Source organism: Schistocerca nitens, chromosome 1, assembly GCF_023898315.1.
Source record: "Schistocerca nitens isolate TAMUIC-IGC-003100 chromosome 1, iqSchNite1.1, whole genome shotgun sequence".
NCBI classification, from domain to species: Eukaryota; Metazoa; Arthropoda; class Insecta; order Orthoptera; family Acrididae; genus Schistocerca; species Schistocerca nitens.
This window is the reverse complement of record NC_064614.1, coordinates 696,998,571-697,575,286: the sequence shown is the minus strand read 5'-3', so window position 1 is coordinate 697,575,286 and position 576,716 is coordinate 696,998,571. Positions and strand designations below refer to the sequence as shown.

Here is a 576,716-nt window from a genome sequence, read left to right as displayed (position 1 = left end):
AGTGTCAGCCAGTTTGCCGTGGCATACGGAGCTCCATCGCAGTCTTTAACACTGGTAGCATGCCGCGACAGCGTGGACGTGAACCGTATGTGCAGTTGACGGACTTTGAGCGAGGGCGTATAGTAGGCATGAGGGAGGCCGGCTGGACGTACCGCCGAATTGCTCAACACGTGGGGCGTGAGGTCTCCACAGTACATCGATGTTGTCGCCAGTGGTCGGCGGAAGGTGCACGTGCCCGTCGACCTGGGACCGGACCGCAGCGACGCACGGATGCACGCCAAGACCGTAGGATCCTACGCAGTGCCGTAGGGGACCGCACCGCCACTTCCCAGCAAATTAGGGACAATGTTGCTCCTGGGGTATCGGCGAGGACCATTCGCAACCGTCTCCATGAAGCTGGGCTACGGTCCCGCACACCGTTAGGCCGTCTTCCGCTCACGCCCCAACATCGTGCAGCCCGCCTCCAGTGGTGTCGCGACAGGCGTGAATGGAGGGACGAATGGAGACGTGTCGTCTTCAGCGATGAGAGTCGCTTCTGCCTTGGTGCCAATGATGGTCGTATGCGTGTTTGGCGCCGTGCAGGTGAGCGCCACAATCAGGACTGCATACGACCGAGGCACACAGGGCCAACACCCGGCATCATGGTGTGGGGAGCGATCTCCTACACTGGCCGTACACCACTGGTGATCGTCGAGGGGACACTGAACAGTGCACGGTACATCCAAACCGTCATCGAACCCATCGTTCTACCATTCCTAGACCGGCAAGGGAACTTGCTGTTCCAACAGGACAATGCACGTCCGCATGTATCCCGTGCCACCCAACGTGCTCTAGAAGGTGTAAGTCAACTACCCTGGCCAGCAAGATCTCCGGATCTGTCCCCCATTGAGCATGTTTGGGACTGGATGAAGCGTCGTCTCACGCGGTCTGCACGTCCAGCACGAACGCTGGTCCAACTGAGGCGCCAGGTGGAATTGGCATGGCAAGCCGTTCCACAGGACTACATCCAGCATCTCTACGATCGTCTCCATGGGAGAATAGCAGCCTGCATTGCTGCGAAAGGTGGATATACACTGTACTAGTGCCGATATTGTGCATGCTCTGTTGCCTGTGTCTATGTGCCTGTGGTTCTGTCAGTGTGATCATGTGATGTATCTGACCCCAGGAATGTGTCAATAAAGTTTCCCCTTCCTGGGACAATGAATTTACGGTGTTCTTATTTCAATTTCCAGGAGTGTAGTACATTTGACTTCCAATCAAAAAGCTTGATATAAATCAAGAAAAACAATCCTAATTTTATCTACAAGAATTTTTATTAGATTTATTATTCCAATAATTGTTATAATCTCATTATAACTGGTATTTAGAGTTTTGGCATTTCTGTAAAGTATCTTCCGTCCGTCCCTGCTCCAGAGATGTCGAATAGCCAGTGGTAGAGAGTTGCCTCTGGTCGGTAGGTCCGCGGTAGTTCGTCCATTTGTAATTTCTCGTGGCTGCTACGCTCTTGCTTGTTAAAGATCTAGCGCTCAGTTTGTTGCTCTGGCGTGATTTTATTCAGAAAAGTGGATTAGTTCTCGACTTTTCGCTCAGCATTCTCTCTTATAGGTTTCCGTGTAATGATAGTCCTCTTACCTTTTGCTCTTGCTATTGCGCAGTGTGGCGGATTCGGTAAATTTTTGTGGTCCATCACGAGATGGGTTAGGAAGTGCAGTTGCTGAATTTATTACGGAAATTTCCAGGTTTTCTCTAATAAGTCGGGGGTTATTAACGTCGTATTGTACCACATACACTTGGCTGACGATATTCCGGAGCGACAGTCTCCTTATCGCCTCTAACCACACGAAATGAAAATCTTGAGACAGAAACTGGCGTCACAGATTTTTCTCGTTCCTAAAGCTCAGGGCCAGGACCACAATCCGATGGTGGATTAAAGACTACTTAATAAAAAGATTATCTTAGAATTCCTCCTCTTGCGGAGTTCATAACTGCTTTACCTGATTTTCGGGGGCTAAATGGTCCACAGTGCTCGATCTCAATCAAGCTTAACCTTTGAGGTCAACTGGGTGCCGTTCGGTTGTTCAATGGGGCGGCGGTTTAGTTTGTTAGATCATACCCTGGGCGACTTCAAGTTTTCTTGTGTCTTCGATTACCTTGATGATGTTGTCATTCATACTCAGTCGTTTGAGGATCATATTTCCAGTTTTCAGGAGGTCCTCTCCAAGTTTAGGAATGCGGGATTGTCCGTTAAGCCATCCAATATTACACTTGCTGGGAAACAGGTTTCCTTTCTCGGCCATTTAATTTTTCGGAGGCGGCATTAGGATTGACCGGAAACGAACTAAGATGCTGAAAAATTTCCTCAGCCTTGAAATTGGATAGCCAGATTTATTGGGATGGCGAATTATTTTCATCGATTTGTCCCTGACTTTGCCCACATATCCGCTGCCCTGAATAAACTATGTAGGAAGGAGGAGAAATTTATCTGACGTGAGAGCCAACACACGGCTTTTGAAGCTATCAAGGCTGCTGTCACTAACCCGCCAATCTTAGCTGTCCCGTGTTTTGGCGAAGGGTTTATCGTTCAAACTGATGCCTCCAATGCCGGTATTGCTGCAGTGTTGTTGCAGGAGGATCAAGGTATAATACACCCAATAGCTTTCGCGTCTAGTAAGTTGTCTGGTCCATAGATCAACTACTCCGTTTATGGGTGCAAGGAGTTGCCTATGCTTTTCGCCTTAGAGAAGTTTCAGTCCTATCTTGAGGGTTCGAACTCGAGACGGACAATCAGACCCTAAGCTGGGTGTTGGGTCGACCCAGTTAAACTGGTAGGATTGCCATGTGGGCGGCCTGCATCTCCAGATTTCATTTCAAGGTGCGACACACAAAAGGATCTGACAACCAATTTGCCAACGCCCTCAGTCGCATATTTCAGGAGGAGAGGCAGTCGAGAATAAGGATGTTAGTGAGGCTTTCCAGGATGTGTGTACCTTTTTAACTGAGGTTCCCCAATTGTTTGTGGACCTTAAAACCCAACAGGATCCATATTTGAATGAACCGCTAAGAAAGGAACTCTTTTCTGGTAGTGAGGTTAGCGACTACTCCATCATGAATGGCATACTGTGTAAACGTGTTAACGAAGCTGGGGACATTAAATTTGTTTGTCTCAGGGAAATTATTTTCATAATTCTGTAGTGAGAAGAAATCCGAGCCTCTAAAAAACCACGTAAAAGTTTAGGGTTCACCTCACTTGGCCCACATTGTATAAGCATATCAGGCGATTAGTGGTGAGTGGGAAGCCTTTAAGAAGGCGAAACCCAGTAATAATCCTCCGAAGGAGTTGTTACAATCAGAGGGCAGGGAGAATCCTAAGGACAAATTCTTTATCGATGATGAAGGGCCTCTTCCTCGTACCAACAGGGGGAACCGGCATATTCTGGTGTGTTTGACGCGTTTTCTACATTTTTATGGTTAATACCGAGTCGTGTGGTCACGGCGGCCATTAACATTGGAAAGCTGAGGAACATCTATTGCTGGTTTGGGTTCTTAAAGCTCTAGTTAGTGATAACACTCCGGCGTTTGTTTCCAAACAGTTTAAGCAGTTTTGCTTTCGTAAAGCTGTTAAGCACGTAACAACCACGCCATATTATCCCCAGGCATCGTTTACTGAGAAAGTGAATCGCAACTTTAAGTCAGCTTTGATTATTTACTATCATAAGTCTCCAAGTAAACGGCTTGACTTGGCTCAATTTTGCATTTAACACAGCGCAGCACGAAGCATCCAAGGCAGTTCCTACCTCTCTCTTCTTTGTGTAACCCATCAATTCACCTCTAGCCAAGTTGTGGGATTTCAATGACCTCCTGCCTTCGTCTGTTACTCCTGAAGATCTCAGGGAAAATTGGAAACGGGCCAGGAATAGCATTAGGTTAACCCACCGCCGCCAAGCACAGCGATATTACAGGAAGAGACGCCTGTTTCAGGGCAAGGTAGGACACGAGGTTTTTGTGAAGAACTGTGCCAGTCGGTTGAGGGGTGGTGCCAAGCTCGTGAAGTTTACTCCTCTTTTCATTGTTCCATTCTCTGTCATCAAAAATCTGGGTTCAGTTGCTTGTCAGGCATCTGGCCACGGGTAAGGTCCTCAAGGTGCACCATTTACTTAAGTTCGTCAATTAAACTTCCCCTCCGTCCTCTGTAGGCTGGACAGGGGTCCACTGGTTTAAGGAGGAGAGGTTGAACCATGGCGTAGTTGGTGGCGTTGCCTTTCTAATTCCGGGTGACACTAGATCGACCTGTCGTGTGCTGTCCCTTAGGTTTGAGGCTGTTGATGGGGGCGGGGCGTATGGTGGCATGGCGAGTTGGGGTGTGGTAACGAAGCGAGAAGGGCGGTATGAGAGGTCCGCTCGGCGATTAAGACGAGCAGTTGCACAAGCGTTTGGGGCATGGAGTTCTGCTAGTTTTAGCTGGGGGCATATTTGTGGGCCAATTTCAATCCGTGGCTGACTTCGCGTGTCATCTTCGTATGTATCCAGGCCAGCCAGCTCTTTGACGTTGCACGACTGTGAGAGAGTTAAAGTCGGCTTCGCTGTGGTAAATTCGGGACCCCCTTGGGAAACGGCAAGGTATTGCTTCGATTCATGAACTTAAGTTACGTTTTGGATTTTGAGGTCTTAACTGTTATTCTGTTATTGATCCCTATAGGTCTGTTGCCATAATTGCGATTTCTTAGCTGATCTATTTAACCACCAGTTGGTTCCTTGAATAATTGTGGCTCTTGTTTACTTTTCCTGGCCTTGGTTGTTCGTTAACCGGATATGTTAAACTGTGTGACCGATGGTGTATCCTGAAGAGCAGAGATAACGTGTTTCTTCTATGCAGTGGACGGACACCCCCCACCGTCATGTCGTACATCGCTGGTTGGGTTCTAGCCTACATCGCTGCCAAACATCGTCGAGCACCAGAGAAATACATTTCTCTTGTAATATGGCCGGATACCGGTTTCAACATACCTTGGGGCTTTAAAGAAGTTATCGCTCTGTTAGTTATATTGACCTAGGAAGTGCCTGGGTCTCAAAATTTCCAAATCCTATGTAATTGGGTTTGGAAGCCTAGTTTTCTTTCTGACATTTCGCCGTCGTTTTAGAGACGGTATCTAGCAGTGACGCGGGTATACCGTTCTGCGAGTTGTTGTTTCTTTTGCGTAATTAACCTTGCTGCGTTAATATTTCTTTTGCCGGTCTACCCAACGAAAATGATTTGGAAAGCTGGTCCTCTCGCTGTAACCTTCTTTGGTCTCCCTATTTGGTGCACCCTTTGTGAGGAGGCAATTCAAACTCTGGCTACTTAACTGAAGCTGTTCTCTATTTGGTAATTTTACTTAACTGAAGGCCCCATACCTGTTCTCTATTTGGTAATTTTATTAAGTAAATATGTTATTAAAGAAGGCCTGCTTGTTTTCTATTTGGTAATTTTGTTTAACTGAGTCTGTTATTAATGAAAGCTTGCTTGTTTCCTATTCGGTAATCTTGCTTAACTGAAGCTGTCATTATTGAAGGGCTGCCTGTTCCCTTTTAATTAAATTAAGAGCTGTTTCATGTTGTGGGTTTTTTCTCGCTCTTGATGTCAGAGCAAGTGACGATCAGTTCCTGTTTCTGACCTAACCATCCATGAATTGAAGCGACTTACAGATTTCCAATCACAAGGTCATTTTTAAATGTTTGTAAATTTATTTTAATGTTTCTTGTGCCATTGGTGTTCTGATTGGATGCTGAACGATCTAATCCTATTTTCGTATTTATCCATGACTGTTAACTCTGTATACCTTGCTTGCTTATGCATTATGCTCTAGTTATACAATTTATCTTCACGGATTTGTTATCCTACGGCTTTTGCTTTATTCACCAAGTGTAAGCTGCTCCAGTGTGTGAATACTTAAGATATTCATAATGCAAAACTATCTCCATTCAGTTGTATTGCTTTTGCTCAAGAGTGACGATATACACATAAGCAGCACTTCCGTAAGAACTTTTGAGCAATTTAGAAGGAACATTACAGTCTAACGCTCCGTCAACAGCGCTGAATTAGACACTGATTCTGAAAAGACGGAGAAGTAAATCGTCCGTACAATTTTCATCGTGATATCTGCCTGCAGTTATTTAGAGATGTCGCAGAAAATTTAAATCTGGGTGGTTGGACCGCGATGTGAACCGTCGTCCTCCCGCATGCGATTGCAGTGTGCTAACTACCCTACATCTCCCTCGGTTTTCAGCAATTCAGATACGTTATCACATATGTTGACTGCATATACGGCGGCGGAGATGGTGTCATCGTAAATTATTACTCTCACCACACTAGCTCTCTGTTTCCAGGATGTCAGGTAGTACAGCCCACAAATAAGCACATCAGTACTCCACAAGTTGAGCCCTTATGGCGCAGTTGTCAGTGTTGTAATCCAAATCTCTGTTACTTCAGTGCCGGCCGGGGTGACCGAGAGGTTCTAGGCGCTTCTGTCCGGAACCGCGCGACCGCTACGGTCGCAGGTTCGAATCCTGCATCGGGCATGGATGTGTGTGATGTCCTTAGGTTAGTTAGGTTTAAGTAGTTCTAAGTTCTAGGGGACTGATGATCTCAGATGTTAAGTCCCATTGTGCTCAGAGCCTTTTTTTTTGTTATTTCCGTCTCAGTTGTGTTATTTCCGAGTAGCCTCGCCCCCGTCTCCTTCTTGGTGCGCTTTGTGTAGTTTCTGCCATCACCGAAAAATAGCTTTAGTAACCAGGCTGATAGGTTAATGAATCATATTCAGTGTTTGTGGGTATATTTCAGGATGGAAACCAGGTACATAATATTAAGTCTTTTTTTACGCCGCGACACTATGTTGCAGGCGCATGAAACTGCGCAAACGGCCACTGGGCGTGTGTTTGCGCAACTCGATGGTGAAACTAAACGCTGGCTACGCAGACAAACTAGTTACACATTTTAGGCTTGTTCCAACTTTGCCGACACTTTTTGCGTGAGTTGGTCATGTGAGTCATGTTAATACGAATGTTAATGTTAATGAACTCATATGTCGACATAACGTAAACAAACTGAACTATGAAGTAGGAAACAGAGGACATGGTTCACTTTTCGGTTACCTATGCTTTTCTTAGATGTTTGTGAGATTTCAGTAAAGCTGATTACAAAAACAAGCAGTGAAGCGTTTGAGACGGTCATACGCAGTCTGAATATACACTGTGGTAAAAGAAGTCAGTGGATAGCGATACCCACATATATAGACTGCGGTAGTATTATGTACACAAGGCATAAACAGGTAGTTAATTATCAGGTGATTCGCATGAAAAGGTGTCCGACTGATTATAGCCGTGACTCTGAAGGCGGAATGGGAGTTGAAGCTAGACGCATGGGACACTCCATTTCGCAAATCGTCAGGGAATTCAATATCCCGAGATCGAGAATGTCAAGAGTTTGCTGAGAGTGCGAAATTTCAGTCATTATCTCTCACCACGGACAAGCGGTTTCCGACGGCCTTCACTTAACGACCGAGAGTAATAGCATTACGCAGAGTTGTCAGTGCGAACAGACAAGCAACACTGCATGAAATAGCCGCAGAAATCAATGTGGGACTTAAGATGAACGTATCCGTTTGGAGAGTGAGGCGAAATTCGGCATTAATGGGTTATGACAGCAGATGACCGACGGGAGTGCCTTTGATAACAGAAAGACATCGCCTCTCCGGAGCTCGTGACTATGTTGACTGGACCCTTGACGACTGGCTGGCCGTGGCCTCGTTAGATGAGTCACGGTTTTGATGGTAGGTTTCTAGCGGACCCGACGACGCCTTGGACTCAAGTTTTCAACAAGGCACTGTGCAAGCTGGTGGAGGCACAGTTATTGTGAGGACTGTGCTTACGTGGAAAGGACTGGGTCCTCCGGTCCAACTGAACCTATCATTTACTCTAAAAGATTATGTTAGGCTATCTGCATAAAACCAGAAAAGCAAATGAATTTTTAAGGATGACAAAGCACCATGCGACCGGGTTACAATTATTGGCGATTGGTTCAAATGGTTCAAATGGCTCTGAGCACTATAGGACTTAACATCTGAGGTCATCAGTCCCCTAGAACTTAGAACTCCTTAACCCTAACTAACCTAACGACATCACACACATCCACGCCCGAGGCAGGATTCGAACCAGCGACAGTAGCAGTTGCGCGGTTCCGGACTGAAGCGCCTAGAACCGCTCGGCCATAGAGGCCGGCTTGGCAATTGGTCTGAAGAACATTCTGGACAATCCGAGCGAATGACTTGACAATTCAGATAGCCCGACATGAGACATAATGACAAGTCAGTTCGTACACCGGAACTATGGGCGACTACAGAGGCAGCATGACTCAGTAGTCCTAAAGGGGACTTTCAGCGACTTGCGGAGTCCATGGCATGTCAAATTGCTGCATTATTCCTTGCAAAAGGAGGTCTGACACGACACAAGAAGGTGCCTCGTGACTTTTGTCGCCTCGATGTAGATGGGTTGACAATATCTGAACTGAAGGGCAACATTCGTTAAACTAGTACAGTTACAAATGAATTAAGAAAAATACTAGCAAGCAAAACACCTTGCTATGGAAAGTTTAAAAACCCTATGGTTCGAGTTGCCCGCTTCTTTCTTCAAGAAGTACTGCTGACAAGAGGAAAGAATACAAAACTCTGAAAATCTGAATTCTTCGATCATTATTCATTTATTTAAAACGTCACAGCCATGGTTCCAATTCACAAACTGTAGTACATATCTTTAAATTTTGAAATGTTGACACGGTACAGTTCCATCTTCAAGAAAGTACACTCATGTTCAAAAAGTACAGGGCATCTTAAACGACTAAAGATTGGACTTTCATATTCACAGGACCTGTACATTAGCACGTTCTACTGAAATGATTAGCGAGTTAGTCACCTCGAGTCAGCATGTGTCCTGTTGCCTAGTAGGTACATGGTCCGCCATGGGTCCTGTGTACTTGTTCCGCGCATGATAGCATCGACGCGCATAAGGCGTGAATGGCGTCCTATGGTATAGCCGTTCATGCTGCATTCATCTGGTTCCAAAGTTCATCTGCGGTGGTTGGCTTTTGGATCACAGCGCTAAACCCGTCATTTCACCATATCCCACAGATTTTTGATGGGCGACAGGTCTGGTGATCTGACGGGCGAGGACAAAAGACTGACATCCTGTGACACCAAGAAGGCATGTTTTCGTGCGGAAACGTGCAGTCGTGCATTGTTTTGCTGAAAAATGGCAGCTGGTGAGTTGTGCAGGATGTCATTTACGTAGGTCACACTTTTCTTTGGACACCCCCGAACTGTGATTCTTGATTGTACCCAATTGCATCCCACACCATAATGTGTTGAGTTGGTCCAGAATGCCTTGTGCGAATGCAGCCATCATTTTCAAACAAACAGAATCTGGATTCGTCCGAAACCACTATTTGATACCATTCCAGTCCTCAGTGACATCTTTTCGTTCACCGTTGTCGTCTAACACGTTTCTGTACATTCGTCAAAGGAAGGCGGAGAAGCAGCGACGGACTGACACCCCAGATATTGAGTGATGTGTCACACTGTTCCACTGTTGCGCCAAAGCCGACGAGGACACAGATCTGTCTTGCAATGCCATTTTGATGAGGTGTCGATTTTTTGGGAGGGCGGTGTGGGTGATACGACCTGCTTCATCTTGTCGTGTTCTACGGCCTTCCGTGAACCATTCTGCACACAACCGTTGCACTACCGAAACATTTCGTCCCACACGACCAGCAATTTCCCGGATGGATGCATCACCTTCTATTCCAATAATGCGCCCCCTTTCAAACTCACTGATTCGACGGTATGGTTCGAGCATTCATTTGTGAGGTATCCTGCATGCCTGCTCAAATCACACTGATCCATTACCTTTGCTTTATAGCGACAGCGAGAGGCACAGGCACATTTTACCGGTAGGTGGTGTCAGGCCCGGATCTAGGGGTAGGGAAAACCAGGGTATCTCCCCAGAGCAGCAATTTCAGGGGCATCAAATTCATATTCTTCAACAAAAACTGCTTGTTTCACTGAGCGCCTAGCGTCAAGCACACGTTGCATATCGATTCTTCGTATGATTTTGAAACGCTTCCCTGATTGTTTTTAAACATTTTTGAATGTGTACATGGTGTACATAACGTCTCTTCCAGGGAAATCCCCATCGCGTCTAGAAATAAATACTTTCCCTCAGACAAAAGAGGACGGGGCTATCCGAGCTGGGCCGAATAAACCTGAACGGGTGAATGCCAATGGCTGTTTGTTTATGTAGTTGGCTGGGTGTGCGAATGATATGCGTTGCTATAATTACTAGCGAAATCTATAGACTCAGTCTACCAGAGTGGAAATAAATGACTAACAGAAAGAGTACGTATCTTCTCGTTATATCAAAGAAAATGATATTCTGGCAGAAAATTTTTGCCAGATCACCACACTACTAAAGGCCAGTTGTATAGTCCCCTATTAGCTGCTGATTAATTCAAATCTCGAAATAGTGCGTAAAACGCATTGTACGAACACATAGTAACGCCTAACCGGAGAATATAAGCGAGAAAACGAAACCGGTGATTCTGGCATGCTTAGTCAAGTTAACTGGAGAATGTTTGGCAATGGCATGAGCAGTTGCAGAATTAGTGATGACAAGATCGTTAGTAAGAACGAGGAAGGAGAAGGAACGGGGACATCACACAAATTTTATGGAATAATATGAAGATTCCAAATTTACATAAAACTTCCGTACTGCCAATACTTTTCTATGTCATTCTTAAAAACTGCAGCATATGAATGAAATGGGGAACTATTTCGTAACATAAAACTTTTACACTGTAGTAGGCCATCAAGGCATTTGACATTGGTACTTCGTGAACGAAATTCTGTCGTGTTATAAAGGTAAGAAAGGCAGATAAAAATGTCCATTTGTGTCAAGAAAGTCTCTTATTTGGCCTGTGTTACTGTTGCTGCAATATTAGACAGGCCAAAAATAGATGTAATCTAATCGAGAAATCACACAAATCTTGGGTGCAGTTCGAATTAACAGCTTCTTCACTATTAGACAACGAAATTTTCATTTTTCATGTGGAAAACATGTGACGAACTTCAATGACATGATGAGTTCTTTCGCTGAAAGAAAAGCACGTCGTGTAACTGTGTGGCAACAATAGAGAGAAAAAAACGCTGGGACCTAACGATTCTAGAAACGTGTTCTATATAGCTTGCCTTTTGTCTTTAATGCTTCTATGTTTCATATACTTAATTTTATGTCACATTAAAGGGAAAGTTATTAGCTAATATGCAATAAAGGGTGCAAATTTTCTGAAGAGTTCTTATTCTCCCGGTGACAAATAATCCCAGTATTAATTGTGAGTTTTTTTTGAGGGAGGTAGAATGTCAAACCGGCCGACTGGAAGCAGGAAAAGCACCACAGGAAATTTTGTTGTCCACTGTCCTGAATATAAGTTTGATAGATTCCATCACAAAATATACACGTTTGTACTCCACAGAGCGAAATGCAGTGACGTGCGGCAGAAGAATGCTGTGTGAAGAGTCGTGGCATTGCACTTTGGTATACTTACGACCAAATAACATGTCTTACATTTCCTCGAGCATATATTTCTTATATATCGAACTCATCTGAAATACTCATCTACAGAATAAGCATATTTTTGAACAAATGAGTTTTTAAAATTTTTGATATCTCTGCTCAGACGCCTATGGGGAGGAGAGGGGGACGCCATTATCAAGTTTTCGGCCCGAATAGGAAATATCGTAGATCCGGGGCTAGGCGGCGTTGCGCAGCGGTATTGCTCAAATGGCTCTGATCACTATGGGACTCAACTTCTGAGGTCATTAGTCCCCTAGAACTTAGAACTAGTTAAACCTAACTAACCTAAAGACATCACACACATCCATGCCCGAGGCAGGATTCGACGCTGCGACCGTAGCGGTCTCGCGGTACCAGACTGCAGCGCCTAGAACCGCACGGCCACTTCGCCCGGCGCAGCCGTATGTATGTTGACATTGAACGCGCTGGCCAACATTGTTCAAATGCTAATCACTTTTGCTGAACATACTAATACACACGTCCTGTGAATATGAACGTCCTTTTCTAGTCGTTCAAGATGTTCTGCTTTTTTTCTGAACACTAGTGTATTTTACAAATAATTCTTTTCTTAACGCAGCATGCTTCGATGATTACTGATGTCGAATTGCAGCTTTGCATTCACATATCTGTATACTCCGATCTGTTAGCTGTGATTGTGTGTAATTGGTTCAAATGGCTCTGAGCACTATTGGACTTAATATCTGGGGACATCAGTCTCCTAGAACCACTGAAACCTAACTAACCTAAGGACATCACACAACACCCAGTCATCACGAGGCAGAGAAAATCCCTGACCCCGCCGGGAATCGAACCCGGGAACCGGGAGCGGGAAGCGAGAACGCTGCCGCACGACCACGAGCTGCGGACTGTGCGTATTTCTGGGGATCTGTTTTCTCTGTGAATCGTAAATGTAGCTCTGACAATTTCATTAACTAGGCGTGTATGTCGGTCTAGTGATAATGCCTTTTCATAGAGGCGTAATTTGGAAACCAGAATTCCAAACGCATTTTTCACAACACAGCGAGCTATATTCTTTCTGCGAAACACAGTGGACCGAGCTTTTCATTTTTCACAACATACCGAGCTATATTCTTTCTGCGAAACACAGTCGCCAGAGCTTTAAAAAAGGGCTGAATTAAATATGGCGTTAGCGCAAATGCGTCATCATCAGTTAAAACTGCATATTATAGCAGGCTGGGAGTTCTGGACTATACTGCTAGCAACATAATTAGTAATTTTAATTCTGGCGACTATGATTCACGCATTACAGTCTCTTCCTCCCTTGTTGCATTAGTAACTCTTTTTAGGTTTAGAAGAAACATGAACTGCTCTGGTGACATTCTAAGATGAGTACAATAACTTCTAGTTTCATCCACTGCAAGTACTTTCAGCAAGGTCGCTGAGCCACCGACCCGACGTCTCTTCTTTACCCAGTCACGAACACAAATACGTTTCTTATTTCCTTTGTTATGCAGTGTTCTCACGCAAACTAGCATTAAGGTCGCCACAGTTCGTGCAGCTGCCAAAAAATTCATTTCAGAAACGACTCCGGCAACGACGAAGCTAAGGTGTATATTAGTGTCCCCATTTGTAAGGTCATATATGATGCCTGAAGCGGTAGGGAGTCCGTTGGGAAATGATAAGGTTCTGTGACAACAAAGTGATATATGTTTGAACAGCAGTTTTTTCGGAAACAACTAAACCCTTCGGAATCAGGAAAATACAATTACCTAGATTCCATGGAATGCGTGAGGGTAAACCGATAATTTAAACAAAGGAAAAACAATAACAAAGTTCGACCCACGTTGGCGGGCCAAAATAAAATTATCAAAACAATTCCAAGTATTAAGCAGTTGCAACCTAATTAGCTCTAACTGGTATTTGTGGCCGTGCGTTCAATTTTCTGTTATGAGCCAAAGGCGGTCGATTGTATTTTTCTACCAGGCTATGTTTAGGCAATTTTCCGGACATATATTCGCAATTTGCGGCGGACTTGGACTGTACTTCGAATTTATACTTGCCGCGTTGTTGAGTAGCATATTTGAGTAGTTGCTCGTATAGACAATTAGAGATGAAGAACATCAACCGATCAAGCAAATGACTATACTTCAAAATTGCACAAATGACTGAGAGCCCAATGATAAATGTCTACCACAGCGAAGCGATACTAAGATAACGTATTAAATAGCTCTATAAAAGTTATTAACAGACTGTCACAGTTGACGTACCAGCAACTGATCAAGTAAATCATTATACTCAGCAACTGCTCAAACGGTTTAAGGCCGAATGATGAAAGTGTAATAAGGTAAGCTATTTCAAGTAATATAATGTTAAGTACAAATTTTGTTCTAGAGCACGATGCCTGGGCCATAAACATCAATTTAGGACAACACTGACATGTCTTAAGTGTACAGAATTCCACTTCAAGGAACTTCAACAGCATTTAACTCAGATACAGTATAACTGAATTAACGGCCGGTGGCCATGATAACAGAATTTACAATTGGTGAAGGTATTTCAGAATTTAATGACAAAATGATTAAAATACAGGACAGCCATCAGTAATTATTTTGAAGGATGCTAATCTTAGGCCGGCCGCGGTGGTCTAGCGGTTCTACGCTCTCAGTCCGGAACCGCGCGACTGCTACGGTCGCAGGTTCGAATCCTGCCTTGGGCATGGATGTGTGTGATGTCCTTAGGTTAGTTAGGTTTAAGTAGTTCTAAGTTCTAGGGGACTGATGAACACAGATGTTAAGTCCCATAGTGCTCAGAGCCATTTGAACCATTTTGCTAATCTTACATCTGAACGTGCCTCCATGAACTGGCAGGTTATCAGCCTCATAAAAACAGTGAGTTTTATTGCACAATGGTCGACCAATACATCAAGTTCGATTTACACTAAAGTCGACCTCTACACAACGTTGATCAGAATTACGTAAGCAGGTTTTAGAGAGAATCAGTTTCAATAAGTCATATACAACTGAAATATAAAACGCCGAAGCAAGGCAAAGGCTTAATTTCAGAGGATTTAGGAAAACAAACAGTTGTAGTAGCCGACAAAATGTCAGTCGGAATCAACTAAGCCCGATAGGCTGAGACAACAGACGCACAAATCACAAGATAACTATTACACTGGCGGCTAGTTCGGAAAACAGCTAATGATAAGTACTGTGGACTTACTGGATTCACTTGCCCAGCTGCCTTAACAAAAGAGATACTTTTTAACAAATGTTTGACGAATTTACAAAATGATGTGGTGAATGCCACAAAACCAACCAAAGCGTACAGTGAGATCCCTTTCTGCGTTTCGCCCTGGGTGCGAAGTATAAGGCATCAAATAATGGCTAAGTGTGGGATCCTGCCCATTTGTGTAATATCTCGTGCCTAGGAAGCTGTTCTCGGATAGCTAGACAACATAAAAACAAATCATATTAATGGAGTTTATTACAGTAATTGAATTGATAATACTTAACTTTCGTATGTACAATGTGACGTCGCAAGCAGTTGGCGACATGCAAATAATCAATGTCCTTCGTTACATACAATTTCCATGCAAGCAATTAATATAAGGCACAAGTCTCAACTAAACAGTTAGGATGACGGTTCGTCTTGCAGTGGGTCTTCTAGTGCGGCCGAGGCTGGCAGGAGTGACGCTTAAATTCTCCTCGTATAGAGGCCGCTCCTATCGTGGTGCGGTCCTAACCAGTGGACTACTACCGACGTCGTCTGACAGCCTTCTCTGCTGTTACGTTCCTTGACGACGTGCCGGCGCTTGATGTTATGCCGGAACACTTAAGTTATCCTGTAACACACATATATAAGCAAATTTAAACAGTTTTCTAATAATATATAAAAACCAAGTAACTGAACTAGTTTGGCAAGCACTGAAAGTGAACTATTCTAAGGAAATACAAAACACTAGTGAACATAACAAGTTCGGCAAGTACTGAAAGGTGAAACAATATTGTAACAAAATACGTACATACACGTGTAAACATAATAAGGCTAGTAAGCAAAGAATACAAGTAGCTTACAGTTAACGTTAACAGTAAGTGCATTAAATGCTGCTCTAATAAAATACAATCGACCGCCTTTGCCTCATAACAGAAGATTGAAGACATGGGCACAAATACCAGTTAAGCATGAAAGCAACAAGGATGCAGTGGCTCGTACATGAGTCAAGAACAAGATTATTGCCCGTTGCAAAAGACCTTACAGTACAGTCCAAAACATGCCCAAGCAACTGTCCCCGAGCAGGGTTGCGTCCCCCAACGATAGAGTAGAATACAGTTAAATTCCAACCGGCTTGATGGCGCCAGTAACACTCCACAGGCCAGGCCACCACTTTTCAGCTATGTTTGGCCCAACGCAACGCTCACACGTTCTCGGTAAACCCGGATATCCAACTGTCCTCTCTGATGCCAGCCTCATTACTTGCTAGACACGCCCATATATTCCCGTCCACCGCTGCTTGTGTGGTCTCTTGCGAGCACGTGTCCTCGGTAAACCAGCAATGGGCCAGAGACAAACACGCAGTAGATACAGGCTGTAAGACACGGTTTGCACAAAGCTTTTTAAGTGCAACTTAATCCTCACAACGATTGGCGCAACCTGTCGTCGCGTAAACTAGACTCAAATCCAATTGCAGAGGGAATGGGAGGCCTACAGGCTCTTACCTTTCTCTTTAGGATCGGCTCCAACGTTACATGGGTAGTTGTGGTGTGACGAGCTGTGGTGTTACTGCAGGTATGAGAATTGCCATTGCAGCTCACGAAAGGAGTACTTGTCGGGTTAAGGCACAAAACTGAGGATCAATATATTTGCATAGTATCTCATTAGATTCCAGAGACTTTGAAAACGAATACAGTACTTCAGCCACAGATTAATCAGAGCACAGCGATTACATGGCATCTTCTTATACTATACCATTACTCGCCATCTAGTGCCCCTTGCAGTTCCGCTTATGATTTTCTACACCATGTGATCAAAAGTATCCGGACACATGCCTGAAAATGACTTAGAACTTCGTGACGCCCTCCATCGGTAGTGCTGAAAATCAATATGGTGTTGCCCACCCTTAGCCTTGATGATAGCTTCCATTCAGGCAGGCATACGTTCAATCAGGTGCTGGGAGGTTTCTTGGGGAATGGCAGCCCATTCTTCACAGAGTGCTGCACTGAGGAGAGGTAGCGATATCGGTCGGCGAGGCCTGGCACGAAGTCGGCATTCCAAAACATTCCAAAGGTGTTCTGTAGGATTCAGGTCTGGACTCTGCAGGCCACTCCATTACAGGGATGTTATTGTCGTGTAACCACTCCGCCACAGGCCATGCCTTATGAACAGGTGCTCGATCGCGTTGAAAGATGCAATCACCATCCCCGAATTGCCATTCAACAGTGGAAAGCAAGAAGGTGCTTAAAACATCAGTGGAGGCCTGTGCTGTGATACTGCCACGCAAAAAAGTGGTGCAAGCCCCCTCCATGAAAAGCACGAACACACCATAACACCACCGCCTCCGAATTTTGCTCTTGGCACTATGCACTGTGGCAGATGACGTACACTGGGCATTCGCCGTAACCACACCCTGCCATCGTCCAATGTTTACGCTCCTTACACCAAGCGAGGCTTCGTTGGCATCTACCCTCTGATGTGTGGCTTATGAGCAGCCGCTTGACCATTTTCTCACCTCCCGCATAACTGACATAATAGTTGCAGTGGATCCTGGTGCAGTTTGGAATTCCTGTGTGATGGTCTGGATAGATGTCTGCCTGTTACACATTACGACGCTCTTCAGATGTCGGCGGTCTCTGTCAGTAAACAGACGACGGCGGCCCGTACACTTTTGTGATGTACGTGTACCTTCGTTTTCCACTACACTATCACATCGGAAACAGTGGACCTAGGAATGTCTAGGAGTGTGGAAATTTCGCGTACAGACGTACGACCCAAGTGACACCCAATCATCTGACCATGTTCGATGTCCATTAGTTCTGCTGAGTGCCTAATTCTGCTCTCTCACGACGTCTAATGACTAATGAGATCGCTGATACGGAGTACCTGGTATTAGGTGGCAGCACAATGAACTTAATATAGTAAGTGTAGACCGGACACCATGGTTCAGAGGTAGCGTCTTTGATTCATAATCAAACCGCTATAGGTCCAGGGTTCGAATCCCGACGTTGCTTAAATTTTGACTAATAATCAACATTTGCTGCCGAAGAGTTCCGGCATAATAAGTCACGCTCATTCTGCCAACAGCCTTGTCAAAAAGAGCGGAGTAACCGACAGAAGTTCAGCTCACCTTCTTATCCTATGTGTGGGAAACTGCCTTTAAAGGCGGAAGAATCAGCAATGATCTACGGCATGAGGAGGCAGAAGGCAGGGACTACAGAAACACGAGTCGCTGAGGAATGATAAAAATAGGAAGTGCAGGGATGCTAAGAAGAAATGGCTGCAGGAAAAATGTGAAGACATCGAAAAAGAAATGATTATCGGAAGGACTGTTTCAGCATACAGCAAAGTCAAAACAACATTGGGTGACATTAAAAGCAATGGTGATAACATTAAGAGTGGAACGGGAATTCCACTGTTAAATGCAGATGAGGGAGCGGATGGATGTAAAGAATACATTGAAAGCATCTACGTGGGGCAGATTTGATAGAAGAAGAAACAGGAGTGGATTTAGAAACGGTAGGGGATCCAGTATTATATTCAGAATTTGAAAGAGCTTTGGAGGAATTAACAACAAATAAGGCATAAGGGATCGATAACATCCCATCAGCATTTGTAAAATCATTGGGGGAAGTGGGAGAAAAGACTATTCATGTTGCTGTGTAGAATGTAAGAGTCTGGCGACGTACCGTCTGACTTTCGGAAAAGCATCATCCACCCAGTTCCGAAGACGGCGAGAGCTGACAAGTGAGAGAATTATCTCTCAATCAGCTTAACAGCTCATGCATCCTAGTTGCTTACAAGAATAATATACGGAAGAATGGAAGAGAAAATTGATGGTACGCTAGATGACGATCAGTTTGGATTTAGGAAAGGTAAAGCTACGAGAGAGGCAATTCTGACGTTGCGGTTAATAATGGGAGCAAGACTAAAGAAAAATCAAGACATGTTCGTAGGATTTGTGGACCCGAAAAATGCGTTCGACAATGAAAAATGGTGCAAGATGTTCTAAATTCTGAAAAATATTGAGACAAGCTATAGGGAGAGACAGGTAATATACAATATGTACAATAGCCAAGAGTGAATAATAAGAATGGACGACTAAGAACGAAGTGCTCATATTAAAAAGAGTGTTAGAAAAGGATGTAGCATTTCGCCCCTACTGTTCGATCTGTACGTCGAGGAAGCAATGATGGATAAAAAAGAACTTCAGGAGGGGAACTAAAATACAAGGTGAACGGATATCAATGATACGATTCGCTGATAACATCACTATCTTGAGTGAAAGTGAAGAAGAATTACTTGATCTGCTCAACCGAATGAACAGTCTAATGAGTACAGAGTATGGTTTGAGAGTAAATCGAAGAAAGATGAAGGTAATGAGAAGTAGTAGAAATGAGTACAGCGAGTAATAGAAATGAGAACCTGTAGAAACTGAACATCAGGATTTATAGTCACGCAGTAGATAACGTTAAGGAATCCTGCTACCTAGGCAGTAAAATAAGCAATGGAGGACATCAAAAGCAGACTAGCTATGGCCAAAAAGGCATTCCTGTTCAAGAGAAGTCTACTAATATCAAATATGGGACTTAATTTGAGGAAGAAATTTCTGAGAATATATGTCTGTAGCACAATATATGTCTGTAGCACAGCATGGTATGGTAGTGAAACAGGGACTGTGGGAAAACAGGAACGGAAGGGAATCGAAGCGTTTGAGATTTGGTGGTACTGACGAATGTTGAAAATTAGGTGGACCGATAAGATAAGGTATGAGAAGGTAAGGTATGAGAAGGTTCAACGTAGAATCGGAGAGCAAAGGGATATGGGGGCATCTGTTAAGACATGGGAGATTGACTTCCATGGTACTAGAGGGAGCTGAAGAGGGCAAAAGGTGTTCAGGAAGACAGAGATTGGAATATATCCAGCAAATAATTGAGGACGTAGGTTGCAAGTGCTACTCTGAGATGAAGAAGTTAGCACAGGAGAGGAATTCGTGGCGGGCCGCCTCAAACCAGTCAGAAGACTGGGAAAAGAAGTGTATCTCTGAATAAAGAAAGCAGATCAGATTCGGTTCGAGTTACCAATATGTGTCCGCGAATGACTAGCGAGATTCTAGTTTCGTATCTTTACGGTGACTCGGGTTACGACTCAGACGCCGATAAGGAGACCGCAAAATCCTACTAGTGCTAGGAGAAGAACACAATATCGCATCACCGCTAGGAGGCTCACATAGGGCGCTGCAACCCGCCATGTGTCAGGGTGCTCTAAAGGGCGTGGTCAGCACTGACCGTGCAGCTTAAATTCGAATCTTCTATCAACCTGTGACATCACCTGATAGATGGAGTACATTTGCCGTAACATGTACACAAGGATTGTTAGTGGATTTCTCCTTTGAAAGAAGTTGTTAATAGTTATAATGAATCGGCTTTGGATTCGTGCACTTTGTGTTTGAACCATCTTGTTCTCTTCTGGTTACTAGTTACACTGCCTCGGCACAGACTGGTTACAAACTATTTCACTTCTTAACTGTGTTTGTGTTTCAGCTTGACATGAATGCTTCAGAGACGTTCTTGATAGTGATCGTAGCCTGTTCATCTGGCAATTTTGTTTCACCTATAATTTTTGCGACGTCATCTTTGCTATACTTCGCGTGTCACTGCTTTATTCAGCTTCCGATGATCACAGTAAGCTGTTTGAGCAACCTCTTCGTGTGGCCACTGAGCATCATAATTATGAGGTCAGTGTGGCTGTCAGCCAATTGGCAGCTTTCACAGCTTGGAAGCCACGAGGTGTTTGTTGTTCGATCGTGCTTCCGTCATTATGTTAGTAATTTTTTTTTTTTTTTTTTTTTTTTTTTTTTTTTTTTTTTTTTGCGAGCTCGGTTCTATTTGTAGTAGAAGGTAATCTGGCTTCGACTGGATGGTTCGAGCTGCATCGGAGGTTCTGCAGCGAGATGAAAGCGGGTGAGATCATTTCAAGAACTTCCCGTTGTGCAGATACGTTGGGATCTGTAGATTAACGGGGTTAAACGATTGTTTGAATGACAGATACATTACGTAAAACAGATTTATTAAAATTTTCGCAGCTCAGCAAATAACAGTTATATGTTTCGTAGAAAAATTACCTTTCATCATCAACATCTGGTAAGATAAATTATTATGTCGAGACATGACAATTATCGAAACAACTAAGAGCTTAAGATTATTAAAATGGATTAAAAATGAACTGTACTCAGTGAACAGTTACTCACAATAGAATCAGGTAAACTGAATGAACTGAAATTATATTACAAATAACAGTTCCAATCTTTAAGTAATGTAACAGTACAACTGATAATTCTAGTAAGGTTGCTTTTTAAAGGCAAAACTAGATCATAAAAGTAGGTAATGGTACCACAATTAGGGTTTTTAACCATCAGTATCTTGCACCAGGAATCAGCACTGCCTACTTCATCTGGCAGCCAGATCAAAATTTTAAATAATTACTACTAACCAAAATTATTAGAAATGATTTTTTCCCTTTGAAGTATTCGTTCAATTTGCAGGTGCCCTACGTTACATGCTAATACTCTTATGATCGGTTTCCGAGTCCTTCAGACAGTATACAGATATCACCATAGCACACCTGAAACAACGTAGTATAGAAAAAGCACTGCAATATTGCGCTAACGTGTGCGCCAAGGGCACGCTTAACATTAATCAACAGAAACTGGTAAATACGTTATAAATGTGTTTATGCTCTATCGGCAATGGCTACTACTGAAAAAACAGAAAAAATGTTCCACAGTAATGAAGGTGAGCCTAACGGCACATGGGCAGAAAAGTAGTGCTGCGCCACGAATAAGTACAGGCGTGGATTTGGGATATTATTGTAAATCTCGCGCAGCCATGGCTGGAAGGCAGTAGTTAAAGACACCGATAGGAACATCGGACGGCAGGAGAGGGCGATGTTGATGTTTCGCAAACGATTCCTGCAAGGCAGGTTTACGGCACCCTCAGACGAAACACGCCCCGGAGGGTACTGTATACAAACGTGAAGTAATCAGGGCAACAAAGGGCACATATGTACTGTGAAGAATCCATACGTTGCACTTACAACAGCGCTTGGTTACTTGTGTTTAAGTGGCCCAAGAGGGCTGAGGAAACCTGACGTAATTATCAAAGAGCACTCCACTTGTCTCTTCCTCTGGAAGAGGCGTACGGAAGAGACGTATAAGTAATCGAGCTCGGAGGCTCAAACTGGCAGTCGTGTAGCCATTTTGTCCACATCTAGAACCGGCGAGAATGGCAATTGTTTGGAATGCAGGACAAGCACGACGACCTTCTGGCGAAGGATCTCGGTGGCCAACGGGTCCACTGAAGCTACCTCCAATCTCCGCTGCACGGACGCGTCATTCCTGTGGCGTGGCGCGTCGCACCTCGGAGATACACCGACACAAGGAGGGAGAGGGCTGCCAGCCTCAGCTCTTTGGGCGGCATCGTCCGGCGGACCCCAGCTTCCCTTCCGCAGGGGCGGGAAGTCCGCTGTTTTCCTTCGGCGCTCTACATGCGGTACACGAATTCAGCTGTGTTCCTGGCCACGGGCACGGGCCGCGAACTCGCAGTCCTCGGAGTGGAGAGCAGTCTACGGATACTGAACGAGCTGTCCTGGGCGGAAAGGAGGAGCTGCCGAGGCTCGCTACAACGATGGCAGTCCGCTGTTTTCCTTCGGCGCTCTACATGCGGTACACGAATTCAGCTGTGTTCCTGGCCACGGGCACAGTTAACACACACAGCGGCCACTTAGCCATGGTACGAGTTGAATAGCTACATCCGCAAAGATGGGCGACTGGACGCCGAAGCTGCAGATTCCAGCGTTCGCGATGAGCTCCTCCACGCGTTGCGCCATCGCTGAGTTCAGCGCATGGTGATTCAAATTGGTTCAAATGGCTCTGAGCACTATGCGACTTAACTTCTGGGGTCATCAGTCGCCTAGAACGTAGAACTAATTAAACCTAACTAACCTAAGGACATCACACACATCGATGCCCGAGGCAGGATTCGAACCTGCGACCGTAGCGGTCGCTCGGTTCCAGACTGGAGCGGCTAGAACCGCACGGCCACTCCAGCCGGCGCGCAAGGTGGGCTGTGTATCTTCGTTGTAATAAAGTCAATGACACTGAGACGGGGGACACACGCTCAACGGTACTTCAACTCAGTAAGGACAAGGCAATAATTACCAATCAAACACAAACTGTGGCTTGTAATTTCCAATTGATTTTATTTAAGAATTGCATAACCACAGCAAACTGCTGTTACCCCAGAATAAGATACATAATTGCCCTAGAATTTGAAACATTACCAAAGAGACAAAATTTCTACTGCCGCCAAAGCCCACCTTAAACAATAAATAATTTTGAAAACCTCTTTACAATAATCTTAAGAACCATACGAACAATAAATCGTTTACTGAGAAAATCTTCCACAATATCAGGACGTCTTTTAAAGATATAACAGCAGAAACATCTCATACTTTCCTCTTTCTGAATACGATATTAAATGCCCAGTACAATGAGACGCATCTTTCATGTATTACAAACTTTCAGTGACAAGTAATAGCACATAAGAGGTGCTCGGATATTACAGCTCAGATCGAGCCCGAATGAAAGCTGAGAGGAACGGTGAAGAGGGAAAGACGGACGCCGCAGCGTTATCAGCAACAAATAATAAAATACTCAAATTCGCCGAAGAACTGCGTTCTGCTGATAAACACAGAGACCACGCTATTGGTTACAACTCAAAGTGGCCCCCACCAAGGCGTCGTCTCCCGTTTAAAACGACCAGCTAGAACGGACGACGCGCATCGCTGATTATACCACTGAAACGACAACATAAAACCACACAGCAACTGGGCAGTATCCAGAGTAATACAATCCTGAAAACATTAGAAAAATTTTAGAACAAGAATACGGCCACAAGGGTCCCATAAGCCTTTCACATTCAGAACTAACCACTTTAAATATCTCCACTACTTTGTCATTAATAATATGTGCAGACAGGCATATTACTTCCAGAGCAGGAAGTGATAATATAAGAATGGCTCGGAGCACTATGGGACTCAACTGCTGAGGTCATAAGTCCCCTAGAACTTAGAACTACTTAAACCCAACTAACCTAAGGACAACACACACATCCATGCCCGAGGCAGGATTCGAACCTGCGACCGTAGCGGTCGCGCGGTTCTAGACTGCAGCGCCAGAACCGCTCGGCCACCAGCGGCCGGCGAAGTGATAATATACTCAAATATATAAGAGACTGGTCATAGTGCTAAATCACGCTCTCGAAATGTAACTGAAAACATAACCGTAGAGCCGATTAATTATATTATATAGATTCCATAAACACGCACTCAATAATTACAATACGACAGGTGTCTAGCACATAACAAATTTTTCATCATTAAGCCCCTGCTTGTTTATCTCTGAACACACTACCTAATACCGGCAGACAACCAGAAAATCGAACCTATTGTTATTTTGGAGTGTACAGACAAGCATTTAGATATTCGCTCCTTGCCCATATCACAAGTGCGTCCAAACAAGGCAAACGTCATTCACACAGGTGAATAAGCTGTCCACCAGTGGTCAATACGAAACAGATAACATGGGCGTCCAAACACTGGGAGAGCTGGTAACTGCAAACAGCACGAAATTCAATATAGATATATGCAGCAGGACTTGAAGGACCTGAATAATTCCCACCGTCTGATTCTGTAGCGCATCCGGTTGCAGGCTGATACATTCCAAAGCCACTTTCACGAGTTCACATCGCTTAGCAGCACAGACGAGGCGATCGCCCTCTCACTAGACGCAGTACACACACATCTCCGTCCGCAGCTCCACTGCCCACGTGACACAAAGGGGCAGAGTATGCTCAAAGAGCGACCACCGACAAACCAGACTGCACACCAGAGCGCCAACCAGCCGATCTAAACCATTCCTCTGCCCACTGCGTCGTGCCCTTAAATAACTGAAAAGTGACCAAAGAGTAACACCGCGGCCACGCGATACAGAGTCAATCGTAGTCGTCTTAAATAAAAACAGAGAAGCGACTGGCGCCTGTGTTTCTCTGAACGCTTCGGTGTGAGACGTCCTTCTATCCCAAACCATACTTCTCGGTAGTTCTGACGTTTTACAACTCCTGAGCGCGGGGGGTTGTAACAATTTGATGTCAGGATGTGCGTTTTGCACTCATCCAGTCACTCCTTACATCCTCTCTCTCTACATACAGCCCTTTATTTCTGTCCGTGAATCCAAAACAAAATTGTTATTTGTGTATAATTTTACCACTGTAGTGAACATAATTATTGTACCTAAGGGTTGCATCATATTACCTTGTTGTATGAACGAGTATGAAGATTAAGCTACATTAGCTTGACAGAATCGGACTTATATACCAACTGAAACATTTACTCCAACGCATTTATTCAACACCTCAAAACAAATATCTCCAGAATCCTTTAAAATTTATTCTGTAATATTGCTGATACGATGAATACTCTTTGAACTCTGTGACAATGTTTCTCTTCTGCTATGTGATTCATTCACCCAATAGTTTCCCGGCGCTACATTTGTTTACAAAATACGACATTATAGATCTGATGTGTTACGGCGGTGAAAGGAATCTGTGATCGCTGAAGAGAGTGCCACACGTTCCTCCAAAAAATCACACAAAACACACACACACATGTCATACTAACAAATGTAAATCCACCTGACGATGGAGATTTAGACCTTTGTAACGCGTTGTGGAGACAGATAAACAGCGACTGGTAACTTTAAATTTGTTCTCTCGTTTTCTGGCTTAGTTGTGTGAGCTATGGTACAAGATGTTTAGAGGTACTTCTGTGAAGCGACAGGAATCCATGGACTTATCTTTGTTTAGAAGTAACATAGGATGTTATAACTTAGTGCCAGTGAGATGACCATATTGCAATTTGTCTAGGCGCGAGTTGCCGTGAACCAGAGCTGTAGCAGCTTTTTGTTCTGTATGTAGGAGTACTGGTCATCTGTCTAGTAGCTGTACTTAGTGGAGATGGGCGATGATTCACCGTAGGAATTAATTTTTGTTTAAATTTTTTTGAGCAGAGTTGAATAGAAGTTGGTGCTTTGTCTTCTTTTAAGAAAACAGATTGCACAAAGGTGGAGGTTGAGTACTCAAAATGGTGAAACATTTATAATAGCGAAAATTCAGTTTCTGCCTTAACTCTGCAATTGCAAGCGTTAACAGTGGAGTTTGAGAGCATGAAAGACAGAAATATCTAACTTAATCATGAGTTAATTGCTCGTAATTACAGCCATGATCAGTAGAAATCGGAGTCTCGGAAAGTATGTCTGGATTCAACTAAGGTACGAGTATATGGGATTGGTTCCCAAGTATGTGGGTGGCTCGAAGACTTCTTAAGTAATAGAACCCAGTACGTTGTCCTCGATGGCTAGTGTTCATCGGAAGTGAGGGTATCATCAGGAGTGCCCCAGGGAAGTGTGGCAGGTCCGCTGTTGTTTCCTATCTACATAAATGATATTTTGGATAGGGTGGATAGCAATGTGCGGCTGTTTGCTGATGATGCTGTGGTGTACGGGAAGGTGTCGTCGTTGAGTGACTGTAGGAGGAGACTGAGTTGCACCCGTGGTCTGGGGGTAGCGTCTTTGATTCATAATCAAAATGTCTTCGGTCCCGGCTTCGATCCCCGCCACTGCCTAAATTTTGATAAATAATCAGCATTGGCGGCCGAAGACTTCCGGCATAAGAAGTCAGCCTCATTCTGCCAACGGCCTTGTCAAAGAGGGCGGAGGAGCGGATAGAGGTTCAGGGCACTCTCTTATCCTAGGGGTGGGAAATTTCCCCTAAGGGCGGAAGAATCAGCAATGATCAACGACATGAGGATGCAGAAGGCAATGGAAACCACTGCATTAAAGACACGTAACGTGTATCCACAGGACATGTGGCCTGTAATTGAAGAAGTATCATGATGATCTCTCCATTGGCAAAAGATTCCGGAATAGTCCCCCATTCGGATCTCTGGGAGGGGACTGCCAAGGGGAAGGTTACCATGAGAAAAAGATTGAATGACCAACGAAAGAATAACGTTCTACGAGTCGGGGCGTGGAATGTCAGAAGCTTGAACGTGGTAGGGAAACTAGAAAATCTGAAAACGGAAATGCAAAGACTCAATCTAGATATAGTAGGGGTCAGTGAAGTGAAGTGGAAGGGAGACAAGGATTTCTGGTCAGATGAGTATCGGGTAATATCAACAGCAGCAGAAAATGGTATAACAGGTGTAGGATTCGTTATGAATAGGAAGGTAGGGCAGAGGGTGTGTTACTGTGAACAGTTCAGTGACCGGGTTGTTCTAAGCAGAATCGACAGCAGACCAACACCGACAACGATAGTTCAGGTATACCATGCCGACGTCGCAAGCTGAAGATGAACAGATAGAGAAAGTGTATGAAGGATATTGAAAGGGTAATGCAGTATGTAAAGGGGGACGAAAATGTAATAGTCATGGGCGACTGGAATGCAGTTGTAGGGGAAGGAGTAGAAGAAAAGGTTACAGGAGAATATGGGGTTGGGACAAGGAATGAAAGAGGAGAAAGACTAATTGAGTTTTGTAACAAGTTTCAGCTAGTAATAGCGAATACCCTGTTCAAGAATCACAAGAGGAGGAGGTATACTTCGAAAGGGCCGGGAGATACGGGAAGATTTCAATTAGATTACATCATGGTCAGACAGAGATTCCGAAATCAGATACTGGATTGTTAGGCGTACCCAGGAGCAGATATAGACTCAGATCACAATATAGTAGTGATGAAGAGTAGGCTGAAGTTCAAGACATTAGTCAGGAAGAATCAATACGCAAAGAAGTGGGATACGGAAGTACTCAGGAATGACGAGATACGTTTGAAGTTCTCTAACGCTATCGATACAGCAATAAGGAATAGCGCAGTAGGCAGTACAATTGAAGAGGAATGGACATCTCTAAAACGGGCCATCACAGAATTTGGGAAGGAAAACATAGCTACAAAGAAAAAATGGCTCTGAGCACTATGCGACTTAACTTCTGAGGTCATCAGTCGCCTAGAACTTAGAACTAATTAAACCTAACTAACCTAAGGACATCACACACATCCATGCCCGAGGCAGGATTCGAACCTGCGACCGTAGCGGTCACGCGGTTCCAGACTGAAGCGCCTTTAACCGCACGGCCACACCGGCCGGCAGCTACAAAGAAGGTAGCTGCGAAGAAACCATGGGTAACAGAAGAAATACTTCAGTTGATTGATGAAAGGAGGAAGTACAAACATGTTCCGGGATCAGGAATACAGAAAAACAAGTCGCTGAGGAATGAAATAAACAGGAAGCGCAGGGAAGCTAAGACGAAATGGCTGCAGGAAAAATGTGAAGACATCGAAAAAGATATGATTGTTTGAAGGACAGACTCAGCATACAGGAAAGTCAAAACAACCTTTGGTGACATTAAAAGCAACGGTGGTAACATTAAGAGTGCAACGGAAATTCCACTGTTAAATGCAGAGAGAGAGCAGATAGGTGGAAAGAATACATTGAAAGTCTCTATGAGAGATAGGGGATCCAGTATTAGAATTGGAATTTAAAAGTGCTTTGGAGGACTTACGGTCAAATAAGGCAGAAGGGATAGATAACATTCTATTAGAATTTCTAAAATCATTGGGGGAAGTGGCAACAAAACGACTATTCACGTAGGTGTGTAGAATATATGAGTCTGGCGACATACCGTCTGACTTTCGGAAATGACGGCAAGAGCTGACAAGTGCGAGAATTATCGCACAGTCAGCTTACCAGCTCATGCATCGAAGCTGCTTACAAGAATAATATACAGAAGAATGGAAAAGAAAATTGAGAATGCGCTAGGTGACGATCAGTTTGGCTTTAGGAAAAGTAAAGGGACGAGAGAGGCAATTCTGACGTTACGGCTAATAATGGAAGCACGGCTAAAGAAAAATCAAGACACTTTCATAGGATTTGACGAGATACTGAAAAAAGTAGGGGTAAGCTATAGGGAGAGACGGGTCATATACAATATGTACAACATCCAACAGGGAATAATAAGAGTGGACGATCAAGAACGATGTGCTCGTATTAAGAAGGGTGTAAGACAAGGCTGTAGCCTTTCGCCCCTACTCTTCAATCTGTACATCGAGGAAGTAATGATGGAAATAAAAGAAAGGTTCATGAGTGAAATTAAAATACAAGGTGAAAGGATATCAATGATACGATTCGCTGATGACATTGCTATCCTGAGTGAAAGTGAAGAAGAGTTAAATGATCTGCTGAACGGAATGAACAGTCTAATGAGTACACAGTATGGTTTGAGAGTAAATCGGAGAAAGACGAAGGTAATGAGAAGTAGTAGAAATGAGAACAGCGAGAAACTTAACATCAGGATTGATGGTCACGAAGTTAATGAAGTTAAGGAATTGTGCTACCTAGGCGGTAAAATAAGGAGGACATCAAAAGCACACTCGCTATGGCAAAAAAGGCATTTCTGGCCAAGAGAAGTCTACTAATATCAAATACCGGCCTTAACTTGAGGAAGAAATTTCTGAGGATGTACGTCTGGAGTACAGCATTGAATGGTAGTGAAACATCGACTGTGGGAAAACCGGAACAGAAGGGAATCGAAGCATTTGAGATGTGGTGCTATAGACGAATGGTGAAATTTAGGTGTACTGATAAGGCAAGGAATGAGGAGGTTTTACTCAGAATCGGAGAGGAAAGGAATATGTGGAAAACGCTGATAAGGAGAAGGGACAGGATGATAATACATTTGCTAAGACATGAGGGAATGACTTCCATGGTACTACACTCCTGGAAATTGAAATAAGAACACCGTGAATTCATTGTCCCAGGAAGGGGAAACTTTATTGACACATTCCTGGGGTCAGATACATCACATGATCACACTGACAGAACCACAGGCACATAGACACAGGCAACAGAGCATGCACAATGTCGGCACTAGTACAGTGTATATCCACCTTTCGCAGCAATGCAGGCTGCTATTCTCCCATGGAGACGATCGTAGAGATGCTGGATGTAGTCCTGTGGAACGGCTTGCCATGCCATTTCCATCTGGCGCCTCAGTTGGACCAGCGTTCGTGTTGGACGTGCAGACCGCGTGAGACGACGCTTCATCCAGTCCCAAACATGCTCAATGGGGGACAGATCCGGAGATCTTGCTGGCCAGGGTAGTTGACTTACACCTTCTAGAGCACGTTGGGTGGCACGGGATACATGTGGACGTGCATTGTCCTGTTGGAACAGCAAGTTCCCTTGCCGGTCTAGGAATGGTAGAACGATGGGTTCGACGACGGTTTGGATGTACCGTGCACTATTCAGTGTCCCCTCGACGATCACCAGTGGTGTACGGCCAGTGTAGGAGATCGCTCCCCACACCATGATGCCGGGTGTTGGCCCTGTGTGCCTCGGTCGTATGCAATCCTGATTGTGGCGCTCACCTGCACGGCGCCAAACACGCATACGACCATCATTGGCACCAAGGCAGAAGCGACTCTCATCGCTGAAGACGACACGTCTCCATTCGTCCCTCCATTCACGCCTGTCGCGACAGCACTGGAGGCGGGCTGCACGATGTTGGGGCGTGAGCGGAAGACGGCCTAACGGTGTGCGGGACCGTAGCCCAGCTTCATGGAGACGGTTGCGAATGGTCCTCGCCGATACCCCAGGAGCAACAGTGTCCCTAATTTGCTGGGAAGTGGCGGTGCGGTCCCCTACGGCACTGCGTAGGATCCTACGGTCTTGGCGTGCATCCGTGCGTCGCTGCGGTCCGGTCCCAGGTCGACGGGCACGTGCACCTTCCGCCGACCACTGGCGACAACATCGATGTACTGTGGAGACCTCACGCCCCACGTGTTGAGCAATTCGGCGGTACGTCCACCCGGCCTCCCGCATGCCCACTATATGCCCTCGCTCAAAGTCCGTCAACTGCACATACGGTTCACGTCCATGCTGTCGCGGCATGCTACCAGTGTTAAAGACTGCGATGGAGCTCCGTATGCCACGGCAAACTGGCTGACACTGACGGCGGCGGTGCACAAATGCTGCGCAGCTAGCGCCATTCGACGGCCAACACCGCGGTTTCTGGTGTGTCCGCTGTGCCGTGCATGTGATCATTGCTTGTACAGCCCTCTCGCAGTGTCCGGAGCAAGTATGGTGGGTCTGACACACCGGTGTCAATGTGTTCTTTTTTCCATTTCCAGGAGTGTATATATATTTTTTTATTGTACGTGATGCAGTGGCACGCTGCAACGCCGTCACATTGCTGTTACTCATTGATGGCAACTGCCACGCGTGAATATTGTTACGCATCTGAGGCAGCCCACTGAATTAAAAATCTGCCGTTTGAAAATATTGGCTGTAAAGTATTTCTCTTTGCGTGGAATTACGTTCCAGTTGCAGAAAGGAAAATTCGACGCCTGCCGTTACGGACGAGCTCCACTGACAATTCGCTTGGTGGAACACAGACTAGCGAGGGCTTATTAACTCTTAACCGGTACATGTATTCAGAATTCGTACGGTGGTTTTTATATTTTAGTTTCTTTGCGCGCCTGGACTCGGTGATTACATTTTGCAAGGAACGTCCTAATCTGTACTGCTGGACGCTACAAGTTTCTTGATGAATCATTTATCATCTTATACTTGAATAAACCTACGCAATACTTGAATAAACCTGTGCAAGATCTATTTCCGTTGCGAAGAGGGTATGTAAGCATGTGTGTATATGTTTTATTCTCTTGCAACCGAGGCAGATCGCATTTCCAAGTTGTTTTGTGCGAAATAAAATTTGAAACCTACTGCATATCTTAAAAGTTAAGGGGCTTTACTTTTACTGCTCATGCGAGTAGATCAGTTTTCTAATAGAGGCACATGTTATAATTTGTTCCCAGTGCTGCAGGTGTACACCGGTTTCTTGCCACCCTACGTCTCTTGTGGGAAATATTTCTCCCCGATTGCCCAGATACCTCAGAATTCTCTGATGCACTTTAATTCTTTAAAAAATGTTAATGCTTTCTTCCACGGGCTTTCTTGAAAATACCCTCTGATTTCCCATGGTGCCATTATCCAAAATATCTTACACGAAGCTAAGTTGGTATTGATTAGACTTTTCTAACTCTGTCTAAACTTATCGTCGCTCTCTACCCGTTCTGGAGTTAAATTGGTTAGGGACCTGATAGTGTATCATGTACCACAATTTACTGTAACAGTAGGATACATTCTTCTTGGGCATAGAGATTAACAATTTATTTCACTTTTACTTCCCCATATCCAGCGGAAGATGGGGGGGGGGGGGGGGGGGGCAAGTGACCTTTCTCACCAGTAACTATTTTATTTTATGTTTGGTGAATATGAGTGTAGAACATACTAGAGAGAAGGCAGAACGGGGCAGCGCTAACATTATTTTTATTATTATTATTATTATTTGTGTATCAGAATTACAGACCACCTCTAGGATCTGCCATACAAGACGTAACCAAGTAAAATCATACAACAGACAGGGAACCAACGCTGCGTGCTGGGTCAAGAATGGATCTGAGGGCTCATGCCTAACCATCAGAAAAACTGGAGGCAAGCTAGAAAATAAAAAATGAACATAGAACCAATGCTACTTAGATGTGGGCCAGATGTGTGTCACATATATACTCCTAAAAATACCTAACATTAGATATCTTTCTAAATATATACCACACCCAGGACCTGTTATGTTTAAGAAATATTGACTGCGATTCATAAATATGCTGCATTTAACATTTAAATATTTGTTCCCATAAAATAAACTACTTACAAAATATGAGTTAACAAGCGTATATTAGATACCATATTGTATATTCAAAAAAGTTAAAACACAGTTTTGTTCAAAGAGATTAAAACACGGCTAACATGAAGAACTTCTACACATACTTAAAACTTGCTTTCAGTAGTGGAGTCTAATAAGAGAAGTAGCAATCTCCAAACATCTCTGTGATTACAGTGGAAAATGCAACCAATTTGCAATTGCAAAACCTTCACATTGAATAGAACTCTCAGAAGCAATAATATCAAACCTTTTTCAGAACTGGAGGTTTCATTAGTCAATCATAAAGTTCACTTTAATATTTTCTGAAATATCACAACTGATGTAATCATATATAGTTCTCCCTACCACCCGAAGGCTTACAAACAAGCTTTCTGTCATTCCATGACTGATAGATACTTAAAGTCCCTCATGTAGACGAAATTTTGGTAATAAAATAAACACATTAATAATAATTCTTGTACATTTGAAAAAATGTAGGAAAAGAAACCGACAAAATTAATGAATGCAAATGGAACAAAGGACATTACTCTTACCAAAATTGCGCAATACAATAATAGAAATGTATTTTCCTTTCATTCGTGAAATATTCTACATAATGAAGCATATTTGTAGAAGAATTAATATGCAGGTGGTGTTTCAAGTTGAGAGAGGATTTAGTTCCCTACTAAACATGAATAATAATAAAACATTTTCCCTATATGAGCAAGAAGGTGTACGCAAAACTGAATGCCCTTAATGCAAAATGTTTTACATTGGTCATACTGGTACAAAGTTATGTGTTAGGTACACAGAACATGCAAATCAGTTAAGCCACTCAGTTCTCAGTGTGCATTTCAATAACTTGCAACACAATATGACAAGTTCTCTGATACTGTGAAATTATTAAATAGGGTACAAAAGGGATATATTATGCATGCTCTTGAATATGTGGGGATTTTTTTTTGCGGCTCCAGCTTGCATTCTAATATGATGCTTAATGAACGAAAAGATCTCAAAAACAAACACGTATGAAACCTTTGTAAACATCCTATGTAAATTGTAACATGATCCCAGTTTTAATACAGGGGCTACATGGTAAGTTATATTTGAAGGTAAATATGTGCCCATCTCTGAGTAGTAGGCTTTACTTCATTCTCTCTAGGGGTGGGTCCAGATACAATGTTATGAAATAAATATTATTTATTAAGCAAGCCATTATAGATCAAGGTGATTTTCATACCTAAATGCTTGTAAATTATTTATGTAAAATTTTGAGGTTGGTTTATATTTATCATGAGTCCTGTAATTTCTTTTAATTTAAACTACTCTCAAGTCTTTGGAGACTGATGGTCTCTTGTGTGACCTTTATTGAAGGTAGGCTTTTGTGTACACATAAATACATGACTGTTATTACTAGAAATTATCAAGCACATGTTTATAAATTCTAGGCTTATATAATTATTTTTAATTATCTTAAATGCATTGCTCTCTACTAGTGATGCCTCCCCCTTCTAAAATATCCAAAAGAATGACAATGCGAACATAAAGTTAATTTAGGTCAAGTTCTAGATCCTTTTGTAATACTGTAATATGGCCTCTAAGTTACCAATCAAGTTTTGATATCGTCTGTTCCATGTAAAGGTTTTATAATTACAGATAGGTTGGACTATTTCTTGTAATTATGGAGACGATTGGATAACAGGGCTTCTATTATTGGCCCCACTACCGACTCCAAGTTTTCACTCATTGAGCCGTGTGGCTCGATCAGCGAATTCCCACCGTCCGTAAGGGTCATCTTTCCGGCGTTGTGCGCAAGGCGCGCACTGGCGCCACCTACAGGGCCGATAGGGAGCGAGAGGAAAAGCCGAGGAAGAGGGAGCGATTTTGCTTTTGGACGCCGAGTATTAACGGTGTTTTGGGAACTGAGGTCCGGTCCGGAGTCAGCCAACAAGGAGGGCGCGTCTAAAAGGGGCAAACATCGTCGGTGTGGAAAGAGACGTTACTTGGAAGCCGTTGGTGTTTTATTTCCGATTGCTTCATGTCTCCTGGCATCGGGATCTGCAGCGACTGGCTTCGTCGAACAAGCAAGAGGGAAAGGGCTTTGCTTGTCCGATAAATTGTTGTCGGAATCCACCACTACGTTGTGTGCGGTTTAATGCGTTTTCTCGGGCAGCCGTCGCTACTCCTGTTGAGTTTGGTCTTCAATGTGTTGATTTTAATTAGTTTATTATCTAATGTTTTAAGGTGTATGTGGTGTGATCATTAACATTTACGAGGGCCTGGAGTGCTGAGACACTCCGTTGTACATCCCTACTGTCAAGGTTTAGCCGCCATTGAAAACAGTTTGCTGGCCTTTGTTTAAGTACCGCCTGGTTACTGTGTTTATATCACACCACGGAGTTAAGAAGGCCAGTAGCTATTGGTGTACATATAGATAAAATATTTACCTGGATATATTTATCTCTGATTTGTAGTAATATTATTGTTACGTTTCTGTTTCAACTAATAGTGTGTCTGAGAGACACGTGTATAACATTGAAATCAGTAGTTTCCTAAATTCTTACCAGTTATTGAGAGGCCAGTTTTTATTGTGTGTTTAATAGCCTGAAACTGATTCTATTGATTGTGGTACTAGAATTTCTTCAATGACAGTAGATCGATATTGTAATTAATTTCATGTTATAATTTTCCTGATGATGTGTTATATTGAGTTATTGTGTTTCCAGTTATTTAAGGCAGATGTCAGTCTGTTGTAGATACCCACTAGTCCTGGGATATTCTCGTGCCCATTCGTGACCGTTGCTGCTCCCGTCTGGGGGGTCCATGTCGAGCCTGTATTTGAAACAGCTGAGCGGGTGGGCGTCCGTTTCCTGAGCGAGTTGTTGAATCTAACGAGCTAGATTGCTCACATGAAATTTTATATTTTATATGCTAAATTATGTGGTGCCCACCATTTAAGAAACCAGTTGTGTGCCATGATATCTGATTGCTGAATTATTTTGGTAATAACAATCACCATCGTAATGAAAGAGTACATTTAGATACATTATAGTAAGTTTTTCATCAGCTTCATTGCAATTTAGAGTATATAAAATTTAAATCATTTCAGTAAATTGTAATAGGCCAGACGTGCCGCGTTTCTATGAATGTATGAGACTGAAGTTATCTATTTTCACCTGAATGGTAATTTTTAAAGATTTGCGGTAGTTTTAAACATGTGATTGTTTTATTTGTTCTCTTCTTTAAATGTACCAAATAAAATGTTCGGTGCAACTATCGATGTTGATTGCCTGATGTGTTACTTTGGTCCAGACCTACCACCCTACAGCCTATTGTGCTGAGTTTGTGTCATTGCGTAAAGGGTGGAATTACATGTTGTCTCAACACTTCATTCATGCTGGCCTTCTTTTACTGTCCTTGAGCAAAACTGTTTCAACTTTTTTGAATATACAATCTGATTTCTAATATAGGTATGTTAACTACTTTTTCGGAAATAGAATATTTCCTGGTAACAAATATTGAAATGTTAAATGCAACATTTTTATGAATTTCTGTCAATATTATTTTTCGATTTATTTTTTGAGATGTAACAGATCCTGCTTCTGGTATGTTGCTTCGAAATGTAACAGATCCTGCTTCTGGTATGTTGCTTCGATGGATGTCTAAAGTTAGGTATTTTCAGGTGTGTATATAAGACACACATCTGGTCCACATGTGGCTGAGTAGCATAGGTAATTTTTTATCTTCTACTTCATATAAAGTTTTTCTGATGGTTAGGCATGAGCCTTCAGATCCATTTACAACCCAGCACACAGCATTGGCTCCTTACCTGTTGAGTGGTTTTATTTCATCTTGGATGGCAGATACTAGAGGTGGTCTGTAATTTTGATATATAAGTAATAATAATAGTAATAATGTTAGCACTGCTCCCTCCTGCTCTCTATGTTCTGTACCGACATTCACAAAATAATGAAATATAATAACATCATATAAAAAGTTACTGTTAAGAAAGGTCACCCCCACTTCTCTCATTAGGTATCGGGAAGTAAAAATGAGATAAATTTGTAATCTTTATGTTCAACACCGAATGCATGCTGCTGTTATAACACACTTTGATTTAGGAAACTGCATGAGATTGGCGTTTTTGTTGTTCACACTGTACATGATATTTTACGACACATAATTTTGTCAGCTGATGTTTACTTGCTAGTGTATGCTATTTTTGTTTTAATCAGTTAACATGGCAACATCTTAATCTAGTAGCATGTGTTAACGGGATTCTTTTTCTGCAATTACGATGTTTGGTAATAGATATTCGCCAGTGTGGCTTTACCTGTTGTACTGAGATCAATGAATGGTTTTCCATGGTTTAAGCCGATTTATGTTGAGCAGTTCCGATATATTTTAGATTACACAGGTCGCCAGTGTAGCATTTCTTGATGTATTATGCTTGTATACATGGAATTCCACGATCTAGCTCACTACTGTACAGTGGTTACATCAGCCAAAGATTATAATGTACCTGTCAGTAAATTGCTACTGCTATTGGCCAAAGATTGTAATGTACCTGTCATTAAACTGTTCTGCTATTGCTACAATGTACTATTGTTTTTATACCTGACATGGCATTGTCTATGTCTGTATCATTGACCGTTTGGATGATTTACATCCGTCAGTCTGTTACTAGCTATCGATGTGGACTTGGACTTGCTTTTTGATGTAAACTGATGTACACAGTTATTATTGTGAAAATGTTTTACGTACTATGGTGGGCTCAAAAGAGCAAATTACTTTTGTTCATATTAAGATATAACGTTCCTGCCGTTTATGCCAACAAGTGATGTACTATTTAATCTTATATTACCCCGTAAACTGTGTAACCTCTAATTATTTGATATATTCGCTTTGGGCTAAGATTAAAAATGTTCACTGACCAAAACTAGTATCGAATTGTGCAAAATGAAGGATAGCTGAAGTTTCCACCACGAATTTTACGAACGTATGGAAGTAGCTTAATCGTGTGTCGCATTGTTCACGTAATGTCACAGCACATAATGTTTTTCATTCCTTTAAAAGCACACATTGGTCGCTTTGGATCGTTATCTATGACGTAGAACAAATACCGTGAGATGACCACTGATGCAAGTCATGTCAGTGAAGTGGTTTGTAGCTACTATTCGGTTGTTTGGAATCTGCGTAGTGAGATGTATACTTGTGGAGAATTGAAAAAATGGCAGAATGGACCTACGCCGAAGAGCCAAATAAACTGTTGCACCTGCCTAATACGATGTGTAGGGCCCCGAGAGCACGCAGTAGTCCCGCAAAACGACGTGGCGAGATCTCAACTAAAGTCTGAAGTAGTGTTGGAGGGAACTGGCACCATGAATCCAGCTGGGCTGTCCATGAATCCGTAAGAGTACGAGGGGGTGGAGATGTCTTCTGAACAGCACGTTACAAGGTATCCCAGTTATGCACAATAATGTTCATGTCTGAGGAATTTGGTGGCCAGCGGAACTGTTTAATCTCAGAAGAGTGTTTCTGAAGCCACTCTGTAGCATTTTTGCACGTGTGGGGTGTCGCAATGTCCTGCTAGAATTGCCAAAGTCCGCCAGAATGCAGAATGGGCATGAATGCATTCAGGTGATCAGACGTGATGCTTACGTGCGAATCGCCAGTCAGAGTCGTATCTAGACGTATGAGGGGTCCCATATCACTCCAACTGCACACGTCTCACATCATTACAGAGCTTGCATTAACTTTAACAGTCACCTGCTGACATGCAGGGTCCATCGATACATCAGGTTGACGAGATACCCGCACACATCCATCTGCTCCATACAATTTGTAACTAGACTCGTCCGGTCAGGAAACATGTTTCTAGTCATCAACACTGCAATGTCGGTGTTGAAGGGACCAGGCGAGGCGTAAAGCTTTCTTTCGTGCAGTCATCAAGGCTAAACAAGCAGGCCTTTGGTTCCGAAAGCCCATATCGATGATGTTTCGTTGAATGGATCGCACGCTGATACTTGTGGAGGGATAAGCATTGAAATATGCAGCAATTTGCGGAAGGGCTGCACTTCTGTCACGCTGAACGATTCTCTTCAGTCGTCGTTGGTCCCTTTCTTCTAGGATTTTTTTCCGGCCGCAGCGATGTCGTACATTTGATGTTTTACTTGATTCCTGGTATTCACTTCCACTTCAACGCTACCTCGGAGATGCTGTGTACCATCACTTGCTCGTTCAAACTCTCTTAAAACGGATCTAATAACTACGCCAGACAGCATTGCCGACCGCAGCGCCGTATTCTGCCTGTTTGCATATCTCTGTATTTGAATACGCGTGCCTATACCAGTTGCTTTGGCGCTTCAAAAAATGGTTCAAATGACTCTGAGCACTATGGGACTTAACATCTGAGGTCATCAGTCCCTTAGAACTTAGAGCGACTGAAACCTAACTAATCTAACGACATAACACACATCCATGCCCGAGGCAGAATTCGAACCTGCGACCGTAGCGGTTACGCGGTTCCAAACTGAAGCGCCTAGAACCGCTCGGTCACATCTGCCGGCTTTGGCGCTTCACTGTATCACATTTGGACGTACTCATTAGCACACCATGAAGTTACTCCGTTTGTTAATGATGAAATGGTGTGCCCCACTCATCTAGGTAACATGCAGAAAGAACAACGGTCTCAAGAATATCTACATCTATAGCTATGTGGATAGTCTGCAACAAACACGTAAGTGCCTGGCGCAGAGTCATCGGACCACAATGATTCTCTACTATTTCTATATCGAACAGCGCTTGGAAAACGAGCACCTATATCTTTCCGTGGGAGCTCTGATTTCCCTCATTTTATTATGATGAGGTTTCCTCCCTACGTAGACCGACGCCAATAAAATATTTTCGTATTCGGAGGAGAAACTTGGTAATAGAAATTTTGTGAGAAGATTGCGCCCAAACGAAACATGCGTTTGTTTTAATGATGTTCATCCTAAGTCCTGTATCATGTTAGTGACACTGTCTTCCCTATTTCGCGATAATGCAAAACGCTCTGCTCTTTTTTGAACTTCCTCGATGTTCTCTGTTAATCCCATGTAATAAGGATCCCACACCTTGCAGCAGCACTCCAAAAGAGGACGAGCAAGCGCAGTGTAGGCAGTCTCTTTAGTAGATGTTACATTTACCAAGTGCCCTCCCAATAAAACGAAGTCTTTCGTTTGCCTTCCTCATAACATTTTGTATGTGTTCTTTCCCATTTGAGTTGTTCGTAACTGTAAATCCTAGGCATTTAGTTGAATTTACTGATTTATCGTGTAACCCAAGTTTAACGGATTCCTTTCAGCAGTCATGTGGATGACTTCACACTTTGCGTCATTTAGGGTCGTTTATCAGTTTTCGCACAATTCAGATATCTTCTCTAAATTGTCTCCTTTATCAATCGTTTTGCAATTTGTTTTGATCTTCTGATGAATAAACTAGACGGTAAACGATAGCATCACTTGCAAACAATCTACGACAGCTGCTCAGATTGCCTTCTAAATAGTTTATATAGATAGAGAACAGCAGAGAGCCAGTAACATTACCTTGAGAAACGCCAAAAATAACTTCTATTTTAATTGATGACTTTCCGTCAGTTGCTGCGAGATTTGACATCTCTGATAGGAAATCTCGAATCCACTCACATAACTGAGACTATATTTCCCATGCACCCAATTTCACTACAAACCACTTGTGTGATACAGTGTCGAAAGCCTTCTGGAAATCTATAAATACGGAATCAATTTGAAACCCCTTGCCAATTGCATTCAACACTTGGTATTTGTAAAGAGCTAGCTGTGTTTCACAAGGACGATGTTTCCTATATCCTTGTTTACTTTGTGTCAACAGAGCGTTCTCTACTAGTTAATTCATAATGTTCGAACACAAAATATGTTCCAAAATCCTGTTACATATCAACATTAATTATATGGGCCTGTAATTTAGTGGATTATTCCTACTACCTTTCTTCAATATTGGTGTTACCTGTGCTACTTTCCAGTTTCTTGGTACCGATATTTCGTCGAGGGAGCGGCTGTATATGATAAGTATGTAGTTATTGCATCGTAAGGAACCTAATTGGTACACAGTCGGAACCGAAAGACTTGCTTTTATTAAGCAATTTAAGTTGCTTTACGACTTCGGGGATATTCTAATTTACTCATTTCGACAGCTGTTCTTGATTCGATTTCTGGAATATTTACTTCGTCCTCTTTGGTGAAGGTGTTTAGTAACTCTGGTTTCGCAGCACTGTCGTCGGTAGTATTGCCATTGCTATCGCGCAGAGAAGGCACTGATTGTATATTGACGCTAGCAAACTTTACATACGATCAGAATCTCTTTGAATTTTCTGCCAGTTTTCGAGACAAAATTTCGTTCTAGAAACTAAGTATGTCACATTGACGTACTCGTTAAATTTCGAGCCTCTGTAAAATATCGCCAATCTTGGAGACTTTGGGTTCGTTTAAATTTGGTATGTTTTTTCCTCTGTTTCTGCAACAGTGTTCTGAACCGTTTTGGGTGCCAAGGCGGATCACCTACGTCGTCTATCAATTGCTGTCGATACTACTTCCTTGAATTCAAGCCACGTCTGGTCTCACTTACATTGTTAATCTGCAAGGAGTGCAGTTTGTCTCTCAGGTAGGCGTCACGTGAATTTCTATCTGCTTTTGTGAATAAGTATATTTTTCGTTTATTTCTGGAAGATTGGGGGGTTACAATATTCAGTTTCGCTTCGATAACTTGTGTGCACTAATTGCTGTGTCCGTTTTGATGCTCGCTATTAGCTCAGGATTATTTGTTGCTAAAACGTCAAATATGTTTTCACTGCAGTCTGTTATTAGCGAGGGCTCATGAATTAACTGTTCGAAATAATTTTCAGAGGATGCGTTTAACGCAATTCGGGATGATGTTTTATGCGTACCTCCAGATTTAAAAATTTACTTTCACCATCATACCGAGGGTAAATGAAATTCACCACCAACTATAACTGTATGAGTCGCATAGTTGTTTGTAATTAAATTAAAGTTATTTCTGAAACTTTCAGCAATTGTATCATCTGATTTGAGAGGTCGGTAAAAGAACCCAATTATTATTTCATTTCGGTTGTCAAGAATGACCTCTACCCCACTAACTCACGGGAACTATCTACTTCAATTTCGCTACTAGATAAACTACTTATAAAAGGAACAAACACGCCACCGTCAGCTGTGTTTAGCTTATCCTTTCGGTACACCTTAGGCACTTTGCAAAAATTTCAGCTGAATTTATCTCTTGCTTTAGCCAGATTTTAGTGCTTACAACGATATGAGCATCAGTGCATTCCATTAACGACTGGAGCTCTGGTATTTTCCCAACACAGCTACGACAACTTACAATTTTCATGCCTTTGGTTCCTGTATCTACGTTCTTTCTGTGATCGGCCTGCACCCCTTAAGACTGAATCCCTTTTAGTGTTTTCCCGGGGCTCTCTAACCTCATCGATATGGACTGGAGACGAGTGTCAAGCATCGTCGAGGGTAATAATGTTGTCAGCGAATGCCGTTCACCTCAGATTCTGAGCGAAGATTTCCGAAAGGAAATGGGATTGCTCTTACGATTCCAATACGTGCTTCCTATATTTTGACGCGTCATGCAAAGGCAAATACTGTCCCAAAGCGGAATACCATTGGTCTAGTAGGTAAGCTCAGACGGATCCTGTGTAGCTTCTCAGAATCAAGCGTCCGGTTCCAAGAACCCTAGATGAAACAACTTTCCCGCTTAAAGCCGTCCATGCGCAGTTTGATCTTAGTGGCTTCCTTCATGACAGAATCCTAAAATGTTGCTGCTTTGAGAAAAGTCTTGCCCTTTGCTTGTTCTCGGTTGCCATTTTAGGTGTTTTACTTGGACGTAATTCAGCGACCACGCTGTGTACCGCAAGCAGATGTATACTGTTATATCTGAAAAAGGAGAGCTTTGTTACCTGCCCCGGTAGAGACCGGTTTAACATACACTGATGTACGACAGCGAAAGGCAAAATTGCAGCAGTTTGTTTCTGATGAACGTTAACACCAGCGAGTTTCTATGCAGAGAGAAGTATGGTCTCACGAAAAACTCGCTGAAGAAGTGAGTCTTCTGGATCAGGGAAGTAAGTCAAACGTGAAATAAATCCGCGTATTGGATTAACGCATCTTCACTTCGAATAGTAGACTGACACTGTACGGGTTTTATATAGTTGTCTGCCAGGTTTTGGAGTGTGTGTAGAGGATTTCCAACCTTCGGAAAAGAAAGGTTGAGGGATTTGATGCATGGGAAATCTGTGGTGGGCCCTCTCATGTAGAAGTATATAGAAAAGAAAAAAAGATGAATGATCGTTTTAGGGCACACATTTGTGTATGGTGAAATCATATCCTGTGCCTGCTTTATTTAGTATGTGCCGTGCGATTCCATGAAGCGACGAGATGTGATACAATTGAACAGGGTGGCGCAGTTAGGCCCCTCTACCCTTTGAATGCGAATGCGATATTTCGACATCTTATATGAACAGCTACAACAACGGACAACTTTACGTAATAATCGATTGTTAGCATTCTTCTGTCAGCAAAATGACTTTCTCGATAGAATAAAAAAATGGAAATTTTGAAAGCATTTATGAAAAATGGTTCGATTAAGGAAACTTGCGAAATTTTCGGGGTAAAGTATCGGAATAAAGAGAGAAATACAGAACTTGTATAAAACCTGGCACAACTTCGGATCATTGCAAAATGTAAAACGACTAAGAATTCCTTCAATTCGCACACCAAAAGTTATTGTAGACATACGCCGAAGAACCATTAAGAGCTGGAAGAACTCTACACGTAATCTGGCTCAACAGGTGCATGTAAGTAGGAGGAGTTATCAGCGCATATTGAAACGTCCTAATCTGAAGACATATCGTGTGACGGTTGTGCAGGATGACAGAAGCGTGTAGATTACTGGGCGTGGCTTTTGAAGAACATCAAGTATGGTTTGTTAGACGCTATCCATTACATCATGAGTAACGAAGCGAGGTTTCGTCTTTCCTGTGATCTGAATTCACAGAACACGAGGTACTGTGAACGGAGAACGTTAACATTCTTGCGAAAACATTCTGTTGGCATCCACATACGTAGGGAGAAATGTTCATCACGATAAAATAAGAGAAATCAGGGCTCGCACAGAAAAATTTAAGTGTTCGTTTCTCCCGCGTGCCGTTCGAGAGTGGAACGGTAGAAAAGCAGCATGAAGGTATTTCATTGAACCCTCTGCCCGGCACTTTATTGCGAATAGCAGAGTAATCACGTAGATGTAGACGTAGATGTATGTCAGAAACTACTCCATGATGAAAAAATTGGCGCTTGGTGCGGTGTAACAGGAGCCTACATCATTGGACCGATATTTTGCATATGTAAGGCAATACTGCTGCTTCCAGCAAGATGAGATTTCCCTGGAACGAGTCCATGATGTCTTCACTGAGGAACGAACTGTCAGCAAAAGTTTGTAGTCACCGCGTTCATCGGATCCAACAACATGTTATTTTTTGCCTGCTGGGAATAAGGAAAAATCATACACAATACAGGAATAGAAAGACAATATCAGTCGTGAAGTTGCCGCCATTGATATCCGAAATTTACGCCTTGTGTATTTGAATATGCTTAGACGTGCACAGCTGTGTATTGATGTTCCAACATCTTACATAAACATATTTTTCGCTATATTTTCCATTATAAATAAATAGTAAGTTCAATTCATATTGTGCGACTGTCTCCACTGTTTCGGAAGATATTTCCAGTCTCGTTTTTGCAATGTTTAGCCGGAGTCGGCCCAAACAAATATTGCTCATAAACCGTTTCATGTGGAGCCCTGTGTCGACAGGAAGCGTCGGTTTGTTTCCTTCATAAATAAATGTTAGCCACTCAGTCGATAGACTGGTCCCAAATTATCCTACTATAATATTCGCTTTATGGATACGCACTAACATGGTCAGTACCACATGAAGAAGAATCACTACTCCTGCACCGACTGAGCAGCGCGGGTGGTAGCAGTGAGCGCGAGCTATAGCGGTGCTATCTCTGGCATTTTAATGTTCCAGTTAATCCATATCGATAAAAGGAACATCGCTCTAGACTAATTTGCGACCGCTTTGTCAACTGACCACACAAAATTCCTCTTTAAAAATAAATGTATTAAAATTTGAGCAAGGCTGTTTCTTAGCACCCTTATAGAATTCTTAAACAAGGAATTTTACAGACAACCGTTACGAATACGTGACAAGGCAGGGACGTATTTTATTTCAATTTAGGATAGTAGCTCTAAATTTCGACCATTGCTTTCTCGTATTGTAATTTTACGGGTCTTCAATAATTTCATCCTGGTGAAGACACCCTTAGTAGGTGTCGAATCCTAGATCAATCCCACAGAAGTTATTTACAACCATTTGGCTGTAAAATTCCTTTGTTTAATCATTTTATTTGTAACTGAAACAAACCGAAACTATTCGTCGACACTGAGCATCGCATGCGAGACGTGATAGGCAGTATTTGTTTGCACTGGCAAAATGCAATTGTAAAGGTTCGTCGAAACATAAGAGAAAATGAAACTGATGACTCTTAGGGGAGACATCTTTTATGTGTACAGGGCGTTCCAAAAAAGAACATCCACAAACTTGGGGAACACATTCTTTACACCAAAACAAGAAAAAAATGTCTAATAAACAAGGACTTGAAACCACATACTTTTAGAGATGTTAGCACTTCTTCATCTTCGGTACAATGAAACATATCTTTTCTACTGCAAACTCTTTGCTTTTATATTTTGGGAGGAGGTTGTACGCATCAAAATAAGAAAAATGTCTAGTAATCAAGAGTTATCAAATGGATACCTTAACAGCTACGAGCACTTCTTCAGTTATAGAAATGTGTTTCATACTAGCGACGATGAACAAGTGCTCAGAGCTCTTAAAGTATGCATTGTTGACACCAGTGTTTACGAAACATATTTCTCCTGTTCCGGAGAATATTACTTCCTAGCAAAATATGGTAAACAAAAATCTTGCAGTAGAAGAGATCTGTTTCACAGTGTCGAAGATGAACGAGCTCTCATATCCCTTAAGGGGCTCCGGAACGCCCTATACTTGCAATGTTAAAATAACGCTTATAAATTACATATTTCCTCACAAAGTATTTGAGGTAGGAAGTTGAACTTTTTACAGATTATTTATTGGAATATGGGCTACAACTTAACACAGGGATTTTAGAAACTTTTAGTTCAGTTATTAAAGACGATTTTTTTTCAATTTTAATGAAAATTCACAACATTTTTTTGCAATTTTTTATTTATATATTAAAAAATATACAGTTTTTTGGAAAAAGGCTGTGTTAAATTATGCAGAAGGTACTGTGTAACATTTACTGAAAGTTTGAAACAAATATGTTTGGAAGATCCTTAGAAAACATGTAATTAGTATGAGAAAATAAAAGTTTTGGGAATCGAGCGACAAAGATTGGATTAACTTTTTAGTGCATTCCAGGTCCAAAGGATGGATTATCTTCATCCTCTGCAAACTCCTCCTCCAGCTTCCTCTTGTTCCTCCTCCTATTTACTCTTGCTTGTATTTCTAGACTCTTTACAGCCCTGTCTGCAGCCCGAAGGCGTTCCTTGTCTAAAGCAAGCACCGCTCGTACCATGTTAGAACCTATCTTCATTCCCATATTTCTAAATACCTTTGGCTTACCAACATTTCTCCTTTTCTTAAAAGCCTTCAGAGGATTTCTAATAACTTTACTTTTACTCATTATTATACTTCAACAAAACAGAGACTCAAGAAACAGAATTAATTACGAATATTTTCGAGATAACAACAGAGTAAATAAACATGAAACAATCGACAATCACACCAGCGATATATATTGAACCATCACAGGTTAGCCACAACACATACTTTATCTCACATCACTAAAATGTACCTGATGAACACGGACGTTAATAATAACACCATTTGACAGCAGTTTAACAGCGCCACAGTGGATCACGCCCATGTAGAACACATTTCAAAAAAAATTTGAAAATAGTTGTAGTCTTCGGAATTGAATAAATTAAATATCTATTAAAAGGTAATAGTCTGCAGATTCAGAAAACGCAAAAAAGTAAAAATTGAATTTTTCATGATTTTGAGCCTTTCCGGAGCCCCTTAAGGTATGCATTTTAGAGCCCACATGAGCTACACATTTTTTTTACTTCTTTCTGTATAAGGAACTTGTCCCTACAGTTCGTCAGTATTTCCTGGGACACCCTCTACATGTACTAGCTAACAAACCCGGCATTTCCCAGCTATTCATTTTACCAATTTTCTATTAGAAACGGGACCTTATATGTAATTCTGCGGTGTGAGATGATCCTCGACAGTTAACTATGCTGCCTGCAGTTGCTTCGCATGTCTAAAATGCGATTTGGTAGACAACGCTTCTTCGTAGCTCTACAGAAGGCTCTTATTTTCCACACAGAGATTGTTGCCTGACATTAAAGGATGTATGTACAAAGTTTGGCTGAAATCGGTCCGGAGACTTAGGAGTTGTGGAACATGCATACTTGCATGCATGGATTCATGCATGTATGCATACATACTGTTACGTCCTAAGTGAACGCTTCAATCAGTCATTTTCCGGTCATCTTGTTCAGTAGGTTTTCTTTCGACATTGCCTAGTGTCTTTTAATTCGTTCCGATCTTTTTTGTCGTTCCTCACCTGTAAGTACTCTCACTGATTCCCTTTATCCATTCTGCTTGATGCGTCATATTCCATAGTTTATGTATATTTTCTCTTGGTAATCCGGTTTCTTGTGTCCTCATAATGCGATCAAACAACGAGATCCTTTCTTCCTGTATGAGCTCCAGTTCACTGTAGTCCAACTCACTTGGCACTACCAGTCGTTGTCTATCTTTTTCATATTTCTTATTGAATCTGGTTGTAATTCTTCTTCTCTCTGCTTGTGGATTTTGTCGATTCTGTTTTTTTGATTGGCTTTGAAAAGAGTTTCACTTCCATATGTCACCTCAGGCTGAACCACCTTCTTCTAAAGTTTTGCTATAGTTTTGCTTGACAGACATTTTTATTGTATGTACACCAAGTTATTTTTGAGTTTTTGTCATTTTCTTAGTTCCTTGTGTCATGAAGTTTCTCTCCCAAGCTGTATGTTATTATTTCTACAATGTATAAAATTGTTTCCCTACTCTTACTGTGCTGTCATTTTATGTGGCTTTTTTCTAGCGGTTCTGCTACCATTATCTCAGTCTTTTCGAATGATGTCTGGAGACCTGTTTTTGTATGATTTTTGTAGGATTGATTACTTTATTTCAGGCTTCTTCAGCATTATTGAGTAGTCTACGAAGGTTATAACTTGTATTTGTCTTCGTTTGTAGTAATCCATTATCAATTTCGAAGTGATTTTCTGTTCTGTGCAGCTTCTGCAGGGTCTAAATCCTCCTTGGTATTTTCCTAGTTCCATTACAAGTTGATCTTCTCAAAAGTGAAATCACTCTGCATTTGACATTCCCCTTTTTTGTGTTATGGACATATATTACCTGTAGTTCAATGCTCTGGTAGTTGTTCTTTGTTCCAGATTTTCACTATGCATTGATGTAATGATACCATCACTGTTTCTGTAAATGTTTGATCTACTCCACTTACTTTATAGTTTTTGATCTCTCTCCAATCTTTGTAGACTTCGTCGATTACGGGTGAGTTTATATTTTCTTGTCGATGTTTTAATAGGGTGTATCTGTGTTTGTCTGTAATAGTTCAGGCGGATCTTCGCAAATTAGCAATTTTTTAAATGTTTCTGCTAAAATTTATTTGGTTTTTCCACTGCTGTGAGCTATCTTCTTATTTTCATGCTTTATCATTAATTTTGGAGGGTTATGTCTCTGTAGTTATCAGTTAAGTATTTTGCAGTAATCTTTTTATTTCCTTTTCTCGCCATTTGTTTCTGTCATTAGAAGTATTCTTTCTGATAGTGGCGTTTAACCCTCCGTATTATTTTGTGCGTTATCTTTCATTGTTCTATTGGTCCCAAGTGTGTTTGTTTGGTTTTATGACAGGTGCTTTAACGAGGCTTGGTATCTATCTACCACTGCTTTATCACACTCGTCGTTCTCCAATGCTGTTCTCCCCTTGAATATATGGGGGCTACATGTTCAGCTACATGTTTTCAATTGGGGGAAATATTTCCTGAAATCACCTGTTATTTTTATGTTCCTTGTAGGCTCTTCTTATTACTTGTTACTAATCACCTTATGATGATCGTAGGTTCTCTTCTTTTTTGGGTGGTTGTTTTTGGCGTACAAGATGAATTTTCATTATTTTTCATGTAATGATCTAATCAAGTATCTGTCCCTCTTAAGACATTGTAGATTTCCTTGTGGTAATTTTTATCAGTACAAACATGAACCAGCTGCCATTTTCCTTTTTTCCAGTCTGAATGTTTCCAGGTTTTGAGCTTATTTGGTCTCGTCTTGAAGTATGTTGATTTCGACATCACGTCTTGGCTTCTGCAGAATTTCACCAGTTTCATGCCATTTCTGGTCGTTCTTCTTTGTGCTGGTCATTTCCATATTACGTCTATTACGATTCTATATCACTTCTCCCTTCCTGACTGGGCATTAAAATCTCCAGTTAAGATTCTGATGTCATTATTATTTATTTTTCTTATCGTCTGATTAAAGTCCAACACAGCAGGCAAAGAATATATACTTCAAAAAGAAATGCTAAGAAGGGCATCCGTTGTTCACTGTACCGACTGCTTTTGACCGACGCTGAGGGTACTCTCTGTGGTAATGAAGAGGATGCAGGACACCACGGTGGGCGATGGTGGAAAAAGCCTGTACAGAGGCGGCGGAGCCTGTGTGGCTCGCGGGACCGCAGTAGCCGCCACGTGATTGCATTAATAAACATCACGGCCCTTGTTGGGGAATGCCCAACGACGGCACCGCAATTTTATTAGGGGCCGCACGGCCGGCGGCAGTGGCCTCCGTTACTGGCCACCTCAGGGCGTTTGCAATATTTAGAGGCCAGCGCCAGGCAAAAAATGCTTCACTCGGCGGACGATCCCGAACATAGAGTCCCCAACAATAGCGGCTGTGAGTCGACGCACTTTTCCCGTAGCTGTCAGTTTTCCAAACGTGTGTACGAGTCGGAGATCTGTCGATTTATTTGTGGGTAGCATCAAGCTACCGAGCAAGTCTTAGAATTTACTCTGTATCTACATTACCAGACAGACTTTTACTTTCACAAGGCTTTGCCAATTTTTGAATTGTAACACATCGTCCCAAAATTAAATGATAATGTCGTGCCCATCTAGCGCTGTAACTGAAAACCTCTCTCCCACTGCCAATAGGCATCTTTTTCTTTATTTCATCACTCTTCCTACTGTTATCGTGAGGTCCGCCGGAACTTCCTCTACTGTGTCACCCCCCCCCTCCCCCCGTCCGTCAGTTTAGCGTTTTCCTCTGTTATTTATTTCTTCCCCTGCTGTATTTAATTTATGCAGCTCCTCTAACACCATGGGCGTTTTCTGTGATCGTAAACTGTATGTTGTATCATTCTTGCTCCTCCTCTTGTCAATATTATCTACATTTTCTTCTCCATGCAAATTCTTCGGAAAACATCCTCATTTTATTACGTCCATCAAATTTTCAACATCTTTTCATAGCATTGTGTCTCAGACGTTTCTATTATCTTCTATCCCGATTTTCTTAAGTCCATGATGGTTACGTCGCAGTACTGTTCGCCATCAACGATAAATTAAAAAATCCAGTGTAGGATCTCAATGGAGCAAAAGTGAAAGTAGGCTTTAAACCCAATTACAAAAAGAATAAAATTAAGTGTAGTCATCACATAAAAATAGAAAAAGTAAGCAATGAAATAGTAACACTAGTTGAAGGGTATTCCTATTTAGGTTAGTTGAAGGCAACTGGATGGACAGAAAAAGAAATAAAGAGAAGTTTGGAAAAGGCATGCTGTGCCTTTTGAAAACTAAATTGGCTATTAAAATGCCGTCTGAAAAATAAATCCTGCAACCAGTGCCTGATATCAGACTTGACGTATGGTAGTGATACATGGTTTCTAAGTGTGAAAAAAATCAAAAAATGAGGATCGCTCAGAGTTCTATAACGACGTAGCAATTACGAGAGGAAATAGGTAACAAATTGAACATGATAAAAAGAAATGGAGGATATTTTCTCAGGAAGATGAATAGTAGGTGGAGCAAAGACGTTCTTTCGGCAATCCAAGAGATATTAAAACCCCGAGACAACAACGTCATGGGTTATGGGTGAAAGAGCCTATAAAACATTGAACGAAAGATGGATGCATGTACCTCCAAACGACAAAACGTGGAAAACTCTACAGCAGGCCATTATCGACCTGTGATCGCCTACCTCCTACCATATGGATGTTAGCCAAATCATTTAAAGTCAAAATTATATAAACAGTACATAAAATTAATTGAGAAGTTTCAGATAGGTAACAATTTCCTGTTGCACAGTGTGTAGCCGTAATGCTTGAAGTAGCGCCTGTGAAGCAGACAGTTACGTAACTATTTTTTTGTTTACAGGTACATACCTGAAATCTTGGTTCACACTGAATTCCTGCGTCACAACACAGTTCCAGGTTGCTAGAGGAGTATAACAAAAATGGCGCAGCCCATTGTTAGAGTATCCTGCGGGAATCTATGATAAAATCAAGGAGCCAAACCGCTGCAACAATCAAGGTAAGTTGGTGGAAGCGCCCAAGAACAATGCACCGTCATGAGCCACAGTGGTTAGGTGGGGCAGACGCACACAATATAATGAGGCAAGTCTGAGCTACTAAAAACGAATGACTGATCACCTCTCAATGGTAAAGTAAGAATCGCAAGAGGCGTGAAGGCCTTGGTGCTCACATACCGACTTAATAGAAAAACGGAAAACAGTCGTGGATTAGTTTTCAACACCTTTCACTACCTTATGATCGTGACGTTGCACAGGCTGGGTTCCGCGCCTACACACGTCCATTCAAAAATCCCGCCGGAACGAGGCACCAACTGAAATGTTAACAGCTGTCTCAGGAAAATCCAGATAACTTAGCCACCTAACAATCACGGAGAACTGCTAGATTTATCATTCTCATCCCGAGATAAAATGGGAAGGCAGGCAGTGTTAACATTCAGATTCACTGTCATCGGAAAGTATAAAGACATACGCATCACCGGGCAAACGGTCGCTTTTTTCTTAAGGCAGCCCTAGTGTATTGTTAACCCAGCATTCTCGTAGGGAGAAAGCCATACTGCCGATATCTCTTTACGTATTTAAAGGATGCTGTCTTGGCAAAGTGTCCTGGGAAGCTGTCCAAGGTGCTGTTTTGCTCCGCGGTGTTCCCCAGAAAATTTTGTACACGACGTGCCCGGCATGTTGCTGTTTAACGCTACTAAATTTTGCTGCGCGGAACATATTCCGGTGACGTAGCGGCCTATGACCTCCCCTTTCCTATCATGAAGAAAGTATTGTGTGGCGAGAGTTTGCCGGCCGTGCTGGCCGAGCGGTTCTAGGCGCTACAGTCAGGAACCGCGCGACCGCTACGGTCGCAGGTTCGACTCCTCCCTCGGGCATGGATGTGTGTGATGTCCTTAGGTTAGTTAGGTTTAAGTAGTTCTAAGTTCTAGGGGACAGATGACCTCAGAAGTTAAGTCCCATAGTGCTCAGAGCCATTTGAACCAATTTTCTTTTTATTTTTTTATTTTTATTTATTTATTTATTTATTTTTTTGTTTTGTGGCGAGAGTGTCCAGAACGACGGTATGATTCTAAAGGAAAAACGTGTCCTGTACAGCCAAAATGCAGAATTCTACAGCCAATGTCTGCGTCATCGTTGACAAAACTGTGACGCATTGCAGGGTGAATAGATAGAGAATGAATAACACCAAGTTTGATGGTAGCAGCATCATTTCTTCATGCTGATAATTATGACTTTATGATTGTTCTCCACACACAATTTAAAATTGGTTTTTGAGTGAAGGAGAATATAAAACTACTTCTTTCACGCATTAAAATTCCAAGATAAGAGGCCATGGCCGAAGAATAAAACTGTACCTAAAACTGAAGCTGCCACTTTCCCTCTGAAGATGTCTCTCGCAGATGTGGACAAAACGTCAGTCACTAATTTTACACACCGACCATGACGTCCCAGCCTGGAATTTGTAGGTGAAGACAGAATATATTTAATACTCTGATATTTCGACAGACTATAGAAGTCGTTCCTATATAGACGAAGCTACTTTCCTTGCTGCCAGTGTTAATGGTTTGGCAGACGGTTCCGATTATCGTGTGATTATTTTGGTGAGTGAGCAGAGGCTTTCTCTTGCATGCCGCTGCATCTCCTGAGCGGCGCCGTCCGTCTGTCACCCCTCGCAGCACTGCACGTGCGGCCACCGGGGTTTGCCGCGCCTGTCAGAACCGGAGACCGATGCCGCCCGCGTCCCCTGCTGTGTGTGACGTGGCGCAGCACGCACGGCCACGCGTGCCGTGCTCGCCGTTCCGTAAGCGCCTGTGTGCCGGCGACCGCAAGGCAGCTTCGCGTGTGGCCTATACGCCAGGCTAGCAGCCGCTTCTCTGGTTCTCGGATGCACATCGGCAATTGTTCCCATACTTTGAAAGGATACCGCTGTGTAAGTTAGAAAGCCGTTAACGTAGTGTAAATCCTATTGCGGCCTTACAGCAACAGTGAACATTTCTCTACGTGGTTATAGTAATTCTTCCCAAAATTCGTCCACCTGAGCGAGGACCAGTTCTTTCTGTAATATTTTCTGGATTCTGTAATACCTTTGTTTATTTTTATCGTATCCCTTGACAATATTATACAGGGCGATTCTGATGAAATCAGGCACTGCCTGACAAGAAAAGTAAAGCATTCTGAAGGGGAGAAAGGAACGAAACGAAACACCATACACTACTGGCCATTAAATTTGCTACACCACGAAGATGACGTGCTACAGACGCGAATTTAACCGACAGGAAGAAGATGCTGTCATATGCAAATGATTAGCTTTTCAGAGCATTCACACGACGTTGGCGCCGATGGCGACACCTACAACGTGCTGACATGAGGAAACTTTCCAACCGATTTCTCATACACAAACAGCAGTTGACCGGCGTTGCCTGGTGAAACGTTGTTGTGATGCCTCCTGTAAGGAGGAGAAATGCGGACCATCACGTTTCCGACTTTGATAAAGGTCGGATTGTAGCCTATCACGATTGCGGTTTATCGTATCGCGACATTGCTGCTCCCGTTGGTCGAGATCCAATGACTGTAAGCAGAATATGGAATCGGTGCATTCAGGAGGGTAATACGGAACGCCGTGCCGGATGCCATCGGCCTTGTATCACTAGCAGTCTAGATGACAGGCATCTTATCCGCATTGCTGTAACGGATCGTGCTGCCACGTCTCGATCCCTGAGTCAACAGATGGTGACGTCTGCAAGACAACAACCATCTGCACGAACAGTTCGACGACGTTTCCAGCAGCATGGGCTATCATCTCGGTGACCACGGCTGCCGCTACCCTTGACGCTGCATCACAGACAGGAGGCCCTGCAATGGTGTACTCAACGACGTACCTGGGTGGACGAATGGGAAAACGTCATGTTTTCGGATGAATCCAGGTTCTGTTTAGAGCATCATGATGGTCGCAATAGTGTTTGGCGACATCGCAGAGAATGCACATTGGAAGCGTGTATTCGTCATCGCCATACTAGCGTATCAGGCGGCCTGATGGTATGGTGTGCCACTGGTTACACGTCTCGGTCATCTATTGTTCGCATTGACGGCACTTTGAACAGTGGACGTTACATTTCAGATGTGTTACGACCCGTGGCTCTACCCTTATTCGATCCCTGCGAAACCCTACAGTTCAGCAGGATAATGCACGACCGCATGTTGCAGTTCCTGTGCGGGCCTTTCTGGATACAGAAAATGTTCGACTGCTGCCCTGGCCATCACATTCTCCATATCTCTCACCAATTGAAATCGTCTGGTCAATGGTGGCCGAGCAACTGGCTCGTCATAATACGCCAGTCACTACTCTTGATGAACTGTGGTATCTTGTTGAAGCTGCACTGGCAGCTGTACTTGTACACGCCACCCAAGCTCTGTTTGATACAATGCCCAGGCGTATCAAGGTCGTCATTACGGCCAGAGGTGGTTTTTCTGGGTACTGATTTCTCAGGATCTATGCACCCAAATTGCGTGAAAATGTAACCACATGTCAGTTTTAGTATAATATATTTGTCCAATGAATACCCGTTTATCATCTGCATTTCTTCTTTGTGTAGCAATTTTAATGACCAGTAGTGTATATTGTCATTGCAGCGATTAGAGGATTTATTCAAATTTACTGAAGGCTTGGTAGTATGAGCCCATTTACCTGTATGAAATGGTAGTCCGTCTGGCGTGGATGCATAGAATTATTCGGTGGGAAGCCGTATCATAAAACTGCCGCACTCTCTACTGACTCCAGTTTGGCTGCAGCAGTTGTAACTGGTCCTTGGTATTCTGGACACGGACGATGGGACGGAGCTGACCTCCGAGCTGGTGGCAGTTCCGAGCTGGTTGCAGACATGTTCTGTCGCGGGGGGAGACGGATATCTTGCTGGCTACGTGTGTACTTCAGCATCACGTCAACAGGCCACGGAGACACGTGCCATGTTTAGACCAGCATCATCCTGTTGAAATATCGCACCACGATGCTGTCGCAGTGTGGTAATACACTTGGAAGCAGGATGCCTGAGAAGTACCACTGTGTTGTCACCGTTCACTCAATCAGCATCAGTCATGACCGGCTCCCCACACCATGAAGTCAAGAGTGAGACCGCTGTGCCCGTCCAAAGCAATGGATGAATGGGACCTCTCTCCAGGTCGCCGGCACAGTCGTCGACGACGGTAATTCAGGACAGTAAAGATGGGCAATTGATCGCTGAACACAATGCGACGCCTTCCTTCAGCGGTCCATACTTTATGATCACTGCACCATTTCAAAGTCTGCCGTTTATCATGTGGTGGTAACAGCAACATATCCTTATGACGGTAATTCCCTAGCCCGGCTGATGCAGATCTCCGACCAATGTTGCTGGATGACGCAGAAAGGTTCAAGGAGTACAGTACTTGTCTTTGGATGCCAGGAGCACACGTGAAGAGTTTATATTGTGCTTGGTGCACATTCCGCGTTTTTTCTCTTGTGATTGTCAGACACGGTTCCTATGCATCATTGGGCCACTGAACACCTGAATGCCCCATAAATCTGTATACTGCAAGATTCTACCAGTCCGCCCAACGTAAGACCAGCTATGTCGCCCTTTCCAACTTAGGTACGGAAAACGGAGTGTCACACGAGTAATCGACACCCAGTACTGGACGCTGATCACGTCCCTTAACCCAAGCCTGCTAACAACACTAAATACAAACAAAACTAGTACATTATGAGAGCCATCCGTCTGCCACAGAGATCTGTAGCTCTAATCATTTAAACACCTGTCGATGGTGTGTACATGTACGTCAAACTGACATGCGAGCAACCCAGACGGCCTGTTTTACGTAGTGATTCTGCTACATAATTAATCTCAAATATTTCAGTAGTTGTTTACCATATCACAATTCCGTCTATACGCAAACAATTCGTAAAAGTGCTGTCCCTGACCACAATTAGTATTAATTAGGTTTGTGTAAATGTCAACTTCATTTTATCGAACGGAACTGATATTTCCTTAGGCACAATCACTAAAGCTATTCATTATGAATAACCCGTTTCGACAAGGTAGTTGTCATAACACTTAAAGCACATGTCGTAAGCAATGACGTAACGTTCCCGTTACGTTATCAAAGTAAGTCACAGTCAGGCACATTCTGACAGGAGGTTTCAAGTAGTGCACACTCAAAGCAGAGTGAAAACTCTTTCTCGAAACTAGCCTGTGGGTCCTCCATTTCTTCACAATATCGTTTCTACTGGGAGCGCTAGTCTCACATGGTACATATATAAGAGAACTTCTCTTTGGAAAGTGGGTCACAGAACCCGCTGAAGTAATTGAGGGAGGATTATGAGCAATGTCTGGATATCTCACTTGGTAAGAGCGTTGTATACAAATGGCCACATCTTTTAATCCTAGTCTGGCATACAATTTTAATCCGCCGGTAAGTTTCAGAATAGCGCAGTGAAAACTTATTCTGGATACATAATGATAGTAGTGTCACCATAATTGTATCTCTAGCTGTTTCTAATGCTGTTACTGTAGATCTCAAAGGAACGAATTTAATCACGTTACTCTAAAAAAATCCGAGAATAAGTTGCGGGGAAATTACAATAATCATTCTGCCAACGGTCTCATCAAAGAGGGCAGAGGAGCAGACAGTGGTTCAGCGCACTCTCTTGTCCTTGGGATAGAAAATTATCCCTAAAGGAGGAACAATCTATTTGGAACACCACACGTATTTCGTCCTATGTTGGATTTCCCCCTTTTACTTTCAAATTAGGAACTACGTCACACCGAATAACGAGGAAATACACTGTTACACCAGCGAGATATGGCTGCAGAATGGCAATAGAGGGAAACTAGCTTTCTGCTCACTGTAGTTCAGGTTTATCAAGAGCAGGTTGATTAAAAAAAAAGAGAGGGAGAGAGAGAGAGAGAGGGAATTCAAACGAAGAGAATGGAGAATGTAGAATGAAAACTGCGAATTAGTTAAGTTGCACGCATAAAAGTATCCTAATAGGTGGTGCCGGCCGAAGTGGCCGTGCGGTTCAAGGCGCTGCAGTCTGGAACCGCAAGACCGCTACGGTCGCTGGTTCGAATCCTGCCTCGGGCATGGATGTTTGTGATGTCCTTAGGTTAGTTAGGTTTAACTAGTTCTAAGTTCTAGGGGACTAATGACCTCAGCAGTTGAGTCCCATAGTGCTCAGAGACATTTGAACCATTTTTTTGATAGGCGGTGTCAAACATTTCAGCGAATGCGCAAAACATTTTCTGTGGAAAGACTCCGGCATGCTAGACAGAGGGTAAGGGGCGAGTTTTTAACTAATGGATAAACCGAAATAGACACTTTGACAGCTGATGCTCATAAACCATGTGTTTGCTGCTGAGAAAATGTGAGTGCCTCTGAAGTATATCAGTCCAACGTTCACATTTTGAGTGCAAACAGATTACACTCTTATCATACCTAGGGAACAACAGAATTATAAGAATGCAATTTATTGTGAAAAAACACCAAATTTCATCGACACGTCCTCTTTAATCTCTAACCTGGTTGCTTACGTCGGGGCAAATATACACGCAAGGTCAAACCAATTTTTCTCTTTTGATTGACAGGTCCTTAAACTTCTGTTCTGGTAAAAGGATTAACGTCCGCTAGGGATAATCAGTCCTTTTTCTTTGACAGGCCCATGGCTGATGGTGTGGTTAAGATTTTCTCTATGTCACCTCTCCCCCTCCTCCATTCCTATGGGAACTGACCTCAATGATACATGAACACATTTGATATAGATTTGATTGACTAATTAATTAAATCTATCAATTAATTCATCTTCTGGGAAAATCCGTAGCCCTCCCTTCCCTTCCCCTCCACTCCACCCTCATGGAAATCTGATGTCTGGGATTAGTGTCTTCGATTACAAATCAGAATATCTTTGGTCATGGGTTCGAAACCAGTCATTATAATTACTAATTTTTTACACATGGTCTAGGGGTAGCGTCGTTGATTCATAACCGAAACGTCTTCGGACCCGGGTATGAATCCCACAGCTACTTAAATTTTGATTAATAATCATCATTGCCGGCCGAGGATTCCGGCATAAGTAGTCACCCTCGTCCTGCCAACGGCCTTGTCAAAGAGGACAGTGGAGTGGATAGAGGTTCAGGGCACTCTCTTGTACTATGGGCGGGAAACTTCCCCTAAAGGTGGAAGTATCAGCAATGATCAACGGCATGAGGATCCAAAAGGCAATAGAAACCACTGCATTTAAGACACGTAACATGTATCCACAAAACATGTGGCCTGTAATTGAAGAAGTGTCATGATGATCTCTCCATTGGCAAAAGATTTCAGAATAGTCCCCGATTCGGATCTCCAGGAGGGGACAGCCCAGGGGGAGGTTACCATGAGGAAAAGATTGAATAATGAACGGAAGGATAACATTCTACGAGTCGGGGCGTCGAATGTCAGAAGCTTAAACGTGTTGGAGGAACTATAAAATCTGTAAAGGGAAATGCAAAGGCTCAATCTAAATACAGTAGGGGTCAGTGAAATGAAGTGGAAAGAAGACAAAGATTTCTGGTCAGATGAGTAGAGGAGAACATCAACAGCAGCAGAAAATGTTAGAACAGGAGTAGGATTCGTTATATAGGACGGTAGGGCAGAGAGTGTCTTACTGTGGACAGTTCTATAACAGGGTTGTTCATATCAGAATCGACGGCAAACCAACATCGACAACGATTGTTCAAGTACACATGCCGATGTCGCAAGCATGAGATGAAGAGATAGAAAAGTGTATGAGGATACTGAAACGGCAATACAGTACATAAAGGGGGAGTAAAAGCTAATAGTTATGGGGGTTTGGAATACAGTTGTAGGGGAGGAGTAGAAGAAAATATTGAAGGAGAATATGGGCTTGGGACAAGGAATGGGAGAGGAGAAAGACGAATTGAGTTCAGCTAATAATAGCGAATACCCTGTTCAAGAATCACAAGAGGAGGATGTATACTTGGAAAAGGCCGGGTGATACGGGAAGATTGCAGTTACATTACATCATGGTCGAATAGATACTCTGAAATCAGATTCAGGATTGTAAGGTGTACCCAGAAGCAGATGTAGACTCAGATCACAATATAGTAGTGATGAAGAGTAGGCCGAAGTTTATGACAATACTCAGGAAGAATCAATACGCAAAGAAGTGGGATACGGGAGTACAAAGGGATGACGAGATACGCTCGAAATTCTATATGACTATATATACTGCAATAAGAAACAGCTCAGTAGGCAGTAAAGTTGAAGAGGAATGGACATCTCTAAAAAGGGCCATCACAGAAGTTGGGAAGGACAACATAGGTACAAAGAAGGTAACTGCCAAGAAACCATGGGTAACAAAAGAAACACTTTAGTTGATTGATGAAAGAAAGAAGCACCAAACTGCTCCAGAATACTCAGGAATACAGAAATACAAGTCGTTGAGGAAAGAAATAAATAGGAACTGCAGAGAAGCTAAGATGAAATGGCTGCAGGAAAAATGTGAAGACATCTAAAAGAAATGATTGACAGAAGGACAGGCTTCGTATACAGGAAAATCAGAACCACCTTCGGTGACATTAAAAGCAACGGTGGTAACATTAAGAATGCAACGGGAATTCCACTGTTAAATGCAGAGGAGAGAGCAGATAGGTGGAAAGAATACATAGAAAGCCTCTATGAGAGGGAAGATTTATCTGATGTGACAGAAGAAGATACATGAGTCGATTTAGAAGAAATTGGGGATGTGGTATTAGAATCAGAATTTAAAAGAGCTTTGGAGAATTTAAGCTCCAATAAGGCAGAGGAATAGATAACATTCCATCAGAATTTCTAAAATCATTGGGAGAAGTGGCAACAAAACGACTATTCACGATGGTGCGTCGAATGTATGAGCTTGGCGACGTACCATCTGACTTTCGGAAAAGCATCATCCACACAATTCCAAAGATGGCAAGAGCATAAATGTGCGAAAATTATCACACAATCAGCTTAACAGCTGAAGCATCCAAGTTTCTTACAAGAATACTACACAGGAGAATGGAAAAGAAAAATGAGGATGCGATGGATGGCGATCATTTTGGCTTTACGAAAAGTAAAGGCCCGAGAGAGGCAATTCTGACTTTGCGCTTAATAATGGAAGCCAGACTAAAGAAAATCCAAGCCACATTAATAGGATTTGGCGACCTAGAAGAAGCGTTCCACAATGTAAAATGGTGCAAGATATTCGAAATTCTGAAAAGAGTAGGGGTAAGCTAAAGGGTGAGACGGGTCATATACAATATGTACAACAGCCAAGAGGGAATAATAATAGTGGACGACCAGGAACGAAGTGCTTGTATAAAAAGTGTGTCAGACAAGGATGTAGCCTTTCGCCGCTACTGTTCAATCTGTATATCGAGGAAGCAATGATGGAAATAAAAGAAATTTTCAGGATTGGAATTGAAATCAAGGTGAAAGGATATCAATGATACGATTCGCTGTTGACATTGCTATCCTGAATGAAAGTAAAGAAGAATTACATGATCTGCTGAACGGAATGAACCGTCTACTGAGTGGCTCAAATGGCTCTGAGCACTATCGGACTTAACATCTATGGTCATCAGTCCCCTAGAACTACTTAATCCTAACTAACCTAATGACAGCACACAACACCCAGTTATCACGAGGCAGAGAAAATCCCGTCCACTGAGTGTATAGTGTGGACTGAGAGTAAATCGAAGAAAGACGAAGTTAATGAGAATTAGTAGATATGATAACAGCGAGAGACTTACTATCAGGATTGATGGTCTCGAAGTAGAAGAAGTTATGGAATTCTGCTGCCTAGACAGTAAAATAACCAACGATGGGCGGAGCAAGGAGATCATGAAACGCAGACCAGCTATGGGGAAAAAGGCATTCCTTGTCAGGAGAATTCTACTAAGTTCTGAGAATGTACGTCTGGAGTACAGCATTGTGCGGTAGTGAAACATGGACTGTAGGAAAACCGAAATAGAAGAGAATCGAAGCATTTGAGATGTGGTGCTACAGACGAATGTTGAAAATTAGGTAGACTGATAAGGTAAGGAATGAGGAGGTTCTACGCAGAATCGGAGAAGAAAGGAATATGTGGAAAACAATGATAAGGAGAAGGGACAGGTTGATAGGACATTTGTTAAGACATGAGAGAATGACTTCCGTGGTACTAGAGAGAGCTGTAGAGGGCAATAATTGTAGACGAAGACAGAGATTGAAATACGTGCTGCAAATAAAGGAGAACGTAGGTTGCAGGTGCTACTCTGAGATGAAAAGGTTAGCACAGGAGAGGAATTTGTTGCGGGCCGCATCAAACCAGTCAGACGACTGATGAAACAAGAAAAAAAAATCAACATTCGCAGACTTCCAATATAAGAATTCACTCTCATTCTGCCAACAACCTTGTCAAAGTGGGTGGAGGAGAGGACAGAGGTTCAGGGCACTCTCTTGTCGTTGGGATGGGTAATGTCCCCTAAAGACGGAAGAATCACCAATGATAAACTGTATGAGGATGCAGAAGGCAATCGAAACCATGCATTAAAGACACATAACGTTCAGCCACAGGACATGTGTCTGTAACTGGAAAAGGGTCACGATGATCTCTCCATTGGCAAAAAATTCTGGAAATGCCCCCATCCGGATCTCCGGTAGAGGACTGCCAATGGGGTGGTGACTGTGAGAAAAAGCAAGAATGACCAACGAAAGTATAACGTTGTACTAGTCAGGGGTTGAACTTGGGAAGGAAGCTAGGAAACCTTAAAAGGAGGATTCAAAGATTGAATCTTGATATAGTAGGTGTCATTGAATTGAAATGGAAAGAAGACAAGGATTTCTAGTCGAATGAGTATAGAGTAGTATGAGCAGCAGTAGAAAAGTGTATAATGGGTACGGGATTCGTTATGAATAGGAAGCTAGGTCAGAGAGTGTGTAACTCTAAACAGTTCAAGGATAAGTTTGTGCTTATTCGAATCGACACCAGACCAACATCGACAATGGTAGTTCAGGTATACTTGCCGACGTAACAAGCTGAATATGAAGATATAGAAAAACTATGTGAGTATATTGAAAGAGTAATACAGTATGTAAAGGGAGATGAAAATCTAATAGTCAGTGGGAGTGGAGTGCAGTTGTAGGGGAAGGAGTAGAAGACATAGTTACGGGATAATATGGACTTGGCAAAAGAAACCGGAAGGGAGAAAGACTAATTGAGTTCTGTAATAAATTTCAGCGTAATAGTGAATACTTTTTTTAAGAATCACTTGAGAAGGAGGTATACTTGCAAGAGACCAGATAATACGAGAAGATTTTAGTTATATTACATCACGGTCAGGCAGATGTTCCAAAATCAGAGACTGAATTGTAAGGTGCAGGTATAGACTAAGATCACTATGTAGTGATGAAGAGTAGGCTAAAGTTTAAGAGATTATTCCGGACGAATCAATACGCGTGGAAGTGGGATACAGAAATACAAAGGAATGACGAGATACGCTTGAAGATATCTAAGGCTGTAGATACAGCAACAAAGAATAGCTCAGTAGCCAGTACAGTTGAAGAGGAATGGACATCTTTAAAAAGAACAGTCACAGAAGTTGTAAAGAAAAAAAGTTGGATCAAAGAAGGTAACTGCAAAGAAGCCATGAGAAACAGAAGAAATGCTTCAGTTGAGTGATCAGAGAAGGAAGTCAAAAATGTTCAGCGGAATTCAGGTATACGGAAATACAAATAGCAGATTAATGGGATAAATAGGAAGTGCATGTAAACTAAGACGAAATGGCTGCATGTAAAATCTGGAGATATCGGAAAAGAAATGACTGTCGGAAGGACTGACGTAGCATATTGGAAAGTGAAAATAACCGTCCGTGAAATTAAAAGCAAGAGTGACACCATTAAGAATGCAACGGGGATTCCACTGTTAAATGCAGAGGAACGAGTGGATAGGTGGAAAGAGTATATTGAAAACCTCTATGAGGGGGAAAATTTATCTGTTGTGAAAGAAGAGGAATCAAAAGTCGATTTAGAAGAGATAGGGTATCTAGATTAGAACCAGAATTTAAGAGATCCTCGGAGGACTTAAGTTCAAGTAAGGCAGAAGGAATATCTGATATTCCATCAGAATTTCTAAAAACATTGGGGGAAGTAGCAACAACACGACTATTCACGTTGGTGTGTAGAAATTATGAGTTCTCGCGACATCTGACTTTCGGAAAAATATCGTCCACGAAGTTCCGAACAGTCCAAGAGCTAACAAGTGCGATAATTATCGCAAAATCAGCCTAACAGCTCGTGCAAGTTGCTTACAAGAACGACGTGCACAAGAATGGAAAAGAAAATTGAGAATGCATTAGATGATGAGCAATTTGGATTTATAAAGGATAAAGACACCAGAGACACTATTCTGATGTTGCAGTTGATTATGGAAGCAAGACTAAAGAAAAATCAAGATACGTTAGTATAATCTGTCGACCTGGAAAAAGCATTCGACAAGGTAAAATGGTGCAAGAATTTCGGAATTCCGAGAAAAATAGAGGCAAGTTATAGCGAGAGACGCGTAATATACTATGTGTACATGAACATATACGTATGTACATGAACCAAGAAGGACTAAAATGAGGGGACGACGAGGAAGGTTCAGAGGTGTTTGGATAAAATAGGGTTTGAACAGTCTAAGGAGTAAAACAAAAAATAGGAAAGTAATGAAAAGTAGCAGAAATGAAAACAGCGAGAAATTAAGGAATTCTATTGCCTCGGAAACAAAATAACCAGTGACGGAGTAAGGAGGACATCAAAAGTAGGCTAGAACAGGCAACAAGGACATTCCTGGCCAAGAGATGTCTACTAGTATCAAACATTGAGGAAGACGTTTCTGAGAATGTACGTTTCGAGCAAAGCATTATATGGTGCCGAAACATGGACCGTGGGAAAACCGGACCAGTAAGGAATCGAAGCATTTGAGATGTGGTGCAGCATACGAATGTTGAAAATTTCGTTGACTGATAAGAGATGAGGAGGTTGTGCGCCAGTCCACCTAAGTTTCAACATTCGTCTGTAGCACCACATCTCAAATGCTTAGATTCTCTTTTATTCCGGGTTTCCTACAGTCCATGTTCCACTACCATACAATGCTGTGGAAAAGAGTGACGAGGAAAAGGGACAGGAAGATAGGACATCTGTTAAAACTGTAGAGGAAGACATAGACTGGAATACATCCAGCAAATAATTGAGGACGTAGGTTGCAAATGCGACTCTTGGATGAGGAGGTTGGCATAGGAGAGGAATTCGTGGCGGGCCGCGTCAAACCTGTCAGAAGACGGATGACTCAAATAAAAAAAAAGAAGCCATGTGCAGAATAACATGCCGACCCCTTGTAGATAACGGACAGCTCCAGGAATAAAGAGACGATTGAGATGACTCAACAACTACTCTATCTGTTGTTTTAGGAGCTTTAATTATTTTCAATTTATTTAATATGTGGACGTCTTATGTGATGTAATCTCCCGGAGGCAGCCTATGAGGTCATTTGCCCACCCACTGATCACCGTGACGCAGGTTAACCGTAGTTCAGACTGGAAGATAGCCTTCTGAGGCAGAAAGGAGTTAAACCCGATTCTTTAAAGATATGAACTCTCACGTGTAAAACAGCTTCACAACTCTGTTTACTTTACAAATATGTTTCAAATATATGACTAAGTTTATATACCAGAAAAACTTCAGGAAAGGTTTAAAACTAGGCAGGAAGTGTATCGGAAGTCGCCAAGTGCTGACATTATATAACACTGGATGAATTTAGTCATGGGTAATTTGCGCTTCATTTAAAGAGAAAGCCAGATTTTCACGCATCTCAATGTTCGTGACGTCATACCTGGATAACTGTCTGTCGTACATTCATAATTTTGTAGATGCATTCCGTTTATAGTTACTCTCTGCGAAGTGTATTACGAATGGAGTTGGTAGTAAAGACGTAACAAACTGAAACGACGTTCTCTATGTTATTTTAAGTAAACGCGAGTTATTCATGCATCTAAATGTTTATGACGTAATATATCTTAAATTATGTGTCCTACTATGATTTAATTTTATAGCGGTGTGTGTGGATGTTGTGAATACAGTCGGTAGTGCATGAACAGAGAAAATGTAGTAAGCGATGGACTTTTTTCCCTCCTTCATTATGTGGGAGTTGTCAATTATGAAACTTTTCGTAAAGGTTTAAGAGCGTAGTTTGTTGGAAGTCACTAAGTGTTCCCGTTCTCAGGTACTGGGTGAATAAATTCTGGGTATTTGGGCGCTGTCATTTATGCAGCCTCAAGACAAACACATCCTTTCTAACTTTAATACTTGCCTTACTACGCTAAATTTGAAACATATTTTTATACTTCTTCATGAATAGTTTACGCTGGTATTTCAAATTTTTAAATTCGGGCAATAATTACGAGAATATTGAAAATCGAGATTTTTCCCTTGGAAAGTGTGAGATAAGCAACCTGCAACTGGTATCTGGTTTCGAAACAGCAGTTTAGTAAGATAACCGTAAATAAATTCTGTAGTTATACCAGCAAGGGAACGGTACGAACTTCGTGTCGTCTATTTGATTCATATGGGCGGAGTGTGTAGGGCACGAGTAGGTCTTTAACACATGTAAAAAGCAAGAAGCAACTATCAACCCTTACCCGGTTTCGATAAAATCGAGTTTAAAAATTGTTAGGCTTGCTCATATGCTTTGCATGGTTGCTGGAATTCAAGGATTCCGTAGCCGAGCGTGTGAGAATTTAGTTTCATGAGCGCAAAGTTTCTGAAGAGAATCTCGTTGCCGATTCTTCTTATTTTTTTCATTCTTTCGCGATTATTACAACAGACTTATTATCACTCTGCGGATTATCAGTGACTAATGAATAATTTATTATCTTCATTATGTCTGCACTGAAAATTTGGTGTCTCTAAAATTTTGGACGTAGTTTTGCATTACAACCTGTAAGTATGCTTTACCTCATCGTGAGTCTGTTTTCCAGCACCCGTTCAGGTATCACAAAGTGTTTCTCCCCTAGCATGAAAAAGTGTTAGAAAATATTTCTTCCCCAATTCCAATATGTTCTTGTGTTATTATTGTAAAAGGGTTCGAGGTGATGAGATTGTTTTGGAGAAAGCTCGGTTCCCTATACACGAGAGCCGCTTTTAATAGCACTTTAGAAATTTCGCCACAAAGCGATTCGGCTTCACGATCAGTTTCACTGTTGCTCTTAAAATACGAGGCTCAGTATTACATTTACTTAAAAAACATACATGTTGGGCTAACATACGAACGATCCAATTCTTCGGATTTAACTACCCTATTTCTTCCTCCATCCACCGGAAATTTCTGGTGAGCGAAAACTACGTGCAAGAATACCGGTAAAATGATTTCATACCGTGAATCGTACGGTACCTGGAAGTATACCGGGAAAATGGGGTCATCATGCGTCTAAATGTACCTGCACGAATACCGGGAAAATGGGGGCATGGTGCGCTGCTAAGAAACCTACTGCAATATTGTTGTAGTGGGAAACTACTTCATAAATTTTAGAGAAATGTGCAATTTTTCAGGTCAAATATTATGAAAGTAATAAATGATTCAACAAATATTGATAATTTCTACTCATAATAGATCTTTTGTTAGAATTACGTGGGAAAGATATAAACATACCTGCGGCGAGATTCAACCAAAGGTCTTGCGCTTATGAAACTAAGCGTTTATTTGCTCGGCTGCGAACTCTTTGAACAATAACGACCGTAAAAAGTGTACGAATCTAAGCACGCCTAACCCTTTCAAACTCCAATTTATCCCTATTTATACACATAGAAGTCCTAGACCTGCCCTATACAGCCTGCAAATACGAATCAGAATATCAGCTACAGGTGTTTTAACTTGATCAGCTGGAGCTTCTTCGTATACAGGAAGAGGAAAAGAATGTTTCCTTCCTAAGCTCAGGTCTGATTCATTGACACTAATCCAATAAACACGGGCTTCTAAAGTGGACACCATCAGAGCTATCAGCCCTTGTTCAGTAGAAGAGATGGGAGATGTGTTTCACAGTAGCGAAGATGAGGAAGTGCTCTGGTGCTTCGCAGGCCATCGGGGCTCAATTCGAAGCGGGACTCTTTACTGAAGACTCCACTCAATGACGTTCCAGGCCGAAGACCTAGACCTGCCCTATACAACATGTAAATATGAATCAGATCGGCAGCGGGAAGTTAGTACGATCCACTTGTAAGGTAAATAGAGTTAAGTTCAAAGTTAGGAGCTCGTGAGGTTCAATAAATACTAAATTGGGCAGTTCGCATAAAATATGACCAGAAAACCTTGCAGTCTGTGTCTTATATTCAGGGTCTGATTAACAAGTACACAGACGGACCGGTAAGGTTAGGGCATGTAAACGAACACCCGCGTGCGCTGGTAGGGAAACAAACCTACGCGGTGCCTGCACAATTTCGTAAACAGCATAGCGGCACTGCAACTTCAAACAAGCTAAAAATTAGCAGCAGCCACGGTTCCATAGCGTCCCTAAGCTAGCCGTAGTCGATCAAATAAAAAAAGTTGCGGACAAACAGTGGTTCTGACAGAAGGGGTAACACATCAAGGAGCCCAAAATCAGTGGAAGGAGAGACAGTGGAAACCCCTTGAGATGGTCGCTCTTTGGCTAACTTAACTAACTACGTCAACGAGATAAATAAAAACCTAAACTGTGAATACAGTTGAATACAAAATGGAAGAATGTTAAAAAGCAAGTAATATAACGACATCAGTGAGACCAATAGAAACAATAACATTGGAGTCAGTGGGATAAAAATGTTAGATGTGTAGGATCAGATTATAGAGACACTGAATATCCGTATATGCTGAGTTAAATTAATGGAAAAGTATGGAATATATAAGTCGGTAGCTAGATAGCGACTGTAGTGAAGAGATTGATAGGAAATTGGGAGGAATAGCACAGAGATTTATACGAACTATTAATAGACAAATTTTGTGGAACGCAGGTTTGGCCAGAAACGTAAGGACAAATTTGCGATGATAAGTCAGTTTGTAAAACAAAAGAGAGTTATTGTCTCACATCTAAGATAGTGTAAAGTGTATTGCTGTAGGACAAGCTAATGCGATGTTAAGTTTCCAGTGGTTCAAGTTTCCGCTACAACATCTGTCTCTAGAATGTACGAACAATAATTTTGTCGGAGCGGTAAGTAACAAAACCAAAATTAAATTATCAAAGGAACAGAAGACGTAAATAAGTCATGAGGAAACCTATTAATTCAGGAAGTCTGACACGATCGTGTGCACTTTCTTAATATCGATTGGGATCAGGCTACACAGCCGCATAAGTGAAATGATTTTTAGAATGGTTCCCAATATGCGGGAAGTAGTAAGACTTCCAAGCAGTCTACGTTTGTAACGTCACTTCAGGTGGTCAGTACCATGTTCATGACGCCACAAGCCATGAAGTCCTGTTGGCGGGAAATCCGAAAATGCGAGATGGCGCTGTGTGGAAAATGAAAAAGGCCAAGATACGGAGAGAGTTTCTGAGAGAGCTTTAGGGAACGATAGACAAATACAGGGGAAAGAAAGAAATACAGCAGAAGAAGAATGGGTAGATTTGAGAGATGAAATAGTGAAGGCAGCAAAGGATCAAGTAGGTAAAAAGACGAGGGCTAGTAGAAATCCTTGGGTAACAGAAGATATATTGAATTTAATTGATGAAAGGAGAAAATATGAAAATGCAGTATACGAAGCAGGTGAAAAGGAATACAAACGTCTCAAAAACGAGATCGACAGGAAACGCAAAATGTCAAACCTAGAACGACTAGTGGACAAAAGTAAAGATATAGAGGCGTATATTACTAGGGGTAAGATAGATAGAGGCTACAGGAAAGTTAAAGAGACTTTGTGGAAAAGAGAACGACCTGTATGAATATCAAGAGCTGACATGGAAAACCAGTCCCAAACAAAGAAGGGAAAGCAGAAAGGTGGAAGGAGTATATACAGGATCTATGCAAGGGCGAAGTACTTGACAATATTATGGAAATAGAATAGGAAGTAGTTGAAGATGAGACGGGAGATATGCTACTGAGTGAAGAATTTGAAAGGGAACTGAAAGACCTAAGTAGAGGAAAGGCCCCAGGAGTAGACAACAATCCATTAGAACTACTGATAACCTTTGGAGAGCTAGCTATGACAAAACTCTACCACCTGGTGTGCAAGATGTATGAGACAGGCCAAATACCCTCATACTTCAAGAAGACTCTAATAATTCCAATCCCAAAGAAAGCTGGTGTCGACAGGTGTGGGAATTATCGAACTATCAGTTTAATAAGTCATGGCTGCAAAATACTAACACTAATTTTTTATAGACGAATGGGAAAACTTGTAGATCCTGACCTCCGGGAAGATCAGTTTGAATTCCGTAGAAATATTGGAACACGCGAGGTTATACTGGCCTTACGACTTAGAAGATAAATGGTTCAAATGGGTCTGAGCGCTATGGGACTTAACATCTATGGTCATCAGTCCCCTAGAACTTAGAACTACTTAAACCTAACTAACCTAAGGACATCACACAACACCCAGCCATCACGAGGCAGAGAAAATCCCTGACCCCGCCGGGAATCGAACCCGGGAACCCCGGCGTGGGAAGCGAGAACGCTACCGCACGACCACGAGATGCGGGCTAGAAGATAAATTAAGGAAAGGTAAACCTACGTCTCTAGCATTTGTAGAGTTAAAGAAGGCTTTTCACAGTGTTCACTGGGATACTCTATTTCAAATTCTGGAGGTGGCAGGGCTGAAATACAGGGAGTGAAAAGCTATTTACAATTTGTACAGAGACCAGACTGCAGTCGAGGAGCATGAAAGGGAAGGAGTGGATCAGAAGGGAGTAAGACCCCCTATCTCCTATGTTATTCAATCTGTGTATTGAGCAAGCAGTAAAGGAAACAATAGAAAAATTTGGAATAGGATTTAAGATCCACGGAGAAGAACTAAACATTTTGAGGTTTTCTGATGACATTGAGATTCTTTCAGAGACAGCAAAGGACCTGGAAGAGCAGTTGAACGGAATGGACAGAGTCTTGAGAGGAGGATAGAAGTTGAACATTAACAAAAGAAAAACGAGAATAATGGAATGTAGTCGAACTAAATCAGGTGATGATGAGGTAATTAGATAAAATGTGAATGTCGTATGACTAGGGCCTCCAGTCGGGTAGACGGTTCGCCAGGTGAAAGTCTTTCGATTTGACGCCACTTCGGTGACTTGCGCGTAGATGGGGGATGAAATGATAATGATTAGGACAACAAAACACCTAGCCCCTGAGTGGAGAAAATCTCGCCTTCAGCGGGAATCGTACCCGGGCACTTATAACTGACATTCTGTCACTCTGACCACGCAGCTACCTGGGGCGGATGGGGAATTAGATTACGAAATCAGACTCTTGGGGTAGTAGATGAGTTTTTCTATTTGGGGAGTAAAATAACTGATGATGGTCTATGTATAGAGAATATAAAATGCAGACTGGCTATGGCAGGGAAAGCGTTTCTGAAGAAGAGAAATTTGTTAACGTCGAGTATAGATTTATGGGTCAGAAAGTCTTTTCTGAAAGTATATGTGCGGAGTACAGCCATGTATGGAAGTGAAACGTGAACGATAAATAGTTTAGACAGGAAGAGAGTAGAAGGTTTCGAAATGCGGTGCTACAGAAGAATGCTGAAGATTAGATGGTTGGGTCACTTAACTAATGAAGAGTTACTGAGTAGAATTGGGGAGAAGAGGACATTGTGGCACAACCTGACTAAAGGAAGGGATCGGTTGGCAGGACACGTTCTGAGACATCAAGGCATCACCAATTTAGTATTGAATGAAAGCGTGGAAGGGAAAAATCGTAGAGGGACCAAGAGAAGAAAACACTCAGCAAATGTGGATGGATGTAGGTTGCAGTAGTTGATCGGAGATTAAGTGACTTGCACTGGATATGGTAGCATTGAGAGCTGCATCAGACCAGTCTCTGGACTGAGGAATACAACAACAACAAGAACAACAATGGAGGGATGAAAGCATACAAGATGGCGATGTAAGAATATTTTATAAATGCAATATAGCACTGGCGACACCTCTTAAAATTTTTTTGATGACACCTTTTCAAACATTTTTTGGACATTAATAGCCCTCACAGCGTTTAAAAAAAGCCTAATTTTGCTGCTGGAAACATTGCTTGGATCCATTAAAAATGTAAAGCCGACCTCTGTGCTCAGAATTGAAGATGGCCGTGGTAGTGTTTTCTTCCTTATCATCCATTAAAATTGAAATAGCCATCCACAGCACTTAAAATGCAAGATATTATTGGCTGGAAACATTTTAGCATCCATTATAAATAAAACTATCAAACACACCACATAAAAATGAGAGATGGTGATGTTTGGGAAATTAAAAATATATTTCTTGCCAACCACTAAAATGAAACAATCAGTCACGGTGCGTCTGTACTGGGCGTAAAAACGAAAGAAAAATGGTACTGGTGGGAAAATTTAAAAAAATATATATTAACATCTACTAAAAGTGAAGCACCCAGTCACGGCGCGGTTCACTTTTTTACCTGAAGTGAAAAATCCTGTCAATATGTAGCCGGCCATGTTCAAAAGTATCAAATTATGCCAAGTATTACATCATATAAAGTACATAAGTTTCTCCACAGTTGGTGCCTTGTTCAGGAAAAGGTATGATCGAACTAAGCATTATCAAAATGAAACGAGCACACACACATAACACACACACAGACGCACAGACACACACACACACACACACACACACACACACACACACACACACACACATATATAAGACAACATGTGTATGGCGCAGTTGTTAGATGGATTACTGCTACTACAATGGCAGGTTACCAAGATTTAAGTACGCCTGAACGTGGTGTTGTAGTCGGCGTACGACCGATGGGAAACAACTTATCCGAGGTAGCGTTGAAGTGGGGATTTTCCCGTACTACCATTTCACGAGTGTACTGTGAAACATCAAATCTCCGACGTCGCTGCGGCCGGTAAAAGATTCTGGAAGATCGCGACCAACGACGACTGAAGAGAATCGTTCAACGTGACCGAAGTGCAGCTCTTCCGCAAATTGCTGCAGATATCAGTTCTGGGCCAACAAGTGCCAGCGAGCAACCATTCAACGAAACATTAGCGATAGGCCTTTTCGGAACCGAAGACCCCACTCGAGTTCTCTTGATGACTGCACGACACAAAGCTTTACGCCTCGCCTGGGCCCGTCAACACCGACACTGGACTGTTGAAGACTGGAAACATGTTGCCTGGTCGGACGAGTCTCGTTTCATATTGTGTCGAGTGGATGGGCGTGTAGGGGTATGGAGATAACCTCAGAAAGCAAGGACACTGCACGTCAGCAGGATACTACTGAAACTGGTGGAGGCTCTGTAATGGTGTGGGGCGTGTGCAGTTGGAGTAATGTGGGACCCCTGATACGTCTAGATACGACTCTGACAGGTGACACGCACGTAAGCATCCTGTATGATCACCTGCATGAATTCATGTCCACTGTGTACTTCGAGGGACTCAGGAAATTCCAGTAGGACAATGTGACACCCCACCCGTCCTGAATGGATACAGAGTGGCTTCAGGAACACTCTTCTAAGTTTAAACACTTCCGCTGTCCACCAAACTCCCCAGACAAGAACGTTACTGAGCATGTCTGAGTGCCTTGCAACGTGCTGTTCAGAAGAGTTCTCCACCCCCTCGTACTCTTACGGATTTATGGACAGCCCTTCAGACATTAGTAGACTGCACGCCATGTCGTGTTGCGAAACTTCTGTGTGCTCGGATGAGCCGAGGGGGGGGGCTACACGATGTTAGGCAGGTGTACCAGTTTCTTTCGCTTTTCAGTTTAAAATACAGCTTCAGCTACAAATTCCGCCTTCCTCCGTGTATCATACATATAAAAAATTGGGGTCTGGAACTGAGAATATTATAATATCAAATTAACATCCCTGTTAAGGAACGGTACGATATCATGTAAATACTGTTCTTTTGTATATTAACTCACTGACTTTCGAAACGCGTTTGACGGGAAAATGAAGTACATCCTCTTCTATCGTCTCTTCAAATAAACTGTTGCGGCAGGTATTTTAACATGATCCGCTAGAGCTTCTTCCTGTACAGGCGGAGGACTGTATGCTCCTAAGCTCAGGTCTGATTCATTTCCACTAATCCAATAAACACGAGCTGCTGAAGTGCACATAGTCAGAGCTATTTGCATTTGTGCAGCAGAGGAAACGTGTTTCACAGAAGCAAAGATTAGGAAGTGCTCAGGTGCTTCACTGGTCATCGAAGCCCAGTTCGCAGCGAGGCTCTTCACAGAAGACAATTCTACTCCAGTCAGTGAGGTTCCATGCCGAAGACGTGTCTGGAGATACCCCGGACAGATATGGGTACCAACCTGACTGTCAGCCGCCGTACGGCCCGACAGAAGGAAGTGGTAGAGGAGACGACGTAATGGTACAATTGAAGCTGTGAGGACGTGTCGTGAGTCGTGCTTGGGTAGCTCGGTTGGCAGAGCACTTGCCGCGAAAAGGAGAAGGTCCCGAGTTCGAGTCTAGGTCCGGCACACAGTTTTAATCTACCAGGAAGTTTCAAGAAGTGGTAGACTGGCGTGGTAGTTCTTAGCATAGTAGGACTCCTTTGGTTGTCATCCGCAACAGCCTAAAAGCACAGCGTCACGTCGGCAACATTCGATAACTCGTTTGGTGCCATTGATAGTAAGCTATCCTGACCTTACATTTCAGCAATATGATGCCCGCCCGTACACGACGAGATTTTCTACTGCTTGTCTTCGATCTTTCCAAACCCCGCTTTGGTCAGCAAGATCCTTCGGATCTCTCCCCAGTTGAGAATGTTTGCAGCGTCTTGGGCAGATCCCTCTAACCTGCTCTGGACTTTGACGATCTAACTCAGCACTTGGACAAAATTTGATTCAGCTGCCATTCTTTTATTTCCTGTAGGATTATGTAATTTTGGCCTTAGGCCATTTTGAAGTACACTGCTGGCCACCGTAAATGCAACACCAAGAACGACAAGAGGTAGCATCATCATCATCATCATCATCATTTATTGCCTTATCGGGCCTTTAAGGCCTACAGCAAGAAGAACAAACGGAAAATTAAGGAAAAAATGACTTACAAAAGTACACTATACAGTAGTAAAAGTTACATATATACATTACAGCTTAAAGAAAAACGAAAAATAAACAGGGCATTCAATCAAAGGTTTAAAAGGCAAGAGGGATACATTACAGAAACAAAAAACACACACGCAGTGTCTGTCAATTACACGAGAGGAGGGAGCTGTTGCAGATGGCAGTCCATCTCATCCGGTCGTTGGCGTCCTCCTCCACGGCTGCTGGTTCCACTTCTTTCAGGATCGTTGTTATCCTATCCTTCCATCGAGTTCTTGGGCGTCCTCTAGGGCGTTTTCCTGTGGGTTGAGAGTGGAGGACTCTGTTTGGAAGGGATCCGTCTGCCCGTAGGATGTGGCCAAACCATTGGAGTCTCTTCTGCGCCAATATTCGTCCAATGTGTGGCTTTCCATACCGCTGGTATAAATCTTCTTTTTTTCTTCGTTCCCATTTACCTTCCATGGCATTGTAGATGGGTCCATGTATCTTCCGAAGTACCTTCCTTTCAAATGCACATATTGCTTCTTCTGTTGTTGCTGATGTTGCCCAAGTTTCACAGCCGTATAAAAGTACTGGTCTCACCAGTGTCGTGTATAGGTGGATCTTGTTTTTTTGCGATATCAGCCGAGATCTGAAAAGATTGTTCAGGCTAAAGAACATGCGATTAGCATTTGTTATACGTTGCTGTACTTCTTTCGTTACTTCACTTTTATTTGTTAGTATGGAGCCCAGGTACTTGAACTCTTCAACTCGTTCGAAGGTATGCCTGTCGACATCAATGGAAGGAGGGAGATCTCGGCGGCGTGATACAACAAGATATTTAGTTTTTTCATCGTTCACCACCAGCCCAATTTTCTCTGCATTGTGGAGGAATCGGGAAGTATCACTGCGTACTTGCTCTAGAGTGTCGCCAAGGATCACAACATCATCAGCAAATGCCAAGATTGTGTCTGCTCCCACCATCTCCATCTCTCTGGTTCGACAAGTGTCACGGCTTACTTTTTCCAGGGCCAAATTGAATAATATTGGCGCCAATGGATCTCCTTGTCTCAATCCATTTTGTATACTGAATGATGGTGATAGTTGATTACCAAACCGCACTTGGGCCGTAGACTGAGAGTAGCAAGCAGCAATTAAGCGGATGTATTTTGATGGGATGCCAAGTTCCTCTAACGTTTCCCATAACGTGGCGCGGTCAATGCTGTCATAAGCTTGTCGAAAATCGATGAAGATGAGGTGTAGATCCTTATTGAATTCGTAGAATTTTTCTATCAACTGCCTCAGAGTAAATATGTGATCAATTGTCGATCGTCCAGCAACGAACCCACATTGATAGGTCCCTACAATTCCTTCAGCCAGTGGTTTCATGCGGTTTAGTAGCAGTGTTGTAAAAACTTTGTAGCCAATTTCAAGTAACGAAATCCCTCGGTAGTTGGATACATGAGTAGCATCTCCCTTCTTGAATATGGGACATATGATTGCTCCCTTCCATTCCTCAGGAATTACTTCTGCTTCCCAGATGGTAGAAATTAATCGTTTCAAAGCACCCACCAGTGTTTCCCCTCCCAAGCGAAGCATCTCAGCTGTGATACCACTACCTCCTGGAGCCTTGTTGTTCTTGAGTGCTTTTAGGGCAACACTGATTTCTTCCTCAGATGGTTCAGGGACTTCAACTCTGTCAAAACGGGCATCCGTCTGTGTTGTCCCTACTGGTGGGTTGTCGGGATTCAATAGGTTTTCAAAATGTTTTTTAAATAGGGTTGCTTGCTCTTCTGGCGGTACAACTTCACCCGTCTCATTCGTTAGGACCAATGTACGTTGTCTGTATGCGCCTCTGGCGAATCTTGAGGCCTGGAAAAACGAGCGTGACGACTTTGCTTCTTCGACTGCAATCAACAGACTTTTGTGGTGGTCCCGTTTCTTCTTTCTCATGAGTTGGTCCGTATTACGCCTCGCTTCGTAGTAAGCTACCCTTGCTTCTTCCGAGAGTTGCTGTAGCCATTGTATCCTCTTCGCTGATCTAATCTCAACAGATTCTCGACATTGTTCATCGAACCAAGGTTTACTTCTTCGTTTTGCATCGCAAACTAGTTCTTCATTTGCACTTTCTAACACTGCATTCCTCAGCAGCAGCCATGCGTTCTCCACACTGGTAGGGTTCTCTGATATTGTGAGATGTTCTGCAATTTTTTCTTGATAGCGCTGTCTCACTTCTACATCTTTCAACTTATTCTTGTCGAAGCGGACCATCATTTCAGAATTTCTTCTCCACATGGTTGAAAGTTTCAGACGTAGTTTGACTACCACTAAGAAATGATCTGAATTCATATCTGCCCCGCGAAAGGATCTTACATGTTCGACACTACAATGATGTCTTCGGTCAACAAGAACGTGATCGATCTGGTTCATCGTACTTCCATCTGGGGATATCCAGGTTACTTTATGCACTGCTTTGCGGGGGAAGTATGTGCTTCTAACGATCATTCTCCTTGTATCGGCAAAGTTAATTAATTTGATACCATTCTCGTTGCTTGTTTCATGGATACTATCAGGCCCTATCGTTGGTCGATACTGCACTTCTCTTCCCACTTGGGCATTGAAGTCTCCCATTATCAACTGAATTGAGTGTCTTGGGAGTTTGTCTACTACATTCTCTAGTTCTAGATAGAAGTTATTCTTTGTTTCTTCATCGGCATCCTCTGATGGGGCATGACAGTTGACTAGGCAGATCTTATATGGTTTAGCGTGTAAAATCATCCAACAGATTCGGTCGTTTACAGGAGACCATTTGTTGACAGCCGATATCATTTTATTGTGTACAGCAAAACCAACTCCAGAAGTCCAGGCTGGGCTTAGCTCATTGCTGTTAAAGAGCGTGTGAGTATCTCCAATCTTCATAACACCCTGAGGAAGTCTTGTTTCTTGAATTGCTGCCACTATGCATTGATATTTACTCAGTTCTCCTCCAAGTTGTTTCATTCCCCCCGTCATGATTGACCTTACATTCCATGTTCCAATTCTAAATCCAGAAAATCCATTTACGTATCCAGTTTCGTCACCATTTTGATCCGTCCAGTTTTTCCTTTTGTCTTTTTCTTTAACCAGAGTCTTTTTTTTACAGAGGATGGGGGGTTGGCCCATCCTCTAACCCTCCTCCTTTCTCATCCGGGCTTGGGACCGGCAATGGCGGAGTTGACAAGAGGTAGCACAACAAAATTTATTTGGTAGATAACATGTTGACCAAGTATCAAATGATTACGTTTACATACGTCTGTGACATGTAGTTCCTGCCAGAATCAGTAGCCAGAGTAGCCGCCATTGTTGGAGATCATCGCTGCCACACGTCTCGACATTGAGTCAAAGAGACGTTGGATGTGTTCCTGGGGTACAGCAACCCAAGCAGATTCCACACGTTGCCAAAGATCATCTGGTGTGGCAGCTGGGGATGTAATCTGGGTCACTCGTTGAGCAACCAAGGACCACATGTTTCCTATCGGCGAAAGATCCGGAGAGCGAGCCGGCCAGGGAAGCACTTCAATCTGGTTATTGACGAAGAACCTTTGGACAATGCGTGCCACGTGTGGTCGCGCATTATCCTGTTGAAATATGGCTGTGGCCGAGCCCTGAAGGTAAGGAAGGACAACTGGCTCCAGCACCTCGGATATGTAGCGCCGGCTATTTAAAGTACCGGCAATGCGTACTAGAGGCGTGCGAGAGTAATATCCAATACCGCCCCATACCATAATACCCGGTGCAAGACCAGTGTGGCGGTGCATAATTCAGCTGTCCAGCATCCTTTCTCCACGGTGTCTCCACACTCGAATCCGACCATCGTGGTGCTGCAGACAGAAGCGTGCCTCGTCAGTAAAGACAACGTCATTCCATTCTGCCGTCCACATCCGTCTGTCATCACACCATTGGCGACGGAGACGTCTGTGGTTCTGCGTCAATGGTAGACGAAGCAATGGACGTCTTGCGGACAGACCACTCTGCTGTAAACGGCGTCGAATGGTTCGCGCAGACACTGGATGATGCGTTACAGACGCAATGTGCTGTGCTATGGTTCGGGATGTCACTGAGCGATCCGTCACTGCCATGCGCACAATTTGCCTATCAGCACGTGCAGTGCTGCACCGACGGGAATGCGATCGACCACGTCGGTCCGTCGTACCCTTCTGCATCCAACGGTCACATATCCGCATTACAGTTGTTTGGTTTCGTCCAACACGACTAGCGATTTCTCTGTATGATAATCCACAATCTCGGTAAGCCACTATCCTTCCTCTGTCGAACTGGGATACTTGATCAAACGATGTTCGCTGTTGTCTACGAGGCATAACTGATCGTCTTGTGAAACAACCACAAGGTAAACACACGTGCCGAACGTACACTCGTGCGCGCGTGATGTGCGTCTGCGCTGAAATTCTAATCAGTTGCATATCTCATCGCTGCAAACCCATGGTGTAAATTTCACTTGATTCGGATGCTTCCTTCAGGGTGTTGCATTTACGGTGGCCAGCAGTGTATTTTATGAATGAATTTTTAGTAGCAGATTATGTCATATACGTCGTTGCTCCTATGATATTATTTTATGCTTGTAAAAATATCCTGTAAGACAATCGTACACGAACTAAAAAGAATGGCAGCTGAAGACTTCAAGACATCTTTAAAAAAAAAAGAAAGACAAATTTATAGACAGAGAGACTTCAAAATACGATAATATGCAGTGAAATAGCCAAATCACTACCTTTTATTATCCTGTCACATAAAAAATAGCGAGATTTGAGCTGTGACACTTGTCACAAACAACGAAATTCCCTTGCGTTTTACTCTTCAAGGTTTTAAATCATATTTATTCCAGATATCGAACGCAAACTGTTTGGTTCCCTATGCAGTGCTGGCTGATGTTGCAGGCTGAGCTGATTTATGCGAAATACGTTACATTTTTTTACGTTCAGGGTCAACTGCCTTTCGCTACTGCTCCTTACCAACATACACATAATAACTGCAGATCATCAGGGAAGTTTTTCCTATTTATCTGTTTATTTGCAGCACAATTACAAGATGTTCTTCGTAAGTAATCGATCGTAACTGAGGTATGCCTTTCTCACATCTGTTTGTGGGGTTGGTTTCAGAGCGAAATCTACAACCGCAGAGTAGACAGAAATGAGAACCTTCTCGCTCGTATTTTGCATATGTGTGCTCAGATGAAGGACGATACGAATGAACTCAGAACAGCAACACAGCAGCTGTCTACAAGAGCTACAAAATGTATTTCACTTGATGGTAAACTTTTTGAAAATCTTTTGTGAGGACGCGTACGCAGTTAAATTAAACATTAAATCACAATGCTTGATTTACTATCACCAGTATTTGTTCTGTTCCCCACTGTTTCCATGCGTTTCCTCGGAAACTGTTAAGAACAGGACAGACGTGCGTATGGCGCTTTTTGTGGAGAATGACTAATTCTCTCACCCCTAAAAGCGTGTACCTTTTGTTCTAACTCACCCTGGATGTTACGTACGTGGAAATTGTGCCTTTTGGAGCTGAAAATCTTTTGCACAGGAACAAACCATTGGACATGTATACTGAGCTCTCTATACTGAAAACGTTACAGAAATCTCTACAGTGAGGGCGTATACACTACCTACAGTTGTACGAAATAGCGTTAAGCTTGGTATAAATTAGACATTTATAGCACCAGTCATTATAAAACATTTTTACTTCCATGTAAAATCCCAAACAAGATTCAGAACTATTAATAGTTTTAGCGTAGACGTCATTTGAGGGTAGCCAGCATCTTCCTAATTGTATTCAAAAAATATTCAGGAATCAAATACGTAGAAGACAATCATAATGAGATACGAATGCATCAGCAACGAGTAACTGCGTCTGCCACGCTGCACTCGTTTATAGAGGCTCTTGATACGTCCGAGGACGTTGGCTACAAGCATCATTTAAGGCGAACATGAGGCTGCTGCTTCTTTACCAGTCTAATCCTATATGTGTTTGTAGAAAGTAGGTAAGCAGTGTATCTGTAGAAGCTAGTCGACTACCCAGTTAGATGAAGTACTGAAGCATGCTATTCCACTGACGTCACAATAAAAACTACCGGCAATTTGACTTCAAGAAGTGTAACTGTTAGTGCATGTTGACTAAATACCACGGGCAGTGGCGTTTACAATAACCTTGAACGCATAACGACATCAAACTGGGCATAATTTTGAAAATTATCCGAGTACTTACCCAAAAATGTTTGTAATTGCTCACACACACACACACACACACACACACACACACACACACACACACACACAGCGTAAGGTGAAGTCTGCATTGACGATTCCATAGTCGAGGCCCATAGGACAAAGATGTATACATGGGCTCTAAAATGCATTCCTCTAGAGCTGTGAAAAGTTATTCGTCCTCGATACTGTGAAACAAATCTCATCTACTGCAATGTCTTTGCATTCCACAATTTGGGAGGAGGTTGCATGTACCCAAATAAGAAAAAACTGTCTAAGTAAACATGGTCTCTAAACTGCATACCTTATGAGCTATGAGCACTTATTCAATAGAAGAGTTGTGTCACAGTAGCGAAGACGAAGAAGCGCTCATAGCTCTTACGGTATGCACCTTAAAGCCCATATTTGATGGACATTTTTCTTATTTCAGTCAATGCTACCACATATGGCAATATGGAGAGCAAAGATCTTGCCTTAAAAGAGACTTGTATGGCGATATCGAGGATAAGTAAGTACTCACACTTCATGCACTTTAGAGCCCGGGTTTACTAGATCTATTTGCTTCGAATGATCGTTCCTATCATATCACATAATACAACTTTGCCCTTTTGGCCATGAATACTGAATCTTTAATGTAGAATTCGTCCCATGGGACATGACTTTTGAATCTTCGTGTATGTATGTAGGTGGAAGATGAACAGTAAAAGACATCTAATAGACAAAAGACGTTTTTTCTCTTTGCTAGATTACGATTAAAATAAAATGTGATAAAACAAGGACATCGCACGCATCTCCGTCTGGGATGACCAAACCACAGGACATTTTGATAATCCCAGAGGACGGCGAAATATTCGAATTAGATTACAGTCACCAGTACAATGGGAGAACAATTTTTATAAGAGATTGATTACTTACATGATTATTACCTGTGCAATGGAGGTGTAACTTACGTAAATTCACAGTGGTTCAAAAAAATGGTTCAAATGGCTCTGAGCACTATGGGACTCAACTTCTGAGGTCATTAGTCCCCTAGAACTTAGAACTAGTTAAACCTAACTAACCTAAGGACATCACAAATATCCATGCCCAAGGCAGGATTCGAACCTGCGACCGTAGCGGTCTTGCGGTTCCAGACTGCAGCGCCTTTAACCGCACGGCCACTTCGGCCGGCAAAAATTCACAGTGGGCAGAGGTTCTCTGAACATGTTCTTATCTCAAAAAAAGTAATCATGGACATTTAGTTTGAAATATTCTGGATAAATAAGTAACTAGTGGCATTTAGCCTTCCCTTCGCTAACAATGCAAACACGTTACCACACACCGACATTTACTTACAGTGCTTTCGTGACAAACCTTTACCCAGAGCGAGAAGCATTATTCGTCTACTTCATTGGCAGATAAACGTGAGACTATGAAAGTATGTTGACGCTACGTTGGAGTTTGGCACACAAAGCAATCTAGGCTCATTTGTAAAATTGGTGTTGCGTAAATTTAAAATAAATATAGAAGTACAAAAAGGTAAAATTTCTAAGTACATAGTATAAAAAATTAAAAACTGAATTGATTTTAACTGCAAGAAGTATACGCCGGAACATACTTTTAATAAGATTATCTACCTATCTGCTAGTGTAGCTGGAAACCATTGTTCCTAATTGAAGTCACTGCAGCCCATCCTAAAGTAGCCACATCGAAAGGCTGAGGAAATGATAGTGCTTAATGACCAAAGAACTGTCAAATGAAATTTTGCTTCTATTTAAAGACGTGCAGACGGCCGGTGTGGCCGAGCGGTTCTAGGCACTACAGTATGGAATCGCGTGACCACTACGGTCGCAGGTTCGAATCCTGCCTCGGAAATGGATGTGTGTGATGTCCTTACGTTAGTTAGGTTTAAGTAGTTCTAAGTTCTAGGGGACTGATGACCTCAGATATTAAGTCCCATAGTGCTCAGAGCCATTGTTTGAAAGATCTGCAACAAATACCAATAGCGTCTGTCAGCTTCTCTCATTATCAGAGCTGCAGCAACAATGTCTACAATAAAGACTATGAACTCTGCCAGTGATTTCCCAATGAAAGCCTTTATTCAGTTCCTATTATTTAACGCTTACTTGTCCGTCCTACAGAGACTTGGTTGTCTGCCAGAAAATATAAGCACGGATCTTTGACAGCATTACGCACTTGGTCACTCAGCGCTTGCTCAGAACAGCAGTCTCTTATTGTAATTTAACTTTTATATTAATATATTTTGGACATCAGTAGTCTGGAGGTTGGCAATCATTACTTATAATTATTCCCAGCGATATGCTTTCAGTTTCACAGATACTGAGTTTCACTGCGCTGCTATATATCAGTTTTCTGTAGCGCCTATGGAGGTTTATGAGCAGGAATATTTCATACGACATAGGTCCTCCAGTATTAACGTCAGAGATCAGAGCTTAAAGGACCTTTGGAAGATCTGCGATGATAAGAGGAGGAAGGCGGGGATAACGTTGCTTTGGGGTTTTTGAAATCAAGGAAGGGGGAGGGGGGTGGGGCGATGGCAATCAAACGATTATTCAAGTTCGTGTATAAATAGGAAAATCAACATTCACAAGATCTAGGAGATAGAAAAGCTAGACAAGTGCGACAACTATCGTACAGTGGGCTCTACAACCCTTGTATGAAAGCTGCTATCAACGGTAATGTCTAGACCAGTGGCAAAAACGGTTTGAGGAGTTATTAGATGACAATCAGTTTGGCTTTAGGAAAGGGAATGGAAGAGGCAGTTCGCTTTTTCACGGAATCAACAAAAATCAGTACTCATTCATAGGATATGTCGACCTTGAAAAGGCGTTCTATAATGTAAAATCGTGCAACATTGTCGAAATTTATATTCGATAAGAGTAAGCGTAGGGAAAGGAGAATTAATACGCTATATGCAAAAAAAACCAAGAGGGAACAATGAGAATCGAACACGATGTATGAAATGGATGGTATGACAGGGATACAGTCTTTCGCACCTAGTGCTCAATCTCTACATCGAAGAAGCAATGACAAAAATAAAAGAAAGGTTCTGGAGTAGGATTAAAATTGCGGATGAAATGATATCAGTGATCACTTTCGCTAATGATATTGGTGTCCTTACTGAAAATGAAGTTATAAGACCTGTTGTATGAATTGAACGGTCTGGTGGAAATAGAATGTGGATTGAGAGTAAACGGAAGAAATGCGAAAGTAATGAGATGTAGCAGAAATCAAAATTTAAGATCAAGTAGCAGTTTGATGAAGGAGATCTTCTGCCATGAAGCAACATCAGACAAGATGCGCAAAGGAGACTAGCTAAGAGAAAGAGGATAGTCCGGGCCTTACGAAATTTACTAGTATCAAATATTGGCTTCAGCGTGAGGAACAAAAATTTGTGGTTGTACATTAGGAACACACCACTGAGTCGAAATGAAACCCGGACTACGGGAAAATCTGAACAGAAGACAATCAATCCATTCGGAATGTTATGCAGTTGGAGGGGTTGAAAATCGGAATGATAAACAATAAGGAGAGTCTCCAGAGAAACGTATGGAAAACACTGAGAAGAAGAAGGGACATGGCCATAGGACATGTGTTAAGATTTGAGGAAATAACTTTGATGGTACTAGACGGAGCTGAAGGCCATCAAATCTATAGGAATACATGCAACAAATAATTGAGGAAGTAGGGAGCACCTGCAAAGCAAAGATGTAGAGAACGGTGTAGGAGAGGCATTCGTGTCAGGCTGAATCAAACCAGTCACTAGATCGGTGATCCAATAAATAATGGATGTATCAAATATGTTACTTTTTATAGCCCTACACAATCGTGTAAGGCAAGTCCTAGTCAGGTGTTACTAGAAGATACTAAACGAAGCCTGGGAATGGTTTCTAATACACATTTATTATCGGAAAAAATCGCAATTTATGTGAATTTCACCCTGAAGTATTAAATTGTGCTATCAAGTTCACATATTAATAAGAGAGAAATTTTTAAGAAGTTTAGCATTTCTGTGTCACCTCTGAACCAAAATCATGTACCTAAAATAACAAAAAAAAAATACATAGTTTATCTAGTTGGCCCTGTTCTTGGGTAACTACTTGCGTAATTACATACACAGATCAAAAAGAGTTTTGCATCATCCGAGTTCCCAGAACTCCTGAAGATAGACGTTGACTGTGGATATTGTATCACACATGCAGCCCCTTTGACTGTTCAGAGATGTCCCTAAACCCGCCCAAAGATGTAAATAACCATGCTTGGGCGGCGCCAATTAAACTGAGGGGGTCCGACAGCCTATCAGTTGCAGTCATTCCACCATGAAGGAGGTACACGGCTCATGTTGTCTGTAGCTCAACTATGCCATGTGGTTCGATCGCGTCCGCATTGTCACTTTGTGCAAAGAAGGGCTCTCAACGTGGAGGAGATACAGAGAGAGACAACCTCTCTCAGGCCGCCCAAGGGCTACTACTGCAGTGGATGACCGCTACCTACGGATTATGGCGCGGAAACCCTGATAGCAAACACCATGTTGAATAATGTTTCTAGTGCAGTCACAGGACGTCGTATTACGACTCTAACTGTGCATAATAGGCTGCACGATGCGCTACGTCACTCCCTGCATCCATGGCGAGGTCAATCTTTGGAACCACGACACCATGCAGTGCTGTACAGATGGGCCAAACAACACTCCGAATGAACCGCTCAGGATCTAACATTCTGCGTGGTGTCTGTTTGTTCTATATCGTGTCTCCCTACCACTTTCGCGCAACGACGCTCTGAGCGTGTTTTTTAGGTAATTGACTAGTTTCAACCTGGGACCTGTTGCTCGTAAGGAGACGCCAGACCACGCATGACATGTAGAATTCAGAAGAGTTCAGTGAGACTAGTGATGATACAACCAAATACTTAATTATTTCAGCGCCAGCTCCACTGCACTCCCTGTAAAAGAATCTTAATAGTAACTAAATTTAGTGGAAGGGGTTCAAGGCTTTCCTATTTTTAGTTAGCTGGTAAAATAACGTCGAAAAAGCAGTTAAGTTTACCATTGGAAATTTTATTCTATTCACAAAACATCGTTTATAAATTGCACCATTGATGAAAGGAAATGTTTTAATACAGGATGGTAAAAACCAACTGCGTTCAATAAAAATGTGAACGAATATTCCTTGAATGGGTTTACAAGTTCTACAATGGATCGAAGGATGACCTATGCCATATCACATCTATAATCTAGATTTAAATTAAGTTTCACAAGAGACAAAACTATCAAAATGGTCTACTTATCTAACTTGTCGTAAATTACAGTGGCTGATGTGGCTTCTCAATAACTATATAACAGAAAAACCATCGCGTTTCAGATTTTTACTTCAAGTGGCAAATGTGAACACCATGAGCTTCAATTCACGATCGACACTAGTATTACACAAAACGGGGATGTAACAGATGAGACTTCTGCAGTTCTGAGTGAAGCTTTATGCGCTGTTATGCGGCATCGCGTGCGTTCATTACCTTGTCGGTGTTCGTCAGGGGGCGGCGGGCAGCACAGCTCCGCTCACCTCGCCGTCTCGGAAGCAACTCTCACCTAACTTCTCCTTACTACAATTTACCGAAGTTGGTTTAAAAAAACTATCTGGCTGTGTTTTCATCTGACCAGTCAGGGTCTCAATGTTAACCTTAAGCTCCGCCTACAAAAATTCTGTCTATCCAATGAGAAACGTTATACTTTTCGTGGTGGGGCAATGTTTTTGAAGTTTGCAACGTAACAGAGACGCGAAAAAGTCTCACGCTAAAACTTGCAGCCCTGGGTGGTCCTAGTGGTTAGCTGGCGACGTGGGTGTCCAGTCCGTCCCTTATCGTAGGGCCTTCTAGCTTAACACAGTTCTGCTCTCGGCTTCTGTTCTCGTTTCTGCCCTCGGAACTGCGTCTGTCTCACGGTGGAAAGGTATGACATGCATTTAGGCATTCTTCTGTTAGTCTGTGGTATTTCATTTGCTCACTCGTTACTCGTATTACTTTGGTTAATTTAATGTCACGATTTATTCGGAGCTATGTGACATACTACTAGATTTGCTTATCATGTCAGGGTTTTCATGGAAGGTGTTGGATTTCTCTGACACCTTACATATCACCACCCTTCGAACCTAATTTTTGCACTGAATTTAGGCAATGATTGAATTGTTGTCTAAGCCAGTCAAAATTTATTCCTTTATCTAAATTTTGTTGCCTACTGTTCAGCCACGTTATTTTGGTTCTATGCTAGTTTGTATTACTAATTTATATTTTTATATTCTTCCACATTATTCTAAAAAATGACAAGAGAAGAATATTTTTATGCTATTGTTAATTTTTTAATTATTTTATATCTTTATTTAAGTGTGAAGTTTGTTTTTTAAGAAGTTCGTTTTTTAAGAAGTTTGTTATCGAAAGTGAGGAGTCTTTCACGTCGATTTTCTTTGAAATATATTTTTTTTATAAATGTAGCAATTAAGTAAAATCTATTCCTAACACATTTTCTAAATATCATGTGCAAGTAAAATGTTTTTGTTTTTAGACACTCATTACAACATTGTTACACTAACAAATAAGAATTATTTCCAAGAATTGCTTTGACAAAGAAAATTACATACACAAGTATTGAGATATTATCCTAACAAATGGTACAAATGTTCAAAAAAGGGAAAACATCCAACAAGATAATTTTTTATTCTTTGTTTTTATTAAGTGAAAATAAGTAAAATATAGTTATTCTTTTATTTTTATGAGGAGAAAATAAGTGGCATATAGTTTTAGTGTTTATTATGCCTTACTTTTGTTCTTTATATACTGTCCATTTCAGAACTAATGACTTCTTTTTATCGATAGTCTATTTTTTAGTTAAGTCTATAGTAAATGACTGTTATTTTGTAGTTTATGAGCTGTCTGGTGTGCTTAACTTATTTAGTTTTATCACATGTTTCTTCTGGACAATTCCTACATCACATAATTTGATTTAACACATTCACACAATCCTATGAATGTTTAAGCATGAGGTTGGCGAATGTTTTTTGCACGAAGGTGATGGACTTGAGCGAGATGGATGTGGGCAAGTATTTGATGTACAGCTTCGTTCATCATTCCTTGTTGGCTTTGCAAGTGTGTGTTGCTGTTGAGGAGGTCCCATAATGGAATGGAGCTGTGAGTGCAGAATCTCGTGGTTTACTGGCTTTGTATGCGTGAAAGTCATCGTTATGTGTCGCTGAAAGCGGTCGTTTTTCGTGGTAATACTCCACAGACGACTAGTTTACAATAGGATAGGGATTAGGGAAAGGTATGTCATCTATTCTTCACCCATCTTCTTTCTTGGTCTCAATCTTGCGAATTTTCAACTTCTGTTCTTCCTGCTATTTCTCTGCTTCTTACTTGCTTCTTGGTTCTTCTCTGGGCAGCATATGGAAATACTTATTGATAACTAGTCGCTTTGAAGTTCTCCTCTTAGTAACAGTTTGATAAATTGTTTGGGCGTATCATTTTTACTTTGTGGAAGTTTTCTTCAGTTTCGTGCATCAGCGTGCTGTTTAATAGCAGTAGTGTGACTTTTACACATATTTTCTTTTTTTTTTTTGCCAGTGGTGGCTTGCCCAAGCGGTCTTCTGGTTGGGCCGTTTTTTACTCGCTCCGCTGAGTGGGGGCGTTCGAAGATTTACGAACGGTGAAAGTCCAGTGTTTGCTTGTCAGTCCCTGCACCGGTCACTTCAGCAGTAGATTTACAAGTGCATTTTGTTGGTCTCACTGTCCTTTCCCTTCTCTCGACGCTTCTGTCTTGTAGGAATCGTTTCTTGCTAATTACGTCCTTTCCTTTCTTGATACATCTCTGGTTGCAACTTGTGGGTCATTGCATCTCGTCCTTGCTGGAGTTTTTACAATGGTTCTTACAAAAAGGTTTACTTATAATCATCTAACATATGTCTAGTACCTAAATTGTTTTACGCCTTCTTAAAAGCTTTACAAATTTCGGCACCGTTTCCATGTTACAATTCTAAGATATTTTGAGTCTTAACGTCTACAAGAATCCTCAAATTCGTTTTTTATTTTTGTGTAGTGTCGTGGTGTATAGCGTTTTAGTATTTCATGCTGTTAGACTATCTATGCTTTACCCCTTCACCTTGATCTATGGTACTATTGGTGTTATTTTTGGTTTTGTTTTTATTGAAACTACTTTCTTTTTCCCACCTTCCTCTCTCTTCATTCTTCTTTCTCCTGACGATCTTATCTGCAACATAATCTTGAAATATTGTGCTGATTATTTACCTGTAATAAAATTAATCTTCAAACATGTACTGAAAGTGTTTAATGCGGCCAGTCTTAGGTAAAAATACCTCTGCTTTATGTCGTAAAATACCCGCTAATTCTCTTTTACTATGTTCCAAAATACCTTGAACTTCTTGCAATTTTTCGTCGATTTCTTTATGGACTTCTAACATGAGTTAAGGCGATTCCCCCTTTTGTGCATACCATTCTAATTCTTCATCCTCTTTATCTCGTGTCATTCTTAATTGTTTATTTGTAACTGGTATTTCTTCTAATTTTAGCTTTTGCTCAATGACAAGTGTGACATTCCTGAATGTTGCGCTACCTTTCCCCATATCTATTATCACTCGTCTCTCATTTAAAAAATCTGCACCTCTAATCAAATCTACAGTTAGTTTAGGAATAATCACGAAGTTGGCTTCGATCTTTTGACCTTGGCACAAAAGAGTTAACCTTGTTTGTCTCGTAACTTCCACAGCATTGTTTCTAATAGGAACTCTTACTTTAATCTTACGTGTTTTCAGAATTGGCAATTCCTCATTGGCATTACACTGCATGAATAAATTTTCTGAGATCGCAGTCAGTTCACTTCCGCTATCAATTACAATATTGACTGGGATATGCTTTACCATGGCCTTCACAATTGGTTGAATTTGAAAGGGTTGGTTCTGTTCTTCTTCTTCTTGCATCAACGAATCCTCCACTGAATCATACATGAGTCTTTTTAGGAATTTCCCTTGTGAATTCGAACTTTCTGTAGGATAAGCTTTGACTGCTGCTTGTCTCTCTTTTATTTCCTCTTCTCTATTTCTTCCTTCATTTACGCTTTCTTCAACATCCTCTACTTTTTCCTCATCCCCGTCTATCTTCTCCTTCTTCGTCGCTACTTCCACATAATCGCATCTAAATGCTCTAATTATGGCTTCATAACTTGCTTCATTATATACGTTGGGTTGTGTGCCCATTCGTAACTTATTTTCTACTTTTGTCGACTGCAATACTCATTACTTCGTCCTTTCCTCCTACATTCGTTGTGCATGTCTCTGGTAATTCATCTTCCTCGTCAGTATTCTCCCAACTAATTTCGTCCCAACACGATATTGTTATTTTCTTGTCTTCGTTTTCATCTGGTCCCTGCGGATTTGTTTCTTCCTTCTTCTCTTCTCGTGATAAGATTTTTACTTCTCTGTTCAATGTGCTGCAATTGTCCTGGGTCGGTGCGTCATTCTCTTTGGCATGGGCGCTTAGCTGTCAATTCGAACGTTTAACGTGGTTTGGTGGTCTTACCTCCACCTCTTCTATCTGTATTCTCTTTTCTTGTTCAGCTTGTTGATAGTGGTTTCTTTGTTGATAATTTGTCGGTCTATTGGTTCTCCAGTACTCGTTCCGGTTGTCGTTATTCCCTCTGTAATAGTTGTTGCCGTTCCTGGGTGAATTATAGTTATTGCCATATTCTCTTCTAAATCCATAACCGGTTCTTTGTTGAAATCTATTGTCGTTTCTTGGTGCGAAGTTATCACATGGTTCGTAATTATTGTTTCTTCGTACTGTGTCTTGTGGATTCCACTGCTTTTTGCTTTCGTTTTCACGTGCGCTTCGTCTTTTTCTTGCGTCATCTTCCGAAAATATGAACTCTAGTTCCCTTAGAATACCTTTAAATGCTTCGACGTCATTGCCTCCGCGACCTACTAATGATTGCTGGTATTTCAATGGTAGCTTCATCGCGCATAATTTAATCAACTCTCCATCACTGTATGGTACATCTAAGCACTGATTTTTCTTTGCCATTAATTCGAAAAATTTCACGGGAATCTTCTCTCCTGAATTTTCAAAATATGGGTTCTGTAATAATTCGTACTTCACTCTGTTCTGTGCTTCGCTGGACCAATATCGTGAGAGAAATTCTCTCTGAAATCTTCGTACGATCGGCATGTCGCTGCAACATTCTGCATGGTTTCTGCGACTGTTCCTGACACACATGCACATATAAAGTCTAATTTATGTGGTAGCGGCCAGTGTTCTGGTAATCCTACTCGGAATTCATCAATAAAAGTTCGTGGATGTAATGAGTTTACTTCTCGAAAGTGTTGAAATTTTCTGACTGTGAGGAAATGATCGTTGTCGTACTTCGTCATAGTTCCAAATGAAATTCGCGATTCTTCGCCACTTTTGTTTCTGATCATTTCTCCCGTCGTTCTTTCTGGTTGTGGCAGATCCATTGGATACTGTCCACTGTAACTTTCGCCTACCCTTGCGTAGTATCGTTGGAGTGGTACGCAATAATTTTGTTCCATCGGTTGTGAACGTGTAGCTGAATGCATTGCACTGTACTCTTCGCGACCTGGCTTTCTATTGTCAGGTATTGGTTCGGTATCTTGTCTGGCTAACCTTGCTGCTTCATTGCACGATCCAAACCGTCTTGAAACATACATTTGTGGTTCCGCATGTGTTTGTGATGACGTTTGTTAATCAAGAATTTCGAAACATGTTTGTTGCTGTACAGGCTGTCTGATTTCACGAATGTTACTTTCCGCCTGTGATTGGAATCGCAAATGCGTAATATCTTCGTTAATTGCTTGTTTTTCCGGTGGTGTTACAGATACGGATGTGGTTGCAGACTCTGTGCTTGTTCGATCATGTTCACTACGCTCTTCAATGGTTTGCAACAACTCTGTTCGCAATTTCTGAAATTGTCGCTTCGTTTGCGCTTCTATTTTGACTATGCGGTTATCATATCTTTTCAGCGCTGCTTTTGTCATACGCTTGTGTAACACACTGTTTTCAACAATTTCACGCGCTGTACCTGTGTGCTTGTCTAGTAATTACGTTTATCTGTTTCTCTTGTTTCTTGACTTCTCCCTGGCTGTTGTTACGTAATGTTTTGATCTCGTCCTGAATGTCATTACGCAATGTTTGTACGTCCGCTTGTACCTTGTCAATGTCTGTTCTCAATTGATTGTGACCTGTTATTAAGTTTCCTATCACTTCTCGAGATTCTTTTGCCTCGTCTTCAATATGACTTAGGTGTAACTGAATTTTTTTGTTTTGTTCTTTAATCTCACGCATTTGTCTCGTGGTTTCTGCAATTTGGTTCGTCGTTTCTGCATTCTGAATTTTAATTTGGTTCGCAATTTCTTTATTTTGTCTTGTCACGGTTTCCGTCATTAATTGTAATAATTCTGCCAGATTGGTGGGTCCTATTGCGTTTTCTTCCGACGTCCTACGCTCTGTGTTTTCGCCCAAGTGTTGGTTTGCAACCGATTGCATTGATCTGTGCTGTGACACGTTTCTGCTCGCATTCCTTGTACTCTGTGGTGAGGGATCTCTGATTACTTGTACTATGGGTTCTACGTATTCAAGACGCAAGTTAGAATCCTCATCAGCTGTCTCTCTACTTTCCTGCTCCTCTGTCGTATGCTGACATAGGTTTTCTGTGCCTTGGCGTACATTATCCCCGTTATGATGCTTTATCTGTCCTATTTCTCGCGATACTGCATCGTCGGTAGTACTGTCCTCTATTCTATGTCCGTCTTCATGTTGGGTCTCTACCTCAATTCGGTCAAGGTCTCGATCTGCCATTGATAATCTTTCTGAATCCCTTAATTTCTGTTTTAAAAGCAATTTACGCGCCCTACTTCGAGTCCACATGCGCTCATACGATCTCACGCGTTTCATAAACTTTTTATTCACACTTGACAATCAATTCACTTACTTGTTGGGTCAGAACCAACTTGTCAACGATGTATCCGCCACCTGTGCGCTTGCATTGAAGAGATACCTTAATTCTAACAATATTAAAATTCATAAGTTAATTATGCTATTGTCTCTGCCAGAATGTCTCACTTTTAATGAATACTTTCTTACTATCTATCGCTGCAGCTACTGTTTTCGACTATTTATAACGTTCAAAAAAAATTTTTTTATTACGAAAATTTTTCAACAGAATATTTTTCTGACCTAGTTAGGCATGTGGTCGACCTACAATCATGGTATTTTACCATCCTGGCAGGGTCGCCACTTTCTATCATTCTGCGTGGTGTCTGTTTGTTCAATATCGTGTCTCCCTACCACTTTCGCGCAACGACGCTCTGAGCGTGTTTTTTAGGTAATTGACTAGTTTGAACCTGGGACCTGTTGCTCGTAAGGAGACGACAGACCACACATGACATGTAGAATTCAGAAGAGTTCAGTGAGACTAGTGATGATACAACCAAATACTTAATTATTTCAGCGTCAGCTCCACTGCACTCCCTGTAAAAGAATCTTAATAGTAACTAAATTTAGTGGAAGGGGTTCAAGGCTTTCCTATTTTTAGTTAGCTGGTAAAATAACGTCGAAATAGCAGTTAAGTTTACCATTGGAAATTTTATTCTATTCACAAAACATCGTTTATAAATTGCACCATTGATGAAAGGAAATGTTTTAATACAGGATGGTAAAAACCAACTGCGTTCAACAAAAATGTGAACGAATATTCCTTGAATGGGTTTACAAGTTCTACAATGGATCGAAGGATGACCTATGCCATATCACATCTATAATCTAGATTTAAATTAAGTTTCACAAGAGACAAAATTATCAAAATGGTCTACTTATCTAACTTGTCGTAAATTACAGTGGCTGATGTGGCTTCTCAATAACTATATAACAGAAAAACCATCGCGTTTCAGATTTTTACTTCAAGTGGCAAATGTGAACACCATGAGCTTCAATTCACGATCGACACTAGTATTACACAAAACGGGGATGTAACAGATGAGACTTCTGCAGTTCTGAGTGAAGCTTTATGCGCTGTTATGCGGCATCGCGTGCGTTCAATACCTTGTCGGTGTTCGTCAGGGGGCGGCATGCAGCACAGCTCCGTTCACCTCGCCGTCTCGGGAGCAACTCTCACCTAACTTCTCCTTACTACAATTTACCGAAGTTGGTTTAAAAAAACTATCTGGCTGTGTTTTCATCTGACCAATCAGGGTCTCAATGTTAACCTTAAGCTCTGCCTATAAAAATTCTGTCTATCCAATGAGAAACGTTATACTTTTCGTGGTGGGGCAATGTTTTTAAAGTTTGCAACGTAACAGAGACGCGAAAAAGTCTCACGCTAAAACTTGCAGCTGGGGTGGTCCTAGTGGTTAGCTGGCAACGTGAGTGTCTAGTCCGTCCATTATCGTAGGGCCTTCTAGCTTAACACGGTTCTGATCTCGGCTTCTGTTCTCGTTTCTGCCCTCGGAACTGCGTCTGTCTCACGATGGGAAGATATGACATGCATATAGGCATTCTGTTGTTAGTCTGTGGTATTCCATTTGCTCAATCGTTACTCGTATTACTTTGATTAATTTAATGACATGATTTATCCGCTAGCTATGTGGCATACTACTGGATTTGCTTATCATGTCAGGGTTTTCATGGAAGGTGTTGGATTTGCCTGACACCTTACAAGGTTTAGCATCACATTCTCTTCACCTATGAGTGTCGCATATGCTTTCAATCAGACAATTGACGGAGACGTGTTTGGAGGCAACGCGGCAGGCTGAATGCCTTAGACACACTGTCCAGCGTATGCAGAAGGGTGGAGGTTCCCTGCTCTTTTGGGGCGGCGTTATGTGGGGTCGACGTACGCAGCTGGTGATCATGGAAGGCGCCGTAACGGCTGTACGATACGTGAATGCCATCCTCCGGCCAATAGTGAAACTATATTGGCAGCATATTGGCGAGGCATTCGCCTTCATAAACGACGATTAGCGGCCCAATCGCGCACATCTTGTGATGGATTCCTTCAGGATAACGACATCGCTCGACTAGAGTAACCAGTATGTTCTCCAGACATGAACCCTATCAAACATGCCTGGGATAGATTTAAGAGGGCTGTTTATTGACGACGTGACCCACCAACCACTCTGAGGGATCTACGGCGAATCGCCGTTGAGGAGTGGGGCAATCTGGACCAACAGTGTCTTGATGAACTTGTTGATAATATGCCACGACGAATACAGGCATGCATCAACGCAAAAGGACGTTCTACCGTTGTGTACAGCAAGATTGACCACCATCTCTGAAAACGTCGCTTATGGTGGTACAACGTTTAATGTGTGGTTTAAATGAACAATAAAAAGGGCGGAAATGATGTTTATGTTGATATCTATTCCAGATTTCTGTACAGGTTCTGGAACTCTCGTAACCGAGGTGATGCAGAATTTTGATGTGTGTAGTTGTTGCTGGTCGGGGATGATAACAGGAGAGTGGAGTTGCTATAAAATCGATCACACTGCCTTGGCCGTAACCATAGGTTTCATGCGTCAGTATTACGCACCCTCGGCAAGGTTCCGTCTGCGTCGCCCCACAATTAATCGTTGTGTCGACCGTGCCACTATGCGACCTACTTTGAAGGTCTTTCTCTCTGCCTTTCACAGTAGCCCGCGCGAAAAGCTTACGTTTCTCAGTTAATTTCTGCGACGGCGCGCAGGGGTATTATTTTTGCGGAGAATTTTCGAGTGCTCGTCGGAGCGGAGCGGGGCGGAGACTGAGCGCACAAAGAGCATTTAGCGGCTGCTGCTGCTGCTAATGCTGGTGGCAGGAAGGCGCTCCAGAGGAAGGCGTTTGTCACGGCTCTTAGCGCGAGTCGGGGCAGGAGGGGGCAGAAGTCTGCCGCCGGGGCGAGCCGTCGGGGCGCAAATGCGACTGAGACAAAGCCTGCCGGGCGCGGGCCGCGACTGCGTAAGAACCTGCCACTCGGACAACGCCACGGAACGTCCTCTAGAGCGATGACGCCGGACTCAGCGTCATTTGTAAACACAAGGCGCTGAACAAGGTAGTAAAGCTTACACTTCCTAAAACTTGCTGATGGAGTGGACCAAGAAGCTGAAATTACGAATCGGGAAAAGCACTAACGAACCTAAAGCACGCAAAGTGAAATCGATTAATCTCAGACACTTTATATAATGTAGCTGATTCCCGTGTCGTACGTAACAAAAAGTTAAGGACTGTAACGTAGAAATTAAGTGGACTTGGGTTCAGGCTGGGGGCTGTGCACATGCGAGACAGTTTAACAGTTATTTCATTTAACATTAATAGAATATAAATACCCTTTCACTGAAACAAAATTTTTCTTTAGCTTGTAAACATCCTCATATATTGATTCACACTCTCAATACAAAAATGTCTTCCATTAAATAAGAGAACAAAGTCCAATGTCTTCCCTAATAAACGTAACTAGGAAACAACATTAAGAAATTACAGTCTTAGCCCTCGGCCATAACCAGAAATAATATCTGAGACAAACTGAGCAGTAAGTATATGTAGGGTGGTCCATAGACGCTTATTTCGTGAGATATTTGGCCCGGTCACGATTTTTCTGACCATAGACGTGAAGTAAAGGAAATTTATTCTATATTCGTCTCACTGTTCGATTCGCTACCATGTCACATTTGTGAAGACGGAACAGTTAACACTTACACACAACTCTTGATCAACGTTCGAAATACGGATTTCTTGCAGAGATCTTAGAATTAAATTACCGAAGGATTGTATGGTATCTACGGCACCAAAGAGCAAGCAGCATTCTGGAGTTGCAGTCAGACACACGTCATGTGTAGAAGGAAAATAAAATTTGCGTAATATCAAGTACGTTGTAAGATGCTGCGATCAACTTTGCTTCAATCTACGATAACTGATTACTTAAATTATATTTCAGTCGCCAAATGTAGGACGAGAAGTTTGTTTGAAACGAGTTGCGCCGTTAAGATCATCGCATTGTGTTTGGTTTATGCCCCTCCACCAGCTCAGGCCTCCACTGGTGTGTACTTAAGCAAGACGCGTTTACGCTATACTCCTTCTGTCAGTTCACTTTTACGGCAAAATATGGCAAGCCTTTAGCACTTCATCTCTACGAGAGAGTGTGCCTATTGGTATGAAGGTATTGTGGGGAAGCAAGTACTGCCTTCCTTACCTCGCTCACGGCTCTGTAATCGGACTGCCCCACGGAATGGTTTTGAATGCGGAAACGCGCGCTCCCTCGTCCCGTCTATACCCAGTGCCTCTGCAAGGCACCGTTTCCATAGCGCAGTCTTTCTAAAATAACTATTTGTACATTAACCTTTCTATAGTTATGTAGCAGATAACCTGTCGAAATTTCCAAAAAGAGTAATTAATAATTTTGGAATTACCGCATGTGTATCAATTTTTTAAAGATATCAGGAAAGAAAGGTAGATAATATACAGCATGCTTCCTAATTTTCCTGTTTTTAAAATACTAAGTAATTTTGGTTCAAATGGTTGAAATGACTCTATGTACTGTGGGACTTAAGATCTGAGATCATCAGTCCCCTACAACTTCGAACTACGTAAACCTAACTAACCTAAAGACATCACACACATCCATTCCCGAGGGAGGATTCGAACCAGCGACCGTTATTTTAGTAAAAACAAATCCAATGGAAAAGAGTCCATGTAGATTATCCATCTCTTTACTTTAAATTACATATTTCATACAATAAGAAGTTGTAGAATCTAGAAATTAATTGCTCTGTACAGCTTTTAGCTATTGTAACATAAATACTTTCATAATTAGAGGGGAAAGGCTTTTATGTCACGTCTTTGAAAAACTGTTGTGATATTTTCATTATATTTCACACTGGTAAAAATCCCCTATCCACCGAAATTGTTCGTGACAGTGTAAAATCTCAAAACGGAAGGCAGCGATCAGTTTAAATGGGTACCATTACTTGTGGCAGATTGGGGCATTCGCTTTCCATGACTGCGGTTGCGGCCTTGAAAGGAATCCGGCCCTATTGGGCCGTTAGCGAAGGAGTCCGTGAGCTGACGCTGTCTCCACATTTCTGTGCGCTTTGCTGCAGTGAGGTAGGTTTTGTTGAGCTCTCAGTTGTGAGCGCTACAGGTCTGTGAATTTCGAAAAACGTAAGCGTCGGTTCTGTCAGCTGATACAGTCTCCACAAGCCTTGATGCTCTGCTGGAAATCTGGAAAACATACGTTCTGAACAGTATGGGACATCGATTTCCTAACAGTGCAGTTCCAGTTAAGGAAACGGTTCAGAAATTTCTATTGACTGTTCTTAATAATGCTCTCAGTGTGAAAGTCTGTATGTCAAGTGGATTGTTTTACATGTGATGAACTGATTTACATTGTCGTTGCAGTTCGCTGAAATCGAATCTAAGGTAAGCATTATGTTGAACCTTGCCGATGACAACTTGCCATGAAGCTTTTAAGAGTTATCTAAACTCTGGCACTAGCGAGATGTGAAAGGCAGTTGACAGGCAGGAATTATTACACTTGAATTTCTTTTTATGTTAAGACATATCACTCCACTTATTGTCCCTTACCTAAAAGCAAAATACACACACACACACACACACACACACACACACACACACACAACACACATACACACTGTAGATACACCAGTCGAAAAGTGTAAACACGCACACAGAGGAAGAGCAGATGTTTCCACAACCGCAAAAACAAAACAAAAGACAAACCAGTAAGATGAAAACGAGGCACACGAGGTGTAAGTTGGCCCACACAATATGAGAACGAAAATACGTTCAGTGTCAGCGATGCGCAGTGTACTAAAATTGGACCCCTATATGTACAACGACGCCAGAAATAATGTAGCAAACAAACATTATGAGTAATAAATGTAATTTAATGCTGTTTATTGGTAGTAATTTAAAAAAATAATAATTTTTTACGCTCTTGGTAAATACCACTCTGTCACTTTGGCTGCTGAAGACGCTTTGAAATAAAACTAATGCAGTAACAGCCTTCGCTCGCAAAAGAGAAGTCTTTTGACATAGGTTTCGGCACTACTATGAGTGCCTTCATAAGAAGTAAAACACTCAAACTGGCATGTCACGTATAAAATAAATATCAAGCGATCAAGCTTGTGTTTTAGCAGTTAACCTTTAAGACCATGGTGATTTGTTTTCAATATTTTAATAACTGTAGTTGTAAGTTGCAACAAGTGAAACAATTATGAATTTATTGCCATTAAGGCCTTCAGCCGTGAATCAATTCTTAAATTATTGCTATTATTTTAATTTGTTGTTGACTTTAAATAAATTTTGTGTGATTAAAAGAAAAGCCAACCAATAGTAAATGAATACGACCCCGTCCGCAGTCGTAACCGAATCCTGCCTTCCTTGACCACCACGACTCAGATCATTCAGCAGCTGACCGCACTTGCTTGCCTGATGTCAGCCACGTCGAGGAAATTGCTACAGGCAACAACTGCCCGCGGTGAAAAACAGGTATGCCACCTTGCCGATCGAGCGTCCTTAGCCGAGGCATTAAGGCAGCCAGGACGGGAAAAGGAATGAGTTAAGCCATCCGGCCATTCAGGGCATCTCTGCAGAACGTGGAAGTTGAAGGCGGTCTGCTGTCGAACAGCCATTTCACAAACAGTGAGATACCACAGACGCATTGTGCCGACCGCACATCTGCTTCACACATCTTCATGCAAGCTAAATATGTCGACTAATTTCTTCAGCTTGGTCCTGAATCACGGGACGCCCACTCTTAGGCGGTTGAGGGACCTCCATATAGGGTATCGTAGGTTTGTGCCAGGAGCTTGTCCTCCTTTTGGTGATACGTCTACGGGCAGTGAACTCTATAGTATTGCAAGACGAATTGCCTCTGATGCTCCTTCCAGTGAGCAGTCGTAGCAAGAAAACTCTTGCGGGATTTAAGGCGGGATCTTGCTGCCTGATGACTATACAGAAACAGTCGGCGGTCATTCTCCTACTTTTTTCTCTCACTGTCTGCGGCGTCTGGGTGGGGCTATTCCAACAATCGGATACAATTTCTGCACTGGTGTTGGGTTCAAGCACCCTGAGGTGATCCTTGCAGTATCGTTGACCGCAATATCGACTTGCTTAGCATGAGATGAAGCGTTCCACACAGGAGAAGCATACTTAGCGGCTGATACACAATGCGCACGTACAGAAGTCCTTAGGAGGTGCGGGTTGGTTCCCCATCTGCTACCAATCAGCTTCTCAAGCATCCCATTGCGAGCAATGACTTTCTGTTTCACGTTTAGACATTGCTGCCTGCAAGTTGGAGCTCTGCCCAGTGTGACACCTAGGTAGACTGGTGTTGGGCAATGTTTCAGTTGCTCTCCTTGCCACGTGATGACCAGCTTTTGCTGCGCTTCCCTGTTTCGTAAGTGGAAGGCGCTCACTTTTTACTGGGATTGGACTTCAGATGGTTGGCATCATAGTACTTGGAGAGTTCATCCATTGCTAGAGAGAGTTTTCTACTTCTTTAAAGGTTGGCCCCTGATCAGCTACTGCTGTGTCATCGGCACAGATGAAGAGCCTAGAACTTGCTGGTATTGGCTCATTTGTGTACATATTGTACAGTGCTGGAGTAAGTACACTGCCTTGGGGGAGACCGTTCTTCTGCGTTCGCCATCTACTCCTCTTACCCCTTAATGAATGTTTGAATTTTCTGTTCTGTAGGAAGGGGCTAATAAGGGATGTTAGTTGGTACTCATTAGGTCATATACTTTCTTCAATAGTTTCCTGTGATTCACAGTGTCGTATGCAGCTGTTAGATCAACAGAAGCGACTGCAGTAATCTCACCAAGTTCAAAACCGTCCTCGAAGTGCTGGGTTAGATTCAAGATCTGCCTACAGCATGATTTGCCAGCGCGAAAGCATGCTTATTTTGGTATAGATTTCATTTCGTGGGTGGCACTGATTCGGTTAAATAACAGCCGTTCTAATATCGTGAAGGTGTGGCATAAAAGGGAGATGGAAAATATTTTGGATCGTTTGGTTCTTTCCCAGGCTTAAGTTCTGCAGTAACTCGAGACTTCCTCCACATTTTGGGGATGTGTAGCTTGGCGACACATGTGTTCATTGGGCTTAGTAGCCACTCCGTCGTTTTACAGCCGAAGTTCTTTATCTGTTCATTTCATGTTATTACAACAAATCTAAATATTTCCGTATTTTAATTCCTTTAACCTCTCGTTTCCACTGGGACCATATTGGCAGAATTTGAATTAATCACATTTTAGTTCCCAGATTTGGGCGGCCTCACCTGTCATTTCATCAACAACTTTTGAATTAATAATATTTTGATGCCAAATTTAGGGTGACTTGTATATTAATTTCCAAGATTTTATGGTATTCCAAAACCACATACTATTTTGGAGCCCTCCCTGAGGCGAACTGTATAATTATTTTCATAATTTTAAGAATTACTACTTCTTAACGTCACTACAATTTTGACACCCAGCGAGTGGCTTCGATTTGATTAATTCCTCCGGTTACTGTTAGTGTCCAGACGTTGAAAGTATTCGATACGACTATCTCACAGCTATACAAAAAGTGCAAACGTTTTGTGTACAATGTTAGGCACACGAATAGTTTGTTTGTATGTGTTGAATGTGCTGTGAACGAAGAGTAAGATGCTGTTCGTGTATATAGTGTCTTTTGCCGCAGCGTCCACCGTATCTTGGTGGTAAGTTCCTGTGAGACCAAACTGCTGACGTCGTCGGTCCTTAGCCTTACACACTACTTAATCTGACTTAAACTAACTTACGCTAAGAGCTACGCACAGACGTATCCATGCCAGATGGCGGACTCGAACCTCGGTTGCGGGAAGCCACCGCGAACCGTGGCAAGGTGTCTTAGACAGCTTGTCTACCCCGCGCGGCTGTCGTATCTTGAATGTTGTTTTACATTGAGTACTTTGTTGCAGCGTTGTGTTCTGTTTTATGTTTCCTTCGATGTGTATACGGCCACAAGGGTTGACATCGGCATTGTTTTGTTAGTGTCACTTCGTTCTGTAGAGCACTTTTGGTTTGTAGTAGCGATTTCTCTGCAGCTGACGTCTAGAACATTGATAGACATGGACTCCGACGCTTCAGTCGAGGAACGTTCGAGAGTGTACAGTGTCAGAGTAACTTGGATCGCGTGATAGAGGTATTAGTGAAAGTAACATGACTTTTTTGTGTTATCAATTACGTGACTGGTTTGATACAGCCAGAAAAGAAATCCTATAATGTGCCAACCTCTTCATATCGTAGTAGTATTTGCACTTTACGTCTTAAATTATTTGTTGGAGTACTCAAATCACTGTCTCCCCCTACAGGATTTACTCTGCAGATCCCTCTAGATCCGTGGAAGTTATTCCCTGATGTCTTAAGATATCTCGTATCATCCTCTTACTTCTTATTGTCGATCTTCACCGCGTGTTGCTTTCCTCGTCGATTCTGTGTCGTACACATTACGTCGGGGACGACCACCGCGGGATAAAATCTCTTCCGCAGAGAGAGCAGCCATTCGTTCCCTTAGGAATGATGATGAAGTAGTAGTTTTACCAGCTGACAAGGGGAATGTCACGGTTGTAATGACGCGGGATTATTATGTGCTAAAATGGATTTAATACTCAACGACCCGGCGTAGAGAAGACTATCTAGTGACCGCACAGAAAGGATTAAGAGCAAGACACTTTTACTGTTGAAAAATACTTCGTTGTCGGAAGATTTACGTAAGAAACTTCATCCTGGTGCTGCCATTCCGCCTAGGTTGTATGCACTGCCTAAGTTGCATAAGGAAGGGGTTCCCTTAAGCCCTATCGTTGGTAATTTGGGTGCACCCACTTATAACCTGGCAAAGTAGTTACCATCTGTTCTCAGTCCATTTGTTGGCAAGTGTGAACACCATATCTCCAGTTCGGTGGATTTTATTCAACGATTGGGATCTTTGAAGTTGAGTCCTTCAGATCTGTTAGTGAGTTTCTATGTGGTATCCCTTTTTACACGAGTTCCTCTGGAAGAGTCCATTAGTTTGATCAGTGAAAAACTGGATGAAGAGCTGGTGAAGCTTTGTCGTCATGTGCTGACGTCCACGTATTTTTTATTTAACATTAATATTTTTGAGCACAATGGCGGAGTGGCTATGGGTAGTCCTTTATCACCCATAGTCGCTATTTATTTATGGAGGACTTCGAGGATTTGGCACTGAGGACTTCAGCTTTGCAACCAAAGTGCTTCTGGAGATACGTAGATGATACATTTTCGTCTGTCCGCATGGACGTGATGCTCTTAATAGATTTTTGAACCACTTCCACTGTCTTAATCCCCGTATCAAATTTACTATGGAAGTTGAAAATGATGGGATGCTTCCATTTTTAGACGTAATGGTTTATAGAAAACCATATGGTACTTTGGGACACAGTGTTCACCGACAGCCGACGCACACAGATTGGTATCTGCTTCCTAAGAGTTGCATCCACCACACCAACGCAGTGGCGTCCTTAGGACTTTGGTACGGAGAGCATATGGCATTTCCGACGCGGACAGCTTAACCCTAGAAATTGAGCATTTTATGGCTGCTTTTAAGGAAAATGGATACACTGAGAAGAAGATTCGTCGGGCTATGGAGTTTGGACCATCTCCGGAGGTGTACGAAGAGGAACATAGATCGGTGGCCTTTCTTCCTTATGCTGGGGGCTTGTCGTTTAAGATTGGACGAATTTTAAGGAATTTTAACATTAAGAGTGTGTTCCGTCCACCTTCTAAGATTATGGCACTGCTCGGCTCTGTGAAAGATGATTTGGCGCTTAGGAAACCCGGTGTGTAGAAAATTCCGTGTCAATGTGGGAAAGCTTACATTGGCCGTTCTATTCGCACAGTGCATGATTGGTGTGTGGGACATCGCCGTCATACGTGGCTACAATAGCCGGAAAAATCGGCAGTAGCAGAACACTCCTTAAATGAGGGACTCAGTATTAAATTTGATGAATCTGTGGTACTTGCCAACATTTCCGGTTTTTGGAACAGTGTCTATAAAGAGGCGATTGAAATTAGGTTGGCTGATAATTTAATCAACAGAGACAATCGGTTTCCTCTTAGCAAGATGTGGAATCCTGTATTATCTCGCATCAAAATTGAACGTTCTTCGGTGTGGCCCTGAGTGCGATATACTGTTGCCAGCAGTGTTCCACTAAGGGCGGCGCCATCTCCCTATCTTGGAGGGCAGCAACCGTGATGGGCGGCGCATGGGCCGTGTACTGAACGGTGGCCTATATAGGACGTCGGTTTGCAGCCTGGCGTCAGTTCTCAGCGGGACTCATCAGCAGAAGCAGCACGCTCCTGAAAATGGCGACCAGTAGGATCGCCAAAATATCGAGTAAAGTGGATTTTAGGATCCGGCAGCAAACCCGAAGAGACTTTCAAGTCCATATTACCTATCTTACTTGTCCATCCAATTTTTAGCATCCATCTACAATAACACGTTTCATACGCTTTGCTTCCATTCACCTAGTTTCCCCCAAATTTCAAAGGCTTGTCTTCCACTCTTCTCAGTTTCCCCCACGGTCAGTGATCCTCAACCATATCAATCTGTGCTCCAGATGTACATTCTCAAAAATTTTGTTCTCAGTCTGAGGCCAATGTTTGACATTAGTCGAATTCTTTTTGCTATTAATGCCGTCTTTGTCTATCGTAATCTGCTTTTTATAATGTCTCTGTTTCCCCCACCATACCTTACTTTTCCTCGAAGTCAGCAGAATATCTACATTTCACTCTCATTGTGGTTCCAATTGTGACCTTAATTTCGTCATTACCCCTCACTACTATGTCGGATATTCTTGGTTTTCTTGCCGCGTCAATTCGGGGTAAAATCTCGAGCTTTCGACGATGGCCTCCATCGTCATCGTCAGAAACAACTGACTGTCTTCACTGCTGCTGTGGTGGCCTTATATACCCCGCGGACGGATTCTAATAGGTAGGTTTGTGATTGGTCGGCGATTACGTATTGCTGTTGCAGACGGTGTCAATGTCTGCGCTGTTGTCGTCACCTCTTCCGTGGGGACGTAAACACTGCGAGGAATGTCTCTGCTGCTTCTCTCCATCGAGCGCTCGTTTCCATGCACCGCTCAGACAGTATCCGCTATCACGCTTAAAGTTCTTCTCCCCCATTCTTATTTCAACAGCCTTCTTAATAACAGAATCCCAGGATGGGAGGCATGGGACAAAATTTTTGTTTCATAAAACAGTATTTCATGTTTCTTGGTGAAGCTCTGTTCCGCAATTGCCGATTTCACTTGTTCCCTATTTTTAATACGCAGTTGGTGTTTTGTACAGCGGTCGGAAACGGCAAAAATGGTCTGACATATATAATTTCTTTCACACTCACAGGAGATATTATCAATTCTAGGGACCCTTAGCCGGAGACTGTCTTTAACAGGGTGCATCATCTTAATTTTCTTAGGAGGGTGAAAAATCGCTCTTATACCCATTCTACACATGACTCTTCCTATTTTACTGGATATATCGCTACAAAAAGACAGAACCACAATCAATGGTTCATCCTGTAAGTGTGCAGCATTTTCACTTTTCGTTTTCTTGGAGAACGCTGCCTTTATATTGCGTGCACCATAATCATTCTTTCGGAACACTTACTTCAGATGGTTAATTTCGGATTTCAAGTGGTTCTCGTCAGAAACACTTTTTGCTCTATATACCAACGCTTTCAAAACGGCTCTCTTCTGAACAGGATGAAGGAAACTGTGCATTAAGATACATATCGGTATGCGTCGGCTTGCGGTACACAGTGGCCGAGACGCCCGTCCGCCTGTTGTCGTACTAAAACGTTTAAGAAAGGCAACTTTCCTTCCTTCTCCATATCGACAGTGAACCAGATGTTTGGATGTATGCTGTTCATGTGTTCCATGAATCGTTCGTGAACTTCTGCGCCGTGTCGCCAGACCATAAACGTATCGTCAGCATAACGATAAAATAAGAATATATGGAGAGGAGCCGAATTTAACGCACGTTCTTCGATATTCTCCATAAAAATGTTAGGCAGTGATGGAGTCAACAGAGAGCCCATCGACATATCTTCCGTCATTTCATAAAATTTTCTACCATACAAGAAGCAGGCGGCCGTCATTACATGAAGCAACATCTTTATAGTTTCAGGTGGAAAAAGATCCGCCAGCATTTTCAAAGTGTCCTCCACAGGAACTTTTGTGAACAGCGATACCACATCCTGGCTGACAAAAACGTCATTTGGACCAGCTCTAATCTGTTTGATTTTCTCAATGAACGTGATGTTTACAGCAGTTGACTATAGGAGTCATCAGCGTTGTTAGGTATTTGGCCAGCTTGTAATTAGGAGAATCAGTTGCACTGATATCAGAATTTCGAACACCTGGCAACTCTTGTCGACCCCTGATCACGAGTCTGGGTGTTTTCACATTGGCCTCTAAATATGTATATTCCTTACTGTCATTTCTTGTTAACAATATTAGCAAATTCCCAAGAATGAGTAGCTTTCACTCGGTTAACACAAGGCAAAAATCATACCTGCATGTAGATCGGACTTCCTTAACTCTTGTGCAAAAAGGTGTGCAGTATACTGCTGCATCCATTTTCAATAAGCTACCACTCGAATTCAAAAATCATAGATGTAATCCACGCGCTTTCAAATCTAAACTGTAGAGTTTCCTAATGGGTCACTCCTTCTATTCTGTCGAGGCGTTACTTGATAAATTAAGTTGATTCTTATTGTATTGTTGATCGCGTTTACTTAAACTTACGGAATGACTTTTTTCGGGTTCATAAACATTTACTTTTATTCTGTTATTACTTGTATGTTCTGAATTCATGTACTGGCACGTTCCATTACCTTGGAGATTTGCTCCACAATTTGGTCCTACGCAACTTGACACGTAAATAAAAATAAAAAAATAAATAAATTTTCAATGTCGAACGCTTTTCCCAGGTTGACAAATCCTATGAACGTGTCTTCAGTTTAGTTTTACTCCCATTATCAACTACAACGTCACAAATACTTCTATGATGCCTTTTCCGATCGTCTCCTAACAGATCCTTAATTTTCATTTCCATCTCTGATTATTTTTCCTGTCAGTAACATGATCTGACAAACTGATTGTCTGATAATTCTCGCACTTACCGGCTCTTGCTACCTTCGCAATTGTGTGGGTGGTTTGTCAGAAAGTCAAATTGTGTGTTGCCAGTCTCATACACTCAAAACACCAACGTGTATAGTCGTTTTCATGACACTTCACCCATTAATTTTAAAAATTCTGATGGAATGCGATCCACCCTTTCTGCCTTATCTGATATTAAGTCATCGAAAGCTCTTTTAAATTCTTATTCAATGTTACCTCCTTTGTTTTTTTAATTATTTATATTTTTGAGTATGCTGGATCAGTCCTCCCGACAATCATGTCTTCTTCGATCAATTTAACCTACGCTACCTATTTATTTCGTTCCCAAGTCACTTGTATATCTGTATTTTGGAATTTCCCTGAACGTTTTTGCAGTTCCTCCTTTCGCGTATCAACTGAAGTACTTCTTCTGTGATCCATGGTTTCTTCGCAATTACCTTTCTTGTATCTACGTCTTCTTCCAACTTCTGTGATTGCCCTTTTCAGAGATGTCTACTCCTCCTCCTATTCTTTATCTCAGTATCTATAGACCCAGAGCAGTGTCTGTGGCCTTAAAGCGTATCTCTTCATTCCTTGGTATCCCACTTCTTACAGCACAAATTCCTCGTGACTGGCCCTTAGAACTGCAGTCTATTCTTCATCATTAGCGAATCGTAATCTCAGTCTATATCTGATCCCCGGTGCACCTTACAATCCACTATCTGATTTAGGAATCTCTAAGTGAAATCTTTCCGTACCTCCCTGCCTTTCCCAAGTGTATCTCCTCCTCTTGTGACTCTTAAACAGAGTGAAATTTCATGCAGAACTTAAGTAATCTTTCTTAGTACGAAGCCTATATTCTCCTACTTCTTCCCCTACAACCACATCCCAACCCCCCATGATTATTAATTTTCATTTACGTTTACGTACTGAATTATTCTTCAGTATCTCAAATTCTCTCTCTGGTTTTTTTGTTTTTCATTTTCGGGTTACTAGGTCGCCATATGTCCATGAACTATTGTCCCGTCATTGAACTGTTCGCAGTAACTCATTCTTTGCCCTATCTACCGTTTTATAACGAATCCAACACTCGTTATAACATTTTCTGCTGCTGTTGAAATTACCCTTTCCTCAACTGCCAGCGATCCTTGTCTTCTTTCCATTTCACTTCACTATCCCCTTTCATTTGACAATTGAGCCTTTGCAGTTCCATTTTCAGATTTTCTAGCCTCTGTAGCACGTTCGAACTTCTCACATGCCACGTCCCAATTGGAAGAACGTAATTATTTCGTTTGTTATTCGTTCTTGTTCTCACGGTCACCTCCCCTTTCACAGTCCCTTCCCAGAGATCCGAATGGGGGACTAGTCCGGAATCTTTCACCAATGAAGAGGCATCGTGACTCGTTTTTCAATTGTAGACCACATGCATTGGCGACCGAAGACTTCTGGCATCAGAGTCACCCGCATTCTACCAACGGCTCTGTCAAAGAGGGTGAAGGAGCGGACAGAGTTTCAAAGCATTCTACTGCCCTTGGGGTGGGAAATTGCCCCTAAAGGTGAAAGAACCAGCAGTGATCCACTGGATGGGTGTGCAGAAGGCAACGGAAACCACTGCTTTAAAGACACGTAACATGTGTGGACAGGCATATGACCTGTAATTGAAAAAGTCGCTTGAGGATCTCTCCATTGGTAAAATATTCCTGAATGGTCTTCTATCCGGGTCTCCGGAAGAAGACTGCAAGGGGGAAGTGACTAGGAGGAAAAAAAATCGAATAATAAGTGAAAGGATAACTTTCTAAGATTCAGGGCGTGAATTGCCAGAAGATTGAATGCGGTAGGGAATCTAGAAAATATGAAAAGGGAAATGCAAAGGCTCAGCCTTGATATAGTGGGGGTCAGTGAAGTGATAGGGAAAGAAGACAAGGATTTCTCATCAGGTGAGTATAGTGTAATATCAACAGCAGCAGAAAATGGTATAGCGTGAGTAGTACACATACTGAATAAAAAGGTTCGGCAGATAGTGTGTTACTGTGAACAGATCAGAGATAGTGTTGTTCTCATCATAATCGACAGCAAACCAACACCAACAACCATAGTTCAGGTATACATGCTGATTTCCAAGCTGAAGATGAAGGGATACAGAAATAATGTGAGGATATCGAACGGGTAATGCAGTACATAAGGCGAGATTAAAGAGCTAGTAGTCATGGACGACTGAAATGCGGTTATAGGGAAGGAATAGAAGAAAGTGGTACGGGGGCAATATGGGCTTGGTACTACGAATGAGAGAGGAGAATGACTAATTGAGTTTTGTAATAAATTTCAGCTGTTAATGGCGAATGCTCTGTTCAAGAATTACAAGAGGGGTGGATATACTTGTAAGAGGCCGGGAAATACAGAAAGATTTTAGGTAGATTACATCATGGTCGGGCAGATTCAGAAGTTAGATGGTGGCTTGCAAGGCTTCCCCAGGAGCAGATACGCTCAGATCACAATGTAGTAAATATGAAGAGTTGGCCGAATTTTAAGAGCTTAATCAGAAAGATTCAGTACGTAATGAAGTGGGGTACGTAAGTTCTATGGAATGAAGAGATACGCTCGAAGTTCACTAAAGCAATAGATACTGCAATAAGATACAATAAGCTCAGCAGGCAGTACAGTTGAAGAGAAATAAGCATTACTATAAAGGGCAATCGCAGAATTTGGAATGAAAGACATGGGTACAAAGGAGATAACGGTGAAGAAACAATGGGGCACAGAAGAAATACTCGAGCTTACCGATGACATAACGAAGTACAAAAAGGTTCAGGGACACTTATGAATACAGGAATAAAAGTAACAGGAAGTGCAGGGAAGCTAAGATGAAATTACTGCATGAAAAATGTGAAGAAAACAAAAAGGAAATGAGGGAGAAGACTTATTATGTCATATAAGTAGAATCAGGAGTCGATTTAGAATCAGTATTAGAATCAGAATTTAAAAGATGTTTGGAAGACTTACGACCAAATAAGACAGAACGGATAGCTAACATTCCATGAAAATTGACGTTGTGGTTGATAATGGACGGAAGACTGAAAGAAAAATCATGACGCGTTCGTAGGATTCGTCGACCTGGAAAAGGGGTTCGACAATGAGAATTTTCCAAGATGTTCGAGAGTCTCCGAAAACTGGGATAAGCTGAGGTGAAAGACGGGTAATATACAAAATGTATATGAACCGGAAGGGAACAATAGGACTGGAAGACTAAGAACGAAGTGTTAGGCCTAATAATGGTGTAAGGCAGGGATGTAGTCTATACATCGAAGAAGCAATCACTGAATGAAAAAAGGTTGAAAATTTGGAGTAAAGTTCGGGATGAAATGATGACATTCGCTGATGACATAGCTGTCTTGAGTGAAACTGAAGAAGAGTTATTGGATATGTTAAATGGCATGAGCAGTCTAATGAGTACAGATTATGGATTGAGAATAAACAGAAGAAATGCTACAATAATACGAAGTAACAGAAATGGGAAAAACAAGAGACTTAACACCAGAAACGGTAATCGCAATGTAGACGACGTTAAGGAATTCTGCTACATAGGCAACAAAAAACTCAAGCTGGACGAAGCAAGGAGGATATACGAAAGAATCACTGGCAAAAAGGGCATTTCTGACTAAGAGAAGTCTACTAGTATGTTACATAGGTCTTAATCTGGGGAAGAAATTTGTGGGAATGTACGTTTGGAGCACAGCATCGTATTGTACTGAAACATGGACTTTTGGAAAAGCACAACAGAAGTGAGGCATTTGAGATGTGGTGCTAAAGACGAATGTTGAAAATTAGGTACACTGATAAGGTAAGGAATGATAAGATTCTGCACAGAATCGGAGAGGATAGGAATATTTGGAAAACACTGACAGGAAGAAGAAACAGGATGATAGGACATCTGTCAAAATATGAGATAATACGAGGGCAGTTCAATAAGTAATGCAACACATTTTTTTCTGAAACAGGGGTTGTTTTATTCAGCATTGAAATACACCAGGTTATTCCCCAATCTTTTAGCTACACAACGCTATTTTTCAACGTAATCTCCATTCAATGCTACGGCCTTACGCCACCTTGAAATGAGGGCCTGTATGCCTGCACGGTACCATTCCACTGGTCGATGTCGGAGCCAACGTCATACTGCATCAATAACTTCTTCATCATCCGCGTAGTGCCTCCCACGGATTGCGTCCTTCATTGGGCCAAACATATGGAAATCCGACGGTGCGAGATCGGGGCTGTAGGGTGCATGAGGAAGAACAGTCCACTGAAGTTTTGTGAGCTCCTCTCGGGTGCGAAGACTTGTGTGAGGTCTTGCGTTGTCATGAAGAAGGAGAAGTTCGTTCTGATTTTTGTGCCTACGAACACGCTGAAGTCGTTTCTTCAATTTCTGAAGAGTAGCACAATACACTTCAGAGTTGATCGTTTGACCATGGGGAAGGACATCGAACAGAATAACCCCTTCAGCGTCCTAGAAGACTGTAACCATGACTTTACCGGCTGAGGGTATGGCTTTAAACTTTTTCTTGGTAGGGGAGTGGGTGTGGCGCCACTCCATTGATTGCCGTTTTGTTTCAGGTTCGAAGTGATGAACCCATGTTTCATCGCCTGTAACAATCTTTGACAAGAAATTGTCACCCTCAGCCACATGACGAGCAAGCAATTCCGCACAGATGGTTCTCGTTTGCTCTTTATGGTGTTCGGTTAGACAACGAGGGACCCAGCGGGAACAAACCTTTGAATATCCCAACTGGTGAACAATTGTGACAGCACTACCAACAGAGATGTCAAGTTGAGCACTGAGTTGTTTGATGGTGATCCGTCGATCATCTCGAACGAGTGTGTTCTCACGCTCCGCCATTGCAGGAGTCACAGCTGTGCACGGCCGGCCCGCACGCGGGAGATCAGACAGTCTTGCTTGACCTTGCGGCGATGATGACACACGCTTTGCCCAACGACACCGTGCTTTTGTCCACTGCCAGATCACCGTAGACGTTCTGCAAGCGCCTATGAATATCTGAGATGCCCTGGTTTTCCGCCAAAAGAAACTCGATCACTGCCCGTTGTTTGCAACGCACATCCGTTACAGACGCCATTTTAACAGCTCCGTACAGCGCTGCCACCTGTCGGAAGTCAATGAAACTATACGAGACGAAGCGGGAATGTTTGAAAATATTCCACAAGAAATTTCCGGTTTTTTCAACCAAAATTGGCCGAGAAAAAAAATGTGTTGCATTACTTATTGAACTGCCCTCGTAATATCCATGGTCATCTATGGTTCTGGAGAGGGTAGAAACTGTAGGCGAAGACAGAGACCGAAATACATCCAGCAAATAATGGTGGACATCGATTGCAGGTGCCACTCGGAGATGAAAACTTTTGTGGATGGAGGAGAGGAATTCGTGGAGGGCCGCATCAACTCAGTCAGTAGACTGATGATTGAAAAAAATCAGCAGCCTCTAAATCGTGATTTAGATCTATATTGGCTTCTGGATCACCCTACACTCCTATAGCCGATTTGGGAATCTCTGCCCAAGATGGAAGCCAGCGGGGATATTCCCATGCCTTCAAGCAGTTTCCCAGATCTTTCTCTTGTGATCTGGACGAGTGCAGTCGCCATTATTGGCTGAAACATTTTGTAGATGTCAATTAGTTTTCCTCCTTTATCAGTCATGATACCAAGCACATTCTTTCTTCTATTCTTGTGCCAACTACAGTGTTGCAATCCCCACTGTATTTTTTCTGGTCCCTCAAATTACATTCGATAGCCCTAACCCCCCCCCCCCCCCCTGCACTACATATTACATGTTTGACATTCTCATATATTTTTTCTTTCTTTTCATCTTATTGTTGTGACGTCGTCTACCTAAATTATTGTCCATTTTGTTTTACTGTTGATCTTGATGAGAATAATCCTACCACTGAATTGTTGAGAAATATTCCTATCACTAAATTGTTGAAAATAATTCACTCTCTGACCTAGCTTCCTATGCATTAAGATCCTACAACGACTGTAGACTATGTTCATGTGACTAGAAGCCTTTATCTTCTTTCCATTTCACTTCACTGCTCCCATTATATCTAGACTGTGCCAGTGTATGTCCCTTTTCAGACGACTTCATGGCCACACTGAGGCATCTGCCTACCCACACTCCAAATTGTAGAATGTTACCCTTTCATTTGTTATTCAATCACTCTCCCATGGTGACCTGCCCCTTCGCTCCTCCTAGAGATCTGAAAGAATCGCTGATGTGAAATCTTTTGCCAATGGAGAAATAATGATTCTTTTCACTTCAAATGTCCTGTTGACACACAATAACTGTCTTAAAAATACAGATTTCCGTTGCCTTCTGCATCTTCATGAAGTTGATCAATGGTAATTATTCCACCTGTATGGTGTATTTATGCACCCTCGAACTATGTCCGCTCATCCACTCTCTTTGACGAAGCCATTAGGAGAATGAGTGTAAATCCCAATTGAAGTCTGTAAGTAGGCTGTTTAGGTTTTTTTATTGGTAACGCCACCTCTGTATGAAAATCACTGGCTGTGCTGTGTGCAGTCTGTGGCTGCTTTGCATTGTTGTAATACTCGCCATTGTAGTGTTAGGCAGCTGGCTGTGAACAGCGCGTAGCGTTGCGCAGTTGGAGGTGAGCCGCCAGCAGTGGTGGATGTGGGGAGAGAGATGGCGGAGTTTTGTAATTTGCAATGAACTGCTATATATATGATGATATCAAGGTAAATACATCAAATTGCCTGAACATTTACGACATATTATTTAGGCAGGACGTTGCAAAGACGACATTGAAGCATTTCAGGGACTCTTACAAGAATTAGAAATTGACACTGACAGTCGCCGGATGCGAAAACAGGAAAACAATCACTACAGGTCACATACGTCACAATTCCGTGATGACAGAAACAAGAACTGGACACGACAAGGCTATTCTCACAACACAAATCGTGACCAAAACAGACACCACCCGTATGACAACCAGTGGCAGAGTAGTAATAGTTACAGACAAAGATCGCATTTCCGTAGTAATGACTATCACAGAGACAATCAGAGAAACAGACAATATGGGAACCAAAACAATTATTATCAAGGGAGGCAGAAAAACTTCAGACGCAACAGTTTGGCGCACAGTTACGATTCAGGGAGAAATTCTCCACCACATGACGGACAAGGAAGAAACTACGGAACCTACCGACATGACGACAGACGATATATTCGTAACGACAGACCTGAATTGCATCAGAACTGGCGGGATTTAAACAGGGCAGGGCCTTCTCGTCAGAGTGAATTTGTAGAAGTTAGGTCTCCTAATGCCAATAACGACGCGCGCCAACAAAGGGACAGACAATGACTCGCACAGCAGGCAGCCGCGTGCGCCCGCTGGCTCCGAGAAAAATAACATACGACGCTAGCCTTGAGAAAAATTTTAGCATTCTTTACCGATGTATAAAACATGACAATTGCTTTTCAGTTGAAAGTCGAAGAGTAAAGGTTTACACCACATTTCACATGTAAAACCGTTTATTGAGAGATGATCTGCTTTTTAACTTAGTCTTTGCCATAAAATTTTTCACTTTACATTACTAGTAAGCTTTGTCAGACTTAGAATCTGTTAACATACAACAATGTTTGAAGTTAAATATCCAATCTTTCGGAGGACGATAACTACGAGACTTTCACAGAGATTATCTTACAACAAGACGCACAGTTTAGCGCTACAGTACACGCATTTGAGTGATTAATGTTGTACTTAAAACATTTATTTTTAAAGATTTTTGAATTGCAAAGAAAGTTTTCCGTGATACATTTCATTCCATTGCTGTAATCTGTAACACCTGAGGGTATAATTACATTAATCCTCAAGGGGGTACACGTTTACTTTGTGTACCATGTGTGTGGCAACCACAAGGAACCCTAGCTAATATGGTATTTGCTTATACAACTTTACACATCGGTACCATATTTCTCTAACACAAAATTACATAGCTATCTGATCATTTAACTGAGAGATAAACTTTTTTACTACATCAGTGACAGATATTTACGTAATTACACAGTTGGATAACTTCACACTTATGAAATTGTATTTTGTCTGTACTTTGTGAACTGTTCATATTTTTTCGGAACCATTGTGATACTATGAGAGCTTTGAACGATGTATTTGATATGAGATCATGATTTTTAAAGTACGTTTGAGGTAGATGACACTATTGAAATGAGCAGAGAATTTTTTTTAGGTTTTAAAATATTCAGGAAGCTACGACGATTTTGAGATTTGGCTGAGGTTTTATGATGTTATGATGACGATGTGTATTACGCTGTAGCGGTACGTTTATGATAAAGAAGCTGATGCTATATGAGGAATTTGATTATGCTATGTATCTTATGATGAAGTATTTAAGAAGCGTCGACGAATTTTTATATGTGCAATAAGGTAAGGAGTAATGAATAGTGGTTAGGGACCCTTGACTTGTGAAGAAGTATGTTGGAAACCAAGAATCGTACTTTAAGAGTTATGAAATGTGTGTAAATGCGTGACTGTATCACAATGCTGACGAATATTTTTTTTGGACACTTATTTATAGGATTTTGTTTCTACAGATTTGCAACGCTAATTCTTGACCTGTGAAATATTTTTATATGAGACTGCCACTGTAGCAGAAACTGCTGTCGTAAATATTTCGGTACGAAAGTTAAGTGACCACCTGCACGTAATGCGTCGCGGCCACCTGTGCCAGCCACCTGGAGAAACAGCCATTAGGTGAAAAAAAAGAGGCCATTAACCTCGCTATTGACGTTCCTTTGTAGAAAGCATCGCAAATACGACACGCTAATTACTTGGAAACATATCGTACTTTCTGATATTTACTGAAATGCCTAATGAAATGACAAGAAATAGTTTGTCTACACACCTGATTATGACTACTGTCTTTCTAGATGAGAGATTTTTTTACTAACTTATGAAATGTCACATGACTATTGAATGATATTTTTATGCTTTGCCTTTCATAGTTGCTTCTTTCATTTGATATCTAGTTTCTAGCTGTGTTGCAGCATGGGTTTTATAAAAAAAAAATATTTCATTTGCTAATGTGAACACTTTCTGTCAACAGATCTATTAAATAAGTATTTTATGACCCACATTCTTCGAAAAAGGAGCTCTTGGAATGGAAAGAACAATAAGAAGGGACTAATAACAGGAACTGCATACATAATTTTCTTTTCAACTACTTGGTAATTTTTTTTCCGTAGAGTAAGTTTTTTTGATGCATCACTCTAGTGTTAAGATGTGACGTAAGTTTTAAACATGGCCATTTTTACTGTAATATTTTTTCTGCTTGAGTTATGTCATGTTTAGGTATAAGTTGCTGCTGTTTGCCAGGCATAGTGTTATTGAATTTGACTTTGTATTATTCTGTTAAGCCAGTTTTGCTAATGATTTATTTTTATTGTTTGCTGCACATTGCCTTAGATTAGTTGTAATATTACAATTGCTTTGCTAATTTCTTAATGCTGCTTGCTTCGCAAATCTGCGTTTTTTTAATTGCTGTTTATATTAATTGTTTTATGTGATGCTGCATTGCCTCGTCCCTTAGTTTAGCATCTGAGCTCAGTAGATTTAAGTTAGCTTAAGAGGGGTAGACTATATAAGAAACAGATTTGGCAAAAATGAGTATTGTGCACTAAGAAATAATTATTTCGAAAGAAATATGAACAGAGTAGAAAAATCAGGTATAGATAGGACTTTTTGGGAATAATGATGAACGAAGGGAGATCTCCAAGAACAAAAAAGGTTTTGTTCGCAAAATACTGCAGTACCAAAAGTTACACTGAAAACGAACCCTGTCCTTTCCATTGTGTTATCCCCCTATGTGTTTGTGTACCCTTGTGCATTTGTTTTCTTCCTGTCTCTGTGTAGTTTCATAGAAATTTTTTCTCTTCTAATACTCAGCTACATGAACTATGATGAGGAATACTGTTATCCTCAAATATAATTTGCATTGATAATATGTTATTTACTTTGTAAAGATGCTTAGACATTATTTATCTGTTTTGTTTTAATGCTCATGGGTGAAGTTGATGTTTCGAAAGTTATTCTGATCTTTTATGTATGTACTCATGTCATAATTCCTGTAACACTGACGTATTTGTCTATTTCTATTCTTTTGTAAAGCCCCTATTACCACAAATGTTATCTGTATTGTTATGTTCTTTAATGATGTTTTCTGTATTTTTGTTATTGTATTCTCATGTTATAAAATTGTAATTGACACCAGTTCATCAAATTAAGTAACTTGTAAGTTACATCTCACTGCACACGTTTCTGTTGGTCATAGTATATGGACAATATGTGAAAAGTAGGGACTGTTAGTGTTTGCACGTGTGTTAATAATTCAGCAAGGGACTGGATAACAGCATTGCTGGTTCTAAGGACAATTCCAAAAACTCTGTGAGTGCAAAAGTGGTGGTTATGGACTTGCTATATTATCCGCAAGACTCTTCAATGGTGATTGTGCACCTGCACAGTCACAACAGATGGCTGCTGGACTACAAGGACTGCAGTGGGTCTGCACCTATGGTGGCCCACCAGTACCAATATCTCTACAAGGACTACAGTGGGTCTGCATCTTTGATGACTCACCAGTACCATTATTTCTGCAAGGACTGCAGTGGGTCTGCACCTCTGGTGGCCCACCAGTACCGTAATCTCTACAAGGACTACAGTGGGTCTGCGTCTTTGCTGACTCACCAGTACCATTATTTCTACAAGGACTGCAGTGTGTCTACGCCTCTGGTGGCCCACCAATACCGTAAGCTCTACGAGGACTACAGTGGGTCTGCTCTGTGATGACCTACCCACCAATACTCTTCAAAACTTCGACTGACTCCGCTGTGGGTTTGCTCTGTTGTGGCCCATGACCTGTCTGCATGTCAAGAGTCAACACTGTCTTTCCGTTGGAAGGACAACACTACTTCTTCAAGACTGTATGGAAATCCACTACTTCTGTGTACATTTTCTTTTACTGCTCAGTCTTTGAGAAAAACACTGCAATTCAACGATCAGGACTGTCTTTATGGACTGCGAGAAAATTTTTGCTTTTGACCAACATTGTATCAATAAGTGTGTGCATTTGATTTCTTTGTTATTGTAATTATGAAAAATTTCTTCAAATCTGTATTGGCCACTGTCCAACACAATTTGTAAAATTTTTTGTGGGGAGCATGGGGGCTATGTAAGTAGGCTGTTTAGGTTTTTTTATTGGTAACGCCACCTCTGTATGAAAATCACTGGCTGTGCTGTGTGCAGTCTGTGGCTGCTTTGCATTGTTGTAATACTCGCCATTGTAGTGTTAGGCAGCTGGCTGTGAACAGCGCGTAGCGTTGCGCAGTTGGAGGTGAGCCGCCAGCAGTGGTGGATGTGGGGAGAGAGATGGCGGAGTTTTGTAATTTGCAATGAACTGCTATATATATGATGATATCAAGGTAAATACATTCTTTGTTCTCTATTAATATCTTTCATTTGCTAACTATCCCTATCAGTAGTTAGTGCCTTCCATAGTTTGAATCTTTTATTTAGCTGGCAGTACTGGCGCTCGCTGTATTGCAGTAGCTTGAGCAGCGAAGATTTTTGTGAGGTAAGTGATTTGTGAAAGGTATAGTTTAATGTTAGTCAGGGCCATTCTTTTGTAGGGAATTTTGAAATCAGATTGCGTTGCGCTAACAAAAATATTGTGCGTCAGGTTAAGCACAGTCGTGTACTATTATTGAAAGGGGACGTTTCAAGTCTTCAGTCGTAATTGTCGAGAATTTTTGTTCACTATTTAAGCAATGACTAGATTCGAATCAGGACACTGAATAATTTGAGCTTCCCGCCTGTTTCTTCGATCCTAGTTGGCATAGTCGCTATTGCGAAGTCCATCCCAACACGGTTTTCAGAACTTCACCTATTCTCCGTGCAGGTCTTCTCATGCACATATCTGTCTACTATGCTACTAACACTCTCATGGAACCGTCCTACTCCATTATTAAATCTCTCTAGGGCACCAAAGGACAACCAAACTTGTTTGTCAAATTAGCTCTTTGCTGTCTACGGGACAGGAAAGTATCGTGTAGATGTAGCAGCCAAGTTCATCAAATTTAACCAGACTTTTGCCGCAGCTGTCACGCTAAGCATATAATGTAACGAAGTATTTTGACACTAATGGGCAATATATAAGGTGAAATGCAGAATACAAAGTTTAAATCTTCGAAATCTCCTTCAGTTTACAAACATCCCAAAGCTGTAGCTAATAGTCCGGCAGTCAAATGGCTATTGTTGGACAAACACGTGCAAATTGTCAAATTTATTTTTCAAATCAGTCGTCATTAAAAATTTCTCTCAAATGCGTCAAATAAAATCTATATTTGACTAACGTGTCAAATAAAGTAGCACAAAGTCAATTAATTTGTCAAACACATAAAGATTAACTAATTATTTTATAGTCTAAGGGAGTCTTGCCATTTTCCAGGGATATGTCGTCCAGCAGTTGGCTCTGAACGTCTATTTTATGGTATATTTTCTTACTATGCAAAAAAGTTTTTTTGTGTCATGTAAGGGATGACTGAATGAGCTAGGTGCTTTGTGTCAAACAAATAACACACCTTACGTTGAATTCCTGAAACAGTCCCAGTTAATGCGATATGTCACATAACATAGTTAAATGAAAATTTACGAATTTGACAGGGAAAACAAAGCAGATAAACAAACCGACATTATGTGAATATAAATCACCAACACTCACACTAGTAATTGCATGTCAGTAACTTCCCTAACCCAAGCTAAGAGATGCAGTTTTGAGGGAAAAGAGAATTTTGCGATGGCATGCCATCTTGCATGGTTGTAACCCTGACCACGAGACACCTAGCAGACACAATGAGATGCCTTAGCCAGTGCGTAGGCCACCAGGAAAAGCAGCCCTTGTCTCTGCTTTTAACGACGACCCTTCAGAAAGTCTTTCTGCAGGAACACGGCTGAAGATCAGATATAAACTTCCGGAGAAATTCAACTCATAACATTGGTGACTCACTGTGGCCACCTGTGTTAAAACTCTCATGGAAGAAAAAGCTGTTTATCTCAGCATTACGTAGCACAAGTTAAACTCCGCCCTAAGAAAGAAATGACGTCTCCGATAGGCTACAAAAACTGTAGTGGGTGGCGTGGAGATATAAGAAGTATGAATTCCCTGATTGGCCAGAAAGAAAACATATGGCCACCAGCTTTGATATAGGCAAATTGGAGACAGATTAGCTGGCTTCTTCTCTTGCATAGAATCGTGGAGATTAGAGCAAGGCGACTCCCACTACACTGAGACCATTGTGAGGCTCATTAGGTGAACACTTGCTCGTAGGCTAATCTTAACTAATTAGGAGTTAAACTGCAAGGTCTCCTAGTACACAGAATCGCAATGAGTACTGGCAATTAATGCTTGCGAGCGATTTGAGGGCAACAGTGTATGTGCTATTTCAGCCATATAGCGTGCACCATGCCAATTACCTTAGCTAGGGAATAAATAGGAGCCTCGGCTTCACCAAAGACATAGGGAATGTATCAGACTGGTTTTTAACAGTCAAGAGAAATTTAGAATAGATTCTCTGATTCACTCACAGCTCGTACTGACAGCCGCCACTGCTATCGCCGATGCAAGGTATTCACACGCGCTTGCGCTACTCTAGCAAGTGATATTCAATTGACACTCAGAACTGCGGTCATCTGTATTGAAAGGGTCCTGTAGCCACCTTTCATTAGTCCGGTAGCCCATTTTCACTAGTATTTCTCTTTCCTTCCTTGTTTTTCTTTTCTCATAATTATCATAGTGGTGTGATTGAATGAATGTGGTTGTGTGTCACGTTGCTAGACGGTGGCGTAGTCTGCTGCAGAAAGTCTGCGATAGTCGTACAGATTTAGCAGCAGTTGTGCAGAATGGCCAACTCTCGTAGTGGTCAAGTAGGCAAAAAGGTTTTCGGTACTTGTGAGAAATCCACCTGCATTAGGTTGGTGGCGGAAATAGTATCTTTGGGTTTTCCGGGCCACGCGGAGCGTGGAGGAGGCTGGATAAGAAGCGGGAGGCAGTCTGCCGCCTGTACGGGAAGCGTCCACAGCTGTGCTCCAGTCGATGGTGGTGGTGGTGGTTAGTGTTTAACGTCCCGTCGACAACGAGGTCATTAGAGACGGAGCGCAAGCTCAGGCTAGGGAATGATTGGGAAGGAAATCGGCCGTGCCCTTTCAAAGGAACCATCCCGGCATTTGCCTGAAACGATTTAGGGAAATCACGGAAAACCTATATCAGGATGGCCGGAGACGGGATTGAACCGTCGTCCTCCCGAATGCGAGTCCAGTGTGCTAACCACTGCGCCACCTCGCTCGGTGCTGCTCCAGTCGAAGAAGGGTGAGTTAGACTGACCGCGTGGCGCGTTGTTACTTGTCGAGGGGAGAGCTGTTAACTTTTGGTCTCGCTGTTCAACTCTGAAAGATTGCGTTGTCTTGTCGCAGAGAGGAATGCAAAACTTTGGAACATTTTTCTTTTAGTAAATTTCTGTAGCAGACTTGGATCCACCGGAAGGGCGCCCCTCAAAGGTGTCGATAAGAAGTGAGCACTCGCTTCTGTATGAATGTCTGTTTGCCTTCAGCTATGCCTGTACAAGCTTTCATTTTTCTAAATATTAATAGCTTTGCCTTCTCGTAAATTTTGCTTGCTTTACGTATCTTTCGTCCGTGGGGAGCCAACCACGTGGTTGAACATTAAAGTTTTGTTGGGCTACCATCATCACTAACTGTCCGGTCTCGTGTTTGTTTTAAAGAACGTTAACTGTTCATGATTGTGTGATGTGATATTGTTGCAAATTGTCCACGATATCTGGAAATTGCGTCTCCACAAACCATGTGGGCACGCGGGTGTGCTGCGAAACTTGTACCGTTTCACGAGTTATTGCGATCAGTTATCAGGCAACAGCAGTTGTATGAATGATTCACACCAATGATTTTAGTTGTGGATTATAGCGGTGAACGTGTTGACGCTTTTCTTTAATGTTTTAGGAATTAATGTTATCGGAAATTGTGTACATGCCTCACATCCTTATCTTAGGAATAAATGATTTTATCTACAATTTTCTCTTGTGTTCCGAGATTACGTTTTTGCACCTAAGCCACTCACCTCGTAGCTTTCCCGTAGCACATCCAATGCGTTTCCTTACGCACAGGTCCAGTGATTTGTCTCCCCTTGTTTTTTATAACAAATGCTTTAGATTAAGTCTTATTTTCAGGTGTGTTGCTGGGAGCTGATCTTATGCAGTGTCCATGCATTTTCTATTTTATTTGAAATGTTTGATTGTCGTGAACAGTGCACGGGCAATACTATTAATTACATAGTATCCGCTATGAGCGACATCACAACGTATGCATTTTTGTGAGTTTTTGGTCTGTGATCAAATTAATTTATTTTCCGACTCGACCAAACCTGCGATTAGTTGTATGGTTAGAGTCGGTGGCGACCCTAATCTTCTCACGTTAACTTCACAAGCAATAAGTATTTACATTCCCAATAATAACGTAATAACCCGTAGGAACAGGTTAGTTACAGTATTCTTTCACAACTTTCATGCATTAAACGATGCTTTATTGAAGAAGACATGCGAGAGGTCTGAGTTAACGACAGGGTTTAGTCAGCCACTGTAGAGCTATGGATTGTTTTAATTTTGTACTTCTTTTTGATTGCTCTTTACTGACCCCCATTCAATTTTCGGCATTTTCATTGTGCATTTTAGCGAAATTGATATCTCTGGCCCCAGTTACATTTAATTACTTTGCATTTTTATTGTCCCCCCCTCACCCCCCCCCCCCAACCCGACATGGTCATCAACCATCTTGCAATTAAAGAACCATGTAGTGGGTAGGAATTTCACTTCACAGTTGTAAACAACCATAAAGCAATAACTTACCCTCCTGTACGTAATTTTGCAAACATTGCCATGTCATGAAGTAAAAATAAACCTTGATAACGAAAATGTAAGATTTTCTTATTTTCTAACATATAGTAGTGACACCTGAAACTGTACACTAATTTCTAACAGCGGTAACGTTTCCTCTACAGAGAGTGTAGTGGAACCAACAATGAGGTCATTGTCTGATTACATCACTGTTCGCACTGCTGCACTCTTCTGAACTCTGCATGGGTGAGATGGTATCTTTCTACTTTGCAGGCCATAGGTACAACACTGGATTCCTAAAACACTCAAAGCGCATATGTAGTAGGAAGACAGATCAGAAGCAGTCTCACACGTTTAGACCTTCTTTTGTGAATTAATTTGAGACTTAATTTTCTCAAAGAAGCTAATTAACTCTGATGCTTGCGATTCTGTGACCCGATTCTAGGACTTGATCGAACAAACCAGTTAACTCTGTTTATTGTCATCTCTTTAGGGGCTGAATTTGTATCATTTGCATCAGCTGCGCTGTCAGGTGTTGAGGCTGCTGCCATCTGCTCTCTGCAAAGTGCAGCTTGCCTCTGTGACGTGGAAGACAAGTGTGGCATTGTCTCCACATCTCCCTCCAGCATAGCCAACTCACCCTTCTTTATATGTAAAATGTTTTCTTTTTTCTTTTTTTTTTTTTTTTTTTGGTCATCAGTCTACTGACTGGTTTGATACGGCCCGCCACGAATTCCTTTCCTGTGCTAACCTCTTCATCTCAGAGTAGCACTTGCAACCTACGTCCTCAATTATTTGCTTGACGTATTCCAATCTCTGTCTTCCTCTACAGTTTTTGCCCTCTACAGCTCCATCTAGTACCATGGAAGTCATTCCCTCATGTCTTAGCAGAGGTCCTATCATCCAGTCCCTTCTCCTTATCAGTGTATTCCACATATTCCTTTCCTCTCCGATTCTGCGTAGAACCTCCTCATTCCTTACCTTATCAGTCCACCTAATTTTCAACATTCGTCTATAGCATCACATCTCAAATGCTTCGATTCTCTTCTGTTCCGGTTTTCCCACACTCCATGTTTCACTACCATACAATGCTGTACTCCAGACGTACATCCTCAGAAATTTCTTCCTCAAATTAAGGCCGGTATTTGATATTAGTAGACTTCTCTTGGCCAAAATTGCCATAGCGAGTCTGCTTTTGATGTCCTCCTTGCTCCGTCCGTCATTGGTTATTTTACTGCCTAGGAAGCAGGCTTCCTTAACTTCGTTGACTTCGTGACCATCAATCCTGATGTTAAGTTTCTCGCTCTTCTCATTTCTACTACTTCTCATTACCTTCGTCTTTCTCCGATTTACTCTCAAACCATACTGTGTACTCATTAGACTGTTCATTCCGTTCAGCAGATCATTTAACTCTTCTTCACTTTCACTCAGGATAGCAATGTCATCAGCGAATCGTATCATTGATATCCTTTCACCTTGTATTTTAATTCCTGTCCTGAACCTTTCTTTTATTTCCATCATTGCTTCCTTGATGTACAGATTGAAGAGTAGGGGCGAAAGGCTACAGCCTTGTCTTACACCCTTCTTAATGCGAGCACTTCGTTCTTGATCGTCCACTCTTATTTTTCCCTCTTGGATGTTGTACATATTGTATATGACCCGTCTCTCCCTATAGCTTACCCCTACTTTTTTCAGAATCTCGAACAGCTTGCACCATTTTATATCGTCGAACGCTTTTTCCAGGTCGACAGATCAGATGAAAGTGTCTTGATTTTTCTTTAGCCTTGCTTCCATTATTAGCCGTAACGTCAGAATTGCCTCTGTCGTCCCTTTACTTTTCCTAAAGCCAAACTGATCGTCACCTAGCGCATTCTCAATTTTCTTTTCCATTCTTCTGTATATTATTCTTGTAAGCAGCTTCGATGCATGAGCTGTTAAGCTGATTGTGCGATGATTCTCGCACTTGTCAGCTCTTGCCGTCTTCGGAATTGTGTGGATGATGCTTTTCCGAAAGTCAGATGGTATGTCGCCAGACTCATATATTCTACACACCATCGTGAATAGTCGATTTGTTGCCACTTCCCCCAATGATTTTAGAAATTCTGTTGGAATGTTATCTATCCCTTCTGCCTTATTTGACCGTAAGTCCTCCTAAGCTCTTTTAAATTCCGATTCTAATACTGGATCCCCTATCTCTTCTAAATCGACTCCTTTGTCTTCTTCTATCACATCAGACAAATCTACACCCTCATAGAGGCTTTGAATGAATTCATTCGACCTATCCGTTCTCTCCTTTGCAGTTAACAGTGGAATTCATGTTGCACCCTTAATGTTATCTCTCTTGCTTTTAATGTTACCGGAAGTTGTTTTGACTTCCCTGTATCCTGAGTCCGTCCTTCCGACAATCATATCTATTTCGATGTCTTCACATTTTTCCTGCAGCCATTTCGTCTTAGCTTCCCTGCATCTCCTATTTATTTCATTCCTCAGCGACTTGTATTTCTGTATTCCTGATTTTCCCGGAACATGTTTGTACTTCCTCCTTTCATCAAACAACTGAAGTATTTCTTCTGTTACCCATGGTTTCTTCGCAGCTACCTTCTTTGTACCTATGTTTTCCTTCCCAACTTCTGTGATGGCCCTTTTTAGAGATGTCCATTCCTCTTCAATTGTACTGCCTACTGCGCTATTCCTTATTGCTGTATCTATAGCGTTAGAGAACTTGAAACGTATCTCGTCATTCCTTAGTACTTCCGTATCCCACTTCTTTGTGTATTGGTTCTTCCTGACAAATGTCTTGGACTTCAGCCTACTCTTCATTACTACTATATTGTGATCTGAGTCTATATCTGCTCCTGGGTACGCCTTACAATCCAATATCTGATTTCTGAATCCCTGTCTGACCATGATGTAATCTATCTGAAATCTTCCCGTATCTCCCGGCCTTTTCCAAGAATACCTCCACCTCTTGTGATTCTTGTACAGGGTATTCGCTATTACTAACTGAAACTTGTTACAGAACTCAATTAGTCTTTCTCCTCTTCCATTCCTTGTCCCAAGCCCATATTCTCCTGTAACCTTTTCTTCTACTCCTTCCCCTACAACTGCATTCCAGTCGCCAATGACTATTAGATTTTCGTCCCCCTTTATATACTGCATTACCCTTTCAATATCCTCACACACTTTCTCTATCTGTTGATCTTCAGTTTGCGACGTCGACATGTATACCTGAACTATCGTTGTCGATGTTGGTCTGCTGTCGATTCTGATTAGAACAACCTGGTCACTGAACTGTTTACAGTAACAAACCCTCTGCCCTAACTTCCTATTCATAACGAATCCTACACCTGTTATACCATTTTCTGCTGCTGTTGATATTACCCGATACTCATCTGACCAGAAATCCTTGTCTTCCTTCCACTTCACTTCATTGACCCCTATATCTAGATTGAGCCTTTGCATTTCCCTTTTCAGATTTTATAGTTTCCCTACCACGTTCAAGCTTCTGACATTCCACGCCCCGACTCGTAGAACGTTATCCTTTCATTGATTATTCAATCTTTTTCTCATGGTAACCTCCCCCTTGGCAGTCCCCTCCCGGAGATCCGAATGGGGGACTATTCCGGAATCTTTCGCCAATGGAGAGATCATCATGACACTTCTTTAATTACAGGCCACATGTCCTGTGGATCCACGTTATGTTAGCCGTGTAAAATACTCGAAAAATGATATCCTTTCACTGGTTGGTGGATCTTTTTCTCGTGGTTACCTCTATCTTCGGAATTCCCCTCTGCAGATTTGATTGGGGAGTAATCTGGAATCTTTTGTTCATGGACATTCATGACACTCTCTGATTTACACATTATATGTATTTAATATTGTGGCATCCATTGCCTCCTATATCCTCATGCCATTGATCATTAGTGATTCTTCCCCTCTTTAGGTGCAGTTTCCTAGTCAAGAGGAAGAGGTTACCCCGAAACTCTGTCCTCCCTTTTGCACTCTTTGACATGGCTGTTAGAGACCGAAGGTGGCATCTTATACTGGTGGTATTCAAACACTCTTGCAGAAGGTTTTTTGCCATAACTACCTGAGAATCCACATTGTGGAGCGGTATTTAATTATTTTAGTCTCCTATTAGTCAATGCCCTTCCCCTTTCTCTGTCCACCACACCCATCCCCCTCTCTCTTCCATTTTTTTCTCCAACTGTCGCCCACCTCGTCCACCTTACTCTCTCCCTCCACCCCCTTTCTGACTGACCATCTCCTCTTTCCTCACATCACTATCAATTTATCCGTTATCATCCCAACACCAATAGGATGTTTCCAGAGAGTACATAATGTGACCGTAGAAAATTTTAATTTTTATTCTTGCTTTTGTGACCATAATAAGAGTTCAGGCTCCATAGGCAAACAGCCAGCCGACATTAAGAAATAGTCCACCAGGACGTAGGGCAAGATAAGTGGCGGAGGCTGCCAAGTATGGCCTGTTGATCAAATAACTTAGTGTTTGACTTCCTGCCAGAGGAAGCAGCATGAATCAAACTTGCGCAATGGAAGACGCAAACACCAGGGCGATAATACAGCAAGAGAGAGTATCAGTTACGTGCGGAAAAGACTCGTGTGGAACCAAATTAAGTTGTATGCAGCTAGAAACGGAAGTGTTGTGTGGAATCGAAGGCATTCTTGCGCAAGCCGACCAATTAGAAACGAGAGTGTCATGTGGAACCATAGGCATTCTAGTGCAATGTCATCACTTAGAAATGAAAGGCTCGTGTGAAACAAATTAACTCGTGTGCACCTGTAACCTCCCCCACACTTATCGACCTTAATGACAATGAAAAATTAAACCGCGTGTACCTAATGGAAATTTGGGAAAAGCAATCGTCACCGAAGTTAATCTGTCGGTAAAGAGGGAGGAAAGGGTTACATCTAAATGAAAGGAAAAATGCAAATGAAACTGGTGGAAATTAATTTTGGAAAGGGGTAAAGTTAATAAAGAAAGTAAATGTGCGGCTGTTACGTTAACAATTAACTAGCGGTAATTAGATATTTGAGATATGGGGGAAATTACGGTCGTCAGTCCTATGGACAATTACTATAGTAACTGGAAAAGAAAGGTTGTTACACATATAATTAGCACTAGAAGCGTGGCAACTGAAGGTTGACACGTGTAGTGTAAAAACTGAAAGTTTGTTAGAAGTAATAAATTTCGCTACACTCTGACTTAATTTAGTAAAAGAATTAATAAAACCGGAAAATTGAAAGTTAATTTAGTGCCTGAAATTAATAGTTAGCTTTGTTTCTGAAGCACATCGAAATTCAGTAAAATACGGTTAGTCATGGGCTACCTCTAAAATCATTTCAAAAGCTACTTGAATCCACCCAATTTAGAAATAAGGGATTTAATTTTGAACTTGAATTAAATGATTCTGAACAATTAACAATAGTAAAATTTAGTACGTACCAAGCTGAGCTGCAGTCACAGGTAAGCTAAAATATGCTAACAAAACTCGCACTCTTAATTTGTGCTTGTGTAATCTAAATATTGTAGCCACCTATGAATACCTTAACTGAACTTAGAAATTAAAGCAGTGAAATCGAATGATGCTGGCGTTTGAATTTCAACGACACTCGGGTTCATTCCGGAAAAGGAAGGGACCCTGCTTGGTGATACAATTGGGACAATGAGCAACAAAGGTTCATGCTACGTCGCTGCAATTTAGTTATGAAAATGGATCACTTTGAAAAGCTGAGGTCTGCCATACAGTTCTAAAACTTTACGTGCTTCCAGTCTTCCTTGTTGCTTGATTGTAGGTTTGAAGCCGTCGATCGAGGAGGTGGCGACAGTCACTCATTGTCGGCCGTCGCTGTTGCAGAAGCTGAATGTTGGCGCGCCTTCTTCTCGACACGGTCACCAGGCGAAACGGGCTCTTGATGTGCGCCAGCTAATGCTTCCCGTCCGCGACACTGTGTCAGAAACTATCATAGCAAGTCGAGCGCAATTACATGCTGCCCAACCCCGAAAGCGCGGCAACTCGCGGGAGCGTCACACAACACACCTGCTCCACTGCACTACTCCAGCCAGACACTTTCTGCTCAGCCCGCGATCCACGCGGCAGAGTTAACACTACCAAAGATCCTAAACACTTTCGTTCTCCACACGACCTATCGATGTATTCGTTCGATAGTATAGTTTTCCCCAGGCCAGACCCAGCGTATAAATACAAATAATATTCACAAAACAAACCAATTATTCATCGACATAAATGCATATATATACAAATAGGAAAACAATTACAATATACAAAGACACAGAAACGTCATATCTTGAGGTAACAAAACAAGGAAAAAAATTATAGTACAATAGATGGAAATAGGTGGATATGCATTTCCGGCGTTACACACCCAAGTACATGAGAAACGAAATAAGAGGCCAGGCAGCGGAATAGCTAGAGGCAGAGATTCAGATGCAGATTCAGAGCCAGTGCCAGCTTGTTTGGAGATTCCGCAGCGAGACGCCAGCAGGGCTGAGTACGCCCATAGCAGCCGATACAGCTGATAAAGACTTCAACTACGAGAAGATGGTGATAGACTCTGGTGGACACTCAGGAACTGCAGGTCAAGTAGGATTTTTAGAGTTTCATTGGAATTGTGTTGAACAGAGGCTGTCAGTCTTTGTATCAATTACTTAGAGAGATTTCAGTGCTAACAAAGAACAAGTGATTGCTTTGTTCTTGTTTCTTATATGTACCGGCAATTAGCTTTGAGGTAGCAAGTCCGAATAAATAGACTGAATCGCACTAAGAGGTTTATGGTTCAACACCTCACATAAGTATATCTGAGAATAAACTTGATAGAAAGTAACCAATCTTTTCTGCCTATTGAAATTCTGTAAGCTATTTTCAGGAAACTTATTTGATTCAAACCGAGGACATTCTCTCCCTCTCATCTCAGATATAAAGGTTGACAGCAATTTATAACTAACCCATTGTCGTTAATGTCTCGATTGCGCTACGCAGTTCGCACTTATTTATTCTGGTATAGTGAGGCTGTGCCGGGACGCGAGAATAATACGCACACAAATTTTGGTTTACATTGATCCAAGGTCCTGGGAGGAGACGAAGAACATAAGCGTATGTGATACATACCCTTATGAAAAAAATCGGTACACCACGAAGGAAAGATCAGAATGGGACGGAGATTTGCGGATCTGATTTTCATGTAGCGAAAAAGAAATGATTAAAGTTTCAGAATAAAATGGGTTATTTATTCAGGAGCAAGTTAATAAGAATTTGGTCGAACTCTGGCCATCATACAAGCAGTTCTTTTATCCACTTTTCATTCCCACTACTGTGGGACATAGTGGTTCTTAACTTGACAATGTTGCTTTCCAGATAGTAAGTAACCAGTAAACTCCCCATTCTTTAGAGAATCGGATCGCCCTATATGACACTGCTTGAAACTTATGTTTACTTTACAACTAGCATAATATGTTAAATATTTTATGTTAAGCATTTACGGGAGATAAAGTTTGGAAAAGGTTTGCAGTTATGTTTAATGTTTGTAGGAATTCGCTAAATGTTCTTACTATCAAAAAATTGATGGCTTTAATGTGGGCACTTGCACTCCGGTTTACAGGAGCTAGTTTTTCCGACAGCTCAATGTCTATGACTTCACATCTGCTGGACTCTGTATCGTACAATGATAAAATTTTGCTGGTGAATTCACTGGTATATGTCGATATTGTATGCGGAATATATTGCGAGTAGTGGTAGTGACAAAAGTGATATATTAAAACGTCATGCAGAGTTTGTAGTAAAGAACGAAATAAATAAAAATTTCTTGCATGATGCAGTATTTTTACTGCATGTACAGCGAAAATCTAGTATTCTTTCCTTTCACCATTTTGTGGGATGTGTCAGCTAAAAAAATTTCTGAAAGGTTTGAAATTATGTGTGAAATGAGTTGATGTTGCTAAATACTCCTGTTCTCAATTACTGGATAATAATAGCCTGGTTATTAGTGCGCAGTGCGTTACTCTTCTATTTCTCTCCTCTCACCACCAGCACCACCACCGCCCCGACGAGAGGTAGGTGAGTCTTTCCAGATACGACGTAATGTGTGTACCAAGCTTTGTGGAAACCCATCCAGTAGTGCAGGAGGAGAAGTTGAACGCAAACACTGATAGAAACAAAATTGCAACATCCTCGAAGAGAAGGTCATTTTTATTATAAGTGAGATGACAGGTACGTCATCATTGAATGGGTATGTGGTAACAAATGCTAATTAAATGAGTTCCACAAGTCTCAGTGAAAGTTGTCTAAACACTCACATCTATACTCAGTGGACCCCGCTCTGGTGGCATCGCAGGCATGTATTATCCGATATAAACGATCCTAAAGCTACTGAATGGCATCGTGCGATATATTGTCCCAGACAGCGTGCGCCTTTTTTTTTTGGAATTCGCCAATGGTTCTTGCAGGCCCAGGGGAACGAGCAAGTTCCCGCTTCATCTTGTCTCATACGTGTTCAAATGCCGAGAGATCTAGAGATGTTAGTGATCAGGGCATTTGTTGTACACCACAAAGAGCACGTTGCGTAGCAGCAATTATGTGAACGCTCATTATCCTGATGAAAAGGTACATCATCTTCCTGTCGAAGAAATGGCTGTAGCACTGTGCAGTGTACCAAGAAATGGTTACTTTACGCTGCACAAACTCCAAATGTGACTTCGAGTTACAACTGATAGCCTCCCACACCATGAAACCTGGTATGGGACCTGTGCATCACTCTGGAATATGTAGGTCACCAGGTGTACGCCACACTCGTGTGTGTCCATCACTCACACACAGTGATGACTTCCACAAAAATAGGAGGTTGGCGGCTTTTACCTCCTCAGCTTTCGGGATAGGAAGTGATATGGATATCGATTTTGATTGAATCGATCGAGGGGCTTACGAGGAGGTGTTGAACACATGCGTATGTTACATACACTCTTAGAAGACACACCACAAAGGAAATATTCGAATTGAAGGGAAATCGGCAAATGTGATGTACATGTACAGACAAACCAACGATTACAATTTCAGAAAAATTGAATGATTTATTTAAGAGACAGTGCTTCGTAAAATGAACACAATAGAACGCGATTCCACCCTTCATTCAGCTCTTTCACAACACTAGGTAACCCATGCTGTTCGTTGTAGTGGAGTCAGTGGCAGCCTGGCCAAAGGGACTAATGATCTTAATACATGTGGTCTTAATCCTGCAGCAACCAGATGGTCCCCAATAGTCCCTGAAGACTCGTCAGTTGCAACAAATGCCCGGATTTCTTCCCTGGAATATGTTCGGTCGGCAACCGCTGGTTGCACAATGCATCGATCTTGACATGCATCTATACTAGGGACGTCCGTAACTTGGCCTATAGATGTGGGTTGTACAGGAGAACGTAAAAGCAGCGATCCACCGATACGTTATGTATCAGCATGTGCAGCAATTGATCGATACGTGCATCCAGTTTCGCACAGGCCTACAATGCCACCCCTTACAATTAATTGGCTGAAGTCGTTCAGCAGAACTAGGTACTCGTCAGTGGACCACGGTTGTGTATGTTTTAAATAACGTTCACCTCTAAACTCAACAGGTGCTGCCTGCAGAGTGAAAACTGTAGCTACACAGGTATGTCGCAATAGCGCCATCTTATCACTAATGACCGTGACAAATGAATCACTAACATCCCCTCAGTATGCACCTATTACATCATGGTGTCACTGAACACAGTCCTTCAAGGCATTGCATTTCTTTTTCCTGGCTGCATACATACATAGCTTACCTTTTTATAAGATCCAGAACTAGAGATTTAAGCAATTGTTCAGTTCGTAACCACGATCAGGGCTGTCTATTACTAGTCCAAGACGCTACTCCTAGTACTGTTCAAACAATATATGAAGGAATATTTTGCATTTCATCTTGATTCATAAATTTCGTATCATAACCAATGGCAAGCGCTTAGTCAAAAAATTTTAATGTTAATAACTTTACTGGTGAAAATATTGTACTCTCTCCATGTTGCCCATTAATCCATCTACATATATGCAATGATCCGTAGCCGCAGTGTAATGTATAATGGAGGATACAGTGTATGGTGCACAAGTGATATAAACTTCTGTCCCTCCCTGTCGTTTACGGATTCTTTCGCGCATTAATTACGCTTCTTGCAGTATATTTGTCAGCTGACATTCCTATGCCGTTTTAGTTAGTAGTTTCACGTTAAATGACAGCAGGCAGACCATATACATAGGCGAATGTTGTTACGGATTTCAGAGACTGATCACTGGTGCTATATTCAAACAATGACGCATTACTGTTATTAGCATTATTTTTCGATCTCGACACTGGAAAGCGTTATGATTAAATAGGCCTTCTTGATGGTATTACATTAGTTGTTACACAGCCGTATATCGAGCAGAACACCAAATCCTGTGCTAACATATGGAGTTCACATAATTTCAGGCGGCTGTGTAAATGAACGGCTAGGAATAGATATCGCCGTAACGGATTCGACAACAATTTCCACAGCCTCCTCGTAAACGGATACGCTGGAACAGAGAGCGGGAGAGAGAGGGAGCACTCAATAGGCTAGGTTAATCAGTGATTTATAGCGGCGACGCTTAAGTTTAATTAAAACGGCGCCGGCAGATAAGATAGGCGCCGCACCGCAGAGTGCAGCGACGCCCGGCCGCAGTCGATGGCGTCGCGACGCGACGCGTGGCGCGGCTGGCGTTATTTAGGGGCCGAGATAGCGACAGCGGGTCTTGCGGTCGGCGCCTCTGATGGATGGGCTCTTAAATTCGCCTGCGAAATCAATTAGTCTCGCCAACTTTCATCCCGCGGCTCTCGCGATTCCCGCCGGGGCAACGCATTAATACTCATTCCATTTTCCAGCGACACAGTCAGACACTTCACCGCGTCCTCCGAGGATGCACGAAGGAGAAAAATGAGAGAACAGTATAGGTTCAAAATTTTAAAACTTCCGTGATATTTTGAACAGAATTACTCTTCCGCTTGGAATTCCTCTTCCGTTTGGTAATGGAATGAAAAATAGTCATCTGTCAGTTTAAAACTAAGTTGTTTCGTTGATTAAGTGATATGGGTTACTGGCATGCATGTGAAAGCATGCGTACCTATTTGTTCCAAAACACCTCGTATAAATACCGGACTCTATCATCATAAAAAGGTACGGTGAAGCGTGCGTTTTGAATACCCTCCAGGCTACGGACCATATATATACTCAACAGAAGGATCGTCCTATGGTCACAATCCTATAACACAGGGACAAAGTATTAATGTTACTTACTTTCTTCTTCTTAGGAAAATGGAGCAAATCGGTTAGCTCTTTTTGCATTTTATGTGGTCTACGCTGGGCTTGATGGGAGTTATGGAGACACCAATAGTTCAAGGGCGGTTCCTCGGTTTTGCCGTCACCAGCGGACCAAAACGCAGGCAAGGATTCCAAGATATCCATGTCCAAAAGTAACTGAAATTTTTACAGCATATTCCCAAGATTCCAATGATGAACAATTGAAAATTTTGTTTATATCTTTGTCCATTTCCTGGCTACTGAGGTTCGAAGTTACCCAACTTGAACACGCAAAATACATGCATAAAATCCGATACGGGGCGGAAACGCGGTTTAGAAAGCAATGTAGCACGGATATATACGCCGTAAAGTGACACCGTTAATCTAGGAATGACATGCTGTAGTACTGAAGCACATGCATACATTTTTTGCATTTAAAATCCGGTATGAAGTGTAAAATATGTTTTGCGTTATTTCAGTTTCAATTAAGTAAACTATCTAAATTTAACTGACCAATACCTTTGTTTTCATGTGAGTTACACGTCCTGCTGCAGAAAGATAATGAGGGAACTTGCGGAAAAATGCTCCTATCGGAGTACAAAAAATGAAATGCAAAGTGGGATACCAGCTGCCTCATTCTACATTCCTCAGCACATTCCAAATTTTCATAAAATTTTTGGTTTGCGAATATATTCAACTTTTTTATGCTGAGAGAGAAGAAGACTGGCAGTAGCAAAGAGACGAAAAAGTAAAAAAATAATGGAAGATAATAGACAATGGCTCTGATATAAAAGAGCAGAGTGAGAGAAAGAGAACGGATACAGTGGCAGCGATACATACAGTAGTTAACAGTACTAGGAAAACGGTTATGGAGACAGTGCCATGAAGTACAAATAAAGAGAAAGAAAATGTAGAAGTGGGTGAGAGCCAGCAATGACAGAGTATAACGTAATGAAAGTCAGAAGACAGGGCAGCAGTAGGAAGCAATGAATGGGATAGTAGTAGTGAGAAGAAGAAGATGGAGGCAGTAGTAGTAGATAAGAAGGGAGGGGATGTGTCTATGACACAGGAGACAATGACAGAAAGACACAAAGAGGTAACGGCAAAGAGCTGAACTCAATGAGTGTGTGAGAAAGGGCACCTGGGAGTGGATTGTATGAGTGACTTGCACCGATAGACTAATGGGTGGGTATGGATTATAGCTATGATGGCGGGGGCGGGGAGGGGTTGTGGTGAGTTGCATGTTAAAAAAGAAGGAATACGTTCGCGTACCAAAATGTCTGGCAAAATCTTTGAATGTTCTGACGAAGGTAGAATGAGGGAGCTGGTACCCCACTTTTCAGTCAGAGACTTTTAAACGAACAGGGATGTATTCGCATTTTCTTGGGCTCCAACTGGAGCATTTTTCGCTGGTTTTAGAATATGATTTAATTGTTCTATAGAGTGCCTCATTGCTTATATATTTGTGAGACAGTGAAAAAGTTACTCTCACAACCAAACATCACATCAGGTTTTAAACGCATGCTATTCCCGTCTATACTGTAGCAAGTAAACAAAATTAATAATAGCTCAATTCGTAAAAGCTCAAATATGGAAGCAGGAAATTTAGCTTAAGATTTACAATATTCATAAGTAAGGGTCCTCCAGATTTAAGTTGGTCAAGCTCCAGCTATAGCACTATCAGATTCGTGTATTTAAATGATAATCAAATTATTCCCCCGAATGTCTGAACCTACACAAGTTAAAGTTACACAACACAACTGCTGGTTACAATTACGATTTCAAAAAGCTCGATGGTTCGTATCAAAAATTAACATCCGCTTAACGCATCTAACGTTTAATACCACAGTTTTAATGGCTTTCGAACGATGCGAGTGTAAAGAATAGTCAGTAAAACATACCAACAGCCACCAATAGATTACATCAACGATAATTTACTGCCAATGGCGAGAGCACCAAGGTATGTGGTACATAAATTATTTTCTGCTTGAGCCAACTAGACAATAAGCAACTCGTAGAATCTACTCTCCTCCATTTACGAACCGATAGCACACCTCAACACAGAACTCTAATCCGCCGCTGGATGGCCGTTTGCACAAATTGCAGACATTGCGAATTTAAATATCCAGAACAACCAGAACACTTTCTTCCAAACTCCTCCTCGGCTGCGAAACTCTGTTAAAAACACACCACTGTTCGTAGTTAATTCAATATCTTATTTTTGTAGATCAGATCCAGTCATAATTAACGACTTGCTCTTATCGCTCGTAGCTCATTTAGCGATATACAGAAATTTTCTTGCCACGCATGCAGGCTGTTGATCTGGTCAGTCTTTGTTCAAACATATGAACGCGTGATGTATCTTCTCAGTTCAGTCTGATTTAGTTCAGAGGTGATCTTACGAGTATAGTAAAATTGAACAGATTTATGAAACTTCGCTGATTTCGATTTCAGTTCGTAATCTAGTTTCCACATGTCTTTGTTGTCTCAGCACGTGTTAGGTACGGATCTGAGAGCCTTAAGTTCGCAGTTCTTGTCTCATAGTAAAGTAGCCTGTCCAGTTTGCTTAGTTATTCTAAATTATACCACTCATTTCATGCACAATTTTTGTTTGTGACGACCACGTCACTAATTATTGGTGACTTTACGTCTTGTGAAATTTGTTGTTCAGTTAACATGTGTGGAATGCAGCTTTTGAGCTGGATATAGCATTCATTATGGTAGGCTTTCCACGAAGAACACTCTGATTATAAAATTAAACAACATGATAACAAAGATATGTAGAAGGACGCCGAGAATTATACGTTTATTTTGAAAGCCTCAAAAGTTTTATATAAAAGTTTTGAAATAGTAGTTGCAAGATCTGCTACCAGATGGCGCTGCAATCGCAGTACGTAGTGTTTGTAAATAGTACTCTGAAGCCCAGACAGATCTGCTCCAGGTTTGAAACATGAAAGGAGTATAGCGTACTGTAGGAAGATGCTGAAATCATTTATCCTTTCATCGAACAACGTACGTTTGACGTATTACAATGTTATAGGGTAGAGCACAGCATTATGGAAAGAAGACGCTGTTATTCAGACACAATTTAATGTTCCAGAACGACCGATTGCGAAGAACATTCGCAAATTCTTTTTTCTTGTCAGTGTTCTCGATACATTTAATGGGAAACCTCCTCGCTCATTGTATTATCACAACACCAAATTTTTCTATATCCTTGTATAGCACCACTTCTCTTACCATTCGATTCCCTTCTTTTCCGATTTTTAAACAATATATGAACCGCTACCATACAACGCTTTGCTCCAAACATACCTACATCTTCACAAATATCTTCCTTAATGTTACGTCTATGTTTCATAACGGCAGACTTCTTTTGGTAAGGAATGCCCTCTTTGCCTATGTTAGTCTTCTTTCTATGTCCTCCTTCTCTCATCCCTCATGTATTTTAAATAAATGATAGAGGAATTCTTCAACTTTGTTTACATCGTGTTCACCGGTTTTTGACGATATGTTTATTGCTAGTCTCATTTCTGCTACTCTACAGGGCTCGCGGATGTTTTCGGTTTACTTGATCATTCGATTCAACGCATACTGCAATTCTCCTTAAATTTCAGTAGGCATAGCAATGTCATGTGCAAATCTTACTGAGAAGACATTGCTATTTCTAGTGCTGTTTTTCCCCTCGTCTCACTTTAAACACGTCTTTTCTGATTCGGATATTTGTTGTGTAAAGTGTGGCTGCACATTAATTTTATCGTGTAATGATCTGGAAACCTGTTAAAATGTTTATTTTCAAGTTACTGGATATGAGGCAGGGCCTAAATTTAAATTTGTGATAATCGTTGTAATAAATCTATATAAAATAATGTGGATGTAGTAGAGAACTGCTATATGTGCAGTGAGAGCGAGAGCTTTATCGATAGTCAGAGAGGCGAACAGTGAAAGAAAGTGTGGCTGCGACATCGCACGTATGCAGTGAACAGAAGTCCGTATCGCGTTGGTATCAAACGTTCGTTCCAAGTACGGCATACTCTTGATACTGCCGTGACACTGTGAAAAGAAAGCGTTGAACTGTTGTGAATCATGTGAGACTCTTGGAATGGAGTTAACTGAAATGAGAATGTACACGTAAGTGAATGATGATTGTTGTCTGATGGACTAAATTTTCTGTAGTGGAGTGAGTTGCAAAAGCTTATGTATCCCAAGAACTTTCATTCACAACTCATGTTAAAATATTGAGTCTCTGTAAACACAATTAAGTAGTTTTCTAAGACTGAGAGATATCTGCCAGACTGTGAATCCATGAATGTGATGCATGTGGCAAAACGGACGAACTGTTCCCTAACTAAGGGTCGAAATAAATTTTTTAGTTTTACAAAAATTATGTGTCCCACATTAATAACTGCATCCAATGTCTGAAATGTTACTGTCGCACTCTTACGAGCTTTCATTTAAATAGTCCCCGTTGCTTGCGGCTATTCCTTATACAAAGACGGACTACGCAAGAATAATATTAACAATATGTTGACCACGCACCTGGCAAGAGGATGTAGCATGTGCAGTTTACCACTGACTGGTCTACTATGACTCGACAACCAGTGAGTAGTTGTTGACGACAATGCACGTCAACTGCCACGCACAGATAACCTTTCTAGCAATAAAGACTAAGAAAGAGGTTTCGATCATTTTTAACGTAATTTCACTTACCAAACGTGCGTCTATTTTTGAATAAATGTAGTTTATTATGTAAGAGGATTCAAAATTTAATGTTGTAATTGTTTGACATAGTATTACTTCTCTGTCATTCCTGTTGCTTAACTCCGTCCCTCTTTATTTTCGTTTTGGTAGCTGCTGTATGCATCTTTTACGTATTTTTGGATGTTCTTTGACAAATTATTGTGCTTAGATTTTGTTAGGTAATGTTACGTTCTTAAATGCCATATTTGGAAAAACGATTTATCTGTGGCGTCAGCCGTGAGTTTATGGTTTCCGAACAATATGAATAAATCAGGGCTTATCTCATTAGTGAAAGGTGTAAATTCTGTGGGAACTTAAAATTCGATGGATCTCCGATGACACGAATGTGTGTAAACTTGTGCTACAGCATTCCTAAAGCCACGCGTGAACTTTCATGTTTCTGTAAATTCCACTGGGCGATATTACAAATTATGGCTAATTTAAACTCTTTTGGGATTTTTCAAACTAAACTCTATCGTTATCTTTATAGTAACTTTGGTAGTAAAACGAGATCTTTCGAGACTACAATAACTGAAATGGGTACGAAGTCTTTCGCGACAGAATCCTTGGATAAAAAATAGTCGGAAAACTTATCACTTGAAATATGAGTAAAACGTAAGCTTTCGGTAACTATCTCCATCATTGTCGTCACGGGCTATGACTGTCACGAAACTCACGGGACCCTCAATTTTATACCCAGAGAACGGACCTGACAGGCGGGATTACCCCAGCATGACATCACTGAGATGGCTTGTGCTCGGTTGGCGCCACATGTGTCGAAAGATTATAATCGCCCTCTCTATTCAGCGTTGCTCCCAACTGTCATTCATATCAGGCGGTAAACTACAGGAAGTTTTCTTCTACTCTCTTTTTTCAACAAGTGGACGCTTCAATGCAGTGCTAAGTGCATAGCTGGTGTCTCTATTGAAATTTTTATCGCTGAACCAGTTTCCATCACCAAGTGGCTGCCTGTATCGCCTTCGCTGCCAGTTATCACCTTTGTTTTCAGTCCTTGCGGGCCGACTTGACCTCCGCCATCACCAGAGATCGCCAGCCCACGTCATCGCTGCCAGTCTCCGCCTCCATCACTTCGTCACCACAGGTTCATCGCCTGATTGTCACTGTTGTGACTGCGTTCATTTTACCATGCACCCTTCATTCTCGCATGTATCCCAGAACTACGACGTCACAATTATCTACTCGCACCTGTACTCCATTCCCACCTCCAGTTACTCCTTTATCCCCTACTCAATGTCTCCTCCAGCTTTTCTCACCTATCCTGCCTGAGTTACTACTCGGATGAGTCCATCCAGATTCCTACTCACGCTGGATCCCCTAGCTTAACTGATTCCTCATTTGCCGATGACATCACTTCAGTATGCGGTGCAGCCCCATTGTCAATACTGTCGCCGCAGCCGCAAACGCCACTACTGCCACTACCACCACCAATTCTGCCACAGCCACAAAAATGCTCCAGCCAGCGGCATCGTCAGCCCTTACCACTCCTCTACTAATGAGTCCAGAAGCAGAAACACCTGCTACACCTACTCCAGCATCAACGAAACTCGCTCCAACCTCATAAGTTCCGACTGTGGATGCATCAACCACATCTACTTTAGGTTCAACCCACAAGCTCCAGGTAAGAAAAATAAGAAGATCGGTACAAAATCTCATCCCACTGCACAGTCAGTATCCTCCGACAACCTATCCTAAGACGACCCCACAAACCACCTGGTACTTATGCCCCATCTGATGGCAAGACATCCCACACCAACTCCAAAACATTAGTGCCTTTTGAGAACATTCCCATCCCATCCTCTTCATCCTATCACATCCCGATGTGAAATTCATTAATCCTGAAACACTAACCCTTGAAATAAGAAGAGGTACCTTCAAAAACCTAACATATCATAACTCGCACGCAGCAAAGTTTCCATGATCTTCCTGTATTCGTGATTTCTAAATTCACCTACTGCAAAGACTGCCTTCCATTACCTTTGATCCACATGCCTGCTCCTACTCAGTCTACCGCAACTCAATTCAACTGTCGCACCCACCACTCCCACACTCTCACTAGTGTGATCAAGGGGCTTGACCTCGAAATCACGGTGGTACGGTGGTGGAAGATGAGTGGGACTTCCAGATCCACTGAGCCCACAGAAGTCACCACCATTCTGGTCCAACATTCCTCATCTGCATCTTTTTTGAAAGACCCATAACCACAGGTCACCTCATCAGAACGGATCCTTCATCTATCACTTTAAGCACAAAGGGGTAGAGTCTTCCGGATTCCAAGCCCAAACTTATCATTACTACAGAGGCCTCACCTACAGTGAACACTCCTATTTGCCTAAATTCTCTTGCCTACCCTAACCGCAAAGCCAGTCACCTGTACCAACTCCGTATTTATTTGAATTATATTTACGCCATTCAACTGTGCAAACTTATTTATTTCGTATTTATATCATGATTTTAGCCTTAAGCCAGTGTCATGTACAATGATATTGGGTATAATTAGACTTTCTTAAGTGAAGCTTTCGCTAAGTTCTATTCCCGCCGCTGAAGGCATCATCCACTTCATCCCATCTGTGGTGGTGGTGGTGGTTAGTGTTTAACGTCCCGTCGACTACGAGGTCATTAGAGACGGAGCGCAAGCTCGGGTTAGGGAAGGATTGGGAAGGAAATCGGCCGTGCCCTTTCAAAGGAACCATCCCGGCATTTGCCTGAAACGATTTAGGGAAATCACGGAAAACCTAAATCAGGATGGCTGGAGACGGGATTGAACCGTCGTCCTCCCGAATGCGAGTCCAGTGTGCTACCACTGCGCCACCTCGCTCGGTCCATCTGTCCTTCATTAAAATTTCCACCCATTTGTGCGTCCACACAACCTTTATCAAGTCACCCAGGCAGCAGGCACCAGATTTTTGTTTTGTTTTTTGAGTCATCACTCTTCTGACTGACTACCTGCACCCTTCCAAGAATTCCACTTCTGTGCCGAACTTTTTATCTCATGTTAGCACTTGCAACCTACGTCCTTAATTATTTGCTGTATATTCTGTATTTACTTAAAATGCCACTGCTACATACTCCCGAAATCACTCCCACTTCCTATTTTCCCCAGCAGACACCCTCGCCAGGTACTTTCCACTCACCCTTGCGTAGCCCCTCAAATCTTCCAGGGCTCAACCCCCACACCACAGCATACTTAGTTGCCTAGTTCCTTCCCGTCGCCGCGACCCTTTCCCGAACAGACAACAACTTTTTCCCTTCTCCATAACTTCGCCAACACTCTACCCTCATTCTCTGTTCACTATCCACCGTGATCTCCTCCAGCTACCCATTACCTAGTGCTGGTCGTGAAGCAGAAACGACATCAGTATAACCTTTTGGAATCATCGTCCCTGAGCAGCTCGCCATGCAATGTCACCTCCACCTGATCAGCATTATTCCCTTACTTTTTAATACTATCACCTTTTGTTCACGTTTCTATCTTTATTAATACCAATGTTATTAAAACTGTAGGCTGATGAGCGCTATACCGCTGCTCCAGCCAGCCCTCGCGTGGGGTAATGAAATGGCAATAAATAAAATAACCACGGCTGATTTTTCAAAATTCCTGTACTTCATGTGAATAACAACACTCAGCACTTAATAACCATTCAAATTATTATAAAAATTAAAACCGTTAAAAAGTCAAGAATGACGATGTGATTCCAACAACCAAATATCTGTATGAAGGTGCTTTACTCGCTACAACCGTTTTCACGTTAGTGTAGACCTATCTTCACGCTTATAATAGCTGTATTCCCATAACGAAGATGGACAATTACGGAGTCAAACTTTTGAGAAGTTATCCACGTTAAGAGTGAAGCCACATTGGTAGGTTGACATGATAAAGTCGAGCACACCCAAAATACAACCAACCCAAGTGGTTTCACCCATAATCTGGATAACTTCCTGAAAGCTGGCACTCTGTAATTTACTGTCTGCAATACGGAAATATAGGCTTATAAAACTGAAGATGCGTATATATTGAGACGAAATCGGTAGTTGCAAATAAAGCAGTAGTTGTGAATAAAGCACCGCCTTACAGATATACCACTTTTGGAAACACCTCATTATTCTCGAATTTTTGTGGTAATTTGAACGGATACTAAGTGTTGAGTATCGTTACTGTTATTCAAAAAGTCTCTGAGCTGTGGCTGCTCTCCCCGGAAAGTTGTTTGTACTTCATGTGAAGTTCAAGCGCCAAACAGCGTTGGGGAACCGTCTGTATAGATTGCACCACGTAACTCCTGCCACACTTTCGAGAATTATTTTAAATCTCTGGCACTCTCAAGCCGAGATTAGCTGTAATTGCAACATTCCCCTAATTTTCCTGTGTGTACGAGCTATCAGCCTCATTCCTTATCAGTTTAGAATGAAAGCCGCACTATGTGTTGGTCCTCCTGGTTTGGTCCTCCTGGTTTGGTTGAACGGCTTCGCATCTATTTTTTCTCGACAATTTTGACCTAATATGATGAACAGAATATCCACTCCTTCGTAACACCGTCATCAGATGATCCACCTCGTAACCGAGATGCTCCTTGTCAGAGTTAATTCTGGCTTTGTGTATCTGGGTGGTTAACATAGCTGAAACCTGATAGTCAAGGGAAGGCAGGATTGGGTTACGAATGTGGACGGGGCCATAATCAGTTATTTTTGGTTGCCTTTTACAGTTACACACATTTATTTTTAAAACAGTAATTCCAGACTCAACAATAAATAAAAAAATACCACATGTTATTAATGAAGGAATAAACAACTGTTTTCAGTGCGTTACAATTTAGCAAAGCACCATAAAATACAGATACAGACGATGTTTAAAAAAACAAGCCACTGTGATCACGGCTGAAGGCCTTACACGCCAAGAATGGCAATAAATTAAGAACGTTTAAGAACTCGCTGAAATTACAACTTACAGGTATTGAAATATTAAGAGGTAAGTGGCCAAAAACACAACAGAAGGTATGAGACGCCAGGAATGGCAGTAAATAAGGTTTTAAGGCTTACTGCTAAAATACAAATATCGAATTATGTTTTCAAAGCAAATGAGCACAACCACGGAAGAAAGCCTTGCACGCCAGGAATGGAAATTATATAAAAAATTTAGTAACCTGCTGTAAAACAGCAAATACAAATAAAGGTTAATTGAAAGAAACATGCAACTGATCACCAAACGGGTGAAACAAGATGATGGTAACCTTGTAACACTACGCTTGCACTGCTAGATTAATTCCAGAAGACGACCGGTACTATTAACTAGACACACATAACCTTTAATGTAGGCATTTCAAGGTATGGTCATATATAATACAATAATAAAACACAAGGACCAGTCACAGATGGTGCTCCAGGAATCGACCTCTGAGACGGTCCGGCAACAAACACTTCCGCGAGCGATGAGATAGGCAGCCAAGAATTGCATTCACTGCACAAGATGATAACTCAGACTAGTGGCAGCCTAACGAATGACTAATGGTAATCTTGCTGAAGCTACCTGACGTCCGATAAACCAGATGCAACGATGGAACAATACGCCAAAGCCGGAACCGGCGGACTGCACTACGTCCCCAGAATACTGTGTTTAGAGCGCCCGGAACGAGAAAGGTACCACTACCAGATTTCCGACCGATTCCACAAACCCGAAAATCTGGACAAACAAGTCACAGTACAGAACACAAGACAAAATAACAGTAACTAGAACCCCACTCGATTTGCGTGCGAGGCAAAACCTAAATGTAACCAACCATAATCAGCAACCACACGTCATTGGAGAAACAATCGCAAAGCAAGCCAAAACCAAGTACCAAATGAGTGACATGAAATTCATTACGCACACAAACGCACACTGAACTCACTGTGACAACTCTGACGACGGTTAGCAGAATGAAATAAATCTCTACACTGCTTTATTAATTCACAGTTTAGTAATCACATCGTCTAATCACTGAGCCAAGTGCTTTAACACAGTAGGGTCTTCAAGTACGAAGCAGCACGCAGATCCACCAAACTGCACATGACGGCGCGATGATAATCTGTCACAACATCACATCTGTGCTATGGGGCTCACACGGTTGACTGAGTCTGCTCTACTTGGATTGAAATGCACTCATCTTAAAGCTTGCTGGATGCGGGTTACGACGAGGTCGTACACCCTCGTGACCACAGCCCTTCCATCCGGCTGTCCGTGCTTGCTGCTAGCGGTCCCGGCGTGTTCTGACACTGCGCGTACCTGGCTCCTCCTGAGTTCCCAACCGAACTGTCCTACTCACACGACCCGGGAAAACGACGTCGCCCCAAAGGCAGGGCAACAGTTACTACATATCGATTACCGCCGCTGCTGCGACTAGCGGACAGACCACGCTTGCGAACCCGATTGCCGCCAGTCAACACGAGAGAAAGACAAACAGTCGCGATCATGCCAACTAAACGATACCGTCTGGCCTACAACAGAGGGCGGAAACCTACAAACAGCACCAATGCGAGCCACAGCACAGCTCAATAGCTCTCTCCTGAGCAGGATTGTGAATACTGCATCTGTAGAGATACAGATGTGTATGCGTCTGTTTTCGATACACAGAACGGCCATGTCTTCCATCTGTTTTTGGTTCGGACAACACATCTGAAAAAGGCAACTTTCGTTATTTTCCAAGTCCATCACATATATTCTGTTTGAATGTTCATATGCCTCCGTACTAACTGAATTTAATCCATAAAAGGTTTTCATAATGAGTTCTTAAGTGTGTAAATAAAACCTTTATGTCAGAAAATGTTAATTGGGCTGCAGATGAATGTTCCATTAACTGTTAGTTTAGAGCCTGATGAACTTAATCATTTAAATCTGTTCTTATATATGATTAACGATTAATTCTCTCGAACGAATATGCTCGTGCTGACTATTGTCAAAGCAAGGACGATGTTTACTTAACTAAAAAAGTAATTAGGAAAAAGCTCAGAAAAGGGGCATTGGTTTGCAACAGTTAACGTACTTCACTGAAAGTCCTAAAAAGTCTTAACAGGTACTTTAGCTTATAGCTTTCAAGTTAAATTGAGAAGAAACTATTGATACTGCTCTTACCATACGAGCAAGAAACGGGTATCTTACGAAGAAGAAAATATAGAATGTCCAAGTAAGGTCTCTCTGATTTAAAAGTTAAATAGGATTACACATCACTAAGACTTTTATAGTGATTTTTCGAAACAGTTCTTACAAAACCTTCCAGAGATAGCACTGTACACAATGCTGCTCGTATAAGCACGCATAAAGAAACTCTTCTTCTCGAAGCAGTCTTTGCAGACACATCACAAACTTTTGAAAATGTCAGCCCACCTCAGCAGAAAGGTGGTGCCATCGAGCAACGAGATTTTCTGTCATATGTTGTACTGTCTCGGCAGAAATGGATTCAGTTGCCACACAGATTGTAGACTCAGGCAGTGGAGCCGTCCAGCGTAGTACGATAGGTGAGATAGACACAAAAAATAGTAACATGCAGTGAGGTCGGGTATAAAATGGAGGTCTTTCATCCATGCACCAGAAAAATATTGTACTATGCATCGCATTAGCTCTATTCCCAAAGTAATTACCAACAGACCCAAACACCTGTTTCGAGCAATGAAGTCCGATCTCATCCGGCACTCTGTGCTTGCTCGATCCAAAGCTCACTGTCTGGCAACAAACTTCTCCAAAATTGCAACTTATCTTTCATGTTGTTTGGTCTACAGGTAGCATCTTTCATTAATAAACAAACCGTCCTGGATCTTCGGCTCGAGCCTAGAAATTACTTAAATTCTAAATAAAAATCGTCATCAGTGAGGTCGAAGTCTTCCAGTTATTCCCTTGTTCCAACAGTCCACTCAAAAGGGGTGGCGCTGTGATCAGAGTTCATAGCAGTCTCTTGCACTTTGAGTAGGAAACTGCTTCTGAGAGCAAAGATCAATGGCATGAGGGTGTTGAGTCAGTGCAGACCAGTGCAAAAAATGCACTTCATGTGTATCGAGGAGACATGTCGCTTGTAATTTAAAAGTGTCATAATGATATCTTATTACGCAAAATAAAAAGAATAAGTAAGTAAAATAAAAACGATTTAGGATCGCTGGGAGCGGACAACCAATGTGGAGGTGACCACTGGAAAAAGACAAAGTAACTAACGAAAGAAAACCTACTTCTGGTTAGAGAAAAGAAGGACGAAAGTTAACAGTTGTTAGGATAACTAGAAAATCTGAAAAAAGGAATGCAAAAATGCTCGGTCTAGATGTAGGAGGAATCTGTAAAGTGAAAGAGGAAGGAATTTCTGGTCATTCGAGTATAAAGTAACACCAACAGCAGCAGAAAATGGTACAAGGGAAGCATAAATCGTTAAGAATAAGACTATATAGCAGAGAATGAGTTACTATGAACACTTCACTCATAGGGACGTTTTCATTAAAACAGACAGCTTGATTATATCTTGTTGAGACAATTTAGCAATGACGAAGGAAAGACACAATTTTGACAGACTCGTCCAGAAAATTCGGTTTGCAAAGAAGTGGGGGGGGACCACTGAGGAAGGATTAATTTCATTTTCTCTGCTGCTATAATGAATACCGCCAGCAGCAATTTCAGTTAAAGAGGAATAGCCACCTCAAAGAATTGGACAGAGAAACATAGTAAGAAAGACTTCAACACCTGATCGACGTAAGAAGAAAGTATAAAAATATACAGCGAAATTCAAAATACGGAAATATGACTCACTTAAGAACGAAATAAAGGGAAAGTGAAGGGATGCCAAGGCGACATTACTGCGCGAAGAAACTGAAGGAATCTAAAAAGGAACGGTCATAGGAAAGACTGACAGAAGATTCGATTAGATTAGATTAGTTTTCGTTCCACAGATCCGTGCTGAGGAGATCCTCGTGGATGTGGAACATGTCATTTTTTTTAAGCTGAAATAACAATACTAATAGTATGAATATATACAATACATCATTTGTTTCTATTAAAAAATTCGTCAATGAAGGAGTTGGCCACTAGTAAGTCTTTCAGGCTCCTTTTAAACTGATCTTTATTTGTAACTAACTTTTTTATGTTTACTGGCAAATTATTGAAGATGAGTGTTCCTGAGTAGTAGACCCCTTTTTGAACTAAACTAACTGCTTTTAAGTCCTTGTGCAGATCATTTTTGTTCCTGGTATTGTACGTATGAACTGAGCTGTTTGTTGGAAAAAGAGATATATTATTTAGAACAAATTTCATTAATGAGTAAATATACTGAGAGGCAGTAGTTAGTATACCCAGTTCTTTGAAGAGGTTTCTGCAGGACGTCCGTGAATTTACTCCATAAATAATACGTATTACACGCTTTTGGACTCTGAAAACTTTTGTTTGACTTGAAGAGTTACCCCAAAATATTATACCACATGACATTATGGAATGAAAGTAGGCAAAGTATGCAAGCTTTTTCATTTATATGCGGCCTATGTCTGCTAACACTCGAATTGCAAATACAGATTTGTTAAGGCGTTTCTGCAGTTCTGTGGTGTGCTCTTCCCAACTGAATTTATTATCAAGTTGTAATCCCTGGAATTTAAGACTGTCAACCTCTTCTATCTGCTCTTCTTTGTATTTTATGCATATGCTGGGTGGAAACCTCTTACAGGTTCTGAATTGCATATAGTGAGTCTTTTCGAACTTTAATGTCAGTGAGTTGGCTTTAAACCATTCATTAATATCCTTGAAAATATCATTAGCAGATCTTTCTAGAACTACACTTGACATACTATTTATTGCAATACTTGTGTCATCTGCAAACAAAACGGACTCTTCTTCTGGCAGTGTAACTGATGAGAGATAATTAATGTACACAAGAAAAAGCAATGGCCCTAAGATGGATCCCTGTGGGACACAACATATAATTTCTTCCCATTCTGATGATGACTGATGACTTAATTCACTAGTCCCTTGCACTGACACCCTTTGTTTGGTGTTAGTGAGGTATGACTTGAACCATTTTGCAGCACTGCCTGTGACACCATAGAATTCTAATTCACTTAAAAGGATGTTGTGGTTCACACAATCAAATGCCTTTGACAAATCACAGAAAATACCTGCTGCTTGTAATTTGTTATTTAATGAATTAAGTACATTTTCACTGTAGGTGTAAATAGCCTTCTCGATATCAGAACCCTTCAGAAATCCAAACTGTGTTCTTGATAATATGTTATTTGTGGTCAGATGGTTGAGCAGCTGCCTGTACATTACCTTTTCTAAAATTTTTGAGAATGCTGGCAAAAGTGAAATCGGTCTGTAGTTTGATGGTATCTATCCCCTTTCTTCAATAGAGGCTTAACATCTGCATATTTTAGCCAGTCAGGAAATGTCCCAGTTATAATTGACTGGTTACACAAGGAACTTAGAATTGTGGTAAACTCACAAGAACATGCCTTAATTACCTTTGTTGATATTTCATCGTACCCACTAGAATGCTTAGTTTTTAAAGAATTTATTATGGACGTTATTTCTTTTGGTGAAGTGAGTGATATATTCATGTACTTGAAGCTATTTGTGAAGGCTAGTTTCAGATAATCAAGGGCATTATTTACTGATCCTGAAAGTCCCATTCTATCAGTAACGGATATAAAGTACTTGTTAAATAGATTTGCCACACTATGCCCATCAGTTACTAATGTGTCGTCTCCCCTTAGTGCTATTTGCTCCTGTTCCTTTATGGTTCTACCAGTCTGCTCTTTCACTATATCCCATATTGTTTTTATTTTGTTCCCTGACATTGCTATCTTCTTCTCGTAGTGCATTTCTTTAGACGTCTGAATTACTTTTTTAATTACAGTATTTCTTGTATTTAGCTAAATCATCAGCATTGGAGCTATTCTTGGTCGACAGATACATTTTCCTTTTTGTCTTACAGGAAATCTTTATTCCTTGTGTAATCCATGGTTTTATTATACACTTCTGTTTAATTTGAGTAACTTTTAGAGGAAAACAGTTTTCAAACATGGTACTGACATTGTTCATGAATGTATTATATTTTTCATTCATGTCATGAGCACTATAAACGTCCTTCCAGTTCATATCTTTGAACAGTTTTCTAAAACACTCAATTTTTGGTTGATTGACTACTCTCCTGTACTCAGCTTTAGCAGTCTTGATAATCTGCTTAGAATTTACATCTAAAACAAGGACCCGCATGACATGATCTGACAGGCCATTTATAACAGGTTTTATGATATGATTTTGTTCCTTTGATTTGTCTATAAAAATATTATCAATGGCTGTCCTTGAGGATTTAGTGATCCTAGTTGGAAAGTTTACAGTGTGAGTTAGATTGAAAGACAACATTACTAACTGCAGTGAATGTTTACTGGAAGATTGCATTAGAAAATCTGTATTAAAGTCACCAGCAATCAAAATTTCTTTCTTTCTTCCTGTTAAATAACCCAAAAGAGCTTCTAGGTGATCTAAGAATAGATTATAATTTCCTGCAGGTGCTCGGTAAATAGTTATTGTTATATAGGATCTGTTATGGAACTCTACTTCTGTTGCACATGCTTCTAGATGCTGCTCTAAACAGAATTTATTAATGTCAATGTTCTTGAATTCATGGCAGTGTTTGATAAATGTGGCAACTCCTCTTCCATCCATATCCACTCTGCAGAAGTAGGAAGCTAGCTTAAATTCTGAAATGTCTAACATATCTATATCAGTGGTCACTTGATGTTCAGAGAGGCAGATTATGTCAATTTGGTTAGATGAATTCATTTCATCGATACAAATGAGTAGTTCATCAATTTTATTTCTAAGTCCCGGAATGTTCTGGTGTAATAAAGATAGCTGATACTGCATACTAATGAGATTGTTACTGCTTTGGCGAAGATGAACTGGCAGTTTCAGATTACTTTCTGTTAAACACTGTTGAAATGGAGGCTGTATGATGAAATCTGACTCCTGTTAATCTGTTTTCTCAAACTGAGTGTGTCTGCCAATCTCTCTTAAAACTCGTTTTCTTTCCCCCTTCCCTATCCTAAAAAAGGCATCCCTCTGACACCTGTGACCACTGGTATTTTACCACTTGTGCCAGTGTCCCCCCTTAAGTTTCCTGCAATCAACCCGGACAGTTTTCCCTTCCCTTTCCTATTGAGGTGAAGGCCATGCCTAGTGTAGTCCCTCCTATCGATAGCATCCACAGGAATCAAACCAATATGGGACCCTATATCCGTCCTAAGCAGCCACTCCAACTCCAAGTTCACCCTCCCTACGGAAGGGTTCAAATGAGGCCGGTCATGGCGTCTCAACACAGACACAAATCCCACACTCGTATGCTTCGTTGCTGATGCTATCTTCACCAGGTCACTCTCTATGGAATATTCAGAGTCTCTGCCAATGCTATTTCCCGGACCACCCACTACAACCACGGCATCCTCCTTTGTGAAATCCTTGCATAAAGCACCTACATCCTCTGTTACCTGACCCAGATCTGCACTAGGCTTGAAAAAGTTTGTGACCTGGTACTCTGGACCTAGATTTTCCTGCAGTAGTTGGCCAACACCTCTACCATGGGAACTACCTAACAACAGAACTTTCTTTCTCTTTACAAATTTCCCTACCTTTTTCAAGTCCTTGAATGCTTGTTGTGCCGTTTCTACAGCTTCAGCCCATGAGGCTCATCCGATTCTGACTGAGGCAACAGGTCAAATCTATTTTCAAGATTTATGACAAAGCTATCTGATGCTCTCCTTTGCCTGTTCCCCCTATTACCTGTTGCCACTTCCCACCTCTGTTCACCCTTCTCCCTCTTTAACCTGTCCAGATCCTCCCTTGCCTTGTCTAGGTCAGCTTGAAGAGCTGCAATTTTCCCTTCCTCTTCCAGTATTTTCCTATCTCTACTACAGATCTTACAATACCACTGGTGAGCCTCATTTATGTCCCCATTTCCCACGCCACTACATTCGCCCCAATGGAAGAAACTACAGCACCCATCACACCATACCCCGGAACTAACGATCCTACAGCATGTCACACACTTCTCACTCATGGCAAAAACAGAAATCGTTTAAGCTGATTTAAGTAGTGACTAAAACGTAAACAAAGGACCCTAGAAACTATTCAGGCAGATATAAATTAATTGAAAGAGTACTGAATAAAAAAACTGGTGATTACATATAACTCACTGTTTACTTACGATACGCGCACGTGAAATTAAGCCTAAAATCCGTGCTGTAGGCGCGACAAGGAAAATAAACTTCTTACCCCGTTTAATCTTCTTTAACACTTCACTAACACTTCAACTAATGTAACAACACTTATATTATATTTATACCAACTGGAAACGTTTATCTATAAGTTTAATTCACTGCTTACTTACGATTCGCGCGCGTTAAATTAGGCCTAGGATTCGTGCTACAGGCGCGAGAAGAAAAATACGCTTCTTACCCCGTTTAATCTTATTTTATACTTCACTAACACTTACACTAATTCAACAACACTTATATTATATTTATAACACCTGTACGCGTTTAAAAATAGCTTAATAACAACGTTTTTTATAATTATTTAGTGCAGCAAATACTCGAAGAGTCCGCATCGGCGCAGTGTTGCCAACAATCTTATTTTATACTTCACTAACACTTCCACTAATTCAACAACACTTATATTATATTTATAAAAGTCAATACATCCGTCAGTGAATTGAAACCAACGGCACTGACATTAAAAGAGAATAGAAATTCCACTCTTAAGCTCTGAGGAGACAGTGGATTGGTGGAAAGAGAACACTGAAGACTGTGAGAGGGATGATTATCTGATGATATGGTAGAAGAAATAAGAGTGAGTCGGAGCCGATATGGAAGACGTTGGCGATCAAGTATTATACTTTGATGGAGCTTTCATAAACTTGCTATTAGGTAAGACAAAAGAGCTAAATAACACCTCATCTAAATTGATGAAGTTGTTGAGGAAAGTGGAAGTCAAGCTGCTATTGGTGTGTAGGATCTATGTGTCACTAGACACGCCGTCGGACTTCGGAAAAATATTCTACACACAATCCCGAAGATACCAAGGATAGGTCAGTGAGAACACAAGTGCAGAATCAGTGTACCATCTCATGCATCCAACCTGTTGGAAGAATAATATACAGAAAGATGCAAAAGAAAATTTACCATATTTCAGAGTACGAGCAACATGGCTTTCTGTTATGTAAAGGAACTGTAGTGGGAAGTTGATATTTTGCTTGATAATGGGGACAAAAAAATCCAGACAGATTCATAGAATTTCGAAGATGTAAAAACGTGTATGATGTTCGAAACTGGATTATAAGTAGATGTCTGCTATAGTGAAAACGGATAAAATACAATATGTAGAAGAACCAGGATGGAACAACAAGAGTGGGAGACCAGGAGTGATATGGTAGGATTAAGAAGGGTATATACTTTCGCCCCTAATGTTCAGTCTACGCATCTGAGAAACAATGACGGAAATAAGACTGGGATTATAATTCAGCGTGAGAGGAAACTGTAACTATATCACGTCTGAAGAGGTTTAAACATCGAAATTTGATCGTGAATGTGCCTACATATTTAACTCCGAAACGCGATGAGGTAAAGTTTAAATGATTCTGGAATTTAAAAAAAATTCGGTGAAACTGGCGAGTCAAGTTTGGATAAAATCCTGCGTGCCGGTCTCCGGCACGAATCCGCCCGGTGGCTTGGTGTCGAGGTCCGGTGTGTCGGCCAGCCTGTGGATGGTTTTAGGGCGGTTTTCCATCTACCTCGGCGAATGCCGGCTGGTTCTCCTTATTCCACCTGAGTTATACTGTATCGGCGATTGCTGTGCAAACACCGTTGCCACATATGCGTACATCACGCAAACATTTGGGGTTACATTCGTCTGATACGCGACGTTACCACGGGGACGGGGTCAACTGGGGCCTGAACAGTACAATAACGGTGGGTTCGGTGTGGGGCGGCGGTGGGATGGGTGGACTGCTGTGGCCTGTTGTGGGGTTGTGAATCCCTGAGGGCTACGGCGGGACGAAGCCTCTCCGTCGTTTCTAGATCCCCAGTTTAATACATACATACATACATACATACATATCCCCACATCATCCTCCGGGGCTATGACTGACCGAGAAATTGGCTAGGCTCCCACTTTGATACCCAAACGTAATCCGAGGCCACTTGGGCCACCCGAGTTGAACAGTCTACCTAAATTTCACAATGATGGCGTGTGATTTCGACTATCATGAGTTCTTATCAGTTCTCCTAGGAACAGGGTGGTAAAGTATTTGCTAAAATTGTTGTAAATACGTTTTCAATTTGGCCACGTGTCAGTGAGTCTATATCTGTTATGTTTATGCAGCTGCCTCACATCATTTATACTTGTTTCCTTGGTCTCGTTGTCTCTCCGCTATTGCCACCTCTGTTTTTCAGAAAATCCGGTTTTGCTGTTATTCTAAGCATACCGGTCGTGAAATTAGATACTCTCAGAAGACGTTAACACCATGCAGCACTGTCTCCAGTCTCTATGATGATCTCAGTTCGGTTAGAAAGAGGGTCGACAAGTTTCTGCAGGTATGCTACATCTAGCTGGAACCACACACTGTTGGTTACATTATAATGTTAACGCCGATATTTTGTCACCAGTGTAGGCGACAGTGTTTGAGATTTATGAAGTGATGAATATTTTTCCAGAAATGACTTAAGCCTATGTGTGAAAACTGATAAAGGAAAGACTATTTCTACTGTGAAATGAAAATAATTTTCAACAACAATGTGTCTCATTATTTTATAAACGGTTTTCTACAAAGAATAATCATATAACGAAAGGTAACACTATTAAAAGAATGTATTGGCATTGTAGAGTCTGCGAATTTTTTTTCTGTTTATTGTTCTCTATGATGTATGAAGTGGTTGAGATCAAAGATTAAGCTAAGGTCTGTTCTTTTAAATATTGTAAAAAATAATCGTGTTGTGTGAGATACTAATAATGTAAAATATAACGTACAATTTACTAAATGGAATTCTAGTTAACCTGCTTTGAATGTTTTAAGTTTTGCGTTCGTAGTATACAGGAAAGCGGCCATTAGCGCCTGGTACAGCGATACTGAATTACTGATAAGAGGTGAATAATATTGATACCGTGAACAGTGATTCTGACGTTCAATTCAGCATAAAGGGAAAGGTTCATGTTATTGATTTTCTACGAAAAATTAAGTTGGTAGGAATGCCCAGTCCAGACTGTGTTTTGTCTTCCGCCATTACGTGGGCGTATGAAGCGGCTATTTCAAAGTGCAGAAAGAATCAGACATTAATTCCTTCAATCGATATTACACTTTTTGAACTCCGAGGGCAAGAACCCAGAGGAATTTACTATATTTTTACTCTAAAAGTGAAAATAGCATTTAGTAGAACAATCTTAGACTTCACATAAATGAAATAATTTTTGTGGCTGGTGCGTAATTGATCAATGACTTTAAAAAAAATATTTACGGCACCAGTGTTTTTATGGGAAGAGGTTGTGATCTGATGTATTAATTATTCGGTGCAGATATTTTAATGTACATACTGAATTAATGAAAGAGAATTTCAATATTTATTTGTAGTGATGAAGTATGACAAATAATTCATTGTAGTCGGCCTCCGCAGCACATAAATAAGAATTATCAGAGATTATTTATTTCTTTTGAATAATACTGTTATTCTTGCTGCTGCATTTCCTAACGCTTTACAATAACACGTGCACACCACCATAACAACTTTAAACGTACAGAACAAAAACCATCACAACATGCCATAGAGCTACCAAATTCCCGGGGCCCTGATTCCCATGTTTCACTTGGTATATCGGATTTTATGTATGGGTTAATATCGTGGGGTTTGGCAGGACATTCGAGGCAAGCTAGGGTGATTCATTATTCGTCAAAGAAAGAACTTGCGCGTGATGCCCTGTGAATATAGCTGTTGGCACCTTAGGAGATCCCATAGCTTACACACCATAGAGATATAGAAGAAATGGTAACGTCTGGTCACCGAGAATATGGTAATAAACTATCTAGGTAGTCTCGACTCATGGTACGATAAACAACCCAGAAAAACAACCGAGAACATCTCAGTACTATCTCCATCTTAACTGCACGAACATTGTGGGGTAAACAGTTCGCCTGAACGACGATGCAGTCGCTGCTTTTTATCATTTGAAACTAGGCAAAAACGTCGGACGACAATATGTGCTACTGTTCAGTTTCTACGCTGGCTACTAAGTTTTTCACTATGGAGCCCTTCGATAAAAAGTTGTTGGTAAACTTGCCGCGTCAGATTTGGGTTAAATGCCAACCTTTCTACGACTACCTCCGACATCGTCGACAGGGGCCGGCTGGCTGTAGTAAAATGGTGAGGCTCCCACTTTTATGCTGAAGCGATAGCATTTGACTGGCCGGTTTACGTATGTAACATCATATAAATGGCACGTACTTAGGCGATGTGCATAGATAACGTTTGCTCATTCCATCCAGTGTCACTGGCAACGTCACTACTCACATTGGGTGGTAAGCTTTCTTATCAAGTGCGTGTGTACACGCTTTGCTAAGTGCACAAACTGTGTCCAGAAGCGCCAAGTTTACGTAAACATTTGACCCAAGTATTCACTCACGAAAGATCTCGTAGCCATATTAGTTTCCTCTCGGGGAAATCACGCAGCGTTCGTCGGCTGCAGAAGTCGCGCGTGACCCTGTCACAGCTGCTGAATACTCTAGCTGTTATACAACATTGTCGTGACAAGGACGTCGTATAGAAGATCTCAGTGGTCAAACACCACAGAAAAAGAGAATTTTATCGAAGGCGAGTAACGCTTTCTTTAAGGAGAGGATTTGTCATGCGTGGTACGAGCTTGATGCCAACGGTCGCTAGTTGGTTAGTTGCCGTCTGCTTCTGTTGACAGCTGTCTGGACTGGGAATGGGTACACATGGCTTTAGCTGTACTTCAGCTAGCTAATTTGAGGAAGGCAATGGTGAAATAGTCTGATAACTCTGAGCACCTTAACCGTGACCGAGGAGTTTCTGTGCGGAGCGGCGTTCACCGCGCTATCATAAACTTTTCCGACAAGGAAAATTTCCGGCTGAGTAAGGGCTTGAACTTCGCTCCAGCTTCACGTACGCCACCATTTGCTGTGATTATCGTATAGGGGAACAAGTAATGCGGTATCTTCTTTAGGAAGCAGCAGAGTTAAGACTTCTTGCTAGCCGAATTTTAGCTACAGACAAGACTCATAAGTCCAGTACTGGCAGCGAGAAGGCACGAGGACTGAGATTCTTGGAGAAGAATGAACTACTTCTCTTGCCAGCTGACAAGGGCAGTCCTACAGCTATTCTCAATGCAGCTGCTGGTTATAACAAAATGTGTTTGTCATTGGAGCAGAGAACTTACCGGATTCTTAAACGAGATATCACGTGAGCGCTGAGCGGGAAGATAGAGTAAATATCAAAGAATTATGGCGTCTCTGACGAACGTATGAAGCTAAGGGCACCTGGGCCATCTGAGTTGTATGCTCTACCCAAAATATGCAAAGATCACTTTCCACTTAGGCAGATCGTGAGTGCTCTTGGCTCTGCTAGATGCAGGGTGGTAAATTATTTATCTAAAATTTTGGTACTTATAGTCGGGCACTGCAGATACTACAGGATTTATCAAAAAGAATCATCCGATTTGGCACGTCTATATTTCTGCAACTAGTAAAGGTATACAATGTATTTTGTTTTTTGATAAGTGTTCGGTATGCCCTTCTTGAGATGCACGGCGTTTGTCAATGCGGTGTTCATATTGCTCCCACACTGCAGCCAACATGTCTTGAGTTACGGCTTCCACATCTGCTGGTATGCGACGTGTCAGTTCATTCATTGTTGTTGCTAATAAAGGCATATAAACGGACTCTTTTATAATATCCTCACAGTAAATAATCACATAGAATCAGGTACGTTTATCTTGGAGGCTAGTAATGTGACGCTGAATCAACTGGTCCAGTGCGATCGATCAGTCATTCAGTAATCCTTTGATTTAAAAATTCCCGCGCTTCCAAATGCCAGTGCAGTGGTGCTGCATCCTGTTGGTAAATGAAGTCGTTCGAATCAGTCTCCAACAGTGAAGCATATCGAGATATACACTTCCTGTAACAAGTGTCCTAGGCAAAGAAAAATGGAAAATACACCTTTTTCCGTGAAACTGCACGAAACACATTAAATTTTGGAGAGTCCCTCTCATGTTGTACAACTTCATATGGGTGTTCCGTGCCACATATCCCACATTATGACAGTTCACCTTTCCATTTAAATGGAATGTTGCCTCGTCACTAAGCACTAAGCGTGGAAGAAAACTGTCATCCTCCAACTTGCCAAGAACAAAGAGCTTGTAGTAGCTGAATTCTGTATGGTTTCATGTGTAAACGTCGACGTAACACACGCCAAACGGACATCGGGGGCATGTTGACATGTCAAGCTGCACGGCGAACTGATTTCTGCGAAGTCCTTGTGAAACTATGACGGATGCTTTCGACGTCTGTGTCAGACACTCGGGGACGGCCCGGCGATTTGCCTTTACACAAAAAACCTGTTTTTCGGAATTGTTCATGCCATCGTTTAATGCTCTGTGTTGTAGGAGGATTCACACCATACCTAGTACGAAAGTTTCGCTGAACTGTTATTACTGACCCACACTGCGCAAAACGTAGAACAAAAAGGCTTTCCCTTGTCCCGACACCATTTTTACTAGAACTGAAGTGGGCACACACTGCTGCTAACTTAAAAACATAGAAAACGATAAATGAAACCGCTGCTTAATCTCAACAGAATTCTAGAACACCGTTTCCATATTGCAACAACACCAACAGCCTTTAATGTTCCTCATCCGTTGATTCGAACACTCAAGTGAATATCTATGACAATACACCCACAAGGACATCAAGTTTCAAACGCTCTAATACTCATACGTATGTCTGCTGAACGAAGTTATATATTAGCCTGTCAACTTTACCTAAGAACGAGCTACCGTTTGGCTGCATTGCTTTTTTCCATCATATGCGTTACACCAATTTACATGGTTTATACATCACGGCTTAAAGGGAGTCATTCAGGCAATTAACAGAAATTGTTAATTTTCAATTTGTTTTTTATTAGCAGAACTCATGGACGATAAGTTTCCGAAGTTCAAAATATGAAATCGCATCCGAAAAGCCGGAAAAATAGTTAAATGTGTGACGCCACTTCCTGCCACGCCCCCTTTTTGAAGCAATACTTCAACACTAGCTCGGTGAACAATCCCTATATTCACAAGGGGAGGCTTCCAAATCGTATCCTGGATGTTGTCAGATCAACTTACAGGTCTCTGGCCGATCTCGAACTTCTAAAGAAGTATATTCATCGCAAAATCCAGAATTAACATGAGTCTCTACACTCACTCATATGGAAAACTTTTTCATCTTCTATAATTGTCATAATTACAACTTACGATGCAATGCCTGTATTTAATGTTGGGAACGTACGGATGATGAAGGTATTAGAGATTTAAGACAGGAAGTTTCACTCAAGAAATCTTGTGAAAACAAGGATTTACAGCGGTTCTCTGCAGCTGAAAAGTAAGTTGAAGACCTCGTAAAGGAAAGAAGGCAGAAAACAACGAACCAAAAGCGAAGCCTTGAAGGAAAAGGGGACCCTGAAAACGTATAAGGGGCCTTCAGAAAAGGTGACATAAGAAGATACGTTAGGTTGAACTTTAAATTACATTTCCTGAAAATCATGTTTTATAAATTTTATGTATCTTTTTCTCAGAATCTATGAAGGCTAGAATTATGAAATTTTCGGCACTAGTCTCTATGAACGCAATAAATGTTACTTCAAGAGTAAATTTAGAAATTCTGTCTATACTTCAGATATGGGGAAAAGTGCCGGAAATTTTGCATGGATTTTATATTATACTTGCAGCATTATAATTAGAAAATTATAAAAATTCACCTACTCTATAAACTCAAAAAGCCCATGACAAGAGCTTAGCCCGCATCTCGTGGTCGTGCGGTAGCGTTCTCGCTTCCCACGCCCGGGTTCCCGGGTTCGATTCCCGGCGGGGTCAGGGATTTTCTCTGCCTCGTGATGGCTGGGTGTTGTGTGCTGTCCTTAGGTTAGTTAGGTTTAAGTAGTTCTAAGTTCTAGGGGACTTACGACCACAGCAGTTAAGTCCCATAGTGCTCAGAGCCATTTGAACAAGAGCTTACTTTCTGCAAAGAGATTAAAGAAAGAAGACACATACATTATTTTTTGAAAATATTCTTCTTACATTCTATGGAAAAGTTAAACGCACAAATTTACAGTAAACGTGTTAATTTCATCTAAAGGATGGTACAAAATTTCATTGCTATATCACCAAAATTGTGCATTTGGTGCTCTTTCAATTAATGTGTGTTTCTCATGAACGTCCCTCAGCCCCGCCCCCCTCTAAGCACTTAGTTTTTATCCGTATTGAGCACTCCTATGGACAACAGTAATTACTTTAATTTGTTTCAGAGATATCACGTATTCTTTAATTAGATTAAGGCATTGTTGTTTATGACTCGCTGACCAATTTAGTCTATTTTAATTTATTGGTTGCTTTTGGAAATAGTATTAGGGCAGGAGCTACCAGTCGTTTTTTCACTACGTACCCCTTGACATTTTTTTGGAAATTTGAGCGTACCACTAACGATTGTTCATTTTTTAACAAACTCTGAGATGGTAAGGGGTGGCGTTGGGTCGGAGTGCACCAGTTTAAGCAGTGATGGCAGCAGGGATAAACTATAGTATGGGGGAATAATTTTTGCTATCGTACTCAGACCTGACAACACAATTTGCCTAATGCCGATTCACTGCTCGTATGGCTGCATTGTGGTACAGAAAGGTTATAAGGTTTCATGGAAACACATTATTACACAGTCGTTCATATTCAAATGCGGAACCTATTTGCAGTGAACAATATGAAATTCAATGAAGCCGGTTCTGATACAAATAAACAATGTGTAAGAGAGGAATGACATTTAATTTCTGCATCACAAATAGTAGAAACCAGTAGTGTAAAAGAGTACTAAACTGAACATGGAGTATAATGAATTAGAGTCAAAAGCGAGAAAGAAAGAGACTGAGAGAGAGAAAATCAGATATCAATTCAAAGTTTTCAGTAAATCAGACTTCAAAATCGATAATTAGTCAGTTTACAAATTTTTATTCTTAAGAAAGAACATGTACATTTTTCAGTTGGAGGTATGTTACTGTTTATCTTCAATCAGTACTTCAAAGTTGGGCTCGATTGAGCTAAACTTAGCTCTCAAGTCTTCTTCAAGACCAAACTGTGCTTCTATTTATTTCTGATCTGCAACTTCCCATAAAACGAACTTTCACTAAGTAAGTAGTAACAAAGATCCCAAAAAATCGGGCTGCATGTAGGGAAAGAGAGGTGTATTGTGTTTTGTTTTTTAAACTGTCGCTGGTCGTGTCGATGAAAAATTATTTCGTGATTACGTCTTCCGGTACTTTTTCTGAAAATGGATTTCTTATCCAGTTATATTTTGTGTACGGAAAGAACTTTTCAAAACTTGTTTGAAGGACTTCTAATGCGTAATAATGTTCCGAAATAAATCCTCCATGGGATCCAGTTCAAAGTCTTCCAAAAACGAATTATGAGTAGAGAATGCGAAAAAATAGTTCTTCAGTAAACGTGAACTAAAGAGAGTTAACTTTCTTTTGAAATACGATATTTTGTTATTTTCTTGGGGAGCTGTAGGCCCATGTTCAGTATGTGAAACTTGTCAAAGATATTAGCAAAATTCGCCAATCCTGATAATCATCAGTGAAAAATTTATATGTCAGTGTTTCTGTCAATGAGAAACGTAATAACTTGGGTTCCTAGTTTTATTTAAAACGTACCGCGAGGGAGCCATCTTACTTCAGAATGAATAAGTGAACTTTTACATTTAACTCCCAAAACACCACACAGCAACTTGAATATCTGGGTTGTTAGAGGCCTTCCCGTGATAAAGTTTATAACTTTTGCAGCTTCAGATCACAATTATAGTAGTCAAGCATTATAGCAGTGAAGCATCAGCTAGTTGTAATACACACACTCCGGTTCCAAGCGGAATCTTTCGTTCTTCGTAAAACTAATGTCATTTTACGTAACTCCTAGGAAAGCGACAATAACAACAATAAACCTCTCAGTGCGTAATGAATACTGCAGCGTCAGGCTCTGGTACACCGCATAAGTTGGCAGCAGTTGCAAAGTGGCCAGAAAACTTTTGAATAACCATTGCAAAGATCCGATCAGTATATCGCCAATGTCATAACATGATGAACCATTCCCTGCCAAAGCAACAACGATTAATGAAGGGAGGGGTGGGAGGGAACAATCTGACCTTCTGCGGACAATCCAAACAAACATTCTGGAGTCTATTCGGTTTTTAAACATTGTACATATGCTGTTTTTATCAGTCAGTTTTCTCATTATCATTTTAGTTTGGAAAATAAAGTAATTTAAAAGAATGCTGCCTATTCCGACTTTAGAATATATCAGACCATTGGTCCTTGGTCTTCCCTGATATCTTCTTCCATTAGGTCTACAGTACAATTTTTAGGATGCTTTCCTTGGCATTCTACCCACATGATGTCGCGTATATTTCCATAGTTTACAACATTTTGTTCCAAAGAATTTATTCCTGGTTCTTTTTCACTCCTTCACTTCTTCTTTCCTTCCTGAAGGGGTTCATCCCTTCACTATTGCGAAGAATGTCATTTTGCCACCCTGTTATCTTGTTTTTATCAGGTTATGTCACTATCCCTGTTTCAGATTCACAGAGAAAATCAAGCACGTCCATTACTTTGTAGAATTTCATTTTTGTTTATTTTCTCCTTTTAGTTTCCCGACTTCTCTTTATTTTATCACAAGTTTACTGGAAAATAAGTATTTTATTTTTTAAAATCCTTTTCGCATTTATATCTGACTTCTTAACTAATTAAAACACCTAGCTGGCTCTATCGGCATATTTATCTTAGAACGTCGTTTTGTTTTACTTCAAGACAGTTCAAAAATATAGTTCTCATTTAACTTCCGTAACAAATATAATGATCTTTGCAGCTTGCCTTTAGGTTTCCTGATAATAATCTGATAGTAATCTGACCGTCGGTAAATAGCGTCGTCTTCAGCGTAACATTTCGTGCATGGAAAAGAATCAATGGCTCTGAGCACCATGGGACTTAACATCTATGGTCATCAGTCCCCTAGAACTTAGAACTACTTAAACCTAACTAACCTAAGGACATCACACAAGACCCAGTCATCACGAGGCAGAGAAAATCCCTGACCCCGCCGCGAATCGAACCCGGGAACCCGGGCGTGGGAAGCGAGAACGCTACCGCACGACCACGAGCTGCGGACTCGTGCATGGAAAAGCCATCCATTAATTCTATACATCCACTCTCAAATTAAGCTAAAGACCTCCCTTATACTTCATTTATGTGTGCTATACTTTCAATTTTCCTCACATACGCTGACTGTTGTCTCTTTATAGCTACATTTTACTCCCACATAAGCCGCACGGTGTAGCCTTGAGGACTAAGGCGTCTTGTCCCGGTTCGCGCGGCTCCCTCCGTCGGAGGTTCGAGTCTTCCCTAGGGCAAGGGTGTCCTTAGCGTAAGTTAGTTTAAGTTAGATTAAGTAGTGCGTGAGCATAGGGACCGATGACCTCAGCAGTTTGGTCCCATAGTCCTTACACAGATTTCCAGTACACCCACTTCGCTACGTACATTTTAATCACGTTATAGGCTTATATTTGTCTGCAATGTATATCATCTTCCATGGTGCTTCTAAATTTGCCCAAGTCTCTCGGTGAACTTTTTTAACAATTTTCGTTCATTTCGCTTTTCCGTATGTACAATCTCTTTCCTGCTATAGTGCTACTTTCTTGCCTGTTCCCATCTGCCATTGCCTCGTGCCATATACTTAATTCTTTCGTGCAGTACTTTCTTCTTTACTTGACACTTCCTTAGGTGAAGATCTTACAACTTGTAAATCGTTAATATCTCAGCTGATTTCTGATTTTTGAAAGTGGGTAACGCTTTCGATTTTCAAGGCTTTTCATTTTCTTCCGCGTTGTTAGAAGATGTATTATTGAAATTAGCAAACAGTGATGCGTTAATGCATCACTTCTCCCAAAACTCTCACTTGTGATGACAACTTTTTATTCTGATGACATAGTGAACTAGCGATCTACGTCCTTTTATGCATGAAGAGAGGTTATTTTTTCTAAAGAACGTGTATGTTGTCCTCAAAATGTTAAATGCTGCAACTGTCCCAGATTCCCTCCATTATCGTTTTAAATATCTTCACTAAATGTGTCTATGTCGTTTTTAATCGGTGTTTTACTCACTCTGGTATTCATTCGCCTAATAATATAAGGTAATACTGGTTTACGTATCTACTCATTTCTTTATTCAGTTCCTCATAGAACTTTTCAGTATCTTCGTTTTTATCTTCTTTCCAATTATGGGCAAGTGAACTGTAGGCATTTTAAATCTGTTAGTACCCACCCACTTTCAACAGTATAAGATTCTATATTATTAATTATTATCAATATTTGTTACCAATAATTACTGTAACGTCATTAGATACTCTTTGTTGTTTAGTAACTCCACCATAAAACAAAGTGTACTCTGCTCATCTTTTATAAAATTCCTATACGATGTAAGGTAGGGCCTGAGAGTATTTGATAACAGTAACCAGAAAAAACCTTTTCGCCAGTACATATAATAAATAAAATGTTACTTGAATAGAATTAAAATTAATGAACTTTTTGAATACTTTATGCATTTTTCATGCAAAACTTATTTACTCTTTGAGACAGATCTCTGCAGATTTATTTCTTGTGTACTACTTAGCGAAAGACTGAATACCTTTGCTACATATAAAAGATAAAATCGGAGTGTCACTCAGAATGTGCAATGAATTGACCGTAGGATTCTTGGTTTTAGCCCAGACTCAGCTGTTTAGTGTTTGAACATTTCTTTTGCTTCGCAGTTAGTCGCTTCATCCGCTAATCACTTTTTCCAAAAATAAATTTAAATGAACCTGTCTAACAGCAGTGCGGACTTCAATAGTTTCAGAATCCTTCCTAAAATCTTATGTTCGTATCTTTTTTTCCTAGCATTTCTTGAATTTGTTTCCTGGATGCCATCCGCACCACACACTGCTAGCGTTCGAAACATCTCTATATTGGAGAATTTTTAGGATATTTTAACTGAAGACAAACCAAATAATGGGAAGCATTCACCTCTTGAGAGGATAGAAATTGCCAGTTAAGGATAAAAATAGAAAAATATACTAAAGTGGAAATTCTTTCCGAGAAATAGCACCACTGTGGTGTATGTGCGTCATTATTGATCCTAGTGTCCTCGGCGCACGGTGCCAATTTGGGATCTGCCGCAGGCTGACGGACGAGTGCTGTCGGCGGCGCGACCGTGTCATCGGGATGGAGCTGATTGTCAGCGAGCGGGCCGCCGCGTCGAGTGGGAGCGCCCGTTCAGCCGAGCGCCGGACTTCCGCCCCGACACAGCACAGCAGGTGTCGCCATGTCCCCGCTTTCATTCCGTTTTTAATTACGCGAAAATTGATTATCGCCATCATTTCATAGTCATGCATACGATACGCGCTTTCGTGGCAATTCTTTGGGCAGGATTTTAATTTCAGCGCGCCCGTGACTGTCATCACGGCTCATTAACACTGACAGCCTATTTCGCGACGCGCGATTTTATGCCCGCTACGACCGGCTTCACGCTCCCGTCGGATCTGTTGCCGTTATGCCAATCGACGCACTGATATCAATCCCCGCTCCGTGATTACATCGCAGGCGGCCATAACTCCAGGAGGGGCGAGAGCTGCCGCCGCTGGTGCCTCCACTAGCGGCCTTCGACAGGATCAACGTGCTGATGGCTGACGCTCCTTTAAAGGGACGATTCGGAGAAGTGCAGTGAGAACTATGGCTCGTCTGCTTCTTTCACAGGTTTTGTGAGCTGTTTACTTAGGAAGCGAGGAAGAAAGGAGGAACAGATGCGCAACAAAGTTGTTATTATTTTTTTTATTGGGTTTCTGGGCGTTCCCATGCAAACATCTCATCAGTGGAATGTCAGTTATGATGATTCGAACGTAAGGACATCACAACACCTAGTCTCCGAACGGTAAAATTCTCCGCGCGAGTAATAATCGATTCCGCGTGCCTTAGGTGGGCATTTCACCGCTCTGACAGCGCAGCTGCTGAAGGGGACAAATATAAAGTTTAAGACTTTGCGTTTTGGATAATACATACCACCAACTGATCATGCAGAAACAGAAAGAGTTGTTGAAAATTATTTAAATTACCCTTTCCATTTTTAATTACTACTTCCACAACGAAGCGATTGCCTTTGGTGACATCATTTGCAATTACGACTGTGCGGATCGAAGGTATCTCGAAGAAAAGAAAGGCAGCAGATGCTGCTGAGGACTCTCCGCGAGCATTTCCGATGACTTCTTGAGCTCTTATTCGTCATGGCATTCAGGCAGTCAAGGGTACTGTCGATTGTTGGACACGAATGCGAAATACCTGCATTGTGTGTTTCCACAAAGTGATTTTTACGCCACAATGGCGATCGTTCTACAAGTTGTATCAGATGTGGGGGGCAGAGCGTAGCACTTTCCGTGGTGTAGCGGTTATATCGTCTGCCTAACACGCAGAAGGTCCCCCGTTGGATTGCGGGCGGAAACACGTTTTCGTCGCACTCAGCAAGACACTTGCTACGATCTCTACTGTGACCATTTAACCAGTGGTAAAAATAGCTGTAAATGAGGGTCTCATACGTTGTCAAAAAATATATCAGTGTCATTCAAATGGTTCAAAGGCTCTGAGCACTATGGGACTTAACATTTATGGTCATCAGTCCCCTTAGAATTACTTAAACCTAACTAACCTAAGGACATCACACAACACCCAGTCATCACGAGGCAGAGAAAATCCCTGACCCCGCCGGGAATCGAACCCGGGAATCCGGGCGCGGGAAGCGAGAACGCTACCGCACGACCACGAGCTGCGGACTCAGTGTCATTCCAAAACCAATTCTCCGTACTGACTTTTGGGTGTACGACTAGACTGCGTTCATGGTTTACTAATTTTTGACTCTTACCACTAATGACCTGTTGATTTCGTTGTCCTGTGACAGCAACAGCAGTCGTTTGTGAAACAGTGATGTGTAAATGAAATCCTCACTGCTGAAGAAAGTGTGCCAGCTGAAATCCATTGACGCTTGATAATTGTGCTTGGAAACTATAAAGTAGTCTAATAAAGCGGGGAAAAGTATGTGCAACAATAGTCACACCCAAGTCGACCCTGATCAGCTGCCATCCCTCACAATGAATAGCGTTTCGACCAACTCATCCGTGATTAACGGCGGATTACGCTCAAGGAAATGAGATCACAGCTCGAAGTCGAGTGTAACGCCTTAGAAAAGACACCACCAAAACCTAGATTATCGCAAAGCTTTTGCGAGTTTCATCCCGCGGATCCTTACACGAGACCAAGAAATCCAAAAGCAAGAATTTCCAGAGTCAGGTCAGAGAACGAAGTGATAACGCCAGGCTTCACAATAGTTTTGCGACTACTGACCTAATTGGCAGATGAGGACAGAAGGGCCTGCCACGTCCTTTGTACAGTGTTGATTTTGCAACCTTTGACTACCGAGATTTCAAGGTCTATGAAGAATGGACTGTGTGGTTAACATTTTTCTGATTCAGATGCTGTTGTCAAAACTCTGAGATAGCGGGTAATGTCAGATAATTGAGATTTTTACGAGTTCGCCATGGAAGCTATTGTTCATCGTTAGGAAATTATCGAATGATGTTGACTATGAATCTTTGAAATCTTATAATTATGAAAAATTTCCAGGAAACAATGTTATCGTAAATACAGTCAATTTATAAACTGAAATCGCTACTAATTCGAAGATCGGGACATTTCAAAAAAATTCTGGTTCCAGAATGCTTGGACATCTCGGGTAGTTTCGAGTAGCTAAGCTGTTGCCTGTTTCCATCTCTTTTTCACTCAAGTTCGAACGGATCGAAACAGAAATAGCTGCATTGTGTTAAGTGTACCGTGGCGAAATAAGACAGACTTTCTGATCAGATATTACCTGAAGAAGTACTACACGAGAATGAACAGGTCACCGGCGCAGTCCTTGGAAAGGCAACGCAGGAAAAGATTTATCTAGATTATTTACCGTGCAAAACATAGTGAGTAATCACTCCTCTAATAACCCATCTGTAGTATTTATTCTGAACAGAATTAAACACTTAAGGCTTGCAATCACCTCGGCTGGTACACATGTTTCACAGCCAGTTTGGAATGCATTTTTCAAGTGAAAGAGTAGAAGCAAGATTTGTGAATAGTTCAGAACTGTAGACCCATGGTCTTAAGTTATTAGGACGACATTGTATAAGCTGAGAAAATCAGAAATCGTTTTCTGGATTCCTATGAATGTGGGTGATTCATGCACAATTTCTTTTCACGCCATGCTGCCCACCTGCGATTGCGTAAGGAATCATGGTGGAGCATCGATTGACACGAAGCTATAGTTAATGACCAGAATGAAAAACGCTCCTATTGTAGCACAAAAAAATGATGAGTATGTCCTGGGCCGAATTAGGAATGTTACAGAAATGAACCAGCTTTTCGACTTACCTGGCTGCTTCAAGGACATTTAAAGCAAGATATCTGGAATATTCATGCTTTTTTTTGTTAGTGTTAGTACCCTTGTCATGCAATGTAACGCATCGAGTCAAGTACAGAAACATTTTGTCACATCATTCAGAACGACACAACGAGTCATTAAAAGTTAAGATTTGTGCATCCACACTCTGGGATACCTACTATTACAGATGCGCCTTGTGAGGTAACAGGCGAGTTGTGGTGCCCTGGAAATATATTAAGTTCAGAGTTGGCGGCCACTGCTCTGGCCGCTCGGCAAGCCGTAACTCGTTAGCAACCGCGTGATGCCCACAACGGCTGGAACACGTGGTCCAGCCATGTGGCTGAGAATTCCATGGTGACACTGTGTCGATGAAGGACACATGCAGGGAGTGCCAAAGATGGAGGACTTTCTCAAACCTTAATGGCAAACATTTCACAGTTCATACAGAAATTAATAGTAGCCAGAGGAATCATGACGCCTCAAAAAGAAACACGTACATTACCATTATTTGCTCGACAATTCTGATGGTCTAATCAGATTTTCAAATGTTCAAAAATGTTCAAACGTGTGTGAAATGTTATGGGACTTACACACTACTTAACCTAAATTATCCTAAGGACAAACACACACACCCATGCCCGAGGGAGGACTCGAACCTCCGCCGGGACCAGGCGCACAGTCCATGACTGCAGTGCCTCAGCCCGCTCGGCTAATCCCGCGCGGCTCAGATTTTCAATATCTTTACTAGTTTAAAGTGTTGTATCTGACTAAATTGTACGAGTAACACCCAGTAACGAATTTCCTAAATCTAAACTGTTCATCCGATTTTGCCAATCGACGTGTGTTTAGAAAGCTATTGGTGTAAACCTAAATTGGTATAGATTACAGGCATGTAACTTGATTAGTACACGAGTTATTGGAGGTCAAAATGGCAACTTAGTACTAATCGCGTCAGGCTATAAGTACTCCACAGTTACACGAAGAAACGGTAGCAGCATGCTTATAAATATATTTATTCATCTGTGTCTTTGTTTATGTCAAATATATACTATTTATGAGGAAATTGGTTAAATATTTACTGTGTTTTAGAAAGCACAGAGATGTTAGGCTACTGGCCTTCCTTTTGTTTATATTCCTTTGATATACGTTTATTTGATTTATGTATTTAATAAGGTGTGTTAGAGCGTGTTTATGGTCCAGCGGTAGGAATATTTATTTAATTTCAAGTTATTTAAATGTAAATCCAGTATTTCGTACGTATTTTAATACGTGTGTGATTGTGCGTTGGATTGAAGACATGGCGGGAGCGCTCTAGCCAGTCACGGCGCTCGTTAATGGAGCTACAGTATGGACAGGGGAGTTCTGGACAGTATGGGAGAGGACATGGGAGAGTCCTGGACAGTACGGCGCGGTCGCCACACGATCGCGGGGAAGACTTGGAAAGGTGGAGCAGTTTGCGCGTGGTAGCAGGAGACAGAAATATTTCGTAGTGCCGACTTGTGCACAACTGAGATTTCTATGGCTTCTGCAGTGAAGACATAGTACGCGTTTAGAAGTGACTATTTTGCAAGCTACGTTGTTGTTCATAACTAATTACGTGAAGTAGGAATCTATTGTTTCCCTTTTATTTAACTTATATTGTATTTAATTGCTGGGCCATCGACACCAATAAGTGTTTTACAGTAATAAAGGGCATTCTTAAAGGTACTTCTGCTATAGTACCCATCATTTAAAGTCGTTAAAATAGTATCTGCAGATATTATTTAATTGCAGTCTTTCATTTATATATGCCAATGTTACGTTCAAAATTCGCAACTGCTAAATGATAGGAACTTTCGATTATTCGATTCAAGTGTATGTTCATATTGTGTACTGTAGACTTAGCAGTATTTGGCTTGTAATGCGGCAACTATATATCCCAGCCCCTAGACAACAAAACCAGCAAAATATTTTAATATTTCAAATGTAAGTCTGAGGGTACGTAGTTGAGGGCCGCACCACCTCATTTTTTATTTGAAAGCCCGCAACCTCCACTCTTAACACCCCTCATCATACAGGTAACAGGGCGCATAGTGGAAGTAGGATTAACTCGTAAAAAAGCGCGAATATGTCAAGATGCACTGATTTGAATGTGTTTGAAGCTCCTATATAAGTAGAGAAGTTAGTCTCGCTCTTTTACGTCCCTAACTCTGCTCAGTACGTATTCGCCTGTCTGTATTGTCCTGTGATTGGAGCATTCCTGATTCAACTTCGTAACTTTTACTCTTCCATCATTTTGACATTTGATTGCCGTAGCTAGGCAAGTGATGTAAATATTTGTTCACTCCGGCGAACTATGTTACTTATATTGTGGCAATGGACAAAGCTTTCACATTAGAGCTGTACTTGTCTAGCTTCCTACAAAATTTCAACCGTTTGCTCGAAATTGAAACATAGAAGTGGCGGGCGCAAAAATTCACAAAAGACGTGTTGCACATAAAATCCGAATGAAGCTAGATTTTTGAAAGCGAGTTTTCAATTTTTTCGTAAGAATGCTTTTTTTGTAAATATAAATCACTTAAAACCATTTAGTTTCAACCAATTCATATAAGTTTACATTATAGGATAGGAGCGCTTGAGAAACCTCCCAGAAAACCATCTTATCTCGACAACGAGCAAGATTGTTAGATAAAAGACTTCGTTTAGACTTTATCCACTTATGTAACTCCGAGTGAAGTTTCACCCGCTTCGTACAGATTTGAAGTACAGAAGTGACGCACTTCATAAAGCTCCTCCTAGAAAAACGTGTATTTTGCACGTAAAATCCAGAGAGAATAAGATTTTTCAAACGGTTACAGCTTATCTTAGAGCAAGGTAAGATACACCAGTGAACCAAATGCAAACCATCAGTCTCGTATCACTTCTTAGTTATTCAAGGATGATTTTTTGGACGTAAAATTCGAATGGTGTTCATACAAAATGATGCCATTAGCTGACCATTAATTTCAGCCCAATTAAAGTCTTTTCCAAAATGAATTAATCGATTCGCACAAGTTTCGTGGTTGCCACTTCCGTTTCATCGTTCAAACCTTGCTTAATGCACTGAAACATAATTATAGTAAGACACATGTTCGAATGCCTAAGAAAAATCACTGGTCCGGGGTCGCGCGGTTCCAGACTGAAGGGCCTAGAACCGCTTGGCCACAACGGCGGCCAATGGATTTTTAATTACAATTTAATGATCCTGCTTCCTAACAATGTGACTGTCATTTGACTCACATAAACGCACCACCACCCTATAGACGAAACTCATGCACTGAGCGAGGTTGTCTTCTCTACAAAGAGACTAAAAACATCGGATAACAGAAGAGCCGGCCGAAGTGGCCGTGCGGTTAAAGGCGCTGCAGTCTGGAACCGCAAGACCGCTACGGTCGCAGGTTCCAATCCTGCCTCGGGCATGGATGTTTGTGATGTCCTTAGGTTAGTTAGGTTTAACTAGTTCTAAGTTCTAGGGGACTAATAACCTCAGCAGTTGAGTCCCATAGTGCTCAGAGCCATTTGAACCATTTGATAACAGAAGAACGCTGAGCATAAGGTGGTACAATATTTGCTGCTCCGAAGATCTCGACGCAGACTTACCTTCTGGAAGCTGAAAGAATCGCACTATAAATGGTGACAGTAATATTACGGTGAATTTGCGAGCGCAGTGTCTGTTATAAATACCCTAGGTGTAGGCAAATGAGCACTGCTGTTGCAATGTAAAAGTCCATAATCGCAAACGATTGTTGAAAATAATCGTTATATAAATGCTCTCAAATTGTTAATGGTAAGGAGCATGAAACAATGCAGAATGATTGTCAGTTATTGATCATATAAGAGCAAAAAAAAAAAAAAAAAAAACAACTTATATTAGTCAGATGCAGATAGCTAAAATTACATGAAACGACTTGACATCTGTACCACAGCACATAAGAATTCATTCACAAAGGCCTCCTGAAATACTGGGAAACGCCTAGGATTCAAATGCATAGCATAGAGAAAACGAATTATGGCTCATATAAATCGAAACCAGATGCCGCACAGTACATGTCGATAGTATTACTCATTATAGTTCAATAAAGACCTGAATGTTTTTTTATCAATATGCCACACAAAGCTAAGCCTTCACACACAAATCGAAATGCAACCGGCAGGAAATCTGTCTGTCTCTACATACATCACACCAGCCACAGCACTCCACCTTACACCGAATGCACTACAGAACGGAGTACAACAGAACATCGCTCTCTATTGAAACACAGACCATTTTGTTGTGCAGTGACCGCGTTGATTTCCCATTGGCCGAGCCATACTCGCCGCCAAAGAACATCATTAAGACAGTCACATCAAAGACTACAGCCGGCCTCTGTGGTCGAGCGGTTCTAGGCGCTTCAGTCGGAACCGCGCTACTGCTACGGTCACAGGTTCGAATCCTGCCGCAGGCATGGATGTGTGTGATGTCCTTAGGTTAGTTACATTTAAGTACTTCTAAGTCTAGGGGACTAATGACCTCAGATGTCCCATAGTGCTTAGAGCCAAAGACTACCTATAGCACAGAAATCGACTAGAGGACACAGATCATCGTAACAAAATAGCTCTACATCTACATCTACATCCATACTCCGCAAGCCACCTGACGGTGTGTGGCGGAGAGTACCTTGAGTAGCTCTATCGGTTCTCCCTTCTATTCCAGTCTCGTATCGTTCGTGGAAAGAAGGATTGTCGGTATGCTTCTTTGTGGGCTCTAATCTCTCTGATTTTATCCTCATGGTCTCTTCACGAGATATACGCAGGAGGGAGCAATATACTGCTTGACTCATCGGTGAAGGTACGTTCTCGAAACTTTAACAAAAGCCCGTACCGAGCTACTGAGCGTCTCTCCCGCAGAGTCTTCCACTGGAGTTTATCTATCATCTCCGTAACGCTTTCGCGATTACTAAATGATCCTGTAACGAAGCGCGCTGCTCTCCGTTGGATCTTCTCTATCTTTTCTATCAACCCTATCTGGTACGGATCCCACACTGCTGAGCAGTATTCAAGCAGTGAGCGAACAAGCGTACTGTAACCTACTTCCTTTGTTTTCGGATTGCATTTCCTTAGGATTCTTCCAATGAATCTCAGTCTGGCATCTGCTTTACCGACGATCAACTTCATATGATGATCATTCCATTCTAAATCACTCCTAATGCGTACTCCCAGATAATTTATGGAATTAACTGCTTCCAGTTGCTGACCTGCTATTTTGTAGCTAAATGAATGGGATCTATCTTTCCATGTATTCGCAGCACATTACACTTGTCTACATTGAGATTCAATTGCCATTCCCTGCACCATGCGTCAATTCGCTGCAGATCCTCGTGCATTTCAGTACAATTTTCCATTGTTACAACCCCTCGATACACCACAGCATCATCTGCAAAAAGCCTCAGTGAACTTCCGATGTCATCCACAAGGTCATTTATGTATATTGTGAATAGCAACGGTCCTATGACACTCCCCTGCGGCACACCTGAAATCACTCTTACTTCGGAAGACTTCTCTCCATTGAGAATGACATGCTGCGTTCTGTTATCTATGAACTCTTCAATCCAATCACACAATTGGTCTGACAGTCCATATGCTCTTAGTTTGTTCATTAAACGACTGAGGGGAACTGTATCGAACGCCTTGCGGAAGTCAAGAAACACGGCATCTACCTGTGAACCCGTGTCAATGGCCCTCTGAGTCTCGTGGACGAATAGCGCGAGCTGGGTTTCGCACGACCGTCTTTTTCGAAACCCATGCTGATTCCTACAGAGTAGATTTCTAGTCTCCAGAAAAGTCATTATACTCGAACATAATACGTGTTCCAAAATTCTACAACTGATCGACGTTAGAGATATAGGTCTATACTTCTGCACATCTGTTCGACGTCCCTTCTTGAAAACGGGAATGACCTGTGCCCTTTTCCAATCCTTTGGAACGCTACGCTCTTCTAGAGACCTACGGTACACCGCTGCAAGAAGGGAGGCAAGTTCCTTCGCGTACTCTGTGTAAAATCGAACTGGTATCCCATCAGGTCCAGCGACCTTTCCTCTTTTGAGCGATTTTAATTGTTTCTCTATCCCTCTGTCGTCTATTTCGATGTCTACCATTTTGTCATCTGTGCGACAATACTACAGTGTACTCTTCCTCTGTGAAACAGCTTTGGAAAAAGACATTTAGTATTTCGGCCTTAAGTCTGTCATCCTCTGTTTCTGTACCTGTTTGGTCACAGAGTGTCTGGACATTTTGTTTTGATCCACCTACCGCTTTGACATAAGACCAAAATTTCTTAGGATTTTCTGCCAAGTCAGTACATAGAACTTCACTTTCGAAGTCATTGAACGCCTCTCGCATAGCCCTCCTCACACTACATTTCGGTTCGCGTAATTTTTTCTTGTCTGCAACGCTTAGGCTATGTTTATGTTTGCTGTGAAGTTCCCTTTGCTTCCGCAGCAGTTTTCTAACTCGGTTGTTGTACCACGGTGGCTCATTTCCATCTCTTATGATCTTGCTTGGCACATTCTCATCTAACGCATATTGTACGATGGTTTTGAACTTTGTCCACTGATCCTCCACACTATCTATACTTGAGACAAAACTTTTGTGTTGAGCCGTCAGGCACTCTGTAATCTGCTTTTTGTCACTTTTGCTAAACAGAAAAATCTTCCTACCGTTTTTAATATTTCTATTTACGGCTGAAATCATCGATGCCGTAACCGCTTTATGATCGCTGATTCCCTGTTCTGCGTTAACTATTTCAAATAGTTCAGGTCTGTTTGTCACCAGAAGGTCTAATATGTTATCGCCACGAGTCGGTTCTCTGTTTAACTGCTCAAGGTAGTTTTCAGATAAAGCACTTAAAAAAATTTCACTGGATTCTTTGTCCCTGCCACCCGTTATGAACGTTTGAGCCTCCCAGTCTATATCCGGCAAATTAAAATCTCCACCCAGAACTATAACATGGTGGGGAAATCTACTCGAAATATTTTCCAAATTATCCTTCAGGTGCTCAGCCACAACAGCTGCTGAGCCAGGGGGCCTATAGAGTCATCCAATTACCATGTCTTAGCCTGCTTTAACCGTGACCTTCACCCAAATCATTTCACATTTCAGATCTCCGTCAGTTTCCTTCGATACTATTGCACTTCTTATCGCTATAAACACGCCTCCCCCTTCACTGTCCAGCCTGTCTCTGCGGACGCGAAAAACATGTAAAATATAACTTTTCAATGTTCCAAATTTTCTTTTTCCACTATGAGTAGAGACTCTCAGAGGGCATTGCTGAGTACCAAAGAAATGATTCATAACAAAGGAATACAAAATTAATCTCTTTTTAATAAGCTTTCAGGTAGGCTTCACGAAATCAGAGGAGAGGTAATACAACTGCAGACGCTGCACAAGGCAGCGGAGTTCGCGATACACGCTACGCCACAACTGAGACGAACGTCATTTCGCGGCCGACATCTCACAACGCACGCAGTGGCAAACTTCCGAAAATGAGATCGTTGAGAAAGGAACTAGCGGCGCGTCTGATAAGAAGTTAATTAGATTACAGGCGAGAGAAGAAAAGAACAGCAGGAGGACGGAAAGTGGTAGCCGGATGAGGCGAAAGGGAGAGGTGTTTGGAAGTGGTGGTGGTCGAGAGGCGGTGGTGGGGGGGGGGGGTGGGGGAGGGGCAGTGCATAGACCGAGGCGGCGCGGAACAACGCTAAAGAACGTAATTTGGTCGATGGCGCGGCGCGCGGCCGTAATACTCTTGGAGCAACGACGGCGTTAGCGAGGGGTTACAAGAGTCGCTTGCCTGAGCCCGAACGCCGGCCGCTAATTAACCTATAGGCAATCACGCGGCAAGTGGCCGGCCGGCTTATTGCACGCTGTCAGCCCGGACAATGACGTGAATACGGCCGGCCTGGCTCTTATTAAACACGGCACGGCGCGGTACGTTGTATCCAGATCGCACCTAAGCGTGTAGGCTACCCGTCCGCCGTAATGGTCCCCTACTCCGCACGTGTGCTGGCTGGCTGGCCACTTAACATTCCCAGCGCTCCTGTCTTCACTACTGCTCCTGTCGCAGGTTGCCGCGTCGAGAGAAGCAGAAATTCACTGGTCTGTCCATTCATGAACCATCTGTTTTCCACTTTTTCCACTTGAAACCCATCCTCCTGTTGTCTGGCTGACCCGTTTCTTGCGACTCTAAGCCGGCACTCTGATGAAAATAATGAATGCACGAGGGGCATGATCAAGTCATGCTACACATTCTGTTTACTCGGTCAACTTGCGAAAATGCGGATTTGCTATGGGACGTCGTGGAATATTCGCACTTCATTGTCTATAGTCTTATGAAGTTTCGTTAGGTGGCGGCACTATACGTAGCCCTCAAGATAGCGTCTTTAACGTAGACATGTTCAAATGCCTCTAAGCGCTATGGGACTAAACATCTGAGGTTATCAGTCCCCTGACTTAGAACGACTTAAACCTAACTAACCTAAGGACATCACACACATCCATGACCCAGGTAGGATTCGAGCCTGCGACCGTAACAGCAGTGCGATTCCGGACTGCAGCGCCTAGAACCGCTCGGCACAGCGGCCGGCCTTTAACGTAGGTGCGTTCCATGCAGAGAGATTCATTAAGTAACTTTGACAGATAACCAGAGCATCGCAGATATTCATCCGCGTTTGTAGAATGTCTGCGGAGACCTGGAAGTGAACAAAAACAATGTGAATCGTTGGACGAAGTGTCTCTCATCATTTGCTACAAGGTCACACAAATTTGATGGATAACTCGCGTGCCGACCGGCACACAGCTGCGGCACCACATCGTGATAATTTTGTGTCGAACATTGTTACAGGTGTTAAAACATGCGTTCGTCACTTCAAACCCGAAACGATACGGCAATCCATGGAGTGCGTCACACAACCACTCCTCCTGAAGAAAAATTTCAAATCCGCACTGTAGGTTGTTAAAGTTATAGAAAATAACTTCTGGAACTCTGAAATGGTTGATCTGTTTGATGTCCTCCATCATCGTGTAACGATCAGTTCTGAAGTACATTTTACTACCCTCAGGAAACTGAAGAAACGACTTCAGCGTGTTCATTGTCGCAATTATGCAAATTAACTTCTCTTTCTCCATGTCTACGCAAGGCCTCACACGTCTCTGCGCACACGAGAGGAGCTCACAAAACTTCAATGGATTGCTCTTCCTCATCCACCCTACAGCCAGGATGTCACACTTCCCCACTTTCATCTGTTGGGCCCACTGAAGGATGCACTCTGCGGGCAGCTGTACGTCGAGCATGGGGAAGTTATTGATGCAGTAAGACGTTGGCTCCGAAGTCAGTCAATGGAGTGGCACCGAACGGGCATACAGGCTCTCCCGGTAAGGTGGCATAAGGTCGCTGCATTGAACGAGGATTATTTGAAAAAACAGGGTTTTGTAGCTAAAAGACGGGAGAGGAACGTAGTTAATTGAAATCCTGTATAAAATCAACTAGTTTACTTTAAAATGTGTTGCGTTACTTATTGAACGTCTCTCGTAATAACTTCGACGTGTGTCAGAAATAATTGGGAAAGGAAAGTACTTAAAACTTCCAAGTGTAGCATACACTACTGGCCGTTCAAATTGCTACACCAAGAAGAAATGCACATGATAAACGGGTATTCATTGTACAAATATACTAGAACTGACATGTGATTACATTTTCACGCAATTTGGGTGCATAGATCCTGAGAAGTCAGTACCCAGAACAACCACCTCTGGCCGTAATAACGGCATTGGTACTCCTAGGCATTGAGTCAAACAGAGCTTGGATGGCGTGTACAGGTACAGCTGTCGATGCAGCTTCATCACGATACCACAGTTCATCAAGAGTAATGACTGGCGTATTGTGACGCGCGAGTTGCTCGGCCAATATTGACCAGACGTTTTCAGTTGGTGGGAGATCTGGAGAACGTGCTGGTCAGGGCAGCAGTCGAACATTTCCTGTATCCAGAAAAGCAAGTACAGGACCTGGAACATGCGGTCGTGCATTATCCTGCTGAATGTAGGATTTCGCAGGGATCGAATGAAGGGTATGGCCACGGGTCGTAACACATCTGAAATGTAACGTCCAATGTTCAAAGTGCCATCAATGCGAACAAGAGGTGACCGAGACGTGTAACCAATGGCACCCCATATCATCACGCCGGGTGATACGCCAGTATGACGATGACGGATACACGTTTCCAATGTGCGTTCACCGCGATGTCGCCAAACACGGATGCGACCATCATGATGCTGTAAACAGAAATTGGATTCATCCGAAGTACACCATCGCAGGCGCTCCTGTCTGTGATGCAGCGTCAAGGGTAACCGCAGCCATTGTCTCCGAGCTGATTGTCCATGCTGCTGCAAACGTCGTCGAACTGTTCGTGCAGATGGTTGTTGTCTTGCAAACGTCCTCATCTGTTGACTCAGGGATCGAGACGTGACTGCACGATCCGTTACAGCCATGCGGATAAGATGCCTGTCATCTCGACTGCTAGTGATACGAGGCCGTTGGGATCCAGCACGGCGTTCCGTGTTATCCTCCTGAACCCACCGATTCCATATTCTGCTAACAGTCATTGGATCTCGACCAACGCAAGGAGCAATGTCGTGATACGATAGACCGCAATCGCGATAGGCTACAATCCGACGTTTATGAAAGTCGGAAACGTGATGGTACGCATTTCTCCTCCTTACACGAGGCATGACAACAACGTTTCACCAGGCAACGCCGGTCAACTGCTGTTTTTGTGTGAGAAATCGGTTGGAAACTTTCCTCATGTCGCCACCGGCGCCAACCTTGTGTGAATGCTCTGGAAAGCTAATCATTTGCGTATCACAGCATCTTCTTCCTGTCGGTTAAATTTCGCGTCTGTAGCACGTCATCTTCGTGGTGTAGCAATTTTAATGGCCAGTAGTATAAATAATTGCAGGAGACAGGTGATGTAACATCTCACATTCGGTCCTCTTATAGCAACTAGCTGTGTTTCCTGTAGAGGCAATGTACGAGGAGTTTTGACCTTTGCGAAAGGAGTATAAGTTCAGTCAAGTACTGGAATTTTTCTGCTGGAAAGGAAACCAGAGTGCAGTCGGCCCTCACGCCACGGGAGACGCCACAGCTTGGTGCCTAGCCCTTGCCCTGCACGCAGCAGTCTATATTGTATCTTTCACGAGGACTAGTCAGTCAAATTTAGAATTTCGTAGAGCGAGGATCACCGGAGGGCAGTCACCTCTCTCGCCCTGGGTGGCAACGGCATGACGCCTCGGTTGGCAGTTGCGACTTTGAGAAAGCAATCCTCTTGTTTGTGAGGCCCATGTGTCGGTAACACTAGAAAACTTTCTGTGCAGAGGGAAATGCGACAGCGCAACTTCTCACCTATCATTTATCAGTGTCGTTCATTAGTTCATAGTAGGCCACGAGCTTTAAGTGTCAGTGGTGCCTAAGTACACTTTTTCCATGGGGGTGTAGGGACGAAAATTAAGAAAAATTCTTGGTCATTCTCACTTGGGTCTCTCTGTTGTGGGATTCTGGTACTGGCTCAGGTCTTGGAAGCATTCTGGCGGTAGGCCGTGACACTGGAGATTAATTCTGATAACTGCTTTGCTCCGTTTGCGAGGTTGACTTGAATTGGAACTGAAGAGTATGCAGCTTCGATGAAGCAACGTTCGATAATGGGATTTTCGTGACGATATTTGACTTCTTTCATATCTCAATATAATATTATTACTATTGCCAGTTCGCACGTAAACTATTATTAATCTTTGTGGACATGCATCCACGTGAGTGTCAATTACAACGCCAAGTCCATACCAATAATGGCTTCGTAAGCCTGGTTAGCACTTCGACTCCCTTTCACAGCATGGTCATTCCATTTATTTCTGCAGCGCGGGTCAATGTAGATTGGGACGTAAACCCCTCAAGACATTTCTCGTTTCGTTTCCCTAGCCCATTTCTGTCCATCTGATGGTTTATTCCCGTGTAAATTCTCTTCACATTTAGATTCCCCTGTATGTTCTTATTAGAATCAACTGAAACGTGTCATGAATGGACTTTTTTCATTAATTCAATAGTTAGACAATCCCTGCCCCTATGATTTAATAATTTTGCAAGTTCGCGTCGCATTATTCACATACGAAAGGCCTTTACCTTTTATTCCATTCCGCGAACTTACCTGAGTAAATGGGTAGTGCCGTTACTGTCTGAAAGTCCAGCCAACGTAAGACATTAAATCAGGAGTAACCGTTCAAACCTACCTAAAGTGGAATGACCACATTGTAAGATTAACAGATAGTCGGTTGGGATTAATCAGAAGAACTCAAGAGAGCGTGATTTATCCAGGAACAGAAAAGAAATGATCGTATGGCATTGTTGGCCGGGAGGACCCGTTCGAGCCAGTTCGGCCGCCGTATTTCAAGTCCTTTTTATCTGACGCCACTTCGGCGACTTGCAAGTCAATGATGATGATCAAAGACACACAACACCCCGTCCCCTGACGGGAATCGAACGCGGGCCCCCCGCGTGGTAGGCGGTAACGCTACCGCTCCGCTACGGAGGCGGACTCATCCAGGAAAACGAGTGCATTGAAAATCACTTTTTAACAAATTCTTGACTCCAGAATGAGATTCTCACTCTGCAGTGGAGTGTGCGCTGATATGAAACTTCCTGGCAGATTAAAACTGTGTGCCCGACCGAGACTCGAACTCGGGACCCGAGTTCGAGTCTCGGTCGGGCACACAGTTTTAATCTGCCAGGAAGTTTCAAATTCTTGACTGTTGTTCATCAGTCTATGTTTCTTTTCGAATTAATGGAAGAGAGAGAGAGAGATAAAGAGAGAGAAGATCCAGTAAAGAAGTGTGGCGCGATTCTTCACAGGATCTTTTGGTCAGCGAGAGAGCATAATTCAGATGCCCAACAAACTACAGTAGCAAACGCCACAATAGAGGCGTTGTACGTCACTGGGAGGTTGCTGTTGACATTCCAAGAAGTTACGTTCCAAGAAGAGTCCGGCAACGTGTTAATATCTTCGGTTACTTCTCAATAAATTACCATGAAGAGAAAAATCAAAAATTAAAGCTCACACTGTGCTTCATTGACAGTGGTTTCTTCTACATAAAGGTAATGGAACAGGAAGAAAAAGGCAGTAGTGCCAGAAGCACATTCCACCACAAACAGGAAGGTGGCTTGCGGATTGTAGATGCAGACGTAGATACGATGATAGTGAGATTCATGCCCAGTTAAAAGAATTCCTTGAGGTGTTTGGGGCGCTACTGATTGGTTTGATAGAGGTCCCACACGATTTCCACACATTTATAGCCAACGTCCTAAAGTATTTGTTCGATACATTTCTATTTCGGTATTCCCTTACAGTTTTTGACTTTTATTATTATTTTTCAGATTCGGTTAACCCATGGGACACACCATCCCAATTTCCTGTGTTCTTAATTCCAAGAATGCACAGTGTTGTTTTTATCTAACTATTGCTGATACTGGTCCAGTTCTTCCCGTGTCATATACCGTTTCAAATGGAAGTTACCATAAGCATATTTTCCAAGTACTAAATCTTCTCTGAGAGTTTTTCTTGCAGCTTCGAAGCCCTTTAAATAAACACTGTCTCGGCCACAACTTTTTATTTACGGATTACCTGGTTTAGTCTTTCTTTGTATCATCTCCAAGCCTGGCCCCACAAAGTGCAATTTATCAACAGTTGTGACTTACGTAGCTGTTGACAAATAGCATTTTGCTGCGCCAGACCCGAAGATGATCTGCAACGCAGATTGAAATCGGTAGTCGGTCAATAAAAACCTATGACCCAATCTACATCACAAAACAGTCACTCTTTCTAGGACGTGACGCCAGTTACGTTGAAGTCCTTTGCCCCGAAGGAGAAGCTTCATATTACTGAATACAGTATCTTCATTCATGATAAATGTGTGTGGAATACAGGGTTATTTTAAATAATCTAGACATTCTCAACAGATTGTAAAAACGTTTGTATTAAAATAAGGTGTTATATGATTATACGTATAGAAACAGTAACTCAATAAGTTGTTTTTTGTTTTTTTTAATATTCTCATACTTTCAGTTTGTGAACTTCCAGTCACGTGGCACACGTCCAGTCTATAGCGCGGCTCACACTCGCCCCAAAGGGCCCGCATCGATATCAGCCGCAGCTGCCCTGATACGTTCGCCTTTGCGAAGACGAAGACAGCCTGTTTCCTTAAGCTTCCCACTCGTGAAGAGATTGTCTGCTAAGTAGAGCTTGTTAAATGCCATCCTCCACCTCCGATCCACTACAGCAGCGTACTTGTTGTTGCAGAACCCCATCACCCAATATTCCTTAGTTGGTCTGGCAGCCGTGCATCTAAAACACTTCTTGAGTACGTACAGGGTGTCCCACTTAACTTTGCCACCCCCTACATTTCCGGAATAAAACAGAATGTAAAAAATGCAATTGGCCATAAATGCACATATGTCAGGGGCTCATACAATGGACAGGAATGCACAATACCTACAAGCAAACAACTTTCAACCAAGTTACGTTCTTTTAAACGTCACATTTTTCTCCGCCGAAATGAACACTAATGGTGCATTTAGTGATGACAGACTTGGTTTCACTATTCTGACCCTTATACGTTCTGGAATGGAGAAAGTGCCACAGATTCTGTTGTAATGGTGTAATGCCGTAAAGCGGGTTTCCTGCACTATTCTAAAGCCTGCTGTAGGCAACCTTTGATCTGCACATTACGGGTGAAACTGTGGCACCTTTCCCATACTTTAAAGTCTACGTGTTTCAGAAGGTATGAAATTTTAAACAGTGAAAACAAGTCTGCTGACCCTTATTTTACCTATAGTTTTCATTTCCGTAGAAAAACCCTACAAATGCCATTTTAAAAAAAGTAACTTCGTGGCGAAATTGATGTTTAATTTGATTTATGGACTGTGTACTCCTGTCCATTGTGTGTCATTTGCACCTTGGCAATTGCATTTTCACATTTTGTTCCGTTTCGGGAATTTATGAGGTGCCAGTGTTAGGTGTGACATCCTGTCTAAGCATACAGTACCTCATCTCCGTAATTTCTTTTTACAATCAGTTGAAAGTGTCAATATCATTTTCAACAACCCCGTATTTACGACGAGAGGTGCAACACTTATGCTACATTGTCTTCAGTGAAAAACTATTTTTTATCAGGACAAAACCAATGTTTTCTTCCAACTATTCCTGTACATAAGTCAAGTATCTCATCGTATTGTCTTCTCACATTTTTTTATTTGTTCTATTTATCAGACACTACACTAATGAAAAAGTCATTTGAGAATTTTCTAGTTCCTTAATTCCTTTAAACCGACCACATTATTGACTTCAGGGCCTTTCTCACGATGCACCAGTTTGTCTCTTCACATCCTTTAATTTGTTGACTTCATTTTCGCTTATTTATAGTTTGCTGATTTGGTACTTTCTTGATGTCTGTAATATCTCCTAAGTTCAGCCCAATAGGTTTATTGTTTTTTGTATTGTGTCTGAATCTATAATTTCAGTTAGAATTACTAAACATCAACAAAAAACAGGCAAGACAGTTCCGTGTTAAAGTTGTTGATGTACTCACTGGCATCGTTATAATACCACAAAGATGTACAGCTCTGAGTTTCTCAATACGATGCTGCCTGCGTCAAGCGCACTACTTCACTTTGAAAGTTAACCATCTGTACAGCTTTAAAGCTTATATTTTAATTATATGCACCGGCATACAACTCGTTGCTAGTGTAAAGCAGACAATATTCAACTTTATTACGTTTCAGTGTTCCGATGCATCACGACTGAATCGGATGCGATGAACCACTAGTGCAACGCTCAGAAAAACGACGTCATGCACAGGATAGTGAGAGTCAGCTTGAAGATGTGTTCTGAACCAAATAATGGTTATGAAATACCAAACAGCTCTGGCTAGGATACTTCACGAGCTGTCTAAAAAAAAGAAAAAGAAAAAAAGAAAAACGGCATGAATGAAGTCATCACTGCCCACAGGCGACTTCCTGTTGCTACAGCCTGTTGTCTATTCTGGGGTAGGAATACTGATGTTGGAAAAGTACTGGCCAATTGAGACCCTCACTTGCAGATGCTCATCAATGTTCTCTGTAGATGATTGTATGAAGGTATGTATGTGATGTTGACCACCACCGTCAGCTGCTGACTTTAAGATGCGGACTATTACAGTGTTAGATGATGTACCCAGTTACTTACCTTGGATCTCGTCTCCAGTAGCAGCAGACAGTTTCCAGAGCTGGAAACCTCATGCAGATCACTTGGCGACTTCACTCTGCTCCGTACCTGCTAGGTGCCAATCTCCTGTTGGTACCACTACCTCAATGGGTCACATATTTCTTCCTCTGCTGGGGATGTCCCACTCTCTGATGCTGTGAACCTATTCATGGATTCCATCGTCAGAGATTACCTCCTAGTGCGGGCACACGCCTATGACTTCAGCCGTGATGGATGTTATGGTTTTAACACCATCTATCCTGGTGTGGCTCACTGCGGCTACGAGCTGTGTCTGACACAGCCACAGGCGTCATCGAGGAACAACTGCCTCCCACCTGCTGTAATTCCGTTTCTGTACTAAAATTAATAAAGAACTATTGTAAACAGGGATGCTTCATTAACGGCTTGCCACGCGGTTCCAGCTACCTCTGTCTCTACAACCTAGGTCCCAATGAGGAAGTGCCACCTTCTCCTCACCTACGAACAGCCAAGTCCTTCCATAGTGATTTGTAGCACGCATCTATCCCAAGTATGGTACATTGTTCCATATACAGCAGTATGGAACCCTCACTTACATATCTCTTTTAGCAGTTTTCCTAAACTACCGCCAGACCTCACAAGTTTTCATTATCATGTGATGCTTGTTTTTCTTTGCACTTAGTTCTTGATAATAATTTGGGAAGAGCTACACACAAATACACTCAAACAAGCTGTTATTTAAGTGCTCGCTGAAACTCTTTCTACGTAATAAGGCAGATCTTAATGATCTTTTGGCACTGTTCCTCACGCTACTAGGTTCATTTTACATTTTGACATAAGTTTAATGCGAAGTAAGTTCTTGTTATATCATACATCCAATCACTGAGACCGCTACTTTTCCTCTGGCCGATTTACATAAACGCATTATTAACATTTTCAGGAACATTAAGGGGCTCCGGAAAGGCTCAAAATCATGAAAAGTTCAATTTTTACTTTTTTGCGTTTTCTGAATCTGCAGACTATTACCTTTTAATAGATGTATAATTTATTCAATTCCGAAGACTACAACTATTTTTAAATTTTTTTTGAAATGTGTTCTACATGGGCGTGACCCACTGTGGCGCTGTTAAACTCCTGTCAAATGGTGTTATTATTAACGTCCGTGTTCATCAGGTTCGTTTTAGTGATGTGAGATAAAGTATGTGTTGTGGCTAACCTGTGATGGTTCAATATATATCGCTGGTGTGATTGTCGATTGTTTCATGTTTATTTACTCTGTCGTTATCTCGAAAATATTCGTAATTAATTCTGTTTCTTGAGTCTCTGTTTTGTTGAAGTATAATAATGAGTAAAAGTAAAGTTATTAGAAATCCTCTGAAGGCTTTTAAGAAAAGGAGAAATGTTGGAAAGCCAAAGGTATTTAGAAATATGGGAATGAAGATAGGTTCTAACATGGTACGAGCGATGCTTGCTTTAGACAAGGAACGCCTTCGGGCTGCAGACAGGGCTGTAAAGGGTCTAGAAATACAAGCAAGAGTAAACAGGAGAAGGAACAAGAGGAAGCTGGAGGAGGAGCTTGCAGAGGATGGAGATAATCCATCCTATGGACCTGGAATGCACTAAAAAGTTAATCCAATCTTTGTCGCTCGATTCCCAAAACTTTTATTTTCTCATGCTAATTACATGTTTTCTAAGGATCTTCCAAACATATTTGTTTCAAACTTTCAGTAAATGTTACACAGTATCTTCTGCATAATTTAACACAGCCTTTTTCCAAAAAACTGTATATTTTTGAATATATAAATAAAAAAATTGCAAAAAAATGTTGTGAATTTTCATTACAATTGAAAAAAAATCATCTTTAATAACTGAACTAAAATTTTGTAAAATCCCTGTGTTAAGTTGTAGCCCATATTCCAATAAATAATCTATAAAAATTTCAACTTCCTACCTCAAATACTTTGTGAGGAAAGATGTAATTTATAAGCGTTATTTTAACATTGCAAGTATAGGGCGTTCCGGAGCCCCTTAACAGACCTTATTACTTACACAAAACCTGCGAAATGTTACAGGACTGACATGGCAAATAACGACATTTATTCACAGCTTATTCAGTTGTAAACGACTGACGGTGTATTTGTTTCTGCGAAACAGAAGTGAATCTCTTGCTAGAAGGACATTTTTATTAGGTCCCTGCTATGTACATGTTGAAATTTTAGAAGATTTACGACTTCCGAAAACACTCATTTTCGCATAAGTATAAAGTACATAGTTTCCCAAGAGGAATGATCAATATTCAGGAATATCACAGGAACGCTCCTTCGAAGCAAAAAGGTCTAGTACACATAGGCTCTAAAATGCGTGTGTACGGTAAGAATTATCAGCACTTCATCTTTTACTACAAGCTCTGTGTTTTCCATGTTTTGGGAAGTATAATATGGAATAAAAGTCTCTTAAATATGGTCTTTAAAGGGCATAGCTAAGAGATATGACTACTTTTTTGTCTTCGTTACAGTGAAACATATTTTTTATAGTGATCAAGTGCTCATAACTCTTAAGATATGCATCCTAGGCCCCACATTTACTAGAGACTCAACAATGATTCCTGTCATACCCATGAATATTGGTCATTCCTCTAGGGAAACCCTGTGCAAAGAAACCAAACAACTTAACAAAAAAATATTGCTGAATTTAATTGATACTGAATTTTAAACGGCTTGATACTTGTGAAATACTGAATTTATTAATGAAGCAGGCTGAAATTTTAGGCTTGTAACGTTTCTACCATTTGTAGACTATATGATCTACTTCTGCTGTTCCCTAACCAAAACGTCTGAGTTCTGGATTTCATGCTAGGCCCTGTATAAAAACATAAAAATCGATAGCAACGGCGGCCGAAGTCTCCCCGTATAAGGTGCCAACATCGTACTGGAAATGGCCTTGTTAAAGAGACTGCAGCCTCGGACATAGTTTCAGGACAGCCTCTTATCCTTGGAATGGAGATCTGCCCTAAAAGGTGGAAGAATCAGCAGTGAACAACGGTATGAGGGTGCAGAAGACAATAGATACCGTTGAGTGTTTCCATAGGACATGTAGCCAGGATCTGAAAAAGTGTGAGATGATCTCTTCATTGTCAAAAGATTCCAGACTGGTCACCCACTGAGATCTCCAGGAGGGAACTGGCCGGTGAAATGTGACCATGAGAAACAAAAATTGAATAACTAGCGAAAGAGTAACATTCCAACACTCGGAGTATGTAATATCGGAAGGTTTTGACGTGGTAGGAAAGGTAGTAAACCTGAAAATGGAATGCAAAGTTTCAGTGTAGAAATATGGGGGTATCACTGAATCGGATAAGAGGATTTCTGGTAGTACTGATAGGTGTAATACCAACAGCAGCAGTAAATGGCATAACGGCAGTAGCATTCTTTACTAACGAGGAAGTAGAGCAGAGAGTAAATTACTGTGAATATTTCAGCGGTAGGATCGCTGTGATCAGAATCCATGGCAAAACAACTCCAATAAAAATAGTTCAAGTATATGTGTTGATGTCACAATCAGAAGATGAAGAGGTAGAGTAGTATATCAGATATGGAACGGATAACTTAGTTTGTAAAGGAAGATGACAGTGCAATTACCACGAGGCACTGAAACGCGGTACAAGGAGAAGAAAGAGAAAAAAGAGTTATGTGAGATTATGGGCTTGGTAGTAAAATGAAGAGAAGAGAGAACGTCTTTGAGTTCTACAATACATTTTACTTGCAAATAACGAATAAACTGTTAAAATAAAAAAGTAGGAAGTATGCTTGGAAAAGGCTTTGCGAAAAGGAAAGATTGCAGCCGGAATGAATCACGTCAGACACAGACTCCGGTTCAGATATTGCGTAATATGGTATACCCTCGACCAGATATAGACTCAGATCATAATTTAGTAACGATGATAAGTGGAAAGACGTGTAAGAGAGTCACGTGAAAGTATCAGTGTGCAAAAAAGTGGGATACTAAAGTACTGAGCAATAACAAGATATGTTTAAAGTTCTGTAAGGTAGTCAAAACTGCCATAATGAATACCAGCTCCTTTGGAAGTTTAGTTCAGAAGGAATGAACGTCTCTTAAAATGGAAATCTCAGAAGATCGAGAGGCAAACACAGGTGTATGGAACGGAACGGCGAAGAAACATTTGGTAACAGAGCAAATACTTCAATCCATCGACGAAAGAAGGGTAACATGAAAACAGCAATATAAATCACTTAGGAATGAAATAAATAGGAAGTCCAGGGAAGTCAAGACTACATGGTTGCAGGAAAAATGTGAAAATCTGAAGAAGAAATGGTCTTCGTAAGGAGTGGTTCAGCATCTACATACTTCAAAACAGCCTTTAGTGAAATTCAAAGCAAAGGCAGGTACGTTACGAGCGCAATACGAATTCAACTGCAAAAAGCACAGGAGAGTGAGAGAGAGAGAGACAGACAGACAGAGAGCATATTAGTGGAATATACAATAAGTATAACAGGTCATGCATTCAAGTTGCTGAAAGGAATAATACACAGGTTTAAATGACGATCAGTTCGGTTTTCGGGACATTAAAGACATTAGAGAGGCAGATGAGACGTTGGGCCTGAACGTGGAAGCAAAACATACTAAAATTAAAAATAGGATTTGTTGAGAAAGAAAAAGCGTCCGACAACGTAAAATGTTGGCAGATGTTCAAAATTCAGAGAACAGCACGATTATGCTACAGGAAAAACGGATGATGTACGATCTGTACAACAACCAAGATGGAACAACAAGTATATGTGCCCAAGAACAAAGTGCCAGGATTAAAAAGTATAATGCAGGGATACAGCCTCTTACCACTACTATTCAATCTAATCTAATCATCAAATAAGCAATAGTGGAAACAAAAGGGAAACTCAAGAATGAGGTTAAAATTCAGAGTGGACGAATGTAAATAATAAGATTCGCTGATGACACTGTTAACCTGAATGAAAGTGAAGAAAAGTTACATCACCTGTTACATGGAATTAACGGTGTAATGAGTACAGAATATGGTGGAAAAATAAACCGAGGAAAGACGAAGTAACGTGGTGTAGCAGAAATGAGATTAGCGATCAATTTAACGCCAAAACTTTTGAACACGAAATAGATTGAGTTAACGAATTGAGCTAAAATGGAAGCAAAATGATAAAAGATGGACAAAGCAAGGAGGACCTTAAAATAAAACTATCTCAGGCAAATAGGGCATTTGTGGCCACTAGAATCAAACATAAACCTTAATCTGAGGAGGAAATATAAAAAAATGTACGGGTGAAACAATACAGGGTGAGTCAAAAGTCCATAGACACCTTCATAAGTTGGAAGATTAAAGAAAAAATTGAAATGTGATGATGGGAACATAGGTTTGATGTGGGACCGCAACTTTTGGAATGAATGTCATTCATGGCCGCCATCTTGAAATCCGCCATTTTGGATTCAAGCCATTGTTTCTAAATGGGAAGGGGGTGTATGACACATCAAATAACACTTGCTTCTGCTCTGGAATTTAGTCCTGTAATTTGTTTTTGTTTATCTTGTACAGTTTAGAGGTTATTAATGCTCAAAGTTGGGAAATTACCTTCATACCGACTGCTTCAACACATGCTCTACATGTTGTCCATCCCGTGCAATGCACAACTGTAGTCGCCGCAACCACTCTGACTGCAGCAATTTGGTCACAGGCGTGTTGTATACGTTCCTCCCGGTGTCTCAAATCACGGATGCTCTCAGCATACACTATATGCTTAAGATGTCCCAATAGATAAAAATCAAGGGCGTTAAGTCAGGGGATCTGGGCGACCACCCTACGGGACCACGGCGACCAATCCACTTCCCTGGCAGTTGTTCCTCCAACCATTCACGGACACCAATGCCATAGTTTGGAGGGGCCCCATCGTGCTGAAAATAAGATGAGAAAATTCCGTCAGCGTTCAGTGTGGAAGGAAACACAAGGTCCTGCAGCAGCATCAGATACTGTGGTGCAGTTAAGGTGTTGTAAATGAAAAATGGCCCAAAGATGCGGGTGTACCATATGCCACACCACACCATGACCTTCGCTGGACTATGTTCTCGCATTGGGGCAACCCAGTTCGGATTTGCGTCACTCCAGTATCGACAGTTGTGTCGATTAACCTCCCCGTTCAAAGTGAAATACGCCTCGTCGCTGCACAGTATACCCTTGGCAAACGAAGGATCCAGTTCGCGTTGTTCAGTAGCCCACAGGCAGATCTCCAACCGGCGATCAGGGTCATCCTCGTTAAGTCGATGTTGCATCTGCAGCTTGTAAGGATGCCACTTATTGGTGTGCAATTTCCGGACAATTGAGGTTTGGCTTATCCCACATGCTAGAGTCACACGATGGGTAATTCGTTTAGGACTTTTCACAGACGCAACAACTGCAGTTGCAGTTTCCTCGTTGGTTGCAGTCCTTGGTCCCCCACTACGTGCCCTATCGAGAACAGAGCCCGTTTGTCGGAATTTGGTGATCAAGTGAGCCACCGTGCAGTTCGATACCGGTTCTCTGTCTGGGTGCCGTCTGTTGTAGTCAGCTACTATTGTTCGGTAGTTGTGTTCCCCAGATATAAGGATGATTTCGATCTTCCGTTCACGTGTCAGACCCATTTTAGATCGCCTGGAACAGAGAGAGATGAGTCGGTATCAAGCTAACTATGAACATTAATAAATTCTAAACTGTACAGGATAGATAAAAACAAATTACACCAGTCAATTCCAGAGCTCAAGCGAGTGTTATTTGATGTGTCTACACTCCCCTTCCCATTAAAAAAAATAAATAAATGACTTGAATACAAAATGGCGGATTTCAAGATGGCGGCCATGAATGACATTCACTCCAAAAGTTGCGGTTCCACGTCAAACCTATGTTCCCATCATCACATTTCAATTTTTCCTTTAATCTTCCAACTTATGAAGGTGTCCAAGTACTTTTGACTCGCCCTGTATTGTTTGGAAGTGAATCATGGGCTGCGAGAATGCAGGAAAAGAAAAGAAAAGAAAAGGATTGAATCTTTTGAGAAGTGGTGCATTGTGCCGTGGCTGGGAGATGATGTTACAAGATGCGATCGGTCTCAGTTTGACGTCTGTCCTGTGTTCAACTGGCGACTGATCTACCGCACTGCGACTCGCTTATCCGCTGTTGAAACTGGTTGATCAGACGGGCGACGTTTGTCTCCCTGCAGAGGCTGGCGGTACGGATTTCGCCGCGCGTCACGTACCGCAGGGCATCCTACGTGTTTCTCTCAGGGGCAGCCGAAGGCGACGCTGAAGGCAGACCGTAAATCCCGCGACGCGCTGATCCCGCGCAGCACAGGCGTCGGCCCCCGATATGTGCCGCATCCGCTCGCACGTTACCCGAGGGCCCCGTGAAATTGCCCTTCCTCTTCAGATGTCCCTGCCCAGCCCGAGGCTGAGGCGCGGAAGCTGCGACGTCGCGCCAGCTGTCTGACTTCTGCAGGGAGCTCTCTTCTGCGGTGAAAGATTGCCTTGCTAGCAGATGACTAGGCGTGTAGAGATAGCATCAAGCACACACAATTTTCAAACGCGGACTCTCGAGAACAGCTCGAAACGTCTGCACGTTATGCTATAAAACTGTTTCATTAATTAGGTGAGAGCGACGCTGGTAATGGTTTGAAAATGAACGGATAGCTTAGCTCTGTTCACCTTTAAGTCTGAAAACTACTAAGACAGGAAACTATACAAATAATGGTATTCTTCAAATTTCATTTTTTCTGCTAACAGCTTCCCTTCGTATACCCACATCCTTCCCATTCTCTTCCTTGACAGTTAGTGTTTATTGCATCTAAACTTTCTTCCAACATCAACCACTTCTTCAATTATTAAAAACAACGACGGTAAAAAGCAACACAATACGAGTACACATAATTAATGTAGTCCCATGAAATTTCAGGACTACATTTTTCTAGGTAACATTTTTAAATCATTCACACTGAAACATCGCAAGTAATGTAAGAGCGAGGAAAGCCATAGAAAATGTGAAATTCTGGCACGTTTATAAACGGTGTAACCACCAGAACGTTGAATACAGGCATGCAGACGTGCATGCATTTTGTTGCAGAGGTGCCGGATTTCAGTTTGTGGACTGGAGTTGCTTACCTGTTGCACTTGGTCAGTCGATAGGGAGACGATTAATGCTGTCTGTGGATGACGCTGAGTTGTCGTCCGATGAAACCACACAAGTATTTGACTGGAGACAGATCTCGTGATCTAGCAGGTCAAGGCAACATGTAGACACTATGTAGAGCACGCTGGGCTTCAACAGTTTATGTCAGTGAGCGTTATCCTGTTGGAAACCATCCCTTCGAATGCTGTTCATGAATGGCAGCACAACAGGTAGAATCGACAGACTGACGTACAACTTTTTAGTGAAGCTGCGTTTGTTAATCAAGGCAGAGCTCCTGCTGTCATATTAAATCGTACACTGGACCACAACTCTAAGTGTAGGTCCAATGTTTATAGCACACAGACAGATTGGGCGCAGGGCCTCAACTGCCCTTCTATCCAACAGACCCACCGACACCGAGACTGAACCAGCGCTCTTCAGGAAGCACAACAGACCTTCACCCTGGCCCCGCCTGTGGCTTGACACCACTGAAGTCACAAGTGGTAGTGGTTTGGTGTGTGGCTCGGAGAGCGTATCTACTCGTTGTGCCAACGCCGAAATTTTTGCTTCAGAAGCAATACGATATGCCAGAGCCATACGCCGAACATGTGGTCTTCCTTCTCGGTATCGACACGTGGCAGTCTGAAGGGCGGTCTTCTTGGGACCGTAAATTATCGCGGCCACCGCTTCCAGCAGTCATATACAGTGACTACATTCCTGACAAGTCTTCCTGCTGTATTTCAGAAGGGACATCCAGCTTTTCGTAGCCGAATTACACGACTTTGTTCAAGCTCAGTGAGGTGTTGATAATGGTGTCCCACTCACCTTAAAGGCACTCTTGACTAACATTAATGCACCACTTCCAATCTCGAAGTTAACTGAAGGTCACGACCTTTACAGCGTGTATTTAATGCAAATATAATTTCTTTTTTCATTTATGCAGCATAAATCCGTCTTGGTGCTTCGATATTTTTTTGCCGTCTGGGTAATATTTGGTCGGTAATATTTTTAATATTCAGAGCTATTCATCAATTCCTAGTTCAGTGTTGGTGCTCACAAAAAACAGTCACTACCGGGTTTCTGCTATTGAATTTCATATTTGTTTCCTATCCAAAGGAGATTCACCATTACTAACCATCTTCATTGGTCTATAAGTGCTACTGTTTATAGTGTGAGGCTTCTCAAGTTATTTCATTTCATAGTAGCAGTTTTAGCTAAATTTTCCCGGGTTCGATTCCCGGCGGGGTCAGGGATTTTCTCTGCCTCGTGATGACTGGGTGTTGTGTGATGTCCTTAGGTTAGTTAGGTTTACGTAGTTCTAAGTTCTAGGGGACTGATGACCGTAGATGTTAAGTCCCACAGTGCTCAGAGCCATTTTTTAGCTAAATTTGTTTTTTACATTATCAGTTCTTATAGTATGGTACGTTTATGTCCACAAAATGTTGTTTATATTGTGACATGATGTGTCGTACGTGAATATTTGTTCTTGATTCTGATTCAACACTGCGTTTACCGAGCGAGGTGGCGCAGTGGTTAGACACTGGACTCGCACTCGGTAGGACGACGGTTCAATCCCGCGTCCGGCCATCCTGATTTAGGTTTTCCGTGATTTCCCTAAATCGCTCCAGGCAAATGCCGGAATGGTTCCTTTCAAAGGGCACGGCCGACTTCCTTCCCCGTCCTTCCCTCATCCGATGAGACCGATGACCTCGCTGTCTGGTCTCCTTCCCCAAAACAACCAATCAACACTGCGTTTGGTTTGTGACCTGTGGCATGAGGACGAGATGAGCTGCCTCCGTCGGGTGGCTGTAGGTACGGCTGGACGAAGCAGCATGGCCAGGCCTGAACGCGGTCTGAGAACTTGCACACTCTGTACATGACAACAGGTATGTCCAGTCCATCACAAATTTTCAATTTATCCATTGATGTAAATCAACACCCACCAATACCTAAATGTCATTAACTTCTTTGCTTCGTGATTCATAATGGCTGCAGGATCAAGAAGGCGTCTGTTCTCTCGGACATGTCCTAAAGAACCGACACTCGGTGAAATGCCGCTACTAATGAAGATAATGAGCACAGTAACTAGGTCTTTAGTGTGTGGATAAGCTGAGAATATGTGTCTGACAGGGGACTGCTAGGGTAGTCCGTTGAGTTACGATGACAAGTGTGTCCATATGGCTTAGTGGTCTGAGCATCTGCCTAGAGCGCTGGTTCGAATCCTGATCTGGCACCAATTTTCACCTTCTCCATTGATGTAAATCAACGCCCAATAGCAGCAAAATCTTGTTAATACCTTTTTTGTCTGGACAAAAGATACATTTCTATTGTTCTTGTTTATGCATGTGCAGTGCAAAGCATTGTAGATAAAGAAATAGCATGACACAGCATGTTAAAGTAGAAACGATTCTGCTGGTACGATCTGGAGATAATAATGTGGAAAGATACAGTGCCAAGAAGATTTGCTTAACAGAAATATATTAAGTAATTAATAACTTCAACAATTTCAAGTTAACATTGTGTAGAGCTCATCAGTGCACATCGACTGAACTATTCACATGTTTCATAAAATAAACGTTTACTCTATGAAAGACTTTTACATGAACCTTTGATTAAAATTAAAATTCCATTTTATCCAAGACATCCATTCTCATATCAAGGAGGTATGTGTTGGTATTTGTGATTACACATCAACTACAACAATTTTTTGTATTTTTATTGTAATTTATAATTAACAGTTCATAAATTAGTATAGTTTGGTGCATAGCCCGAAACGTATAGTAATTACGTTAATTCTGGTACTGGCAGTGGATTAGGGGGGCAAATTCCTGTGACACAGATATATGATACTTGTGTACACTATAATTAGGTTGACATAAAGATTATGAACTATTTTCATTATTAATGCTAACATTCGCAGTTGCTTAAAATTAACTGCAGGAAAACTATTGCAAACAGACTATTGTATATTACTTTTACCTAAATTTTTATCATGCATTTGATGACTCATTCAGATTTTTAACTTCATTTGTATATTAGAAGTTGTAACAGAGACTGGTGATAGTGCCGCTCGGGATTAGCCGAGCGGTCTGAGGCGCTGCAGTCATGGCCTGTGCGGCTGATCCTGGCGGAGGTTCGAGTCCTCCCTCTGGCATGGGTGTGTGTGTGTGTGTTTGTCCTTAGGATAATTTAGGTTAAGTAGTGTTTAAGCTTAGGGACTGATGACCTTAGCAGTTAAGTCCCTAAGATTTCACACACAATTGAAAATTTTTTTTAACATTTTTGAACTGGTGATAGCATGTAGTCATTAAATGATGTAGATTCTTGAATTTTTCGGAAGGGTTGGATGAAGGGCTTAAAAGAGTGGCAACCATATTTCTCTTTTAAATTACTCGGGACAGTTTGGTGGAGACTTAAAGAAATTCTTAAGTCGCTAGGACAGCTCTTTATTTCCTGCAGTTGTTCAGCAATACTTATATTTTTGTGGGTGAAGCCCATTTCAGCATTTAGCCTGTAGCAGGGAGATTGACTATTCCCAGCTCTCACTGACGCTTTTTTGCATTATGTGTCGACTGGACTACAAATTACTTGTGTTTGTGACGAATTTGACTTTGGTTAATTTTAGCTGTGAACAGTTTCTGTGTTTTCCAAGTATTTTATTTATGTTGTGTGTTTTGCAAAACACTATATCAGGGACTCGAGCAATATTTCAGTGCACTTAATTCATAAAATTTATCAACAGCAACGAAATTTTGAGTTCTATTTTGAACTTTATTTGTTAAACTTATCTACCTCTCGTTGGGGAATACTATTTGAATTATTTAACTTTATCTGTTAAACTTATCTACCTGTCGTTGGGGAATATTATTTAAATTTGCTGCACCTACGCTCAGCCTACCTTTATTTTAAATATTATTAGTACATCAGAGGACATTTTTTGTTAATTTACAGTGGCAATCACTGGAGTCAAATAATTGTCCTCTAAGATGAAGTAAAATCGAACAATGTCTCTGTTCTTCGGCCGGTCGTTGTGGCCGAGCGGTTCTAGGCGCTTCAGGCCGGAACCGCGCTGCTGCTACGGTCGTAGGTTCGAATCCTGCCTCGGGCATGGATGTGTGTGATGTCCTTAGGTTAGTTAGGTATAAGTAGTTCTGAGTCTAGGGGACTGATACCCTCAGATGTTAATTCCCATAGTGCTTAGAACTATTTGAACCATTTTCGAACTGTTCTTCCTCATCCAACCTATAGCCGGGATGACGCGCCTTACGACATGCATCTGTTTTTCCCAATGAAGGATAAACTCTGCGTGAAGCAGAAGGTGGATAATGGGGAGGTTACTGATGCACCAAGACGGTGGCCCCGACGTCGACCAGTAGAGTGGTACCAAGCGGGCATCGAGGCCTCCCAGCACGATTGCGTAAGGCCGTCCCGTTGAACGGTGGTTGTGTTGAAAAATAGGGTACTTTAGCCAAGAGAGTAGGGAATAAAATAGTGTATTGGAACTCCGAACAAAACCTAACTGATTTCAGAAAAAAATGTGTGTTACCTACTGAATGCCCTTCGTACTCTCGCAGCATCCACTACCTTGTTAAATAGCACTTCACAGTTCAGCGTTTCAAGACATTTCTGTTGTGTCGACCGCGTTAGCGCCGCTCTCACCCAGGGCTTGAATGGGTAGTACTGTCACTGGTGTTGACGGCACTGTAATAGGCGTTGGCGCCTTTTCGAGCCTAGACTGAGCATCGTAAAATAGGCTGACCAACGCTCGGGTTAGTCTAGGAGTAACTAAGGGCCGGGCAGACAGGGCAGTTGGGCCTTCGACTGCAAACGGTGGCACACGATGGGCTTCATTCCGGATGCCCGGAGTAGTCTTGAGTATAGCTGGGGCTCTTGCTGATGACGTGTGTGCCGTAAGAATGGTCGTCCATGCAGTCGGCTGTTTGCCCGAGGAGCAGTTGGAGGCACTAGTCTACGCCAAGGAGCTGTCAGCAGCTGTCTACGGGACCTCACTGGCAATCAGCACCGGGTATGGCTGTTCTGTGAACACAGTATACGGGAGTACTTAGTATCTTCCCCGGACGATGAGACACAGACAAAGGCATAGAAATTAAAACAGGAGCATTAACTCGGTGCTTTAGTGGTCAGCAGCAGTATTTTCGTCGGTCGACTGATGCAGTAGAGTACAGTGAAGAGTACAGGCTGTGCATTGAGTGTATTCAGTAATACTGTATGCGGGAGGTTCTTGGGTTTGCAAAAACAGACATAATATCTCTTGGGTTACCGCAATCACTGGTTATAAAATGTTACTTATAGTCAGTCTTGATTGCAAAAATATTTATTCACATGACCGGTTGAATAAGACGCAGCATTTGAAGGTTGCTGTGTGTGGGCGAGTTACTCCTGTAACCGAAATTGCAGAGCTGAAGATGGTTCTAGAGGAACCGAAACTGGTCATGTGAATAAACATTTTTGCAATCAAGACGGATTATAAGTAATACTGCAGGTTCTTGGCTATTGGGCCGCATGTTATTGTTGTTGCATATTGACATGCTGAGCATGTGCACGTTTGTCTAAAAGCAAGAGCCGTGTTAATTTCCTTATTTATACGACGTGAGCGTTCTAGATTTATATGTACCACTGTGCAGAACGTGATCTTAGGATTACGCTTTAAGCGTGATACTTTACCGATCTTGTTATTTGCTAATGTAAGAGTGGTCCGTTTTGTATGTCATATCGTACGGTCTACTGTACTAAGAAATTTGCGTAGCTACTCCTGTATGTGTTTGATAGCAGATTTCCTACAGTGACAATGTGGTGATAGGAATGATCGTAGATCTACGAGGGCGTGCTGAAAAGTAGTGTCTCCGAATTTTGTTTGAGAATTCTTAAAGCTTTTAAAATAAAACCGACTGTTTAACATTTGACATCTTTATTCTTCATATCTACATATTTATTTTTCTTCACCTCAGCCCGGCGACGAACATATTTCTCTAGACGACAGATCATGTGCCGGCCGAGTAGCAGCGTCAACAGGGAAGTGACCGGATTCGTCACATTATACGTGTTCCTAACCTGGAGCAGATTACGTAGCTTCGTCTGTGTGCTTTGTTAGATCATTTTTTTTTTATTTTCTGAGCGTCAATTTGCTATTTACTAGATACAGTTCTCACGTTTTCGTTTGTGTCGGAAAGTAACCGATTTCGTAATAGTCTATAAGTTCCTCACCAGGAGAGGAACACTGAGTTTCACCTGTGTGCTTTGGTAGATTTTGAATCTCTGTATGTTGATCTAATGTAATAGAAACGTTTGTTGTGTGTTAATTTGTGTCTACGGAAGAGCTCCACTGATGTTTGTTGGTCTGTGTAGTGTAGTTTTCCACCGTATTTAATATGTATAGGGACTGTGATTGCTGTGTTGGCTTCGGTTACAGAGCTTGATGCTGCAGTGAATGGACATCACTGTTGTAGGCCGGCTGTTGGGATCCAACGGACGTCCAGCACGATCCACGAATACCCCGATCGGTTCGCACGGGTGGCCAGCCCAGTTACTACTCGCATTGTGGTTGATCCCTCCCCTGTCATCGAATGAGAGGTCACCTCGGTGCGTGGCAGGCTGTGAAAGATATTCTGGGGACCGTAAGGCCTTCCTGGTTAGTATGGCAAACAGTTTCCCGGTGCTCTCTGTGGACGACAACGTCCCTCAGCCAGATGCTGTCGTTTGTCCCGTTTCAGAGGAAACATCTCAGCATGCAAGATCCGGGCAGTCAGAGAGAATGGGAATGTTAGGCAGTTATGGGGCCCCTTAGGGATATGGCCCTCAGGGAGAGGAAGAAAGCCAGAGTACACTCCACCAGATGGAGTCATACGAGGCGTGGAATGGATCCTTCCGGATGCCATGAAGAGCATAGGGTGCAGCCAGCTGCAGGTGGTAGCTAACATCGGTACCAATGAAATGTGCCGCTTAGGACTGGAAGAGATTCTCTCTGGTTACGAGTGGCTATCTGAACTGGTAAACGCGCTTGCGAGATGAAAGCAGTGCTTACCATTTGCAGCATAGTCGACAGGACCGATTGTGGACCTCTGGCGCAGAACGGAGTGGAGGGTCTCAATCAGAGGCTCAGATGGTTCTGCGACGGCGTGGACTGCTGATTTTTCGACTGACGCCCTAAAGTGGTGGGGTTTCGGTTTCCGTTAAATAGTTCAGGAGTCCATAACACGCTGGATGCGACTCCACCGGTAATGGGAGACGTGTGCCCGGTTATTTGGGATAGAGAGTCCAGGGAAACACAAGAAGAGCTTCAGCCTCAAAGGGTATAGGTGTAACACAGAAAGAACATAGATGTAGCAACCATCGGAATAACAGTTGTAAACTGTCTTAGCTGTATTGGGAAAGTACTCGTCCTCCAGGCGCTAATAGAACGCACTGGAAGCTGGCAAATGCTGGAGATAATTAATTCAGCCGAAATTTTTGCCAAGGACCTAACGGTGTTCAGAGAGTACCAGCTAAAATAGTTGGCGCTAGCGTGTTTGTTGCGTTGAGAATTAGTTTATCTTGAAGCGAAATTAAAGTAGATGGTTCCTGCGAGATAATATGGCTAGGGGTAATGCTTTGGCAACGGGAATAACATATTAATCAAATTCTTTTATCGACCTCCCACCCCAGATGACACAGTTGCTGAAAGGTTCAAAGCAACCTTGAGCCTAATTTCAGACAGCCACACAACTCAGACAATTATATTTGGTGGTGACAATTTACTCTCGACATGTTGGGGAAAATATATATTTAAAAATCAGGTACGCATAAAACATCTTCCGAGATTGTGCTAAACGCATTATATGCAAATTATTTCGAGCAACTACTCTAAGAGTTAGCAAATAATCCTGAGCTAATACTGAGCGCCATAAGTATTCTGGGATTAGTTAACACAGGGTTGTTGTAGCGTCTGAAATCCACCAAAAGGAATGAAAAATTTATCAATTCAATGAGTAGATAAAAATTGACTTGACGCCCTCTCAATAGACAGTCTCCGCTGATTCCAGATTAACACGGCAGTGTAGACCAGATTTGGCTTGAAGTCAAGGAAATACTAAAGATGGCAATTGAAATATTTATAATGGATAAATTAGCAAAAGAAGCAGCTGATCCCACATGGTACACAAAATAGTTCAGAACACTTGCAGAAACAACGAAAAAAAAAGCATGCCAAATTCAAACAGAAGCTCGAAATTTATCGCGGACTTCAATGCGAAATGATTATAATAATTTCGACAACGGAACTTTGTATCCAGACATAATAGACAATCCAAAGAGATTCGGGTCATACGTAAAGTATTCTGGTGGTGGGATTAGATTAGATTAATTATTCATTCCATAGGCCCACAAAAGTGGGGATCATCCTGGGTGTGGAACATGTCAGATAAACACATTACAAAAATGTAACTAGAAAAACTTGAGTTTCATTAATGTTAATGATCCTCAGTCAATAAACATTAAAATTATGTACATGAATTAAAATTAAACTTCTAATATTTATTGGTTTAATACTTACATCTGCTTTCATTAAATCCATCATTCACACAGTAGCTAGTTACTTGGCTATTACAACCAAGTATTGTCAAAAATTAAAGTAAATTGTCCATTTCAATGATACTCAGGTAATAAAAGTCAAATTACGTACCAGATTTAAAATTAAACTTCCACCATTTACAGACCTCAGACCTACATCTGCTTTCCACACCTCCATCATTCACACAATAGGTAGTTACTTGGCTGTTACAACCAAAATTAAAAAAATTGTCAAAAATTAAAGTGCAATACATTTTCAATAAAATGGTCTACTGTACTTGTTAAGAAATTCATGGATGGAATAGAAGGAGTTGGCCACCAAAAATTCTTTTAAATTATGTTTAAATTGTTCCTTGTCTGAAACCAAACTCTTAACGGTTGCTGGTAACTTATTGAAAATATGCGTTGCTGAATACTGGACTAATTTCTGGGCAAGAGTAAGTGATTTTAAATCTTTATGTATATCGTTCTTATCCCTAGTATTGATACTGTGTACTAAGCAGTTAGTTGGAAAAAGGGATGTATTATTTACAACAAACTTCATTAAGGAATAAATATACTAAGAAGCTGTGGTTAGTATGCCCAATTCTTCAAATAGGCTTCTACATAATGTTCTTGGATTTACACTACACATTACTCTTATTATACGCTTCTGTACTAAAACTTTTTTTTTTGTTTGTGGAGTTACCCCAAAATATGGTACCATATGACATAATGGAATGAGAATAAGCAAAATATGCCATTTTTTATATTTGTATCACCTATGTCTCAAATAATTTGCATTGCAAACACGGACATACTTAGGTGCTTCAGCAGTTTGTTTGTAAGTGGCTCCCAACTGAATTTATTATCAAGTTGTAATCCCAAGAATTCTACACTCACAACCTCCCTATTTCCATGTTGTTGTTCTGGTCTTCAGTCCTGAGACTGGTTTGATGCAGCTCTCCATGCTAATCTATCCTGTGCAAGCTCCTTCATCTCCCATTACCTACTACAACCTACATCCTTCTGAATCTGCTTAGTGTATTCATCTCTTGGTCTCCCTCTACGATTTTTACCCTCCACGCTGACTTCCAATGCTAAATTTGTGATGCCTTGATGCCTTAGGACATGTCCTACCAACCGATCCCTTCTTCTAGTCAAGTTGTCCCACAAACTTCTCTTCTCCCCAATCCTATTCAATACCTCCTCATTAGTTACGTGATCTACCCACCTAATCTTCAACATTCTTCTGTAGCACCACATTTCGAAAGCTTGTCTTCTCTTCTTGTCCAAACTATTTATTGTCCATATTTCTCTTCCATATATGGCTACACTCCATACAAATACTTTCAGAAACAACTTCCTGACACATAAATCTATACTAGATGTTAACAAATTTCTCTTCTTCAGAAACGCTTTCCTTGCCATTGCCTGTATACATTTTATATCCTCTCTACTTCGACCATCATCAGTTATTTTGCTCCCCAAATAGCAAAACTCCTTTACTACTTTAAGTTTCTCATTTCCTAATCTAATTCCCTTAGCATCACCCAACTTAATTCGACTACATTCCATTATCCTCGTTTTGCTTTTGTTGATGTTCATCTTATATCCTCCTTTCAAGACACTGTCCATTCCATTCAACTGCTCATCCAAGTCCTTTGCTGTCTCTGACAGAATTACAATGTCATCGGCGAACCTCAAGGTTTTTTATTTCTTCTCCCTGGATTTTAATACCTACTCCGAATTTAGCTTTTGTTTCCTTTACTGCTTGCTCAATATACAGATTGAATAACATTGGGGAGAGGCTACAACCCTGTCTCATTCCCTTCCCAACCACTGCTTCCCTTTCATGCACCTCGACTCTTATAACTGCCATTTGGTTACTGTACAAATTGTAAATAGTCTTTCGCTCCCTGTATTTTACCCCTGCCACCTTCAGAATTTGAAAGAGATTATTCCAGTCAACATTGTCAAAAACTTTCTCTAAGTCTACAAACGCTTTTCCTTAATATTTCTTCTAAGATATGTCGTAAGGTCAGTATTGCCTCACGTGTTCCAACATTTCTACGGAATCCAAACTGATCTTCCCCGAGGTCGGCTTCTACCAGTTTTTCCATTCGACTGTAAATATTTCGTGTTTGTATTTTGCAGCTGTGACTTATTAAACTGATAGTTCGGTAATTTTGACATCTGTCAACACCTGCTTCTTTGGGAATGGAATTATTGTATTCTTCTTGAAGTCTGAGGGTATTTCGCCTGTCTCGTACATCTTGCTCACCATATGGTAGAGTTTTGTCAGGACTGGCTATCCCAAGGCCGTCAGTAGTTCCAATGGAATGTTGTCTACTCCCGGGGCCTTGTTTCGACTCAGGTCTTTCAGTGCTCTGTCAAACTCTTCACGCAGTATCGTATCTCCCATTTCATCTACATCTACATCCTCTTCCATTTCCATAATATGGTCCTCAAGTACATCGCCTTTGTATAGACCCTCTATATACTCCTTCCACCTTTCTGCTTTCCCTACTTTACATAGAACTGGGTTTCCATCAGAGCTCTTGATATTCATACAAGTGGCTCTCTTTTCTCCAAAGGTCTCTTTAATTTTCCTGTATGCTGTATCTATCTTACCCCTAGTGAAATAAGCCTCCACATGCTTACATTTGTCCTCTAGCCATGCCTGCTTAGCCATTTTGCACTTCCTGTCGATCTCATTTTTGAGACGTTTGTATTCCTTTTTGCCTGCTTCATTTACTTCATTTTTATATTTTCTCCTTTCATCAATTAAATTCTATATTTCTTCTGTTACCCAAGGATTTCTACTAGCCCTCGTCTTTTTACCTACTTGATCCTCTGCTGCCTTCACTACTTCATCCCTCAGAGCTACCCATTCTTCTTCTACTGTATTTCTTTCCCCAATTCCTGTCAATTGTTCCCTTATGCTCTCCCTCAAACTCCGTACAACCTCTGGTTTAGTCAGTTTATCCAGGTCCCATCTCCTTAAATTCCCACCTTTTTGCAGTTTCTTCAGTTTTAATCTACAGTTCATACCCAATAGATTGTGGTCAGAGTCCACATCTGCCCCTGGAAATGTCTTACGATTTAAAACCTGGTTCCTAAATCTCTGTCTTACCATTATATAATCTATCTGATACCTATTAGTATCTCCAGGATTCTTCCAGGTATACAACCTTCTTTTATGATTCTTGAACCAAGTGTTAGCTATGATTAAGTTATGCTCTGTGCAAAATTCTACCAGACGGCTTCCTCTTTCATTTCTTAGCCCCAATCCATATTCACCTACTATATTTCCCTCTCTCCCTTTTCCTACTGTCGAATTCCAGTCACCCATGACTATTAAATTTTCGTCTCCCTTCACTACCTGAATAATTTCTTTTATCTCATCATACATTTCTTCAATTTCTTCGTCATCTGCAGAGCTAGTTGGCCTATAAACTTGTACTACTGTAGTAGGCATGGGCTTCGTGTCTATCTTGGCCACTATAATACGTTCACTATGCTGTTTGTAGTAACTTACCCGCACTCCTATTTTTTTATTCATTATTAAACCTACTCCTGCATTACCCCTATTTGATACTGTATTTATAACCCTGTATTCACCTGACCAGAAGTCTTGTTCCTCCTGCCACCGAACTTCACTAATTCCCACTATATCCAACTTTAACCTATCTATTTCCCTTTTTAAATTATCTAATCTATCTGCCCGATTAAGCGATCTGACATTCCACGCTCTGATCCGTAGAATGCCAGTTTTCTTTCTCCTGATAACGACGCCCTCTTGAGTAGTCCCCGCCCGGCGATCCGAATGGGGGAATATTTAACTCCGGAATATTTTACCCAAGAGGACGCCATCATCATTTATCCATACAGTAAAGCTGCATGCCCTCGGGAAAAATTACAGCTGTAGTTTCCCCTTTCTTTCACCCATTCGCAGTACCATAACAGCATGGCCGTTTTGGTTAATGTTACAACGCCAGATCAGTCAATCATCCAGACTGTTGCCCCTGCAACTACTGAAAAGGCTGCTGCCCTCTCACGAACCACACGTTTGTCTGGCCTCTCAACAGATACCCCTCCGTTGTGTTTGCACCTACGGTACGGCTATGTGTATCGTTGAGGCACGCAAGCCTCCCCACCAACGACAAGGTCCATCATGGTTCATGGGGGGTCTATTTCCATGTCATCATATGACCTATTTCCATGTTATCATATTTTATACACACACTACAAGGAAATCTCTTGCTAGTTCTGAACTGCATATAGTGGGTATTTCCAACGTTTAATGACAGTGATTTGACTATGAATCACTTATTAATGTCAGTAAAAATTTGATTAGCTCCCCTTTCTAAATTTATATTTGATTTACTATTTATTGCAATGATTATCAAATGGTTCAAATGGCTCTGAGCATTATGGGACTTAACATTTATGGTTGTCAGTCCCCTAGAACTTAGAACTACTTAAACATATCTAAGGACAGCACACAACACCCAGTCATCACAAGGCAGAGAAAATCCCTGACCCCGCCGGGAAATGATTGTTGTTGTTTGTGTTGTTGTGGTCTTCAGTCCTGAGACTGGTTTGATGCAGCTCTCCATGCTACTCTATCCTGTGCAAGCTTCTTCATCTCCCAGTACCTACTGCAACCTACATCCTTCTGAATCTGCTTAGTGTATTGATCTCTTGGTCTCCCTCTACGATTTTTACCCTCCACGCTGCCCTCCAATGCTAAATTTGTGATCCCTTGATGCCTCAAAACATGTCCTACCAACCGATCCCTTCTTCTAGTCAAGTTGTGCCACAAACTTCTCTTCTCCCCAATCCTATTCAATACCTCCTCATTAGTTACGTGATCTACCCACCTTATCTTCAGCATTCTTCTGTAGCACCACATTTCGAAAGCTTCTATTCTCTTCTTGTCCAAACTAGTTATCGTCCATGTCTCACTTCCATACATGGCTACACTCCATACAAATACTTTCAGAAACGACTTCCTGACGCCTAAATCTATACTCGATGTTAACAAATTTCTCTTCTTGAGAAACGCTTTCCTTGCCATTGCCAGTCTACATTTTATATACTCTCTACTTCGACCATCGTCGGTTATTTTACTCCCTAAATAGCAAAACTCCTTTACTACTTTAAGTGTCTCATTTCCTAATCTAATTCCCTCAGCATCACCCGACTTAATTCGACCACATTCCATTATCCTTGTTTTGCTTTTGTTGATGCTCATCTTATATCCTCCTTTCAAGACACTGTCCATTCCGTTCAACTGCTCTTCCAAGTCCTTTGCTGTCTCTGACAGAATTACAATGTCATCGGCGAACCTCAAAGTTTTTACTTCTTCTCCATGAATTTTAATACCTACTCCGAATTTTTCTTTTGTTTCCTTTACTGCTTGCTCAATATACAGATTGAATAACATCGGGGAGAGGCTACAACCCTGTCTCACTCCCTTCCCAACCACTGCTTCCCTTTCATGTCCCTCGACTCTTATAATTGCCATCTGGTTTCTGTACAAATTGTAAATAGCCTTTCGCTCCCTGTATTTTACCCCTGCCACCTTCAGAATTTGAAAGAGAGTATTCCAGTTAACATTGTCAAAAGCTTTCTCTAAGTCTACAAATGCTAGAAACGTAGGTTTGCCTTTTCTTAATCTTTCTTCCAAGATAAGTCGTAAGGTCAGTATTGCCTCACGTGTTCCAACATTTCTACGGAATCCAAACTGATCTTCCCCGAGGTCGGCTTCTACCAGTTTTTCCATTCGTCTGTAAAAAATTCGCGTTAGTATTTTGCAGCTGTGACTTATTAAACTGATAGTTCGGTAATTTTCACATCTGTCAACACCTGCTTTCTTTGGGATTGGAATTATTATATTCTTCTTGAAGTCTGAGGGTATTTCGCCTGTCTCATACATCGTGCTCACCAGATGGTAGAGTTTTGTCATGACTGGCTCTCCCGAGGCTATCAGTAGTTCTAATGGAATGTTGTCTACTCCCGGGGCCTTGTTTCGACTCAGGTCTTTCAGTGCTCTGTCAAACTCTTCACGCAGTATCTTATCTCCCATTTCGTCTTCATCTACATACTCTTCCATTTCCATAATATTGTCCTCAAGTACATCGCCCTTGTATAAACCCTCTATATACTCCTTCCACCTTTCTGCCTTCCCTTCTTTGCTTAGAACTGGGTTTCCATCAGAGCTCTTGATATTCATACAAGTGGTTCTCTTCTCTCCAAATGTCTCTTTAATTTTCCTGTAGGCAGTATCTATCTTACCCCTAGTGAGACAAGCCTCTACATCCTTACATTTGTCCTCTAGCCATCCCTGCTTAGCCATTTTGCACTTCCTGTCGATTTCATTTTTGAGACGTTTGTATTCCTTTTTGCCTGCTTCATTTACTGCATTTTTATATTTTCTCCTTTCATCAATTAAATTCAATATTTCTTCTGTTAACCAAGGATTTCTATTAGCCCTCGTCTTTTTACCTACTTGATCCTCTGCTGCCTTCACTACTTCATCCCTCAAAGCTACCCATTCTTCTTCTACTGTATTTCTTTCCCCCATTCCTGTCAATTGTTCCCTTATGCTCTCCCTGAAACTCTCTACAACCTCTGGTTCTTTCAGTTTATCCAGGTCCCATCTCCTTAAATTCCCACCTTTTTGCAGTTTCTTCAGTTTCAATCTGCAGTTCATAACCAATAGATTGTGGTCAGAATCCACATCTGCCCCAGGAAATGTCTTACAATTTAAAACCTGGTTCCTACTTGTACTACTTGTACTACCGTAGTAGGCATGGGCTTTGTGTCTATCTTGGCCACAATAATGCGTTCACTATGCTGTTTGTAGTAGCTAACCCGCACTCCTATTTTTTTATTCATTATTAAACCTACTCCTGCATTACCCCTATTTGATTTTGTATTTATAACCCTGTAATCACCTGACCAAAAGTCTTGTTCCTCCTGCCACCGAACTTCACTAATTCCCACTATATCTAACTTTAACCTATCCATTTCCCTTTTCAAATTTTCTAACCTACCTGCCCGATTAAGTGATCTGACATTCCACGCTCCGATCCGCAGAACGCCAGTTTTCTTTCTCCTGATAACGACGTCCTCTTGAGTAGTCCCCGCCCGGAGATCCGAATGGGGGACTATTTTACCTCCGGAATATTTTACCCAAGAGGACGCCATCATCATTTAATCATACAGTAGAGCTGCATGTCCTCGGGAAAAATTACGGCTGTAGTTTCCCCTTGCTTTCAGCCGTTCGCAGTACCAGCACAGCAAGGCCGTTTTGGTTAATGTTACAAGGCCAGATCAGTCAATCATCCAGACTGTTGCCCCTGCAACTACTGAAAAGGCTGCTGCCCCTCTTCAGGAACCACATGTTTGTCTGGCCTCTCAACAGATACCCCTCCGTTGTGGTTGCACCTACGGTACGGCCATCTGTATCGCTGAGGCACGCAAGCCTCCCCACCAACGGCAAGGTCCATGGTTCATGGGGGGGGGGAAATGATTACCATCTGCAAATAAGGCTAACTTGGCATCTGGTAATGTAACAGATGACAGGTCATTAAAATACACAATAAAAAGTAGTGGACCTAGTATGGAACCTTATGGAACACCACAAGTAATTTCTTCTCAGTAAGGTGATGTCTGATTGCCTACTGATGAAGTGTTACACAATGACACCCTTTGTTTTCTGTTAGTAAGATTTGACTGAAACCACTTTGCAGCACTACCTAGCAGTGATGCCATAATATTTTAATTTACTTAAAAGAATGCTCTGATTCACACAGTAAAAAGCCTTTGACAGGTCGCAGAATATGCCAGTTCCCTCTAATTTGTTGTCTAATGAATTAAGGATATTTTCACTGTAAGTGTAAATAGCCTTCTCAATATGACAACCCTTAAGAAACCCAAACTGTGACTTTGACAGTATGTTACTTTCAGTAAGGTGCTTAAGTAGAGACTTGAACATAACCTTTTGAAATATTTTTGAAAAAGCAGGCAAAAGTGACATTGGTCGGTAATTTGACACCATTTCTTTGTCCCCTTTCTTGTGGAGATGTATAACTTCAGCATATTTAAGCCAATGCAGGAATGCTCCTGTGATAAGTGATTGATTAGACAAATAACTTATGATATGACTAAGCTTTCATGAACACTCATTTATTAACTTTACTGATATATTATCATAACCACTAGAATGCATTGATTTCAACGACTTTACGATGGATACTATTTCTTTGGGTGAAGTAAGTGTCAATTCCATTTTACTGAGATTACTTGTGTGCACTGGTCTCCGATATTACACAGACAAAAGACTTACTTAAATGGTCTGCAACACAACATGCATTTGTTACCAGGGTTTCATTTATTTTCAGAGCTATTTGTTCCTCCTCATTTCTGGACCTACCTTACTCTGACTTAACTATATCCCATATTGTTTTTTATTTTATTGGTGGATGCATTTATCTTCTTCTCATAATGCAGATGTTTAGATTGCTGGATAACTTTCTTCAGTATTTTGCAGTAATTTTTGTAATGAGCTATAATGCTACTATCAAAGGTGTCCTTACATATCAGATAGTTTCCTTTTTCTCTCACATGATATCTTTATCCCTTGTGTGATCCCTGGTTTCTTATTAGACTTCTACTTAATTTGAGTTACCTTCAGGGGTAAAAAATTTTCAAATATGGTGATAACTTTATTAATGAGTAATTGTATTTTACATTTGTGTCTTGGATACTGTAAACATCCATCCAATTAATTTCAGTGAGCAATCTCCTAAATTTCTCATTTTTTGACTGTTTTATTGGCTTTCTGTACTCAGTTCTGATAGATATTTTACCCTGACAATTTTCTGATTTTAAAGTTAGGTGTTGCATATCATGGTCAGATAGCCCATTTGCTACTGGTTTTGTAATGTGGCTTAGTTGCCTATAATTGTCTATAAAGATATTATCAATGTCAGTCTAAGAACATTTGTATACCCTACTTGGGAAATTTACAGTAGAAATTAAATTGAATGAAAATGTAACCGATTTCAGTAACTGCTCACTGACAGTGTTTTTCAGGAAATCTATATTAAAATCACCAGCAACCACTACTCCTTTGTTTTTTAATTTTAGTTGAGATAATAAATCTTCAAGACCGTTTATAAACAGGTTGAAACTTTCTGAAGGTGCTATGTATATGGCTACTATTATAAAGGACTTATTATGAGATTCTATCTCTGTTGCACATGCTTCTAAGTGCTGCCCTAAGCAAAATTTATTAATGTCAGTATTCTTAAATTTAAAACTGTTTTTAACAAACGTGGAAACTCCTCCTTTATCCATATTTTGTCTACAGAATTAAGACGCTAACTTAAATTCTGTAAGGTTTAACATATGTATATAGTGGTCACATGATGTTCAGAGAGGCAGATTATATCAACTGTGTTCGATGACTCTAATTCATCAGTGCACATAAATAGTTCATTAATTTTACTTCTAAGCCCTCGAATATTTTCATACACTAAAGATAGTTGGCAATTCTCATTTACCGTGATGAAATCAGGTGGAAATAAAATTTCTGCTGATTGCTGTAAATTTTTAACCAACAGCTATGTACGCTGATCCAATGTACCAGGATTATGCTGTTTGATTTCTTTCTCAAACTGAAGGTTTGTTTCAATCTTTACTTCTCTCAGAACTTGACTTCGTTCTGTCCTACCCATCCTAAAAAATGTGCTGCTCCAACACCGGTGGCCACGGGTATATTACCACTCATGGCAGTGCCTCCCCCCCCCCCCCTTACATTTCCTGCTATTAGCCCAGCCAGTCTATCCTCCCCTTTGCTGTTGAGGTGTAGGCCAGAATGTTTTCGCAATCGGAGGAAAAAACTGGTGATTGAAATTTCATGAGAAGATACCGTCGCAACGAAAAACGCCTTTGTCTTAATGATTGCCACTCCAATTGACGTATCGTTTCTGTGACACTATCTCCCCCATTTCGCGATAATACAAAACGAGCTGCCCTTCTTTGTATTTTTTCAATGTCTTCGTCAGTCCCACCTGATGCAGATCCCACACCGCACAGCAATACTCCAGAATACCGCGGACAAGAGTGGTGTAGAAGTCTCTCTAGTAGACATGTTGTACCCTCTAACTGTTCTGCCAGTGAATCGCAGTCTTTGGTTTGCTCTACCCACAATATTATCTATGTGATCGTTCTAATTTAGGTTATTTGTAATTGTAATCCGTAAGTATTTAGCTGAATTTAGAGCCTTCATATTTGTGTGACTTATCGCGTAATCGAAATTCAGTTGATTTCTTTTAGTACTCATGTGAAGAACTTCACACTTTTCTTTATTCAGGGTCAAGTGACACATTTCGCACCACATAGGTATCTTATTTAAATCATTTTGCAAGTCGTTTAGATCATCTGATGACTTTACATGACGGTAAATGACAGCATCATCTGCAAGTAATCTAAGACGGCTACTCAGATCGTCTCCAATGTAGTTAATATACACTCCTGGAAATGGAAAAAAGAACACATTGACACCGGTGTGTCAGACCCACCATACTTGCTCCGGACACTGCGAGAGGGCTGTACAAGCAATGATCACACGCACGGCACAGCGGACACACCAGGACCCGCGGTGTTGGCCGTCGAATGGCGCTAGCTGCGCAGCATTTGTGCACCGCCGCCGTCAGTGTCAGCCAGTTTGCCGTGGCATACGGAGCTCCATCGCAGTCTTTAACACTGGTAGCATGCCGCGACAGCGTGGACGTGAACCGTATGTGCAGTTGACGGACTTTGAGCGAGGGCGTATAGTGGGCATGCGGGAGGCCGGGTGGACGTACCGCCGAATTGCTCAACACGTGGGGCGTGAGGTCTCCACAGTACATCGATGTTGTCGCCAGTGGTCGGCGGAAGGTGCACGTGCCCGTCGACCTGGGACCGGACCGCAGCGACGCACGGATGCACGCCAAGACCGTAGGATCCTACGCAGTGCCGTAGGGGACCGCACCGCCACTTCCCAGCAAATTAGGGACACTGTTGCTCCTGGGGTATCGGCGAGGACCATTCGCAACCGTCTCCATGAAGCTGGGCTACGGTCCCGCACACCGTTAGGCCGTCTTCCGCTCACGCCCCAACATCGTGCAGCCCGCCTCCAGTGGTGTCGCGACAGGCGTGAATGGAGGGACGAATGGAGACGTGTCGTCTTCAGCGATGAGAGTCGCTTCTGCCTTGGTGCCAATGATGGTCGTATGCATGTTTGGCGCCGTGCAGGTGAGCGCCACAATCAGGACTGCATACGACCGAGGCACACAGGGCCAACACCCGGCATCATGGTGTGGGGAGCGATCTCCTACACTGGCCGTACACCACTGGTGATCGTCGAGGGGACACTGAATAGTGCACGGTACAGCCAAACCGTCATCGAACCCATCGTTCTACCATTCCTAGACCGGCAAGGGAACTTGCTGTTCCAACAGGACAATGCACGTCCGTATGTATCCCGTACCACCCAACGTGTTCTAGAAGATGTAAGTCAACTACCCTGGCCAGCAAGATCTCCGGATCTGTCCCCCATTGAGCATGTTTGGGACTGGATGAAGGGACCCCAGGAATGTGTCAATAAAGTTTCCCCTTCCTGGGACAAAGAATTCACGGTGTTCTTATTTCAATTTCCAGGAGTGTAGATCAAGAACAATAGAGGGCCTATAACACTTCCTTGGGGAACGCCGGATATTACTTCTGTTTTATTCGATGACTTTCCGTCTGTTACCACGAACTGTGACCTTTCTGACAGGAAATCACGAATCCAGTCGCACAACTGAGCCGATACTCAATAGGCACGCAGTTTGGTTAGAAGACGCTTGTAAGGAACGGTGTCGAAAGCCTTGTTCCAAAACCCTACTGCAAATCGACGTTAGTGATATTGGCCTGTAATTCAGCGGATAACTCCTACTTCCCTTTTTGGGTACTGGTGACTTGAGTAATTTTCCAGTCTTTACGTACGGATCTTTCTGTGAGCCAGTGGTTGCATATAACTGCTACATGTGGAGCTATTTTATCAGCATCCTCTGAGAGGAACCTGACTGGTATACAGTCTGGACCGGAGGCCTTGCCTTTATTAGGTGATTTAAGTTGCTTTGTTACACCGAGGATATCTACTTCTATGTTCCCCATCTTGGCAGTTGTTATTGATCAGCTGAGTTACAGACTCATATCACGAATGTCGAGGGATGAGAAAAAGGATTTCTGCATTTTGGGTGTGAAGACAGGATCCAAGTAGGCTTTATTCGTTTTATTATCAAAACGATCGCCCAGTTTCAACCTTGGATCATTCTCATGCACGTGTCTTACGCTTCCAGCTTCATTTTACGGCGTAATACAGAACCACTTCTTGTGTAGGCTAACATACGTGTCCATGTACAACATTGTATAGTTTTTGTATCACATACGCACAAAAGTAAGACATTTTCCTGTCCGCAGGTACCAACGATGTATTGCTACGTAAAATGAAGCTAGAAGATTAAGGTACATGCTTGAGAATAAACCCAAGGTTAAACTGGCCGATCTCATGGACATTTAAACCAAATGCAGCCTAATTAGGCCATGTTTTCATTCTCAAAATGCATTGAGATTGTGGACGACATAAAAATAAAAAATTTAAAAAGGATTTATAAAGTCAAGAAATAAAGGGTTGCTGAAGAGGATATACTTGATGATGTGGATGCCGACTCCAGTGAGTCATCAGTCTTGTGACTGGTCTGGTGCGGCCTGCCACAAATCCCTCTCCTGTGCCGACCTCTACATCTCAGAGTAGTATTTGTAACCTGCTTCCCAAGTTATATGCTGGCTGTATTCTGCTCTCTCTCTCTCTCTCTCTCTACGGCTCCCTCTAGTACCATGGAAGTTAAGTTATTCCCTGATCTCTTTACAGATGTCCCATCATCCTGCAGATGCGGTCCCTTTAATTCTCGCGATCGCTGACGTCGTGCAAAGCCCAGTGGTCGGCGGGCGCGGGGCAAAGAGCCAGGCGGGCGGCCCTCTGCAGGTCGGAGTAATTGGCGCTCACGAAGCCGTGTCAGAGGTGAACGTGGAGCGCGGAGCGCCGGGCGCGCGTTCTTATCTCTACGGCAGGCCGCACGCAGTCGCTGTAATTGCGGACTAGCGTGTTTGCCGGAGGCTAAAGTTCCTTAATTAAAAACAAGCAAAGTAACTGGCCCACTGGTCTTGTTCGATGTAAATAGCATTTCTAACGCGTCAGCTTCCGAATGGATCGTCGAATTAAACTAATGATGTTTGCTCCACTCCGAGAAACAGCTTTCCGATAAATGTTTTAATTGAAACGGTGCCACTGCTCAGTCGACAGAGTATATCAAAGCGTGTCCGAAAACAGACGAGAAAGGAGTTCGTTTAATGTGAATCTTTGTATGCTATGGATTACTGTTCGAATAAGGTATTAGAGGTAATTCATATATCGTCTACGTATAAAACAAATAAAATACACTACTGGCCATTAAAATTGCTACACCAAGAAGAAATGCAGATGATAAACGGGTATTCATTGGACAAATATATTATACTAGAACTGACATGTGACTACATTTTCACGCAATTTGGGTGCATAGATCCTGAGAAATCAGTACCCAGAACAATCACACATGGCCGTAATAACGACCTTGATACACCTGGGCATTGAGTCAAACAGAGTTTGGATGGCTTGTACAGGTACAGCTGCCCATGCAGATTCAACACGATACCACAGTTCATAAAGAGTAGTGACTGGCGTATTGTGACGAGCCAGATGCTCGGCCATCATTGACCAGACGTTTTCAGTTGTGGAGAATGTGCTGGCCAGGGCAGCAGTCGAACATTTTCTGTATCCAAAAAGGCCCGTACAGGACCTGCAACATGCGGTCGTGCATTATCCTGCTGAAATGTAGTGTTTCGCAGGGATCGAATGAAGGGTAGATACACAGGTCGTGAAACATCTGAAATGTAACGTCCACTGTTCAAAGTGCCGCCAATGCGAACAAAAGGTGACCGAGATGTGTAACCAATGGCCCGCATCTCGTGGTCGTGCGGTAGCGTTCTCGCTTCCCACGCCCGGGTTCCCGGGTTCGATTCCCGGCGGGGTCAGGGATTTTCTCTGCCTCGTGATGGCTGGGTGTTGTGTGATGTCCTTAGGTTAGTTAGGTTTAAGTAGTTCTAAGTTCTAGGGGACTGATGACCATAGATGTTAAGTCCCATAGTGCTCAGAGCCATCTGAACAATTTTTGTAACCAATGGCACCCCATACCATCACGCCGAGTGATAGGCCAGTATGGCGATGACGAATACACGCTTCCAATGTGCGTTCACCGCGATGTCGCCAAACACGGATGCTGTAAACAGAACCAGGACTCATCCGAAAAAATGACGTTTTGCCATTCGTGCACCCAGGTTCGTCGTTGAATACACCATCGCAGGTTCTCCTGTCTGTGACGCAGCGTCAAGGGTAACTGTAGCCATGATCTCCGAGCTGATAGTCCATGCTGCTGCAAACGTCGTCGAACTGTTCGTGCAGATGGTTGTTGTCTTGCAAACATCCGTATCTATTGACTCAGGAATCGAGACGTGGCTGCACGATCCGTTACAGCCATGCAGATAAGATGCCTGTCATCTCTACTGCTAGTGATACGAGGCCGTTGGGATCCAACATAGCTTTCTGTATTACTCTCCTGAACCCACAGATTCCATATTCTGCTCACAGTCATTGGATCTCGACCAACGCGGCCAGCAATGTCGCGATACGATAAACCACAATCGCAATAGGTTACAATCCGACCTTTATGGAAGTCGGAAACGTGATGGTACACATTTCTCCTCCTTAGACGAGGCATCACAACAACGTTTCACCAGGCAACGCCGGTCAACTGCCGTTTGTGTATGGGTAATCGGTTGGAAACTATCCTCATGTCAGCACGTTGTAAGTGTCGCCACCGGCGCCAACCTTGTGTGAATGCTCTGAAAAGCTAATCATTTGTATATCACAGCAACTTCTTCGTGTCGGTTAAATGTCGCGTCTGTAGCACGTCATCTTCGTGGTGTAGCAATTTTAATGGCCAGTAGTGTATTTGTCTGGAAAACGAACACACTATTACTCATCCGTTTTTCAAAATAAACGGTTGATCAACATTGTTTAAAAGTTATATAAATATGTATAGCAACAGTACAAGATAATTTTGTATGTTATATTGAAACAGCTGTGACAGTCGGGATTTACAGTATGACTTTTGGACACTAGGAAATGGCCTTTCCGCACAGGTAACATCGGTTACCGTCAGATCACCGACATTAGGCGCTGTCGGGATTGGCTAGCACTTGAATAGGTCACCGTACTGGTCTGCCCAGTGCTGTTGGCAAGCGGAATGGCCTCAGCCCTTGTGAGACCAACAGAGGAGCTACTTGACTGACAAGTTACGACAATGGTCACGAAAACTGACAGCCGGTCGGGAACTAGGGGCCTTCAAAGTCTGTTTGGACGGTGCTTTTTTTTTTTCTACACTGTAGATCAGTCTACAGGCGCCCTGACTCCTACAGCACCTATATGCCATATTTCATATAATTTGCTATGGTTTCTGTTAGGGAACCAGTGTCATCAATCAAAATACTTGAATAATGCCAAAACATCTCTTGGTCGTCGGACAACGTAAGGTGCCTCACAATGTAATAGTACGTTCCATGAATCGCAAATCTCAGCCCAAGTCGTTACACACAGTACTTCATTTATGGGCGCTACACAGAACAATTATTATTAAATAAGCAATTACAGACACAGCATAATAAAGAACGATGTTGCAAGATGCTTGCTGTATTAGAAGCTTCAGAGAAGAGGCTAGAGTGATAAAACTGAGACAATTTTCTGTCAGTGAGGAGGACTGTCTAACGAAGGCTTTAAATAAAGGCTGACTGTACGGTAGCATAACATACTGGTAAGTATCATAAATTGTAAACTTCTGTAGATCTTGTCACAAGTCACAGAACATAATAAAAGGATGACACATGAACTAAACATTATAAGAGAAACAACCAAAGAGACCCTATATAGCAGTGTAAGCGAAAGAAATGAAAACGCTTGATAAACGTTTCGTGTTCCTTGGAATAAGTCGCATAATTCAAAGAAGAAGACAGTTCATTCGAATGTTAACGTCTCTAAATATCGTAGTCACTTAAGAATGTAATGTTTCGGTAAATCGTAACTAACGTTTCACTTAATGATAGGACGACACATCAAATAACAATTGCAACAGAAAGAGTCAAACAGACCCTACCTAGCACTGTAAGCAAGGGATATTATGCTAAGGAACAAGCCGTATGATTCGAATAAGAAAACGGTTCATCAGAATCTTAACGTCTGTGAGCGATGTAGTCACTTTAGTATGTAATGTGCGGTAAATAATAGTTACAGAGTCTCTTGCACAGCCAATTCAAGGTAAAACCATACTCGTCGGCGATGGTCACCCGGAGTAATGCTGGACCGCGATTCATCCTTGAAAAGCGCGACACGTCGACATTCGACAGCAGTCCGTGTGTCCTCGTCGTCGCACCACTCCTAACACAGCCCTGTGTAATGAGGTACAGCCTGCCTATGGGACGCAGTTCGTTAGTCCGCTGCTACTAGTCACCAATAAGTGGCGCGTGGAGCCGCAGACTGTTGCAGGGAGTCAACTACTTCTTCTTCAATGGAAGACGCAAAAACGAAGGGGTTACCATTCACTTTAAGCACGACGTTCCCTTGTGGCGGCAAGACGTGATCAACCGGAAGCGTGCCCTCAAGTTCCCATGCAGTCCAATATCAGATCACTGTCACATGCGAAAGACCCAAAAATCAGGAAAATTCTCGTTGAACCACAATGAGCCCCTCCCCCCTTTAACACGCTGTGAGGTGCTGATAAGCTATCTCACGCGAGATTGCGGCATCTCCGTGACCAAAAGAGTGACCGAGAGACATATGACGCAGACCACGCTCTGCGTATACCCTACCAGACCTGATAACAACGCTAAACACGAACAACATCGTTACACTCTCTTGGCCTTTCTTTCACGTAGAAGTGCGGCTTTTATCATTTACAAACTCGCAGATAGTGCGTACGTGTACGAGATTACATAGATTATCCGACCAACTCTTCCGAATCCTTCGCTTTCTTTGTCAATGTATTATAGAGAAATGAAATTTCGGCCTTATCCCCAATTTAAGAGCACTCGATTCTTAAAGCAAAATTAAAGCACAGCTATAAATATTAGTTAGCGAAAGTTTACAATCAGAAGGATCCCCGTTTACGTTCTGACATGTCAGTTTAAGCAGGGCGCCGATGAAGTCTTCGGGAGTGGTAGAAAAGCACTCAAATGAAAATCAGACACTCGCCAAAGCGGGACTATGAAATGGTTCCAATCAGATGTAATCACCACCCACGTTAAAACATTTCGTAGATGTTGATCGGTCCGGTCGCTGACGGATCCACACCCTCATCCACACTGGCACTTCCTCGTCTGACTGAAACCGATTTCCACGCAAGCCGCGAAGAAGTGAAAATCATATGGTGAAGGATGCGGGCTGTACGGAGAACGTCCCAGCGTTTCCCAACGAAATGCTAAAGCGTATCCTTCGTCCGATTATCAGTGTGGGGATGGGCCTTATCGTACAACGTGATGATTCCGTCCGACAGTATTCCGACAGCCCAAGGGCAAACTGCAATCTTAGCAACGGAAAAAACTCACATCTTCCTTGCCAAAGAACCTGTTCACACAAGTTCCTGTAAGGTCATGATGACCTCCTTCTTCGACTACAGGAGCCCTCCGCCCGTCGAGTTCCTCGAGCGTCTCTCCGTGATCAGTGCGCAGCGCTACGAAGACACTTTGCCGATACTGCGACACGCCATAAAGTTAAAACGCTCTGGAAATCTGTCGCACGAAATCGTCCTCTTGCATGAAAACGTCCGCCCCGACACCGTCTATCGGACAAAGACTACGTTTCAGAGATTTGGTTGGCAAACACTGCAGTATTCTCCACGCAGCTCGAATCCTTCACCGGGTGACTTCATATCTTTGGCGACCTCAGGAAAGAAATGTGTGCACGTCGGTTTCAGTCGGATGACGAAACGCAACAGTGGTTGTGGTTGTGGGCTCCGTCAGCAGCCGACTCGTTCTACGAAACAGGAATTGATCGCCTCTTTCCCAGTCAGATAAATGCCTTGATGCCTGTGATGATTGGTTTCGGATGGAACAATTCCATGCTCGCTTTGTGGTGGGAGTTCGGTTTTCGTTTGACTACCCCTCATATTCTGGGTTGTACACTTTCGTACTATTCAAGATATCGTGACTATTCGTTCCGGCTTATCATCGAAAGAATTCTCGGCGAATGCCACAGTATTTTCTACTCAAAATAAAATATTTGTCGTTGTAGGACCGTCCCTTATTTTAAAACAGAGTATCTACAAATAAATGGAAAAATACAACGTATCGACCACGGTTGCAGTGAACTGCGTATAAGTTTGCTGACGAAGAATCGGATGTAGTGACTGGGGTAGGGTCCGCTTATGTTTCGTAATGACCCCTTTACTGAGCGAGCATTACGTCACAGCTTTATGAAACAGTTGTTTTGTTTCCTAATGTGGAAGAAGACGCAATTTAATGCCACTTGCACAGGCAACAGTTGATGAGGTAAGCCTAGATCAGGGTGGCATTTCAGATACTAAAACAGCCAAATAATACGAACAGAGAAGATCGCTACAGATCTGCACCATCCTAGCTGCCAGTAATCATTGACCAACAGAATGCGCTGACTACTTAAGGCGCCAGTGTTAACGGCCAGAAACATGTACCGTGGGTATGATGCTCTGCATTACGTAAACAGGGCTCAGACTAATAATTATCCATAAGCATTTAGTCATTGACTGACCATTACTACCTGCACCAACAAGTATTTACCAACAGCAGATCTCCGCCTTTTCCATTACAGATAGACGTTCAAAGTTTCTCACTCCTTCCACCACTGAATACCGATCAGTTCAACAGTTTATTTGAAGTGCATTGTAAGTCACCAATGCCGGTCTGTACTTTGTCGAATAACCCTTATTTGCTGTTGTTCGCTCTAGGCCTGCCGCTGTGACCGAGCGGTTCTAGGCGCTTCAGTCCGGAATCGCGCTGCTGCTACGGTCGCAGGTTCGAATCCTGCGTCGGGCATGGATGTGTGTGCTGTCCTTAGGTTAGTTAGGTTTAAGTAGTTCTATGTCTAAGGGACTGATGACCTCAGATGTTAAGTCTCATAGTGCTTAGAGCCATTTGAACCATTTCGATCGTAGTCTAGATGAACAAAAGCGAGAAAGGTGGGGAGCAGCTTTAACGTCGCTAACGTCTCACCAGTTTCCACAATATATATTACTCTTTCATCAAGATGTGCTGCCCTCAGCGCCAGTACTCATGTTGCTGTCTTTCTGGAGCGCTGGCCGCTGGCAGCATCAGGGGAGCGAATTCTCTGGCGCTTTCACAGTTTCCGCCTGCGGCCGGTAAGTGCCAGCAATGCGTTTCCTCACCCAGGCGGAGTGCTTCCCGGTGGGGCCGCTGTGTGTGCAATATCTGCTTCGTGCGAGTCCTTTGAAAGCAGGGGGCGGCCCCGAACGGAAGGTGATACGGTTCCGCCCGCGCAGCCCTCTCATCGGCGGCCACGTTCGCCGTGTTTCATGTGGAGCCCTGGCGCGGCGCGCCCCATGAATCATGCATAATGGCTGCCACGCGAGACAACCAGCCATCATCACCCCCAGAGCAGCGTCTCCAGTACTTCAGCCCATTACAACGCGGCTCCTCTCCATCTCTTGAAACCCACTGCGTCTACATATTCTGATCATATTTCCTGTGTGCCAGGTAAAAAGATGACGAATGGGACAAGGTAAACGCATAAATAAGAAACTCTTGTCAGAGGTCTTTCATGAAATAAACGATGTCAGGAGGCTCCATAGTATTTAATTACAACCTCTACTTCCAGTCTGACACACACTGAAACGATAAAGACACTGCTATACGTATGCGTATTCAAATACAGTGATATATAAACATACAGAACACGGCGCAGCCATCGGCAACGCCTATATAAGACAACAATTGTCTAGTGCAGCTGTTGAACGGCTACTGGTGTTATAATGTCAGGTTATCAGGAATTAAGTGAGTTTAAACGTGGTGCTATAGTCGGCGCACGAGCGATCGGTCACAGCATCTCCGAGGTAGCAAGAAGTGGGCATTTTCCCGTACGACAATTTCACGAGTGTACCGTGAATATCAGGAGTCCGATAAAACATCAAATCATCGGCCGGAAAAAGATCCTGTAAGAAGAGGACTAACGACGACTGAAGACAATCTATCAACTCGATAGAAGTGCAACCCTTACAAAAATTGTTGCATATTTCAATGCTGGGCCATCAACAAGAGTCAGCGTTCGAAGCATTCAACGCTAGGTTTAGGAGCCGAAGGCACGACATAAACCTTTAGGTCTCGCCTGGGCCCATTAACACCGGCATTGGACTGTTGATGACTGGAATCATGTTACCTGGTCGGACGAGTCTAATTTTAAACGGTATCGAGTGGATGGACGTGTACGGGTATGGAGAAAACCTCATGAATCCACGGACCCGGCATGTCAGCAGGAGACTTTTCACGCTGGTGGAGCGTCCGTAACGGTGTGGGGAGTGTGCCGTTGGAGTGATATTGAACCCCTGAAACGTCTAGATACGACTCTGACAGGTGGGACGTACGCAAGCATCCTGTCTGATCACCTGCATCCATTCATGTCCATTGTGCATTCCAATGGACTTGGGCAATTCCAGCAGGACAATGAAACACGCCAAACGTCCAGAATTGCTACATAATTGCTCCAGGAACACTTTTCTAAGTTTAAACACTACCGCTGGCTATCAAATTCCCCAAACATGAACATAATTGAGAGTATCTCGAAATTTGGAATTTTGTGGTAAGTTCTTATGGGACCAAAGTGCTGAGGTCATCGGTACCTAAGCCTACCCACTACTTAATATAACTTAAATTAACTTAAGCTAAGGACAACACACACACCCGTGCCCGAGGGAGGACTCGAACCTACGACGGGGAGAGCCGCGCGGCTACCCCATGCGGCAGCATATCTGGGATGCCTTGCAATGTGCTGTTCAGAAGAGATCTTCACCTTGTCGTACTCTTACGGATTTATGGTCAGCCCTACAGAATTCGTGGTGCCAATTCCCTCCAGCACTGCTTCAAAAATTAGTCGAGTCCATTACACTTCATATTGCGGCATTTCTACGTGGTCGTGGGGTCCCTACACGATATTAGGTAGGTGTACCAGTTTCTTTCACTCTTCAATGTAGTTTTTTGTAGATAATGCTGCTTGGTCTTGGAAATGAAATAAATTAAAAAGTAAACAAATATAAAGCCCTGGTGAAAGCATTATCGTGTAGTAGCCATTGTACCACCTTGACAAGACAGTGCTTTTAATAGCATAGTGAACTGTCGATTGTTCGATATATTCCAATCTCTCTTTTAACTTACAGTTTTTACCTTCTAAAGACCCTTGGGGTACTGTGGAGGTTATGCGGTGATGTCTTAACCCATTTATGATCATCCTGTCCCTTCTTGTTGTCAGTCTCCTCCATCTTCTATCCCTTTCTTCGCCGATTCTGTCGAAAACCTCCTAATTCCTTATCAGTCCACCAAATTTCCAGCTGTCGTCGATAGTACTACACCTCAAACGCATCGTTTCACTTCTGTTCTGTGTGCAGCGCCATTTACAAATGCGTGTTAGCCGTTCTTTTCTAGCTTACGTGTTGAAATTAATCTAACAAGGTCCCCCCCCCCTCCCCCGTCTTGATGCGAGGTCGCAGGTTGAATCTTTAGTGATGCTCATTTGAAACTAACTGTAAGTTAAAAGAGAGATTGGAATATATCGAACAATCGACAGTTCACTATGCTATTAAAAGCACTGTCTTGTCAAGGTGGTACAATGGCTACTACACGATAATGCTTTCACCAGGGCTTTATATTTGTTTACTTTTTAATTTATTTCATTTCCAAGAGGAGAAGTATTAACTGCTAATGACTCACTATGTGGTGGTGGTTAGTGTTTAACGTCCCGTCGACAACGAGGTCATTAGAGACGGAGCGCAAGCTCGGGTGAGGGAAGGATGGGGAAGGAAATCGGCCGTGCCCTTTCAAAGGAACCCTCCCGGCATTTGCCTGAAGCGATTTAGGGAAATCACGGAAAACCTAAATCAGGATGGCCGGAGACGGGATTGAACCGTCGTCCTCCCGAATGCGAGTCCAGTGTGCTAACCACTGCGCCACCTCGCTCGGTGACTCACTATGTTCATCAGGAGGTGTAGAGATCGACCTCCTGTGGGATGTACGTATAACAGTTCCCAAAATGGACATCGTCGACATTCAAGAAATGTTCAAAGCAAACCGTTAACTTGCAACTTAAACACGGAATGAAAACTGGCGCGCCACAGTGATCACAAAGATTCGCAAAATCAAGATCGAGGGCGTACTCCTTGGATGTTACAAACCGTGCAAAACGTTCAGCTGTGTATTCACTCTTAAAAATTGTTCAAATGGCTCAAAGCACTATAGGACTTAACATCTGAGGTCATCAGTCTCCTAGACTTAGAACTACTTAAACCTAACTAACCTAAGGACATCACACACATCCATTCCCGAGGCAAGATTCGAACCTGCGACCGCAGCAGCAGCCCGGTTCCGGGCTGAAGCGCGTAGAACCGCTCGGGCACAGAGACCAGCCTATTCACTCTTAAAGTGTGCATATAGAATCATATTGGTGTAACTGGGTGACGGCATGCAATTGAACGCTAAACTCTCTGTCGTGGAGCTCATCGTTAAACTGCTTATCTTTTAAGGCATAGCTGCAGATATTGTGATATGTTTCATAGGCACGGAAAAAAAACAGACACCCCCGAGGCTGAATTTTTCGAATGGTTGCAGGTGGTACGAACTGCAATGCCACACACTTTTCAGGAGGGACGGTTTGCTCTAAGACGGTACGATTTTTATACACAGACCACGAATCAAGTAAAAGCAAGTTATCTCGACCAGCTACGGGCCAAAAGCAGTGCTCATACCGTAGCTGTAGTTCTCTTACGCCCATTTTCCCGCGGTTGCTTACCTTAATGGAAATATTCCCTACTGCGCTGGCAAAGCCAAGCACCCGAGAAACAATCGTAGGAGAGCGAGTACTTCAAACTTCTCGTAGCACTATATATAACTTTCCAGCCAATTTACCATCGAGATTAGGTCGGTGTAATTGTATATGAATGCGTTAAGGCATAGATGTTAGTTGATCTTGATACAACTCTCTTTGTACCTTTGATTTCCAAGGGTTCCATTTATATGTATTTTGTCTTCAAATCCCAATTCGTCGGAGCTGAACACAAATTCGCTACTGAACGATGGGATAAGTTTATTTACCCCGTCTAAAAAGTTTCGGACCGATTCCGCAGTTTTCTGAACATCTTCAAGTTTTGCTTAGTTCGAACTTTCGTTATCGTACGTCTTCTAATACTATAACTCTGTTTGACGTTACGCAACCATCCACTGCTTCCTATGAAATCACTGTAATCTATGTCGCGCACAATTTGATGTGCATAACGAACTAGGTAATTATCGTGCTCATTCTGCAAATTGTATCAGGCATCGTTCAAACGCGCAAACAGCAGTTTTTGTAAGTGCACCTTGTCCTCCCTTGAATATTCGTAGTTTTTCTTATGGACTACATTGTCATATTACTGCCGACGTATTAAAAATCTGTTCACGATTGATTTTTACGATGAGACGGGTGATCTTCCATGTACCTAATTATGTTTAGTACCCGCTCCTTGGACAACGAATGTGCTTTCCTACGCTTCACTGGAGACGGGACTTGTGGCTTCCTGTCCAAGGATGATGAGCTCATGGCTCGACAACTGTTTCAATATCACTTTCACTCGTTAAACATATATCGTCATCACTGTACTCCTTATTTACATTGTATGCACAGTTGGGCGTATCGACACCACACATTCCACTGACTCCTCTAGCAGAAACGCTGATATTTCACCTGCTACTTCTTTCTCACTCTGCGAAATCCCTTCGGTTACATTCAAACGAAATATCAACTTTGGAAATTGTTGTTGTAGATATAATGCAATGTTTGCTTTTTTTGTTGTTGCCATTGCTCTGATTCCTATCCACACACTAGCACTGTAGCATGCTGCGAGTTACTCGTCCAGTAAGTGGTTCAACTACGCTCTGTAGCCTCATGCTGTACTCACTATTGGATACCTCCAGTCCCGCCCCGTTGCCAGTATTGTGGCTCCAAGGTAGATAGTATGTGGGGCGGCAAACCCCGTGAATATCATTGGCCTTTCGCGATCGCGTACTCAATGGGTTCCTTCTAAGCATGTTCCATAAGTCGGTACTCTGCTCTCGTAAACGTGAGCATCGCATGTTTTCCATGCAATGGCAATTAAAGGTTAATACTTCAACAGATCCAGATTCTACTAGGTATGATTGTTTAAAGGTGTTTCTTTAAAAATTTCTCTAGCAAGTCGTCATAAGGTAGTACACTTTTGTAAACAGTACATTGAACGGTCAGTAGCTTATACGTTATCTACTGTGATCCCCGTTGTGCTAAGCAAGAAACAATGGATTCATCTACACCCAGCTATCAGTTAGTTTTATTAGTATGACTATCAATGCCCTTAACAGGTCTGTTACTGAATTAGAATGATTTTCATTCGTTAATGCTATAAGCTAATGCTTTGAAGGTTTATGGTTTGCCACGTACTAATTACTAGTTTGTTCTTAACTAGTTACTGTAGTGTCCGAAAAGTTTTGCTTAATGTTACTTGGATTTTTAAGTTGTAACTTGTAACCACTTTTACGGTGTAATATTTTCTCTGTTTAAATACTGTTGTAGAACTGTGCTAATCATTTGCCCCCAAGGGTGCAGGCGAAGACTAAAATTCCTTGCCCACTGCTATGATGGTGTTTTTTAATTGTAAAATTCAAGAGTATGGAAAAATTTAAATTAACGTTCAAATTAACGTCTTTCATATAAAGCTGATTGGTTTTAAGTTTCCAAGACTGCTTGACCAACCTGGTTCAATTTGTGTAAACGATTAAAGTGTTGGTATTACTTGTGCAGATTCGTAATTTACAAATTCAAATAAAGTGTAGTTAAATTTGTTTTAAATTAGAGAATTTTTGGTTGCCCAGACCTTTCCACTCACCCAAATCCTCGCTAGCAGCTTCAAATATATTAACAAGGAAATTCATAAATTGAGATAAGAAGGATTCAATGTGTAAGTCGGGATTACAGTCTTATCCACTTAGAAATTTTTAGTAAGAAACTCATAATCTGATCTCAACACAAGGGGGAGATTACAGTTCTAATTTTCCTATTCGTAATATTATAATTTGTGACAGATAAACAGGATGAATGGTAATACATTTATACTGCTAACAGTTAACAAGCATGTGGCAGTCGTGATAACATGCCGTAATGTATAATCATGGGTAGTACACACAAATCTGGAATGGAAAAGAACCACAGGAAACACACAGTCCAACAAAGGAGACCTTACATGAAATATGAATACATCCTATTACCCACTACAGAGACAGAATGTGTCTGACAGTCAGTAGCGAGCAAGGGTGTGCACAAGACATTCAACAAAGCTACGATCCCCCCTTGAAAATGTCGTCCACAGATGCGGACGAAACGTCGGGTTTTAAAGTGAAATCCATTCGACAACGGCATAGTAGCCAGGAATATTTTATTATATGTGACATTTCCGGTCGTGAAAGTTAACATTTTACAATATAGCTATTCGTTAGAATGTTAAGGTCACATGATAACCGAAATAAAGTCTGTTTACGCATTAGCCTCAGAAATCACATTAAATTCAGTAATTCCCAAACCAAAATAAATCATTAACACATTTAGGTGTTCATCATAATGATAATATTGATTATTCTTTAAAGAACTCACTTATTCTTACCATACGTTCAAGATAGCTGCACGTTACTCTTGTGATGGACTAGACATGGAAAAAACGTTAAACTCAATCATTCACAAACGAAGAGAAATCGTGGACACTTCAAGATATTCGTCAGAATGACCAGATCACGTACTGCGTAAAGACGTCAATTATTAATGTATTAAATACAGAATAGTAGCACGTTATAGGTCTGACGGGTTAAGGTTAGGCCTCATAGATGTATCGCGTAATTTACAGAAATTCGGTCACGGAAGAAAAGTACGCGTTTCCAAAATAAATATAGTAGAAACTAGGAAAGAATCTGAGCTGAAGGCTCAGGCACAATCAGGAAGCGTACAGGAAACACTGAACAAAACAACAAGTTCAGCAAGTGTTATGGATCACCATAAACAAAATGAAGTGTAGTAAAACAAAAATGATTTCTGGCGTTCCCCAAGGTAATGTTAAAGGCCCTTTGCTGTTCCTTACCTATAGAAACGATTTGGGAGACAATCTGAGCAGCCGTCGTAGGTTGTTTGCAGATGACGTTGTCGTTTGTCGCCTAATAAAGTCATCAGAAGATCAAAAGAAATTGCAAAACGTTTTAGAAAAGATATCTGAAAGGTAGGAAAACTGGGAGTTAACGCTAAATAAGGAAAAGTGTGAGGTCATCCACATGAGTGCCAAAATGAACCCTTAAACCTCGGTTGCACGGTAAATCAGTCAAATATAAAGGCCTTAAATTCAACTAAATACCTAGGAATTGCAATTATGAGCAGCTTAAATTGGAGGGAACACACAGAAAATGTTGTGGGGAAGGGTAACCACAGACTGCGTTTTATTGGCAGTACACTTAGAAAATGTAACATATCTAATAAAGAGACAGCGTACACTACGCTTGTCCGTCCTCTTTTAGAATACTGCTGCGCGGCGTGGGATCCTTACCAGATAGGACTGACGGAGTACATCGAAAAAGTTCAAAGAAGGGCTGCGCGTTTTGTATTATCGCTAAATATGGGAGAGAGTGTCACTGAAATGGTACAGAATTTGGGCTCAACATCATTAAAAGAAAGGCGTTTTTTGTTACGACGGAATCATCTCACGAAATTCCAATCACCAGCGTTCTCCTGCGAATGCGAAATATTTTGTTGACACCGACCTACATAGGAAGAAATGATCACCACGATAAAATAAGGGAAATCAGAGCGCGTGACAGCTAGAGCGAGAGCACCAGCAGCAGCGAGTACTGTTTGTATAAAGCGTTTATTTTGCATTTTGTTTACGACCTTCCACTAAGGAAGGGATTCTATTAGTGTTTATCTGCTCTGCATAGTAACTAACAGTTCTTGATAAAACTTTACGTAGTTTTCGTGTTAGATTTCTTAGTGTTTTCTTGATCGTTTAGAACAGAAAGCGCCCTAAAACCGTCTTTTGTTTGTTTCGCGGCCGTTAGCCACTAGTCACTTGAATCAGCAGTTGTCTTGTGACAGCCAGAGCGAGAGCACCAGCAGCAGCGAGTACTGTTTGTATAAAGCGTTTATTTTGCATTTTGTTTACGACCTTCCACTAAGGAAGGGATTCTATTAGTGTTTATCTGCTCTGCATAGTAACTAACAGTTCTTGATAAAACTTTACGTAGTTTTCGTGTTAGATTTCTTAGTGTTTTCTTGATCGTTTAGAACAGAAAGCGCCCTAAAACCGTCTTTTGTTTGTTTCGCGGCCGTTAGCCACTAGTCACTTGAATCAGCAGTTGTCTTGTGACAGCCAGAGCGAGAGCACCAGCAGCAGCGAGTACTGTTTGTATAAAGCGTTTATTTTGCATTTTGTTTACGACCTTCCACTAAGGAAGGGATTCTATTTGTGTTTATCTGCTCTGCATAGAAACTAACAGTTCTTGATCGTTAGGAGAGAAATTTATTTTGTACTTATTTGCTGCGCTTAGCTTTTAAATAGTTTTTCTGGGAAAACCTAGCGTAGTTTTCGCGTCTCGTATTTCAGTGAGTGTTTCTTGATTATCAGAGTAGCTCATCAGAAGATTATCTTGGGAATTTGTCACCGTATAGAGTAGGGTAAACATAGTCATGTGTAGGGACTGTGGTTGTTGTGAGCGGACGCAAGGAGAATTGGCCACTCTTCGGGGGCAGGTGGAGGCTTTGTCTGTTAGGCTCATCGAGCTCGAGGCGCAGGCGTCGGCTCGTAGTGGCGTTGGGGCAACTGTGGTGAGACCTATGCCTACTTCGGTGGCCTTGGAATCACATGGAACCCCTGATGTCGCTGCGTCTTCCGGCAGTGAGCATCTTACCGGTCAGCCATCACTCCAGGGTGAATGGCGGACAGTGGTGGGCTCGCGCGTGCCTGGCCGAAAGGCGAAGGTGGGATCTGGCCGCGTGGCAGCTGCCTTACCCCTTTCCAACAGGTACGGGGTGCTTCCTAGTGGTGATGACATCGTTTCCGAGCCACCACAGGATGCCTCGCCTGTTGGGCCAGTGGCCGATTCTCCGGCAAGGTCCCGACAGTCACAGAGGGCGGGCCTATTAGTTATAGGGAGCTCCAACGTTAGGCGGGTTATGGAGCCCCTCAGGAAAATAGCGGGTAGGTCGGGGAAGAATGCCAGTGTGCACTCGGTGTGCTTGCCGGGGGGTCTCGTCCGTAATGTGGAGGAGGCCCTTCCGGCAGCTATTGAACGCACTGGGTGTGACCGGCTGCAGATAGTAGCACATGTCGGAACGAATGACGCCTGCCGCTTGGGTTCTGAGGCCATCCTTGGTTCCTTCCGGCGGATGGCTGATTTGGTGAAGACAACCAGCATCGCACGCGGAGTGCAAGCTGAGCTTAATATCTGCAGCATAGTGCCCAGAGTCGATCGCGGTCCTCTGGTTTGGAGCCGTGTGGAGGGTCTAAACCAGAGGCTCAGACGACTCTGCGACTATAATGGTTGCAAATTCATCGACCTCCGTTATTGGGTGGAGAACTGTAGGGCCCCCCTAGACAGGTCAGGCGTGCACTACACACCGGAAGCAGCTACTAGGGTAGCAGAGTACGTGTGGCGTGCACACGGGGGTTTTTTAGGTTAGAGGGACCCCCCCCTTGGGCGAAACGATAAAATACCTGACGGCTTACCAGAGAGAACATCAGCATCGTTGATAAAGAACGTCCGTCCTCAGAGACCAAAAACAGGAAAAGTTAACGTAATATTGGTAAACTGCAGGAGTATCCAGGGCAAGGTTCCTGAATTAGTATCGCTTATTGAAGGAAATAGTGCGCATATAGTATTAGGAACGGAAAGTTGGTTAAAACCGGAAGTGAACAGTAACGAAATCCTAGACACAGAATGGAATATATACCGCAAGGATAGGATAAACGCCAATGGTGGAGGAGTATTTATAGCAGTAAAGAATTCAATAATATCCAGTGAAGTTATTAGCGAATGCGAATGTGAAATAATCTGGGTTAAGTTAAGTATCAAAGGTGGGTCAGATATGATAGTCGGATGCTTCTATAGACCACCTGCATCAGCAACCGTAGTAGTTGAGCGCCTCAGAGAGAACCTGCAGAACGTCGTGAAGAAGTTTCGTGATCATACTATTGTAATAGGGGGAGACTTCAATCTACCAGGTATAGAATGGGATAGTCACACAATCAGAACTGGAGCCAGGGACAGAGACTCTTGTGACATTATCCTGACTGCCTTGTCCGAGAATTACTTCGAGCAGATAGTTAGAGAACCAACTCGTGAAGCTAACGTTTTAGACCTCATAGCAACAAATAGACCGGAACTTTTCGACTCCGTGAATTTAGAAGAGGGTATCAGTGATCATAAGTCAGTGGTTGCATCAATGACTACAAGTGTAATAAGAAATGCCAAGAAAGGAAGGAAAATATATTTGCTTAACAAGAGTGATAGGGCACAAATCGCAGAATATCTGAGTGACCACCATCAAACGTTCATTTCTGAGGAAGAGGATGTGGAACAAAAATGGAAAAAATTCAGAAACATCGTCCAGTACGCCTTAGATAAGTTCGTACCGACTAAGGTCCAAAGCGAGGGGAAAGATCCACCGTGGTATAACAATCATGTACGAAAGGTACTACGGAAACAAAGAAAGCTTCATCATAGGTTTAAGAGTAGTCGAATCATAGCTGATAAGGAAAAGCTGAACGAAGCGAAAAAGAGCGTAAAGAGAGCAATGAGAGAAGCATTCAACGAATTCGAACATAAAACATTGGCAAACAATCTAAACAAGAACCCTAAAAAGTTTTGGTCATATGTAAAATCGGTAAGCGGATCTAAATCCCCTATTCAGTCACTCGTTGACCACGATGGCACCGAAACAGAGGACGACCGAAGAAAGGCAGAAATACTGAATTCAGTGTTCCGAAACTGTTTCACTGCGGAAAATCGTAACACGGTCCCTGACTTCAGCCGTCGCACGGACGCCAAAATGGAAAATATTGAAATAAACGATATCGGAATTGAAAAACAACTGCTATCACTTAGTAGCAGAAAAGCATCAGGACCAGACGAGATACCCGTAAGATTCTACAGTGATTATGCTAAAGAACTTGCCCCCTTTCTATCAGCAATTTATCGTAGATCTCTGGAAGAACGTAAAGTACCTAGCGACTGGAAGAAAGCGCAGGTCGTTCCCATTTTCAAGAAGGGTCATAAATCAGATGCGAATAATTATAGGCCTATTTCGCTTACGTCAATCTGTTGTAGAATAATGGAACATGTTTTATGTTCTCGTATTATGACGTTCTTAGATAATACAAATCTCCTTCATCATAACCAACATGGATTCCGCAAACAGAGATCATGTGAAACTCAGCTCGCCCTATTTGTCCAAGAAATTCACAGTGCCGTAGACACTGGCGAGCAGATTGATGCCGTATTCCTGGACTTCAGGAAGGCATTTGATACGGTTCCGCACTTACGTTTAGTGAAAAAAATACGAGCTTACGGAATATCGGACCAGGTTTGTGATTGGATTCAGGATTTCCTAGAAGAAAGAACACAACATGTCATTCTTAACGGTTCAAAATCTGCAGATGTAGAGGTAATTTCGGGAGTACCGCAAGGAAGCGTGATAGGACCTTTATTGTTTACAATATACATAAATGAATTAGTTGACAACATCGGTAGCTCCGTGAGGCTATTTGCAGATGACACGGTTGTCTACAAGAAAGTAGCAACATCAGAAGACTCGTACGTACTCCAGGAAGACCTGCAGAGGATTAATGAATGGTGCGACAGCTGGCAGCTTTCCCTAAACGTAGATAAATGTAATATAATGCGCATACATAGGGGCAGAAATCCATTCCAGTACGATTATGCCATAGGTGGTAAATCATTGGAAGCGGTAACGACCGTAAAATACTTAGGAGTTACTATCCGGAGCGATCTGAAGTGGAATGATCACATAAAACAAATAGTGGGAAAAGCAGGCGCCAGGTTGAGATTCATAGGAAGAATTCTAAGAAAATGTGACTCATCGACGAAAGAAGTAGCTTACAAAACGCTTGTTCGTCCGATTCTTGAGTATTGCTCATCAGTATGGGACCCTTACCAGGTTGGATTAATAGAAGAGATAGACATGATCCAGCGAAAAGCAGCGCGATTCGTCATGGGGACATTTAGTCAGCGCGAGAGCGTTACGGAGATGCTGAACAAGCTCCAGTGGCGGACACTTCAAGAAAGGCGTTACGCAATACGGAGAGGTTTATTATCGAAATTACGAGAGAGCACATTCCGGGAAGAGATGGGCAACATATTACTACCGCCCACATATATCTCGCGTAATGATCACAACGAAAAGATCCGAGAAATTAGAGCAAATACGGAGACTTACAAGCAGTCGTTCTTCCCACGCACAATTCGTGAATGGAACAGGGAAGGGGGGATCAGATAGTGGTACAATAAGTACCCTCCGCCACACACCGTAAGGTGGCTCGCGGAGTATAGATGTAGATGTAGATATAGGTGTTCGTTCTTTCCGCGCGCTATACGAGTCTGTAGTGAGAGAGAATTGTGGAGGTGGTTCGATGAACCCTCTGCCATGCACTTAAATTAAATTTACAGAGTATCCATGTAGATGTAGATGTAGATCTCTCAGATGTTAATTCAGGAACTAAAAAGAAACGCTCCCAGTGAAACTCACTGAACACTGATTAGGAAGGTAAAGGCAATTTTTATGCTACAGCTCCCACGTGGTAACAGTTCCTTACGAAATAAGCATATCCCATAAAACACGCGATATTTCGTTCACATTATAAATTAATTGACTGATTACTCCCAAAATACTTATTGTGAAATACAAAATGCTGAAACGAAAATGTTGGAATATCACTCTGATGAACGTCAGCACATTTGCAGTACCAGAATCCAACTCATTGCAGTGCCTTGAGGACACATCCGCTCTTAACCAAGAACCCGCGACGAAGTACGCGCAATGTTCAAATGGTTCAAATGGCTCTGAGCACTATAGAACCTAACTTCTGAGGTCATCAGTCCCTTATAACTTAGAACTACTTAAACCTAACTAACCTAAGGACATCACACACATTCATGCCCGAGGCAGGATTCGAACCTGCGACCGTAGCGGTCGCGCGGTTCCAGACTGTAGCGCCTAGAACCGCTCGGCCACTCCGGCCGGCTACGCGCAAGGACATGTGGGTGTGCACTCAGGGTGATGAACGAGGGAGGAAAAGGGGGCGGGGGAATGATCACAGGGACCACCCGCTAAAGCTACCGTCAGGGTTCTGCATGTTAAAAACAAGGAGTATACGTGTAGTAATATGAGAGCTGCATGCCATTCTCTCACTTTAACAATAGCCTCAATCATATTAACTTTCATATTTTAGGTCACGAACTCGGTGTTGCTCAGTACTACATTTGGTATGTGTGGTTTATGACTTTTTCATAAGGAAATTATGGGAAGAATGTTCATATAACTGCTTTCGTAGTCTGTAGAGAAGTTGTACACGAGGGGCCATAGTGGAGGCAAAGGAGAACACGCAGAAAGATGGATTGCGGGACATAAATGCTGTGCGAGTGATTCTGGTAAGCAGTGCTCTGTGGGTTTTACCTGTGGTCTGTGGCACTCCCATCTTCCCACTTAGGGTTGGAGCAGGAGGACGCCAGTTCACCAAACATTCTACCTGGGCCAGGCGACAGGCAGTCATGAAGGTGGCCAGTTGGTGGAAATTGGGTGTAGGAAGCCATTTAAGAAAGACTGCTGTAATCTGAGCTTTTGTGTAAACGGTGGGAGAGTCACAAAATTCCAAGCCTTGACATGTTAGGAGCTGGGACGATACAGACAGAGCGGCTGGAGTACGTGTTTAGTGGAAGCAAGACGTAACTCCCCGGATGCCAGGAAGTCACCAAGTTCTTTTAGCGATCGGAAAAAAAAATATATCTTACGGGTACGACTGTCTGGGAAGTTTAACAGCCTTCTGTTTGAAACTGGAAATGGTCGGCCTGGAAGAATAGATCTTTCCATAAACAATGGACAGTGGTCCCGTCTAGATAGACATTTCTGCCGTAATTTTCTTTGTAAATTTAAATACGTCACTGTTGTCATTAATACTCCCTCAAATATTTAAAGTGTCTTTTTTTGTGGTCTACATGGGTACACCAGCAATTCAAGGTTCAATCTTATTAAAATGGTTAATTTGAGTTCTGAAAGTGGACGTAGACATAGGGAACAAAAGTGCCAGGGGCGTAAGTTCACTAGCTTTATAAATGCAAAACAGAGGTTATTGAGAAGATAATGCCTTTATTTACGTGGAGACAATAACATTTAGCAGCACTCGGAAATAAATGTATCATTAAATCAAGCGATGGCTTGCAACATTGTCAATATATATCGCTAGCTGACATTACAGAAAATCAAAAGTAATAGTTGTCGTTGTTGTGGTCTTCAGTCCTGAGACTGGCTTGATGCAGCTTTCCATGCTACTCTATCCTGTGCAAGCTTCTTCATCTCCCAGTACCTACTGCAGCCTACATCCTTCTGAATCTGCTTAATGTTTTCATGTCTTGGTCTCCCTCTACGATTTTTACCCTCCACGCTGCCCTCCAATACTAAATTGGTGATCCCTCGATGTCTCAGAACATGTCCTGCGAACCAATCTCTTCTTCTAGTCAAGTTGTCCCACAAGCTCCTCTTCTCCCCAATTCTATTCAGTACCTCCTCATTAGTTATGTGATCGACCCATCTAATCTTCAGCATTCTTCTGTAGCACCACATTTTGAAAGCTTCTATTCTTTTCCTGTCCAAACTATTTATCGTCCACGTTTCACTTCCATACATGGCTACGCTCCAAACAAATATTTTCAGAAACGACTTCCTGACATTTAAATCTATACTCGATGTTAATAAATTTTTCTTCTTCAGAAACGCTCTCCTTGCCATTGCCATTCTACATTTTATATCCTCTCTACTTCGACGATCATCAGTTACTTTGCTCCCCAAATAGCAAAACTCCTTTACTACCTTAATTGTCTCATTTCCTAATCTAATTCCCTCAGCATTACCCGATTTAATTCGACTGCATTCCATTATCCTCGTTTTGCTTTTGTTGATGAAAGTAATAGTAATAGTCCTGAAAACTTACAAAATATAGGAAGAGTACCTATGCACACGAAGGAGAATATGTGCAAATACTGGTTAGCATCAATTGTATTTTGACATTAGTGAGCTATAATAGAACACACCTAGCATTACAAAAAAACAAAACAAAAATAGTCAGTATGAAAAATTGCTAAATCGGAACGAAATATTCTTCGGATGATAATTAGCATAGTTCTTATGGAAATGTATCTCGATTCAAATTAAAAGTCGCCATTTGATAAAAAAAAAGAAATAGATCATCTTAATTCGTTTCAGGATGCGATTTGTATATTGTCGATTTTTTGGTTTTGTGATGGTTAGCATCCTCTACTTTAATTCTGTGATATCAAAATAGTTTGTTTCAGTGTTAATAAGTATGTATGTGTAATTATTCGGCTTTGCTGTGCTTTGTGTACATAGGTACTCGTCTTAACGCGACGCGTTGGATTTTCTAGGCTTTAAGGACATTTATTATAACTGACGTAATGTCACTTACTAGTATACCCTGACATAAACTATATGTACAGTCGTTTTTTTTTTATGTGGGGGCCTGAAGATGGCATTAATGAGATGCGATGGATCCCTTATCCACGATGGATCAAGAGAGAAGTTTAGCCGGAGCGTACGATCGCAGGAAAACAGAATAAATCATACCTTAATGAAACGGATCATATGGAACGGTTTCAAGGGGTGCTATGGTGTTGTATGATATTAACGTGACGTATCCGGAGAGTGATAATTATTTGGTTTTGTGTGTAAGTTACTGAAGACTTCCGGTGGAGTTCACCTGCAGAGATAGAAAAGAGGTACAGGACTGCAAGAAAAATATGAAATTGTATTTCTATAGAGAAAAATAATTAGAGTCACTGTGTGGAAATTTGTGGGTGAGTGTGCGGCAGCAATAATTCTGTCCGCTGTTCTACTACGAGCTCGAATGGGCGGCGGGGATGCGAGGTGGCAGTTGCAAGCACTTGCTTCTCCTGAGTCCTTAGGCGGGCGTAGGTCGGGGCGGTATAAATGGCCGCCCGGGCGCTGGTGTTGCGGCCGGCCAAGTGTCTGGCGGCAGGCTGTTTTAATTAAAGCGGCGGGACAGCTGCGACATCAATCACGGCGCCGCAGCTTCTCAAACTCGGCGCCGGGGTGACCGCGCGACACAGCGCCTCCGCCGCCAGCGCTGCCGGCCGTTATATTAGGCGGCGCTGCGGCGTGTTCGCGTCGCTGGACAGCCGGCTCGGCCGTAATACCTGCCGGCGTCCGCCACAGGGCACACAGCGGCAGCGGGCGCGCGCTAGTCCACTGCCGGTCTCTGGGCAGAGACGGCGTCGCTCCTTATTCAGCTACCGCGTTCCTAATTTACGTGATTCTATGCCTCAAACGTACTTTCAAATAGCTGCGTCATTAATTTAGTGGAACCAAATTTGTTCACAATTACGCTATAAATATGTTGTTTGGTCTCTCAGTCATTATATGGAAAGGAATCTTCCAGACGGTCTCTTGAGACTCTCCAGGTCTCAAAAGCGAAGGAGACTGAAGATCGTAACATGATTAAGTATTTGTTTAATATTTTAGACTGTCCCGATTACCAAGCGAAGAGGTTGACTGGTGGGGGCCTACCAAGGCCACCGCTTGGCCTTGCGCAACAGAGACTCATGAGCTGTTGAAATATGCCCTCGCAATTCATGCAGGCACATGTCCCGGCTTGCACTGGAGGACGATGAACGTCGTTTCCTGGTCCTCGTTCTCTTTGCATCACATTCAGAACTACGTTTTTCTTGTTTCTTCTCTATGGATACGTAGTATGACGCCATCCTGTGAAATACAGTACTTCATACAGCATATGGATCTTCTCAAATCTCCAGTTAACACAGTTTTCATTTAAACACTTACAAACTGAAAGTTCTATTTTCTTTTTGCAACAACTGTAAGCCTAGACATTTTACCTTATAATATTCAATTGGTTCAAATGGCTCTGAGCACTATGGGACTTAACTTCTGTGGTCAACAGTCACCCAGAACTGAGAACTACTTAAACCTAACTAACCTAAGGACAGCACACACATCCATGCCCGAGGCAGGATCCGAACCTGCGACAGTAGCGGTCGCGCGGTTCCAGATTGTAGCGCCTAGAACAGCTCGGCCACAATGGCCGGCCCCTATAATATTGGATGCCTCCTTAATCACGATGCAATTTTCTAGGATGGCCTTCGGCTGTGCGTCTGAGGTATGATTTTTGAGGTTTTTAGTTATAGAGGCTATGCCACACAGGTCGGTAACGACCCTGCCTTACCACACAGGTCGGTAACGACCCTGCCTAAAATCATAACTGTTAGCGCATTTTATCCCATTAGACATAAAAACATATTCTCGATATGCTTCTCTAAATTGTGTTAACAACTGCTCCAAATTAGGTTTGTAATGCCACAAACGATATTCAGTTCTTTGTAAATGTTTTAACACCATTTATTTGTATTTCAGCTTTTGTAATGACTGTACGAGCACGAAGACAGTGCGTAAAAATATGTACGTGACTGGCTCGACCATTTTGTCACAATAACCAAGCTAGATCTTTGACACCGAGTCAAATACGCTATGTTCCATTTATTTTACTATCAGAAACTACTTTTGCCCTGTACCACAATCAAAATATATCATTGAAATCTTGTTTGGTTACCAGTTGGACATTACTGATTATAGATGAATTTATTGTAACTGGATTGGAAAACTTACAAAAATGGATACAGTAATACCACAATACCACAGATCAAACCATCCGAACACACACCAATAAGCAACACCTACATACCGGCTACACACACTAAACAGAGCACCACCAGATACAGACAACTAAACAAAAAGGGGATGAATACCATGGTACAACCAGCCACAAACAATCGATACAATACTAGAATACAAATTTAGAAAAAAAGCTGAAGAACACAAATCAAGAAACGGAAATGTGCAAACACCCAGCCATCACCAACACAAGGAATAACACAGGGTGAGAAAGAAAAATAAAACAAAGACATACATCAAGTACACACACAGTATATAAATAGTTTGAGGAAAAAAGTATAAAAGTTCTCATCAGATAAATTAGTCAGTCCATAGGTTCTCCCAAAAGCAAGAGAAGAAAGATCTATATCCAAATCAGCCGTATGTTGTTGTGGTCTTCAGTCCTGAGACTGGTTTGATGCAGCTCTCCATGCTACTCTATCCTGTGCAAGCTTCTTCATCTCCCGGTACCTACTAACCAATGAAAATGTAATACATGTGAGATAACCGAGGAGGTGTATTTTTCGAATCAGCATAGAAGACGCTATACACATAAAGAAGAGGGTGTGCCTCCGAATCTTTTCTGTGATAACTCTTAAGATTATTAATAAAACAATCTTTATTAACATTCTACACATTTATTGTTCATGTCTACACATTTATTTCTCAACATACTCACCCTCGCGGCAAACACATTCCTCCCCAGTTTGTTGATAAAGTCAGTGTAGAATGTTTGACTCCGTTCACGGAGTAACAACCACATCTTTGCTTGCACTGCTCGATCCTGCGCTGATAAGTAAGTGTAGCTACACTTTGTATATTTACAAATTGTGAGATCTCTTTTTATGAATTTTGCTTCAACATTCTCTAGTCTTAGTGAATTACGCTCGCAGTCAGTGACAAAATACAATGTGCAATAGGGTAATGTCAGTCAACAGCTCCGCAATTACGCCATTGATGCAAGTGAAGCAGCAAGATGATGAAATCGCTGTGAAGTCATACATAGTCAACCACAAGGAAGAAAACCAGCAGAAGACATCACTGATTCCGACTTCTAGCCTTAATCTGTCCCCCTCCTCCCCCCAAATGCCACACCAGCCGCTACTGTAACAAACAATGGACAAAGAGTTCTAGATTACTAGTTTAAGACCGTTTTTTAAGTAACATTTCTCTGTATGTATGTATGCATTTATAAATGCCTGAAGATGAACAGAACATGTTCGAATCTCGTTTTATTATGTTAGATTAAACATAAAATAAAAAAGTGACTGGTAGCACAAACTATAAATAATATACTTCTCTAGTCTGTCCGTTTTTCACCGTAATATAGGTCTAGGTCAGCTGAATTCCGTCTGTAGCAGCTGGCATAAATGTCAGTTTGAACAGCATGAGCACAGTTGTCAGGGATAAATTTTGTAGCTTGCCTATGTCGTAAACGTCTTTATCTGAGGCGGTCCGTCGCTCTTCTACATTCAGAAAGAAAGTGGTTCCATTTACATTTTAGCATTACTTCTAAGTATTTCAAGCTGGATCCGAATTCAAATGTTGATCCGCCACACACGAGATGGTCTCTGCCATACACGAGATGGGCTCTGTTTGGTATTCTTCCTCCTCTTCTAAATCTCATTACTTTGGTCTTTGAGCTATTTATTTCCATTGAGTTTTCTAGTGTTCTCTTTCTACTGGTCTCCATGGCTGCTTGTAGGTCTTCTATGCTCGTGGACATGATGTCCATACCATTTTCATAACTCAGCAGTTTTACGTTCCTTGTGCCTAGAGTATACCTGCAGCGATGTCCGCTCCATACCAAGTGGTCAACGCGACAGACCCTCATGCAGAGGGCCGGCTGGGGTGGCCGTTCGGTTCTAGACGCTACAGTCAGGAACCGCGCGACCGTTACAGTCGCAGGTTCGAATACTGCCTTGGCATGGATGTGTGTGATGTCCTTAGGTTAGTTAGGTTTAAGTAGTTCTAAGTTCTAGGGGACTGATGACCTCAGAAGTTAAGTCTCATAGTGCTCAGGTCTGAAAATCGACAATGGCCAGGAGAGTGATGTGCTGATTGCATGTCCCTCCATACCGCATCTGACGATCAATGGTCAAGGATGACACGACGGTCGGTCGAAAATCATATGGTCTTCAGGACCTGATTTTGGGGTTACCGCTATAGTCTTTTGATATCTCTCATTGTATAAAAGATTACCGGACTCACCGCATCTCCTTATGGCAGATATACTATTCAATTATAGCCAGTTTCAGACGGAAAAACGCAAAGAATCGATTGTAACAGTTGCTGTGCAAGATGCAAACAAACGTAAACCTGAAGAACTTAATACCATAAAATCGAACAGTTACAGGATGCCCATATGATAAAAATAATCTAGTAGCAAAATTTCTCCAAAACTTGAACTATATATAGGTCGAATGCCAACTGTATTCCATGCAAGTTAACAGCCTGCACATGGGTTGAAATAGAGAATTTTCAGCATACTGGCACGGAATGAAAAATACTTGTAGCTGAGGAGCGTCTGAATTGATTAAAAGTACGGGTACAGAATGCGAATAATCCAAGAGCTGCCGTTTTTACACTTTACTGGTGTGCCGCACTGCGGTCCCTATGTTTAATTAAACTCTGGGCCTAGCCTGTCTTACGGCCTTTCACGCGTCTGCCAGGAGCAACGCTGCAGAAACAAGAATTAATTAAGGCAGGTTATGTGCCCTTAAAAGGGCGCCGCACTTTGACGAGGCGTACAGCAAATTATATCGTAACAAAAAACTGCTCCCACCTGCTCTTAATTCAATGCACGTGGACGTCAACCTGTTGCGGAGAAAGTGAAGGTGTTCTGAAAACAATTTCATGAACGTTACTAAGGGCATCAGGCAATTCACAGTTCTTATTATTTTTACTTTGATAACTGACTTTGGTCACAATCTGACCATCCTCGGGCTAACTACGTTGTACATATCAAGTGATACAAGCACCATACACAGTACTTCGTAAAACATTTTTATTCAGTTATACACGCATTACACGGAGTGGTACTTGATTATACAAAACAGTATACTTACAACTGACGTATTTATGTCTCTCTTTCACATCTGCAAATAATGACTCAAAAGCTTAAAATCCTCCATTTTCGTATACATTATATATCTAATTGTAAACTTATGTCCTCTGTTGCAACCTGCCTACACTCTTGGAACAACTCTAGTGCGGCAGTAGATATGTCAAACATTTTGACTCATGATTTATTCTGACCAATAACATGCATAGGACGCCATATTGATCTAAAATTTGAAAAAACCATGCAAATGTTTAAATGTTGAAATATGTGTGTGAATTCCTAAGGTACCAAACTGCTTAGGTCATCAGTTCCTAGACTTACACAATACCTAAACAACACACACGTCCGGCACCACGTGGTTGCTAACGAGCTCGGCCCTGCCGCGAGGCCCGAGCGGTGGCCGCCAACTCTGAACTTAGAATATTTACAGTGCGCCGCAACACGCCCGTTACCTCACAAGGCGGAAGAATCAGCAATAATCAACGGCATGAGGCAGAAGGCAGAAGGCAATGGAAATCCCTGCATTAAAGACATGTAACGTGTATGCACAGAATATGTGGCCTGTAATTGAGGAAGTGTCATGGTGATCTCTCTATTTGCAAAAGATTCCGGATTAGTCCACCATTCGGATCTGCGGGAGGGGACTGCGAAGGGGGAGGTTACCATGAGAAAAAGATTGAATAATCAACTGAAGGATAACGTTCTACGAGTAGGGGCGTGGAATGTCAGAAGTTTGAACGTGCTGGAAAACTAGAAAATCTGCAAAGGGTAATGCAAAGGCTCAATCTACGAGGGCAGTTCAATAAGTAATGCAACACATTTTTTTTCTCGGCCAATTTTGGTTGAAAAAACCGGAAATTCCTTGTGGAATATTTTCAAACATTCCCGCTTCGTCTCGTATAGTTTCATTGACTTCCGACAGGTGGCAGCGCTGTACGGAGCTGTTAAAATGGCGTCTGTAACGGATGTGCGTTGCAAACAACGGGCAGTGATCGAGTTTCTTTTGGCGGAAAACCAGGGCATCTCAGATATTCATAGGCGCTTGCAGAATGTCTACGGTGATCTGGCAGTGGACAAAAGCACGGTGAGTCGTTGGGCAAAGCGTGTGTCATCATCGCCGCAAGGTCAAGTAAGACTGTCTGATCTCCCGCGTGCGGGCCGGCCGTGCACAGCTGTGACTCCTGCAATGGCGGAGCGTGCGAACACACTCGTTCGAGATGATCGACGGATCACCATCAAACAACTCAGTGCTCAAATTGACATCTCTGTTGGTAGTGCTGTCACAATTGTTCACCAGTTGGGATATTCAAAGGTCTGTTGCCGCTGGTTTCCTCGTTGTCTAACCGAACACCATAAAGAGCAAAGGGGAACCATCTGTGCAGAATTGCTTGCTCGTCATGTGGCTGAGGGTGACAATTTCTTGTCAAAGATTGTTACAGGCGATGAAACATGGGTTCATCACTTCGAACCTGAAACAAAACGGCAATCAATGGAGTGGCGCCACACCCACTCCCCTACCAAGAAAAAAGTAAAAAGCCATACCCTCAGCCGGTAAAGTCATGGTTACAGTCTTCTGGGACGCTGAAGGGGTTATTCTGTTCGATGTCCTTCCCCATGGTCAAGCGATCAACTCTGAAGTGTATTGTGCTACTCTTCAGAAATTGAAGAAACGACTTCAGCGTGTTCGTAGGCACAAAAATCAGAACGAACTTCTCCTTCTTCATGACAACGCAAGACCTCACACAAGTCTTCGCACCCGAGAGGAGCTCACAAAACTTCAGTGGACTGTTCTTCCTCATGCACCCTACAGCCCCGATCACGCACCGTCGGATTTCCATATGTTTGGCCCAATGAAGGACGCAATCCGTGGGACGCACTACGCGGATGATGAAGAAGTTATTGATGCAGTACGACGTTGGCTCCGACATCGACCAGTGGAATGGTACCGTGCAGGCATACAGGCCCTCATTTCAAGGTGGCGTAAGGCCGTAGCATTGAATGGAGATTACGTTGAAAAATAGTGTTGTGTAACTAAAAGATTGGGGAATAACCTGGTGTATTTCAATGCTGAATAAAACAACCCCTGTTTCAGAAAAAAAAATGTGTTGCAGTACTTATTGTACTGCCCTTGTAGATATAGCAGGGGTCAGTCAAGTGAAGTAGAAAGAAGACAAGGAATTCGGATCAGATGAGTATAGGGTAATATCAACAGCAGTAGAAAATGGTATAACTGGAATAGGATTCGTTTTGAATAGCAAGGTAGGGCAGACACTGTGTTACTGTGAACAGTTTAGTGATAGGGTTGTTCTTATCAGAATCGACTGCAAACCAACACCGACAACGATAGTTCAGGTATACAGGCCGACGTGGCAAGCTGAAGATGAAGCGATAAAGGAAATCTATGGGATAATTGAAAAAAAAATACAGCATGTAAAGATATATGAAAATCCGACAGTCATCCGAGACTGGAAAGCAGTTCTAAGGGAAGGATTAGAAGAAAAGGTCACAGGAGAATATGAGCTTGAGACATGGAATGAGAGATGAGAAAGACTATTTGACTTCTGTAACAAGTTTCAGTTAGTAATATCGAACACTCTGTTGAAGAATCACAAGAGGAAGAGGTATACTTGGAAAAGGCCGGGTGATACGGGAAGATTTCAGTTAGATTACATCATGCTCAGATAGAGATTCCGAAATTAGATACTGGATTGTAGAGCGTACCCAGGAGCAGACATAGACTCAGATCGCAATGTAGTAGCAATGAAGAGTAGGCTAAAGTTTAAGACATTAGTAAGGAAGAATCAATACACAAAGAAGTGGAATTCGGAAGTTCCGAGAACTGACAAGACACGGTTGAAGTTCTCTAAGGCTATAGATACAGCAATAAGGAATAGCTCAGTAGGCAATTCAGTTGAAGAGGAATGGACATCCCTAAAAAGGGCGATATCAGAAGTTGGGAAAGAAAACATAGGTACAAAGAAGGTAACTGCTAAGAAATCATGGGTAACTGAAGAAATACTTCCATTGATCGATGAAAGGAGAAAGTACAACAATGTTCCAAGAAACTCAGGAATACAGAAGTACAAGTTGCTGAGGAATGAAATAAATGGAAAGTGCTGGGAAGCTAAGACGAAATGGCTGCAGGAAAAATGTGAAGACATCGGAAAAGAAATGATTGTCGGAAGGACAGACTCAGCATACAGGATAATCAGAACAACCTTCGGTGATATTAAAATCAAGCGTGATAACATTAAGAGTGTAACGGGAATTCCGCTGCTACATACAGAGGAGAGAGCGGATAGGTGGAAAGAAAACATTCAAAGCCTCCATGAGGGGGAAGATTTGTCTGATGCGATAGAAGAAGAAACAAGAGTTGATTTAGAAGAGGTAGGGCATCCAGTATTAGAATCACAATTTAAAAGAGCCTGAGAGGACTGAAGATCAAATAAGGCAGAATGGAAAGATAACATGCCATGATAATTTCTAAAATCAGTGGGGGAAGTGCCCAAAAGAACAACTATTCACGTTGGTGTGCAGAATGTATGTGTCTGGCGACATGCCATCTGACTTTCGGAAAAGCACAATCCACACAATTCCGAAGACGGCAAGAGCTGACAAGCGCGAGAATTACCGCACAATCAGCTAAACACGTCATGAATCCAAGCTGCTTCCAAGAACAATATACAGAAGCATGTAAAAAGAATTGAAGATGTGTTAATGACGATCAGTTTGGCTGTAGGAAAGGTAAGGGCACGAGAGAGGCGATTTTGACGTTACGGCTAATAATAAAAGTAAGACTAAAGAAGAATCAAGACAAGTTCATAGGATTTGTCGACCTGGAAAAAGCGTTCGACAATGTAAAATGTAGCAAGATGTTCGAAATCCTGAGAAAAGTTGGGGTAAGCTGTAGGGAGAGACGGGTTATATACAATATGTACAACAACCAAGAGGGAATAATAAGAGTGGACGATCAAGAACGAAGTGCTCGTATTAAGAAGGGTGTAAGACAAGGCTGTAGCCTTTCGCCCCTACTCTTCAATCTGTACATCGAGGAAGCAATGATGGAAATAAAAGAAAGGTTCAGGAGTGGAATTAAAAATCAAGGTAGAAGGATATCAATGATGCGATTCGCTGATGACATTGCTATCCTGAGTGAAATTGAAGAGGAATTACATGATCTGATGAATGGAATGAACAGTTTAATGAGTACAGATAATGGTTTGAGAGTAAATCGAAGAAAGACAAAGGTAATGAGAAGTAGTAGAAATGAAAACAGCGAGAAACTTAACATCAGGATTAATGGTCACGAAGTAGATGAAGTTAATGTATTCTGCTACCTAGGCAGTAAAATAGCAAGTGACGGACGGAGCAACGAGGACATCAAAAGCAGACTAGCTGTGGCAAAAAAAAAAAAAAAAAAAAAAAAAAAAAAAAAAAAAAAAAAAAAAAACAGTTCCTGGTCAAGAGAAGTCTACTAATATCGAATATCGTACTTAATTTGAGGAAGAAGTTTCTGAGAATGTATCTCTGGAGTACAGCATTGTATGATAGTGAAACATGGGCTGTGGGAAAACCGGAACAGAATAGAATCGAAGCATTTGAGATATGGTGCTAGAGACGAATGTTGAAAATTAGGTGGACTGATAAGGTAAGGAATGGGGACGTTCTACGCAGAATCGCAGAGGAAAGAATATGTGGAAAACACTAATAGGGAGAAGAGACAGGGTGATAGGACATCTGTTAAGAAATGAGGGAATGACTTCCATAATACTAGAGGGAGCTGTAGAAGCAAAAACTATAGAGGAAGGCAGAGATTGGAATACACCGAACAAATAATTGAGGAGTTCGGCTGCTAGTGCTACCCTGAGATGAAGAGGTTAGCACAGGAGAGAAAATCGTTGCAGGCCGCATCAAAACAGTCAGAAGACTGATTACCAAAAAAAAATTTATCGATATAGTACTCCTTACCTATCGTGGCTTATGAAACTTCTAGCTGAGCGAGCGTTTTCCATGGTCCCGCGCTGTCTTGGTGTCTGGAGTGGCGTTGTTGTCGTGCTGTAGCTCGAAGTAGTCGCGCGCGGCCGCGTCGCGGATCAATCGTGTGAAGAATCTGATAGCAGTATTAACAGTTGTCAGTGTTACGTCAGTTGTTAACAGGAAGTGTTGAAATGATTATGTTTACTCGCGGAAAGGCGCATGGAATTAGTTATGAGAATTGTGGTTGAAATACTATCATGTTTGTGAATAAGGAACCTATTCATAGATGAACGTAAATGAAAAAGGCCTACGTGATGATCAATGATTATTTGTTTAATTAATGTGCAAACACCACATGGCAATGGTTACTTCAGAATGAATAAGGGGCGAGTTTAACTGTTAACACAAGAGAAGATGAGTTTAGACATGTTTAGGGAAGTATGTTACGTCCTAAAGCTGTTACGTCCTAAGGGACAACAAAACGAAGGACTTCGAATTATATTGTTATTATTCAAAAGTGACATTTTCCATTTATGAACCAAATGGCTTTAATATCTGAAAATATTCGAGAGACGTACTAGTCATTTGTTCGGGTTTATAACGAGTCTCCGGCCGCTGGTGGCCGAGCAGTTCTAGGCGCTTCAGTCTGGAACCGTGCGACAGCTACGGTCGCAGGTTCGAATCCTGCCTCGGGCATGGATGTGTGTGATGTCCTTAGGTTAGTTATGTTTAAGTAACTCTAAGTTCTAGGGGACTGATGACCTCAGAAGTTAAGTCCCATAGTGCTCAGAGCCATTTGAACTATTTTATAACGAGTCGAAGTGTATTCCCGACGTAAGGGTCCCACACTCGAACACTACAGTCTGATAGCTGGAAAAAATTAATTTAAAATCAAGAGAACATGCAGTAGCTTTATACCTTTTACAACCACTAGAATCCTTTAATAGGGAAGGTAAAACACCCTGTATGAGTGGAAAAATATTCCGCAATTGAGAAATAATACTAACCGTTGTAGTTTATTATGTATATTACTAATGTGGTCAATGTGATAGTAGTTTCTCAATCCTATTGTTATTGTTGAGTACTGTAACCACGTTGAAGTACGATTACAATATTTCCAAGAATTCTAATTTCAAGACTATTAATAGTAATGGGATAAATTAACTCAAAGTACTTTTTCATTTACCTTAAACAGATGCAAAGGAAACTGAGATTTTCATAAGAATATATATTCCTTGATTGTAATCTTCAGTGCTCGTACTCTGTAGTCAACCAATGCAGTCATGTTTGGAACGGATCTCTTATTATTACGAGAGAGGAAACTGAATCCACTGCGATGTTTAATTGCGCCCAACATGTTAAAAGTTTTAACCTTTGTTAGAGACCCAGAACTGGTGATAAGGGGTCGAAACACTAAACGTTTTGTAGAATTTTATTATACGTACCAGTAGATACAACACAGTAAGAATGATGATCAGAGAGCATAATTCGTCTTTTCGTCTTTTTAACCCAAACGTACCGATCATTTAAATGTAAATTGTAATTTATTTTATATTCGAGTGGATCATAAGGGATACAGTCACGCTCATGCATAGACTGTATATATATAAGTAAGTGGGGATAAGTGTGTTACTGTTTGCTCTTGATATCCGCCTTCGGCCGTCATGCTTTTTTATTTTTTTTTTTATTTTTTTTATTTTTTATTTTTTTTTGCGTAAATCTGTTCAGGTGGAGGCGCGAATTGTTCCCGTCTCTCAAGTGAGCCAGACTTGGATGAATACCCAACGTTAAAATCTGGTGTAATACGCTTATTCTCGTACTAGCAAAGTTTTTATCAGAATAGTGTTCCATCTTACACTTCAAGAAACAAACACAAGCCAATTAGATGAGTTCTAATACGTAAATCACATTTGTTTGCTCATTATTTTCTCCATTTATATCTCGATCATAGTATCTGTTCTATTTCGCGATAGTGAGTCATTCTTACTTGGCATCTCATGATTTTCTAAAACTTAACTTTAGTACATAACGTTTCCTGGTGTATGAATTTATGGTGTCTCCTAGGGCTAGATGGCAGATATATATTAACAACTTATAGTAGTAGTTCAGCGTTTATCCAGGTCTCCATCTTCCGAGCAGATTCTGTTAAGGAATCTTAACATCCTATTAGGCTGCAGATCCAAAGAGAAAAGAAACAACGAACTCTGAGTCGTTTTGCAAAGAAACTGACTAGCTAGATCAACGGAAAGCGTCCTTTTCGGAGGAATATTCTCTGTCTGTGATCTGCTAAACGGTGGAAGTGAGAGATTACGTATGTTGTTGAAGCATAACGAGAACAGGACCTGAAATTTTCGACACAGACAACGATATGAGAAACCGATAGTGATGTTTGGTCATTAATGTAAAATTTCATGTAAGCAACAAGCAGACAATAATGGGTTATTTTGTATTGACGGTGGTACCTGAGTAGCAAATTCGATGGACATCTGCTGAGTTACACTGCGACTATGTCTGGTTAAGCCAGAGTTGCTGAGTCGCATCAAGATCCGAAAAACAAACAAAGACTGACTTACTGCACAAGGGTAAACCCCCGAAAATACAGTGTCTCCATCTGAACAGCGTCATCGAAAACTGAGGAGTAACGGTTGTTCTCGCAGGGCCTAGATTTATTTGGTGCTGCTTGTTAGAGGTTGTTGAGCACACTTACTGTCTCGCTCACGTGGATGGAACTTGAACTCATATCGATATCAGGTGAGGCTACAAAATCTTTGCTCCCAACCCCCCCCCCCTTCCCTCACCCCCTCCCCCCCCCCATCGTTACCAACGTTCAGCGCTTCAGTTAGGTCGGCAGATGTACTCTTTGCTGCCTATCCGACGATGCCAGGGAAGATGTTTTCTAGCATTGGTGAGCACGAAATCCAGTTACTAACTTTATTTTTTAATTTTACTCCACGATCAGCCACGCCTTTTATATTGAAGCCATTTGCTAGTGCAATATTGTGCTGTGCTGCAATAATCTGCTTCCACAAAATGTGGCTTCAGTTACAAAACCGTAATAGATCATGAAATTAAAGAATTTTTAGCAACTGGAACGCTCAGTACACAGTTACGGAGGAGTAGCGCTCTCAAAAATATGGAGAATATAACTATTTGTGACGATACCTGTACAGGATACTATGGAAAGCTGGCTTCGTCCAAAAGTGGTGATTGCAGCACATTTGTGTCACCTTTCTCTATACGCTGATGCGACTATTAGGTACAACAATGATCGATCTTCCTCCATGAGAATACCAACGTTGCCCAGTAGCTCGCATCACTGAGATGGTAAATGACTATTGGTTTTTAGGTGGCAGTGCTACCATTAATGACCTGGAGGTGGTTGAAAAAACAAGGGATTTTGGGGAAACCTGAAAGTTTCGGGGGGAGGGGGGAGTAGAGAGACGGATATCGATGGTGAAAGTAGTTATAGTAACCAGAACAACGTAAGGATGGGCTGCCGGAGGCGTGCAGTGAGAAGACTGTACCGGATTTAAGTAACCTTTGTAAGTAGGCTGTTTAGGTTTTTTTATTGGTAACGCCACCTCTGTATGAAAATCACTGGCTGTGCTGTGTGCAGTCTGTGGCTGCTTTGCATTGTTGTAATACTCGTCATTGTAGTGTTAGGCAGCTGGCTGTGAACAGCGCGTAGCGTTGCGCAGTTGGAGGTGAGCCGCCAGCAGTGGTGGATATAGGGAGAGAGATGGCGGAGTTTTGAAATTTGTCATGAACTGCTATATATATTATGACTTTTGATGATATTAAGGTAAATACATTGTTTGTTCTCTATTAATATCTTTCATTTGCTAACTATCCATATCAGTAGTTAGTGCCTTCTGTAGTTTGAATCTTTTATTTAGCTGGCAGTAGTGGCGCTCGCTTTATTGCAGTAGCTCGAGTAACCAAGATTTTTGTGAGGTAAGTGATTTGTCAAACGTATAGTTTAATGTTAGTCAGGGCCATTTTTTGTAGGGATTTTTTGAAAGTCAGATTGCGTTGTGCTAAAAATACTGTGTGTCAGTTTAATCACAGTCGTGTATAATTGTTCAAAGGGGACGTTTCTTATGACTCTGCTGTGGGTTTGCTCTGTTGTGGCCCATTATCTGTCTGAATGTCAAGAGTCAGCACTGTCTTTCCGTTGGAAGGACAACACTACTTCTTCAAGACTGCATGGAAATCCACTACTTCCGTGTGCATTTTCTTTTACTGCTCAGGCTTTGAGAAAAGAAACGGCAGTTTTACGATGAACGATTAGGACTGTCTTTATGGACTGTGAGAAAGTTTAGCTTTTGACCAACATTGTATCAATAAGTGTGTGCATTTGATTTCTTTGTTATTGTAATTATGAAAATTTTTTTTTCAAATCTGTATTGGCCACTGCCCAAACCAATTTGTAAAATTTTTTGTGGGGAGCATGGGGGCTATGTAAGTAGGCTGTTTAGGTTTTTTTATTGGTAACGCCACCTCTGTATGAAAATCACTGGCTGTGCTGTGTGCAGTCTGTGGCTGCTTTGCATTGTTGTAATACTCGCCATTGTAGTGTTAGGCAGCTGGCTGTGAACAGCGCGTAGCGTTGCGCAGTTGGAGGTGAGCCGCCAGCAGTGGTGGATGTAGGGAGAGAGATGGCGGAGTTTTGAAATTTGTCATGAACTGCTATATATATTACGACTTTTGATGATATTAAGGTAAATACATTGTTTGTTCTCTATTAATATCTTTCATTTGCTAACTATCCCTATCAGTAGTTAGTGCCTTCTGTAGTTTGAATCTTTTATTTAGCTGGCAGTAGTGGCGCTCGCTTTATTGCAGTAGCTCGAGTAACCAAGATTTTTGTGAGGTAAGTGATTTGTCAAACGTATAGTTTAATGTTAGTTAGGGCCATTTTTTTGTAGGGATTTTTTGAAAGTCGGATTGCGTTGCGCTAAAAATACTGTGTGTCAGTTTAATCACAGTCGTGTATAATTGTTCAAAGGGGACGTTTCACCTTTATGATGTATTAATTTTCCTCGACCAGCTGAACCCTACGGCACAGAATATGAAGAAATGTTCAGGGCCTGTGCCCATGCAGAATCTCTGCTATGCTATGGCACTGGGCTGGAGTAAAACAATATGTCACGAGCAAGCTTGTGAGAGTGTCCTCCGAGGACGTCACCACCATCTGCATTTAAGTCCGGAGTGTCCTGACGAAGCGTCTGTGTCTAGCGTACGGTACCTGACGGAACTGGACAGTGAGCAATTGCTAAATTCCATTTTGAACACTTTTATATGCAAAGTACAAGCCATTGTTAGCTACTATGGTGCACAGAGTCACAAATGTTGAAATAACTCTGTATTTCATGGTAGATATTAGCTGACCTGTACAAGAAAATGCTCTCAGAAAAAACAGTGCTTCCAGAAAAGGGTACACGATGTATATATGGAACGTCCCCAGATATGATCCTGCATAGGCTACGGAGAGCAGCGCTCCTGGTGTGCATGTGGTACATCTACCCCCCAATCGTAGAAATCACAGACGCCTGCACTGACTCTGACGTGGGTTTTCATACAACACATCTGGAAGCGGAACTTTTTAAACCTGAGTGTGCCTACAACAAGCACCCTACGCACCAATGACTTCGTGCCGTCACACCCTGAATAATTTTGGTAACAGTGACAGCGGTCGCAGAAGCCTAAGCCTGCACCTTCAGCGACGTTTACGCGATGTTGAAAGCGAAATAAATAAATGCCTTGGGCTAGGGATATGTCGTTGGAGTGAATGTTCGACCCGCTGAGGCTCAATACACTTAAAAACTTTGCCCAATAGTGGATCCTGTTTCGTTGTTCGAGGTACTTCTAGAGTTGCAATTTGGGATTTTTTCGGTGTGTTCTGAGATTTTTCTGAGAGTTGAAAGAATAATGGTCAAGTTCTTCCATTGGCATTCAGAATCGGTCGACGGCACATGATGTGCAAAAGGCCTGTCACTGATTGAATAAAATTAGTGGTTCATGTACACTGCACATATTTGTAATAATTGAGTTGTTTCTTGAGATGTCACGTACGACGCCCACAAAACGTGAACAGATATTTTTTATCTCCTGTAGAACGAAATCTCGTCCAATACTGACCTCATCATCTGATTCCCATTCGAGAATAATTCTGAATTCTGTTAGACTACTGACCACACATTCGATGCATAAGCAAAGGGTTATTCTGATCTACATCTACATCCATACTCCGCAAGCCACCTGATGGTGTGTGGCGGAGGGTACCTTGAGTACATCTATCTGTTCTCACTTCTATTCCAGTCTCGTATTGTTCGTGGAAAGAAGGTTTGTCGGTATGCTTCTGTCTGGGCTCTAATCTCTCTGATTTTATTCTCATGGTCTCTTCGCGAGATATACGTAGGAGGGAGCAATATACTGCTTGACTCTTCGGTGAAGGTATGTTCTTGAAACTTTAACAAAAGCCCGTACCGAGCTACTGAGCGTCTCTCCCGCAGACTCTTCCACTGGAGTTTATCTATCATCTCCGTAACGCTTTCGCGATTACTAAATGATTCTGTAACGAAGCGCGCTGCTCTCCGTTGGATCTTCTCTATCTCTTCTATCAACCCTATCTGGAACGGATCCCACACTGCTCAGCAGTATTCAAGCAGTGGGCGAAAAAGCGTACTGTAACCTACTTCCTTTGTTTTCGGATTGCATTTCCTTAGGATTCTTCCAATGAATCTCAGTCTGGGATCTGCTTTATCGACGATTAACTTTATATGATCATTCCATTTTAAATCACTCCTAATGCGTACTCCCAGATATTTTATGGAATTAACTGCTTCCAGTTGCTGACCTGCTATTTTGTAGCTAAATGATAAGGGATCTATCTTTCTATGTATTCGCAGCACATTACACTTGTCTACATTGAGATTCAACTGCCATTCCCTGCACCATGCGTCAATTCGTTGCAGATCCTCCTGCATTTCAGTACAATTTTCCATTGTTGCAACCTCTCGATACACCACATCATCATCTGCAAAAAGCCTCAGTGAAATTCCGATGTCATCCACAAGGTCATTTATGAATATTGTGAATAGCAACGGTCCTATGACACTCCCCTGCGGCACACCTGAAATCACTCTTACTTCGGAAGACTTCTCTCCACTGAGAATGACATGCTGCGTTCTGTTATCTAGGAACTCTTCAATCCAATCACACAATTGGTCTGATAGTCCATATGCGCTTACTTTGTTCATTAAACGACTATGGGGAACTGTATCGAACACCTTGCGGAAGTCAAGAAACACGGCATCTACCTGTGAACCCGTGTCTATGGCCCTCTGAGTCTCGTGGACGAATAGCGCGAGCTGGGTTTCACACGACCGTCTTTTTCGAAACCCATGCTGATTCCTACAGAGTAGATTTCTAGTCTCCAGGAAAGTCATTATACTCGAAGATAATACGTGTTCCAAAATTCTACAACTGATCGACGTTAGAGATATAGGTCTATACTTCTGCACATCTGTTCGACGTCCCTTCTTGAAAACGGGAATGACCTGTACCCTTTTCCAATCCTTTGCAACGCTACGCTCTTCTAGAGACCTACGGTACACCGCTGCAAGAAGGGGGCAAGTTCCTTCACGTACTATGTTTAAAATCGAACTGGTATCCCATCAGGTCCAGCGGCCTTTCCTCTTTTGAGCGATTTTAATTGTTTCTCTATCCCTCTGTCGTCTATTTCTGTGCGACGATCTAGAGAAGGAACTACAGTGCAGTCTCCCTCTGTGAAACAGCTTTGGAAAAAGACATTTAGTATTTCGGCCTTTAGTCTGTCATCCTCTGTTTCAGTACCATTTTGGTCACAGATTGTCTGGATATTTTGTTTTGATCCACCTACCGCTTTGACATAAGACCAAAATTTCTTAGGATTTTCTGCCAAGTCAGTACATAGAATTTTACTTTCGAATTCATTGAACGCCTCTGGCATAGCCCTCCTCACACTACATTTCGCTTCGCGTAATTTTTGTTTCTCTGCAAGGCTTTGGCTATGGTTATGTTTGCTGTGAAGTTCCCTTTGCTTCGGCAGCAGTTTGCTATCTCGGTTGTTGTACCACGGTGGCTCTTTTCCATCTCTTACGATCTTGCTTGGCACATTCTCATCTAATGCATATTGTACGATGGTTTTGAACTTTGTCCAATGATCCTCAACACTATCTGTACTTGAGACAAAACGTTTGTGTTGAGCCATCAGGTACTCTGTAATCTGCTTTTTGTCACTTTTGCTAAACAGGAAAACCTTCCTACCTTTTTTAATACACTCCTGGAAATGGAAAAAAAGAACACATTGACAGCGGTGTGTCAGACCCACCATACTTGCTCCGGACACTGCGAGAGGGCTATACAAGCAATGATCACACGCACGGCACAGCGGACACACCAGGAACCGCGAACCGCGGTGTTGGCCGTCGAATGGCGCTAGCTGCGCAGCATTTGTGCACCGCCGCCGTCAGTGTCAGCCAGTTTGCCGTGGCATACGGAGCTCCATCGCAGTCTTTAACACTGGTAGCATTCCGCGACAGCGTGGACGTGAACCGTATGTGCAGTTGACGGACTTTGAGCGAGGGCGTATAGTGGGCATGCGGGAGGCCGGGTGGACGTACCGCCGAATTGCTCAACACGTGGGGCGTGAGGTCTCCACAGTACATCGATGTTGTCGCCAGTGGTCGGCGGAAGGTGCACGTGCCCGTCGACCTGGGACCGGACCGCAGCGACGCACTGATGCACGCCAAGACCGTAGGATCCTACGCAGTGCCGTAGGGGACCGCACCGCCACTTCCCAGCAAATTAGGGACACTGTTGCTCCTGGGGTATCGGCGAGGACCATTCGCAACCGTCTCCATGAAGCTGGGCTACGGTCCCGCACACCGTTAGGCCGTCTTCCGCTCACGCCCCAACATCGTGCAGCCCGCCTCCAGTGGTGTCGCGACAGGCGTGAATGGAGGGACGAATGGAGACGTGTCGTCTTCAGCGATGAGAGTCGCTTCTGCCTTGGTGCCAATGATGGTCGTATGCGTGTTTGGCGCCGTGCAGGTGAGCGCCACAATCAGGACTGCATACGACCGAGGCACACAGGGCCAACACCCGGCATCATGGTGTGGGGAGCGATCTCCTACACTGGCCGTACACCACTGGTGATCGTCGAGGGGCACTGAATAGTGCATGGTACATGAAAACCGTCATCGAACCCATCGTTCTACCATTCCTAGACCGGCAAGGGAACTTGCTGTTCCAACAGGACAATGCACGTCCGCATGTATCCCGTGCCACCCAACGTGCTCTAGAAGGTGTAAGTCAACTACCCTGGCCAGCAAGATCTCCGGATCTGTCCCCCATTGAGCATGTTTGGGACTGGATGAAGCGTCGTCTCACGCGGTCTGCACGTCCAGCACGAACGCTGGTCCAACTGAGGCGCCAGGTGGAAATGGCATGGCAAGCCGTTCCAAAGGACTACATCCAGCATCTCTACGATCGTCTCCATGGGAGAATAGCAGCCTGCATTGCTGCGAAAGGTGGATATACACTGTACTAGTGGCGACATTGTGCATGCTCTGTTGCCTGTGTCTATGTGCCTGTGGTTCTGTCAGTGTGATCATGTGATGTATCTGACCCCAGGAATGTGTCAATAAAGTTTCCCCTTCCTGGGACAATGAATTCACGGTGTTCTTATTTCAATTTCCAGGAGAGTATTTGTATTTACGGCTGAAATCATCGAAGCAGTAACCGCTTTATGATCGCTGATTCCCTGATCTGCGTTAACTGTTTCAAATAATTCGGGTCTGTTTGTCACCAGAAGGTCTAATATGTTATCGCCACGATTCGGTTCTCGGCTTAACTGTTCAATGTAGTTTTCAGATAAAGCACTTAAAAAAATTTCACTGGAATCTTTGTCCCTTCCACTCGTTATGAACGCTTGAGTCTCCCAGTCTAACACGGCAAATTAAAATCTCCACCCAGAACTATAACATGGTGGGGAAATCTACTCGAAATATTTTCCAAATTATCCTTCAGGTGCTCAGCCACAACAGTTGCTGAACCCAGATTCCATCCCGCGAGCGAGGATTTCCGCCTTCACCAATTTCCCCAATTCCAATTCCTATAGAGACATCCAATTACCATGTCTGAGCCTGCTTTAACCGTGACCTTCACCCAAATTATTTCACATTTCGGATCTCCGTCCATTTCCTTCGATACTATTGCACTTCTTATCGCTTTAAACACGTTCCCCCTTCACTGCCCAGCCTGTCTCTGCGGTATACATTCCAATCTGAGTTTAGGATTTCGTTACTGTTTACATCCGGTTTCAGCCAACTTTCTGTCCCTAGTACTATATGGGCATTGTGACCGTTTATTAATTAGAGCAGTTCTGGGACCTTTCTATAGACGCTCCTGCAGTTTACTATTCGCACATTAATATTGTTATTCCCTGTTGCATTTTGCCTACTCCTACTTTGCCGCGTCTCAGGAGGGTCTTGTCAGGCCTAGGGAGGGAATTCTCCAACCTAAAAAACCACATGTGCACTCCACACGTACTCCGATACACTTGTAGCCGCTTCCGGCGTGTAGTGCACGCCTGACCTATTCAGGGGGACCCTACATTTCTCCACCCGATAGCGGAGGTCCAGAAATTTGCACCCCGGTTCTCCGCAGAATCGTCTGAGCCTCTGATTTAAGCCTTCTACTCGGCTCCCAACCAGAGAACCGCGATCGGTTCTGGGAACGATACTACAAATAGTTGGCTCAGATTCCACCCCGCGAGCGAGGCTTTTCGCCTTCACCAATTCCGCCAACCGCCTGTACGAACTGAGGATGACCCTCTGAACCCAGACGGCAGGAGTCATTGGTGCCGACATGAGCAACAATTTGGAGTCGGGTGCACCCAGTGCTCTCTATCGCCGCCGGCAGGGCCTCCTCCACATCTCGGATGAGACCCCCCAGCAAGCAGACAGAGTGAACACTGGTGTTCTTCCCCGACCTTTCCGCTATTTCCCTAAGGGGCTCCATCGCCCGCCTAACGTTGGAGCTCCCAATAACTAATAAACTCCTCCCCCCGTGTTCCTGCTCGGACCTTGCTGAAGGAGCGGCCACATGTCCACTCACAGGCAGAGCGGGTGATGCCACACGGCCAGCCTCCTCATTGACCCTCCGCCTCGTGCGCCGCGAACGCCGCTGAATCAACCACTCCCCTTGGGGAGAGGGTGGCCCAACCGCGCCAGGTACCCGCGAAGATGTCTCGACAGCAGGGACAGTGGGTAAAGCATGTAACACCTGGGGTGTACCATGCGACGCACCAGACTCCCTACTGTCGCTACACTTCGAGGCAGCAGCCTGAAGACGGCTGACTGCGGCCATCAACACGTTCAGCTGTTCGCGAACAGTGGCCAGCTCCTCCTGCGTCCGTACACAGCAGTCCCACATCCTATCCATCCTAAGGAATCAATTTACTGTAGAGAGTTAATCAACTTTTAACTAGACTGCTAATTCACTAAAGGCGGCTGATTGTTGACTAAACTGTGGTTGCTAGACACTTCTTGTAGAAAACAATGAAAATAGCACTAACTGTCTCTGGACTGTATTGAAAACAAACACTAGCACTACTGGCACTATGGTTGACTAAAGGGACTCTCTCTGACTGTATTCAAAACAAACACGAAATCTATGGAACACTATTACTAGCACTCGACAATTAAAGCTTCCTAAAAGCAAAAACACACGGAAGAAAAAGTGACAAGTAAGAGAAATACAGTTAATACTTAAATTAACGTAGCTCGCTGCGTCGCGTTGAGGATAAGTTTTCCATCGGTAACTGATTTTCCTGAAGAAAAAGATTTCCTTGAGTGGGTCGGTGATATATCAATGGCTACTACATCCGAATTCACTGCTTGTAATTCACTTCTACTTACAAAGGTCTAAGAATGGCTTTCAAAATAATTTACTTTATATTTCAGGCCACTGAGTTTAAGTGTATTAAACAGCATTCATAGGCTATTTAGAAGTTGCTAATTTGTAGTGATGGTCTTAATACACAGTGCAGACAGATCAAACATTCTAGAATTGAGTAATTGTTCCAAGTACCGGTGGAATATTGTACTACTGCACAGACGCTCGTGACCCAGAATTTGAAGTTGTTATTCCAATGTAATCCAAAATATTTTGGTATTTTTTATCAAATGGCGGTTGAAGATATCCATATTGAAGATATCCATAGGAAAGTATGTTTCAGAAAGTTTGTGTAGACAGTTTTTCGGGACGAGGAAGAGGGTACATATTTATTTCAGATCATGCCTTAAAGTCGCCACGTATGTGCAGTGTACTACACGTAACTTTGATAATTTCCTGCATCGTGAGCAACAAAATAAAAAAATTGTGATTACTTGCTGGTATCGCAGCGATCTAATATCACATTCACATTGTTTAGTTTACCACTGCTAAGATTTTTTTATTACTTTTGTATTAGTGTCGATGCTGGTTTTAATAGCGGATTCGTTACGTGACACTGAGCGAAGTGGCGCAGCTGGATTCGGGAGGACGACGGGCCAGATTCACGTACGGCCATCCAACTTAGGTTCCTGTGATTTTCCTAAATCGCTTAAGGCAAATGCCAGAAAGGTTCTTCTGAAAAGGCAAGGCCAATATATTTCCAAATCTGACCTTGCGCTCCGTCTCTAAACACCTCGTTGTCGGCGAGACTTTGAACCCTAATCTTCCTCTCTTTTCTCGATATGGTACAGCTCAGTACGACCAGCAGGGTACCCAGTTGGCGTTGCGTTGACAGTGAGTAGCAATATTCCCGAGGTATGCGCTATCTAAATCAAAACTAAAAATTTTCAAGAGAATTCCAAGTCATACCAATTCCCAGTCCAACGTAACACTTTTTGGAAGTTCAGCGTTACTGCTGAACATTCAGTGAAAAGAAAGCTCTTACTCACAGTTCCTCCTAGATATATTCTGCAGTGTCTGTAAAAGGCGGGTTCTAAGCTGTACAAGCAATGGTGAGCAGCAAGAATCTCTGGAAGCGTAATCGGAGGAGTTGTTTCAACGCCGTGCTGGTTGGAACTCCTTTCGAAATCAGACAGCCATAATAAATATGCCACTTGGTGTGCTACTTCTCACATCGGTAAAGATCTTATCTATCCAAGATGTAAGAAATGAAGCTCCCCCCCTCCCACACACACGTACACACCTATAACGGATTTCCGCTATGCAAGTCAACTACAAGAGACAATGGTCTACCTGCCACAGTGAATCCGCTCTGCCACAAAAATTTGGAGCTGGGCCTAGCCAGCCGTAGTGGTCGAGCGGTTCTAGGAGATACAGTCTGAAAACGCGCGACCGCTACGGTCGCAGGTCGAATCCTGACTTGCGCATAGATGTGCATGATGTCCTTAGGTTAGTTAGGTTTAAGTAGTTCTAAGTTCTAGGGGACTGATGACCTCAGATGTTAAGTCCCATAGTGTTCAGAGCCATTTGAACCATTTTTTGAACCCAGTCGAACACATACGGGTTGCGATAGAACGTAGTGTCAGAGCTGATCACTGCTCTTCCCGGAACTTACAGGAATCAGTGACTTGTATGTGAGATGTGTTGTCAGCTCCCTCCAGCGACATACCAGGGCCTCATCGCTTCCATAGAACGACGCATCAACGCTGCTATAAGAGCCAAAGGTGGACATACTGGCTATTAGGTAGGTGGTCGTAATGTTGCATCTGATCAGCGTATAACTCAGAATGTTTGAGAATGAACTGCTATCTGAGTTTTTATTGCCCCCATTATTAAGAGTCAAAACCTTAGGTACAGGAATAGTCAGCCAAAGAAATCTATACACTCTTTGTCAGGCTCTATCGAGATATCGATATTTTAGTTCGATTTGAGTTACGAGTGTATTGTAGTATCGTCTTTGGCTCAACAGATGTTAGTACTTTCATCTTGGCATTGAGAAAACAAGATGGCTGGAGCACGCATGACATTCGAGCAACGAAACGTATTGTGAAGTGGTTTTTCAAGTTTGATAGTTCCATTGAAGTACAGGTCAGTGGAGGCGGGAGTTTGAAACAGAACCGCCAACCCTCCTAACAATTAAACGCATCATTAACAAGTTTGAATTGCATGGAACGATATGTGATACAAATGAAGATCAGGAAGACAGCGTACAGCTACAAGTCCTGCTTCGTCGGCGCTCGTATTGGAAATTTTTGTTAATTCTCCACAGAAGTCTTCTACGCAATGTGCGCGTGAAGTAGGGGTTTGTAGTACAAGTGTACGAAGAATTCTGAAAGCTGCAAAGTGGAAAGTTTATATCCAAGATTAGTTTACGCGATGAATGATAACGATCCTGATCGCCGAATGCAATTTTGCGAATGATATCAACAAATTGTAACTGATGACGAACAATTCGTGACGAAGGTAGTGTGGAGTGACGAGGCACTTAATGGAACCGTGAATCGGCATAACAGTGTATGCTGGTCGCCGGAAAATCCGTATGTTTCTGTGGGTAAAGCGGCCAATCTACCAGGGGTTCACGTGTGTTGTGAACTATCATCTAGGGGTTTTCCTTTGATGCTGCTATCACTGGAGAAGTATACCTGGAAATGTTACACACAGCAATTTTGCCAGGTATACGTGCACTTAATGGAACTGATGAAGAGGTCTTCTACCAACAGGACGGGGCGCCACCACACTACCACCTAGCTGTTCGACCTTTCCTGGATGACAATTTTCCGGGACATTGGTTCAAATGGTTCAAATGGCTCTGAGCACTATGGGACTCAACTGCTGAGGTCATTAGTCCCCTAGAACTTAGAACTAGTTAAACCTAACTAACTTAAGGACATCACAAACATCCATGCCCGAGGCAGGATTCGAACCTGCGACCGTAGCGGTCTTGCGGTTCCAGACTGCAGCGCCTTTAACCGCACGGCCACTTCGGCCGGCTCCGGGACATTGGATTGAATGAAGAGGGCCCATTGAGTTCTCTCCACGGTCACCAGATCTAACACCTATGGACTTTTACCTTCGTGGAACTGTGAAAGATAACGTCTATCGACGTGAGCAACGCACGCTGAAGGAACTTCGCCAGGAGATTTCAGCGACATGTGCAGCAGTCTCCACTAACATTCACTGACGTAGTTGCGGCGACCGCTCGTCGTTCTGTTATGTGTATGGCAGCCAACGGTGAACATTTAAAGTAACCATGTGCTAAATTGAAGGTTGTGCTACATGTGTGATAAATTATTAAATGTAAAATAAATACATAAGTAATACTTCTCGTTCCTTACAGTATGTGTGTATTTTTCTCGCACACTCATGATCTAAAGCTGTCGGCACACGGCCCATGTATTCGGACGTCAACATGCCGGGTTTCTGACGCCTTTCCGAACGTGCAGAACCATCTCCAGCATGTCAGATATCCTGAACGTAGACCTGTGAGATGAAAGAACGCCGCTTGTATTACATGACGCCATATCTCATTAGCACAGGGTTGTGAGACACCATATTGACTTGCAGTTGAAGCCCATTTGTATATATGCCATTATTAAGCACTAGAAAACTGAGTAGCTCTTAAAAACCCGCTCTTAATTGTGTTATTTGTTGTAATAAAATGACAGATAACGTCCTAGTGGTGGTGAAAGTATTGTTACTTGCGTATTATGAAAGTGTGGCGTTTCAAGGCAACGGCGCAATTAAATGTCGGCTAGTAACATACGTCCGATTTAAGTTTTCACGAGATTGTAAGATGCTAAGTTTGGTTGTAAATTATCGTGATTAGTGCAGCACGGAGATGCAGAATTGTAATAGGTGATGTGTTACTGATTTGGGCTCTACTGGATTCAAACATTTTTTTGCCAGGTTTTGATAATTTTTTATTAGTTTGATAGAAGCCTATTCTATAATATTTGATGTTACGTAGGTATAAGTGCGCTCTCTCTGAGGAGTGAATCTTTGATTGGCATTATGTACAGCACAGGTTGCACTAATTGCAGTAGGCTAAGATATTTCTGGCTTTCTCGTTTCGAGTTTCGCATTTCACATTTTGTAAGGATTCTGCTACTGAAAAGAAACAGTGATCAATAAGAACGACCTTATGGTTTGACTAAGAAGTGAGAATAATGGAAAAATTTTGTTTTACGTGGAGAACTATTGGAAATTTGTAACGCACTATTTGTGATGCAAGTTTTAGAATTCAATCTCCTTATGGAATGGACGTTGTACTTTCCTTTTTGACTTATAACTTGTTCGTCGAGATTGAAGGTTTTGTTTGCGTGTACTACAAACAGAATAACATGACTAGCTTAAGGGCAAGGGAGGAAATATGCATATTAATAGGGCTAACGTTGGAATTTAGGTTCGTCCATTTCGTAAACTGTACGGTTTTCGAGCCAGACACAGCCGGCACTGTCGCCGGAGCGCACTGCAATCGCTTATATCGCATTGAGGCACCCGTACCGTACGCATTAGTCGAATCATTTCTGGTCGTTCAGCAGCACGTTGAACTCTGCACGCCCGACCTTGATATTCGAAAGCACTGTCCGAGTGCCGAAAGTTAAAGTTTTGCTAAATGGCTTTGTTTAGGCCTAACTGGCGAGACGGCACGGTTCTTGTCTAACGATTTGAAAAACAGCCAGGTAGAGCAAGGAAAGGGACGAATTATAATGGTCGTGCCAGTTCTTGTTGCCCAGAAGAAGACTCCTGCACAACGTTTTTCATTGGCCTCTGGCGTAGTTGACGTTGCCGCGGTGGCTGCGGCGTAGCGCTCTGACCTATTGTTAGGCGGTGACGTGTGGTGCTTTATTGGTGTGGGCGGGGCCGCTCGGGCCCGTCACGTTATCTCCGGCTCTCAAGAAACTGCAACAAAGGCGGGGGGCGGCGCGATTATCCGGCGGCTTGCTTACTGCTCGCCCGGGAGTAATCAAACACCGCCGCGGCGCGCCGCCTCGCAGCTCGACCGTGGCTCGCATACAAAGGAGCGGGCGAATCCTGCCAGCGGGCAATTTTAGGGGGCGGCTAATTTACGTCTTGTGATGCGAAACTCGTGCCACACAAACCGCGGGAACGCGGATAAGGAGCAGCTACTATCGCGTAGCACGCAGCTTATGACCTGAAAATGCTGTGCTCTAAATTCGCAAACAATCAGTCACAGTAGCTTGTACAACGTCGGAGATGTAATGGCGTGTGACGAGGACCTCCCGTCGGGTACTCCGCTCGCCTGGTGCAAGTGTCTCGATTTGATGCCACTTCGGCGACTTGCGCGTTGATGGGGATGAAATGATGATGATTAGGACAACACAACACCCAGTCCCTGAGCGGAGAAATTCTCCGACCCAGTCGGGAATCGAACCCGGGCCCTTAGGATTGACAGTCTGTCGCGCTGACCACTCAGCTACCGGGAGCGGACATTTTTCCATTGACTTTAAGCATTAGGTTTCCAGAGTCACTCCCACGACATTTCCCTCTATGATAAAGGCAGCGAATATATGAGAACTTACTGCGGTTTCTTGACTGGCACACCCTATTAGTATCCCTCCCAATCGTCCTAGGTACGTCGGAGTTTACCCATCTACATTGACCGTACCTTGTCCACTAACACCAGTTGGAGATCCCTACAGAATTCCAACGGTGGCGACAGTTCGTTGACTCCATAATGAGTGACGTTGTCTCCATACACCATCAGATGATTCCTGAGCGTAACACCACTCCTTACATCGTGTCCTCTCACCCTCTCTGGCGACCTCACTGCAGCAGTCCTCAATCCAACTGGAAGCGACTACCTACCTCCCTACCTGTTCTTCACACCGTCACACACTGTCTCATCCCCAAGCACTCCATGCTATTATCCGTCCAAAAATAATCCAAGACTACCCTGGTACCAGCAGGAATGCCTATTGTGAATCCTCTTGTTATCTCTTATGGACCGTCCTGTTACAGCCGACATTACCAAGCTCCGTATTCGAACCACATTCCTACAAAAACCACGTAATTTCTTCGCCCCGTTCTCCCCAACAAAAGCCATACTCCTTTCCTAAGAAGCGCTTTGATTATACCGATGACAGTCCTTTGCTTATACCGATGACCAGGATACGCTCGCATGCCACCGCCAAATGCATACAGGAAATTATGAAATGTAAAAATACGTCCGAACAGCCGCCAGACATGCATCAAACTCAATGTTACACTTCCCATTACCTCTCCCAACTACTGGAAAGCGTGGCATCCATTTACTGACAGCAGTCGCATGCCCCACTTGTCGCTCCTCCACAACAGCCAACCGCTTTGCATGTTACCTCGCCGATATCTTCACAATTTCTGAGGAGCAACATTTTGATTCCTCCCGTTTCCTACAATCCGTGAACGCGCAAATAGATCTGTCCAACTGCTGCCTCCCAGTTTCTACTGCTCGCACAAAGCACTACAAACAAAACTAAATGCACCAATTACAGCACCTGACATAAATCAGGTACATCACAGAAACGCTATTACTCACCTGGGTTACGACCGCGTTACTTGTCAAGATCTGAAACAAAGCGCCCTTGCTATTCTAGTCACACTTCCACCTTTTATATCACGATTCTCGTCACAAGTTGCAATCCTGAACTGTGAAAAAGCTCCAAACTTTCCCTAAGCCCCACAAAACTTCTACTGATGCTTCCGGTTGTAACATCATCAGCGTCACGTCAGTGTTTAGCAAGATTTTTGAATGCATCCTCTCGCGATGGATACATAAACACCTGAACCAAACGCACATCGTTACTCTTAGCCAGTATGGATTCTGTCTCAATTTCTCCTCTGATTTCCAACTCCTAGAGGACACTAATAATCCACACCACTAGCTCAAAAACCAAAAAGTCACCGATTTTGTCACTCTCAACATGGTAAAAACTTATAACAGGCTATGACATACGAGTCTCTTTTTTCAGACTGGAGACTTACGCATTTCTATTTAAATATGTCCGCCTTGTTGCATCCTTCCTCTCTCATCGGCAATCTTTTGTCACCTTTAACAGTAACAGTACCTCTAGCTCCCATCCCACGGCAGTGGTGTTCCGAGAATTCGTCCTCGCTCCTCTCCTGTATCTCCTCTACACTGCTCACATGAACAAACCGCCTTCAAAAGTGCATCTCGTTTAGAATGATGATGGCACCACTTTCGTTCCACTGTACACTTGAGAAATTCTAACGATCTCTCCAAATCCAGCTCAGTGAATTTACCACCACTAACGTCTCATCAAATTCCCATTTTTCTTCTCCCATAATGAATTACTCCACCTTAATCCTTTATTTATTACAATTGCAAAAAATGTAAAATAATAGATCGCAGATTTTACTTCAAAACCTGATGAACTGTCGTTGAATTAACAGCAAGTTATTTTGCTTCAAAAATGATACACAGTCAGTAAATGCATACAATGTTCAGGAACTTTTAAGTCCCGACAGATTATACAGGCGAAGTACAATAGGGACTGAGGAGTCCCAAAAGAATAATTCAGGTAGGATTATTGATTCTGGTGATATAAAAGCGGTTCTTTTTGCCCACAAAAAATATTACACTTTGATGACTTTCAATGAGATCTAGATTCTTCCTTTGTAGATGAGTGAAGTTCACATCTGCCTCTTTAACTGACAAATGCTGGCCAGCGAGATCCTGTATTCCGAAAACGTACATCATTTGGTACCGGAAATGCTATCACTCTTCTCTTTGGAGTTGAAAGAGGAGAATTTTGTTCCATTTTGAGCCTTTCCCATTTTTTGGACATTTGCTTTCCAAGTGTGATGAAACCAAGTGTTGTTCTACGTTTGAAATCAGCCAGTGGAAGTGTTCTAGGTCAAAGTATGAATTGTAGGTATTCTGAAAGACCACTATATAATTGAATGTTACAATGGTACTATAATGATACTTTAACCAAATTAACGTTAGTATGTATAAAAGTAACCACTTAAAAATTATCACTCATCTCATTTGACATACCTTCCTTTCATTTACGTTACGTTGCAGCGTTATTTCATACATCAAGCAGGCTGATATATAGACTCAGGAAAGGCTTGCAGGCTCTTTTAAATCCCGCCAGTAACTCAAGAGTTAAAAAAAAAGTATTTGTTTTAGTCTATAGTCATAATTTTTTGTTTTGCCTGCTAGACAGTACTTCCAAGAAACTGTGACTGGAAACTTCAGAAACAGATATGGCTATGCGTTCGTGTTCCGTTTTTGACGAGAGACAGGCACAGTTTTAATCCATTTTTCGCAAAGAAAATATCTACGGGTAGATCTCATTGAGCACTAACGGACTATCATGGTTGACTTTTTATGACTTAATTTTAATTTGCAGACTGGAATGTCCATTCCACAAGTAAAAACCTAAATTTTCATGTAAATAATAAATGAAAAACAAAAGTTGCAATATCATTGCGAAGTAGACAGATGGTTCAAATGGCGCTGAGCACTAAGGGACTTAACATCTATGGTCATCAGTCCCCTAGAACTTAGAACTACTTAAACCTAACTAACCTAAGGACATCACACAACACCCAGTCATCACGAGGCAGAGAAACGAAGTAGATACAGATAAGGAAGTATGAATATACTTACTTTTAATTTTTCATACGTAATTGTGATAGAACAATATAAAGTAGTGGTTACCGGGATAAAATCATTATTTATGAACAATTTATAAGCTAACAAACTGCCTGTTGGCTTCATATAGCCGAGGCGGTAGGGCTTCTGTGGTCCGCAGGTTCCTCTGTATGTCCCCGTCGGCAGAGAAGACATCCTGATTAATCGATGTGTATTCCGCGTGATAAGCTGCGTCGGATCTGCGCTTAGTTTCCGGTACGTCGTCGGATCTAATAGGTTCCGGGTCTTCTGCTCATAATCTTCGGTCTTCATTACGAAGGTCGCATTTCCCTTATCGGCAGGCAGTACTAATATACTCGTGTCGGCGTTAAGGCTCTTAGTGGGTTGTACCTAATCTTTCTTCAGTTTGCAAGTGGCTGGTTTTGCCAGGCGCAGTATCCTGGCTGATTCAGTGCATATTTCCTCTGCTCTTTCACACGGAAGGGTCCGAATGGCCGAACGTATAGTTCTCGGCATGATAGCGAAATTCTCTCACTTTTGAAGGACGGACACTTCCTCTTCAGTCAGTTGTCCTTCAGTAAGGTTGACCACTGTGCTTGAGATGTCGGGAATCGCCTCGTCAGTCTGCTTCCAGCATCGTGCAGACCTTATCTTTTGTCGCTCAGTGCAGCGTTCGAGTTCCTTCTACACGCTCCTGTGGGTGATGCTGTCGATTTTGTCCCAGTCGTCTCGATTCATTCTGCTACTCAACTGATAGAAAATGTCCTAGTTTCCTCTTCTGTAATTGCCAAGTCCCTCCGTGTTGTGTGAATTCGCTCACGAATTCCATGCATGTCTCACCAGGAGCTGTTTCACGTGGAATGGCCACTTCTGTGAACAGCTGGAAGGTGTCGCCATGGGTAGTCCTCTTAGTCCAGTTGTGGCCAACTTCTTCATGGAACACTTCGAAACACAGGCACAGCACTTAGCACCTTGTAAACCTAAAGTGTGGTACAGGTACGTCGATGATACCGTCGTTGTATGGAGCCGTGGTGAAGAACAGCTCGGTGACTTCCTAAGACACTTGAACAGTCTCCATGACAACATAAAATTTACTATGGAAGTAGAGAAGGACAAAAAACTATCATTTCTACGTATACTGGTCAGAAGGGATGGTGAAAACCTGGGACACATCGTGTATCGAAAACCGACGTACACCGACCGATACCTGCACAAACTATCAAATCATCACCGAGCCAGAAAAGATTCCTGATAAAGACGCTCGTATCGTGGGCAAGACGAATAAGTGAGCCACAGCACCTAAGAGACGCGAAATACAACACTTGGAGAGTGTTCTGAGGAGGAACGGGTGATCCACAAGTAATATTAGAAGCATAACAGAGCCAAACACTCGGCGAGGTGAGAAATCAGAAAAAGAAATGTCTGCCATCCAGAGTGACGGACAGAATCGGACGTATATTGCTCAAACACGGCGTAAAGACTATTTAGAAACTGACAGACAACTGCAAAGGAGAAAAGGGACCCACTTGCAATGCCAGGAATATACCGCATACCAAGAACACGAGGAAAAGTTTATGTTGGAACGACTGGACGATCGATCATCACTAGGAATACAGAACATAAACAACACTGCAAGTTGGGGCAAGTCGAGAAACAGGCTGTGTCAGAGCAAGTTCTGCGTGAGGCCGACCTCGTAGTAAAATTCGTCGACACGGAAGTTCTGGCTGTAGAGAAGAACTGTTACACCCGCTTGATCAGAGAAGCTGTAGAAACACACAACACGAGGACAGCTTCAACAAGAAAGAAGAAAGCGTCAAGGTAAACGGATCCTGGCTTCCCGTACTGCAGCGAACGACCGTCGCAGGTAGCAAGAGGAGAACCGCACCGGAAATGACCTCGGAGAAGCACTCGGACGATGGCGCGCCAGGTACATATAGTCTGCGGCAGCGAGTTCGGCTCCAGTCCACCACCAGCAGTGGAAGGCGAAACTTTGAAAATGCCAGCCACTCGTGCTGATGAAACATCCGAAAAATTATTGGACGAACGTCGACCGAAGAGCCCGAGACAAAATCCAACAGGCAGTTTGTCAACATGTGGCCACAGAAGCCTTAACAATTTTGTAAACTAAAAGCTATTTTAAGTTAGAGAAAAACTAATAACAGCAAAAAAGGCAGAGTAAATGTATGTCCTAAGCGATGTATGATAAATTTCTATAAAATTAAATTGTGGTTTTTTTAAATGTTTTGTCGAAGTCTGAATCTGTGCGCTTTTCCCCACTTTAATGTGAGGACTGAGACAGGGGCAGCCATCCTGGTGCTGAAGACTTCACTTTTGATTTGGTCGTGATGGCAGTCTGGCTTGAGATCTAGAACAGGGGGTACAAATAAGTGACAGCAGGTTACCTACCGAGTGTGTCGAAGTTATTCTAGTGTTGAGTTGTGCACTCGTTATATTCGCATCTGTCGCTAGCGAATAGCCTGAAATATTTTCAACTTATGGATTTTGAAGATTTCATCTTTGGTAAACGAGTATGAATTTTAAAATTTTACCTCCGCTATTTTTGTGAGTGATCTGCAATGGTTCAAATGGCTCTGAGCACTATGGGACTTAACTTCTGAGGTCATCAGTCCCCTAGAACTTAGAACTACTTAAACCTAACTAACCTAAGGACATCACACACATCCATGCCCGAGGCAGGATTCGAACCTGCGACCGTCGCGGTCACGCGGTTCCAAACTGAAGCGCCTAGAACCGCACGGCCGTCAGTGATCTGCACTCAAAACTGAATTAGTTCACAGCTGTGGAACTTTAACATTAAACTTAGACAAAGAGAACGTAGATTAAATTGGGAAGCCCACATCAACATGAGATACAGTTCCATTTCACATTATGACTAGTGAACATTATTTTCACAACAAATTTCCGCCTGAATTTATTTTAACTTCATGAATTGACATTTTAGCGTTAACGTTATTAAATGGCACCCCACAGACTCTAGGATAGCCAACATTTAGAAATCAAACCACGCATTTGGAGGCACTATGAACAGTGACTATCTAATTTACAATTTATTATTCATGGAGATGACTTGGGGGTCATGAGCTGGAATATCACTGAACAGTTGTTTTATACAATCAATAATATAGATACACATGCAGCTTCTCCGTTTATAATACATTTCGTTACATATGATGCTCTCTTCTCGGAACAGACCAACATTCAATCCGTATCGTCAGATACGGTTGGTTTCGTCACGGATCAACACGTTATTGCGAACTGACCCGATAAGTGGCACCCAAGGGCTACTGATTTCGGTACACAATGCAGTCCTCAGGCCATACCCTGGCTCATTGTCGTCATGCGCGCTTTCTAAGCAGTTGTGCCTACTTTCCACAAACTAGCCTCCAACAGTCCCTTTGTTTTTTTATGCTCACCAAACCTGATATGCTACTGTGCCTTTACCTACACATCCCACCGTCACTACAGCTACACACGTTCAATATCATATCCCGATGCAAATTCAACCGATGCTCTCTCCCACTGTTTAAAAATCACCACAGTATAATTCTACCAACTATACCACAGTCTCATCTATCATCCTAACGTAAGGGTGCCCTTCTTCTTTTACCTCTATATTCCCCACTCTTTCTGCTTTGATATCACAGCCCTATCCAAACAAAAGACTCCTCCTCACCTTATCTCTCCCCAGTATCCACGCCAACGTTTACCTTCAACTCTGTTTCTCCAATGGACCGCTGTGTTTTCACATACATCTTATGTCGTACAGGACTCCTCCCCAAATCCTTTCTCCCAGTGTCAGAATTTCAGTTTTTTGTAAGTTCAGTGCAGTGCTGTTTTGTAGAACAACTTCAGTATTTATACAATGCACTTTTAATATACAGGGTGAAGCGAATTCACGCGCTTGGGCTTCGCAGTGCGACTCCTCACACGCCAGCGATAAAAAAATGTCTGTCACAAAATTTCGTCTGGCGAGTACATCAGGCAGAAAAAGGAGGTTAAGGAGTGGCAAATTAGCAACACTGCAACCAAGTGTATGGTAACTACCTGTGTTAGCACATATTAACTGTGCTGTACAGTTGGTGCAGTGGATAGACTTTTGGGTTAGCATGCAGGCGTTCGATGGTTCGATCCTGGGTTGAGGCGTATGTTTTTTATTTGGTAAATGTAGTCTAGGTGGTACGGTATCGGGCATCTTAATCGCCAATAGCGATTGCAGCGGGTCCTCTAGAAAACATCTGCACTAACATACTACAATCGCAGAAATGGAAGATTGATCAGCTTTGAAAGAAGCCCTTTTCACGTCGTGGGCGTGAATTTATTCGCACCACTTCATCTACTAGATGTGAAACCTGTTTTCTTTGTATCCTCAACCATTGGACCCATAGATTAGTACCAACTATTATTCTTGCTTCGATCAGGTCCATTACATTTCGTTAGGGCCTTACCTTACCAGTAGGACTAGCAGTGTGCTTTCTGAATAATGTCCAAACTCGGTTACTATTTGTATGTGTTATCACCATGAGCGCACTAATTATGCCTTTCAGCACTGAGTCAGGTAGCCACATGCTGTTTAGCACATATCTAAATGCATTATATTATTACTATTTTATAATTATTATTATTGTACCGATGGGATTCTGGAAAGATCACGTCTATTACCGTTAGGGCAACAGTGTAATTCAAAACTGAACATTTCACGATTAGTCGTGACGGGATGAATCATGCAGAACATTATCTATCAGAGGAGTAACGCGCGTTAGGTTGAACAGCGCACAGAACTGACGGTATGCTCTGTCCACCAGACAGGGACTAGTTGCGAGTGGAGTAACGCACCGATGACAGATTCAATGTACAGTCGTGGACAATACGAGCGAGACCCCTCGCCTTCCTGTCATGTTGATCCGCACATCTTTGAAGTCTGATACACAGCATAACAGGCAAGGCGACGAAGTGCTACCAACATACTATGCATAGACGCGAACTTTGTCAAACTGTTTTTTAATCATGTGTAAGACTATATTAACGCTGATTAGTGTGTTAAACACGTAAATATAAGATATAAATGAAAGAAAAAACTAATTAGTATGAACTGTACTAATCAAAATGAATTTCAGCCTATCGAGACAACACAACTGTTTTAGTAAGACAAAGTACCGCACATCGTTACGAATTAGCAAAATATTACGCGTATTCTGCCACGAAACGGTCTGTTTTATCGTTCAGACCACTCACACTGGATTACCGTTGCTGAACTACGATGAAAGTATGCAAATTTAGCAAAGCGTGAAGATTCATAACGAAATTCTCTTAAAAATCATTCGTTGCCACACTTAAGTCAATTCAGTTATTGACAGAAGCGGAAAAAGTAGGAACAAGTATGAAATTCTACAAGAGTTTCATATTGACATCCACACAAGGCGCTGGTTCAGAATAAAAGTAGCAATAAAACGCATTGGGGGCGCGAGAATTTCTTAAAATGGCTTTATTGATAGTCTATCTGCCTCCATCGAGATTAGAACCGAAAACAAACCAGACCTCCCTTGCAGTAGCTAACACCTTTCACTACACTAGCATACAACCCAGGCAAACAGCCCTCTATTACTACCACAGACATGAATAAGCCTGCAATTTCGCAATGAAAATGGCAAAGTGATCTGTAGTTTCTGTTGCACAGAGCTTTCTGCACTAAAAAAAAATTAATTTTCTACCTTTATGTCACCGCTTATGTGACGATCATTCGTGATTTTTATCGAAATAAGAAAATACCCTTATTATCGAGTAAATTTAGTAGGATAATTCGGCACCAATCCAGAAAATAAACTGAGACATAGCTGCCAAACATATTCTAGAATATTTCGAATTCTCCATTAGACTCGCCACAGCCGGAAAACGTCCATTAGCCGAAGTGTTTCTTAAGCTAGCCAACAATGGGAATGCTCTCACTTCTAAAACGCGGTGGCGTTAATACTGGGATCTGAATTACCACGTGCATAGGCAAACGGATTTTATTTGCATTCCTGTAAACGTGATTTGGATCGAAAGCGTAGCTACGATTAATATGCTGATACATCGAACATGTTCTGATACATCAAGGGATCACCAATTTAGTATTGGAGGGCAGCGTGGAGGGTAAAAATCGTAGAGGGAGACCAAGAGATGAATACACTAAGCAGATTCAGAAGGAAGTAGGTTGCAGTAGTTACTGGGAGATGAAGAAGCTTGCACAGGATAGAGTAGAATGGAGAGCTGCATCAAACCAGTCTCAGGACTGAAGACCACAACAACAACATATCGACTGCAACTACACTCCTGGAAATTGAAATAAGAACACCGTGAATTCATTGTCCCAGGAAGGGGAAACTTTATTGACACATTCCTGGGGTCAGATACATCATATGATCACACTGACAGAACCACAGGCACATAGACACAGGCAACAGAGCATGCACAATGTCGCCACTAGTACAGTGTATATCCACCTTTCGCAGCAATGCAGGCTGCTATTCTCCCATGGAGACGATCGTAGAGATGCTGGATGTAGTCCTGTGGAACGGCTTGCCATGCCATTTCCACCTGGCGCCTCAGCTGGACCAGCGTTCGTGCTGGACGTGCAGACCGCGTGAGACGACGCTTCATCCAGTCCCAAACATGCTCAATGGGGGACAGATCCGGAGATCTTGCTGGCCAGGGTAGTTGACTTACACCTTCTAGAGCACGTTGGGTGGCACGGGATACATGCGGACGTGCATTGTCCTGTTGGAACAGCAAGTTCCCTTGCCGGTCTAGGAATGGTAGAACGATGGGTTCGATGACGGTTTGGATGTACCGTGCACTATTCAGTGTCCCCTCGACGATCACCAGTGGTGTACGGCCAGTGTAGGAGATCGCTCCCCACACCATGATGCCGGGTGTTGGCCCTGTGTGCCTCGGTCGTTTGCAGTCCTGATTGTGGCGCTCACCTGCACGGCGCCAAACACGCATACGACCATCATTGGCACCAAGGCAGAAGCGACTCTCATCGCTGAAGACGACACGTCTCCATTCGTCCCTCCATTCACGCCTGTCGCGACACCACTGGAGGCGGGCTGCACGATGTTGGGGCGTGAGCGGAAGACGGCCTAACGGTGTGCGGGACCGTAGCCCAGCTTCATGGAGACGGTTGCGAATGGTCCTCGCCGATACCCCAGGAGCAACAGTGTCCCTAATTTGCTGGGAAGTGGCGGTGCGGTCCCCTACGGCACTGCGTAGGATCCTACGGTCTTGCCGTGCATCCGTGCGTCGCTGCGGTCCGGTCCCAGGTCGACGGGCACGTGCACCTTCCGCCGACCACTGGCGACAACATCGATGTACTGTGGAGACCTCACGCCGCACGTGTTGAGCAATTCGGCGGTACGTCCACCCGGCCTCCCGCATGCCCACTATACGCCCTCGCTCAAAGTCCGTCAACTGCACACACGGTTCACGTCCACGCTGTCGCGGCATGCCACCAGTGTTAAAGACTGCGATGGAGCTCCGTATGCCACGGCAAACTGGCTGACACTGACGGCGGCGGTGCACAAATGCTGCGCAGCTAGCGCCATTCGACGGCCAACACCGCGGTTCCTGGTGTGTCCGCTGTGCCGTGCGTGTGATCATTGCTTGTACAGCCCTCTCGCAGTGTCCGGAGCAAGTATGGTGGGTCTGACACACCGGTGTCAATGTGTTCTTTTTTCCATTTCCAGGAGTTATAACATTTCGAATAAAGGGCTGAATTATTCATTCGTTGTTAGGATTTCGTCACCTAAATCGGTAAAAATGAAACCCTACTAGTCTCACTTTCTTGACCATGTATCTGTCTACCCAACCCTTAAAACCCGTTTACCTCGAGTACGAGTAGACATAATAAGCGAAAATGTGTCGCACTTCCTGCGATCCCTTGGTGGTGTAACAAAGTGAGCTTCCATGTCAACGCAGTCTGAAGATACGGCCGTTTATGTAAAGAAAATTTATATGAAAGGTCAAAAATGGCTCAAAGAACTATGCGACCAAACTTCCTAGGTCATCAGTCCTGGCCGGCCAGAGTGGCCTTGCGGTTCTGGGCGCTACAGTCTGGAACCGAGCGACCGCTACGGTCGCAGGTTAGAATCCTGCCTCGGGCATGGATGTGTGTGATGTCCTTAGGTTAGTTAGGTTTAATTAGTTCTAAGTTCTAGGTGACTGATGACCTCAGAAGTTAAGTCGCATAGTGCTCAGAGCCCTTTGAGCCATTCATCAGTCCTCTAGACCTAGAACTACTTAAACCTACCTAAGCTAAGGGCCTCACACACATCCATGCCTGAGGTAGGATTTCAACCTGTGACTGAAGCGCCGCGCTGTTCGTGACTGAAGCGCCTAGAACCGCTCGGCCACCGCACCGGCTGAAACCCTTTTCACCATTAACAGAATTCCGTTATGAATCTTCACGCATTGTTATATTTGCACACTTTCATGGTAGATCAGCAATGGTAATCCAGTGTGACTGGTCTGAATGATGACACAGACCGTTTCGTGGCCGAATGCGCGTAATATTTTGCTAATTCGTAACGATATGGGGTACTTTGTCTTATGTTATCTCGATAAGATGGAATTCATTTTTATTAGTACAGTTCACTAGTTAGTGTTTCTTCTTTCATTTATATTTTATATTTACGTGTTGTGTTTAACACGCTATACAGCGTTAATGTAGTCTTACACATGATTGAAAACAGTCTGACAAAGTTCGGATAGTTTTTCAATTACACGCCTGTGCATAGTATGTCGGTAGCACTTCGTCGCCTTGTCTGTCACGCTTTGTAGCAGATTTCAAAGCTGTGCGGATCAGCATAACGAAAAGGCGAGGGGTCTCGCTCGTTTTGTCCACGACTGTACATGCATACATGTATTGACTTTTCTCGTTGTAAACCTCTAAACCAGTGCGGCAGACGTACGGCATACACAAACGATGAATATGTGGATATGCTTCTGGTCCTTGGTGCATCTTATAAGCGGGCTGATGTTGCCGCTCGTGAATAAGCTGCTAGATATCCTCGCGGCACCATCCAGAAAAAAAAAGGTTTCGTCATCTGTAGCTGCGCCTCCGGGAGTGAGGTTCTCTCCTTCCACCATCGCGCAACAGAGGTCGTTCACGGACTCGCCGTACTCCAGATACTGAGGATGCTATTCTGGAGGTAATACACCAAGAACCTGAGTGCACGTAGCGTAGCAAGGCAGCTGCGTGTCCCGCAACGCACGGTCATTAACGTGCTGCACGAGTTTGGACTGCACCCGTATCATTATGCTATTACGCAGCACCTGCACCCTGCAGATCGCCATCAGCTGATACATTCTGTGAATTGTTCCAACAAAAACATGAAGCCAATGATGACTTCGTGAACACCGTAATATGCTCAAATGAAGCAGCATTCACTCATGAGGGTGTCTTCAATATGCACAACGCCCACCATTGGTGTGAGGTTAACCCGCACATCACCCGCGACAGTAAATATCAAGTTCGCTTTGGCATCAACGACTGGGCCGGAATATTAGGTTCAAATGGTTCAAATGGCACTGAGCACTGTGCGACTTAACGTCTGAGGTCATCAGTCGCCTAGAATTTAGAACTAATTAAACCTAACTAACCTAAGGACATCACACACATCCATGCCCGAGGCAGGATTCGAACCTGCGACCGTAGCGGCCGCTCGGTTCCAGACTGTAGCGCCTAGAACCGCACGGCCACTCCGGCCGGCGAATATTGGGTGACAGGTGTTTGGGCTCCAACATGTTTCCTGACCGGTTGACTCGACGAAGGAATTATGCATTCCTCTCAAACTATCTGAATGATGCGCTGGAAAATGATCCACTATGTGTTCGGCAGAGGATATGATTCCAACATGATGCTGCACCCACGCAATCTGAAATTAATGTGCGACAGTATTTGGACAGAACATTCCCAGGAAATGGCTGAGGCGTGAATGTCCAGTTGTATGGCCACCTCATTCACCTGACCTAGATCCCCTGTATTTCTTCCTGTGAGAACACCTGAAGGAGCACAAGTACTCTACTCCATCTACGAATGTGGAGGAATTGATAGTGCGTGTTCATGCTGCTCTTGTTATTGTGGACGCAGCTTTGCTGCGAAGGGTCCATAGCTGTATGATCCAGTAGGTTGCGCGAAGCTTGGACGTGCAGGGAGGTCGCTTTGAGCATCTGTTGTTCTGAGGACAACGTATTCTGTTGTGAAGGTCATGCGGTCCTAAATACGGACATTATTATTGTCACTGGTTGCTAATGTGCGATATCTCAGCGCTCTTGTTACATGTAGTCCGCAGCTTGTGGTCGTGCGGTAGCGTTCTCGCTTCCCGCGCCCGGGTTCCCGGGTTCGATTCACGGCGGGGTCAGGGATTTTCTCTGCCTCGTGATGACTGGGTGTTGTGTGCTGTCCTTAGGTTAGTTAGGTTTAAGTAGTTCTAAATTCTAGGGGACTGAAGACCATAGATGTTAAGTCCCATAGTGCTCAGAGCCATTTATTACATGTAGTATAAATGACCAGCAAATATTGTGTTATTGTACTGTGCTGTCATCTATAGTACCTCGAAATTAATGTTGTTTTTGTAGTTATTGAGTCCTATGACAGGTCATTTGTTTCAAATGTCTATTTCTGATTTTTCTATCCACTTATTTTTTATGTTGTGCATTGCAAAATGTTGTAAAATTAGCGTACATGTGACCTAAGAAACGTTGTATATTATAGTATGAAATGTCAGAATGAAATTAGCAATAAAAAGAAATGCGGCCCAAACCACGATAGAACACTCGACCTGCTGCATACTAACCAAAGACTGTATCCACTGCACCAACCGTACAGCATGATTAATATGTGCTGACAGAGGCAGCTACCGTACATGTCGTTACAATGTTGCCAGATTGCCACTCATTAACTTACTTCTTTTGCCGGATGTATTCGCAGGACGCTGTTTTGTGAGAGACATTTCTTATCGCTGGTATGTGAGGAGTCGTACTGTGAAGCCAGAGTGCACGAATTTCAATTCACCCTGTATATTTTTGTTTTTACCTTCTGGTCCTTCTATTTTGATATCAGACAGCAAAGAAATTCAACAGAGTTTAGTTTTAAATAAAGGCAAATCAAACGCTTCATTTTCATAGATTGTAAAACCAACTGTAAATTTTTCATTTTCTTGTTAAAATTTGTTTCATCTCTGATCGTATTTTTAGAAACTTTCGGCTATAAAGCGGAATGTTGTGCCGCTGAGAGACCACCCCATCTGCATAGGGGAAGGGACTGAAATAACAACGAAGAAAAAAATGTTGGAGATTACCGCACTCCCACCCTCATCACCGTGATCAGAAAGTCGGTCTCGAGATGAACTTGAATTAAACACCAACTCGATATGAAAATCCCAAGAAGCCTCCACATCAACAGTGATTTTTTTCCCCACTTACTTTGTCCACGTTTTTTTGCAGTATCTGCCTTCGAAGTAGATCGTCTCCCTAAAGACGGAACCCTGACATACCACCGTCGTCACGAAGTTGAAAGTTCCAAATCTAGTTCTCATTCCTATTGCTACCAAGTTTCCACTACATTGGTCTCTTCATAATCGGTGTAAAAACGCAACCGCTTGACCACATTGCAAATGCTCAGTTTTCTTAGGAACTTCCTTAATCTTTATTTCTGTACTACTTGGAACACCTACTCTGCGAAATGCAACCACAACCTATCAGATGTGAACTATCTGTCCCAATTCATCCCGTCAATAATCCTATTCATGCAACGATATCCTCCTCCCACTTCCCACTTTTTAAGATCTTATAAAATTAATGATGATCCATTCATACTATACAACACATATCCGTCGGTGCCCGTTCTTTATTTCATCTCATCACCCGAACCATCTACCCCAAACAAGGTCGACTTCATTACCTCCTCGACGCTGTAATTTAAAAAATTATCTTTTCTTCACCCACGCAAACCACCATCTCCTGAAGCATAAATTTACACCGGAACCAACACCTACTCAATCGTGTTATCCTGTGGAGCTTCCATCCCAACTTCCCTTCTGATGACCACCACCCATACTGGTTCAACAACAAAGAATCCCCTCCTTTGTCTCCCTCTAACTGTAAATGCCTAAGATCGTTTAAGACTTCTCTGTCAAAGTCCGGACTTCTTCATTCCCATAACTGTTTCTACCATATTACATCATTTTTGTGACTATTAACATTTCCTGTAATTGTGTCCCTTACAGAGGCGCGAAAATATTTCGTCTTACATATTCACTCTAAATGCCTACCCTTTTAGACACATTTACCTTAACTTTTATGTTGTGTTATGATATTTAATTAACTTTATCCACTGTTTTCTTGTATTTTATCGCCTTCCTATCGACTATTCTTTCTTCTTCCTAGTAACCAGGCCATATCCACGCATCTTTCTTCTAGTCCTTCCCCTACAACGCATTAAAATCCCCCATGCCTATGGGATTTCCACCTGGCCTTACGTACTAAACTACCAGTCCAATATCCTTATATACTTTCCTATCTAACGGGGTATCAACCGGGTAGGGAGAGGGCGGAAGAGGCAGTCGTCCTCTAGAGGAAGTTGATCTCAGAATGAAGCACTGCTCTTTCAATAAAAGTTGAACGAGACAGAGTTACTATATAAATTTCGGGACTCAGGGGAATCGGAAAACATATTACTTTTCCACACAAACATCTCCCGTATTGCCCACGGGCAGAACATTCGAGATATTAAAGACAATACAGAGGCTTACCGACAGTCATTCTTCCCACACACTATTCGCGAGTGGAACAGGTTTGGAAGGATCAGATAGTGGTACCGAAAATACCCTCCGCCACACACCATTAGGTGCTTGCGGAGGATGATGTAGATGTAAATGTGAACGAAATGGATAGGTTAGTGATATTCAGGGAAAGTAAGCGTTTAGCGGTCTTTAGTGTTTTATGGTGTGGTTATGGAAGGTGGTGCCCGCATCTCGTGGTCGTGCGGTAGCGTTCTCGCTTCCCACGCCCGGGTTCCCGGGTTCGATTCCCGGCGGGGTCAGGGATTTTCTCTGCCTCGTGATGGCTGGGTGTTGTGTAATGTCCTTAGGTTAGTTAGGTTTAAGTAGTTCTAAGTTCTAGGGGACTGATGACCATAGATGTTAAGTCCCATAGTGCTCAGAGCCATTTGAACCATTTTGAACCATGGAAGGTGGTTGTACATATGGCGGGTACGACTGGGGGTGGATGGTAGGAAACAGAGTGTGAGTAGGAGATTAGGATATGGGGAGAGCTATAATACGAAGATGAAATGGTTAGGGAAAGATGATGAGGGGCTGTGGATGGGATATCCTTTATGTGGTGTGAGCGAGGGCCAGAAGAACTAAAGCCCTAAAATGACACTTGGGGTCGGCATGACCACTTTTAGTACCGGGTGAGGCGCTTAACCTCAGTGTTCTTTTGGCCCGTTAAAGACATCTGTTAACTGTTTCCATCTAGACGAACACTGATCAAGGGCTCAGGAAACGAACAGCAATGCGTTTCACAGCTTCGGTTATAGTCAAGGAACATGCAACAACATTTTTCTTCTTTCTTAAATGAAACTTTGCCTGATTACCAGACCACGAAGAGATATATCCAGTGATATAACAGTTCTGCAGAGCTAACAAGAAATCTCGCAGCAGTAGTTCACTAGAGGGTGGAACTGTAGTTGCGGCCGTTGAATGGCCTGCCACCCGGAAGCTTACGTCACTCGCCAGGGAAACTTACACCTCGGCGTTAAGACAGAATGTCATCGATGTGCGTTAGACTTTACAAATGTTTAAACATGTTCGTACCAAAGAAAATGGTACATCACTCGAGAGCCATGCAGCCTGCACTGATAGGGGACAACTAACTTACGTTACCCCACGCTATGTTCAACAAATGGCCAGATATCCATGAGGACTTCTGATGCTCCCAAAGGGATAATCGATATCGATAAAATTATTAGAATTTAGAATATTAGACTTCTTACTTTAAGTGAAAATAAAATTATTTTCTTTACTTTTTTAAATATGCTATGTCATTTCCACACCACTAAAAAGATAATATGTGAAATAAATTAAGCCACTCATTGTGAACAAAAGACCAGATCGGCATTATCGAATGCTATCATATTTCGGTTGTCAATTTTTACTAAATGTTCAAAGTGAGAACCATTTGCCTGAGGAAACATGAAAGTCGCGTCACTGACGTACTCACTGCTGTCAATAGATGTTGGTACCTCCTTGAAGACCACTTGCTTTATATGATCCCAGAGGGAGAATTGGACGCCTGAAAGTGGCATGAACTTCCGACTGACAGACCATTCAACGGCAGCAACACCAGCATTATAATCTCTATATTCAATAGATTCTTACTCCACGATTTCTTGTTCAATATACACTCATGCTCATAAATTAAGGAAAATTGCAGAACGAGGTGCCACATAACGTGGCACTACACAAACCTGGCGCTAATAGCATAGGCACATAGGGAACACACACTACACAGATCTGTAAGTATGGTAATGAGTTGAAAAAACCGTCCCGAAACACATGTGCTACAAAACGCCACTGTTTCCTTCGCACGTACCCCGAGATCAAAATGGGATATGATAACCATTCAAACGTACACAGGCTGCACAACTGGTTGGCATACTCTGGACCAGGTGGTAGAGTAGCTGCTGGGGTATAGCCTCCCATTCTTGCACCAGTGCCTGTCGGAGCTCTTGAAGTGTCCTAGAGGTTTGAAGACGTGCAGCGATGCGTCGACCGAGAGCATCCCAGATTTGCTCGATGGGGTTTAGGTATGGAGAACAGGCAGGTCACTCAATTCGCCCGATACCTTCTGTGTCAAGGTACTCCTCCACGATGGCAGCTCGGTGGGGCCGTGCGTTATCACCCATCAGGAGGAAGGTGGGACCCACTGCACTACTGAAAAGGCGGACATACTGGTACAAAATGATGTCCCGATACAGTTGACCTGTTGCAGTTCCTCTGTCAAACACATGCAGGGGTGTACGTGCACCAATCATGATCCCACACCACACCATCGAACCATGACCTTCATACAGGTCCCTTTCAAGGACATTAAGGGGTTGGTATCTGGTTCCTGGTTCACAGCAGATGAAAACCCGGCGAGAATCACTTTTCAGACTATACCTGGACTCGTCCGTGAACATAGCCTGGGACCACTGTTACAGTGACCATGTACTGTGTTTTTGACACCAGGCTTTACGAGCTCTCCTGTGACAAGAGGTCAGTGGAATGCACCTTGCAGGTCTCCGGGCGAATAAACCATGTCTGTTCAGTCGTCTGTAGACTGTGTGTCTGTAGACAACTGTTCCACTGGCGGCGGTAAGGTCCCGAGCACGGCTACCTGCAGTACTCCGTAGCCGTCTGCGGGCACTGATGGTGAGATATCGGTCTGCTTGTGGTGCTGTACACTGTGTACGTCCCGTACTGTAGCGCCTGGACAAGTCTCCTGTGTGCTGGAATCGTTGCCATAATCGTGAGATCACACTTCGTGGCACACGGAGGGCCCGTGCTACGACCTGCTGTGTTTGACCAGCCTCCAGTCGCCCCAGTATTCTGCCCCTCGTAACGTCATTAATATGTGTTCTTTGAACTATTTTCAACATATAGTCACTATTAGCACGTGTGAAAACGTCTGCACATTTAGTCGCTGCACTGTACTCTGACATGCACCAACACACCTCTGCGTATGTGAACTGCTGCCAGCGGCACCGTGCGACAACCGCATGTCAAATGCACCGCATGGTCATACCCTGAGGTGATTTAAACCCGCAAACCACCCACCAGAGCATTGTTTCACTATGTATCATCATTATCTTTAATTTATGAGCATGAGTGTAGAAACGGATTATATTAGCGAATCTGTCTTATCGAGATATCCTATTTTGAAGCAAAAATATCGCAGTTATATTGAAAAAAGTTGATGCTTACATATTGGTTATTAATAAAGTTCTGAGAACGCATTTCTATTTGTTTCACGGCCTGCTGCTGATTATTAATCTTGGTGGAAACAAATAACAATACTCTTATTGGGTTAAAAATAATTTCAGTGAACAAGTTACGCCAATAATTTTTCAAGTCATAACAGGTAAAACGATGATCTTTTATCGTAATTTAATCAGTCTGCGTCACAAATGTTTATTTTTTCATCTTGGGGTCTTAATAAACCACTTCATCTGTATTTAGTTCTTTATTATTGGATCACTATCCGTTTCGTGGCGCTAAAAGCCACATCTTCAGGTGAACATAGGTTCACCTGAAGATGCGGCTTCTAGTGCCACGAAACCGGCAGTGATGCAATAACAAAGGATTAAATACGTCTGTAGCGGTTTATTTACACCCAAGATGACTATTCGTAGTTGTGGTCGCCCCCTACATACAAGCTTTTCTGCAGTTTATTTTTCTGGTAACTTGTTTCAGTCATAGAAGGACCATCTTCAAAGCAGTACGTAACTCCACTGCTGACGCTTGGAACTGATGTGCGGAGCCGTTGTACGTCCCATGAAGCACAGCAGTTGGCGGTTGGTTCCACTTATCAAATACACGACGTTGTGCATTTGCTCGACGGGTGAACAATGGAGTTACATACTGCCGTGAAGATGGTCTTCCTATGACTGAACCGGCAACAAGAAATAGAAACAGCATTTAGTTTTTGTTAAAAAGGGAAGTTTCTCTCACTCTATAATAAAAATGAGAGGCAAAGTTTGGGTCACATTGTGCGTTTATTTGACTCGGGCGGTGCATGTTTTTCTTTATATAGGGTCAGTCCTGAAGAGTTGGACCAATGCCTGACACGCGCCAGGGGCGTGCTTCACAAATGCGCCACCGGAGAGCAGTTCTCGCTACTTTCGAGGGAGCTCCTCTGGAAGCAACAGTGGTGCTGTCGCGTTAGTTCTGTAGAAAAGTCACATTCTCTCTTTTACCAAGCAGAAAAGGTTTATCGCGTGGATACACAGTTTTAGTATTAAGACTTACTTTGCCACAACATTTATTTATTTTTTATACTGCGAGCTTGACAAACGTGTTAGCATGAAAAGAACCTGAAGCGAACAATGAGTTCGCTGTCAAGAAACGGAAGTCGGGGGAAACACTGGAGAAGTCCGCAGTCTCAGGCTGTATTTATTTGCCGGAAAATATGTTTGCGACAAACGATGCAACCACTCACAGTCTAACCAACCCTTTCAGAGGTCAACAAAAGACTTACTGATCCCACGAACATAAAGGGCAGCGTTATCTGCACAAATTGTAGTATCATCTTTTCCCTGATACTTGTTTTTGTGTTAGAGTAAATGCTCATGCGTACCTGCACAAATTATCTATATGCATTGAAGATTCATTACGACTGTGTGTGTGTGTGTGTGTGCGGGTGGGCGCGCGCCTGCGTGTGTGTGTGTGTGTGTGTGTGTGTGTGTGAGAGAGAGAGAGAGAGAGAGAGAGAGAGAGAGAGGGAGAGAGGGATGGAGAGGGATAGAGAGTGAGAGAGAGAGAGAGAGAGAGAGAGAGAGAGAGAGAGGGAGGGATAGAGAGTGAAAGAGAGAGAGAGAGGGGGGGGATGGATAGAGAGAGAGAGAGAGAGAGAGAGAGAGAGGGAGGGAGAGGGAGAGATTATTTCTGCCTCGTGATATAAAATGTCTGTAGATATAATGTGGAAAATTACATGTACCAGGAAATTACTTACATTTCATTTAGCAATTGCGAAAAGTAATCCGCCCCTCGTGGTCTCGCGGTAGCGTTCTCGCTTCCCGAGCACGGGGTCCCGGGTTCGATTCCCGGCGGGGTTAGGAATTTTTCCTCCCTCGATATGACTGGGTGTTATTGTGTCGTCTTCATCATCATCATTCATTCCCATTGCGGTCGGAGGAAGGCAATGGCAAACCACCTCCACCAGGACCTTGCCTAGTACGGCGGCGCGGTTCTCCCGCGTCGCTCCCCTACGCTCTGTAAAGAAGTATGGGACTCATCATCATCATCAATCCGATTGTAGGATCGCTGCGCAACTGAACTGTAATTAGCGCTACTGTTTGAAGCTGCCATTTGTAATTTGATTAGTTATGATAACATTTCAGCTCATTCAAGAGGATGGTGTATCCTGAAATGTAGCTGTGAAGATTATTTATGGAAAATCATAATTTCGTGAATGGAAAAGGTACGTTCAATTCTTTGATTATTTTAACGTCTCACTTGCCTGAGATTCGGAACACTATTTCCTGTGTCCTAGCTCGTAGAGAAGTTTATATCCTGGGAAATCAGTAAAGCCTGCACAACCGTCGTTAATGCTCCCATTTGAGTGATTAATTTCTGAACCTTAATCGAAGTTACTACTAAACTAGGACACTGATTTCCATGCCATGCTGCAATTCGTCACAGCAGCAAGACGGGTTCACCACGGCGTACAATTGTGCCTGTGACTATTTTAAGAATTTTCAGAGTCGACGATTGCCGGAATACTCAGGAGCTAAGAAAATTTTATTCCAGGTGCTGACTTCGATATCGAGAGGCAGAAAGAGTAGGAATACGAACTGTAACTTTCTATCCATTTTCTTTCGTGGACTAGAGAATTATGCCAGGAATTAAATTTATACCTGAAAGTGTGGGAGATATTTGTGTTATGATGTTGGGGAGGCGACTTCTCTCGCCTAAAAGTTTCCATTCAAGTACACAGATATTATTGAGTCATAATAATTACCTTCAATTTAATGGGGAGAGACTTTAAAATTAAATTATTTCACTGACACATCTTCGGACTCCACTCCTATTAAACCTAAATCTTTCAAGTTTATCATCTCAAAACTGGCTAAACCTAAACTAACAAAGACAAAATTTTGGAAGATATGTCACCTTTTCCTTCTATTGATAAAACAGTGAATCCTTCAAAAAAACAAAAACAAACAAACGAAACAGTCGGCAATTGTATCCAAGGGGCTAAACTATGCAGAAATTATGGAAACAGTAAAGAAAGAGAGGGATAAGAACAGAATGGAAAGAGAAACAGCCATAAAATCGCAGATGGGAAATATTACTGATGAGAAAAATAGACGGAAGAAACGGAATACGAAAAATACTGCAAATAGCTCACCGTGTTCATCATGTGCAGACGTTGTAGAAGATTACGAATACAACTTTGAAGAGTGAGATGAGGATGAATGTGTTGGCTGTGAAACTTCTGTTAAAAAACTAGTAAAAATTGCGATTAGATTCAATATGTTGATTGTTCACTATGTAGCGGGGCTTTGAATTTCGCCGCGCTACACTCGTTCCCTCAGATAAAAAATATCCCGTCGCAGCGGTATGAGCGCTCGACGGCAGAGAAAATACTAAAATTGTAACTCTTTTTTTTTGTTTTCTATCTGTTTCAATTGCCTCTTGATAGCCGAAGCTTAAGGCGGGCGTGATCTGATGCTGACGTAAAAACTTAATGGCTAATCTTGATCTGATTGTAATGTGTAGACATTGTGGAAGTTGTTAAGAAATTCGGTGGATGGAAGTAGCTAAGTGAATTAAATTGCATACAGTATCAAGATGATTTTAATTGGTATAAATTAGTGATTCCTGGACTATTGCAAGATTTCGGAGCAGATTTTTTCACGCTGAAATGAAGGACATTTTTGAAGACCTCGACGCCGCCCGAAAGAAGACAAGTTAACCTGGTAAAGGATGATTTATCTACGCCACTTACCCATGTCAGTAACATTTTGTTATTCTCTGTTTCTTTTCAGTAAGTTTTGTAGTGGAAATTGCTTTAACTTTTGCTCAAAAACGCCACAAGGACCACCCCAACTATAGCTTTTCTGTAATACGAAGTCCGATTTGCTTTTCATTCTTTTCCCTTTTTCACGGTCATTAACGATTTTGAAAAAACCATTTTTATTCACGATTTCTTCCCACAATTTTCAACCTTTTTCTTTTCTTCTCACCTTACTTTACTTTTTTTTTATTAACCACTATAACTGGCTCCCGCGTCAGGACGCAATTTTCGGATGTGTCGTTTTTGAGCAAATTTGAAACTTTAATTTGTATTTTTTCCCAACAGAGAATAAACAAAAATCCTGAAGTTTAAAGGGTAACGAAAACACCAACTTTATTGTACCTAAGCAAATGATCATACAACAATATTGTAAAGCATTTTTGTAACTAATTCAATCTGTTTTTCTTTGCATGGCATATATTGATGCAAAACTTATTTTGAGACCTTTTGGTGATTATCCGAGGGAGATGTATTAAGAAAATCCATATTTCGACGAATACGATTTACGCAGAAGTGATTGACCAGCCGCTGCAGGACAGAAAATTTAATGGTGAGTCACACAATTATGCTTCATTCAGGCATTCAATAGCCAACTGCAGAATCCATTTTTCCCTTTCCAAACATCCTGTAGTTTTCTTCTAGATTTTTCCAAAATTATCTATATTGTAGTTTGTGATAATTATAGTATTGTTGTAGTTGCATATGAAGATCGTGAATTTGACCGCCAAGCAGTCATTTGTTACGAAAAATTTTGTCCGCCCTGCTGCATCTTTCTCAACCATTGTTTGCAATAGAGCAATCATTTACATTGACGAGAAAATATTTCAACCTAAATTTGAGTCAAATCTTTATTAATCAGACTCATATTATTCCCTTTTGACTTACGATTATACATCCTATTACAATGGAACGTGGTAAGGTAGAGATAGTTTCGGCAGATGAGTTAAGTGAAGTAGATTCATCTTTCAACCAACAAGAAAGTTCGCGTTTCCCTCCATGGACGAGTTCACAGATCAATGCAATGATTTTGCCTCAAACTCGCTACATTTGTGATAATACACAGATGGCGACTTTAAATGACGAAATGTGGAATGGACGCGAGACTAGACCGGCAGACATTGTTAACATCAATGTCAGAACCGAATATGAGACAAATTCACCAATGTGACACAAATCGGATACAGGAAACTGACAAACTGGACCGACTATTAGAGTTATTTGCAGACATGACACGAGACGTTAGTCAGAAAATTGACGCAAAACTGGACGCACTTGGTCAAGACTTTAAACAAAGGCTAGATAAAAGCGACGAAAAATTTGACGTATAACCGTACTATGACCGAAAATTTTGAACGAACGACAAAACAGATGACAGAATTAAATAACACCACTCAACAGCTCAGCCAGCGATTTGAGACATTGTCCGATCGAGTCACTAAACAAGAGGAAACTTTGGTTACATTCACACACGAAACAAAAAACAATATCACCCGATGTGAGAATCAGTTAACTCAAATAGTTAATGTGCAGCAGGAAGTGAACACTCGTGTGGAAGAGTTAGCTCAGGCCCACACTTCAGCTAGCTCCATCCAAGAAAAGCTGACTGAAGAAGTGGGAAATATTACCCAACAACTCACAATGGTAGTTCTTGAACAAACCCACCTCAAAGAAAAGATAGAAGAATTAGAAGACCGAGCGGACCTCGCGTCACTAAACAGCGACACCAACATGGCCGAAAGAATTGTACATGAATGTAAATTGTGTGACGACTATCTGGACAAAAAACTTGAAACAATTACACAGGACATACTTTCAAAAGCAAAGACACTTGTTAAAGACGAGACAAAACACACAGAAGACGAAGTGACAAAATTACGAGACAATGTTGTGCCGTGTTTGGCGATTGGTGCACATGCATCGTCAGGGAACGACAAAACAGCTAAAACCATGGCTAATGACACAGACAGAACACCTATTGTGGAATCACCTATCACAAGTCAAAATTACAATGTGCCACTTTCTTTTCCACCAAACGAGCAATATTACGGTACGACACCTAGAGTAGCAAGTGACACAAACTACGTCAATACAGTTATACCAACCGGCATGGCCGATGACACGTTTGTAAGACATGGGTATTTCCAGACATTTTCCAATGAGGACAAGCACAAAGTCCACCCTATTGTGTTTATTAGATCATTTGACGGTGTTTTTCCACGTAGTTGGTCAGAAGTCGATAAAATCAGATACGTCACCAATCTCATGAGAGGACGAGCAGCTAAGTGGGGTGCCGCTATGAAGCGGCGGTGCCTTACGTTTGAACAGTTCGAACAAGCCTTCTTGGACGAATTCTGGTCCGAGAATGAACAACAGAGTCTAAGGAGAGAAGTGTGCAACCCCGAGACCTATGACCCTAAAAAAGAGACATTAAGACAATACTTTGAGAGGTACCTAGACAAGACACTGTACTGGACCAAACCAGCCGACTTGCCAGCGATAATTGACACTTTAAAGAGACACTTACCCTTTCCATACCGAGACAGATTAATAGGAGTACCGGAGAATGACGTTAAGACTTTCTTAAACTTCTTAGAAAAAATGGACGTAGTTTACAGAGGCGATTCACGCCATTCAAATTTTGCGCATATTAGTAAACAAAATCAGCACCCACCCCAAAGGAACCGTAGTGACGGTGGTTGGTGGAACCATCCGTCCGCGCCGCGACACAATACGATGCCTGCGCGCGAAACTTATTCAAATGAAAACGTGTATGACAGTAGGAACAACCGCAGAAATTCGTGGAATAATAATAATAATAATAATAATAATAATAATAATAACAATAATTATCACACATACCAAAATGGTAACCACATGCAAAATGAAAATCACAGACAGTACAACAACCGCAATGGGAGACGTGAGAATAACCGGTACAACCCGGGCTACTTTCACAGGAACATGACATATAACAGACATAATTACCACCAAAACAACAACAATCCCAACAATCACCGACAGAATATGTGGAACACAAAAAATTCACGCATGACAAATCATAACCCTCCACGGAATCCGACGCCGTCCCCCAGTACAGTTATGCACTCCCCGCCACGAAGTAGCAATAACAATTGCGGCGCGCCATCAGCTGACGCGTGGGCGCCAACCGGCCGGAATGTAAACATAGTGGAGCTGGTCAATGAACCTGGCCAAACACAGCAGACGACGGAAAACAGTCGACGACCGAGCTAAGCGCTCGTGCTTCGGTCGTGAGGTGTTGTAAGAGCGCAACGGCTGAGACGGTTTGTTTCCTCAGGTACGACGAGAAAATGACAGCAGAACAGGAATTAACGAACCTATCAGGTTGATGACCTTGTTTTTTTGCGTTCACATCCCAAGTCTACAAAATTAAAACAACTGAACAGAAAATGGCAGCTATTATATTCAGGTCCTTTCAGAATAGCAAGCATACCTCACCCAGGTTGTTACTCCCTAGAATACCCGTTATCTCACAAGCCGAGGGGGCTGCATTCCCACAGACATTTGAAACCCTTTGTGCACTAAAACATCATAATATAATGATAACTAAGTTGAACATGAACAAGTTGCTGTGAAAACGAGATCAAAAATATTTATATTGAATACACGAACATTAAGTTATACAGCCTAAGAACACAAACGTTAATTTATGGAAATTATATACTGCAGTTACACTTGTACACATAATTATGAAGAGAATGTAAACTCAGGTGAGTACACTTACTGAATGAGAAAATATATTCATATAGGAATGAGGTCTACGCTGGTTACATTTGTTGTTAATTGTAAATTATAAGGTGAACCAACAATTAGATAGTTATTTCAAGGCACTCTAATGACAGGAGATAATAGCTATTGAGATCAGTAATGACGTAGGTATGTAGCAGAACGAATGAGGACGTAAGAATGAATGATCAGTATGAATGAGTTAATATTTAAGTTAATATAAGAAGGTAAGTTACTTTGATGTAGTTGATGGAGACAGATTATTTGAGGAAAATATTATTGGAGTTGTATGAGAATGGAAGTGCCAAATGGCCCCACGTATGTGATATATTAATGTTTGAAGAGGAATATGTTTAATGTATAAGGATGTATATATATATATATATTATGATGAATATGTGAGTAAGGAATGAGTGAGAATGTTTTGGTAATATTGTGCTACATATACAAGTGAGTAAACAGTCTACATCTTTAAGATTATATAAGAATTTCAATTTGAAAGAAAACATTTGTGATGAGTTAGAACACGTGAGTACAAGACACTAAATGTGAATCTATTTTCTGTGCCCTTGAAAATGAACGAATGCAAGAAAAGCAGAGTGAACATAATGATGATTACAGCTGTGGAGATAAGTGTGATAAGAACGTAGCTTGGAAACACATTAGCTTTAATTTATGGCAGAAGTGTAGCTTGGTAACCTTTTGTTAAGTTTTGTTAAGCCACTGTGTGGAAGAAAACATTTATAGTTTGTGTTCAGACAAGAGAATGATATTTTAAGGAATTTAAGTTGAAATATAGTTTTTACACAGCCCTCATGTGAATACATTTGTATAGAAAAAAAATTTTTTTTACACAAGACAGAAAACCCTGAGGAAGCAAAAGATAGAGTTATTAAGGCCGTTTTGCGATTCATACAACACCTCCACTTAAGCGAACAGATGACAAAATTACATCTACGTTGAAGACATTTGACTTTTCAGGCTATGCAAGTGCAAAGGAGCAGTGACCATCCGTGCAGCCGACGTCGAGCAACGGACAGTGAGAAAGAGACATTTTACTGTAAATTATAATAATATTTTCTTTATTTATGATTTATGGATAGAAATGATATATATATATATACTACATACATGATGTTTAACCTTCACTAAAGTAGAAGAAAGTCCATGGTTGAACTCTTGAGAGGAAATTTGATATGTTATTATGTAATACACATTATGAGAGAAACAATCTCTGTGAGATATATTTCCCATTTGTATAGACGGTATCCACAATAAGTGGAGATATCGAGGAAGTACTGAGCAGCTATGTGATTTACTCATGCAAGGATTTGTTAATGTATAATACACTTAGTCATATGAACATTCACAACACAAACACAGTATCTGTCATGACGTTACACTACACAGACTTGACGTACGGAGACTTACATTTACCCATGATTTTGTAAATTGTAAGCACCTCCTTTCATACAGCCCTTGAAGGTGATCCAAATGTTATAATGTATTATGTTCTCTTTTATGTAGTAGCTGTAGGATTTGGTAGTTTATAGGTAGTGAATAGTTTCTTCCAGTCTATCTTTCTTTCTTTCTCCATTATCCTGCAGCTGGGTATTGTTTGTTTATGGAATGTAAGAATATATTGTGTGACAGTAAACTTTCAGGTATGAGTAAAAAGACATGAAGAAAACTGAATATTGATGGCATTACAAGCCTGGTCAACCACTAGCCAAGATATGGAATCAAAAGGAAGAAATAAATAATAAATGAAGGAAAGCCCGTGCTTTAAGTATTAAGTCTGATATCCCTTGGCACGCCCAAACCTGAATAAAAAAAGAAATTAGTACCCCAATAAAAGAAAGCCAATGGGACTTAGTATAATTTTTTTTAGTGTAAATATTTCACATGCATCTTCTTGTAAATTTATGTGTATTTGTATATGTGTTAAAACTTTGCATATTGTCAACATATTTTGAAACGTGACCACGAAATGTAAGCTTTCATAATTAACGGTGTAAACATGCTTGGACAAAGTGAACTGTTAAAATGTAAATATCACAAAAAAGTGTTGCAAACTGTGAACGTTATAAACGACGAATTTTGTGTTGTTTGTGAAACTTATGGTGCATAAACCAAATAACTGTTTGTAAATCGATATAAACTGCAATTTACTTCGACGATAATGAGGATTTTCACACTGCAAATGAACGTTTGTTGGCAAGTGTAAACAACGTGGTGAAACAACTACTTTTGCGAACATCGACGCCGTTGTTCCTGGCCGGCCTTCAGATGCTTTGGAGACAATAAACTCAGCACCTGTCGTAGGCGATGTGGAGGCTAAAAACTACATCGACCATATATGCCCCGGGAACAATAGTCATGAAAACGCACAAGGACCTGGAGTGTTGTGTCGTAACAGAAGACATGGACGTTGCTTCAGATCACGCACACGCTCAGTCTTATGGTGTCACCGAACTTAACACGCCATTTATACTGGAATAACAACTTGTAATGAACACTATGTGAAAGTGAATACTGTGCAAGATTGTCATAACACAGCGATTTTGAAACTGCCGCACGCGAAATTCAGTGATGCTATTGCGCATGCGCAAAGACTACGTGCTGCCAGAGATGCATTGGGAAACCAACGCTGGAAGCGCACGACATTAACTGCGCTGGCGAGCAGCTTGTTCAAACAAACTGTATGTAAATATGAATTAATTGTGTAAAAAGGATCAAAATTGTAACAATTGTATGTAGTATATAGATTTAGAAACCAAGTATTGACAAAGATAATCCTGTAAGTATGCACGTGGCGTTTCCTGGGAAAATATCTATAATAGACATTTAGGTATATCTATTCTATTGTTTGCTAGCCTGCCACGCTAAATGTTTTAGCGTGACAGTCGAGGGGGCGATGTAGCGGGGCTTTGAATTTCGCCGCGCTACACTCGTTCCCTCAGATAAAAAATATCCCGTCGCAGCGGTATGAGCGCTCGACGGCAGAGAAAATACTAAAATTGTAACTCTTTTTTTTGTTTTCTATCCGTTTCAATTGCCTCTTGATAGCCGAAGCTTAAGGCGGGCGTGATCTGATGCTGACGTAAAAACTTAATGGCTAATCTTGATCTGATTGTAATGTGTAGACATTGTGGAAGTTGTTAAGAAATTCGGTGGATGGAAGTAGCTAAGTGAATTAAATTGCATACAGTATCAAGATGATTTTAATTGGTATAAATTAGTGATTCCTGGACTATTGCAAGATTTCGGAGCAGATTTTTTCACGCTGAAATGAAGGACATTTTTGAAGACCTCGACGCCGCCCGAAAGAAGACAAGTTAACCTGGTAAAGGATGATTTATCTACGCCACTTACCCATGTCAGTAACATTTTGTTATTCTCTGTTTCTTTTCAGTAAGTTTTGTAGTGGAAATTGCTTTAACTTTTGCTCAAAAACGCCACAAGGACCACCCCAACTATAGCTTTTCTGTAATACGAAGTCCGATTTGCTTTTCATTCTTTTCCCTTTTTCACGGTCATTAACGATTTTGAAAAAACCATTTTTATTCACGATTTCTTCCCACAATTTTCAACCTTTTTCTTTTGTTCTCTTCTTATTTTACTTTTTTTTTATTAACCACTACAACTATGCTCATCATTTCATAACATGTGTAATCGCTATGGTGGGGGGAAAGCTAATGCTTGAACAAAACCAACAACTCATCAGAAAAGTCAATGTTCAATCAAGATTTATAATAAACTGATAAAACAGTTCTGTACTGAAACATTTAACAGTATAATTCTGTATTCATTACACCATATATCCAACAAAAGTATGAGATTTTAATTGACTTTTTTCTTCATATTTAGCCAAGGGGGGAGCGACAATGAGACACAGATTGAATAATCAACGAGAGTGTAACGTTCGGCCAGTCGCGGCATGGAATGTCAGAAATTTGAACGTGGAAAGCAGGCTAGAAAATCTGAAAAAGGAGATGCAAAGGCTCAGCCTAGATATACTGAGGGTCAGTGAAGTGAAATGGACAGAATTACATTCTCAGAAATTTCTTCCTCAAATTAAGGCCTACAGTATGTTTGAAGCTAGCAGATCTCTCATATCCAGGAACGCCCTTTTTAGCAGTGCTAGTCTGCTTTTGATGTCCTCCTTGCTCCGTCTGTGACTGGTTGTTTTGCTGCCTAGGTATCAGAATTCCTTAACTTCATCCACTTCGTGACTATCAGTCCTGATGTTACGATTCTCGCTGTTCTCATTTCTACTTCTTCTCAGGACTATTATCTTTCTTCGATTTATTCACAATCCATATTCTGCACTCATTAGACTGTTCATTCCATTATGAAAATCATGTAAATCTTCTTCACTTTCATTCAAAATAGCAATGTCATCAGGGAATCGTGTAATTGATACCTTTCCACCAGAATTTAATCCCACTCCTCAATCTTTCTTTTTTTGCATCATTGCTTCTTCTGCTTAAAGATCGAACAGTAGGTACGAAAGACTACATTCCTAACTTACCCCCTCTTTAATACGAGTACTTCGTTCCTGGTCTTCGACTCTTTATTGTTCCTTCTTGGCTCTTGTAAATATTGTATATTACTGGTCCCTCACTATAGCTCACCCCAATTTTTCTCAGAATTTCGAACAACTTGCACCATTTTACGTTGTTGACCGCCATTCTCGGTCGATAAATCCTATGAAGGTGTCTTGATTGTTCTCTAGTCTTGTGACCATTATCAACCGCAAAGTCAAAATTGCCTGTTTCGTCCCTTTACCTTTCCTAAAGCCAAACTGATCATCTTCTGACACAGCTTCAGTTTTCTTTTCCATTCTTCTGAGTATTATTTTTGTTGCAACTTGGATGCATGAGCTGATAAGCTGACTGTGCGATACTTCTCTCACTTGTGAGCTATTTCAGTCTTCCGAATCGTGTGGAGGATATTTTTCCGAAAGTCTGACTCAACATTCTACACATCAATGTGAATAGTCTTTTGTTGTCACTTCCCCTCCTAAGATTTTAGACATTATGATGGAATGTGATCTACCTCGTCTGCCGTATTTGATCTTAGGTCCTGCAAAGCTCTTTTAATTCTGATTCTAATATTGGATTCCCTATCTCGACTATGTTGACCCCTTATTGTTCTTCTATCAGACGAATCTTCCCCCACATACAGGCCTTCCATGTACTGTTTCCATCTATCCGCTCTCTCCTCTGCATTTAACAGTGGAATTCCCGTTGCACTCTTTATGTTCCCATCCTTGCTTTTGATTTCACGAAAGGTTGTTTTGACTTTCCTGTATGCTGATGAGTCTTACCGACAATCATTTCTTTTTCGATTTCTTCACATTTCCCATGCAGCCATTTCGCCTTAGCTTCCCTGCACTTAATATTCGTTTCATTCCTCAGTAATTTGTATTTCTGTATTCTTGAATCTCCCAGAACATTTTTGTACTTCCATCTTTACTCGATCAGCTGAAGTACTTCTTATGTTACCCACAGTCTCTTCCCAGTTACCTTCTTTGTACCTATGTTTTTCTTTCCAACTGTGATTGCCCTTTTTAGAGATGCCATTTCCTCTTCAGCTGTACTGCCTACTGAGCTATTGCTTATTTGTTGTATCTACAGTCTTAGAGAACTTCAAGCGTATCTCGTCATTCCTTAGTACTTCCGTATCCCACTTCTTTGCATATTGATTCTTCCTGAGTAATCTTTTAAACTTCAGCCTACTCTCCATCACTACTACATTGTGATATGACTCTATGTCTTCTCATGGGTGCGCCTTACAGTCCTGTATCTGATTCCGGAATCTCTGTCTGACCATGTAATCTAAGTGAAATCTTCCCGTATCACCCTGCCTTTTCCAAGAATAGCTTCTCCTCTTGTGATTCTTGAAACGAGTATTTATCATTTCTAGCTGAAATTTACTGCAGAACTCAATTTGTCTTTCACCTCTCTCATTCCTTGTCCCAAGCCCATATTCTCCAGTAACATTTTCTTCTTTTCATTCCCTACAACTGCGTTCCAGACCCCCATGACCATTAGATTTTCATCTCTCTTTAAGTACTTTGTTACCATTTTTAATATCCTCATATATTTTCTCTATCTCTTCATCTTCAGCTTACGATGTCGGCATGTATACCTGAATTATCGTTGTCGGTACTGGTTTGTTATCGATTCTGATAAGAACAACACTATCTCTTAACTGTTCACTGTAACACACTCTTTGCCGTACCATTCTATTCATAACGAATCCTACTCCTGTTATATCATTTTCTCTTGTTGTTGATATTACTCTATACTCATCTGACCAGAAATCCTTGTCTTCTTTCCATTTCACTTCACTGACCTCCTACGAGATGTAGACTGAGCCTTTGCATTTCCCTTTTCAGATTTTCTAGCTTCCCTACAGCGTTCAAGCTTCTGAAATACCACGCCCCGACTCGTAGAACGTTATCCTTTAGTTGATTTTCAATATTTTCTCGTGGTCACCTCCCCCCCTGACATTCCCCTCTCGGAGATCCGAATGGAGGACTACTCCGGAATGTTCTGCCAGTGGAGAGATCATTATGACACCGTTTCAATTTCAGGCCACATGTCCCGTGGATACACGGTATGTATCTTTAATGCCGTAATTTTCATTGCCTTCTGCATCCTCATTCGGTTGATGATTGCTAATTCTTCCACCTATAGGGTCAGTTTGCCACACCGAGTACAACAGTGTCCTCAACCTGTGTCCTCTCTTTCACCCTCTTTGACAAGGCCGTTGGCAAAATGAGGGTAATTTATTGTGTCGGAAGTCTTCGGCCGTCAATGATAATAATTAATTAAAATGTAATCGGTGGCGGGTTTCCAATCCAGCACCGAGAAAGTTTGATTATGAATCAAAGATGCTGCCCATAGACCACGATGTCGTACAAAATCTGTGTGCTGCGATAACTGGCAATTGAGCTTATATAATGAAGTGTGTGAGGTCATCCACATGGGTGCTGAAAGCAATACGTTAAACTTCGGTTACACGATAAATCAGTCCAATCTAAAGGCCATAAATAAAACGAAATACCTAGCAATTACAATGACGAACGTCTTACATTTTAATGTGTTGAAGGCAAACCAAGGAATGCGTTTTTTGGCAGAAAAATTAACAGGTCTATTAAAGATACTGCCTAGCTGTGCTTGTCCGTCCACTTTTGGAGTACTGCTACACAGTCTTGGATCCTTACCAGATAGGATTAACGGGGTACATCAAGAAGGTTCAAAGGAGACCATCATCATCTTTATCATCGCGAAATAGAAACGAGAGTATCACTGACATGATTCAGGGTTTGGGTAGGACATAATTAAAACAAAGTCGTTTTCCGTTACTGCTGAAGATTCTCACGAAATTTCAACCAACAACTTTCTCCTCCGAAAGCGAAAATATTTTGTTGCCGCCGACCTAAACAGGGAGAAATAATAAAATGAGGTAAATCGGAGCTCGCACGGAAGATATACGTGTTCGCTTTTCTTGCATGTTGTTTGAGATCGGAATAGTAGAATACAATTGTGAAGGTGGTTCGATAAATCATCTGCCGTCCACTTAAGTGTGATTTACAGAGTATTAATGTAGATGAAAATGCAGATTGGGGAAGGCAGCAACAACTATTTACGTTGGTTTGCAGAATATATGAGTCTAGCGATTAACCATGTGACATTCGGGAAAATATCATCCACGTGATTTCCAAGATTGAAAGAAGTGACAAGTGTGAAAATTACGGCACGATCATCTCATGTACTCATGTTGCTGACAAGAATAATATACAGAAGAACAGGAAAGACAATTGAGGTTGTGTTGGATGAGGGTCAGTTTTGCTTCAGGTAAGTTAAAAGCACCAGAGAGGCAGTTCTGATCGATTTGTCGACCTGGAAAAAGCGTTCGACATTGTCAAATGATGCAAGATGTTCCAAATTCTGAGAAAAATAGTGATAAGCTATAGGGAGATACGGATAATATACAAAATGCGCAAGGGCAAGAGAGAATTATATGAGTGGAAGATCAAGAACGAAGTGCTCGGATTTAAAGGTCGTAAGAGACGGATGTAGTTTTTGGGCCAAATTGTACATTCTACATATCAAAGAAGCAATTAAGGAAATAAAATAGAAGTTCAAGAGTAGAATTAATATTCAAGAGGAAACGTTATCACCGATAAGATCTGCTGATGATATTGCTATCCTCAGTGAAACTAAAGGAGAATTACAGGATCTGCTGAATGGAATGAACAGTCTAATGAGTACAGAATGTGGACTGAGAATAAATCGAGGAAAGACGAAAGTAATGAGAGTAGCAGAAACGAGAACAGCGAGACACTTAGCATCAGGACTGGTGGTCACGAAGTAGATGAAGTTGAAGAATTGTGATACCTAGGCAGCAAAGTAATCCGTAACGGGCAGAACAAGGAGGACATCAAGAGCAGACTATAACAGGCAAAAAGGGCGCTTTTGGCCAAGAGAAGTCTAGTAGTATGAAATATAGGCCTTAATTTGAGGAAGAAATTTCTGAGAATGTACTTTTGGAGCGCAGCATTGTATGATAGTGAAACATGGACTATGGGAAAACCGGAACAGAAAAGAATTGATGGATTTGAGATCTGGTGCTACAAAAGAATGTTGAAAATTAGGTGGACCGATAAGATAAAGAGGTTCTGCGCAGAATCGGAGATGAAAAGAACACACGGAAAACAGTTTCAAGAAGAAGAGACATCTTCACGCGGGCGCACTTTTTGTAGCAACTCAGAAAACATAACTTTTTTGCTATCCTGTTAGAATTGCGACCAACTGATTATATTTATTTTCATAATTTTATTTTGGTGATATAGGACCAAAAACTACGGTGGTACATATATCACCACGGCAACTTTGTGCGTTATGAAAACTATGGCCTTAAATGGGTTTCCCACTTCTCTTTTATAAGCTTGTGGGTGTTGCCATTACCCGTAAAAAAATAATGAAAAGTATTTTCTGTTTCTATTTTAAGTTTTCTATTGCTTTATTTAAAAAATAATTATATATTTAGTTGGCAAGTGGTTTATATTCATTGTTAACAATTTAACGCTGATTTACAAGAAATATTTCTTTGTAAAACAAATTGCCTAACAGTTGTCACAATTCCTCTTATATTCCATGAAACTAGCGAAAGCATCGTTAGAGTAGAGGGACAAATAGAGGGACACTTTGCAGGAGCAGCATACGTATCTTTTCTTCTTGTCTCGTGCTTTTGTGCAACACTTTCGGCACCGTCTGTATGTTTTTCTTGAAACAGGCGTATGATCTCCTACTTTTGCCAGGCGAACATGATCTGGTACAGTGTTCTTCTAGGTCAGCCGCGTTACTGACATCTACCAACTGTTTTACGAGTCGTAATCTTCGTTCAGAAAAATGTGTTGTCTCTAGAGTTGTACAAAGTTGTCATAATAGTGGTAGGTTTGTTGTCCATCCACTTTATAGTCGTCATACCTTGTTTGCACTGGAATTGAAATTCTCCTCTTTTCGCGGTACATTTATCTTTGTCACTGAAGGCAGCTCTTTCCAGTTTGCTCCCACAGTGCCTAAGGATAAATGCCATTGTTCAGTAGCGTTTGAATTAGAGTCACAGTAGGGAAGAAGTCGTCAAATACTACCACACTGTTACTATGTTTCATGTCTTGGGGTGTTAGGTTAATGGCCACACGTTCTCCCATTGAATTTTCTCAGGAGCCATCGTCTAATTTTCATGTACGAATATCAAATTTTGTGACACCTGGTCAGAATGAGATTTTCACTCTGCAGCGGAGTGTGTACTGATATAAAACTTCCTGGCAGATTAAAACTGTGTGCCGCACCGAGACTCGAACTCGGGACCTTCGACTTTCGCGGGTAAGTGCTCTACCAACTGAGCTACCCGAGCACGGTTCACGCCTCTTAACCACACCTTGTATCCTTGTTTGACTGGCTTCAAAGGCATGTACTGCTTGAGCGATATCCGTCCATTTCATGGCAGTATATGGCTTAAGAACTGTGTTGTTCAGGAAAGTTATCAGAGGTCTGACTTATGAAGTTTATCGTGGCCGGCATGCCCTCTTAGAGAATTCAGTTTATTGTCATTTATGTGGATGGTTTCACATAACTTTTGGAATGTTTACACGTCACAGGCTGCGATATACACTGACGCGCCAAAGAAACTGCTACAGGCTTGCGTATTCAAATCCTGAGATATGTAAACAGACAGAATACGGCGCAGCGGTCGGCAACGCCTGTATAAGACAACAAGTGTCTGTCGCAGTTGTCAGATCGGTTACTGCTGCTACAATGGCAGGTTATAAAGATTTAAGTGAGTTTGAACGTGGAGTCATAGTCGGCGGACGAGCGATGTGGTACAGCATCTCTGAGATAGCGATGAAGTGGGGATTTTCCAGTACGACAGTTTCACAAGTGTGCCGTGAATATCAGGAAACCGTTAAAACATCAAATCTCCGACATCGCTGGGGCCGGAAAAATATCCTGCAACAACGGACAAAGGACAAGTGAAGAGAATCGATCAACGTGAATGTAGTGCAAACTTTCCTCAAATTGCTGCAGATTTCAATTATGGTCCATCCACAAGTGTCAGCCAGCGAACTATTCAATGAATCATCGTCGATATGGACTTCCGGAATCAAGACCCATTCGTGTACCCATGATGGGCCCATCAACACCGTTTTTGAACTTTTGATGACTGGAAAAATGTTACCTGTTCGGACAAGTCTCGTTTCAAATTGTATCTAGTGGATGGACGTGTACGGGTATTGAGACAACCTCATGATTCCATCGACTCCACGTGTAGGTAGGGGACTGTTAAAGCTGGTGGAAGCTCTGTAGTGGTGTGGGGCGTGTGCAGTTGGAGTGATATGGGACCCCTGATACGTCTGGATAAGACTCTGACAGGTGATACGTACGTATGCATCCTGTCTGATCACCTGCATCCATTCATACCCATTGTGCATTACGACGGACGTGGGCAATTCCTGCAGGACAATGTGTCACCCACACGTCCAAAATTGCTACAAAGTGGCTTGTGAGTTTAAAAACTTCCATGGCCACCAAACTCCTCAGACATGAACATTATTGAGCATATCTGGGATGCCTTGCAACGTGCTGCTCAGAAGAGATCTCCACCCCGTCGTACTCTTACGGATTTGTAAACAGCCCTGCAGGATTCATGGTGGCAATTTCCTCCCGCACTACTTCAGATATTAGTCTAGTCCACGCCACGTCGCAGTGCGGCATTTCTGCGTGCTCGAATGGGCCATATTCGATATGAAGCAGGTGTACCAGTTTCCTTGGCTCTTAAGTGTATATTGTACACTTGTGACACTCAATGGGAACATGCTGCCACAAGTGAAAAACCATAGGAAACACAAAAATTTTATGCTGAAGGTCAATAAGTGATCGAACTCTCCCGCAATTACCTGGTGGCTAGGAGATATGAATATCAGGGCGGACTTCATTGTCTGGGGAGGAAGACGATTGGTGTTGTGTTGGGAGGAGAGTGTTTAGTGCACAGTTGGTGAAATGTATCAGTGTTGGAGCGGTAGCATACCAAGATACTGAACAGAGACTTGAAATAATAGATTTGATGGATCAGATTTTGTGGATATTGTAGGATGTGCAGAGGTGATCGCCGGCCGCGGTGGCCATGCGGTTCTAGGCGCTGCAGTCCGGAACCGCGGGACTGCTACGGTCGCAGGTTCGAATCCTGCCTCGGGCATGGACTTTTGTGATGTCCTTAGGTTAGTTAGGTTTAAGTAGTTCTAAGTTCTAGGGGATTGATGACCTAAGATGTTAAGTCCCATAGTGCTCAGAGCCATTTGAACCATTTATTGCAGAGGTGATCAACGTGAGTGACAGGAGGCACAAATGTTTTAAGATGGTTCAAATGGTTCAAATGTCTCTGAGCACTATGAGACATTGTTTTAAGATGGTTCAAATGGCTCTGAGCGCTATGGGACTTAACATCTGAGGTCATCAGTCCCCTAGAACTTAGAACTACTTAAACCTAACTAACCTAAGGACAGCACACACATCGATGCCCGAGGCAGGAATCGAACCTGCGACCGTAGCAGTCGCGCGGTTCTGGACTGCAGCGCCTAGAACTGCCCGGACACCCCGGCCGGCTTTTAAGATGGTAAGGGTTCAATGTCGAGGAAGGTAAACAAATACGGAAACCAGGGCTGAGTGCGTGGCATTCAAGGTGCTGGAGGGAGTGGTGGAATTTTGGTGATAGGGTACCCACGTAACATTTTCATGGGAGAGAACAGATCGGATCAAGGATTTGTAGATGTGGACGATGATGGATGGGTGCCCTTCAGAAAGTGTTGGCTGCAAGATGTGTGTACTACAATTTTTATATTTGTAAATGGTGTGTATATCTGTTCGTAACATATCACTTGTATGAACATTAAAGACATTTTTAGTTACGTTCTTGAAGAGCATGTACTCAGGTAAGGTTTTCAAGCTAGGGAGCGAACTGTCTGCGGCGGTCGTTGGACACCATCTTTCCACGTAATCACCAAATACCGCACGGCGCGCCGGTGGATTCACTGCTTGAAATGCGCCGTGCGAATGGTCCAACGGCGCCCAACACTAGTTCATTAGGGACGCGGCGTCGCCGGAAAAGTGTGCGAATTCCCTACGAAATTCCGGCAGGCACCGCCTGCCCGGGCCGCTATAATTGAATTAATTAAGCGCCGTCGCCGTGTGGTGGCGCTCGGCTCGGCCGCAGTTTTAATTGCGAGCCGTCGGCGCCGGCGACTGCGCACATCGGGCCTCGGGTCGGCTCCACACGCGCTGATGTGGGGACCGTGTTGCTCGCCGCGGGCGGCCTGGCGGCTCGGCGCTGCCGCTGGAACTGCAACAGCGGCGACAGCCACCACCTGCGGCCACAATGCGTTCCTCGGTCTCCAGGCCGCGGTCTGGACACGTTGCGTGACGCTGCGAGCTGCTGGTGGAAGCGTGCTGCGGAGCAGGGGACGGGTGTCAGCCTAGGCGTTGACCGAATTCTCGCCACACCATTAGCATTACTGGATGTCGTACTAAACTTTATTGCAAAATATTTGATCAGGTGAACATCCGCAACTGAGGGATGTATTTATAGAATAAAAAATCCTCTTCAATTCCAAGTAATTTTCTTAATTTATTCCACAGCCTCATTACGGGCTGACCCACCCCCACACATTTATGTTCTCGTAATTATCTGGTGGCACCTGAAGATGGAGCTTTTATCTTCGAAACCTTTCATGGAATAAGTTAAGAAAATTACTGGCAAATGAAGCGGATTTTTGTTCTATAAATACAGTCTATTACCTGCCACAACTTCCCCCATGAACCATGGACCTTGCCGTTGGTGGGGAGGCTTGCATGCTTCAGCGATACAGATGGCCGTACCGTAGGTGCAACCACAACGGAGGGGTATCTGTTGAGAGGCCAGACAAACATGTGGTTCCTGAAGAGGGGCAGCAGCCTTTTCAGTAGTTGCAGGGGCAACAGTCTGGATGATTGACTGATCTGGCCTTGTAACATTAACCAAAACGGCCTTGCTGTGCTGGTACTGCGAACGGCTGAAAGCAAGGGGAAACTACAGCCGTAATTTTTCCCGAGGACATGCAGCTTTACTGTATGATTAAATGATGATGGCGTCCTCTTGGGTAAAATATTCCGGAGGTAAAATAGTCCCCCATTCGGATCTACGGGCGGGGACTACTCAAGAGGACGTCGTTATCAGGAGGAAGAAAACTGGCATTCTACGGATCGGAGCGTGGAATGTCAGATCCCTTAATCGGGCAGGTAGGTTAGAAAATTTAAAAAGGGAAATGGATAGGTTAAAGTTAGATATAGTGGGAATTAGTGAAGTTCGGTGGCAGGAGGCACAAGACTTTTCGTCAGGTGATTACAGGGTTATAAATACAAAATCAAATAGGGGTAATGCAGGAGTAGGTTTAATAATGAATAAAAAAATAGGAGTGCGGGTTAGCTACTACAAACAGCATAGTGAACGCATTATTGTGGCCAAGATAGACACAAAGCCCATGCCTACTACAGTAGTACAAGTTTATATGCCAACTAGCTCTGCAGATGATGAAGAAATTGATGAAATGTATGACGAGATAAAAGAAATTATTCAGGTAGTGAAAGGAGACGAAAATTTAATAGTCATGGGTGACTGGAATTCGTCAGTAGGAAAAGGGAGAGAAGGAAACATAGTAGGTGAATATGGATTGGGGGGAAGAAATGAAAGAAGAAGCCGCCTTGTAGAATTTTGCACAGAGCATAACTTAATCATAGCTAACACTTGGTTCAAGAATCATAAAAGAAGGTTGTATACCTGGAAGAATCCTGGAGATACTAATAGGTATCAGATAGATTATATAATGGTAAGACAGAGATTTAGGAACCAGGTTTTAAATTGTAAGACATTTCCAGGGGCAGATGTGGATTCTGACCACAATCTATTGGTTATGAACTGCAGATTGAAACTGAAGAAACTGCAAAAAGGTGGGAATTTAAGGAGATGGGACCTGGATAAACTGAAAGAACCAGAGGTTGTAGAGAGTTTCAGGGAGAGCATAAGGGAACAATTGACAGGAAAGGGGGAAAGAAATAGAGTAGAAGAAGAATAGGTAGCTCTGAGGGATGAAGTAGTGAAGGCAGCAGAGGATCAAGTAGGTAAGACGACGAGGGCTAATAGAAATCCTTGGGTAACAGAAGAAATATTGAATTTAATTGATGAAAGGAGAAAATATAAAAATGCAGTAAATGAAGCAGGCAAAAGGGAATACAAACGTCTCAAAAATGAGATCGACAGAAAGTGCAAAATGGCTAAGCAGGGATGGCTAGAGGACAAATGTAAGGATGTAGAGGCTTGTCTCACTAGGGGTAAGATAGATACTGCCTACAGGAAAATTAAAGAGACCTTTGGAGAGAAGAGAACCACTTGTATGAATATCAAGAGCTCAGATGGCAACCCAGTTCTAAGCAAAGAAGGGAAGGCAGAAAGGTGGAAGGAGTATATAGAGGGTTTATACAAGGGCGATGTACTTGTGGACAATATTATGGAAATGGAAGAGGATGTAGATGAAGATGAAATGGGAGATAAGATACTGCGTGAAGAGTTTGACAGAGCACTGAAAGACCTGAGTCGAAACAAGGCCCCGGGAGTAGACAGCATTCCATTAGAACTACTGATGGCCTTGGGAGAGCCAGTCATGACAAAACTGTACCATCTGGTGAGCAAGATGTATGAGACAGGCGAAATACCCACAGACTTCAAGAAGAATATAATAATTCCAATACCAAAGACAGCAGGTGTTGACAGATGTGAAAATTACCGAACTATCAGTTTAATAAGTCACAGCTGCAAAATACTAACGCGAATTCTTTACAGACGAATGGAAAAACTGGTAGAAGCGGACCTCGGGGAAGATCAGTTTGGATTCCGTAGAAATGTTGGAACACGTGAGGCAATACTAACCTTACGACTTATCTTAGAAGAAAGATTAAGAAAAGGCAAACCTACGTTTCTAGCATTTGTAGACTTAGAGAAAGCTTTTGACAACGTTAACTGGAATACTCTCTTTCAAATTCTGAAGGTGGCAGGGGTAAAATACAGGGAGCGAAAGGCTATTTACAATTTGTACAGAAACCAGATGGCAGTTATAAGAGTCGAGGGGCATGAAAGGGAAGCAGTGGTTGGGAAAGGACTGAGACAGGGTTGTAGCCTCTCCCCGATGTTATTCAATCTGTATACTGAGCAAGCAGTAAAGGAAACAAAAGAAAAATTCGGAGTAGGTATTAAAATTCATGGAGAAGAAGTAAAAACTTTGAGGTTCGCCGATGACATTGTAATTCTGTCAGAGACAGCAAAGGACTTGGAAGAGCAGTTGAACGGAATGGACAGTGTCTTGAAAGGAGGATGTAAGATGAACATCAACAAAAGCAAAACGAGGATAATGGAATGTAGTCAAATTAAATCGGGTGATGCTGAGGGGATTAGATTAGGAAATGAGACACTTAAAGTAGTAAAGGACTTTTGCTATTTAGGGAGTAAAATAACTGATGACGGTCGAAGTAGAGAGGATATAAAATGTAGACTGGCAATGGCAAGGAAAGCGTTTCTAAAGAAGAGAAATTTGTTAACATCGAGTATAGATTTAAGTGTCAGGAAGTCGTTTCTGAAAGTATTTGTATGGAGTGTAGCCATGTATGGAAGTGAAACATGGACGATAACCAGTTTGGACAAGAAGAGAATAGAAGCTTTCGAAATGTGGTGCTACAGAAGAATGCTGAAGATAAGGTGGGTAGATCACGTAACTAATGAGGAGGTATTGAATAGGATTGGGGAGAAGAGAAGTTTGTGGCACAACTTGACTAGAAGAAGGGATCGGTTGGTAGGACATGTTTTGAGGCATCAAGGGATCACAAATTTAGCATTGGAGGGCAGCGTGGAGGGTAAAAATCGTAGAGGGAGACCAAGAGATCAATACACTAAGCAGATTCAGAAGGATGTAGGTTGCAGTAGGTACTGGGAGATGAAGAAGCTTGCTCAGGATAGAGTAGCATGGAGAGCTGCATCAAACCAGTCTCAGGACTGAAGACCACAACAACACCTGCCACAACGGAGCACAGTCCGCAGCATACAGGGTGATTCAAAAGTCATAGTGTGAACTAGTACTCCACCGTGAAACTCTGAGAGATGGTAGTATAGACCTAATCCAGAAAAAAAGAAATCTCGTAATCTTGGTCTGTAAAATGCTAACCTTAAGGGCTTTCAGCACCTCTTCGTCTTCGGTACTCTGAAACAAATCTCTCCTTCTGCCAAGCTCTTCAATTTCCGTATCTCCAGGGGTTTTAGTGTGGACCAAGACAAGAAAAAAGGTCCAGTAAACAAGGGACCTAAAATGCATACCTTAAGAGACATGATCACTTTTTCAGCAGATGAGATGTGTTTCTCAATAGTGCTGGTCCGTACTACCAACTCTAAAGTTTTTTTGCTAGCTTTCTGAATCACCCTATTCGTCCAACAGAAGACAGATTTTGCATCAAACACTATACAGAGTCTGTTGTTGTTGTGGTCTTCAGTCCAGAGACTAGTTTGATGCAGCTCTCCATGCTCCTCTATTCTGCGCAAGCTTCTCCATCTCCCAGTACCTACTGCAACCTACATCCTTCTGAATCTGCTTAGTGTATTCATCTCTTGGTCTCCCTCTACAATTTTTACCCTCCACGCTGCCCTCCAATTCTAAATTGGTGATCCCTTGATGCCTCAGAACATGTCCTACCAACCGATCCCTTCTTCTGGTTAAGTTGTGCCACAAACTCCTCTTCTCCCCAATTCTATTCAATACTTCCTCATTAGTTATGTGATCTACCCGTCTAATCTTCAGCATTCTTCTGTAGCACCACATTTCGAAAGGTTCTATTCTCTTCTTGTATAAACTATTTATCGTCCATGTTTCACTTCCATAGATGGCTACACTCCATACAAATACTTTCAGAAACGACTTTCTGACACTTAAATCTACACTCGATATTAACAAATTTCTCTTCTTCAGAAACGCTTTCCTTGCCATTGCCAGGCCACATTTTATATCCTCTCCACTTCGACCATATTAAGTTGTTTTACTCCCCAAATAGCAAAACTCCTTTACTACTTTAAGCGTCTCATTTCCTAAACTAATTCCCTCAGCATCATCCGACTTAATTCGACTACATTTCATTATCCTCGTTTTGCTTTTGTTGATGTTCATCTTATATCCTCCTTTCAAGACACTGTCAATTCCGTTCAACTGCTCTTCCAAGTCCTTTGCTGTCTCTGATAGAATTACAATGTCATCGGCGAACCTCAAAGTTTTTATTTCTTCTCCATGGATTTTAATACCTATTCCGAACTTTTCTTTTGTTTCCTTTACTGCCTGCTCAATATACAGATTGAATAGCATCGGGGAGAGGCTAGAATCCTGTCTCACTCCCTTCCCAACCACTGCTTCCCTTTCATGTCCCTCGACTCTTATTACTGCCATCTGCTTTCTGTACAAATTGTAAATGAGAGATGGTAGTATGGACCTAATCAAAAAAAATGTAAACCTTAAGAGCTTTGAGTAACTCTTCGCCTTCGGTACTCTGCAACAAATCTCTCCCACTGCCAAGCTCTCCGTATCTCCAGGGGTTTTAGTATGGACCAAAACAAGAAAAAAGTCCAGTAAACAAGGGCCATAAAATGCATAACTTAAGAGACATGATCACTTTTTCAGCAGATGAGATGTTTTTCACAATAGTGCTGACCCGTACTACCAACACTAAAGTTTTTTTGATAGGCTTCTGGATCACCCTATTCGTCCAACAGAACACAGAGTTTGCGTAAAATAGTTTACAGAGTCTATCATAATTAATATAGAAAACTGACATGGGCGAAAATTTACGTTGATAGAAGCAACTACGTTCTAGTAAATGCAGATATGCAAACTAGCGATTCCCGCGATACATTCGAACATGTGTTTCTTTGGTGGTAGCCATTTCGTATAGGAACTTGTCCAAAGGTAGTGAACGTAACAACATCTAAGGGAAGGTAGATTACATTTCACGTCTGTCGGTCTCGCTCCCGCATCGGATGGCCACTCGTGCTTCGTTCAGTTTCTATCGTCCATCTTCCTGTCACTGTCTCGTTCCGTCGGCCCCACTCATTCTCGGGTCATCATTGGTTCCAATTTACAGTACCGAGTTGTTCCTTTCGTACACTGTTTGCCTGCTCTAGTTAATTCTCCAACCGGGAAATCACGATTTCTACTTCTCTGCGTACGCTCCTCAGCATCCACGCCTGGTATTTTCTAATTTTGTTATAATAATGCAACTTATATAAACATTTATAAGTAATATAGTCACTTGCTTCAAGCAAGGAAAACTTAGATCCGCATATCTTTTCATCGTTTTCATAAAATCTGAAACCGATTTTGTAGGTTTGAACTGCTTGATTTTTCAGATAAAGTTTTAATTAAGAACATTTAATCAGTAATCATTTTTTAGTTTTCCCCACCTATAGCGTTGTTACGTTCTATCAGGAGAACAGCCGCGCGGGATTAGCCGAGCGGTCTATGGCGCTGCATTCATGGACTGAGTGGCTGGTCCCGGCGGAGGTTCGAGTCCTCCCTCGGGCATGGATGTGTGTGTTTGTCCTTAGGATACTTTAGGTTAAGTAGTGTGTAAGCTTAGGGACTCATGACCTTGGTAGTTAAGCTCCATAATATTTCACACACATTTGAAACATTTTGATCAGGAGAATAACTGTTCAACTGCGTGTACCAAGCCACTCTAGTGTTCAGAGAATTTCACATCGCAGTTCACTGTATCCGTACCATCACCAGTGTATTCACTGTGACGGTGTTACTGACTTTGGTCGTAGAGTGATTTAATGTCGATGGACGCAACGACAGGGCGGCGGTATCTGCCAGTATTGCTTGAGAACATTCCCCTTGCACAAAGTTGGGAAATGTGCTGCATGGTGACGCGACATTTTGACGTCGAATGAGCTTGTTTGGTCCAAGGTACATAGGTACATAGGTCACATACGGCCTGCACCTCGACCTCCAACATAAGCTCACGTTTGTCCCAAAATTGGTATACACTAAACAGCCAAAACATTATGACCACTGATCACATAGACGTTGGATGTCGCCTGGTGACATAGACGCTGGATGCCGCCTGATGGCGCTGCAGGGACATGACGTGGTAAATACGTAAGTGGAGCAGAGACACTGCAAGCCGTGAACTGCCTTCATCGCGAATAGATACCTGAGTGAAGTTTAACGTTATTTAGTTTACATAAATAAAAACATTATCTTGGCAATAACCAGCAAATAGCGTGCCACATCTTTCATTTTTATCGATATAAATTAGTCAGTTGCACTAATGGCACTTTTGTTGCCCTGTGCATGTAATCACCATCAGAAATCAGTATATAATAATCAGATAAACTAATGTAATAAGATTGCACCTTAAATTGATGGTGTACCCTTGTACCACCTCAATAAAATAAAAACCGTTAATACTAAAGGGAGTATGAATGAGAACAGTGGCGTGCAAAATAATGACAAGATTTATTTAAACTTTAGTTACTACACTACTGGCCATTAAAATTGCTACACCAAGAAGAAATGCAGATGATAAACGGGTATTCATTGAACAAATATATTATACTACAACTGACATGTGATAACATTTTCACGCAATTTGGGTGCATAGATCCAGAGAGATCAGTACCCAGAACAACCACCTCTGGCCGGAATAACGGCCTTGATACGCCTGGGCATTGAGTCAAACAGAGCTTGGAGGTTTGCACAGGTACAGCTGCCCATGCAGCTTCACCTCGATACCACAGTTCATCAGGAGTAGTGACTGGCGTACTTTGACGAGCCACTTGCTCGGCCACCATTGACCAGACGTTTTCAATTGGTGAGAGATCTGGAGAATGTGCTGGCTAGGGCAGCAGTCGAACATTTTCTGTATCCAGAAAGGCCCGTACAGGACCCGCAACATGCGGTCATGCATTATCCTGCTGAAATGTAGTGTTTCGCAGGGATCGAATGAAGGGTAGAGCAGCCGGCCGGAGTGGCCGAGTGGTTCTAGGCGCTGCAGTCTGGAACCGCGAGACCGCTACGGTCCCAATTTCGAATCCTCCCTCGGGCATGGATGTGTTTGATGTCCTTAGGTTAGTTAGATTTAAGTAGTTCTAAGTTCTAGTGGATTGATGACCTCAGATGTTTAGTCCCATAGTCCTCAGAGCCATTTGAACCATTTTTTGATGGGTAGAGCCACGGATCGTAACAAATCTGAAATGTAACGTCCACTGTTCAAAGTGCCGTCAGTGCGAACAAGAGGTGACCGAGACGTGTAACCAATCGCACCCCATACCATCACGCCGGGTGATAAGCCAGTATTGCGATGACTGATACACGCTTCCAATGTGCGTTCACCGCGATGTCGCCAAACACGGATGCGACCATCATGATGCTGTAAACAGAACCTGGATTCATCCGAAAAAATGACGTTTTGCCAATCGTGCACCCAGGTTCGTCGTTGATTACACCATCGCATGCGCTCCTGTCTGTAATGCAGCGTCAAGGGTAACCGCAGCCATGGTCTCCGAGATGATAGTCCATGCTGCTGCAAAGGTCGTCGATCTGTTCGTGCAGATGGTTGTCGTCTTGCAAACGTCCCCATCTGATGACTCAGGGATCGAGACGTGGCTGCACGATCCGTTACAGCCATGCGGATAAGATGCCTTTCATCTCGACTGCTAGTGATACGAGGCCTTTGGGATCCAGCACGGCATTCCGTATTAGGCCCGGCGCACACTGCACGCAGCAGAGGCAGAGCCGCTTTTGTGGAGTAGGCTTTCCAATGGGGCACCGCATACTGCACGCAGCCGAGGCGCAGGGCAGGATTAGCTGGTTCAGCCCTCTGTCCCGCTGTCCGAGCCGCACAGTTTTCCTCTGCCTGCGGCCCGAGGGGCCCGTTATCTCAGATCCCATCTCTGTCAATCCGGCCGGAGTGGCCGTGCGGTTCTAGGCGCTACAGTCTGGAATCACGTGACCGCAACGGTCGAAGGTTCTAATCCTGCCTCGGGAATGGATGTGTGTGATGTCCTTAGGTTAGTTAGGTTTCAGTAGTTCTAAGTTCTAGGGAACTGATGACCACAGCAGTCAAGTCCCATAGTGCTCAGAGCCATTTGAACCATTTTTGAACCTATCTCTGTCAGCGGTACACACCAGCACAGAGGAATTTTTGTCTGTGGCACCGCGCTGCGCTCGGCCAGTAGTGACTTTCCAGCAGCAGTGTGTGCATCTGCGACAGTACCTCACTTTCCTTCATGTACGAAGTCCTTTAGTTATGGAAAACCTCATTCAGTTAGTTCAGGACAACCCAGTGCTGTACGACACCAGTCATCCAGACTACATGCGGAATAAATTGAAGGACGAAATGTGGAAGAGTGAGCAAGCAGCGACCTCAATCCGCCCATGGCTGTACCAAAATCAGGTGGAGTTTTTAGTTCCATATATGGACAACACAGGTACAGTAACAATTATGATGGAAGAGGAAAATGCTACAACGAGCGTTGCAAATGATGGTGGAGGAGATGACGTAACAGACACACAGAGGAACGAAACACAAGACGACTTGGGGACGGTAATGTCAAAGAAAAAGGAGAAAGCAGATGTCAGTAAAATCATTCTTTAAAGTATCAACAGCTACGAAGACATAGCTAAGAAAAGAGACATTTTACGCGAAAGATCACTGCATCAGGAAAATTACGCCTTCACCAAGTTTTCATGTCGATGTACCTATCGACAAAAGAGATGCCAAAGGCCTCCCAAGTGTTGGTAAAGAAAAGAGTGTTTCAGGTAGTATTTGAAGCGGAGGAGGAAATTTCAAGTAAACCAGTGGCTCAACATCTTTCGTCAATATCATCATGCAGCACAGAAAATAGTTCGTCTTCCACGTCAATATCTAACTCTCCTGGTACGGAGTTTGAACCTTCAGCACCACATTTACTACACTCCTGGAAATTGAAATAAGAACACCGTGAATTCATTGTCCCAGGAAGGGGAAACTTTATTGACACATTCCTGGGGTCAGATACATCACATGATCACACTGACAGAACCACAGGCACATCGACACAGGCAACAGAGCATGCACAATGTCGGCACTAGTACAGTGTATATCCACCTTTCGAAGCAATGCAGGCTGCTATTCTCCCATGGAGACGATCGTAGAGATGCTGGATGTAGTCCTGTGGAACGGCTTGCCATGCCATTTCCACCTGGCGCCTCAGTTGGACCAGCGTTCGTGCTGGACGTGCAGACCGCGTGAGACGACGCTTCATCCAGTCCCAAACATGCTCAATGGGGGACAGATCCGGAGATCTTGCTGGCCAGGGTAGTTGACTTACATCTTCTAGAGCACGTTGGGTGGCACGGGATACATGCGGACGTGCATTGTCCTGTTGGAACAGCAAGTTCCCTTGCCGGTCTAGGAATGGTAGACCGATGGGTTCGATGACGGTTTGGATGTACCGTGCACTATTCAGTGTCCCCTCGACGATCACCAGTGGTGTACGGCCAGTGTAGGAGATCGCTCCCCACACCATGATGCCGGGTGTTGGCCCTGTGTGCCTTGGTCGTATGCAGTCCTGATTGTGGCGCTCACCTGCACGGCGCCAAACACGCATACGACCATCATTGGCACCAAGGCAGAAGCGACTCTCATCGCTGAAGACGACACGTCTCCATTCGTCCCTCCATTCACGCCTGTCGCGACACCACTGGAGGCGGGCTGCACGATGTTGGGGCGTGAGCGGAAGACGGCCTAACGGTGTGCGGGACCGTAGCCCAGCTTCATGGAGACGGTTGCGAATGGTCCTCGCCGATACCCCAGGAGCAACAGTATCCCTAATTTGCTGGGAAGTGGCGGTGCGGTCCCCTACGGCACTGCGTAGGATCCTACGGTCTTGGCGTGCATCCGTGCGTCGCTGCGGTCCGGTCCCAGGTCGACGGGCACGTGCACCTTCCGCCGACCACTGGCGACAACATCGATGTACTGTGGAGACCTCACGCCCCACGTGTTGAGCAATTCGGCGGTACGTCCACCCGGCCTCCCGCATGCCCACTATACGCCCTCGCTCAAAGTCCGTCAACTGCACATACGGTTCACGTCCACGCTGTCGCGGCATGCTACCAGTGTTAAAGACTGCGATGGAGCTCCGTATGCCACGGCAAACTGGCTGACACTGACGGCGGCGGTGCACAAATGCTGCGCAGCTAGCGCCATTCGACGGCCAACACCGCGAGTCCTGGTGTGTCCGCTGTGCCGTGCGTGTGATCATTGCTTGTACAGCCCTCTCGCAGTGTCCGGAGCAAGTATGGTGGGTCTGACACACCGGTGTCAATGTGTTCTTTTTTCCATTTCCAGGAGTGTATAAACAGTGTTATCATGTTCATTATTTTAAGAAATTTACAGATGGAAATTGTTTCTCTGAACATTAATAAATATTGAGAGAAAAAAATACTTTATTTCAACGGCATACCTTAAGCATACAGCTAATTTTTCTTCTGTAGGTATGGGCTCCCGCATGTGACATGGTTTTCCTCTATGTCTTGCTCTATCAATGTATGAACCTCTTCAAACTGCCGTCTGTTCAGTCGGAAGCTTTCCCTGAATACGTGATCAGGAACTTCCATAGACAACACGTATTCGCCATGTGATCTTCGCTTTTGCATGTACTTGCTTTTCCATAGAGATCTTTCTATGTTCTTGTATGCACTGTACAATAAAATAACACTCCTGAGTTCCGAAGCAGAATCAGAATCTAAGTCGAACTGCATAGACAGACTCGCGGTGGACATGGCTGGGCGTTTTATGTTTCGCGAGCGCTGGGCACCTCTGAGCTCTGCTGTGCCTCTGCTGCATACAGTGTGCGCTGACCGGCAAAACCTCTGTTGCTCTGCTACGCCTCTGGTCTGCCTCTGCTGCGTGCAGTGTGCGCTGACCGGCAAAACCTCTGTTGCTCTGCTACGCCTCTGCTCTGCCTCTGCTGCGTGCAGTGTGCACTGACCGGCAAAACCTCTGTTGCTCTGCTACGCCTCTGCTCTGCCTCTGCTGTGTGCAGTGTGCGCTGACCGGCAAAACCTCTGTTGCTCTGCTACGCCTCTGCTCTGCCTCTGCTGCGTGCAGTGTGCGCTGACCGGCAAAACCTCTGTTGCTCTGCTACGCCTCTGGTCTGCCTCTGCTGCGTGCAGTGTGCGGCGGGCCTTACTCTCCTGAACCCAGCGATTCCATATTCTGCTTACGGTCATTGGATCTCGACCAACGCGACCAGCGGTGTCGCGATACGATAAACCACAATCGCGATACGTTACAATCCGACCTTTATGAAAGTCGGAAACGTGATGGTACACATTTCTCCTCCTTAGACGAGGCATCACGACAACGTTTCACCAGGCAACGCCGGTCAACTGCCGTTTGTGTATGGGAAATTGGTTGGAAACTATCCTCATTTCAGCACGTTGTATGTGTCGCCGCCGGCGCCAACCTTGTGTGAATGCTCTGAAAAGCTAATCATTTGCATATGACAGCATCTTCTTCCTGTCGGTTAAATTTGGCGTCTGTAGCATGTCATCTTCGTGGTGTAGCAATTTTAATGGCCAGTAGTGTATAGGTTTCTGGAGAACCAGCTTTTAAGTCTTACAAAAAAATGACAAATACAAATCAGTTGAGGAATGGTGTTGGATAGGTAGAGCATACAGTGGGGGTGGAAGCTATACCAATGCTCCCCTGACTGAATTCCTTTTACAACGCAACCTGATTTTGTATACACGAATACACGAGATAGAACTCTGTTCAGAAGGAATAAACTACAGTCAAGTATACCACAAACTATGCTTCCCATAAGAACAGAGAATTGTGAATATAATTTAACGGCCCTACCCCAGAGCAGCAGTACTTTACCCTTTGACCTTGAATCAGGCGGTAGAAGAAAACAGTCCGCTGTGGGCGAGAAGCGGTGCGCCGTGGTAGTTGAAATGTTCTGCGATGGCCACGAAAATAGGCAAACTACGCGGCCTGGTGTTCTGATGATCAAAACGCAGGAAACTTCCCTGTTAGAGACCTGTAATCTCGGCAGATTTTAGTGTGAGGTGCACCCGTTCGCTTATCTGGCCGAACCAGTTTGACTCACAGGTACGATGGTGCATGCTGGAAATGTCAAACGTAAGACTGCCGACTGAGGACGAAAAGTTCACCGCCGTGGCACAAGATATGTTCGAGGTGAATTTCAGCTCCACTAGGCCTTTGGTCCACCATAAGATACAGACCACAAGCCTGACCCACTAGGCAAATACCTGTAGTTTTCCACCGAGGAGTACCATAAAATGAAGAAACCAAAAATCGACCACTTTCCACCCAGCCTCGGTACAGGAGCCAAATTACCAAAGACGAAATCGCTCCCACATTGCATAAACCAATCGAACGATCGTCCAATCATTGAGCCTCCCATATTGACTGTTCTGTTGACCTGGTAGCCAAACATAACACCACACCGAGTTTCTCACGCTTGGGGAGAAAGTCTCAACTTCACATATCCTGAGAGGAGCCTATCAGCGACTCCAAATCTCTCTTGTCTAAAAAAAGAAGATTTTAGACCAAGGAAGCGCCGGTTTCACGGTAAGCATGGCCATGTTTTGGCAAAAACATCTATCTTGAAGGGACCAGAGTCCCTCATTTATGGAATGTTCTAATCTTTACATGCCGACTATATCCAGTTTCTAAAAGAAGACTGTTAAGCTTCCCAGACAGTCGTGCCCATGAAATATTGTTCTTGCTGCTCGCTAAAAGAGCCTGGCAACCTCCTGGCGTAGGGGGTTCGGGGTACACTCCTGCCTACACTAAACGAGTATACTAGCCGACAGCCGCCCAGTTTGTATCTTCCTAGCTTCTAACATGAACAATCACAGAGTTTTATGACGTTAGCAGCATTTGCAGAAAAGCTAAGTTTACAGCAGTCTCTCTTAAATGCCTTCCTCCACCCAGTATCAGCCACCCACCCGCCTTCAGAATGAAGTCACGTGGCTCAGGTAAAACGTTTTCCGAGTCAGCGCCCATCTGTCCGACCCCAAGTGGACAGAGGAGGGACCTACAGCTAAGATTCACAGAGCACTGCTTCCCAGAATTACCCTCACGGCTGTGTCGCTGCATTCAGTATTTATGTCCCCCACTTTATCTCTCTACCTGTTCTCTGTCACTTCCACCACAGCCCCTCGGGTAAAAGTTCTCCACAGGCAGTTTAAGAACATTCTGCCCACAGTTTCCCCATGTAAAAAAGTCATGTAGCACACACAGAAAATGTAGTACTACGGAATACCGAGAACATGATCTGAAATGTGAATGTTAATCTCACTGGCAATATTGCTGAAGTGATAGAGTGGCGTGCGACCTCTCAACAGATGAGGAGATCACCATAGCAAAGACAAGGGCCGCAAATTGGTATATCGATTTAGATAAACAGATTATTGTCAATGGTACCTGGTACTACTTACATCACGCTGTTGAAGAGCTGGAATGACGTGACTGCGCAAAAGACACTCATAGAGCTTACCAGTGGCGGTGCAGGTAACAGGACCGAAAGTGCATGTCTCTTCGAAAAAATATTGGCCTACGTTAAATGATGCCGTAAACCCGCACCAAACAGTGACATTTTCAGGATGAAGTGGTACTGGTTGACTTGCGTGTGGATTTTCCGTTGCTCATATTCGAAAATTCTGTGTATTGACATATCCTCTCAGATGGAAGTGGGCTTCGTCTGTCCACAAAATCGTCCACGGCCAATCATTGTCCACTTCCATGCAAGCAAGAAATTCTAAAGCAAAAGTCTCTCATGGTGGCAGGTCAACAGGGTGCAACTCGTGCACATGGGTAATTTTGAATGGATAGCAAAGAAGGACGTTTCGTAGGATTTTACGCACCATGCTCACTGGTGTGTCCAATGTTCGGGCAATTCTTTGTGCACTACACGTTTGCACACCACCACTCGTCGCCTCCTGAATTGCTGTGGCCATTGAATAAATTCGTTTCCTCGCTCTACGAGGTTGCACATCAAAATAACGCATATTTTAGAAGTTGCGAATCATTTCATCCAGACCCACGGCAGTCATCGGAACAACGCCTTTTTTCAAACCCTTCAGTGTCCGGAACTTCTGCAGAGCGACGTGTGCACAGTCATCATTCTTGTAATACAGCTTTACAAGCAGAGCGCCATCCTGCCTTGAGACAGTCATGGCGAACGTCGCAGACGCGAAAGGAGGGAAAGCCGTGTACGAGGCGTGTTTATACCGACTTCAGCGGGTCGTGCGTATGAAAGGTGTTTTCATTTACGTATTCTGACACATACAGTGCCCTCTATTGATCAATTTTAACATTATTTTTTTCTTCTGCCATACTCCCCCCCCCCCCCCCCCCCCTTCTCCGGTAATATTCCGCTGCAACTGGGCGTCACTCTGACCAGTGGTGTTATTTCTATAGCGTTTTGAAAGTTTAATTATAATCACCCTGTATATTATCAAGTACATTCAATGGCATATATGGGAACTGGTTGTGAATACTCGTATAGTTATTAGCAAAGAAACTAATAGAATTAAACTCCACGATCAGTGAAAATGAAGTAAGTTTTAAACTTTTTCCTTTCATTTTGTGAGGTTTCCGAGTGAGTACAAGTTTCGTAAAGGTTAGAAATTGCTTGTTAAGTTTTTGCGAGTCAGTAAGTGCTCTCATTCTCAAATAATGGATGAATAAATACTAGATATTGGCGCGTCGTGGGCTACAGATATTTTTCAACCCGAATACTTCGATAGGTGGGTGGTTCTCTAACGCAGAGCGATTATTTTCAGACAGTAAGTTATATATGTACCTAGTTTGGTTGAAAGCGGTCCATTTGCTTGGGAGGAGATTTGGAACAAACTTACATACATAAATAGCGTGGACAAAACAAGTCTGAAAAGCTTGTAAGGGTTTTTCAAGGTAGACTGTCCACAGCTCGTGCTCCAGTGGCTAGCGTTGCTGCTTCTGGATCACGGGGTCCCGGGTTCGATTCCCGGCCGGGTTGGGGATTTTCTCTGCCCGGGGACTGGGTGTTTGTGTTGCCCTCATCATTTCATCATCGTCGTCGTCATTCGTGATAGTGGATAGATTGGATTGTATAAAAAATTTACTTGTAAAAATTGGGACTTTGTACGGACGCTGACGACCGCGTATTTGAGCGCCCCACAAACCAAACATCATCATCATCAAGGTAGACTGAACTTAGAAACAATTTTTAAGAAAAACTCGACACGTTGCGAGTTAATTAGCAATCCGGCCGTCCCGTGCAAAGTCAAGCGATCCCCCAGATAAATTAGTGTCGGTTGTACTCATAGCGTGCATGACAGCATAGGAGAATGCGCAGCCTTTGGCTCTAATTCTATCCCAACTATAGATTTATGTCCTATTTTGTATCTCTCTCTTGTTCATTTTTAGAAAACCAAGCGAGGAACACTTTGGCTACACCGACTCCCTTGGGTTGCTTGAATTTGCTAGCAAAGCGGCCTGATTGGCTAACTTCCGTGCTTACAAGTTGACCAACCTGTAAATCCATTTTTGGAATATGTATGAATTGTTTCACTTGTCTTCATTTTCGCTATTAAGTATGGTACTCCCTCGTAAATTATCTCCATGTCTGTGCTTACGGATGATTCTGTTCTGTACAGAAAACCAACACTAGGAAACTGTAGCGGAATGCATAGAATCGAGTCTTGACTCCGGCAGTGGCAGTTGACACCTAAGACTAATAAATACAAAGTATTACGCATGAACAGGAGGGAAGACCCGTTATTCTTTGATTCTACAATTTCTGATTACTTGACACACTCAGAGAGATAACAGTACGCTCACCCGTCGGTTTATGCGTATGCATTATGGGGTATGCCACCACTTGAAATGAATCTCTAGAAGTCTCATCTGGTTCACAATTCCCATTCTCTCTCAGCACAGTGTTATTCAGAGTGCGTTTGAAATTCGAACGATTTTCTTTGTTTTTTCCCAATCTATGTAATTCAATGGCCTGCTGCTTCTAATTCACTTATGACATGCTATTGTGTTGGGATAAGCGAACTTTTCTGCCCTTTTAATAGATTTCCTCTTCTATTTTCCGAGTATGAGAGTGGCTCAAATGGCTCTGAGCACTATGGGACTTGACATCTGTGGTCATCAGTCCCCTAGAACTCAGAACTACTTAAACCTAACTAACCTAAGGACATCACGCACATCTATGCCAGAGGCAGGATTCGAACCTGCGACCGTAGCGGTCACGCGGTTCCAGACTGAAGCGCCTAGAACCGCACGGCCACACCGGCTGGCGTATGAGAGTGTTATTTGCACCAATACAGGATGTAAACGGTATAATCTGCCAAAATTGTACAGACGGTATATTTCGGTGTGCTTCACAAAAAAGTCTACTGAAATATCGCTGCTTCAAGTTCTTTATTTTTGTGTTCCCAAAGACAGATATTTGTAGGTTTCTGTTTACATTGTCAACTGACGGCACACGACTTTGCTTGTGTATTACCGACATTGACTCGGCGGTCTGAGTAAGGGAATGGACTCACCAGAGCAATGTAAACGTTGGACGTGTACAACGGTGCGGAGCGGGCGCTAGGGACTCCTGAAACAAGCAATTTAAACAGCCATTACGATGTCAAGAACGTGAAATTCGTTTTACGTGTACAATGAATTACGTACAACCATATGTTTTCTCTTTTACAACTTTTATAACGAAGGTCGCGCTGATAAAGAAATGGTAACAACAAATAATATGTGTTTTCCTTAGTATAAAAATCAACCAATTACCACGTAATCCGTTGAGCATTAATTACAATCAACTGTTTCTTCTTTTTACAACAATACCATAACGAAGTTTAAATTCAGATTATTTTCTTTCTCTACAGCAGTACCGTAACGAAAATGAAACGCACATGACTTTCTTTCCTGTTACACTAATACTAGAGTTCAAAATGGCCCCCATTCGATTGGAGACATGCTTCATTATGACGAACTCAGTTTCGTCACACTGGTTCACAAACATGAAAATTTGTCTCTATGGTTTTGGCAGCATCGAAAATCCTATGAGTAAATTCGGCCACATTAATTACTTTTGAGTATAAATAAGTTTTTTTTCAGATGGCCCTAAAAGTAAAAATCCAGTGGATTTAAATCGGGACTGCGTACTGGCCATACGTGGACCAAACCGTCCTATCCATCGTCCTGGAAATCGTATATTCAAAACCTTCGTACACTGTGACCAAAGAGGGTAGAGCACCATCGTCGAGTACACCCCATGTTATGACGTACGACTAAGAGAGCGCTTTCTAATAAAGTTAGTAGCAACGTCTCCTCCAGAAAGGAACGGTAATACAGGTAAAGCTTAAGGCCCAATAACATAGTCATCGATTATAACCACCCACAAATTTAAGTAAAAATTGGCACTGAAAATGTGTTGATACTACAAGAAGCAGATTTTGTACACTCCACGTGTGCCTGTTATGGAAACTAGTTATTCCGTCGAGAATGAAACACGCCTCACCTATTGTGAGTATTTTGTTTACAAAATCATGGCTTCCACGTTGTAACAAAAACCACTCTAAGAATTCTCGTCGCAGAGAATTTGGCAATGTCGCACAAGCTCCTCTTTCAAAGTGCGACGAACGACAAAGTACGATACCACACTTGGGGGGCGATGCTTCTAGTACTCTTTGTGGAATCTTTGTGGATGGGGCCCAGAATTTGTTCGTCAGCTTCCAATGTACGTTCTTGACATTGTGAGCCTCTGCCTTCTGCGCGGGATAGTAAAGAATCAGTATCTTTGAATCTATACAAATTAAAAATGTGTAGTCGTAAGCTGTATTCTGTCATGATTTATTTAATAATAAAACGAGAGCTTGTGAAAACACATAATACGTTTCGCATACAGAATTAAATGTAAAAAGGTAAAGCTAACTACTGAATTTTTTACGAATGAATTGCAAAATAATCGAGTAAATGTAGAGAATTATGATGATATAAATATTTCGTGAACAGCAACGAATGTCGATCGTGCAGGGAGTCCTCGTTGTGGGAAGCGTTCTGGATAAATTCGTACAGCTGCCCTTGTAGCCTCGCTATAAATTACGTGAACGTCGTATAGCTCAATGATAGTAAATCTCCGTTCTATCCTAGCTTTTAACAGAGTTGAAATAACGTGTGCACAGGTAAATCGACGACTGCCGGCGATCGGCTTATTACAGCGACTAAAGCACGCAAGCCGTTGTTGCCTACGTGTTTACGATTGACCGCAACGGTAAATAACCCAAATAGATTGTTTGCATAAGTTTACCTGCTTGGGGGAGGAGTGTAGCAGGCACTACGTAGTGTTTTGATCCTGTTTAACGAATTCTCCCAGTCCACTGTGCATAATGTTTCCACAAACCACGTCCAATCTGTGTGCGCTGTCCAGTGTCTACTTTTCCGAAAACATTGTCCCGAGATGGCTCTGAGCACTATGGGACTTAACTTCTGAAGTCATCAGTCCCCTAGAACTTAGAACTAGTTAAACCTGACTAACCTAAGGACATCACCCACATCCATGCCCAAGGCACGGCCGACTTCCTGCCCTGTCCTTCCCTAATCCGATGAGACCGATGACCTCGCCGTCTGGTCTCCTTCCCCAAAACAGCCAACAGCCAGCCATGCCCAAGGCAGGATTCGACCGCAGCGGTCGCGCGGTTCCAGACTGTAGCGCCTACAACCGCTCAGCCACTTGTCCCGAGATGAACTGTTACTTTTCTTCTGGGACAACCGTTTGAAATGCTCAAACATATTACTAGACGTTTTAAATCGATTATTTGTTTTGTACTAGCAGGATTTTTTTGGCAGTTTATACCGTTTATTCCCTTTATAATCCGTTATTGGCGATCAGTGGGTCCGAAAATGGAAAGGCTGCCTCAACTTTTACTCGTAATGATGACGATAACAAAATCAATTTCAAAATCTACTTTTTTCTTGGCTGTAACAGTCCCACTCGTCCTATTACATCCATACTGCAAGTTTCGGCTGAAATACCTGTGTTACAGAAGCAGTCCGACGCTCCACAGTCACGGTGACAAGAGTATTGTCTAGAGGTAACACATTATTTGTCTACGAGAAGACAAGGAAGCGACAGTTTAAGAAAGAAAAAAAGCCAAGATTTACATGTTTTAAGAACACTATTCTGCTTTGCTCGATGAAGGAAAATCTTTCGGAAGGCACAGAGGGGTGTACTTACAAGGCTTACCAGAGCATATATAATCACTGAAGCAAAGTCACGTCTGCTGAATTTAGTCATGCATATTTCCGCCAAGTGTCTTGCTGCCACATACTGACTCACAAAGGGTAATTTTTGGCAATTTCAAGGTAGTACCCATTACTGGAATTTGCAATAAATCGAGTTTAAGCGCTGGCTGGGGGATACCTAGCAAAGCACTGGGACTCATCTGATAAGGGTCTGCGGATCTACAAAATCTCGAACATCGTCCAAAGGGTAGAGCTAAACCATGGCTCATCAAGTAGTGACACGGTTTATCTGCTGACTGGGCAAAATACTTATCGACAATTGATTCTCCAGAATATGCTAGAGTCCAGTGTGAACTATACAGACTGCATAGAACAGGGGGTGGGGGTGGGGGGGGACAAGTACACCAATTCTGCGTAACTGTAGAAGACCCAGAGTTCCTGAATGTTGTGAACAGCATAACACATGCCATTTCATTGCAGTTATGCTATGAATACTTTCAGAAGCGTCTGGAAAACCTGAGAGTCGGGCTTAGAGGCTTAGAGTATGTAGTAGAATGTCGATATGAACAGTCGCAGACAGCGCATGGCATCTGAATTAAATTGTAAGTAGTGTTTAAGGGTAATATTTTAAACACACTAGGAAATCCATGAGGCTTGGGAAATGCGACACTTAAAATCTTAATTTGCTTTACTAATCATGCGGGTATTACACCGTGATTCTAGTGGCAGTGGATGTACGAGTAGCTACACTAACATTCGATGTAACCACTCTTACTAACACAAGCTGTAGAACTGGCTGGTGTGTAAGAAGACCTGTAGTCTTTTAAAGAACATTTTTAGTTTTGGTTTACGAGTATGTTACTGCATTCCCTGATATTATAATTATCTGTTATGTGTTCTGTGTGTGTTTTCACATTGTTTTTTTATCATCGATTATTTACTGTGCAGGTTCTAAGTAAACTAAACACACATAAATAAACAAAATTTTCGTAGTGATAGATTCCCCTACATTCTTTCTATTACAGCTGCTAAAATACACAACACGGGAGTTTCACGTCAAATGAAGAAGCATATTTTTATTTCGCTTTCATGTAAAGGAAGGAACAGTTCAAGTTATTTTGACGAATCTGTCTTCATGGACAAAGATTTCGAATATATCATCATGAGAGCGAAGTCGCTCTTCAACACATACAACTGCAGAAAACTAATAGCCAATTGCAGTGTTCCATTTGCTAACAGTTATTGCTTCTTTTTCTGCATGCATTAGCTCGGAAAGCCGAAGTTACGAGCATCAAAATGCATGGAACAAATAATGAGTGATAGCAGAGTTAATTGGCACAGGAAATGGAACTCATTACCGATGGATAAACTCGTGCAGCAAAGAGCTGCTAACATATCGAGAGCTTCATAAGATAATCTACATTCTACACTAACAGAAATGTTAACAACATTGAGGTTTTACTAATACATGCTTTAATGAAACAAATAAAGAAGATAGCAAATTAAGTGTTTACTGCTATGTAAAATTGAATAACAAATATTTTACAGTCGTTTGATTGGTTACGAAAGTGATGGTGTCGTTGATTTAGAAATCACAAAGCCAGACACCTCAGTGATTTGAAAAGATGCTATTAACTTGGAATCTTATCACACCTCGTTCTTTTTGGAATTTAGTGTGTTAAACTCTGCGTCTTCCTCTTCGATGACGTTAGTTCAAGTTTCCGCTGCTACATGTCTTTATCTAGCGCTAATATTTTGTGATATAGCAAGTGGCATGTCTGGTATGTAATATCCGCTAGCGAAACGATTTAGAAAGGTATTAACAACTTATGTAATTAATATTTCGATAGTAATAAAAATGTTTGCTATACGTGACTCGAACCCGGGTTAAATGCATTTGAGTGTCTAAGCACTCCTCTAGTCCTGACACGTGTTCGTTGTTACTGATGTTCCCAGCTATGATTTTCGAACGCTATAACCTCATGTTCCCCAATGAATTTTATTTGCAATAGTATCACTGGAGGAACGGATTCAGAGTAGATTCACCTGGGATTGTCTTTCTGCAGGAGTATGCATCGACCGAATTAAATTCATTGAAATTAATTGAATGAAGCCATTGAGGATAAAAATAACTGAAATTATTGACATAAAATGATAGAATATTCACTGCGACACAGTCATCACTTTGCACGTTCGACACTTCTGACTGATTACAAATGGTGTAACTTCACATCATTGTGTTTCCATATATTTTATTGCTACATCCTTATTAATTTCAGCTAACTAACTAAGCGGAATTATATATGGTGTGTCAAAAGATAAGTTACAAGGCGTGGCGGTTGATAGATGGGTTCCATGTAATCATATTATACTAATAAACTTATGTTCCAAAAGGCTTCTTTTCCGTGCTAGCGTCTCTGAAATGTGGATGAGGACGTTGTCAGTCTGTGCCACACAAGCTAGGCAAAGGGTAAAGAGGACAAAGCAAATTACTGCCAGAAAAGACGAATTTAATTCCCTTAGTGATGATGCTCAATATAAGCGCCACCAACTTCGATGCTTCGATGCCTGATGATGTCTTGGCAAACCCTTGGAAAGATTCCCGGCGTATCGTGTGATTCCTGATGCTTCCTGCATTCGTGACACAAAATCTTGTTATATCTCCACGGATGTCGTGTATACCAGCGTTTTCATGTACACCCAGATATGAAAATCCAGTTCTGGCAGATCCGGTGAGCGAAGGGACCAGGCTAAATGGCTCCCACGTCAAATCCGTCTATTGCCAACAGTGGCTATGTGCGACATTGTCGAACGTTGCTGGAGCGCCAGCCTACTGGAACCACATAGTGCCACGGATGCTCAAAGGCATCTCGTCCAACAGTTCGAGTAACACCTCTTGCAGAAGTACAAGGTAATTGTCACCATCAACAAGCACGGATCTAAGATATTTTCATCAGCGAGACCTGTCCATATGCTGATAGAAAAGCGATTTTGGTGGTTTCGGATATGTAACCCACGAGGATTTTTTCCAAACTAAAAATGGCTATTTGAACGTGCTGTGCCTGCTGAAGGAACTCTCTTCAGAAAACATGATAGTCTTAGAAAGCGAGAATCCTGCCTACTGTGATCGAGTAGCCATCGGCAAAAATTCACACGACGACGAAACTCATCCTGGGTCACTGTATGATTCTTATAGAGTGCCCATCGTGGACATCATGCCATACTTCCAAATGGTTCACACTCTCGGTGTGTGTCGAAGTTCGGTTATTCGTTGAAGGTTGCACAGCAAAATGCTAACGGACAGCTTCTCCAAAGTCTGGTGTACGATGTGTTGGCGGTCGCCAAGGGTGGTGACCATTGGAAGTAAGCTGCCCATAGAACATAAACGCCTCTTCAGCCTTGCAAACATGGTGCAGGCCGGGGCACGCCTGTTGGATTAACTTCCTCCATAGAGCCGGCTAGTCTCTCTTGCATTCGTTTCGGCATCCCCGTAAAGGAGAAGAATGTACTCGGACCTCATTGTTTGCTGCCGTCGTCGGAGAGCCACACGAATGACTGAAGCTTCTGAACACTTTACTGTAGCCTTCGCAAGACTCTGGAGTGTTATACGAATCGTGTAACAATTGAAGCAGTATCAATGATAAACTCTCAGACATGCTGCTTCTTTTCCATGATTTGTTTGTTCTTTTTTTTTTCGTACAGTGCCGTTTCGGAAGCCTAGCGCATCAAAAGTCTTAGAGCGATTGCAATTTGTATTACATCCAGACCGTGTGGCGTGATCGATAGCTCACGCCCAGTGAGCTACACACTGTCTTTTCTCATGAGAGTACCTTTGGTTGGCCGACTCGGGGCAAGAAGGACAAGTTCCGGTGGGGCAACGGAAGTCGAAGCTGAGCGGTCGGCGGGAGCAGACGTGCAAGGACCAATGCAGTCGTTTCTGCAGGAGGCGAAAAGACGAATTTATGTTTGAACCTTGTGACATGATAGTCAAGAGCTCTGATGTTCAGTAAATTGGTTAGAAGGATTGCTAAGTAACAAGCGATGCCCAAAGAGTTTCTCAGCCCTCCCTGTTGGTGTCCTTTAGCCTGGCATACGTCCTTATTTACCGTATCACCTCCCTTACCCCTTGCCTAGCTTGTGTGGTCCAAACTGCCTCAGTCCTCCTCCGATCTTCAGAGACTCTATCACTCAATAAAGCGCTTTCAGACAGAGGTTTACTAGCAAAATATGCTCTCTTGGTACCCATCTACTAACTATTTCGCCGGCCGCGGTGGTCTAGCGGTTCTAGGCGCTCAGTCCGGAACCGCGCGACTGCTACGGTCGCAGGTTCGAATCCTGCCTCGGGCATGGATGTGTGTGATGTCCTTAGGTTAGTTTGGTTTCAGTAGTTTTAAGTTCTAGGGGACTAATGACCTCAGAAGTTAAGTCCCATAGTGCTCAGAGCCATTTCAACCATTAAGTTAACACTAACAGAAGAAAACGCGGCATTGATCACATTTATGTTTAGTGCAGCATTAATTCTAGATGTCTCTGACAGACTGGTGATGCTCTGAGATACTTGATAAACGTAGACCGTACGCCAGGTCCAAGTCTTTCGATTTGACACCACTTCGGCTACTTGCGGGTCGATGGGAATGAAATGATGATGATTAGGACAACAAAACACCCAGTCCAGGAGCAGAGAAAATCTCCGACGCAGGCGAGAATCGAACCCGGGCTCTTAGGATTGACATTCTGTCGCGCTGACCACGCAGCTACCGAAGGCGGACAGATACTTCATGACGATTATCGTATTAGGACGCAGAAAGGCGCGATCATCAACGCCTTTCCGTGAAAGTGAGCTACCTAATTTTACAATGCAGTGCGGGATAATTTACAGTCTGATTCAAATCAAAGATCACGTTCGTCTGCAGTTAACCTTCAGCAAACTGGCACATCTAACACTCCAGTGCAGACACTGTTAGCGCCAATCCGTATTTACCGAAAAAGATCGAATGCATTAGTGGATGCCTTCGTTCGTATTTTGTACGAATGTTCTCATGAACAGCCTTCATCCGCAACATTTTTTATTGTTGTTGTAAATCAGAACTACTAATGGTTTTCGGGATTTCGGCCTCTGAATCGCAACTGTAGCGCTGCCCTCATGTATTGGAAGTGCTGTTAGTCTTTGCAACAGGTCTTGCAAGGCTTCTTGTCTTCTAAAGTGAGAGCGATGTTACGTTTAGAATGGAAAAGAGGCGACGCAGGAGCGCTGATGTGATCGTTCTTAGCCACAGGAAATAGTCTGTTACTAAGTACATTGCTAATTAACTGACAGATTTTTATTAGGTATAAAAAACTTAGCTTCAACTATTTTTGCGAAATTTATCGTATGCAGTCTTAAGATTTGTAAGCACCTTTTCTGTTTCAAAACCTGCCTCAAATCCTGGTAGTAAGGCTCAGTATTTTATCTATGAAACTGTGTCTCGGTCGGAAATAAGTTTGTCACGATGAGGTATGTTAAATGACACAGTTCTTTATTCATGCAAAATCACTCTTTCAAATACTTTTAGCACACTCTCCTCGGTTTTCTTTGTAGAACAGTAGCGCGGTAGAAACCAGCTGCTCTCTCAAAGAAAGATGTTTAATACTTCACGAAAACCTAATTAGAAGAATAATAGAAATCAATTTATATTGTGATATCTGCCAATATTATGGATATTATATTTGTGCTACTACTGAACGATTTGGCGCGGCAGAAACATCCTCACCCAACCCTACCTCATGCTGCGTCGCCGAATACCTCATCGACGATAAGACGTTGTAGCAAAATCTTCCTTGTTTCTCATGTAGTTGTTACAGAGATTACGCAGAAGAGAAGAAATAAACAAATAAAAGCTCTGCCAGGTACGTATTTACCTCACTATCCCTCCGTGAATGGAACGAAAGGAACCGTAATATTTGGTCCACTAAAAATCACATACCGTGATTCGCAGAGTACTAATGTTGATATATCTGAGGAGATGACATGCAAAGAGGAACATGTCCTCTGAAAACAGCTTTTCACGGTGAACATAAATCTTATTTTAGGCATAAATATGAATGAAAATAACATATCTCAATGCAAAAGCCTTTCATTTTGTTCCAAAGGGCAGTTCATAAGTGTAAATCGAATCTGCAGTGCTAATATTCCTGTAAAAAGCACTTTTAATAACGGACATGTTCTAATTTGCATGAATCATTTGAACGTATTTGGCTTCCAACGGTTTTCGAAGGCAGATATCTTGTTTTCTTTTCAAATTAACTTACGTCTTATTGTATAACGCTTTTTATACCATATTATATTACGCATTTGTAACAGTGGAATATGTGACGGGAAAACTATTAACTGACTAGAGTAACAATGAAACTTTTTTTAGTATTTTTCCCGTGGTTCCTATTTTATTGCACATTCAAAATTATTTAAAATATTTACAATCAAAATAATACTATACAATGATGTACCAATGACAATTATTATTACAAAGATTCTTTGAGGTAACTGCTACGCTTAAACATACACTGTAGAGCCAACGAAACCTGTACACCTGCCTAATATGTGCAAGGCCCCGCGAACACGCAAAAGTGCCGGAAAACGTCGTGGTATGGACTCGACTATTGTCTAAAGTAGTGTTGGAGCGAACTGAAACCATGAATCCTGCAGGGTTGTCCATAAATTCGTAAAAGTACCAAGGAGTGGAAATCTGTTCTGAACAGCACGTTGCTCAATAATGTTCATGTCTGGGGAGTTTGGTGGCCAGCGGAAATATTCCAACTAATAAGAGTATTCCTTGAATCACTCTGTAGCAAAGAAGCTTACGTACGTGTTGTGGCGTCACCGTCAGACACCACACTTGCTAGGTGGTAGCCTTTAAATCGGCCGCGGTCCATTAGTACGCCGGACCCGCGTGTCGCCACTGTCAGTGATAGCAGACCCAGCGCCACCACACGGCAGGTCTAGAGAGACGTACTAGTACTCGCCCCAGTTGTACAGCCGACGTTCATAGGAATGGTTCACTGACAAATACGCTCTCATTTGCCGAGACGATAGCATAGCCTTCAGCTACATTTGCTACGACCTAGCAAGGCGCCGTATTCAATTGATATTGAGATTCTATTAATGTATCATCAAGAGCGATGTTCTACAAATGTGGATTAAAGTTAAGTATTCCAGAAGCTACGTACTTTTCTTTATAGCATTCAATACGTATCCTGTTTCAGACCTCACGCCAGCCTGCGTGAGTTTAAGCGTGTGCCTTTCGGCTTCCTCTCATTGTGTCTAGGCTGTCTTGTCTAGACACAACACGTGTCACCTGTCAGAATCGTGTCTAGACCTATCAGGGGCCCATGTAACTCCAACTGCACACATACTACACCATTACAGAGCCTCCACCAGCCTGAAAAGTCCCTCTCTAACATGCAGGGTCCGTGGATTCATGAGATTGCCTCCATACCCATACACGTCCATTCGCTCTATACAATTTGAAACGAGACTCACCCGAATGTCAGTGTTGAAGGGCCCATGCGAGAAGTACGGCTTTGTGTCGTCCAGTCATCAAGGGTACGTTACTGGGCCTTGGTTTCGAAAGCCCATATCGATGATGTTTCGTTGAATGATTCGCACGCTGATACCTGTTGATGGCCAAGCATTGAAGTCTGCAGCAATTTGCGGAAGGGTTGCACTTCTGTTATGCTGAACGATTCTCTTCAGTCGTCATTGATTCCGTTCTTGCAGGGTCTTTTTCCGGCCGCAGTGAAGTCGGAGATTTGACGATTTTCCGGGTGGTAGAACGGGAAATCCCCCCCTCCATCGCTACCTCGGAGATGTTGTGTCCTATTGCTCTTGCGCGGACTGTAATAACACGTTCAGACTCACTAAAATCCACTTAAATCTTGATAACCCGCCATTGTAGCAGCAGTAACCGATCTAACAAGTGCGTTAGACACTTGTCTTATTTAGGCGTTGCTGACGCAGCGCCGTACTCCCCCTGTTTACATATCTCTGTGTTTGAATATGCATGGGCCGGCCGAAGTGGCCGTGCGGTTAAAGGCGCTGCAGTCTGGAACCGTAAGACCGCTAAGGTCGCAGGTTCGAATCCTGCCTCGGGCATGGATGTTTGTGATGTCCTTAGGTTAGTTAGGTTTCACTAGTTCTAAGTTCTAGGGGACTAATGACCTCAGCAGTTGAGTCCCATAGTGCTCAGAGCCATTTGAACCATTTGAATATGCATGCCTAAGCCAGTTTCTTTGGCGCTTCAGTTTATAAACCAGAATCACCTTCTAAACAATCACAAGCAACGGCCTCTACCTCCAAGTTGAACTCTGTGGGTATATCGTCGGTGATGGATGCATACCAACTTGAAATTTCGTACATGAAATTTCTTTTTATCTCACTTATACATTGTGTTTCCGTAAGAGCGTGTAAAAATGTAACAGGGCATAGAGAATGCTCCACTGAACAATTTGAGGTAGGGAACCTGGGGTCGCAGAAGCTTAAGGAGATTCTGAACGAACCTTCCGCTTTATCTAGAAATTACTGTTTTCCAGCCTATTTACAACTAACATGAGTACACGTTTACACATATTATGCTGTGTATTTACATGTACACTCTTTATATCCTGCAAGGAAACAAGGAGGACGAGCCGGATTACTAGGAAGTCATGACACCAGTTTGGTTTACTTTATTCGTCCATAAGGTGACTGTTGCATCGTATTTACGTGGTTCCATGACAGAATGTGCTATGAATCAACGACAGACCCATTCAACATGTAAGTGCATCATCTCTTTACATTGTGCATGTCCGCAACCATCTCGGTGCTGTATTTCCTGGGCGCTCCTCTTGGAGGTCCTATTCGATGGTCTGCGAGGGCACCTGATATGAATCCCCTTGGTTATTTCATATTGGTATTTGTGAAGTTACTTGTGTAGGAGACCCCAGTGGATACGGAGGTGGAATTAGTCGCCAGAATTGTAGCTGCCTGTGATATTATTCGAAGCATACCAGGGATATTTGTCAGGTTAAGTCAGACACTTGTCCGCCGATGACATGTTTTCATTAAGGTTGATGGCCGTCAGTCACAGCACATTTTGTAAGTTACGGTACAAGTTCATTGTGTCAGTGATGCTATTTACAATTAATTGTAACTAATCTAAATAAAGAAGTACATAGTAATTCGATTTTATTCCTATTGTCACCTTAAGCTGGCTTCTCGGAACCCAGGTTCGCTACATCAAATTGTTCAGTGCACACTTTTACGGAAACAACCTGTTTAGCCTTCTTAGGCTTTCTGGTAGGGATTTCATGTCTATCCCACTCTAGTCCTTAACAAGATTTCTTATCTCATTTACTGGTTGGTAGATCTCTTTCGTACAGTCGTTAGCCTTTATCGTATAAGTTCCTCTACGCTGCTGAAAATGGGGCCAACACCTAGGTAACGTGTCATCATAACATAACTTTTTAATGTTAGTACTATGCATTATTACTGCGAGGGAGCACACAAGCGCAAACTGGTGCTAACAGCTGTTATTAGCGGGAACGTGTAGCCGTGACGGAATGGAAATCATGTGACTGGATCATCTTTATCTATAGGCCGTAAGGTAATAGTTCTCCTTTGTAAGAAATGTGTTGCTCTGAACTATCCATCTACACAGCCTTGTACCTTGGCACGTGTTCGTTTTCAGTTAAATTGCTTAATATATTGAGGCTTTTCTTCTGTCCTCCATGTAGACTCCATTCCGTATCACATTTGTTTTAAATTGTGGATATGTTCCCCTTTTCGTATCAACTCTTTACCTACTCAAAGTGAGTTGTTTACATACCTTAGTACATATTTTATGAAATAAATTGAAATTGTTTCAGATGAGAACTCAGTCTACACCCCTTCTCACATACAAAGACACCAGGTGAGATTTAACCGACGATCTGGAGAGCATCGTCCCATTAATTACAGAAAATACGTCATACTCCTTGATTTTGCGTACGTCGTCACGTCCGCAGTCGTTGCGAACGGTTACCGCGAAGGAATTCAAACGCCTGGGAGAGCACAAAATTGGAGAGAGCCCGGTGCTGTAAGTCTGTCAGACGTCACGCAACCGCTCGGAAAGAAGTGCATTAGGGCCCGTAATGGATTTCCTTTCGGCGCGCGCAGCCGTGTGTGTACAGAATTTCCCATCTTGCGTCCGAGACCTGCAAGGCGGGGAGCCAGCCGCGGCGTCGCCAAGTTCCCCGCCCGCCGACGTGCTCCGCTCTTGGCCACAAGGCCACAACCTGCTTTCCCAGTGTCCCCTGCCCGACATTTAACAACACTGAATATAAATATCTATGTATTTTATCCATCTTTTTCAGTAACTGTAGTTGTACCTATCGGAACAATCAGCAGCCAGCTGCATAAGACAAATTTAATTTCTTAACCGGTTCCGAGTACTTACTGCCCTTCTTCAGGAGGTCCAGTCACAGGTCCCAGCCCTCTGATGTGCTTCGCTCTTTGTTTTCATTAGCAGGTTCATTACCAGCCGAAGTGACAGGTTCGCGTGTTTATACCGAACCTGTAAATAAAAACAAAGTCCGAAGTGCATCATGGGGCTGGGACCTGCGACTGGCCCTCCTGAAGAAGGGCAATAAGTGGTCGGAACCTGTTAGGAAATTAAATTCCTTTTATGCAGTTGGTTGCTGAATATTTCAATCAACGTAAAAATCTGCATCCATTGGCTAAAGACAGATAACAGCCCATCGACGTGGCAGTGTGGTATTCGTTTCTTTTCTTTTTTTCGTCATGTAACCGATTTGATGCGGCCCGCGACGAATTCCTCTCCTGTGCTAACCTCTTCATCCCAGAGTAGTAGTTGTATCATATGTCCTCAGCAATTTGATGGATGAAAGTTTTCCCCTCTACAGCTCCCTCTAATACCATAGAAGTCATTCCCTCATGTCTAAACAGATGTCCTATCATCCTGTCCTTTTTCCTCATCAGTGTTTTCAACATATTCCTTTCCTCTGAGATTCTGCACAGAACCTCCTCAATCCTCACCTCACAGTCCACCTAATTTTCAACATTCGTCTGTAGCACCACATTTCAAATGCTTCGATTCTTTTCTCTTCCGGTTTTCCACAGTCCACGTTTCACTACCTTACATTCCTGTACTCCAGACGTACATTCTCAGAAATTTATGCCTCAACATAAGGCTGATATTTGATATTAATAGACTTATCTTGGCCAGGAATGCCCTTTCTCCCACTGCTATTCGCCTTTTGACATCCTCATTGCTCCGACCGTCTACTTCGTGACTATCAACCCTGACGTTATGTTTCTCGTTGTTTACTGCTGCGTCTCACTGCTTTCGTCTTTCTTCGATTTACACTCAGTCCATATTCTGTACTCATTAGACTGTTCATTCCGATCAGCATATCATGTAATTCTTCTTCACTTTCACTCAGGATAGCAATATCATCAGCGAATCGTATCATAGATACCCTCTCACGTAGAATTTTAATTCCACTTCTGAACCTTTCTCTTATTTCCATCATTGCTTCCTCGATGTACAGATTGAACAGCAGCGGAAAAAGGCTACGTCCTTGTCTTACACCGTCTTTAGTATGAGTGCTTCATTCTTGGTTGTCCACTCTTATTATTTCCTCTTGGCTGATGTATATATTGTATATGACCCGTCTCTCGCTATAGCTTACTATTTTACATTATCGAACGCTTTTCCCAGGTCGGCAAATCCTATGAACGTGTCTTGATTTTTCTTCAGTCTTGTTTCCATTATTAACCGCAACGTCAGAATTGCCTCTCTCATGCCCTTACCTTTCCTAAAGCCAAACTGATCATCTACCGCATCCTCAATTTTCTTTTCCGTTCTTCTGTATATTTTTCTTAGAAGCAACTTCAGCTGTTAAGCTCATTGTGGGGTAATTCTCGCACTTTTAAGCTCCTCCCGTCTTCGGAATTGTGTGGATGATGCTTTTCAGAAAGTCAGTGGGTATGTCGCCAGACACATACGTAAATTCTACATACCAACGTGATTAGTGGTTTTGTTGCCAAATCCCCGAATGATTTTAGAAATTCCGATGTAATGTTATCTACCCCTTCTGCTTTATTTGATCTTAAGTCCTCCAAAGCTCTTTTAAATTCTGATTCTAATTCTGGATCCCCTATCTCTTCTAAATCGACTCCTGTTTCATCTTCTATCACATCAGACAAATCTTCCCCCTCACAAAGGCTTTCAGTGTATTCTTTCCACCTATCCGTTCTCTTCTCTGCATTTAACAGTGGAATTTATGTTGCACTCTTAATGTTATCACCCTTGCTTTTAAAGTTACCGGAAGTTGTTTTGACTTCCCTGTATCCTGAGTCCGTCCTTCCGACAATCATATCTTTTTCGATGTCTACACATTTCTCCTGCATCCATTACGTCTTAGCTTCCCTGCACTTCTTTTTTATTTCATTCCTCAGCGACTTGTTTTTCTCTATTCCTGAGTTTCCCGAACCATTTTTGTACTTTCTCCTTTCATCGATCGATTGAAGTATTTCTTCTCTTACAAGTGGTTTCTTCGCAGTTACTTTCTTTGTGCCTATATTTTCCTTACCAAGTTCTGTCATAGCCCTTTAGCCCTTTTTGGAGATGTCAGTTCAACTGTACTGCCTACTCAGATATTCAATATTGCTGTATAATAGCCTTAGAGAACTTCAACCGTATCTCGTTATTCCTTAGTATTACCGTACCCCCCCCCACACGCCCCAACCCCTTCTTTAAATATTGATTCTTCCTGACTAACGTCTTAAACTTCAGCCTACTCTTCATCACTACTATATTGTGATCTGAGTCTATGTCTGCTCCTGGATACGCCTTACAATCCAGTATCTGATTTCGGAATCTCTGTCTGACCATGATGTAATCCAACTGAATCTTCCAGTATCTGATTTCGGAATCTCTGTCTGACCATGATGTAATCTAACTGAATCTTCCCGTATCACCCGGAATATTCCAATTCTACCTCCTCCTCTTGTGATTCTTGAACAGAGTATTCGCTATTACTAGCTGAAACTTGTTACAGAACCCAAATAGTCTTTCTAGTCTCTCATTCCTTGTCCCAAGCCCATATTTTCCTGTAACCTTTGCTTCTACTCCTTCCCCTATAACTGGATTCCATTCTCCCATGACTATTACAGTTCCATATCCCTTTACATACTGTATTACCCTTTCAATATCCTCATAAGTTTCTGTATGTCTTCATCATCAGTTTGCGACGTCGTCATGTATACCTGAACTATAGTTGTCGGTGTTTGTTTGATGCCGATTCTGATAAGAACAACCCTATCACCGAACTGTTCACAGTAACACACTCTCTGCCCTACCTTCATATTCATAACGAATCCTACTCCCGTTATACGACTTTCTGCTGGTGTTTGTAGTACCATACACTCATCTCTCTCCTCGCCACTTCACTTCACTGACCCCTACTATATCTAGATTGAGCCGTTGCATTTCCCTTTTCAGATTTTGTAGTTTCCCTACCACGTTCAAGTTTCTGATATTCCACGCCCCTACTCGTAGAACGTTATCCTTCCGTTGATTATTGAATCTTTTGCTCGTGGAAACCTCTCTCTTGGCAGTCCCCTCCCGCAGATCCAAATGGGGGACAATTCCGGAATCTTTAGCCAATGGAGAGATCATCATGGCACTTTTTCAGTTATACGGCATATGTTCTGTGGATACACGTAACGTGTCTTTAATGCAGTTGTTTCCATTGCCTTCTGCATCCACATACTGTTGTTCATTGGTGATTCATTCACCTTTAGGGGCCATTTCCCACCCTCTTTGACAAGGCTGTTTGCAGAATGAGGGGTAATTTCTTATGGTGGAAGTCTTCGGCCGCCAATGCTGATTATTAATCAAAATTTAAGCAGCGGTATTATTCTAACCCGGGACCAAAGACGTTTTCATTATGTATAAAAAAAGCTACCCCTAGACCACGAGTGCAAAATCAAACCAACTTTGTTTTCTTTGTATGCTTTTTAGGCGAAGACTGTGGGATAGGGGATATTCTCCATGTATGATTTGGCCTTCCCCTGCTCTGCTAACCTCTAACCTCTTCATATCAGCGTAGTGCTCTTACACAGAGTCCACAATTACCTACTCGATATATTAAAATCTGTACCTCCCATTTAAATTTTTACCCTCTACACCTCTATCTAGAACCTTCTAAGGTATTCACTGCTTTTTACATGCCCTATAAACCTGGCCCATTTTCCTATCACGCTTCAGAATTATTCCTTTCCTTGATAATTCCGTGGAGAGCCTCATCATTTCTTACCTTGTCAGTCCACTTAAATTTCGACACTCTTCTAGGTCACTACATCTCAAAAAGGTTTTACTCTTTTCCGGTTTCCCCAAGATATACACTAAAGCCCCAAAGAAACTGGCATAAGTACGCATATTCATATACAGAGATATGTACTCAGGGAAAATATGGCGCTGCAGTCGGCAACGCCTACGTAAGACAACAAGTGTCTGCGGCAGTGTCTGCTGCTACAATTGAAAGTTATCAGGATTTAAGCGAGTGTGACCGTGGTGTTCTAGTCGGCAAACGAGCGATGGGACACAGCATCTCCGAGGTACCGATGAAGTGGGGATTTTCCCATACGACCATTTCACGAGTGGTCCGTGAACATCAGGAGTCCAGTAAAACATCAGATCTCCGACATCGCTGCGGCCAGAAAAAGATGTTGCGAGAATGGGACCAACAATGGCAGAAGAGAAACTTTTAACGTGACAGAAGTGCTACTCTTCCTCAAATTTCTGCAGATTTCAGTGCTGGGCCATCAACAAGCGTCAGCGCACAAACTATTCAAGGGAACATAATCAATATGGGCTTTTTGAGCAGAAGGTCCATTCGTGTACCGTTGATGGCTGCATGACACAAAGCTTTATGCCTCACCTCTGCTTGTGAACACTGACATGGGACTGTTGATCACTGGAAATGTGTTGCATCGGACGAATCTCCTCTGAAATTGTATCGAGTGGATGGATGTGTACGGGTATGGAGACGACCTCATGAACCACTGGATACATGCCATCAGGAAAATGTTCAAGCTGGTGGAGGCTTTAATGGTGTGGGGCGTGTGCATTTGGAGTGATATGGTATACATTTACATACTACTCTGACAGGTGACCCATATGTAATCATCTTGAATTATCACACGCATCCATTCATGTCCATTGTGCATTCCGACGGGCGTGGGCAATTCCAAAAGGACAATGCGATACCTCACAAATCACGAATTCCTACAGAGTGACTCCAGGAACACTCTTCTGAGTAGAAACACTTCTACTGGCCAACAAACTACGCTGAATGAACATTATTGAGCATATCAGGAACGCCTTGCAACGTGCTGTTCAGAATGTATCTCCACCCCCTCCTACTCTTACGGATTTAAGGACAGCCCTGCAGGAATCATAGTGCCAATTCCTCCAGCACTACTTCAGACATTAGTTGAGTCCATGCCATGTTGTGACACTTATGCCTACTCACGGCGGTCTACAAGATGTTAGGCAGGTTCTGACACTCCACTCCTTTTCACATTCGTCAGACGTCAGCAAAAATACTCTGTGAGTGCGTTAGCGTCATTAGAATAAACTGCTTGAGTTAGGAGTGGACACTTATTCTATGACAGAGCACATCGGTGTTTAGCTGCAAAATTTGTTTGGTTGTCAGAGAAGCAGGTGAGTTTACATAGATGGTGACATAACATTTTCAGGACAGTTGTCGAGATAACATATTACACACTGTTTAGCAGAAATAAGACTGAACACAGCTATATAAAATTTAAATAGAACGCTCTCTACAAGATTTTTCGTTGGCCAATATTACGACAAAAGATCCGATTGCGGTTCTAATTTCTGTACTATTTAGGATAACAATCATGTCTATGGAGGATGGTTAGTTCTTGTGACAAGATGAGCAAACGATTACTCAAGGTAGCTCGAGTTCATAGTGAATGCAAGCTGGTGATCGAACAGTTTTTCGCCTCTGTGAGAAGCATTTTACCTGTAGCTGCGATGTGCTGTCAGCTGCATGGCTGCTGTCGGCCTCTGAAAATCCTATGAAAATCTAATCAAAACCTTTACTGATTTTACCACCTGAAACTGTCCTATGTTTCTTGTTAGGCGAGAAAACATGCAGTCATCCATTTTTTGGAAAATATAGTGATATAAACATGCATAGATTGGGCAGCATGTATACTTCAATGTCCTCTCAGTTCTCGCAAGAACAGTTAACTACGTGGCTCTTTCATTTCTCCACTATCGGAGCTCAACGACTCCTCAGCTAATTTCTAGCTGGATGTCAGCCAAAGTAACCACAGTGTGCACCCAAAATTCCTCTTTTGGCGTCCTACAGAGATTGGTGCACCCTGTTCTACACTTGACGCTGGATCAGAGGAGAGTCCCCAAAGTTTTTGGTATTGTGTCTTTTGTAAGAAACTGTCTCCCACCTGTGCCCTTTCGTACTTCATGTCACAATTTTTTTAGACCAATGGGAGCGTTCCTTTCATCTTGTGGAAACTACGCCTGCCAATACGAAAGGGCCTACCTTTGAACTGTGTCGAAATATCGCCCCTTTCACTCTTTATGAGATTATTTCAGCCAATCGGACATTTTGTGCCCGCTCCTGACCCCAATAAGTTACATGCATACATCACGACCATACCATGGGCATTTCACTTGATCAACTGCATATCTGGCTTGTTTGTACCCATCTGCAAATTCCGCAATGCAGTTTTCTAAACAATTTCTCCACTGCAGGCACAGCTGGGACGCTACCTGCTCCCCTTGCTATATCACCTGGCGCGTTCTCTCGGTGTGCATCACCAACCCCTGTTAGAAGGCTTTCGTTGTATGTGGGTTGTGATGAGGAAGCTCGTGTCTACCCCCCCCCCCCCCCCCCAAACTAACATGTTTCTTCCAGCAGCTTTTTTTTATACATGCTGGATTTGGGTTCAGTGTGTTAATACCGTTGGATCGAGTGTCATTCCTTTTGGCATTACCTACTGTACGTTTTGAGATGCAAATATGCTCACTACCTCCAAAGCATTCTAAACATTCTGCGTGGTGTCTGTTTGTTCTATATCGTGTCTCCCTACCACTTTCGCGGCACGACGCGCTGAGCGTGTTTTTTAGGGAATTGACTAGTTTGAACCTGGGACCTGTTGCTGGTAAGGAGACGCCAGACCACACATGACATGTAGAGTTTAGAAGAGTTCAGTGAGATTAGCGAAGATATAACCAAATACTTAATGATTTCAGCGTCAGCTCCACTGCACTCCCTGTAAAAGAATCTTAATACTAACTAAATTTAGTGGAAGGGGTACAAGGCTTCCCTATTTTTAGCTAGCTGGTAAAATAACGTCGAAAAAGCCGTTAAGTTTACCATTGGAAATTTTATTCTACTCACAAAACATCGTTTATAATTTGCACTAATCATAAAAGGAAATGTTTTAATACAGGATGGTAAAAACCGACTGCGTTCAACAAAATGTGAACGAATATTCCCTAAATGGGTTTCCAAATTCTACAATGGATCAAAGTATGACCTATGCCGTATCACATCTATAATCTAGGTTTAAATTAAGTTTCACAAAAGAGAAAACTATCAAAATGATCTACAGTGACCCTCAATTATCTTTAATTACTTATCTAACTTGTCGTAACTTACAGTGGCTGATGTGGCTTCTCAATAACTATATAACAGAAAAATCATCACGTTTCAGATTTTTACTTCAAGTGGCAAATGTGAACACCATGAGCTTTAATTGACGATCGACACTAGTATTACGCAAAAAGGGGATGTAACAGATGAGACTTCTGCAGTTCTGAGTGAAGCTTTCTGCGCTGTTACGCGGCATCGCGTGCGTTCATTACCTTGTGGGTGTTCGTCAGGGGGCGGCGAGCAGCACAGCTCCGCTCACCTCGCCGTCTCCGAAGCAACTCTCGTTCTTATTTCTCCTTACTACAATTTACCGAAGTTGGTTTAAAAAAAACTATCTGGCTGTGTTTTCATCTGAACAATGTTAACCTTAAGCTCCGCCTACAAAAATTCTGTCTATCCAATCAGACACATTATACTTTTCGTGGTGGGGCAATGTTTTTAAAGTTTGCAACGTAACAGAGACGCGAAAAAGTCTCACGCTAAAACTTGCGGCTGGTGTGGCCCTTTTAGAGTTATCGTAAGATCTATACTGTTCTTCTGGATGGCTCTAGCTTTTAACATGGGCTGGGGGGTGGTCCTAACGTAACAGAGACGCGAAAAAGTCTCATGCTAAAACTTGCGGGTGGTGTGGTCGTAGCGGTTAGCTGGCGACGTGGGTGTCCGTCCCTTAACGTAGGGCCTTCTAGCTTAACACGGTTCTGCTCTCGGCTTCTGTTCTCGTTTCTCCCCTCGGAACTGCGTCTGTCTCACGGTGGGAAGGTATGACATGCACTTAGGCATTCTTGTGTTAGTCTGTGGTATTCCATTTCCTCACTCGTTACTCGTATTACTTTGGTTAATTTAATGTCACGATTTATTCGGAGCTATGTGACATACTACTGGATTTGCTTATCATGTCAGGGTTTTCATGGAAGGTGTTGGATTTGCCTGACACCTTACATGTCACCACCCTTCGAACTTAATTTTTGCACTGAAGTTAGGCAGTGATTGAATCGTTGACTAAGTCAGTAAAAAATTATCTAAATTTTGTTGCCTACTGTTCAGCCACGTTATTCTGTTCTATACTAGTTTGTATTACTAATTTATATTTTTATATTCTTCTACATTATAATTATAAATGACAAGAGAAAAATATTTTTATGCTATTATTAATTTTTAATTATTTTCTTTCTTTATTTAAGTGTGAAGTTTGTTTTTTAAGAAGTTTGTTATCGAAAGTGAGGAGTCTTTCAGATCGATTTCCTTAGAAATATTTTTTTTTTATAAATGTAGTAATTAAGTAAAATCTTTTCCTAACACTTTTTCTAAATATCATGTACACGTAAAATTTTTTTGTTTCTAGACACTCATTTCAACATTGTTACACTAACAAATAAGAATTATTTCCAAGAATTGCTTTGACAATGAAATATACATACACATGTATTGAGATATTATCCCAACAAATGATACAAATGTTAAAAGAAAAGGAAAACATTCAACAAGATAATTTTTTATTCTTTGTTTTTATAATGAGAAAATAAGTAAAATATAGTTATCCTTTTATTTTTATGAGGAGAAAATAAGTGGCATATAGTTTTAGTGTTTATTATCCCTTACTTTTGTTCTTTACATACTGTCAAATTCAGAACTAATGACTTATTTTTATCGACAGTCTATTTTTTACTTAAGTCCATAGTCGATGACTGTTATTTTGTTGTTTATTAGCTGTCTGGTGTGCTTAAATCATTTAGTTTTTCACACGTTTCTTTTCCATAATTCCTACATCACATAATTTGATTTCATACATTAACACATTCCTGAAGAGGGGCAGCAGCCTTTTCAGTAGTTGCAGGGGCAACAGTCTGGATGATTGACTGATATGGCCTTGTAACATAAACCAAAACGGCCTTGCTGTGCTGGTACTGCAAACGGCTGAAAGCAAGGGGAAACTACAGCCGTAATTTTTCCCGAGGACATGCAGCTTTACTGTATGATAAAATGATGATGGCGTCCTCTTGGGTAAAATATTCCCGAGGTAAAATAGTCCCCCATTCGGATCTCCGGGCGGGAACTACTCAAGAGGACGTCATTATCAGGAGAAAGAAAACTGGCATTCTACGGATCGGAGCGTGGAACGTCAGATCCCTTAATCGGGCAGGTAGGTTAGAAAATTTAAAAAGGGAAATGGATAGGTTAAAGTTAGATATAGTGGGAATTAGTGAAGTTCGGTGGCAGGAGGAACAAGACTTTTGGTCAGGTGATTACAGGGTTATAAATACAAAATCAAATAGGGGTAATGCAGGAGTAGGTTTAATAATGAATAAAAAAATAGGAGTGCGGGTTAGCTACTATAAACAGCATAGTGAACGCATTATTGTGGCCAAGATAGACACAAAGCCCATGCCTACTACAGTAGTACAAGTTTATATGCCAACTAGCTCTGCAGATGAAGAAATTGATGAAATGTATGACGAGATAAAATAAATTATTCAGGTAGTGAAGGGAGACGAAAATTTAATAGTCATGGGTGACTGGAATTCGTCAGTAGGAAAAGGGAGAGAAGGAAACATAGTAGGTGAATATGGATTGGGGGGAAGAAATGAAAGAGGAAGCCGCCTTGTAGAATTTTGCACAGAGCATAACTTAATCATAGCTAACACTTGGTTCAAGAATCATAAAAGAAGGTTGTATACCTGAAAGAATCCTGGAGATACTAATAGGTATCAGATAGATTATATAATGGTAAGACAGAGATTTAGGAACCAGGTTTTAAATTGTAAGACATTTCCAGGGGCAGATGTGGATTCTGACCACGATCTATTGGTTATGAACTGCAGATTGAAACTGAAGAAACCGCAAAAAGGTGGGAATTTACGGAGATGGGACCTGGATAAACTGAAAGAACCAGAGGTTGTAGAGAGTTTCAGGGAGAGCATAAGGGAACAATTGACAGGAATGGGGGAAAGAAATACAGTAGAAGAAGAATGGGTAGCTCTGAGGGATGAAGTAGTGAAGGCAGCAGTGGATCAAGTAGGTAAAAAGACGAGGGCTAATAGAAATCCTTGGGTAACAGAAGAAATATTGAATTTAATTGATGAAAGGAGAAAATATAAAAATGCAGTAAATGAAGCAGGCAAAAGGGAATACAAACGTCTCAAAAATGAGATCGACAGAAAGTGCAAAATGGCTAAGCAGGGATGGCTAGAGGACAAATGTAAGGATGTAGAGGCTTGTCTCACTAGGGGTAAGATAGATACTGCCTACAGGAAAATTAAAGAGACCTTTGGAGAGAAGAGAACCACTTGTATGAATATCAAGAGCTCAGATGGCAACCCAGTTCTAAGCAAAGAAGGGAAGGCAGAAAGGTGGAAGGAGTATATAGAGGGTTTATACAAGGGCGATGTACTTGAGGACAATATTATGGATATGGAAGAGGATGTAGATGAAGATGGAATGGGAGATAAGATACTGCGTGAAGAGTTTGACAGAGCACTGAAAGACCTGAGTCGAAACAAGGCCCCGGAGTAGACAACATTCCATTAGAACTACTGATGGCCTTGGGAGAGCCAGTCATGACAAAACTCTACCACCTGCTGAGCAAGATGTATGAGACAGGCGAAATACCCACAGACTTCAAGAAGAATATAATAATTCCAATACCAAAGAAAGCAGGTGTTGACACATGTGAAAATTACCGAACTATCAGTTTAATAAGTCACAGCTGCAAAATACTAACGCGAATTCTTTACAGACGAATGGAAAAACTGGTAGAAGCGGACCTCGGGGAAGATCAGTTTGGATTCCGTAGAAATGTTGGAACACGTGAGGCAATACTAACCTTACGACTTATCTTAGAAGAAAGATTAAGAAAAGGCAAACCTACGTTTCTAGCAATTGTAGACTTAGAGAAAGCTTTTGACAACGTTAACTGGAATACTCTCTTTCAAATTCTGAAGGTGGCAGGGGTAAAATACAGGGAGCGAAGGGCTATTTACAATTTGTACAGAAACCAGATGGCAGTTATAAGAGTCGAGGGGCATGAAAGGGAAGCAGTGGTTGGGAAAGGAGTGAGACAGTGTTGTAGCCTCTCCCCGATGTTATTCAACCTGTATATTGAGCAAGCAGTGAAGGAAACAAAAGAAAAATTCAGAGTAGGTATTAAAATTCATGGAGAAGAAGTAAAAACTTTGAGGTTCGCCGATGACATTGTAATTCTGTCAGAGACAGCAAAGGACTTGGAAGAGCAGTTGAACGGAATGGACAGTGTCTTGAAAGAAGGATATAAGATGAACATCAACAAAAACAAAACGAGGATAATGGAATGTAGTCAAATTAAATCGGGTGATGCTGAGGGGATTAGATTAGGAAATGAGACACTTAAAGTAGTAAAGGAGTTTTGGTATTTAGGGAGTAAAATAACTGACGATGGTCGAAGTAGAGAGGATATAAAATGTAGACTGGCAATGGCAAGGAAAGCGTTTCTGAAGAAGAGAAATTTGTTAACATCGAGTATAGATTTAAGTGTCAGGAAGTCGTTTCTGAAAGTATTTGTATGGAGTGTAGCCATGTATGGAAGTGAAACATGGACGATAACCAGTTTGGACAAGAAGAGAATAGAAGCGTTCGAAATGTGGTGCTACAGAAGAATGCTGAAGATAAGGTGGGTAGATCACGTAACTAATGAGGAGGTATTGAATAGGATTGGGGAGAAGAGAAGTTTGTGGCACAACTTGACTAGAAGAAGGGATCGGTTGGTAGGACATGTTTTGAGGCATCAAGGGATCACAAATTTAGCATTGGAGGGCAGCGTGGAGGGTAAAAATCGTAGAGGGAGACCAAGAGATCAATACACTAAGCAGATTCAGAAGGATGTAGGTTGCAGTAGGTACTGGGAGATGAAGAAGCTTGCACAGGATAGAGTAGCATGGAGAGCTGCATCAAACCAGTCTCAGGACTGAAGACCACAACAACAACAACATTAACACAATCCTATGAATGTTTAAGCATGAGGTTGGCGAATGTTTTTGCATGAAGGTGATGGACTTGAGCGAGATGGATGTGGGCAAGTATTTGATGTACAGCTTCGTTCGTCGTTCCTTGTTGGCCTTGCAAATGTGTTGCTGTTGTGGCGGTCCCATAATTGAATGGAGCTGTGAGTGCTGAATCTCGTGGTTTAGTGGCTTTGTATGTGTGGAAGTCATCATTGTGTGTCGCTAAAAGCGGTCGTTTTTCGTAGTAATACTTCGCAGACGACTAGTTTACAATAGGATAGGGATTTTGGAAGGTATGCCGTACATTCTTCACCCATCTTCTTTCTTGGTCTCAATCTTGCGAATCTTCAACTTCTATTCTTCCTGCTTTTTCTCTGCTTCTTGCTTGATTATTGGTTCTTCTCTGGGCAGGATATGGAAATATTTATTGATAACTAGTCGCTTTGAAGTTCTCCTCTTAGTAACCATTTGGTAATTTGTTTGGGCGTGTCATTTTTACTTTGTGGAAGTTTTCATCAGTTTCGTGCCGGTGTTTGCTTGTCTGTCACTGCACCAGTCCCTTTCAGCAGTAGATTTACAAGTTCCCTTTCTTCTGCCTTGTAGGAATCGTGTCTTGCTAATTACGTCCTTTTCTTTCTTGATACTTCTCGCGTTGCAACTTGTGGGTCGTTGCATCTCGTCCTTGCTTGAGTTTTTACAATGGTTCTTACAAAAAGTTTTACTTACAATCATCTATGTCTAGTACCTACATTGTTTTACGTCTTCTTAAAAAGCTTTACAAATTTCGGCGCCCTTTCCATCTTACAATTCTAAGATATTTTGAGTCTTAACTTCTACAAGAATCCTCAAATTCGTTTTTTTTAACTTTTGGTGTAGTGTCGTGGTGTATAGCATTTTAGTATTTCATGCTGTTATACTATCTACATTTTATCCCTTCACCTTAATCTATGGTACTATGGGTGTTATTTTTGTTTTTGTTTTTATTGAAACTACTTTCTTTTTCCCACCTTCCTCTCTCTTCATTCTTCTTTCTCCTGACGATCTTATCTGCAACATAATCTTGAAATATTGTGCTGATTATTTACCAGTAATAAAATTAATATTCAAACTTCTACTGAAAGTGTTTAATAATGCCAGTTTTAGGTAAAAATACCTCTGCTTTATCTCGTAAAATACCCTCTAATTCTCTTTTACTGTGTTCCGAAATACCTTGAACTTCTTGCAATTTTTCGTCGATTTCTTTATGGACTTCTAACTTGGGTTGAGGCGATTCCCGCTTTTGTGCATACCATTCTAATTCTTCATCCTCTTTATCTCACGTCATTCTTAATTGTTTGTTTATTACTGGTTGTTCTTCTAATTTTAGCTTTTGCTCAAAGAGAAGTGTGACATTCCCGAATGTTACGCTACCTTTCCCCATATCTATTATCGCTCGTCTCTCATTTAAAAAATCTGCACCTATAATCAAATCTACAGTTAGTTTAGGTATAATCACGAAGTTGGCTTCGATCTTGTGACCTTGGCACGAAAGAGTTAACCTTGTTTGTCTCGTAACTTCCACAGCATTGTTTCTAATATGACCTCTTACTTTAATATTACGTGTTTTCAGACCTGGCAATTCCTCATTGGCATTACACTGCATGAATAAATTTTCTGAGATCGCAGTCAGTTCACTTCCGCTATCAATTACAATATTGACTGGGATATGCTTTACCATGGCCTTCACAATTGGTTGAATTTGAAAGGGTTGGTTCCGTTCTTCTTCTTGCATCAACGAATCCTCCACTGAATCATACATGAGTCTTTTTAGGAATTTCCCTTGTGAATTCGAACTTTCTGTAGGATAAGCTTCGACTGCTACTTCTCTCTCTTTTACTTCCTCTTCTATATTTCTTCCTCCATTTATGCTTTCTTCAACATTCTCTACTTTCTCCTCATCCTCGTCTATCTTCTCCTCCTTCGTCGCTACTTCCACATAATCGCATCTAAATGCTCTAATTATTGCTTCATAACTTCCTTCGTTATATACGTGGGGTTGTGTGCCCACTCTTAACTTATTTTCAACTTCTGTTGACTGTGCATTATCCTCAATGTATTCGCTCTCCCTGATTTCCATCTCAAATAGCTCTGCTATGCTCATTACTTCGTGCTTTCCTCCTACATTCGTTCTGCATGCCTCTGGTAATTCATCTTCCTCGTCAGTATTCTCCCAATTAATTTCGTCCCAACACGATATTGTTATTTTCCTGTCTTCGTTTTCATCTGGTCCCTGCGGATTTGTTTCTTCCTTCTTCTGTTCTCGTGATAAGATTTACTTCTCTGTTCAAGGTGCTGCAATTGTCCTGGATCGGTGCGTCATTCTCTTTGGCATGGGCGCTTAGCTGTCAATTCGAACGTTTATCGGGGTTTGGTGGTCTTACCTCGACCTCTTGTATCTGTATTCTCTTTTCTTGTTCAGCTTGTTGATAGTGGTTTCTTTGTTGATAATTTGTCGGTCTATTGGTTGTCCAGTGCCCGTTACGGTTGTCGTTATTCCCTCTGTAATAGTTGTTGCCGTTCCTGGGGGAATTATAGTTATTGCCATATTCTCTTCTAAATCCATAACCGGTTCTTTGTTGAAATCAATTGTCGTTTCTTGGTGCGAAGTTATCACATGGTTCGTAATTATTGTTTCTTCGTACTGTGTCTTGTGGATTCCACTGCTTCTTGCTTTCGTTTTCACGTGCGCTTCGTCTTTTTCTTGCGTCATCTTCCGAAAATATGTACTCTAGTTCCCTTAGAATACCTTTAAATGCTTCGACGTCATTACCTCCGCGACCTACTAATGATTGCTGGTATTTCAATGGTAGCTTCATCGCGCTTAATTAAATCAATTCTCAGTCACTGTATGGTACATCTAAGCATTGAGTTTTCTTTGCCATTAATTCGAAAAATTTCACGGGACTCTTCTCTCCTGAATTTTCAAAATATGGGTTCTGAAATATTTCGTACTTCACTCTGTTCTGTGCTTCGCTGGACCAATATCGTGAGAGAAACTTTTTTCTGAAATCTTCGTACGATCGGCATGTCAAATGGCTCTGAGCACTATGGGACTCAACTTCTCAGGTCATTAGTCCCCTAGAACTTAGAACTCCTCAAACCTAACTAACCTAAGGACATCACACACATGCATGCCCGAAGCAGGATTCGAACCTGCGACCGTAGCGGTCTCGCGGTTCCAGACTGCAGCGCCTAGAACCGCACGGCCACTTCGGCCGGCGATCGGCATATCGCTGCAGCATTCTGCATGGTTTCTGCGACTGTTCCTGACATGTGTGCACATATAAAGTCTAATTTGAGTGCTAGCGTCCAGTGTTCTGGTAATCCTACTCGGAATTGATCAATAAAAGTTCGTGGATGTAATGAGTTTCCTTCTCGAAAGTGTTTAAATTTTCTGACTGTGAGGAAATGATCGTTGTCGTACTTAGTCATAGTTCCATATGAAATTCGCGATTCTTCGCTACTTTTGTTTCTGATCATTTCTCCCATCGTTCTTTCCGGTTGTGGTAGATCCATTGGATATTATCCACTGTAACTTTCGCCTACACTTGCGTAATATCGTTCGGGTGGTACGCAATAATTTTCTTCCGTCGGTTGTGAACGTGTAGCTGAATGCATTGCACTGTACTCTTCGCGACCTGGCTTTCCATTGTCACGTATGTTACTTTCCGCCTGTGATTGGAATCGCAAATGCTTGATATCTTCGTTAATTGCTTGCTTTTCCGGTGCTGTTACAGATACGGATGTGGTTGCAGACTCTGTGCTTGTTCGATCCTGTTCACTAAGCTCTTCAATGGTTTCCAACAACTCTGTTCGCAATTTCTGAAATTGTGGCTTCGTTTGCGCTTCTATTTTGACTATGCGGTTATATCTTTTCAGCGCTGATTTTGTGATACGTTTGTGTAGCACACTGTTTTCAACAATTTCACGCGCTGTACCTGCTGCTTGTCTAGTAATTACGTTTATCTGTTTCTCTAGTTTCTTGACTTCGCCGTGGGTGTTGTTACGTAATGTTTTGATCTCGTCCTGAAGGTCGTTACGCAATGTCTGTACGTCCTCTTGTACCTTGTTAATGTCTGTTCTCAATTGATTGTAACCTGTTATTAAAGTTTCCTATCACTTCTCGAGATTCTTTTGCCTTGTCTTCAATATGACTTAGGTGTAACTGAATTTTTTTGTTTTGTTCTTTAATCTCACGCATTTGTCTCGTGGTTTCTGCATTCTGAGTTTTAATTTGGTTCGCAATTTCTTTATTTTGTCTTGTCATGGTTTCCGTAATTTGTTGTAATAATTCTGCCAGATTGGTGGATCCTATTGCGTTTTCTTCCGACGTCCTACGCTCTGTGTTTTCGCCCAAGTGTTGGTTCGCAACCGATTGCATTGAACTGTGCTGTGACACGTTTCTGCTCGCATTCCTTGTACTCTGTGGTGAGGGAGCTCTGATTACTTGTATTATGGGTTCTACATATTCAAGACGCAAGTTAGAATCCTCATCGACTGTCTCTCTACTTTCCTGCTCCTCTGTCGTATGCTGACCTAGGTTTTCTATGCCTTGACGTACATTATCCTCGGTATGGTGCGTTATCTGTCCTATTTCTCGCGATAGTGCATCGTCTGTTGTACTGTCCTCTATTCTCTGTTCATTTTCATGCTGGGTCTCTACATCAATTCGGTCAAGGTCTCGATCTGCCATTGATAATCTTTCCGAATCCCTTATTTTCTGTTTTAAAAGCAATTCACGCGCCCTACTTCGCGTCAACATGCGCTCATACGATCTCACGCGTTTCATAAACTTTTTGTTCACACGACTTGACACTACCAAGACTAACAATCCACTCACTTACTTGTTGGGTCAGAACCAACTTGTCAACGATATATCCGCCACCTGTCCGCTTGCATTGGAGAGAAAACTTAATTCTAACAATATTAAAATTCACAACTTAATTATGCTATTGTCTCTGACACTTTCTTACTACCTATCGCTGCAGCTAATGTTTTCGAGTATTTAAAACTTTAGGAAAAACAAATTTTTTACTACGAAAATTTTTCAACAGGATATTTTTCTGACCTAGTTATGCATGTGGTCGACCTTCAATCATGGTATTTTACCATCCTGGCAGGGTCGCCATTTTCTAAACATTCTGCATGGTGTCTGTTTGTTCTATATCATGTCTCCCTACCACTTTCGCGCCACGACGCGCTGAGCGTGTTTTTTAGGGAATTGACTAGTTGAACCTGGGACCTGTTGCTGGTAAGGAGACGCCGGACCACACATGACATGTAGAATTCAGAAGAGTTCAGTGAGACTAGCGATGATATAACCAAATACTTAATGATTTCAGCGTCAGCTCCACTGCACTCTCTGTAAAAGAATCTTAATACTAACTAAATTTAGTGGAAGGGGTACAAGGCTTCCCTATTTTTAGCTAGCTGGTAAAATAACGTCGAAAAAGCCGTTAAGTTTACCATTGGAAATTTTATTCTACTCACAAAACATCGTTTATAATTTGCACTAATCATAAAAGGAAATGTTTTAATACAGGATGGTAAAAACCGACTGCGTTCAACAAAATGTGAACGAATATTCCCTAAATGGGTTTCCAAATTCTACAATGGATCAAAGTATGACCTATGCCGTATCACATCTATAATCTAGGTTTAAATTAAGTTTCACAAAAGAGAAAACTATCAAAATGATCTACAGTGACCCTCAATTATCTTTAATTACTTATCTAACTTGTCGTAACTTACAGTGGCTGATGTGGCTTCTCAATAACTATATAACAGAAAAATCATCACGTTTCAGATTTTTACTTCAAGTGGCAAATGTGAACACCATGAGCTTTAATTGACGATCGACACTAGTATTACGCAAAAAGGGGATGTAACAGATGAGACTTCTGCAGTTCTGAGTGAAGCTTTCTGCGCTGTTACGCGGCATCGCGTGCGTTCATTACCTTGTGGGTGTTCGTCAGGGGGCGGCGAGCAGCACAGCTCCGCTCACCTCGCCGTCTCCGAAGCAACTCTCGTTCTTATTTCTCCTTACTACAATTTACCGAAGTTGGTTTAAAAAAAACTATCTGGCTGTGTTTTCATCTGACCAATGTTAACCTTAAGCTCCGCCTACAAAAATTCTGTCCATCCAATCAGACACATTATACTTTTCGTGGTGGGGCAATGTTTTTAAAGTTTGCAACGTAACAGAGACGCGAAAAAGTCTTACGCTAAAACTTGCGGCTGGTGTGGCCCTTTTAGAGTTATCGTAAGATCTATACTGTTCTTCTGGATGGCTCTAGCTTTTAACATGGGCTGGGGGGTGGTCCTAACGTAACAGAGACGCGAAAAAGTCTCATGCTAAAACTTGCGGGTGGTGTGGTCGTAGCGGTTAGCTGGCGACGTGGGTGTCCGTCCCTTAACGTAGGGCCTTCTAGCTTAACACGGTTCTGCTCTCGGCTTCTGTTCTCGTTTCTCCCCTCGTAACTGCGTCTGTCTCACGGTGGGAAGGTATGACATGCACTTAGGCATTCTTGGTTAGTCTGTGGTATTCCATTTCCTCACTCGTTACTCGTATTACTTTGGTTAATTTAATGTCACGATTTATTCGGAGCTATGTGACATACTACTGGATTTGCTTATCATGTCAGGGTTTTCATGGAAGGTGTTGGATTTGCCTGACACCTTACAGTATGTCATGTGACATATCTGTCTACTTGTAACGCTGTATAAAATCTCATGTAAGCTGTGAAATTAACATTCATTCAAGCTGCCACCTTTCAAGTTGTACGTGTTTCTTTGGCTCTTCAGTGTAGAATGCAACGCAGGAGACACTATCTTCCTATACCATTACACCAGATTGAATGGATCAGAGGTGTTTGCCTTGGTGTACGTGGTCATCTCAGGATGCTTGAAACGAGTTTTGTTCCACTTTAGATCACATGTTGTAATGTGTCAAACAAATAACATAAATTACATAGAATTTCTAAAACAATTCCAGTTAGTGAAAATCTCGAATTTTATTGACTTCCCAATCTAATTATCAAGCCCCCAAGTTGTGAATGTAAATCACTAACACTCACACTAGGAACTGAATGCAAATAACTACTCTGACCCAAGCTGTGAGATGGAGTTTTGAGGGAAGGAGATTTTACAACGGCAATGCCCATCCCTTGAAGGCCAACCCCTTCACAGAGGGACATATAGCCGACACAATGAGGTGTTAGAGCCACTGCATAAACCGCAGGTAAAAGCACCCCTGGTTCCTACTTTTAACGATGTCCCTTCGGACAGCCTTTCCACAGGAACACAGTGGGAGATGCCAGATAAAACGTCCAGAGAAACACAGCTCAAATCATTGGTGACTCACTGTAACCACCTGTGCTAAAGCATGCACGAAAGAAAAAGCTATTTATCTCAGTATTACATACCAGAAATTCAACTCTGCCCTGTGAAAGAAACGATGATATGCTGCAATAATTCTATTGGGTAGATCACAACAAGTACGAATGCTCTAATTGGCCAGAAGAAAAACTCGTGGCCACCAGCTTTCATACAGGCTCATAAAGATTTGAACTGCAAAGTCTCCTAGTACAGAGAATCGCACTGAACACTGACAGTCAATGCTTGCAAGCGATTTGAGTGCAACAACATACACGATATACCAGCCAAATAGTATGTACCATGCCAATTAAATTATCTAGGGACTAACTAGGAGTCTTGGCTTCACTGAAGACGTAGGGAATACATCCCACAGGTGTTTAACAGTCAAGAGAGATTTAGAATCGATTCTCAGGTTCACAGCTCACGCCGACAGCAACCACTACCTCCGCCGACCACAGGTAAACATACGCTCTCCCACTACACCAAAAAGTGATATTCAACTGATATTCAGAACTGCGGTCGTCTCCAACTCTATTTTGTATTTATTTATTTATTTTTTTGTTCCTTCAATCATGACCTGTAGTGAAACCTATTCATGATTGTCAAGCTTAATTGAAGCAGAAATGCGAGACATACAACCTATTAAAAAGGATTGATCATCTACTGTAGAGTGCTTTATACGACGGATTTACTGAATTGTTTTAATTGTGCACTTCTTTTTGATTGCTCTTTACCGACTCTCACAATGTTGGGTATTTTAATTGTGCATTTTATCCTAATTGATATCTCTGCCCTAATTGTATTTTATTTGTTTGTAGTTTTGTCGACCCCCCAGACATGGTCATCAACCATTTCATCATCAACGAACCTTATAATAATTATGAAATTCGCTTTACAGTTGTGACCACTCAGTATCAATATTTTACTACCCTGTATGTATTTTTACTATATTGCTATGTCACGAAGTCATACGTAGAGTAAAAATAAACCTTCACAACGAAAATCTGAGATTTTCATTTTGCCAACATATAGCTATGCCTGAAACCATACATTAATTTCCGTAAGCAATAACGTTTCCTTCACATGGAGTGTATTGGAACCATACTGCTGAATTCTTCTGAACTCTGCATGGGTGAGATGGTAACTTCCTACTTTGCAGGCCGTAGGTTCAACACCAAATTCCTAAGACACTCACAGAGCGTCCTTGGAAACTGTGGTATGAAGATAGATCAGAAACAGTATCACACATGTTAGATAATGACTACCCCATTAGGATGGTAAAATACCATGGTAAGGTGGTCAACTGTTTGTAATTACTAGGACAAGAAAAACACAGGGGCAAAGACGTGAAATGCACTGAGGGGTGTACGCAGTTATCCCATAGCATAGTTGTAACGCTATTGTTAGATTTAAGTTTTTCTTGCAAGCTCACAGGTGACTGACACAGCGTTGACAAGTTGGTTCTATGCCAACTGGTAACTGACGGTCGTACAGTCTTGCTATTGCTTCCAGGGAATTAGGATCGCAAGACAAAGGTCGTAGTATATTTATGAAGCGAGTAAAGTCGTATGATCGCATGATTATGCGATGTAGGGCGCATCACTTAAAACTGCAAAAACGGGAATCAGAGAGACCTTGAGCGTATCGTGACTGATACGCAGCAAGATAACGAATTGGAACCTCAGGACAGAACAACAGACGACACACTGGCAAGAGAAATAGATCAGGGGGTGCAGCAGGATGTAAATTACCAAGCAACAAGGCGCCGTAAGTGGCGACCAACGTAATCTGAGGTGCAGGAATTCTACATCTACGTCTACATCTACATCCATACTCCGCAAGACACCTGACGGTGTGTGGCGGAGGGTACCCTGAGTACCTCTATCGGTTCTCCCTTCTATTCCAGACTCGTATTGTTCGTGGAAAGAAAGATTGTCGGTATGGTTCTGTGTGGGCTCTAATCCCTCTGATTTTATCCTCATGGTCTCTTCGCGAGATATACGTAGGAGGGAGCAATATAGTGCTTGACTCTTCGGTGAAGGTATGTTCTCGAATCTTTAACAAAAGCCCGTACCGAGCTACTGAGCGTCTCTCCTGCAGAGTCTTCCACTGGAGTTTATCTATCATCTCCGTAACGCTTTCGCGATTACTAAATGATCCTGTAACGAAGAGCGCTGCTCTCCGTTGGATCTTCTCTATCAAACTTATCTGGTACGGATCCCAAGCTGCTGAGCAGTATTCAAGCAGTGGGCGAACAAGCGTACTGTAACCTACTTCCTTTGTTTTAGGATTGCATTTCCTTAGGATTCTTCCAATGAATCTCAGTCTGACATCTGCTTTACCGACGATCAACTTTATATGATCATTCCATTTTAAATCACTCCTAATGCGTACTCCCAGATAATTTATGGGATTAACTGCTTCCAGTTGCTGACCTGCTACTTTGTAGCTAAATGATAAGGGATCTATCTCTCTATGTATTCGCCGTACATTACACTTGTCTACATTGAGATTCAATTGCCATTCCCTGCACCATGCGTCAATTCGCTGCAGATCCTCCTGCATTTCAGTACAATTTTCCATTGTTACAACCTCTCGATACACCACAGTATCATCTACAAAAAGCCTCAGTGAACTTCCGATGTCATCCACAAGGTCATTTATGTATATTGTGAATAGCAACGGTCCTATGACACTCCCCTGCGGCACACCTGAAATCACTCTTACTTCGGAAGACTTCTCTCCATTGAGAATGACATGCTACGTTCTGTTATCTAGGAACTCTTCAATCCAATCACACAATTGGTCTGATAGTCTATATGCTCTTACAAGGAAGGATTACGTCTTGTAGTATATTGCAGCAGCTCTTTCTGTGTATAGTCCAAGTTTCAACGATCTATGTTACTTATCAGAGACATATCATGCGAGAATTACTTTCGTCTCTAAGTTTAACAAAACTGTGTGTTAGTGACTATTTAGACCGGATGAACAATGTTTAAATTTCGTACATTTAGCCTGATGTACCGTTCGTGTTTTTGACGTTAAAAAAAGTGGTTTAGAAAGTTATTAAATGATCACCCAGTTTACCGTAATTCCAAAATTTCTTTTAAGTTCATTATTCAAACTTATAAGAAATTACTACTCCCCCCCCCCTCATTTCTGGTATGCAACCAGATTCTTTAGTACAATTATTAACAACTGAAACTAGTACCAACAATGAAAATTTTCAAAGCAGGTGACAGTGCTACAAGATGATTTTCATTGAAGCTGGGGAAGCAACGTACTGATAATTTAAACGCCTTTGTATGTTATGTTTCAGAGCTGCTTGTGAGAATAGAGTGAAACTATAGACAGAAATGTGAGGGTGAATTTGAATTATTGCAGCTGATGCATTTTAGAGTTTCGTTACAGGTCGAAAGGTAAGATAAAATTCTGCTTTGCTAATGTCTGAATGGTACCTTTATAAGAAAAGCTTACATCTTACCTTGGTCATTTTAGTATAGACTGTTATAGGCAGCTTCAATTAGGATGTTTGTGTGTTTTTAGGTATTATGCCTTCAATCTTTAACTTGGTTCTCTGTGGATTGGCGTCTTTCACTAACAACTCATGAGACTTCGATCCTGAATTGGATCCCTGACACTACTTTGAATAAAAATCGTCAGCTAGGGTGACCGTAGACTTCTGGTATAACCACTCACCCGTTCTACCAAAAACAGTCGAGGAATGGAGAGTGTTTCGAATATCCTGCTGCTCTTGGAGTGGGAAACGACCCCTTAAGGTGGAAGAAACGGCAGTCATCAACGTGATAAGGGTGTGTAAAGTAACCACTGCGCTACAGAGAGAGAAAGAACGTGGACTTTGTTCACAAAATGTCAGGATTATTTCACCAATGGCGAAAGATCCATTTTTACTTTCAGTTTTCGGATCTCCGGCAGGTAGTGTGGAGGTAACCATAAGAAAATAGAGGTAAACCGAACGGAGGTAGCATTGCGCGAGACGTACAGTGGCATATCAATATTCTGGAAGCAGTAGGAATCTAGGAAATCTGCAAAGATAAATAAAAAGTCTTAGTCTGCATATTTTATTGGCCAGTAAAGTGAAATTTATAAAAGATAAATATACACTAATCAGCCAGAACATTACGTCCACCTACCCAATACCCAGTATGTCCACCTCTGGCACGGATAACAGTAGCGACCCGTCGTGGCGTGGAAGCAATGAGGCCTTGGTAGGTCGCTGGAGGGAGTTTGAACCACATCTGCACACACACACACACACACACACACACACGTAACCTAATTCCCATAAATTCCGAGGAGTTGGTTGATGAGCTCTGACGTCACTTTCAATCACATCCCAGAGGTGTTCCATCGAATTCAGATCTGGCGGGGCGGGGCGAGTGGGGGGGGGAGGGAGAGGAGTTCAGTTGTACCTCACCACTGTGTTCCTCGTACCATTCAATTACAACTATCGGCCTTGCGACACACAACATTATCTTGCTGAAAAATGCCACTGCCGCCGCGAAACACGTTCGCCATGAAGAGGTGTCTGTGATCTGCAACCAATGTACATACTCCTTGGCCGTCGTGGTGCCTTGCACGAGCTTCACTGGACCCATGGATACCCATGTGAATGTTCCCCAATAATGGAGCAGCCGCCAGCTTGTCTCCGTCCTGCAGTACAGGAATCGAAGAGCTGTGCCCCTGGAAGACGACGGATTCGCGCTCTCCCATCGATATGATGAGGAAGGTATCGGGATTCAGCAGACCATGCAACTCTCTGTCAATGCGCCAAAATGCTTTGCCGATGGTCACATGCCCATTTCAGTCGTAGTAGTCGACGTCGTGGTGTTAACATTGGCATAAGCATGCGTAGTCCGCAACGGAGGCCCATCGTTGGAGCGATCGGAGCACTGCGTGTTCAGACACACTTCTAATCCGCCCAGCATTAAGGACTGACGTTAGTTCCGCCACAGTTCGCCACCTGTCCTGTTTTACTAGTCTGTCCAGCCTACAACGTCCGACATCAGTAATGAGGGGTGTCCGCCCAACCCCACGACGTCTGGAAGTCGTTTAACCTAGGTTTCGCCACATGCTGAAGACACCAATCGCAGTACTCCTCGACTACCCGAAAAATCATGGAGTTTCCGACTGTCACAATCAGTTAGATCGCACCTACTCCATTCTACACACGGACAGCACGCTTACTGATGCTACCTGCACCGTGCATGTGTATGACTAGCAGTTATTCCACACCTGGTGATACCGCTATCACCTCGACGGATTTATGTAGATAGCGCGGGCCTCATAATGTTCTGGTTGATAAACGTATCTTGTAGACGAATATAAGGCAGTACTAACAGGCTAAGTAAACAACAGATTTTGGGTACGTTGTGAATAAGGAGGCACTTCGAGAGGAGCGTTACTATCAACAGTATACCAATAGAATCATGGGCATCAGAAAAATAGCCAAAGCAATGAGATTACCAGTATTTCAGTTAGACAAGGCGGGAAAATGAGCAGAAAATTATGAAACACAGAGAGTATATGCAAGTACTGGAAAGGTAATACAAAGTAAGATGCAAATTTAATAATCATGCGTTATATTACAGGAAAGAAGATAGAATTACAGGAGAGTGTGTACTCAACTACAGGAATCACAAAGGATGACTTCTTGAGTTTGTAGTAAATAAAAGTTAGTAGTAGTAAATTCACGCTTAAAAATTTCTGGAAGGTGGAGATGTAAATGGTCAGGAGGCACAGCTAGATTCCATCAAAGACATAGAGACAGATTCCGAAAGCAGATATTGAACTGTAAGACATATACAGAAGCATATTTGTCTGCAGCTCGTGGCCTAGTGGCTAGCTTTGCTGCCTCTGGTTCACGGCGTCCTGGGTTTGATTCCCGGCCGTGTTGGGGATTTTTCTGCCCAGGGACTAGGTGTTTGCATTGTCCTCATCATTTCATCATCATCATCATCATATGTGACAGTGACTATATTGGTTTGTGAAAAAAATGGACTGTGTAAAAATTGGGAGTTCGTGAATTTGTACATGCGTTGATGACTGCGCAGTTGAGCGTCCCACAAACCACACATCATCATCATCATCATCATCATCATCATCATCATCATCATCATCACAGAAGCATATTTCTCAAATCATAATCTGCTAGTGAAATACACTGACGTTTAAGAGAATCGTCGGGAAACATTATTGTACCAGTACTGAGATAATTATTGAGGAATCAGGATATACGTCGAAATTTCCTTCAAGCTGTAAATACAGTGATATCGATTACCGCAGTAGATAGTGCAGGTGGAGAGGAATCATCATGTCTAACAGAAATATTGCTGTGTTAGCAGCTTGACAGTTCATTCAAGTTGCAAACTAGAACAATATAAAAAAAGAATGAAACAATAGTATCATGTAGTAATGATTCGTCTGGATTTAGGAAAGATGACAGCACAGGAAAGTCAAACAGATATTGCGACCCATGATAACAACAAGAGGTTAGGAAAATCAAGACACTCATATGATTTGTTAGCATAGGAAAATCATTGTAGAATGTAAAATGGTGCACAGTGTTTAAACGTTCAGAAAATCACAGGTGCACTGTAGAGCAACAACTAGAGAGCAATTTCTCTTCCATTTAATTGTGTTGAAGAAACAGAGAAGTAAAAAAAGAATCAGAAGTGAGATTAAACTTCAGGGTCAGAGACTATCAGTGATAAAATTCCCTTATGACATTCCTAATCACTCTGAAAATGAGGAGTAATTACAAGAGCTGTTGAATGTAATGGTCTTCTTGAAAGCTAACCCAGCATGGGACGGCACAATGAAAGTTAACCTGTGGTGCTGACTACATAAAATGATTGAGAATGTAGTAAAATTTACTAACAACATTTACTTTTTAAAATAAAAACAGAAATAAATTATAGTTATAGGTTGAATACAACTAAAAGTTGGGTTAAGAGAACACTGGACAAGAATCCGGGGTGGCAGAAGTGAGCCAAGTTCTCTGGCCCTAAAAATGTGGATAACGCAAACTGAATTGATCTGACTGTGAGCAGACTTTGATTGATAATCTACAGAAGTTTATATCGGTGCAACTGAGAACAAGTGGTGATTGAGAACTGTATTCCCTGACAAAGCCAGAACAGCAGTACGTTACCATGCTTGCTTCTTGCAGCGATGTAACTTGCAGCTGGCGAGCTGTGTGCGGCGGAGGCGAGGCGTAAGGCGGCACCTGTGAAACGAATTCGGGCACGAAAGAATGGAAAAAGCTCATGGTCTAGAGATCAGGCAGACGGATCGCAATTTACTCTCTACCAGAGCCCTGAAATCACGGTACATTTCAGTGTGTGACACACCCTTTCGCTGGTCATACCAAGGACCAATTTGGCTCACTTATACGACAGTGCACAAGGATACCAAACGTCAAGACTGGTAAACCAAAAACGAGTAATTGTGCCCTTGGCAAGTGAGTAGTCTGGGACGTTTGAAGTCACACTGTCGGTACAGTAAGAACTTCACAACAGGCTCTCCAGTCTAACTACTTGCAAGTGAAGTCAGTCTCAGGACAGGTCCCAAGTACCAACCACACATGCCAGAGCTTCTACCAGAAGATCACTCCCCGACCGAAGTCCGAAACTCGAGTGCTTCTCACCTTTCGAGACAACAAAATTCCGTTTTCCCGCAAAGTGCATGAACGACACCGCCTTCACCCCATCTTGATCCAATCACAGATCTTTAGAGGCGCTAAATCTCCCCTCCTACACGACACCACAAGCTCATGTCAAACCAGCGCAAGAGTTAAGACATCTGTGTCTCTGAAAAAAAAATAATAATAAATCGCCAATTACTGGCTTCTTTAAGTTTTCACAGAGGGGGAGGATGGTTTTCTCCAAAGTAGTGTCACTTCCCACGGCAACAAGCAAACAGATACAATCTTAAGATCCTTATCTAAATCGCCTATGCCTTGGAGCTTGTGAGTCCTAGCTATGAGGTGTAATAGAGATTCTATCTCTAAACGTTTCTCAGACGGCAAAGGCGGCCAATGGAAGTGGGTCACAGGCCTATTTGCAATGTTGGCGAACACGAAAACTTGTGACGTTTTATTATGCGTGGATCTGCACACAATGCCTGGTTTACGACTCCACTATGTAGATGCGTCCCTTCAGTCCATCACCCCCATCCCAGCCTTTGGAGCCAATGCAGGTATAGTGGCATTGTCCTGCTGGAAACCTGTCTCGCTTAGGGCCTGCTCTGTCTGTCCTGTACGGCTCTGGGCCTGTACGGACAAGATTTGCTGAGGGATGGGTTCGCCGCTAATTACTTTCAACTTCGAGCATGCCATTTCTGTGAGCTAAGAACCATACAAATACCTCATGGTTTTAGCACACTACCAATCTCCATCAATGTCTGCTCAGGCCATTTACTTTCTAGAGTCTCGCTCAGATGCATAAGGTTGTAACAAAATCTTTAATAATTTTCCATATACGAAAAGTATATGAGACTTTGGAGCGAAAGTAAACCAAAGTCACGAAAGTACTGAGGAGTCGTAGATATAAGATAAATGACAAGCTTAACACCAGAGTTGAAGAGCATGTGATAGGTGAAATGATGGAAACACAACAAAGGAGAATGAACGAAGCAGAGAGGACATGGGAAGGAAACTAGCACATGTTAAGTGCGGACTCTTTACCAAAGAAAATCATTTAGTAGCAAACATCGGCCATGTACATTTGAGGCACAGTATTGTGAAGAAACTGGAAAAGCGGAGAACAGAAGTATATGAAGTGAGATGTTACAGAAGAATGCTGAAAATTAAGTAAATTAATAAGATGAAAACCGGTGAGGTAAGTAATGTGCGGAAAACACTTACTGCCATGGAAACGTGTGTTAATACAAGACAAAATAGCTTCCATAGTACCAGAGCAAGCCGTAGAGAGCACAAACCGTAGTGGGAGCTAGAGAGAGACAGTAATATAACCAACAAACAACTGAGTACCTATCGTGTAAATGTTATCCTGAAATAAAGTGATATGCATTTTGGAAAAAATCGCGGAAGTCAGCATTAAACCTTACAGAAGACTGATAATAAATTCGGAATCTGCCACTATAATTGTGAATGATGTTAGGCTGCTTAAAATGCGCAGTCGTGCCATTGTCACCATTGAGCTTAGCTGATTTTGTTCAATATCTAAATGACCTATCTTTCAGCAAGGCTGTGATTCTCCACGCTACTGCTTTGGATGGTGATAATTATAGGCCCGAAAAACAGTTTTCTCACTACCGAGTACGTCACAGAATATGCTGGTGGTAAATAAATGTGTTGATAATTCATCCGCATGTACGTCTAATCTTACGCTATGTGCGAGATGGAACAGTATGCACTATTCCTATTTCGTCTGTTTTCCTGTTCGCCGGCGGGGTGGCCGAGCGGTTCTAGGTGCTACATTCTGGAACCGCGCGACCGCTACGGCCGCAGGTTCGAACCCTGCCTCGGGCATGGATGTGTGTGATGTCCTTAGGTTAGTTAGGTTTAAGTAGTTCAAAGTTCTAGGGGACTGATGACCTCAGAAATTAAATCCCATAGTGCTCAGAGCCATTTGAACCATTTTTTTTTCCTGTTCCAAACGTGCAAGATGTACAGGAAGAAAACACTACGCCTTTGCCTCCGAATGAGGTCTAATTTGCACAGACGCTGTAGAAACATATTAGTGTTTCCATCTTGTTAACTCATTTGCTGGCTATAAAAGTGCGCGCATTTCTCAATATCACAGTCATTGAGATAAAACTATAGACCACAAATGATTACACAACAGACCGATTGTTTTAAGTAGTTGCTTTCGAAGTTCTAAGGTAGTGGTGGCTTCATGATCCGTCAACATTCAAGACTAATGGTAAGAGGAGCAGTCGATCGCGAAATCTGTCGTTTTATCACACCATCTCTAGACATCAATTATTTTAGTCATCTTCAGTGCATGTGACATTAGTCCAAGGTGTCACAAAGTAAAAATATTCGTTGGTGTAGAGCGTGTAAGAATCTGACATGTTAGGCTTCTGAAGCTCTACATCAACCAATAATGTTTACTATGTGACAAAAAAATGATTCAAATGGCTCTGAGCACTATGGGACTCAACTGCTGAGGTCATCAGTCCCCTAGAACTGAGAACTACTTAAACCTAACTAACCTAAAGACATCACACACATCCATGCCCGAGGCAGGATTCGAACTTGCGACCGTAGTGGTCGCGCGGTTCCAGACTGTAGCGCCTAGAACCGTTCGGCAACTCCGGCCGGCTTGCTATGTGACACTTTGTACTAATGTCATCAGTTGTATGCACTGAAGGTGACTGTGTAATAGTTAAAATCTAGGTCTGCTATAGTAACACGACGTATTTCGCTATCGATTGCTGTTCTTCTCTCCATTGTCTATGTTCAGCGAACGTTGCGAACAACTTGATCTTGTGGATTCCTGTTTGATTCAACACTAAGTTCATAGAGGACAAAAAAAGTAATTGTATCTAGCCAGTGCGTTTCGTTACCAGAGCGTGTCACATTCTATTTGAAAACCCGAAGCCGGTGTAGTGCCCCAGAAAGCTAACGAATTGGAAGGAGAGAGAAGCGTCTTCCAGCGCGCCCCGACCTGTCGACCGGAGGTAGACGTCGACCTGGAGGCGTCGTCCCGCGGTCAGCAGATCGCGGCGACTCATCGACCGGCGCGCAGCCGCCGCAGCACACGTCCGCTTTAACGGGACGCGCAGTCGGGCCAGCGCCTCAATCTGCAGCCCCATCTCGCGCCGCTCATGTCTAGGGAAATCACTTCGGAGCAAGTGGAGCGCGGCGCGCTATATCTTTGCGGTCCTGCGAGGAAGCGCTTTGAATATGAATGCGCGATTATAGCCGGCGCGGGCCCGGGGCCAGGGCCAGGGCTCGCTGCAGCCGGCGCGCGGTGTGCGCCTTGTCGCCGGGGACTGCTTATCGCCCGGACGGCCTGAAAAAAGGAAATCTGCCTAAGCGGATGGGCCCGCACACACAGCGGGGACAAACGTCGCGGGCCGTTCTGGGCTTTGTGCGGCCGCCGCTGACGCCCGCTTCCCATTCGCGTCTCTCCCCAGAAGAACGCTGGCGAGTCTCAGAGCAAGTCGCGAGACGCGGTTTCCTAACATGTGTCGTGCATTGGCACTGATATGAAATATACTAAAAGAAAAATATCACAACACCTGGAAATAATTAACTTAGAGCACTGGAATTTCAGTAATACCTTCGTATAAGTAAGACAGGGTGTGCGAAAAGACTTTCCCAGATTACATAAATTGATAACCCAGGCTAGATTTAAGATACAAATATGAAACTTGTGTCGAGTTGTTTACAACTATCAAAGTTTTTTTCTGTTTTAGGTTCACAGTACGTAAGTAGCGGATGAGGTGCAGTGCCCAAGAAGCCATGTTAACCAATCAGGAGAAGGCACAGTGTGTCCTGTGGTACCATGAGACACGATCACCAACGACTGTGCAGAGACACTCCCAGACAACATTTGGAAGGGATCCACCTGATGTCAAGAGCATTAAAGCCTGGTATGAGAAATTCAAGAACACAGGATCGGTTGGTGACCTTCCGAGGTCTAGTCGACCAAGAACCTCAGCAGACAGGGTGGAAGATGTAAAGCAGCCTTTTCTGCGAACTCCGAAGAAATCGGCGTGCAGGGCATCACGTGAATTACAGATGCCAAAAAGCTCTCTACATGAAATTTTACACAAACGTTTTTTGTTTCGTGCATACAAAGTGCAAATCGTTCACGCCTCGTTGCCCAATGACAGTACACGTCGATGTGACTTCGCGGTCGAAATGCTATCACGTATTGAGGACGATGATGGTTATCTCAGACGAATTGCCTTTTCCGACGAAGCGACCTTTTTTGTCAGTGGGGTAGTGAATCGCCATAATGTGCGCATTTGGGGTTCACAACCCCCTGGCGAGGTCATAGAGTGCTCCAGAGGCAGTCCAAAGGTGAATGTTTGGTACGCGCTATTGCACGATCGAATTATCGGGCCATTCTTCTTCGCTGAGGCTACCATCATATCTGCAGTGTATCTGGACATGTTGCAAACTGTATGCTGTTCCTCAGCTGCTTCAGTATCACCCCGATGTCTTGTTTCAGCAAGACGGTGCACCACCTCATTGGGGTTTGGACGTCCGTGCCTATCTCGATATGACCTTTCCTGGGCGATGGATTGGTCGTGTTGGGCCAACGGTTTGGCCTCCACGCTCTCCTGACATAACCCCATTAGACTTCTTTTTATGGGGTTGTGTCAAGGACGAGGTCTACCGATCACGTGTACCAGATCTTGAAACCCTGGGGTAACGGATATCCACAGTCGTTGAATCGATCCTTCCAGTGATGTTGGCTAATGTGTGGACGGAAACTGAAAATCGCCTAGATGTGCTACGTGCTATCAAGGGTGCTCATGTGGAAATTTACTGATGTGTGAAAAAAACTTTGATAGTTTGTAAACAATTAGACACCAGTTTCATATTTGTATCTTACTTCTAGCCTGAGTTATCAATTTATGTAATCAGGGAATGACTTTTCGGACACCCTGTATATTTAGTTACTATCGCGTAGGCCCGAGATAAGCCATTGTAAATGTGTAACCACCAGAATACTGAATGCAAGCATGCAAACGTGCATGCATTGAGATGTACAGGTCCCGGATCTCAGTTTGTGGCATGGAGTTCCGTGCCTGTTGCCGTTGCTCGGTCAGTACAGGAACGGTTAGTGCTGGCTGTGGATGACGGTGGATTCGTCATCTAATGATATTCCATATGTGCTCCACTGAAGACAGATCTGGTGATCGAGCAGGCGACGGCACCATGTCGGCACTCTGTAAATCATGTTGATGTACGACACTGGTATGTGGACGAGCATTATCCTGTTGGAAAACACCCTCTGGAATGCTGTTCATGAATGGCAGCGCAGCGTGTCGAACCTCCAGCCTGACGAACAAATTTGCAATCAGTGTGACACCACTCCTCTCATGCAGTATTGCACCCCAGACCATAACGCCAGGTGTAGGTCTAGTGTGTCTAGCACGCAGGTAGATCAGTTGCAAGTCCTCGACTGGCTTCCTTCTAACCAACACACGACCATCACTGGAAACAAGACAGAACCAGCTTTCATCAGAGAACGCAATAGACCTCCGCTCTTCCCTCCAATGAGCTTTCGCTTGTCACCACTAAAGTTGCAAATGGCGCTAATATGGTGTCAGTGGAATACACGTGCAGGGCGTCGCGTTTGGAGCTGTCCTTGAAGTAACCGACTGGTAACAGTTCGTTTGTCACTGTGGTGCCAACAGCTTTTCAAATTGCTGCTGCAGATGCAGTACGATGCGCAAGAGCCAAATGCCGAATACGATGGTCCACCCTCCGACCAGTGCCACGAGGCCGTCCACATTCTCGCGATCACCGCTGCCACCAATAATGTACTGTTATACATTCCTGCCAAGTTGTTCTGCACTATATCAGAAGGATCAACCAGCTTCTCATAGCCCTATTACACAACGTCGTTCAAACTCAGTGAGGTGTGTATAATGGCGTCTTCGTCGTCTTAAAGCCATTATTGACCACCATAAACTCAGTAACTACACTCTTAAGCGGCTTCCGTGAAATCTGAATAAATCATCTTTCAGATGCAGAAGTACGCCCTACCAAACTTAGTTGATGTCGCGCAGCTTGATTGCAATTTTTTTCCGACAGTAGAGCTTGAAAATACCGCCTCAGTTGTAAACTATTTTATTTTCACACGACCGGTTTCGGACTGTTATAAGCCCATCCTCAGGTGTCGTAGCTGTGAAGTGGTCCCCGAGCGCCGCGTGTACCAGGCTCAGTTTACTGCCTATGAGTGCAGAAAAGGGAGTACTACTGCCTCTTCTGCGCTCATAGGCAGTAAACTGCACCTGGTACACGCGGCGCTCGGGGATCACAGCACATCTACGACACCTGAGGATGAGCTTATAACAGTCCGAAACCGGTCTTGTGAAAATAAAATAATTTACAACTGAGGCGGTATTTTCAAAATGGATCAAATGACTCTGATCACTATGGGACTTAATTTCTGAGGTCAGTCCCCTAGGACTTAGAATTACTTAAACCTAACTAACATAAGGCCATCACACACATCCATGCCCGAGGCGGGATTCGAACCGGCGACCGTAGCGGTCGCGCGGTTCCAGATTGTAGCGCCTAGAACCGCTCGGTCACCCCGGCCGACCGGTATTTTTAACCTCTGCTATAATGCTCAGTTGCGGATGTTGTGCCAACAGGATTGTTTATTCTCTGACAGAGTTTAGAATTCACAGGATTATAAGCTACGAACTGACGGATGCTCACAGAAACATTCTTGTTACTATCTGAGCAAATATGGACTGAAGAAAGGCAATCATACGTTTACAGAATTTGTAGATTTTGACAAAGCTTTTGACAATGTTGACTGGATTATACTGGCAGCGATGAAATACAGCGAGCGGAGAATCATGTGCTACTTGTACAGTAACTAGACTGCAGATATAAATAGTCGATGGGCAATAGAAGGAACGAGTCGTTGAAGTTGGATAAATCTGCAGTCTACTCCTACATCTACAATCATACTCCGTAAGCCACCGCCTGGTACGTGGCAGTGGGTGCACCGTGCCATTACCAGTCGTTTGCTTTCCAGTCTGCAGATCGAGCGAGGCAAAAACTACATATGACTCCGAATGAGACATAACTTCTCGTATCTTACACTACTGGCAATTAAAATTGCTACACCACGCAGATGACGCGCTACAGACGCGAAATTTAACCGACAGGAAGAGGATGCTGTGATATGCAAATGATTAGCTTTTCAGAGCATTCACCCAAGGTTGCCACCGGTGGCGACACCTACAAAGTGCTGACATGAGGAAAGTTTCCAAGCGATTTCTCATACACAAACAGCAGTTGACCGGCGTTGCATCGTGAAACGTTGTTGTGATGCCTCGTGTAAGGAGGAGAAATGCGTACCATCACGTTTCCGACTTTGATAAAGGTCGGATTGTAGCCTATCGCGATTGCGGTTTATCGTATCGCGACATTACTGCTCGCGTTGGTCGAGATCCAATGACTGTCAGCAGAATATGGAATCGGTGGGTTCAGGAGGGTAATACGGAACGCCTTGCTGGATCCCCACGGCCTCGTATCACTAGCAGTCGAGATGACAATGACAGGCATCTTATCCGCATGTCTGTAACGGATCGTGCAGCCACGTCTCGATCCCTGAGTCAACAGATGGGTACGTTTGCAAGACAACAACCATCTGCACAAACAGTTCGACGACGTTTGCAGCAGCATGGACTATCAGCTCGGAGACTATGGCTGCTGTTACCCTTGACGCTGCATCACAGACAGGAGCGCCTGCGATGGTGTACTCGCCGACGATCCTGGGTGCACGAATGGCATATCGTTATTGTTTCGGATGAATCCAGGTTCTGTTTACAGCATCATGATGGTCGCATCCGTGTTTGGCGACATCGCGGTGAACACACATTGGAAGCGTGTATTCGTCATCGCCTTACTGGCGTATCACCCGGCGTGATGGTAAGGGGTGCCATTGGTTACACGTCTCGGTCACCTCTTGTTCGCATTGAAGTCACTTTGAACAGTGGACATTAGATTTCAGATGTGTTACGACCCGTGGCTCTACCCTTCATTCGATCCCTGCGAAACCCTATATTTCAGCTGGATAATGCATGACCGCATGTTTGCAGGTCGTGTGCGGGCCTTTCTGGATATAGAAAATGTTCGACTGCTGCCCTGTCCGGCACATTCCCCAGATCTCTCACCAATTGGGAACGTCTGGTCAATGGTGGCCGAGCAACTGGGTCATCACAGTATGCCAACCACTACTCTTGATGAACTGAGGTATCGTGTTGAAGCTGCATGGGCAGCTGTACCTGTACACGCCATTCAATCTCTGTTCGACTCAATGCCCAGGCGTATCAAGGCTGTTATTACGGAAAGAGGTGGTTGTTCTGGGTACTGAGTTCTCAGGATCTCTGCACCCAAAATGCGTGAAAATGTAATCACATGTCAGTTCTAGTACAATATATTTGTCCAATGAATACTCGTTTATCATCTGCATTTCTTCTTGGTGTAGAGATTTTAATGGCCAGTAGTGAACCTTCGTTGTCCTTAGGCGAAATGACGGCCGCAGTAGGATTATTCTGCAGGCCGCTTCAAATGCCGGTTCTCTAAGTTATCTCAGTAGTTCTCGAAAAGTACGTCGCCTCCCCTCCAGGGATCTCCGTTTCAGGTCTTGAAGCATCTCCCTAAGACTCGCGTCTTGTTCGAACCTACCGGTGACAAATCTAGCAACCCACCTCTGAATTGTTCGATCCCTTCCTTTCACCCGGCTTTGTGCGGATCCCTAACACTCGAGCAGTACTCAAGAATGGGTGACACTAGCATCCTATATGCGGTCTCCTCTTCAGATGAACCATACTTTCATAAAATTCTCCCAGGGAACCGAAATCCACCATTCGCTCTCCCTTCCACAACCTTAAAATGCTCATTCCGTTTCGTATCACTTTACAACTTTACGCCCAAAGATTCAACGATGTGATTTTGTCCAGCATGGCACTACTAATGCTGTATCCGAACATTACTGGTTTGTCTTTCATCCGCATTAAATTATATTTTTTTTAATATTTAGAGCCTGTTGACGTACATCACGCCAACTATAAATTATGAAGAAGTCATCTACCATCCTACAGTCACTCAGCTTCAACACTCTCCCGTACTCCACAGAACCATCAGCAAACAACCACAGACTGCTGCTCACCCTGTCCGCCAGATCATGCATGTATATTAAAAACAGTATCGGTCCTATCACACTTTCTGACAAATCCCTTGTCTCTGAAGACCGCTTACAGATGAGGACAACGTACTGGTTTTTGTTACTTTATAATTTTTCGGACGACTCACGTACCTGGAAACCTATTCTGTGTGTTCGTAACATACCAGTCCACAGCAGGGTACCATGTCAAATGCTTTGTGGTATACGTATCGAATGTGGATGTAGCCCCTCATCCATATTTGTGAGTATATCATATGAGAAAAGGGCAAACTGAGATTCACACGAGTGGTGTTTTCTAAAACCGGACTTATTCCTCGAGATAAACTTTCCGGTCTCTAGAAAATTTATCATATTCGAACTCAGAATGTATTCTAGAATTCTGCAGCAAACCCATGTTAAGGACACTGGCGAGTAATTTTGCGGCTCCGTTCTTTTATACGTCTTGTTTAGAGGAGTCACCTGCACTCTTTTCCCAGTCGTTTGGGGCTTTGTGCTCGGCGAGAGATTCGCAATAAATGCAAGACAGGTAAGGATCCAGTGCTGCAGAATATTCTTAGTAAAACCGAACTCGGATTCCACTCTGATATGCTGATCTGACGACATATTTGTTTTAACCTCTTCCAGTTGTTTCTCTATACCAGGAATGTCTGTTACTAAGTCACCCACAGGGGACTCTGTGTTATGGCCAAACGACGGTATGTTTGTCAGTTCTCTTGCGTTAACGATTTCTTAAAGGCAGAATTTTGTTGTCAGGCTTTTGTCTAGTAATTTTCAACTGTCACACCAGACTGGTCAACGAGTGACTGGATGGAAGACTTAGACCCGCTTAGCGATTGTAGATAGGACACTCCTTATGCTATTCAATCCATACATTGAACAGAATAAACAGGAGAAAAAGGAAAAACGGAATTAAACTTTAGGAAGAAGAAATGACAGCTTTGAGGTTACCAATGTCACTGTAAACCCGTTAAAGACGCACATGTAGCCTACTTAGAACAACAGTTGAACGGAAAGATAGTATCTCGAAAATAGTTCGTGAGATGAACAGAAAACATATAAAATAAGTGTAATTAAATGAATTAGAACTGCGTAATCCAACGAAACAATAAATTTAGCAGGCGAGGTTTTCGACTTGGACTCATTGAATCTAACCGTAGCCGAATTATAGAGGATATAAATGCAGGCTGGCAATATCAGGAAGTGCATATCTGACATAGTGAAATTTGTTCAGATGGAATATAAATTTAAGTTGTCTGTAAGCCTACTACGCAATTGAAACGTGCCTGTAAGCAGTCCAGATAAGGAGAGAGTAGAAGATTTTAAAGTCTGATGCTACAGAAGAGGATTGTGTGCATAGAGCGCACGACTAGTGATGAGGCGCTGATTCGAAATGGCGAGAAAATTAATTTATGACTCCATGCAAGAAAGGATCATGAAAGTAACTCCGTCTTCTGGTGGAGTATGGGACTACGGCCGTTCAATGTTCAATAAAAACAATAACAATTGCCGTTATATAGGTTTGTTTGTAACAGGATGGTTACTAGATAGGAGCAGTTTTGGTCTGAAGATGACGTAGTGTAACGTCTGAACTGGTTGCCTAGAAATAAGCCTATATAACGGCGATTGGTATCGTTCTTATTGAACAAGAAAGGATCATTCCATAGTACACTTCCTGAGCTATCACGGGAAGTCACTGTGTAAATAGAAATGGAGGGATAACAAGGCTTCACTTAAAAAAGAAAGTTAAAAAGGCTTTAGATGGAGTAGTTATTTAGATATGATATGCCTTGCAAAGGACAGACTAGCGAAGAGAGCTGTATCAATAGAGTATCGTGACTGTAGACCACAACAAAATCAAGCCACTGTGACTATGTTTAGTCTGCCGACGTTACGTCTAAGTGCATGAATCGCTAGAATAGTAACTGGATCGAGGATCCATGATCCAGCTGCAAACACGACAGACATACCAGGTGACTAGATGAGGTCACTAAAAGATGTCGTTGTGTACAGCTCATCTAGGCCGGTTTACATCCTGGTGGTGGAAGGACTTCCTACCACCAGTCTTTGGCCAGCAGAGGAAGGGGAGAGGACTGTTCCAGAGGCTTAGAATATTTTTCAAACATTCCAGAGTCTCATGGGACGCTAAGCTCGACTGCACCACTGAAGGCAGCCATTCGAGAGGAATACGTTACATGTCGGCAGCAGCTTCCATGCTATCTCTTTTCTCATCAACACCAAACGGGAAGAAAATTCGATATCAAACCATCCATTAGTTACAACCGAACGGTGTTGTGCATCACTAGACCAAACACCGTTCTTTTAAACCTTGTGATGCGAGTGCGTCCTATTGAGAAACAACATAACATATTTGGAAAAAAAATAACCGTTGACGTCGTAACAACGGTTACCGTGATATACATGTAAACATGCTTCTCAATAATTCTTAGCTTACAAAACAAAATTTGCTGTTTATTCAAGCTTAGTTTCCTACAAAGCGACGTCGTTCTTTCAGACTATGAAGACATGTGGTTTATTAATGCTTTATTGCTATAACAGGCGCCGGCCGGGGTGGCCGAGCGGTTCTAGGCGCTACAGTCTGGAACCGCGCGACCGCACTGGTCGCAGGTTCGAATCCTGCCTCGGGCATGGGTGTGTGTGATGTCTTTAGGTTAGTTAGGTTTAAGTAGTTCTAAGTTCTAAGGGACTGATGACCTTAGAAGTTAAGTCCCATAGTGCTCAGAACCTTTTTTTTTTTATAACAGGCCTAATAGACAGTACAGTTACGCATAATGAGAACAAACGACTTTCAAGTCGTGTATTCGGTTAACGCATAACAGAAGTTCATTAATAGCAGTTAGGCATAAGTTAGCTAACTAACATTTTTCTTGTTTTTTCGCGTCCTTTAGAATTCTATTACGTTGAGGTTCCGGCACTAACTGAAACTATAATAACCTTTCTTCGGAATCAAAAATTGGAAAAATTTGGGCTCCGTTATCTCACTCATGACATCTTGGCGCTTGGTCTAGCGATGCCTAATACTGCCCAAGTAAGCTACTACTGTCACATAACACGAACAATGTGGACTGTGTGTATAGATGTAGAAGTACATTTTCTTTTTGCCTGCTGAATCTAAACTTCGGGGTTTCTCAGTCAAAAGTACGATACTACTGTCTTTTCCTTTTTGTTCAACGCAGTCTCTTTGGAATAGCCTGCTACCGTGTGGTTATAATTTAACTGCAGCTTCTCCCAAGGTTCCAGTGTGGGCAGTAATTGTTGTATGGCAGCGAAACCTATTAGATATTCTAGTGCGGTAATGCTAAACCGGTTACCGCTGGAAAAAAGACTAGTGCCGGGTTTGGTCACAAGGTGCACACCTAGCGCTGTGAATATCAGGCAGACGTATAGAAATGTTTCCGTAAGTAATGGGTTACAAAGGGATTTTGCGAATAAAATGTAACACAAGTGAGAAAGGCATCATTTTGATATCACTATTAACTGTCGCCTTCGCAGTTTGTTAAATATGAACAACGGAGACGTCGATGAGATACGGCATCTATGAAGCGACGTGATCAAAAGTTGCTCGCAGCAGTTCAGTGGAACCTGAGTGACGTATTCCGGCATACTGGCCTTCAGATCATTTGGTGGTGGTGGTGGTGATTAGTGTTTAACGTCCCGTCGACAACGAGGTCATTAGAGACGGAGCGCAAGCTCGGGTTACGGAAGGATGTGGAAGGAAATCGGCCGTGCCCTTTCAAAGGAACCATCCCGGCATTTGCCTGAAACGATTTAGGGAAATCACGGAAAACCTAAATTAGGATGGCCGGAGACGGGATTGAACCGTCGTCCTCCCGAATGCGAGTCCAGTGTGCTAACCACTGCGCCACCTCGCTCGGTCTTCAGATCAGGTAGAGACCGAACGGGTCCCTAGGAAATGTGCTCTCTTAGATATCCCCGGAACCAAAAGTCATATCGATTTAGATCAAGTGATGTTGCGGGTCGCGCATATCGAAAACTTCTGGAGATAAACGGTGGTGGAATGTTCCATTCGGCAGATAAAGGTGCTTGTGAATCTATACCAGGCACTCTGATAGGATGAGTGCAATGGCTCTTCGTGCGCAACACACGGTTTAAAGCACTCCATTTCGGCAGTTCTGTGTATTCACTACAACCTGTGGTGTAGAATGTGCCTGGTAACTTCATGGAATATTGTACGGCCAATTTTTTTTTCAACTTCTATCCGTGCCAGAAACTGAAGAACGAATTCAGAACGTTGTTTGCGGATCATGAGATGCCAGTTGCTGCAATCTGGATCTTGTACGGGTACCACTGTAAAATAGTCCGCAATAGGAAATACTGTTGACAATGGGATGGACAATTCTCGTGATACTGCGAGAGCACTATCACTAACTGGCGCACTTTCTGCATGGTAGACTAGGGCAACAGTAACCTCATCAATAACTTCCACACCGGCCGCGGTGGCCGAGCGGTTCTAGGCGCTTCAGTCCGAAACCGCGCGACTGCTACGGTCGCAGGTTCGATTCCTGCCTCGGGCATGGATGTGTGTGATGTCCTTAGGTTGGCTAGGTTTAAGTAGTTCTAAGTTCTAGGGGACTGATGACCTCCGATGTTAATGCTCAGAGCCATTTGAACCATTTCGAATAACTTCCACAAGTACAGGATGCCTTCCTCTTCTAGCTGCCACACCAAACTCACCCTTGTTACTACATTTTATTATCATCATCTTTAAAACATTTAATGACATCGGGTTCCTTCTCAGATCTTTCAGTTGGCGATGCTCTCTCAATACAGCACCGTAACTGCTGCTGTTCACTTAAAATAGTTGTGCTAACAGCACACGGTCTCTCTTCTCGATAGCCATACTATTCTCTCACATTATGGCTAGACAAATGTCTGCGTGGATTTCACACCCTTCATACATTGTGTGCAGCGCCAGTTTTGCACCTAGTGGCCACAACGGGAACTGATGTTTTTTCCAGGTAAATCGGTTCCATTTTAACGCATTATCATAGATAGTAAGTATCGCTGCCCTACGATAATTACAGTCCCCTCTGGACCTCCGTCAGTAGCTGCACTTTAATTACAGCCACCCGGTACGTTACAAACGAAATGCGGAGAAAATGTTATGACTACGTGGAGTCAAAAACTACACATATCCAAAAGTCTTGCATTACCTCGGTTCCCAGAACTCCCAAAGATAGACGTTGACTGTGGGTATTGTATCACAGACATAGTCCCTTCGACTGTTCAGAGATGTCACTAAAACCAACCAAAGATGTAAACAACCATGCATGAGCAGCGCCTATTGGACGTAGGGGGTCCGAGAGCCGATCAGTTCCAGTCATACCAAGAGGATGGAGGTACACGGCTCGCATTGCCTGCAGTTAAACCATGCCCAGACGGTCAATACCGCGGTTCGAACGCGTCCGCATTGTTACGTTGTGCCAGGAAGGGCTCTCAACAAGGGAAGTGTCCAGGCATCTCTGAGTGAACCAAAGCGATGTTGTTCGGTCATGGAGGAGATACAGAGAGACAGGAACAGTCGAAGACATGTCTCGCTCAGACCGCCCAAGAGCTACTACTGCAATGGATGACCGCTACCTATGGATTATGGCTCGGAGGAACCTGACAGCAATGACAACATTTTGAATAAAGCTTTTGTGCAGCCGCGGGACTTCGTGTTACGACTCAAACTGTGTGCAATAGGCTGCATGATGCGCAATTTCAGACCCGAGGCCCATGACGAGCTCCATCTTTGCAACCGCGACACCATGTAGCACGGTACAGATGGGCCCTACAACATGCCGAATGGATCGTTCAAGATTGGCATCATGTTCTCTTCACCGATGAGTGCCGCATGTGCCTTCAACCAGACAATCGTCGGAGACGTCTTTGGAGGCAACCCGGTCAGGCTGAACGCCTTAGACATACTGTCGAGCGAGGGCAGCTAGAATGAGGTTCTCTGCTGTTTTGGGGTGGCATTATGGGAAGCCGACGTACGCCGCTGGTGGTCATGGAAGGCACCGTAACAGCTGAACAATACGTGAGTGCCGTCGTCCGACCGATAGTGCAACCATATCGGCAGCATATTGGCGAGGCATTAAACTTCATGGACGACAGTTCGCACCCAATCGTGCACATCTTGTGAATGACTTCCTTCGGGATAACGACATCGCTCGACTAGAGTGGCCAGCATGTTCTCCAGACATTAACCCTATCTAACATGCTTGGGATAGATTGAAAAGGGCTGTTTATGGACGACGTGACCCACCAACCATTCTGAGGGATCTACGGCGAATCGGCGTTGAGGAGTGGGAAAATCTGGACCAACAGTTCCTATATGAACTTGTGGCTAGTATGCCACGATGAATACAGGCTTGCAACAACGCCAGAGGACGTGCTACTGAGTATTAGAGGTACCAGTGTGTACAGCAAACTGGACCTCCACCTCTGAAGGTCTCGCTGTATGGTGGTACAACTTACAACATGCGGTTTTCATGAGCAATAAACAGGGCGGAAGTAAAATTCATGTTGATCTGTATTTGAATTTTCTTTACAGGTTCCGGAACTCTCGGAACCGAGGTGATGCAAACCTTTCTTTGATATGTGTATTACACAACCCGTCACAGGTTCGCGCTTAGCTGCCTCTCCAATGCGTTTGATAGTATGCTTGACGGAATGCTTCAGAGATCGACACTGAATTCGCGATTACTATAAAGATAACAGGAGCTCGGTGGTGGCGGTATTTACAGGAAGTATATATTCTATTCAGATCGGTTCTCAATATTAAAATTTCAATGCTGCATTAACAAATTAAACTGTATCTTCAGTGTTGAGTAATATCTTAATTCCAATGTCTTTGTTTCTTGAAATGGAAATCGTTATTACACAGACTAACATTTTCTTTCGTGAGAAATGCTCATTCCGACCGATTTACACTGGCATAACTTACCATATGCCTTCAGAATTTCAGTGCTGCCTGTACTTTTCCCTAGCTTTCCAAATCTTGCAGAGGGTCTGGACATACGCACCTGGAGGAAAGGACACTGCCGAGAAATGGTGTAGCTATAGCCTAGACCCAGAGATTTCCATACAACGATAACTGGGTAGTGAAGCATTGATTTAAGAAGTAATGTCACTTCAGTATTGCTTATACACTTTGCTCGAACAATAAAGTTTCTTGTTTACTAACACTGGTGTGTTTTATTCACAACACTATGATCATGCAAATATGTCAAGTGAGGACAGGGTTGGAGATCGTGGCTGTTATGTGAAATAAGTTTTTTAAGGTGTACTGCTACCGGTCACAAATCGGTTTTAGCTTACTTAATTCAAAAAGTACTGTTACTGGTTTGGAACTTACACATTCATCATCGAACGCTTCAGTGTTCTCATGAAGACATATGACGCATTGGTTCACTAGTGAGGTGTCTTAGCATAAACAATAATTTACAATTACAAACGAGTAATAAAAATTGTAGCGATACCGAATTTTATTAAAATGCAACGTGCTATCAGTGGATATTTCATGTAAATTGCATTGTAACAGAAGTCTGTAGCACATCCATCTGTATTACACGCTTGTGACTGTGAATCCTGGGGCATCTCATTAGTAAACATGCGACATACATTTTGACGAAAGCATTAATGCCATCTAATGATGATGAATTGCATAAATTCAAAACCGGTAATGGTACTTTTCGAATAAAGCAATCTAAAACCAAGTTTTGGCTGGTTGCTGTACAGCATCGGAAACTATGATCATTTCTGGGGTAAGTGACTTACCCTTCTGAAAGTGTTATTTTACGCAGAGATTATTAATTACGCGCCATACTAAAATTCAACGTTCACGACTTATTTGTTCCATGTGTTTCAACTCTCATGAGACAATTCACACAACTGTCCAGGGCTATTTTCAAACTGGGCAGCGGTGGTCAGTGTCCAAAAGAGCTGACTTCATCTGGTGCATCTTCACCAGCCAGATAATTACTAATACCGCCATTATAAAACGTAGAACACTTATTACACCATCGTAGTCACCCCACAAATAGGACATGTATCAAAAACTCATAAGCGACATCAGTGTTGCACAAAATGTGGGGAGTGGGATGTAAAAAGAAGAAATGTATCTAGACTGGTGAGTGCGAACTGTTGTAGGTTAGGAAACAGGAATACAGAGTACGAAACAATGAAACGGGTCTGTCTTTCGCCACATTTCATTAATACATTAAGATGGCGTTACCCGGAGGTACGTACGTGTGCATGCACATCTGTCGATGCTGCAATGTGAATGTAGAAAATTTTGTATGAGCACAGAATCGCATGACAGTTGTTTTGTTTAGCTCTCTCGACTGTCTGACAGGCACGTGAGTGATACACTGAGGTGACAAAGGTCATAGGATAGCGATAGGAACATGTACAGATGACGGTAGTACCACGTATTAAAGGTGTAAAAGAGCAGTACATTGGCGGAGCTGTCATTTGAAATTAGGTGTGTCATGAAAAAGGTGCTCTGACGTGACTATGGCCGCACGACGGGAAGTAACAGACTTCGAACGCGGTTTGGTAGTTGCAGCTGGGTGCATGGCAGAGTCCAGTTTGGAATTCGTTACGGACTCCAGTACTCCGGGATCAGCAGAGTCAAGAGTGTAGCGAGAATACCTAATTTCAAGCATTACCTCTCACCACGGACAACGCAAAGGCCGACGGTCTTCACTTAACGACTGAGAGCAACGCGTTCGCATACAGTTGTCATTGCTAACAGACAAGCAACACTGAGTCAGATAACTGCAGAAATCAATATGGGGAGTACGCCGAACGTATCCGTTAGGATAGTGCGGCGATACCTGGAGTTATTGGGCTACGGCAGCAGACGACCAACGTGGCTGCCTTTGCTAACAGCACGACGTCGCCTGCCGCTCCTCTCTCGGGCTTGTGACCATGTCGTTGGACTGGAAGTCAGTTCCTTGGTCAGATGAGTACCAATTTCAGTTGGTAACAGGTTCTGGTAGGGTTCGAATGTGCCGCAGACCCCACGAAACCATTGGGCCCCAGTTCTCAACAAGGCACTGTGCAGGTAGTGGTGGGTATATAGTGGTGTGGATTGTGTTTACATCGAATGTACTGGGTAATCTGGTCTATCTGAACCGATAATCGGCTGGAAATGGTTATGTTCGGCAGACATTCATATCACTTCATTTTCCCACACAACCACGGACTCCTTATGAATGACAATGCACCGTGTCACCAGGCCACAACTGTTCGCGATTGATTTGAAGAACATTCTGGATGGTCCAGCGAATGATTTGTCCGCCCAGATAGCCCGATATAGACCCTCATAGAACATCTATGGGACATAATCGAGAAGTCAGTTGGGGCACAAAATCCTGCACCGGCAACGCAATTATGGAATATGTCTCAACATTTCTGCAGGGGACTTCCAACAATCTGTTGAGTCCATGCCACGTCGAGCTGCTGCAGTGCAAGAGGAGTTCTGACACGATATTAGGAGGTTCGCATGTTTTTTGTCATTTCAGTGCATATCTGACGGGAGGCTCGTTGAATGGGGCAGCCAATCAGGAGCTTTGTGTTGAGAGTCCGGTTCACTGCAGTTCAACGTTTTGATGCTCTTACTTCTGTCGTGGTTCTGGTCGACTACGCAGTCCCCTTTTGCCGACAGCTGTGATGTTTTAACACACTGACGCGAGGCAGCCGGCAGACACAGCAGGCGTTCACACCAGTCGCAGCGTGACCGCCGGCGGCTCAAGTGACTCAAATGGCTCTGAGCACTATGGGACTTAACATCTGAGGTCATCAGTCCCCTAGACTTAGAAATACTTGAACCAACTAAACTAAGGACATCACACACATCCATACCCGAGGCAGGATTCGAACCTGCGACCGTAGCAGCAGCGCGGTTCCCGACTGAAGCACCTAGAACCGCTCGGCCACGGCTGCCGGCCCGCCAGCGTCCTCACGCTCCACTGTGCTTAGTACAATATATCGTGCAGCACTTCGAATTAATCTGTGTTTCTTTATTCACATGCCAGTAGGAAGCAAGGACATAGGGACTAGAAAGAGGTTGTTCACTATTGGACATACATAAAGTCATCATGTATTGATGAACACACAACCATCAATTGCAGTTCATGGTAAGCTGAATTTCACAATCGTCGGTCATAACACAATTTTATAGGTGGTGGTGGTGGTTAGTGTTTAACGTCCCGTCGACAACGAGGTCATTAGAGACGGAGCGCAAGCTCGGGTTAGGGAAGGATTGAGAAGGAAATCGGCCGTGCCCTTTCAAAGGAACCATCCCGGCATTTGCCTGAAACGATTTAGGGAAATCACGGAAAACCTAAATCAGGAAGGCCGGAGACGGGATTGAACCGTCGTCCTCCCGAATGCGAGTCCAGTGTGCTAACCACTGCGCCACCTCGCTCGGTACAATTTTATAGCCATCTGCATTTAATCACGTTAGCCAAAAGAGAAAACAAATCTTTCTCCTTGTGAATCGCTAAGGATATTTACCAGTTAATTTTCCATTAATTTTAAAACCCGTCTTCGACACGCAACTTTAAAAATCATGCGTAACAAACTTATCAACTGGCTTCCCTTATGTTGAACCCAACACTTAACCTTAACACAACTAGTGCAGTCAGACTGTGGCAAGTTTACATATGATGGTCTCACATACAGTATGTGATCAAAAGTAGCCAGACTCTCCTCCAAAACAAATGTCTTTCATATTACATACATTGTTCTGCCACCTACGGCCAGGTACTCCATATCAGCGACCTCAGTAGTAGTTAGACGTCATGAGAGAGCAGAATGGGGCGCTCCGCGGAACTCAAGCACTACAAACGTAGTCAGGTGATTGGATGCCACTTGTGTCATACGTCTGTATGCGAGATTTCCACACTTCTAAGCATCCCAAGGTTCACTGTTTCCGATGTGATAAGGAACTGGAAATATGAAGGTCATGAACTGCACAAAAGCGTACAGGCCGACCTCGTCTGTGTACTGACAGAGACCGCCAAGGCCCGCCGCTGTGACCTAGCGGTTCTAGGCGCTTCAATTCGGAACCGTGCTGCTGCTACGGTAGCAGGTTCGAATCCTGCCTCGGGCATGGATGTGTGTGATGTCCTTAGGTTAGTTAGGTTTAAGTATTTCTAAGTCCAGGGAACTGATGACCTCAGATATTAAGTCCCATAGTGCTTAGAGCCATTTGAACCATTTGAAGAGACCGCCGACAGTTGAAGAGGGTCATAACGTGTAATAGGCAGACATCTGTTCAGACGATCACACAGGAATTCCAAACTGCATCAGGATCCACTGCAAGTACTACGACAGGCGGGAGGTGAGAAAACTTGGATTTCATTGTCGAGTGGCTGCTCATAATCCACACATCACGCCCGTAAATGCCAAACGACGCGTCGCGTGGGGTGAGGACAGTAAACATTGGACGGTTGAACAGTGGAAAAACGATGTGTGTAGTGACGAATAACGGTACACAATGTGGCGATCCGATGGCAGGGTGTGGGTTTGGTGAATGCCGGGTGAACGTCATCTGCAAGCGTGTGTAATGGCAACAGTAAAATTCGGATGCGGTGGTGTTATGGTGTGGTCGTGGTTTTCATGGACGGGCTTGCACCTCTTGTTGTTTTGCCTGGTACTTTCACAGCACAGGCCTACACTGATGTTTCAAGCACCTTCTTGGTTCCCACTGTTGTAGAGGAATTCGGGGATGGTGATTGCATCTTTCAACACGATCGAGCACCTGTTCATAAAGCACGGCCTGTGGAGGAGTGGTTACACGACAATAACATCCCTGTAATGGAATGTCCTGCACAGAGTCCTGAGCTGAATCCTATAGAACACCTTTTGGATGTTTTGAAACGCTAAGTTCGTGCCAGGCCTCACTGACCGACATTGATCTCCTCGGTGCAGCACTCCGTGAAGAACTGGATGCCATTCCCCAAGAAACCTTCCAGCACCTGATTGGCCGTATGCCTGTGAGAGTGTAAGCTGTCATCAAGGCTAAGGGTCGGCCAACACCATATTGAATTCCAGCATTACGGATGGAGGGCACCACGAACATTTTCAGGCAGGTGTCCGGATACTTTTGATCACTTAATGTATATTCCACCACCTGTTAGTAAACACTTAAAAGGAATCAAATATTGGGAACATTCATAAATTAAACTTTCAATCATAGTTAGGTTCCCATTAATAAATTTAAAAACCAGTAACAACTCAACAAGAGTAGCTCAACTTAGAATTAATTTTAAAAAGCAAGAATTTTGCCATTCAAGAAAAGGCCCTCACCTACGCCAGATACATATATATTAATATATACTGTTTAACAAAACACGAGACCATTAAGGCAACATTAAATAGTCCAAATCATCTCACATACATGACGGAATAAACACAGTTAACACTGTAATAAACCACAATGACACCTTAAAACAATGTCGCTCAAACACCGATCAACCACGAAGGCGGCCAAAGAACGTCACTCAATAACTAAACAACAATTTCTCCCAAACTACGTCATGTAAACGCTTATGAACCACACTTTATGCACCCATCACAAAGATTTATCATCCCGTAGTGGTAAAGAGGAAAACAGATTTAACTTCCTCTGCCAGAACAGAATGGCTCAAATGGCTCTGAGCACTTTGGGACTTAACGTCTGTGGTCATCAGTCCCCTAGAACTTGAAACTACTTAAACCTAACTAACCTAAGGACATCACACACATCCATGCCCGAGGCAGGATTCGAACCTGCGACAGAACAGAATGCATGGTAAACCGTGGCAGACAGACAACCAGAGCTCCGGTGAACATTGGTGTGACGGCTGTTAATCCCGTTAAAAGCACAGCTGATGACCTAGCATAGTCCTGTCACTTCTGCATCCGTGATCAAGAATTATGACATTTATGGAGAACGTAAATCTCCCCTATCAAAATCAATTCCGCATACAGAGATCTTTCGAAACTCAGCTCATTCAGTTCCTCCTTGGTATCCACAGCGCTGCGTTAAGGTTGATACTTCGTTCCTTCAGGAAGGCATTTGATACAGTCCCACGAAGCCGTTTAGTGGAAAAAAATACGAACTTTTCGAGTATTGGTTCAGATTAGGGACTGGATGCTTCACTTCCATGCAGATAGAACATAAGACATCTCAATTCCCGAAGTACTGCGAGGAAGTGTGATGGAATGGTTAATGTTTATAACCTGTGTGAATGGCCTAGTAGAAATCATCGGATGCTCTTTAAGACTGTTCGCGGATGATGCGGTTGTCTGTAACAAAGTACTATCGCCAGAAGACAGTATCTATTTGCAGAATGACTTTTAGAGGACTGTGAATGGTGCAGGCTCTAACAGTGGACAGTGAACGTAAATGCATTTAACATATTGGGCATACACAGGAAAAGAAGCCAATGCTGTACAACTACGCTATCGATGGCAAAACGCGGGAAACAGTCTCCACCGTATCATACGTAAGAATAACGATCCACAAAAGATGCATTCATGGTCTGTGGGTAGCGTATTTGATTAGTAATTGAAACGTCCTCGTTCTCGGATTTGGAACACGCCATCCCTTAAATTCTGATTAATAATCACCATTGGCAGCCGAAGACTTTCGGCGTAAGAAGTCACCCTCATTCAGCCAACAACCTTGTCACAGAGGGCAAATGAGCGGACGGAGGTTCAGTGCACTCTTTTGTCAGGGCGGGGAACTGCCACTAAAGGAGAAAGAATCAGCAATGAGTAACTGAATGAGAATGCAGAACGCAATGGAGGGGACTGCCAAGGGGGAAGTTACAATGAGAGAAAAAATGATTGAATAATCAACTAGAGGATAACGTACTACGAGTCGGGGCGTGGAGTGTCAGAAGCTTGAACATGGTAGGGAAGCTAGAAAATCTGAGAAGGGAAATGCAAAGGCTCAATGTCGATACAGCAGGGGTCGGTGAAATGAAATGGAAAGAAGACAAGGATTTCTGGTCTGATGACTGTAGGGTAATATCAAAAGCAGCAGGAAATGATGTAACAGGAGTAGCATTCGTTATTAATAGGAAGGTAGAGCAGCCAGTGTGTGAACAGATAAGTGATAGTGTTATGCTCATCAGAATCGACAGCAAATTAACACTGCCAAAGATAGTATAGATGTAAATGCCGAAGTCGCAAGTTGAATAAATGGAGAAAGTATATGAGGATATTGAAAGGGTGATACAAAATGCAGGGGGGGGGGGGGGATAGAAATTTATGAGTCATGGTCAACTGGAATGTAGTTGTAAGGGAAGTAGCAGAGGAAAGGTTAGAGGGGAATACGGGTTTGGGAAAACGAATGAGACAGGTGAAAGACTAATTGAGTTCTGTAATACTTTTCGGTAATACTCTGTTCAAGAATCACAAGAGGAGGAAGTATACTAACAAAAGGCAAGGTGATACGGGAAGACTTCAGTTAGATTACATCATGGTCAGACAGAGATTCTGAAATTAGGCGTACCCATGAGCAGATATGGACCCAGATCACAATGTAGTAGTGATGAAGAGTAGGCTGAAGAGATTAGTCGGCAATATTCAATACGCAAAGAAGTGGAATACAAAGGTACTAAGGAATAACGAGATACGTCAGAAGTTCTCTCAGGCTATAGATACAGCAATAACGAACAGCTCAGAAGGCAGTACAGTCGAAGAGGAATGAACATCTCTAAAAAGGGCAATCACAGGATTTGGGAAGAAAAACATATGTTCAATGGAGATAGCTGCGAAGAAATCATGGGTAGCAAAAAAATACTTCAGCTGAACTATGGAAGAAGGCTTTAAAATAATGTTCTCGCAAATTCAGGAATATAGAAATACAAGTCACTGAGGAAGAAAATAAATAGCAACTACAGGAGAGCTTAGGCGAAATGGCTGCAAGTGAAGAATTCGAAAAAGAAATGATTGTCGGAAGGACTGACTCAGCATACAGGAAAGTCAAAACAATCTACAGTGAAATTACAAGCAGTGGTGGTAACACGAAAAGTGCAACAGGAATTCAACTGTCAAATGCACAGGAGAGAGCTGTTAGGTGGAAAGAGTACACTGAAGTAAGCAAGAAGATCTGTGTAATGGGATAGAAGAAGAAACAGGAGTCGATTTAGAAGGGATAGGAGATCCAGTAGTAGTACTAGAATTTAAAAGTGCTTTGGAGGACTTAAGATTAAATAAGGCAGAAGGCATAGACAACATCCCATCAGAATTTCTAAAATCACTGGGGTAAGTGGCAAGAAAACTACTATTCACGTTAGTGTATAGAATGAAACTGGTGACGCACCAGTTGACTTTCTGAAAAGCATCATCCACACAATCCCGAAGACTGAAGCAGCTGACAAGTGCGAAGGTCATGCACAATCAGCTTAAGAGCTCATGCATCCAAGTTGCTGACAAGAATAATATGTAGAAGAATGTAAAACAGAATTGAGGATGCGTTAGATCACGAACAGTTTCGCTTTAGGAAAGTTAAGGGTACAAGAGAGGGAATTCTAACATTTCGGTTGATAATGGAAGCAAGACCAAAGAAAAATCAAAGCACTTTCATAGGACTTGTCGATCTGGATAAAGCATTCGACAGTGTAAAATGGTGCAAGATGTTCGAAATTCTGAGAAAAAACGGGAGTGAGCTATAGGGACAGTCGGGTAACATACAACATGTACAAGAGCCAGGGTGGAATAATAAGAGTGGACGATGAAGAATGAAGTTCTCGGATTAAAAAGGGTGTAAGAGAGAAATGTAGTCTGCCACTCCTACTATTCAATCTATACATAGAGAAAGCAAAGATGGGATGAAAAGAAAGGTTCAGGAGTGGGATTCAAATCAAGGTGAAAGGATATCAATGATACGATTCGATGATGACATTGCTACCCTGAGTAAAAAGTGAAGGAGAATTACATAGTCTTGATTAGAATGAGTAGTATAATGAGTACAGAATATGGATTGAGAGTAAATCGAAGAAAGACGAAACGAATGAAACGTAGCAGAAATGAGAACAGCGAACCTAACATTAGGATTGATGGTCACTAAGTAGCTGAAGTTACGGAATTCTGCTACCTAGGCAGCAAAATAACCAATGACGGAGAAGGAGGACATCAAAAGCGGACTACCATGGCAGAAAAGGAATCCCTGGTCAAGAGAAGTCTACTAGTATGTAAGGTGAGCGTTAATTTGAGGAAAAAATTTCTGAGAATGTACGTTTGGACCACAGCATTGTGTGGTAGTGTAACACGGAGTGTGTGAAATTCCGGACAGAAGAGAATCGAAGCATTTGAGATGTGATGCTGTAGACGAATGCTGAAAGTTAGATGGACAGATAAGGTAAGTAATGAGGAGGTTCTGCACAGAATAGGAGAGGAAAGGAATATGTGGAAACCACTGATAAGGAGAATGAACGGGATGATAGAACATCTGTTAAGACATCAGGGAATAAGAACTGTAGAGGGCAAAAACTGTAAAGGAAGACAGAGACTGGAATACCTCCAGCAAGTAATTGAGGAGTAGGTTGCAAGGAATTCGTGACAGGCAGCATCAAACGAGTAATAAAATTAATGTCTCAAAAAAAAAAAAAAAAAAATAAAAAAAAATTTAAAAAAATCGTCTAGAGCGACCTTTAGTGGAATGACCACATAAAACACATTATAGGAAAAGGAGATTCCAGACTAGCCGAGCGGTCTCAGGCGCTGCAGTCATGGACTGTGCAGCTGGTCCCGGCGGAGGTTCGAGTCCTCACTCGGGCATGGGTGTGTGTGTTTGCCCTTAGGATTATTTAGGTTAAGTAGTGTGTGAGCTTACGGACTGATGACCTTAGCAGTTAAGTCCCATAACATTTCACACATATTTGAGCTTTTTTGCGAAGGCGGTGGCTTATAAAGTGCTTGTTCAACCGATTCTTGAGTACTGTTCATCAATATCTGATCCTTACCAAGCAGGACCGATAGAGGGAGGGAGGGAGAGAGAGAGAGAGAAAGAGAGAGAGAGAGAACATCGAACAAAGAGAAGTGCGTTTCGTCACTGGACCATTTAGAAGGCGAGAAAGTGTTACCGAGATGCAATCTCCAGTGACAGACGTTACAAGAGAGGCGTTGTTACCACTGAAATTTCGAGAGGGAACTTTCCGCGAAGAGTCGGAGAATATATAACTTCTGTCAAAGTTCATCTCGAGTAATGACCACAAGGAGAAAATCCGAGAAATTAGAGCCAATTCAGAGACATGATGATGTAGATGTAGAAGTTTTGAACATTGATTTTTCCAGCTTTACACACCATCCAAAGTGATGCTGTACTAAACAGAGTGGAACGTGTGGACACAAGGGGGACGAGAAGACTGGCGTGACTCTGTTGTGTCCGCCAGCGGCCTCGCAATAATCAACGGTCAAGTTAATGTTGCTGTAATTGTTGGTGGGATCGTTATATTGGCTCACTACCGTAGGGGCTTGTATGTCCTAGTATAGGTAATTAGCGAACCAGTGGAAATTTGCTGTGTGCTATTGTTACATATCAACGTCCCACTGGCAAAGGAGGGTATGCTAATGGTTTCCAGAATTCTTATCGTTACGAGTGGCAAATGTAAGCTGTGCTGTCCACATGTTTCACAGTCAACACTGGCCTTCGTGTTGTTGCATCGAATTAAATAGCGTCTGCAGACAAGTAATCCAGAGAACATATTTGCAAAGCGGGCTGCCGTCGTGTTTCCCAGGCAGGTCGTATAAGTGACATTCACGTTCTTGCAGATGTTTACTACGTCACAAATAGTGCCAATACGGACAAGGGAAAATCCCCATCTCACCTCCCTCAGATTTAGTGGTAATATGTCGCAGTGGACGGCTCGTCAGAAACTGAACACTGATCATGCATGAAAACAGCAAGAAGGTATACTGAACTGTGAAAAAGAAAGCAAAACAGTAACAGTGAACGATCCAAGCTTAACATGTGCAACACTGAGCGAAATGTAAGAGCAACGGCGTCGTGGTTACGGTGTTGGCCCTCAGCGCCGAGCCGTGTTCAAAACACCGCCGGGAATTTATTTTTATTTATTTTGTATGAACGGTCCGTTCGGTCATGGAAATGTTCGTTCTCATTCTGTAGTCTTGGCATATGTCATGCCATACAATGGTTGTAGACTATGAGTCATGAGGTAAGAATACGTTGCCGTCGCATGTAAACATGGTGAATGGTGAAGCAGGCGATACAGCACGTAGACAACAAATAAACTAGTGTTATCTATGTTGACGGAATCTTCCGTCGGTTCTTGGTAGAACAACATTATAATAAATGAAAAGCACCAGTCCGCTTTTGTTCTACAATATTACTTTTATTGTTAATGGGTTTTCGGCTTACAAGGCAATCTTCAGACATAAATGTCTGAAGTTGGCCTTGTAAGCCGAAAACCCGTTAACAATAACAGTAATATTGTAGAACAAAAGCAAACTGGTGCTTTTCATTTAATAGTGTGATCTAAGTTACAACAAAGGAATTCAAGAGTAAAACCTTGCAAAACGGAAGGAAACTTCAAAAACGTTAAAAAATTATGTTCTACAGAGCACAGAGAAACGGTGAGATTGTGAAACTGCTGCGTTCATTTCTTACAGCTTATGTGACAGACTGTTGCGTTTCCATCAGTTCTTCGGAGCGATCACACTGGTATTCGTGCGAACAACTAAATCGGACAGGGAGGCGTATCCCACTCTCACCAGGCGTACACGTTATGTGCGTCGATAAGAGATTCCTATCGTATGACACACGTACTGCCACTAATGCCGTGTATGACACACCAGACACGTTTTCCGGTGAAGGGTTCGGTTGACTTGTCGCCTTGTCATCAAAGGTCTGCAGTTCCCATTCGAAAGCCGCTTCCTTTCGGCTGGTAACAGAGTAGTTTTACAGAATCAACATTCATTATTTTTCCTTCCTTACAACTCGCTATTGCAGACGGACCTTACGCCACGATACAGACCAAATTTGAATACAGCGGGGAAAAAATTGGCACAGTGGAGCTTCGAACACCCTTCGTCCGCTTAGTACTCCAACCCCGTGATCAATTTTTTATTTTTAATGTTGTAACCTTCCTGGCGCCGAAAGGGATGGGTGGGGGCAAAATGGGCAGGGGTCGCAACCCCGGCGGGGTCAGAGATTTTCTCTGCCTCGTGATGACTGGGTGTTGTGTGATGTCCTTAGGTTAGTTAAGTTTAAGTAGTTGTAAGTTCTAGGGGACTGATGACCATAGCTGTTAAGTCCCATAGTGCTCAGAGCCATTTTTTTTTTTTTTTTGTCGCAACCCGAGCCCTGGCCACCATGTCCCGTTCTTACACTCCAGGAATCAAAGAAAGAATAGGGAACCTGGAGTAGAGTACAATTAACATCAATGGTTTATTTTATTTATTTAGTGATTTATTCAAATTAACGTATTTGTGGCAGAGTGGTTCTAGGTGCTTCAGTCTGGAACCAAGCTGCTGCTACGATCGCAGGTTCGAATCCTGCCTCGGGCATGGATGTGTGTGATGTCCTTAGGTTAGTTATGTTCACGAAGTTCTAAGTCTAGGGGACTGATGACCTAGTTGTTAAGTCCCATAGTGATCAGAGCCATTTGAACCATTTGAAATTCACGTCAATACCACCGAGAATAGCAGGAAATCGGCGTCGCGAGATGGAAGGCGTAGCAAGACGTCAGACTCATTGAGACTATCGACGTTTAGATTTTCCGAGAAGAACTTTCTGATGACAAGGGAATATATCGGTTCCAAGTGTACAAGAGGTGGGGATCAACTCTTCGTGACTGGAACACCCCAGCTGTGGTGTTGGTTAAGGAAGACACTGCAATGAAAACTGGAGAAAAGTTATCTGTTTCTAGGATTGCGGATAACTACACAATGGCTTTCACTGAGGAACTGCCAAAAATCAAGGACACTTATCTCGCCATCAGCAAACAAGTAGTGAGTTGCATGTCTACAAATCCACTTCACAGAGTTCGTCTTCGCCTCCGGAAAGGGGAGCAGTTTAGTAGCTATCTGATGAGGAACAACATTTGTCGCACCAATAGCCACAGACCTCTTGCCGATCTGCACACTAAGCGATGTTCGTCTACGTTCAAAACGTCACTGGTGACACACAAGGGTGTGACTGCGAGGTGAATCCCATGAAGGCGTGAGCGGGATACTTGCTTCCCATTGACAGTAAGGTACCATACAGACTGCACGTCAGTGTCAAGACAACGACAGCACACCGATTGCCAAACAGGACGCCAGTTGACGTGGGGATGATTCTGCTCAACGACATTCGGCGACCTGTGCTGCTAAAGAAATCCAAACACCATCTTTGTCGGTATCAAGTGCACTGCCCTTATTGCAGAACGTGCATAGCCCAGGTCGAGGAAAAAGTGGCGGAATTAAAACAAGGGCCGTGCGATGTCCGAAAGTTGGATAGATGCTGAGAGAGAGTGTGGTGCAAGGGCCTCCAGCAACAGGCTTCTAAGGAACGTAGGACAACAGCGCCACAACGCCGTGTGAGAGCCAATGGTAAGGGCTGTCGCTCTGTCAGGCACATAATGCAGACCTAAATCGCCCCTGCACTGTGGGAGGTTGATAGTCTCATACCTTATCTTGAACAGCAAGCCGTGTCAAAGAAATGAACCCAATGCCGCTAGCATGCAGCAGGCCATGGATGGCGGAACAGGAAGTGTCTGTGCCACATGGGGGATATGTGACACCAAATACACGTTTACATATTGTGCACGTTGCAGAAGATCGAGTGCTCGTAAATGATGACGCAAAAGCCCAGCTCGCGGTTGGGAAAGTAGGTGCCGACAGTTGAGGCCAATCGTGTGCCGCAAATCACTTGCGAAAGCGGTTACTAAGCATTAAATAGCATCAGCTTCACACAAAGGAGCAGCGCTCTAGGCAGGAAGACCAGCACCTATAGTCGTTGCGATCTATTTGGGGACGTTAAGGCAGCTACCAGAAGCTTGGTCGTAGGTGGTGGTAACCCATGCCAGTGACTCCCTGACCTCAGCACCGCTGCAAAGAACGATGGCGAGATCGTCTGCAAAAGCAGTTCAGCTATATATTTGGTCAACGAGAGACATCCCAGAGAGACGTTGACGGAAGCCGCAGAGAAATGGTTCCATGACGAAAGCATACAACAGTGCAGAAAGCGTGCAGCCTTGACGCACTGACCGACTGATCGAGATGAGAGGAGTGAGACGGCCACTGCAGAGGACGCGAGACGTAGGTCCATGAAGGAGACACATTACGACATCGACCGTAGTATCAGGGTAGCCCATATTGCTGTGCACCGCTTCCAGCGCAGCCAACAGCCGGGTAAAGGTCATAACATCGCTGTTGAGTAACGTCAAGGGGCGGTAATCGCATATACGTGAGGTACCCCGAGACTTGTGAATGGGAATGAAGAAATCAACGAGGAAAACGTCTGCAATCGGGACGAAGGTGACATAAGGTCCCGACAAATTTCCGTCCACACTGGCGCCAGAAGAGGACGAAATGTCCGATAAAACTCCAATGGGAAGCCGTCAGGGCCAGGCAACCTGTTCGTAAAACTCGCCTGGATAGGATCACGGACTTCGTCCTCTGTTAACAACCAGACCCATCGTCGCATCCAAGGTGAACCGAGCCATAGGAGATTCCGGAGACTGCTGTAATTTTTGCAGGCTGGTGACGTTATTCTTAGCACAGCATAACATAATGCGCATGGAGGTCAGACATTATATCCCGTTGGGTATCAAAATGACGCCCTTCATCGGTCGTAAGAGCATTAATCAAAGTCCTCCGACGGTGGCGTCGTTGCACTATGACACGATACATAGATGGACGCTCCTGTACTAAAAAAGGCGTGACTGCCTCTGAGTAGAAGGTGGAACGTTCACGGCAGTGACCCGAACCAATTGGCGCTCAGACATTGACGATTCTGACGCCCCTAAACGTGACAGGGAGTTAGGCAACTGCATCAACGTGGGTACCGTCAGGTAAGAGGACCGCTACTCCATTGTCAGAAGGGAAGCATGAGAGACATGTGCTGTAAAACCATGGGGAGTACAGTAAGCTGCAACTTGCTCCTGGATGAGTGCAACGTCACCGTCATCATGTCATGGAGCAAAGCCAGCTTTTGAAGTAACCGAATGGTTTTGACATTGACTGTGGCTATGCGATAAGTCTGGGAAGCTGCCATCGCCAGGAGGACGGGTGATTCAGACACGAAACAAGCAAAGGGAACTCCTTTTAAGGACTCTGTTGAAGGGCACATCACTTTGACAAGAAGGGAGCCGACCCCACCAAGGAGGATCCACCGCTCAGATTGTCCATCCTCAGCATCGATGTCGTCTGCCCAGGAGACTGGCCGGCTCAGTACAACACTATCAGATTTCCACCCAAGGGTAGCGTCAGACACAGAATTGGAGGCAACCGCATCAAACGTAGCCAGGGGAAGATGTCCGGAGGTGGACGCTAACTGGTTATGGAGGCGGGAAAGGACGTCGCGTCGTCAGGTATCAGGGCGTCGAAGAACAGCGACCTTCAGTAGCAGGGTCGTCATCCCATGCACACATCCAATGGAGGCAGTTATCAGAATGGGTACGGCGTTGTCTTTTCCGTTGCTTCCTGACATGCTGTTCCGCGTCGGATGGCTGGCGGCTATCGTCCGACATGTGGCCAGATGGCAGAAAAGCGGAGATCGGTACAGCTTCATGATAAGCAACTAATAGGGTCGGTATAGACAGCTTGTGCCTACTGACGGTCATCTTTCATCTTGTATTTCGTCCGCTAGGTGTGTAGGAGAGACTGGCAAAAGGTCCATCGCGTCGTCGAGAGGAGTCGACGCCGGTACCGACTGATTCAGAGAGAGGTAACATAGTGGGCGCCGCAGGAGAAGCGACGTCTCCGATCGGCGTCTGAACCAGTCCATGTCGAAGACGATCAGAACGGACATGGCCTTCCGAGCCACAAGCTGAACACGAGCGTGGCTGGCCATCGTACATGACGACAGCCCTGCAGCCGGCAATAAACAAGTAGGAAGGCACATGTATTCCGTAGTTCAGTTTTTATGTGACGGACTCAACTGAGGATACGTTATGTTTCGAACGTCTTCCACGTTTCAGTTACGTGATTGGTGACGTTGCTGTAAGGCTTAAATGCGGCCACCACAGCATCGGATGGTACCTCAGACGGGAGTTCACAAACCCGCGACGTTCGGAGGCCAAAACCAGTGCCGTCAATCACGACAGTCCCTATATGTCCGTCACAGCATCGGAACTTGAGAGCGCTAGCGTGGCGCCGTACTGTGTCTGCGCATAGCCCGTCATTCGCCAGCTTTATGTACACAGTAGTACTGAAGATCGAAAAATGAATTCCGAGAACATCTCGTATAAACTACTTCATACGTCTTCGATCGTTCGTGATTCAAAGGAAAATTTAATCGTGGCTTGGCGGTAAGAAAACGGCATAATAGTCGATGAAGTCAGACGCTGAGACAAGCCGCTAGGCGCAAGTAAACAAACGCGCGCTCGCTCGGAAGCAGCATAAGCAGAAAGAAGCAATCAAGTCGTTCGCGCCTCACCACTGCCGAAGGCAGACTAATATAATCGTTGGTTGGTTTGGGCGGTGGATCAGAACAGGGAGGTCATCAGTCCCAACGGAATAGGGAAGTATGGAGAACGAAGCCGGCCAAGCAATGTCACAGGAACCATCCAGGCATTTGGCTGGAACAATTTAGGGAAATCACGGAAAACCTAAATAAGGATAGCCGGACGCGGGTTTGAAGCGTGATCCCCCGAATGCGAGTCCAGTATGCTAACCACTGCGCCACCTCGCTTAGTGACCACTCAACGACAACGCAGCTGCTCTTCTACACTGCTCTATATTTCACTTCTTGTCCTTGGACCGTTCACTCTATTTTGCTTTCTTTTTTTCACAGTTCAGTACACCTTTTCCCTGTTTTCATACTTGATCTGTGTTCCGCTTTTGACGAGCAGTCCACTGGGCCATCTTACCACTAAATCTCAAGGGTGTGCGATTGGGAGTTCCCCTTGCGAGCAATTGTAATAAGAGTTACAGTGTAGAAGAGATGCTCTTCGGACTGATGTGTGTCTTTGTATCCTGCAGCATTTGCGCAATCGTCTTCTGAAACCCTGGAGGTTATTGTTGTTATGGTCTTCAGTCCTGAGACTGGTTTGATGCAGCTCTCCATGCTACTCTATCCTGTGCAAGCTTCTTTATCTCCCAGTACCTAATTCAACCTACATCCTTCTGAATCTGTTTAGTGTATTCATCTCTTGGTCTCTCTCTACCATTTTTAACCTCCGCGCTGCCCTCCAATACTAAATTGGTGATCCCTTGATGCCTCAGAACCTGTACTACCAACCGATCCCTTCTTCCAGTCAAGTTGTGCCACAAACTTCTCTTCTCCCCAATCCTATTCAATACCTCATTAGTTATGTGATCTACCCATCTAATCTTCATCGTTCTTCTGTAGCACCACATTTCGAAAGCTTCTATTCTCTTCTTGCCCAAACTAGTTATCGTCCAAGTTTCACTTCCATACATGGCCTCACTACATACAAATACTTTCAGAAACTACTTTCTGACACTTAAATCTACACTCGATGTTAACAAATTTCTCTTCTTCAGAAACGCTTTCCTTGCCATTGCCAGGCCACATTTTATATCCTCTCTACTTCGACCATCATCAGTTATTTTGCTCCCCAAATAGCAAAAATCCTTTACTACTTTAAGTGTCTCATTTCCTAATCTAATTCCGTCAGCATCACCCGACTTAATTCGACTACATTCCATTATCCTCGTTTTGCTTTTGTTGATGTTCATCTTATACCCTCCTTTCAAGACACTGTCCATTCCGTTCAACTGCTCTTCCAAGTCCTTTGCTCTCTGACAGAATTACAATGTCATCGGCGAACCTCAGAGTTTTTATTTCTTCTCCAAGGATTTTAATACCTACTCCGAATTTTTCTTTTGTTTCCTTCACTGCTTGCTCAATATTCAGATTGAATAACATCGGGGAGAGGCTACAACCCTGTCTCACTCCCTTCCCAACCACTGCTTCCCTTTCATGCCCCTCGACTCATAACTTCCATCTAGTTTCTGTACAAATTGTAAATAGCCTTTCGCTCCCTGTATTTTGCCCATGCAACCTTCAGAATTTGAAAGAAAATATTACAGTCAACATTGCCATAAGCTTTCTCTGAGTCGACAAATGCTAGATACGTAGTTTTGCCTTTCCTTAATCTAGCTTCAAGATACGTCGCAGGGTCAGTATTGCCTCACGTGTTCCAACATTTCTACTGAATCCAAACTGATCTTCGCCGAGGTCGGCTTCTAGCAGTTTTTCCATTCGTCAGTAAAGAATTATTCCCGTTAGTATTTTGCATCCGTGACTTAGCAAACTGATAGTTCGGTAATTTTCACATCTGTCAGCACCTGCTTTCTTTGGGATTGTAATAATTATATTCTTCTTGAAGTCTGAGGGTATTTCGCCTGTCTCATACATCTTGCCCACCAGATGGTAGAGTTTTGTCAGGATTGGCTCTCCCAAGGCTGTCAGTAGTTCTAATGGAATGTTGACTACTCCCGGGGCCTTGTTTCGACTCAGGTCTTTCAGTGGTCTGTCAAACTCTTCACACAGTATCGTATCTCTCATTCCATCTTTATCTACATTGTCTTCCATTTCCATAATATTGTCCTCAAGTGCATTTCCCTTGTATAGACTCTCTATATACTCCTCCCGCCTTTCTGCTTTCCCTTCTTTGCTTAGAACTGGGTTCCCATCTGAGCTCTTGATATTCATACAAGTGTTTCATGTACCATGGAGGTACCTATGAATAAATCTGTAACTCCTACAGTTCCCCGCGTCGAAAAACGAAACGGGGAGATGTATTTTTTTTATATATACAGTGAAGATTTTCACTACCTGATGTCTTACGTGCGGGTGAATATTCTCTATTATATGGTGATGGTCCATGAAACTTTTCCGACTCGTAGTCGTAAAATACTCAATGGAAGGACGAGCACCTCTGAGGATGTCCAGCGCAGCTCTGGATGAAGCGTTAGGAACGGAAAAGTTTCACGGAGAACAACACAAACCGGAAGATTCACCAAGAGCTATATTTTTCGTATTACTACTTCTTTGATGATAATTAGGATAACTGTATGTTACGATCTTTCGGTCTAAAACAAATTTTTGTGAAAAAGTCAAGTAAGGAGTTCCAATTACATCTGGCCGCATTCATTTATATTTCCGATATAGTGGTTAGGTACAGTTCATTTTTCACATGCATTTGCCATCCTAATTGAAACTAGTAGTTTTGGTAAATGGGTTTGTGTCGTATTCCCACATGCTGCGGGACATCCATCCATTCTATAGGCATCCATGCTCATACTAAACAGAATAAAACCCTTTCATTTGGTAACAAGTCAGTCTGAGAGCATGACTCCCAATATTTTGTATATCCTGTGAGACCTGTTTTATGTAATTACTTAGAATTTTGATGTTGATCAGTTGCCTTCAATGTACCTTTCCTTGTGTAAAGTATGCTGCTTTCGTGATAGACAAAGTTATTAGCAAATCTGGTGTCCCTATGACTATTTTTTAAGAAACTTCTTTTGTTTTCCCCAACAATCACGTCGTTAGGTAAAATCTCGGTTTACAGCGAGTCATACCATGATCCCCATTTAACTGTAGCATGTCTACAAATATTTTTCACATTCTACAACGTTACGGATGTTACCATATATCGTATTGTTTTAAGTGTTTTCAGGTAAGTAATCATAAAAAAAGACTGATTGAAACTGCACCAGCAAAGGCAGCTCTCGCTACGTATCAGCTCTTACCAGATGCCCATGCGAAAGTTTGTTCTGAATTCTAAAGTTGTTTGTGTTCTCAAGTAACATTGAGAGTTGCTAAGGATTATACGCAAACACGAATATTCAGGGCACAGAAAGTTCTCTGTTCTACATTATAAAACGGATAATAATCTGTGCATTCCATAGTTGACTTACCTTTCTTTATGGAACTATTTTCAGTAGATTCTTTTTGATACTAAAGTCAGTTTTCCATTGTTCCTGCGAAGGGTAGCGGTTTTTTTTTTGTGCGGTTTAAGGGCGCTCAACTACTGAGGTCATTAGCGCCCAGTCACTGTTGTTAGAGCACAGGGAATCTAGTAAAACTCAAGGGGAGGGGGGGACACCAGATCAACCTAACAAAGATGTAGATAAAATAAGTAAAAAGGTTAGATGTCTTTGGACAAGCCAGTCAAAGTTATAAAACGCAGAACACGAGCAGCTGCTCGAGCGTCATCAGCTAAAATATCCGGTAAAGTAGAAGGCAGGGACAGGACAACACGAGATTGACTAAAGCGGGGACACGACAATAAAACATGGCGCACTGTTAATGCCTGACCACAAGGCCACTGCGGGGCTGGGTCACTGGAGAGCAGGTAGCGGTGGCTAAACCGGCAATGCCCAATCCGCAACCTGGTCAGAAGGACCTCCTCTCGCCGAGATGGTCGGGAGGAGGTTGTCCAAGCAGTTGGGAGCGGTTTTACTGCCCGGAGCTTGTTTCCTTGGAGGGATGACCAAGCATCCCACCACAACGACACAAGCCTCTTACAAACATCCCCACGAACGTCAGATGACGGGACACAATGGGAGGCTGGCCGAGGCAGGAGGACTGCAGCCTTGGCTGCAGTATCCGCAGCCTCATTCCCAGGCACTCGTACATGTCCGGGAACCCACAGAAAGCTGACAGGAGAACCACTATCAGCGAAAGAATGGAGGGACTGCTGCATCCGTTGAGCCAAGGGATGGACCGGATAGGGAGCTCCAAGGCTCTGAAGAGCACTGAGTGAGTCAGAGCAGAGTACATACGATGAATGGCGGTGGCGGTGGGCATACTGAACGGCGATATGGAGAGCAAAAAGCTCGGCCGTAAAGCTGGAACATTGGTCGAGGAGCCGGTATTTAAAGGTGGCGGCCCCGACGACAAAGGCACAGCCGACACCATCGTCAGTTTTGGAGCCATCGGTGTAAATAAAGGTGTGACCGGCAAGTTGAGCACGAAGTTCGATAAACCGTGTGCAATACACTGCAGCCGGAGTACCCTCCTTCGGGAGTGAGCTGAGGTCGAGATAAATATGAACCGGAGCCTGGAGCCAAGGTGGTGTCGGGCTCTCACCCTCTTTGAAGGTGGTAGGGAGGGCAAAATCCAATTGTCGAAGCAGGCGACGGAAGCGGACTCCGGGGGGCAGCAGGGCAGACACATACAACCTGTACTGACGGTCGAGAGAATCGGCGAAGAAGGACTCGTAAGAGGGGTGGTCAGGCATAGACAACAGCCGGCAGGCATACCGACACAGCAGTACGTCGCGCCGGTAGGTCAATGGTAATTCGGCAGCTTCAGCATAAAGACTCTCTACAGGACTAGTGTAGAAGGCTCCGGTCGCAAGACATAACCCCCGATGGTGAATGGAGTTGAGACGGCGTAAGAGGGATGGCCGAGCAGACGAGTAGACGAAGCTCCCATAATCCAGCTTCTATCGGACTATGGACTGATACAAGCGAAGCAGGACAGTGCGATCCGCTCCCCAAGATGAACCACTAAGAACTCTGAGGACATTAAGGGAACGTGTAGAATGGGCTGCCAAATAAGAGACATGCGGAGACCAACACAGTTTCCTGTCCAACGTGAGCCCTAGAAACTTAGTTGTTTCCACGAATGGGAAAACAACGGGACCGAGATGTAAGGATGGCGGAAGGAACGCTTTATATCGCCAAAAGTTGATACAAACCGTCTTCTCTTCAGAGAACCGGAAGCCATTTGCCACGCTCCATGACTATAGGCTGTCTAGACAACGCTGAAGGCAGCGCTCCAGGAGGCATGTTCTCTGGGCACTGCAGTAGATCGCGAAGTCATCGACAGAGAGAGAGCCGGAGACATTAGGTGGAATGCAATCCATAATTGGATTGATCGCGATGGCAAAAAGGGCTACACTCAAGACGGAGCCCTGAGGCACTCCGTTCTCCTGGATGAGGACGTCGGACAATACGGAACCCACACGTACCCTAAACTTTCGATCCATTAAAAAGGAATCAATAAAAAGGGACAGGCGACTGCGTAGGCCCCACCTGTGCATAGTGCAGAGGATACCTCCTCTCCAACAGGTATCATAAGCCTTCTCCAAATCGAAGAACACGGCTACCGTTTGGCGCCTTCGCAAAAAGTTGTTCATGATGAATGTCGACAAGGTCACAAGGTGGTCAACAGCGGAGCGGCGGCGACGAAAACCGCACTGGACATTGGTAAGTAGCCGTCGAGATTCAAGAATCCAAACTAACCGAGCATTAACCATGCGCTCCATCACCTTACAGACACAGCTTGTAAGAGAAATGGGGCGGTAACTAGAAGGAAGGTGTCTATCCTTCCCGGGTTTTGGTATAGGAACAACGACAGCGTCACGCCAACGCATGGGGACCTGACCTTCGGTCCAGACACGATTGTAGGTACGAAGAAGGAAGCTTTTGCCCGCCGGAGAAAGGTGTCCCAGCATCTGAACGTGAATGGCATCTGGCCCCGGAGCAGAGGGCCGGGACAGTGCAAGCGCACGTTCGAGTTCCCGCATAGTAAAGGGGGCATTATAAGTTTCCAGATTCAGCGAGTGAAAGGATGGTCGCCGAGCCTCTTCTGCCTCTTTCCTGGGAAGGAAGGCAGGGTGGTAATGAGCGGAGCTGGAAACCTCCGCAAAAAACCGGCCGAAGGCGTTGGAGACAGCCACAGGATCAACGAGGACCTCATTACCTGAGGTCAGGCCAGGTATCGAGGAGTGGGCCTTAATGCCCGACAGCCGGCGCAGGCCACCCCAAACGACAGAAGAGGGAGTAAAACTGTTAAAGGAGCTGGTGAAAGAGGCCCAACAAGCTTTTTTGCTGTCTTTGATGACTCTACTGCATTGCGCTCGGAGTCGTTTGTATCCAATACAATTCGCCAACATAGGATGGCGGCGAAAGGTGTGTAAAGCACGTCGTCGAGCACGGATAGCGTCTCTACAAGCCTCGTTCCACCAGGGGACGGAAATGCGACGTGAAGAAGAGGTAGTACGAGGAATGGAACGTTCGTCAGCATTGATGATAACAGCCGTGAGGTATTCGACCTGACTGTCACAACTGAGAAAATCGTGGTCCGGAAAGGTCGCCAGGGAGGAGTAAAGTCCCCAGTCAGCTTTTGGTATGTTCCAGCTCGAAGGACGTGTGGATGGGGTGTGGTGCAGGAGATGAACGACACAGGGGAAGTGGTCGCTCGAATAGGTGTCAGAAAGGACATACCACTCGAGTGGTAGAACAGATCGAGAGGTCCAAATGAGAGTAGGTATGAGTAGAGTCCGAGAGGAAAGTCGGGGCGCCAGTATTGAGGCAGACAAGATTGAGATGGTTGAAGACATCCGCCAAGAGTGAGCCTCTTTGACAGGATGCAGGAGAGCCCCAAAGGGGATGATGGGCATTGAAGTCGCCAAACAATAAAAACGGCGGGGGAAGCTGAACGATCAGGTGCATCATGTCAGCCCGACTAACAGCAGATGACGATGGAGTGTAGATGGTACAAACTGAAAAAGTAAAAGCGGAAAGAGTAATACGGACAGCTATTGCTTGGAGTGGGGTGGTCAATGGGATGGGATGGTAATAGACATCGTCCCGAACTAGCAACATGACCCCACCATGAGCTGGGATACCGTCCACAGGGGTGAGGTCATACCGCTCCGAGGTATAGTGGGTAAAGGCAATACGGTCAGTCGGGTGCAACTTGGTTTCCTGGAGACCAAGGACGAGCGGACAGTGCAGGCGGAGGAGCAGTTGTAATTCCTCCCGATTAGATCGAATACCTCTTATGTTCCAATGTAACAAGGCCATCGCTAGTCAAAAAAGAGGGGGAACGAGACGGGGGAAGAGCTGGTCACCTCGACGGCCGCGGAGGGCCAGGTTTCGAGGGAACAACGCTACAACCGGCGGGAGGCGGATCCTGGTCCATCGAGTCGTCGCCAGCTGCGGCCGCTGTCCCTGGTTGTGTAGGAGGGGCAGCATCATTTGGCGACGAGAGGCCAGCTGAGCGCCCGGCAGCAGAGCGTCCCGGCGAAACTGAGGACGGCCGGGAGCAGCGACTCACGGATGGAGCGTCAGACGAAACGCGCCGGGGTGGAGAGGGGGATAGAGACTTCTTCTTGGCCTTCTTGGAAGTCCGAGAAGGCGCAGGGATGGTGGGCTGGACTCTAAGAAGGTCCTCACGCGCGGGGTCCGTTTTGGAACGCCGGACGTTGGAAGCTGGGGTCCGGAATGTTTCCCCGATGGACGCCTGAGAAGAGGATCGCTTCTCAGGCGGCGGGGGGGGAGGAGGAGGAGGAAGGGTGGCCCCTGGGGCAAAGGGGGCGGGGGCCACGGGGGAGGAGGATTTGGAAGGGAGGGATTTGGGAGGCGGAGGCAGAGACCGCGGATGGGGGGAGGAGGCGGAAGGAGTGGACACAACTGAGACAAACAAAGTGGTCAACGGCACGGGATGGAGGCGGTCATACTTCTTTCTGGCCTCAGAATAAGAGAAACGATCCTAAGTTTTGAGTTCTTGTATCTTCTTCTCCTTCTGATATGCGGGGCAGTCTGAGGATCTAGGCGAGTGGATGCCAGGACAATTAACGCACCGAGGTGGTGGGGTGCATATATGTTCCTCACGAAGAGGACGCCCACAATCGCCACAAAAGGGCTCAGCCTCACACCATGACGACATGTGCCCAAAGCGCAAACACCGAAAACAGCGCACAGGAGGCGGGACGTAAGGTCGCACGTCGCACCAGTAGCACATCACCTTTACCTTCTCCGGGAGAAGGTCCCCCTCGAAGGCGAGGATAAAGGCCCCGGTGTCGATGCGACGGTCTTTGGGGCCGCGCTGGACTTGCCGGACGAAATGCACGCCTCGGCGCTCCAGGTTGGCCCTGAACTCCTCATCAGATTGCAGCAGGAGGTCCCGATGAAAAATAACCCCCTGCGTCCTATTTAGTGCCAGATGCGGGACAATGAACACTGGGATGTCCCCTAGGCGGTCGCACGCCTGGAGCGCCGCCGACTGTGTGGCGGAGGTGGTCTTTATAAGAACGGACCCCAAACGCATCTTACTGAGAGCCTCGATTTCCCCGAAGATGTCCTCAATGTGCTGAACAAAGAACATGGGCTTGGAGGTGGCGAACGTCCCCCCATCGGTTCGAGAACAGACCAAATAGCGGGGGAAGTACTTCGCCCCAAGCCGGCGGGCCTGTTCCTCCTCCCAGGGAGTGGCCAAGGGGGAAAGGGCAGGAGAACCAGAACTAGAAACAGTACCTTTCCTTTTGAAAGACTCTGTCGCAGAGCGACCTGATACATGTTGACGTTTCATCTGCGAATCGTCCGCCCCGATACCACCCACTCCGACCAGGGGCTCTCCACACGGGCGCCACCCAGCCTCAGCAAGGGCCACCTGGCAGGATGACCGTTGCCGGGAGTCCTGATGCCCCAAGGAGACGGGCATCTACTCCTTGGCCGACTTGGGGAGGGTGCAGCTCAGGTATCGGCAGTACGATCCCTGTGTGGTCAGGGGGCTACAACCTAGAGGGTACATGACGACCCCACCACAATGGGCTGGCTACCGTGCTGGATTTCTGGTGCCATGGAAAGTCCATCATGATCGTAGGTGCAGATGGGGACGCACTATGGGCGTAACGTGTCAACCCATCAGGCGTTTAGGCCCAATTTGAGGAATAATGGGTATGGTTACAACGCCGGTACAATGCTGAGTGCCAAGGTCTTAGTGCACTGAGGACCAGTGGTACACCACGTAAGGCGTCCTTCCCCAAAAGGCTCGTACTTCTGTAGAATTTTGAAAAATGGAGGTCAAACCCCAAGGGGGACCATCACATGGAAGGCCGAAACGGTTGAAACTCCTTTTAGTCGCCTCTTACGACAGGCAGGAATACCGCGGGCCTATTCTAACCCCAGAACCCGCAGGGGGGAGGGGGGGAGGGTAGCTGTTGTCGACACATGTATATCAGTCAGACCCGTATTTACTAGGGATTTCTGAGTAAATGGCTACAGACTGCGTGTCAGTAGTAGGAAAGGGTGAGAAGGAGTGGTTGGGGGGGGGGGGGGGGGAGTAGCTCCTCTACTTCGGACCTTGGCACATTTCTCAGACTTTCACCTTTACGCGGATTTTTAGTAGATGTTTAATATATTTTCTTATTCCATTTTTAAATGAAGGCTATCACTTTTCATGTAATACAGTCTCTTCCTGAAACTAGAGAAATTGGGCCGGAAATTTTTTTCCAAAAGTAAAAACTTCTTCAAACATACAACATGCTCATTTACCCAATAACTAATTCCTCGTCGTAATTGAAAAGCTCTGCAATTGATAAAATGTTCTCAAAACTGTATTTAGTTATCCATCTGTTACGTTATAAGTCTACTACCCAGTGGAAAACAATAAATGAAATCAAATGAAGTTGCAGTATCATCAAGAATCAACAGCAAGGTAAATACTTTTTGAAACAGAGGTTATTGAAAACTAATTCCAATTTCCATTTTGAAGAGATGTGAACGTGTTAACACATCAACGAAACTAAGTTCATTTGCAAGTATCCCATATTGCAAGGTACAAGAAATTGCACGAACGACGAGGTAATGGCTCTACTGTCCACAAGTTAGGAAACTAGATCAAAAAATTTACAGAAGCTTACTTGCAACTTCACTTAAATGCGTAGAACTCGAAATAACACTGCACTAAACACATCCTCAAGCGTAGCACTATTAAAAACTATAGAAAACGGCTGAAGATGCTTTTGGCAGTCTTTAGTGCGCATTGATTTTTGGATGGGTAAAATTTTCTGTGTGGAAATTGTTCTGCGTTTTGTGGGTACATCTAAGTATATTTACTTATTCGCCATGAATGATTTCTTGTGTAAAAGGAGATGGAGCTAGGGACAGTGATGTTGTGGATAGACACAATGATTATTGATATTTTAGCCATATTTTTGTTTAGATATAATCTGTTTTAAGTTTGTGAGGTTTATGCTCGTAACAAGCGCTTGTAGGTGCTGGTGCACACATGGTCCAGGGGTACAGTCTTTGACTGGCAGTTAGTCCCGGGTACGACGCCACAGCTTAAATACTACGTGAAAATAATTAGAAATGGCGACTAGAGACTTCTTGAGTAATAGGTCATCCTCATTCAGCCAAATGGCCTTGTCAGGGAAGGAGACGAAACAGTTGTAGTGCACTCTCTTGTCCTTGCTGTGGGAAACTGGCCCTGAAAGGCAGAACAATCGGCAATCATCATCTGCATCGGGATGTGAAAGGCAACAGAAAGCACTGCATTAGTGGCACTTAACATGTATCCACAGGTCATTTGAACAGTAACTGAACAAGTTTCATGATGATCTCTCCATTGGAAAAAGATTCCTGAATACTGCACTAAACTGCCAAACGTCGCCTCGACCATGTCAAAAATTTCGAACAACCAATGAAAAGATGACGTTCAACGAGTCGAGATGTGAAATGTCAGGGGTCTTAACGTGGTAAAGACGCTAGGAAATCTGAAGAGAGAAATGTTAAGGGTTAATCTGAAACGACAGCAATTCAATGCCAACAACGACAGTTCAGTTATACATGCCGACGACGCAAACAATGGAGAGAGAGAGAGAGAGAGAGAGAGAGAGAGAGAGAGAGAGAGAGAGAGACAGTATTTGAGGATATTAAACGAGTAATTCTGTACGTAAAGGGTGACGAGAATTTAATAGACAATGGGGATTGGAATGCGCTTGTAGGGGAAGGAATAGAAGAAACGGTTGCGAGAGAATATGGGCTTGGTAGTACGAATGAGAAAAAAGAAAGACTACTTGGGTTCAGCTAGTAATTGCGAATACTCTGATCAAGAATTACAAGAGGTGGAAGTATATTTGTAAGAGCCCGGGAGTTGCGGGAAAATTTCAGTCAGATTGAAACATGGTCAGGCAGAGATTCCGAAGTCAGGCATCGTATTGTGAGGCGTACCTAAGAGCAGAAATGCACGCAGATCACAGTTTAGTAGTGATAAAGAGTAGATCGAAATGTATGAGACTAATAAGAAACTATCAATACGCAAAAATTTGGAAACGGAATACTAAGAAAAGAAAAGATTTGCTTCTTCGTTACTGAGACTAGACCCTACAATAATGTATAGCTCAGTAGGCACTTCATGTGAAGAGGAATAGGCATGACTAAGAAGAGTAGTCACAGATGTACGAAATAAAAATATAGGTACAAGGAAGGTGACTGCGAGGAATCCATGGGTAACAAAAAAAAAAAAAAAAAAAATCTTCAGTTGATCGACGAAGAAGGAAGCACGAAAATGTCTGGGGGAATTCAGGAAAACAGAAATACAGGTCACTTAGAAATGCAATAAATAGAAGGTGCAGTGAAATTAAGGCGACATGATTGCATGAAAAATGTGAAGAAATCGAAAAAGAAATGACTGTTTGGAAGACTGACTGAGCATACAGGAAAGTCAGAACAACCTTCGGTGAAATTGTAATCAAGAGTGATAACATGGCTGGATCAGGATCCGCAGGTTGATATTTCTGTGAATAAATGATAAACAGCCAATAACTTGCAAAACGGAAGCTCTATTTAAACATATTGCCCATGGTTTCAGCGTATACAAGGTTTCTTCAGAAGGAAATTAGTGGCAACTTTAACAGATTAAAAGTGAATCTATATAACGCTCAGTATGTTGTACAAGAAGGCAAACTGATATGTTTTTAAGAGGAAACTAATATCCGAAAACGCACATTTTGGGCGCTTCCGATGAGAGAGGATACTACTAGTACGCGTGAGGAGGGCATGCATTAGTGAATGACCATTGTTATGCTAAACTTGCTTAAAATGTTAAAATTATAATTACGACATTAAAACTACATCATAGTTAGCTTTGCACATATGTAAAATTAACCAACTGCAGTAAACAATAAGTTACCATCAAGAAAAGCGTACTGCAGTAAAACTAAATTACGCAAACTGTGAGGTAGTGTAAATACGAGTAACATATAATAAGACTGAGAAGGACAAAGAAAATCGGAGGAGTAGAGAGGAGATGGAGAAGATAATACGTGTAACTAAGAAACACAGCATATCTGAGAAACTGGAATCATCAAAATTTCAAGAAAAACATTACCATTATAACAAAGGAAAAACAGAGTACCACCAGCACTAACAGATGAGGAAGAGGACATATCAAATAGCGATACGGAAGATAGAGCCACTTCCGCTATGTTAACAAAGGCACGTGTCTGCAACTATCTAGAAAATTTATACTTTTGAGTTTAAACTGTTCATTTAAAATGGATCCATCACTCGGAGCAAACTTGTCAAAAATAAAATTTAATACTGAATTTAATATTGAACAGAACAAGCATACATAACGAGGCCAGCAAAATGCAAATACAAGGAATAAAAATCTTGAAGAATTGAATTAGGCTCTCAAGGACGACTTCAGAAAATTTGAAATTTATTACTGAACATAGCAACCACAACAACATCTAAAAATTAAAGCTTAATTTTTAAACATCTGTAAACTATGGCCTAGCTCGCCCAGTAGCCTTTCCAAATAATAATTGGATAACTACTGGATTTAAATTTGAAACCAGCTCGAACACACATGTAGACAATGATTTACGTTACAGATTAATATACCAACATTTTCAACACTCTCTTCTTATTAGCAACCTACACATTAAATATTCATTGTTTCCTTGCTGTTGAGCGGCTCTCTTCTTATTAGCAACCTACGCATTAAATATTCGTTGCTTTCTTGCGGTTAAGGGCCCATCTTAGACAAACAGCTATTGAAATAAGGGGGCTACAAGAATACTAGGTCCACTACCCAATAAGAAAGGAGGATAGCATGTGTGATGGGCAACAATCAATACTAAGCAGAATGCTAAATCACACTAAACATTCGAACACAATGATGTTACCAAATGCTGTCGTTATTACAAGACTAGCAGATAACTGTTTACTTGCCTAGTATACAGACAGGAATGCCATTGGCCCCACAACACCACTTGGCCAACAAGCAATTTAGTCCTTACTATATTTTCTTTCTAAAGATCCTTGGAAGAAAAGCCAGATACAAACCCCCTCTCAGGTTGGCCATCAAGCCGCCAAACCCTGGCACACAAGTAGACAAGTGGCCGCGCGGCTCGCTTCCGCCTGCTGTCCGTCCTCGTCACCACCGACTGTGTCCACACCGAAGGCTCCGCGCTCGTTCACGTGGTCACCGACTTCCTCCAGGCCACCATGCCCCAACTGCCGCCGTCGCTCTCCTTACATACATGTCAAAATCACGCGCAAGCCCCCAGGTTCGAGACAAGAGAAATCGATGTGTGCAAAATCGACTCGGAGCTCAACGGGCACGCAGCAAGGGTGTTAGACTATTATCATGGCTAAAGAATAAGCAGTACCTCGAATATTGTGTTATGAACTTATTCCTTTCAGGAGACTGAAAGCAGTGTCAGTTATTTTGGAGGAGGAATATGAAAATTCCCAGCCACAAGAATTACAAACTAATTTGAAATGTCGAGCTATTCCCACTCTTCTTTCTTCAACAACAATCATGCATTCCGTATTTTTACAGCTAAGACGTGAACATGAAAACTTTATAACCTGGCAGAGAAGCTCTAGATGAATAAGTCTGAATCCAGTGGAATCCATATCAACATCATTCACGCACTTGTACAATTCTCCTGTTCCAAGTTTCGATGTTGAAGCTGAGAGCTTACGTTCTTCTTATCGAGCTGCTTCCTCTTTTTTGTTGATAAACCGATGTCCATGAAACCTCCATTTCCGTAAGACAGTTTTTCCACTACCCATTACGCAAAAATCTTGACTTCCACGTAAAGGTTTGTGAATTCAAACTTCCACGTTCTAACATGTGTTATTATTGTCAAAACGTAAATAAATCACAAGCAAGAAAGTTTTCAGGCTAAGATATAAATGTCAGCCAGAGATATACATGTCAACCAAAGATATGGAAAGAAAATAGCCTTCACACTGACAAAATTTCCGCTGAAGGAGGCAGTTTTCCAAACGTCTGGAAAGGTGGGAGTAGCTGCCAGTGCAGAATTAATCAGTTTAACAATTTAAAGGCATTTCTGAAGCTGCTATCACCGTAAAATTCACACACAACGTAGATGTAACTGTGTAGATTAAGAAAATTATACTTTTCGATTTTTTGGACCAAAATCCATTACATTCTCCCTTAAGCTGATTCTGCTGTACTTCTCGCTCTTGTAAGCCCTTGCAGTTTACGGAATTGTACAGATGATCTTTTCCCGCATGTCGGATTCTTCAAACCAACGTGAACGTGCTGTACTTCTCGCTCTTGTAAGCCCTTGCAGTTTACGGAATTGTACAGATGATGTTTTCCCGCATGTCGGATTCTTCAAACCAACGTGAACAGTCTTTTAGTTAGCATTTCCCCCAGTGATTTTAGGGACTCTAATGGAGTTTTTATCTATCGCTTCTGCCTTATTCGATCTTAAGTCTTCCAGAGTTTTTTTTTTTTTATATTCTGATTCTAATGCTGGATTTTCTGTCTCTTCTGTACCGAATCTTCTTTCCTCTTCTATCACATCAGAAAAGTCTTCCAGAGGCCTTCAGTGTACTCTTTCCATGTATCCGCTTTCTCCTTTGCATTTAACAGCGGAATTCCATTGCACTTTTAATGTTAACACACGTGCTTTTAATTTCACCGAAGGTTGTTTTAAGTTTTCTATATGCGGCGTCAGTCCTTCCAAGAATCATTTCTTTTTCGATTTCTTCACATTTTTCATGCAGCCATTTCACCTTAGCTCCCCTGTACTTCCTATTTGTTTCATTCCTGAGTGACTTTTATTTCTGTATTCCTGAGTTTTCCTTAACATTTTTGTATTTCTTTCTTTCATCGATCAAGTGAAGTATTTCTTCCGTTAGGAATGGTTTCTTCCTAATTACCATCTTTGTATGTATGTTTTTCTTCGCATCTCCTGTGATTGCTCACAGAATGGAATGACAAATATCTTGCAAAACTCTTTGGACTAGTAGGTAGCAGGGCGAGTGACAAGTCTGACAGGAACCCTTTTGGATGTGGCAGTCAATCAGACGCTTTGCCGCGAGAGTTCGGTTTTCCGTAGTGGACCTTCAGCGCTTTGACAACTCTACATCTGTCCTGAGAGTGGTTGGAAACGCAGTGGTCGCTTGCCGTTACTGTGCTGCTTTCACCTTATTTTGTCTCAATTGCTGGTGAAGTCGCTACATGCTTTATGATAGATTAAGCTAAAAAATTGGCAGTATTCTTTAATGGCGAACTTATTTCCACGACGTAGCGGTTACAAGCACTAACTCTTTCAATCTTCTTTGAGATTTGAAACAGTAATCTAGATTTTCTGGATAGGTTTGAGCCACATTCCGTCATGGAAAAGACATGCATTCGTTTTATTGTCACCCAAGCTCATATTAGATAGTAAAACCATCTCTCAATGGTTAACAATTCCTTGGCACCATTAATTTATGAATCCCGTTTTGCGACCTACTTTTTGCACTTAGTTTCGAACCAATGACATTTCACGTATGTGGGATTCTGGATAAATGAAGTATTTTTTCTAACAGAGCAAGCTATCAGCAAACCTGGTGACCAACAACCAAGTCGTTGTGTGTATGCAGCAGCATGGTTTGTGTAGCCTACTTAACTGTACAATAACATACAAATATTTAGTACATTACACAACCAGTATTTTTATATGTTACGTGAGTTCCAGCAATTTCAGTAACTAATCATAAAGGAGAGCGACGGTAAGTGCAGCAGCAAAGCACTTGCTCGAGACCAGCTCGTAGTATGTGCTAACGGAAAAGTTCGTTCTATACTACGCTTAACTTGCGCTCAGAGTTGCTACGCATTATAAAAAACTTACACACATGTGCGTGATAAAATTTCCTATTAGTAGATCTCAATTACATTAAGAGTTCATAATCATTATACTCCGCATGTCAATTGTATATGTTTCGTGGGACTAAATAATAATAATCAGTAATTTACTTCTGATACTCAAGAATCTGTCTTCCATTTCGCTTGGGACCGTTAACTGCATTCCGGATATAAATTGTAGTTAGGTATATATTTAAGTGGGCTTACCGGCAAAAGCGCCTGCCAGCACCTTTCAACTATTTCTGACCTAGATTAAATTAAAAACACAACAAATTCTTCATTTGTGTGGCCATAATGTCAGTAGTTGTTTTATAATTCATGAAGGCATTTTTGATCCGTCGTTGCAACTACAAAAATACGTGATTTTTGCACCAGACGCATTTCGCTTTATTGAGGTAAAGCATCATCAGTGGTCTGTAATTAAATTTATTTACATTTTGATTTGGTTTTTAGATCGAAAAACAGTTCGTTAAGAGTAGGTTAGTTTGTACTTACGGTGACTTTTCGGCTGCTTTCTCGCTTACATCGGGAAATGCCGTCTGCTAGACATCGTTGTGTTTCTGTGTTATACACTGATAATTTTCGTCTACTTTTTAGATGTCCCGCAGTACTGTGCATTTCTCACAACACACTTTTATACACACCACTGTATTCTGTTTGTTTTCGTACTTCAAGTATGCTTTGATTTTGTGTTTTGTAGTGTTGCCAACATAATCTTTCCACTGCTATGTCTTTGACCTATAAATATTCTTTTTTAAGTTGGATTATGGTATGTGTGCAATTCTATTTAAGTATGTTTCTGTGTATTCATATACTGTGTAAGAGTAGAGTAGGAATAGCGAAGGTTGTTTTTTTTTTATTTTAGGGGAAACCATGATGAGTGGAAATAACTATATAGCAGTGTGACAGAGTGTGGATTGGAGGAGAAGGTGAGGAGCGAGAGATGAAATGAAACTGTGGTTGGGGGGGGGGGGGAGAGTGGATTGTGGGAGAGTGGGAGGGGGTGAAGGATGGGAAAGGCTCTTTTCTTTTTCATGTGATTTCATCAATTATTCTATATAGGGTCTGGTCATTGAGCAACTGTTTATTTTGTGTTAATGCTTTTTGTGTGTGGAAATTTTCTTGGAAGTACGCCCACGTTAGCTGACTCATGAGCACGGCGGAATGTGAAGTCAAGAGGCCTGGGTTCGATTCCCGACTGGGGCAGGAGGTTTTCTCCGCTCAGGGACTGGGTGATGTGTTGTCCTCACCATCATTTCATCCTCATCTCCGACGCGCAAGTCACCAAATGTGGCGTTGAATGCAATAAGTACTTGCCTGAATGCAATAAGTACTTGCCCTCGGCGGCTGACATTTCCCAATGGGGGACTCCAGGCTCACAATGCCGTAAGCTCATTTCCATTTTTCTCGGAAAGGAAGGTGTGTCTGTCTTTACTGATTTTTATGAAATTCATTTCTTTTTCAGTATTGCTTGGTCTATGGTGTTCTTCTTTTAGATGATCCGCAGATGTTGAACGACATGTACCGTATTTGAATGGTCTGATGTGTTCTTAATATCTCGTGTCAAATGTCCTGCTAGTCATTCCAATGTATATCTTCTCACAATCTCTGAAACTGAGCTGATAGATACGATATTTTTTTGTATCTGTCTAGATTTGGGGCATGCTTTTGTATGGAATTGTTTGTTCCGTAAGCAATGTTTATCCCTAGTTTTTTGAATATGTTTCCTATTTTATGAGTGAATTTGTTGTTGTATGTTTATGAGTGAATTTGTTGTTGTAGGTCATTGTAGGTTTATGAGTGAATTTGTTGTTGTAGGTCATTGTATGCCATTTTTGTTGTAGTGTAAGTTGTACGAGTTAGTGTGGTTTGGTTAGTTTTCTTCCTTATTTGTATCTTTATTTTTTTGTTCAGTTCGCATACCATTGTTCCTTTGTGTCCATTTTTAAGGCTATTTGTTTTATAATGTCTAACTCTCTTTGGTAATTAGAAGTGTTTAGTGGGATCCTGTTCAGCCTGTTTAACATTTATTTGATTGCTGCTTGTTTGTGTTTTGTGGGTGGTTTGAAGTTTCATTTAAGATATGTCACTTGTTGTGGGTTTTCTTTATACGTCGAATGTTTGTTTATTATTGTCTTTTCTTATGGTTAAGTCTAAAAGTTCAAAGTGATTTCTTGTTGTTCTTCTATTGTGAACTATATGTTTTTGTGTACAGTATTTATGTCGTTCTATTGTTGATGTGTTCTGTTTTTAGGTTCATGTACCATGCATATTATGTCTTCCATGTATCTGTGCCAATAGATAATGTTGTAGCTTTTCTTTGTTATTCTGTCTTTAATATTTTTCTATGTGATTCATGAAAACGTTGGATAATGTTCCTGAGATATTTTTGAACTTATTTTTTTATCTGTGTTGCTATGTTTTTAATTTCTTCTTTTATTAACTCTCTAGTTAGCCCTGTGATTACACTACTGTTTTCATTCTTGATTGAATTCAAAATAATTTTGTTCTGTTATTAATTAATAATTTTATGGTTTCATCTGTGTGTTCATGAGGTAGCTGGTTTTGTGTTTTCAGGTTTTGTTCAATTTTTGCTTTTGGTTTCATTAACAGAGATACAGCTGTACATACTTTCTACATCAAAGGAGAACAATGTTGCTGTGTCAGGGATTTTAATGTCTATTTTATGTTCTACCAGTTGAGAGGTATATCTGATTGTTCCATCATTTTGTAGTTTATAATACTGGGTGAGCTTTGATTGCATTTGTTTTGCTGGTATGTATGTATGAGCTGCTCTGAAATTTACAATTGGATGGTCTGCATAATTTTCTTTATGGACCTTTGATTGACATCCCGTATTGGGGGCTTGAGGGTTTTGTTTTGTACAAGTCCCTGTGTCTCTTCTGTCTGTAAATGTGTACTCTATGTTTTTGGTTGTGTTTTTAACATGTGTTTTAAATCTGTTTAGTTGGGTTTCATTCTAACGTCTTTACGTTGCTTTTTATGATGAATTCTTCTGTTTTTTTCTATGTGTTCTTTTGTTTTCATGAGGACAACACTATTACCTTTATCAGATTTTGTAATATGGACATTTTCTGTTTGCAGTTTTTTCTATAGCTTTTTTAAGCTGTATTTCATCACAATTATTTTTGAACTTATTTTTTTATCCTCATTGCTATTTTTCTAATTTCTTCTTTTATTAACTCTCTAGTTGGCCCTGTGATTACACTACTGTTTTCATTTTTTTTCTTCTATAGTGAGAGTATATTCAGATGCTATTATGATAGCTTGTATCTGTTGTTCATTTGCTGGTGAATCAACATTGTGTTTTAGACCTTCTTCTAAGAGCTGATTTTCGTTTTCATCTAGTGTTATATCTATAAGATTGACCACTATGGGATAGAAATTGTGTATGTGGATGTGTTTGCTGTTATGGTTTTTTTTTGTGGCGCAATTTGAGCTTTTCAGTTTTCTTATTATGCTTTAGTTCCATTTTGTTTATATGTCTGCGTGTGCTGCTTTCGACTTTTTCCACAATGGAAGAAAAAATTGCCGGATTATTTCATTTTTGTGTTAGCTTAAGGTTAATTTCTTATAATTCTTCGTTTAATGTGTCTCATATACATCGAAACATTAAATTTATAATTCCCTCATCACTTTATCTAACGCTTCTCTAGCAGCAGATGTAGAATTTATAAGCGCCAGTAACTTGTCATTCGCACTGAAATACTTGTTCTGGCAAAGACATATTTTCTATATACACCTTAATATCTGTTCTAATGCCTATTGAGTGTTACTTCTAATTTTGCCACGCATAGTTTTGAATATAACTTGTGAAATACTTGCGAAAGATAGAGACTTTTAAAGATACGTTATTAGCCGTGTTATTAGGTTTACTTCCAGTGATGTTTGACTTTTTGTGAGGTTGAAAAGAAAAACTTTACGTGTTTTTATTTATAACTTTTTTAAGTATTTCTTGTCAACATCAACTACGTACAAAGATTTCAGCCTGCTAGATCATGTCTCTCCGAAAAGAATTAGCTCTACGCAGTGGCGACTGATGGCTGAAATGGCTGGGGATTTACTATTTTTACTGCATTATGGAGATTATCTTTCCAATATTTTTTTCTAAATTACTTAAAATATTTTTGTAGCTCTTAAGTTACCTTGATATAAACCAGGTGACGTTCATGGGGTTGTATTTCCTGTAGAAGTATACCTCTAGGAAAGGGCAACCTACTTTCCCCACCTATGACTTTCTCTCTGAAATCTGGGAACACGTGGGTTATCTCCTTATCAGTCGGCAGCGTGACAAGAGCATACATCATATCTTCATACGTGATACTTCTAAGAAACGTTTTGAACCGCGACGAAGTGAGGAAACATGAGCCTTCTTCAGATGTTGTCATTGAGAGAGCAGCTACTAAGTTCAACAATTTCATAACGCCACCAAAACTTTCTTGTGGATTACTTTCAATCAAAAGCTTCAGATGTGCTACTGCTCATTTCTAGAATAAATGATTTGCAGTTCTCCTTTAACTTATTCTTATTTAAAAGTGGATAGGACTGCACAATAGCAGAAAGAAATTTTTCAGGAATTTTATTTCTTAGTGAATGGAAGTAGTGCTGGTCAAGTCAATTGTCGATAAGTGTAGAATTCAAACTTCTGTTTGCTCCGCTGACATACTATGTCACGCACTTCCTTTGCTGGTACATTCCTTGTTTTTTGGCTGTATTTGATTCTTCCTCTTTAGAGTTATTATCAGCGTTGACTTTAATGTTCTAAATTTCATTTTCGAATGATGTTAGTGCTTGCTTTCTTGAGGCTGTATCTGTTGTACGCTTTTGTAATTGGCAATAGAATATACATCATGAGGCATTATTTTATAAAATACCTGTAACCAGGAGGAAAATTATGGCTGTTGCAATTTCACCTTAGAACATATGCTTGATTCATAGTTTTTGTTTTACTGCCGGTGTATTTACGGTGTTGAAGACGTTCTCATGAACTATAAAAACTGTTAACCATTTAAGGTTCCATCTTGTGACCGTTGCATAAGGGACTCTTCGTTTGGGAATTGCATCTACAGCAGCCACTCTCTGAGGTGAATGACAGAAGAATGTTGGCACCTTTGCAATAGTACTGAAAACCAGTTTTACTTGTATATCTCGACTTGGCCAACATTTAAGTTCAGTAGGTGTGCTTAACGATACATATGGCATCCGAAGACAAGAATATTTTTAATGCATGATGCTGAAATGGAAACGTCGTTACCAGATGTATTTAAGAACGTTCTAAAACTATCAACAGGCTCCCCTGTAGATAACAGATAGTGGATGACAGACAACGAAATACCACAGCCAACTGAAACGTTTAGAAGACCCATCAGAACTTTCTTCTCCTGTCAAAAATATAAAATTCTCCCTTGGCAATTTCTGAATTAAGTTTCTCGTGACACACATGTAATATACACTCTAGTAAATAATTTTCAGATATTTCGGTGTACGCTGAAAGACTGTTGTTTGTGTGCTCTTTTACAACAGCATCTAAAGCTGAAGTGAAATGCAATACCAGTCTGAATATTACGCAATCATTAGATTCTACTGTTTCATCATGTCCACGTAAGTCAAGTTCAATTCCCCCTCAGAAATTAATCCAGTCAGTTTTTTGAAAACAATATTTTCCCTTCCATTGGCATTGTGTCTTTCTGTACTTTTTCTGAAAGCTAAGCTAATTGTCTAATTCCTGTTTATTCCAAGGAACGACAAATTTAAATATACATTTTTAGCTAACAGGATGCACTGAAAACATAATAGCTACACAAATGAAATGACACAATTTCATAGACTTTGCTGGCTTAATATAGATTTGATTTTACGTACATACTTTGAAGCGGAAAATAGAAATTGTTATTAAGCCCAGGAATTGAACACGGGTCTTCTGTTTAGTAGGTAGGTGTGTTAGACGCTAAACCATCTCGGCACAGCTGTTCACACACCGTCACAGATTACCCTGACATGCTTCCCTCCTCGAACCAAATTCTCACTGCCATCCCAGTCTACATTAAATTCTACTTGTACAAATTCTACTTATACATACTGTATTTTCACCCACCGCTTCTGTCTATATATGTATATAAAATCATATCTGTATGAGACCAGTAAAGTCTCTGAAACTGTGTTATTTCATTTGTATATGTACCGGCACCAGGAATTCAGGGTGGATACCCCATCTACGTTCCATGCTGAGGTGTTATTCCAGAACATGGAGAGGCTCGACAATTCTGTTCGTGTGTAAAGGGGAACTTAAAGCAGACAGGGGCGGTAGTGAGAATCTGGATCGAGGAGGCAGGCGTTCCAAGGTAATCCACGCAGATGTCTGAACTACTGTGCCAAGGTAGCTTAGTGGCTAAAGCACCTTCTTAATAATTAGAAGACCCCAGTTCGATACCCGGCCTTCGTCCAAATTTTCACTCGACGCTTCAGTTTATAAACAAAAAACAATTTATGTGTTGAAATGCTACTGCAATTCCAGTTCTTTGTTTTATATGGTTGGTTGGTTGGTTTCGGGGAAGGAGACCAGACTGCGAGGTCATCGGTCTCATCGGATTAGGGAAGGATGGGGAAGGAATTCGGCCGTGCCCTTTCAGAGGAACCATCCCGGCATTTGCCTGGGGTGATTTAGGGAAATCACGGAAAACCTAAATCAGGATTGCCGGACGCGGGATTCAACCGTCGTCCTCCCGAAAGCGAGTCCAGTGTCTAACCACTGCGCCACCTCGCTCGGTTTGTTTTATATATATTTGCGTTAAAAGACCTACAAAATATCTTGCCTCGGCTTGTTTGTCCTTGTTTTGATTCATGCTGAGACATTAGGGCCCCAAGCTCCTGCATTTCATACTGCTCTTCAAAGCATGAAGCTGCTAAATTTGTTTCTATACAATATTGGATGTTATTAATTCTTCTTAGAAACACACGCCAAGAACACATGAATATGCGTACGAACGCTAAAGTAGAATAAATAACTGAATACACTGTTAAGAAATTGTTAGAAAATCACTCCATTACTATAAAGATACTCAAGCTAACTGCTTCGGTTGTGGACTGCCTACTCTTAGGATTCGTTTCCACTAAAGTCCGACTCGCGTTTAAGTTTGCGCTTCGACCAGTGCCAATGCGCGTATTAGTAGTGACGTTTGGTCTTCTCCATCCTTGCCGAAGGAATACTTATAAGGTTACTCACGGAGGCTCAACAAAAAAATTGAACCTCGGCATTGCCTGGGCAACGCTTTGGCACGTACGTGTGCTACCTGAACGACTTAAAAAATATTCATAAGATAAAAATTCTTTGAAAATGCATATATAATGATCTAATGTGACGAAGAAATAAAGAATGAGTGTTTAATTATATATACTTGTAATTTACGCCGTGAACTTTTTTTCCGCAGGTTCACTGAAGCACATAGACCGTGCCGCCACTGGCTCTACGTTAATAAGAGTGACTATACTCGCTGCCCCATATATCCATCACAAAGTAATAAAGCCCTAAAAGTCATTAATCATGACGTAATTCACTGTAGCGCTACTGTAATACAAGTTCCAAGAACATCATTTACATTACAGGGGTATTAATGCGCTTCGCCGAAAGGCAATTAAGTTGTGTTAGCCATTGTCCATCAGGCCATTATAGTGCGCACATACAGTAGCAACAGAACGCTAAGCTTAGCCACCATATATAAAATTAAATGTATGACTACATAAATACTCTATTAACAATGCGTCGTTATATTGCTGGTAATAGGTTTACAACTAATACATTCATAGTCAATGTGTGACACCGTTCATTTCAACTCATGTTAGTAAATTGTCGAAGTGTCTGTAGCAAGATCTCCGACTTACTTTCCGAAACAAACAGTAGTAATCCCTTTATTGCATTAGGTACCGAGAGCTGGTTGAAACCAGATTTAAATAGCAGTGAAATTTTGAACTCGGATTGCACAGTGTTTAGGAGGTGGAGTGTTCAATGCAGTTAAAGGCTATTTTTAACCGCAGTTGAGATCGATACTGGGTCGGACTGTAAAAATAGTCTGGATAAGGCTGTCAATCAGACAAGGAGTGACCTTTGTATTAGGGTGCTAGACACCAGCGTCCGCGACAAACGACGCCGAACGTTTCAGGGAAAGTTTTGAGTACATTGGAAATGAATATGCAAATTATCTATTAGTTTAAAGGTATTAACCAACACGTGATAGAGAAATATGTGCCTAGAAAAATATAGGGGAGGGAAAGGATCCACCGTGGTTCAACAAACATATTAGGAAAATGCTGAGCAAGCAGAGAATTTTGCACAGTCGTTTTAAAAGTAGTCACTGCCACGCAAGGAAACAGAAATTATTCGAAATGGAAGCAGCTGCAAAAAGTTCAATGAGAGATTCTTTTAACGAATTTGAAAGCAATATTTCATCTGCAAATTAAAAAAAAAACAAAAAATTTTGGTCGTACGTACAATCTATGAACGCTACAAATAATTCAACACCTTCACTTGCTGAGAGTACAGTTAATGTAACGGATGATGATAAACAGAAGGCCGAAATTCTAAACCTAGCTTTCAAAAACTCGTTTACGGTAGAGGACTGCAGCACCATTCCCCCTTTCAATTATGGAACAAACGCAAGGATGGCTGACACAGTGTTTAGTATATTTGGGATTGTAAAACAGTTAAGATCCTTAGACGCCAGGAAGGCATCTGGCCCAGACGGTTTCCCCGTAAGATTATATGTTGACTATGCTACAGATATAGCACTATTCTTATCCATCATCTATCAGAGATCATTGGAACAGCGGAAAGTTCTGCTGGTCTGGAACTAGGCCCAGGTCGAAGCAATCTATAAAAAGGGTAGAAAATCGGATGCACATAATTACCGGCCAATTTCACTGACATCGATTTGTTGTAAACTCATGCAACATATTTTGTGTTCAGACATAATTACCTTTCTGGACTCTGAGAAGCTCATCTGCAGAAACCAGCACGGTTTTAGGAAACAGCAGTCATGCGAGACGGAGCTGGCCCTCTTTGTGCATGATACTCAACAGGTTCTAGATACCGGCTCCCTGGTTGATGCCATATTCCTCGACTTTCGAAAGGCCTTCGACTCAGTTCCGCACTGTCTCTTGCTCCAAAAAGTGTGCACTTACTATCTGGTTGATAGTATTGACACCGGCATTAGACTGTTTGCCGATGATGCTGTGGTCTGCAGCAAAGTAGTATAACACGAAAGTTGTGAACAAATAAATGCGTGGTGTAATAACTGGCAGTTATCTCTCAATATTAGTAACCTACTGCTCACAACAAAGCGAAAATCCTCATTAATATACGAGTACAGAATAAATGCCCAGTTATTGGAAGCGGCAACATCCGTCAAGAATCTAGGTGTGGCTATTCGAAATGATCTCAAATGGAACGATCAGATTACATAAGTAACGGGCAAGGCGCACTCTAGATTGCGGTTTATTGGTAGAATCCTGAAGCGATGCAGTCCTTCAACAAAGGAAATTGCTTACAATACTTTATTTCATCTAGTCATAGAGTATTGTTCGTCTGTATGAGACCCTTACTAGTTGGGTTTGATTCAAGATATTTAGAAGATCCAAAGAAGAGCGGCAAGATTCGTGACTGGTACATTTCGTCATTGCGAGAGCGTTACAAATTTCATAGAAAGTTTGAAGTGGGACACACTTGCAAATAGACGACGCGCTAAACGGAAGGGGCTGCTCACTAAATTCCAAAATCCAATCTTCGCCAAGGATGTAGAGCATATATTACTATCATCAACTTCAAAATCGCGCAAGATCACAATCAGAGATAAGGGAAATTAGAGCTCGTACTGAGGCTTTCAGCTTTCAGACAGGCGTTTTTCCCTCGCGCGATCCGCGAGTGGAACATAGGATGGGGGGGGGGGGGGGTAATACGATTTTGGTGCGAATAGTGCCTTTCGCCACACACCGCTTGGTGGCTAGCGGACTATATATGTAATATATGAAGATGCAGATATAGTGCACATCAAATTTAAGAGTTTCCTGGGGCAAATAATTCCAATTATTTTCTCGTTCACGCTTTTGACAGCGATTTAGGTTACATTTCATAACCGATCGTGTCATGTTGAATGTAACTCGCCGTCTTGGTTCGTCTTGGCTTTTGCATGTATAGCCACATAAAATTTGATCATTTTCTACAGGACAATGTTAGAATCAATTATGTTTACAACGTGTGACATTCTTTACAATATACTCATTACTAACGTTTTTTTATAACTCTCACTACTGCAGTTTATGCAGTTTTTGGAATAATTAAAACCATTTTCCACGCTTTTAACACTTCAAATTATGTTATCGTCTCATAGATTTTGACATTGGAATCGTAACGGAAAAGGAATTCATCTTAAAGACACTTCATGTATAGGTAATAGGAATCTGAGAGTATGTTTTAACACAAAACAATCAGACCATGCACAAAATTTGAAACCAAATAATGCAAACATTTGCGTAGTAACGGCAGCAAAGAAGTAACTAAGAGGAACAAAAGGTGTAAATAATTACACATTAAATGACATTGGGATGAAACAAATGCAATGAGGATTGAGTTGAGGAGGTATTCTTGCAACTGAAAAACAGAAAAGGAAAATAGAGTTTTACGATGTTATAAATGAAGATATGGTAGCTGCTGGATTTGAAGTTGATAGAGAGCGTAAGAGTACATGTACCTGAAAAAAAACATTATGAAGATTCTAAACCATTTTATGTATAACTGCAAAAAATATATAACATTAATGGAAGTCACCATTAGTTTATATTACAAAATACAAATTCAATAATAGGAAAAATACTAACAGTAAATACAGCAGTCACACTTAGTGACATAAATCTATATAAAAATGGTAACACATTAAGAGATTTTGCTACATTTAACCTGTTAAAATTTTTAAATACCATATTTAGAAAGATAGGCATAAAATTAAGAAATACACCTGGAATGCAAGAGGTTCATGCTCACTAGTACATTAGGTAATAGCTAATAAAATATAAGCTCCCTGATGAGAGATATAGATGTAGTCTCTAGTTACTTAAAAGATTTCAGTATGACCAGGATGAAGGAGAAAAATAAATGTAATGCAAATCGAAAGCCAAAAATGTAAATTTAAAGCTTGTTACTAGATGAAGGAAGCATAGCAAATTATATAGACTCACACAAGAATGTTAAATGGTTGAAATTAAAGACAATATTGAAGATGGGTGGGAACAATTAAACTCACAAACGTTAAAAGTAGCTAATCAGATACTAGGGAAATGTAAAGTTAAAACCAGGAAATGTGTTTGAAAATATCAAATACAATGATAGCAGTATCATAAAAATCAAATTGTTTTTAACACCTACTTACAAACGTAGACAACCTATACCCAGGAAATAAATAAAGGGAAAAGAAATAAAATGAAAACTTTAAGGGTACACTGTATGTCCTAATTTGCCAATGTTAAATTATCGAATTTTGTGACCCATTATCTTCGAGAATTTTCAAGACACCAAATAACAATGTTCCATAATTATTGAATACACCTTTCCAGATACACTGAACTAGAATTATTACTAAGATTGTATTGTGGGGCATGTTATTTTTTTTCCAAAACACAATTTTTGTCAGAATTTTGTAAATATATGAACATAAAAACAAAATGACTGCAGATATTTTAATTATTCTAGTTCTGTACGTCTTGAATCTCACACTTGGCATGCTGTGAAACTTTCATGTCTCTACCATCAGTACTTTTTAGAAAATGAGTCATTTATTGCAAAAAATGAAGTTCAGAGATTCTGAGGTTTAAAACATTTTTTATTGCAAATTCTTATACAGACTTACATTTCTGCATCTTGTATGCACTAGAATTGCCCTGGTCCATGCTCTGTGTCCTCTTCATTGTCAGACTAGCCCAGTGCTTGCCTCCTACATTTCTTTCTTGCTTTTTTTGTCATTTGCTGAGCAGCTAACTCTGCTTCACATACACGAAGCTCATCCAGTTCCCACAGTCCCTTAGCTGTGTTCTGTCCAAATCTTACCCTTACCTTCTCCAGAACCTCAAGTCTTTCATAGTTCCTACCATTAAAAGTTTTTACAGCATCAGACACTGCTAACTTTAGAGTCATAAGGCCAACAAATACAATTTAAGCACATGGCACCACACAACATTGTTGAAGGACTCATTCACTTCTGAGTCTTCCCATGTAAACACTCCTTTAGGATTTGCCACATCTCTGTAAGTAGGTTTGATTGCCTCGATTACTGCCAAAGGAAGAGAATGTATATGTGTAAATTCATGCAGGGTGCCATAAAATTCAGCTTGCCTATATTTACACCAAGTGTTTGGTGGAGGTGGCCACAAAGCATGACATGGCTTTTCATCGGTTGATATTCGATGAAAGAAAGTCTCACATATCTGTTACCAGCAAATTCGCGTTTCTTGAAGTTATTATTATGCTTAGTCATTTTATTTTTGTATAAAAAGTAATCGTAGTTAGCTTACTACAAAAATAGCTGATAATCACACTACTTTCAATGAATACTAGTGTCAGAAACAATGGACTGATTTGTTTATTCGTAATGTCAACTACTGCGACGTAGCAGTAGGCACAAAACAAAGCAATTCACAGCCTTCTAGACTGTGTAGTTCCCAAGATATGACTGCTCAACTGTGGCAGTATATGCCTGGTTGTGAAATTTGACAGTCACATGTCAACATTCAAAATATTATTTGAAGGTCTCACAATCGTCTGATTTTAATGTATTTTATATCAAAATGTTCAGGACAGTCCAAATTACATTATGGAATAGAAAACAGAAAATGTCAAATTTCAACGAATTTCATGTACAATATCCCCTTAAATGGAAGGTACCATAGTGAATGCTGGGAAAGATTCATCATCAATCTGGAACAACATTTACAGAATAAAGCATGTTACATTTAAACTTATGAAATGGGGAAAGATGCTGAGAAATTTATGAATAATATAATAAGAAAAAGTCTATGGATACAGCACTGTAGAAACTGCTGTTATGATGAACATAGTGAAGAAGTTATTACATAAAAACTGATAATAGATCAAATAGACATAAAAGAACTTAAATCAGCCCTAAATGTACCAATGACAGAAAAACCAATAGCGTAGATGAACTTAATGCAAAATTAATCATATATAGAGGAATCATTTTAGAATTTTGTGTTCATCTTTTGTAAAGTACATGTTGGAAGAATTGTTCCATATCTGAAGAACGGAATCTATATTAAAGGAAGTCAATAAGAAAGGCACAGGAAATTATAGGGCAATAAGGTTACTAAATGTGGCATGTAAAATGCATGTTCAAAGATATCAAAATATTGACGATGCAGCAATTTCAGAAGAACATTGAGACTTCAAGAAAGGATATTTGTACAGTAACAATATATTTATAATGAGACAAATAACTGAAAACTTCAGTAATCTGGTTTCGAAATGCACTTAATATTAATAGATTAGGAGAAAGCCTTTGACAAGGTAAAAATACCCCTTTGTGGAAAATTGGAGAAATAAAAGGTTTTCTTAAGCAACTTATTAATACCACATATACTTTATACTTAAATATGCAAATAGTTACAACTTCAGTATCAAGATATGTCAGATAAGTTTTAATACAACACGGTGTTCGACAGAAATTTTTTTATTTTATATAGTGATCGTTATGAAATGAAAGATAAATCACAGTTTGGAATTAAAATAGGATCTGTCATACCATTCAACTCTCTACTTGTTCTAATGACCATAGGAAACCGTAAACATTAGATAATTTACGAAGAGGAATACATATACTGAGCCAAAATGCATTGTACTACAATTTAACTGTATGTGCTACTAAGTCAAAGATAATGATTTTCAAAGGATTGAATCTAACCAGACAGATAGTAACAATAAATGAGAAAATTTTATAACAGTTGTACCACATCAAGTACCTAGGATGGGCTATTTGTTTTAACTGTGACAAAGACGTTGAGCAGAACGTTAATAAATTTCAAAATATCTGCAGAGCAACTGGAAGAATTTCAGGATCGAAAACAAGAATGGACACATGAATAAAATTCTATAAAGTTATGACTGTTCCTACTATTTAATATGGTTCCGAATTATGGGAATAACAAAAAAGCAGAATCACGTATACAGGCAGCAGAGATGCAGTTCATGATATATGTAAGGTGAAAAGGAATAACATAAGGGATGAGACAGTAGATTATATGTACAAATCTTCTCAGTTAGTGACAAGATAGAATAGAACAGAAGGAAATGGAAGGGTCATGTTGACATATTAACAGAAAATAGATTACCAACAAAACAATAATGAATTGTCAGCGAACGGAAAAGAGAGAACTAGGAAGATGTTGTAAGCGTTGTATGAGCGATAAAGACAAGAAGAGGTCACGTAATACCTTATCCTTAGAAGGAGATGACAATAATAATCTACCTAATTATTTCTGTGTAAACTTACACTGGAGATTTTACGGAAGAAATTTTATTCATGTCATAGAATCATCACACGGCCATGCCCATCAGGATGAATTTCTGAGAAGGTGATTTTTTAAGGGGTTTGACTGATAATGTAAGTGATTGTTGTCTGTGCCCATGGCGTTGCCTCGTTGATTACTGATTCTCGTCACATCACTGAAGATAAACAACGTCGGTCGCAGCCAGTGCCTGGAAGAGTAATGACCTGATTAAGCCACGTGTAGCGGGGGGGATGGTAACGTAAAGTCAGATTATCAGTCTTTGCACCGATGTCCTGGATTAAACTCCAAACCTCTTCGCTTTGTCTCATGAAGTGACGGCACGTGACTCTGTTGATGGTAATCGGACCGTCGTAATGGGACGTCAAGCTCGGCGGCGCTCTTGGTGTAATTCGAGAGGAGTATTCCATGCTGCGCACCTTCTCCTTTTCTGCACTCTCTCTCTTTTCTCACAATGCGAACATGACACCACATCACAGACACCCTTCGACATCTCATACATTCAATAGATATACTTAAGCAGACAGGTGTCACACCTCACGAAGGAAATGTGCTATTGTGGGGAAAGGACAGGAAAACCTTCTGTTGTGGTCTGTTAAGGCAGCCAGTCCACAGTGAAGTAGCCGGAAGGTCACGCGTCAACTCACGCCGTCTGGCGTTAAGTCTGGAACAGGATTCGTAATGAATGTGATAAAGAAAAGAACGTACCTACTAGAACACTTAACTTTTATATTGTCCTTTGGTATACAGCATTCTGGAGGATACAAGTGAGACTCTATCTTGAGGTACATACCACGTTACAAATGGCGCCTTGCTAGGTCGTAGCCATTAACTTAGCTGAAGGCTATTCTATCTGCTCGGCAAATGAGCGAAAGGCTTCGTCAGTGTAGTCGCTAGCAACGTCGTCGTACAACTGGGGCGAGTGCCAGTACGTCTCTCGAGACCTGCCTTGTGGTGGCGCTCGATCTGCGATCCTGACAGTGGCGACACGCGGGTCCGACATGTACTAATGGACCGCGGCCGATTTAAGCTACCACCTAGCAAGTGTGGTGTCTGGCGGTGACACCACACCTTCCAATTAGGAGGTTGAATCCGTACTTCGGCTTCTCCCCAAACAATGCCATGCTATTGCCTGTAGTTTGTTGGATCCCAAAGCTTATGAATCTCCACGAGTCGTATTTCTGAATTGTTTGGATATTGAGTGCCTCACTAACGAACGAGTTAGTGGGGCGAAGTAGAAGTCATGTCATTTAAGTTTCCAGATGTCCTCTTGATAGAAGCGTGATTAATGGCTCGTCAAGAGTCCTCTAATATGAGTGTTTGGTATGAGTAGGTCGTCACCCGCTGTTGTTTTCCGTATATCGTTCTCTCTAACTGCAAATTATGCTGCTGTATTTTCGCTGTCATAGAACACATTCTAATCCAAAGAGCATTTCGATAAGGATATTTTGCCAACAATTCCAATGCATAGTCCTTATGGATAACCCGGCCCTTCATCCTTAAGATGCAACCCTTTCATGTGGGCCCTACAAATCTGCTTACAAGCAGTTAGAGAGGTTATGCGTCTACCACGTGAATGCATAAAAATCGTTGTTGCACTATTCTAAATTTATACCGGCCATAGAAATTTGGTAGTTGGAGTGTTTCATTTTGGAGGTGAACATTATTGTAGCGCTTTTCCCTGGATTCAGTTTTATTTCCCAGACATTGTACCAGTTGGTGATTGCGTCCTGTTGTTCCTGTAGCTTCCTATGAAATTTAGGCTCTTGTACACTGCCGTATCTTCGACGTACAGGGCAGTTTCCCTACCCACCAGACAAGTCACATGGCAGGTGTACAGCGTGTGTAATAAGAGTCCTAGCAATAAGCCTTGCAAATCTACGGCCACAGCTCTCGTGATCTTAGTAATAAGTTTGCCGCACGTCACAGAGTAATGTCTCTCCGTCAGGAACGAATAAGTAATATGGGGACCATGTGTCCTGCAATGTATAATTAACGCAGTTTACTGTTGAGCCAGACTATCTAGAAGACATTGTCGATGTTGAGGAAGACTGTTTCCTATTTTTCGCCCTGCCGACGCAGGGATTTATACATAGAGATTATGTCTGGACGTAAGCCAAACTCGTCTCGTGTCTGGTGTGACACACCAGATTGTAGCATCATTTTGATGGAATTTGGTGCTTACTCAAGAAAGCATACAGAGGGGTAAGTCTGTAGTTCTGGGGAAGAACTAGGTTTTTGTTATGTTTAGGTAAGATTATATTAACAGCTTTCTAAGCTCTGGGTAAGTAGGTTGCTTGAAGGCGTATGTTGTAGTGGTGGTGAAGTATGTTGCACCTGGAACTCATACCTTGTCAGGAATAGGGGACTCACTGTTCCCTAAATGTCTATCATACGCACATACAACGTAACTGGAAATCTGGAAAAATTTCTGATTTGTCCTCACTCAGTTGATTAATTCATCCTCAAACAGACCATTTGTTGTGGGACTTTGTGCATAGCCCCAAAAAAAAGCTTGTAGTGTCACTAAACGGCTCTTTGGTAGATATGTCTATTGTTTCATCAATCATATTTGCATAATACGGTAAATAGTGTATAACTTAAAATATTCAAGATTTCAGTTTTTACATCATCGGGTGTCAATTTATATGTTTCATACTGAAGTCACATTAAAAGTTACTAGCTATCTTCACACAGAAGGTGTAACAACTTGTCAAAGTTTCTTCTTCATTCATATGCCCTTTATTGCAAGCTTCTGTACTACTTTGTAATGAGGGAAGCTATGAATTTTTGGTAAAGCTTGGTTTTATTTCATTTCCGTAAGATTTTCTTTTATTATTTGACTGAATACACAGGCATTCGATTTTAAGGACTTGAAATTCGGTACAATGTCTTTGTGGCAGCCTGGCGTCTCATGCACTTTCAACTTCCTACCCCTTTATTTCAGTTCGAAAAATCAGTTTCCGTGAAAGCTTTTCACATTTTTTAAGAAAGCTGGATCGAATTTCTTCAGACTCTTTCAAATTATGCAAAAACACATTTTTAACCTTAATGTAATTGATCTCTGGTGGTCCATTCTTGTATTTCGAAACCAACCAGTTTCGGCAGTTCATTTTGCTATCTTCAGGCTCTATACGCTTTTTTCGAATCAACGAACTTGTCGTATAGCGCCATAAAACTGGATGCCGCGAATCCCGATCGTTGTGCAGATGATTCATTTGAAATACCTTAAGGTGTACGCCTGTTGGTAAAGTTTATTGCATTGAAAATTAATGTAATAGATCCACGCGCATTGTTACGCTGTTAACTGCGTCGTCTCTTTTTTTTTTCTGGAACAAGGTTTTTTGCTACCACCACACTCGTCAAAATCTGTGTCTTCGTTTTCACTCTCAGCGCCACCAACACTAGGTCTAGGTTATCATGACTAACACCCTTCTTCCTAATTATAACGATGTTCATTTTGAACTGGCCAGTAAGGGACGAAAGACTGAGTAAGGGTACAGACACTGGCTAATAACTGGACGGAGTCACAGTAAGATTAAATGACCACTGACTTTGGCAACTGTGCGCCGTGTTAGTGCAGTGCGGTATTATTGCATACACCTCAAACGACGATAGGTTTAGACACTTTTATTTGGGTTTTCTTCGATTGCTGACAGTCATCTGACTTCGAGCCGCTACGGAATGCTTACAGTCGCTTCCACCATTAGCTACGTAGCAGTTCGGGCGTCGTAGCAATATGCAGGAATGTGCGAACAGTGTTCTTTGACGTGCAGTGTTGTGCCTAGTGACTGTCAGTATTATCCACAAATATGAGTGAAGAGGCTTTCCCGGTACCTGGTCCTTCTGGCGACTCGCCATCAACTTTCTTGCCACTTCTGCGACATGTTAACCTATTCCACGTTTGTTTCTTTTGTAAGTTAAAAGCTGGCTGCCCTGGAAAAAGCAGGCGGGGCTTACTTGAGCAAACAGTGTGATACGAGGCGATCTTGCACTTCCGCTGCCAGCAGGCCTTCGCACACTGGACAAGTAAAACAGTGGGATTAGCACTGATGCAGGGGAAACACCGTCAAAACAGTTCGTCACTTGAAGAAGCTAGAACAATAGGAGAGACGAACTCGTAACAGCTTGTCAAATCGCAATTTTTCTCGTACCTAATCATTACACTTTCTAATGTAGAAGCCCGCAGCTCGTGGTCGTGCGGTAGCGTTCTCGCTTCCCACGCCCGGGTTCCCGGGTTCGATTCCCGGCGGGGTCAGGGATTTTCTCTGCCTCGTGATGGCTGGGTGTTGTGTGCTGTCCTTAGGTTAGTTAGGTTTAAGTAGTTCTAAGTTCTAGGGGACTGATGACAATAGATGTTAAGTCCCATAGTGCTCAGAGCCATTTGAACCATTTCTAATGTAGAAGTGCTCAAGCAAGTTTGACGGATTTTCTGGTATAGGAGGAGGGCGGTGAGAAATGCGTGTTTATTAGGGTGGGGGTGGAGTGAGGGGGGGGGAGGGCAGACACCACTTCTAAAAACTGTGCTGAGGGCAGAAAGTACCTCACCCTCTTTCCCAACTCGGCGCTACCGTACAGGTTACTCAGTGCTGGCTTTGTAAAATGTCCGTGAGTTAGCGAGTGCTCGAACTTTTTATTTATTTAATAAAATTGCAGCCAAATAGCCATATACAGTTACTTTGGTTAACATTTTACATTTACATTTTACATTTTTGCATATTCATTTCGATATCACTCTTTTACTGTACAGTTCTATGTGATATCGTTCACAGGCTTCGTTACGCAGTTCACATACACATGTTGTGGTTGGGTCGTGATAAGTTTTGTTTTTGCAGATTAGATGATGAAAGCCGTGAATAAAAAATGGTTCTGAGTACTATGGGACTTAACATCTGAAGTCTTCAGTCCCCTAGAACTTTGAACTACTTCCTAACTAACCTAAGGACATCACACACATCCATGCCCGAGGCAAGATTCCAACCTGCAACCGTAGCGGTCGCCCGATTCCAGACTGAAGCGCCTAGAACCGCTCGGTCACACCGGCCGGCTAAAGCCGTGAATAGAAAGTCTAGTTACGACATGTCGCTGTTTGAAGTTTGGTGCTGTCCATGAGCGGTTCGTCATTGCTTCGGTGCCATAAAACTCCGGCCATATTTTTTCTCGTTTGTCCTCCATGATCTTCAGTTGCTTTCTGGAAGCCCTGGTTTGTGGCATCATATATCGAAGTCTGATGTCTTCAATTAGGAATGTCTCTCTCGCTAGCAGGTACACTAGGTACTTTTTACAATTTCTCGCCAGCTGGACATGTTTAAAATCGAGCTATTCGCCCAGTTAGCGTGAGCTGCAGTAATTTCGCACAGGCTAAAAAGAATTTTCGATAAAATCTACTCTGAAGTTCTCTGAGCGACTTCAGTTCACTAAAGGTAGGACAATATTTTCGACAGGTCACGTCGCCCTATCGACTGCGCTCGAGACAAATTCGTTGGAGTCTCTTTTCACTCATTGTTTTCCTGTTTTCTGTTCTTCTTTCGGTTCGAATAGCTACGACATTTAAATATGAAATTCATCAAATATATGCTGCCGTGAATGTCAGACCGGTGACATGAGATCTTTCGGCGATCGTCGTAAATGTTGTCAACTGATAGTGAACATACGGCAATGCAGAAAACGAGTAACACTGACTCACTCCGTGCAGAGGCTATTTGTAGTATTGCGTTTCCCATCAACTCACATGTCATTTTCATAGAAAATGATAATTAGATGTGTGTTAATTACATGTTTTATGCATTTTATATTTTAGTGTCATATGTGTTCAAAATGGACGATAATAAAATGGATAGAAGTAATGTCCGAAACGATACTAGTTATGGATCCATGTGGCCATCCGAAATTTGTCCCACATGTAGCGAATTAAAATCACTTGGGGATTTTCAAAGTGCCGGCCGCTGGTGGCCAAGCGGTTCTGGCGCTACAGTCTGGAACCGCGCGACAGCTACGGTCGCAGGTTCGACTCCTGCCTCGGGCATGGATGTGTGTGTTGTCCTTAGGTTGGTTAGGTTTAAGTAGTTCTAAGTTCTAGGGGACTTATGACCTCAGTAGTTGAGTCCCATAGTGCTCAGAGCCATTTTTTGAATTTCAAAGTCTATTTTCTCAAGAGTTTTTGAGAGCTGCATCATGTTGCTGACGCGATTATTTTTTTAGCTCTTAACTTAATCTGTTGTAAATGTAAACAACCTAAAAAAGGAAACAGTCACTGTTCTTGCAGCTCTTCGAGGCGAGTACAGTGCTACGGCATTAAGTTTTAATTTCACTGGCAATTACAAACTTAATGTCAGTTTCTATTACTTAAATTTTACGTGGTTTTAACATTAACTTCGTAATGTTGTATTTTTATGTGACAAGAGCAGTATTGGTCTTCAATTTTTTCGTCAGCTGCTACATGTAGTTCGGGATTTTACGACGAAGACGCCCATAGTCGGTGTAGAGACCTGGTAAAAACAAAATTTTATTGCAAGAAGTTGGGTGTTTTATACTTATGACCCAAATAAACTGGATTAAATTCTGTAGCAGTACGGATAACGACGTTAGGACTCAGTAGAAATCCGATAGGCATATAGGCACAAGGCGAAGATGAGCAGTGCAACTGGCAGATTAGAATATGAGGACACTAATTTTTCTTTAAAGTTTTCATAGCTCCTGTTAAGATTACAAGATGCAGTTAGTACATAATACTACAAACGGAACCCGTTCATGTACCCACCTTCATAGTGGGAAACCAATAATTAATACAACCCCAGAAAAAAGCAATGGAACTGGTAGGAACGAGATTTAAATGGGAACCGTCCGTTTTATGATAATGTGTGGATCAAAATGGGCATCAGTGTCAGTCACACGCACGAAAAATTCTTATTGTAACTTGGGTCTATTCATGTACCGCGGTGGAACTGGCTAGGTGCTCCGTAGGACCTAGAGAGCACCGAGGAGTCCCAGGTAGATGCGAATAAGTGGGGCGTGTGAATTAATAATCATCGCAGGTAGAGGCTCCAAATCTTATCTAAACGAGCTCGATATGCCATTCTATCTGGGTCCCAAAAGCATACACCCAACTCCACAAACCCACAAAATCAATCAGTTACGTAAGATTCAATAATCACGAAATAATTCAGAAAAAGGCTGGCCTGTAGGTATTCATTTAACTCAGAGCATGGAGATCTATTCTTTGAGGATAGTTACAGATAACTGGATTATTACTGGAGGACGCGTTGTGGCTGAAGGCCACAAAATCATTCAGTTGCATAAGATTTAATAAACACGAAACAATTCAGCAAACGCGGGCGTGCAAGTATTTATTTCATTCAGGGGAGAGAGATATATTCATTAAGCGTTTTAGACAGGTACGTGCCGAGTAAAACTGTGAGGGACGGGAAAAACCCACCGTGGTTCAACAACAAAGTTAGGAAACTACTGCGAAAGCAAAGAGAGCTTCACTCCAAGTTTAAACGCAGCCAAAACCTCTCAGACAAACAGAAGCTAAGCGATGTCAAAGTTAGCGTAAGGAGGGCTATGCGAGAAGCGTTCAGTGAATTCGAAAGTAAAATTCTATGTACAGACTTGACAGAAAATCCTAGGAAGTTCTGGTCTTACGTTAAATCAGTAAGTGGCTCGAAACAGCATATCCAGACACTCCGGGATGATGATGGCATTGAAACAGAGGATGACACGCGTAAAGTTGAAATACTAAACATCTTTTTCCAAAGCTGTTTCACAGAGGAAGACCGCACTGCAGTTCCTTCTCTAAATCCTCGCACAAACGAAAAAATGGCTGACATCGAAATAAGTGTCCAAGGAATAGAAAAGCAACTGGAATCACTCAACAGAGGGAAGTCCACTGGACCTGACGGGATACCAATTCGATTCTACACAGAGTACGCGAAAGAACTTGCCCCCCTTCTAACAGCCGTGTACCGCAAGTCTCTAGAGGAACGGAGGGTTCCAAATGATTGGAAAAGAGCACAGATAGTCCCAGTCTTCAAGAAGGGTCGTCGAGCAGATACGCAAAACTATAGACCTATATCTCTGACGTCGATCTGTTGTAGAATTTTAGAACATGTTTTTTGCTCGAGTATCATGTCGTTTTTGGAAACCCAGAATCTACTATGTAGGAATCAACATGGATTCCGGAAACAACGATCGTGTGAGACCCAACTCGCGTTATTTGTTCATGAGACCCAGAAAATATTAGATACAGGCTCCCAGGTAGATGCTATTTTTCTTGACTTCCGGAAGGCGTTCGATACAGTTCCGCACTGTCGCCTGATAAACAAAGTAAGAGCCTACGGAATATCAGACCAGCTGTGTGGCTGGATTGAAGATTTTTTAGCAAACAGAACACAGCATGTTGTTATCAATGGAGAGACGTCTACAGACGTTAAGGTAACCTCTGGCGTGCCACAGGGGAGTGTTATGGGACCATTGCTTTTCACAATATATATAAATGACCTAGTAGATAGTGTCGGAAGTTCCATGCGGCTTTTCGCGGATGATGCTGTAGTATACAGAGAAGTTGCAGCATTAGAAAATTGTAGCGAAATGCAGGAAGATCTGCAGCGGATAGGCACTTGGTGCAGGGAGTGGCAACTGTCCCTTAACATAGACAAATGTAATGTATTGCGAATACATAGAAAGAAGGATCCTTTATTGTATGATTATATGATAGCGGAACAAACACTGGTAGCAGTTACTTCTGTAAAATATCTGGGAGTATGCGTGCGGAACGATTTGAAGTGGAATGATCATATAAAATTAATTGTTGGTAAGGCGGGTACCAGGTTGAGATTCATTGGGAGAGTGCTTAGAAAATGTAGTCCAGCAACAAAGGAGGTGGCTTACAAAACACTCGTTCGACCTACACTTGAGTATTGCTCATCAGTGTGGGATCCGTACCAGATCGGGTTGACGGAGGAGATAGAGAAGATCCAAAGAAGAGCGGCGCGTTTCGTCACAGGGTTATTTGGTAACCGTGATAGCGTTACGGAGATGTTTAATAAACTCAAGTGGCAGACTCTGCAAGAGAGGCGCTCTGCATCGCGGTGTAGCTTGCTCGCCAGGTTTCGAGAGGATGCGTTTCTGGATGAGGTATCGAGTATATTGCTTCCCCCTACTTATACCTCCCGAGGAGATCACGAATGTAAAATTAGAGAGATTAGAGCGCGCACGGAGGCTTTCAGACAGTCGTTCTTCCCGCGAACCATACGCGACTGGAACAGGAAAGGGAGGTAATGACAGTGGCGCGTAAAGTGCCCTCCGCCACACACCGTTGGGTGGCTTGCGGAGTATGAATGTAGATGTAGATGTAGAAGCGTAGTTACAGGGTGACAACTTACAACTGGAGGACTCATGCTGGTTGACAGCCACAAAATCAATTAGTTGTGTAAGATTTAATAACCAGAGGATAATTGAGAAAATGCTGCCATGCAGGTATTCATTTAAGTCCGGCGAAAAAGATCTGATACTTTAGCATAGTTAGAGGAAACTAGCTTATAAGTGGGGGGACACGTGGTGGCGGATGACCACGAAAACCAGTGAGTTAAATCAAAAATTGGAGAAAACTAATAGATAGAATGTAGCTCGCGGGCACTAAAGACATGGAAACTCTACGGGAGTAATATCACTCACCTTTATAATGTAAATTTCATTACTGAACCAGAAGATTAACGGTCAATTCCCAGAACAAACCAAGTCCCACGAAATTTGTTAAGAAACCTGAATGTACCCCCCAAAAAACAGAACAATCAAAACTCAAGAAGACTACATCTCATCGTACTAAAAAACTGTTTCAAGTTAATGATGAACCCAAACCAACAGGATCTAACAGAATGCTTTGACCATGACCTCTGAGCAGAGCGAGTCAAACGCGTCCGATACTTAGCAGACTCAAACATCCAGTGCCTAAAACCGCGTATCCGGGGCACACCACTGACCGTTGTGAGTTGCGGGATATAAAGAGGACGTGTTGCCAATTCCTGTACCTGTGATCTGTAGCGGAGCGTCCCTTCCTGTTTGTGAGCTATGTCCCTGGTTTCACCTCAAGTGGCTGATATTTTGTCACTACAAGCTTACAACTGTACAATATCTTCAGAGTACCAGGGAGCGTGTTTCTAATCACCCACATTCTACCATTCACACAAACTCCCATAGACAAAGAAATGAAAAATTGGCAAGATGCGAGATGGACTCGCGCTCTGAATATTCCGTACAAATTTAACTAGTTATTCATACAGTTCGTCCATCGAGGAATCGAGGATCTCGACGACTTTTGTCCGTTGTCAGCAGTGATATTGGCAGGGTATCGGGCCCAGAGATTCCCGTAGTTTCGAGAATGTTTGAATATTCACTCTGAAGTCGGATGACTAAAAAAATATTTTTTGTCTTGTGATATAAATACAAATTGACGGTATTCGGACTCTTTTCCTTTACTTTTCCTGTGAAAAGTTTCTTCCTGCAGAGATTTCGTGATTTTACATCAACGGAAAGAGTCCTGTAGGTCTGGATGAGTGAGTTAGCGAGTAAAAAACTATCTGTCGTAAATAGCTGGATTCTTTGATTGCACTGACCCAGAACATAACGTTTACATACCACTAATGGACCAAAAATCTTGGTATGTGACATTCAATTTGATACGCCAATCCGTTCCTGAGAAACGACTGGCGGATACACAGACAGTCCGATATAAGATGAAAGAATATAGTTTTTTTTTTTCGTGTGACATAGTCACAAATGAACGATTATAGCTGAAAGGGAAGTACCATATAGGGTGGCCGTCCGGCTAGCCGTGCGGTAAGGCACGCCGTTCCCGGCACGAGCCCGCTCGGCGGATTAGTGTCGAGGTCTGGTGTGCCGGCCAGCCTGTGGATGGGTAATAAGGCTGTTTTCCATCTACCATGGCGAATGCGGTCTGGTTCCCCTTATTCCGGCGATTGTTGCGCAAACACTGTCTCCACATACGCGTACACCATCATTACTCTCCATTTGGGGTTACATTGGTCTGGTGTGAGACGTTCCCGGGGTGGGGGTCAACTGGGGGCCGAACCTCACAATAAACCTGGGTTCACGTTGAAACAAATGAGCCGTTGGTCACAAGTTTTAGTCTTATTAGCCAGGTTTCAACACTTCTAAGAGTGCCTTCATCAGAATTTAAATGTTTAAAGTAGCCTATAATATAATTAAAAACTATGGGAAAAGAAACTTTTTTATACAAAAGTGTAAGTACTGACTAACAATACAAGGCAGAGACAGTACTTACATGTCACGTATAAAATAAATAACAGGCCAGAAGGGCTTTAATCACAAAATTTTCTAAAAAAGAATGCATGAAGGAGAGCCACTATGGGCTGCTCATATCTGTAAATCTACAAGTAGCAACGGACTGAGGCGCCCTCGTTAACTAGTGCAGGCGGGTGAACATGACAACAAGAATGCCATCTGGTAGTCGTAAATATAGGTACGTTACTTAACATTTAAAATATAGACAGCTGAATCTTAAAATGAACAGTATTTAGTACTTGAACTCACAGGCAAAGTTTTATGTGACAACGGAAAACATGGTATCATTTTGCTTATGTAAAAGTATAGAAATACAGTTTGAAAACTGAAAACTGATTAACAGTACAGAAAGAAGCAGTACTTACAGGTCACGTATAAAATAAATATAAAGCGACACAGCTTTAGTCACAATTTAAAATAAAATGTGTGGAAAGCGAGCCACTACGAGCTGCACGCATATGTCATGCTTCAGACTGAGGCGCCCGCGTTAACAACTGCGGGCTGCTGAACATTGCAACGAGAGTGCCATCTAGTAGCCTTAAGCACAACTTGGCTACTTAACATCAACTGTAGACAGACGAATATTATATTGAACATTATTCAGTACATGATGCAAAAGGCAATATTTTGTTTAACAGCGACAGATACAGTAACATTTTGTCTACATCAGAGCTTAGAGATACAGTTTGAAGTATAAAAACATCACTATAGAAAATACAAAGAGGCTGAATGATACAGCCTGTAGTAAACGATATAACATGAAGTACAGCCAATAAACCATTTAATAAATGCAAAATTATGAGCTGACTTAGATGGAAAAAAACATTTCGGTAACTGCACGAAGAGACCTGAACTTAAATGTCAAGTAACGGCTTTATACCGTTGAAGAAATTTTTATTACGCAACTGCAGCTGCTCATTGAGAATGAGGCTATCATTTCGAGAAAGTTGTTTAAAAATCTCTAATTCTTCAAGAATATCTAAATAGCTTTAGGCGCGTGACCCTTAATCAGAAGATGGTCGGCAAAAGACGAATTTTGGGTGCTAATGCCATTTTTTCTTAAAAGGTGTTCTTTACATCTGGTTGCAAAGGCACGTCCTGTTTGTCCTATGTAGTAAGAAGAGCAGGGGGGCGCAGAAAACCTTATAGACACCAGAACTTTCTTAAGGGGAGAGAGTCGATTTTAAAGTATGAATGAAGTTCTTTTTTCAGATTATTATTGGTAGAAAAGCCAACGTTGCAGTTGTATTTATTACGAAGAAGCCGTGGATCTGATAGGAGATGACCCCCAGGAAAGGATTTGAAAAATATTTTTTTTTTCAGTTAGATTCAATGATAGAAGTGCCGAGCGTAGTAACTCTATCAACACTTTTCTTTTTAAGGATGTCATCTACTATGCCAGGTTCATACTCGTTATTAACTGCTGTCGTTCTGGGTAAATTGATTTCTTCGTTGAATTTTTCTTTCGAAAGTGGAATAGAAGTACCTCGGTGAATAGCAGAGTAAAAGAAAGCCTTTTTATGAGGTTGTTGATGCATATAAGACCCAGGTACGATCTGATCAGTACATGTTTCTTTACGAAAAATATTGAATGAGATTTTATTTTGTTCTATTGTAAGCGTCGGGCAACGGCCTTGCCACAGTGGATACACCGGTTCCCGTGAGATCACCGAAGTTAAGCGCTGTCGGGCGTGGCCGGCGCTTGGATGGGTCACCATCCCGCCGCCACGTGCTGTTGCCATTTTTCGGGGTGCACTCAGCCTCGTGATGCCAATTGAGGAGCTACTCGACCGAATAGTAGCGGCTCCGGTCAACGAAAACCGTCATAACGACCGGGAGAGCGGTGTGCTGCCCCATGCCCCTCCTATCCGCATCCTCACCTGAGGATGATACGGCGGTCGGATGGTCCCGATGGGTCGCTTGCGGCCTGTAGACGGAGTTAGTCTATTGTAAGCGTCAAGTCAAGGAAGTTTAATTGGTGGGCCTCGTTTTCAAGTTCAATGGTGAAAGATACTTTCTCATGAAGTTCATTGAAGAGATTAAAAGTACGGCCAATGCCATCAGCAGGTCCCTTCTAGATGACTAAAATATCATCAACGTATCTGAGATAGGAGAGAATGCCTAATGCTGTAGCTGAAAAACAGTTGAAAATCATTTCTTCTAGAGAGTTGATGAAAATATCGGCAAGAATACCAGTTAAGGGATTTCCCATAGCGAGACCGTCGGATTGCTGAGTTGTTCACTACATTCAAAATAGTTGTACTTAACTACTACTGTGATGAGATTAATGAAGTCAGTGATTTGTTAATCTGAAAATCTTTTTTGAAAAACGTTAAATTTTTCCTACGATTGTAAGCGTTTCCTATACAAGTTTCGGTGTGGGGCGGCGGTGGTGTGGGTGGACTGCTGTGGCCTGTTGTGGGGTTGTGATCCACTGAGGGCTACGGCGGGACGAAGCCTCTCCGTCGTTTCTAGGTCCCAGATTTAATACAAATGCACACACAATACACCCTATAGGGTCTGATGAGTGGGCTTGCGAGTGTCTAAATAAGTGACATACTTGTGCATCCATAGCTTTTGACTGGATTGACTTGGAAGCTTCTCGCTTTTACATCACTAAGGGTCCGTAGATCTTAATATGGGACATAAATTGCAACGTGATGTGTCTAGTCGTTCCTGAGAAAAAGTGTTTCGAACAGTCGGACTGACAGACAGACTGACGGACAACAAACCCTATCATGGTCCCGTTATTAACGATTCAGTTACGAAACCCTAAATTTTGAAGAAAAACGGGCTACGTAAAAGAAAACAATAGGATGCAGACACGCGAAAAAACTGAAAAATGAATGCAAACTGGACGCTACTATCTTGGAGAACAAGTTACACTCGACATTAATGGAAGAGGGTGTTATTGACCCATTTAAAAGACTCCTTAAAGCGTGATTTAATACTGTGGTTTCATTCGAGCTCATACTGAACTGTAACGTCTGCGTGGTGCGGCAGACATCGAGTTCGGTTAACGAAGGTTACTTTTTCTCAGAAGTGGGGATGGGGGTGGCGAAAATCGTAGAATTCCTTCAAAGTGTCTTTCGCGACTGATTTTCACTAGCTCTTCACTATTCACTTGCATTCTCCACTTGGTTGCATTTAGGACTGTATCCCTCTTTTTTGTATTGTGTCACCCGTGTTTAGTGGTTGCCATTTCGCCCGGAACAGACTAACTTTTAAGTGGGGGAATCGGCTGACGAGGGGCTCCGAGCGCTGCCGCCTCCTGCGCCCGGCCGGGGGCGGCGCGCGGCCACCCCCTGCTATGGAGATACTCGCGAATACGGACGGCCGTCGCATTCATAATTACACGAGAAATTTGATTACTGCGAAATGTGCGCTACATTTATTTTCCCTCTTTCTGCTCCGGTGCTCTAACTTTGTTTTGTGTTCGTCGCTTTTCAGAAAATATACAAATTGCGCATCAGTAGAATGGTAATGAACTTCAACTCAGGCAGTTGTACTGGAGACCGGGCCCGCTCGGATAAACACTGACAAGATATTTCTTTTCTGCTGGGTCAATTTGCTGAAAATCTGAACGAAGTCTCTAAAACATAGAAAAAAGGGCCTGTACCTGTCTTCGAAATTGAAAGAGCCCGCGAGGTCGCACGCTGCTTGAAGACAAAATAAATAATACTGCTAGCTAATGGGCTTAGTTGTAATTCGAAGCCTGCCGGGGTGGCAACGCAGTTCTAGGCACTTCAGTCTGGAACCGCGCGACCGCTAAGGTCGCAGGTTCGAATCCTGCCTAGGGCATGGATGTGTGTGATGTCCTTAGGTTAGTTAGGTTTAAGTAGTTTTAAGTTCAAGGGGACTGATGACCTCAGATGTTAAGTCCCATAGAGCTCAGAGCCATTTTTTTGTAATTTGCAAAGTTCTAGTGTTCACATTCCTCTGACAATTATCTCCATCTTTCTGTTGATGAAGATTTTCTGGTCACTTTCAGGCGTCTCTCTGAAACGAGTGGTTTCATAGCCTCCCACTTACAAGGAACCACTTGAGTGCGAGGTCGCAAATGAAGTCCTTAGTAAAGCTGATCTGATGTGTTATGGTAACGAGACAGGAAAAATATTAGCTGCTAATGACTCACCACGTGCATCAGGAGGTCGACAGAAAAGAGTGTCCGGCAAGTGAAGAGGTCAAATGGTCGTTGTCGACATTCAAGAAATGTTCAAAACGAACCATTACTTATGTGGTGTCACTGCCAGACACCACAATTGCTAGGTGGTAGCTTAAATCGGCCGCGGTCCATTAGTACATGTCGGACCCGCGTGTCGCCACTGTGTGATCGCAGACCGAGCGCCACCACACGGCAGGTCTCGAGAGACGTACGAGAACACGCCCCAGTTGTACGACGACGTTGCTAGCGACTATACTGACGAAGCCTTTGCTCTCATTTGCCGAGAGACAGAATAGCCTTCAGCTAAGTTAATGGCTACGACTTAGCAAGGCGCCAATTGTCACAGTGCATGTATCTTACGAGTCTCATTTGTATAGTCAAGAGAGATGTATCACAAGGATTGATTAAAGTTAAGTATATTCCAAAGCTACGTATTTTCTTTATAGCAGTCATAACGTATCCTGTTCCAGACTTGACGCCAGTCGGCGTGTGTGTACGCGTGCCTTTCGGCTTCCTTCTCAGTGTGGCGTAGCGAGCTTGTTACGCCACAACAACTTACACCATGAACACCGAATGAAATATGACACGTCACAGTCACCAGAGTGGTTCGCACAATCAAGATCGAAAGCGAACTCCTTGGGACCTACAAACCGCGCAGGAGGCTCCTCCAAATATCAACTCTTAAAGAATGCGTATAGAATCATGTTAGCGTAACGGGGTGATGGGAACAGATGGCATGTGATGGCAGCAACTGAAAGCGAAAGTCTTTCGTGGAACTTATCGCGGAACTGGCTGTCCTTTAAGGTATAGCTGCAGAAAGTGCAGTAACACCTGTGTGATTTATAGGCACAAAGTAAACAATCATCCAAAGTCTGGATTTGTCAAAGGGTTACAGGTGAAATGAACTGCAATGTCAACACTTTTCAGAATGGATAGTTTGCTTAAAGGAGAATGATTTTTATACGCAGACAAGGAATCAAGCAAAAGCAAGTTATTTTGTTGACCAAAAGCAATTCTCATACCAAAGTAGAAGTTTTGTAGCGCCCAATTTCCAACTCTTGCTTGCTGTGACTTACATGGTCCCTTCTGTCCTTGCAAGATGACACACACGAGAAAGAATCATAGGAGGTAGACCACTTCCATCTTCTCGCAGCAGGGTAAATAAATTATCCAATTTACCACCCAGATTTGCAGTCGGCATAATTGTTTATGAATGTGTTAATGTGTTGATTTAGATGACCTTGATATGGGGTCTTGCCCACTCGTCTCGTATATGATGCCTAAGGGATGCTGCGTTCCCGGAATGCTATACAACAATTCAAGCAAATAACACTAGTAGTTTTATTTCAATAAAGCAGGTTGACAATACTTAATTTGAACATACAAAGGTGTAGCAAGTGATGGGCAACATTCAACATAAATCCGAATTCTTGCTATACACAATGCAATGGACGTGGACAAGCAATGGATGTGGATCACTACAATCTGATATTGTAGCACTCTCTGCTAGACCGTGGTAATACTCTGCAAATCCTGTCCACTAATGTCCGGCCGAGGCTGGCAGCAGCGGCGCTTATATTCTCTTCTTGCAGAGGTCGCTGCAGTCGTGGCGCGGTCCTTGTCAACGCGCTCTTGGCTGACGTCGCTTCACCGCCTTTTCTGGTCTTGCGTCCTTTCTCTAAGTTCCGGAGCTTGTGGTACGGCAGAACACTTGACACAACTCTCTTGGTTCCTTTCAGATGCATTTCCTCTGCAAATCCCAACCGATCAGATTTGAAAGCAAATTCCTTATTGAACGATGGGAAATTTGTTTATCTTATCCGCAAATTTACGGGCCGAGTCCGCATTTTGCTGTGCATCGTCAAGATGACGCTGTGTCTGAAATTTTGTTACATTACGTCTTTCAACAAAAATACCTTACATCTTTCAAGTAGATTAAAACTGAAGAAACTGCAAAAAGGTGGGAATTTAAGGAGATGGGACCTGGATAAACTGAATAAACCAGAGGTTGCACAGAGTTTCAGGGAGAGCATAAGGGAACAATTGACAGGAATGGGGGAAAGAAATACAGTAGAAGAAGAATGGGTAACTCTGAGGGATGAAGTAGTCAAGGCAGCAAAGGATCAAGTAGGTAAAAAGACGAGGGCTAGTAGATATCCTTGGGTAACAGAAGAAATATTGAATTTAATCGATGAAAGGAGAAAATATAAAGAAGCAGTAAATGAAGCAGGCAAAAGGGAATAAAACGTTTCAAAAATGAGATCAACAGGAAGTGCAAAATGGCTAAGCAGGGATGGCTAGAGGACAAATGTAAGGATGTAGAGGCTTATCTCACTAGTGGTAAGATAGATACTGCCTACAGGAAAATTAAAGAGACATTTGGAGAAAAGAGAGCCACTTGTATGAATATCAAGAGCTCAGATGGAAACCCAGTTCTAAGCAAAGAAGGGAAAGCAGATAGGTGGAAGGAGTATATAGAGGGTCTATACAAAGGCGATGAACTTGAGGACAATATTATGGAAATGGAAGAGGATGTAGATGAAGATGAAATGGGAGATACGATACTGCGTGAAGAGTTTGATAGAGCACTGAAAGACCTGAGTCGAAACAAGGCCCCAGGAGTAGACAACATTCCATTGGAACTACTGACGGCCTTGGGAAAGCCAGTCCTGACAAAACTCTACCTTCAGACTTCAAGAAGAATATAATAATTCCAATCCCAAAGAAAGCAGGTGTTGACAGATGTGAAAATTACCGAACTATCAGTTTAATAAGTCACGGCTGCAAAATACTAACGCGAATTCTTTACAGACGAATGGAAAAACTGGTAGAAGCCGACCTCGGCGAAGATCAGTTTGGACTCCGCAGAAATGTTGGAACACGTGAGACAATACTGACCCCACAACTTATCTTAGAAAATAGATTAAGGAAAGGCAAACATACATTTCTAGCATTTGTAGACTTAGAGAAAGCTTTTGACAATGTTGACTGGAATACTCTCTTTCAAATTGTGAAGGTGGCAGGGGTAAAATAGAGGGAGCGAAAGGCTATTTACAATTTGAACAGAAAGCAGATGGCAGTTATAAGAGTCGAGAGGCATGAAAGGGAAGCAGTGGTTGGGAAGGGAGTGAGACAGGGTTGTAGCCTCTCCCCGATGTTATTCAATCTGTATATTCAGCAAGCAGTAAAGGAAACAAAAGAAAAATTTGGAGTAGGTATTCAAATTCAGGGAGAAGAAATAAAAACCTTGAGGTTCGCCGATGACATTGTAATTCTGTCAGAGACAGCAAAGGACCTAGAAGAGCAGTTGAACGGAATGGACAGTGTCTTGAAAGGAGGATATAAGATGAACATCAACAAAAGGAAAACGAGGATAATGGAATGTAGTCGAATTGAGTCGGGTGATGCTGAGGGAATTAGATTAGGAAATGAGACACTTAAAGTAGTAAAGGAGTTTCACTATTTGGGGAGCAAAAGAACTGATGATGGTCGAAGTAGAGAGGATATAAAATGTAGACTGCCAATGGCTAGGAAAGCGTTTCTGAAGAAGAGAAATTTATTAACATTGAGTATAGATTTAAGTATCAGGAAGTCGTTTCTGAAAGTATATGTATGGAGTGTAGCCATGTATGGAAGTGAAACATGGACGATAAATAGTTTGGACAAGAAGAGAATAGAAGCTTTCGAAATGTGGTGCTACAGAAGAATGCTGAAAATTAGATGGGTAGATGACATAACTAATGAGGAGGTGCTGAATAGAATTGGGGATAAGAGGCGTTTGTGGCACAACCTGACAAGAAGAAAGGACCGGTTGGTAGGACATGTTCTGAGGCATCAAGGGATCTCAAATTTAGCATTGGAGGGCAGCGTGGAAGGTAAAAATCGTAGAGGGAGACCAAGAGATGAATACACTAAGCAGATTCAAAAGGATGTAGGTTGCAGTAAGTACTGGGAGATGAAGAAGCTAGCACAGGATAGAGTAGCATGTGAGAGCTGCATCAAACCAGTCTCAGGACTGAAGACAACAACAACAACAACAACATCTTTCAATTACCGAGCGGGGTAACGCAGCGTTTGCATACTGGACTCACATACGGAAGCACGACCATTCAAACACGCGTCTGGCCATCTTGATTTTGGTTTTCCGTGATTTCTCTAAGTCGCTTAAGGCAAATATCGGGACGGGTCCTTCACGAGGGCACAGCCTTTCTGAAACCACTGAATCTATGTCGCGCGCTATTTGATGTGCATAACATAGAGGGTCACTATCATGCACATCCTGTAAATTTTTGCTGTGCTGCGGATGATCATCCATGCGCAATTATGTTACTATCCTCTCCTTGGACAACGATTGTCCTTTATTACGTTTCACGGGAGGCGGGGTTTGTGCCTGCCTGTCTGAGAAGAATGATGAGCTACATGGCTCGACACCTATTTCAATACCACTTTCACTTGTTAAGCACGTATCGTCACATTGCACACTATCGCGATACTCGGGATTGGTAGTTTTGTAAAGTTCTATGTATACAGTGATCAATCAAAAAATAAAATACTGAATACTGCAATATTATTTACTCTGTTAAATATTTCGGGCTAGAATGATACTCTGAAATAATCCAGTACCATTATAACATACGTACGGCCATCGGCTATTCCAAAGTGCGCACGAAATAATTTTTTATACGCAGCGCGCAACTCACCACCTTATAAGACATAGTTCGCGTGGGCGCTGCTATTATGGAGAGAAAATATGAGTGCTTTCACGCAAACTGTAATGATTGATTTGGTTTTCAGAGGCTACTGGTCATTTATGTACCAACATTCGCAAAGAAACTGAAATTTTTTAATTTTTTATTTTTTGCTTATTAAACGGAATATTTTTCTGTATTTACTCTTCATTATCTGTAAGGCAAAAACTGAGGAGAATCTCATCTGCCGTTAAGCAGCCAGTCTTAAACATACTGAATCATTCAGTACGGAAACATTAATGAATGGAATTTACATTTAAAATTACAGACTTAATTTCTAACTAAAAAATATCGTCAGCGTAATGGCCGACCAAATGCCGCTAGGGAAAGAGAGCTGCCCGCAACACGAAGTTCTGAAGTACACTTATTAATTACAATTAATGGTGGCTATTATGGGAGGTGCTCACTACTTCAATAGCCAACACTTTCTAATAACAATAGGACATATATTCTGATAACTTACGGACAGACTTACATTAAATATCAGACTGTGATACAATGGCGGCCTTCCGCTAGACGAAACAAGATAGGAAAAAAATCTAACCTAAAAAAACACTCTGTTCTTCTTCATCTACATTACACAGCTACTATAAATAAAAGGCTATTTGTTATACGCATAGCTGTTTGCGAGCTTTACAGATAGTAAACAACACTTTTTAATATTTGATATTCATCGCGCTCACGGACGTAGTCTTTCAGTAATTTACAGCTCACACGTCACTATTTTTTAACACACAAGAAGCCTTTTAGTTTTTCTGAAAATCTCAGTTTATGTAACGTTCCGTCACAACTCCTCATGTGCATTGTCCGCACAGACGAACGTATACGACAACACACATTCCACTGAGTCATATTGCAGAAACGCAAATATTTAATCTGCCACTTCTTTCTCGCTCTCAACTGTTGTAATAGATATAATCCATTGTTTGCTTTGTTTATCGTTGCTACTTCTCTGCTTTGTATCGACACCAGTAGCACTGTAGTGAATTACGTGTCGCCTAAACCAACTCCAGGCCTTAGCATCATGCTGTGCTCTCCACTGGATCGAGTCCCACTCCCTATTGCCATTATCAGCTAATGTTGTGGTTGAATGGCAGAAAAATTTAGGGCTTCAAATGCAGTAAACGTCATTGGCCTTTTACGACCTCACAATCAAGGGTTGCTTGTCATTTGTGTTTGCGGTGTAGAACATCTGGTGGCAACATAAGCCACATTTATTGGTTAGATCTCTGTCTACTGTCCCTGTTGCGTCAATAAGTACCGATCTGCCGCCGGGTCATACCCTGCCAGTGACGTCGTTCATACGGTCATGGAAGGGACTCTAGCCGTTGTCAGCCGCTATTTGTTACTGCAGTAGTCCTTAATATACTTCCTCTCGTGCTGTTATAATGTCTTTTTTCAAGGGAGGTAAATAGTGAATGTTGGCTAGGCAATATTCGTTGTGCTCTGAACTGCTCGTTCGGAATCATTATATACAGGAATGCTTGATGATATCTGGTACGTTCATACAGCGGACTACGTTGAACGCTTTGCAGAGTAAGAGGATAATTTAAAGTGAAAATGGATTCCTGAAACGCTTTTAGATTATGCGCTGATCCATTTATAATAGACTCTCACAGTTTTCGGTCCTATAATGGTGTAGCTTTCATGTAGGAGAACAAAACAGTTCAGTAATTTTCTGATGAAGACGTCTTGAGCTCGGCGTGCTTCCACTGCTCATTACGTAGGAGGCGAACATCAACGTTCAGAGGTTGTACAAAAATGTGGAAACGCTGCGAGAAATGCATTCTTGAACATAAATGCAGATGCTAGGCGAACCTGCGGCGGGTTGCGCTTTTGTACTTGACCACGAACAGCACCTGTGCACTGTCCTCAGTGCCTCACCGGTGTCAGTCTTGGTCAGGCCAATGATTTGTGTAGTTTGGAGTGCATTGTGCCGGAGTTAAGTGGATCAGAAAGCGGTGCAAACTGTTGTTGATGTTGTTGTAGGTGCTTCCGTAACCAATGGAAGAGAAGCGTTTCGTGCTTCAACAAGTCCCATATCGAAGACATACACAGCGTTCAGGAAAAACGGAAAAACCATCATCTGCTATGTCACAACGCGGACGAAATTGTCCTTTCAGTGATCGTGACAAACGATCATTCAAGAAAATTGTGACGGGAAATAAGAGGACTGCAGCTCCAAACGTCACTCAAGAACTGCACGTCATACTTGTAACTCCTATGAGCCCCAAAACAAGACGACGGGAGCTCCATAAGCAGGGAATTGTATATCGAGATGAAATTCCGGAACCACACATCACTGACGCAAATTCCTGTAACAGTAAAACGTGGTGCCGAAGCCATAAAACTTGGAATATTGGTCAATAGAAGAATGCCATTTCGTCAGACGAGTCTTGTTTCCCACTGCTACTTGTGGGCAGCCATATCGTAGTATTTAATGTTCCACATGGTCTAAAGGTCCATGTGAAGGCTATGTGAGGATTTTCGATGATCAGGTCCATCCCGTGGTACAATGTTAGTTCTGCAACGGTGATGTTGTGTTCCAAGATGAAAGCTTGTTTCTTCGAGGACTGGTTTTGTGAGCATAAGGATGAACTGCCGTATCTTTCCTAACTAGCACTACTCACTAGATCTCAATATTATTCATCCTTTGAGACCCATTTTGGAGAGAAGCGTTTGTGATCTCTACTCACCTCCATCATCGTTATGAGAACTTGACAACATTTTGCAGGAAGAACGGTATATGATTTTCTTGAAAATTATACAGTCTTTATTTATCCATTTCAAGACGACTTGAGTTTTGACTGGCATCTTTTTTCTACACCGTATTTGGCATAGTAATTTGTTGTTTTTGTCATGTTTCCATATTTTTTCCAATTCTTGTATACACTGACAGATCGGTAGGCAGTACTCGTTAGTTTGTGACGTACTGTTCAAATATATTTCGAAAAGACAAATTATGTTCAGAATAAGAAAACTCGGTGTATAATAATAAAATCTGTCCAGCTTGTTCCCGGCCTAACCTGTGTAACTACCACAATCTTCGGAGTACCTATCATAAGGAAAAGATTTTTCCCATATCTTCAAACGGCTACTTGACTGAAATTTTTGTACAGCTACGTCTACATATATACTCCGCAAGCCAATGTAGATGCCTGGCAGAGAGCACCATTTACGGCCATTAATCGTTTCCTTCACTGTTCCACTCTTAAATAAAGGGAGGGAAAAAAGTCTACGTGCCTCCACGAAAACATTGATATCTCTTACGTCGTCCTTACGCGTAATGTACACAGGCCACAGCAGAATTGTTCTGCAGCCAGCTTCAGAGGCCGATTCCCTGAATTTTGTTAGTAGCATCCTTTGAAAAGAACGTCACCTTCCGTCTAGAGATTCCCATTTGAGTTCCCGAAGAATCCCCATAATACTTGCGCGTGTTGTTCAAAATTACTGGTAACAAATCCAACAACCCGCCTCTGAACTTCTTCGATGTCTTCCTTTAATCCGACATAGTGAAGATCCCTAACACTCGAGCCGTACTCACAAATAGGTCGGCCTAGTGTCCTATATGCAGTCTCCTTTACAGATGAAACACACAATCTAAAAATCTCCCAATAAACCTGAGTCAACAATTCTCCTTCCCTGATACCGGCCTCACATGCTTGTTCCATTTCATATCGCTTTGTAACGTTACGCCTAGATATCAAAACAAAGTGACGCTGTCAAGCTGCTGTATTCGAGCATTACGGGCTTGTTTATGCTATTCATCTACATTAACTTACATTTTTCTGCATTTGGAGATAGCTGTCATTCATCACGCTAACTATAAATTTTGTCTAAGTCATTTTGTATCCTCCTACGGTCACTCAATGATGACACCGTATACACCGTATACCAGACTAGCGTCAGAAAACGGCCGAAGGCTGCTGCTCATCCTGCCCGGCAGTTCATTTATAGCAGTTCATTTATATGTATATGAAGAATAATAGCGGTCCTATTGTAAGAGGTCCATGATTAAAGAATTTGTTGCTAGCGCACTCGAGCAGATGTAATTTCGATGGATTGCTCGCGCTGCCTGCGGTATGTAAGCTATAAGAGAATCTCAGACCAAAGAGCAGTGTTGTATGCAGTAGGAACTGTGTAGTAGTAGCAGTAAGTAGTTGCTAGCAGTCTGGTGTATCGTGTTGGCTGGGCCGGTCGTGGTGGTGCGATGGCGGAGCCTGAGCGTTGTAGTTAAGGTCAAAGCAGCCTCACGCATATGTAATATTGTTATATCAAGTCACATGTAAATGTTAAAAAAAATCTCTTAATAATAATCTTCCTTATAAAAAATTAACTTTCGACAATCATTCAACTCAATTTAAAGATTTTACTAATTTCTCAAATCCTTGGTCATCCTGATTATTGTAAAGAAAAATCAGTTCTTTCTTTTTATACATGACAAATCTATCGGCCAGCATTGCACTCAGCTGTGCCAGAAAAATTTCTTATAGGAGCAGATATATATGAGTTATCCGGCGATTTAATTGAGGTAAGAATTTTCTTTTTTTCTTTTTTTATTCAGAATGATCTTTCAGGGCCATGACGCAGCGCTGCGGACGTCCAAAATTTACCAGTTTAAATTCACAGTCATTACTGAAAGATTATAAGTGAGCGACAATTTTTTATTGACAAATTAGTCACTTTTTATCATTGATAGGTTACGCAATTTATTTTTTGGGAGGTTACACTGAATGTGAATTATATACTTATATTCTTTTTACTGTTGGGAGGTATTTTTAACTGTGTTACGCTGAATGTGAATGAATGCTATAACCATATTTTTTACTGTTGGGATGTTATTAGACATATTATTTATCTGTTGGTAGGTTACTCTAAATGTCAATGTTATGGTTATATTTTTTACTGTTGAGAGGTTTCGGAACTTATACTGTTGTGAGGTTACACTAAATGTGAATATTATTTAATATTATTTTATTTTGTGGGGAGGTTACCCTTGTCGACAACCGGCCAGGATCGTATTTTTGTGATTTTCTGAGAGGTAGTCAGTTATATATCTGCTCTTATTTACTTAATATTAAATTTAGTTTCCATCTGGCGCAACGCATTTACTAATTTGTCATTCTTTCTTTCACAGGTCATCGGCAAATTATTGCTCTTTGTTGTAATTGTATTTGTTCCATTTTTGCTTTGTCTTTGTTTCATTTTGTGCTTAACTTTGATTTGTGAAAATGCCGCGAAAAACTGTTCACAGTACATCGCGATGTGCAATGAGTGAAACAGCTGACTGGAATAATTTGACCGATAATACTAGCGACAGTCTGTGTAATAGTAATAATCCTCTAATTACAGATAATCAGTTTCTTGCCGATCACTAGTAATGATTTTATTCCAGATGATGAACAAACACATTCAGTTATGTGCACACTTAATTTAACGTCAAATTATGACGCGGCACGATCCGTTACAATGAACGCTGTCCAGTTTGACACACATGATTGGCAAAATTTACACAGTGAACAGAAATGTTTCTAACGAAGGTGTACAATGTACTCAAAATATGTCAGATTTATTTGATTCCAGTGTAGTGACCAACAGTGCACATCCAACTGGCGAACCTTTTCAAGAATCAGAGAATGACCAAATGGTTACACAAAACGTGACAATTGCAAGTACGCCATCAAACAGCACAGGGAATAGAGTAGGAAATATTGGCATAGATCAAGTTATGGCACTATTGCAACAACTTCATGAATCGAACAAACAACTTAATGAAAATCTCAAATAACAACTTAATGAAAGTCTCAAACAACAACTCAATGAAGCGAACAAACAATTTAATGAAAATCTCAAACAGTCGAATGAAAAACAAGACAACAATTTCAAACAACTTAATGAAAGTTTCAAACAGTCGAATGAAAACCATGACAGGTCGTTCAAACAAATTAATGAAAAACTTGACACCTCTATTGAACAGCTTACTGAACAGGTTACCCCCGTTGCGGAGCAATGTAGTGAAACTAAAAAACAATTTCGTGAGGAAATTAAGGCCTGTGCCAGGAATAATAGTGAAGAGATACGCAATACACATGCAGCCACAACGAAATTACTTAGAGATGAAATTAATGCAGTCGCTAAACAATGTTCTGAAAACGCAACATAGTTACACGATGAGTTTAAATTAATGTCAGCAGAACTTTCACACACGCTTTGTTGAACGCACCTCTTTTATCACACCCAGATCTTACTAGAAATTTTTCCATTGCCACCGACAGTTCTGACACCGCTTTAGGCGTACACATTTTTCAGGAAATTGAAGAAGACGGTACTTCAGTAATTAAAAACATCGCCTTTGCAAGTCGCATTCTGTCACCTGCTGAACGTAATTATTCTGTTACAGAACTTGAAACATTATGCGTTGTATGGGCATTTACCAGATTTAGGCATTTTCTTTATGGAAGACATACTACCGTTTACACAGACCATAGAGCTATACAGTTTTTACTTTCCGCAAAATTTACACACGACAGGTTAAGCAGATGGAAACTTTATTTACAGGAATTTAATTTTACAATTGTTCACATTCCCGGTACACAAAATATTGTAGCAGACGCACTATCCCGTTCTCTCAGCAACAATCAGCAAGACATCGCAACCAACTTCTGCCAAGCAAATTTTAGCGTCATGTATATTCAACAAGTCGCATTTGAAAATTTCATTTCATCGTCATTACGAGACATAGCACAAGAGCAGAGCAAAGACAACGTGTGGAAAGAAATTAAACGCCTTTGGCAAGATAAGAATAATGTTACCATTAGAAACCATTATACTGTACGCAATAATATTATGTTTCGCCACTCTCACCCTGACAGCAACAACTGGTTATTACGTATTCCTGACGAGCTTGTTAACAAATTAATTTGGTATACTCATTTAAGTTACGCACATACTGGAGCCAGAAAATGTTTTCTTATACTGAGACAGAACTGTTATTTTGCGAACATGGAGAAACGTGTTCGACAAGATTTAGCGTCATGTAAAATCTGCCAGAAAGCTAAATCAGACACGACTTTACATATTCCTCCGTTACATCCCATTGCACTCGTTCAATTGAGACACATGGCCGCTATAGACATTTTTGGACCGATTCCCAGAAGTAATAGAGGTTTTTGCTACATCTCTGTCGCTGTTGAACTCACTTCGAAATTTGTTACCTTCACTCCGTTACGCCAAGCTACTGCTAAATCTGTTTCGAATGCATTTGTAAAACATTTTCTATTTCATGTAGGGCATGTATTGAAAGTAATTTCCGACAATGGACCACAATTTCGATCTGCGATATGGACCCGTATGTTACGAGCTAGAAACATTTCTCCGATCTATATATCCAAGTATCACGCTTCTTCGAACCCTTGTGAACGACTAATGAAAGAAATTGGTAATCTATGTAGAATATACTGCCATAAAAAACATATTGATTAGTATACACACATACTCTCATTCCAGGATGTAATTAACTCCATACCAAATGAATCTACTATGCTATCTCCGACTGTTATACTGAAAAATGTTGAACCTCCCAGCAAAATTGAAGAATTAGTATCCTTTCCTTCATCTCGTCGACTACGCCACCATGAAATAATTGACATTGCGCTGAACAACATCAAACGTGCCGCAGAGCGCCGGAGGAGACAGCAAAAACAAGTTTGTACACGCCGTGACTTTCACATTGGACAGAAGATATTAGTACGCACACATTATTTATCCAACAGAGGAAAGAGTAGATGAAATAAATTTGAGCTTCTATACGCAGGTCCACATAGAATTCGCAGCATTCCTCACCCCAATGTAGTACATGTCGAAACTTTGAGAACCAGAAAAAGCAAAGGCAATCACCATGTCTCCAATATGAAACTTTACTGAATGAGCATACTTTATGATTTGTCACATTGTAATGTCATTTCCTGATATTTATGTGACTATTTATGCAATTATATTTATGTGACTACTTACTGATAATGATCGTATTTTTTTTTCTTGGCAAGTGCCCGGCAAGGTAAGGTTAGCAGGTCGCTTTTCTTGTCGTTAGGCATCAGACCGTGCACATTTTTCATTTTTTGTGTATGTATGATTGTTTTCCTTTCGAAAGTAGAATTTTTGTCTCGAAGCACTATGAAATGTTTAAGATGTAACAAACACCAGTTGATATTGACATTTTGCCTTATGATATCTCAACATCTTGACTATTCTACATTTTTTGCTACTACATTATGATACTGTGTATACATTTTTTGCACTTGAAAACTGTCTATGTTTTTGACGTAATACGTTTTCTGTCATGCTATGCTGTATGCTTGGTTTTTATTTAATGTGTATATGATTGAAATGCAAGATATTAATCCTTATTCATCATTTTAAGAAAGCAATAATGTGTAAAAGAAATAAGTTAAACAAACGACAGTGGTTTACTATGGAATGGAAATTTCACCATCGGAATGAACGAAAGAAAATGCAATACTGTGTCAAGAAGAGTAAATGAATCATAATTAACAAGCATTAACAAGAATATACTATACACACTGTATAACAGCAGTCTTAACTAATTATTTTTCTTTCAGAATACGAGGCGATTATTGCAGGCTGTCAGACAGAACTACACATGTTAATTTTAGTGATGAAATATGCTAGAAGTAAGAAACTGTATACTATAGGAAGTAATGAATGATAATGAACAGTTGTATGAAGTAAATGGTAATATGAATATGAATAATGAAGTGTCTATTTTTGCAGCTGATAATAAATGATGATGAATACTTATATGAACAGTATGGTAATATGAATAATGAAGTTTTTCTTTGCAGATGATGATAATGATGAAGTTTATATATTTTATGTTAGTTAAGAGATGATATGTAGTTATTTAAGTATTTTTTGCAGTTCATTTTGACAGTATGTCTTATGTCACATAGTATAATGAGTGAATGTTTTGGGAAAGACAGCTAGAGTACATACATATTAAGTATACGTTTCATTACCTGTTAATTCGAAGTTTACTTCTTTTCAGCATAGTATGAATACATTTCTTCTTTCAACTCAATAATCCACTTTGTATTTTTTCCAGGAGAAGCTTTTCATGATACTAATATGCTACAAGCACTTAATTATTAAATCTGTTCTAGTACTTGCATTTTTACCCAGTTTGTCTATCATTTATGAATGTGATCACATATACTGTACTAGTTTCATAACCTTGCTACAGCTGACTCATGATGAATGACGTTATTAATCCTTATTTCCAGCAATAATTCAAAAGGAAATACTTTCATACCCCAGCAATCAATTATCGATCCTAATGCAATGCTTTTCTATCACAAATTTTTTTTATTACCCTTCCCAACTATTACCAGTATACAACTAAATAATGCTACCAGTTTAAGATATATTTCTAGTCCTAAATATAATTCAAATTTCTGTGATATATGGAATCCATTGGACTATAGATCTTGAGTAAGAGTTACAATGTCTTACATTTTAAATATTTCTTATGTCACTTGCATGATATTATATATATAGACACTAGCAGCTTGATGCTACACGCAGTAACTCTTGTTTTGAATGATGACTTCTGAATAATGTATAAAAAATGCTTTGTAACTGGCCAATGAGTGCCAATAATTACTGTAATGATATATGATGCCAATGATTACTGTATTATGATGACTTATGCATAAATGCTGTGCTAATAATTACTGTAATGAGATGACTTATGCAGAAATGCTATACCAATGATTACTGTAACTAGATGACTTATGCATAAATTCTATGCTGATGATTGCTGTAACGAGATGACTTATGAATAATGTTCTGTAATACTCCATATATACACTACTTAAATGCTGTGTAAATAGCCAATGAATGTCAATAATTATTCAAATCAGTTGATACACTAGTGTAATTCTGAATGATGACTAGCATAAGACTTAATGTATCCTTCAGCTTCTGACCTAATGACCAGCAATTACTGCAATATCCGTATGTCCTGTCCATCCTCACGATCATGGAGCACTATATTTGGTTTTTGCACTAATTCTACGTTGATGTAAGAGAATGGATTCTACAAGAATGTGATGTTGACATATCAAGCTGTCCACCACCTTGAATGATGGAGATGCTATTGTGGACCTACTGTTTGGTGTACCTAATGTACTACCAAAATGATAACATACAATATTAATGCATCATTTCAGTGTCTTGGCCACACTGATAAATACTTCAGTAAGAGAACTTCAGATTGTCTCACTTGGTGTTGTGCTTCTGTAGAAAGATATGGACTTTCAACACAGCTACGTGCAACCCACTGTGCTACAACCATGATGCTATCCTTCCTATTCCTTTCCTAGTTCTTGTGAAATGGTAAAGACTTATGCAGTGCGTGTGCACTTTATTTCATTTCGCAATATGTTTAAATTCTTGTAAAATGCTAAAGCCTTTTACAGTGCGTGTGCACTTTTTCAGTTGTTAATGTATTCAGTTCTTGTAAAAAAATTCTAAATGCATGTACACTGCATTTCATTTGTTAATATGATCAGTTGTCCTAAATATGCTAGAGACTTTTACAGTGCGTGTGCACTTTCTTTCTTTTCTTAATCTATCCAGTTCTTGTAAAAATGCTAAAGACATTTACAGTGCGTGTGCACTTTATTTCATTTGTTTATGTTTTCAGTTCTTGTAAGAAATGCTAAAGACTTACACAGTGCGTGTGCACTTTGTTATTTGTTAATACATTTTGTACTCATTGCGTATACAGTGTGTCATTTCTTAATATGTTCTGAACTCAGTGCGTGTGCACTCTATTTCATTTCTTAATATGTTCTGCACTTATCAATCATGTATATACTGACTGTAGACTTAGTAACTAAATATATTATAGAAAAATTTGTTGCTCATGGCAAGTCCAATTGACTCACCATCGCTTCCAAATTTTTGCCCCCCCCCCCCCCCAGTGGAGGGTTATGTAAGAGGTCCATGATTAAAAAATTGGTTGCTAGCGCACTCGAGCAGATGTAATTTCGATGGATTTCTCGCGCTGCCTGCGATATGTAAGCTATAAGAGAATCTCAGACCAAAGAGCAGTGTTGTATGCAGTAGGAACTGTGTGGTAGTAGCAGTAAGTAGTTGCTAGCAGTCTGGTGTATCGTGTTGGCTGGGCCGGTCGTGGTGGTGCGATGGCGGAGCCTGAGCGTTGTAGTTAAGCTAAAAGCAGCCTCGCGCATATGTAATATTGTTATATCAAGTCACATGTAAATGTTTTTAAAAAAATCTCTTAATAATAATCTTTCTTATAAAAAATTAACTTTCGACAATCATTCAACTCAATTTAAAGATTTTACTAATTTCTCAAATCCTTGGTCATCCTGATTATTGTAAAGAAAAATCAGTTCTTTCTTTTTATACATGACAAATCTATCGGTCAGCATTGCACTCGGCTGTGCCAGAAAAATTTCTTATAGGAGCAGATATATATGAGTTATCCGGCGACTTAATTCAGGTAAGAATTTTCTTTTTTTTTTTTTTATTCAGAATGATCTTTCATGGCCATGACGCAGCGCTGCTGACGTCCAAAGTTCACCAGTTTAAATTCACAGTTATTATTGAAAGGTTATAAGTGAGCGACAATTTTTTATTGACAAATTAGTCACATTTTATCATTGATAGGTTACGCAATTTATTTCTTGGGAGGTTACACTGAATGTGAATTATATACTTATATTCTTTTTACTGTTGGGAGGTATTTTTAACTGTGTTACGCTGAATGTGAATGAATGCTATAATCATATTTTTTACTGTTGGGATGTTATTAGACATATTATTTATCTGTTGGTACGTTACGTTAAATGTCAATGTTATGGTTATATTTTTTACTGTAGGGAGGTTTCGGAACTTAAACTGCTGTGAGGTTACACTAAATGTGAATATTTTTTATACTATTTTTGTTGTGGACTGACAAGAGCAGCCAGTCCACAATGAAGTAGCCGATAGGGCACGCGTCAACTCACGCCGTGTTGCGTTAAATCTGAAACAGAGTATGTGGTAAAAGCTATAAGGAAAAGAACGGAGCTTCTCATATACTTATCTTTAATTTCTTCTCGTACATCTCTATGGTGAACACAAGTGAGACTCTCTCCAGATATGGATAACTGCGCCTTGCTAGGTCGTCCGTACTACTGGGGCCGAGTTCTAGTCAGTCTCTCGAGACCTGCCATGTGGTGGCGCTCGGTCTGCGATAACACAGTGGCGACACGCGGGTCCGACATGTACTAGAGGACCGCGGCCGATTTAAGCTACCACCTAGCAAGTGTGGTGTCTGACGGTGACACCACAATTTTACTGTGGGGAGCTTACACTATCACACTACCCTGCGGCACTCATGACGGCATCTTTGTCTCTGATGAACCCTCACCGTCGAGGACAGCATTTCTCGCATGCATTTTTTTGAGCCACTCAGATATAAACAGACGATTTGTTTCTACATCCGATGACTTCAGCTGTGTGCACTGTCTATCGTCTTACGAAAGCGGAGGTAGAGATGCGTTTGCAGCCCACGATCCGCATACGACTCATAGTGCGCCAAGTGAAGTAAGGGTAAGCATAAAGTACGGGACTGATTCGTAAACAAAGTTCTCCCGTGTCAGGGAAGTTTATGAATTCGAATACTGAGACTATGTTCAACAGGCCTCCAGCAAATCGATAAGGATATGATCAGTATTTTTCGACGCCATTCCTTTATCTTTTTAATGGAGCAGACCGAAGAATATGATTCGTAATTTTGCGGGTCAGTTCCTTTACCCCCTGTAAATACAGATGTCACAAATGTACGCTAAGTAAGGGGCTAGTGCCGTAGAGCATTTGTAAAACCAAATTGATATTCCACCCCGACCTGGCGACCTACCCGTTTTTCTACGCCAAAGATGCCTGTTACTATGTCCTCCGTACGGGAGTCCGCGCTATAGTCAAGCGACGGTTGTACGTGCGTTTCTCCTGCATGAACGGTTACTTAAGCACGAAATTTAAAAGTTCGAATTTCCCTTTGCTATCTTCTACTGCCTTACCAGATCAGACAACGAGTGACTGGATACCGGCGTTAGATCGGCTTAGCGAATTTCATAGGACCAGAGCCCATGGGACACACAGTGTCATCTGCACGTTAGAGTGATGCCTCTTCTTAATATTATATTCAAGAACACTATACCTGATGTTTAGAAGCGCATAGTCTGAATTAATACTTAGTGGTAGCGAAGAAAGATCATAGTTTGGCTAACACAATTTGCACTTTGCCCTATACTGTTCGCCAGGAAAGTAATCTTAAATATATTAAACAGCCTATGCTGACAAAGGTGCTGTCCAGTCATTCCGACGTAGAAGTTTCGAATTACATCTAACAACAAAGACAGTTAGCTGACTTGTTTCAATATCGCTCTACGTAAGGTCTGGGCTAATCAAGAGGATGTCGTTATCAGGAGAAAGAAAACTGGCGTTCTACGGATCGGAGCGTGGAATGTCAGATCCCTTAATCGGGCAGGTAGGTTAGAAAATTTAAAAAGGGAAATGGATAGGTTGAAGTTAGATATAGTGGGAATTAGTGAAGTTCGGTGGCAGGAGGGACAAGACTTCTGGTCAGGTGACTACAGGGTTATAAACACAAAATCAAATAGGGGTAATGCAGGAGTAGGTTTAAAAATGAATAGGAAAATAGGAATGCGGGTAAGCTACTACAAACAGCATAGTTAACGCATTATTGTGGCCAAGATAGATACGAAGCCCACACCTACTACAGTATTACAAATTTATATGCCAACTAGCTCTGCAGATGACGAAGAAATTGAAGAAATGTATGATGAAATAAAAGAAATTATTCAGATTGTGAAGGGAGACGAAAATTTAATAGTCATGGGTGACTGGAATTCGAGTGTAGGAAAAGGGAGAGAAGGAAACATAGTAGGTGAATATGGATTGGGGCTAAGAAATGAAAGAGGAAGCCGTCTGGTAGAATTTCGCACAGAGCACAACATAATCATAACTAACACTTGGTTTAAGAATCATGTAAGAAGGTTGTATGCATGGAAGAACCCTGGAGATACTAAAAGGTATCAGATAGATTATATAATGGTAAGACAGAGATTTAGGAACCAGGTTTTAAATTGTAAGACATTTACAGGGGCAGATGTGGACTCTGACCACAATCTATTGGTTATGACCTGTAGATTAAAACTGAAGAAACTGCAAAAAGGTGGGAATTTAAGGAGATGGGACCTGGATAATCTGAAAGAACCAGAGGTTGTACAGAGTTTCAGGGAGAGCATAAGGCAACAATTGACAGGAATGGGGGAAAGAACTACAGTAGAAGAAGAATGGGTAGCTTTGAGGGATGAAGTAGCGAAGGCAGCAGAGGATCAAGTAGGTAAAAAGACAAGGGCTAGTAGAAATCCTTGGGTAACAGAAGAAATACTGAATTTAATTGATGAAAGGAGAAAATATAAAAATGCAGTAAATGAAACAGGCAAAAAGGAATACAAACGTCTCAAAAATGAGATCGACAGGAAGTGCAAAATGGCTAAGCAGGGATGGCTAGAGGACAAATGTAAGGATGTAGAGGCCTATCTCACTAGGGGTAAGATAGATACTGCCTACAGGAAAATTAAAGAGACCTTTGGATAGAAGAGAACCACTTGTATGAATATCAAGAGCTCAGATGGAAACACTTCTCTAAGCAAAGAAGGGATAGCAGAAAGGTGGAAGGAGTATATAGAGGGTCTATACAAGGGCGATGTACTTGAGGACAATTTTATGCAAATGGAAGAGGATGTAGATGAAGATGAAATGGGAGATATGATACTGCGTGAAGAGTTTGATAGAGCACTGAAAGACCTGAGTCGAAACAAGGCCCTGGGAGTAGACAACATTCCATTGGAACTACTGACGGCCTTGGGAGAGCCAGTACTGACAAAACTCTACCATCTGGTGAGCAATATGTATGAAACAGGCGAAATACCCTCAGACTTCAAGAAGAATATAATAATTCCAATCCGAAAGAAAGCAGGTGTTGACAGATGTGAAAATTACCGAACTATCAGTTTAATAAGTCACAGCTGCAAAATACTAACACGAATTCTTTACAGACGAATGGAAAAACTAGTAGAAGCCAACCTCGGGGAAGATCAGTTTGGATTCCGTAGAAACACTGGAACACGTGAGGCAATACTGACCTTACGACTTATCTTAGAAGAAAGATTAAGGAAAGGCAAACCTACGTTTCTAGCATTTGTAGACTTACAGAAAGCTTTTGACAATGTTGACTGGAATACTCTCTTTCAAATTCTAAAGGTGGCAGGGGTAAAATACAGGGAGCGAAAGGCTATTTACAATTTGTACAGACACCAGATGGCAGTTATAAGAGTCGAGTGACATGAAAGGGAAGCAGTGGTTGGGAAGGGAGTAAGACAGGGTTGTAGCCTTTCCCCGATGTTGTTCAATCTGTATATTGAGCAAGCAGTAAAGGAAACAAAAGAAAAATTCGGAGTAGGTATTAAAATTCATGGAGAAGAAATAAAAACTTTGAGGTTCGCCGATGACATTGTAATTTTGTCAGAGACAGCGAAGGACTTGGAAGAGCAGTTGAATGGAATGGACAGTGTCTTGAAAGGAGGATATAAGATGAACATCAACAAAAGCAAAACAAGGATAATGGAATGTAGTCTAATTAAGTCGGGTGATGCTGAGGGAATTAGATTAGGAAATGAGACACTTAAAGTAGTAAAGGAGTTTTGCTATTTGGGGAGCAAAATAACTGATGATGGTCGAAGTGGAGAGGATATAAAATGTAGACTGGCAAAGGCAAGGAAAGCGTTTCTGAAGAAGAGAAATTTGTTAACATCGAGTATAGATTTAAGTGTCAGGAAGTCATTTCTGAAAGTATTTGTATGGAGTGTAGCCTTGTATGGAAGTGAAACATGGACGATAAATAGTTTGGACAAGAAGAGAATAGAAGCTTTCGAAATGTGGTGCTACAGAAGAATGCTGAAGATTAGATGGGTAGATCACATAACTAATGAGGAAGTATTGAATAGGATTGGGGAGAAGAGAAGTTTGTGGCACAACTTGACCAGAAGAAGGGATCGGTTGGTAGGACATGTTCTGAGGCATCAAGGGATCACCAAATTAGTATTGGAGGGCAGCGTGGAGGGTAAAAAGCGTAGAGGGAGACCAAGAGATGAAAACACTAAACAGATTCAGAAGTGTGTAGGTTGCAGTAGGTACCGGGAGATGAAGAAGCTTGCACAGGATAGAGAAGCATGGAGAGCTGCATCAAACCAGTCTCTGGAATGAAAACCACAACAACAACAATGTGTATCCATAGAACATGTGGCCTGTAATTGAAGAAGTGTCATCTTAGGGAGGGGACTGCCAAGGGGGAGGTTACCATGAGAAAAATATTGACTAGTCAACGGAATAATAACATTCTTCGAGTCCGGGCGTGGAATGTCAGATGCTTGAACGTGGTAGGGAAACTACAAAATCTGAAAAGGAAAATGCGGAGTCCCACTGTAGATACAGTTGGTGTCAGTGAAGTGAAGTGGAAAGAAGACAAGGATTTCCGGTCAGATGAGTATGGGGTAATAACAACAGCGGCAGGAAATGGTATAACAGGAGCAGGATTCGTTATGAATAGGAAGGTAGGACAGAAAGTGCGTTACTGTGAACGGTTCAGTGATAGGCTTACTCTTACGAGAATCGACAGCAAACCAACACCAACAACGAGAGGTCAGTTATACATGCCCACGTCGCAGATGAAGAGATGGAGAAACTGTATGAGGATATTGAAAGGGTAAAGGGAGTACTTGGAAAATGCCGGATGATACGGGACGATTTCAGTTAGATTACATTATGGTCAAACAGAGAGTCCTAAATCAGATACTGGATTGTATGGCGTACCCAGGAGGAGATACAGACTCAGATCACAACACAGTAGTCATGAAGAGTAGGCTGACGTTTAAGACATTAGTCAGGAAGAATTAATACGCACATAAGTCGGATATGGAAGTACTAAGGATTGACGAGATACGCTTCAAGTTCTCTATGGCTGTAGATACAACAATAAAGAATAGCTCAGTAGGCAGTACAGTTGAAGACGAGTGGTTATCCCTAAAAAGGGCGATAAAAGAAGGTAACTGCGAAGAAACCATGGGTAACAGAAGAAATACTTAATCTGATCGATGAAAGGAGGAAGTACAAAAATGTTCCGGGAGACTCAGGAATATAGTAATACAAGTCGCTGAGGAATAAAATAATTCACATTGGTGTGTATAATGTATGAGTCTGGTGACATATCATCTGACTTTCGTAAGAACGTCGTCTACACAATCCCGAAGACGGCAACAGCTGACAAGTGCGAGAATTATCGCACAATCAGCTTAACAGCTCATGCATCTACATCTACATCTACATACATACTCCGCAATCCACCATACGGTGCGTGGCGGACGGTACCTCGTACCACAACTAGCATCTTCTCTCCCTGTTCCACTCCCAAACAGAACGAGGGAAAAATGACTGCCTATATGCCTCTGTACGAGCCCTAATCTCTCTTATCTTATCTTTGTGGTCTTTCCGCGAAATATAAGTTGGCGGCAGTAAAAGTGTAGTGCCATCAGCCTCAAATGCTGGTTCTCTAAATTTCCTCAGTAGCGATTCACGAAAAGAGAGCCTCCTTTCCTCCACAGACTCCCATCCGACTTCCTGAAGCACTTCTGTAAAACTCGCGTGATGATCAAACCTACCACTAGCAACTCTAGCAGCCCGCCTCTGAATACCTTCTATGTCCTCCCTCAATCCGACCTGATAGGAATCCCAAAGGCTCGAGCAGTACTCAAGAATAGGTCGTATTAGTGTTTTATAAGCGGTCTCCTTTACAGATTAACCACATCTTCCCAAAATTCTACCAATAAACCGAAGACGACTATCCGCCTTCCCCATAACTGCAATTACATGCTTGTCCCACTTCATATCGCTCTGCAATGTTACACCCAAATATTTAATCGACGTGACTGTGTCAAGCACTACACTACTAATGGAGTATTCAAACATTACGGGATTCTTTTTCCTAGTCATTTGTATTAATTTACATTTATCTATATTTAGAGTTAGCTGCCATTCTTTACACCAGTCACAAATCCTGTCCAAGTCATCTTGTATCATCCTACAGTCACTCAACGACACCTTCCCGTACACCACAGCATCATCAGCAAACAGCCGCACATTGCTATCCACCCTATCCTAAAGATCATTTATGTAGACAGAAAACAACAGCTGACCTACCACACTTCCCTGGAGCACTCCATATGATACCCTCACCTCCGATGAACACTCACCATCGAGAACAACGTACTGGGTTCTATTACTTAAGAAGTCTTCGAGCCACTCACATATTTGGGAACCAATCTCATATGCTTGTACTTTAGTTAGGAGTCTGCAGTGGGGCACTGAGTCAAACACTTTCCGGAAGTCAAGGAATATGGCATCCGTCTGATACCCTCCATCCATGGTTCGCAAGATATCAGGTGAAAAAAGGGCGAGTTGCGTTTCGCAGGAGCGATGCTTTCTAAAGCCGTGCTGATGACGCATGGACAGCAACTTCGCTGTCTCAAGGAAATTCATCAAATTCGAACTGAGAATATGTTCGAGAATTCTGCAACAAACCGATGTTAAGGATATTGGTCTGTAATTTTGAGGATCCGCCCTTCTACCCTTCTTATATACAGGCGTCACCTGCGCTTTTTTCCAGTCGCTCGGGACTTTACGTTGGGCAAGAGATTCGCGATATATTCAAGCTAAGTAAGGAGCCAATGCAGTAGAGTACGCTCTGTAAAACCGAATTGGAATCCCATCAGGACCTGGCGATTTATTTATTTTCAACCCATTCAGCTGCTTCACAACCCCAGGGATGTCTATCACTATATCCTCCATACGGGAATCTGAACGAGACTCAAACGGCGATATGGTTGTACGATCCTTCTGCGTGAAAGATTTCTGAAATGCTAAATTTAAAATTTCAGCTTTCGTTTTGTTGTCTTCCGTTGCCAGGCCTGACTGATCAGTGAGTGACTGGATGGAAGCCTTCGACCCGCCTACCTATTTTACGTAAGACCAGAATTTCCTTGCGTTTTCAGCAAGATCTTTTGCTGAGGTGTGACGATGGTAGTGGTTGTATGCTTTGCGCATCGCTCTTTTTACAGCAGCACGAATCTCTACTACCTTTTGCCGGTCCTCATACTCCCGATCTTCCTTGTACCGCGAGTGTAACTGTCTTTGCTTCCTGAGCATTCTCCGAATTGCGCTGTTAAATGACGGTGGGACTTTTCCGTCCGTAACCCACTTTTTCGGCACATACTTCCCCAATGCGTGATTTACAATGTGTTTAAAATTTTCCCATATTTCTTCCACGTCCATCGTACCGGAAGTATATGAATTCGATTCATTTACTAAGTGGGATGCTAACAACTGCTTATCTGCTCTTTCTAGTAAGAATACTCTCCTAGCCTTCTTGACCGACTTTTTAACTTTCGCAACCATAGTCGTAATGACAAAATCATGATCACTAATCCCTGTCTCAACACTGACACCGTCGATGAGGTCTGGTCTGTTCGTGGCTACCAGATCTAAAATATTTCCATTACGCTTTGGCTGTCGATTTAGCTGCTCAAGACAGTGCAAAGGAAAGTCACACGACGGCTTGTCTGTACCACCTGTAATGAATCCATAGACATCCCAGTCTATACTAGGTAGGTTGAAGTCGCCTGCGACTAATATAGCATGATCCGGGTACTTCTGCGATACAGAGTGTAGACTCCCTTTGAATGATTCTAGAACTGTCACGGTGGAACCTGGTGGCCGGTAATAAAACCCAACAATTAACTTTATTTCTCCTAGCCCTGTTAAACGTGAACAGATAACTTCACACTATACTTCGACCTCAGTAGACACAATATTTTTGTCAAGTGCAATGAAGACACCACCTCATACGGTGTCTAATCTGTCTTTCCGATACACGTTCCAACCCTCACTAAATATTTCAGAACTTCCTATCTCAGGGTTCAGCCAGGTCTCAGTCCCGAGAATAATTTTGGCGCCACACGCTTCCTGGAGGGCAGTAAATTCAGGAACTTTATTCCGAACACTCTGAAAATTTACTGCTAATATCTTGATAGCTGAACTGTCTTTACACTGAGCGCATCCTGATTTCCCTGCCTGCAAGTCAGGACACCTCGCACTACTTCCTAGCCTAAAAAACCACCATGTGCACGCCACAAGTACTCTGCTGCCCGAGTAGTAGCTTCCTTTGTGTACTACACCCCTGATCTATCTAGGGGCGTCCTACAATTCCCCACCCAATAGCGCAAGTCTAGAAATCTGCAGCCAAGACCGTCACAGAGTCGACGAAGCCTCTGGTTGAGACCCTCCACTCGGCTCCAAACCAAAGGACCTCGATCACTATGGGAACGATGCCTCAAATAGAGAGCTCTGCTTGCACCCCGCGTTCGAGGCCAGCGGTCTTCACCAAATCCGCCAACCGCCTGTACGAACTGAGGATCGCCTCAGAACCCAAGCGACAGGCATCATTGATGCCGACGTGAACAACTACTTGCAGACGACTGCACCCAGTACGCTCGATAGCCGCAGGCAAGGCCGCCTCCACATCTTGGATGAGGCCTTCCAGCAGACAAACAGAGTGCACGTTGGAATTCTTTCCAGCCCTGTGCGCTATTTCCCTAAGGGGCTGCATCACCCACCTAACGTTGGAGCTCCCAATAACCATCAAGCCTTTGCCCCTGTGTGCCTGCTCTGGCCCTACTGAAGGAGCGGCCACCTGCCCACTGACAGGATGAACGGGCGAGGCCAGCCGGGCAGCCTCCACATTGACCCTCCGCCTCGAGTGACGCGAACGCGTTGCAGTCCGCCACTCACCCTGAGGTGAGGGCGGCCCCAACGCGCCGGGTACACTAGAAGGTGCCTCGGCGGCTGAGTCAGCGGACGCAGCAAGCGACACGTGGGGTGTCTCAAGCGACGCGCCAGACCCTCCGCCGTCGCTGCACCTCGAGGCAGCAGCCTGAAGGCGGCTGACCGTGGCCAACAGCAAGGTCAGCTGCTCGCGAATCGCGGCCAGTTCCTCCTGCGCCCGCACACAGCACGCACACACCCTATCCATCCTACTGCTGATATCTGGACGTATAGAGTTGCGACAAATAAAACAGCAATATGCGACTGCACAATTGCGTCACCTGCGTCAGATTGAGCTGCGATATATGAATAATTACTTACGAACCAAGCAATCAAATGACCACGACTACGCCACTATACAGATATTACAATGCGATCCTACCCCTGTCTTAGTACAAATGACAAACGCCGACGCGACGTTACACTCTACCGTTATTAAAATTTGATACTACCCATTTCTAATTAGAAAATACGCAAAGATCCGAAAAATTTCACCACGCAAGCTCACAAACATACAAAGTAATCTACATCTACATCTACATTTATACTCCGCAAGCCACCCAACGGTCTGTGGCGGAGGGCACTTTATGTGCCACTGTCATTACCTCCCTTTCCTGTTCCAGTCGCGTATGGTTAGCGGGAAGAACGACTGTCGGAAAGCCTCCGTGCGCGCTCGAATCTTTCTAATTTTACATTCGTGATCTCCTCGGGAGGTATAAGTAGCGGGAAGCAATATATTCGATATCCAGAAACGCACCCTCTCGAAACCTGGCGAGAAAGCTACACCGCGATGCAGAGCGCCTCTCTTGCAGAGTCTGCCACTTGAGTTTGCTAAACATCTCCGTAACGCTATCACGGTTACCAAATAACCCTGTGGCGAAAGGCGCCGCTCTTCTTTGGATGTTCTCTACCTCCTGTTGTGGATTGGCAAGACAGCCAATCCACTAGGAGGAAGCCGAAAGGCACGCGTTTAAGCTCACGCAGGCTGGCGTGAGGTCTGGAACAGGACACGGAAATGAGAATAGCCAAAAACGTACGTAGCTGCTGGAATACTTAACTTTAATCCATAATTGGTGAACATCGCTCCTGACGGTACATGTTTTACAGCATCAATAGTAACTAGTAATGGCGCCTTGCTAGGTTGTAGCAAATGACGTAGCTGAAGGCTATGCTAACTATCGCCTCGGCAAATGACAGCGTAATTTGTCAGTGAACCATCGCTAGCAAAGTCGGCTGTACAACTGGGGCGAGTGCTAGGAAGTCTCTCTAGACCTGCCGTGTGGCGGCGCTCGGTCTGCAATCACTGATAGTGGCGACACGCGGGTCGGACGTATACTAACGGACCGCAGCCGATTTAAAGGCTACCACCTAGCAAGTGTGGTGTCTGGCGGTGACACCACATTCCTCCCCCGCAAATCGGCGCACGGTTGTGTGATAAGGCTTCCGCCCGCCGTGGGGAGGACCCCATGTTGACGTATGCGACGAGGTGGGGAGCCTAACAACAGGCGAGGCTGTGCCACCCGCAGCCTGCCATTCGGATCGAGGGGAGCTAGGAAACGCCTGAAAACCAGCTCCACGGTGCACGCCAACATGCGGTGTATGCGCCCGTGGAGAGACAGGAGGGGCCGAAGGGTCGACCACCCTCGGGCCGGGGCACCCGACGGGCGAAGACGACATACGGTCCGGAGCGGGCAAGAGTTCCATGGCGGAGGACAACTGGTCACGGGAGGCGGTTGCAGCGACGCGTCCACTGCGGGCGGCGCCGGCGGGAGGACAGGCGGCGGCGGCGATGGCGGCGGCGCGTCGGCATGGGGCAAAATGGAAGGCATCGTCGGTAACACCTGGGGCTGAGGCGAGCCAGTAGATGGGTCCCCAGGGCGCTGACCGGACGGCACCGTCGCTGAAAGCAGACAGGGGCCGGCAGATCCCGTGCGACGACAGAGGCGCAGCTGATTGAGATGCCGACGCATCTCACCAGAGGCCCCCAAAACCAGATACATAGCGCGGCCGAGGCAGCGAAGAATGCGCCCTGCGAGCCAACGCCTTGGACCTCGATAGTTGCGATAGTATACAACGTCGCCTGGAGCAAAAACAGGTGGCTGCCGCTGCACCGGAACCTGATGCGGCGGATGCAGCAAAGACATCAAGGTTCGATGAGGACGACCATGGAGCAACTCAGCCGGCGAGCGACCATCTCAGGGCTGAGAGCGATACGAGGACAAAAAGACCAATAACGCGTCCTCCCGAGAATGCGACTCTTTCAACTTCAACGTCTGTGACTTGAAAGTCCGGACCAATCGTTCATCGGCACCGTTTGAGTGTGGCGAAAACGGCGCGGTTGTCAGATGTTGAATACCATTGGCCTTGCAGAATGACTGAAGTTCTGCGGACATGAATAGTGGGCCATTGTCGGAAACAATAGTCTGTGGAAGACCTTCAATGCAAAAGATAGCGGATAACGCTTCGATGGTGGCGGATGACGTCGTGGAAGACATCCGGACAAAAAAAGGAAAATTACTGAATGAAACGACCAGAACCAACCATCGAGCATTCCAGAATGGACCAGCAAAATCAATGTGTAAGCGTTGCCAAGGGGAAGTGGTCTTTGGCCATGCAAAGAATTTCCACGGTGGTGCGGATTGTTGGTCGGCACACGCCATGCAAGAAGAGCACATATTCGTTATCGCAGCATCGATTCCGAACCAAGTACAGTGTTGACGAGCAAGTTGTTTCGTTCGCACTATACCCCAATGTCCTTGGTGGAGAAGCCGTAAGACAGAGGACTGTAACGAACGTGGAACCACGACCTGGGACTGATTATTATCAGAACGCAACAGCAAAACACCAAGTCGTACAAAAAGTCTCTCCTTGTGAGCAAAAAATCGGCGAACCAACGGATCCTCGATCCGTGACTTTGACAATGGCCATTGCGTGGCAACAAAACGCAGAACGGTAGCAAGGACAGGGTCAGCAGCTGTGGCTGTAGCTACACGACGAAAATCAATCGGAAACGATTCGACCACGTTATCGGTTTCCGCATCAATGAACATGCAAGCAAGTTCGGAGGAATCGAATGCTCTATCCTCAGCAACAGGCAAACGGGACAACGCATCGGCGTTTCCGTGCGGAGCAGTGGACAGATATAAGATATCGTAGCGGTACTGCGATAGGAAAATAGACAGCGAATGAATTTCTGCGCTGTACGTGGAGGTACAGGCTTGTTCGGACGAAAAAGCGATGTCAAAGGTTTGTGGTCTGTGATGATGGTAAAGTGACGACCATACAAGAAATCATGAAACTTAGTAACACCAAAGACGAGAGCCAATGCTTCTTTCTCGATCTGTGAATAATTTCTTTGCGTGGACGAGAGCAATTTGGACGCAAAGGCAATAGAGCGATCGTGCGATCCATCTTTGTGTGCAAGCACAGCACAGATCCCGAAATCCGATGCATCCACCATCAACAAAAGGGGTTTCGGGGGATCGAATGGCGTAAGGCAAGTATTGGAAAGCAACACCGATTTCAACTGGCGAAAGGCGCGTTCGCATTCCGTCGTCCAGACGAACGGAACACCCTTACGGCGTAAGCGATGAAGCGGAGCGAAATGAGGCGTGGCGCACATAGCGATGATAATAATTAATTTTTCCCAGCACACTCTGTAGCTGCTTCAAATTCTGCGTCGAAGGCAAGTCTTGTATGGCACGGAGGTGCTCTGGACTGGGATGTATGCATTGGGCATTGAGTACATGTCCCAGATAGAGTAAGGCGCGAGAAAAAAACACACATTTGTCCCTCTGCAAGCGAAGGCCATTTTGTCGCAAGACCTGAAATAATGTTCTGAGATTGGCTATATGTTCTTCTTCCGTCTTTCCGGAGATCACAATATCGTCCAGATAGTTTGCTGCACCGACGCACAAACAGTTTGTAAATATTGCTGAAACAATGCAGGGGCGGATGCACACCCGAATGGCAGTCGTTTGAATCGATACAAACCAAAACGCGCTGGGAGTCTTCGTCCACCGGTATTTGCAAGTACGCATCTGCTAGGTCCTACTTCGAAAAATATTTACCCGGGCACAGTTTGTCAAAAAGATCTTCCGGGCGGGGTAAAGGAAAAGTTGCAATCACTAGTTGTGGATTCACTGTTGCCTAGAAGTCCACACAAAGTCTAAATTTTCCGGAAGGTTTTTGCAAAATTACTAAGGGTGATGCCCAGAGAGAAGCCTGCACACGTTCAATTACACCTTGGGATTCCAAATCGCGTAATGTTTTTGTGACCTCATCACGCAATGCGTGGGGAACATTGCGCGCTCTGAAAAATTTTGGTTGCGCGGTTACTTTCAGTTCCAAATGTGCTTTATAGTTCTTAGAGCAACCAAGGCCCGGTGCAAAAATGTCTGCAAATTCCTCACAGAGACGAGAAACACTGTCTGAAGGCACAGTCTGGTTCACTGATAGGACCTGATTGACTACAGACAAGTTAAACAACTGAAATAAATCTAAACCAAACAAGTTCACAGCAGAAGAAGAACGAAGGACGTAAAATGACACAAGTTTTGCTTGTCCCTTGCATGTCGCAAGAACGCTGAACTGTCCTAACACAGGGAACCCGTGACCTGAATATGTAGTTAGCTTAACATTTGCGGCACGCAACGGAGGTGTGCCCAGCTGTTTGTACGTGTCTTGATTGATCAGTGAAACTGTAGCTCCGGTATAGAGCTGGAATGGTATCACTTTGCCGTTAATGTCCAAGTCTACAAAAAAATTATTGTCCTGTTGACGACAAGAGCGACTGTCTCATGCAACGTGAACTGACGCTGCACAGAATCACTTGCGACTTGACGGGATTTCCGGCGATGTCGACGCACACTATTTGTGGGACGAACACAGTCACTGTTAGAGAGAGTGGCACTGGGCGGAGTGGAATGAACTACATGAATTTCCATGGGCGAAGGTTCACGAGCCTGAGTATTCTTGGTTCGAATTCGGCGCGAAGCAAAGGGCCTGGAATGGATTTCAGCTTCCGATCGGAGCTTTTTCTGACAAACACTTTGAACATGTCCTTTTTTATTACAGAAAAAGCAAATAGCTTGGCGTGATGGGCAATTCTCACGCGAATGTCTAGTAGCACACTGCGGGCATGATTTCACTGCATTTGCTTGCTGGCGCGGTACACGTGGCTGAGAGCCAGGGGGCTTTGGCGCGGCTGGGCGCGAGGACTGTTTACTGTTCCGTACAGCTCACCCGGCGGGCCGGTTAACGTGACACACGGGTGGCGAAGTTTCAAATGATTCCTGAGCAAAGTCAAGTGTGTCCTGCCGATCCAATATGTCCATCACTTGTTGAAGGGAGGGACTGACTAGTTTCAAAATCTGTTCCCTTATACGAACATCAGAAACGTTCTGTGCAATTGCATTACATACCATAGTATCTGAATAGGACACTCAAAAGCACTATCCCTAGTAAGGCCTTCCAAGGTTGCAACCCACTCCCGATTAGTCTGACCTGCCGTATGTTTTGTACGAAAGAACGTATACCGTTTGGCAACTACATTGACTGATTCTTTGAAATATGCATCTAATGCAGACAAAATTTCGTCGTAGGACAGAGTTGCTACGTCGCGTCGGGAAAATAATTTGACTATCACAAGGTACGTGTGGACGCCAATGGACGAAAGGAGATAAGGCTGCCGCTCATTACCTTGAATTCTGTAGGCGGCGAGATGGAATCCAAATTGGCGTGACCACTCCGTCCAGCTTTCCAGTGCCGCATCAAAAGGACGAAAAAGTGGTGCAACTGCGTGTTGTGCCTGCGGTAGCGGTGGAGCGGCGGCTGCCGCATCGTGTTGCATTGCACGTTGACCCTGGACGAGCTGTCCAAGGGCATCCAGAAAGGCCTGCGTCTGCTGATTCTGTAAGCGTTAAAATTCGGACAGTACATCTGCAGATTGTGGCGAAGCCATTACACAAGTAAATCAGGGCAGTATAGTTACGAACGCGAAGTGGCCTCGTCGCCACTTGTTGTCGATTGGCAAGACAGCCAATCCACTAGGAGGAAGCCGAAAGGCACGCGTTTAAGCTCACGCAGGCTGGCGTGAGGTCTGGAACAGGACACGGAAATGAGAATAGCCAAAAACGTACGTAGCTGCTGGAATACTTAACTTTAATCCATAATTGGTGAACATCGCTCTTGACGGTACATGTTTTACAGCATTAATAGTAACTAGTAATGGCGCCTTGCTAGGTCGTAGCAAATGACATAGCTGAAGGCTATGCTATCGTCTCGGCAAATGACAGCGTAATTTGTCAGTGAACCATCGCTAGCAAAGTCGGCTGTACAACTGGGGCGAGTGCTAGGAAGTCTCTCTAGACCTGCCGTGTGGCGGCGCTCGGTCTGCAATCACTGATAGTGGCGACACGCGGGTCCGACGTATACTAACGGACCGCGGCCGATTTAAAGGCTACCACCTAGCAAGTGTGGTGTCTGGCGGTGACACCACACCTCCTCCGTCAACCCGATCTGGTACGGATCCCACACTGATGAGCAATACTCAAGTATCGGTCGAAAGAGCGGTTTGTAAGCCACCTCCTTTGTTGATGGACTACATTTTCTAAGGGCTCTACCAATGTATCTCAACCTTGTACCCACTTTACCGACCATTAATTTTATATGATCATTCCACTTCAAATAATTCCGCACGCATACTCCCACATATTTTACAGAAGTAACTGCTACCAGTGTTTTTTCCACTATCATATAACCATACAATAAAGGATCCTTCTTTCTATGTATTCGCAATACATTCCATTTGTCTATGTTAAGGGTCAATTGTCACTCCCTGCACTAAGTGCCTATCCGCTGCAGATCTTACTGCATTTCACTACAATTTTCTAATGCTGCAACTTCTCTGATTTAATTTGAATTAAACCTGCGGAATTAATACGAAAAACTGAATATACGACTAGTTTCTCCTACTGTTGCTCGCACACGTCACTCTGCAAGCACAGATGAAACTGCATCCAAGTTGCTGACAAGAATAATATACAAAAGAATGGAAAAGAAAACTGACGATGCTCTAGATGACGAGCAATTTGGCTTTAGGAAAGGTAAAGGCACGAGAGGGTCAATTCTGACGTTGCGGTTAATAATGGAAGCAAGACTAAAGATAAATCAAGATACGTTCATAGGATTGTCGATATGGAATATAAAATGGTGCAAGATGTTCGAAATTCTGAGGAAAATAGGGGTAAGCTATAGGGAAAGATGGTTCATGTACAATGTGTACAACAGTCAAGAGGGAATAATAAGAGCGGACGACCAAGAATGATTTGCTCGTATTAAAAAGGGTCTAAGTCAAGGATGTAGTCTTTCGTCCCTACTATTCAGTCTGTACATCGAGGAAGCAATGATGGAATTAAAAGAAAGGTTCAGAAGTGGAAATAAAATTCAAGGTGAAAGGATACGATTCCCTGATGACATTGCTATTCTGAGTGAAAGTGAAGAAGAATTAAATGATCTGCTGAATCGAATGAACAGTCTAATGAGTACAGAGTGTGGACTGAGAGTAAATTGAAGAAATACTAAGGTAATGAGAAGTAGTAGAAATGAGAACAGAAAGAAACTTAATATCATGAACGATGTTCACGAAGTAGATGAAGTTAAAGGAATTCTGCTACCTAGGCAGTGAAATAACGAGTGACGGACGGAGCAAACAGGACATTAAAAGCAGACTAGCAGTGGCAAAAAGGGCATTCCGATATTATATATCGGCCTTAATTTGAGGAAGAAATTTCTGAAAATGTATGTTTGGAACACAGCATTGTATGGTAGTGAAACATGGACTAAGGAAAAACCGGAACAGAGGAGAATCGAAGTATTTGAGATGTGGTGCTACAGAAGAATGTTGAAAATTAGGTGGACTGATCAGCTAAGGAATGATCAGGTGCTGTGCAGAATCGGAGAGGAAAGGAATATGTGGAAAACACTGATAAGTAGAAGGGGACAGGATGAGAGGACATCTGTCAAGACATCAGGAATAACTTCCATGGTAGTAGAGGGAGCTGTAGAAGGCAAAAACTGTAGAGGAAGATATTGGAATACATCCAGAAAATATTAGAGGAGGCAGTTTGTAAACTCTGCTCTGAGATGAAGGGGTCAGGACTGGAGAGGAATTCGTGGCGGGACGCACCAAACCAGTCAGAAGACTGATGAACCCCTCCTAAAAAGTGAAATTTAGGGAATTAAAGTTATACCGTAAGAAATGACATGGGCAAGACCACAGTTCAGAGATAATCTTTTACAAGGTCTATTTTGCTATTTTCACTGTTGAACTAACCATCTAACTCCAGAATGCGAGTGTCGCTTTCAAATATACGTACGTCGAATATTTAGCCGTCGGCCACTGGCCTAGATCTTGTTATTGTATTCTCTTCTCTGCGGCGCAACTCAGCTGTGGCTTTGAAGATCACTTCCCTGTCGCTATTCTACACTACCTCTTCACACACAGTCATTGTGGGCCTCTGCATCCAGTTTTCCACACTTGGCACCAAGGGACATCCACAGTGAGGACATCTTTCCTTATATTCTACTAAGAATCTGTTTCAGATTTTATTTGCATTTTCTTAATTATATTCCCTTTTCGCTCTCTCTTATGTCTGTATACCGATCTGGCACTAAGAGAATGTTCTGTCTGTCTAAAGGCGTTAAGTAATGCACAGTGAAAGATTGTATGTTCTGGAGTTCTTTCATCTTCACACTCACAGAACCCTCTCTTCCTCTTTTGAGTCGATTAAAATGAGTGAAACAAGGTCCTGTCTGTCAAAACATGGACCATTTTTGGGGTTGACAATGGTTCAAATGGCTCTGAGCACTATGCGACTTAACTTCTGAGGTCATCAGTCGCCTAAAACTTAGAACTAATTAAACCTAACTAACCTAAGGACATCACAAACATCCATGCCCGAGGCAGAATTCTAACCTGCGACCGCAGCGGTCGCTCGGCTCCAGACTATAGCGCCTAGAACCGCACGGCCACTCCGGCCGGCTTGGGGTTGACAAGGGGAATTTTAAACCTCCCCCGGATATTCGGGAAGAGACAATAAATTTGCCGGACCATGTCAGTATTGTCCCACCGATTCTTCTCGCTATAAACCTCCATTTTCTGAACTGGAGTTTATTGCTGAAATTTCATCGAAAATGTCCGATATTTCCTTTTTTAGTCAATATGATGCAGCCGACCACTGTATTGTAGAAAATTTGATTGAAGTGTGGGGATGAGGCTGTGGTGTAGGTCTAGGACCAGTTGTGGAAAGCCCGACATTTTGATCAAAATCTATGAAGACCTCTGTAAAGGAATTATGTATACTGAAGGTAGTGAAGATGGTAGCTGATTTTCAGTACTGATATACATGGTGGTACAAGGTGATCAGGAACTGTGTGAAATACCTTTAAGAGTGTTGCAGAAGAGGTTGTGCTCAGAAATACTTGTTCAGGAAGTAATTCGAGAGATACGTGCGTCATTTCCTAGTCCATTCAAATTAAAGTTATCCAACCAGGCTGTTGCACGCTCAAGTTCAAGCGTCCCGCCAGGTACAGTTAGTGTTACTAATACTGCTCAGCCTTCGGCGCGGGTTCGATCCCTATTACCATCCCATGTCCAATTTATGTATCGCTCTAATATCAGTTTTCAGGAAGCCATACGAAGAACACGTTTGGCGACACCGTCTCTAATGGGCCCCTTGAAATTACACGCGCAGTGCCATGGTTGGCTAACTTCAATGCTACGTAATTGGGAAACTGCGCAATGTATCTATATTTTTTTCCTTGACAGTTATTTCTCAGAACATTCTACCCTGCATAACCTTAAAAGATTTTCCGACTGTTTCTGACCACCGTGTATATGAACCTCTTTATTAACTTTTATACTACATTTTATTTATAAATATACGTTGCATGCTTTTCATTGTTTCCATATTTTCCGAGACAAGTTGTTCAGTTTCGCGAGTATTGCCATGCCGACGTGGCTGTGGAATTCTACGCGTGTTGAATGGCCTCATGGTCCGCCCTCAACGTCGCCATCTGGTGAGATGGAGCACCGCAAAACGGCGCCGTGTAGGCCTTAGCGGGGCCGGCTTGCCTTATATCGCCACTCTCGGGCTAATAAATCTCGGGCAGGACGGGCGCATACCCGGCCGGAAATTACGTCCAATCATACGTCACGCCCTCCCAAGGGGCGGCGCCTCGTGCGTCACTCCCCACTGCCACGTGTCGCTCCACACGCCCTGGCAAGCAGCCCGTGCTGCCAAGGGGGTATTGTGCAAACGGGCACACGAATGGTTTTTTTTAACAAAAAGACTGTAGGTGGTGTAACAACCGAAGATTTATTTGCTTGAAAACATTTGGACGAGTATAGTAGCAACGGATAAAAAGTTGATACTTCATGTGCTAGAACACACATTTTTGTTTGCAAACGGACTCAGAAACCTTGAATTCTAAGTTACAAATTTCAGTTGTTGAATACTGTATAATGACATGAGACATTTTCTTATTTTTCCTTTTTTTTTTTTCGTCAGTCACCTCACTGGTTTGATGCTTGATGCGGCCCACCACGAATTCTCCTCCTGTGCACACCTCTTATTCCCTGAAGTTTTCACATATGTCCTACCATTCTGTCTCTTCCCCTTTTAATTGTTTTCTATATATTCTTTTCCTCGACGATTCTACAGAGAACCTCCTCATTACGTATCTCAACAGTCCATCTATGATACGAGATCTCAAATGTTTCCATTCCCTTCCGTTCCGGTTTTCCCACAGTCTACATCTCACTACCTTACAATGTTGTGCACCACATGTACATTCTCAGTAATTTCTTACTCAAATTAAGAACTATGTTTGATACAAGTAGACTTCTCTTGTCCAACAAGGCCCTCTTCATAATGCTAGTCCGCTTTTTATGTTTGCCTCGCTCCGTTTGCTACCCAGGTAGAAGAATTCCTTAACTTTATCTACTTCGAGATTTCCAATTACGATGTTAAGTTACTCGTTGCTCTCACTTCTGTCACTTTTTAATATTTTTTTGTGGTATACAAAAAATTTAAAAACCTCTCTCACACCGGCCTGATTTAGCTTCACTGATCAGGAAAGTAAAAACATGCGTATGTTAATGGAATTTCCATTCACAAAGCAGGCTTATCATGTTCACACAGTTCAATACTGTTCTATCCTGATTAAACTGAGCTTAACTTAAATTCCATAAGGCAGTGAAGCAATTTCGAAGTCTCGGTGCGACGAAAATTGTCAGTCGATCTCCTGAAAACATTTGTAATAATTATTAACTTTCGGTGATCACATGGGGAAGACCAGAGATCTGCTGGTAAGACCGTGTTAGCCTATTTATTTGAAGTAACTGGATATCTTGAGCATACAAAACGGCAGGTTCGTCCAGTGTAAATCAGACGTTCCCCACTGATCCCGTGCAACACAGCGTAGTAAGCAGACACTGTCAATAATAATCAGTTAAATAATACGCGAACACAGTTTAGTTCATGTATTAAATTCCTTCTCATACAGAATCTCATCAAGATGGCGACTAGCTCAACAATACATACATATACATCCTCCTTCTTCCACGACTAATCGGCAAGATCTCCTTCATTCTTTTATAAGAGAAAACATAGATAGCAGAGAAGCTATTCCATAGAGTAAATGGACGCTCCAAGGAATAATAGGGCTTGAAACTACTTTGCACTGATAATCATCGTATATTAAAGTTTAGGAATCGGTAAGATAAGAAGAGATATTTCGAGATATGTACTGAGTTATATAATTTATAAAATTTCTGAAAATATCGCGGAGAGACCGCTGCAAGAGACATTAAAACTTCCCATTACTCTCGTCTTTCTTCGATTTACTCTGTCTGTTCTCTGCACTCATTAGACTGTTGATTCCATTCGGCAGACCGAATAATTTTCATTCACTTTCACTGATCAGCGAATCTTTACACTGATATCCTTCCTTTTTGAAGTTTAATCCCACTCTTGAATCTTTCTTTTATCTACGTCATTGCTTCTTCGACGTACAGATTGAACAGTAGATCTGGCGCTTTGGTTTCTACATCTACATCTACATCCATACTATGCAAGCCACCTGACGGTGTGTGGCGGAGGGTACCCTGAGTACCTCAATCGGTTCTCCCTCTATTCCAGTCTCGTATTGTTCGTGGAAAGAAGGATTGTCGGTATGCTTCTGTGTGGGATCTAATCTCTCTGATTTTATCCTCATGGTCTCTTCGCGAGATATACGTAGGAGGGAGCAATATACTGCTTGACTCTTCGGTGAAGGTATGTTCTCGTAACTTTAACAAAAGCCCGTACCGAGCTACTGAGCGTCTCTCCTGCAGAGTCTTCCACTGGAGTTTATCTGTCATCTCCGTAAAGCTTTCGCGATTACTAAATGATCCTGTAACGAAGCGCGCTGCTCTCCGTTGGATCTTCTCTATCTCTTCTATGAACCCTGTCTGGTACGGATCCCACACTGCTGAGCAATATTGAAGCAGTGGGCGAATAAGCGTACTGTAACCTACTTCCTTTGTTTTCGGATGGCATTTCCTTAGGATTCTTCCAATCAATCTCAGTCTGGCATCTGCTTTACCGACGATCAACTTTATATGATCATTCCATTTTAAATCACTCCTAATGCCTACTCCCAGATAATTTATGGAATTAACTTCTTCCAGTTGCTGACCTGCTATTTTGTAGCTAAATGATAAGGGATCTATCTTTCTATGTATTCGCAGCACATTACACTTGTCCACATTGAGATTCAGTTGCCATTCCTTGCACCATGCGTCAATTCGCTGCAGATCCTCCTGCATTTCAGTATAATTTTCCATTGCTAGAACCTCTCGATACACCACAGCATCATCCGCAAAAAGCCTCAGTGAACTTCCGGTGTCATCCACCAGGTCATTTATGCATATTGTGAATAGCAACGGTCCTATGACACTCCCCTGCGGCACACCTGAAATCACTCTTACTTCGGAAGACTTCTCTCCATTGAGAATGACATGCTGCGTTCTGTTATCTAGGAAGTCCTCAATCCAATCACACAATTGGTCTGATAGTCCATATGTTCTTACTTTGTTCATTAAACGACTGTGGGGAACTGTATCGAACGCCTTGCAGAAGTCAAGAAACACGGCATCTACCTGTGAACCCGTGACTATGGCTCTCTGAGTCTCGTGGACGAATAGCGCGAGCTGGGTTTCACATGACCGTCTTTTTCGAAACCCATGCTGATTCCTACAGAGTAGATTTCTAGTCTCCATAAAAGTCATTATACTCGAACATAATACGTGTTCCAAAATTCTACAACTGATCGACGTTAGAGATATAGGTCTATAGTTCTGCACATCTGTTCGACGTCCCTTCTTGAAAACGGGGATGACCTGTGCCCTTTTCCAATCCTTTGGAACGCTACGCTCTTCTAGAGACCTACGGTACACCGCTGCAAGAAGGGGGACAAGTTCCTTCACGTACTCTGTGTAAAATCTAACTGGTATCCCATCAGGTCCAGAGGCCTTTCCTCTTTTGAGCGATTTTAATTGTTTCTCTATCTCTCTCTCGTCTATTTCGATATCTACCATTTCGTCATCTGTGCGACAATCTAGAGAAGGAACTACAGTGCAGTCTTCCTCTGTGAAACAACTTTGGAAAAAGACATTTAGTATTTCGGCCTTTAGTCTGTCATCCTCTGTTTCAGTACCATTTTGGTCACAGTGTGTCTGGACATTTTGTTTTGATCCACCTGCCGCTTTGACATAAGACCAAAATTTCTTAGGATTTTCTGCTTAGTCAGTACACAGAACTTTACTTTCGAATTCATTGAACGCCTCTCGCATAGCCCTCCTCACACTACATTTCGCTTCGCGTAATTTATGTTTGTCTGCAAGGCTTTGGGTATGTTTATGTTTGCTGTGAAGTTCCCTTTGCTTCCGCAGCAGTTTTATATCTCGGTTGTTGTACCACGGTGGCTCTTTTCCATCTCTTACGATCTTGCTTGGCACATACTCATCTAACACATAGTGTACGATGGTTTTGAACTTTGTCCACTGATCCTCAACACTATCTGTACTTGAGACAAAACTTTTGTGTTGAGCCGTCAGGTACTCTGAAATCTGCTTTTTGTGATTTTTGCTAAACAGAAAAATCTTCCTACCCTTTTTAATATTTCTATTTACGGCTGAAATCATCGATGCCATAACCGCTTTATGATCGCTGATTCCCTGTTCTGCGTTAACTGTTTCAAATAATTCGGGTCTGTTTGTCACTAGAAGGTCTAATATGTTATCGCCACGAGTCGGTTCTCTGTTTAACTGCTCAAGGTAGTTTTCAGATGAAGCACTTAAAAAAATTTCACTGGATTCTTTGTCCCTGCCACCCGTTATGAACGCTTGAGTCTCCCAGTCTATATTCGGCAAATTAAAATCTCCACCCAGAACTATAACATGGTGGGGAAATCTACTCGAAATATTTTTTAAATGGCTCTGAGCACTATGGGACTCAACTGCTGTGGTCATCAGTCCCCTAGAACTTAGAACTACCTAAACCTAACTAACATAAGGACATCACACACATCCATGCCCGAGGCAGGATTCGAACCTGCGACCGTAGCAGTCGCACGGTTCCGGACTGCGCGCCTAGAACCGCGAGACCACCGCGGCCGGCTGAAATATTTTCCAAATTATCCTTCAGGTGCTCAGCCACAACAGCTGCTGAGCCAGGGGGCCTAAAGCGACATCCAAGTACCATGTCTGAGCCTCCTTTAACCGCGACCTTCACCCAAATCATTTCACATTTCGGATCTCCGTCAATTTCCTTCGATACTATTGCACTTCTTATCGCTATAAACACGCCTCCCCGTTCACTGTCCAACCTCTCTCTGCGGTATACATTCCAATCTGAGTTTAGGATTTCATTACTGTTTACGTCTGGTTTCAGCCAACTTTGTGTCCCTAGTACTATATGTGCGTTGTGACCGTTTATTAATGAGAGCAGTTCTGGGACCTTTCTATAGACGCTCCTGCAGTTTACTATTAGTACATTAATATTGTTATTCCCTGTTGCATTTTGCCTACTCCTACCTTGCCGCGTCTCAGGAGGCGTCTTGTCGGGCCTAGGGAGGGAATTCTCTATCCTAAAAAAACCCCATGTGCACTCCACACGTACTCCGATACCCTTGTAGCCGCTTCCGGCGTGTAGTGCACGCCTGACCTATTCAGGGGGACCCTACATTTCTCCACCCGATAGCGGAGGTCGAGAAATTTGCACCCCAGATCTCCGCAGAATCGTCTGAGCATCTGGCTTAAGCCTTCCACTCAGCTCCAACCGCGATCGGTTCTGGGAACGATACTACAAATAGCTAGCTCTGATTCCACCCTGCGAGCGAGGCTTTCCGCCTTCACCATTTCCGCCAACCGCCTATACGAACTGAGGATGACCTCTGATCCCAGACGGCAGGAGTCATTGGTCCGGACATGAGCAACAATTTGCAGTCGGGTGCACCCAGTGCTCTCTATCGCCGCCGGTAGGGCCTCCTCCACATCTCGGATGAGACCCCCCCCCCCCGGCAAGCAGACAAACAGTGGCCTTCTTCCACGACCTTTCCGCTATTTCCCTAAGGGACTCCATCACCCGCCTAACCTTGGAGCTCCCAATAACTAATAAACCCCTCCCCCCGTGTGCCTGCTCGGACCTTGCTGAAGGAGCAGCCACATGTCCACTCACAGGCAGAGCGGGCGATGCCACACAGCCAGCCTCCACATTTACCCTCCGCCTCGTGCGCCGCGAAGGCCGCTGAATCCGCCACTCCCCTTGGGGAGAGGGTGGCCCAACTGCGCCCGGTACCCGCGAAGATGTCTCGACAGCAGGGACAGTGGGTGAAGCATGTAACACCTGGGGTGTACCTTGCGACGCACCAGACTCCCCACTGCCGCTATACTCCGAGGCAGCAGCCTGAAGACGGCTGACCGCGGCCATCAACACGCTCTGCTGTTCGCGAACAGTGGCCAGCTCCTCCTGCGTCCGTACACAGCAGTCCCACATCCTATCCATCCTAAGGAATCAATTTACTGTAGAGAGTTAATCAACTTTTAACTAGACTGCTAATTCACTAAAGGCGGCTGTTTATTGACTAAACTGTGGTTGGTAGCCACTTCCTGTAGAAAACAATGAAAATAGCACTACCTGTCTCTGGACTGTATTGAAAACAAACACTAGCACTACTGGCACTATAAAGGGACTCTCTCTGACTGTATTCAAAACAAATTAAGACGACTCGGGTTGAGGAACACGTTGGTTTAAAGCCCCATCGAAATATCTTGTCTGTACGTTTTCGAAATCAGTGCAACTGTAGCGATGATTCTCTGGAAAACGACCCATTGTATACTTTCGCACTTCCCTTAAAGCGATCTTTTGCGCCGTCACAGACGACCCCGTCCTCGACAGGACATTTAACCCTAGTCATCCTTTCTCCCTTCTCGGGAGAGGAAATGGATTACGAACAGTAGGCTACCTAAGGTAAAGTTGCTGCCTTCGTATTCCGTGTAAACCGCAGGCGATAGCAAACACAACAGTTACGCCCGTAAACGTTCTTTGCCGCCATTGTGACGATTGCCGTAGGTCTTTCTCAGTGGAACAGATGGTCCTAATGTTCGACATTTAAATCTGTCAAGACGAATCTGCTTGCGTGAACCACCGTCTTCAAGAACCCTGACTAAAAGTCGCCGGGGAAACCTATTTTATCAAAAATTAATATATTTGTCACAAGTAAGCTACCGACGATCATTATTAACACGAAACTGTTTTACTTTTTCAGTCTGCAGATCTCTGTTTCTTGTTGCCAAATTATTCAAAATGGCTCTGTGCACTATTGGACTCAACTGCTGTGGTCATAAGTCCCCTAGAACTTAGAACTACTTAAACCTAACTAACCTAAGGACATCACACACATCCATGCCCGAGGCAGGATTCGAACCTGCGACCGCAGCAGTCGCACGGTTCCGGACTGCGCGCCTAGAACCGCGAGACCACCGCGGCCGGCTTGCCAAATTGTTGATTTCGGGCAATGTCGCCTATCTTCAAATCACACAGAGTATCCTGTTACAAACGACCGTTGGTTCACTTTCATATATTAAAAATATGTAAGTTGAAATGAACAGTCGAGATCGCAATAACGTATCTTTCTTAACCGGTTTCGGCTTGTGTACAAGCCATCTTCAGAATTTGTTCGCCGCTACCATGGCGGCACCACGAGAAATCCGAGGGGCGAACCAATGCTGATGATGGATTGTACACAAGCCGAAACCGGTTAAGAAAGAAACGTTATTACGATCTCGACTGTTCATTTTAACTTAAATATAGCATCACGTCACTGCTCTCCGTAGACCATGTTGTCACAATTTATGATTAAAGATATACTTGCGTGACAGTAAGCTGGCAGTTGCTTTACAACAGGTTTCTCTGTACCTGCAACATATGGTAGGAAGGTGTGAGACTTTGCCCGAAACCGATAATCTGGAAATAAAAAGACAGCGATCTGCCGACTGAAAATACCAGAATCCTTAAAACTATTTTTACCAGTGATAAATATGTAATTGGGGTACTAGATAAGACCTTGCTTGCGTAATGTTAATGTTCCGCCATTGTTCTGCCGCCCTCAGGATCTTATCATACAACACAAAAGTAAAATAAAATTGCAGGGAATAAATAACTTACCTAACTTGAAAGCCTCGATTGTGAATCTTCGTTTTAAAAGATTATTACGCTCAGAAATAAATATACGTGCTGAAAGCACACAAGATTCATCAGCCGACTCCCTTTCTTTAAAATACAAATTTAGTCAGAAGATGAATAGCTGACATGATCTTCACTACAACTACAAACTTAGTGTCTCCTTTCCCAGTGAAGCTGGAAGATGGGTCCAATGTCCTTTGGAAGCCAACAACTTGAGCACATTTTAAAATACAGATTCTATTGTTTCCATTTTCTTCCACTCACCGGCGATCCATTTTAATTTGACCTTTCCTTCTAAATTAATATTTTAGTGGAATACAAGAAGCGAAACTTGTGCTTATTGATACGTGTATGAATACACAAGATAAACGGTTTTAACAGCAGATGACTTTCACGTTTTTAACTGTTACTTCAGAGGGTCTTGATATTTTTCGATCCACGCAAATAATTTCTGACGTATATAGCCACAGAATCATGACACCGACCTTTTTATTAGTCGAACTACTTGCTTCTTCTGTGAAATGAACAGCGTTCGGAAAGGAATTCATCTACGTAACATTTGTGGGAGATGAACAGACTGACAAAAGCTAACCACCAACCGTCTGCTGCCAACAGAAGATATCCCACATACATCTGCCCCGCCGCTTAGGTTCAAAGCAAGTAAGTAACTCTGTTATATTTCATGTGTTTTTGATATTACTGTGATATTAGGTGCTTACAATGATCGCACCCATTTATACTGATGGTCCTGAAATTAATCACAATCCCAAATACACTGTAGGAAGAAGTTAGTACACCTAGAAAGGTGACCTCGATTTTGACCCGGTGACAGCATATGGCATCTGAGGGATTACCAGATGTACTGATAATGGTTTCAACGTCGTCTGCCAATAGACAGCGCAATGGCATAGCTACCAGAGCGCCATCTGTATCTACCCTTTAACAGGGAATGCTCATAGCCAGAAGGCACAGTGTGGTGAAAACATGTAGAGCAAGCAGACAACAATGCCACTGAATCCCACCCGTGCGTCATACAGCCAACTGAGCGAGTTCGAAAGGGGTCAAGATGTGGCATTCCGAGTAACGGAATGGTCCTTTCGGAGACCGCGTCAGTTGTGCAACAATGCTGGGATCAGTGGTCACGTGAACATTCTCACGCCTGTAGACGAATTCTGGACACCAGCACAGCAAAACGTCCGCCAGGACGGTCGTTTTGCAGCGACGGGAGTGACAGATTGCACAACTACCACAGCACAGACGTTTCAGCACGAACTGTTACGACTACTAATCAAATTGCATGCATATGGAGTAACGTCTCATTTGTGTGACTGGATTCGTGATTTCCTCTCAGAGAGGTCACAGTACGTAGTGATAGACGGTAACTCATCGAGTAGAAATGAAGTGATACCTTGCGTTCCGCAAGGCAGTGTCATAGGCCGTCTGCTGTTCCTGATATTTATAAATGATGTAGGTGATAATCTGAGCAGTCCTCTTAGATTGTTTACCGTCTAGTAAAATCATCAGATGATCAATTCCAATTACAAAATGATCTAGAGAGAATTTTTGTATGGTGCGAAACATAGACGCCTTCAGTGTAGCTACTCTTTCCAACTATCCGCTCTCTCCTCTTCATTTAACAGTGGAATTCCAGTTGATATCTTAATTTTTGATATCTTAATTTCACCGAATGTTTTTTTGACTTTGGCAACGGCCTTGCCGCAGTTGATACACCGGTTCCCGTGAGATCACCGAAGTTAAGCGCTGTCGGGCGTGGCCGGCACTTGCATTGGAGACCATCTAGCCAACATGCGCTGTTGTCATTTTTCGGGGTGCACTCAGCCTCGTGATGCCAATTGAGGAGATACTCGACCGAATAGTAGCGGCTCCGGTCAAAGAAAACCATCATAACGACCGGGAGAGCGGTGTGCTGACCACATGCCCCTCCTATCTGCATCCTCAACAGAGGATGACACGGCGGTCGGATTGTCCCGATGGGCCACTTGTGGCCTGAAGACGGAGTGCTTTTTTTGACTTTCCCGTGTGCTGAATCTGTCCTTCCACGAATCATTTCTCTTTCGATTTCACCACATTCTTTCTGCAGTCGTTTCGTCTCAGATTCCCTGCACTTCCCATTTAATTCATTCCTCAGCGACTTGTATTCCTGTACCCATGAATTATCCTCAGCTTTTTTTTACACTTTTCTTTAACTGAAGTAGTTCTTCTGTTACCCATGGTGTGTTCGCAGTTACCTTCTTTGCAACTATGATTTTCTTTCCAGCTTCTGTGACTGCTCGTTTTAGAGATGTCCATTCCTCTTCAACTGTACTGCCTACTGAGCTATTCCTTATTGCTGCGTATATAGCCTGAGAGAACGTCAATCGTATCTCGTCATTCCTCAGTACTTGCATATGTCATTTCGTTGCGTATTTATTCTTCCTCCCTGATCTCTTAAACTTCAGTCTACTCTTCATAACGACTAAATTGTGATCTGCGTCTACATCTGCTCCTGGGTATGCCTTAAAATCCAGTATCTGATTTCGGAATCTCTGTCTGACCATGACATAATCTAAGTGAAATCTTCCCGTATAAATCGGCCTTTTCAAGTATACCTCCTCTTGTGATCTTGAACGAGTATTCGCTATTACCAGCTGACATTTATTACAGAACTCAATTAGTCTTTCTTCTCTCTCATTCCTTGTCCCAAGCTCATATTGTCCCGTAACGTTATCTTCAAACCCTTTCCCTACAACTGCATTACAGACTCGCATTACAATTAGATTTTCATCTTCCTTTCAATATCCTCATACACATCTTCTGTCTCTTTATCTTCAGCCTGCGACGTCGGCATGCACACTTGAGTTACCGTTTTCGATATTGTTTTGCTGTCGATTCTCATAATAACGACCCTATCACTGAACTGTTCAGAGTAACACACACTCTACCCTACCGTACTATTCGTAATGAATCTTAAGCCCGTTATACCATTTTCTGCTGCTGTTGATTTTACCCTATAGTCATCTGCCAGATATCCTTGTCTCCCTTCCATTTCACTTCACATCTAGATTAAGCCTAAGCATTTCCCTTCACAGATTTTCTAGCTTCCCTACCACGTTATAGCTTCTGACATGTCACGCCCCGACTCGAAGAACGTTGCCCTTTCGTTGGCCACTCAGTACCTTTCGCATGTCATCTCCCCTTGGCAGTCCGCTTCCGGAGATCCGAATGGGGTTCTGTTCTGGAATCTATTGCCAATGAAGAGATCATAATGACCCTTTTTCAATTACAGGTCACATGTCCTGTGGATACACGTTATGTGTCTTTAATGCAGTGGTTTCCATTGCCTTCTGCATCTTCATGCAATTGATCATTGCATATTCTTCCACCTTTAGGGACAGTTTCCTACCCGAAGGACAAAAAAGTGCCCTGAACCTCCGTCCACTCCCACGCCCTCTTCGGCAATGCCGTTGGCAGAATATATTACTGTTGGCTGAAGCCTTTATTACGTGCATATCTTATGTTTATTAAACGTATGGTAGTTACGGCCCAACCTAATATTTAATACTTTAAAGATGCAATACTAATTTAGTAAATTTATTTCCGAGTTCGCGGACTCTTGTACAGTGGCGTCATATAGATACTTTACATTTATTATTGTTAAAATAAAAAAACATTCGATATCGCGTTCCCAGGTTTTTTATTCGCTGATACCGCTTTTGGCCCCTTCGTCGGACCATCGTCTGCTTTATACCGCCTTTGTGGGTGCTATTGTCGGCAGACGGAGCGAGATCTGTAGAAATACGATTGTCACTGTTAGTTATTATTGTTAGTTTTTACACTAAAAGAGATAATATATTGTAGGTCACTTAGACTGCATTGATTTTGCTTTCATTTTCTTCTATCTTTTAGATGATAGTTTCATTTATCTCCAGAAATTTTGTTTTTCTCTTTTTTCATAAATTATTTAATTATTCTACAGTATTTTTTCATGTGCTGTATTAAGCTTAGAAATGTATGCAATATTTCTATATTTTATGATTAATTTTGGAAAGGTGTATATGTGGCATATGCAAAAACCAGCCAAGAAGCTACTGCTACTTACATTACGAGAATTTTTCGGCTCTAAAGTTTTCGTTACACAGATCTGAAATATTTTCACCCGTCCAAGAGTATTGGAATTTGTCTTACATAATAACCTACCCACCCTGTGTCCTCATCACCATTATGCACAGTACAGCAGGTCTCTGAACAGCACAGAAACATTTCTTCAGCTTCGAGATCATGGACCAGTCATTCTCAAATCCTTCTATATTGGTTTTATGAAGGTCTAAGAGGCTTGCTAAAGAGTTTATCTACAGGAAAGAAATTTTTGAAAGTTCGAAAGGAGGCTGCATTTGACAGAAGAGCGGTGTTAGTGGGAGCAGAAAGCGGAAAACTGAAATGCTAGTATTCGGATCTTGAGGTGGTCAGAAAGCCTGGGATCTAATATTTGGTTCTTTTTATCGTTGAATGTTTGTCGCATTGTTATCCTTATTTTTAAGATGACAACGTTTTGTTTATCAACCAGTATAAGGTTTGGCAACCTCACAATCGACTACTATACAAATCCCCATAAAGGACGTTGTAATAGTTTCACCTTGACTGTAGCTCATACGTATTTACGAGGGACGTTCAATAAGAAATGCAACACATTTTTTCCTGTAAACAGTACATCTCATTATACCCCACTCTTTTGGCTACAGAATCGCGTTTTTCAACATAATCTCCGATCAATGCGACGTTCTTAAGCCGCGTTATCTTACGCCATATTACTGGGGGGCCTGTACGCCTGCAGGATGCCAGAGTACTGGTCGACGTCGGAGTCAAACTTGCTGCGTCAGTAACCTCCCCATCACACACTCACTGCTTCTCTCAGACTGCATTATTCACTGGGCCAAATAGATGGAAGTCGGAAGGTGCGAGATGCGAGCTGTAGAGTGGATGAGGAAGAACAGTCCAATGAAGTTCCTTGAGTTGCTCTCGGGTGCCGGTTTTGTGTGATGCCTTACCTTGTCATAGAGAAGAAAAAGTTCGTTTGTATTTTTGTATCGAAGAACACGCTGAAGTCGTTTCTTCAGTTTCCTGAGTGTAGCAAAATAACTTTAAAGTTCCTGAGGTTGACAATACAGCTTCAGTTGTAAAGTTCTTTTATTATCGCACGACCGGTTTCGGGCTCTTATAAGCCCATCTTCAGGTGTCGTAACTTGGTGCTGTGGCCCCCGAGCGCTGCGGTGGACGTGTACTAGGCGCGGTTTAAAACCTTAAAGTTTATCGCTGCACTATGAGCGGGAATAACACACAGAATAACCCATTCAGAGTCGCAGGAGACTGTAGCTATGACTCTACCGGTTGAGTGTATGGCGTTGAATTTTTTCTTCGGAGGAGAGTTGATGCGGCGACACTCCATGGATTACCGTTTTCTTTCCGGTTCGAAGTGATGAACCTATGTTTCACTGCCCAGTTGATGTATGATAAAAAAAATCAGCACGATCAGCCCCGTAACGCGCAAAAAATTCCACACAGATGCTTCTTCGTTGCTCTTTAAGTCTTCTTTTGGGTGCCAAGGAACACAGCGGACACACGCACCCGTCTGAATACCCTAACTGCTGGAGAAGTGTGTATCAACAGAACCAACAGTGAGGTCCAGCAGTGTAGAGAGGAGTTTGGCTGTGTTCCGTCGATGGCCGAGAGTGTCCGCAATACAGGAGACGTTCAGACTCTGAAGATCGGACAGGTTTGCGCAAACTTTTTGCGATGATGACAGACGGCTCGAGCAATGTCACACCTTTTTCACTAACAGGTACCCGTAAACATTGTACAAGTGCCTGTGAATATCTATGATGCTCTGTTTTTCTGCTAAAAGAAACTCTCTGCTTTAAACGTATCCTCGTTACAGATGCCACTTTGAAGGCTACGTATAGCGCCGTCACCTATTGATACTTCATGAAACTATTCAGGCTGAAGCCGGAATATTCCACTATGTCCCACAACAAATTCTGAAATTTTTCAGCTGAAACCGGATGGGAAAAATGTTTTACATTACTTACTGAACGCCATTCGTCCTTTACTTTGTTTCGAACGATTGGCCAACTTCGGCCTACTAGGCCGTTTGCAAGTGCTGTAGGCGCCAACAAGTCGTAATCTATCTGAACAGCAGTAGCGCACATGCCAGTTTCGAAACGCCTATGATGCTAGGGACATTCTACGGATTGGTATAGTGTTCCATCGTGGTGCACGTTGACTGCTAATCGTCGAGAAAGAAAGAACAATAAATTTCGAACTACCAGAATAGGCTAGAGACTCCACGCACAAGGGCGGCTCAGTCACTTCGCCTTAGTCAGCCGTCTGCGATCCTGAGAAATGTGGGTAGAACACAGACCGTGGCGACTGCAAGCGACGCTAGCGGCGCCTGGCAGCTAGGCAGCCCGGCCAGCCGAGCCCAGCCGTGAATGGCGGAGGCCGGCCAGTAAATCGCTGCTCGGCCGCGCCGGGTCCTCGAGGGAAGCGCCGCCCCATCTGGACCATAACTCAGCGCCACACGCGCCCCGGCCGTATGTGGGAGCTGCAAGCGCGTGCGTGTGCGTGTGCGCGTGGCGGCGCGAAAGCCAGCCAGACTGGCATCCGGCCGGTGACGGCGCGCCTGATTTAGGGCCTGGCCGCGGCTGATAAACCGGCGGCCGCCTCCACCACACCAGCCCAAAGGCGGGAGACGTTCGTCGCTCCTCCACAGCGCCAGTGCGGCGCGCACTTCCGCAAACCGCCCGCCTCGCCACGCCGCCAAACTGTCTGCGACATCCATTTGCGAACTTGACTCATCTGGCTGGAGGCGCCCGCGCTGCACGCGGCGCAGCTGGGCGCCCTAATTACTTCACAGCCGCGGCTATGGCGGAGGTTCGCTACCGAGGATCCCGAATACGTGACGTCGCCGCACGCCGTGTGTCACTGTGCGAAGGAGAAGCAACTTGTCCCGGCCTCACAGTACAGGAATCTATTTCTTTTTTCCAGTGCTTCTCTTAACACATAACATTTTTTTCAGTTATTTATTCCTCCCTGGTTGCTTAATAGATGGGTATTGTTGTAGCGGAATACCTCCTTACTAATTAAATAAATAAAAAAATATGCGAAGACTACACGATGCTTACCGTCCGCCGTGTCATCAATTGCGATATGGTATCGCTCGGATACAATATAATTACCGTTACCCTCAATTAGAACTAAGGCTCGGTAGTTTTGGTACAGTACATAAATGACGTATTAAATGATAGAATTACCAGTAGCACTGCTATCATTGTTAGTGAAAGGAAATGAAATCAGTGGGTAACAGAGAAACAGTGAGCCGAAGACTTATCTTTTTTTTATCTTTTTTTTGTTCGACATGATTAAAACCGTACATCATATAGTGCTAGTTCATTACGTATTTTATATACTTAAAGAATATAAATTGCAGTTTATAAGGACACGGCTCACTTCCCTGCCCATCCTTCCCTAATCCAATGAGACCGATGACCTCGCTGTTTGGTCTCCTCCCCCAGACAACCCAACCCATTTATAAGTAATAACATTTAAGACACAAAGAAATTACAAACATTGGCTGCGAGTGGGCAATGATTTAAGTCAATGAAGAAAGTTATAAATTTGAGCAGGTCCGGGTTTCGAACACATGTCTCATACATACTAGGTATATATTGCGTCTTTATGTAATCAAAGATCAAATCAATTACTTCTGGTGCAATTACAGTTTACATGCACAAATACAAAAAACATGTGTAATTGTTTTTATTTTTTACTGAGTAAAGTGGTATACATCATTATCAAAGGCCAGAATTTCCTGTTATTATTAATACATGTGAAAATTGTTCATGCATAACACAAAAATATTTTATGTAAGTTTGGTGAAATATTGAAGAAACGTTTGATATCTTTTTGTGCTGCGATTTTCATTTATTTTACAATTTTGATGAGGAATCTGGGTTTTCTAACTCTATATGATAAACCTTTATTTTTTTCTTTCTTTTTACTACAATATCCCTATGCTTCATGTTACAAATCAACAATTTTCGAATGAAGCCTCAGCCAAACATTGATAATTTCAGTTTTGCTATAAATACTGTTTATCTTTTTTAAATGACAGGCAGGAGGATGGCTGTGTTAAACATAAATGTTTCGAAGGTTTCGAAGTGCTTTATATATATCCCCACTCCTTTTTTAGAAGGTCCACTGCTTTAGGTTTTTAGGGAATCTAATGAGAGACTAACGGGACAAGTAAAGAAAGCGATCGTCATGAGGTACCAGTCATAGATATACAACACACCTAACGCCAGGTAACGTGGGTACGACCTTAACTGGAAACCAACGTAGTCTACGCTTACTTATGATAGTCTATGGTAGCCTACAGCAGTTTTACAACTCTAGGTATAGCCTTCCTGCCATGGCTGGGTTGGGCTGTATAGCCTAACTGCTATGTCTGGGTAGTGGGGAGGCAACGTATAATCTGATTTTTTGGGGAATGGTAGATTTGCTACGTATAAAAGACACAGTCGTCAGTCAGAATACACTGCCGTGGTTAAGGCAAACGGGAACGCACTGTGGCTAGACCTGAATTTCAAATTCAACTAATTTAGTTTCTATTAAATGTGATAGGGAAGACTACTTGAACGGGCAATTACAGGAAGATATTTGATAGCTGATCTGAAACGGAAACGACCACCCCTACCATACCAACAAATGGAAAGTCCTAAGCTCCTGAAAATTTTTATGTCTCAGAAAACTGCGAGTTTAGCAACTCCTATATTTCACAAAATTGATTCACAAATCATAAATAGATACGCGTGGGGTAGAGAGGGTAGCAATAATGCAGATACTTTTTACAACATTGGTATCATGACAGTGACACACTCCTCCTTTCTCGAGGTCAGCAACTTGACACACCTTAGTAGCTAGGGACCGAAACGACATCAAAGGCAGATTAAATACCTCGAAACATATATATACCCGAGATCTTTCAGGTTCATAGGGTCTGTACACCCGTATCTCCCAGAATGTCTGTTTTCCAGAACTCGGAATCACTACCTTATTAAAGCAGCTCCTCAGTTGGAAAAAGTAGACGCAGTAAACACCATTCTATTCCTCCCACCCGTTACGGAGGCAGGCTGCACGTGAGAAGACATAGAAAATGTTATTCGTGATGTTAAGTATTGAATGTCTCACGCACAGATTACACTAAGGTTAAAAAAAATCATCGGATACATCCTAACATCGGGACGAGCCTCATTTTGCCCAGCAATTTTATCTGGCATCGGCTCGACAAGTCGTTGGAAGTCCTCTGCAGAAATACTGATCCATGTTGCCTCAGTAGCCGTCCATAAATGCGAATGTGTTGCCGGTGCAGGAATTTGTGCACGAACTGATATCTCGATTATGTCCCACTGGATTCGCATTCGGGACGACGACGGTTCAATCCCCAGTCTGGTCACACAGATTTAGGGGTTCTGGATCTCCCTAAATTGCTCCAGGCAAATGCTGGGATGGTACCGTTGAAAGGGCACGGCCGATTTCCTTTCCCATCCTAGACACAATCCATTATGTCCCATAAATGTCGTATAGTATTCATGCCGGACGAACTAGGTGGCCAAACCATTCGTTCTATTTGTCCACAATATTCTTCAAACCAGTTGCCAACAGCTGTGGCCAGTGACATGGGGCATTGTCATCCACAAAATTTCCATTGTTCTTTGGGGAAACGATGTCCATAAATGATTGTAAATGGTCTAGAGGTAGCCAAATATACCCATTTCCAGTTAATGATAGGTTCATTTCGACCAGAGGATCCAGTCCACTCTATGTAAACACAGTCTACACCATTATGGAGCCATTGCCACCTCACATAGCGTCTTATTGACAAGTTGGGTCCATGGCTAGGTGGATCTGCACCACATTCGATCCTTATCATCGGTCCTTAGTACTTGAATCGTTTCAGTACAAATGACAGCTCTGTCAATCCACTACTCCTTTACACCTTGTGTACACGACAATACCTCAATCTGTGTACCTGCTTAATGCACCCTTCCATAAGCTCTTACCAACTGAAATCGGGACTCAACTGATCAGGATACAGTTTTCCATAGTCTAGGAGAGGAGCTGCTGGCTGTGTCATGCCATTAGCAAATGCACTCGCGTCGGTCGTCTGCTGTCGTAGCCCGTTAATGCCAAATTGCGCCACACTGTCCTAACGGATACGTTCGTCGTGCGTTCCACATTGATTTCTGCGGTTTCAAGAATTGTTACTTGTCTTTTAGTACTGACAACTCTACGCAAACGCCGCTGCTCTCGGTCGTTAAATGAAGGTCGTCGGTCACTGCGTTGACCGCGGTGAGAGGCAAAGCTTGATATTTGGTATTCTGGCCATATCTGAACACTGCGGATCACGGAATATTGAATTCCCTAACTATTTCAGAAATGGAATGCCCCATGCGTCTAGCGCCAACTACCATTCTGCGTTCAAAATCTGTTAATTTCCATCATGAGGCCATAGTCACGTCGAAAACCTTTTTATATGAATCACTTGAGTACAAATGGCAGCCATGAGAATGCACTATCCCTTTATACCTTGCGTACACGATACGACTGCATATATCCTAATTGCCGTCCCATGACTTTTTTCACTTCAGTGAAAAGAAAAATTCCTAAGCACGGATTCTAAATGAGAGGTTCTAATGTCTTTTATAAAAGGGCGAGCGGGAGAGACATGTGGTTCCAGACAACTTCTCTGACTAAACGGCCCATTTTTATATTGAATTACACAGCTACTAATACAACTGTTTACACTACTTCTACTATCACTGTTATTCCTACAGGTAATCGGCCTTTCGTTCATATGCTGCGGCCCATGCAGATTGTAGAGGATCCTAAACTGTGTACATTCGTTGGAATTCGATGTCAAGGTTTTTATTGAAATTAAAAACTCTTTTCACCATTAATTGCATATTCCCTGCATACTGTCAGATGTAACAGCGATCAACACAATCAGAAGAAGCCGTTTGTTTTTGTCTATAGCCAGATTTTTTAATTTTTGAAAATATAGACTGAAGCAAATGCTTTTTGGCAACAACTTCAGCTCATAGAGATATTCAAAATATCGACCATTGCTTGCAGTCCATGAATAAACGACTGGTAGAACTGAAATCTGGATGAAAACTTATTTTGTTTTATTGTTTGAACATCTTCTTGAAATACTACAGTGTGCTTAAATCTTTCTTGACGATCTTCAACGCCTTTGGACACTGTAAACACCTATAATTTGAACAACCCATTATTCTATACGTTTCAATCGACGTTGATAAATTTCTTTCTATTAAAAAGTCACCTTTCACAAAAACTTTTTTGGTGTTTCGTTCAGATCTGTGAAGCATATCCTGCCGCATCATATTTAAAGGAATCTATTCAGGTTCTGGTAATAACAATTAAATTCCGTGGGCTAGCAGGACGGAGCGGTTGTGGTTATATTTGTGGAAAGGGACCAAAATAGGTTGCTGTCAGTTGCTCTCATTGTATAAACTTTATTTGTTAAAACACACAATGAAATAAGCAAGAATTAAGAACTCTCAATGTTTTAACGAAAGAGCTGCTGTGATTTTAAATCGTCTGAAGGCCACATACGAAAATCCAAGGAGTTAAGGTACAGGAGTTCTTCTGGAAGTTTCGCTTCTTTTTAAAAAAAATTTTCTTCAATAAAAATAGGCTGCAGGCCTTAGTTTAAATTTCTCCCTCGAATGAAGGCCACACATTAAGCAAGAACAATATTGCGGCTTAAGGCCAAAACAAAGACTTTCAATTTTAATTCCAAACAGACTGAAAACTCGGCTGATGGCCGTATATCAACAAACAATTTAAGGGCTTAAGGCCTAGGAAGAAGAGCTTCCAATTTGACTGAAGGCCTTACCCTAAAATATTTCATGTAAAACTCGGCTGAATTCCTCATACTAAAGAATAACAATCTTATAGCTTAAGGACAAGTCAAATATTTTGAATTTCTATTTTAAGAGATATTAAAACTCGGCTGAAGGCCACACACCATGCAGAAAACAATCTTACGGCTTAAGTCCCAAAAAATTGCAATTTAGATAAGCTAAGCCTCAGCTGGAGGCCACACACAGTATTAAAAAAATTAAAGGAAATCACTATGTAAAAGAGAAGGAACGGCGCTCAGAAGATTCCAAGGGTCGGCCTGGCAAGCAACACTAACGCACGCTTGGGTGAGACAGCCAACAAGCTCTTAATCAAAAATGTTCAAATGTGTGTGAAATCTTATGGGACTTAACTGCTAAGGTCATCAGTCCCTAAGCTTACACACTACTTAACCTAAATTATCTTAAGGACAAACACACACACCCATGCCCGAGGGAGGACTCGAACCTCCGCCGGGACCAGCCGCACAGACCATGACTGCAGCGCCTTAACCACTCGGCTAATCCCGCGCGGCAGGTCTTAACCGGAAGGTAACACAACCAAGGGACGGTTCTCGACCGAACGACGATCTGACCGATTTCCAACGATCAGATCGAACTGCACAGATAATGGAAAATATCGGCCGATGAAGAGTAAACCGAGATACCAATAACTTCAAACTAGGCCTCACCAAGATCAAGGCATCAAACATCACTCAAGACGAGTTTAAAAGAATCCGAAAACACAAGTCACAACTGTCAAGTCACTACCGAAAGCTGCAGATTCTAGGCCAAAAAACACACTACTTTTTATCACACGCGTCATGTACTGAGAAAACAACAACCAACAAATAAGGAACAAATCGTAACAGTCGAGTTCTAAGAACAGGTAACTAATTACCCAACTTGAGGATCCTGCTTCGGAAGAAAGCGAAAAGTCGCTCGCACAGCTAGAGCCTCCAGATGGAACAGTGCGTGCCCGCCGCCAAAAGCCCCAGCCTGGCTTCGCGTTGTGGAGACTGCGTCGCTGCTCGATTCCAACGAAGCAACAAGATCCAACCACATCCCAACTCGGAAAATGGTGTTCGTCGTGAGGATCCAACCCGTCGTCGACTAAGACGACCGGCCGAGTAAACGACCAACGCGAGCCCACCTCCGCCGACAGCGGTCCCGGCGAATACTAACATCATACGGACCCAGCTGTTCCCCTACTGATTAGTATCAGTGCTAAGCAGGTCACATGTCGCCATGCGACGACCAGCCGATCGACCAACCAACGGCCTGCGTCGACCACGGTCCCGGCGCGTACTTGCACTGTCTGCCTTCCGACTGACTCTGCTGACTCACTGGTTCGTCCCCGACTGCACTCCTTTTCCGTCTGCAACTGAACTGACTTCCTTCGGACGGACGACATGCCGGAGACACTGGCTCGGACCATGCCGAGGGAAAACAATCGACATCTCTGCACAGGAAGGAACCGATCCAAATACACATCGTGATGAGACGAGCAACGGTCGTCCCGCTGGTACTGGCTGTGCGGACGTCACTGGGCTCCGTCCCCGACTGCACTGCTGCTGCGTCCCGACCACACTCCTGGTCCATCGCCGACTGAACTCCCGACATGTCTCTCATGAGTGCTGCTCATCCCACGCATCATACCGTCTGGAGTATTTTTTTGCGATCAATGGTTTCCCAGAAAAACTCAGTCTACATGATTTTGACCCTGAAGGTGTGTGTCATATCGTACTGAAACTTTCAGGGAGGTTTTTCCGTTGCGTAATACACTCTGAAATCTTTCCAACTCAATGTTCATTTTGTGCGGGATTCCTCAGGCAAATTAAGGCACGTCAACTGCTTTTTTGCTATCGCAAACAATTCTACCACTCACTGTACTATCACAGCAACCACAATTCTGAAAATACTCTCATTAACGGGGACGGTGTCGTTAATTGTTTAACTCAGCGGCCGCAGATCTCATTTGCACGCTGCTTGGCAAGGAACGTGTGGTTGAGTCTTGAAATACTTCCTGACCCCTGTGGATACTGCAGTTGCAACACCGTCCATAATGCGTCGGGTCGTCTTGTTCCTTAGTGCTCATTCAGTGTCCTCAATGCCTGCCGACGTCGTCTGCTAAATCACCGTAGAGAGCAGCCCCACAGCGTGCACCGGAATACGCTGACTACCACGCGTGGAAGCCGGCCGTGGTGGCAGAGCGGTTCTGGGCGCTACAGTCTGGAGCCGCGCGACCGCTGCGGTCGCAGGTTCGAATCCTGCCTCGGGCATGGATGTGGGTGATGTCCTTAGGTTAGTTAGGTTTAAGTGGTTCTAAGTTCTAGGGGACTGATGACCACAGCAGTTAAGTCCCATAGTGCTCAGAGCCATTTTTGAACCACGCGTGGAAGTATCACTTATCTATATCTTATTTTGCACGGATAGATCGAGTACGAAAAATGGCCAGTCAGCATAATGCAGCAGACCGTCCGATGACTGAGGATGTCTCTCACTTTTCTTGCTATAGCCGTAAAATGTCGTATTGAATTTATTTTTGCAATCCTTTCTGTGAAATTCCCTTTGTTCTTGCGTTTTGTTGCACTTCTTTAGACCTAATAGGGCGCCTCATTTTCTGATTTAAATGTCGAACGGGAATATTGTCACAACGACCAAAAATGTATCAATTGCTCCCCCAGAGAAGTCACTTGCTAATCTCAGTAGCTGAGTCTGTTGCGTTCTTTTGGATCTCTTAGAAGCCTTTAGAAGCTTAGAGCTCTTATGTTCGTACCTTACTGCTCCACAACTTAGACTGATGGTAGCCTTTCATTGTCTTCGAGGAAAATTGAAATATAGTATCTGTAATATGATGAATTTGTTCCTCTCTTTCTTTCCTTCCTGTCTGCGACTTTACAACACGATGGCATCCCAGGTGCACTCCAAACCTTTGAGATCAGGTGACCTGATTGATCTTCTCGTCCGTGAAGAGATCCTCAAACAATTCTGGCTACAAATCTGAAGCGATGAAGTGGCGTTTTGTTTCGTTGAACGTCTAGGTATCCTGCAGGGTGCTCTAGTTTTCAGAACCTTTTGCCGACGAGAGGCAGTGTCCTCACTCCCATTTCTTCTCAATTAAGCATCCTCACGAAAGATGAATAACATTCCTAAAGAATGTAAATAAGTTATACAAAACTGCAATCTGACACCTTTTTTTTATAATTATGTTTTATTCCATTCGTAAAGAACGACGTGTTGCCTAGCCCATGTGGATTTCGATGTAGAGCACCTTTCCATCGGCGTTGATCAAAGCCTTACGTAGTTCGTCATTTACGTGACCCTTTGTCATGCTTGCAAAATCCCATGAGTAGGAGCACATTTGTTAAGCGCTAGTTTCTGCAGCACACTTCCACGAAGCGGTCACAGCAATGTGCTACTTACCTTTACCGTTATGTAGCATTCAGTAAGTGACACGGTGCCCTATCTATCTGCTGAAGTCGAAGACGACTAGGAAAATGTTAACACTTGGCTGAGCAGCGCCCTCAGAAAGAGAGAGCGAGAGAGGAAGAGAAATAGAGACAGAGCACTTGACTTCGTACATGCTAGCGGATACTGTCGTAGATTTTTATATGTCCATCCCTTTGGCAGGAGATCTCTGGGACGACGGCCGTTTTTTGTCACAACTGTCGTAGATGGCGAATCTACGATGGGCGTTCAATAAGCTACATTTTTTTCTCGTGCAGGTTCGGTTGAAAAAATGCGGAATTTTTCCTATAGGTGGCAGCGCTATACGTAGCCTTCAAAATGGCCTCTGTGATGGAGGTGTATTCAAAGCAGAGAGCTGTCATAGAGTTTCTTCTAGCGAAAACCAATGCATCACAGATAGCCATAGGCGCTTCCAGAATGTCTACGGAGACCTAGCTGTGAACGAAAGCACTGTCTCTGGGCGAGGCGTCTGCCATCATCTCAATAAAGTCGTGCGAACATGTCCGATTCTTTCCTCGTGCTGACTGGCTGCACATAGCTATGACTCCTGCAGTGTTGGAATGTGCGGACTCTATCATTCGAGGTAATCGACAGATCACGATCAAACACCTCGCCGCACACCTAGACGTCTCTGTTGATTGTAATAACACATCCTCAGATGTGTTTGTCCGTTGGGTTCTTCGTCACCTAACAGCAGACCATTAAGAGCAACCATCTCTGCTAAACTGCTTGTGCGTTACGAGGCTCATCGTGTCAAATTTTTGACGAACATCGAGTCAATATTGATTAAACTTTGGTTCAGTACTTCGAACCAGAAACAGTACGGGAATTCAGAACTGATGCTACACCACCCATTCTTCGAACAAAAAGCCAAAGCCGCAACCTCAGCGGATAAAGTCTTACGGAATCTCAAGTGGTTACTCTGTTTGATGTCCTCTCTCATGGTGGAAATTTTAGGAACGACTTCAGCGAGTTCATCGCCACTAAAATAGAAACGAACTTCTCCCTCTCGACGAACCCAAGAAGAGCTCACAAAATAACATTGGACCTTCTTACGGATTCAACCTGCAGCCATGATCCCGCAGCTTTCGACTTTCATCTGTTTGGCCCAGCGAAGGATGCACTCTGAGGGAGGCAGTGCGTGCATGATGACGTTACTGAAGCCGCAACACGTTGGCTCTGATGTCGATCAGTAGAGTGGTACAATGCAGGCCTACAAGCTTTCCCAGTAGTGTGTTTTGTGTTGAAAAATAGGGTTTAGTGGCCAAACGTGTAGGGAATGATATCGTGTACAGGAATCCTGAGTAAAACTAACTTCCTATCAGGAAAAGGAAATATGGTGAATGATGTACTGAACGCTGCTGTTACATTTCCCAACGGCACAGCCTCTTATTCCACGTTTATGGTAACGTGTCTGTCATTCGGTTATGACCATTTCAGTATTATGACCATTTCAGTATCGTTGCAAAATCGTCAAATGTGCTGGCAGAATATGTCTCCTTTGGCCATATCTACAGCTATAACTGAATTATGACGTAATTACTCAGCGTATTTGCTTAGCCACATCGAGAGCTACGCTGCTATTGTTTTGTGAAGCAAATGGAGCAGTGTTGACATCATAAAGCCCAGCCATATGACAAACGAGTGGTGGGCAACAAGTGCCACTCATGCGGTTACGCCATGCGGATGTAGTACTATAGTACCGATACTTGTCATCAACTCGTTGCAACCCAAGGTTGTTTGACGGCAGTGGCTCCTCTCGAATCGAGTCAGCCATTGCTTAAGGCATTCACTGTGTAAGCTTCAACCTGATTGTGCCAGCCTACGCTGTGTTGCCTACAGGAGAAGCCAACTGACTTGCGGTAGGAGACCTGATCTAATGAATCATTCCAGCCTGCCTGATGCGCCATGACTGTTTGTCAGCAGTGTACATGTGTACGTACCTTACTGTAGTCCCAGTATATTCATATTCTGTATCCCAGCCAGTTGCAGAATTCACGTAGATATTTTTCGTACTTAGAAGCTGAAGTTCGTCCATTAGAAACTGCTTATGTATCCATTTACCGCTAAACGAATTACCAGTCACTAGTGTGGTTCAAAGACTATCTATTTGATGTTTTCGTCTGATAGGGGTACTTTGAAGCCTGAATTCTGCCAATCAATCAGGTGCGATGCCGTTAGAATTTGTTTCCTTGGCTAGTGTGGACACAGAGGAGTAAATTTTTCGGATGGGCTTCCTCGCTGTTGCTGTACGCTGTTTTCTCGCATCTTTGATTACTATAGTAGCTAACTTTTTCTGTATGATAATTTCACAGTCCAGTGTTACTGTGATGGTAACTTCTAATAGGCGGAGCAGGGAATAGCCCGGATACTGACTGAAATTACAGGATTAGGGACTGAAATAGGATTACCACCTAAACAAGTCGCAGTTTTGAGGATATGCTGCAACACCATGATAATCCCTGGTTTAACATAGTTGTGAGCTGTGTGAATACGGAGTTGAGCAGTTTGCTTCTGATCGAAATAAAATCTTGTGTGGGTGTGGAGCCTGTGGCTGCATTAAGGAGATGTTGATATGCTGCACCTAAAATGAGAGGGAAGGAGGGAGTGGCTGAGGTTCTTACAAGAAATGTACAAGATGCAAAAGGTCCCTTACTTTACGTTGTCAGAGGGGGTGCCCTTTCAGAGTTGGTAAAATGGTTCTGACACTTGGTTGTGAAAGAAGCTAAAATATTATCAGAGCCCCACAAAAGGATTAAGAACGCACAGAAAAATAAGGTTAGTTTATTTCATCATAATTTTTAACGACTGAAAAATAAGGGTAAAGAGCTTCCTGCCTGTTTGGAATATTTAGATATCTCCGAAAAGGCAGGCATTCTATGCATATCTGAGTACCACATAGCCATTGGATTGGAGAAGCTAAATGTTAAATATTAAAATCTCACATCTGACTCATGCAGAATTATATCCGGAAAGTAGCTGTTGTTCCATATACTGAAACAGAACACAAGTGTAGATATATGCAGACAAGTAACTGTCCATCCGTATTAATGTGACCACCTGTTAAAACCGTGAATAACCACTTTTTGCAGCGCGGACGTCTGCGTCAATTGCAGGAAGAGAGTTAATGCTGTTCTGCGAGGTACCAACGGGGATATGGAGCTGTGCTGACACCAGAGCCGTGGCGATGTGCGCCGGGTTTCTCGGTTGAGGATCCATTACTCAAAGATCGTCATGGTCCCATAGATTCTTTACTGGGTTAAATCTGGCAACTTTGATAGCCAGGGGAGTATGCTAAACTCTTTGGCCAGGGGAGTACAGTAAATTTGTCCTGGTGCTCTTCCAACCACACACATATAATAAGAGTTGTGAGGTACGTTGCTTGCCCTTCTGATAGATGCCATCTTAATGAAAAGACACAAACTGCATCGTGGGATGTACATGGTCAAAAAGGATACATGATTACTTGGGTTGATCTATTGCACCTTCCAGAATGACGAGAGCACCCATGAAAACATTTCTCAGACCTCAACGCTACGACAGCGTGTTTGCTTCCAGACATTTTACGCCATACACATCATTTGTCCGATGGAGCATAAAACGTTTCTCATCACAAACGCCCACCTATCGTCACTCGATCGACGCCTACTTGCGGCAGTACCGCCGTGCAAATTCGAGCCTTCGTCGCTGACGAACAGCAGTCAGCATAGATGCATGAATGAGGCATCTGCTGCAGAAACCTATACATAGCAATGCACGTTGTTGGTAGTCCCTTGTCTCACTAGCTGCACGTCTATTGGCCCGTAGATATCTCCGCAGCCTTCATTCGGCCTTGCACCGCAGTTGCCTCGGTAACAGTTGACAAACTTAACCGTTTCGGAAATGCTTCCACCCTCGGCCCGGAAGCCAATAATCATTCCCGCTGGTCCCCAGATAAATCGCTCCGCTTCCGCATCACTGTTTCGCGCGTCCTCCCAATATGCTTTATACACCCTCCACTATTAGTGGATTTTTAGTGATTTTTTTTAGTGATCAGCGTACAAAAATGTGCGCTTGTGAATTAATACTGACAATACTTTTAATTGTAGTTGTGTACAGATCCCCACTAGGAAATTAGGAAGTGTTTATAAGGAATTGGCATTCCTTACTATGCTGTCAGACAGTAGCAAGTGCATAATAGTCTGTAATTTCCGCGTAGATTTTCTAATGAACTCTGATAGGAAAAATTATCTCCAGAACCCTATTTGGGTCATACAGTTTGATCTCAGTAATTATGACTGTAGTACCAATAACAATAGGACACCAACTGAAAATCTCTTGTTTGAAGAAGCTCAAAGGAAAATACAGCTATTGAGTAGTAAATAAGATAGTTTATTACGGTACAGATACTCCTAAGTAGAAATCAGCTAGCGTAATTAATGATTCCAGGACACATATTTTTCAGAATAGTTTGCAAAAGATGACTTGGAATAAAATTTGTAATGTGGCAAATGCTGACATAAATATTTATCTATTCCATGACAAATACATCTCATTAATTTTTCAAAATAGCATTCTACAAATCTAGTCAGAAAAGGCATTAAACAGTCAGGTAAAATACCGTTGACTGCCATGCTTAAAGAATTTTCTAAGAAGAAAATTTATCTGCTGGCAAGGGCTAGCAGAGAGCCTGCTCTAGCTGCCAGCTACAAGAACTAATCATAATTACTGAGAAAAGTTACTAAAAATCAAAAAGTGTGGATATTATGTCAGAAATCAGTAACTCTGGTAACATACTTATACTACATTTATTAAACGTAGTAGAAAATATAGGGACAAACAATTCAAGAGAACAATCTAAGCAATATGTTGAAAATGCAACCCACGTAAAATTCAGTCATATGAATGTTTCACAAAGGTCTCTTCCTGAAATCAGGAAATTTATATATTCTCTCCAAAGTAAAAAATTATCTGAACTGGATGCCTTTTCCATTAGAGCACTAAAATATAGTTCCCAAATTAATTTCTTAAATATGTAATGCATCACTAACTCGTGGCATCTTTCCGAGACATTGTAGTTTCTAAAGTCATTAAATCTCTCTTTAAGAACGGTCATAGAAGAGATGTCAATAACTACTGACCAGTTTCACTACTGACATTATTTTCCAAAATATGTAAGAAGGTAATGTATTCTGGAATAGTATGACACCTCGGTAACAACAATATCCTCAGTAAATCTGAAACTGGATTTCAGGAGGGCTGCTTAAATAAGAACGTCTTGTACATGTTCTCTCGCCAAAATAACACTGGTTGGTTTTTCTGTGATCTATCTAAGACTCCTGAGTGTGTGAATTACAATATTCTACTAAATGAGCTGAGGTACTACGTAGTTGATAGCGTAGTCAGCAAATGGATAACGTCAATTCTAACTAAAGGAATGTAGAACGCCGTACTTAACCAACATATTAAGTAGGTGATATTCTTCTGCCTGCGGAGATATCAAGGCTGAATCTTAGAGCCACTATTCTTTCTCATGTATGTAAACGACCCGTCTAATAAAAAGCAAATTGAATTGGGTTTTCTTGCGGATGACACTAGTAACGTATAAAGTCGAAACACACAAGCAGCGTCGGAAAATATGGTAAATAACGTTCTTAAAAGTATTTTTGAGTTGTTTTTTGCGAATGGTCTCACTAAATTTCAGGAAGACACAATAGATTCAGTTCTTCACATCTAGAAGTATAACGCCAATTTCATGTATGACACTTGGTGAGAAAATAATAACTGGTGTAGATACTTCTAAAACGGGAGAATTTAAAATAGAAAAAGCACATTTTGGAACTCATAAGACTAGTTTAAACACGTTTCTGCTTCGAATGTCTAAAGATCGTGGGGAGAGACGAATCAGCACCTAGACACATTCTGCAAATTGTCATTCAGTAGTGTCATATGGAATAATGTTCTGGAATAGCTCTCTTTAAGAAATAAGATCGTCATTGCTAAAATTCCTTTTGAAAAATGCGTGGTGTGCAACAACGATCTTGTTGCAAACATCTGTTTAAGGAGTTAGACAGATTTGACTAATGCTTCACAGTATATTTATTCCTCAGCTTTTTTGTAAATAATCGACAGCAATTTAAACCTAACAATAATATACATAATTACAATAACAGAACAAAATATGAGATCCGTTCCTCCACATTAATGCTGTGTTTAGCAGAAAAATGAGTGCACAAAGATGCAAACTAAATTTTTGCCACTTACCTAGTATTTAAATCGTCAGATAGAAAGGAAAGTTAAATTAGAAAACAAACTCAGTTTCTCCTTGGCAACTCCTCCAAGAATTTTTATGTTTATAACCTGTAAGAGGTGGTCGATTGGAATTCCTAAGTCACATCCGTATTTTACACATAAAAAACTTTGTAATTGGTCGGCATGTAGACGTATTTACAAACGAATGTATATGTGAATCTCAAATGATTTGTTCCACATTATTAAGATTAATATTACAAATGACCCCTGGAACATGAGCCTAACTATATGTGGCAGTATTCATGAGTATTGACGAGAATTTTGCTTGCAAGCTCTCATTTTGCCTAATTGTATCTTACATGATTTTTCAGATTTGCAGACATATTCTTATTGTGTATTTCTTTGTTCTGATTGTCTAATGTACAAGAATCAGCATCGGATTTTCATTAGGTCACCCATGGCATTAGGTCTTGTCTCAAAATACTTTCTCTCTCATTCATTAATACTTCGAGAATTTTTGTATGTACTGGGGTTCATGTTTTAGTAGTTTCTGAGACCATATCCTGCTGTACTTTCAAGTGTTCCAACGAAGGATACACATATCTTTTCCTGAGAAATTTCACTTTTATTTCTTGAATAATAATGGTAATTAATTTCCAGTATATCCTCCGTCAATTTTTTCTCCCATGAATATTTCAATACTTACGGCAGTCATTCTCAGTTTATATGGGCTCATTTATCCTTTGTCGTCCGTTCGTAGTTAATTGGAGCATAGTTCACTGAAAAGCAATCTACTTTCCGCAGAATTAATATAGTGAGAAGCAGCCCCCAGAAGATAACACGTTTTTTATGAGTCATCTGTCTTCTGACTGGTTTATGCGGCCAGGCACAAATTCCTCTCTTGCGCAACATCTTTGTCTCGGAGTAGCACTTGCATCCAACAGCCTAATTCCTTAGTTATTTGCTGGATCTATTCCCATCTCTGTCTCTCCTTATACCTGTCTGATGCTGATGTGTGTCCTGTCATCCTGTCCTTTTTTCTTTTGCTTGTTTTCCATACATTCTTTCCTTACCGATTCCGCGGAGATGTTGCGCATTCGTTATCTTAACAGTCCACCTGATTTTCAACATCACTATATCTCGAAGGCTTCGATTCCCACTGTCCATTCAACGCCGTGCTCCAAATTTCTTCTTCCAATTAAGGACTATTTTTGATACACAGACATCTCTTATTCCGATTAAGGCCTATGTTTGATACTAATAAACTTCTAATAGCCAGGAATGCTCTCCTTACCATGTGTGAGGCCGCCCGAAGTGGCCGTGCGGTTAAAGGCGTTGCATTCTGGAACCGCAAGACCGCTACGGTCGCAGGTTCGAATCCTGCCTCGGGCATGGATGTTTGTGATGTCCTTAGGTTAGGTTTAACTAGTTCTAAGTTCTAGGGGACTAATGACCTCAGCAGTTGAGTCCCATAGTGCTCAGAGCCATTTGAGCTTTACCATGTGCGAATCTGCTTTTTATATCCTCGTTGCTTTGGTTGTCATGCAGTTTTTTGCTTGCAAGGTAGCAGAACTTATCTTCATCTACTTCGTGACCAGCAATTTTGACGCTAAGTTTCTCGCTATTTTCATTTTGGCTACTTTGGTCTTTTTTCTGTTTACTCCATCTTCTATGCAAACGATTTTCAGCAAACACCATATAGGTTTCAGCTGCTGATAACTTGCGAGACACATGCTCAACTCATGAAGACATCGAGATTTGGTTACCTTGTGATTCATGGTCTGTATTATAAGGTGTTAGTCAATACAAAGGTCAGTTTATATCTGAGTAGAAAGCGTTTTATCTATAAGGGGAGACGTCGTTGCACTTACAGGTTGCGCTAGGATACTTGAATGTTTTCGTTATAATTCAATATTAATTTAACACAAGTTAAAGGCCTATTCTCATACTTCGTTGCAACATAAAAGTCTTGCTGCCTAATATTTCACTTATATATGCAGTTCATTCATTAATGCCGATTCATTAGCAATGCACTTATGTTGAAGTACACAGATGGCAATCAAAACATATAAGAACAACAAAAAATTTACAATATGATTTATTTGGACATATTCTTTGAACGCTTGATTCCTCAGTGTTGTACATCAAAGGTACCTTAACGATTTACAGACTCCATTCCTGTAGGATGGACTCCCTAATAGCAACATTGTTAGAAGCCATTGACTGACAGTGGGAATCACATAGAACACAATGTCAAAGGGACATTTAAGTTTTATGGAGTTAGAGGCAGATGCACAGTGGTACAGATAACGAATGTTAGAGGTCCATGTGCGGAGACCACAGCATAGCCTGTTTATCAGCTGGTGTGCTGCTGGGCTCCTCTGCTAGCCCACTGTGGATGCCACAGTGCCAGGCCATGATTTTTAGTCCATGGTGGTCAGCGCACTTGACACAGCCTTACAGCCTGGAATTTGCACCATGCACCACTCTAGTTGCTCTACACACCTCCCATTGGTAAGTTAACAATCCAGTGACAACTAGATTTCCGAGTGTCTCATGCATCGGACAGTCAGGACCTGTTTTTGATGAAATATTTGGCTACCGCATTACTCATGCCGACACTTTAAAGAAGATATAACTAAAGGTCTTTCATTTAACACAGTCAACCAGTCATTATAGATGGAGACAGGAGACCTTCCTCTCAGTGCAATGGAACAGGTACTTAGATATGTGAATGACTCGAAGACTTTAAGTAATAGAGTCCAGTACGTTGTCTTGGATGTCGAGTGTTCATCGGTGAGAAAGTTATTGCCTGAAGGGTCCCAGGCAGTTGTGACAGCTCCGGGACTATTCCCTGTGCACATAAAAGACCTGTTGAATAGAGGGTTTACTGACGACTCGGAAGAATACGGGAAAGTGTTGTCACTAAGTGACTGTAGTTGGATTAGGATGATTTGGACAGATCGCCCATTTGTTGTGATGAGTGTCATTTTGTTCCAAATGTATAAAAATTAAACTTAATAGTGATTATTATGAGAAACAACCACATACATTTTGAATATAGTATTACTGAGGTGCTGCCTGATGCAGTCACGTCAGTTAAATATGTAGGCTTAACATCGCAAGTAGTGGGACAAAGAGAGAGCTGGTGCATTTTGTTAGTGTATGTTGCCTACGTTAGGGGCAGGTATGCACTCAGGGGAAAACCTATTGTTTTCCTTTGATTGACAGGTCATTAACCCATTGTTCCCCTTAAATTGACAGGTCCTTAAGCTACTGTTCTGCTAAGAGGATCCTTCCTTTTGATAGTCAGGTCCTTAACCTATTGTCCCCCCACCCCCTCCCATTCCCCTCTCCTCTCAGGAAACCTTCAACCCATCCCCTCCCCCTGCTGCTACAGGTACATGACCTGAGAGCATACCTACCCCTGATGTACGCAACCAGCTCTAACAAAATGCTCCAGCTCTCTCTTTGTCCCATTACTGTCGCAAAGCAATTTGAAATTAAACAAGTATCCAAGGTCGATAGTAGGTAGGATGAATGCTCTGCTTCGGTTTATTGTGAGTTCTAGGGAATGAGAACGTTTCCAGAGCATTTGTGTGGTCCATTCTTGAATACTAATCGAGTCTCTGGGATTCTCACAAGATCGCATTAGAGGAACACATCGAAGCAATTCGGAGGTGTGGTTGTATATTTGTCACTGGTAATTTCGACAAACACAAGATTATTAAAAAATGTTCCTTGAAATCAAATGGAAAGCTCTGAAGAGTGGCAGTTATTCTTGCAATACCATATTGAGAAGCTTAGAAAAGTGTCATTGGCGACAGATTATATAATGACCCCATTGCCACCAATACACATCTCACGAAAAGATTGCGAAGACAAGAGAAATCAGGGCACATAAGCAAGCACATAGTGGTCTCTTCATCATTCCATATGTGAGTGGAAAATAAGGGGATGATCAGGATGTTGATGCTTGCATGGTTGCTTGTGGAGCACATGTACAGATGTGGATATAGATGTAGATCTCTTCATCACTCCTCTCAACTAGAAAGTTTTGCCTGCAAAACAGGTTAGCCTTCTGTATGCCCTTTACCACCGACTAACTGCTAAGGTACTCTTATGATATTAATAGCCATCAATGCCATAAATGAATTCACTTTATGGAGACATATTTATCTGAGAAATACACTGTGTATCATTATTCAGAAATAATTTTGATCGTAAATTACTTCGATCTCTTTGATTTATCCTCACTACTTCCATTGCCCCAAATAAGAATTTACACCAAAAAACATATTGTCATTCTAATTAAGCCAACCACTTTTAATTTTTTAATTTTAAATAACACACTCCTCCAGAATATCATTACATGTGGCACTTAGCCTTCATAAATTTTTTAAATATTTTCTGTTGATAATATTCTGATAGACTTCCAAAACGTTAAATTACTTTAAAATCAGCAATTATGATGCTGCATTTGTCACGTAATTTGTACAATTAAAATTTATAATTAAGTTTCACAATTTTTTTTCTGCATCTTTGTTATACCATGAAAATTGAAATGCATTTGACAGAAACCCAGATTTAAGTCTTTTTGAGCAACACTTCACTGTAGAAGAACACTTACCAACCCACAGCTCTGCTCCTTCTGGAAAAGTTTTGATAGATAAACAGGGATACCCTTGCATAACCTCGACGCCTGAGCAGATGCCTTCAATATACACTCCTGGAAGTGGAAAAAAGAACACATTGACACCGGTGTGTCAGACCCACCATACTTGCTCCGGACACTGCGAGAGGGTTGTACAAGCAATGATCACACGCACGGCACAGCGGACACACCAGGAACCGCGGTGTTGGCCGTCGAATGGCGCTAGCTGCGCAGCATTTGTGCACCGCCGCCGTCAGTGTCAGCCAGTTTGCCGTGGCATACGGAGCTCCATCGCAGTCTTTAACACTGGTAGCATGCCGCGACAGCGTGGACGTGAACCGTATGGGCAGTTGACGGACTTTGAGCGAGGGCGTATAGTGGGCATGCGGGAGGCCGGGTGGACGTACCGCCGAATTGCTCAACACGTGGGGCGTGAGGTCTCCACAGTACATCGATGTTGTCTCCAGTGGTCGGCGGAAGGTGCACGTGCCCGTCGACCTGGGACCGGACCGCAGCGACGCACGGATGCACGCCAAGACCGTAGGATCCTACGCAGTGCCGTAGGGGACCGCACTGCCACTTCCCAGCAAATTAGGGACACTGTTGCTCCTGGGGTATCGGCGAGGACCATTCGCAACCGTCTCCATGAAGCTGGGCTACGGTCCCGCACACCGTTAGGCCGTCTTCCGCTCACGCCCCAACATCGTGCAGCCCGCCTCCAGTGGTGTCGCGACAGGCGTGAATGGAGGGACGAATGGAGACGTGTCGTCTTCAGCGATGAGAGTCGCTTCTGCCTTGGTGCCAATGATGGTCGTATGCGTGTTTGGCGCCGTGCAGGTGAGCGCCACAATCAGGACTGCATACGACCAAGGCACACAGGGCCAACACCCGGCATCATGGTGTGGGGAGCGATCTCCTACACTGGCCGTACACCACTGGTGATCGTCGAGGGGACACTGAATAGTGCACGGTACATCCAAACCGTCATCGAACCCATCGTTCTACCATTCCTAGACCGGCAAGGGAACTTGCTGTTCCAACAGGACAATGCACGTCCGCATGTATCCCGTGCCACCCAACGTGCTCTAGAAGGTGTAAGTCAACTACCCTGGCCAGCAAGATCTCCGGATCTGTCCCCCATTGAGCATGTTTGGGACTGGATGAAGCGTCGTCTCACGCGGTCTGCACGTCCAGCACGAACGCTGGTCCATCTGAGGCGCCAGGTGGAAATGGCATGGCAAGCCGTTCCACAGGACTACATCCAGCATCTCTACGATCGTCTCCATGGGAGAATAGCAGCCTGCATTGCTGCGAAAGATGGATATACACTGTACTAGTGCCGACATAGTGCATGCTCTGTTGCCTGTGTCTATGTGCCTGTGGTTCTGTCAGTGTGATCATGTGATGTATCTGACCCCAGGAATGTGTCAATAAAGTTTCCCCTTCCTGGGACAATGAATTCACGGTGTTCTTATTTCAATTTCCAGGAGTGTATATGAAAATAATGTTTACCTCCCAGCCTGCTCCAAACATTTTATTTTTGTATCAACTAACTGCATGAGCTATTTTCTACACCCATGGACGATGATGCTTGCATACCTAAGGTGCTTTCTAAAATAACAAGTCTGTTACATAGTGTGTGCCAAATATACGTTGGAGCTTGCAATGAACATGGTGGTATTTTACCCTCAAGATACGAGGTGTGGCTAGAAGAAAACCGGACTAGTACTGGTGAAACAATAAAACGAATGCAATAAGGCTGAAAGTCGCCGTTTAACAATCAGAGCAGTGTCTGAGTTAACAGGAGTTGACAAGGAAAGTGTCGAACAAGTTTACCGATTTTTTCAATGTTTGCATCAGTTTTTGCTGACAATGGTCTGCCAGTGCGAGTGTCATCACTGGTGTCTTCGCGGCCATCTTTAAATCGTTTAAACCACTCAAACACTTGTGTTCGCGATAAATAATCATCGCCGTACACTTGTTGTAACATTAGAAACGTTTCACTTGCAGATTTTCCTAGTTTGAAACAAAATTTGATGTTAACACGATGTTCTTTCTGTACACTCAACATTTTCCGACGCACAGACAAAACGTCAACTACTTAAAACAGACGCCACGGGCAGACTGAGTGCAGGAGGCAGATGAAACTCGAGCAGTAGGCGGAGCGAGAGTCACGTGACAGGCCACGCGACTTTCAGCCTTATTGTATTCGTTTTATTGTTTCACCAGTACTAGTCCGTTTTTTTTCTAGCCACACCTCGTATATCATGACTCTTGTCTGTACCAGTGTTCATTAGTCTTTACTGATGCTTTAGTACTCCTATTCAACAGCACGGTGGGTATCGCAACATACCACATGAACTGTATTTTCTGTACACCTATAGACTACTTTGACGGCAACTTGTACATAATTTTCTCCATTTAGTTAAATGTGTATACATACAGATGCTGAATATTAAGTGGAGTTGCCACTACATATTCTGGGGTCGCATGGTGTTTAGATACAACGGTCTTGTAATTTGTTTCCGATTTTCGTGTAACATTATGAACGTTGGGCAGTATTAAAGAAGGCTAATTTATATAACAAGTCAACAAAACTCTTGGTCATCCTATAAATATTTATCGCTCTCCACGTCGACTCGTATATTGAGCAAGCAGTAAAGGAAACAAAAGAAAAATTCGGAGTAGGTATTAAAATTCATGGAGAAGAAGTAAAAACTTTGAGGTTCGCTGATGACATTGTAATTCTGTCAGAGACAGCAAAGGACTTGGAAGAGCAGTTGAACGGAATGGACAGTGTCTTGAAAGGAGGATATAAGATGAACATCAACAAAAGCAAAACGAGGATAATGGAATGTAGTCAAATTAAAATCGGGTGATGCTGAGGGGATTAGATTAGGAAATGAGACACTTAAAGTAGTAAAGGAGTTTTGCTATTTAGGGAGCAAAATAACTGATGATGGTCGAAGTAGAGAGGGTATAAAATGTAGACTGGCAATGGCAAGGAAATCTTTTCTGAAGAAGAGAAATTTGTTAACATCGAGTATAGATTTAAGTGTCAGGAAGTCATTTCTGAAAGTATTTGTATGGAGTGTAGCCATGTATGGAAGTGAAACATGGACGGTAAATAGTTTGGACAAATGTGGTGCTACAGAAGAATGCTGAAGATTAGATGGGTAGATCACATAACTAATGAGGAGGTACTGAATAGGATTGGGGAGAAGAGGAGTTTGTGGCACAACTTGACCAGAAGAAGGGATCGGTTGGTAGGACATGTTCTGAGGCATCAAGGGATCACCAATTTAATATTGGAGGGCAGCGTGGAGGGTAAAAATCGTATTCAACGAGGGTGTTATGATGCTGACACAGAAACATACTACCTCAAAATCCTTCTGTAGTGTAGACTTCTTGGATAGTAGAGCATAATCTCTTCTGAGGCACTTGGTTTAGAGGTACACCATTCGAATAATGGTGGTGGAGGAATCTTAGGACAGATAGTATCTGGTTGATGAGGGGCAGGGGGGAGGGGGAGGGTTGGGAGACGATAGCTAAAGGCAAGACGTTTCATAACTACAAACGTAGAACAGTCTCGTCTATTATATTTCAATTGTCTCCACAGTGGCCTCCGGAGTTGGCTACGTGTCAGCAGCAGACTCCATTTGCTGGCTTTTCCCATGATCGTTGCTGTCGTCGTCGTCTTTGTCATTATCAACATGATCAGTAGCAGCACCAGTAGCAAAACAACAACAACAATAACTACTAGTTCTACAGTACACTGTACCATAATTACTATATCTGATGTCAGTCACAAGGAATGGTTACACAAGACATCTAGCATGAATACTGTCCCACTGGCATCGTTCGCAGAAGGCATGCACCGAAGTCTGAGCTCCTTCAGTCGTTCAGACATGTATGACAGACATGCTATTCTTCAACTGTTTTCACGAACATCTACATTATTTCTCCACTCTCTAAAACAAATGATTGTATCCCATATCAAGATAAGAAACTATCAACCATCACCCAACACTTCTGCTATATTTAGCTGTCGAAACACTGTTAGTTGATCATGCACCACGCAGCAATCAATCCACACATGTCCCGGTATTCAACAATATGTCTCAACATTTTTCGCTTCAGGAAACGACCTTTCTTCGCCACACAGCCTACGACGTCTTTGTTTACTTCACACTTGGACGCAATTCGTTCGTATTATCAGTGGATCAGGGTTACATCACAAGCACCGATCGTGAGGTAACGAACTATTATCACTGATTGCTATTCCTATGCTGCAATCGAAAACTCATCGGTAGAGTTCGGAGACTCGATATTTCTTACGCCAATCAGGCTTCATATTTTGCATCTTAACTTGAAAACGACATTACTAAAATTGGACCTACCAGTTTGTGATTATAGTGAAATTTCTCTGACGGACCACACGATCTCACATGCTCATGAAAACATTCAAACTCATTTCCGCTCATTGAGTTGATCACACAGGTTGACTCATTACTGCCTGAGTAGACCATGCTCTGATGTACAGCAGTCGTGACAGAGTACGGAATCAGTTTGACGTACGGCACATTCGCGCTATACATTGAATATAAGATGACTTCTGAATGAAATTTCTCTCCCCAGAGGAATTTGCAGTATCATGAAATTCTAATTTAAAAAGCTCTCCAGATCGGAACAATAACTTTGTTCTTTGGTCCAAGATGAATAATTCTGTTAAACAGGCATAATTTAAGTTGTAGCGGTGTTTGTGATTATGTGTACCTTTCAAGTGAAAGGTACAGTTTCGAGCTCAAGCCCGGCAAACAGATATAATCCAAGAGGAATTATTCGTAGGTAAAATACCAAACTATAAACTTTCATATTTATTCGTCAGTTATTTGAATGGTTTGTTAGGGTGCGACGCCACGTGTCCCCTGCACCAATCTCGACATCTTATAGCAGCACATACAGCTTTCATTATTTTTTTCACCTATTATTTTTTCCTTTACGACATTCTCTGATTGACAGCTGTTACCCTATTTCTTGTCTTTTCTTCCTGGCCGTTCTTATTGTTAATATTTTCCACAGATTACTTCATTCGGTGATTCTGCAGAAATGCTCTCTTATCTTGATTTTCTGTTACTACATAGCTGAGACGCTATTATTCCATTTTTCTAATTTTTCGCGCAGTCTACGGTACTTCAAAGTACTGGTATCTTCCAGGTATATTTAATCACAATTTTTTTTCTCAAATTGGAACCTATGTACGATATCACAGGTGAGAAATGGTATTTTTGAATGCGCTGTCTACTTATGATCTCGCTTTGGTTGTCATAAATTATTTTGCTTCCGTGGAAACGATGTCCATTCACTTAATCTAGTATTTAGTCCTCAATTTCTGCATGTTGTTGATCGTTAATCTCATTTCTGCTACTCCCAAGTACAATCTAAGGCAGAATAAACGACTCACCACGATGAAATTATCCGAATGGGTGAGAAACAGGTAGGTGTAACAAATAACTACATTTTCAGAAAACCTGAGTGATTTATTCTAGCCGGCCGCCGTGGCCGAGCGGTTCTAGGCGGTTTTGTCCGGAACCGCGCTGCTGTTACGGTTGCAGGTTCGAATGCTGCCTCGGACATGGATGTGTGTGATGTCATTAGGTTAGGTAGGTTTAAGTAGTTGTAAGTTTATGTGACTGATGACCTCAGGTGTTAAGTCCCATAGTACTTAGAGCCATTTGAAGCATTTTGATTTATTCACGAGAAAGCGCTTCACAAACTGAAAGTCTGAACCTTGTGCAAGCAGTTACTTGGCTTGGGACTGATTGACAGAGTTGCTGGATGTTCTCCTGAGGAATATCGTGCCAGATTCTGCCCAACCGACGTCTTAGATCATGAGAATACCGTGCTGCTCCAAAGTTCTCAATTGAGGAGAGATCTGGTGACCTTGCTGGCCAATTTATGATTGGCACGCTCGGGCATTATCTTGCTGAAATGTAAGTTCTGGATGGCTTGCCATGAAGGCAATAAAACGGGGAATAGAATATCGTCGATGAATCACAGTGCTGTAAGAGTACCGCGGATAACAAACAAAGGGGGCTTGCTACGACAAGAAATGGCACCCCACTCCGTCACTCCTCGTTGCCGGGCTTTATGCTGGGTAACAGTTAGGCTGGTATCCCACCACTGTCTGGGGCATCTCCAGACATGTCTTCGGCCTGAAATGTCACTGACTGGAGTAGAATTGTCCTCAGTGACGAGTCCCACTTTGAACTGAGCCCCTATGACTAGGGAAGCCGTGTCTGTAGACAGCCCAGACAGCTGTTGCATACCACCCTGACTGTCGCCCGCCATAAGGCCAGACAGCCAGGAGTGACGGAGTTGGGTACCGTTTCATAGCAGGACCATTTCATTTCACATCATTGCATTTATTGCATGTTCCACACCCTGATGCTTATTTATAAAGCAGATCTTAAATTCTACAAGTCGGCATATTACGGAACTTTCTTCCATATTTGGACTGAAGTTTGTTTTTAGCAATAAAGCAAGAGTAACAATAGTGATTTAATAGTTCGTTACATTTCATGAATGCAATGCAAGCCTGCGGAATGGAGAAGTCCCGCAGTGCATTCATGAAATTTAACAAACTTTTCACTAGCACTGACTTTGAACTTAACCTCAGAGTTAGATTTATGAAGAGTTACGTGTGGTCAGTGCTTTTGTATGGAGTGGAAAATTGGGCGTTGAAAGTGAATACCGTGGCCAAAGATAAAGCTTACGCAAACACTGCCCGTAGAATTAGTAATACACGTGTTCTCCATCTGACATAACTTTATTATCTCCAACTTACAAGTTTCGGGGGGTTTGCCCATTTTCTTGCCATTTCCCTTAGTTACAACGTAACAGTCTTCATGCAATACTATCAGTTTCACTGTCAAATGAAGTGAACGTTTATTCCTCTAAGAATAATTACTCATACGACAATAGAACTGACTATTTATACTGCAACGTCGAGAAATGATTTCAAGGGAGACGACATTGTCCGAAATCTGTCAGTGATCGACAGACGGAACAGACATGTATTTTCGACAAACAAATATCCCGGGAACGTCCCCAACGTCAACTATTTCCGGCTTTGATAAAATATTAGCGTGCAGGTTCTGTTTATTGTTATATTTGTACTAGTACAGGGAGCAATAGAAAATATGCAATAACGTATCTACACTACTGGCCATTAAAATTGCTACACCAAGAAGAAATGCATATGATAAACGGGTATTCATTGGAGAAATATATTATACCAGAACTGACATGTGATTACATTTTCACGCAATTTGGGTGCATAGATCCTGAGAAATAAGTACCCAGAACAACGAACACTGGCCGTAATAACGGCCTTGATACGCCTGGGCATTGAGTCAAACAGAGCTTCGATGGCGTGGACAGGAACAGCTGTCCATGCAGCTTCAACACGATACCACAGTTCATCTAGAGTAGTGACTGGCGTATCGTGACGAGCCAGTTACTTGGCCACCATTGATCGGACGTTTTGAATTGGTGAGAGACCTGGAGAATGTGCTGGCCAGGGCAACAGTCGAACATTTTCTGTATCCGGAAAGGCCAGTACAGGACCTGTAACATGCGGACGTGCTTTATCCTTCTGAAATTTAGGGTTTTGCAGGGATCGAATGAAGGGTACAGCCACGGGTCGTAACACATCTGAAATGTAACGTCCACTGTTCAAAGTGCCGTCAATGCGAACAAGAGGTTGCCGAGACGTGTAACCAATGGCACCCCATACCATCACGCCAGGTGATACGCCAGTATGGTGATGACGAATACACGCTTTCAATGTGCGTTCACCGCGATGTTGCCAAACACGGATGCGACCATCATGATGCTGTAAACAGAACGTGGATACATCCGAAAAAATGCCGTTCTGCCATTCGTTCACCCAGGTTCGTCGTTGAGTACACCATCGCCGGCCCTCCTGTCTGTGATGCAGCGTCAAGAGTAGCCGCAGCCATGGTCTCCGAGCTGATAACCCATGCTGCTGCAAACGTCGCCAAACTGTTCGTGCAGATGGTTGTTGTCTTGCAAACGTCCCCATCTGTTGACTCAGGGATCGAGACCTGGCTGCACTAACCGTTAGAGCCATGCGGATAAGATGCCTGTCATCCCGACTGCTAGTGATACGAGGCCATTGGCGTTCCGTATTACACTCCTGAACCCACCGATTCCATATTCTGCTAACAGTCGTTGGATCTCGACCAACGCGAGCAACAATGTCGCGATACGATAAACCGCACTCGCGATAGGCTACAATCCGACTTTTATCAAAGTCGGAAACGTGATGGTACGCATTTCTCCTCCTTACACGAGGCATTACAACAACGTTTCACCAGGCAACGCCGGTCAACTGCTGTTTGTGTATGAGAAATCGGTTGGAAAATTTCCTGATGTCAGCACGTTGTAGGTGTCGCCACCGGCGCCAACCTTGTGTGAATGCTCTGAATAGCTAATCATCTGCATATCACAGCATCTTCTTGCTGTCGGTTAAATTTCGCGTCTGTAGCAAGTCATCATCGTGGTGTAGCAATTTTAATGGCCAATAGTGTATGTAGATGGCCTATGCGTCTACATTTTCTGAGTCCAGTCGGCGTAGGTCGGGCACGATGGCAGCGCAGCGGGCTGCTGTGTACTAGCAGTCGAGTCCGCTGCGCGTGGCAGTGGCGCGGTGACTCGTCACGGGGGAACAATGCGCTTCCGGGGCATATCCGTGCAATTAACATGCGGGCTGGCGGGCTGGCGGGCACGCAGCTCTTCTGCAGGGCCGTTTGGCCGCGGCCGTTCGGGCTGCAGCTGCGCCTGCGCACGCTCTCCTTGCGTCATCAGCTGCGGCGGCTACGGCCTGCTACTGTGCGCGCGGGTGCACTCCATCTCCAAACAGAGATTACGCTTGCCGGCCCGCCGCTAACCGGAGTGTACGGCCAGAAACGGGCGTATAAGCTGCCGCTGCGACTGTGGCTTTGCTTCAATAGCAGACACACTTGTGAGCGTTTCTCTCGCAACTGTGTTACGAAATGTATACTTTTACTCAAGCGAGTTCTTGTGTTCGCTCATCTCAGTCATACAAATAACAGTTCCTCGGGTACATGCGTGTACGCATAAACATAGAAACACGCACACATCGACGCACGCACACACACATACACACACACACACACACACACACACACACACACACACACACACACACACACACACACTCACACACGTACAATATTTTGATTTTGATCTGACGATTCACGACACCGTCTCCGAAACAAATTAAAAATACGTCGTGTTTCCAAGTTACGATTAAGGTTTTAGAGCGGTTCCATTGACAGTCAGGCCACTGCTGGGGCTGCGAATCTCTACCAGTATTCCCAAACAGGATTTTTGCAGCATACTGCGATATTTGACTGAAAAGAACAGAGTATCTTCTGCAACCTTGAACAGCTCTCGGAAGTAATCAAGGATGTAGGGAATTAAATGGTTTAAATGGCTCTGAGCACTATGGGACGTAACTTCTGAGGTCATCAGTCCCCTAGAACTTAGAACTACTTACACCTAACTAACCGAAGGATATCACACACATCCATGCCCGAGGCAGGATTCGAACCTGCCACCGCAGCAGTCGCGCGGCTCCAGACTGTAGCGCCTAGTACCGCTCGGCCACTCCGGCCGGCTGTAGGGAATTAACCCTCGAGAGGATGCACCGAGTTTTCTAACACAAACGGGCTCGCGGCACACACAAAAAATTGGCCAAGTGCGAGTAGTACACGCGTTCTGAATATTACGTACAAACTTAACTGTATAGATAGTTGACTTATTCCGGTAATCGAGAATCTAGGCAATTTTCGTGTGTTATCGACTTTGATACTGGCAAGATATACACTACTGGCCATTAAAATTGCTACACCACCAAGATGACGTGCTGCAGACGCGAAATTCAACCGACAGGTAGAAGATGCTGTCATATGCAAATGATTCGCTTTTCAGAGCATACACACAAGGTTGCGGTCGAGATGACAGGCATCTTATCCGCATGGCTCTAACGGATCGTGCAGCCACGTCTAGATCCCTGAGTCAACAGATGGGGACGTTTGCAAGACAACAACCATCTGCTCGAACAGTTCGACGATGTTCGCAGCAGCATGGCCTATCAGGTCGGAGACCATTGCTGCGGTTACCCTTGACGCTGCATCACAGACAGGAGCGGCTGCGATGGTGTACTCAACGACAAACCTGGATGTACGAATGGCAAAACGTCATATTTTCGAATGAATCTAGGTTCTGTTTACAGCATCGTGATGGTCGCATCCGTTTTTGGTGACATTGCAGTGCACGCACATTGGAAGCGTGTATTCGTCATCGCCATAGTGGCGTATCAGCCGGCGTGATGGTATGGGGTGCCATAGGTTACGCGTCTCGGTCACCTCTTGTTCGCATTGACGGCACTTTGCACAGTGGACGTTACATTTCAGATGTGTTACGACCCGTGGCTCTACCGTTCATTCGATCCCTGCGCAACCCTACAATTCCGCAGGATAATGCACGACCGCATGTTGCAGGTCCTGTACGGGCCTTTCTGGATACAGAAAATGTTCGACTGCTGCCCTGGCCAGCACATTCTCCAGATCTCTCACCAACTGAAAACGTGTTGTCAATGGTGGCCGAGCAACTGGCTCGTCACAATACGCCAGTCACTATTTTTGATGAACTGTGGTATCGTATCCAAGCTCTGTTTGACTCAATGTCCAGGCGTATCTAGGCCGTTATTACGGGCAGAGGTGGTTGTTCTGGGTACTGATTTCTCAGGATCTATGCACCCAAATCGCGGGAAAATGTAATCACATGTCACTTCTAGTATAATATATTTGTCCAATGAATACCCGTTTATCATCTGCATTTCTTCTTGGTGTAGCAATTTTAATGGCCATTAGTGTAGATCCCAGGGATTCCAAGCTTTACGAGAATGTTTTAACCGCAGTATTAATGTGATTCAAAGTCGTGAAGGAGGCAGGTTATCATATAATAACCAACAGTTCTGCATTCAGGCTGACTTAGTCGTAATGGTAAAAGTCAAATATAAGTCAAGGAATGACTTGACTACACATATGATGCGTTTAGGAATTTATCCATTCGATATCCAGGAGTGATTAGTGCATGTAGATAAGGCGTTTCAAGTAGTAGTTGAAACAAACATTCACAGACTCGTCATATGAGCAGTAAAGTCATTCTTTACCTCATGTTGACTTCTACCACTGCGAGACAGTCAGCCTAAATGCAGAACTACTCGTTGTTTTATTTTCAAGTTTGACGTCGGATACAAAATCAAAAAAGAAATATTTTTTCTTGTGATATAATTACAAATAAACAAATTTAGGATATTTTCTTTTACTTGCATTATTAAACCTTACTTCATGCCAAATGTCGTGATTCAAGGTCAATGGGAATTACCCTATGATTCCGATGAGTGACTTTGCAAGTATCAGGGTATCTGACATGAATAGTTGCATCCTTTGATCGTATTGACTTAGAACATAACGCTTATATACCACCAATGGACCATAAATCTTGGTATGTGACATTAATTTCATCTAGATACACCAATCCATTCTTGAAAAAAGATGAGCGGACACACAGATAGTCTGGTAAAAAAAGAAAGAAAATATATTTTTTCGTGTGACACATTACAAATAAAAGGTTTTCGAATTCTTTTCCTGTGGTTGTTCTGTGAAACCTTTCTTCTTGGCAAGTTTCATGATTATAGCCGAAAGGGAAGTGCCCTATAGGTTTTGATGACTGGGTTTGCGCGTATCGAAATATGTGACATAAATCCATATATTTTGACCACATTGACTTAGGTGCTTCAATTTCGTACACCACCAGTGGAAGCAAGGCGTTAGTACGTGACATAAATTTCAACTTGATAGATTCACCCGTTTCTGAGATAAAGCTATCTTAACAGGAGGACAAACAGACAGAGTCAAGTAAGAAATGACAAAAAAGAAACTCGGGCGCGTGTTATAATTATAGTTTCCGGAGATATTTTTTGTTTTAATGTGAAACGTATCTTTTTGCCGAATGTCATGATTCTAGACCAAAGGAAAGTAACGTGCAGGTTTTGATGAGTGAAGTTAAAATCTTCTGGATTGCTAGGCCGCGTCATGTTTCTTCCAAAATGTTCGACGTTTCGACCCCTCTGCTGGGATCTTCCTCAGGATCTTTTGGTGTCCACTACTGCTAGAACACTGCCAGAGACGAGCGTCGCGTTCACTTATAAGTTCTGCAGTTCTAGCAGTAGTGGACACCAAAAGATCCTGAGGAAGATCCCAGCAGAGGGGTCGAAACGTCGAATATTTTAGAAGAAACATGACGCGGCCTAACAACCCAGAAGATTTTAACGTCAGTGACAACGGTCAAGAAAGCCTGCAATCTTTGATGAGTGAGTTTGCAAGTACTAAAATATGTGACATAAATGACCATATCTTTTCGATTTGCGTTGGCTTAAAAGCTTCAAGTTCTACACCGCCAAGGGACCATAGGTCTCAGTATGTAACAAAGATTTCAGCTTGATGCGTCTACCCGTTCTAAGAAAAAGAGTTTTTAACAGTCGGACAGACAGACCGACGAACTCCAAAGTGATCCTATAAGGATTCCGTTTTTATCAATTGGGGTATGTAAACCTACAAACGGTCAATGATTTCTGCGGTATCTGCGTCATGGGGCAATGATTCTTCTCCAGTTCCGTTGAAAATAACTCTCCGTCGACAAGGAGATTCTTACAGACTTTTAATGAGAAAGAAAAGAGTAAGAAGTGTGCTTTGTCTTCAAAAGAACCATTCCAGCATATGTGGGTTTAACTTATGTTGAAGAAACCTTAATCTGGATGGCACTAAGTGGATATAAAAATTATTATCTTTTTATCCATCGGGATCCCTTCTTTGTCTTTCCTCACACGTCTGCATTTGTTTATGTCTAATCTACGGGGTATCGATGTCATAGTCAAATGGAACTAAATCTGTAATCTACGTCACTGCCAGCTAGAGTGCACGATAAAAACTATTTCTCGAGTATGAAGAAGCTCGAATGCGCCTCAAGTGAGGTCACGCTCTCCTTCCGTATTTGACTTAGGCTGCAGAATTACATCGATTCCTGTATCCTTGCTACGTATCTGGAAGTGGAGCCATATGGTTTTGATGTCGATACCTCGCAAATCTGTCGTCAAGATATACAGCTGCGTTGGAAACGAAAAAGAGAAGTTAGACGTGGAAACGTATTTATATTCCTCCGGAAAGTCTTTTCGTCAATATTTCTCACACATGTGGAAAAGCCTTGCCTACCATTTCGTCTAGCCCATACGAAGAGTATAATATTATTCAGTTAACATAAAATCCAATCACACATTCATACAGGAATGGAAATAACAATTCTGATGACCCCAACCACTGATCGAACGCGAGCATATTTAATAAATCGGAACACGTAATATGCAAATTTCTACCGTAAAACCAATTTTCCTCTGTAATCTGGACCCGCCGATGTGTTGCTGGAGAACGGGAACGTCGGATGGTGAGATCAAAATAATTTTAATGAGCACAAGGCGTATTGTTTAAACAGTGCCATTGATGGCGTGGCAGGGTGTCCGAGTGCTATTACTAACCTAGGAACCTAGAATTCATCCCTGTCCTACCTCCTAATGAATAGTAGGAGAGATCGCCTCTTAGACAATAAAACTAACTGAGGCACGCTCTCCAGCCCTCACTGTCGGAGGCTCTCGACGATGCCTCCATTACCTCCGAATCGCATGTGCTTCGTCATATCAGTAGGTGTCCTGGTGCGTCAAGACAGGATGCATACGACTGCCGCGACCGCCAAAATAACGAGCGGGCGCAGTCTGCTCTATGAGCCGTCTGCACACAACCACCCGAAGCGGCTTGGTTACAGGCGCCGCCGTTCTCATTCAGGTTTCGTTTTCTCTCATAATCAACAACGTCCCCCATATTCACTCAGGGCTGTTCCACGCGCTTTCTACTGTTCAGAGCGCCTTAGGGAATGGACTAACTTTATATTTAACTTTAGTGATTTTCTCTTGTAAATTCAAAGTCTCGTGGAGGACTGGTGGTTCTACGAAAAATCCAGCATCGAGGATTGCTGCTATACTATTCTGGACAGGTTGCGTCACGTTGGTGTCGGTGCAGATATTTTTATACGTCGTGCCCTAATATACACACATCAGCGTGTCGGCTCTTTTTTCACTGCTTCAAACGGTCTTACCGCAACGCATCACATAATTTAGCACCAGATGTTTATTGAACGGTCGAAACTGCACCACTAAATGTACTACGCCTGCAGTATAGACTAACTGTGTTGCGTGCACACCTCCTAAGTGCAGCTCCTGACCTGCTGCTCAGTGGAAAATAAGCATTAATGGCTTGGTCTTGCCATGTGTACTTGCAGGCACTAACTAACATAAAACATACTACACTTTATACCTATTATTATTGGTCTACAATTAAATTAAATATTAATGTAATATTTTTCTGTACACCAACCTCACTCACCAATAGGAACATCTGCACCTACAAATTTGCATCATGTATATCAATAGACTCTATGCTCCTGTGTTACTTCTTTATGACCTTCCCCCCGTCTCTTATTCAACAATATTTTCTGGGTCAAACACCTGCTGCTGATTAGATGTCGATGTTGCCAAGGTAAACGGGCAGTAATATAATCAGGTAAACTATGATTTATTTGGAGATTTGGGGAAGAAGTTGCAATTGGGGCAACAGGTCAGATAGATATAATAAATAGTAGTTTATCATTCAATCTGGTTATCTCGTTGTCGATTTCTGTTCAGAATAACGTCCATACACATGTGTGTGTGTGTGTGTGTGTGTGTGTGTGTGTGTGTAATTTAATTTATAGTAATACAGAGCACTATTATCAGCGCCAGCACGGATTTGTCTCAAAAAATGGCTCTGAGCACTATGGGACTTAACAGCTGAGGTCATCAGTCCCCTATCACTTAGAACGACTTAAACCTAACTAACCTAAGGACACACACATCCATGCCCGAGGCAGGATTCGAACCTGCGACCGTAGCAGTCGCGTGGTTCCGGACTGAAGCGCCTAGAACCGCTCAGCCATCACGGCCGCAGATTTGCCTGCTCAGGGATTTCTACCACCACGAAGTAATGTAGATCTGATGATAATCTCTGCATTAAATCGAAATCGATCATCTACAAATGAAATGTAACAACTTATTCCGGACCACGACTTTGTTTACTTAATAATTATAATATATTAGGTCGCTGTTTCCTGGAGCAAAGTTCCACAAAAGGTAAAGAAAAAAAAATTCTGTATTTTACTCCGTTCCCGAGTACTTTAGCACCGAAGTTAGTGATTCAGGTCATCGCGCTCGCAGACTAAGGCACTTTGGAGGGCTAAAAAGCGGTAATGCACAGAAATTTGAGGGTCCGTAAGTTACCCCTTGTGGAAAAGCTTATTATCAGTTAAAATACGTCTTTTTCGGAAGTAATAAATTTAAATTAGATGATCAAAAGGTATGTTTGTTCAGTTTGAAGAAACCAGACGAAGAATTTGTTTGGGAACACTGGCTGTGGTAGGGTACTTGAATTTGAGCGAGAGGAAACGGCGCAACGTATCGAATTTTTTCTTAACAATTATCAGCACAGTCCCCCCTGAAACATTAAGAACAAGCTTTCCAGACTGTTTGTGACCACACTGAATACTTGTACAAGGAATAGTGCTTTATTATAAGGACTAATACTTCTGTGTGCTATTAATTTATCCCACCAGATGCAATACTTCACTTTATATGTTTCTGAAACTTTTTCCTTTCGAATTTTTGTAGCTGACAGCCTGCTACACCTAGTATTATCTTCTCCAAATTGCATGGTTGCTTAAGCTAGTGTTTTCTGTTCATTCTAATTAGACGTGTTATTTGGATTAGCCTCTAGAAGATAATAGCGATATGACGACACTGAGGAAAACGTATCAACTTCACTTCCAATCTTATAAGAAATATGTAAGTAGTAAGGCTGTTCGAAATGAAGCATTTCGTACTATTTTTAAAATCAAAATATAGATTTGGGTTATTCAAGTTGATAATTAATATCTTTTAAACAATCTTTATCTCTATTTCTCGGGGCAGCAAACATTTATCAGACGCGTTTCATACATGTCGACATATATTACGCTTTATTTAAGGTATTTATTTACTGTTAAAATGGTGTGAGTGAGTGATTCATTATACTTGAGTCCTTCAATGTTTGGTTTTGTCGTTTTTATATTTTCTATGCTGCAGAACCTATTAAAGACCTGTGTTTGCTTTCGGTAACCTTGTTGCAATATTCTTATATAAATTGGTCACCGTACATTTTACTGTAGGAAAGTGAAGCATCCATGTTCGCACCAGCACAATTGGAAATAACACATATCCGTTAAACATGACTCAATGCAGAAGCCTGGTTTTTGACAGATCATCTGTGACGTAAATTTTGTGAGGTTGCATCCAGGGTTTGGCAACCTCCTCCCATTTTTATTCATTTTTTCCTTTCATAATATGGTAATTGAACTAACTAATCAAGTGATGTTCACAGAAGGAAATTTAATTCATGAATTACGAGGAGTGATTTCGTAATCGTATGACAGCTTCAATTCATTTCACTGCCCAAATTTCTTACATCCTTGCGTCAAGCGAATTTCCAGATGTTCGTGTTTCTGGATGAAATCAAATGAAATGATCGAATGGCATTAACAGACGGGAGTCCCCACATGGGGAAGTACAGCCGCCGAGTTGCAAATCGCACATTGGGGACTTGTGTGTTGATGATGATGAAGTGATGATTAGGTCAACACAATACCCAGTCCCAGAGCGGAGAAAATCCGCGACTCGGCCGAGAATCGGACCCGGGCTCACTTCATTGCTGTCAGACGCGCTGGCTACTCGGCTAAATGGGCGGACGTGTTTCTTGGCGAGTAAATTAGAATAATGGCTCGAGAGAAGAAAGGCACGTCTAACAATCTGGAAGACAGATACCGTAAAGAGTGAGTTGTCCGCTGGCCTATCAGCTAGCGGGCATTCCAGGAGGTTCTCCTCTGACGAATGCCACGGGTGTCTCCCTGCAGCATGTACAGACGCAAAATTTGCTGTATCCTGGCTGGCTATTACATGTCTTTAAGGGGAATTTTCTGGAATCAGATAGCACTGGAGCGTTTACACTGAAAGATGACTCTTCCGGAAGATCTGGCGCAGGCCTAGTTACTGATAAGGTCTTTCTAAAAGTTATTTAAGTCACACCCACCGCTCTGTGTGGCAAGGTTTTTCCTCCCTGGAGAAGACGCGCCAGTCTAGGTCCCAAGTCTGCAAACCGATTTGCGGATACACTTTTCATACGTAGAAACGCCACTGATTGGTAATCAAAGAATACCCTCTGGACAGGATCTGTACCTTTTTATAGCACGTAGCTTTGGAGCTTTCGTGTGACAGCCTCTCAGAGTAGCAGAGGAGGAAGCGCCTTTTGCAGCACTTCGATGGAGCAGGGGAGAAAAGTCGAAAATTGATTTCGGCTCAGGAACTGTTAGAGCGACGATTCTTCAGTATTTTGACACTTTTGAATGCCAACTCAGAGTAGATAGGGACTACAAGAATCGGGAGTTGCTATACCGCTGAGCTGGAGATGTGGAGTGACTGAGCGTCACACCATGGGTGTCTGGCGCACTTCAGACGACAGGAGCGTGTCCTTTATGGCAGCAGTACCACGACACGTACAGTAGGCGGTGTCTGTGACGCGGGGCCTCAAAACTTTAGTTAAAGATAGGCATCGTTAGCTCATGTGATGTTATTCGCTAGCTATCACTTCTTTCCTCTCGCAGTTGTTCACCAGGCTTACCATAGACATAGTACGTAGTCATAGTCATATCGCACAATGACGCTTCTTCAACATAGACTGACAATGTCTAATCAGTTTTAGCGCCAGTCGTTAGTAGGGCCGGTATGGGAATCAAATGAGGCTTGCTGTTTAAATACACGTTGTAACGGGCGTAAGCATTAGTTGTGCGTCATTAACGAAGCTCAATGGTACCAGCTGGGGAACCTCTGCTGACTGTCTGCGTTTAACTGGCATCAGTCTCTGCTGCCGAGTACTGTGCACCTCTCTGGTTGGAAAGTGTACATGTGAAGAAGGTAGAGAGAAAGCTTAACGACACAATGCGCTGCATTACTGGTTCCATGAAATCAACCCCATGCCACTGGTTACCTGTACTGAGTCACATCCCTCCACTTCACTTAAGGGCCGGTATGGGAATCAAATGAGGCTTGCTGTTTAAATACACGTTGTAACGGGCGTAAGCATTAGTTGTGCGTCATTAACGAAGCTCAATGGTACCAGCTGGGGAACCTCTGCTGACTGTCTGCGTTTAACTGGCATCAGTCTCTGCTGCCGAGTACTGTGCACCTCTCTGGTTGGAAAGTGTACATGTGAAGAAGGTAGAGAGAAAGCTTAACGACACAATGCGCTGCATTACTGGTTCCATGAAATCAACCCCATGCCACTGGTTACCTGTACTGAGTCACATCCCTCCACTTCACTTAAGGGCCGGTATGGGAATCAAATGAGGCTTGCTGTTTAAATACACGTTGTAACGGGCGTAAGCATTAGTTGTGCGTCATTAACGAAGCTCAATGGTACCAGCTGGGGAACCTCTGCTGACTGTCTGCGTTTAACTGGCATCAGTCTCTGCTGCCGAGTACTGTGCACCTCTCTGGTTGGAAAGTGTACATGTGAAGAAGGTAGAGAGAAAGCTTAACGACACAATGCGCTGCATTACTGGTTCCATGAAATCAACCCCATGCCACTGGTTACCTGTACTGAGTCACATCCCTCCACCTCACTTAAGGGGCTCCGGAAAGGCTCAAAATCATGAAAAGTTCAATTTTTACTTTTTTGCGTTTTCTGAATCTGCAGACTATTACCTTTTAATAGATATATAATTTATTCAATTCCGAAGACTACAACTATTTTTAAATTTTTTTTTGAAATGTGTTCTACATGGGCGTGACCCACTGTGGCGCTGTTAAACTGCTGTCACATGGTGTTATTATTATTCATTGTAGTGAAGTTGGTCTGGAACTCTCCATAATAAAGCACGTAGGACTTGCTAGTGAAATACAACTGAAATGTGATAAGTGTTCATACATGACCACCTTTTGGAACAGTGTTGCAGTAACTGCAACTGAAGAAAATGGTAGCAAAATCTACGAACACAACATTAGATTTGTTTATTCCTTGCGTTCAGTTGGTAAGGGTGCTACTGCAGGTGCAATTTTCTGTGGCATCATGAATCTTCCAAATCCCCCAACCAAGTTTACGACCCATAATAAATTAATAGGGTCTATAGTAGAAGATGTCTGTATAGAATCTATGAAGAACGCTGTGGAAGAGGCAGTAATGGAAAATAATGGTAACAGAGATTTGACTGCAGCGTTCGGTGGTACCTGGCATAAACGGGGACACACATCTCTTCATGGTGTAGTATCTGCCACCAGTATGTATACAGGGAAAGTTTTGGATGTAGCAGTAATATCAAAGTATTGTAGATGTCCACAAAAATATAAAGGTACACATGAAAATAATTGAAAAGCTAACTATAGTGGCAGTAGTGGAGGAATGGAAGTGGCTGGTGTTGCCAGTATATTCCAGCGTTCTGAGGCGTGTGATAAAGTGCGATATGTTAATTACCTTGGTGACGGTGATTCTAAAAGTTTCAAACATGTTCAAGGACTGAAGCCCTGTGGTGATGATGTTGTAGTGCAGAAATTTGAGTGTATTGGACACGTACAGAAGCGAATGGGAACAAGACTTCGGCGACTGAAAGCTTCGTACAAAAAACAAAAACTCAGTGATGGTAAAGGGTTGGGTGGGAAGGGAAGGTTAACTGACAGTGTAATTGACAAAATACAGAACTATTATGGAATGGCTATTAGGCAAAATACACAAAGTGTCGACGAAATGAAGAAGGCTGTTTGGGCTCTTTTTTTCATACTTCTTCAACCGATGAAAATCCCCAACATAGCTTGTGTCCCAAAGAAGAAGACAGTTGGTGTAAATATAACAAAGGATTCCTAACTGGTGAAGTGTATACTCATAAGCATAGTCTGCCTCATGCAATAATGGAGGTGATAAAACCTATTTTCAGAGACTTAGCAGCACCTGAACTGTTGAAAAAGTGTATTCACGGAAAAACTCAAAACCCCAATGAAAGTGTAAATAGTGTTATATGGTCGAGAATCCCCAAGAATGTATTTGTTGGAATTGAAACACTTCACTTTGGTGTGTATGATGCTGTTGCGACTTTCAATGATGGCAAAATTGTAAGGTGCAAGGTATTTAGAAAAATGGGAATGAAGATAGGTTCTAACATGGTACGAGCGATGCTTGCTTTAGACAAGGAACGCCTTCGGGCTGCAGACAGGGCTGTAAAGAGTCTAGAAATACAAGCAAGAGTAAACAGGAGGAGGAACAAGAGGAAGCTGGAGGAGGAGTTTGCAGAGGATGAAGATAATCCATCCTATGGACCTGGAATGCACTAAAAAGTTAATCCAATCTTTATTTTCTCATACTCATGGACCTGGAATGCACTAAAAAGTTAATCCAATCTTTATTTTCTCATACTAATTACATGTTTTCTAAGGATCTTCCAAACATATTTGTTTCAAACTTTCAGTAAATGTTACACAGTACCTTCTGCATAATTTAACACAGCCTTTTTCCAAAAAACTGTATATTTTTGAATATATAAATAAAAAATTGCAAAAAAATATTGTGAATTTTCATTAAAATTGAAAAAAATCATCTTTAATAACTGAACTAAAATTTTGTAAAATCCCTGTGTTAAGTTGTAGCCCATATTCCAATAAATAATCTGTGAAAAGTTCAACTTCCTACCTGAAATACTTTGTGAGGAAAGATGTAATTTATAAGCGTTATTTTAACATTGCAAGTATAGGGCGTTCCGGAGCCCCTTAAGGCGGAAACAAACCCTACTGAGGGAGGCCAAGAAAATCTCTGCATCACCCTCTCTACAACTGCACCAGGAATTCCGTCATCCGCCACAGCAACGAGTACGATCAAGAAGACCAGCAAGTGTTACTGCAGGACAACTCATCGCGGATGGTTTTGCTCTAAATTAAAGCTGGAAGCATGAATGGTCAACAAAAACATTGGGTACAAGAGCCCATCACCTTAATCCCACAAAGAAGCCAAAAGGTTTTGACCTACGAAGGAATCTTTGGTGCCGCCTCAACAGGTTAAGGACTGGACATGGTTGTTGTAGGTACTTCAGGTACAAATGGGGCTGGATCAGTTCACCAATGTGTGAATGTAATCAAGAAGAGCAGACAATTGAACATTTAGTCCAACGCTGTGCACTTCATTCATACCCTGGAATTCCCGATAACTTGTTCACTCTCACACCCAGCTTAATTAAATGGTTGAAAAACACGGACTTTGAGGTTTAATCTTGCCTTATATCATATGTATATTGTATAAAATCATTTGCCTTATATCAACCGTATATTGTATAAAATCACCGTACGATTAAATAAATAAATTAATTAACGAAAATTAGCGGGCACGTTTCTGCATCTGGAAGATGATACCTATTCAGTTGTTGCGCCAGACGTGTGACAGTGGCGCTAGCAACGCCGCTGTGAGGATGCAAATCGTGCTTGCTTTTATCTATACGCTGTAACGGTCGTAGGTGTTAGACACCTTTGAGACTGGACGTGGTGAATTGATATTAAGTAAGAATGCCTTTAATGTGACAAAGACGTCATTACCAACACCTCACTGAGTTTGAACAGGGTCGTGTAATAGGGCTACTAGAAGCTAGATTTTCCTTCTGCGATACAACAAAAAGGCTTTGCAGGGATGAAGCCACTGTTCAGCGGTGGTCCAGAGAATGTACGGTCGCAAGAAGACCGGCCTCCGGACAACACGAGCACTACCGAGAGGGAAGACCATCGTGTTCGGCGTATAGCTCTGGGGCTTCGTACTGCATCTGCAGCAGCAATTTCAGCAGGAGTTGACACCACAGTCACACAATGAAATGCTAAAAATCAGTTACTTCAAGGACACCTCCAAGCCACAGGCCTTGTAGCGTTCATTCCACTAAACCAAAACCACTGCCATTTGTGACTTAAGTGGTGTGAAGCGACAGCTCATTTGACGTTAGGGTGACGGTCTGTTGTGTTTTCTGAAGAATGCTGATTCTGTCTCGGGGCCAGTGATGGCCGCGTGATGGTTAGAAAGAGACCAGCTGAGGGCTTGCACCCAACTTGTCTCCGTGCTAGATAGACAGGACCTACACCTGGAGTTACGGTCTGGTGTACGATTTCCTATGACAGCAGGAGTTATTTCGTGGTTACCGCATGCACTCTGGCTGTGAATTTATACGTCAGTTTGGTGATTCGAGCTGTTGTGCTGCATTCGTGAACAGTATTTCAGGAGGTGTTTCCCAAAAGGATATCTCTCGTCCACATGCATGCTCTGTACAGTGTCGACATGTTACCTTGATCTGCTCGGTCATGGCATCGGTCTGTAATTGAGCACATGTGGGACATCATCGGACGACAACTCCAACGTCACTCACAGATAGCATCAGCAGTATTGACTGACCCAGCGTAACTCGCATGGAACTCCATCCCGCAGACTCTCACCCGGAATATGTACAGCACAAGAGAAGCTCCTTTGCATGGTTACTTTCAACATTCTGGCGGGTACTCCGCTTTCATTAACCTGTGATCTTGTAATGTTAATCATTGAAATATGTTATTCTACATTAATTATTTTTTGGTGTTGTTATCTTTTCCCGTTTAGAGGATCCTTCCAGTATCATGATAGGAGATTGTATGTACTTGATTCGACTTCGTCACCATTTACTTTGCCTCCTCTTTGGCATCATTTTAATATGAGGATCCTTACGATTTAGTAGCGATCCGATGCAGTCACCTTGAAGGGGTAATGTGTGCACGGGTGCCGTCTGCCACACGCAGGTTAGAATGGGGGGCACCTTTCTATTCAGATTCACGAGTGACTCTGCCGGCATCTAGGATTAAATCTTCGGTGTTGAGGAAGGAAGATTAAGGTTTAGCATTACTTCGAGAAGTAGTTCATTAGACATGGGGCACAAATTAGGATTGGAGGACCATGGCTAAGGGAATAGGTGTGCACATTCAAAAGAAACATACAGGCTAAAGTTTTGGAGGTTTTATCATTACATGCGGCCACTTACAAGTATTTAACCGGGATAAAGTTAATAGTTCTCGAGATTCCTGAGCATCTGCCATTTTACGTATTACAGAAGGTTTGTGATCTGTACGTGTTGTGATGATGTGATCTGAAAGCAACGACAAACCTTCATGTAAAATAACAAAGTAGGGTAGAGCTAATTTCACGACTGGGGTTACTCCACATTCTCTGTGATCACACAACACCTGGTAGTGGATGTGGATTGTCCATTCTCATGTAACCACCGCAGCCGTTGTTTACTGTAGTGTCATCGAATACCATGCAGTTTCTGACAAATATCAGAGTTCTGTCTTCACATGCCCAGTGTATCACAAAAGACAGATTGTCGTGGCCCAGTGCCTCTGAGCGAGCATCTCTGAAACGATGATGCTTGTCGACTGTTCCGAGATACTGTTGTGAGCACCAATGGAGGGTGGTTGAAGAATACTGCAATCACGAGTCGGCGACAAGAAGTTGGACGTCCATACGTCGTCAGAGAATACAGGGATCGGAGGCTTGCTCGCCCTCTAAAGTAGGATAGGCGGCGATCTGTGGCAGATCTGACGACGGCGTACAGTGCTGGCGGAGGCACCAGTGTTTTGGGGCGCGCGTGTCAGCGCACAGTGCTGAACATGGTGGTCCGCAGCAGGAGACCCCTGCGCGTTGCCATGTTCATCCAAGAACATCGTCAGTCATGATTACAGTGAGAACGCGATCATCGGCATTAGACTGCAGATCAGTGGAATCGTGTCACATGGCCGGATGAAATCCATTTATTATTAAAACAAGTCGGTGGTCGTGTTTACTTGAAGATACGCTGTCATGCCGTGCGGTTAAAGGCGCTGCAGTCTGGAACCGCAAGACCGCCACGGTCGCAGGTTCGAATCCTGCCTCGGGCATGGATGTTTGTGATGTCCTTAGGATAGTTAGGTTTAACTAGTTCTAAGTTCTAGGGGACTAATGACCTCAGCAGTTGAGTCCCATAGTGCTCAGAGCCATTTGAACCAACGCTGTCATGCAGGCGAACGGCTCCTCCAAACATGCAGTGCGCCACGGACGCAGGACCAGTGGTAGTAATCGAAGGCACCATGGCAGCTGCAACCTAGGTGAACGTTCCCAGAGTGAGATTTTCACTCTGCAGCGGAGTGTGCGCTGATATGAAACTTCCTGGCAGATTAAAACTGTGTGCCGGACCAAGACTCGAACTCGGGACCTTTGCCTTTCGTGGCCAAGTGCTCTACCAACTGAGCTACCCAAGCCCCGTCCTCACAGCTTTACTTCTGCCGGTACCTCGTCTCCTACCTTCCAAACTTTACAGAAGCTCTCCTGCGAACCTTGCAGAACTAGCACTCCTCAATGAAAGATAATGCGGAAACTACCTTAGCCACAGTCTGGGGGATGTTTCCAGAATGAGATTTTCACTCTGCAGCGTAGTGTGCGCTGATAAGAAACTTCCTGGCAGATTAAAACTGTGTGCCGGACCGAGACTCACACTCGGGACCTTTGCCTTTCGTGGTAGAGCACTTGCCCGCGAAAGGCAAAGGTCCCGAGTTCGAGTCTCGGTCCGGCACACAGTTTTAATCTGCCAGTAAGTTTCATAGGTGAACGTTATTAGGGACACCTGTAACCCCTTTGACTTGATATCGTCTCCAACAACGACGTCACCTTCCAGCAGCATACTGTCCGTATCACAAGGCCACAATCGCGCTGCAATGCTTTGAGGAGCGTGATAGTGAACTCACGTTGATGTCTTGGTCATCAAATTTAGCTTATCTGAAACCAATGAGACGCAACTGGGACTCTACCGGGCGTCAGTTCCGCGCCCGCAAACCAACCCGCTCATAAATTACGGAAAGTGTGTGGCCTGTGCGTAGCCATCTGGCGCCACAAATCTAGAGGTAGTCAAGAACAACGTAGAAAGTTGTCCTTCAAACACTCTTCCACCCCCACTCTCGTCCATCACCAGACAGTATATCCACTATATTGTTCGTGGCACTCCCTCCTGCAACTGCATAAAAATTTCCGACTACACGAAATATCCCTGATACTCGACATTTTTGGTCTTCATTGACTGGCCTTATTACGTCACCGGCTTAGTGGAGCACTTACCAACTGTAAAACTGACGTTTTTGTAAATCTTGTCTAGAAATTTTGTGAATTCTAACAGCATAGAACAAACAACTACATCATTGTATTCGTCAGGCCTTCTGACTACGAAACTACTGTGCTTGTAAGAGTTCAGTTTGAATCGAATTGCGAGCGTAATTTGTTTTAGTGAAACGCTTACAAAAGTCGTTTTTCTTTCTTTACCATCACGGGAACGTTTAAATTAATGTTAGCCAAATAGCCAGATCAATAGAGACCTAAAATGTTCGAATATCGAGAATAGTTCGTGTAATCAAAAATTTTTGTACAGTGGTAGGAGGGAGTGCCACGAACAACATAGTATAAATCCTGACTGATGAGGGTTGGAGGTGCACGTGAAGATCACTTTCGTGCATTTCTCTTGAAGTGGTTGACACCGTAGTCTCCAGCGGAAACGTATCCCAATACAACTACATTAAATTTCCTACAAGAAAGATCCCGTTAATTTTACTGTAGGCTAGTTGTTCGGACGTAGCGAGCGACAGAATTTGAAAATCTCACAGGTGATTTTTGAGGACCAGATGTAACATTGAGGTTTATATGGAACGACAGTGGTAGGAACAGCTGGATCACTCGGTGTACTATGAATCACCCTGTGTACTATCTGATTGAGTGCTTAGACCTACTCACTTACACTCTCGCATCTCATAAACTGCAATTCGAGTGTAATCGCACTGCTTTCAATCGAGCCCTGGCACTGATCACGTGATATTCTTGCACACTACCAGATGCGGGAAACCCCAATAACCGACCGCTAGGTGCCAGGAGAAGCTGATACGGAATTCCCTTTTTCTTAATCAGTCCCAGAGACTCGGTATCAGAGTCAGAATTTGTTCCGGTTGTACTTCATTTTCAAGCTAATACCACCCGAATTTCTCAAGATTACGCTCCGTTAAACAACACAGAAATATTTTAACTTACGTGGTGACTGAAAAGTTTCTAATTTTACAAGGGCCATCCGAATTTGCAAGCGGCTGTTACGTTTAGGGTAAAAGTTTTAATTTATCTTTAATAAAGTTCATTGTGTCCTTCGCCGAAAAAGTACGACAAGAATCAAGGCAATAAATTCACGCCTTACGGTCAATCCATGGTTGCAATTCATGATCCAGCTCACTGTTTAGAAATACTATTACGTTCAGATGTGAGTGCGGTTGTGCTCCGTCCTTTGGAAATACACTCCTGGAAATGGAAAAAAGAACACATTGACACCGGTGTGTCAGACCCACCATACTTGCTCCGGACACTGCGAGAGGGCTGTACAAGCAATGATCACACGCACGGCACAGCGGACACACCAGGAACCGCGGTGTTGGCCGTCGAATGGCGCTAGCTGCGCAGCATTTGTTCACCGCCGCCGTCAGTGTCAGCCAGTTTGCCGTGGCATACGGAGCTCCATCGCAGTCTTTAACACTGGTAGCATGCCGCGACAGCGTGGACGTGAACCGTATGTGCAGTTGACGGACTTTGAGCGAGGGCGTATAGTGGGCATGCGGGAGGCCGGGTGGACGTACCGCCGAATTGCTCAACACGTGGGGCGTGAGGTCTCCACAGTACATCGATGTTGTCGCCAGTGGTCGGCGGAAGGTGCACGTGGCCGTCGACCTGGGACCGGACCGCAGCGACGCACGGATGCACGCCAAGACCGTAGGATCCTACGCAGTGCCGTAGGGGACCGCACCGCCACTTCCCAGCAAATTAGGGACACTGTTGCTCCTGGGGTATCGGCGAGGACCATTCGCAACCGTCTCCATGAAGCTGGGCTACGGTCCCGCACACCGTTAGGCCGTCTTCCGCTCACGCCCCAACATCGTGCAGCCCGCCTCCAGTGGTGTCGCGACAGGCGTGAATGGAGGGACGAATGGAGACGTGTCGTCTTCAGCGATGAGAGTCGCTTCTGCCTTGGTGCCAATGATGGTCGTATGCGTGTTTGGCGCCGTGCAGGTGAGCGCCACAATCAGGACTGCATACGACCGAGGCACACAGGGCCAACACCCGGCATCATGGTGTGGGGAGCGATCTCCTACACTGGCCGTACACCACTGGTGATCGTCGAGGGGACACTGAATAGTGCACGGTACATCCAAACCGTCATCGAACCCATCGTTCTATCATTCCTAGACCGGCAAGGGAACTTGCTGTTCCAACAGGACAATGCACGTCCGCATGTATCCCGTGCCACCCAACGTGCTCTAGAAGGTGTAAGTCAACTACCCTGGCCAGCAAGATCTCCGGATCTGTCCCCCATTGAGCATGTTTGGGACTGGATGAAGCGTCGTCTCACGCGGTCTGCACGTCCAGCACGAACGCTGGTCCAACTGAGGCGCCTGGTGGAAATGGCATGGCAAGCCGTTCCACAGGACTACATCCAGCATCTCTACGATCGTCTCCATGGGAGAATAGCAGCCTGCATTGCTGCGAAAGGTGGATATACACTGTACTAGTGCCGACATTGTGCATGCTCTGTTGCCTGTGTCTATGTGCCTGTGGTTCTGTCAGTGTGATCATGTGATGTATCTGACCCCAGGAATGTGTCAATAAAGTTTCCCCTTCCTGGGACAATGAATTCACGGTGTTCTTATTTCAATTTCCAGGAGTGTATGTTTTCGCAATTGTTGGAGAAGCCAGATCGCCAACGTATCTCTTTGGAGAACGTCGCGCGCGCGCGCGCTCTCTCTCTCTCTCTCTCTCTCTCTCTCTCTCTCTCTCTCTCTCTCTCGTACTCTATTATGGTATGTCGCTGCTGGGTTTTCCATATTCTTATGTTGTGGTGGAAAGTAGCCTCATCATAGAGCACTACATATGCAAATAAGTTATCTTCCGTCTCTACGCCAAGAATTATTTCAGAAAACTCTAGCGTTGTACATTACCTTCTTCATGAAGGGTCTGTGGTAAATGAATCTTGTATGATTGAGAGTGTCTTTCCGGGTGTTCTACCGAGTTGTTGTTTCCATTTTCTGCGCAATATTTTGACGTCCGACCCAGCCGTCTTTTTTGGTATTGCGAGTTCTGCTATTTTCTATACTCGCTGCCAGGATTCCAACCAGAGTTTGATCTGTTGTTGGTATCACGCCTCTATTTATACCTGAGTTAGGTTGTCGATGCCCACTACACCCTTTGACACTCTTTTGTTTTTCAAAGATCGCAATTACCATTCCGTGGAAAACAAATCCCCTCAGCGGTTTCCAGCCCTGGCAGATATGATGGCCGGTGAGTGCCAGACGTCAAGCGTTATTTAAGTTGAAAAACCGTTCCCGTTTATTACGTTTCCTGATACGTGTTTTTAGTTCGTTCGACTCCTTAATTACACTTTCCCTGAAACTTGGCGTTTGCACCAGGACATTGGTCTCTCGTATTTCATTTTATGATCATATTTGGGCCAGTTCATGGCTACAGCTAATTTGGTCGGTCTTTCTGATCGGGTACATTGCAGACGTTCCTTGCATCTCGCCACGACTGTTTTGATTACCCCGCGTAAGATGTGCCACATTTGTGTCGAATGCGATACTCTGTCAGTTTTCGGAGACCTAGAGCTTCTTTAAAATCACAGAGGATACTTTTTATCGTAGTTGAAGGGAGTGAATCACACAGGACGCCATGTTTCCCTAGGAGTCTACCGATATTTCCGGATACATAGTTATTCTAAGGCAGATAAGCGATTTTTGACGTCTCTTCCACGGTCTCACTGTCAACGTCTATTTCAGATGTTCCTGATACTGATTCCCCCATTCAATGTCATGAGCTGAGCACTCATTCCTTCAGAACGCTATTAGTAAGTGTCGTAATTCTTTGGGAGGCTGTCCTTGACTGAAAGTGTTCATCTCTATGGGCCAATATTCAGCATCGAATTACGTTGGGATTGATGGTAATGGTTTGAGGCGTGCAGGTTGAGGACAGAGAGTGTACGTAGCTTTTTCTGCATACGCTGTAACTCAGGGACCCTCCGTTCTCCTCTTAATAACAGCGGAAGGGTAGGTTCGCTATCTTCTTCAACTTCCATCGTGAATTTTATTTGAGGATGCATGGAGTTTCAATGTACCAGGAACCACTGAAGCTCTCCCGCTCCATGTGACCACACTACAATATGTCGTCCATCTGTCTATAGAACCACGTTGGTTTCAACTGGGCGGATTCTATGCCTTTCCTTCAAAGTATTCTGTGTCTAACAGATCCATAACCACAGGCGATAATGGCCACGCCATCGGCTTGTTTACATCATATTTCGTCGATTAGGAAATAAGTGGATGTCAGAATGCAGCTCAAATGTTCTGCGAAACATTTTTTTCGCTATTAGTTCCAAGGGGTCAGAAACTGGAACTCTCTTAAAGACAAAGACTGTATCGATACTGACCGTATTATCCACTTCATTGAACCGCAATTGCCTGAGGCGGTGTACAAAGTCAGCGGAATTTGCAAGTGTGGTATTTTCACTTCCCCATATATTCGCTGAGTATTCGCTTCAGTTAGTTTGGCAGTTGGTATGTCGGATGCGACCATATTAGTAACCATCGATCTTCGAGGACTTCCTTTCTTGTGCACTTTAGAAAGGCCATACAGTCGTGGCGGCTCAGCTGGTCGTATTTTAAGACTCCTAATGATGTTATGTGGCAAGTATGACTCACATCCACAGCAGCTAGAAGATGCTAACAGGATATACTTTTCAAGGAATATCACTGCGAGCTACGAAATACAAAAGAACACAAAAGGGAGTAGTGCATTTCGGAAATCTAATTCGTCAACAAACAGCGGAATGAGACCTATAATATAGTCTGGTAGAAGTACAGACAGCAAATACTCATGGCAACAAAACTCGCAGCATTTGAAAAAGCTTTGTCGCCCTTCCAAATATTCTGCATAAAGTGGAAATGACTCTGCAGAACAAACGGAAGCACGTTACTGATTAATTGCGCCGAGAAAGACTGAGAGATCACAATGATGTCTATTTCCTACAGCTATATTTAGCTCTGTATGGTATATGCGGTCACTGGATTTTGTCCAGCACTGAATCACCAATTAATTTGCTCCACTATAACTCCTGTTCCTGCTATACTGAAAGCCAAAGAAACTGTAACATCTGCCTAATATCATGTAGCGCCACCGCGAGCACGCAGAAGTGCCGCAACACGACGTGGCGTGGATGAAACTGATGTCTGAAGTAGTGCTGGAAGGAACTGACTCCATGAATATTGCAGCGCCCGCATCTCGTGGTCGTGCGGTAGCGTTCTCGCTTCCCACGCCCGGGTTCCCGGGTTCGATTCCCGGCGGGGTCAGGGATTTTCTCTGCCTCGTGATGGCTGGGTGTTGTGTGCTGTCCTTAGGTTAGTTAGGTTTAAGTAGTTCTAAGTTCTAGGGGACTGATGACCATAGATGTTAAGTCCCATAGTGCTCAGAGCCATTTTTAGCCAATATTGCAGCGCTGTCCATATACCCGTAAGAATACGATGGGGTGCAGATCTCTTCAAAACAGCACATTGCAAGGCATCCAAGATGAGCTCAACAATGTTCATTCCAGTGGAGTCTGGTGGCCAGCTGAATTTAAACTCAGAAGAGTGCTCCTGGAGCCACTCTGTAGCAATTCTGGACGTGTAGAGTGTCGCATTGCCCTGCTGTAATTGCCGAAGTCCGTCGAAATGCACAGTGGACATGAATGGATTCAGGATGCTTACGTACGTGTCACCTGTCAGAATCGTATCTAGACGTACGAGGGGATCCATATCACTCCAACTCCACACGTCAAACATCTTTACAGAGCCTCCACCAACTTGAACAGCCCCCTGTTGACATGCAGCGTCCATGCGTTCATGAGGTTGTCTCCCTACCCGTACACAACCATCAGCTCCATACATTTGAAACGAGACTCGTCCCACCAGACAACATGTTTCCAGTCATCAACAGTCCAAAGTCGATGTTGACGGCCCAAGGCACGTTGTAAAGCTTTGTGTTGGGCAGTTATCAAGGGTATACGAGTGGGCCTTCTGTACCGAAAGGCCATTTCGATAATTTTTCGTTGAATGGTTCGCACGCTGACATTTGTCGATGACCTAGCACTTTGCGGAATGGTTGCACTTCTGTCAAGCTGAACGGTTCTCTTCACTCGACCTTGGTCCCATTGTTGCAGGATCTTCTTCCGGCAGCAGCCATGTCGGGGATTTGATGTTTTGCCGCATGCTATGTCCCATCGCTTGTGCGCCGACTATAACACCACGTTCAAACTCACTACAATCTTGATAACGAGTCACTGTAGCAGCAGTAACCGATCTAACAACTGCGCCTCACACTTGTTTTCTTGTATAGATGTTGCGACCGCAGCGCCGCATTCTGCCAGTTTGCGTATCTCGGTATCTGAATACTTAAGCCTATATGAGTTTCTTTTGCGCTTCAGTGTCTTACAACCCAACACTGTCGACGACGACGTTATCATAAGTACATCGTTGTGCTCTGCAAGTGATTCTGATGGCGGCTTTTTGTACCTCGCATATGTACTGCCCTTGCGATGGCATCACAATGTGGTCGCGATATGTAGCGCTACCTCTAATAAATATCAAGAACTCAAATGGAAACCCAGTACTAAGCAAGGAAGAGAAAGCAGAAAGGTGGAAGGAGTATACAGAGGGTCAATTCAAGGGCGATGTACTTGAGGACAATATTATGGAAATGGAAGAGGATGTAGATGAAGATCAAATGGGAGATATGATACTGCGTGAAGAGTTTGACAGAGCACTGAAAGACCTGAGTCGAAACAAGGCATCGGGAGTAGACAACATTCCATTAGAATTACTGACACCCTTGGGAGAGCCAGTCCTGAAAAAACTCTACCATCTTGTGAGCAACATGTATGAGACAGGCGAAATACCCTCAGATTTCAAGAAGACTATAATAATTCCAATCCCAAAGAAAGCAGGTGTTGACAGATGTGTAAATTACCGAACTACCAGTTTAATAACTCACGGCTGCAAAATACTAACGCGAATTTCTTTACAGACGAATGGAATAACTGGTAGAAGCCGACCTCGGGGAAGATCAGTTTGGATTCCGTAGAAATGTTGGAACACGTGAGGCAATACTGACCCTACGACTTATCTTAGAAAATAGATTAAGGAAAGCCCAACCTACGTTTCTAGGATTTGTAGACTTAGAGAAAGCTTTTGACAATGTTGAACGGAATATTCTCTTTCAAATTCAGAAGGTTGCAGGGGTAAATACAGGGAGCGAAAGGCTATTTACAATTTGTACAGAAACCAGACGGCACTTATAAGGGCCGATGGACATGAAAGGGAAGCAGTGGTTGGGAAGGGAGTGAGACGGGGTTGTAGCCTCTCCCCGATGTTACTTAATTCGTATATTGAGCAAGCAGTAAAGGAAACAAAAGAAAAATTCGGAGTAGGTATTAAAATTCATGGAGAAGAAATAAGAACTTTGAGGTTCGCCGATGACATTGTAATTCTGTCAGAGACAGCAAAGGACTTGGAAGAGCAGTTGAACGGAATGGACAGTGTCTTGAAAGGAGGATATAAGACGAACATCAACAAAAGCAAAACAAGGATAATGGAATGTAGTCGAATTAAGTCGGGTGAAACTCAGGGAATTAGATTAGGAAATGAGACATTTAAAGTAGTAAAAGAGTTGTTCTATTTGGGGAGTAAAATAACTGATGATGGTGGAAGTAGAGAGGATATAAAATGTAGACTGGCAATGGCCAGGAAAGCGTTTCTGAAGAAGAGAAATTTGTTAACATCAAGTATTGATTTAAGTGTCAGTAAGTCGATGCTGAAATTATTTTTAGGAGGTGTAGCCATGTATGGAAGTGAAACATGGACGATAAATAGTTTGGACAAGAAGAGAACAGAAGCTTTCGAAATGTGGTGCTACAGAAGAATACTGAAGATTAGATGGGTATATCACATAACTAATGAGGAGGTATTGAATAGAATTGGGGAGAAGAGGATTTTGTGGCACAACTTGGCTATATGAAGGGATCGGTTGGTTGGACATGTACTGAGGCATCAAGCGATCACCAATTTAGTATTGGAAGGCAGCGTGGCGAGTAAAAATCGTAGAGGTAGACCAAGAGATGAATACACTAAGCAGATTCAGAAGGATGTAGATTGCAGTAGGTACTGGGAGATGAAGAAGCTTGCCCGTGATAGAGTAGTGTGGAGAGCTGCATCAAACCAGTCACAGGACTGAAGACCACAACAGCAACAACAACCTCTAATTCAGTTATTATATTGTACGGTGTTTCGTTAATGTGTGACGCCAAAGCGAGGGAATTTTTACGTTCAAGTTTAGAAGTAATTTATGAAACTAATAAATACACCAGAAAGTTGCGACTGGAAACGTGTTGGAAAAAAGATTAGTAGGAAGCTAGTTGGAATTATTCGATTGAGGCACAGAGAAAAAGGGCCTAAAGCATACCTTCATCGATTTTGAGATTATGGTATTCATGCATGCTCCTGTCAGATGTTGATTTTCGGTTGGACCAGCTTTATCTTAACTATAGCCCCTCACCGTATATATAAACATTCTAAAAACTGTCTCACCGATTTCTCGGATATTCATCTCCATGTATGCCCGAAGCACAAAGCATGATTTTGTTACCCTGCGCTGCTCAGTTTAGTAGGGTTGAGAACATAATTTTTCGTGTTTATCAAGTACGTATCACTAATATTTCATAATTGGAGATGGGTCCGCAGTTTTATCTGAACCTCGAGCCACAGAATGAGCTTAATAAAAATGATGATAACGAGGACAACGAAGTGTTGGAATGGCTCAAAACTGTGTGTGTAGTGCATTTACATATAGCATCTGCTCTTTATGTTACGATTCTCATTTCACATTTACTACAAACGGTATAGGTGTCAAAAGAGGTTATTGTCACTAGCCTGTCTACGAAAATGTTGTGATTTAATATGATCTCTTGTGCTTGTGAATTAAAGTTATTAAGAAATGTAGTCCTAAATATCACTTAACATTTCATAACAATGTGGGTACACTATTTTTTCATAGAAAATATAAGATGCCGAGACTCGCTTAAAAAACAGTTCAGGTATATGAGACTGATGATTTGTCTATAAACTTGATTTTCACTAACATTTACTACTCTCAAAATTTCGTGTCTGTGATTTGAGCCATATGGTTCTCAGCGCTTTAATCGAATTTTATTTGTAAAACATGTTACCTCAAATATCGGTGGTACAAAATAAAATGCTGTCTCAACAGTAGTACTTGATAATTTCTGCGTGTAATACACTGTGGGACCATAGCATTAATATCACTTGCTAGTAAAATCCTCCTCCATGCAATAAATCAACGCCCAAAAACATTTTCCGCCGTCTCAGATTTCCGCAGAACAAGTCGGTTTCGTGTCAGGTGAAGGGACTCGAGAGGCAGCCTTGAAATTAAGGCAGGTAATTGAAAAACGTTGTGAGTTCTGTGTCCCTGCCTACATCTGCTTCCTAGATTATAAAAATTCCTTTGATTGTGCCATGTGGGACAAGTTGTGTCATGTGCTCAACGAGCGTGGTGTTCCAAAACACCTGGTATCCTTACTAAAAGGTATTTATAATAGCCGTACCGTAACCATAAAAGTAGATGGTGACTACTCGGAATTTTTCGATGTGACAAATGGCGTCACACACGGTTGCACATTGTCACCTCAGCTCTACAATATCTATGCGGAGTGTGTAATCAGGGAGATTCTGGATGGCTGGGGCGGTAGGATTTCAATTGGCGGCAGGAAAATCAACCATTTACGCTTCGCAGATGACACTTCACTCATAGCAGGAAGTGAGGATGAACTTGGTGCTCTGTTCTCAAGAGTGAAAGATATTAGTCTAAACCTCGTCGTAGAGATAAACATGACAAAAACCAAACCAATGGTTATAAATCGCCAAGGCATCGATCTAAACCAACTTACGGGACATTTAAGATGGCTCTGAGCACTATGGGACTCAACATCTTAGGTCATAAGTCCCCTAGAACTTAGAACTACTTAAACCTAACTAACCTAAGGACATCACACACACCCATGCCCGAGGCAGGATTCGAACCTGCGACCGTAGCAGTCCCGCGGTTCCGGACAGCAGCGCCAGAACCGCACGGCCACCGCGGGCGGCCGGGGACATTTAAGGAACCTGGAGATAGTGAGAGGTTATGTATAGCTAGGCTCTCTGATCAATTGCACAGGGAAGTATGATAAAGAGATGAGACAACGAATCATTCTTAGCCGAGCCGCAATGGTCAACCTCACTAAGAAATGGCAGAATTGGGCAATATCCAAGACAACGAACATGCGCTTGGTAGAAGCATTGGTGTTTCTTGTATTCTTATACGGATAAGAGACCTGGACTGTGAAAGGTAGTGATAAGAGCCGCATTGATGCCTTCGAGATGTGATGTTGGCGGAGGCTGCTACATGTACACAAAAAAGAACAAATGTTTCAATAATAGAAGACCTTAAAATCACAGCAAGGTTATCTTCTCGTGTCAACCAAAGATACCTTCAATTCAGTGGGCACATCTTGAGAAGGAAAGGGGATAACTTAAAGAAGACCATCGTGCAGGGAAAAACTAAGGGTTGAAGATCAAGTGGGAGAGCAGCAAACAGACGGTTGGATCAAGCGAAGAAGATTACCACCCTGTCTCTTCACATCATATTAAGAAAGGCCGAAGATCGCTGTTGATGGAGACATCTTTCTGAAGTTTCAACTACGTAAGAATGAATGAGGAAATGAGGTCACGACACTCAGCAATGAGTAAAACGACTAATGAGAGAGAATGCACCAATCAAACATTGAGCCGCAAATCCAATAAGTATTTGCTTGTGGTATGCAAAATATACCATAAGAGTTCACTGTTAATTTTTTATATTATTTAAAATTATCCTTAATGAGTTGAGGTGTTACTAGGTTGTCGAAGAAGCTGACTGCTTTAGGATATGGATGATTTGTGTGTCTTTTAGGAGCTTATAACAAGACAACCTCACAGTATGTGAGAAATCCACCAATTTACAAGCGTATACCTAAGACCTCGAAATACATTCTACACTTACTTCACCCCAATGTAGCATATTGTAGCGATTCATTCCCTGAGTCATTTTCAATTGGATTCCAACGGGATCTTAAGAGGGGAGTGATCGTTCGATTTGGGATTGTGTGTGGAGTTGTTTCAGTATGGTATTGGTCTCCTGAACACTTATACAATTTCATTGTGTCAGTACTGTTTAAAATACCATGGTGGACATGTATAATCGTTTTTGAACGTGAAGGCACAATGTCCGTGTTACAGTGCACACAACTAAATCACAAAGTTTGTTTGCAACAGCCTTTGACTACCGACACGGATTAAAAATTTATAGTTCCTACAGTTCACTCCACAGATTGCATTTTGTTGTATTGGTTTTCTGGGTTTGCCCATTCACTCCTTTGTTGTAGAGTTTTTTTGAAAATATTCTTTAACACTCTATTATGGCGAGTTTATTCTTACCTTCTCTTTGTGTGATGAAGATTGTTAGTAAAATATCTTTATTGCTAAGCGTCTGTATGGCCATGAAAATTCTATTTATTGCCGTTCCGTTCTCATTCATTATTATACCATTCAAGTACGGTAAACGATTTACCTCATTTATATTTGTGTATACTTCATCGTTTTTTCTCTTCTATAAATGCGTGAAAAGGGTCTTAGTTTTTATTACAAATTTAACTTTATTTTTCTTGATTCTTCCGGTGTATCTCAAAATGTTTAAATATATAATTCTTTTACTTTATAACCGGTGCTGTTCATGGTATCATCAATAATTTAACACATTCTGTCATCTTTGCCATAATTAGTTTACATCTCTTTGGCTTACGTAGACTTATCTGAAATCTGAATTCTGCAATATTTCCACTCATATGAAGTCCATTGTGGTACACAAATTTTGGTACTCATTTAGAATCAGTCTTACGAGTTCCTCCCGTTTCAGTTCTGTTCCTTCAGCTTTTGAGATATTTTTTCGAATATTATTTTAGATGTATAATGATTGCGAGCACTTTTATGTTTGAAGATTCTTTGTGTACATGGTTATAAGTACTGTTTTTGAAGTCAAAGAGATCTCCTCAAACATAAATGTCAGTGAGCTACTAGAATGTAGTGTCATTGATTCAGTAATCGATAACACTTCTTTTTTTATGCGTAGTTATATTTCTCGTTAATTTTGAAACAATTTAAAAACAGTATTTGGAAAGAGAGGGCGTGGTCTCGCACCGTGAACCTTTGTTCATATGTAATTAAGGTCATTTAAGCAATGAGAAGTAATTAATATTCGTTTACAGATAACGCAAACGGATGTACCATAGCAGTCATCGTTACAGAGACGTAAAGTTATCAGGAAGTAGAGGAGGAAGGAAGACCGGGCCGGTGTGCGGTATTCTTCTCTCGCTCTCCCTCTGCGTCGGGATAATGGCACTGCCGGGATTCAGGCCTCAGGGGGAAAGAAACCGACCAACCAGCAGCCGTCACCACCAACAGCGCCTGACGCGCCCCGTTGCGTGGAAATAATTTACCCTCTGCGGAGGAGCGGCCGGAATGACGCGCCACTCCTTACATGCAAGCTTCATTTGCGTACATCGTGTGTGTGTGTGTGTGTGTGTGTGAGTGAGTGAGTGAGACAGAAAGAGAGAGAGAGAGAGAGAGAGAGACAGACAGAATGAGAGAGAGGTTCTGTTTTCAGCTGAGACGCGGTCGTTACGCAAAGAACAAAAGATCGTACCCACCCTGACTCATCTAATTATCTGCTACACTAATTATTTCTGCTTTTGATACGGGCTCGACGAGGGTTTCTGGAGAGGGCGGGACGGGCGAGGGGGCAAGGAAAATAAAAAGGGGGGGGGGGGAGGAAGGTGAAGGCGGGTGCTCGGGTTTGGCTTTCATTCCGATACCGACGAGGGGTCGCAGCCCGTGAAACCACATATAACAGCAGGAGTGAGAGATTCCTTTTCTTCTTTTCTTTTTCGTTTCTCCCCTTGGAACTGAGTAATTTTCCCTGCTGTACTCTGACTTCTCGTGAAGGTAGAACCTACCTCCAAACTTCACGAAATCTGTGCGATCGTGAAAAATAATTTTGTAATTGAGTTTCAACAATAGCTCCTTCCGTTTCTAGGAACACTTGTAGTCGTTCAGCGTATGTAATTCTCACTTTTTATGGTTCATAGTTCGTCTTTGTTGCATAGTACTTTCTGAAGTTTCTAGTTCAGTTCTTTGCCTGTACTGGACAGACTATCATTGTTTATCATCACGAACACGATTTCAAGTTGCATATCCGTGGTAGATGGGGAATACCGTTGTTCAGAGTGTATGACTGTAGTACATACATTCGATAAGTTTTCTGCTATTACATATCAATCCATATGTCACGTCATTGAGACTGAAACGCACTGCTTGGATGTTTAGGGGGTGAAGAGATTCGAAATGAGCAGACTATATTTCCTTGAAATCAACACCAGCGTTTTCATATTTGTACCAAGTAGGAGTCTACATGCAACGGTCTTGCCGCAGTGGATACACCGGTTCCCGTGAGATCACCGAAGTGAAGCGCTGTCGGGCATGGCCGGCACGTGGATGGGTGACCATCCGGGCCGTCATGTGCTGTTGCCATTTTTCGGGGTGTACTCAGCCTCGTGATTCCAATTGAGGAGCTACTCGACCGAATAGTAGCGGCTTCGGTCAAGAATACCACCATAACGCCAGGGAGAGCGGTGTGATTACCCCACGCCCCTCCTATCCGCAACCTCCTCTGATGATGACACGGCGGTCACACGGTCCCGGTAAGCCACTCGTGGCCTGAAGACGGAGTGATTTTTTTTTTTTTAAGGAGCCTACATATTAGCTATCAGGCGTTGTGGTGAGCGTTGTTGGTGAGACTCTACGAAAGAAATCTTTTATGATTTAGAGACGGTGTCAAGCATCCTAGTTAGATGTAGCAGTGTGAGCTTTTGTTAACGTATCAGCCTTTAAAAGCATTCACTTGTATATATAATTTTCTATTGGACTTAGTTAAATCAAGAGGTTATCTTTTAAACAGTTTCCGAGTGAGGTGACGCAGTGATAAAAAAGTGTGACCTCGAATTCGGGACGACGCCGGCTCAAATCTGTCCTTCCTACAGATACAGGGTTTACCCGAATTTATTTTTATTCGAACTTATAAAATGGCTTTCGGTGAATGAGTCAATCGTATCTTGAAAGGGAACAGCCGATATCCTTCGCCATCCTTTCCCGATCCAAGATAGCGTTCCAGGGAACTTGTAGTCGATGTGAAGTTAAACCCCAATGTTTCTCCTCTTGCACATCGGGCCTGATAAGTGTCCAACAACTTTACGCGTGACACTATTGTGCTTCCCTTTAACAGAATAATTACATGACATCTTCTAATAATTGACTTGTTGACTGCATAAAGGTGCCCAACTGAATAACGCATGCGTGCGGCTGTCCAATTACCAGGTGATAGTGAGGATGTACGGAGATAACGTGCAAATAAGCTGTGCTCTACTACGTACAGAAGCATGCAATTAAAAAGTTTAGAGTGAGAATGGTAATTATAGTCCAAAAATCAAAGTATAGCCTCATCCCATCTTTTGAATCAGTATTTGATAGTTCCTTCATGCAATCATTATCACGTTTAAATCAGCTCATCCTTTCTGTGGTGTTCACCTTTAAGTCACTGCTGGAGGCCGTTTTTCGTTACGGGACCCATCCATTGCGGTATTAGATTCAATATGAAATAATAACATGTTACAGTATACGGGAAATATTGACCTAAAATTTAGGCTGTTATTTTTCTTGTAATGAGGCTGCAGTTTTGGTATTAATATTTCACATCTTAGTAACAGCAACCCGAATAGAACAAAAAATTTGCTCCTTGATTCGTACGACGAAAGCACATGGAAAACGGGTAAAACGGAAGACAAGGGAAGAGAAGGAGATAGGAAGACCGATTGTGCATTTCAAAAGCAGAATGAATGAGCCATATTTGTTGGAACTATAGTTTTGGAAACCGACTAACCAATTTTACTGTCGAAACATTTTTCTCGAAATCTATACCTAATTCGGTAAACGGCTTCTATATACTCACAGCAAGAAATACTGAGAAATTTGTATTCTTCTACAACGCTAGTCGAAGTTAATAACAAGACCAACGAGCAATATTTGAAGGTCTCTGGATGACGAGCAGTCTGGCTTCAATAAACTGAAAGGTGCCAGTAGGGCAGTTATTATATACACTTGATAAAATCAAAACAAACATGATTTGCCGACCTCGAAAAAGCAACCGACAATGTTAGTTGATTAAATATGACGTGAAATAGGTACATACTGTAGGGAACGACGAGTAACATAGACATAACGAAACGAACAATACGAACAGAAGAAATACGTTTGAGTAAGAAGCGACCTTTACCTAATGTTCAACATGTATTTATTCATTTAAGACATTTTAGCGTATTACCTGTGATTTAAATACGGCTGCATTGATTCTTACACAAATTATTACTGACAACACCTTTTTCCCCGAGCGTCCGCAATTAGCGATAAAATATTTATTGTGGAGTGCAAGGCAATTCTAGTCGTACTTCCAAACAACATAACTATTTTCACTATTAACAAAGACTACACCTGCTACCATATCAATGTCTATCATATATGGTAAAAGCAATGAAGAAAAGTTTCATAAGTGAGTTTAAAATTTTGGATGAGAAGTTATCAACGATAACAGTCGCTACCCTCTATCAATGTGTTAAAGCACTGCAGCCCATTCAATGGAATGAATGTTCAACCGAAGTAATAACCTGGATTGAGAATCACCCACAGTAAAGTAAAGCGAAAAAAACACGAACAAGGAAGCAACTACCTGAAAGCGAATGGGACGGAAGTCGGTAGATGTTATGTATACATACAGACAAGCAAATGGCTACAATTTCAGAAAAACTGGAAGACTTAATCAATGGAAAGAACTTCACAAATTGAGCACGTCAAGAGCCCGTTGGTCCACTTCTGGCCATTCTCCAAGGAATTATTCGGCTTGGTGTTGACCAAAAGAGTTGTTTCATGTCCTCCTGAGGAATATCATGCCAGATTCTGTCCGACTGGCGCGTTAGATTGTCAAAATCGCGACCTGGTTGGAGGGCCCTGCCCACAATGCTCCAAACGTTCTAAATTGAGGACAGATCCGGTGACCTTGTTGGCCAACGTAAAGTTTGCCATACGCGTTTACAAGCAGCAGAAACTCTCGACGTGTGCAGGGAGGCAGTCATCATCATCATCATTTGATTATGCCTTTCAGCGTTCAGTCTGGAGCATAGCCCCCTTATAAAATTCCTCCATGATCCCCTTTTCAGTGCTAACATTGGTGCCTCTTCTGATGTTAAGCCTATTACGTCAAAATCATTCTTAACCGAATCCAGGTACCTTCTCCTTGGTCTACCCCAACTCCTCCTACCCTCTACTGCGGAACCTATGAGTCTCTTGGGTAACCTTGCTTCTCCCATGCGTGTAACATGACCCCACCATCTAAGCCTGTTCGCCCTGACTGCCACATCTATAGAGTTCATTCCCAGTTTTTCTTTGATTTCCTCATTGTGCACACCCTTCTGCCATTGTTCCCATCTACTAGTACTAGCTACTTTCATATCCGTAACCTCAACCTTCTTGATAAGGTAACCTGAATCCACCCAGCTTTCGCTCCCATACAACAAAGTTGGTCGAAAGATTGAACGGTGCACAGATAACTTAGTCTTGGTACTGACTTCCTTCTTGCAGAAGAGAGTAGATCGTAGCTGAGCGCTCACTGCATTAGCTTTGCTACACCTCGCTTCCAATTCTTTCACTATGTTGCCATCCTGTGAGAATATGCATCCTAAGTACTTGAAACCGTCCACCTGTTCTAACTTTGTTCCTCCTATTTGGCACTCAATCCGTTTATATCTCTTTCCCACTGACATTACTTTTGTTTTGGAGATGCTAATCTTCATACCATAATCCTTACACTTATGATCTAGCTCTGAAATATTACTTTGCAAACTATCAATAGAATCTGCCATCACAACTAAGTCATTCGCATATGCGAGACTGCTTATTTTGTGTTCACCTATCTTAATCTCACCCAGCCAGTCTATTGTTTCAACATATGATCCATAAACAATATGAACAACAGTGGAGACAGGTTGCAGCCTTGTGTTACCCATGAAACTACTCTGAACCATGAACTCAATTTACCGTCAACTCTAACTGCTGCCTGACTATCTATGTAAAGACCTTTAATTGCTTGCAAAAGTTTGCCTCCTATTCCATAATCACGTAGAACAGACAATAACTTCCTCCTAGGAACCCGGTCATCTGCCTTTTCTAGATCTATAAAACATAGATACAATTCCCTGTTCCATTCGTAACACTTCTCCATTATTTGCTGTAAGCTAAAGATCTGGTCCTGACAACTTCTAAGAGGCCTAAACCCACACTGATTTTCATCCAATTTGTCCTCAACTAATACTCGCACTTTCCTTTCAACAATACCTGAGAATATTTTACCCACAACGCTGATCAAAGAGATACCTCTGTAGTTGTTACAATCTTTTCTGTTTGCATGTTTAAAGATTGGTGTGATTACTGCTTTCGTCCAGTCTGATGGAACCTGTCCCGACTCCCACGCCATTTCAATTATCCTGCGTAGCCATTTAAGACCTGACATTCCACTGTATTTGATGAGTTCCGACTTAATTTCATCCACCCCAGCCGCTTTATTGCACTGCAATCTAATGACCATTTTCTCCACTTCCTCAAATGTGATCCTAATTCCATCATCATTCCTGTCCCGTTGTACATCGAAATCTGGAACGTTACTGATCGTATTTTCACCTACATTGAGCAACTCTTCAAAATATTCCGTCCATCTGCCCAAGGCATCAACAGCATTCACCAGCAGTTTTCCTGACCTGTCCAAAATACTTGTCATTTCCTTCTTACCTCCCTTTCGAAGACTGCTAATTACACTCCAGAATGGTTTTCCAGCAGCTTGACCCAAAGTCTCCAACCTGTTTCCAAAGTCTTCCCAAGATTTCCTCTTGGATGCTGCAATTATCTCTTTGGCTTTGTTTCTTTCTTCAACATAACTTTCTCTGTCTACCTGAGTTCTAGTATGTAGCCATTTTTGATATGCCCTCTTTTTCCTTTTACAGGCTGCCTTGACTGTGTCATTCCACCAAGCTGTTTGCTTCATCCTACCTTTACACACTACTGTTCCAAGACACTCTTTGGCCACTTCTAGTACTGTGTCGCTGTACCTTGTCCATTCCTTTTCCAGTGACTGCAATTGACTACATTCAACTAACTGGTACCTTTCAGAGATCACTGTTATGTTCTTGTGCCTGATTTCCTTATCCTGAAGTTTCTCCACTCTTATCCTCCTACACATGGACCTGGCCTCCTGCACTTTCGGCCTCACAATACCAATTTCACTGCAGATTAAATAGTGATCAGTGTCATCAAAGAATCCCCTGAATACACGTGTGTTCCTCACAGCCTTCCTGAATTCCTGATCTGTTATTATATAGTCAATGACAGATCTGGTTCCCCTACCTTCCCAAGTATACCGGTGAATGTTCTTGTGTTTAAAATAGGAGTTTGATTACTAAGCCCATACTGGCACAGAAATCCAAGAGTTGTTTCCCGTTCCTGTTGGCCTCCATATCCTCTCCAAATTTACCCATAACCCTTTCATACCCTTCTATTCGATTTCCAATCCTGTCATTAAAATCACCCATGAGCAGAACACTGTCCTTGTCCTTTACTCTAACAACTACATCACTGAGTCCGTCATAAAAACTATCCATCTTATCTTGATCTGTCCCTTCACAATGCGAATATACTGACACAATCCTAATTTTCTTGCTAAACACTGTCAAATCTATCTACATCAGTCGTTCGTTTACATACCTTATTGCAACTACGCTGGGTTCCATTTCTTTCCTTATGAAAATCCCTACACCCCATTGTGCTATTCCTGCTTTGACTCCTGACAGGTAGACCTTGTATTCTCCCACTTCCTCTTCTTTCTCACCCCTTACCCGAATGTCACTAACAGCTAAAACGTCCAACCCTATCTTACTTGCAGCCTCAGCCAGCTCTACCTTCTTCCCAGAGTAGCCCCCATTGATATTAATAGCTCCCCATCTCGTTACCATTCGTTTGCCGAGTCGTATCATCTTAGGAGTCTCTGGTTTGTCAGTTAGAGGTGGGACTCCGTCACCTGCAAAGGTCCGAGGCATTTTACTCTGATTGTTGCCAGCATCATATTTATAGTACCAGGGAAGCAGGTTGCTAGCCTTACTTGCCCCGGGTCCCATTGAGTTTTACAACGGTTGAGGGACTAACCGGTGGATTTGGTAGTCTTTGCCGTCTGAGCACAAAGGTGACCACGACTCGGAATAAGTCCGAGATGCCCAGCCTTATTCCGAAGTAACTGGTATCCCGACTGTCAGGACCACTTACTTAGCCACTCATACGTTGCCCGTGGTTCATGAACTATGACATGACACCAGGAACCCACACCATGAACCAGGGAGGAAGTATGTTGCTCAAATGTAAGCCTAGGATGGCTAGCCATGAAGGGGAACACAATTGAACGTAGCGTACCGTTGACTTACAGCTGAGATATAAGATTGCCATCGATGAAAACAAAATGGGCGATGTCCTAGACAGAGTCACACGTAGTGATCAATAAGTAGTAATCACATACACAGCAACTACTACTGACACACACATACAGCACAGCACCCTCGGTTGCTGCTACACAAGGCAAACTGGCAAAGTCTGAGAGAGGAGATCAGTAACTCACACCTCTGTAATGCACACGGTAGCATTGATTTCAGAGTTTACACTCTGACACATATATCACGAAAAGCCAAATCATCTGCAAAACTAGTCGCAAACTAAAAATACAAACAGCAAATGCCATGGTTCACGACGTTGAATAGAGTCCGAAAAGACTCACGAAGCAAAAGACGACTCTCTCGAAGTTCAAAAACAGCACATGAATGATAATTAGACTCCAAGTCTACAGGTAAAAAACCGAACTTTAGACAAGACTGGACCATTAGGTCAACTTTGTGCGGTCTCAGTTAGAGACTAATATATGGGAAGATCCGTACAAGCAGCAAAGTGACAAAATCAAATCACCACTTGCACTGTTTACACTGAGACGTCCAGACGTCTCCACTACGAGAGGTTGGAGGAGTTCTGCAAAATACCTTCTACATAAGCTTCATCCGTATGTTAACCCAACTTGGCACCAATAACTACATGTCAGTCTCCGCCGACTAACAGAAACTAACTACGATGCTGACCAAATAGCCATCCCCTCCGCTCAGGAAGAAGTTGCCCTGGCAATCAACAAACTCAGACCAAGAAAGCCCCGACGGAATTCACCCAGAGATTATTAAGAACAAAGCACCGCAGATCATAACATTTCTGATCGAATTACTGAGTGACGCCTTACAACAACACAATAACATACATGTAAATGTACAGGTGTAATAATCATTTGGAAGACTGAGGGACAGAGACCCGACGGATTCGAAGAGATACAGACCAGTCTGCTTATAAACACGTTGGCTAAGGCTCAGGAGAGATTGTTCTGCGACAGACTTCAGTCGCAGAGACAATTCTTCGGTCTTAGCTCCCACCAGTTCTGTTTTACACCACAGAAATCTGTAGATGACGCCATTAATAATGCTCTCCAGACAATACAAATTACACAAGAAGACAAAGATGTAGCTGCGATCTTAATTGATACAGCCGGCGTCTTTGATAACCTCTGGTAGCCTGCACTATTTGCAAGATTTTAGGAAGTTCTTTCTTCCTGTTTCACGTTTTAATTCCACAAGACATGTAGTATTAAGCAACTGTCATATTGATGCCCAGAGCGGCAACATGCTCGTTGCTATTACAAAGTGAAATAATCAGTAACCTATGTTCTAACATGTCCACTGTGCACAAAGGACGCTGACATTATGAGAGGTATTGAAAGAAAGAGAGACCGCGTGGAGAATGAAAAACCAAGGTATCTTTATCTGTGCAGCTCATGGATACAAGATTAAAGAAACAAACTATAAACTGAAATGAAAACAACAACTCAGGCTGCATACCCAAAACATGTGATAAACGGGCTGCTCATATTATAAATCGTGTGCAGTCTGCATAAACTTGCAGCTCCTCCAGATCTGAAAAGTGTGCCCAACAGCCATAGGCGGCCATCAGCTCCCAAATTCCCCGATAGTGCATAATAGAATGCAGCAAAAGCTACTTCCTCCTGCCCTACTTTCAACCTTACAGAAACTGAACATGAATGGCAAGACTCCACTAGGAATGTCAGATGAGAAATGTAACAGAATGTATGTAATCTCAGGGAAAGGACATCAAAACATACACTTGTTTTGCATTACATGCGCATTTTAGCGTCATGATGTTTGGACTGTGAAATCTTCCCGTCCCTCTATATCTCCTTTGTTCCCTTCTACAATAACCTATGAAACCTTCCCTTTGGATTTCCACCTCTTGCTTAATAATAACAAATGAAATCTTCCCTTGGAAATTAATTCTCTTTCTAAATCTTCGCAATACAAATTTAAATGCTGTTTATTGAAAGTTATTTTCTGATTATTTCGCGAAACATAGAATGTGTCGTCGTCGTGGCCCTCAGTCGTTACCTGCAATAACCCAAAACTGTTCCTTACCTTTTTTACTGTTACTGGATCGCCATCTGGCTGCTACATCGAACTGCGCTTACTCTGTTTTACTATTATTAGCTGCTGGTGGGCTTTCATAATAAGTGGCTGTATTTATTATCAAAGCTAACGTTATTCTTTAATAGCAAAGCTGACGTTATTCTTTAATTAATTTGACTGAAGCTACGTAAGTCACAGTTAAACTTTTCCTTGACAACAATAAAATTTTGCAGAGTTTTACGTTGATGGTTTTTGAGATGGATTATAATCAGAAATGCAATATTGCTGGCAAAAATTAATTATATTCTGAATGAAATGATTTTACAAACGTTCAAATGGGACTTACTTTTTACAATGATCTTACAACTAGAATTGCGCAAACATACCTTCAGTAATCAAAATATCCACGGGTGTACTGCCGGTCTACAGTGTCCAACGGGCACAATATTTCGGCGATCATACATGTCGCCATTATCAGGTGAACTGACGGACTGAGCTCCTGTGAACGTGCCGGCACGGAGATCCGTACACTATGGCTGCTCAGGGGGAACTGGGTACGGTCGCGGCGGCGGCCGATTTAAATACCCTCCGCCCGCGGCGCGCTCACTCCGCCGTCCGCGCCCCGCGTGGACGACACGTTCGTCATCTGTCCACATGGTATGGATAAACTCCTTGACTTCCTTACACATCTAAACTCTATACACCCCAACATCAAATTCACTATGGAGACTGAAACGGAGGGTAAACTTCCTTTCCTTGACGTCTTGGTCAAGAGAAGGCCTGACGGCACCCTAGGCCATGGGGTGTATTGGAAGACAACGCACACTGATCTGTATTTGCACGCAGACAGCTGCCATCACCCTTCACAGAGGAAAGGGTTGCTTAAAACACTAGTACATAGGGCGCGCACTATCTCTGACGCAGAGAGTCTACCCCAGGAATTGGAACATCTGAGAACTGTATTTCGAAAAAATGGGTACTCAGAGTGGCAGATTCAACGTGCTCTCCGCCCACCCACTACAGCACAACCTGTGGAGATGGATGAAATCACGAGGGAGGAGGTAGGCACTGCGTTTATCCCATATACAGGCGCACTCTCGGGGAAAATCGCCCGCATTTTGAAGAAACACCGGGTCGGAACTGTGTTTTGTCCTCCGAATAAAACTCGTGCACTGGTGGGGAGCGCCAAAGATGACCTCGGTTTGAGGAAGGCCGGTGTGTACCAGATTCCGTGTCAAAGTGGCAAGTCGTATATTGGTCAGACGATGCGTACCGTCGAGGATCGATGCCGTGAACACCAGAGGCACACTCGACTGATGTATCCGAGCAAGTCGGCGGTCGCTGAACATTGTTTGTCGGAAAATCACGCTATGGAGTATGAACGCACGAGGATTCTGGTACAGACGTCAAGATACTGGGACAGCGTTGTTAGAGAGGCCATCGAAATTCGCACCAATGACGACATCATAAACCGTGACTGTGGCTATAATCTTAGCAAGGCTTGGCAACCAGCGATTGGGTTAATCAAGAGTAAATCGAGCAAATGTATAGTTGTGACGACCACGGCGGACAGAGCCATCACACTGACGTCATCTCAGACGCCGTCGCAATCTGTTCCACCGCGCGACCGTGGCGCGGGGTGCGGACGGCGGAGTGAGCGCGCCGCGGGCGGAGGGTATTTAAATCTGCCGCCGCCGCGACCGAACCCAGTTCCCCCTGAGCAGCCATAGTCTACGGATCTCCGTGCCGGCACGCTCACAGGAGCTCAGTCCGTCAGTTCACCTAATGATGGCGACATGTATGATCGCCGAAATATTGTGCCCGTTGGACACTGTAGACCGGCAGTACACCCGTGGATATTTTGATTATCAAATACGCCCGGAGAAACTCAAGAATCACATGCCTTCAGTAGTGTTGAGTTTCTCAAAAAAATAATTCAGTAATATTAGTTCCTCTTATGATAATAGTTGGCTGATGTCTCTGTACATCTGTTTATAATCTCTTATAAATTATAGCTGGTGGCTGGCAGGCACACCGCTCCTCTCATCCTCTCGCTTCAGACCTGCTATCGACTCGCTTCACATCTCGCTTACTACTGACTTCCTACGAACGCTAAAGTGCGGTCTCTCCTTCCAACAACGCTTTCGGGTGCAGACAATCCCTGCTACCATTACAAAATGTATCAATGCGCGGTCTTTCCCGCTCTTTTCTTAAAATGTATTCACAAGGCGGTCTCTCCCGCCCTTTTTAAAATTATATCAATGTGCGGTCTCTCTTGCCAACAATACTTTGGTGCAGACATTCCCTCCTACCACAATTGTTTCCAACATGACAAATATTAAATATTCCTGCTTAATCCAATTAATAAAATATAAACATCTTTCATAAATCGTGGTTTGATAATAGACAATAGAAATATACACGTCTTACAGCTGGACTAAAAAGTGTTATTTTGATTGGTCAGCCTGTTTGCACCATGCGCTAGGTGGCAAGATGCGATCTCTTTCGATAAACCAAATTTTTAGAGCGAAACGCTACCGACACTCCTACACTAGCTGAGTGCCACCCCTCTCATTGGAACTTTCAAGTGAGTGCACAAAGACAGAAATATCACGCTCAAATTATCACAAAGTGGTGGAAAAGCCACTGGCCCGCCTCTGCGTAGGTGTCACTGATGTTCACGAATAAGTGGAGCGGGCCACAACGTCGCTTAATAATCCAGATGGGTATCCCTGCCCTAATGAGATCCACAGACTGCCCCCCTCTGCTACCACAGAAGGCGCAAGACATTATTGGGGCCCACCTGAGCCACTAGGGGCGCGCACAGATGCCTCTCCGAGGTACATTTCCAGTTCCCACAAATATAGCTGCAAAATAGTGAGCAAAAAATAATATTGCACACCAATATGTAACTATGATGGCACATCGCCCCTTCATCCCACCCTAAAATGAATAAAAATCTTCCAAATAGCAACCCCCACTTGTCACATGGGTATGGCATTCCGGTAAATTAATTAACCGACTCAATCACCAAACCCACAGAACGACTCCGTACTGTCTACCTTCAAGGTCGGGGACATGGAAAACGTAATATTGCTTTTTTTATTCTTAATTAAAAAAAATAATATGACGATGAACGTGGCATCTTAAGCTGGTACATAGATTTCGTGTGGTAGCAAAAAATTATGCCTTCATAGTAGGAAACTGTGTTCAAAAAATAATTAGAAAGTGAGCTATGTTTTTAAATTTTGCTGTGTTCAGTGAAGATTTCTTACAATAAAACATCAAAAATAATTATATATTATTATATACACAGGTTTAAGGTATTTTGAATCAACTACTGTTGTTTATCAGAATACAAAAAATATTTGGCCACATCAGGGTAGCATAATCACAACAACAACTGACTGTTAAGCTAGCAAAGAGGTTGTGTGATTGTAAAGGGCATGAAGTCAATACAAATCGAATCTACCAGTCATGAAGTAGTGAGTGTGAAGCTAACGAACATGATACTGATAGCCTTATCCAAACAAAAAATCATTCTTCTCTTTAAAAAAATCTGTGTGCGTAATACAAAAATTGTTATACACACATGAAAAAATGGTTTGCATCACCCTAGTTCCCAGAAATCCTGAAGATAGACGTTGATTGTTGATATCGCATCACAAACACAGTCCGTTTGACTGTTCACAGATGTCACTAAACCAGCCCAAAGATATAAACAAGCATTCATGAAAAGTGCCTATTAGACAGCCCATCAGTTCCAGTCAATCCACCAGGAAGACAGTACACGGCTCGTGTTGTCTGTAGTTCAACCGTGCCTTTACGGTCAACACCGTGGTTCGATCGCGTCCGCATTGTTACTTTGTGCCAGGAAGGTTTCTCAACAAGGGAAGTGTCCAGGCGTCTCGGAGTGAACCAAAGCGATGTTGTTCGGACATGGTGGAGATACAAAGAGACAGGAACTCTCGATGACATGCTTTGCTCCGGCCGCCCAGGGCTACTACTGTAGTGGATGACAGCTACCTACGGATTATGGCTCGCAGGCACCCTGACAGAAACGCCATCATATTGAATAATGCTTTTCTTGCAGCCCCAGGAATTCGTGTTACGACTCAAACTGTGCGCAGTAGACAGCATGATGCCAAACTTCACTCCCGACGTCCATGGCGAGGTCCATGTTTACAACCACGACAGCATGCTGCGCGGTACAGATGGGGTCAGCTACATGCCGAATCGACCGCTCATGTTCTCTTCACCGATGAGTGTCGCATATGCCTTTGACCAGACAATCGCCGGAGATGTGTTTTGAAGCAACCCGGTCAGGCTGAACGTCTTAGACACACTATCCAGCGAGTGCAGCAAGGTGGAGGTTCCCTCCTGTTTTTGAGTGGCATTATGTGGGGCCGACGTACGCCGGTGGTGGTCATTAAGGCGCCGTATCAGCTGTGCGATACGTGAATGCCATCCTAAGACCCATAGTGCAACCATATCGGCAGCATAATGGTGAGGCATTCGTCTTCATGGACGGCAGATCGCGCCCCCATCGTGCACATCTTGTGAATGACTTTCTTCACGATAACGACATCGGTCGACTAGAGTGGGTAGCACGTTCTCCAGACGTGAACCCTATCGAAAATTCCTGGGATAGGCTGAAAAAGGGTGTTTCGGGACCACGTGACCCACCAACCACTCTGAGGAATCTACGCCGAATCGCCGTTGAGTAGTGGGACAATCTGGACTAACAGTGCCTTCATGAACTTATGAATAGTATGCCACGCCGAATACAGGCATGCATCAATGCAAGAGGACGTGCTACAGGGTATTAGCGGGACCGGTGTGTGTAGAAATCTGGACCACCACTTCTGGACGTCTTGCTGTGTGGTGGTGCAACGTGCAATGTGTGGTTTTCAAGAGCAATAAAAAGGGCGGAAATGATGTTTATGTTGATCTAAATGGTTCAAATGGCTCTGAGCACTATGGGACTCAACTGCTGAGGTCATTAGTCCCCTAGAACTTAGAACTAGTTAAACCTAACTAACTTAAGGACATCACAAACATCCATGCCCGAGGCAGGATTCGAACCTGCGACCGTAGCGGTCTTGCGGTTCCAGACTGCAGCGCCTTTAACCGCACGGCCACTTCGGCCGGCTATGTTGATCTCTATTCCAATTTTCTGTACAGGTTCCGGAACTCTTGGAACTGAGGTGATGAAAAACATTTTTTGGTGTGTGTAATACTGGCTTACATCTACTGTTAGTGGGAATCAAAAATTCTGTTTCTTCCATCCGGATGTTTATTTATTAAGTAACAACAAAATAGTGTGTTTCACTACCCACATCTGAGTACAGTAAAAGGATATATAAGAGAAATTGACCTGATTTCCTTCAGTAACATGACAACTAACGTGTACCCATCTCAGGACGTCTTGGTAGTACCAAAAAATGTTTCTAAAACTGGGAAAAGCATAATACCTTAATTCGATCATACTAAAAACACCAGACTAAATGAATTTTCCAAAAATTGAATCTAGTGAGTTCATCGTAGTGAAAATCATGTTACAATGTTCATCGGTACCGACTGCCACCTGTTAAGGTAAGCATATCTATGCACATAATATCTACGCAGGATTTCACTGTCCCCATTTCCTACGAGAAGTATTTTTCTTTGCGAGGGATGGCTCGGTTACATTAAGGTGTCGCTCACAGCGATGCTTTCCGCAGGAGTCTCCACTCCATTGCCGTGGGGTTCGCTGATCCCTGTCTGTGCCTGAGACGCCTGTGAGCCACCAGGCTGCCGAATATGAGCAGCTGGCACCTGCGGCAGTCTCTGTATGGCTCACTGCGTCCGCCAACTCCTGGACTCTGATTCATAGGTATCCATCTGGCTGTCTTGTCATTTCTTGCCTTGACCCATCCGTTTCTGTAACAGATGTAAGCTTCAGTGACTAAAGATTCCTAACTGTAAAACTTCTTCCACACAGCACTAGGTAATACATTCGTTAAATGGTTCAAATGGCTCTGAGCACTATGGGACTCAACTGCTGAGGTCATTAGTCCCCTAGAACTTAGAACTAGTTAAACCTAACTAACCTAAGGACATCACAAACATCCATGCCCGAGGCAGGATTCGAACCTGCGACCGTAGCGGTCGCGCGGTTCCAGACTGCAGCGCCTTTAACCGCACGGCCACTTCGGCCGGCTACATTCGTTAAATTTTATACAGATGAAAGTGTGCAGCTACGGGATATTTTATTTATTTTTCTTCTGAATAACTTCAAACAAATCACGGTTTGCATAGCAAAAGTTACTTTCAGATCCTGCCATAAATGTCTTGATCACTCATATTTAAAAAAATTAATTACTCCCATAATAAACAGTCTTGTTGTCTCCAAAAGCTCAGTTTGCTTTGGTACACTACTACACGTCTGTCCATGTGATGGTTAAAAGGGAGATCTGCATTATACAAGTTCAGAGGGGGTTGCATAACAAAAGTAAACAACTTTAACAGCCCAATACGGCAAACGAAAATATTAAGAAAATAACACTAAGGAGGGCACTACACCTAACCAACATTCATTCATGATCACTCAGTCTCTCAGCATATCCTTAACATCCTGACAAATACCTTAGGACATTTTACGCTATTGTCGGTATGCCAAAGAACTCTTAACGTCTGCAATGTGTAATGTCCGCGCAGAAAAACAAAACAACATAATTACTCCTCATTCCATACTCAAAATTCACCTCCCATCTCTCAGAATATATCGCTGCATATTTTTAAACCAAAAACAAGGCAGAAAGTAAATGTTTCTTCCAAAGAACATATTTATCTCATCACTAAAGTTAAAAGTACATAGTACGTAGACCAGACGTCTAAAAACAATGAGATGCGGTACCATACAGAGATCAGTTTTAGAGGAACGATGCACTACGTTGTTACTCAGCAACAGATATATCTGAAAGAAAAATTAAACATGTTGCGTCAAGATCGACCAACGACACTCGATGATTACTGCAAAACAGGTATTATGCTCATACAAAATGGAATTGTCACGCAATGCCGTGTTACGACAGGGAAACATGGATCAGTGCACTCAAGAGCCAAAGAAAAATAATATTGTTAGGCACATCTATCTCCGCTACTCGACGCACTTAGACAATAGTGAACCGCCTGAAAAAGTACATACAGAAGCACAAAAAATATATCTACAAGAAGACAGAAAATTACGCAGAGAAACATGATAAACTGAATACCAATCAGTAATAATATATTATTACACATTACTTGCTCGTTACAGAATCAAAATTTCTGACTACGATGTGGCGCATGATCTCTTACTTCAATAATTTCTACTCCCCTATTGTGTCATTCCCTCGATGGTCTTCGCACATTATTCCAGAGACGATGATGATCATACAGCCAGCTGACGTTTTTAACACCCTGACGTTGCCCGTCATCCATTGGTCGGTCGTAGGTTCCTGTACCGCTTAATCAAAAACCTGTCGTCTAATCGGTTCTCACAAGCAATGGACAACGCCAGTATAGGAAAGTATAAAATGGTAGTACAGAAATAATTACATTCTTTAATGAGTCGCAAAACGACGAAAGCTGCAGAACAAGTTATAGATGTTAAAATGGAAATCATGCCTACCATTAACAGAATATTACTTACTCTTAAGTTTCACAAGTCTAAAGCAAACTTTGCCAAATATCAATAATGACTGAGTTACGAAATGGCGATGACAAAAGTGATGCTAACACTATGAGAGGTACTAAATGAAAGAGAGACTACATGTAGACTGAAGCACCAAGATATCGATACATCTTTTGCAGCTCATGTATACAACATTAAAGAAACAAAATAATAAGTGAAATCAAATCAGAAACTCAAACTGCATACCCAAAGCATATTAGGAACTACACTACTGGCCATTAAAATTCCTACACCAAGAATAAATGCAGATGATAAACGGGTATTCATTGGACAAATATATTATACTAGAACTGACATGTGATTACATTTTGAAGCAATTTGGGTGCATAGATCCTGAGAAATCAGTACGCGGAACAAGCACCTCTGGCCGTAATAACGGCCTTGATACGCCTGGGCATTGAGTCAGAGTTTGGATGGCGTGTACAGGTACAGCTGCCCATGCAAAAGGCTCTGAGCACTATGGGACTTAACTTCTTAAGTTATCAGTCCCCTAGAACTCAGAACTACTTAAACCTAACTAACCTAAGGACATCACACACATCCATGCCCGAGGCACGATTCGAACCTGTGACCGTAGCGGTCGCGGGGATCCAGACTGTAGCGCCTAGAACCGCTCGGCCACCTAGGCCGGCCGACCTGCTCATGCAGTTTCAGCACGATACCACAGTTCGTCAAGAGTAGTGACTGGCGTATTGTGACGAGCCAGTTGCTCGGCCACCATTAACCAACTGGTGACAGATCTGGAAAATTTGCTGGCCAGGGCAGCAGTCGAACATATTCTCTATCCAGAAAGGCCCGTACAGGACCTGCAATATGCGGTCGTGCATTGTTGTTGTTGTTGTAGTCTTCAGTCCAGAGACTGGTTTGATGCAGCTCTCCATGCTACTCCTGTGCAAGCTTATTCATCTCCAAGTACCTACTGCAACCTACATCCTTTTGAATCTGTTTAGTGTATTTATCTTTGGCCTCCCTCTACGATTTTTACCCTCCACGCTGCCCTCCAACACTAAACTGGTGATCCCTCGATGCCCCAGAGTATGTCCTAACAAGTGATCTTGTCTTCTGGTCAAGTTGTGCCACAAATTTCAATTCTCCCCAATTCTATTCAACACCTCCTCATTAGTTATGTGATCTACCCATCTTCAGCACAAATCAGTTAATGTGTTTATGACCGATGACACAAAACCGTAATCATGTAGGTTTTATTGCTTTCGGATTATTCACCAACAGACTAATAAAACAGTCAAAACCATACTGGTAAACCTAAAATGTGTATTATATGTAAGTGGAAGATCTTTTAAGAAAACAGTGCACTCCGAATCAATCAGAGGGTAATATGGAAGCCATGAGTTAAAATGCCTCAAGATGCATAAAAAGTTTCTAACTTTAACACTTGGCTTATTGAATTGAACCTTTAACATAAGATTATATCACTGAGTACATTATAATAGCATTTTAAATTTTGAAATTAGGTCAAAAACTATGTGAATATAGAACATCAAATACTGGTTGCCCCTGGAAACTGTTACTCAGGGAACTGACGGGATTGCCGTGTTAGAAGTCTAGTTATAGTGATGTTTGTAAAATATGGATCTCCTTTTAATGGGAACCTCGCTCTCTCTCTCTCTCCGTTCTCTGTTGATTCAGTATCCTTCCACTCGAACATGTGGGTGGTGGGGATGAGTGACACCCATCCCCCAACGGCTCCTTCTAGATCGCTGGAACATGAACCAGGCCAGCTTTGTCGAGTCATAGAACAACCTGACAAGACAGTAGCCATCGTTATCTTACAAGTGATAACATTCGTATGGTGAAGGTTAGCGTTATAAATAGAGATCGTGTGTATGAGAGAGACTTGTTCAAAACGTTCAAATGTGTGTGAAATCTTATGGGACTTAACTGCTAAGGTCATCAGTCCCTAAGCTTATACACTGTTGTTGTTGTTGTGGTCTTCAGTCCTGAGACTGGTTTGATGCTGCTCTCCATGCTACTCTATCCTGTTCTTCTTCATCTCCCAGTACCTACTGCTACCTACATCCTTCTGAATCTGCTTAGTGTATTCATCTCTTGGTCTCCCTCTACGATTTTTACCCTCCACGCTGCCCTCCAATGCTAAATTTGTGATCCCTTGATGCCTCAAAACATGTCCTACCAACCGATCCCTTCTTCTAGTCAAGTTGTGCCACAAACTTCTCTTCTCCCAAATCCTATTCAATACCTCCTCATTAGTTACGTGATCTACCCACCTTATCTTCAGCATTCTTCTGTAGCACCACATTTCGAAAGCTTCTATTCTCTTCTTGTCCAAACTGGTTATCGTCCATGTTTCACATCCATACATGGCTACACTCCATACAAATACTTTCAGAAACGACTTCCTGACACTTAAATCAATACTCGATGTTAACAAATTTCTCTTCTTCAGAAACGATTTCCTTGCCATTGCCAGTCTACATTTTATATCCTCTCTACTTCGACCATCATCAGTTATTTTGCTCCCTAAATAGCAAAACTCCTTTACTACTTTAAGTGTCTCATTTCCTAATCTAATTCCCTCAGCATCACCCGATTTAATTTGACTACATTCCATTATCCTCGTTTTGCTTTTGTTGATGTTCATCTTATATCCTCCTTTCAAGACACTGTCCATTCCGTTCAACTGCTCTTCCAAGTCTTTTGCTGTCTCTGACAGAATTACAATGTCATCGGCGAACCTCAAAGTGTTTACTTCTTCTCCATGAATTTTAATACCTACTCCGAATTTTTCTTTTGTTTCCTTTACAGTTTGCTCAATATACAGATTGAATAACATCGGGGAGAGGCTAAAATCCTGTCTCACTCCTTTCCCAACCACTGCTTCCCTTTCATGCCCCTCGACTCTTATAACTGCCATCTGGTTTCTGTACAAATTGTAAATAGCCTTTCGCTCCCTGTATTTTACCCCTGCCACCTTCAAAATTTGAAAGAGAGTATTCCAGTTAACGTTGTCAAAAGCTTTCTCTAAGTCTACAAATGCTAGAAACGTAGGTTTGCCTTTTCTTAATCTATCTTCTAAGATAAGTCGTAAGGTTAGTATTGCCTCATGTGTTCCAACATTTCTACGGAATCCAAACTGATCTTCCCCGAGGTCCGCTTCTACCAGTTTTTCCAATCGTCTGTAAAGAATTCGCGTTAGCATTTTGCAGCTGTGACTTATTAAACTGATAGTTCGGTAATTTTCACATCTGTCAACACCTGCTTTCTTTGGGATTGGAATTATTATATTCTTCTTGAAGTCTGTGGGTATTTCGCCTGTCTCATACATCTTCCTCACCAGATGGTAGAGTTTTGTCATGACTGGCTCTCCCAAGGCCATCAGTAGTTCTAATGGAATGTTGTCTACTCCCGGGGCCTTGTTTCGACTCAGGTCTTTCAGTGCTCTGTCAAACTATCTTACCCCTAGTGAGACAAGCCTCTACATCCTTACATTTGTCCTCTAGCCATGCCCGCTTAGCCATTTTGCACTTCCTGTCGATCTCATTTTTGAGACGTTTGTATTCCTTTTTGCCTGCTTCATTTACTGCATTTTTATATTTTCTCCCTTCATCAATTAAAAATATTTCTTCTGTTACCCAAGGATTTCTATTAGCCCTCGTCTTTTTACCTACTTGATCCTCTGCTGCCTTCACTACTTCATCCCTCAGAGCTACCCATTCTTCTTCTATTGTATTTCTTTCCCCCATTCCTGTCAAATGTTCCCTTATGCTCTCCCTGAAACTCTCTACAACCTCTGGTTCTTTCAGTTTATCCAGGTCCCATCTCCTTAAATTCCCACCTTTTTGCAGTTTCTTCAGTTTCAATCTGCAGTTCATAACCAATAGATTGTGGTCAGAATCCACATCTGCCCCTGGAAATGTCTTACAATTTAAAACCTGGTTCCTAAATCTCTGTCTTACCATTATATAATCTATCTGATACCTTTTAGTATTTCCAGGATTCTTCCAGGTATACAACCTTCATTTATGATCCTTGAACCAAGTGTTAGCTATGACTAAGTTATGCTCTGTGCAAAATTCTACAAGGCGGCTTCCTCTTTCATTTCTTCCCCCCAATCCATATTCACCTACTATGTTTCCTTCTCTCCCTTTTGCTACTGACGAATTTCAGTCAACCATGACTATTAAATTTTCGTCTCCCTTCACTACCTGAATAATTTCTTTTATCTCGTCATACATTTCATCAATTTCTTCATAATCTGCAGAGCTAGTTGGCATATAAACTTTTACTACTGTAGTAGGCATGGGCTTTGTGTCTATCATGGCCACTATAATACGTTCACTATGCTGTTTGTAGTAGCTAACCCGCACTTCTATTTGTTTATTCATTATTAAACCTACTCCTGCATTACCCCTATTTGATTTTGTATTTATAGCCCTGTAATCACCTGACCAAAAGTCTTGTTCCTCCTGCCACCGAACTTCACTAATTCCCACTATATCTAACTTTAACCTATCTATTTCCTTTTTTAAATTTTCTAACCTACCTGCCCGATTAAGGGATCTGACATTCCACGCTCCGATCCGTAGAATGCCAGTTTTCTTTCTCCTGATAACGACGTCCTCTTGAGTAGTCCCCGCCCGGAGATCCGAATGGGGGACTATTTTACCTGCGGAATATTTTACCCAAGAGGACGCCATCATCATTTAATCATACAGTAAAGCTGCATGTCCTCGGGAAAAATTACGGCTGTAGTTTCCCCTTGCTTTCAGCCGTTCGCAGTACCAGCACAGCAAGGCCGTTTTGGTTAATGTTACAAGGCCAGATCAGCCAATCATCCAGAGTGTTGCCCATGCAACTACTGAAAAGGCTGCTGCCCCTCTTCAGGAACCACATGTTTGTCTGGCCTCTCAACAGATACCCCTCCGTTGTGGTTGCACCTACGGTACGGCCATCTGTATCGCTGAGGCACGCAAGCCTCCCCACCAACGGCAAGGTCCATGGATCATGGGGGGGGGGGGTGGTCGTGCATTATCCTGCTGAAATGTAGGGCTTCGCAGGGATCGAATGAGGGGTAGAGCCTAGAGCCACGGGTCGTATCACATCTGGAATGTAACGTTCACTGTTCAGAGTGCCGTCAATGCGAACAAGAGGTGATCGAGACGTGAACCAATGCCACCCCATACCACCTCGCCGGGTGATACACCAGTATGGCGATGACGAATACACGCTTCCAATGTGCGTTAACCGCGATGTCGTTACACACGGATGCGACCATCATGATGCTGTAAACAGAACCTGGATTCATTCGAAAAAACGACGATTTGCCATTCGTGCACCCAGGTTCGTCGTTGAGTACACCATCGCATGCGCTCCTGTCTGTGATACAGCGTCAAAGGTAACCACAGCCATGGTCTCCGAGCTGATAGTCCATGCTGTTGCAAACGTCGTCGAACTGTTCGTGCAGATGGTTGTTGTCTTGCAAACGTCCCCATCTGTTGACTCAGGGATCGAGACGAGGCTGCGCGATCCGTTACAGCCATGCGGTTAAGATGCCTGTTATCTCAACTGCTAGTGATACGAGGCCGTTGTGATCCAGCACGGAGTTCCGTATTACCCTCCTGAACCCACCGATTCCATATTCTGCTTACAGTCATTGGATCTCGACCAACGCGAGCAGCAATGTCGCGATACGATAAACCGCAATCGCGATAGGCTAAAATTCGACCTTTATCAAAGTCGGAAACGGGGTGGAGAACGTCTCTCTTGCAGCGTCTTTCGCTGGCGTTGGCTGAGCATCTTCATGATGCATTCCCACTTACTAAATGAGACTGTAATGAAACGCACTGTTCTTCTTTAGATCTTTTCTATTTCTATGTCCTATCTGGTATGGATCCAAGACAAAGAATATACAAATATTGGTCAAGAGAGTGTTTTGACAGCTATGTGAATAGCGGGGGGATTACACCTCTTGAGGATTCTCCAGATTAATCTCAGTCTGCCATCTTCCTTTAGTACCTTCTATATTATGTGGTCGTTCCACACTGAATCACTCCTTACAGAGGCTCCTAGATATATTATGGATGTGACTGCATCCAGATAATGTTCTTCAATCATTGAAAATATCGAGTGTGTTAGAAGTACATTCCTTTCCATGAACAACTGACACTGTGTCACACTTATTTGCTTTGGTTATTAGGCCTTTATTGAGGTTCAATTAATGATTAATTTTATTACAGGTGATGTGTTCCTAATTTAAAACTCCCTTTCCAGTAATACCATTAATCATGAGTTTACTCATTTGCACCGAGCGAGGTGGCGCAGTGGTTAGCACACTGGACTCGCATTCAGAAGGACGACGGTTCAATCCCGCGTCCGGCCATCCTGATTTAGGTTTTCCGTGATTTCCCTAAATCGCTCCAGGCAAATGCCGGGATGGTTCCTTTGAAAGGGCACGGCCGACTTCCTTCCCCATCCTTCCCTGACCCTATGAGACCGATAACCTCGCTGTTTGGTCTCTTCCCCCAAACAACCAACCAACCAACTCATTTGTCTGTTCCTTAGCTTGTTGAATTTTATAAACGGCTACTGCAGTCTTCAAGAAGGGTCGTCGAGCAGATGCGCAAAACTATAGACCTATATCTCTGACGTCGATCTGTTGTAGAATTTTAGAACATGTTTTTTGCTCGAGTATCATGTCGATTTTGGAAACCCAGAATCTACTCTGTAGGAATCAACATGGACTCCGGAAACTGCGATCGTGTGAGACCCAACTCGCTTTATTTGTTCATGAGACCCAGATAATATTAGATACAGGCTCCCAGGTAGATGCTATTTTCCTTGACTTCCGGAAGGCGTTCTATACTGTTCCGCACTGTCGCCTGATAAACAAAGTAAGAGCCTACGGAATATCAGACCAGCTGTGTGGCTGGATTGAAGAGTTTTTAGCAAACAGAACACAGCATGGTGTTATCAATGGAGAGACGTCTACAGACGTTAAAGTAACCTCTGGCGTGCCGCAGGGGAGTGTTATGGTACCATTGCTTTTCACAATATATATAAATGACCTAGTAGATAGTCTCGGAAGTTCCATGCGGCTTTTCGCGGATGATGCTGTAGTATAAAGAGAATTTGCAGCATTTGAAAATTGTAGCGAAATGCAGGAAGATCTGCAGCGGATAGGCACTTGGTGCAGGGAGTGGCAACTGACCCTTAACATAGATAAATGTAATGTATTGCGAATACATAGAAAGAATGATCCTTTATTATATGATTATATGATAGCGGAACAAACGCTGGTAGCAGTTACTTCTGTAAAATATCTGGGAGTATGCGTACGGAACGATTTGAAGTGGAATGATCACATAAAATTAATTGTTGGTAAGGCGGGTACCAGGTTGAGATTCATTGGGAGAGACCTTAGAAAATGTAGTCCATCAACAAAGGACGTGGCTTACAAAACACTCGTTCGACCTATACTTGAGTATTGCTCATCAGTGTGGGATCCGTACCAGATCGGGTTGACGGAGGAGATAGAGAAGATCCAAAGAAGAGCGGCGCGTTTCGTCACAGGGTTATTTGGTAACCGTGATAGCGTTACGGATATGTTTAGCAAACTCGAGTGGCAGACTCTGCAAGAGAGGCGCTCTGCATCACGGTGTAGCTTGCTCGCCAGGTTTCGAGAGGGTGCGTTTCTGGATGAGGTATCGAATATGTTGCTTCCCCCTACTTATACCTCCCGAGGAGATCACGAATGTAAAATTAGAGGGATTCGAGCGCGCACGGAGGCTTTCAGACAGTCGTTCTTCCCGCGAACCATACGCGACTGGAACAGAAAAGGGAGGTAATGACAGTGGCACGTAAAGTGCCCTCTGCCACACACCGTTGGGTGGCTTGCGAAGTATAAATGTAGATGTAGATGTAGATGTAGCTAATTTAATATGAGTAATAACAGCATTTGGATTCGATTGTGTATGCTTTCTATGAAGACTATATTTCAATTATTTACCGAGAAGCGTCGTTTTCGGTTACGAAAACAGTATTAGTTCAGTATACAATAGAAGGTAAACCCTACGCCGGGCTTTGCATCACCGTTCTCATGATGGCGAGCTTAAGTACTATGTTTCCTGTGAAATGATGGTAGCCCAGGAAGCTTCCTGTTGCGTTTTTTAGTGATGACATCGTGTTGTGTCTCAACATTTCTATGAAATACGTCAATTTAATCAAATTCTGTAAGAGTCACTAATTTATACGGATTAAAATGCGATTCATACACTGTTAGGTTCAAGAGATCCTATTTTGCATACAGATGACGGATTTGATTTCTTATCCAGTTGATTTAACATTTATGTTTAGCAGCCTGTCCTGCATTATATAGGGTCTAATCTTATTTTCACTGTGAAATTACTTTCACGTTTTGCTACGTGTTATCATTTCACATTTTGCCCAGTATTTTGCAACTACATTTGTGGTAACTGGAAATGCATTCTTGGAGAGGAAGCTTCCCTTTTTGAAGGTCAGATGGGCCGGCATGAACGTGGACATTCTTTGTCAGCAGAGGGCAGCTTATGACTCACATTAGGTCCAACATAAGCACCCCTCGCTGGAGTACTGAGCGCATTCGCAGAAGGAACACCATGGCCCGATCCGCTTCTTTTATATGAACACAGCCCACCTACTGTCAGTGAACGCAGCGACTGCCTTGCCAAATGCTCAGGATAATTTGAGCAAGAGATTTTTGCCTTTTGAGCATACTTAAAACGTCCAAACACTGTAGTGACACTCGGATAGCATGGTAGTATCGGTTCTATTTTGCTTCAAAAAATTGGTTTATCCAATGAGACTGCCTCAGGTAATGTAGAACGTGGTGTACACAGGCTGATCAATCAAGGTAACACTGATTCAGCCCAGCACCAACATCATGATGACAAAATGTGCATTTAGTACACAAAAAGTGGGAAGCTTTTAGTCCTTTCCCCATGCTGTCGTACATTTTGCTATGGCAACAGCTTGGAGTCGTCTTCTTCATGATCAGTTTTTCAAAATCTTGACGATGGGCAGGAGGATAAAAATTTTTCGTCATTCAAGGATGGGCCGTCGGAGGAATCTGGAGCTGACGGCCACCTGGGGCTGTATGACAAACAGATGAGCTTGACGTGGCAGTAGTGCAATCCGTAATCTAAGCGGATACACTACTGGCCATTAAAATTGCTAAACCACGACGATGACGTGCTACAGACGCAAAATTTAACCGACAGGAAGAAGATGCTGTTGATCGGCATTGCCTGGTGAAACGTTGTTGTGATGCCTCGTGTAAGGAGGAGAAATGCATACCAGAGAGCATGTGTTCCTAGAAGACTCACCCAATATATTGCTTCCTCCTACATATATCTCACGAAAAGGCTACGAGGATGAAATTAGAGAGATTGGAGCTCACGTAGAGGCTGATCAACAATCGTTCTTCTGCCGAAACATTCTCTATTGCAACAGGAAAGGGGGTAAGTGAAAGTGGTGCTTGAAGTACCGTCCCCCACACACTGGAGGATGGTCTGTGGAGTATAGATGTAGATGAAAATAAGGTCGTTGAGATGAAGGTCAGTATCACCTGAAATCAGATAGCTCATTTAAAATAATAACTTTTCATTTAATAAATACTAACAGAAGTTCTAGAAATGAAGTTTTAGCACATCATAAGGAGAGCGATGACCTTTGTATCAAGTTATATAATAAATGTCAGTTTATATAATCTAATGCATAGAAGTCCCAAAATATAATGGATCGATTAATAACAGAATTGAAGACCCATTTTAACGTAAATAGCAATGACTTGTAATGAGACCGATTGTTAACACAACTAACAATGCAGCAT

The 576,716-nt window shown here is 42.6% G+C and overlaps 1 pseudogene; it reads left to right on the top strand.

Moving 5' to 3' along the window:
• The first annotated feature begins 550,920 nt into the window (after window positions 1–550,920).
• On the top strand, window positions 550,921–551,038 carry LOC126207624 (5S ribosomal RNA; annotated as a pseudogene).
• The last annotated feature ends 25,678 nt before the right edge of the window (window positions 551,039–576,716 follow it).